This window comes from Ursus arctos, unplaced genomic scaffold, assembly GCF_023065955.2.
Source record: "Ursus arctos isolate Adak ecotype North America unplaced genomic scaffold, UrsArc2.0 scaffold_8, whole genome shotgun sequence".
Taxonomy (NCBI): Eukaryota; Metazoa; Chordata; class Mammalia; order Carnivora; family Ursidae; genus Ursus; species Ursus arctos.
The window spans coordinates 52,270,601-52,787,382 of NW_026623100.1; the positions used below are offsets into that span (position 1 = coordinate 52,270,601).

The 516,782-nt window shown below is 43.3% G+C and overlaps 4 protein-coding genes, 3 long non-coding RNA genes and 1 other non-coding gene across 27 annotated transcripts; 4 read left to right on the top strand and 4 right to left on the bottom strand.

Annotated features, from left to right (window-relative positions):
• Nucleotides 1-43,344: 43,344 nt before the first annotated feature.
• Nucleotides 43,345-84,080, top strand: KCNG3 (potassium voltage-gated channel modifier subfamily G member 3). Of its 2 annotated transcripts, none has more exons than XM_026479704.3 (2): nucleotides 43,345-44,009; nucleotides 83,359-84,080. In XM_026479704.3, exons 1-2 carry the CDS (start codon nucleotides 43,345-43,347, stop codon nucleotides 84,002-84,004), a joined length of 1,311 nt encoding a protein of 436 aa, XP_026335489.1. In that variant the 3' UTR covers nucleotides 84,005-84,080. The 2 variants fall into 2 exon arrangements, with proteins under 2 accessions (XP_026335489.1, XP_026335486.1); XM_026479701.3 differs by having other exon boundaries at nucleotides 43,345-43,976.
• A 56,258-nt stretch (nucleotides 84,081-140,338) lies between these two features.
• Nucleotides 140,339-158,942, top strand: LOC113241827 (cytochrome c oxidase subunit 7A-related protein, mitochondrial). 2 transcript variants are annotated; one of them, XM_044391402.3, is made up of 4 exons: nucleotides 140,350-140,492; nucleotides 154,162-154,203; nucleotides 157,027-157,158; nucleotides 158,096-158,942. In XM_044391402.3, the coding sequence occupies exons 1-4, from the start codon at nucleotides 140,421-140,423 to the stop codon at nucleotides 158,234-158,236; spliced, it is 387 nt and encodes a 128-aa protein (XP_044247337.1). In that variant the 5' UTR covers nucleotides 140,350-140,420; the 3' UTR covers nucleotides 158,237-158,942. The 2 variants fall into 2 exon arrangements, with proteins under 2 accessions (XP_026335478.1, XP_044247337.1); XM_026479693.4 differs by lacking the exon at nucleotides 154,162-154,203 and having other exon boundaries at nucleotides 140,339-140,492.
• A 2,590-nt stretch (nucleotides 158,943-161,532) lies between these two features.
• On the top strand, nucleotides 161,533-179,520 carry LOC125283194 (uncharacterized). The gene is made up of 3 exons (XR_007190871.2): nucleotides 161,533-165,971; nucleotides 168,785-168,975; nucleotides 170,692-179,520. It is a non-coding gene; the product is annotated as an uncharacterized LOC125283194 (long non-coding RNA).
• Nucleotides 174,094-387,001, bottom strand: EML4 (EMAP like 4). Of its 18 annotated transcripts, none has more exons than XM_057309381.1 (28): nucleotides 386,962-387,001; nucleotides 382,370-382,462; nucleotides 359,316-359,434; nucleotides 353,893-357,463; nucleotides 330,440-351,578; nucleotides 258,605-258,787; nucleotides 245,678-245,807; nucleotides 242,476-242,649; nucleotides 240,441-240,569; nucleotides 239,739-239,764; nucleotides 239,505-239,537; nucleotides 225,288-225,411; nucleotides 223,942-224,091; nucleotides 222,893-222,962; nucleotides 221,663-221,773; nucleotides 219,249-219,344; nucleotides 215,742-215,876; nucleotides 215,496-215,631; nucleotides 206,636-206,787; nucleotides 204,753-204,878; nucleotides 204,535-204,666; nucleotides 203,745-203,812; nucleotides 190,832-190,920; nucleotides 189,379-189,476; nucleotides 180,322-180,409; nucleotides 179,801-179,899; nucleotides 177,493-177,623; nucleotides 174,094-176,814 (listed from the first exon to the last, which is right to left on the bottom strand). In XM_057309381.1, exons 7-28 carry the CDS (start codon nucleotides 245,776-245,778, stop codon nucleotides 176,341-176,343), a joined length of 2,742 nt encoding a protein of 913 aa, XP_057165364.1. In that variant the 5' UTR covers nucleotides 245,779-245,807; nucleotides 258,605-258,787; nucleotides 330,440-351,578; nucleotides 353,893-357,463; nucleotides 359,316-359,434; nucleotides 382,370-382,462; nucleotides 386,962-387,001; the 3' UTR covers nucleotides 174,094-176,340. The 18 variants fall into 18 exon arrangements, with proteins under 18 accessions (XP_057165364.1, XP_048078832.1, XP_057165369.1 ...); XM_048222875.2 differs by lacking the exons at nucleotides 382,370-382,462; nucleotides 386,962-387,001 and having other exon boundaries at nucleotides 353,893-353,961; nucleotides 354,693-354,798; nucleotides 357,380-357,463; nucleotides 359,316-365,878; XM_057309386.1 differs by lacking the exons at nucleotides 382,370-382,462; nucleotides 386,962-387,001 and having other exon boundaries at nucleotides 330,440-330,731; nucleotides 332,994-333,057; nucleotides 351,012-351,578; nucleotides 359,316-365,878.
• LOC113247690 (U6 spliceosomal RNA) lies at nucleotides 275,313-275,419 on the bottom strand. Its single transcript, XR_003313349.1, has one exon. It is a non-coding gene; the product is annotated as a U6 spliceosomal RNA (small nuclear RNA).
• A 25,265-nt stretch (nucleotides 387,002-412,266) lies between the features above and the next one.
• Nucleotides 412,267-421,640, top strand: LOC113241781 (uncharacterized). The gene is made up of 3 exons (XR_006411751.3): nucleotides 412,267-412,378; nucleotides 416,361-417,273; nucleotides 419,694-421,640. It is a non-coding gene; the product is annotated as an uncharacterized LOC113241781 (long non-coding RNA).
• On the bottom strand, nucleotides 421,558-431,810 carry PKDCC (protein kinase domain containing, cytoplasmic). The gene is made up of 7 exons (XM_026479627.4): nucleotides 431,007-431,810; nucleotides 426,461-426,583; nucleotides 425,543-425,814; nucleotides 424,818-424,897; nucleotides 424,475-424,582; nucleotides 422,706-422,879; nucleotides 421,558-422,480 (listed from the first exon to the last, which is right to left on the bottom strand). The coding sequence occupies exons 1-7, from the start codon at nucleotides 431,643-431,645 to the stop codon at nucleotides 422,395-422,397; spliced, it is 1,482 nt and encodes a 493-aa protein (XP_026335412.2). The 5' UTR covers nucleotides 431,646-431,810; the 3' UTR covers nucleotides 421,558-422,394.
• Nucleotides 431,811-479,032: 47,222 nt separating this feature from the next.
• Nucleotides 479,033-491,971, bottom strand: LOC130543162 (uncharacterized). Its single transcript, XR_008958292.1, has 3 exons — nucleotides 491,415-491,971; nucleotides 484,290-484,515; nucleotides 479,033-484,180 (listed from the first exon to the last, which is right to left on the bottom strand). It is a non-coding gene; the product is annotated as an uncharacterized LOC130543162 (long non-coding RNA).
• Between the last annotated feature and the right edge of the window lie 24,811 nt (nucleotides 491,972-516,782).

The following is a 516,782-nucleotide window of genomic DNA, read 5'->3' on the forward strand; positions in this document are numbered from 1 at the left end:
GCTCCATGTTCAGTGGAGAGTCTGGGATTCTCTCTCTACCTCTCCCTACCTCCCCTCTCCTCCTCCCGCACCGCCCCCCCCACCCCCGCCCGTGCTCTCATGTGCCTGCTCTCTCTTTCTCTCAAATAAATCTTAAAAATTTTGTTTAAAAAAAAAAAAAAAGCCAATCCATTCCAAAATATTCCCAGACATTGTCATATAATCCACGTGAAGATGATCCCTCATTGTTGTGGGTTGTTAGGAGTTTCTGGTGATTTACAACTACATGTTGGTGATTCTGGGAGTGGGGTCTCTGCAGGGATGAGCAGTGTCCCTAGAAAAGAAGATTGTGTTTTGTTTGTACGGTGATGGCATTTGTGATGGTCCATTATCACAAATTATTAAAGTGACAAAAATTCTCTACATAGCTGATTCAAAGTAAAAAATAAAATTAAAATAAATCACCTTTGCCTGAATTACCTTGATGATCTCTCTGTGACCCAAGTTTCTTCGGGTATAAAATGGGAACATTAATCCCATTTCACAGGTGGGGTGAGGATCAGTTGTGATGATATACGGAAATGCTTTACAAACCATTCAGCATAGAGCATTATGCAAATAACAGGTGTCTGTTGCTTTTTATTAACTCCATAAAGTTTCGGATTCCCAAGGGTTTTATGCCATGTATACAATGTGAGCCTGTGTCAGCTCTTCTGACCTAGAGGAAAAAAGCAGAAGTGTTCTGTTATGCACACTGAATAGCTGTTGTTTATCATAATCCTTTTACTGGAGATTCCCACAGAAAACATATTGTGACATGTCTGACATCACTCTCTCCATTTCTGTGCTGACACATAAATAGGTTGAATAATTCACCTGGAGTCATCCAGCAAACTGGTAGCACTATTAGGATTATAATTCTGCCCTTTCCTCTTGCCTAGAATTCTCTAAACCAGGAAGACTTTCTCCAAGTGAAAAGGCCTCCTGAAAACCGTAAACTACAAAGGGAATGCATCACAAGCTTTCAAGGGTTCATCCATTATTTTTAAGTAAAATGAGCAATTTCTGCCCTTTGAAAATATTTCTGTATTTCTATTAGTTCTGTATTTCTGTCTCATTTCCCCAGCTTTGTGCACCTTACCAGGAGTTTGTGGTGACTGTACTCACCATAATAAATGGTCACGAGGTGCCAAGAAAACTCTCTCCATCCATAACCTCCTCCCTTAGGAGCAGCCTTATCCAGAAGCGCCCCATGAAAGCCCTCAGATACTTGGGGGGAGGAACAGGAAGTAATGATGGCTCTAGAACCCAGGGCCTTTCCTTCCTCCAGATTCTGTATATTCGACCTCTTCCACCTCTAGCTCCTGGACCAGTGACTTCTACATAGTACGTGCTCAGTATCTGCAGACATAAATACCAACGAAGGACGGGCTCAATACAGTTAGAGAACGAGCTACTGAGTTGAATGCAAGGTACTTTGTCTATGAAACTTATATACCTCTTAATATCAAAGAGGTACTGCCATGTGGGAGTTTAGCGAATGTTTGGAGATTAAAAGAAACCCTCAAACCAAACAAAGGGTGGAAAAGTCTTAACCTTCAAAGACAGCAAAGGCACCTCTGCCTCCACAGGTGGCATGGTTCAGATCGCAACCATGTGATCAACCAGCCCAAACTTCACTCCTAGTTTGACTGGTGTGCTTTAAGACCTTGAGCAAGACACTCAACCCCTCTGAGCCTCAAATTCTTCAAAGTATGATTAGGGATTAACACCTATAGCCAAGGTTTGTGCTAAAAATTTTAATATATAAAGTGTTTGGCATAATAGGTCCCTTCTCTCTCTTCCAGCCATCCTCACTACTAAGGAAGAGGTGTCTCTCAGACCTTGCCAGAAATCTCAGGGCAAATCCAGCCTCCTGTGGGTAAAATTTCCTGGCATGGCTGTTGTGATTAAAGAATTATGGTAAGGGATTACCTAAAGACCCAGGTCCTTCCTGTGTCAGCTTCTAGCACCCCACTACTTAGCTGAAGAGAAATGGATGTTCAAGAAAGCAGTAGATGAGACAGAGTTGGTTTTTGTCACAGCCTGAGGATGGAGTTTTCATACAGGCTCTATGGAGCTGGCCACAGAGTCTGGAAGCTTTGTGATAATTGAACACAGGAAAGGAACTTGGGGGTGGGGGGGGGGTGTAGAATGTAATTAATCTGAAAGTAGACCCCAAGCTTTGGATAAAGGACTGTATCTTATTGCTTGTGTTTTCCTTCTTTCTTTTTGTTTTTTTAAGATTTTAGTTATTTATTTGAGAGAGAGAGAGAGAGAGAGAGAGGACCCAAGCAGGGGGAGTGGCAGAGGGAGAGGGAGAAGCAAGCTCCCTGCTGAGCAAAAAGACCAGCCTGTCTCAGCTATTCTAAGGAGGTCCTGGGTTTTAAAGGTGCAGGAATGAATCCTAGGAGAAAGGTAAGCCTATAACAGCAAGAATCAAAGCAAGGGAGCCCCCGAGGGAAAGGAAACCAGAGTCACGGTTCTGTAGCTTCTCCAGTCAGGGATCTTCTCCTTCCATCCATTCCTGTGCTGAAAACATGAAACTCAGGGCCAATCCCAGAAGGTCTTGGTTTTGGAAGTGTGCATTTTAGGATTCCATGGTTCTCTCATGACCTCAAAGGGGAATTGGCTCAGCCATTGGGTGGCATCTCAGGAAGTTCCTGCTCTGGTGAAAACACTGCTTCCAGGTAGCAGAAAAGGGACCAGAAGTCACAACAGGGACAAGCATGAACCCTTGGAAGGTTGAACTGATTGATCTTAGGGCTTCCCTTTTTTAGCCTGCCTAGTGCTGTGAATTTGATGGCTGGACAGTACAGGGTGTGCAGTCAGGAAAAAGAATTCTAAGGGACAATTGGAATGTCTTAGGGGTATAACAGGGAGTGTTTATAGGAATGACTCAGGCTGCAGTAAAGAGGATTAGGCAAGGCAGAGAGTCTAGACAGGAGATCAGTTGGCAGGTTGATGAAAAGGGATGATGGCCTAACCTAGGGTAGAGGCAGTAGAATGTGAGAAAAGTAGAGGGGCTTGAGAAAAACTTAGGAGGTAGGGGCTATGGGATCTGGTGATTTTGGGGAGGCAGAGAGTGAAAACGTTAGCACCACATTACGAGTAACTGGCTGGGAAGAGGTATGTTGCAGTGAATTTAAAATACTGCAGAGCAGGGAGCGCCTGGCTGGCTCAGTAGGAAAAGCATGAGACTCTTGATCTGAGGGTCGTGAGTTCAAGCCTCACATTGGGTGTAGAGATAACAAAAAAAAATTAAAAATTAAAAATGAATGAATGAATAAATAAATAAATAAATAAATAAACTTTAAAATATAAATTAATTAATTAAAAAAAATACTGGGGCACCTGGCTGGCTCAGTTGGAGGAGCGTGCGATGCTTGATCTCGGGGTTGTGAGCTCAAGCCCCACAGTGGATATAGAGATTACTTTTAAAAAGAAAATAAAATCTTCAAAAAAATAAAAAATAACAAAATAAAATAAAATACTGGAAGGGAAGCAATTGGGGGAGAAAGGATAGATGGCAGGTTCAGTGTTAAACGGATTGTGTTCAGGGTGCTTTTGGAACCATCCAGATAGATGTTTCCTCTTCAGACAGAGGTGGATGAGTAGGCCCAGAGCTTAGGAGACAGATCCAGGCTGGAAATATCCTCTTCTGTGTCACCATCTGCACAGAGCCCAGCCTGTCTTGTCTAAGAAGTAAACCAAACCCTGGCCCCAGGGGAAGAAGCAGGTTCCCTGAGTCCTTCAGCTGGGGTAAAAACAGGTTTAGCAGGTCCGGGTTCAGGAGATCAGAGTCCAGGTCCAAATGTGCAAACAGGCAGGGCATGGGCAGAGAGCCACACAAGTCACTGACCAAGACAGACAGTAAAGACAAAGAGGAATGGACAGGGCTGACCATCTCACAAGGGTCAGTGAGCAAAACTCTCAGACAAAGATAGAGTTCTGCTCTCAGCTCTGGAAAAGCAGCCAGGGTTGGGAAGAAGGAAAGAGGAAAGCCAGAAAGAACAGGAAAAGGGAAGGGATACAGTCTGAAAAAGCAAACCTGACCATTTCCTACCTTACCTTCTTGCCTCTAAGATGGTATACTGGGGTGAATGGTGGTCTCCCAAAAGATATGACCACCTAGAACTTGTGAATGGGACCTTATTTATTTATTTAGGAGGAATTTTGAAGATTTTATTTATTTATTTGACAGAGAGAGAGATAGCCAGCGAGAGAGGGAACACAAGCAGGGGGAGTGGGAGAGGAAGAAGCAGGCTCCCAGCGGAGGAGCCTGATGTGGGGCTCGATCCCAGAATGCTGGGATCATGCCCTGAGCCGAAGGCAGACGCTTAACGACTGAGCCACCCAGGCGCCCCTGAATGGGATCTTATTTAGATAAAGGGTATCTTCAGATGAAATCAAGTTAAGGATCTAGGGATGACATCATCCTGGATTAGAATGGGCCCTAAATCCAATGACAAGTGTTCTCATGTGAGACAGAAGACACAGAGTGAAGAGGAAAAGTCCACGTGAAGATGGAGGCAGAGACTGGAGTTACTCGGCCATAAGCCAAGGAATGCCAAAGATTGCCAGCAACCACCAGATATTGGGGAAGAGGCATGGAATGGATTCTCCCTTAGAGCCCTTGGAAACAATCAACCCTGCTGACACCTTGATTTCTGGGTTCTGGCCTCCAGAACTGTGTGGAAATATGTTTCTGTTGTTCAAAGTCACCCAATTTGTGGTAATTTGTTATGGCAGTCCTGGGAAACTAATACAGATGGTTTTTCCACAACTCATTTTTAAGTAAATATAGATTCAGCGAGAAAACACGGAACACTGTATGCAGAGACTAAAGGACATAGAATAAGAGAAGAAAAGAGAGACACACAGAGAAAGAAGGGGATCCAGTACCACTTCATCTAAGTCCTGTCCAAACCCTTGAGACAAAGCTCTGCTGATCCCATCTTGGTCTGTCTCTCCTCCTAGCTGTCATGGTTGGCTTAGTACTAAGAGAAAAGAACCCCCGGATGTTATGACCCCCAGCTAAGAACCAGTGGAGGCGTCCCAACATTTTTTCTTCTCCCGCACACCTGAAGGATGTTATACATTCCCAGCAGCAGTGGTCAATTACCAACATGGTGGCACAGCAATTAACCCCTTAATTGGGTTCCTTTGTCGGAAATATCTCTGGCCCCTGAGATCCCAATCCATACTTCTATGGTGGGTAGTGTGGTGGAGGCTACCAAAAATATAAGGCTTGTCTATAAAAGCGCCCCTTTCATTCAACAAATATGTATTAAGTACTGTTGAAGGCATTGAGGATATACCAGTGACTAAGAGAGACAAAACACCTGTCCCCCTGGGGCTTGTATTCTAGGAGGGAAGACAGATAATGAACAAGTAAAGAAATCAATGGATATGCTAGTATAGAACGATAAATGTTCTAGGGGCGCCTGGGTGTCACAGCGGTTAGGCGTCTGCCTTCGGCTCAGGGCGTGATCCCAGCGTTATGGGATCGAGCCCCACATCAGGCTCCTCTGCTATGAGCCTGCTTCTTCCTCTCCCACTCCCCCTGCTTGTGTTCCCTCTCTCGCTGGCTGTCTCTATCTCTGTCAAATAAATAAATAAAATCTTAAAAAAAAAAAAAAAAAAGAATGATAAATGTTCTAGAGAAAGTAAATCAGGATAAGGGAAGAAAAAATGATAGTGGTAATCAGGGAAGACCTCTCAGATGTAGTAAGAACTGAAAAGAGACCTAGATTATGGAATGGAATGAACCACTGGGACATCTGAGGAGCAGCATTCCAAGTGAAGGGACTAGCAACATAAATTCCCCAAATCAAGACTCAGCTTGAGCTGATCATGACCTAAGAAGGACAGTGTGAGTAGATGAGAACAGGGAGGTGAGCGGGGTCCAGATCCCATAAGGCATGGTAGGCCATGGTAAAGAGGTGGGATTTTATTCTAAGCATAATGGGAAGCCCTTGGATGATTTTAAACACAGGAATGATGGAGATCTGATTTACGTTTTTTAAAAAGATTATTTGGGTCATGAAGAGCACAAAATTGAAAGGGGGTAGTTATGACCTCCATTTTAAAAGAGCATGATTGTGGGGGCACCTGGGTGGCTCATCCGGTTAAGTGGCAGACTCTTGATTTCAGCTCAGGTCATGATCTCAGAGTCCTGATCTCAGTGTCCTGAAATCGAGCCCTCTGTTGGGCTCCCCACTCAGCGGGGAGTCTGCCTGTCCCTCTTACTCCCCCCACTTGCTCTCTCACTCTCAAATAAATAAATAAATCTTTTTTTAAAAGATTTTATTTATTTATTTATTTGGCAGAGAGAGGCAGCAAGAGAGGGAACACAAGCAGGGGGAGTGGGAGAGGGAGAAGCAGGCTTCCTGCTGAGCAGGGAGCCCGATGCGGGGGGGGGGGGGGGGGGGGGGGGGGGGGCTTGATCCCAGGACACTGGGATCATGACCTGAGCCAAAGCCAGACGCTTAACGACTGAGCCACCCAGGCATCGCAAATAAATCTTTAAAAAAAAAAAATTTAAAAAGCATGATTGGGGGACGCCTGGGTGGCTCAGTTGGTTGAGTGTCTGTCTTCGGCTTGGGTCGTGGTCCTGGGGTCCTGGGATCGAGTCCCATGCTGGGCTCCTTGCTCGGCGGGGAGCCAGCTTCTCCCTCTGCCTGCTGCTCCCCCTGCTTGTGCTCTTTCTCTTTGGCAAATAAATAAAATCTTTAAAAAATAAATAAAAATAAAAAATAAAATAAAGCATGATTGTATTTTCTGGTGTCATCAAACCTCTTTTGCATATTAGGAATTCAAAACTCACCAATCGAAAAAAAAATTTTTAAGATTTATTGATTTATTTGAGAGAGAGTGCACATAAGCACAAGCAGGGGGGAGGGGCAGAGGGAGAGAGGAAGCAGACTCCCCCATGAGCAGGGAGCCAACACAGGGCTCGATCTCACAACCCTGAGACCAGTGACTCTGGGATGATGACCTGAGCTGAAACCACTAGTCAGACGCTTAACCCACTGAGCCACCCAGGTGCCCCACCAATCCAAAACTTACAGTAATGAAAACCCAAAACTCCTCCTGTGTTTCATTTGGTATAATAGTGAAAGAGACCACTTCTAATTCCATCTGTGGTTCTGAGACCTGTATATAATGGCCATGGGGAAAATGGCAACATATACTGGCCACTTGAAAAAATTTTGTACCAAATCCTCAAGCCCCCTGTTGGGGGTAGAGAGGACTTATAAAGAAAAATAAAAGATAGCAAAAGTTTTTGTATCAAATCATATAAGACAACACCTAATCCTGTAGGGTGTACTTCTCCTTTATTCACCTCTAGTACTGTAATAGCTTTTCACAGGCCATTCGCCTATTCTTTCAGGTGAATTGCATCGTCCTAATGGGGCACATGGTAAGACCAGTGAATTCCATGGGTATGAACCACTTACTGCATTTTTTCATCTTAGGAAAAAGTTTCTTAGTTGTAAGCAATGTTATGTGTAATAGTATGGCCTGAAATAAAGCCTTTTGAAAGTTAAAAACAACAACAACAACAACAGAAAGATCACCTGAGCTGCTGTGCAGAGGATAGACTGTGAGGATACAAACAGGGAGAATAGTTAGAAACTAACATAGTTTAAGGAGGAAGGAGGTACCAAACATTGGGGTTAGAACTGTAGTTGTCATGGCCAATGGAGATACTTGTTTTTAAGATTTATTTATTTACTGCAAAGAGAGAGAGAGAGAGCAGTGGAGATGGCCAGAGAGAGAAAGGGAAAGAGAGAATCGTAAGCAGACTCCTTATTTAGCGTGGAGCCCGATGTGGGGCTCAATCTCACAACCCTGAGATCATGACCTGAGCTGAAATCAAGAGTCAGGTGCTTAACCTACTGAGCCACCCAGGTGCCCCAAAGGAGATGCATTTTTTAAAAAGATTTTATTTATTTATTTGACAGAGGGAGAGACATCAAGAGAGGGAACACAAGCAGGGGAAGTGGGAGAGGGAGAAGCAGGCTGACCAAGCAGGGAGCCCGATGCGGGGCCTGATCCCAGGACTCTGGGATTATGACCTGAACCGAAGGCAGATGCTTAACGACTGAGCCGCCCAGGTGTCCCAAGGAGATACATTTTTAAGGCAGAGCCAACAGTTCTTGCTGAAGAATTGGATCTAGGAGATGAGAAGACGTTGGTACTTCTGAATGCTTGCAGATTATCTGTTTAGAGGTGTTAAACAGACAAGCGGATATGGGCTCTGCAACTCAGCACAGAGACCCAGGCTAAAAATGCAACTCTGTGTAGGCAGTCCATGTAGCTGGAGACTGGTCACATCAGCTGAGAGAGTGCAGATGGAGAGGCCGGCAGAAGCCGGAGCCCTGGGGCAAGCCAGCTTTGCCAGCAGGTTCTGTACCCAGGCTGCACCAGAAGAACTACTACAATACCACCCCCAAGATCCAGATTTAAGTAGTGTGGAGTGGATCCTGATTTTCAGTTTAAAAAAAAAAAATCTTCGGTTATTCTAATATATAGTCAAGATGGAGCACTTACTCATGTAGCAAACCAGGAGGAGGAGGGGCACCGAGGGGGCCCGAGGGAGCAGGGAGGTAGAAAGGAGAAAATCCAGAGGAATACGGGTCCCAGAAACCAAGTGAATAAGGGAGGGGTTCCACTGTGACGAACCACAGCTACAGATGACCACTGGATGTGACAAGGTGCCCGTCATCGGGGACCAACTCCCCGGCCATCTTTCCTTCGGTGGCTCCAGACTCTCCAGATACCAAGGCAACTCGAAATGACTTCGCAGAGTTCTGGCCCTAGATCTTCTATGGTGTGGATGACTCCAAGGGCGGACACGGGGGCTCACGAAGCCCTCAGACTGAGGCATGGAGACTGGAGTTTGCTCTTTTCATCAGCTCCTCTTATCTTTATCTGTAGGTTTATAGCAGCTGCCCTTTCTTAAAGAGACGAGGGAAGTTTATTTGCACTCTTGATTTCAAAAAGCACAGAATATGTTGAAGGGCTCAAAGCTATACTTTGAACTTCTGGATAAATAAATCGTTGTTTATGTTTCCTTTTATCTCTGCAGAGTTTTGGAGGAAAAAAAGCGTATTACAGAGCTGCCCCAAGGAGCTTCCTCTACAAAGCCGGGTCAGAACGTGTCATTAACGGCGACGAACACAGTGCTTCCCATCTCATTGCACAGATCAGAGCGCCGAGGGGCTAGCTCCAGAAAGAGGGCACCTGAGGGCAGTTTCATCTTTTTGAGGTTTTGGCAAAGGATACCCAGGACTTGTCCAGCCAAATCCCGTCGTTGGTTCCTTTCAGTGAGAGGAGACAAAGTGCGCATCCCTTGGAAGCCCTGACTTTGCCCCCCAGGCTTCTGGTATAATGGGTGAAATTTGGACTGTGTTCTTAGAATAGAAGGTGGATGGAGCCCATGTTATGAGCCAGAATTCTGGAGGTGGAGGGAGAACAGAAGGTTCCAGCATTTCAGGGAGTTGTCCGCCCTGGGACTTAGCTGCCTCCTTATATTGGGTGTCGTGATCCTCTGCTCAGCATTCACACGGAATCTAGGTCGGACCTGTTCGAAGTGGCCCGTAAGTCTCTCCACCAGGTCGGAGCAACCTCGAAGGTGGAGTCTGAACTCTGGGGCGTAGGCGTTCCTGCCTCTTCCTGCTCCTCCCACTCTCCCCACCAACACACACGCCCTTGCACCCCCACATGGTCCCTCAGACCTGGGCTGCCGTGGGGACAACACAATGACTCTGTCCAGGAGTGGCTTTGAGAAGTCCTCAGGCTCAAGACGGACTTCTCTGTTCCAGCCCGGCTTCTCCCAAAGCAGCTGCAGCAGAGGGCAGGCCCGAGACTTGAGGGATGGCATGACTCCCAGCCAGCGCCATGTTCCTGGGATCAGATGCATTATTTATGATGCTCGTGTCAGCATGGCTCCCAGGCACCAGGGGAAATGGAAAAGGCACTTGGGCCTGGGCTGATTAAACTAAATATTTAAACAGGAATCAGGAATTGAGGCAAAATTCATTTTTCTTCAGCAAGGCAGAGAGCACCACAAATGACTTCAAGGCTGAGGACTTCGTAAACACCATGCAGGTCATAAGGAAAGACGGGGGCCCCTGCTCCTCCACAGTGAGCTCCCTGTTCCTCTCTGGAGCCAGTCTCAAGGGTTCGTGGGGGACTTGGGAGTCGGGGTAGGGGAAGGGAGATGGAGAAGCAGGGGAACGGTTTGAGCCGCTGTGAGAATGAGATTAGGAGACATCAGGACAAAGTCAGGCTGGATTCATGCCTCTGGCTGCTTTTTCCTTTTCCAGACACCTCCTTTCCTGGTCCATCAAGATCTGTCATTTTTTTTTTAATCTTTTTTTTTTTTTTAAATTTTATTTATTTATTTGACAGAGAGAGAGGGAACAGGGGAGTGGCAGAATCAGGCTCCCTACTGAGCAAATGGCCCGATGCGGGGCTCGATCCCAGGACTCTAGGACCATGACCTGAGCCAAAGGCAGACACTTAACCAATTGAGCCACCCAGGCGCCCCCATCAAGATCTGTTCTATTGCATTTTCCAACATTACCGCACTTACCTTTTGATTAGCTAGAAGGAGGGTGGTGGGTGTCAGGCAACCATGAACCAATGCTCTTGTCTTGATTCTTTTTATCCCACCAGAGACAGGTCCAGGGTCAGGAAGCCAACCTCCACCCGCTTACACACTAACACAGAGGAGACCCTACACAGACAGCCTGCAGGGCAGCTGGGCCCTCCATTTACAACATACAGAAATCGGGGCGCCTCGATTTTGTTCAGTCTTGTTAAGTGTCTGCCTTTGGCTCAGGTCTTGATCCCAGGGTCCTGGGATGGAGCCCCGAGTCGGGCTCCCTGCTCAGCGGGGCGTCTGCTTCTCTCTCTCCCTTTCCCTCTGTGTGCGCTCTCTCTCTCTGGCTTTCACTCTCTCTCAAATAAATAAATAAAATCTTTCTTAAAGAAAAATTACAGAAATCTCCAGATCTGAGCAAAGATGAGATCTGAAAAGGAAATTTCCTGGTGGAAAGAAACACTTGTCATTTGGTCTGGCTCTTCCCGCTGTTGTTTCCTCCCTGTGGGGTCCCTGGCTTGTATTTCCATACCAGTCACCGTCCCTGGCCCCCAGGGATGTGATTTTCTCAGTCCCATCGTAAACACGCTCCCTTTTCCTCCCGTCCTCCCATTACAGCTGAGACAGGCTGACATTTTCAAATTTTACTTTTATAAGAACTTAGGAAAGAGAGGAAAATAATTGCAGAAAATACAAATGAGTAAGTTCAATTCAGTTCAACATTTATTGCGCTTAGCCAGTGTGCTATATTCTGGGTTACCTTGATGAATAAAATGGCATTCTGGTCCTCAAAGTGTTCACTACCCAATGGCAGAGGCAGTTATGAATATATAATGAAGTAAATCTAATGAGATAAGGGCCATATTAGCCCAGAATTGGTAGCAATTAAAATGGCCTGCTGTAGGGGCAGGGCTGGCCAGAGAAGGCTTTAAAAGAAGCTAATATTTGATTGGGACCTTCAATTAAAGTAAGGATTTTGCCTGGTAAAGAGTCAGGAAGGACATACCAGACAAAGGGAGCAACATATAGAAAGTACACAAGTCGGGGGGGGGGGGGGGCGGGGGGAGATGGCTCAGTTGGTTAAGCATCTGCCTTTGGCTCAGGTCATGATCCCAGGGTCCTGGGAATGAGCCCTCAGTTAGGCTCCCTGCTTGGGGGAGGGGGGGGCAGGGCAGGGAAGGGGGGAAGGGAGGAATCTGCTTCTCCCTCTCCTTCTACTATTGCCCTGCTTATGCTCTCTCCACCTCTCTCTCTCTCAAGTAAATAAATAAAATCTTAAAAAAAGAAAAAAAAAAAAAGAAAGTACACACATGACATATGGAAACCAACCGCAAAACTGGTTCAAGGCCAGGGTGCTAAGGAGTTTGACCTAATTGTATGGTGCTTATAAGCAATGGGGGAGCTAACATGATTATGTTTGTGTTTAAGTAAGAAGTATAGTAGTGGCTAAAATTTAATAAATTGGCATTTTGATTTATGTAACAGTCTCCTGTGAGTTAGGTTGGCATAAATACAGTAAGTTTCTAGACCGGCAGTACTGACAATAGTGTGTGGGCTAAAATACTGCCACCCTATGAAGTAGCCAGGCTCCCTATAAGACTTATTTTTAAATTCAATGGAGAGAAATAGTTAAGAAGACAAGGGGTGAATCCGAGCTTATTGCTTAAGTAACATTAAAACTTTTATATTGTTAGGGACTGAATGTGTCTTCACAGAATTTGTATGTTGAAATCCCAACACCCACAACAGGATGGTATTAGGAGGTGGGGCCTCTGGGAGGTAATTGGGTCATGAAGGTGAAGCCTTCACAAGAGGGATTAGTGCTCATATAAAAGAGACCCTAGGGGCGCCTGGGTGGCTCAGTGGGTTAAGCAACTGCCTTGAGCTCAGGTCATGCTCCCAGGGTTCTGGGATCAAGCCCTGCATCTGGCTCCCTGCTCAGTGGACAGTCTGCTGCTTCCCCTGCTTGTTCTCTCTCTCGCCCCCTCTCTCTCTGTCAAATAAATAAATAAAATCTTTTTAAAAATAAATAAATAAATAAATAAATAAAAGAGACCCTAGAGAGCACTCTAGCCGTTTCCCCCAAGTGAAGATACAATAGGAAGTCTTAGCCCGGAAGAGGGCCTTCACCACGACCTGCCAGTGCTGGCACCTTGATCTTGAACTTCCAGCCTCCACAATTGTGAGGAATAGATTTCAGTTGTTTATGAACTTCCAGTGTATGGCATTCTGTTACAGCAGCCCAAATGGTCTAACGTACTTGGGAAAGGTGAGAATGACCCAAATATGAGGAAACGCAGTGTTATTGCCTGAGAGCCCTTCAGAAAGCCCAGCGGTCTGTGGCACCTGGGTGGCCCAGTGGGTTTAGCTTCGACTCTTTTTTTTTTCCCCTTAAAGATTTTATTTATTATTTGAGGGGCGCCTGGGTGGCACAGCGGTTGGGCGTCTGCCTTTGGCTCAGGGCGTAATCCCGGCGTTGTGGGATCGAGCCCCACGTCGGGCTCCTCCGCTCTGAGCCTGCTTCTTCCTCTCCCACTCCCCCTGCTTGTGTTCCCTCTCTCGCTGGCTGTCTCTATCTCTGTCAAATAAATAAATAAAATCTTTAAGAAAAAAAAAGATTTTATTTATTATTTGAGATTTTATTTATTATTTGAGAGAGAGAAAGAGAACACAAGCAGGGGGAGCAGGAGCCGGAGAGGGAGAGGCAGGCTCCCCACTGAGCCAGGAGCCCAAGGTGGGGCTTGATCCTAGGACCCCAGGATCATGACCTAAGCCGAATGCAGACACTTAACCAACTGAGCCACTCAGGCACCCTAGCACTCAACTCTTGATTTTTGGCTCAGGTCATGATCTCAGGATCATGAGATCAAGTCCTGCATGGGGCTCCTGGCTCAGCAGGGGAGTCTGATCTCAAGGGGGGAGTTGAGCCCTGGGCCAACGCTCAGCAGGAGTCTGCTTGAGAGTCTCTCCCTCCGCCCATCCCTCTGCTTGTGCGCCTGCACGTGCGCGCTCTCTCTCTCTCTCTGTAAAAATAAATAAATAAATCTAGAAAGAATGAAAGAAAGAAAGAGAAAGAAATTCCAGCTGTCTAAGGCCTTAAGTGTCTTGGAGGATGAGGTCACCCAGCCCCAGAAAATTCTTTTCAGGGGGTGCCTGGGTGGCTCAGTTGGTTAAAGCTTCTGCCTTCAGGTCATGATCCCAGGACCCTGGGATCTAGCCCTGCCTTGGGCTCCCTGCTCAGTGGGGAGTCTGCAGCTTCTCCCTCTCCCTCTGCCCTTCCCCCCCCACCCCGCTTGTGCGCTCATTCTCTCTCTATCAAATAAATAAATAAATAAATAAATAAATAAATAAAATCTTTAAAAAAATAAAAAACTACAAAATATGAGTGGGGAAAAAAAACAAGCCGATTAAAACATATATGGCACAATTGCATTAAAAAAAAAAAACCCACCAACAACAAAATTAGGGGTGCCTGGGTGGCTCAGTCAGTTAGGTGTCCAAGGCTCGATCTCAGCTCAGGTCCTGACTGAGTTCAAGCCCCATGTTGGAGCCTGCTTAAAAAACAAACAAAAAGAACCTCAAATTAGATATCTGTAGTGTAAACAGATAGGCATATATAAGTGTATTTAAGACTGGCTGGGAAGACCTACACCCAACTGTACTTACGTCTGGCCCTGGGGGCAGGGAGCTGGAGATGTGTGAAAAATAACTCAGTTTTCTTCTGTGTGCTTCCATATTGCTCAAGGTTTTTTTTGCAATGGCAGTGTATCACATTTTTATCAAAAACATTTTTTTAATTAAGAGAAAAGAAAAAAAAAAAAACAAAACCAGACACAAAATGGTAGAGTAGGACTTCCGGAAGTCAAGTCTATCTGTTTAGAAATTGTCACTTCTCTTGAGTGTCAGGACTGCACCCTTTCGCTTGCACCCATCCGGGAGCCAACCAGGCTGCTCAGCAGAGAGGGGGGGGAGGACACTGAGCCAGAGGGGAAAGGCAGAAAACACCCCAACGTTCCAGGGCACCCCAGATTCCTGTGCCTTTCTGAAGTATAGCCTCATTCTACCCCTGGGTTCATGAGACAGTCCTCTCCTTAATAACACATTTCCTTTTTTTTTCCTCTTAAGTAACCGTATGAGCTTACGTAAAACAAACAAAAACAACAACAAAACAACCAAAACCAAACAAACCAAAAAAAAAAAAACCCAAAAAACAAACAAAAAATCAAACCAAACAAAACAAAATACTTAAGTAATATAGCTAAGAAGATAGCTAAGAAGATGTCAGATCACAAATGCTTGTGTACTCCAGGCTAAGATAAAACTTCTTTTTTAAAAGATCTTTTAAAATTCATTTGAGAGAGAGCATGAGCGGTGGGGCAGAGGCAGAGGGAGAGGGAGCCCGATGCAGGACTCTATCCCAGGACCCTGGGATCATGCCCTAAGCGGAAGGCAGACACTAGCTGAAGACAGATGCTTTACCATCTGAGCCACCCAGGCGCCCCTAAGACGAAACTTTTTCTGTGGAGACCACAGGGAGTCTCTGAAGAAAACCCTTTCTTGTTTTGTTTTGAAATTTTATTTATTTATGTGATCTGTACTCCCAGCATGGGACTCGAACTCAAACCCTGAGATCAAGAGTCGCATGCTCTTCTGACTCAGCAGCGAGGCACCCTGCCTCTGAAGGGTTTTAAGCAAGGAAGGATGTGACAAGCATCTTAGAAATACCCCTCAGGAACAGCAAGGAGGGCAAATCTGAGAAGGGCAAGACTGATGCAAGTGAGATAGGGAAGCCAAAGGGACTCCATTTTTGTTTTTATTTATTTTTAAGATTTTATTTATTTATTTATTTATTTATTTATTTGAGAGGGGCGGGGGGAGAAGGACAAACAGACTCCCTGGTGAGGGCAGAGCTCGAAGGGAAGGGGTTTGATCTCATGACCCTGAGATCATGACCTGACCGGAAATCAAGAGTTGGATGCTTAACCCACTGAGCCGTCCAGGTGCCCTGGGGCTCCATTTTTAGAAAGGCTCCGTCCCTACCATTTTTCTTCTAGGCCCCATTTACTCATGTTCTATATTTCACCTTGTATCTGAATAAACCAAAGAAGCCTATGTCCCCCCTCAAAGGGGGAGGCAAGAAAATTACTCACTCTCTGACTTTCATCCTAGGCCCCCCAACACCTGACAACATCTAAAAAGAACCCAATCTCAGACATGTTCCAGGACAATAGGCTCAAACAAATCTCAGTTGATGCTGGCATCAATACCCCTTACCTTTGGCAATTTATAGAATAACACCTGCTGTTCATTTGCTCTTGATTGGACGCTACCCTGAATTCCTGAAGGAACATATACAGTGGGCCCCTTTCCAGTATAAACCCCTAATCCCAACCATGAAGAGATTCACTCTTTCCTTTCTGAGTCTCCCAGGCTATACTGCTATACTCTATCACTCACGCTCTTCCAGAAACTGCTTTCACTGCCTCCTGGCTCAGGTTTGATTTCTATTCTGTGCTAAGCCAAGGACTCTCTTGGCTGGTCCTGCGGGACCCCTCTGCTCTTTGGACGTGGCCTGACTACATCCAGTTACAGAAAGCTTTTTTAATAGTCCAGTTATTACGGAAAGCTTTTTTTTTTAATTTTATTTTTAAATGATCTCCACACCCAATGTGGGGCTCAAACTCACCACCCTGAGATCAAGAGTCTCATGCTGTACTGACCGAGCCAGCCAGGCGCCCCACAGAAAACTTTTTAAATAGTCCAAGTGAGAGATGGTTTTAAGATAGCCTTCTTCATATTCTGCTCTAAACTTGCTGATTGACTTAGATTCACTCGCATTCTGAATTATTCATTAATTTACCCAAGAGAGAGAAGGAAGGAATAACCGAATCCCTACAATCCCTACAATGGCTACAGGATCCTACACCCCTGATTTATAGCTCTACCCTTCTTTCTCTGCTATGGTCTTTTTTCTTCTCTCCCAGCTCACTGGAGCTTAGCCACACCAATCTCCTGGTTATTCCCTGGCCATCCCAGACACTCACCAGCCTCAGGGCCTTTGTAACTCTGCTTAGACCCCAAACTCCCTCCCTCACCTGCTAACATCTTAGGTCAAATATTATCTTCTGGATTCAACCTTCCCTGCCCATACTATTTAAAATTTTAACTTCCGCCTAACTCCCCAGCACCCCATATTTCCTTCTCCTGTTCTGTTGTCATCTGAAATACCACATATTTCACTTACTTATTATCTGTTTCTTCCCTTAAAATGTAAGCTCTTTGAGGACAGGTATGTCCATCTGTCTGTTGAATCGACTGATGTTTCCTCAAGACCCAAAATAGCACCTGGCAGGCAGAAGATAATCTAGAAATACTCATTAATTTCATGAGTGAGCCAAACTTCTCATCCACTATTCCATCAAGGTAGCATGTGTATAAAAATAACCACGGGGGGCGCCTGGGTGGCTCATTCGGTTAAGCATCTGACTCTTGATCTCAGCTCAGGTCTTGATCTCAGCTCAGGTCTTGATCTCAGGATTGTGAGTTCAAGCCCCACATTGGGCTCTGTGCTGGGCATGGAGCCTACTTAGAAAAAAAATAATAAAAAAAATAAATAAAAATCTTTAAGAATAAATAAACAAATAAATAAAATCTGTGCCCGACTTTCCCTTCCTAATCTCATGTCCCACAGTTCCTCATGTACCCAACCCACCAGCAACTTTGACTCAGCCTTGACCTCCACACCCACATTCTCAGGACCTGGCCTTCCCTCTCTCCCACTGCACTGGACGAAGCTCTCAGTTTATACAAACCCGCCCGCCCCCACCCTGCACTAGCCCCTCATGACGCCACAGTTTTGGGGCCTATCCCTCCACTGCTCCAAAGGGCTCCAAACCTGACTGATCATCAGAACCACGGGACGATTTGTTTTCTTGTTGGGTTTCTTTTTTACTGGCCTCCCCGGCCCCACCCTAGAGCTACAAAATCGGAGTCTCTTTTTGGTTTGACCGGGAGAATAGACGATCAAAGTCTGGTGGCCAGGTTAGACTGCAGGCGGTTGCCACCCCTAGACTTGATTATATACATTTTACTTTAAAAAAACAATAACAAAAACCCACAGAGGTCCAGGGAAGTGCAGGGTCTTGCTTCAGGCTTCACAAAGCCAAATAGGAGGGAGGAAGACACTCCAATTCAGGGCCGGGGAACCGCCAGCATCCCACACAGACTTCTCACCCAGTGAGGGACCAGGCCACACCCTCCACTAATCTCCCAGCTGCCTTTGTTCGAGCCAAGCCACCTCATTAGCATGTAACAATGGAGACTTCCAAGGTGTCCTCCCGGTTTCCATTTACAATTTAAGTGCCTGCAATCACCAGGGGCCTCCATTGTCATTGCTATTAGCTGAACTTAATGGTTCTTTATTAAAACTATAAGGCCTTCCTTCTCTCCCTCCCCCCTCCCCCCAGGTTATCTACAGAACGAATTCCGGAATCCACCAATCACCTTCTCAGGAATGGCACAGGGAAGCTTCTTTTGAGTAGCACCATTATCATTGTGATTAGTGCCGTACTCAGCCCCTCCCTCCTTTCTTGGAATTTTTCTGGGGAGGCCCCCTCATGAGGCTCTGCTTGAAAGAATTTCTATAACCAGAATTTTTGGTTGGAAGTCCTCCCAACTGCCCTGACACAGTGAAGACGCGAGGTCTCAGGTCCCAAGGCCTGGTCTGGAATCTCAACTCCATCCCCCCCTCACTGATGTGGGGACATGAAACCCCTGGGCTGCGGTCTTCACATCTGTAAACTACCCGCTCTTGTATCCCAAACTTCGGAGGACCACGTGCAATCTATGGAAAGTGGTTTGTAAACTTTAAACCCTCTCAAAAGCCTGCCGGGCACCAGACAGAGCTTTACATGTTTTATTGAATGAGGTAAGCATTATGCTCTAAAATGCTACGCAGAAGAAATCCGATTCCTCCTTGACAGCCCTGCCTTCCTTTGCCTAGAGGGTCCCCCAGAGGATTTCTCCCCTGAATGGGTGACAAAGCCTTGCATTTTCTTAGGTTCTTTCTACCTTCCTGAGGGATCGCTTTGTCCTGCAAATCTCTTGAAGCCACTCCCCTAACATGCTCCACTGCCTCCCCCACGGCTTGAGCTGCGCTGGAACTCCCCCCAGTCCCTCGTCTCAGTCCCTCGTCTCCCTCCCTCGACTCTACAAGCTCCGCTACACCTCTGCGAGATGCTATACACCGTCAACGCTGCCCCTGTGTTCCTTCCACCTCCTAGCCTTTGTATCTGCTGGTCCTCGCCCCTTTGACTCCACCTGGCAATTCCTACTTGGGGCTAGAAGGGACTCTTGCCCAAGCATGTAGGCTGATGGATGCTGCTCTGGGCTCCCTTGGCGCTTGCGTGTAGCTCCATTATTGCACATTACATTTCTGTTCCTTGTTCTGGAATGTACATTCTGGCATCTAGGTCGGGGAAGGGTGAGAAATTGACATTAATATCGTGGAAGGAGATGAGGTTGTAAATGCCTGGTGCCTAATGGGAGATGAAGCTGGACAAGCAAAACCAGAAACTCAAGAGTCTTGAGTGCTAAGAATCTTTGGGTTTTACTCTGTAGGTGGTCAGGGAGTTTTTATGCAGAGAGCAATAGTGGGTTTATGTTTTTAAGGAGATAGTCTCATTCTAGCGCGGAAAATGAGCTGGAGGACAGAGAACAAGTAAGGAAGTTAGCGAGGAGGCCACTGCAATTGTCCAGACAAGACATAACAGTGCTTACCCAAAGGGGGCGGTTACGGGATTAGAGATAGGGGACAGAGGAGAGGATGCGGGGAAGCTGGGCAATGGTTAGAGGGAAATGCCATGCAGTGCTTGTTTGGTTATACGGTACACATGAATTTGTAGGGGAAGATAGTGTTGTTTTGGTCACAATGGCTTTGCAGCATTTATGGCACTGTCCAGCTTGGTTGGAAATAGATATCTAGAGCTGAGTGTAGCAGAGAGAGCTATGATCAAGATTTACGAGTCTTTTCTATAGAGTTGACAGTTAAAACCACAGAAGTAGAGAGGATCACTAAGGGGAATATTGTAGAATGAGGTAAGAATCTAGTCTTTTTTCATATGCATCTGTTCTTGTTACAACGTCACAAATCCATAAATCGAGTGACAAGTAATCCACTTGAGAATTCACTTGAGGATAACTCTCTTTGGGATTAAAAATCTTGATGGTCACATAACCGAGCTGTTTTCTGCGGCGATCATCACCTGGACCTGGGGTACTAGAGGCTTCTACTCTCCATGAGACCTAAACAAACCATTACGTTGATCAAAGGACGGGTTGTTCAAGGTTAGATATCAGTTGGTTGTCAACTACCAGCAATTGCCAAGTAGCCAGGCAAGAAATGGGCAGGGTGATCTTTGGTGCTCAGTATCACTCGCTTCACATTCGAAGATCTGTAACAGGAAGTTCTCAAGAAAATTCTAACTACAGAAGCCCATGACCTACATTTTCTGAGAATTCACCCACACTCCCAGCCCCTGCAGAGAGAGCTGGGAGTGGGGCCATGTTTGTCATTGACATGGGAAGAGGGGAAAGACCCCTGACTCAAGGGGGTCAATTACTCAAGAATGTGGGAGTATGACAGGTGCTTGTGAGTCTGTGTAGTTGAGCTGGGAACACACACATTTTGGAATCTTGGCCGGGGGAGGTCAGCTACCTCTTCTGTGAGCCCAGAGGAAGCTCATCTGCAGAGAAAGCAGAATAAAGCAGGGAGCATCACTGTAGCCCCAAAGAGAGAGACAGAGACAGAGAGAAAACACACCCCCAAAATGGAGAAAAGGGCTCTTGTGGCTCCTCATAGCCCTCTGTTTCCAGATTTCCCTCCCAAGTTCTGTTTTTTGGACCCATGGCTTCTGTCTTCCTTTTTGCCTAAGCCAATCTGAGCAGGTTGCTGGTATTTACAAGCACGGAGGGATCGACGGTAGCCATCGGGTAAGAGCCTGGACGGAAGTGGTTCGAATAGGTATTACTGAGAAGACGTGGAATGCCTAAATCCTATCAACAGGCTGAAGTATATCGTGAGGACTGACCCGGGTTTAGTGAACGCTGTAAGCTCCTCCGCTGTTACAATGACTGAAGAAAGGATACTGAAGGGTACAGGAGTTTAGTACAAAATGGGTGCTTTGCGGCGTTTATCGAATGGCTAAAACTAAAAGGCACACATCAAATGGGCGGGGGAGAGGTCACAATAAAGGGAAAATACTTGTTCTGCTTTCATCATTTTCACTTCTCATTTCGGCAAAAGTTTCTACGAAGGTAATGCCCACTATTGGCTGTAATGGGCATTAATCTGTCCATCCCCAGTTGACCCTTTCTCCTCCTTCCCCCACTCGACCCCTGTGACTGACAGGCCAGGCCATGCGATGCACATTGGACCATCCTCAATCTTTCTCTGGCACTTTGAAATTGCCAGCCAGAGAGAGGAAGGAAGTTGCAGCTCCTTTCTAGTGGTAGATATGAGCTCTGAGGCTGATTTGGTTGACAAATCCCCAGCTGAGCCGCAACAGCCAGTCTGCAGCAGGAAGGAAAAATGCAGATGACACAGAGACAGGGTGGCATTTGAGCGTCTGACTCCAGCTGTCCCCGAGGCCCGCTGCCCCTGCCCTTCCTGCAGTTTGGTTACATAAGCCAATAGAGCCACTGAGTGGGATCCGTGTGCTATGCTCAAATGTGAGGCACGAGGGACCACTGCACGCATCACCCGATTGCCAACGAGGCCGGATTGCCTTAGAGATAGATGGTCTTCGGCCTGTCTCTGGGCACAGACTTGATCTGCTGTTTGCCTTCTCCATTTTCGGTAGGCAAAGGGGGAGATCTTTGGAGGGTTGAGGCTCTCTGGCCTTTTATCTACATGCCCATGCTGGAAGCTGCAGGACCATTCTGTGGATCCTTTCAGGATGATGCAATTCATCCACGTGTCCCCAAGGGGCACAAATGTGGTGCTTACGCCAGTATTCATTTTCCTCTTCTTTTTTTTTTTTTTTTTAAGATTTTATTTATTTATTTGACAGAGAGAGAGACAGCCAGCGAGAGAGAGAGGGAACACAAGCAGGGGGAGTGGGAGAGGAAGAAGCAGGCTCACAGCGGAGGAGCCTGATGTGGGGCTCGATCCCAGAACACCGGGATCACGCCCTGAGCCGAAGGCAGACACTTAACCACTGTGCCACCCAGGCGCCCCCGATGCCACCCAGGCGCCCCCTCATTTTCCTCTTCTTAGTGACAGAGCCTTGATTTTATTCAAGACAGCAAGTCATCTTTCTCAAAGGCATTTCCTATTCTCTCGCTCTCTCTCTCTTTCCTCTCTTTTTGCAAAGGAAACAGAAAGCGAACCCACGACCCCAAGATCAAGACCTGAGCTGAGACCAAGAGGCAGTTGCTTTACCGACTGAGCCACCCAGGTGCCCCTCCCATTCTTTCTCGAAGTTGGTGTACCATGTGACAGTCCGACCGATGAAATGCAGGTAGAAGAAGTATTGTACGGTACTTTTGAGGAATCTCCCTAAAAAGAAAGAAAAGATCTTATCCACCCACCCCCCCTTCACTATTCCTCTGTCTGGAACTTGGAATTCTAAAAGCCTTCTTGAACACTGTGATAATAAACCAGCGATAACTCCATTGTCATTCAGGACCCAGATTCCTTCTATCTTGCTGTTCTATCTTCATTGCCTCATGGTCCAGGATAGCTGTTAGAAATCCATGCAACGCTTCTCATTAGATTTAGTTACCTATAACAAACTAAGTCCCCTCAAAAAATAGCAAAACACGACAAGTTTATGTCTCTCAAAAAATTTTTTTGCGTGGTGCCTGGCTGGCTCAGTCAGAAGAGCATGGGACTCTTGATATTGGGGTCATGCGTTCAATCCCCAGGTTGGGTGTAGAGATTACTTAAATAAATAAAGTTACAAAACTTTTTTTTCCTTAAGAAAGAAATAAGGTTCTGTCTTATTTATACTACTGCTATTGGGGTTTTTTGTGCAATTGAACCCAATCACCCATCAGGTAACCTAGAGTGGGCACTGGTGTATATTGGAGGAGTCAATGATGGGGCCAGTTCCAGCCCACGGTGCCTAAAGGACACTTTCTCATGGGAATCTGCTCCCCACCTTCAGAATCTTCCCAAACTCGTTAGGGCCTTCCACCAAGCAAAGGAGGTAGAGTGAGTTCATCTGAGCTACTTCTGAGAGGAGGGAGGCTGAGAAGGTATTACTCTTAACCCTTGCCTCTTCATTGAGGACAAGATTTCAGGCTCCGTATGGAAAGTTCCCTGCTTCTTTGTTTTCTCACCTGAGGGGGGCTCTCTAGGGCTTAGAGTCTAGACTACCACAATCCAATAATGTGAGCCACATGCGCAATTTAAAATTTTCTAGTAGCCACATTAAAAAGTACAAAGAGATCGGTAAAGTTAATTTTAATAATATAGTTTACTTAACCCAAAATATACAAAATATTATCACTTCCAACATAGTCAATGTAACCAATATAAACAGAATCATTATAAATTGCATTGGATCAAACATAATCAATATAAAAATTGTTAATAAAAGTCTTTACACTTGGGGCACCTGGCTGGCTCAGTCATTAGAGCATGTGACTACTGATCTTGGGCATATGAGTTTGAGCCCCACATTGGGCAAAGAGTTTACTTAAAAAAAAAAAAGGTATTGTAAAAAGATATTTTACGGTCTTTTTCTGTTCTAAGGTTTTGAAATGCAGTGTATATTTTATACTAACGGTGCATCTCAGTTGGGCTGGCTACCTTTAAGTGTTCCATGTGGCTAGTGGCTACCATATTGGACAGGAATTGCTGGTTGTAAGCTGCCTCTGGTTGTAATCCCATCATGAGGTTTTTGCCTCTCCGCCTGACTCTTTTGGACTGATGCATTTTTCTGGAGTGCTCTTGCATCTTTTAGATCTTCTTTACGTCCTGGTCCATACAGTCACGGTCCAGCCCCATCTCTATTCTGTGCCTAGCCTTGACAACCCCAGCTGACGGGAAGGGAAGTTCAGATGTGTGAAGTTCCTCTAGTGCTTCTCAGATACGTGGCTGATCCCTCACACTGGCAGTCTCACACCACTGCTACCCAAATGCTAAGAGTTAAGATCTTGCAAAGGAAACAGAAAGCGTTGGAGGCAGAATCGCCTGATGAGTGAGGTTATTCTTGATGTTAATCACGTGGGAAACTGGCAAGTCTTCAGATTGGAAGTAAAAACTGGGGCACAGGGTAAGATCAGGTGCAGAAGAGCTTTCTCTCTTGGCTCTCAGTTGCCCAAAGGGTATATGAGGTCATCATATGGCTCTTGGCACCTAAGGACAGGGAAAGACCTGGAGCAGGAGGAGTCGAGGCCGGGGCTGGTCCAGTCGTACCAATTCCTGTGAATAGAGCTATGATTTTCAAACAGCACTCTCTGAAGCTCCTAGTTTATGGAGATCACTAGGGGCTGCCTGCAACAGGATGTAAGTGGAGTAGAGGGGATGCCTAGTGGATAGAACTCCATGCTCCCCAAAACCCCCTCAACCTGAACAGGGCCTCTTTTATCCATTCATACATTAAGGTTTTGCCTAGTAATTCATTTTTCAGATAGCTCCACTACTTAAAAAGAAAAAAACCAAAAATAACTGAGATGATAAAAAATACTGATGCTCAGAGAGGGTAGGTAATTTTCCTAAGATCACACAGCTAGTCAGTGGTAAAGCCAGGATTCAAATGACCAGGTCTATCTCATAAAGCTAAGCTCCTTTTACAAGAGAAACAGGTAATTTCCTTGGCTCACTACAAAGATATGTGCTGCCTGAAAAGTCATGAGTCCGAGGAAAGATCTCGTGGAAGAATGAATCTTCAACATGTAGTGATGGGATCTGGGCAAAATGAACTCCCGTTGAGAATGTGCCCTAACAAGCAAAGAAGAGGAAGTCTTGGGATTCTACAGAAGAATTCTGACATTTTTTTTTATTAAGAACAGTATCTTTTTTTTTTTTTTTTAATGAAAAAGAAAAGGTGGGGGCTGGGTGGCTCTGTCGGTTAAGCATCTGACTCTTGACTTCAGCTCAGGTTATGATCTCAGGGTTGTGAGATTGAGCCCTGCCTTGGGCTCTGTGCTGGGTGTGGAGCCTGCTTAAGATTTTTCTTTCTCCCTCTGCCTCTGCTCCTCCCCTTTCTCCCCCTGCTGTCTCTCTCTCTAAAAAAAAAAAAAAGAAAAGAAAAATGGTTTGAAATATGTAAGAATACTGAAGTTTGAGTCAACATGGCTTCCCTGGGCTCTTTAAGCCTGTGTATCTTCGTCTCTTTGTAACACCATGGAGGTCAAGAGGACTTATGCCTTAAGGGGCTCATAGCTGCATCTGAGCATATTCTCAGGACCACATCCAGCTGTTCTTCTAAACTGAACATTCCACATACTTTTTCAGTAAAAAAGAGGAGGAAGGAAGAAAGGGAGGGGAAGAGAGAAGAAGGGAGGGAAAAAAGGGAATAACTAACAGGAGACAAAGCCACGCAGGCCTCCTCAGTGTTCTCCAACACACTTAGCATGTTGCTGCCTAAGGGCCTTTGCACTCTCTTTCCCTCTTCTCCAAAATCCTCACACCTAAGCCCTTTCCTTCACTGAGGCCTCTGCTGAATGCAGAGGGCTTCCTTGACCACCCTATCTAAAAGCCCTTCAACCCTGCTTTTTCCTTCATAGCATTCTCCAGCACCCAACCTATTATATTATACCTACTTTTTTTTAACTTTTAAAATTTATTTATTTATTTATTTGTCAGAGAGAGAGAGAGAGAGAGGGAGAGTGAGCGCACAAGCAGGGGGAATGGCAGGCAGAGGGAGAAGCAGGACCCCCGAGCAAGGAGCCGAGCAAGGAGCCTGATGTGGGACTTGATCCCAGGACCCTGGGATCATGACCTGAGCAGAAGTCAGATGCTTAACCAACTGAGCCACGTAGGCACCCCTATTATATATCTACTTTAAAAATATACATCATTAAACTGTATTTCACAGTTTTGAGGAGTACTGGTTGAGTAGAGAATGTTTATATTTACTTTTTTTTTTTTTTTTAAGCAGACTCCATGCCCAACGTGGGGCTCGAACTCACAACCCCGAGATCAAGAGTCACGTGCTGTACCGACTGAGCCAGCCAGGCGCCTCTATATTTACATTTTATGTGTCATTTCCATTTCCCCATTAGAATGTAAGCTCCCAAACCACACAGACTTCATTTTGTTCACTGCTGAACTCTCACATAGTAGAACAATGCCTATCCCATAGGAATTTCTCAATAAATGTTGAATGGAAGAATAACAAGATAAATTGTGGTCCAGACCTAGGGGTAGTTCGGAAACACAGGCCATCTTCCAAGGGGCCCAGAGATGAGGGTGAGTGCAGCTGCCCTCGGGGTGCCTGTCATTTGTCTGGGTTCACATGACAGAGCACAGTGAGTGTTGGCAGGGCCAATAGAAGTTCCAAGGAATGCATTAATCATCGTGGCAGGACCCTGGAGGCCTAGGGAAGTGTGGGACACAGGCAGAGCCATGATTTTTTTTTTTTTAAGTAAGGTCTGTGCTCAACGTGGGGCTTGAACTCTCGACCCGGAGATCAAAAGTCACATGCTCTACCAACTGAGACGGCCAGGAGCCCCAAGATTGATTGATTGATTGAAATCCAGGCACCTACAATCATTTATTTCATTGATGCAGTTGTAGCGAGGCCCTACAATTAGCATAACCAGGTGCCTGTTGGTTCACCTTCAACAAGAATTGTGTCTTAGGGAATAGTTGAAAAATACAAGGAGAGGGCAAACGACCAGCTTCAGAGGCAGGCAGCCATCCCTGAACCTGCCTTTCTCCGGTACCGTGTCTGGGTGACAGAGCTCCTGGATATCAGATTGCTGTTCGTGTTGGTTCTGGGCAATAATTTCTAGGTCTAGATGGGGTTATCTGGCTATGGGCTTCAGGGGCATTGGAGTTCCTGAGTATTCTGGCTCCCTGGGAGAGCAGTGACGTGGCAGTTCTCTCTCTGTGGCAAAAGAGAGGCTGAAATTGAAGTGCGTTAGTAATAGGACTAGATGAAGCCATGATGCTTCACCCTCAAGAGACCCTCAGGTGCTTCAGGCTTCGATAACTCAGTATTACGTCATACAGTATTGGTTCTCCCCAAGTTGGCCTTCAGGCCTCACCACAGGTGCTTTTTTTTTTTTTTAAATAATCAGGTTTTTTTCTTTCTTTCACCAATGCCCAAATACAGGTTGTTTTGTTTTGTTTTTTTTTAAGATTTTTTTATTTATTTGAGAGAAAGAGAGAGAGGGAGCAGAGGAGAGGGAGAAGGACAAGCAGACTCTGTGCTTAGCGTGGAACCTGACGAAGGGGCTGATCTCACGACCCTGAGATCAGGACCTGAACTGAAATCAAGAGTCGGAGGCTTAACCTATTGAGCTACCCAGGTGTCCCCCAAACACGAGTGTTTAGGGCCTAGTGCTTCCAGATTATGAGACAAGATAGCACCATCCGGAGACTAGGGACATCTATCTCCAGCATAAACCTGGATAAGGGTATGTGAAGACAGACTCAGGGATGAAGAGGGCTGTAAGTTTTCCAGGACAATGGCTGCAACCATTTCAGGTGAATAAAAGCTTTTTTCCAGGAGGCCAACCAAGGGGAATTTGTAGGGAAAGTGGAATCAGACTAGAGGAATGGCCCGCAAACCCCAGGACTGTTTCGTATCTTTGATGGCTTGAAGAGCTTCAGGCCTAGGACCGTGGCCATTTTTGCTAGAGTCAGCACGCCCTGGCTGAAGAGGTACTCTAGGAGGGCCAACTCAGGCCATGACACAGTGTCTCTGTTTCCGGAGAGGTGACTGTATTCGTTGTGGGGAGAGGGGTTTCTGAGTTACTGTTCCAAAGAGAATCCCAATATTCAGTGACTTAAAGAACAAAGAAGCGGAATTTCTCTTTTGCGTAACATCTGAGATGAGTGTCTAGGTCAGTAGGTAATGTTTCTTCTTGAGGTTCTTTAGGGGCTAAGTTCCTTCTTCTTATGGCTGCTCCATCTCCTATGTTCTTATCTCCCTGGCTAAAGCTGGCCCATCACCTTGTCCAGATTTCAGCGGTGGAGGTAGGAAGAGAACCCATTCAGTCCACATTTAGAAATTTGACGCCAAGTTCAAGGAATATAGATTGAACTATGAATCCTTTTAGGACAAAGACTGATTAAAAATTCATCTTTGTGGGGCGCCTGGGTGGCTCAGTCGGTACAGTATGCAACTCTTGTTCTCGGGGTTGTGAGTTCGAGCCCCATTTTGGGTGCAAGGATTACATAAAAATAAAATCTTAAAAAAAAATTCATCTTTGCATCTTAAATCCCCAGAACCTAGCCCAGTAACTACACATAAATGTTGCCAATAAATACATGTTGAAGTTTGTGTTAGTTAAGTTTTTTTTAGTTGCAAGAAAATATTGAGAGCTTAGCAGGAAGCTTCTCTGGGTGACTCCTAGAATTTACAAAGGAGCCAAGTATGAAGTCTCAGAAAGAACAGGAACTAAAACAGCTATAGGGAACTCAGCAGCTGGTTCATGGACATTTTCTGTAGGGTAATACTCTGGATTCAGCTCCCAAAATCCTCAGGCTTGGTTGTTATTGATTCATTGACCGCTCCAGATCGACAGGCAAGAGAATGTGGCTGTCCCAGGCTGGGCCAGCTGTCACCTCCTATCAGTTACTCCCAGCCAGGAACAGGGAGGAAAAACAGACAAGACCCCTGGGTGCCAGCCCAGTGTTTTGGACATTTCCAGAGAAGGGAAAATTGTCCCACGACTTATCATCCAAATGCCTGACCACACCCTTGTTCGGACTTTACAAGCTTTAGTTTGTTAGGCATTGGAGCCCAAAAGGGCAGATGCAGCAGCCAAGGAACAGGACAGGCTATTCAAAGTGGCTGAGCCTTGGAGGTGGTTTTGAAAATGTGTATAGCTTGGAACGCACACTAGGCAGCGGTAATCTTGGCAGGGTCCCAGCTTGTTACTTTCATGCTTTACCAACTTCCCAGGAGACTCCGGCAGGTACCTTGAGGATCTGATGAACCCCCACCATAAGTGTGGGTCTATGTGCTTCTGGAGAACTGGGATCTTCTGCCTTCCCCTGCCTGTGCTTGGACCCGAGGGATGAGTAGAAGGTCTGTCCAATCTCTGTGCCATCACTAAGACCACACCTTGGCTTCTCACCCTTCCCTGAACCAGAAGCATGGGGTCTCCTGCACTGCTAAGCAGTTTGCCTAGATGTCTTATTCCAGAGAGGCTAACCACCTGAAAGTGGGTGGAAAGAACAACACTATTCCAGAGCAAACCCCATACCAAGAGCCACGAGTCACCTGTTCCAACCTAGCTGGAGATGCCACTGTGCTCTGACTATACTCTTGACACGAACTGGAGACACAGACTCTTGACACAAACTGGAGACACAGATATCTTTTTTTTTTTTTTTAAAGATTTTATTTATCTATGTGACAGAGAGACAGCCAGCGAGAGAGGGAACACAGCAGGGGAGTGGGAGAGGAAGAAGCAGGCTCCTAGCGGAGGAGCCCGATATGGGACTCGATCCCGGAATGCTGGGATCACGCCCTGAGCCAAAGGCAGACGCTTAATGACTGCGCTACCCAGGCGCCCCCGAGACACAGATATCTTACATTCTGCAGTGAGTAACCCCTCACGATCCTCTTGCATGTTGAAGTGAGGAAGGGAGGATGGCTGTTAACTGTCTCTCTGTCTCCCCCGTCGGGTTTAAAATTAGGAAGACTGCTCAGTCAGCCTCTATCACACAGCTGGAAAGATTAGGAAATTATCTCTTTGCATGAGAACTTGGATAGCTTGACTCAGCTGCCTTAGAAGGAATCAGATACAATTATCTGGCAACTAGCCAGCCTAGATGAGCCAGTCTGACAAAGGGACTCCCAAACTGCCTTGAATTAATGAGAAGAGGAGGGTTCTGCCTACTGTTGAACTCCATTCATTCCTTTTGAACTCTCCTTCTTGGCCCTGCATAATGATACCTGGTTTCCAAGTGGAACATTGGGTTTACCCAGTTTGAGTTACCCGTGAAGGTGGTATAAGGGTTTAGAAGGTTTATTGGTTATCGATTGCTGTGTAACAAATTGCCCTAAAACTTAGCAAGATAAAACAGCATTTATTGTCTCGGTTTCTGTTGTCAAGAATCTGGGCACAGCTTTGCTGGGCATCTCTGGTTCAGGATCTCTCACAAGGCTTCAGTCAGTTTGCCGGCTGGGGCAGCAGTCATCCCGAGCTCAGGGGTAGGATCTGCCTCCAAGTTCACTCACGTGGCTGTGGGCAGGCCTTGGGTCCTCTGTATTTGTTGACCAGAGACATCATCTCCTTGCCATATGGGCCTCTCTGTAGAGCAGCTCATGACATGATAGCTAGCTTCCCTCAGAGTGAGCACACGAGAGCAAGAGAGAAGGCCCAAGATGGAAGCTGTAGTGTTTTTGTAACCTAATCCTGAGGATGGCATTGTATCACCTTTGCTGTGTTTTATTCATTACAAGTGAGTTACTAGGTCCAGTCCAGACTCAAGGGGAGGTGATTATCCAGGAAACCACTGGGGGACATCTTACAGGCTGCCTACCACAGGAACTCTCAGAGATACGATGCCAATAACGGGTTTGTCAGTTCTTGGAGATGCCAGGACAGAGGAGCGAGGTGTTTATTGAAGTCAAGGACTTGAGGCCAGAGCTAGGAAGCTGGGATGTTAGGGTAGAAAGGCCAGGCAGAAGTGCCAGGTTGGGGAAGATTTTGGGGGAAAAGACCAGAGAGGTAAAGTGCCATTCTCATCACCTCATATCAAAAGGTACTTACTATTAACATGGTATTATTGGTGATGTTGACCATTTTGTTCAAATTGTTCCAGTTTTTACCACTGGAAAACCACTGAGTTGACTTTTCTGTCACTTTGACATACTGCCATCATGGCGGTGGTTTTGTTTTGTTAGCACTTCCTTTCTGACACTACAAGATCCTCCAGGTTTTGTGTATATTTCTTGCCTGGTCCTAGACTCAGCCATTCCTCCAAGGAGCCTTGGTTCCTTTTCCTGGAGAATGGTATTAGAAACCAAGATCTGGGCACTGGGTGTGCTCAACTCAACTGTATTTTCAACTTTTATTATTTCCTCACCTAAGGTAAAGTGTGCTATACTTTTGCAAAGGCCTTCTTTGGTTTCCATTATGGCTTCCTAATTTCTTTGTGTACTTTGATATGCATTCTCTCTTCTGCTTTCTCTCTATATCTGAAGGTGCTTAAATGGTCTTTGTTTGGACTGATGTCCATGGGTTGTCACCACTAGATTCCTGTCACATTTACCGTTTCAAGTCTAGACTTAAGCTCCTGTAGCCATTTCCTTCCTTCTTAATGTAAGGGTATTGATTGCCATTTTGCAAAATAAAATTGTAACATTCGCCTTGAGTTTGGAAGCCTGTAAAAATTAGAATTCTGCAAAACCATTGTTGGAGAAGGAGAGAGGGAGTCAGCTAGACACCCAGGGAGCTTGGTTGAGTTGGGACCCTAAACCAGAAAAGGCTTGAGTTTCATGAACACGTGTCCATTTTTTGGGCTTAATAAAAAGCCTGGATCAAAGAAAGAGGGAGCAATAGTTATGGGTGTTCTTTTTTTCTTTTAAAAATAATTTATCTCTGTGGCTACTACCCTGAAACCCAAATATGGCCAAAAATCCCTTTCCCTGGGGCACCTGGGTGGCTCAGTCGTTAAGCGTCTGCCTTTGGCCCAGGGCATGATCCCAGGGTCTGGGGATCGAGCCCCGCATCGGACTCCCTGCTCTGCTGGAAGTGTGCTTCCTCCTCTCCCACTCCCCCTGCTTGTGTTCCTTCTCTCGCTGGCTGTCTCTCTCTCTGTCAAATAAATAAATAAAATCTTAAAAAAAAAATCCCTTTCCCTTCGGTTTAACAAACACAAACTGAGCTTTTTCAGAAAGAGCTTTCAAAATAAATACACATACGCATATACAAAGAAAATGTGAAAGTATAGATTTTTTACAAACAGCACAATTTCCTTGTCCTGAGATAACCATGATTTGCCCAACTTTCATTATTGCTGACCTGGGATTCTTCAAACCCTCACTTCTATCAATCAACCTGAGGGGGCAGAGGGAGTCCAGCATTGCTGGTCTGATGGGAGTCTGAGATCTTTCCCTGGCTTTCCTGAGAATGAGCTCCCATTTGCTTCTCTGACCAGCCTGGGATGCCTGGCTGTCCTGGCGCTTCTCTAGTCCTTTCAGATTCTCCCTGATTCCCAGCTTACTGATTCCAGCACTCATGGTCTGGGCTTCAAGTCAGCTAGGCCTAACTTTCTAAATGTCCCTCTTTGTGTCCTTCTTTCTTTTCTTTTCCTTTTTTTTGGGGGTGGGGAAGAGGTGGTCCCTCTTTATTTGCCCTGGAAGTTCTACTCTTTTCTCTGTCCAATGCAGCTATCCAAAGAATATTCCTTAAGGTCCTGATAAGTCTGGTTATACTCTCCCATGGAGCTAGGCCCTTGATGGCTTTAGATGTAGTGTTACAGTTGACTAGGTGGTCTCTGGAGGCCACTGCCTCCTGAACTTAGAGCCCATCGCTTTTCCAGTGTGTGGTCACTGCTCTTTCCCTTCTAGGCCTCCTAGTGGCCTTCAGGAAGTTTCTTTTCCTAGCCTCTGAAATGTTCAGTTCTAAGGGACGCCTATTAAACCAAGAAGATTGGCCTACTGAAGTTCAATGACTGCGAAATCCTTTCTCAGTCAAATTCTGTACAGGGACCAGATATTCCAAGTAGTTCTCATTTTGTCCTTAAAATCCCTCTGACCTGAACTGGTTTTTGCAATATAAATCACTACAGTTTAACATCTAAGAAACACCTTGAACATCTAACAAGTTACTTGCTAAGGCAGAGAGAAAATGCACTGCCCCCTGAGGGGATATCTGGAGAGGCCAGCCTCTCCTGTGTGCCTCGTTGATATTGAGCAGGTTAGAAGTGAGGGCAGAGTGAACATTCTTCCAGAGGATCCCATGGTGGCTAAATCAAGTGAAGTGGCAATGTTACTTGTATACCTTGCATTTTCACAGTTTGGGAGAATTGAGTGGTACCATTCATGGTTTCCATGAGGGTCCTAGAAGTAAGGGGATGTCTCAGCAATATTTAATCTATATGGTATATAAATATCACTCTGGACTTGGTTACTTGGGAGAAATCACAGTGAACTATAAATTGAAAGTCCTGACTAATGCTGATTCAGTGGAAGCTATCTTCGCATTTTCTCCCTTTCTGTAAGTATCCGTCGCTGTTGAGATAGACCACTGGTATAGTCATTGAGCGTTTGCTAATCCCTTGACACCGTCTAAGTTAAATACACTCTACATCTAGGGAAGAGAATGCCTTGGCATCGTCAAAGGAAACTTGGTAAGCCTATTTTCTTCTTTCTTCGGAGATTTACACTGACATTTACTCTAATTGTCCCTGCAGTTTCATCCATCACAATAGAAGCTAGTGGAAGGGTATAAAAAGCTTCTCAGTGTTCTTTTGCTACAAAGATTTTTATTTGTGATTACTTTCCTCTGGAAAGGGAAAAATCCTCCTCGGAAGACTGAAAGTACTAGCAAATGTTAAGCAGAGGGCAAGGTCCCTTGTAGGCATAGGAGGATCCTATCTGAAGATAGGATCTGATGTCACTTGGCCACGTGGCATTATAGCCAGCAATTCATTTAAGCATTTTTTGCTGAGCCATAGCCTCTGTTCTCTGACCCAGGCCTTGGACAGGCTTATACCCACCTAATTGCATCGGCTCTAAACCTCCTTTAAAAACTGTATCTTCCAGATCGCTTTCCACTAAACGCATACTTTTTTGCTAACCTGTGAGAACATGTGTCTCAGGGAAAACCAAGGCTGGGGTTTTGCCATTGAAGGGTATGGGATCACACAAACCAGAATTGGATGATTTTATCCCCAAGTAAGAACTGGAGAAAAACAGTCTGTACTTTAAATCCTGTACCTTAGAGAAAAATGCAATTGCTGTTGAAGAGTGTATCAATTATTAAGTGTGGAGCCAATGCTATTTTGGTTGCATCTACAATGAGAAGATCATTTCCAGGAATACCATACGCTTCGTTTCAGTCAACCCCAGCCCCAGTCTTTCCTCTGAGGCAGAAATAATAGCACTGGGCAGAAGGGGGAGGAGGGCTGGGATCGTGGGGCAGGAAAATAAGATTGTTACAGGGACGGAAGGGTAAGAACAGCAGGTGTTTTTCAAAGCAGACTCCTAAACTAGTTAATTTTGGTTCATTAATGTTGATAAAGGCAGCTCTCTTCTTCGCAGAATGGATAGAACACAGCGGGGAACTTTCATTCATTCTGAAAATGTCTTTGATTTTTCTTGTGTGTGGAATCCTTTCTTAGGCTGTTTGAATATGCCGTGTGATGTGGTAAGGGGCAAAGTGGGGGAATCCCTCTTTCTCTGCCTGGCTCTCCCGCTTCCTTCCTGTCTGGGCTCAAAGCCTGCTTTGCTGGGAAGCTTCTCCTGCTCATCTGTAACACCCGATCAGGCAGCAGGGTCTCTGAGATGTCAGTCTACCATCAGGGCAACAGCCTTTTACATGTCTTTCCATATTTTCTATAGTTCCCTGAGCCCAGACACACGGAACCTCCTGGGTCCACATCCAATCCTTTCTGGACAGTTTTATTTATTTTTTTGGTAACAATTTTGAAGTGTTTAATTCAATCGTGGTCAGTTTTTTTTTTAAAGATTATTTATTTATTTATTTATTATTTATTTATTTATTTGACGCACAGAGGGAGAGAGTACAAGCAGGGGAGCAGCAGGCAGAGGGAGAGGGAGAAGCAGGCTCCCCACTGACCAGGGCGCCCGATGTGGGGCTCGATCCCAGGACCCTGGGATCATGACCTGAGCTGAAGGCAGATGCTTAACTGACTGAGCCACCCAAGGGCCCCCCTGCCCTTTTTTTCTCCTTGAAGCATCTGGTCTGCTTCCACAATATCTCCTTCCTCCAAGGGACAGGTATGGGTGTATGATGGCGTCTGGATGCAAGTAGAGCCGACTCCAAGCATTTTTCTAACTAAAGCATCTGCTAGGGAAGGATTCCGGGGTTGGGGCCTGACCCAGGGTTGGGGCTTGCTTGAATGAATAGGGCTTCTGCAGTGCTTTTAAATGCTGGGAAGTTGGCTTACACTGTAGGTCCAGGGAAAACCAAACCGTGCCAAGATCTTCTCTGCCAGTATGCCAACCATTTAACAAAATTGAAGTGGTTTTTCAGAAAGAGCCTGGATTTTTCAAGTTGGTCATTTCTAACTCCACTATTACGTATACGCTGAAACTACCAGTTGAGTATTCTATTCGGAACACTATTTTAATCAAAAGTAATAGTCATTAATTCCCCCACTGAACAAAGAGTTACTGAGCTTCAGCAAGGAGCCTGGTACTGTTCTAGATGCTGGGGACATTGCTGTGAACCAGTCCCAGGGTCCCCGTCCTCAGAGGGAGTGAGCAGAGTCTGGTGGGGGAGACAGATGAGAAACAAGTAACAGGTGGATGAACAAGATGATTTTTCTTTCTTTCTTTCTTTTCTTTTTTTTTTTAAGTGATAAGGGAATAAAAAAGTAGGTTGATAGGCTAGCATGGGTGGTCAGGGAAGGCTTCTGCAAGTAGGTGACCTTTGAACTGAGACTTGAGAAACAACGAGTCAGCCACGTAATGCTCTGGGTCAGAGTGTTCCAGGCAGAGGAAGCAGCAGGTGCATGGCCCCAGCAGAGGCAGGACACAGCAAGAACTGGCTTGAGGGAAAAGAGAATTTGGTAGGAGGATATGTGCTGAGATTTTTTTCTTTTTTTTTAACTATTTTTTTTAAACTGCTAACAGAATCCTTGAACTCAGTTAAAAAAAAAACAGACAAAAGGTTTACAACCAATAACAAGTAGATCTCATATTTACTCTAACCTTCCCAGTTCCCTGAACAGGGAGGATCACCCATAAGTGTATTTTATGCATCATTTCAGAAGCCTTATCATCTATCTGTATTTATATCCGTGTATCTTAAGTACAAAGAAGGAATAACTTAACCCATAGTGCAAGACCTAGACTTTGTTTAGGAATTTGACTTAGTAACTTTTTTTTTTTTAAAGATTTTATTTATTTATTTGACAGAGAGAGAGAGAGAGCCAGCGAGAGAGGGAACACAAGCAGGGGGAGTGGGAGAGGAAGAAGCAGGCTCCCAGTGGAGGAGCCCGATGTGGGGCTCGATCCAGAAAGCCGGGATCATGTCCTGAGCCAAAGGCAGACGCCCAACGACTAAGCCACCCAGGCGCCCCTGACTTAGTAACTTTTTAAAAAAGGTTATTATTTTTAAGTAAGCTCTACACCCAACCTGGGGCTCGAACTCACAACCCAGAGACCAAGAGTTGCACGCTCCACCGACTGAGCCAGCCAGGCGCCCTGACTTCGAAATGGTTCTATATGAACCTGTATGAAAAACAGTATTAAGTTCATGGATATGCTCTATTATTTAAACAACCAATTCCCTAATTATGGGCATTTAGGTAATTTCTAGACTTTTGCTATTGAAAACAATGCAACAATCCTTAAATGTACGTCTTTACAAAATAGGTGAATTTATTTGTAGGATAAATTGCTGATGTTAAAACTGCGGGACCACTAGATGTGTGCATTTAAAATTTTAATAGACACCGTCATATGTGTGCTGAGGTTTTTTTATACTCTGGAGAAATGAGAGGGCCTCTTTATGATAGACATTGTGAAAAAGTGCATTCTGGTCCCGTCGGAAGGAATAATTGTTAACGTTCAAAAATAAGCTTCAGTGAAGCTCAAAGTTTAAAATTTTTATTTTTGTACTATGGACAATTTCAAATAAACACAAAGAGGGAGAAATTAATATCAGGGACTCCCATCACTCAGCTTCAACAATTACCAACTCACAGCTAATCTTGCTCTCTACATCCTCAATCCACTTGCCCCTGCCCTTGATTGTTTTGAAGCAAATATCAGACATTTTATCATCTCTTACTTAAATATTTCAGGGTATGAAAGTGACTTTTTCTTAAAGATTTTATTTATTTATTTGATGGAGAGAGAGAGCGAGACAGAGCGTGCACATAAGAAGGGGGAGCAGCAGGGGCGCCTAGGTGGCTCAGTCGTTAAGCATCTGCCTTCGGCTCAGGGTGTGATCCCAGTCATGGGATCGAGCCCCACATCAGGCTCCTCCACTGGGAGCCTGCTTCTTCCTCTCCTACTCCCCCTGCCTGTGTTCCCTCTCTCGCTGGCTGTCTCTCTGTCAAATAAATAAATAAAATCTTAAAAAAAAAAATTAAAAAAAAAAAAAAGAAGGGGGAGCAGCAGAGGGAGAGGGAGATGCAGTCTCTATGCTGAGTGGGGAGCCCAATGGGAGGCTCGATCCCAGGACCACAGGATCAGGACCTGAGCCCAAGGCAGATGCTTAACCAACTGAGCCACGCAGGTGCCCCCGAAAGTGACTTTTTGAATGACCCCCATTCAAGATCTGTCAGAATATTGTCTCTGGATTAACCTACCTTGTTCCTCCCTCCCCAGGGATGTTTGTTGCTTGGTAGAGAGGGGAGTCAGTGGTGAGACAGCATGGCAGGCAAGAGAGCTCGCATGACTTTGGGTTTTGGTCCTGGGTCTAGTGTTTCCTAGCAGCTGTGGGTCCTTGAGCAAGTCCAACCTCTGGAAGCCTCATTTCCTCATCTGGACAATGAGGGTTACAGTAAGATGTTTTTATGGGAAGCTGAGCGTGTGGGGCCGCACAGAAAGGTCTCTCAGTCACTGTGAGGAGCAAGGGACGCAGAGTGGTGGTGGGGAGAAGGGGCCATTACGTCACAATCCAACATTGCAGCAAGGGAGTGAGGGTTGGGTGGAGATAAAGGAGAAGGGCCATTCTGTAAATGGCACCTAAAAGGTTTTTGCTGTAAATGATGAAGGGCAGCAGAATATGCACCCCAAAATACGCCACTTTGGCGTAAGAATTATTTTGAGCTAAAAGCATTTACAAAAACCTCAGGTACAAGAAGAGTGCTCTGACCCACCTTCCTTTTCTTCCTAAAAGCAGGAGATGAAACCCTCACATGGAAGATATCCTCCCCATACCAGGAGGTTAAGTACCATTTTTACCATCTCTCAGAAGCTGAGGCTGAGAGAATTCTGTACAAGCGGACTTTGTCAGAAACAATCCCTATTTTCCTGTCGCCTCCCCATATATTTTAGTTACTTTTCTGCAACTGCCTTTCTTTATTCAACCTAGTATAAAAGCTTTTAGTTTCTGCCACTTCTTTCGGCCTTCATTTCTTCGGCCTCCTGAAGTCACATAAAACTTAAATTAAATAAATTTGTATGCCTTTCTCTGTTAATCTGTCATATCAACCTAATTCTCAGGCCCAGTAGAAAACCCTTAGAGGTTAGAGGTAAAATTTTGCCTCCCCTGTAATGATTACACAGTGACCGTCTCAAAGCAGGAAATTTAAGGACGATCGTGTTCTTTTTGCTTTCATAAGAGCATAAAGAGCCCTGGAACAGAGAACAAGGCAAGGATCTTGGTGTAGGATGGGGTGAATGTCCCTCTGCTGGCTTCTCACCTTTTTTCTTTTATAAGATTTTATTTATTTATTTGAGAGCAAGTGAGAGAGTTACTGAGAGAGAGCACAAGCAGGGGGAAGGGCTGAGGGAGAGGGAGAAGCAGGCTCCCCATCCCGATGTGGGACTTGATTCCAGGATGCTGGGATCATGACCTGAGCCGAAGGCAGACACTTAACCCACTGAGCCACCCAGGCACCCTGGCTTCTCACCTTTAAGAATGGGGTCCGTTTGGTGGGATGGTTCTGAGGGCAGGTTATTAAAAGTTGCAGCTTTACCTTCTACTTTGGTAATGATGCATAGCAGGTGAAGTCATTAGAGTCTTTCATTTATATAAAATTATATTTTATCTAATTATCATTTATTTATTATTTATTATATAAAATCAGAGACTTTGGAAGGTTACGTTTCCATTCAAAAAGCTGACTTTTTAAAGCATCCACTGGTTCTGCAGATGCTGAGAAATAAACTGGTGCAACCATAAACACTTGGAAATACGAATTAACAGCGGAGTGAGAACTTTTTATTTTTGTTATTATATATATTTTATATATATATATATATATATATTTTTTTTTTTTTTTTTTTTAAGGAGGCTCCACACCCAGCGTGGAACCCAATATGGGGCTTGAACTCAAGATCCTGAGATCAAGACCCGAGCTGAAATCAAGAGTCGGATGCCTAAATGACAGAACCACCCAGGCACCCCGAGTGAGGGCTTTTTAAAGCAGAGTCGATAAGTAAGCGATAAGTAAGCGGCAAAGATGGATAGTGCCCGTGAGATAATTTATAGAGCTTTGGGGCAGGGTGTTCAGAGTCCCCGCGCTCATCCAGTCGTACGATGATGCAAAGTGATGGAACAACGTGTGCTCCACCCAGATGGGCAGTGTGACGGTCACAGCTTTCCACTGAAGTTTTGATGTTTTAGGTAACTGTTTGTGGTCGGTCACACTTTTAGATGCACCGATTTGTATTTATTTAGAACCCAGGAATGAGAATGGGCATGGCTTGACTGGGCTAAGGGGAAGCACACACAGAGGGTGATTTTGCCAGTATCATGCACTGAGCTGTAGCCTCCCATCACCTCATTCAGCCCTCATATCACCCCGTGATATACTTCTCACTACCCCCATTCTATGGATGAGAACACTGAGGCTCAAAGAACTTGTTCCCGGTCACTTAGCGAATAAATTGTACAGCAATCTAGGGAGGGCCCTAATGACCAGTTTGGACTCCGTTACACAGGCAGTTTGTAATTCGACAGATCTACCGTCCTTTTAGGTTCTGAACTGGGGAATGTCTCGATGAAAACAAACAGAAGAAATGCCTGGTGGCACAGTACAGGATTCACAGAGGGAGGAAAGAACTGGAATGCCGAGAGATCAGACGGAAGGTTGTGCTAGCAAGGCTGGCCCTGGAGATGGAGGGACCAGAGTCTGGAACTAGAAAACTTGGTTCCAGACTTGGTCTCAACCATGATGCTGCTCAGGGGAACCGAACCACGTCTCTCAAGTTACAGCCACATCTCGGGAAACTTGTTACTCCTCCCTAAATAAAGGGTTGATAAATTGAGACTAGAAAAATCGCTCAGTTCCTTCAAACTCTAAAATTCTGCTTGGTGCCTTTAAATTTTAATGCATTCTAAAGATTTATATATGAAGGCCCCAAATGTCATCCAGAATCCAGAAAAGAATTTAGATGAAATGATTCTCAACATAATCTTCTCGAAGTATGTCATCCAGAACCCAGAAAAGAATTTAGATGAAATGATTCTCAACATAATCTTCTCAAAGTACAAAGGAATAGAATTTTTAATAATTCTAAGAACACAGTTTTTTCTAAACCGGACTATATTGAGACAAGCCAATCATTTCTGCATCTCACTGTTTTGTGTAAGAGCATGGTTTTTGGGGAAAAAAAGAACATGACTTGGGTATTGCTACTACAATAGTGGCTGATATTAAAATCAAACATATTACTCTTGAAGCAAATGCAGTTATTTACACCTATCTAAGAAATTTTTTTTACAGATTTTATTTATTTGAGAGCGAGCACAAGCAGGGGCAGCTGCAGACAAGAGAGAAGCAGTCTCCCCCCTGAGCAAGGAGCCTGGTGCAGGACTCAATCTCAGGACCCTGGAATCATGACCTGAGTGGAAAGCAGATGCTTACCTGACTGAGCCACCCAGAGCGTCCCTCTCTCTAAGAAATTTTATGAAAATATACCTAGGAGGCACAAATTATATTAATATCAAATTAATTTGTTTTCTAAGCTCAAATTTAATTTAAAATGTGATAATTTTTCAACTAGTTTAATCAACAGACTTTAAAGGGATTTTAGAGAACATAGGAAATAAATATAATAACGTTGGAGCAAATAATCAACGAAATAGTTGTTCTGTGTTCTGTTGCTGTGATGCTTCTAGAAAGTATTTTTAACAACTCCCTGAGGAACTGGCTCTTGCTGGTGTGAAGCCAGGCTCTTTTCTCCACTCACAACTACAAACTTTTCTCCATCCTCATGTCCTATAACAAATCCATTTTCAAGCCCTGCTGAGTCCTTGGTCTCAGTGTTTTTCAAAACTGACCCTTCCTCAAAAAAAAAAAAAAAAAAAAAAAAAAAAAAAAGAGAGAGAGAGAGAAAGAAATAAAGAACTGACCTTCATGTACAAAGATTTGGGGGTGGGGTTCCCATTCCTGAGTTGCAAAAATGGTCTTCTCCATAGAATATACGAAAGGGCAAAAGAATCTTTCTGATTAAAGCTTTCATCAAGCCATTTCTATTATTAAAACCTTCAGGCATCCCATTACTTATACTTCGAAATCTAAATTCTGCTGTGAGATCCGGGTCCTCCGAGCCAGGCAAATGCATTAGCTTTCTTTAGAGACTTTAATCCTTTACATCTGAGATTGTGCTATTTGGAATGCTTTTCTGCTCTTTCTCTCTGCCAGCTCATGACCATCACCTCCTTCCATTCTATCTTGAAACTCATTTCCTTCAGGATGTTTTCCTGGTTTGCAAATAAACAACTTTTGTTTTTGAGCTTTTAATCACATTAAGTGCTTTTAAGATAAATTATCCAAGTCAAGGGATAAACAACATATAGAGATTTCCATTCTTTAAGAAACCACCCAGAGTGATTTTACTTTGAGAGGAGGGACAAGCACTTCAATTTTTAGGTGTCTGCTTTTTAGCTGGGAATCCGCAACAGAATCAAAGCAAAATGACTCTTTATGGTGACCTCTAGTGGGCACGGGACAATCCTACAAAATTATATGAAAAGCGAAGGGCAAAGTAAAACCCTTCTCAGTAACCAGCTGGGTTGCTCTGAGGTCAGATGACCGCATCCCACCCCACCCCACCCTTATTTTTTCTTCCATCATTTGTTTTGCATTTAACATAGTTTGCCTTACAACTCACCTGTTTTGCCTCTGGCGGGCATGGCGCGGGTTGGGCTGCCGGTGTCGGATGTCGTGTGAATTGCTGGTAGCAGTTTAAAATAATCCCTGCCAACGGAACCCACTCCCTGGGCATCGACCGGAGCGCAGGGCAGTTTGCTCTGAGGAGCCTTAAAGGGCTTTTCGAGCTCCGAGAGCCGGTGCTGTAGCCGGCTCTGGGGTGCATAGGGGAAATTTAAGACATTATGAATAGGAGGACGCAGACGAAGGCTACGGAAAAATTCTGTTCTTGCCAGTGGCAGAGCAATTCTCCCCATTTCACCCCACTCTACAGGAAGCGTCACGGGGCGGGGGAGGGGGTGGCCAGGCGCGCTACACGTAGGCTCCCTTTTAGGACCCGCGCCCTAGAAAGCAGGGGCTGGGGTCGCTCCCCGCCTCGGGTGGACAGACGCGAGGGCGACACCGAGCCTGGGTGCTCGGGTGTGTGGCCGCCTTCGGAGCACGCGGTACGTGGGTCTCTGCGCCGCGAGAGGAAAAGCAAGTCGGCAAGAAAAGCAACTGCTGGGGTGCCTTCTCCGAGAAATCCCTTTGGGCGGTCTCAGAAACCGAACTGGGTTCTGGATAGTTTCTGGAAAAAGCTCTCCAAACGCCGTCTGTCCCCGCCTCCCAAATCCTGCACCCCAGTCCTCACCCCTCCTTGCTCTCCGGTCGCCTCCCTTTGGGGGGGGCTGTTAAAAGGGTCCTCGGGAGCTCCCCAAGTCATTCCTGATGGCCCGGGGCGGCACGCGGGAGCAGGCACCCTGGCCGCGGGGCTTTGCGCCCCCCCCCCCAGCCCCGGGGCTCCCCATGGCTCCCTTCCCCGCCCCGCGGACCCCTCCTGGCCGCGGCGGGCGGGAGCGGAGGGGGAGGACGGCGTCACGAGGCGGGGAGCCCGAGGTCCAGGGCGGGGCGCCGGGGAATCCCAGCCGAGCGAGCCCGGGAGGTGCGGGCGCGGGTGGGAAGAGGAGGGCGGCGTGCGGAGGGAGGTGAGCCGAGCGGAGTGGGGAGGCGAGGAGGGGGAACCGCGAGGAGGCCCCGCCCCCGCCTCGCGGAGCCGGCTCTCCGCCGCCTCCGAACCCGCTCACTTTGCCTCTCGCCTCTGGACGGCGGCGGGGCGGTTACCGAAGCCGCGGCCACAGGGAGCGCCGGGGACGGGGAGCCATCCCGCACCCGCGCCTCTTCCCGGCGCCCGCGCCCCTCAGGGTGTGTGTGTGGGGGTGCAGCGCCACCGTTTGAAAGGACACCCCGGCCTCGTAGGGGACATCCCCGGGCGCTGACAGCCTCGTTCCGGGCCAGTGGGCGCGCAGCGCTGGCGCCTGAGGGGACTCCCCGGCCACCTGCAGGTGCCGCCGCGCCGAGGGAGCGTCGCTAGCAGCAACGCCCGGCCGCCGAGGACGCTAGAGCCGAGGGGTGTGCGGGCCAGCGAAGCGCAGGAGCAGAGCCCACAGCGAGAGCCGGCCCGCCAGCCCGCGGGCCCCGACGGCGCGCTCCCCCGTCGGCCAACGGCAGGCAGGCCCCGCGCGGCGGCCGGGGGGCGGCGGCCTCGGGCCTCGGGGCCTCGGGGCGGCCAGCCATGACCTTCGGGCGCAGCGGGGCGGCCTCGGTGGTGCTGAACGTGGGCGGCGCCCGGTACTCGCTGTCCCGGGAGCTGCTGAAGGACTTCCCGCTGCGCCGCGTGAGCCGGCTGCACGGCTGCCGCTCGGAGCGCGACGTGCTCGAGGTGTGCGACGACTACGACCGCGAGCGCAACGAGTACTTCTTCGACCGGCACTCGGAGGCCTTCGGCTTCATCTTGCTCTACGTGCGCGGCCACGGCAAGCTGCGCTTCGCGCCGCGGATGTGCGAGCTCTCCTTCTACAACGAGATGATCTACTGGGGCCTGGAGGGCGCGCACCTGGAGTACTGCTGCCAGCGCCGCCTCGACGACCGCATGTCCGACACCTACACCTTCTACTCGGCCGACGAGCCGGGCGCGCTGGGCCGCGACGAGGTGCGACCTGGAGGGGCCGAGGCGGCCCCCTCCAGGCGCTGGCTCGAGCGCATGCGGCGGACCTTCGAGGAGCCTACGTCGTCGCTGGCCGCGCAGATCCTGGCCAGCGTGTCGGTCGTGTTCGTGATAGTGTCCATGGTGGTGCTGTGCGCCAGCACACTGCCTGACTGGCGCGCCGCGGCGGCCGACAACCGCAGCCTGGATGACCGGAGCAGGTACTCCGCCGGCCCTGGGAGGGAGCCCTCCGGGTAGGACGCACTGCTTCTCTGGCCGTCCCGTCCGTCCTGTCGCGTCTGTCCGTCCCGTCCGTCGGTCCCGTCTCCGTCCTGTTCGCCTCCGGGCTGCCAGCCAGGCCGGGTTGCGGGCCCAGCGAGGCCAGCCAGGGGACGGGTTGGCCCTCACTCCCCACTCCTATTTTCCTGGCACCAGGCGGCTGCGGTCCATACACTAGACTCTCCTCTGGAGGGCGAATCGCGAGGCATGGGGAGGGGCAGGTAGAGATAAACAAGCCTCCCATCTTTTAGTTTACTTTTGAGCATATAGCAACTAGTTAATTAGATGTCCCTAAACTTTGTTATTATTCAACAGTTTAACCTTGGGCTAAGAGCAGCTTGAATTATTTGCCAATTTTTGGTGGTGTTTGAAAAGATGAAGTCTTGTGGTGAAATATGGTCTATACACTGGCCACACATTGCATACGCTTAGCATAATATGTGCTTTAACGGAATTGTTATAATTGTTATATTATAAAGGAGATTAACTTAACGGTAGACTCTAAATAATGGATGTCTGTGCCCTTTTCTCTCTTCTTTTCCAATGGAGATAGCAAAGCACCTGTCCGTCGTTTGGTACCAAAGATACACACTGTGACTTTCAGAAGGATCTTCAGTATGGGGAGGGCAAAAATCACTACCTTGGAAAAGAAGAAATATTTAAACTGCCCCAAATCCAGAAACAGTATTGGAGTAGTTCATAGTTTTTCTTTTCAGTTTATTAGGATGAAAGGAAAATATTTTAATCTTTCCTTCAATAGAGATAACACTTCTGTTTTTAGCACTAGTGAGTTTATTTTGCATATTTGGTAGGAGGAATAAACAGTAAAGTTGGAATTTCAAGGGAGACAGTCTCTTTGGGCACAAACACAAAATTGTATGTTCTGGTTTACTTTTGATACTGTTTTTAATATTTTATTAACTTAAAAAATATTTATTTGAGGGAGAGAGAGCACAAATGTGGGGGGAGGGAGCAGAGGGAGAGGAACAAGCAGATTCCCGGCTGAGCAGGGAGCCCCATGCTGGGCTCCATCCCAGGACACTGAGATATGACCTGAGCTGAAGTCAGACACTTAACAGACTAAGCCACGCAGGCGCCCCTTTGATACTGTTTTAAGAGGCCTCCTCCATTCATTTTTATTTGTTTTATTTATTTATTTTTCCTCCATTCATTTTTAAAATTAGGTTGTGCCTGATAATCTTTTCCTGATAGACATGTGCATGATATTGTGTGTCTTGAGGTTGCAGTGGGTTACTTACATATAATATTCTTCCTTTGGAGAGTGAAGATTGTTTTTTAATCTAAGAAGTAAATAAAATTGTCTAGTACCACAGAGTCCATTGCTGATATATTGATATCTTGGCATGAAATCCAAGATACATGCTTTAAAAGGAAATTCATTAGGAAACTAATTTTGTTTAATGTATTATGTTCTGAGTTTTTGATTTACAGATAAGAATTACTTATTTAGTACTCCATCAGTACAATGAAATGAATTTATATATCTAAATACGTAAGTGCCCTTGATTCTTTTAGAGGACCATAGGAAAATGAGCCATAACTGGCCTTGAAATGATTCACTAGTAATTGTGGAATTCTAAGGTTAGTGAAAGTTCAAGCTACATTAGCAAAGGAAACGGGAGAATTGAGTTAGACTTCCCCGGACTGCAGAAGTGAAGGAAGAAGGCGAATGCTTGATTTGTGTATATGTATTTTATATATGTATGTAATTATCCAAGTCAGTACTGTTTCCTAGATACCCAGATATTTCAGGAAAAAGCATGTTTTTCTTGGCTTAAAGGTCCAGTTTTAAGCTTCACTCTCCGAGTGTAGGTATATGAAAATCAACCTCTGTAATCCCAAACAGAAAAGCTGAAGGATGAGTGAGCAGCTGAGGAGACTGGAAGTCACAGAGGGAGCCTCCTATAGGCCTCCTCCAACTGACAGGGCCTCTACACTGGCACTTTGACAATAGTCTCTCAAACCCTGCTTGCTTGTGGTTGCTGAAATTAGTCTTTTTAAAACATCATGCTGATCATCTGACCATATTTGGCATCTACCAGATAAAGCCAAAACTTTTTTCTTGGCCTTTAAGTCTCTTTATGGTTTCACACAATCTGCCTTTTTTTTTTTTTAATTAATTAATTAATTTGACAGAGAGAGAAAGCGAACACAAGCAGGGGGAGCAGCACAGGGAGAGGGGAGAAGCAGGCTCCCCACTGAGCAGGGAGCCTGATGTGGGGCTCAATCCCAGGACCCTGGGATCATGACCTGAGCCTAAGGCAGATGCTTAACTGACTGAGCCACCCAGGCACCCCCACAATCTGCCTTTCTTGACTCATCCCGTCATCATTTGCAAGCATCTTTTTTGAGTATCTGCTATGTTCAGGGCACTGTTGGTATTCCAAATATTGTAACTTTTTTTTTAAATAAAGAAAAGATGTCATGTTGGTGATATAGGAATCAGAGGCACAACTGATCAGCAGTTGAGTTGTTCTGGGACACAGTTTGGCCTTCGAAGTGGGGGAGGATGGAAACAAGTCATCTTTGGAGGGTTGCAGAGGTTGTGCACTGCCCAACAGTCGTAGTGGGCGTGTCATTTATATGAACTATAGTGTTCACAATCTTTACAAGTATGTGTGCCCCACCTGAACATAATAAGGAATATTTTCCAGGGACGCTTGGGATCCAGCACCGTTTCCCTGGGCTCCCTGCTCAGCAGAGAGTCTGTTTTTCCCTCTGCCCCTCCCCCCAGCTCATTTTCTCTGTTTCTCAAATAAATAAATCTTTAAAAATAATAAGGGGTATTTTCCAGGTAAAAGGAACAGCAGGGGCATTGGCATGAAATTTGCATATCAGGAAGTGTGAGTCCAGTGATGAAGTGAGAGGTGGATAGAGAGCAGATGTTAGAAGGCCTCGAATGAGAAAGAGAATAATTTTATTTTGTAGGCAGCAGTTAGCTGTTGGCATGTTTGAGGTGAGTGGGTTATGCATATAAAATAACAAATGTCATGAGTTGTGTACTGTGAATTGGGGATGGTGAAGATGGGAAACAGGAGGATGAGTTTGGAGATCTTTGCAGAGGGAGGGAATGGGGGTATGGATTGTACTGAGGTGGTAAGAATGGAGAAGAAATGACCACTCTGGGAAATGTTAGGAAAAACTCATAATTAATCCAGGGCATTGGAAGGATCCAGGCAGGCATCAGGGACTAATTATGTGGGCTTCTAGGAGCTAGGAGCACGCCCTATCACTTGCAGCCTCCGTTTGTCCAAACTGGCCTGCTCACTTATTCCTGAACCACCCGAATGTTCCTTACTGTGCAGTCCCTTGCCTGTTGAAATTGGATCATCCATCAAGCCCAACTCAGATTCTGATTCTTTTTTGAAGCATTTTCTGCCTACCTTGGTAGATGTGATGTTTTCTTCTGAATTTCTTGAGGGATTGCTTACTTGTACTATGTATTTGCCATCTATAATATCCTTCTTAGCATGATAGTTATTTTTTCATATAAACATGTCCTAGCTTCTAAACTAGATAAGACAAAAAGCCGTAGAAGGCAGCTAAATTCTCCTATACTATTTATTATGATGGCATCTTTTAGAAAAAAATCATTATTCTGGCACAATAAATGTCTACTATTTATATTACAATTTAGAATATAACCTTCCAGGAATATATCTTCTGTTGCATAAATTGAAGAGCTGTGTGGGGTAAGGCCATGGACTTCAGCTGGTGGAATCTTAGTTGAGGAGGATGGGATCTTGTGCTAGAAATGAGAAAAAAGGTCTATTAAATCAAAGAATGCTTATTTATTAAGTACGGATTGTGGAAAAGGAATAAAGACAAGCATAGCATTTCTTTCTATGAAACTTTGAAATTTTGGAATAGCAGACAATCCCAAGTTTGGAAGAAATCTTGAGAGGTCTTCCAAATCAATAATTTGGAAGCTTTTCATGCATGAATATGACCCTTTTAAATGGGTTAATAATCATATAAATAATGGTTTAAAGTCCAAAAGCTGCACAAGCAAGCCTTTCTCCATCTCCTGGGCATTTAGTTCTTTTCCCTAGATGTAACCAAAGTTGTTTGTATTTTGTTTGTCATGTTAGAGACAGTCTATGTATTTACAAGCATATCATATATATTCACAAAACAACAACAAAAACAGTGCAATAATACTGTCTGGAAACTTGCTTTTTAAACTAACCAACATGCCATGGAGATTGTTCTGTATGAGTCTATGAAGAGCTACCCAGTTCTTTTATGCAACTGCATAATATTCCACTGTAAGAATGTCCCATAACTTTTGGACATTTATGTTGTCTCGTCTATAGAAATGCTTTAGTGAATATCCTGTATGTGTACATTATTTTTGCTTTTGTCCATAGGATAAATTTCTGAAAGTTAAGACATAGGGTCAAAGGACATGTGCATTTGTAATTTGCATAGGTAATTCCAAATTGTTCTCCAAAAAGATGATGTCATTTTATACTCCTGCCAGCGATGTGTGGAAGGACATGGTTTTTCAAATGCCATAAAGTGTTGTGATACTTCTGATCTTTACCATACCATACTGGAGAAATAATCTAGTGGCTTTAATTTGTTTTAGCCTTATTATTTTTTTTAACATATACTGAAATTTAATATTTGATGTCAGAAAATACGTTAGGGACAACTTTCAGATCATCCCAACTTTTACAGTTGGACCTTCTGCCATAGACAGATTTTAGTTAACATTTTTTTTTTGGTCCTGGTGACTGTGCCCAGCAGTGTGGCTGCAGGGACACATGAGATGGGGTTCCTCCTCATGGAATCGGTTGGCTGGTGGTGCTAATAGGAAGGAGGACAGGCAGCAAAGAAAGCAAATAAGAATTTCAGAGCGTGAAGGGAAATCAAATAGGGTATACAGGTATAGAATGCAGCAGGAGTGTCCTTTGCATAGGATGTGAGGAGGCGGCATGAGCAGAGGAAGCCTGAGTGATGAGAACGACCCAGCCTTGGAAGAAGGAGGGAAGAGTGTTCTTGACAGAGGGAACAGCAACGGCACACGCTCTGAGATGACAGTGAGCTTGGCTTGTCACCAGAATGGAAGGAAGGCCTGTGTGGGCTAGCAGCTAGTCCAAGGGCAAGAGGGGCTTAGAGGAGATTCCAGGGGAGGCAGAGACCTATCAGGCTGGGCCTGTGTGCCAGGGGAAGGAGTTTGGATTTTCTTCCAAGTGCGGCAGGAAAGCCTTTGGAAGGTTTTAAAGCAGAGGAAAGCTACAATCTGATGTGGTTTCAAAACACCAGTGAGCACTGCGTGGAGAACGGACCAGGGGCAACAGCAGATGGAGCAAGACCTGGCAGGCGAGAGAATATGGGGCTTGATTAGGGGAGTAGCTGTGGAGATGGTGAGAAGTCATTGGCTTCAGGTAGACATGTGGGTCTTTATCACGTTCCTAATGATGACTCATCCACCAGTACTAGGAAAAGTGTGAGAACTTACTGAGTGAAGCAGTTAGAGCTATTGGCCGTGGGGTCCCTCCTGCTTAACTGGCTTGGCCCACATGTCATGAGCTGGGAATCCAGTTGTTTTCTACAGGATCTGCTTCTCGTTTTGGAGGGTATTGTGAGGAGAAGGATCTGGAAGAGGGATCTTTTGAGAGTCGATGGGAGAGAGATCATTTGCCGTTTTCCTTTCTGTACAACCCAGACCATCTCACCGAGAGGGCACAGAAGTCCTCTTTGGTAAATGCATCCACAAGCTTTCACTAATGAACAGTTCTGGTAATGTTAGAATGATGGTGTTCCTACTGTTCTGTCTGCCTAAGACTAACTACAGAGTTTTCAGGCAGTTTGCCTTCCAGGACCATTGAGTATCATTCTGACACTGCCAAGGAAATGAATGTTTTTTGGCATTTTAACATACAGGCATACTCCTCTTTCTTTCTTTTTTTAAAAAATTAATTAGTTAATTAATTTATAATCTCTACACCCAACATGGGGCTCAAACTCAAAACCCTAAGATCAAGAGTCGTGTGCTTTTCTGACTGAGCCAGCCAGGCCCCCTGACATACTCATCTTTTAAAATCGCTCAGCGTTGCTAGCCTGTGTCATAAAAAGATGCTTTATGCTAGTTAGAACTTTGAGAAAGATGGGTCAGATACAAAGTACTTATCCCCTTTACTTTTTGGTCCCTTTTGCCACTGAACTTCTCTCCCCCTCAGCCAGCCTCAGCTGTAGTGTTCTCTTTTGAGTTTTCTATCTCTTTGTTGTGCAAAGTCTTGCTATAATTTTAATTTGTCCTTTAAAAATTATTTCTAAAAGTTGCTTCATGTTGGAATTTTGATCTTTAATTTGTATTGCTTTGTGTTGTGGTAGTGAGAATCTGAGGAGATGTAAAGATGTCCAAGTTTTTTGTAGTGTTATTTTTAGCCCAGGTTTAAAAAATGAAATACGTAATCAAAATGAAACACCAGGTGATGGAAATTTAAAAATCAATTGTATTACGTCTATTGCCTATTAGGTCAATATTATATAAATTCAGTAGGTTTTTAAGGACTTTAAAAATAAAAAGCAATATTTGAAACTGAAGGTAAAAGTCTCAGTGCTTTTACTTTGCAGATAAGGTGGATATTTTCAGAAGCTGGTAATTAATAGATCTCTGATAGGATTGAACATAACCCTGAATCTCAGTTAAATTCTGTTCTTGCACAGTGGACTGTTTCTTTTATCTGTGTATAGGGTTTTTCTATCTCCTGCCAATTTTAGAATTCAGTGGAAACTTTCCTTTGTCAATACCCTTTTTTTAATCAAGGTGCTTTTTTTTCTCCCTTAGTAAGCAAGTAATTTCCAATGTTATTCTTTTTTTTTTTTTTAATGAAAACTTCGCTCACTGGAAAAAAGTATGGTTCTAAGTATTATGAAGTGAGGAGCAAACATGCCCTTTTCTCCTCAATCCCGTTACGCTGTTTCTGGGTATTCTTTCCAGAAATGCACATATAAATATACACGCACACATTTGTGTGTGTATAAATTATATAGACATATTATATAGATTTTTAAAAGATTTATTTATTTGAGAGAGAGGGTGTGCACGTGCGTGAGCAGGAGGAGGAGTGGAGGGAGAAGGGACGCAGACTCCCTGCTGAGCAGGGAGGCCATAGCAGGCCGCTCTCCATGTCAGCACCCTAAGATCATGACCCTTGTGGAAACCAAGAGTCTGAGGCTCCACTGACTGAGCCACCCAGGCTCCCCTTATATTATATAGATATTTTTAAAAATTTATAACTGGGATTATTCTTTTTTTTTTTTTTTTTTAGATTTTATTTATTTATTTGACAGAGAGAGAGACAGCCAGCGAGAGAGGGAACACAAGCAGGGGGAGTGGGAGAGGAAGAAGCAGGCTCATAGCGGAGGAGCCCGATGTGGGGCTCGATCCCATAACGCCAGGATCACGCCCTGAGCCGAAGGCAGACGCTTAACGACTGCGCCACCCAGGCGCCCCATAACTGGGATTATTCTATAATCTTGGTTAACAGTTTGCTTTTTTCTTACTATCTTGGAACTCTTTCCATATCAGTTGATGTAAATCTTCCTCATTCTTTTGAAAATCTGTGGAGTGTTCAGCTGGATGGATGGATGGGCCACAATTCAGTCTACAAGCATCTGTCCTCTCAAGAGCAGTGATGGCTGTCATGGTAATATTTATTTAATAGTTAACACATGCTAGCCGCTTGTTAAGTTTTTTTTTTTTTAAAGATTTCATTTATTTATTTGACAGAGATAGAGACAGCGAGAGAGGGAACACAAGCAGGGGGAGTGGGAGAGGAAGAAGCAGGCTCATAGTGGAGGAGCCTGATGTGGGGCTCGATCCCATAACGCCGGGATCACGCCCTGAGCCGAAGACAGACGCTTAACCGCTGTGCCACCTAGGCGCCCCCGCTTTTTAAGTTTTTACGTGTATTTTGTCATCTGAGTCTCCTGACAATCCTGTGAGGTGGCAGTGTTACTATCCCCGTGTTATGGCTGAGGTTTGGGTGGGGGAAGGGGCATGTCCGCTCACACAGTCTGATCCCCACGTCCCTGCTCCACACTGCTGTGGAATGTTTCGTTTGACTCCCGTTTTTCAAAAATGCAAACAGTGGTACAGAACAATCTTTTTCATTTATCTTTGCAAATTGGTGTAAGTATATATGTTTGATAAACTCTAAAGTGAAAAAAGCAGCTGGATCAAGAGGATTGTGTTTAAAAATTTTTTTTGACGGATTATTACCCAGTTCCCCCCTAAACTATGAAATTCAGCATTATTCTTTATTCATAATAGTGACTATTATAGTAATAAGTAGAATGCTAATATTAATAACATTTAATAGCAAACATTTGGAAATAACCACCTTTTAAAAAATGTAACTGCTTTATCGAGATATAACTCACATACTGTTGAACTCACCTTTAAAGGTACCGTTCAGTGAACTTGAGTATATTCACAGAGTGGTACGAGTATCATCACCCATACCACTTTAAGCATTATGTCTTGATGGTGTGTTTGAAGGAGTATAAAATGTGTTAAAGAGCTGGAGCCCATGAATGGCTGAGAAAGATGAATCAGATGAAGCAATAGGCGAGACTTTTCTTTTTCTTTCTTCTTCTTTTTTTTTTTAAGATTGTATTTGTTTATTTGACAGAGAGAGAGAGACAGCCAGCGAGAGAGGGAACACAAGCACAGGGAGTGGGAGAGGAAGAAGCAGGCTCCCAGCAGAGCAGGGAGCCCGATGCGGGGCTTGATCCCAGGACCCTGGGATCACACCGGGAGCCAAAGGCAGACGCTTAACGACTGAACCACCCAGGCGCCCCATAGGCAAGACATTTCTGTTTGAATTTCATTCATGAGCTGGTAGGTTTGGTTGGAGTATTTGGAAAAGTTATACATACTTAAGTTTTTTCGCCTGTGAGTAGCAAGGACTCCTCAGCTTTTACTGTAGTGGCAAAGGGAAGTGTGTAGTTGAGGCAATCATCTGATCTTCTCAGGCAAAAAAAAGAAAAAAGAAAGTCAAAAGGAAAAGGTTATGGTGGAAAGAACCCAGGACTCCCAAGTCAGGAGGCCTCCCTCGAGTTAATTCATTACGTTCCTCTGGGCCTGTACCCTCATCAGTGAAGTGGGGATTTCACACAGAAGGGTCAACGAGAGAATGAAGACTGAGCCCTCAGCAGGAGACCGAACTTCCATAGTTCTTTATCTTTCCCTGTACTGGGCCTCTTCTCACAGTCTCTCTTTCCTTGAGGTTGCTTGTGAACGCCTTGGCTCCCATTTAGTCTACAGTTTCTTTGAGAACAGAAGTTCTGTGTGTCACCACATGTAGTCAATGTCTTGCACATGGGCGGGCACTCAGCATGTATTTTTTTTCCAGCATGTATTTTAAATGAATTATACATGTGAAAGAACCATGCAAATACAATAGCATTTTATTTTATTTTTTAAGATTTTATTTTTTAAGTGATCTGTACACCCAACGTAGAGCTCCAGCTCACAGTCCCAAGATCAAGAGCCGCACGCTCCACTGACTGAGCCAGCCAGGTGCCCCACATTTTCATTTTGATTGGGAAGTATATATTTATAAGTTGCCTTCAACCTATGAGCAGGTTACATTTTAAGAAATCAATTGCAAAATGGTTTTATGGCTTTCCATTCATTGATTCGTTAAATTCGACAAACATTTATTGAGCAACTCCTACATACCTGGGACTGTTCTGGGTGCTGGGGATAAGGCAGTGAACAAAACAGAGTCCCTGTCCTCAAGAACCATCTACTCTAGTAAGTAAATATATAGCGAATAGTGATAAGTGCTATGAAGGAACAAAGCAGAATAAGGGGTTTGTAGAGTAAGTGTGAGCCATGGTCAGGAAAGGCCTGTCTGAGCAGGTGATGGATGTCTGAACAAGGCCTGGGAGGGATGCACTACGCAGCCATGAAGGTATCTGGCCAAGACAGTTCCAAACATAGAGCATATAAGCGCAGACCTTCGAGGTGGGTGTGCTCTTGGTCTGCTGGAGGAACAGCAAGGAAGCAGAGTAGTAGGGAATTGGGGGTGATGGTGACAGTGATAGTGGGAGAATGTAGTTCTTATAGAGCCTTACAGGTACAGCTAAAAGAATTTACTTATTTATTTATATTTATTTATTTATTTTTAGAGGAGGGGGGCGGTGGAGGGAGGGGCAGAGGGAGAGGGAGCGAGAATCTGAAGCAGGCAGCACGCCCAGCTTGAAGCCTGACATGGGGCTTGATCTCATGACCCTGAGATCATGACCTGAGTTGAAATCAAGAGTTGTATGCTTAACCAACTGAGCCACCCAGGTACCCCAGGCACCTTTGATTTAATTTAAAAATTTTAAAGCTCACTCTGGCCCCAGTGTGGAGGATAGACTCTAGGGGGCAAGGGTAGAGCCAGTGAGGCCTGTTAGGACCACCATTACACCTAATACTCCCAAGGGCTGCCTAGAGCCCTGCATCCAGGCCGCTAGCTGCTGCATTGACCCAGGTTATGGTGGCAGGGTTTTCTTTTTCATTTTCTGGGTAAAGAAATTATTGTAATTGACCAGGTTTGCCTCTGACATCATCGTATGACCAGGGTCTCAGTTGTCCCTCACATTCTGTTGCAGGACTGGTGGTCTGGAGCAATGGTGAGCAGACTGTGGCCTGCAGACAGCTCAGGCCCACTGCCTGTTTTGTACAGCCCCTGAGCTAAGAATGGTTTTTACACTTCCATCTTTTCTTTTTCTTTTTTCTTTTTTTTTTAAACAGCAGTAGCTAATTTTTTTTTTTTTAAGATTTTATTTACTTGACAGAGAGAGACACACACAGCAAGAGGGAACACAAGCAGGGGGGTGGGAGAGGGAGAAGCAGGCTTCCTGCTGAGCAGGGAGCCCGACGCGGGGCTCGATCCCAAGACCCCAGGATCACGACCTGAGCCGAAGGCAGACGCTTAACGACTGAGCCACCCAGGCACCCCACATCTTTTATTTTTCTTATTATTTTTAAAGATTTCATTTTTAAGTGATCTCTGCACCCAGTGTAGGGCTCGAACCCACAACCCGGAGATTAAGTGTTGCATGCTCTACCCACTGAGCCAGCCAGGCACCCCGCTTGTTTCACCTTTAAAATGGTGGAGAAAGAATCAAGAGAAGCATAGTGTTCTATGACTCGTGAAAATTATCTGACATGCGAATTTCAGTGTCCATAAATAGGGTTTTATTGGAGCCCAGCCACGCTCATTTGTTTACGTGTTGTCTGTGGCGGCTTTCCTGCTGCTTCGGTGGAGTTGAACCGTTGCAACAGAGACGATATGGCCTGCAAAGGCTGAAACAGTTATTCTCTGGCTCTTTACAGGAAAAGCTTGCCAGTCCTCGGTCTAGAATGGTCTCGTCATGGTTTGGGCCTGTCCAGCCGTGTGCCTTTAGGCACATTTCTTCTCCAAGCCTTGGTGCCTCCCACTTTGTAAAGTAAGGAGAGCCGATAGAGGGTTACTACTGATTGCTGTCTTCTAAACCAGCCTGATGCCTGATGCCAGATGCCAGATGCTGCCCTCAGGTCTCAGTGAGGCCCACCCTGACTCGCGGGTTGTTCTGTTTTCCCAAGATACTTCTCCTAACCAGAGCTCATTATTCCATCATAAGAGTTCTGGTACGGCAGGGACTTTTATTAGTATTTACGGTTGGTGTGGGAAATCAAGTATTTATAAGTTAGGGACTGTGTGTTAATTTCAGATTACAGATACAGATTTACCAATTTACTCTACACTGATGCATGTGAGAAGTGGCTGGGGACGGGATGGATGGCCAAAACTGGGACTCACAGGTGTAGGTCCAATTAAATCAGGGACTGCATTTTTGTAACATATTGAAAAGTTATGATTGTGTAGGAGATAGAATGGAAGGACATGTCAAAAAAGGAAGTGAGTCATATTTATTAATACAGGGTATAACTCAGTTGGCCTCGAGGCATAATCAAGACCGTCCTTGCTGTGCAATAGCTTCCTGTATAGTGAGAAGCAGCAGCAGAATCACTGATGGTGAGACAAGATGAGACGGTCCTGCCGTAGAAGGAACACTGGTGTGGGAGCACAACCAGAGGCTCCTGGGGTGTCGTGGAAGGGCTTCTGGTGCAGTGTCATCGAGGTCTAGGGAAGGCCCTTTGTTCCCGGAATGCCAGGTGCAAGAACACGGTGGAGGGGGCTGTGGCACCAAACCGTGTTAGTAGTTGTATTCCCCCCCACCAGGTACTCACAGCTGGAAAAAAAAACGTGTCACCAGGGATGCCCTTGACAATGCAGTCAAAATTATTGCTTTTATCACAGCTGATCCTTAAGTGTGTATTTTTAAGTATCTTATGGGATGGAATGGGAAGTTGCAGAAGGCACTTGTGCCGCATACTGAAATATGGGCTGTCTCGAGGGAGAGTACATGTACAGTTGGATGAGTTGCAGGCTGCACTAGCAGCTTTTTTCATGAAACAAAATTTTTGTTTGAAAGAACGACTGACAAACCGTGTCTATTTAGGCTTGAGTATATAGCGTAGCAGACATTTTCTCATAAATGAGCAAGGTGAGTCTGTCACTTCAAGGAAAACAACAGGACAGTATTTGTTGCCAGTGATAAAATTTAGAGCTGCTCTTTTTTTTTTTGAAGATTTTATTTATTTGAGAGAGAGAGACAGCTGGGGGAGGGGAGAGGGGCAGAGGGAGAGGGAGAAGCAGACACCCTGCTGAGCGTGGAGCCCAACTTGGGGCTCCATTCCAGAACCCTGAGATCATGACCTGAACCGAAGTTGGAGGCTTAACCAACTGAGCCTCCCAGGTGCCCTTAAAATTAGAGCTTTCAAGTAAAAATTAGGCACCGGGAAAACTCGAATCTGCCACGGTACACTTGGGGCTTTTAAAATATAGTTACTGTGACTTTTAAAATATAGAATGAAATGTGTTAACATTTGGAAGATCTGCATAATTCTGTAACCAGTACATCCTAAATGACCCAACACCTGTTGCTACAAAACCATGCAAAAGTCCATCCCGGGCGTCTGGGGGGCTAAGGGGTTTTGATGTTACTGAATACCAAAAGTTCAGTGACGAGATTTGTTTCCACATTGCAGTTAACCTTTAAAAAACTGCCACTTTTCTCGAGTTCTGGAGTAGTATGAAAGAAGTATATTCACAATTATCAGAAAAGGCTATTAAAATACTCTTTTCCAACAACGTATTTTTGTAAAGCTAAATTCTCTTTATATACTTTAGAACAACATAGCACAACATACTGAATGCAGAAACAGATATGAAAATTCAGCTGGCATATATATATATATATATATATATATATATATATATATTTTTTTTTTTTTTTTTAAAGATTTTATTTATTTATTTGACAGAGAGAGAGACAGCCAGTGAGAGAGGGAACACAGACACGGGGAGTGGGAGAGGAAGAAGCAGGCTCCCAGCGGAGGAGCCTGATGTGGGGCTCGATCCCAGGAGCTGAAGGCAGACGCTTAATGACTGAGCCACCCAGGCACCCCTGGCCTATATATTTTTTTCAGTTCTCTCTCTCCTTCTCTCTTTTTCCTTCCTTCTCTTCCGTCTTTTTCCTTTCTTTTTGTCTTAAAATTCAAAAGTGGAGAAGGTTGTCATAGGGAAATGCATTTACACATCATTTGAATTGAAAAAAATAAATCCATCTGTTCCTTAAGAATGTACATCTGATTTGAATGATTGGTTTGACAGTGAAGATTGACTTTGCAGATTCAATTACACGATGGGCATGTTCCAAAAGGTGAATGAGATAAGTTTGGAGTTCCTAGGTTTTGATGAAAATATACTTAAAGCACAGAAGATATAAACATTTAATTTAAAATGTTGTATTGACGGGGTGCCCGGCTGGCTCAGTCGGAAAAGCATGAGACTCTTGATCTCAGGTTCATGAGTTTGAGCCCCACATCAGGGGTAGAGATTACTAAAACAAATAAATAAGTAAACTTTAAAATAAAATAAAATGTTGTATTTACAAAGATGTATTGAAATATTTTAATATCCCAACCTTCTCTGTTATTACCAGATTTAAGACTGGCTTCTGCAAGTAGAGGAGTAATTGCTGTATTTGGCAGCTGCTGGATAAGTCTTGGTCTGAGTGCTTTTTTTAATGCAGTACCTCCCAGGAAGTAAGAAAGTGAGTGATTCTAATGGTGAGGCAATGAATCCTTTTGCAAGTTAAGTGGTTGTCAATTTTGCTTTCAGCAAATTTAAAGAACATAATTGATTCCATGGTAGATTATTAAAAATAATTTTTTCCAATTTTTAATTTTATAAATATCTAACCTATAGGAAAGTTGCAAGAATAATATAAAGAACAGCCTCTCTCTATCTGTAATTACCATTAATTTGAGAGTTGGTTGCAAACATCTTGACACTTCATCCTTAAATACTTAAGCATGTATCTTCTAAAAATGTTTTCCCATCTAACAATATGGTGACCACACTCAGGGTATTATTTAACATTGAAGTGTTTGGAGACTCTAGGCCAGTTTTTTATAGATGTTCCTTAATTTGAACTTGCCTGATGGTCTCATAATTTTTTTTAAGATTTTATTTATTTATTAGAGAGTGTGTGCGCTAGAACACATGTGTGCACTCTCTCGCACAAGTGGGGGTAGGGGCAGAGGGACAAGCAGACTCCCCACTGAGCGTGGGGCCCAACTCAGCTCTCCATCCCAGGACCCTGAGATCATGACCTGAACAGAAGTGAGACACTTAACTGAGCCACCCAGATGCCCCCGACAGTCTCATAATCACATTCAAGTCAAACCTTCTCTGTAGAAATACTACGTAGATGTAAAAAGAATTTTTTTTTTTTTTAAGATTTCATTTTTAAGTAATCTCTACAGCCAGCATGGGGCTTGAACTCACAACCCTGGAATCAAGAATCGTATGCTCTGCGGACTGAGCCAGCCAGGTGCCTCTGTAAAAAGAATTTTTGATGATAGATAATAGATCAAAATGTGATATTTTTTTGCATACACTTGGAAGGAGGTAAAAGAATCAAATAACATTCCTATAATCCAACTTCTTCCATTTTCCTCTACTTGTTTAAATAGGAATTCTCAGCCCTTTTATGTGTAAAAACAAAAATAGGAATAGAAATGATGCTGATCTATGTCATTCTACCATGACATGATTAGAAATACTCCTTTAGGGGCGCCTGGGTGGCACAGCGGTTAGGCGTCTGCCTTCGGCTCAGAGCGTGATCCCGGCGTTATGGGATCGAGCCCCACATCAGGCTCCTCCGCTATGAGCCTGCTTCTTCCTCTCCCACTCCCCCACTTGTGTTCCCTCTCTCGCTGGCTGTCTCTATCTCTGTTGAATCAATAAATAAAATCTTTAAAAAAAAAAAAAAGAAAGAAATACTCCTTTATTAATTTGGATTAAATTATCCACCTGCTACAAAGACATGAACTAAGTGAAAAGGAAAGAAACCTATCAATTTCATTAAAAGATACAGTTCAAATAAAATTTTACTTTTTGTTATTTTTTGTTCAATTTTGTAATGACAATGAAAAAAATTAACAGATTATAGGAAATTAAATTACAGATTCAATGGAAATTAAGAAAGTTAAGATATAAGCATTTTTTGTTATCTCAGAGAAGCATATCATGTTTAAATTTTTTTCAAGCATTAGAAATATGTTACATCAGAGCAAAATTATGTGAGAGAATGGAAGTACAAGTTTTATGAGAAAAAGTAACAATGTAAACTTTCTGTTAAAGGAGAGTTTGTTAGTGTTTTTTTTTTTTTTTTTAAGATTTTATTTATTTATTTGACAGAGATAGAGACAGCCAGTGAGAGAGGGAACACAAGCAGGGGGAGTGGGAGAGGAAGAAGCAGGCTCATAGCGGAGGAGCCTGATGTGGGACTCGATCCCATAACGCCGGGATCACGCCCTGAGCCGAAGGCAGACGTTTAACCGCTGTGCCACCCAGGCGCCCCTGTTAGTGTATTTTTTAAATGAGAGTTGGTGGGCTGTATCAAAACACTCCAGCATTCAGATTCATTCCATAGTTTTTTTAAGTGAAGTAACCATTTCATTTAAAAAATACCACTATTTGCAACATGCCAGAATTTGCATGCTTTGCAACTATTTTAACTTAAAAATTGTGTCAACATAAAAATGTCTCAGGGAGATAATATAGTTTTTCTAAATTCTTTCAGGAGTCACATGAGCAAAAGCAGGATGTTAGAGGCAGTTGAGAGCTGCCGGGATGGTTTTGGGGGACCACATTGCTAGAGGTCAGTGAGTCAAGGGAGCATCACGAAGTGTCAGGAAATGAGGGTGGTCACAGGTGGGGCGTCAGGTTGGGCAGCAGTTCCCTGAGCGACATGTTAAGTAGCCTTAGAGGAAGGGGGCAGGATGCCAGGGAGCATTTAAATCTTAAATAACGGTACTGAAACCCCTGCAAGACAACATGAAGCTTTTGGATTTTATATAATCCCTCTTCATAGAATACTTCATGACAGGGTTTTATCTCCCCTTTATTCATTTACTAATAATGTGCCTTAACTTGTAATCACCAAGGATATGGTTGTATGATACGATGTAATAGGTTTTGAAGAGAAACAGAAACACTTCCTTTTTTGTCGCTTTAAAGCAAAAACTCTTCGAACCAGTATGGGTATCTGCATTGTCACCTCGTGGGCCCCTTCGCATATGTTCAGGGTGGGAGGGGGTGAAGTAAATATTACAGAGCTTCCCAGCAACATGTGATCTGCTTGCTTTATTTTATTTTTAAAGATTTTTATTTTTAAGTAATCTCTACATCCAACATGAGACTCCAACATACAACCCCGAGATCAAGGGTTGCATGCTCTACCGACTGAGCCGGCCAGGCAGCCCATGGCCTTATTTAGACAAAAGATTCTGAGGTGACTGGTGTGTCAGGTTACAGGTTAGGCAATGGAGCAGTCAGGTCACGAGAATGTGAAAGCATCGGGAGTCAGCCGAATCCGATTCCAGAGCTTGTGAGCTTGGCCGAAACTCCATTGCATTCTGTGCCGTGGTAGCTCTGCTTCTGGGAATGCGGATGATGTGTAGAGACCTTTGACTCATATCTCAGGAACCAAATTAAGGACCACATTGAATGTAATTGGTAGTTAATTTTATATATGTCATTTAAATAAATGAAAGTAAACAAAAAAGCAGAATTTTTCAGTCTCTGTAAAGGTAAAAATTAAGTTTTACTAGCTAACAGTACAATATACAGGGGGCTTTTATTATTTTATTATTTTTTATTTATTCATTAGAGAGCGAGTGAGCAAGAGCATGAGCAGGGTGGAGGGGCAGAGGGAGAGGGAGAGGCAGGCTCCCCGCTGAGCAGGGAGCCCTATGCGGGCCTCAATCCCAGGATCATGACCTGAGCGGAAGGCAGACGCTTAACCGACTGAGCCACCCAGGCGCCCCTACAATGGGCTTTTAAACAAATTGTCCCTCTTTCTCAGTTAATCTGTGTAATTTATTTAAGTGTTGCTGCTTTAAAATGTTCTGAGGATTTTTTTTTTAAGAGACCATTGACAATAAAGCAAAATTTAAGTATTAAAAAATATAGAATTCCAGGGGCGCCTGGGTGGCTTCAGCAGCTGGGTGTCTGATTCTTGATTTTTGGCTCAGGTCATGATCTCAGGGTGGTGAGATTCAGCCCAGAGGCAGGCACCGTGCTCAGCAGGAGTCTGCTTGAAGACTCTCTCCCTCAGTCCGTCCCCACACACACACTTGAGCATGTGTGCGCTCTTTCTCTCTCTCTCTCTCTCTCTCTCAAATGAATAAATAAATCTTAAAAAAAAAAAAAGGTAGAATTCCTCATGCCAATCAAAATGTGTTTTCCTGGAACACAACTACCAAGAACTTAAGCGGAACAAATCAATCATCTCAAATAAAAGAAACACGTTTTATACAAAGGTAGGAGAGGAAATTGTACATAAAACTATTATCAAGTCTTTCAAGCATGTAAAAAAGTATAGAATGTAGTACACCAAATGCTTGTGTATCTACCACCCAACTTCAGAATAAAGCATAAAAAGTCGACGTCTACTGGGTGCCCCTTTGCTCTTGGAATCCCTTCCGCCTCCGCAGAAATAGCCACTTTCCCGCCTTTGATGTTACTGTTTCCACACATTTAGAAATACCATTTCCATGTTTGTATATACATGTATATAGCTACACATGAAATATGGTGTCGTTCTGCACACTTAAAACCATTTTTCTAGATGGTGTCATCAGTGGAATCTGCCGCTTGCCTTTGTCGCTCACCTTTATGGTTTTGGGGTTTGTGCCCATTGATATCTATAGCTGTAGCCCCTTCGTTTTAACTGTAACACAGCAAGCATTGATGTATTGTTCTTCTCTCAGCGGAAATTTAGCCTTTCCTGTAGTGCTGCAGTGACTAGTTCTGATTATGTCTCGGACACATAGAGGAGAATTGCTTTAACGTCTCTACCTAGGGCTGGAGTTGCTGCGTCGAAAGGTACGCGCATCCCCTAGATGTTGCTACCAGCTCTCCGGAGTAGTTGCCCGGGTTTATTCCTTTCCTGGTAGGGAATACAAGTCTTTTTGCTCAGTCCTCGCCATAGCCACATGATGTCAGACTTTAAAACTTGCCCTAATCGGATTGGTGTAAAATAATACCTCATGTTTAATTCTTTTTAAAATCAGTTTCATTGAGCTGTAATTTACATAAAATGAAGTGCATCCATTTTTAAGTATACAGTTTGATTGACATTTGACACATGTATGTGTCTGTGGGCTTCCCATCCCAGTCAGGATACAGAACATTTTTTTCACCCTAAAAAGTTCCCCTCTGCCTGGTTGCCTGAGGCAGCCACTGATTTCTGTCACTGAACTTAGAATTTAACATGACTAGAGATGTATAGGTTGTATCCTTTTGTGTCTGGCTTCTTTTCATCAGCATAATGGTGTTGTTGTTTTGAAGTTTATTTATTTGAGTAATCTCTGCAGCCAACGTGGGGTTTGAACTCACCACCCTGAGATCAAGAGTCGCATGCTCCGCCGACAGAGCCAGCCAGGCGTCCCATCAGCATAATGTTTTTAAACATTCATCCTTGTGTTATTTATATCGGTAGTTTGGTACTCAAGAATTTTTTTAGATGTAATTCACATAAAATTCACCATTTTTAAGTGTACGGTTTGCCGGTTTTTACTATAGTCACTATATTGTGCAACCATCAGCACGGTTCCAGAACATTTCATCACCCCAGAAAGAAACCCCCTACCTGTTAGCAGGCACTCCCCCTCCCCCCTTCCTCCTATCCCCTGACAACCACTGATCTGTTTTCTGTCTCTATGGATTTGCCTGTTCTGGACACATCCTATAAATGCAGTTATACAATAATGGAGCCTTTTGGGTCTGGCTTCTTTCACTTAGCAGAATGTTCTCAAGGTTCATCTGTGTTTGGCGTGAATCAGTACCTCGTTCCTCTCTAGGGCTGACTAGGAATCTCCTGTGTGGTTATGCCCCATTTTCTTTATCAGCCAATGAGCATTTGGACTGTGTGCACTTTTTTACTCTTACGAATAATGCTGCTGTGGACATTCCTATATGCAAGTTTTTGTGTGAACACGTGTTTTCTTTTCTTTGGGGTCGATACTTAGAAATGGAATTGCTGGTCATACGATAATTCTAGGTAATTTTTGAGGAAAGCTCATTCCCTCTTGTAGTATTCCATTGTATGAATATACCATGATCAGTTTTGTTGATCAGTTCCTCAGTTGATGGGCATTTGCACTGCTTCTCTTTTTTATTTTTTATTTTATTTTTAAAGATTTTACTTATTTATTTGATAGAGAGTGGCAGGCAGAGGGAGAGGGAGAAGCAGGCTGTCTGCGGAGCAGGGGGCCTGATGTAGGGTTCGATCCCAGGGATCCTGGGATCATGACCTGAGCCGAAGGCGGACGCTTATCTGACTGTACCACCCAGGCGCCCCTCATTTTTATTTTTAAAATTTTTTAAAGATTTTATTTTTAAGTAATCTCTACACCCAGTGTGGGGCTCGAACGCCCAACCCCAAGGTGAAGAGTCACATGCTCCACCAACTGAGCCAGCCAGCCGCCCCTGCTCCTTGTTTTTAGTAATGAATAAATCTGTTATGGACGTTCATGTACAAGAATTTGTATGGACATACTTTTTTTTTCCTCTTGGACAAATACCTAGGAGTGAGTTGTTGGACCATAGAGTAGATGTATATTTAACTTTTCAGATACTGACAAACTGTTTTCCAAGGTGGTTGTACTATTTTCTACTCCCACCAGCAGCGTATGAGCATTCCAGTTGCTTTGTGTCCTCACTAACACTAGGTCTTGTCAGTCTCTAATTTTGGCTATTCCAGTGGGAGTGTATGGTATGTCGTGGTGGTTAATTTGCATTTTCCTGGTTACTAGTGAAGCTGGGCATCTTTTCATATCATTTTTTGCCATATGCATTTCCTTTTTGTGAACTACGTGTTCCTATTCTTGCTCATTTTTCTACTTTTTTTTCCTTAATAATTAATTATATGCCCTGGGTACTGATTTCTGTCAATTATGTGCATTGCAAATATCTTCTTCCTGACTGTGGCTTGTCTTTTGACTTTGTTTATAGTGTGTTTTGGTGTACAGAAGTTGTACATTTTAACATAGACAAATTTACCAATATGATCCTTCATAATTTATGTGTTTTATTATTCCTAAGAAAACATCTGATATCTTCCAAGATCATAAGGATTCTTGTGTATTTTTAAATATTTTCTTAAAATTTTAAAGATATATTTAGAAAAAATTTACTTAACTTTTATTTTTCAAATTTGGTCTTCACCTGAAATTATTTATGATGTGAGGGATCTAATTTGCTTTTTCTTGTGGATAACAGTTCCCGCAGCACTGTAGAACAGTCCAGTATGTACCCCACTGATCTAGAGAGCATTGTCTGCCATGTATCCCATCTCTGTGAGTTCATGGACCTCTTCCCATTATTTTTTGTTGCCCTTTTTTTTTTTTTTTTTCTTTCTTGCTGAATCTTGCTAGGGGCAAGATATAATTAATCTCTTCATGGAACCAGCTTTTGATTTTGTTCTTCTCTTTTTTATATCTTTGTGTCCTTTATATTTTGTGTTTTTGATCTTTATTATTTTTCGATTCTTGTTTCTTTTCCCTTCTGCCCTCCAGTTGTTCTGTTTCTGAGTCATACAAAATTTGCTTTAATGAAAACTCATTTCAGGAAATCATTAACTCATAGTGTCATATGTATTAGTCCATCAGAAGTCTATCTAGGGCATTGGGGCTACTGCCACACTGTCTTCCAGAGTTGCTATACCATTCCCTACCACCACCCACGATGTATAAGAGTTTTAGTTGTTTTAAATCCTTGCCAATATTTGGTGTTACCGATTTTGTTAATTTTAGTTATTCTGTTGTGAATAGTAATATCTCATTGTGGTTTTCATTTTCATTTTCCTGATGATGAGAATATTGATCATCTTTTTATGTGCTTTTGGCCATTTATATATTTTATTATGTGAAGTGTTCAAATACTTGGCCTATTTTTTTTTTTTTTTAAAGTTTGTTTATTTGACAGAGCACAAGCAGGGAGAGCCGCAGAGGGAGAGGGAGAAGCAGGCTCTGCTGAGCTGGGAGCCTGATGCGGGGCTTGATCCCAAGACCCTGGGATCATGACCTAAGCTACAGGCAGAGACTCAACCAAATGAGCCACGCAGGTGCCCCCAGCCCCCCTTTTTTTTAATTGGTCTTTTTGTCCTTATTATCAAGTTATAGGAGTTCTTTACGCATCCTGGATACCAGTCCTTTGTCAGATAAATGTTTTGTATGTATTTTCCTCTAGTCTCTGGCTTTCCTAATCATTTCCTTAGTGATGTCTTTTGTTGTGCAGTAGCCTCCCCCTTCCCCCGGCCAAGTCTGCAGTTTTGCTTCCCATGGTTTCAGTTACCCAGAAGCAACCACGGTCCAAAAGTAGATGATCCTCCTCCTGACATCAGAAGGTGCTTGGATAGTAGCCTAACACTCTCAAGTGCCTACATCATGCATCTCATTTCATCTCGTCAAACAGGCCTTTTATCACCTCATATCGTCACAAGAAGAAGGGTGAGAGCGGTGCAGTAAAATATGTTGAGACAGAAAGGGGGTGAGAAACCCCAATCACATAACTGTTATTACAGTATATTGTTAAAATTGTTTTATTATTAGTTATTGTTGTTAATCTCTTACCGTGCCTGATTTGTAAATTAAACTTTCTCAGAGGTATGTATGTATAGGAAAAAACATAGTATACATAGGGTTAGGTACTGTCTGTGGTTTCAGGCATCCACTGGGGGTCTTGGAATATACCCCCATGGATAAGGAGGGACTAATGTACCAACATTTTTAATTTTGATGAAATCTAACTTGTCAGTATTTTTTTTATGATAACTACTTTGTGCGTCCTGCATACGAAAGTTTGCCCACTGCCAAATCACAAAGATGATTCCTGTGTTTTTCTTATAAAATCTTTATCATTTTAGCTTTTACACTCCATCTCATTAATTTTTGTGTGTAATATGCAGTAAGGATTGTAATACATTATCTTTGGTTTTTTATTTTTATTTATTTATTTAATTAAAAAATATTTTAGGGGCGCCTGGGTGGCACAGCGGTTAAGCGGCTGCCTTCGGCTCAGGGCGTGATCCCGGCGCTCTGGGATCGAGCTCCACATCAGGCTCCTCCACTATGAGCCTGCTTCTTCCTCTCCCACTCCCCCTGCTTGTGTTCCCTCTCTCGCTGGCTATCTCTATCTCTGTCGAATAAATAAATAAAATCTTTAAAAAAAAATATTTTAAGTAATCTCCACACCCAGCATGGGGCTCACACAACCCCAAAACCAAGAGTCTCATGCCAGCTGAGCCAGCCAGGCACCCCATCTTTGTTTTGCCTTTTTTTTTTTAAATCAACACAACAAATATATCCTTTTGTCCTAAATATTTCGTGAGCCTCATAAAGCAGCTGAACTCACTAATGATGAAATTTATTGTACCTTTTGTTTATTCAAACAACATTTACTGAATACCTCACAATTAGGCACCATAGTGATTTTTTTTAAAAGACAGACACAGCCCCCACTGCCCTTTTGCTGGAGAAACATAGATAAATGTACAATCACATCACAGTGTGATATGTGCTATGCTAGAGGTAAGCACTGGCTGTTTCAGGGACATGGGAGAAATGCAGTCATTCTGGGAACTGAACGCAAAGCTTTCCAAGGGTGGTGATACTGGAGCTCAGACTCAAAGGCCTGGTTGCTGTTAGCCAAGATGGTGGGGGGGTTAGATGTGCAAAGAAGAGGCATGAGAATGTTTCACATTGCTTGGAACAGATGGTGCAAGGCGGTGAGTGGCATGATCTGGAGCCTTGTATGGTGTGATCATGAATTCAGCTTTTATCTGATGATAGTTGGGAGTCAGTAACTCATTACTGGGAGTTGAACATTGCTGCTTTTAGTGCTGCAAATGTTTTGTATTCTTAACTATAGAATAAGATAGTTAGCTTGTTGTTCCAATAAGACCTAACTTGTGCATTTTTTTTTTAAGATTTTATTTATTTTTTTAAAGTAATCTCTACATCGAACGTGGGGCTCAAACTTACAACCTGGAGGTCTAGAGTCCCATGCTCTCCTGACTGGGCCAGCCAGATGCCCCTAACTTGTGCATATATTAAAATAGCCCTACAATTGGTTTGACGGACAGAAATCAACTTTTGTTTGTATGTGTATGTTGGAAGCTTTGTGTGACGAAGTATCATTGATGCCCTGATGTTTGCATGTGAGAACCTGGTACACGGTAACTAAGCAAAAATAACTCAGCTTGAGTTATGGACCTATTATTTACCTGTGGTCAGAAAAAAGTAAATAATGGTATTAACATGAAATACCTCTCTTTTGAAATATCATTCTTTTGAAATTCATTTTGAGTGGCTTTTTAGGTAAAAACTTTTTGACATCAAAATGATAAAATGCTATTAAATAAAGAATTGGTATCAGTTTTTATAAGATGTTCTTGTCTGAAGAAGAGGATGGCCTCCTGATATCACTTCTTGTTTCTTAATTCTTCTACTAATGAATTGCCAATTAAATAAAAAGGGAGTAGAACTCATCTGGGTCATTATATATGGAATGGGAACAGAACAGATTAATTCTTTTGGCGAGATTGATTTTCTTGTAGTATTTAGATGGACTTGTGTCTGTTTGGGGTTTTGGTTAAAGCACTGGGAGAAATCATTGTGGCTGCTAGATGAAGGGGGACCCACCTGGAGTGGAGAATCAGGTGGCCTGGGAGGGCAGGTGCTGATGGGTCCGGATTTCTGTTGCTCTCATCTCCTGGAAGTTTTTTAGTAATGAGACTCGGAGCCACGTATTTTGGGTCTCTTCACTCGTATGTGTATGTCCACTAAGAACATGGTAGTCTTCTAAAAACACGTTCCTTAGCAGCTGAGGAAGAGAAGCTACCCCTGACTTTGAGAGCCTCAGCTCATACCACAATGCATGATGGTTTCTTCACAGTCACCCCAGAGCCAAGGTTCTCAATTAGAAGGTAATGAACATGTGGCGCCTGGGTTGGTTGAGCATTGGACTCTTGGTTTCGGCTCAGGTCATGATCTCAGGGTCATGAGATCCCACCTTGGGGGAGCTTGCAGGGAGTCTGCTTGAGATTCTCTCTCTCACTCTCCCTCTACCCCTCCCGCTGCTAACACACTCTCTCTAAAATAGGTAAATAAAATGTTAAAAAAGAGAAAGTAAAGGGGCGCCTGGGTGGCACAGCGTTAAGCGTCTGCCTTCGGCTCAGGGCGTGATCCCGGCGTTCTGGGATCGAGTCCCACATCAGGCTCCTCCGCTATGGGCCTGCTTCTTCCTCTCCCACTCCCCCTGCTTGTGTTCCCTCTCTCGCTGGCTGTCTCTATCTCTGTCAAATAAATAAATAAAATCTTTAAAAAAAAAAAAAAGAGAAAGTAATGAACATGAGCACTGAAGCAAGATGTTGATGAAATTCTTTTTTTTTTTTTAAGATTATTTGAGAGAGAGAGAGAAAGCATGAGTGGGGGGTGGGGCAGAAGCAGAGGGAGAGGGAGAGGATCAAGCAGACTTCCACTAAGCACAGAGCCATCGTGGGCTGGATCCCAGGATCCTGAGATCATGACCTGAGCCGAAATCAAGAGTCGGATGCTTAACTGACAGCCACCCAAGTGCCCCAAGATGTTGATAAAATTCTTTACATAATTTCGTTTTAGAAAGATGATTTCTGTCTTTCCATCTGTTAAGAAAATGAAGAAGGTGGTTCAGAGTGGCTGTCTCTTGTAGTAAGATTTTTCTGGGTGGTTTCCCTTTCTTCACTTGCCTTTCGGTTTAGGGACAGCCTGGTTTCATCCATCTCTCCGGGAGGTCTGGGACAGTGATGAATGTCTGCCGAGTGCTGGGCGTCTGCTCATATTCTTGTACCTGGACTCTCTACCCGTCATAGCCAGCCAGTGGCAGGGTTCTGCTGAAGGCTTCTGGCATCTATCTCCCGTCATTTCATTTCGTTTCATTCCTGTCATCTCCCGCTAGTTTGGGCCTTCCATTTGTCTTGCCTGTGTCATAGCCTCCTGAGTGTTTGCACCCTCCAACCATCCCATCAACTCCTGCCCGATGCATATTCCCACAGTCCACTTGGCCTCTTCCCAGCTCGGGGGTCTGGCAGCATGCCCGGCACATAGGAACCTCTTAAGAAATGCTTATTAAATGAATGAATCCACCTGTTGCCAAATCTTTAATGGGTTCCCTTTGCCGCAACCTGACTTTCATGATCACAGGCTTCACTGTAAGGCTTCTGTGTACACACCCGGCCCAGTCACCCCCTCTTCCCACTGCACATCTCACCTTGCAGCCAAGTGAGGCCCCTGTTCTCTGAGCACCACGATGCTTTTCTGCTGTGCTTTTTCTGACTTGGCCCCTCTGCTCCTTTTCCTACTGTCACTGTTTAGTTCTGGCCTTTATTTTTGCTTTTGAATATTTTGTGATCCTCTAACCAGACCTCCTGTTTTCAGTCTCTCCTCTAGCAGAAATGCCCACGCTGTAGACTCAGCACCCTAGCTAGCCACCAACTTAGCATGGAGCTTGTTTCCTCAAATATAAAATAAAACAGGGATAATGCAATAGTAATGACCAACTTATGGGCTCTGAAGAATCGTAACAATATATACTTCGAAGTTATTTTTGAAAATCACATGGTTAATAATTAAATACATTCCAGTTGTGAAAAATTTAATTATTCATAGATGTTTATGGTAAGAAATGGATTCCTACCCTTATAGTCCTCTATCTGCCAATCTCCCTCATTCTCTTGGGATAACCACTGTTAATGATTTGATCACTTGGCTCCATTCCTGAGTACATATGTACCTATAAATAGGACATGGTATATTTAAAGCACCAACCTCCTAGTCATTTTAATAAACAGCACCCGTGATCATCGCCATCAAATAAACTTCCATCTTTGTCACCTGCTGCCTCCATTAGGCTTTTTTTTTTAAAAAGCTTCTCGGGGCACCCGGGTGGCTCAGATGGTTAAGTGTCTGCCCTTGGCTCAGGTCATGATCCCAGGATCCTGGGATCCTGTGTTGGGCTTCCTGCTCAGCAGGGAGCTTGCTTCTTGAACCTCTCCCTCTGTCCCTTACCCCACTCGTGCTTTCTCTGTCACTTGCTCTCTCAGATAAATAAATAAAATCTTTTTTAAAAAAGCTTCTTAAATGTAGCTGCTTTCACATGTCCAAATTTACCCAATACTTTCCTGCCTTTGCTTGTTCTGGTCTTGCCATGACAAATTAAATTGCCACTTTTTCAAAGAAGCCTTCCATAATCCCCTAGGTGAAGGAAAACTTATCTTCTCCTGACTTCATGTATGTTGATCACAGCATTCGTCCCTTTCTACACTTTCTATTTGTGTGTATATGGGTAGGATCATTGTTGGAGAGGGTATGTCTTACCTTGTCACTAAGTTTTAAATTTGGGGGAGGGGCTAGGTTATAGTCTGCCCTTCTCCTCCCCCTCCTCCTTCTTCCATTTACCAGTTTTTTAAAGGATGTAATGAAGGCTACAAATCAACAGTCAGACGAAGAAATACGTAGGGCAAGGTATGGAGAAAGGGTGTGGAGCTTCCATGCCCTCTCCAGGTGCACCATTCTCCCCAAATCTCCATGTGTTCACAAACCCAGAAGCTTGAAACTTGAAATTGTATCTTTTTTTTAAAGTAATCTCTGTGCCCAAAGTGGGATTTTAACTCGTGAGCCTGAGGTCAAGAGTCATGTGCTCAACTGACTACTGACTGAGCCCACCAGGTGTCCCCAAAATTGTATCTTTAAAAAAAACTCTATTTTGAGGTAATTTTATATTCTCAAGAGGTTGCAGAAATAGTGTAGAGAGTACCCTTCCGCCAGCTTCCTCCAGTGATAACATCGTACATAACTATAAGTGCTATCTATAATTCATTTTTCTAGACCTCAGTGGCTCTGTAGAGTCTGGTATACAGTAGGCACTCATTAGCCTTATTGCATGATGAATGAATTAATGTGCTCCATGGGCTTCGAACCACAGCCAAGTAATAGATTGTCATCCTGGTATACAGTAGGCACTCATTAGCCTTATTGCATGATGAATGAATTAATGTGCTCCATGGGCTTCGAACCACAGCCAAGTAATAGATTGTCATCCCATCCTTACTCCAGAACATTGGTATACAGTAGGCACTCATTAGCCTTATTGCATGATGAATGAATTAATGTGCTCCATGGGCTTCGAACCACAGCCAAGTAATAGATTGTCATCCCATCCTTACTCCAGAACATTGGCTTGCCCTGGCTAGTACTGACCTGTCTTAGGAGACTCAGACCAAAGCTGTGGACATTTCCTGACTCTCTTCATGAACATTTGGTTGACCCACCAGGCAGAGAGGACGAGAAAGGGTTCCGAGATACATGCTCACACCTGGGACTTATTTCAAAATGATAAGGGATGTGGGATGTGGGTGTGTATATGGAGGAATTAGCTATGAGCTGATGGTTGATAGGCCTGGGTACTTGGGGGTTCATAATACCATTCTGTCTTCTTCGTATGTTGAGTGCGTCTCAAATCTTCATCTCAAAAATTAAGCTCGCGCATACACACACGGCCACATTGCCAAAGTATTATAACCATTTCTTAGGTTTTATAATCCATCTCTATTAAGTCACACCAGCAGGACGGATTTCCTAGCAAGATACATACTACCTCAGATTCTACACCGCGCTCTTAATTCATGTATTTGGGTTGAAAATGTAACTGATTATTATGCCTAAAGGAGAAGGTAAGTGTTATTCGTAGTAATTGCCTGTGATTTTTCGGGGAAACACACTTTGATGTTTGATGGAGATTTACATATGAGGAGTAGAGTCCTAGCAGAGCAGGCGTTGTGGTCTTGGATGTACGGTCGGGAACGTGGTTGTTCCTTTGTAGAAAGTCACTGGTCCCTCTTTATGAGGAGAGAACGTGGATCTGGTGCCTGCGTTGCTAAAACAGGGCGGAGAGATGACAGAGAGAAACTGTGCTGTGCAGTGAGGTCCACCTGCTGCCCCGTTTTACTCAGGCGGGGAGAGAGCCGTGTGCTCCTGTCTGCGGCGTGGGGAGTAAAGGAGCAAGGGCAGCCCCGCGCATGTGGTCAGAGGGGAAGAGATCCAGCAGAATTACAGCAGCCTCTTAAAAACTCCCAAGTAGGGAGCCCAGTTCTGCATAGCCAGTCCTCAACTCCCAGTAGCCTTTCTATTTGTCACTCTCCTGCTCCTGCCAGTATTCTAAAGAAATGGCCATCCAAACACAGGCATGAGTAAACACAATAGTTTCAAGTGGGGAACATAAAATAACAGGTATAAGGGGCACCTGGGTGGCTCAATCCGTTAAGCGTCTGCCTTTGGCTCAGGTCATGATCCCAGGGTCCTGGGATCAAGCCCCACGTCAGGCTCCGTGCTCCGTGGGGAGTCTGCCTCTCCCTCACTCTCTCTCTGTGCTCTCTCTCTCTTTTTCTCTCAAATAAATAAGCAAATAAATAAAGTCTTAAAAAAGAAAATAACAAGTATACATTGAGTACAGCGATAAGAAAATACATAAATCCCGGCCAGGAATCAGTGTAGTCCATAACCAATGAGTATGTATTATTAATCTGCCATTTGTGAGCTGTGGGGCGTGAGCAAATGACTTGTCTTTACTTCAGTTTCCTCCATCTTAAGTGGTGAAAGTAACAGAACCTATTACATTTAGTTGTGAAAATTAAATGAATTAATACATGTAAATTTAGAGAAAGTTGCTTGGTACTTGAGTGGGTACATAATCTGTATTCTCATTATTGATCTAGGCTGGAAGATAAAAAGATGTGAATGATATAGATTTTTTTTTGAAGGTGATTAAAGTGCATGAGAAAAATCAAGATTTGTTTTTAAAATTCTGCTATTTTTCCCATTCAACTTACTGTTATGGAGAAAACTTCTAAGGACATAAAAGACACTAGGTAATGTGGTGCTGTTGATGTGCAGTGTGTTGGAAAGTTTTATTCCACCGTGTATCCTTAACACTGTATGTGCCTGTTAGAAATGTGATTGGAAATGCCTTGTACATTTAGGCCTGAACGCTGGGGGTAGGAAGGGTGTGACTTTTCCTTTTGTGGCATTCCTGGGGTCGTGCTGGTCGATTCAGGCTACTGACAACTCCATCATGGTGATTGCTCTTCTATTTGGGCATACTTTTTACTTTTTCTTAAATTTGTTATTAAATTGGGCAAATAATACACACACACGGTAAAGCATTTAACGGTACAAAAGGGAATGAAGTAAAAAGTGAGTTTCCATCCTGCATCAGGATGGGAGCCTGCATCAGGCTCCCTCCCTAGAGGTGTTGACTGTTTCTTGAATATTCTTCCAGAACACGTGTGTGCACACACACATTTACACAATCATAGCATAATTTATGTACTGTTCTGCATCTGTACGTCTTGAAGAATGTTGCACGTCAAAACACAGTAATGCACCTTATTCCTTTCCTTGCCCACATAGTATAAGGTAGAGTCTTAAAGTTGCTGATATCAATTTCATATGATTCAACCTAATAACTTTGGGAAATATATTTATAAAATCAATCTCTATAGATAGAGAAATCTCTATCTTTTTTAATCCTTGCGTATTACAAGCAGTGGATCTCATTGTACAGTTCTTGTGTGAATATGAGGGTAAGTGCGTGATATAAATTCTTGCAGTGGGTCTCATGTGCAGTATCAAGCTTGATACATCCTGCCGATTACTCTTTTGAATGGTTTTACCAATTTATGCTGCAGCCAGCAGTGTATAAGAGAATACAGGCAGAATTCTTGAAAGAAGAAAGAACGGAAGGCTGGAGCATTCATCCTTGCCTTCTGTTTCTACTCAGGAAGGCACTGAACTGATCTCCTTTTGAGTGGGAAGGGAGGACTGTGAGCCCAGAAATGGTGTGTAACAACAATTATAGCTGCAATCTGTTGAGCGCTTACTATTATTTTATATTATTTCATTTAATTCTTATGACGACCTGAGAGATAAGTTCTATTGTCACCGTTTAACCGATGAAAAAAATTCAGGAGGAGAGATTAAATAGCTTATCCAAAGTTCCGCAGTGAGTTACTAGCAGAAAGGGGTGGCCTGCCTCTCAAGATTCTCCTGTCTTCCTCCCTGTGCTCTGTAGTTTTATGTACAAAAGAAGGACATGGTATTTTTATTTTGGGTAAAACATTATCGCAGTCTATTATCTTTACACACACATGTGTGCACGCACACACACATATTTGTCTTTAAGAAACTTACATTTCCTCTTTCCCCCTCTTTCCCCACCAAAACAGTAAAGTTGATTTCTAAAATCCTGTTCCAATTTAAAGATAATTTGAAGCTATTATGTAAAAAATATACCTGTACTTCCATGTTTGTTGCAGCATTATTTACAATAGCCAAGAGTTGGAAGCCATGTAAGTGTCCATTGACGGATGAGTGAATAAGGAGAATGTGGCGTATATATAATGGAATATTATTCATCCATAAAAAGAAGGAAATCTTGCCATTTATGAGAATGTGAATGGACCTGGAGGGCATTTTGCTAAGTGAAATAGGTCAGACAAAGAAAGCTAAATACTGTATAATCTTACTTACATATGGAATCGAAAAAGAACCAAACTCATAGATAGAACAGTTTGATGGTCAGAGGAGGGGCTCAGGGATGGGAGATATGTGGATGAAGGTGTCAAAAGGTACAAACTTCCGGTTACAAGGTCACTGGTTCTGTGGGGTTGTAAGGTACAGCATGGTGATTATAGTCAAGGATACTATATTGTATATTTGAAAGTTGGTAATAAGTAGGTCTTAAAAGTTCTCATCACAAGAAAAAATATTTGTAACTATGTGAAGTGATGAATGTTAACTAAACTTATTGTGGCAGTCACAGTATATACCAAATCATTGTGTTGTATGTCTAAAACTAATACAATGTTCTGTATCAATCACATCACAACAAAACTGGAAGAAATAGAATAGAAAACAAATTTTAAAGACAATTTCATAGGAAATAGTTACTGGGATTTGAATTAATATAGTATTTTCTTATGTCATACTCTTTTTCACTTCATTTTATTGTTATTTAAAACAATTTTTTTTTGGAGAGGAAGGGGGTGGGAAAGGGCAAAAGGAGAGGGAGAGAGAATATTAAGCAGGCTCCAGGCCCAATGTGGATCCCCATGTGGGGCTCGATCTCATGCCCCTGAAATCGTGACCTGAGCCAAATCAAGAGTTGGACCCTTGGGGTGCCTGGGTGGCACAGCGGTTGAGCGTCTGCCTTCAGCTCAGGGCGTGATCCTGGCGTTATGGGATCGAGCCCCACATCAGGCTCTTCTGCTATGAGCCTGCTTCTTTCTCTCCCACTCCCCCTGCTTGTGTTCCCTCTCTCTCTCTGGCTATCTCTGTCGAATAAATAAATAAAATCTTTAAAAAAAAAAAAAAAAGAGTTGGACCCTTAACCGACTGAGTTACCCAGATGCCCCTATGTTATATTCTTATACATTGTGATATTGTACTTATTTTTAATATAGTTTTGTTATAATTACATATATACACATACATATATATGCATATATGTGTATAAAATTTGTAACTCGCATGTAATAACTATTTCAGATGGTTCTCTGTTCTGCTGTATGTTCGTATATTCGTTTAGCTTCATCAAATCAATTATCCAGTAAAAATATTCAGTCTTTGACCGCTTTTATATTTTTATTTTCTTCATTGTCCCTGTTGTATCAAATTTGAATCAGGTTCTGGTCGGTGCAAATCCCAGGAACAATCAAACTTAAATCCTTTTGAGGTAAGGCAGGATACGTCACTAAGTTAATTAATGATGGGGTCAGCACCATTTTTTTTTCCTTGTGCCTGCATGGCCCAGTGATCTGAGGCTCTAGATTAAGGCTCCAGTCTCTGGTGGATTTGAGTCCCACCACAGCCTTATTTTTTTTTTTATTCTGATTTTTAAAAAAACCCCATAAAATTTACCATGTTAACCATTTAAAATTGTTTTAAAGATTTATTTATTTATTATAGAGCGAGAGAGAGAGCTCATGAGTGGGAGAGAGAATCTCAAGCAGACCCCGCGCTAAGCGTGGAGCCCACCCAACCTAGGGCTGGATCCCTAGACCCAGAGATCACGACCCGAGCCAAAACCAGAGTCAGAGTTTCGGCCGACTGTGCCATGCAGGCGCCCCCCATTTTAACCATTTTTAAGTGTACACTTCAGTAACATTATAGGTATATTCGCATTGTTATGAATGGATCTCCAGACCATTTTCATCCTGCGAGTCTGAAACTCTAGGCCTGTTAAACAACAACTCCTCTTTCTCCTCCCCTACTAGATACTGGTAATCACCGTTCTACTTTATAGTTCTATGACTTTGACTACTTGAGATTATCTCGTAAAAGTGAAATTGTACAGTATTTGTCTTTTTGTGGCTGGATTATTTCACTTAGTGTAATGTCCTCAAGCTTCATCCATTTTGTAGCATATGACAGATTTCCTTCCTTTGTAAGGCTGAATAATACTCCGTCGTATGTATATACCACATTTGTTTATCCATTCATTGTTGATGGACATTTGCGTTGCTTCCATCTCTTGGTTATTGTGAATAGTGCTGCTATGAACACAGGTGTGCAAATATCACTTCTAGACCCTGCTTTCAATTCTTTGGATAGGTACCCTGAAGCAAGATTGCTGGATCATATAGTAGTTCTATTTTTAATTTTTTTGAGGAGACCCCATAATGATTTCCTTAGTGGCTGCACCATTTTGTAATCCGACCAATGGTGCCCAAAGGGTCCCCTTTCACCATGCCCCGCCAACACTTGTTATTTTTTGTTTTTTAATAGTAGTCTTCCTAATAGGTATGAGGATACCTCCTCATGGTTTTGATTTGCATTTCTCAGATGATTAGTGATGTTGAACGTCTTTTCATACGCTTGTTGGCCATGGTATATCATTTTTGAGAAATGTCTATCAAGCCCTTTGCTAATTTTTAAATTAGGTTATTTGATTTTTTTTGTTGAATTTTAGGAATTCTTCATATATCTTGGATGTTGACCCTTTATCAGATGTATGATTTGCACATAACTTCCCCCTTTCTGTAGATTGCCTTTTCTGATTAAAAAAAAAACATAAAATTTACCATTTTGACCATTTAAAACTTTTTTAGAAGATTTATTTATTTATTGTAGAGAGAGAGAGTGCATGAGTGGGAAGGGCAAAACAAGAGGGAGAGAGAAACACAAGCAGACTCTGTGCTTAGCGTGGAGCCCAATGCAGAGCTCGATCTCACAGCCCTGAGGTCAGGTCCGAGCTGAAACCAAGAATTGGTGGATCAACCAACTGGGACACCCAGGGGCCCCTGTAGGCTGCCTTTTCACTCTGCTCAGAGATTGTACCCTTCGATGCACAAAAGTGTTTCAGTTTGATGTAGTCCCATTTGTCTATTTTTGCTTTTGGTGTCTGTACTTTTGGTGTCATATCCAAGAAATCACTGCCAAGTCCAATGTCATAACGTTTTTTCCCTATGTTTTCTTTGAGGAATTTTATAGTTTGAAGTCTGTAATCCATTTTGAGTTAATTTTTGTATGTGGTGTAAGAAAAGGGTCTGGGGTGCCTGGGTGGCTCAGTTGGTTAAGTGTTTGCCTTTGGCTCAGGTCATGATCCTGGAGTCCCAGGATGGCGTCCTGCATCGGGCTCCCTGCTCAGCAGGGAGTCTGGTCTCCCTCTGACCCTCTCCCCTCTCATGCTCTCTCTCTCTCAGATAAATAAAACCTTAAAAAAAAAAAGAAAAGGGACCAACTGAATTCAACGCCCTTTTTGATGGTGTGCTTTGGTAATCCCTTGAAGGCTGAGGAGAACTGAAAAGCTTCCTGTGGCTGTGGAGTGGCCATCCTGGGCCCTTGAGTTCTATCAAAGCCATTTACACTGTACTGGACAGACATCTGTAGAGCACCTGCTAATTGTCTGATGTGTCTGGGAAGTGAGAGAAGGCTGTAACAAAAATAAGGCGGGGAACTGCCCCGCACTTTGTTCTTTAAAAAAAAAAAAAAAAAAAAAAAGATGGATTGGGGCACCTGGGTGGCTCAGTCCGTTAAGCATCCGACTCTTGGTTTTGGCTCAGGTCATGATCTCAGAGTTGTGAGATCGAGTCCTGCGCTGGACTCTGTGCTCTACCCCTCCCCCCGTGCGTGCGGGCTATCTCTCTTTTTCTCTAAAAATGAATAAATAAAATCTTTAAAAAATAGAAAAAAATGAAACAAATGTTAAACTCTAGTCAATGATATGCATTTTGAAGTTTTTAGAGGGAAGTGTACTTCCCTCTTTAAAAAAAAAGATTCCTGGGGCGCCTGGGTGACGCAGTCGTTAAGCGTCTGCCTCTGGCTCAGGGCATGATCCCGGCGTTCTGGGATCGAGCCCCACATCAGGCTCCTCCGCTATGAGCCTGCTTCTTCCTCTCCCACTCCCCCTGCTTGTGTTCCCTCTCTCGCTGGCTGTCTCCATCTCTGTCAAATAAATAAATAAAATCTTAAAAAAAAAAAAAAAGATTCCTAGATGGATAGAGAGGTGAATAGGTGATAAACAAGTATAAAATATAAATGTAAATGAATTTGCTCCCTGTTTGAAATTTTTCATAAAAAATGTTGATGAAGAAAGATGAGAAGATAGTACACAGAGGGAGACTTACCTTTACCTCACATAGCATAGGAACTGGCCTCTTATGTTTTGTCTAGCCTTTGTCAGGGTGGGAGGGTGAAGGGTAGAACTGGTTAGTACTAAAGGCATCTGCTACCCCTTTGGAGCCTCTGTAAACCTCTGAGTCATTCCCAGATGTGCCTTCTACCACAAGGGACCCGTCGAGTGACCGGTGGTAGCCAGCGATTGTTGTGGTTCCCCGGTACCTACAGAAAGGGGCATGTTTTATTCCTTACCTCAGGGTACAATAATATGTAACTGAAACAAAGTTTCATAAAACTATACTTTGCACTCTGATATTTTCTGTTCCAATTTCTGGAAAAAATGTCAGTTTTGATCCACTAATGGGTTAAGAACTGACAGTTTGAAAAATGCTGCTCTAACACATAAACCATGGAGACCGGAAGATTGACATATATCACTTAATATTCACGGCGAACATCGCCATAAAAATCCTCAGCATTTTCAGATATTCCGTAGAGCTTCAAAGCCCAAGAGACCCGGGTTTCATTACGTGTGCCACCGCAGCCTCTCAGTTGTGTGACCTTGGCAAAGATGTTTAACTTTCTAGCCTCAGTTCCATCATCTGGAAAATGGGGATATGAGGGGAAATACACACTTCATCGGGTTCTGGAAAAGGACTAAATGAAGTGGTGTCTGAAAAGTGCTTCACACAGTGCCCAACGGAAAGGCTTCAATAAGTGGTAGCTATTTTTATTAGCCATGAATTCATGAACTTCTGTGTTTGGGCCTCGAAAGAAATCAGAATGGGCTGCCAAGGAATATGGTGCCCCTCAGTATCTCCTTGAGCTCTCTTTTCCTGTTTGTTTTTGGTAGAAGTAACCTCGGGGAGCACCCGACTGTTGGCTGCAGCCCTGAGTAAAACAGTCCTTGGTTCTGTAGCAGTTGTCGGTGGTGGCTTTGGCGAGAGTGCCATTTGGAAACATGGGGCGTTTTGGCAGGCTCCGTCGTGTTTGTTGTTGGAGACTGCTTTGGCATAGTCCTAGGTGAAAGAGGGATGCCTGGGGTGTCTCACTGATTCATCCCTTTGGCATGGAATTCTGGATGAACCACATCTGACTTGGGGGGGTGGGCAGGAAGAGCCCGGAGGGCCTCGTTACCGAGGAGTTTACCTCTTTGAAATTCCCTTACCGAGGGATTACTCTGCACCATTTGGATTTCCTCTTTTTTAATCTGAACAACTTTGGCTGCTGATGGAAATAATTAGAACATGTTCTGGTATTTTTGGCACCATTAGACTTTTTGCTCTTCTTAATTTAGTAGAATCTTCGGGTTCTATTGCTGGGAGAGCCCTTACAAGATCCGTGCGAGCGCGCCGCCCGACAGGCCCCTCCGGAGCAGGGGCGGCAGCAGCCTTGGGCACGGCTGGGTGCGGTGCTCTCGCTCCGCCTGGCTGGGGAGAAGACGCGACACTCTAGCTGGAGAACTGGTGCATTGTAACCACAGCCAGTCTAAGAAAATGATGACCGTCACCACCGCGTGCTGCTGCAAACGCTGTTGAGTGTGCGTCGCACTGCTAACTGTATTTACCAGTTGATCACCTAGGACAGCATCCAATTTAGAGATCTCAGCGGCTTAATACAACAAAGATGTATTTGTTGCTCACGTATCCTGTCCGGTCTGAGTCAGGGTGGGGAATGTCTGTCTTTCTCCACACGGACACTCCGGGCTTGGGCTGATAGGGGCCCCAACCATCTTGTAGCCATTTAGGACCCATGCCTTCCAGGTTGCCATGGCAGGGAAAAGAATTAGCATTCACCCTTCTGTGCTTTTGCCCAGAAGTGATAGAGTCATTTTGCTCTGGCTCATTGGTCTGAACTGGTCGTATGACAGGGTCGTATGACCCTGCAGGCAACTGCAGGGGGGCTGGAAATATGGGGGAGCCTATGGAATATTTGATGAGCATTACCAAGGAGAAGGAGAAGTCGTATGTGGTATTCTATTTGTTAAAACTATATATTGAAAAAAAGAATGCAGCTTCCTATTCTCTAGGTCTACCAAGTTTCTTTACCAGCCTACTTTCCTAAGCCTCCAGATTCCAAGAGGCCATCATGGCAGCAGCTTTTACTGATGGCCTGGTGGGGACAGGGCAGCTGCTGCCAACCACGGGGTAATGGGATTCGTGAGCAGAGCAGCAGATAATACAGCAGAGAAGTAATGGGGGCAGCCGTGACTTCATCTGCTGACTTGGTGTGGTTACTTTGTGTGGTAGGCTGGAAAACACTCCCCCCTCTGCCCCAAACATAGCAGGTCCCAATCCCTGGAACCAGCGGGTGTCCTTATATGGCAGAAGGGGTTTTGCAGATGTGATTAAATTAAGGATCTTGAGATGGGGGGTTATCCTGGCTTAGCCCAGTGGGCCCTAAATGCTATCACATGTATCCTCATAAGAAGGAAGCAGAGGGATTTGACACTGTGACAGAAGAGGAGGAGGCAGAGTGGGGTGATACCGCGACAAGCCAAAGAATGCCCACAGCCACCGGAAGCTGGAAGAGGCGAGGAGTGGATTCTCCCCTCAAGCCTCTGAAGGGATTGTGGCCCGGGAACTGGGGAATGGGGCAAGAGTGAGAATTTTCTTTCCATACTCTCTTTTTTTCACCTTTTAAATTTAAACCATGTGAATGTACTACCTATTCAGTAAATAAATAAAATTAACCTTTACAGCCCTGCCAACCCTATAGTAGGGGAACATGGTTCAGTTTATTTATTCAAGGCTTTATTTATATCAAGGCTTCCCAAACCGTGTGCTGCGATTTAATTTCCTCAGCCTTGGGGAGTGCAGGCCAGGGCCAGGGTAGCCAGAGCCCCTGGGCTGGTGTCCTCGACTTCAAGAATACTACCCCTGCTGCCAGTGTGCTATGTAAATATTCTTATTTTCCACACGTGCAGTGATGTGGAAAGGTTGGTAAATACTGCTCTAGGTGAAGTGTGGCCTTATATTTTAAAATACATGTTGCATAAAAATAGCTATGGAAAACAAACAAACCAACCAGCTGGGTCCTTGGGGAAGAACCTAGTGATTATTTCACTCCAGTGCAGGAGTCCTCAGCCTTTTTTCCCCAGTGACCCTTGTGAGGAGGATGGTCATGACCTGGCGCTGGCCCGGGGAGGCTACTTGTGCTCCTGCCAGACCCCCAAAGCTGGCTCAGCCTCAGTGTTTCCCACACGAGCCCACAAGAAAAGAAAGCAAGGTAACATGTTAGGAAATGATCTTGACTTCACTTTTATTTACCAAGAAATAAATCACTGAAAACTTGGGTATGTCCACTGTCTGTCAGAACAGTCATTCTGACCCACCTTATAACTGACATCGCAGTTGAGAACCGCTGTCCTCACAGAGGAAGGAGCATTTCATATTGTGGCTAGCTGCATCGCAGGTTATTTTATTTTATTTTATTTTATTTTATTTTTTTAAAGATTTTATTTATTTATTTGGCAGAGAGAAAGACAGCCAGTGAGAGAGGGAACACAAGCAGGGGGAGTGGGAGACGAAGAAGCAGGCTCCCAGCGAAGGAGCCCGATGCAGGGCTCGATCCCAGAACTCTGGGATCACGCCCTGAGCCAAAGGCAGCCGCTTAACAACTGAGCCACCCAGGCGCCCCCTCAAAGGTCATTTTAAAACCCAAATAAGAGATCAGTTTTTAAAAGATTAGTGACGGGCCAAAAAAAAAAAAAAATAGTGGTATTACATGCAGTATATAAATAGAAACTTTATCAAGTTCAATTTTCATTTGAACTGTAATATCTGTTGTTCTGTTGTGTCCTGGTGGGTCTGATGATGTTGGTAATGGTGTCCGTTCTTTATGTTTTCTGGAAAAAGTAACTGAAGTGGTTTGTCGGTGTAGTACTATCTGAAGATATCTAAGAGCTATTAAAATGCTTAAAAATAAAATGATCAATTCTTCTTTTGTTCTCTTGACAGGATAATTGAAGCTATCTGCATAGGTTGGTTCACTGCAGAGTGCATCGTGAGGTTCATCGTCTCCAAAAACAAGTGTGAGTTTGTCAAGAGACCCCTGAACATCATTGATTTACTGGCAATCACACCGTATTACATCTCCGTGTTAATGACAGTGTTTACGGGCGAGAACTCTCAACTCCAGAGGGCTGGAGTCACCTTGAGGGTGCTTAGAATGATGAGGATTTTTTGGGTGATTAAGCTTGCCCGTCACTTCATTGGTCTCCAGACACTTGGTTTGACTCTCAAACGATGTTACCGAGAGATGGTTATGTTACTCGTCTTCATTTGTGTTGCCATGGCAATCTTTAGTGCACTTTCTCAGCTTCTTGAACATGGGTTGGACCTGGAAACATCCAACAAGGACTTCGCCAGCATCCCTGCTGCCTGCTGGTGGGTGATTATCTCTATGACTACAGTTGGCTATGGAGATATGTATCCTATCACCATGCCTGGAAGAATTCTTGGAGGAGTTTGTGTTGTCAGTGGGATTGTTCTCTTGGCACTACCTATCACTTTTATCTACCATAGCTTCGTGCAGTGTTATCATGAGCTCAAGTTTAGATCAGCTAGATATAGTAGAAGCCTCTCTGCTGAGTTCCTCAATTAACGCATTGCAAATCGATTCTTGCCTACACTTCGTTTGATAGAAAGAGTTGATGCTACTCCCATTCATCGTGCGTTTCTTGCTGGGTGAGCACTGCAGCGGTCCTGTCATCATGTTGGTAGGGGAAAAATTATCCTTCCCAGCTGAAGGGATGAAAGAATTTCCTTATAATGGAGTAACTAGGATTGACATTTCAAAGGAAAAGTAATAACTCCTAGAATAAATTTTAGGATCTTATTTTATTTAGGCTTGTCTCCTCCTTGCCTTGAACAATTACACTTTCTGTGTTTGTTTTAACGTATATTATTTGAACATTTAAAACTGAAAGGTACTATTTTCCAAATGTTTTTCCATCTTATGAATTCAGAAGAAGCTTGGAAGTTACAGTGTTTTTTGTTGGAGAGTAACATTTTCATTTCTAAATGTTTTATAATCTCTCATATCAATGTCAGAAGTATCCTGGAAACATATGTCACACGCAGGAACTGTTTAACAAATACTTTCAAAATTTGGCCAAATTTTAAACTGTATAATGGAGCTAGATCCAAGCAAGGATAGTATTTGAAAAACTTTTCCAGCATATTTCTCAATTCCCCAATTTATTTTTGTTTCTATTATTCACCTTATCATACAGCTTCATGGAAACTTGAGCATGTTTTCTTTTTTTCCATTTTGGATTTCTTTTATGTCTTTACTGAAATGACTCAACAGAGTATTTCAGAATGAGGAGAGCTTGTATTGTTAGCGTTTTATTGGAGTTCATTTTACTCGAATTCATTGCTGTTACTAGGTGATAATTGTCCTAACATTCAGATGTCCAAACAAGAATATTTCCAACGTAAAAATGATAATAGAAATAGTTTGATATTACAACCCATATTTATCTTTTCTGCTCTTAATTTTTTCCCGTGGGTTTAATAAGACTTACCAGATGAAAGGATGTTTATGTAGCCTTTTTATACCAAAGTCATACTTAGATGTTGTCATTGGATTATCATAAAAAGAGAAATTAAATATTTTCTTAGTCTTGGTTGCTATGTAGCTAAGCCAGTTTTAAGCCTGCTAAAAACAATGAATACGTAATTGTTTGATCTGAGCTTCACCATTTTGAATTGCAGCTACACCAAAACTTCTTATACCAATATTGAACAATATGCCACATTAATCTGGGTAGATTATTAGGACTAGATAATATAAAACTGATGACGATTTAGTGCTAAATTTTAGCAATATGAATTAAGATTTTGCTTTCCTCACCAATTGCCATAAAGAAGTCAGTATATAAACACAAAAAATTAAAGTCATAGATTCACAAATAGTTTAATGTTGTACACTGTAATTTAATGGGAGTGTGGAAGGCAGGTAGAGAAGGGATGGGACCTGGATATGTTTATCAAAGAACAGAAATGTTCATTAAAAGAATATGAGCCATCATCTAGTTCAGACCTTAATTAGTACAGGTAGACAATCAGGGCAAGAGAGGATATGACTGTGGAGGAATTAGGGCCAAAACCTGGATCCCTAGAAACCTACCTATCTAGCCCAGCGGCTTTTTTTTTTTTTTTTAAAGATATTTATTTATTTATTTTAGAGAGAGAAAGCACGAGGTGGGGAGGCCCTGAGGGAGAGAGAGAATCTTAAGCAGACTCTGTGCTGATCTTGGAGCCTCTCACGACCCTGAGATCAGGACCTGAGCTGAAACCGAGGGTCAGAAGCTTAACTGACTCAACCACCCAGGGGCCCCACCCAGCAGCGTATTCTCAATACACATCTGGGGTTTGAGAAAAGCCTCGAGAAGCCACACTTCTTTGGCGTTGCCATTGCTGGGCTAATAATAGCAAAACCGTTCCTTTTCCTTAATTTCTGAGTTTATGTGATATTTTGGCCATTAAAAGAATCTCACCCCATCTTTTTTACTACTGCACACTGGTATGCTACTTAATATACACTCAGAAGAAATTGTTATTTATTGTATATTTATTGTATTTTACTATATTTGAAATACATGGCATGGATTTATTTTTTTCTTACCTGTTTTGATTAAGGCTTTGTGATTCATGCAAATAATAGGCAGATGTTAGCAGCCCCATATTACTAATACAAATATGGTGGCCATCCATATTGCTGGCCCTGGGCAAGGCTTCATGGGAGTCGGTCTTACGTTCCCAAGGAAATTATAACCATCTCGAGGGCGGGGACCTGCTTTTCCTGCACACCCCTTCATACCCCACGGTGTCTGTGACAGATTTGGGCACAGGCTATTGTTGACTGATTCGGGGGGAGAAATCTCTGTGTGAAGAGGCAAGGAGAAGCACAGCCAGATGTGTACTTGTGAAGCCACACGTGTGAACACACACACACACAGGCTCCGAGGCTGCCCTTCAGTAACAAGAAATTCCTTGTTGGCAATGCCAGACTAAGGACTTCTAATGACTAATTCTAATGACAGCTCAGCTCCCCATTTACTAAGAATGATGATGAGAAATGATAGAGTAGTTCATTCATGAGTTAAAAAAATAGATTGTGGATGTTGTCATTTTCTAGGAACAGAGGCATTTTTCTTTCAACTTACCCTGAATGCTACTGCCTTAAAAAAAATCACTTGGTAGGACTTTTTTTTTTCTTTTGAGAGAGAAAGAGAATGTGAGGTGGGGAGAGGCAGAGGGAGAGAGAATCTTAAGCAGACTCCACACCCAGCGCAGAGCCTGACACAGGGCTCCATCTCACAACCCTGAGATCATGACCTGAGCCAAAATCAAAAATCGGACGCTCAACCGACTGAGTCACCCAGGTGCCCCGGGACTGCTTCTTTAGTTGTGCTTTTAGACATTTCTCATAATTCCGTCGTCATGGCACAAATACTTTCATTAGGATCTGCATGAGTACCAGTGAGTCGGATATTATCCTAAATTATTAGGATGCCTGCTGAGGAAAGAGGAAGTCCAAACGTTCTGATTTTACCACATGTGAGATTGTGACTTAATCTTCCATATAACTTGTCTTTTATCCTTTAAAATGGTGTTTCTTCAGATTAAAGATATAAATTACAGAATATATTTAAAAGTGAACTTACTCTTCACAATTCAAGGCCTTATTTATCTTTTTCTTTTATGGTACCATTGTTCTTGTGGGTTGCTTGTTGAGACTAGCCATTTGCACTTGCTTTGCACTTGGGTTTTGTAGCTACTTGTAACGACACATAAGTTCTTACTTTCTTAAAAATGTAGGAATATATTCTTTCACAGTGGCTGTCAGCAAATCACAGTAATACTCTGTTTTTAAATTTTTGTCCGGATGTCTTGCCTAGGTCTCTGGTGACCTGGGAGGCGGGGAAGATGGGGTTACGTTGGATATTTGTGTTAGAAGGATTTCCTTTGTTGGTTTTATATTTTCAAAAAGCAGCTGATTTTTCCTCTTTGCTAAAGAAATGAAAAATAAAAAACTGAAACCTCCTAGTTATGCTTCACCGTTAAGCTTCTGTAACTCCAAACTTAGCACATAGCTTCACAAAATATTTCTAGAGCTCTCTGATCCTATGTAAGTGTACATTCGCTTATGGTATGCAATATACCATCTGAACAAATATGGTGTAAATATGACAATAGGGCCTTAGTAAATTAGAACTAAAGGGCCCTGGAGACCTCTGGTCTCCTTGCCCCCTTCCTTTGCCCTTGATCTTGGCCATATGTCAGCAGCCAGCGGATGTGCTCCCTCCCGGTGGCTTGTGATTTACCTCTCATCCTGATTTGCCTAGGACTGTCTTCATTTTAGCACTGAAAGTCCCCGATCCAGGGAAATCCCTTCACCTCGGGTGCACTGGGACGGTTGGTCACTGTAGTTTCAGGTCAGGCCCCAGAAACCTGGTTTCCAGACTTTCAGTTCAGTAGTCTGTGACGTACTCGTGTTTTGTTTTATAACATCAGAAAGCATGAAGGATTTCTTCTTTAAATATTTTCTTTGGGGCTTCGGAGCCCTTTCTTATAGGTCAAATAAAGAGCAGATGTTCCTTTGAGATACCCTGGATGTCAGGAAGGATGGCTTGGGACCAGTGCATAGGGAACTCAGACTTCTGGTGAAGGTTTTAAATTGCAGAACTTCGTATACACCCATTCTCGTGTATACGAGTAAGTGCAGTTCATAGCCATCATGGCATTATTTAGAGGGCCAGATTTGGGAAGTGTCATAGCTGCATAGGGAGTAACATGGCTTGACGCTTTCGTGGAATGTTCTTTCTTCTTTTCTTTCTTTTTTTTTTTTTTAAAGTAAGCTCTAGGCCCAGTGTGGGGCTTGAACTCATGACCCTGAGGTCAAAGCGTCGTCTGCTCTGCCCACTGAACCAGCAGGGCACCCCTTTCATGGGATGTTCTGTGAACATTCCAGTTTAGTCAGGGAAGGTGGCCGACACTTCTCTCTTGATTCGGCATGCTTTTATGTGGTGTTTTGCTTCCTGCTCTTCCAGACCCATCTGCGCCCCAAGAACTGGGCCTGTCAGCTCTGCCTCATGCTGTGGAGCCTTCCAAAGACTTGTGAAAGAAATGTCGTCTACCAGTGTGATCACATTGTCCCATTCTGTGATTAACTTTTTGTTTTTTTCTTTCAGCAATTCCCCACGTAGGCCTAAACTTCCAGATTTTTCCAGGTTTTTTTTTTTTTTTTTTTGTTAAAGATTTTATTTATTTATTTGACAGAGAGAGAGAGACAGCCAGCGAGAGAGGGAACATAAGCAGGGGGAGTGGGAGAGGAAGAAGCAGGCTCATAGCAGAGGAGCCTGATGTGGGGCTCGATCCCATAACGTCGGGATCACGCCCTGAGCCGAAGGCAGATGCTTAACCGCTGTGCCACCCAGGCGCCCCAGATTTTTCCAGTTTTTATCAAACATCCCCAATAAGTACTTATACGTTAGGCCATAAGCTTAATCGCCAGTTGATTAGTGACTGGCACTTGATAACCTGCATTTATGCTGTAACTTAAAACAAATTTTAAGTAGCTTTGGTGAGAATCCTTTGATTGAATACTCAACTGAGTATAGTGAAAGCATAAATGACATTTAGTGGATGAAAGCCTGAGGGAGTAAATGTTTGGATCTCACCTACCAGAACTAAGTAATGCTGTGTCACTTATAGCCAAAGAAGTGATCTTGCTTTATTTATGCAACGTTGTATTAAAACTGAAATTAAAATTTCACATACTCTTGTATTAGGGTGTTTTGTTTTTAAAGAAAGGGCACATAAGTAATGACAGGTGTTTTTGCTGTATTAATAGACAATGATTTGTTCAACTTCCGTATTGCTTTTTAACTGTATGCTACAAGCTTGATCTTGCAGCTCTGTTGTGGAATCCCATGCTTTCCTTCTCTACAGTACAGAGGGCAGGAGAATTTCACGTTTTTAGGGGAGATCAGCATTCGAGTTATAAATCCTGAACTCTGATACAAGAGGTGCGTGTGGGGGGTGTGTGGCCATAGCTATACATGTATTTATTTTGTCTTACTGTTTTAGCCATAGCCAATCTTTTGTATGAAACACTTGAAGGCAAAAAGGCAAAATCAAGAAATGGATGTGAGGCTTAGCTTTCAAATTCAAGTGAAAGGCTGTTTTTGTTCATAGGACAGAATTGGGAAGTTTCGATTTTTTGCTTTGAGATAAACTGCCTAACTTCTTATCTGTATTTTTATTCAGTTTTTCTTATCATTTGGAAGGTTTTAAACTAAATAGTATCAGTCATAGTTGTAAATGAGAAAAATGGGTCATGGTCCCCTTCTTGATAAGATTCGTTTTATAATAATTTAAGGGAAATCACCTTTTATTAACTCTTCCATGCAACTCAGTTGAAAAAGATCAGGTAGAAGTTGAGGAAAACATGTATGTTTGTGTCTTCTTCTTCTTTTTTTGTTTAGGTCTTTTTCTTAAATACATTTTTTTTTAAATTTATGCACCTTTATGTGCTTCAGCACAAGACAGACGTAGGAACACGCGGCATGCAAGAAATAATTAGCTGCATCCCGCTTTTTGTAATAAATAGGTTTCCCAGCATTTGTATGGGAAGAAAGTTGGTAAACTTCATCGTATTTCATATATACAATAATGGATGTGTACAGGTATTCAACTGTGGGATCCTTTTAACCTGTGAGTCAACCTTCTTTTGTGTTATTATCCCCCAACATATCTCTTAAGAAGGGCACCCCTGCATAGGAATCAGAATCCGATCAAATGACTGAAAAGCTACCACGTGTGAAATCAGATTTGAGGAATTATAACATTTGACTTAATAATGAGGATTTTTATCAGCCAATGAAGTATGAGGTGGTCCTAGCAATGCATATTTTAAAAATTGAGATATAATTCACATAACGTAAAGCATATAATTTCAAAGTGTACAATTCTGTGATTTTAGTATACTCCCAGAACTATGCAACCATCACCACTCTCTAACTCCAGAACATTTTCATGGACCCCATACTCGATAGCAGTCACTCCCCATCCCCCCCACCTATCCCCTGGTAACCGCTCATCTCCTTTCTGTCTTTATATATAGTTTTGTTTGTTCTGAACATTTCACATAAATGGAAACCTGTGGCCTTTTGTGTCTGGCTTCTTTCCCTTAGCATAACGTTCTCAGGGTTCATCCATGTTGCAGCACGAATCAGTACTTCCGTTGTTTATCGTGAAGCAGGTTTCTTTTCTGTGGGACACCACATTTTGTTCCCCCATTTCTCTGTTATAAATATGTGGGTTGTTTACACTTTGGGGATGTTGCTGTGAACATTCATGTACAGGTTACTGTGAGCATATGTTTTTCCCTCCCTCCATATATACCTAGGAATGGAATTACTGGGTGGCAATGGTGACACTACGTATAACTTTTTGAGGAACAGCTACAGTTTTCCAGAGCAGCTGAACATTCCCACGATGTTCCCACATCCCACCCAGCGATGTGTATGAGGGTTTCAGTTTCCCCACATCCTCCTCAACGCTTCTTTTCTTTTCTTTTTTTTTTTAAATAATTGCCATCCTAATGGGTGTGAAGTATCTCATGTGACTTTTTTAAAAAGTAATCTCCACATGCAACATGGGGTTCAGACTGATGACCCCGAGATCAAGAGTCAGATGCTGTACTGACTGACTAGGCCAGCCAGGTGCCCCTCATTGTGATTTTGATTTGCGTTTCCCTAATGACTAATGATATTGAGAGTATTTTCATGTGCTTATTGATTATTTATGTATCCTTTGGGACAAATGTCTATTCAAATAATTTTCCCATTTAAACAATGGGTTATTTGTCTTTTTATTGTTGAATTATAAGACTTCTTTTTATATTCTGGATACCAGTTCCTTAACAGATACATGATTTGCAAATATTTTCTCTCAGTTCGAGGGTCGTCTTTTCACTTCCTTAATGGTATCATTTGTAGCACGCAAATTTTAATTTTTGATATAGTCCAGTTTATCTTTTGTCTCTTGTGCTTTTGGTGATGTATCTAAGAAATTCAAGGTCATGAAGATTTACTCCTGTGTTTCCTTCTGAAAATTTTATAGCACTAGGTCTTGCTTTCAGGTATTTGATCCATTTTGTGTTAATTTGTGTATACGGTATGAAGTAGGGGTCCAATTTCATTTTTTTTGGAGGCAGTATCCAGTATCCTCTACCATTTTTTTTTTTAAGATTTTATTTCTTTATTTGACAGAGAGAGACAGCGAGAAAGGGAATACAAGCAGGGGGAGTGAGAGAGGGAGAAGCAGGCTTCCCGCTGAGCAGGGAGCCTGATGCGGGGCTCGATCCCGGGACCCTGGGATCATGACCTGAGCCGAAGGCAGACGCTTAACCACCGAGCCACCCAGGCGTCCCTCCTCTGCCATTTGTTGAAGAGACTATTTTTTTCCACCATTGAGTGGTATTGGTATAATTGTCAAAAATCAGATCACCATAGATGTATGAGTTTATTTCTGGATGCTCAGTTCTCTTCCATTGATCTGTATGTCTGTTATGCCAGAACTACAGAGAAGACTTAATAGTCAGTTTGGAAATCAGGAAGTGTGAGTTCTTTTTACAAGATTGTTTTGGCTATGATGGGTCCCTTGCATTTCCATATGAATTTAGTATCAGCTTGTCCATTTCTGCAAAAAAGGCAATTGTAATTTTGATAGGGATTGTATTGAATTTTGATTGAGAATGTCAGTCAATTAGGGTGGTACTGCCATCTTATTGATTCTTAGACTTCCAATCCATAAACACAGTATGTCCTTCCATTTACCAAAGTCTTTAATTTTTTTCCAGTGTTCTATAGTTTCCAGTATAGAAGCCTTGCCTTTCTTTGGTTTAATTTATTCTTAAGTATTTATTATTATTATTATTTTTTTTTTTAAGATTTTATTTATTTATTCGACAGAGATAGAGACAGCCAGCGAGAGAGGGAACACAAGCAGGGGGAGTGGGAGAGGAAGAAGCAGGCTCATAGCAGAGGAGCCTGATGTGGGGCTCGATCCCAGAACGCCGGGATCACGCCCTGAGCCGAAGGCAGACGCTTAACCGCTGTGCCACCCAGGCGCCCCAAGTATTTATTATTTTTTATGCTATTGTTAATGCCAATTGCTGTCTTAATTTTATTTTCAGGTTATTCATTGCTAGTGTATAAAAACAGCTAATTTTTGTATATTGATCTTGTGTCCTGGAACCTTGCTGAACTTAATAGCTCTAATAGTTTTTTGAGCATTCTTTACAGTTTTCTATATATAAGGTCATATCATCTGCAAAGAGAGCAGTTTACTTCTTCCTTTTATCTCTTTGTCTTACTGAAATACCCCAGCTAGGACTTCTAGTACAGTGTCAAGTGGGTGTGGTGAGAGTGGACATCCTTGTCTTATTCCTGGTCTTAGGGAGAAAACTTTCAGTCTTTCACCATTGAGTGTAATGCTCGCAGTGGGTTTTTCGTAGATGCCCTTGAACGGGCTGAGATAGTTTCCTTGTATTTATAGTTTGTTCAGTGCTTTTATCTTGAAAGGTTTTTGGATTCTAGAAATGTGTTTTAATGAAGAGATGGGTTGGTTTTGTTGTGAGTCGAGTTGAGCTGTGTCAGGAAATAAATTTGTCGAAGCGAGTTTCTAAATCTGTACAGGGTAACTATTCAGGTTGAAGCCATAGAAGTGCTTGTTGATAGTTTTTATGGTTCGTCAATTGATGTACATTTAATGGTTTCTAAGACTATTAAACTGATTCTCTTCATTAACTCAAGTTAATTTGAGTGTGTGTTCACTTGCCTAAGATACAGAGATGCATAGATACAAGAAAGATAATGTGTTTCTGTTGGTTGGGTTTTTTTTTTTTTTTAAGGTTTATTTATTTATTTTGGAGAGAGAGAGAGAGAGCATGCATGCACACAAGCACAGGGGAGAGGGACGGAGGGAGAGGCTGAGAGAGAACCCTAAGCAGGGTCCATACCCAGTGTGGAGCTCAGTGCAGGAGCTCACGACCCTGAGACCATGGCCTGGGCCAAAATCAAGGGTCAGGTGCTTAACAGACTGAGCCACCCAGGCGCCCCTGTTGGTTGGGTTTTTTTAACGCCTCTTTATTACCTGACCTTGCACTTCTCATACTCAGCTAGCACAGGAATAGTGGCAGGAGGCCGGAGGGCGGATAGAGGCTGGCTCCATGTCCGTGAGCAGTCCGTGTCAGAGCTGTTGCATGCAGTTCTCTTTTTCTTCCTGGCTTGGGGATACCTGGTAGAAAACTTGAGAAGCAGGGAGCCTGTCTGTGCTTCCTGGAACTGGGCTTCCGAGCGTGTGTAAGTCTGCCTCTTTCCAGAATAGTACTTATGGGAAGGGCTACAATCACTGAATTACTGGGAGGGGAAGGAGTCATCTCCAAAACAAGACTTTACAGTTAATTAACCTGTGGCATTACTGTAGGAAAGGTTTTTTTGTGTTTTTTTGGTGGGGTTTTTTTGTGTTTTTTTTTGTTTTGGTTTTTTTTTTTAGTCTTTTGTGTGCATATAGTAGGAGTGTTTGCCTAACAAGTATCCATGCTGTGCTGGGCCCTGTGGGGTACACAGAAATGACTATCAGCCGGCCTCACCCTGGCAGATGCCCTTTGAAAAACCCATCCTGGTCTGTGCAAAAGATCCATCCTTTGGTTTAACCTGAGGGTCCTTTACATAAATACTAAGCCCCAACTTTTTTTTTTTTTCCTAAGATTTATTTATTTTACAAAGAGAGAGCACACATGAGAGAGGAAGCACGGGGAGGGGCCGGGGGAGAAGGAGAGAGAAACTTTAGCAGACTGTGCTCTGAGCAGGGAGCCTGACCTGGGGCTCGATCCCTCAACCCTGAGATCATCACCCAAGCTGAACCCAAGAGTCAGATGCTTATCTGACTGTGCCACCCAGGGGCCCTGCTAAGCCCAATTTTTTACTTGTAATCCCTCACCATGAATATAATCATTCTGAAATTCCTCTAGGAGATTATGTCAGTAAAATAATTGGAGAAAAGTTCAATATTATCTCTAAACAGCACTTCCCCAAATGGTTTGGAAGATCACTTGCAAGGTTGTGTTCTGCAGTCTGACTAACTTTTAATGGATAGAGAACCCCACTGGCATTTTTTTTTTATGAGTAATATTGCTAATGTAGTATTTGACTGCATACTTACAGTTCTCTAATTTTGTACATATGCCCCAAAGGCCTTTGGTTAATGGCTACGTTTTTAATAAATCTCATGAGTATGCTGGGTGCGTGTGAATAATCTTCAGTGCAAGTGTGGATATCAAACCCAGTGGAAGTCTGACCCAGGATTTTGGGCAAGCTACTTTTGTAATGTCACACATTTACTAAAAATATTTAGGAAAAAAAGTTGCAAAGAGAGGTATACTTTGCTACAAATGTATTCAGTACTATTCATAACAGCCATTCCTAGGAATAGCGGGATTCCCAATTACTAGTGAATGCTTTGAATAATGGCTACAGTGCCTCAAATTTATAGGGTAATGAAAATTATGGCAACTTTTTCATAACATATAATGTACTAATGTTTTAGAATTCTCTTATTTTTACGTAATACTTATATGAAGTATTCTGAAAGTAAATCTCTGACCCCAGTTGGTCATCGGAAAAAACAAAATTTGCAGCTAGCATTAACTCAAAAACCTATCCCTCTCCCCGTGTTTATAGGTCCTGAGTTACAGGGAACATGCGGAGTAGAGCGCCGGAGGTCATGGGTGTTTATTGTAGGACACAGAGCAGCCGCTGGCTGGGTTTGGCCGCTCGGACTGGTCCTGCCGCTCGGAGCCGGCCTCCCTCTCAGCAGGGCACCTCTCCCAGTGGCTTCTTTACCCGGTGCAGACTGGTTGAGTCGCTTTCTTTTTTTCCCTGTTCACATTCCCGAGTAGCATTAGCTTAGCCTCACTATCACCAGGGTTAGGGAGTGGTTTTCCAAGCCCGGCCTCCTGGCTTGGGGAGAGCCATCTTTTTGAGGTGGGGACATGGCTGTGGGCAGGGCAGTTTCCCTTAAAAGGAGATGCGGGAAGTGCGGGAATTGGTCTGCAGAGACACGGCCCAGAACCACACCAGGGCCACCACGCTGATGCTGTTGTGCCGGTTGGACGCCATGAGCAGGCAGTAGGAGCAAGTACTCCGTGATTGGCCTTGTCTGGTGGAGTCGAAGTAGAAAACTGATCTTACCCAGAGCTGAGATTGCTGTTGTGATTAGCCACAGTGCCAAGAGTGAATCGTTCTGTGGGCAGAAGCTGTGGCTGGTTTGTGGCTGTCTCTAGAAGTCCAAGTGTTTGAGGTCAGTGGCATGTTCAGTGAATTACTAAATAAGCAGATTTCTAGATCCCTTCAAATGAAGGAGCACTCAACATGTACACTCGAAGCTTCTTTCCTTTGCCCCCGACTATTAACCAGTGTCAGGACATTTTTGCAAAGGAGCAACTATCTGCGTTTGGTACCAGTAGATCTTCTGGTTACTCTGTGTATGTCTGTTATAATGGAAACTTCCCTTCCCTTTTGTTCATATGCCATCAAGACCGTGGCTACTAAAATGTTGAATTTTCCAAAATATGTTTAAAGTTTTTTTAATTTATTTCAGTAGTTTCTACATCCACTGTGGGGCTCGACCTCGTAACCCTCAGATCAAGAGTCACATGCTCTTCTGGCTGAGCCAGCCAGGCGCCCCCTCTCAATTTTGGATATTATTTGTTTTTTTTTGTTGTTGTTCTTGTTGTTGTTATTATCCATTCAGTTACATAATCTAATTCTTTTACTTTTTAAATTTTTATTATTTTTTTAAGTAGGCTCCACACCCAGCATGAAGCCCAACATGAGCCTTGAACCCACGACCCTGACATGAAGACCTGAGCTGAGATCAGGAGTCAGACACTCAACCAACTGAGCCACCCAGGCACCCCTACATAGTCTAATTTTTTGAACCTCTTTTTATTTCCCTTGCTTTGATTTAATTTAGAAATTTAATAAGCATTTCCTGTTGAACTTTCCCTTAGACCAGTATTTTTCTAAAGTACCTGATTAAATTGTTAGGTGAAAATAATTAGAATTTTTTTCTCTTAACATCACTGGGAGTTTGGCAAAGGAAACAAGTGCAGTAATTATCAAACTTAAAAAAAATTTACCCTGTCATTAGTTTACTTTTGTATTTAAGCACAATAAGTACTATCTGTTTTCATTTTAAGGAAAACATTTTTAATGTGAGTACTGTTAGTAATCAGATTTCTTCACTGAATGTCATTGCATCAAACTATTCAATAATTAAAAATATGTAGAGACTATAAATTTTTGAACAAGCAGAAATCTAGGGTACATTTTTTTTTCCACTTTATGTAGTATCTATCACTTTTCATTTTTAGGGCCCCAAACTGATGGCTTCCATGTTAATGTACTGAATGCTTACGACTTAGATTTGTATTATCTTTCATTTTATATAGCCATTGACTGGAAATATCCAAAGGTAAATCTGTTATGCCATTTCTAACTTGAAAGTAAAGAATAATATCTACTTTTGTAAAGGTCACAGAATGTAGATTTTTAAAATATATTATGCATACCAACTTGCAGATTATATTCTATTTAAATTACTTAAGTAAAGTCATATATATGTCTGTTTTGCACTAAATGGTACCTTATATACACTCAACCATTTTTATATCACAATAGTTCCGTTTTATGTTAAAAAATTATAGGAAAGGTTTTTATTTGATGTATTTTAAAATTTGCTTTTTGCCTAAGTTTAATTTTGCTCAATAAACTTGTCATCTCACTGTTGTACATGAGACCAAGTCCTCTCTTCTGTTCAGAATTGCTTAAATTTTGGTGCACATTTTTGCTATTTTCAGAAACCAAGTTGAAGTAGCCTTACATCAAAGGTAGCCTTATGTGGAGAGCCTTACTGCAGAGATTTTAGAGTATTTAATTTCTAGTATTTTTTCTAGAATTCAGAATCTTGGGAATTTCTGGACATACAAGAACTTTGAAAAGAGTTTTCTATTTAAGTATGGGTAAAATATGTTAAGTACATTGAGAATGTCTTTATACTTTCTGACATTTGTATTTACGTTAAGTAAGGTTATACCTCAGTTTTTTGTTGAAGTTTGCGCTGTCATATGATAAAGTTCACCAGTGGATTCATGGCTGTGTATGTGTGTGATAAAGACACTTGCCTTAAAATACAGCACTTCTGTTTTGCAAACAGCTGTGGTCACATTGTCTTTCCAGTCCCTCATCTTTCTGTTCACCTGGTTGGCTGCAGGCCTGATAAAGTCCGTGGAGGTAAGGAAGAAGAGGAACATCTTTTCATTGTTAGTCATCTAAACCTTGAGTAAAAAGCATTTTGACACGTAAAGATTTCATGGAAAAACTTCTGTGAGTATGGAGCGGCGTTCGCTGCTAAAGATAGCAAGCGATTGGACAGATTAAATATGTATTGGTTTTAACCATTCTTTTTATTGACCTTATTCTCAATGGGAATAGCGATTCATGTGTGTGTATGGCCAGTTCTATTACTTCCACTGTGTATTCATAACTACAGCTAGTTGTCATTAGTAATGGCCACTGCTTATCTCATGGAGAAATCAGATGTACTGTATCAAGCAAGACGGAAGGTAACTTGGATGGTGAAGATTGTATTACATACAGTTTGGGATTTCAGGTAATAATAATCTTACTGTTCGGTAGCTCTTTTGAGAATGATGGTTTAAACGGACATAGTTTCTATCTTCTAATAAAAAGATTGTTAAAATCAGCTCAATTTATGTGGCACAATTTTGTTTTCTACTTTAATATGGGATTAGTAAAATGTGTGATTATATGGGTCATAGCTTTTCTTACTCGGCTGTGCGATTTATGTGTTTATGTTAGATCTTCAATAGTACCTAAAATGTGCATCAAATATTTAATTAGTGGTTAAAGCTTTTTAGCATCTTTAGTCCTTAAGGAACTATTTTATAGTAAATTAACTTTGTTATGATATCGATGTGTTGTATGTACATCTGAAAACAATCTGTACAGCTTGAACATTTGAATAGTTAATAAATTTTGACTTTGCGAACCACCTAGAGCTGATACTAAATACATGTTACTGTCTGTTGAGTTGACATCATTAATTAGTGTAATTCGTTCTTGGTGGACTTATTTCCATTTGTTCTGAACCAAAACCTCACTTTGCAATAAACTAATGGTGGATAAAGCACAAAAGATGTCTCCTGGCGGTGACAGTGCCTCTGATGGTCACGTGGCTTTGAATCAATCTTTTCATCGTCCTCTGACCTGCTTTCACGTTCCCTTTTCCTCCCTTTTAACTGATCCTCTTCTCTGTGATAAAAACATGGCTAATCGACGTGAGGTAAGTTTCTGGGCTATGATGACGGGTGCCCAGAGGCACATAACACATGTTGAATTGAATCAAAAATTTTGGAAACTGTACCTTCTAAATGCTACGTGTGTTTACAGTACCTTCTCAGTGACACAAATGCCTGCCAGACCCTTTCAGTTTTCCTCGTGAAAAAGGCCGCACGACCCTTCCCACCTCCCCTTTATCCCTCATGTCTCTCTCCTGTGCATGATCCCTGCCCGCGCTCCCCACCCCCGACTTCCTGGAGAAAGTGAGTTTAGATTAGACACTCCTGTACTCCAGTGGCCCCTTGAGCTGATGGTGCTTCAGCCCCACTGCCAGAGCCCCTTGCTCTGGTGCTGCCAACAGCGCAGCAGGGTCCTCTCCAGGGTGAAAGCCAGCAACACCTCAGGCAGGCGTTTCCCGAGGGCAGAGGGCCTGCTTGTCCTGATTGTCTCAGCAGGCCCTGACCATGGGCTTAATGGTGAACAGCACCCCTCCAGGAGTCGCAGGGACTGCTGAAGACGGAGAAGTAGGTACCTTCCTGGAGAGCTATGGCGTCAGGGCCCAACGTGTCCCTCCAGGGTCCCTGCTGACTGAGGTGAGGAAAGGGTCTAGTCGGCCCAGGTGCTGAGGCGAGAGGTTTTCATTTATTGCCATTAAAGCTATTGTTTCAAGAGCCGGGCATAAACTAAACACAGTGGGGACCACGAGGAATTCGTGATAATTGCATTTAAGACAGGAATCCATTCGTCAGGTAACACTTATGTGCTGCTAATCAGAGTGATGGCTTCTAAGCCACAGGGTTTGCCTCTCAACTGAGTTTTCCTTTATGTTTTATTTTTGGAACTAATCAGGTTTTTGTTTTCTTTTAGGGAAAAACAATAGCAAATGTCAGACTGAACATGATATGGTTGGATTCTTTTTCACATATTTAAAAGAATTACGAGCCATCGTGCGTGGTTGAAATTTTTGATGTTTGGGTAAGATAATTAATGTTTTGGTAGGGAAAAAAAAAACCAGGGGAAGGATTTTTGGAAGCTTCTCCCCCAGCCCCCATCTCTCATTAATGTCTTGAGTTGACAAGGCGAGAGTGAGATGCCTCAGAAGTTCCACCGTCTCCATCGTCTGTAACTCTCAGGGAGGTTCTGTGACTGCACCTCTTCATTTGTGTTAGGCTGTGAATACAGCGAGGTTCTGACGAATGTTGGGCCAAAAATGGGTTTTGGCACTCAGCTAGTAGAGCGATGTAACCTTTTCAAGGCCAAGGAATTTTTGTGTGTGTGGGTGGTCCTTCTGTCTGCTGAAAATGTGAAAGTAAGTGTTTCTACTCTGTTCAGTTCTGAAGAGTTTGTGGAGCTTGAGGCGGGGGTCCTGAGGAGCCAGAGGCATCTGAGGAGAAAGGAGTTTGACTTTACTGAGGCAGTGAGTTCTTTTATTGGAGCTATGTAGGAGAGATTGGACACATCTTCAAAATGAACTGATTTTCAAAAATGTATAAAAGTAGTATAATACACATACTAGAAAATAGAGGGAACCAGAAGAGAAAAAAGAAGCACATACTTCCCTGTCAGTGTTACAAGTCCCTGCCATCACTTGGCTTTATGTATTCCTTTTTATTGCCCCATTTCTCTCTGTGGTGGACCCTGGACATACAAGTGGAAGACATGCTTCCTGTCCTTCATGAGCTCCCAGTGGGCAGAGAGACCAGTAATAAAACATGAGAGAGCCCTAGGGGTAAGATAAAGTTTATGATATGGCTGCTGTGGATTCCACAGGACCGTCACCTCATTCAGCTCAGGAATCAAGGAAGGATTCCTGGAGGAGTGATTCTTTTTTTTTTTTTTTTTTAAGACTTTATTTATTTATTTATTTGACAGAGAGAGAGAGAGGGAGGAGCAAGCACAAGCAGGTAGAGCTGCAGACAGGAAGAAGCAGGTTCCCTGCTGAGCAAGGAGCCCGATGTGGGGCATGATCCCAGGACCCTGGGATCATGACCTGAGAGCCAAAGGCAGATGCTTAATCAACTGAGCCACTCAGGAGCCCCATGGAGGAGTGATTCTTAAATTCGGTGCAGGGAGACAGGCCCCTAAGGCTTTGTAACAACTACAGGGTTCAGCATGCAGCGAAACAAGAGAACGTGACTTACTCTGGCAATTGTGCCTGGCTGGCATGTATGTGGAGAAGAGTGTGTGGGGGGTGCTCTTGTGTGAGGAAGAGGCCAGATTAGGAAGGGCCTTGTGCCAGCCAAGGAGGTGGGCTTTACCTTGCCGGGAGAAAGCCAGAAGCCAGGAGAATGGCATGGTAAGATTTGTCCTTAAGGAGGTTCACTCTTTCAGCCAAGTCAAGGGTGGAAAGAGCCTGGGGACAGTGGGACCAACTAGGAAATTCGTGGCCATTACGAGATAGGAGGAAGGGATGAGAGAGGATTCATCAGCAAAGCCAAGAGACAGGGAGAGAGTGAGTGGCTTTTGGTGGGAGTTAGTTCCATTTTAGACTTATTTAATCCGAAGGAGCCTGGGCCGCATCCAAATGGAAATATCCAGCAGGCTAGTGACTGCGCCTCAAGCCCTGGGGAGAGGTCTGAGCTAGAGTCATCCAAGCCGTCAGGAGTTGGGAATCCTTGGCACACAGATGGAAATAGAAGCTGGTCTGGAATAGGATCAGAAAGAAATTCCTCTGAAAGAGAGTGTTGAGGGAAGAGAGGAAGTAACCTGGGTTGGCCTCCAGGAGGCTAGCAAAGGGGGGGCAGAGGAGGAAGGGAGGGGAGGGCCCCTCCCCTGCACGGAGGTGGGAGTGTGGAATGCCTCCCAACAGACGGCAGAGCCTAAGACTGAAAAGTAATCGCTGGACTCCGCAACTAGGAGCTCTAGGCGGCTGGGCTGAAATTGAAACCTATAGCTCTTCCAACACGGAGTCCTTACCCTAGGCAGGCAGCGCCGCGGTGGAGTGGGGATCAGAGGCCACGGCCGACCACCAGCCTGGGTTCTTGCGCGTGGCGCTGGCCTGGGAGCCGGGGCTGGGATGCAGCCCGGAGCTCGGCTGGCGGCTAGTGGCCAGGTCCAGCGGGCCCAGAACTTGAACTCCAGGCTGGAAGTTCACGTGCCTCTCAGGCAGTGGCAGGTGGAAGGAGCCGAGTGGCGCCGCCGCGCTGCCCGCACGGTCCGGCAAACCTGGCTGTTTCCTTGAGGGTAACCGTTTCCAAGGATATTAAGAAGACCGTTGGAACTTTCTTCTAAGCACCTGAACTCCCCTTGGCCCTATCAGGAACGATGTGCCACAGTTGGAACAGCCGGAATCACAGTAGCATTTTCAGTTAAAAACCAGGGGCGGTTACGCAAGGTAGCATTGGCACTGCAAATGATGTAGCTGAAATTAAGTGTATTCTTAATCACATTTAGACGCAGGGAATGTGATACTGTAATAACCTTCAGCTCTGTCCAAAAAGGACTCTTACTACTAATAACCGTTAATCATCATGACCCATAAAATCTAATAGAAGAATAGGAGAATTAGAGGAGAAGAAAAAGTGATAGTATTATGTGCAAGAGTCTCATTTAGTCATATACAGCTTCCGGCAGGGTAGTTTTGGGGGGGGGATTTTTTTAAAAAATTCAATTTAATTAACATACACTGTATTATTAGTTTCAGGGGGAGAATTTAGTGATTCATCAGTTGCATGTAACACTCAGTGCTCATTACATCAAGTGCCCTCCCTCATGCCCATCACCCAATTACCCCATCCTCCCACCTGCCTCCCCTCCAGCAACCCTCAGTTTGTTCCCTATAGTTAAGAGTCTTTTATGGTTTGCCCCTTACTGTCTCATATTATTTTTCCTTCCCTTCCCCTATGTTCATCTGTTTTGTTTCTTAAATTCCACATATGACTGAAATCATATGGTATTTATCATTCTCTGACTGACTTATTTCACTTAGCATAATACTCTCTAGCTCCATCCACATCCTTGCAAATGGCAGCATTTCTTTCTTTTCGATGACTGAATAATATTCCTCTGTGTGTTTGTGTGTGTGTGTGTGTGTGTGTGTGTGTGTGTACCACATCTTTTTTTTTTTAGGATTTTATTTATTTGAGAGAGTGATTGAGAGCACACAAGTGGGGAGGGGGGCAGAGGGAGAGGGACACGCAGAAGCCCCACTGAGCATGGAGCCAAACGTGGGGCTCAATCCCAAGACCCCGAGATCATGATCTGAGCTGAAGTCAGATACTTAACTGAGTGAGCCACCCAGGCGCCCCCACATCTTCTTTATCCATTCATCGCATCTTCTTTATCCATTCCTCTGTTGATGGATATCTGGGCTCTTTTCGTATTTTGGTTATTGTGGATATTGTCCTGAAGGGTTATTTTAATTTTTAATAAATGTTCTTCATTTATGGAGGTTCTGTGGCTGGCCCACTAGTGGAGGCACCCTGAGCTTTCATTAATTAATTAATTAATTAATTTTAAAATATTTTATTTATTTATTTGAGAGAGAGAGAGCACGAGCAGGGGGAGGGGCAGAGGGAGAAGCAAACTCCCGGTTGAGCAAGGAGCCTGATGTGGGGCTTGATCCCAGGACCCTGGGATCATGATCTGAGCCAAAGGCAGATGCTTAACTGATTGAGACATCAGGTACCCCTATTTTATGTATTTTTTAAGATTTATTTATTTATTTTAGAGAGAGACAGAGAGTGTAAGCAGGGGGAGGAGCAGAGGGAGAAGGAGAGAGAGTCACAAGCAGACTCCATGCTGATCGAGGAGCTCAACCTCATGACCCCGAGATCACAACCTGAGCTAAAACCAAGATCGGACACTTAACTGACTGTCATCCAGGCACCCCTACCAATAATGAAAAAAAACACCTTTGCAGGAAGTACCTGGCTGGGTCAGTTGGTAGAACATGTGACTTTTGATCTCAGGGTTGTGAGTTCAAGTCCCACATTGGGTGTAGAGCTTACTTTAAAAAAAAAACAACCCACACATTTGCAGTGATTCATTGTCTCGTTTGTCCCCCTTCTGATCAAAAGGAAGCATTTATTTTTAAAACTCTTTATTAATTTTTAAAATTGTGTATAAATTATAACAAATGTAAATAATGTGAGACTATATAGAATGAAAAGTAAAAGTTTTCTCTGTTCTAAACTGAACCCAATAGGCACCCACTGATAGTGGTTTCTTGTGTAATATTTTAGATCTTTTTCTATAATAGCATGTATGTATTTGACTACTAATAGATTAAGAAAGTGCAGTTAACAGTGGCAGAAAGGTGGAAATAACTCATGTCCATTAATGGATGAATGGATAGACAAAATGGGAGGGGGGCGGTATACACACACACACACACACACACACACACACACACACGACTCATACTCAGCCTTACAAAAGAATTAATTTCTGATTCATGCTACAGCATGGATGAACCTTGAAAACATACTAAGTGAAATAAGCCAGACGCAAAAGGACAAATATTGTATGGTTCCACTTATGTGAGGTGCCTAGAATATACAAGTTCATGGAGACAGAAAGCAGAATAGAGGCTACCAGGAGCTTGGGGTGGCGGGACTGGAGAATAATTGTTTAATGGGCATGGAGTTTCTGTTTGGAATGATGAAAATTTCTGGAAATGCATGGTGTAATGTTTGTGCAACATTTTGAATGTAATTAATGCCACTGAATTATACACTTAAAATGGTTAAAATGGTAAAATTTTATGTATATTTTGCCATGATAAAAAAAGAAAAGCACAGCGGGTATGTAATTTTCACATTTACTCCAAACACTCAGAAATGATATGATATGTGATAAAAATATTTTTTAAATGTAGTTACACTTGACAGCTTGAAGTTTGTATCAGTCACCTTGGACTAAGTAATGCAGTGCCAACCAGCAACCCTCCAAATCTTAATTTCTTAGAACCACAAAGGTTTGTGTTCTGCTCACATTGCGTGTTTTTCACAGGTTGGCCGTGACTCTGTGCCACATCTTCTTCGTTCCAGGTTCCAGGATGAAGAAGCTGCCTTCATCGGTGATGTTGCTATTCTTGTGTCAGAGGAAAAAGAGAAGACGGTGGAAGCAGGCAGGCTCTTAAGACTTCTCCTGAGCGGGGTGGGGGGTTGCTGTGTGGCTCAGTCGGTTGAGTTGGTTGACGCTTGGTTTCTGCTCAGGTCCTGATCTCATGGGTGGTGGGATTGAGCCCCCCATGGGGCTCCACGCTCAGCGGGAGTCTGCTTGGGATTCTCTCCCTTTGCCCCTCCCCCTGCTTGTGCCCGCCACTCTCTCTCTCTGAAATAAAAAATAAAAAAGATTTCTACTGGGAAGTGGCACACTTCATTTTTATTCACATCTCACTGACAAAGCTAATGACTTGACCCATTTTTTTTTGTACTTGACCCTTTTTTTTAACACAAAAAGTAACTTCCAGATGATTTAAAAATCAGAGTGTGAAAACAAAACTTGAAAACTATTAAAGGGAAAGTATTTTTAAAAATACAAAAAAGGAGAAAAACAATAAGAAAAAATAAATTTAACATCAAAATGTAAAACTTTTATAATGAAAGTCACCATCCACAAATTAAAAGACAACAGTCTAAGTAAGAGAAAGGAAACATTTGTAATAGATGTATCTTAGTATATTAGACAAGACTGACTTGTGAAATAATCAAAGACAACCTTTTCAATTTTTGCTCCAACCTTCCTTTAAAAATTTCAATGGGGTGATCTATTTCTGCTCCCAGATTAAAAACTCTGGAAGCTCTGAGAGTTTTCCATTCATTCTTTTTTTTTTAAGCTTTTATTTATTTAATTGACAGAAAGGGAGACAGCCAGCAAGAGAGAGAACACAAGCAGGGGGAGTGGGAGAGGGAGAAGCAGGCTCCCAGCAGAGCAGGGAGCCCGATGCAGGGCTCGATTCCAGGACCCTGGGATCACGCCCTGAGCCGATGGCAGATGCTTAACAACTGAGCCACCCAGGCGCCCCTCCATTCATTCTTAGATAACAAAAAGTCTTGGAGTCATTTTAAGGCATAAACCTAGTCTCAATTTAGAAATATTACCCATTCAGAATCTCAATTAAAACTTTGAACTTGGGGCTCCTGGCTGGCTCAGTCAGTGGAGCGTGCAGCTCTTGATCTCGGGGTTGCTCCCCTCCTGCTGGGTGTGGAAATTGCTTAAAAACAGAATCTTAAAAAAAAAAAAAAATCCCAACTTCGAACTTGATTTAATGTAAAAAATTTTTCCTTCCTCCAACTTAGATCTGCTTTGGGTGGGCAGCCTGCAGTAAGAAAGAAGGGGGCGGTTGGTGTTTTTGCCTAGGTCATTGTCTTGGGCTCTCTCAACGCCTCCAGACCCGCCCCCGTGAGCCTGGGTTCTTATCTTTCCATGGCCCAGAGGTAGGAAGGAGGGAATGTTAAGTGGATAGCACCATCTGTCATAACCTGGCCTTTAACAATGGGCTTGAGAGTTTATTTTATTTTTTATTTTTATTTATTAATTTTTTATTATGTTCGGTTAGCCACTGTATAGTACATCATTAGTTTTTGATGTAGTGTTCAATGATTCATTAGTTGCGTATAACACCCAGTGCTCATCATAACACGTGCCCTCCTTAGCACCCATCACCCTATTGCCCCATTCCCCCACCCCCTTCTCCTCTGAAACCCTCAGTTTACTTCCCAGAGTCCAGAGTCTTTCATGGTTTGTCTCCCTCTCTGATTTCTCCCCCCTTCAGATTTCCCTCCCTTTCCCTGTGGTCCTCCGTGCTATTGCTTATGTTTCACATATGAGTGAAACCATAGGATAATTGTCTTTCTCTGCTTGATGTACTTCACTTAGTATAATTCCCCCCCAGTTCCATCCATGTCGATGCAAATGGTGGGTATTCATCCTTTCTGATGGCTGAGTAATATTCCATTGTATATATAAACCACATCTTCTTTATCCAGTCATCTGTTGAAGGGCATCTCGGGTCCTTCCACAGTTTGGCTATTGTGGACCTTGCTGCTATAAACATTGGGGTGCATGGGACCCTTCTTTTCACTACATCTGCATCTTTGGGGTAAATACCTAGTAGTGCAATTGCTGGGTGGTAGACAGAGTTTAAAGCATGTTTTTTTTCTCTCGGGGACACTTTCGTGGGCTCTTAGGAGATTCTCTTTAGGGTCCTCTTCCCTGCAGGTCCTTCCACCCTGACAGATGTGTTCTGTTTTGAGTGGTTGCTTGTATGTCCTTCCAGCCCCTAGGGGCTTCACCTCTAGCTTCTTGGTCCTGGGTCCCCTTTGCTCCTTTAAAGTAGCCCCATTGAACAGGACCACAGCCACCCATGCCCGCTCTCTCTACATTGCCTTCATTTTGTTCATGGAAACACTCATGCATCCTTTTCCCCTGAAGAACTCAGAGAATAGGGAGCCAAAGAGTGGCATCTCTTGGCTCTGCCATCCAAGCCAATCTGAGCAATTCATTCTCAGGCCTGCTCTCTGGATTTCCCAGACAGGAGTCAGATGCTGCTTCTCAGAGACCCCCAACTGTAGGAACACAGCCAGTGAGCTCCATGAGTGGTGTTATTATTTTTGTTCTTTAATAATTTTTTTCTTTAAAGATTTTATTTATTTATTTGAGAGAGAGAGAAAGAACGAGCAGGGGAGGGAGGGTGGGCAGAGGGACAAGCAGACTTCCCGCTGAGCGTGGAGCCAGATACGGGGCTCGATCCCAAGACCCTGAGATCATGACCTGTGTCAAAGGCAGATGCTTAACTGACTGAGCCACGCAGGTGGCCCTTTGTGAGTGGTGTTATAGTGAGAAGCCCATTCTCTCTAGGATTGAGGCAAAGGAGGAAGCAGCTCTGTACCTTCTGCTGAGATGGGACGGGGACTATTCCTTGTAGGGCAACAAGTCTCTGAAGAAATCTCATCAGAAATTTCTCTTCTCTCTCCACACTCTGACCCTTCTATTATTCTTGCCTTGGCTGAGGGTTCTAGTTTTCTGAAATTTCCTTTGTAAATTCTGCATATGGAGAGCAAGTCTCATGGCCACTTTGGTATTTGGTATGGAACATATCAGTAGTTCTGACTGAAGGTTAGAACTGAAGCAGGAAGAGCCCTATTTTAACATCCTGTGATACAGAGAACTAGAGTAGAGAACTTCTACAAATCAAAAAGAAAGAGACAACCTAGACTTTTTTAAATGGGCGAAGGATATGAACAGGCAATTCAAAAGGATGAACCTTACATACAGGGCAATGAGCACTGAAAAGACACTGAGGACGAGACATTTCCCATCCTGCTCCCAGAGGTCAGGGCAGCCCTTGTCTCTCCTCTTTGGGGTGGCAAGTATTGTTCATGGTGCCATATGTCAGAAATTCCTTTCCCATTTTTCTGGGGAGCTCTGGGATCCTACTGCAAGCAGGAGTCCTGTTGGCCCAGAGTCCCCAGAATGAGCTCCCTGTCCTGCCCCCCAGGACATATGGGAAGCTTCCCCCCGCCCCCGTCTCCCATCCTTTGTGTGCCCATCTGTAGCTTGTTGGCAGCTTGTGGATCCCCTCACCTGCAGAGAAGAAGGGATAAACCTATTTTTGCAAATTGTATCCTTCTGAGGCTATTTCAGAATTAATAATCAGGTCGCATGTGTCAAAAATACCCAGAGCTTTAAACTGTAATGGGGTTTCCTTTGGAAGCAGCTGCTACATTTCTTGGACTCTTCCTGTGTTTTTTGTCCCTAAAGGATTGGCTTCTGTTGGAGGATTTTTATTTATTTAATCAGGGGGGTTATAATCATTATCAAAGCCATTCTGAGTCTTTCATAATGTTGTGTGTCTCAAAAACTCATGGTAGGACTTAGGTTTGTCGTGGCTGTTGGAAACTGAACCCTGACTCCCAGGGCTTTTCCTGAGGGGCTGTCTTCTCACCTCTGAGCAAAATGAGGGCTGCCTGCCAGAATTTTGCAGGCAGCCGTGACGATGAGCACCGATTGCAGAGTCCAACTCCAAAGTGTTGTTACCTTGCCTTGAGTTTAAAGACAACATCTGCCTCTTGGAGCTGTCGTGAGAATTACAGGACCGGATGTGCGTGAGGGTGAGTATAGGGGCTTACAAACGTGAGATTTCCTAATACCGAGCACAGTCAGCTGCAGCATCTTAAAAGTAGATTCTGTCTTTTTAACTCTATTATTACATGAGTTCAGATTCATGAAAGAATTTTGAAAATACAAGCAAGTAGAAACAGGAAGATGCTGGGTCCCACCATTCGGAGCAACCACATAACTCTGATTCACGCGCCCTTGTAGTCATTATTCCGTGCAAAGGCCTGGGCTATTTTTTCCCACTGTTGGAAGCATGCAGAAAAATAAGATGTTGTGTGTTGCATATAAACCTACTAGCACAAAACCTTCTCACATTGTTTCCGTCTTTGTAAACCTAGGGTTTTTTTTTTTTTTTCTAATTAAAGTTTTTGGTTATAAAACCATGGTTCCAAAGCTGAAACTGTATCATAGCTGGGTGTGTATATGAAAGTGGCAACCCCTTTCCTCCCCCACCTGGTTCCCTGCTTCTAACCATTTTATTTGTTGGTGATTTGCTTTCCGGTGCTTGTATAATTAGCATTTTCCCTTCCTTCCCACGTGAAAAGTTAACACACTGTATGTCTGTACCTTGCTGTGTTTTCATTGAACAGTATATCCTGGAGACCATTCCGTGGCAGTGGAGTTTTTCCTCATTGCTTTTTATGGCATCGTGTGGCTGTATTTTAGTCCATTCAGCCAGTTTCCTAAACAATGGACATTTAGGTCCTTTTCAGTTTTGTACTATTACAAATAATACCACAATGAATGACCCTGTGTAAACGTTATTTTTTTAACAAGATTTTATTTATCTATTTGAGAGAGAGAGAGAGAGAGCATGAACAGGGAGGAGGGGTAGAGGGAGAGGGAGAAGCAGACTCCCCACTGAGCAGAGAGCCCGACGTGGGGCTCGATCCCAGGACTCTGGGATCATGATCTGAGCTGAAGGCAGACGCTTAACCCACTGAGCCACCCAGGCGCCCATAAATGTAATTTTTAATGGTTACAGAGTATGCCTAACTTCACCTGTCCACCACTTTTTAAAGCTTGCCTCAAACCCCATCTTCTGTCTTCCTGCTCTGAATTCTCTCTGCCTCATTCTGAGTTATACTTCGATGATCCCAACCTCAGTCTCCCCTACCCTGAGGCCTAGACATGGGCTCTCCAGGATTAGAATCTAAGCTTCCCCGGGGTCTCAAACTGGTTCTTCTGCAGCACTCATTACTCCCCTATGCGGGACCCAGATTGAAATGCCTGCGGGAACCCACCGATCTCCCACCCCTTGCCTAGTTTCTTTCTGGAGCAATTTGAAGAGTTTATACCACAGTTTATCATTCCTTGACTGTTTTTGCTTGTTTGCTTGGTTTTACTTTTTGTTATGAAAATTTCAAACAGGAAAAGAAAATGAATCAGACAGTGAAAACACAATACCTTCCTTCATCTAGATTAAAAAATTGCTAACATTTTGCCATATTTGATTCATCTGTGTATATTTTTCCAAGCTATTTTAATTTTTTTTTTAGGTCGGCTGCATGCCCAACATGGGGCTTGAACTCACAATCCTAAGATTGAGAGTCGCATGCTCTACCGACTGTCAGCCAGGCACCCCCTGAGCTATTTTAAAGAAAATTATAGACATCATGATGCCTCATATCTAAATACTTCCACATACAATACAAAAAGTAAGGACATTCTCCAAAAAAACATCATTACAACCTTTCAATAATAAACAGTAATTTTTAAAAAGTAGACTAAGTCTCTAGTTTCTAACACCCAGTATTTATTCAAATTTCCCTGGTTGTTCCAAAATTTTATTTATTTATTTATTTATTTATTTATTTATTTATTAAGATTTTATTTATTTATTTGACAGAGAGAGAGAGACAGCCAGTGAGAGAGTGAACACAAGCAAGGGGAGTGGGAGAGGAAGAAGCAGGCTCCCAGTGGAGGAGCCCGATGTGGGGCTCGATCCTAGGACTCTGGGATCACACCCTGAGCCGAAGGCAGACACTTAACAACTGAGCCACCTAGGCACTCCTATAATTTATTTTTTAAACCAGGATCCAATCAAATACCACAGACTGCATTTGGTTGGTATGTCTTTTTTTATTTAAAGCAGGTCCCCCGTCATTCCCCTGTTTCTTTGTCATCAAATTGAAGAGACTTGGCCGCTTGTCTTGTGACAATGTCCCAGATCCTGGTGACCTTGTTCCTTTTATGCTGTTTCTTTGTCTACTTTTTTTTTTTCAAGTTTTGTTCACTCTGTGTAGTTTCTTTTGGTTTTGATCTCTTTCCCACAAGAGGTTTTCCTCTAATGAATCCTGGGTTGATTGGAATCCCTGCCAATTGCTGATTGTTTACCTTACTGCGGGTCTTGTAATTATCAGCTGGATCCTATCCTTAGATGTCCCCTGATGTCAGTAAATCTCATTCCCTAAGAAGATGCATCCAATTTCCTGCCTGGAGGGTGTACACCTGAGAGCCAGTGGGAAGAAGGACTTGGGGTTTTCAACATTCGACACTTAAACATCCTTCAGTTTCCCTGTGTTCCAACTGAAAACCTGGGTCTTGTTTCTCAGACCAGAGGCCCTCTATTCTCTCCAGATAATAGACCCTGGTGTTCAGCTAGAGTAGGTAGAGGGGAGACCACCACCCAGGGAAGGGATCTGGGGGTCTAAATGATTTTTTAAAAAAATTTTAAAGTAATCTCTACACTTAACATAGGGCTGGAACTCATGATCCCAAGGTCAAGAGTCGCATGCTTTACCAACTGAGCCAGCCAGGCGCCCCTCCAACTGCTTCTTCTTCTTCTTCTTCTTTTTTTTAAGATTTTATTTTTTTACCTGAGAGAGAGACAGCACAGAGGGAGAGGAGAAGCAGACCCACTTGGCAGAGAGCCTGATGTGGGGCTCTATGCCAGGACCCCAGGATCACAACCTGAGCCGAAGGGAGATGCCCAACCGACTGAGCCACCCAGGTGCCCTCCAACTGCTTCTTACGCAGCTTTTCCACCAATCCTGTTTTTGGCTCTACTTTCACTGTTATTACCCACGGTACCTGTTGCTGCCAGTCCCCTGAGCTTTTGGGGTGTGCTGTAAAAGGGATTCCCATTTGTTTGTTTTTTTCTACCTGCTGGCTTAATTTCGGCTTTCTTGGAACTGCCTAAATCACTCCGCACTTCTCCATATGCTTTCTGGCTTCCAAAATATGGGTGCTGCCATCCCCTCTTCTGTCTCCTCTTCACCCTTGTGGGTTTGCATCCTTGCCAAATCCCTTCACTGATGCTTTAGAGGCGTGGAAGGAGGGAGCAGGTGTAATACCTGTGTCTGTCCACCAGCTTTATCCAGTGTTTGATTTAGAAAAATGCTTGATGGGTCTGATGAGCATTTTGGTTGTGGAAGACTTGCCCCCAGCCATAGCAGGGCCCCTGGGTATTCAGATAATAGGTGAAGGCAATGCGCAGAGGAAGCCGAATTGCCCGGGATTGCACTGAAGAGAGTTTTGAGAGAATTCTTCAACGACTGGAGCTCCAGCAGTAACCTTGTGTAAAGAAGTAACCTTGAGGAGGGCACAGAAAGACAGGAGTCTGGGTCTAATAATACCATGAAGCTCCCATAACAGTTCTGCACTATTAACCTCTGGACTTTTTTTTTTTTTTTCATTTTTACTGTACATAAGAAAATTATTTGTTTCCCCCCCATTTTATCATAATAATCACTTATCACATGGCAAATACTGCTCTAAGTGCTTGGCTTATATACTGCTTTGATTTTTAGACCACCAACCCTACAAAGTTGGTACTCTTACTGTCCCCGTTTGACACATGAGCAATGAAACACAAAGAGATGAACTAACCTGCCTGAGGCCACGTAGCCAGTAAAGACTAGAAAACGAGGCAGTTTGGGCTTGTTAGCTAAGCGTCCAAACCCAATCCTCACGAACACCCTGGACTCTGCCACACACCACGGTCATCCAGTATTGGTGAGTGTTCTGTCTTTTCCTGGTGAATGATTTATAAGATAGCAGGCCCACCCCTGCCCCCCACCCGACGTCACTTGTCCCCTGACACTGAAGTGAATGAAGGTGATTTCAGGGCTTCAGGGTGTGACCAAACGTGACGCAAGCAAAGGCTCACGGAGAAGCCGAGGCTGCAGGAAGGACCCAGGTGACCTGGCAGGCCTGGGAGGTGCGGGCATGGGCAAAGAACAAATGGCAGACCAGGCCCCTTTCCCCAAATGAATTAGAGGAAGGTGACGGCGAGAGACCTTGTGTTCATGCCTCCGAAGCATTTACAGCATTTAGCATCGCTTCCTCAGGACAGATTCCCAGGCACGCGCTCTGGCACATCTTGACTTCCTTTGAACAGAACTGATGAAAAGAACTCTTGAGCCAATTTCAGAGACTTTACTCGTTATGAATAAAGAGATCTCCCTAGATTCTGCTAGATCCCCGGTAGGTAAAATTAGCGGCCAAGTTTTAAGATACTAATAAGAGTGCTTGGCGCCATAAAACTGCCTTTATTGATTGAATTAATCAAAGACGAGAGCTATAAAGTGCTAAAAAGAGAGGAGAGTGTGTGCTAGACGTTAACTCTTGATTCATGAGGAGGCCTGGGGGTGCAGCCTCTCAGGAAGCTCCAGTGAGAAATTCGGGCTGTTCCTCTTATTGCCTAATCTCTCTGAAACTTGAAATACTTAGGGATATAAATTCCAGTCCTTGGTCCCCAAGCTGATTGTAAATAAGCCAACCTCAAGGACACCTTTGCAAGCTAGAAGGTGCTCGAGGCAGAGTTCGAGTTCATGTAATTGGCTGTGATTTGTGGGGGCTGTGAGTCAGTTTGCCCTGGGTCCTTAGGCAGCTCTCAGGGGCTTGCCTCCTGGTCACAGAAGAAAGGAGACTGGAGGAGGGTGGGCTTTTTGGGGGACCCCGTGAGCAAGGTATGGGATCAATAACACCATCTTAGACATGTACTTCTTTTTTTTTTTTAATTTTATTTATTTATTTGAAAGGAAGAGAGAGAGAGAGGGTGCACAGGAGGGAGAAGGAGAGAGGATCTGAAGCAGACTCTGAGCTGAGTGCGGAGCCTAACACAGGGCTCGATCCCACAACCCTGAGATCGTCACCTGAGCCGAAATCAAGAGTTGGACGCTTAACTAACTGAGCCTCCCAGGTGCCCTTAGGCATGTATTTCTGCTCTGATTTTCCTCTCTCTCTCTCTCTCTCTCTCTCTAAGATTTTATTTTAGGGGGGAGAGAGAGCGTGCACAGGGAGAGGGGCAGAAGGAGAGGGAGAGAGAGAATCCTCAAACAGACTCCCAGCTGAGTGTGGAGCCCGACGCATGGCTTGATCCCACAACCCTGAGATCATGACCTGAGCTGAAACCAAGTCAGACGCTTAACTAGCTGAGCCACCCAGGCACCCCTTCCCTCTTCTTAATAAAGACGCAAGATAATGAGGCACATGGGTCCTGCATTGGAAATGCAAATTTGCCTGCAGAGCGACATCCTGGCTGAGCCGCCTGAGAGGAAACCGTTGTAGCAGCTCTCACCAGAAGAGTCCTTCTAGAAGATTCCCCAGGAGAACCGCAAGCTCGGCCCACAGCACTTCCCCTCTGAATAGGGGTGGGCGGCGATGGCCTGGGGGACATCCTAAGCCAAAGCTAGACTGCCTGAAGAAACAAATTGGTGTCCCCACGAACACTTGCTGAAAAGTGTCCAAATTGGTCTCTCAGAAAATGCGAGAAAATGATAATTTAAGCAAATCAGTCATGGTTTCAGATACATTTGGAGGTTGGGAGAGAAGTCCTATGAATGCTGGTCTGAGAATTGTTCTAATAGCTTACTAAATATTTGTTAAGTTTTTGAATCACCTAAGAGCAACAGGCTTTCTGAGGAAAGAACAAAGACTTTCAAAGAGACGGTTTTGAGAAAGCCACAGAGCTGCTCCACGGGATCTAACCGGCCTTATTCAGGGGAGTTTGATAAACAACCCAGCAGCCTTTTCTTCTCAGCTTTCATTTTCTCCCTTCTGATCGTTCCCGTATTTCATGACTTCTAGTTCCTTCATTCACTTTTACCCCTGAGGATAGGGTCATGGAGCAATCAGGGATCCATTCAGGAACAGAATATTAAAGGTGCCATCCTTGTTCTGCATTAAAGAGAGAACATCACAGAGCCACGGAAAATGAAGCAAATCATTCACCCAAGACGGCTTGGAATAGATCATTCCCCCGGCTCTGCACCCATCGTTCGTAAATGAATCCCGTGCTTTTCTACAGGATTTTTAAAAGATTTTATTCCTAATCCATTTTTCTCCCTAGAGCTTTGGAAATATGGCTCTGTAATTTAATGATTACAGGAGATGAGCAAAAGAATGAACTAAATAAGATAGCATCAGCTTGCCTCATAATGAAGGGCCAAATTTTCCAAATATAGAGCAGAATCCAATTGTGGTGCTGTTGTTTATGATTCCTGCCTGACAGTGACACAAGAGACCCCGTGGGAACACAAGCAGGACCTTTCCCACATAAAGAGCCCTCTCCTTGGCTCGTTACAGAGTTTGGGAAGATAAACCATAACGATCGATTTCTCTAACCCACCCCTCACTGCCCTGGATAGCGGTCACTTTGCTGATGGAACAAGACATCCCCCAAAGCAACGAACAACAACCACTAGTTAGCATTAGAGACAGCAAGCCCCCAAAATACCAGAGGATTCTCTTGTGGCTGATAGAAAGTGAGAGTTAAAAAGTGTATGTATACCGCATCTTCCTTATCCACGCGTCTACCGATGGACACTTGGGCTGCTTCCATAATTTGGCTATTGTGGGTACTGCTGGGTGATGCCATACAAAACACCCTGTGGTATCCTGGATTAAAACCCGGAATAGGAAGGGACCTTACCAGAAAGGCTGATGAAATAGGAATGAAGTCTGCAGTTAAGTGAATAGTAACGTACCAATGTTAATGTCTTAGATCTGACGGGTGCACCATGACTTGGTAATACGTTAGTTAATCTCAGGAGAAACTGGGTGACGGGCATGTAGAACTCTGTTCTCTGTACTATCATTTCAACTTTTCTGTAGGTAGAAATTTATTCCAAAATAAAAAGTTTATGTTGGTGGTGCCTGGGTGGCTCAGTCCGTTAAGCGTCTGCCTTTGGCTCACATCATGATCCCACGGTCTTGGGATCGAGCCTCATGTGGGGCTCCCTATTTAGCCAGGAGTCTACTTTTCCCTCTCCCTCTCCCTCTGTCCCTCCAGCCCCCCAGCTCGTGCTCTCTCTCCCTCTCTTTCAAGCACTTTCTGTCTCTCAAATAAATACATAAAATCTTTTTTTAAAAAAGTTTGTGTTAAAAAAAAGTGAGGGGGCACCTGGGTGGCTCAATCAGTTAAGCGTCCGACTCTTGATATCGGCTTAGGGCATGATCTTGGGGTGATGAGATCAAGCCCCGTGGGGCTCAGTGCTCAGCATGGAGCCTGCTTTTGCCTTTCTTTCCCCTCTGCCCCTCCCCCTACTCACGTGTGCCTCTCTCTAAAATAAATAAATAAAATCTTACAAAAAAAAAAAGGCGAGGCCACATCTTCATTGGCTGGTGGGAGAGTCAATGAGGGCAGGTGTTCTGACACTGCTCATCAAAGGCTTTAGAAGCGCGCAGGCCCACGGGCCTACATCTTCACTCCCAGGAATCTCTCCTAACGGGCCCGGATGTTCATCCCAGCACTCTCTGCGGAAGCTGGCTGCAAGCTAAAAGGCTAAAAGTGGGACCACAGGAACAATGCAAAGGCCGAACATGCAAGGTACCGAAAACAATGTGGGAGAAGTAAATTTAATGATGTGGGAAGACTGTCACCATATGTTTATCGTTGAGTGAAAAAAGCCAGCCACAAACTATTCTGTATGGTATCCTGTCTCTCTCTCTTTTAATCTATGCCGGCTTAGGAGAACGGTAGGAGGTACACCGAGGTATGAAGAGTGGTTTTCTGTAGGCAGATGAGATGGCGGGTGCTGCGGACTACATCGTGTCCCCTTTGAATGCATTCGTTGAAGCTCCAAACTCCCCACGTGACTGATTGTGTTTGGAGATAGGGCCTTCGTGGAGGCGATTAGGGTTAAGTGAAGTGCTTAGGGTGGGGTCCTGATTCTGCCTGTAGAATCTGGCGTTCTAGGAAGAGCGATCTCTCGCTCCGGGCACAGGCACGTGCATCACGTGAGCACGGAGCTGGTAGCCCGCGGTCTGCAGGCGGAGAAGAGAGCTCTCACCGGAGCCCAACCTCACCCGCGCCCTGATCTCCAACTTCCAGCCTCCAGAACTGGGAGAAAGTAAATCCGTGTCGTTTCAGGCACCCAGTCTGTGGTATTTTGTTACGGCAGCCTGAGCTAAGACAGTGGGTATTCTGAGTTTTCTCGATTTTGCTCTCTTGCTTTTCTGTAGTGAATATGAATTGCTTTATTCTTTGGAGAGCAAAGAATGTGACAATTGTATTCTTAGAGTTTCACTTTACCTCTGACAGAGGGAAACACAACTCCCCAGGTCTCCTTCAGGAATAGTCTTGGCGATCATTTCCTCATGGAGTCAACCTGCAGTTAGGCTCTTTATGCTTCACTCCTGATCTTCGGTTTGTGAGTTCGAGCCTCATGCTGGGTATAGAGATCACTTAAAAATAAAACCTTAAAAAAACAAACTCACATCTGTGTATATGAACTTCGTTGACTATTGTAGAAGTCAGCAAGCAGGTAATAGACCTCATGGGTGAGGTTTGGGGAGGGTATGTGACTTGCCGAGGTCACGTGCCTAGCGGAGGTGAAGCCAGGACCCAGACCTGGGCCTTTGACTCCAAGCCCAGCGCCCATCTCTGTTCTCAGCTACTGCCGGCCTAGCTCTTTCTTTGCAGCAGTCCTAGGCGGTCTCATGCGTAGGATTCACAGAGCTGACTCAGTCCTCCGGAGTCCCACCCCAGGCAAATTCTGGTCCTCATAAATCTCATATTGGAGACAGAAAGATGTTCCTTTCTTTCACTTCCATGCCAGCCATGACCTATTTCTGGGTCTTGTGTTTTCTGGAAGCTTTGATGGAGGCTCAAACAGGCAGCCTTGACTGGCTGCAAAGGTGAAGCTGGACGCTGGGCTCCAGAAGCAAGGTGCCATTTTCTGGAAATGAGCTGGAAAAGTCAGAGCTGTTAGTGTTGGGATCTAGCTTCAGAGCTGTTTATGTATTTGTTCCATGTTGGCAAGGATGAGCTTGGATAAGCATCTTTAAATCCTCTTAGGGATTTTGAGTTTTTGTAGTAGCGAATGAGCAGTTGCAAACATAGGCACTATTTTCTAAATTCTTTTTTAAGATTTTATTTATTTTGAGAGAGAGGAGAGAGAGAGAGAAAGCGGGCGAAGGGGCAGAGCAAGACAATATCCAAGCAGACTCCCACTGAGCGCAGAGCCCGTACCTGAGGCTCGATTCCACAACCCAGGAGATCAGCACCTGAGTGGACACCGAGAGTCGGATGCTCAACTGACTGAGCCGCCCAGGCGCCCCTATTTTCTAGATTCTTAATGTTCATAGAAGTAAATAAAAACTTAGGGGGCTAAACAGAAGAGAACCAAGAAGAGTTTGAATTGGCATGGGGATTGGTACTGCTCTGACTATGGAAGTTAAAAAATCAGTTTACTTATGAAGTAGGAAAACTAAAAAAAACCCCAAAAAACAAAAAAAACAACCCCCCCAAAAAACAAACCAAAAAAAAAACCGCACCACTGTCCTCTAGGTGCAATGGACATATCAGTGCTTGAAATGTGCAAGGCATTGTGCTAAGTTGAACACAAAAAGAATTCCTACTCTCAAGATATGAGTAGTCTCCTGGGGGAGATAGATGTGTACACACATTGTTACCTAAGGCAGTCAGGTTTCAATCTGGATGGTGGTTGGAAATGCGAGGGGGATTATTTTAACTGTCATAATTGCTGGGGATTATCTCTGGCCTTTGGGCAGGTCCAGGGATGCTGAACATTCTGCAATCTTGGGAAGTGTTCCATACGACCCAAACTTGTCTGGTTCAAGATGCTGAGTGTCTCAAGGGAGGATCTGGCACAGGAAAAACCCTGGGGAAGAAGCCGAAGTTTCCAGGGAGAGCACACTGAGCTGATGCCTATAGGTGTGTGTGGGGGGTGTTCTGATAGGCAGAGACAGGCACAGGGATATTTTAGCGGAGGGGCCAAGGTGAGCCAATGCCGGAAGTGAGAACACACAGGCCAAAGTCTTAGAATGACACATAATTCAAGGTTTGGGGACTGGAGATAAGACTGGAAACACATAATAGGTCTTGAAGTGCCATGCTAAGAAGTTTGGATTCTATTTCCTGAGTGGTGCGTAGGCCCCGGAAGGAAGTTCGTACACAAGACAAAGAACAAGAGCAAAACTGCTTAGGAACGGTGATTCTGGGCATAGTGTGTGGGATGGGGCAGAGACAGCTGCTCCCCCACTTCTGGGGTCTGTGCTTTACTTCGCCTCTCTTAGCCTCAGATTTCTCATCTGTGAAATACCTAGTGCACAAATCGTTAGCAGGTTTAAATGAGACATTATGCAAAGCACCCAGCGTACATTGCTCAGCACGCGGCGGTAACAGTAGCCATTTCTGTTTGTGGCTTCGGGTTTATTGGTTCCTGCTGCTACCACTACCAGCTGCTGGCACAGAAAGCTGACCACAGATGTGAGATTGGCGTGTCTTGGCGCAAAGGTGTGTTTGCCACTGGTGAGAGGGATGGTTCTGGTCTTTCCCCCTTGAACTTCCTTCCCACTGGGGAAATAGAGGAGGCACAACTGCAGCCCATACCACATCCCTGTCCCCAGATGGACTGTCCCTAAATCACAAAGGCGCTCTTGGAGTCGTTCAGGACCTCAGATGTCAACTTGCCCCGCTAGCAGCCTGTCCCGCCGACACAGCCCCTCTCTGCTCCTCTGCACATTCCGGCTGACTTTGCTTGAAACCTTCCTGCGCTTTGCTGACCCTGGGGCTTTCTGCCTCATGTTGCCACATCGTTTTCTCTACCTACTGAAATCCTATGCCTCTTTCTCCATCCAGCTCGGTGGCCTCGGCCTCCAGGCAGCCTTCCCCTGTACCCGCCTTGGGAAGGGCTCCCTCTGCTGCCTGGGAGCACTTGGCCATGGCTGGCCTGGCTGGCCTTGTGTCGCCGTGGGTTGACTGGCACCTGCCATTTGTCTCTGGGGCCGTATGTTCCTCACGGGTGAGGCCTGGTCTGTGGTCAGCATCTCGGAGGCAGCACTTCTGTTCATTCTGACCTTCTCAGGGCCCACCTCCGTGCCTCACAGATCCTCGGCGATGCTAAATACTTCCTCACCAGGATGAAATTTTTCTCTCCCCTACTGTTCGGCCCTCAGTAACTGGCCAACAAATCTTTGTTGACTTGATTTGAGGACTGAATGAAGAAAGACTGGCCCCAGGGAGGCATTTGTTCCCCAATTATTTACAGGAAATCGCAGAGGCCTGAAGTTATAAACTATAAACTGGCAGTGCGGCTGATGGCCCAAGTGTCCCGGCCTTCCGGAGTGGCAGCGGTGGTCTTGCTGACAGCCACACTCAGAGGCTGGCAAGGCTGGCACCTGGCAGACCTGGGGGGAGCCAGGTGGGCAGGAGAGGGCAAAGAAGGCTTGGAGAAGCACCGGCTGCAGTATTTTTGGAAGGGAAGCCGGCATTTCAGCTTGAACTTTACAACACACTCTTCCAACATTTTCTCTCATAAAGCCAGTAATAGAAACATTAATGCTGCTGTTTTAATTCCACCTGAGCAGTTCTGAGGTTGGATGACCAGTAAGCTGATGGCTCGGAGGGCGCTCTAATAACTTGATTTTCACAAAATGAAAGAAAATGGCCCCGTTGTTGTTAAACCATAAGGTGGTTTTTCTTTTTTCTTTTCTTAAAAAAAATACTTATTTGTTTTAGAGTCAGAGAGCATGAGTGGGGGTGGGGGAGAGCAGCAGAGGGAGAGGGAGAGAAATGATCCTCAAGCAGACTCTGAGCTGCGCTCGGAACGCGACACAGGTCTCGATCCCAGGACCCCGAGACGGTGACCCGAGCCTAAGCCAAGAGTCGGCCACTTAACCGACTCAGCCACTCAGGCGCCTCATTAGGTGGTTTTTAGACAATTGCACAGTATGTTAAGAGTCAAACAAGAGCTGGAGATCCAACCCCAACTCCTAGTTAGAGCCAACCCGCATGGCTGTTCCGGTTTGCAGGTCTAAAAGCTATTGACCATATCTTCAAGAACATTTTGGCATGCCCTGTGCCAACTTCTCAGGCCTTTGCCCTTCTTCTCCGAGGCTGTCTCCAGAGCGTCCCTGAGGAGGATGGTTTAGGAGAGCCACTGACTGAGCCTTGGTGGAACCCCACCAGTGGTCCTCACCCAGGGTGTCAGGCCTGCAAACATTTTAGGTGGCGTTTCCATCCACAGCCCTTCAGTGGCTCTCCTGAGACCACCAGCATGGCTGGCCAGCACTCTGGGCTTATGAAACCAAGGTGAGTTACCCAAGGCTCAGCTGGCTTAGGCTCCCTTTATCTGACCAATGGGCTCGTTGCTGGCACCCGGGGCCGGGGTGGGGGTGGGGGGGGGAAGAAATGTGCTTAGGTCATCAGAAACTGGTGGAGGTCACTAAGAGGTAACTAGAGGCTAGAGAAGGGGGTTGAGGTCTGGGCGGGGACTTGGGGGTAGGACTTCCAGCCTTGAGTCTCTAAGGACAAACCTGTTGAAGTTGACCTTTAAACACCACCACCTGATTTCCTGCCCAACCTGGCTTCTTCCCTTGCAAGCTTGCCATGGACCTCAGCTGCATACCTCAAGGCTGTTGGAAAAAGTCATCTGCTCTTAAAAAAATAATCATAAAAATAAAAAATCCCTTTTTGAAGACTGCAGTGCCTCCCACCACCCAGGGCGAGTGTCATAGAACAAACACGGGTCTTTGGGCTCTGTTTCAAGCCATTAACTTAATGGCTCTGGCGCTTGGAAGCTCTGCTGAGGACAAGAGTTACCCTATTACATAAACATATTCATCTGGCTGAAAACATGTTATTGTTTTCTGAGTAATGGTCGTTTGAAGTAATGTGTGTGTGTGTGTGTGTGTGTGTGTGTGTGTGTGTTCCCTTCTGATCGTCATGAATATTATTTAGGCTCCTTTGGAAAAATTGGGAACAGTCCCACGAAGCTCAAAGGATGACAGCATTTCCTCTCCTCCTGATCAGATCGGGTATTAGAATCATTTTGCACAAGTTGAGGGCTGGTACCCGGCCATCACTGCTGAGAAGATAATTAGGAGATAATGTCAGTGGCAGAGAAAGTTGTCAGAGCAGAGTGGTCTCCTGCCGCTCTCTGAGTGCTCAGTGTGGATGTGGGGAGGGCAGGGGGAGCAGAATCCTTAGTGCGAATAAATGCGGAGGAAGAGCCCAACAATCCCTTCGCTGCTAAGGAGGTGATCGTCTGGCGGCAATATTCTGCCGACGGCGAATCCTACCAAATACCCATCTCGTCCCCCTGCTCCCCGAACTCCCGTACATAGACGTGGGCAGAGGCGGGCGTCACTGATGATTACAACGCACAGCTGAGATAAGGAGGCAGCTAATTGAATTTAATTCACTGAGGAGGCAACCAATTTTGTGCCGAAGCTTAACTTCTGGATGGTAAATATTTTGCACTTGGTGCTCATCTCCTGCAAACTGAATGCCAATTGTTTCTGCAAGACAGATTGTTCCGTCACACGCAGAATGGTGGGCAGTCAGGGAACAGCCCGCAGGGGACCCCGGGCCTGGCCTGCAGCCCGTGTGGGTGGGTTGGCCTGCTCTCCCTGTTGCCAGGGCCTGCTGCCTGAGGGACAGACGCACGCATGACAGGGGCCAGGGTCTGCGAGGCAGGCTCTGTGATGAGACTCGAGATCCAAATTTAGATTGGCCAAAGTAAACAAAAATGCAACTCTCCCTCTCCACTGTGTGCGACAGCTCGTAGATCGTTTGGAGTACGTGTGTGTGCGTGTGCGTGTGTGCACACGTGCAGTACTTACTTATGGAAAAACTCTTCTTTGAGGCTTTGGGGAGTATGAGATCCCATGCACTTCCAAACTTCGTCTGTCACCAGCAGTCGGCTGTTTTGCTTGTGTTTCTCTTGGGTGCGGATTCTTTGTTCCCTCTTCCCTTGTCTCTCTCTCTTTCCCTCCCACCCTTACCCGTTTTATTTCAGAGCTGACCTGGGATGCTATCACACATTTTCCTCCTGGGAAAAAGAATTCACAGTTAATCTCTGATTGAGTACTTAGCACAGTGCTTGGCCCATCATAGGTACTCAACAAGAATTCATGGGATGAATAAGTGGGGGGGAAGAAAAACCTTTCTATGTTTGTCTTTTTCTCAAGGAACTAGACGGAGAGGTGACACTAGTGTCTTTGGGTTGTGATGGGGATGGTTTGATCCATGAAAAGGTTATCCACCCACACCGGAGTGTGTCGAGGAACGTTATCATTCTTCATTTGTACCTAGGAGTGGCTGTCTAAACATTGTGGACCAACGGGTGGCCCCCACTGCCACAGAGCCTGGCAGTTCACTTGGGTCCTGTCACTTATGACAATGAGTTTGGTGGCACTTTTTCTTCGTGGCTCACACTCAAGAGCCAAGGAATGAATGCAGATATTCACATAGACCAGTCCCAGTGTGGGGTAGTCACTGTCTGAAAACAGTCAGATAAAACAAAATTAATTATAGCAAGAAAATAAAAAAAGGAGTTCATTCTACCAGAATGAACTTGACGAATTTATAATTACTGAGATTTATTTTCCTTTGAGAAGAAACAATTATCAGAGATCGACTTTGATGAACCAAGGCTGAAAACTGGTAACTGCATAGCGACTGTGGTAAAGCCGGGGGGTGGGAGAAAGAGAAGAATTGTTAACTCAAGTTAGAAATGCCAGTGGGATGTTTCCTGTAAATTTATCAGCCTTGGGGCTGAAAACCAGTTGTTCTCCAGGGTTCCAATGCGGACCTTGCGGGGTAGAGAATGTATATATATTTCCTACGATTATTTGTATTTTTTACAAAATGGAAATATTCCTCTTTTTTTTATAAAACTTTATAGAATTTTAAAATATTACAAAAGTAAATAAAATCAAAGGTGTATATCCATGTAATCTTACCTTGTAGTAATGACCACGTTGAGAGGACATTGGTCCTGCCATATCCCTGTGGGGCTCCCCTTAGGTCACCTGAAAACAGGTCTCATATGCACAGCCCAAGCAAGGGGCAGTGAATGTCCCCATAGATCTATCCGTGAGGGGTCATTCTCAGGTGCCTCAGGAGGTAGAGCCCCAGGGGGCCCCATAGCACCCATCAACGCACTCTTGGTTGGCTCTGTCCCTTCCGGTCTCATTACTCTTTCTGTTCTTCCTAAGGTCATCTCCCAAATAAAGTGCTTGCACTCAAATGCTTGCCTCACAGTGTGCTTGGGGAGCCCTACTGCATTCATAACCATCTCCTCGATTTACACTGTCTGCACCTAGGACCAGGGAAGGGCCATGGCTTGGAGGTATTCCTGCCTTTCTGCCTCATTCTTTTCTCTCCTACCCAAGCCTCTCTGGTCCTCATCTCTGTGTTCCTTTTGCTGCTCAGCTCTCTGGCCCAGAGCCCATCTCTCATCCCACAGAATCACATTCCCACCCAGCACACCTTTTTTTTTTTCTTTCTTTCTTTCTTTCTTTCTTTCTTTCTTTCTTTCTTTCTTTCTTTCTTTCTTTCTTAGATTTATTTATTTATTTGAGAGAGAGAGAGAGAGATAGCAAGAGAGAGAGTGTAGGAGCAGGGTGGAGAGGGAGAAGCAGACTCCCCACTGAGCAGGGAGCCAGATGCAGGTCTCAATCCCAGGACCCTGAGATCATGAGCTGAGCCGAAGGCAGATGCGTAACCGACTGAGCCAAGCAGGTGCTATTTATTTTAAATATTTATTTATTTATTTATTTATTTATTTATTTCGAGAGGGGGAGGGGAGGGGGAGAGGGAGAGTCCCACGCAGACTCCACACTGAACACAGAGCCCTACACAGGGCAGGATCCCAGGACCCCCAGACCACAACCCCAGCTGAAACCAAGAGTCAGATGCTCAACTGACTGCATCACCCAGGCGCCCCTCAAACACCTATAATTCTATCCCCTTATTCTCCCTTTTCATAAAACATGTAAAGTAAAATAGGAATAGAAAAGATCCTCTCGATAACCCAGAATTAAATCCTGTGAGTTATTGGTTAGGCACAAATTAAGTTAGACTTCTGTTTCTATGCGTATATTAAATGTAATATCTTTCCATATTCTTCTATATCTATTATCCATCTCTCTATCTATAGCAGTCTATTCATCTATCGCTGTCTATTTATCATCTATCAGCTTATATTCCTTTACTCTCAGCAGTTCTTGTGTCCGGAACCCAAGGAGTTTCTAACATGCTCTCCCCTTTGTATCTGCTGTTGAAGAACTCCATGGAGGGGCACCTGGGTGGCTCAGTTGGTTAAGCATCCGCCTTCAGCTCAGGTCATGATCCCGGGGTCCTGGGATCGAGCCCCATGTCGGGCTCCCTGCTCAGCGGGAAGCCTGCTTCTCCCTCTCCCATTCCCCCTGCTTGTGTTCCCTCTCTCGCTGCGTCTCTCTCTGTCAAATAAATAAATAAAATCTTTAAAGCAAAACAAAACAAAAAAGAAAACAAAACTCCACGGAGCACGAAAAGATGCTCAGCCTCACTGGTCATTAGGGGAATGCAAATGGCGGCCATGAGATACCACTTCACTCTGATTAGGACGACTATGAAAAACCAGACAATGACGAGTGTTGGTGAGGATGTAAAGAAATGCAACCCCTGTCCACTGCTGGGGGGAGTGTAGAACACAGCAGTCCCTGTGGAAAGTGGTATGATGGCTCCCCGAGAAAGGAAACAGGGTGACATGTGATCCAGCAATTCCACTTCTGGGTAAATACCCCAAAGAAATGAAATCAGGAACTTGGACAGATACTTGTACACCCCAGTTCACAGCGACATTATTCACAGTAGTCAAAAGATGGAAGCAACCTAAGTGTCCATTGACCAATGAATGGTACGTACATAGGATGGAAGATCAGCCTTGAAAAGGGAGGACCTTTGGACACGTGTGACAACATGGATGACCCCTTGAAGACATAACGCTAAGTGGATGAAGCCAGTTGCAAAGGATAAATATTGTATGATTCCTCTTAGAGGAGGTTCCTAGAGTAGTCAAATTCAGAAACGGAAAGGAGAATGGCGGTTGCCAAGAGCTGGGGTGGGGGTGGGGGAATGGGGAGTTAGTGTTTCATGACTGCAGAGTTTCAGTTGGGAAGGTGAAAAGGCCCCAGAGATGGGTGCTAGTGATGATTGCACAACAGAGTAAGTACTTACTGCCACAGCACTGTGCACTTACAAATGGTCAAAACAGTAGATTTCCTGTTGTGTGCATCTTACCACCCACACAGAATAGCTTTGTGAAGGAGTCAAGGGTGGTGTCTGTCCCACAAGGAAGCCTACTCTTCTAGTACTAAAGCCGACCAGTTCTGAGTGTTCGGTCTGTGCCAGGCACCAAGTCAACAGTCTGTATGCATTCTTGTATTTCCTTCTCTCAGTCACCCTGAGCTCAGCACTACTTTCATCTTCATGGTACAGAGCAGAAAACTGAGGCAGGAAGAGGTTTAGGCGACTTGCCCCAAGTCTCCAGCTGAGAAGGACCGGCAGGACTGGAAGTCACATGGTTGGCTTCAGCGCCCAGCAGCCTTCGGCCCTCACGCTGTACCCTCTTTCTCGTAAAAGACAAGCCCATTGGCCAGGCAGGCCACAGCTCTTGGGAAGGGGCTGAAGGCAGGTTCTGGAAAAGCGATCTCCAGCAGAGCCTTGCGTTCCCTGGACGTGGATCAGTGCCATGCATTTGGACCAGCTCTGCGTTTCCGGGCCCTTCGAAGGGAAATTTTCGGCAGCCGTGACAGAGGTTCCCCGTCCTCTGCAGAGCACGCTGTCCCACTGCAGCTGCCGTCTCTTCTCCCACGCGGGCCCCCCCTTCTCTCAGAATCCGCTGCCTTTTGACATGAAAAATGTACTATAACGAGTCTACTGGCTAATTAATTAAAAGGGAAAAAAATCCCAATCTTCAAATATGAAATGATTAATTACATAAGCACTAACGCCTCTGCACACTCAGAACGGCACGTCTTTAATGTAAAACTTTTCCAGCACATTATTTCCTGCCGACGTGGATGGTTTCTGCCCGTACAAGGCTGACTTCTCATACACCCCGGGCCATTTCACAGCCAATGGCCCCACATGGTGCTTCTCCCGCTCGTTAGGAGCCTGTATCAATTAAGCGGGCCTGGCTGAGCCGCCTGTCCAGGCCTGCTCCCCCTCCCCGGGCAGGCGAGTCTGTGCTCTCCGCACCCACCAGCCGCCTGGGACACCCCCACACCCCTCCCCACCGCTCAGGGGCCCCGGTGCTTGCCGCAAGACCAGGACAGAGCCCTGACATCAGAGAGCGTCGTCGTGGGAGGCTTGCCCTTCGTGGCTTTTGGAAAGCGTGTTGTCTGGCGTAGACACGTGACCTCCAAGCTGCTGGCCCCTTGCATCTTTTATTTTTTTTGTTTTTAACCAAACGAACCTCACCCCTCTCTTTTCCTCCCCTGCTTCCCAGCCGGTGCCCTGCTCCAGGAGCCTTTGTGTCGCCTTCTCATGCCCCCTCTGCCTGACCTTTGCCCCTTGCAGGAGGCGAGGGCAGGGCTGCTGGGGTCTTGCGTCTGGGTGGGCAGCAGGGACGCCTGTGTACTGCCCCTTCCCTGGTTCCTGCTGTCCGTGGGCAGAGGCCACTTTTCCTCAGGGGCCTGGCGGGGGGTGGGGGGCTCAGATCGGCTGACGTGAGCCGGTTGCTGAACAATCGGTAGCACGTGACACGTTTCTCAGAGGAATTAGCTGCCACTTCATAAGCAGGCATGTCGCCGAGCACTGAATGATCAGCTGGAGTGGTTGTCCCAATCGGGGTGGGAAACCTCACCTGTCATTAGCAAGAGAAGAACTTGTTTATGCTTCTGGCTGTAAAAATCATAGCCTGACAGGAGAAGCCTACAGAGGCAAAGCTCTATGTGCCTCAGAGATGGAGATATTCATGGAGGGCACATGCTGAGAATGACACTTCCATTTTCCAGAAGCATAAAATGGTATTTTGTTCCCCACAGAAATTGTGAAAAAGAGAAGCTATTATGGTTCAACATTTAGACAGGCATTAAAGCACTTTTGATACAAATTGAATTTTTTTTTTTTTTTTTTTTTTTACTCCCGTGGTCTGAATTCATTAGCAAATGAGTTGGATTTCCTACTTCCGGGATTTGGACAAACAGGAAGGCTGTTCTAGTGTCTCCTTTCTCTTTCCCACTTTGATCCCCCTAAATCTGTGCTGCCCAATACCGTAGCCATCAGCTGTAGGTGGCTATCCAAAGAAAAATTAAAATACTGTAAAATTAGAAATTAAATTCTTCAATGGTGCCAACCACATTTCAAGTGCTTGACAGCTACACGAGATTGGCACAGACATAGAACATTACCATCCTCGCAGAATGTTCTATTTTTTTTTAAGTTTATCTTTTTTTTTTTAGTGATTTCTACACCCAGTGTGGGGCTTGAACTTACAACCCCGAGATCAAGAGTCCCACACTCTATCGACTGACCCAGCCAGGTGCCCCCAGAATGTGCTATGGTACTGCTAATCTACCTTTATTATCAAAGTCAACCGTGTGTTTTGGGGTAGTATTGTATTTATTTACTTATTTTTAAAGATTTTATTTCTGTATTTGAGAGAGAGAAGAGGGGGTGGAGGGAGAGGGAGAGAGAATCTGAAGCAGACTCCCTGCCGAGCACAGAGCCTGATGTGGGGCTCCATCCCCCGACTCTGAGATCATGACCTGAGCCCAAACCAAGAGGCGGCCACTCAACTGACTAAGCCCCCCTGGCACCCCTGGGGTAGTATTTATTAAACAGTATTTTTGGATCCTATATGTAACTGAAATAACAAGTCACTGAAACACTTAATAGTTTTTCCCCCTAAATCTCTTCTTCCCCAGACCCCGCCACACACACAGACCCCACTGCCTCAATGCCCCAGCGACATGAAGTTGTTTCTTATGTGGTTCTTCTTAGAAATGAGAAGTTCTCCATGATTTTCTAAATCATAGGTCTGCAAGCCCAGGAGAGGGTATAAATGTTTGATGGCAGCAGACCAGCACCCTCAGCCAATGACCTCACTGTGTCAGACCCACTGCTGCTGCCCCCCTTCCAAGTGCCTCAGATTCTAACTGGCCTGACTCCACCCATTTCCGGGGGTGGCCGGGGGGAGGGGGCATCCTCTTCTGGGAGGGACAGTGTCCATGTGGCAAAAATGTGACCTGAGGGCATAAGGACAAAACTCCCTTGTGCGTACAAGGTGCTGCTCGATGGCTGTAGGCCTCCAGTGGCCGTCAACTCAGGTTACACGTGGCTTTCTCAAGGGAATTTAATGGAAGGTGATTTCTTCGCTACAATATTTGCAATCAGTGTAAAAGTAGGTTTGGTCTTTTTTGCTTTGTTTTTAATTCTGAAGCACAAAATCCTTACCGAGAGCAGTTATTCTCGCATCATTTAACTTAGAACCCTACCGTGCTGCTCGCCCTGAAGCTTGCAGGATAAACGGCACTTTTACAACCCACCGGAAATTAAGTGCTATTTGACTGGCAGCATTACAGCTCTCTTGGAAAAGTCTGTGGCCACCGCTCTCAGTTCTCGAATTTGATCAGCCCCCAGCCCTCCCAGAACTTGCAGGAAGTCAGGCCCCTGGCCTGGCGAGCATTCCTGTGGTTAAACCTCATTCTGGACACTGAATGCTGTTGGCTGGACAGGCTTTCCGATCCAAAGCCAGGTACCTCCGTGGAGCCTCATCAGGCCCTCCCAGGGAGGGAATAATTTGGAGGCCCACGGCACCCAAGGGGCCTTGGAGACCTTCTCCGGGACTGGCCCTGGGATTGCTGCTCCCCTTATCCATTTCTGCGCTGGGGAGGCTTCCCTGTACCTGTTTGTCTTCTGGGTAAAGTCTGAAAGGCCCTCCTGTGGTTGGAAGGCCCTCTGCAAACGCAGTCTCCTCAGCCTATTGAAAAGCAGTAATACTCCATTGTTTCTGAAAGAATCCTTGCAATTAGAGGAGGCAGAGGAGAAACTGTTACAGAGCTAAGTTATTAGATCCGTTCCATGGAACATTTTTTAAAAACCAAGCTCATTTTCCTGAGAGAAAATTTAACACAATCGCTCTCTCTCTTAAAGCACCTGATGTCACCACACTGCCTCTAGCAGCAAGCTGGCGACCGAAAACAAGGGGATGTTGCTGTGATGAGAACAGGGCTGGGGGTGGGTGCCAGGCAGGACAATGCCAAGAAGCCAAAAACAACAAGAGGGAAAAAAATGAAGTGAGATCCACCCAGATGGTAAACACAGCACCAGAGCTCAACAAACACACACACAGGCCCTGCTACGGTGGGGGTGGTGGTGGTGGGAGTGGGGGTAGCAGCCGGCAGGTCAGTCTAGAGATGAACAGAAACTGCTGGGGGTCCGAGAAGACTGGGCATTAACTGGGGTTGTTATCACCACGGTAAGTCTGGGAACCCCCATTTCTTGGATGTCTGCTCTGGCCAAGGTTGGGGGACGGGCGGGTCAGAGCAAAGGGTTCATAGGATCTGGCAAAAGCCATCCTGTCTGACCAGTTGCCACAATTATTAGCAATAGTAGTAGCGGCTACAGTTCCGTAGGGGCTGACTGTGTTCTAGGCACTCAGTCCTCACAAAGTAGATATTATGCCCATTTTGTAGATAAAGAAACTGAGGGACAGTGAAGTTAAGTGAAACATCCTATGTCAGGTGCATAAACCACTAATTAAACCACTGGATTCCCAAGGTTCTCATTGCATATGGTGGAACAAGGAAGGTCATTTTTGTGACTTGGGAGCAAAATGAGTCTTTTAAACTATTCACCACGTTCAAATTCAACTGTTACCTGTGTTATTCGTATTACTAAATCATTTATTTTGACTGAGTAAAAGGAATTGGTTCAGAGAGACACTTAATGTAATCTATTCTTCAAATTTGTGGAGATTTTTGTAACGCTCTCAATGTTTCTTTTTAGTGGGTGTGGGAGAGCTGGGGACAGGAAGGAAGGTGGGGTGTTAAAAGGCAAACATAGAAAAGATTCTTCATAAAAAAAGAAAACACGTCTAGAAATGATTGCTCCATAAACAAAACATGAGTGCACACAGCAATTTCATGTTCTCGTTCCACCCACTCGGTTGTTCTTAATGATTCAAGAACAGAACTGCCTGGGCAGATTTACAGGCTCTGCGTTCCTGACATCTGTGCCGAAACAAGGCTACGTGTGTGTGTGTGTGTGTGTGTGTGTGTGTGTGTGTGTGTGTGTTTTCACAGAGCGCATGCTTCTGTGGGGGGGGGGGCACAAATACCTTGATCTGAATTTTACCTTTACCATGATTTAAATGAAAATAGGTGCAGTTATCCTCCCATATGCAATTATGGGCTGTTAGGATAGGTGCCAGGAAAGAGGACAGGGTAGCAGCCTTGGAGCCTGGGGGTTGAATGAGATGTGAGGATCACACAATCACATGCTAAAAACCACGTCTTCTCTAGCTCTCCTCACTGTTAGAAAGCCAGGCCTCAACAGAAGTATCTGGCTGGAAATCTTCGGGTTGTTGGGACCGGCGCTTTAGCAAATTCTTTTCCTGGGTCAGAGTCAGTGGAGGGCGGGGTAGTGGCTGGGGGTTCCAGGCCCAGGGCATGTGGTGCTGGACTTGGGCTTCCTGAGTTTCTCAGGTGTGGTTTTGGGAATGTCATACTCTCTCCAGTCTCCCTCAATTTGCCTTCCATTAGACACGTTTCCTAGATGTATAACTTCCTCCAACCCCGTTCTTCCAGGGCCTTGCTTCCTAGACTCTTGTGGTGATAGTCAGAAGCCTGACCATTTCTTGGAAGAAGACTTCCAGGCCGACCTCCCCATGTCTCCACCCCAGTTCAGCCATCTAGAATCACCTGGCAAGCTGTGCCCAGGTACTAGTGAACACAGGCTCGTACCTTTGCTACCTGATAATGCAACAGTCCTGTGATTTAGACCCTTCACTTCACCTCTGAGAATCAAGAGTGGAGAAGTCACTTTCTCAAGGTAACTGAACTTGTCAGTAGGAATAGCCGGGATTCACACCCAGGCTGGTCTGATGTTCTAGCCAAGTACCTGTCATTCTCTTCTGGAAGGTGATCTGAAGTTAGACGTATGTCTGTGTTTCTGTGTGGCAGAAACTCTAGAAATGCCAAATCTCCACTGTTTAAGAGTCTGAGGTGAAAGGAGAGGCAAGTAACATTATGGATTTGGTATTTGAAAATGATGTGATTTTAAAAAAAAAGATTTTATTTATTTATTTGACAGAGAGAGACAGCCAGCAAGAGAGGGAACACAAGCAGGGGGAGTGGGAGAGGAAGAAGCAGGCTTATAGCGGAGGAGCCTGATGTGGGGCTCGATCCCAGAACGCCGGGATCACGCCCTGAGCTGAAGGCACACGCTTAATGACTGAGTCACCCAGACGCCCTGATGTGATTTTTTTAATCTTCACGCTGATGCTGTTTGGATGTTGTTTTAGTGGGATACTGGTCTCTTTGGCCTTTAAGCTTTCAAGATAGATTCCACATCTTGGGGGGCTGTTTTCATACTGGGTTCTACCTGACATCTCTGGTCTGTTGTCCCATGGTCTTAACTAATATTTACCACTCTTGGGGAAAGGAGAAAGGAAGAGGGAAAAGCAAAAGGGAGACAGGTATATGGTTTGAGGAAATGGAAAGATATTTAGGTTATAAGTTTTATTGTAACCGGCTAACTTTATACAAATGCAAAATCCAGTGGACTTAAAATTCTAATGCTTTATAACATGCTAAATTAATTTTGGGTTCATATCAGTGACTAGATCCAGTTTTACAGTTTTTGCTCAATATTATTTTCCATACAGACTTCCATATAGTTACATATTTTCTTCTAATTTTTTTCAGCACATGTAATCTTACTCAATTTTTAAAATTCTTTTTCTTTTCTGTTTTTCTTTTTCTTTTTTTTTTTTTTTTTTGAGAGAGAGTCAGGGGCAGGGGCAGGGGGAGAGGGAGAGACAGAATCTTTTTTTTTTTTTTAATGATTTTTTATTATATTATGTTAGTCACCATACAGTACATCCCCGGTTTCCGATGTAAGGCTCGATGATTCATTAGTTGCGTATAACACCCAGTGCACCACGCAATACATGCCCTCCTTACCACCCATCACCGGTCTATCCCATTCCCCCACCCCCCTCCCCTCTGAGGCCCTCAGTTTGTTTCTCATAGTCCATAGTCTCTCATGTTTCATTCCCCCTTCTGATTACCCCCCTTTCTTTATCCCTTTCTTCCCCTACTGATCATCCTAGTTCTTATGTTCCATAGATGAGAGAAATCATATGATAGTTCTCTTTCTCTGCTTGACTTATTTCACTTAGCATTATCTCCTCCAGTGCCGTCCATGTTGTAGCAAATGTTGAGAACTCATTCTTTCTGATAGCTGAGTAATATTCCATTGTATATATGGACCACAACTTCTTAATCCAGTCATCTGTTGAAGGGCATCTCGGCTCCTTCCACGATTTAGCTATTGTGGACATTGCTGCTATGAACATTGGGGTGCATATGGCCCTTGAGAGACAGAATCATAGGCAGGCTCCACGCCCAGTGTGGAACCTGATGTGGGGTTTGATCTCACAACCCTGAGGTCATGACCTGAGCCAAAATCAATAGTCAGATGCTTAACCAACCGAGCCACCGAGGCGCCTCTAATCTTACTTAATTCTTGCCATTACCCTGTTAAGTTGAAATTTTTATTTTGTGGCCGAGAGAGGTTAAGTAACTAGCCTAAGGTCACAAGTCTAGTGCAGAGCTGGGATCTGGACACATTAACTTTCAATGGCTGCGGAGCACCCCATGTTTTGATATTGGTTAGAGTCACAAAGATTTTTCTAAAGACAAAAAGTTCTCCTACCTGAAAAGAAAATGATCCATCAACATTTACCTTCCTGAGACCTAGGTTTTTCATCTCTTTTTTTACTTGGTCACCAGTTTCCATGGCCATCAGGGTGCTCATGTAAATAAATACCCAGGATGGTCACTCGTTTGTCACAGCAATGTGTAGAGATGATGTTTGTTCTTTTATTTGTTTGTTCATGATTCATTTATTCATTCATTCACTCATTTCTCCAACAGCCCTGTGAACAAGACCACTATAGTGTTAACCCAGATGGGCAGAATGATCCTCAAGGGATCCCTTCTGTGGCTTAATACTTGGAGACCGTCACTCGCTAGGCTCCTCACATCTACGCAAGGGACAATTAAAGAGTATTCTAAATTAGTTGGTAGTTTGGGGTAAAAGTGCGTGGAAAGATTTTAAAATTCTAAATTTTGGGGGCACCTGGGTAGCGCAGTCGTTAAGCGTCTGCCTTCGGCTCAGGGCGTGATCCCAGCATTCTGGGATCGAGCCCCACATCAGGCTCCTCCGCTATGAGCCTGCTTCTTCCTCTCCCACTCCCCCTGCTTGTGTTCCCTCTCTCGCTGGCTGTCTCTATGTCAAATAAATAAATAAAATCTTTAAAAAATAAAATAAAATAAAATTCTAAATTTTGGGGCGCCTGGGTGGCTCGGTTGGTTAAGCGTCTGCCTTTGGCTCAGGTCATGATCCTAGGATCCTGGAATCGAGCCCCGCTTCGGGTTCCCTGCTCATCGGGGAGTCTGCCTCTCCCTTTCCTTCTGTGTGCTCTCTCACACTCTCTCTCTCAAATAAATACGTAAATCTTAAAAAAAACAAATTCTAATTTTTTTTTTAAAGATTTTATTTATTTATTCGACAGAGATAGAGACAGCCAGCGAGAGAGGGAACACAAGCAGGGGGAGTGGGAGAGGAAGAAGCAGGCTCATAGAGGAAGAGCCTGATGTGGGGCTCGAACCCAGAATGCCGGGATCACACCCTGAGCCGAAGGCAGACGCTTAACCGCTGTGCCACCCAGGCGCCCCCTAAAATTCTAATTTTTATGCCTTTTGAGAGCTTCGTATTATTTGTCTGTGTGTATATGGACTTAGAGAAAGTTATGGGTGCTCATTGTAAAATATTGCAACACCGTAGGCATACATGATGCTGAGAGTGAGAATCTGCAGTAGTCAGGAACCGGCCTCTGACCCATGCTGGAGTAGGCGAATCCTTCCATCCTGTGGATAGGAACAACATCGAGTTATCTAGACTAAATGTGTGTAGATGATTTAATATAAAGTTGCAGGAATCTTGTTTTGGATTTCAACTTTTTCCTATGCATAATTAAGTGTATTTAAAATGCTTTAAAATAAATTATGAGTCACACCTCAGCCTTTCTTCACCAGTGAGATGAAATGGGATGTGTCAAAATTGAGTTAAATCCATAATCTCTGTTGGATGTGCTTTTGACTTGCACATAACGAAAAGCAGGCAGACAAAAGTGAGGCGGCTTCACACACCATATTGACATTCACCAACGAGAAGGTCAGAGCAGGGAGTTGATGTCAATACGTTCAGCCCGTACTGTAATAAAGCTGTCCTAGCAACTGCACGCTCAGCTGCCATTCCCCTCCTTTGGGTGAGAAATGTGCCATTCAGACCCTCGACTCCGTCTGTGAAAACACGCCTTAACCAAGCTTTAATTGTTTTTCAATAATATCGGTATAATCTAGATTTCAGGTTTCAAAGACAAATTTGCACACCAGATAGGGCTTTATTGGACTCAAAGCCTAAGAGATGACAGCTGAGATTTCTAGTCTGCCCCATGAAAATTACCAAATAATTGCATGACAGGTGTCATCGTTCTGAAAAATCATAACACGTGTGTGGCTCTCCATTTTGTATTCCAATATTTTACCAGGGGGTGCTTGTCTTGGGGATATCACTAGCAGTTTTAAATGTTGGGGAAATGTTTCTCCTCTGCCTTCCTTTTTGCCAAAGAGAGGAAAAATAAAAGCCACAATAAAGAACTCATGACACTATTATACTCCATTTTCCACCAGGCAAACTACCTTAAAATGGACAAAATCCACATGCACAAACATGCTTCCCCAGGGGAGACACATTTTTTTTTAATATATTTATTTATTGGACAGAGAGACATAGCAAGAGAGGCAACACCAGCAGGCGGAGTGGGAGAGGGAGAAGCAGGCTCCCTGCAGGAAGCCTGATGCAGGGCTCGATCCCAGGACCCTGGGATCATGACCTGAGCTGAAGGCAGACACTTAACGACTGAGCCACCCAGGTGCCCCGGGGAGACACATTCTCGAGTTTGCAGATCTGGCAGCAAAGAAACAGTAAAGTGGGGGGAAGCAGGGCTTCCTGGAGGCCTATATTCTGGGGATGCCCTCCCCATGGTAAATCAGCCCAGAATGAATGCTCATTTCTTATGTTTCTGCTCCCCACTGGCGACACCCGAGCCAGGTGGCATATGAGCCTCTCTGAAGACAGAGAAGGATGGAAGGAATCAGCAAGAGGAGCCCACAATGACCTCAACGACTACAGGGCCCACATGCTTTAACTCGGACAGACCCACCGGGCGTCAATTTTTAAAAAGCCAATTCTTGGAAAATTGGAGAATTAAAAAACATTAAGAACTATTTCACATGGAGGCAGTTCCTATTTATATTCTGTACAAACCAATTTAAAATTTATATTGGTCTTCCATCCACTCCCGAGTGCTCTCCCAAAGCCGCCTGCCAGAGGCCATTAGCGCACAGTCCTCACAAATGGAGACACGGGCCGTCAGTCTGATTCACCCAGAGCCAGACCAGCATTTGCACTCACTCCAAATCATCTGGCGATTGACAAGCTTCTCTGCACTGGGAACTGTGGTCACTTCCCCTCAGAAAAGGATAGCGAACAACCTGAAGGGATCATGATATAAAGAAAGATCATGCTTTGAGGTTGGGCGGGATATGCAAATAAGAATGAGAATAGCTGGCTGAATTCAGTGCTGTCAGAGCGCTGTGTTTTATTTGAGAAATGAGACAAAATCTTCCTATGATCAGCCACTCCATGTGACATCCCAACCCACACTCTGCTACTGACATTTTACCTCCCACTGAACAGCCCGGCTGTTGTAACATTTTCAGGATTCTTAATTTATGTCTTGCAGGATCTAAAATCAGATGGCAGGAACTTTAGGAAAATAACCAATGTTGACAGGCACCTTTATACTTCAAGAAGCTGGTACACCTCAGTGCTGCTGAAAGTTGGGGAATGTTCTCTACTTTCTTTTTCCAATATATGTCCAGAAGACAGTAGAATGGAAGCAAAGAGCTGTCCTAAATCATTTAATTTCTCTTTTCAACCTAAACTCTATGAAAGCCCTTTCCTTCCACCTAATATCTCTTAGAAAGCTTATAACCCTTTCTCGGTATGAGTGATTGCAGGACTTAAAAGATTAACTGATAAAAAAGGTTAATTAATTGATGAATTTCAATTAGAGTAATCAAGAAAAGACTTCTACATATCATCAAGGGCCATGGAAAAGTAAAATGACTAAAAGGTAAGATCAGCGAGTTAACATTTGTGTAAGCTTTATAACTTACCGAACTATTGATTCTCAAAACACTAGTGAGGGAAAATACGATGATGATGATGATTCTTACTTTATAGAAGAGGCGAGTGAAGCTCACAAAATGGAAATGATGAGGTGCACATCGCTCAGCCTTGAAGAAACTGCAACTCAAACCCAAATTGCATCTTCTTTCCATTATCCCGCAATGTTGCTTTGTAAAAGGAGTGACTTCGGGTGAGCTGATCATATGAATGTGCCTGAAACCTTTGCTCTTCAGAGTACTGGCAGTGCTGAACACTTGGGGCTCTTGCGCTTACATCTGACAAGGTCAGGATGCTGGTGTAGACCCTAGATCTGGAACACTCAGCCTCCATCCTCTTCAGAATGGATTTGTTTCTTTCTCTATAATGCAGTGCTTAAGAGTACAGATTTTGAGCCAGATGACTAGTGCTACTAACAACTGACCTGCGCAAGTGACTTTTCTAGGCCTTTTCCAGGATGAAGGATGAAGATAATAATAGCACTTGCCCCATAGGATTGTTGTAACAATTAAATGAGTTTATTTGTGGGAAATGCTATGTAAAGGTTAGTTATTATCATCTATCGGTTTCCCACATGCTTTCATAAATGCATCAGAATATGCTTGTGAAAACCTGTAGTTCAATGATAAAGCTAAGAAAAGCTGTGCTCCATCCCTGGAGCTAGGAAACTGGTACACTCCTTTCATACAGTACCTTGCACATAACGGAGGCTTAAAAAAATCTTTATTATTATTGTTATTTTGAGTATAGTTGACACAGTATTACATTAGTTTCAGGTGCACAACATAGTTATTGGAGAAGTTAATATATTATGTTTACTGCAAGTGTAGCTACTGTCTGTTCCAAAAGATCACGATTATGATATCATTGCTATAGTCCTTATGCTCTGCTTTTTATTCCTGTGACTTACTTATTCAGTCTGTAACTGGAAGCCTGTATCACCCACTCCCCTTCACCTATTTAGCTCACCCCCTCCACCCCTCTCCTCTCTGGCAACCATCAGTTTGTTCTCTGTCTTTGTAGGTCTGATTCTCCTTTTTGTTTGCTTATTCATTTTACTTATTTTTTATTTTTAAAATATTGTATTCATTTATTTGAGAGAGAGAGCACGAGCAGGGGGAGTGGCAGGCAGAGGGAGAAGCAGACTCCCTGCTGAGCAGGGAGCCCGATGCGGGACTCCATCCCAGGACCCTGAGATCATGATCTGAGCTGAAGGCAGACACAACTGACTGAGCCACCCAGGCGCCCTCAAATTTTTTTTAGATGCCGCTTATGAAGAAATCATATGGTCTTTGTCTTTCTCAGTCTGACTTATTTCACTTAGCTTAATACCTTCTAGGTCCATCCATGAGGTCACAGATAGCAAGATCTCATTCTTTTTTATGGTTCTGTAATATTCCATTATATCTATTTATCCACACACACACACACACCCCACATCTTCCTTATTAATTTGTCTATTGATGGACACTTAGGTTGCTTCCATATCTTGCCTATTGTAAATAATGCTGCAATAAACAGGGGTGCACATTTATCTTTTATTTATCTTATCTATTTATGAATTAGTGTTTTCGTTTTCTTTGGGTAAATACTACTGGAATTATTGGATCATTTGGTATTTCTATTTTTTAAAAGATTTTGTTTATTTGAGAGCGAGAGAGCATGAGTGTGGGGGAGGGGCAGACGAGGATTCCCTGCTGAGGAGGGAGCCTGATGACTGGATGGATTCCAGGACCCTGGGACCATGACCTCAGCTGAAAGCAGACGCTTAACTGACTGAGTCACCCAGGAGCCCTGTATTTCTAATTAAAAAAAATCTTTAAATTGAACTAAAGTGAATACTACTGGAACTTAAAGTGGTAGTCCTGGCTCTTTCAGGCTCAAGGTACAAATTTTTCAGGTGTTTCTAATCTACCACCTTTCCACTCCCTCATTTATCTCAAAGGGCAGAGGCCTGGAAAAGAAGGAGTAACCAACCAATTCCCATAAAACTCAAGTAAGAGTAAAAACCAGTTCTGAGAAACTGCAAAATTTAGATCCTGGTGTCTTAAGTTTAGGTCGCAATATACTTCTTTCGCACAAAACCCAAGAGGTGTTCTTTATATTATTGGGGTGAAACCACTAACAACCCCCTGCACTACAAAACTCTCGGCAGAAGATTCCACATTTTCTTATTTGCTCCCCGATTCCCAGATTGCTAGACAAGCCTGGCCAATGTGTCCATACTCCGACTGAGTGAGAGCAGGGAGCTTCACCAGATGACCTAGGGAGGGGAGGAAAGAAATGAGACTGTGCAAGTTTTGGAAGCCTTCTACCCAAGGCCCAACTAGTGGCCCCTCAACTCTAGCTCTCCCCGCCCCTCCCGCCCCAGGCCCCGCCCCAGGCCCCGCCCCAGGCCCGCCCCACTCGACCCTGGAGAGTCCCTCAGCCTCCGGCCTGCTTCGCAGGGCGCTTGCGCATTTCTTAAGGCGTCTCGGCATTGCCCGAATCAAAATGTGCGCGTGTGGGTTGGGGGCGGGGGGAACTTCGTGCTTTCAACAGACCCCGCTACGGCCGCTTTCTGCGCTCTGCTAGAGCTGTTTTTTTTTGCCTTCTTGGTCCTGACACTTCGGTTTCTTTTTCCCTGATATGGCTGAAGAGGGCATGTTATAAATTAGGCGATCTCCGGGCAGCCCGTCTCCTGGCGCTGGGTCCTTGAGCTGAGACTTAAGGCGACGGCCGGGAAGGCAGGGTCCTTCTCTGGAGCAGTCGCGCAGGCAGCGGCTGCGGGAAGCCGGACACCGGGCGTCATGTATTACAAGTTTAGTGGCTTCACGCAGAAGTTGACTGGAACATGGGCTTCCGACGCCTATATCCCGCAGGTACCGGTAGCGCCGGGCCGTCTCGGACAGAAGTGGCCGCCCGAGCCTCTGCGCCTGGCAGTCGTGAGGCCGGAGCCCGGCGTAATTTCTGCCGGCGGTTTGGTTTGGCTCGCCCCGCACCTCTCGGCCCCTCTCTGCATCTGCTTGCAGCGGCCGTAGAGGCTGCTCATTCTGTAGCTGCTTCCCCGGCAGGGCTGGTCCGCCGCGGAAGTTGGGCCTGGCATTCAACTGGGGTCAAGGTGACCTCCGAGGTCGTTGCTTCTCGGTCGGGGGTGTCTTGTGGGGTCGGCGTGGCCCAGGATGCTACCCGGCAAGAGTCTGAAGTTCGGCTTTGTCTTTTGTAAGGAGGTTCCGCTTTTGGTCCCCTCAGTGCTCCGTTGGTAACCCGTGCGTAGCCCGAAAGCCGCATCAAAGCACGAGGTTGGAGAGCTGGGATGACAGCACAGAGGGAAGCCGTAGGGACTGGAGAGCCTGTATGATCAGAATTGGGGGACTTAAAGGGTTCTTTCAAATGTCCAGGTGAATCTGGGCAGTTACGTGCAACAGCCTTATGCTTCTCAGCTGTAAAATGGGTTGACTGCCGCTATTTGAGTCTAAAAAGTATTCTGAGTGCGCTCATTTTGCTAGTTGGAGTTCATTTTCAGTTGTAGACTTTTAAGAGCTAATATCCTTGTTTTGACGCTTTATTATGATCTTTATCAGGTTGCTTGATTTATTGTGAGCTTAGTTTCATCTAAGGCAACTTTAGTACAGATTGAATGAAGTGTGTCACGTCATTAGCCGTCTTTGGCAGGTGGTTGGTACTGGATAAGTGGTAGCTGTTCTCCAGAAGTTGAGTGTGAGATACCATCATGTTCCTAGTTGGAAAACTGGACTTGAATAGTAAGGATCCCAGGTGGGATGTCAAGGATGCTCTTTTGTTACCTCCTTCTTTTTCTGGGGGACACTGCAACTTGCCCAAGTAGGGACGATGTTTTAAGAGATTTCAGGGTCGCCTGAGTGGCTCAGTGGGATACGTGTCTGACTTCAGCTCAGGTCATGGTCTCGGGGTACTGGGATTGAGCCCCGAGGCGGGCTCCCTGCTCAGCGGAGAGTCTTATTCTCCCTCTTCCTCTGCCTGCCCACCCCTCCCCTCTCGTGCGCTTGCTCTGTCTCTCTCAGGTAAATAAAATCTTTAAAAACAGAGTGATTTCAGTCTAAGATTAGATTGCTGTTAATATCAACTAAGATAAAGGCATCTGGGTAGTTCAGTGGGTTGAGCGTCTGGCTTCGGCTCAGGTCATGATCCCAGGGTGCTGGGATCGAGCCCTGGAGCCCTGCGTGGTCGAGCTCTCTGCTCAGTAGGGAGCTGCTTCTCCCTCCCCCTCTGCCTGCTGCGCCCCCTGCTTGTTCTCTCTCTCTGCCAAATAAAGTATTTTTTAAAAAATTAAGATAGGGCAAAAGGGGCAAGTTTTGGGGGTTCGGGAGGAAGGGTCCAGGTTTATAAATGTTGAACTTGTGATGATGTCATGTAGTAGCTGGACTTAGGACTATGGAGTTTAATAGGTCTAGGTGTCTTCAGCCTGTAGTTGGTGGTAGAATCTGTGGTGGGGAAATCATATAGGGAAGAAAGGTGGGAATATGATTAGACTACAGAATCATGAAGGGGAGGGTAGAGGAGGAACATTTATCAAAAGAACAAACCAGGATTAGAAGGGAAACCAGTGTGGTGTCACTGAAGCCAAGTTGGTAATGAGGTCTAAAGAAGGAGTTGTCAACAGTGATTTATTTCTTCTGCAGGTTACAGGGGAATAGCCATTTCTATCATATTTGCTTCTATAGAAGAAGTGTATTTTTCAGTGCACTGATCTTAAACGTTGCAGTTTAATGAGTTTCGACAAATGCGTACACTGTAACCCATACCCCTATTAACATATAGGACAGTCCATCACCCCTAGAAGTTCCCTTCCCTATCCACCTTCCTATTGTGACCATTATAAATAAATAGTCTTGCTGTTTTTGAATTTCACATAAATGGAACCACACAGTACTCTTCCCCCCCATCAGTATTTTTGAGGTTCATTCATGTTACATGTATTAGTAGTTCCTTTTATTGCTGTGTAGGATTTCATTGTGTGAATATATCACAATTGATTTGTTTGTGGTTGTAGATGTTCTTTTATTTTTAGTTTTGGACCCGTCAGAGAGAGAGAGAGAGAGAGGAAAGAGAGAAAAAGAGAGCACGAGCGAGAGCGCGCGCACGCACAAGCAGGAGGAATGGCAGGCAAATGGAGAAGCAGGCTCCCCGCTGAGCAAGGAGCTGGATGTGGGACTTGATCCCAGGACTCAGGGATCATGACCTGAGCGGAAGGCAGATATTCAGCTGACTGAGCCATCCGAGCTGTAGATGTTCTTTTAATAGAATTTTAGCATAATCTAGGTTTTGTTACTTAGCGAGGAAGTAAAATTTTAGGCTAAGACTAGCATATTGAAATTAAATTGCCTCCAGAGCAGAGATTACTCTGAGATGCATGTGGTACAGGTAGGGCCTTCAGATTTCTAGTTCCTCTTAAATTGTATTTCTCTTGAGAATGTAAGTTCTTAGTTACTTAAGGATTTCTTTTTTTTTTTTTTTTTAAGATTTTATTTATTTATTTGACAGAGAGAGACAGCCAGCGAGAGAGGGAACACAAGCAGGGGGAGTGGGAGAGGAAGAAGCAGGCTCCCAGCAGAGAAGCCGGATGTGGGGCTCGATCCCAGAACGCCGGGATAACGCCCTGAGCTGAAGGCAGATGCTTAACGATGGCGCCACCCAGGCGCCCCTACTTAAGGATTTCTTACTCTGTGTTGAAAGAAGTGATTTTTGTCTAGGCTTTATATGCAGATTTCGGGATGCTTGTGACAGGCATCCCCCAAACCAGGTGTTCTGGCTTTGGTAATTAGTAGTACTTCGGTTTTTATTTATTTGAAAATGTCAGCACACTGTAAAATGTACATGTTTGTAACTTTCAATATTATGTAAAGTGAATAACCTAACATGTATTGAATAACCTGATATGGAAAAACTAGTTTTCTAACAGTGGTGCAGGTAGATATTTATAAATCAACTGATGGCAAGTAATTGTATGTTCCGGTGGTTGCTTGAAAAGCATTTTCCTTATCTTTTTGTGTCCTGTGTCAAAATAAATTGAGGCTGATAAACACATGTAAAGACGCTGAACATCATTAGTCATTAGGGAAATGCAAATCAAAACTACAGCGAGATACCACTTCACACCTGCTAAAATCAAAAGACAGACAACAGGTGTTAGTGAGAATGTGGAGACACTGGAACCCTACTATATTGCTGGTGGGAATGTAAAATGGTGCAGCCACTTTAGAAATAGTCTGGCAGTTTCTTAAAAAGGGAAACATTTTTACCTTATGACTCAACAATTGTAGTTAAGAGGGCAGAATGACATTCTAGATAAAGGGAACTGTGAGAGTGAAGGAGGGGAGGTGGTTGCAGGGGAATCATTGAGAGTAAGTTTAGCCGTGGTAGATGCAGATAGATGAAGGGTCTAGGGTGGTAGGACTTAATTTTGTGAGAAACAGGAATTTACAAAGAATCTTGATGCAGAAAGTTGTGGTAGAGTCTTGTCCAGAGGTTGAAACAAGGGCGTACTTCTTACCTTTAATAAAGGAGGGTTTATGATGGAGGAGCAAGTATCATGACAGAGCTATGCTTGAAAAGATAATATGACTTGGGAGAGATCAGTACTGGGGATGCCTGTTAAACCCATAAAATAGTTCAGGGTCTTCCGAGTGGGAAAGGAGAAAGAGAGGTCTGGGGGATAAGGATTTAGTGACTGATGAGGGAGATGGGGGGTGAGAAAGGAGGACTCCAGGATGACTGGTAATGAGAGGATGGTAGTGCTTTCCTTAGAAACTGAATAGGTTTCTGAGCAACTGGGTGAATTTTGGACCTGCAGAGTGTGATGTGTCCAGGAAACATGGAGGGGTGATATCTTGCTGGCAGTTAGAAGGGAAGAACTTGAGTTGCTGCAGATTGAAACTTGTTTCTAGTCCTAAATCAGAGTGAATTCACATCAGTGCATTGAAAAATTCTATCATTTAAAAGTTAAAAAAATTTGTCTAATTCTCTTATTTCTCTACCCTCCTCCTTCTCAAACCTAAAAGGTAGAAGAAAAGGGAAACTTGGGCCAGTCAACTTCGAGGGGAAAAAAATCAAGTTGACTTTGCTCTTTAAAAATTTGGAGCAACTAGGGGCACCTGGCTGGCTCATTTGGTGGAGCATATGACTCTCTGATCTCGGGGTTCTGATTTGGAGCCCTGCATTGGGTGTAGAGATTACTTAAAAATAAAATCTTAAAAAATTTTTTTGGAGCAACTAAATTATACTAGGAAGAACTCAACAGCTAAATGTGGTTGCTGTTGAATGGCTCTTAATTGCAGAGGTAGTGATTGTGTAAATAGCTAAGAGATTTGATATTAAAAAGCAAAACCTGTGATTTCCACTTGGTCTGCAGTCCACTATTTTAAGAACAGCATTCACTAGTTTTCTCATTTGTGGGAGGTGTGGGAGGCTGTGCCATCAACTGCTGATTTGATTTACATGACTTTGGTTCTGAAATATTTAAGTCTACATTGTGGTGAAGCTATAGCTTATTTATACATTCAACAGATATTTACTGAATGTGCTGTTCGCTTTTTCAAGTCTTGGGAAGTGGGAGCAGTGAACAAAACATGCCAAAACCCTGCCTTCGTGAGGCTTCCATTGCAGTAGGGGTAGACACAGTAAACAAAGTAAAATTCAGTATGTTAGGTGCTGATAAGTGCTGTGGAGGAAAAAAACCAGGAACAGGTGATAGGTTGTTGGCAGGGTAAGGGGGAGGACATGCAGTTTAAAAGGGTGGTAAGGAAATGTCTTGCTGAGAAGATGACACATGGGCAAAGACCTGAAGGAGGTGAGGTGGATACCCAGAGAAGAGCATGCTAGGTAGAGGGAACAGTGCCTGGTGCGTGGGAGGTTTAAGGGGCTCGTCTATGGGACTGGGGTAGAGAAAGGGGATGATGTAAGTGGTAGGGTGGTGGGGTTTGAGGGGTGTATCTCGTGGCCCTGGAAGTCATTGTAAAAACTTTGGGTTTTGCTCAGCAAGATAGGAGGCTTTTGGAGAGGTTTGAGCTGAGTAGTGACCTCTGCAATCACTGCTTGCTGCGTTAAGAGTAGACCGTGGGGTGGCAAGTGTGGAAATGGAAGGAGGGTGATCAGTTGGGAGGCTGTTATCAAAATCCAGAGGTTTGGACCCCTGGTGGAGATGGGTAAGAAGTGGTCAGATGATGAGTGTATTTTGAAGGTAGAGCCAAAAGGATTTGCAGTGCGTGAGCAGTATTAAAAATGGTTCCCGGCACCTGGGTGGCTCAGTCCGTTAAGCATCTGATTCTTCATTTTGGCTTAGGTCATGATCCCAGGGTCCCAGGATCAAGCCCTGCATCAGGCTTCCCCCTTAGCGGGAGTCGTCTTCCTCTGACCGCCCCCCCCCACTCTGCTTTTGTATCTTTCTCTCTCTCACTCTCTCTCACTCTCTCTCACTCTTATTCTTTAAAATAAATAAAATCTTTGAAAAAAATCATCTGTAACATGGGATGATAATACCTCATTTACAGGGTTAATGTGAAAAGTAAATTTATTTACGAAGATTATGTAGGATCCTGAAAAAAAATGCTTATTATAAATGAAAACAGAATGTAGAACTTTTTTTTTTTTAAGATTTTATCCATTTATTTGACAGAGCGTAAGCAGGGGGAGTGGCAGAGGAAGAAGCAGGCTCCCCGATGAGCAGGGAGCCTGATGGGAGGCTCAATCCCAGGACCCTGGAATCATGATCTGAGCCCAAGGCAGACACTTAACCGACTGAGCCACCCAGGTCCCCTAGAATGTAAAATTTTATACTGTGACTTTATAGATGTTAAAGTACACCTATGAGAAAAGATTGAAGGAGAATATACAACTCTTAATAGTTAATGGGATAAGATACTGGGATTATTGGTAACTTTAAAATTCCATATTCCGAACTTTTACAGTATTATAAATGGAAATACGGAATTATTTAAAACCATGGAGATGATTGATATTCCTTTTTTCAGATGATACTGTTCAAAAACTTTGCTGTAGTTTTGAATCACTTGATGGGTGAATAAACACTGAGCGATTAGATATAATCCTTTCTAAAAATGCTTTTACATTAGTCCTGTCAAAACAAGAATTTAACTTCAAACCATTTTCAGAGCTGCTTGGTAGAAAGAGTTTTTTAAATTTTTGCATTCAAGGGGAAATGATCCTTATAGGAGAAAATCCAAACTCACAGAATAAAGGAGTGTGTTAAATTCTTCAAAGAGATACTTTCTTACCTTCTTATCTCAGTAGTTAGGGCCTGTCTTCCCATCTCTAACTCCTTCTGAGTCTGAGTGTATTATATACTAAATTTAGTATATAAATAATAATATAATAAACTAGCAGCTTACTCATGAAACTCTTTAAATCAATTGTTGCCTTTAAGCAATAGTTGAGAGGGGCAGTGGGGGCAGGTAGTGGAATACTTAAAATCCCAAGGCCTGGACTTTAGAGGGGCTTGAGTTTCAACACTAGAGTCCATTCTTTTTGCTACATGATCTTGGGCAAGTTGCCTTCTCTGATCTAGTTTTCTTTATAAAATGGGAAAAGTAACATCTTGGTAGGGTTGCTGGCAGGATTAAATGAGATGATGTGTGTGAAATGCTTGACCGGTTGTTGGGCATATAAGAAAGGCTGAGTACGTAATTAGTGAATGTTATTCCATAACATTAATATCCATAATGGCAGGGATTGTATCTGTCTTATTCATCGTGTATTTTCAGTATAGAGTAAGTGCTCAGTCATATATGCTGAATGAGTGAATGCAGTGCAGGAAAAAAGTCCACGGTTCATTCCCATTTGTGGGACTGTGTCAAAGAAACGGAAACCAGGTTTACTTTTGGGGGTGGTTATTTGACGTATAGTTGATTTACAATATTAGTTTCAGGTGTACAACGTAGTGATTGTACAGTTATATACATTACAAAATGCTCACCACAGTAAGTGTACTTATCATCTGTCACCTTACAGCATTATTGACTGTATTCTGTATGGTGTATTTTTTATCCTCCTGACTTATTTTATAACTGGGAGTTTGTACCTTTTAATTTCCTCCACCTCTTCTCCTTCTCCTCATCCCCCCACCCCCTTGCCCCCTGGCAGCCATCAGTTCTCTGTATTTATGGGTCTATTTCTATTTTTTGTTTTACTTTTTAGATTCCACACATAAGTGAAATAATATTTGTTTTTTTCTGACTTATTTCACTTAGCATAATACCAGGTTGTTGCCAGTGGCAATATCTTATTTTCATGGCTGAGTATTATTCTGCTGTATATATACACCACGTCTTCTTTATTCATTCATCTCTTGATGGATACTTACATTGCTTCCATATTTTGGCTATCGTAAATAATGCTGCAATAAACATAGGGGTGCACATATCTTTTTGAATTAATATTTTTATTTTCTTTGGGAAAATACCCAGAAGCAGAATTACTGGTTTGTATGGCATTTGTATTTTTAATTTTTTTGAGGAACCTCCATACTGTTTTCCATAATGGCTGCACCAATTTATATTCCTATGAACAATGCATGAGGGCTGCCTTTTCTCTATATCCTCTACATACCTTGTTATTTCTTGACTCTTTGATACTAGCCATTCTCATTGTGGTTTTGATTTGCATATCCCTGATACTTAGTGGTGCTGAACATCTTTTCATGTGTCTTTTGGCCATCTGTAAGTCATCTTTGGAAAATGTGTGTTCAGGTCCTCTGTACATTTTTTTTTTTTTTTTGGTATTGAGTTGTATAAGTTCTTTATATATTTTGTGTATTAACCCCTTATTGGATAGATCATTTTCACATAATCTTCTCCCAGTCAGTAGGTTGCCTTTTTGTTTTGTTGGTTTCCGTCACTGTGCAAATGATTTTTAGTTTGCTGTAGTCCCAGTTGCTTATTTTTGCATTTGTTTCCCTTACCTGAAGAGACAGATTCAGAAAAATATTGCTAATACTGATGTCTAAGAGATTACTGTGTATGTTTTCTTTTTAGGAGTTTATAATATCAGGTCTTACATTTGGGTTTTAATCCATTTTGAATTTATTTTTTGTGGGTTTTTTGTTTCCTTTGGTTTTTGTTTTGTTTTCAAATGATCCTTATTGAAGTATTTTTCTTGTAGCTCTTAACTAGCTGGGCATTCCACTGCACCACTTTTGAAGTCATCTATGATGTCATGAGGGTGGTGGCCATCAACATTGCAGTCCACAGACTGGGCAGTCCCCATGATCTCTTCAAAGGTTCCAGAGGGTTCTGTGGGTAAAGATTGGTGCCACATCTGTCGTGCAGTGTTGACAATCTCACGAAAAGTGTATTTCCACTGTGCTTAATGTTTTTCTGCTTCTGTCTCTTGGCTGTTCATTGAGGGCTTTTATTATCAGGGCAGGGGCAGAGGTACCATTTCATTCTGGGCCTAAGTATATGATACAACTTTGATCTCGTTAAGGTCGAACTTAGGTGGCATGGTGGAGGTGGCTCGTGTTGGATGAACCCTGATTCAGGATGACCTAAGACAGTTGCACCTTTGTCTCCTCCTAGTCTAAAGCCAAATGCTCCTTTTTTTTTTTTTTTTTTTCTTGATTTAAAAAAAAAAAATCTCTATGCCCAGGGCGCCTGGGCGGCACAGTCCTTAAGCGTCTGCCTTTGGCTCAGGGTGTGATCCCAGCGTTCTGGGATCGAGCCCCACATCAGGCTCCTCCTCTAGGAGTCTGCTTCTTCCTCTCCCACTCCCCCTGCTTGTGTTCCCTCTCTCGCTGGCTGTCTCTGTCTGTCAAAATAAATAAATAAAAATCTTAAAAAAAAAAAACAAAACTCTATACCCAACATGGGGCCTTGAACTCACAACTCTTGAGAACAAGTCACATGCTTTGCTGACTGAGCCAGCCAGGAGAGAGAGAGAGAGAGAGAGGGAGATAGATAGATAGATAGTGTGGTGGGAGGGGGGGAGGGAGAGAGAATCTGGAGCAGACTCCACACTGAGCGCAGAGCCTGAGGTGGGGCTGGATCCCACAACTGCAAGTTCCTGACCTGAGCTAAAACCAAGAGTTTGATGCTCAAGTGACTGAGCCACCCAGCACCCCCAATTTCATTCTTTTGCATGTAGCTGTCCAGTTTTACCAGCACTATTTATTGAAGAGGCTGTCTTTTCCCCATTGTGTATTTTTGTTTCCTTTGTTGTAGATTAATTGACCATATAAAGAATGGTTTTATTTCTGGGCTCTCTATTCTGTTCCATTGATCTCTATTTTTGTGCTAGTACCATACTGTTTTGATTATTACAGCTTTTGGTATATCTTGAAATCTGAGATTGTGATACCTTCAGCTTTGTTCTTCTTTTTCAAGATTGCTTTAGCCATTTGGAATCTTTTGTGGTTCCATAGAAATTTTAGGATTATTTTTTCTTCTGTGAAAAATGGTATTGGTATTTTGATAGGGGTTGCATCGAATCTATAGGCTGCTCTGGGTAGTATGGGCATTTTAACAATATTCTTCCAATTAATGAGCGTGGTATATCTTTCCATTTATTTGTGTCTTCACTTTCTTTCATCATTGTCTTAATAGTTTTCAGAGTACAGGTCTTTCATCTCCTTCATTAAATTTATTCTGTAGGTATTTCATTTTTTGATGTATGTGGGATTGTTTTCTTAATATCTCTTTCTGCTACTTTAGTATTAACATATTGAAATGCAACACGTTTCTGTATATTTTGTATCCTGCAGCTTTACTGAATTCATGTATTCTAATAGTTTTTTGGTGGAATTTTTAGTGATTTATTTATTTATCTATCTATTTATTTATTTATAAAGATTTTTATTTGACAGACACAGCAAGAGAGGGAACACAAGCAGGAGGAGTGGGAGAGGGAGAAGCAGGCTCCCCACTGAGCAGGGAGCCTGACACAGGGCTCAATCCCAGGACCCTGGGATCATGACTTGAGCTGAAGGCAGACGCTTAATGACTGAGCCACCCAGGCGCCCCTTTTAGTATTTTTTTTTTTATATGTAATAACATGTCAGCTCTAAATAGTGAAAGTTTTGCTGCTTTCTTACCACTTAGGATGCCTTTTATTTTTTTTTCTTGTCTGATTGCTGTGGCTAGGACTTCCAGGACTGTGTTGAATAAAAGTGGGGAGAAGAGAAATCCTTGTTTTGTTCCTGATCTTAGAGAAAAAGCTTTTACTTTTCACCATTATGATGTTAGCTGGTGGATTTATCATATATGGTCTTTATTATATTGAGGTATGTTTCCTCTAAAAACCCACTTTGTTGAGAGTTTTTATCATAAATGGATGTTGAATTTTGTCAGATGTTTTTTTGTGCATCTGTTAAGGTGATCATGTGATTTTTATTCTTCATTTTGTTAATGTTGTGTATCATGTTGATTGATTTTTGTGCATATTGAACATTTCTGCATCCTGGAATAAGTCCCTCTTGATCGTGGTGAATGATCTTTTTAATGTATTGTTGAATTCAGTTTGCTAAATTTTGTTGGGTATTTTTTTGCATCTGTGTTCATCAGAGATACTGTCCTGTAATTTTCTTTTTTGTATTGTATTTGGTTTTGGTATCAGGGTAGTATTGGCCTCATAGAATGAATTTGGAAGAATTTCTTCCTCTTCTATTTTTTGGAATCGCTTGAGCATGACAGGTATTAACTCTTCTTTAAATGTTTATAGATTTTATCTGTAAAGTCATGTAGTTCCTGGACTTTTGTTTGTTGGAAGTTTTTTGTTCACAGATTCACTTTCTCTGCTAGTAATTGGTCTGCTCAGAGTTGCTATTTCTTTCTGATTCAGTCTTCGAAGATTGTATATTTCTAGAAATTTATCCATTTCTTCTGTGTTGTCCAGCTTGTTGGCATATAATTTTCATAGTAGTCTCTTATAATCCTTTGTATTTCTGTGGTGTTAGTTGTAACTTCTCTTTCATTTGTGATTTTGTTTGAGCTCTTTTTTCCTTAAGTCTGCTAAAAGTTTATCAGTTTTATCTTTTTGAAGAACCACTTCTTAGTTTCATTGTTTTTAAGTCTCCATTTAATTTATTTCTGTTATAATCTTTGTTATTTCCTTCTTTCTGCTAACTTTGCTCTTCATTCTTTTTCTAGTTCCTTTAAGTGTAAAGTTAAATTTGTTTGAGATTGTTCGTGTTTCTTGAGGTAGGCCTGTATTACTATAAACTTTCTCTTAGAATTGCTTTTGTTGCAAGGCCAAGATTTTGAATCATTGTTTCCATTTTCATTTCTCCCTGTATCTTTACAGTTTCCTCTTTGATTTCTTCCTTGATCCATGGATTGTTTAGGAGCATGTTGTTTAGCCTCCATGTGTTCGTGTTTTTTTCCAGTTTTTTTCCTATAATTGATTTCTAGGTTCATACTGCTGTGAATGAAGAAGATGCTCCATCTTCTTAAATTTGAGACTTGTTTTGTGGCCTAACATGTAATCTGTCCTGGAGAATGTTCCAGGTGCACTCGAAAACTATGTATATTCTGCCGCTTATGGGTGGAATGTTCTGTAGGTATCTGCTAGGTCTGTCTGGTCTAATGTTATTTAAAGCCACTGTTACCTTATTGATTTTTTTGTCTGGATGCTCTATCCGTTGATATAATTGGGGTGTTAAAGCCCCCTACTATTATTGTATTACTGTCTGTTTCTCCCTTTCTCTGTTAGTATTTGCTTTGTATATTTAGGTGCTCCTGTGTTGGGTGCATAGATATTTACAGTTGTTGTATCCTCTTGTCGGATTAATCCCTTTATATAATGCCCTTCTTTGTCTCTTTACAGTTTTTGTTTTAAAGATTACTTTGTCTAATATATTTTACCATCCCAGCTTTCTTTTTGCTTCCATTTGTGTGGGGTATTTTTTTTTTTTTTTTACATCCCTTCACTTTCAGTTTGTACTTGTCTTTATGTCTGAAGAGAGCCTCTTGTAGGCAGCATATAGATGGCCCTTGTTTTTTATTCATTGAATCACCCTTGTCTTTTGATTGGAGTATTTAGACCATTTACTTTTTTTTTCTTTTTTAAGTAGGCTCCACCTTCAGCCTGGAGCCCAGCGTGGGGCTCAAACTCATAACACTGAGATCAAGACCTGAGCTGAGATCAAGAATTGGACTTTTAACTGACTGAGCCACTGAGGTGCCCCATTGTTTTAGACCATTTACACTTAAAGTAATAATTTACAGGTGCCATTTTGTTAATTGTTTTCTGGTGGTTTTTGTTTTTCTTTTTTCTCCTGGCTCTTCCCTTGTAATTGGTGACTTTAGTGTTTTGCTTGGATTCCTTTCTTTTTATTTTTTTGTGGATTTTTTTCTTAGTTTTTGGTTTCTGGTTGGCTTTAGGTTCATATATAGCATCTTAAGTATATAGCAGTCTGTAGTAAGCTGATGGTTGCTTAAATTCGAACACATTCTAAAATCACTACATATTAACCTCCCCCATGCATGTATATGATGTCATATTCTACATCTTTATTTTGTGAATCTCAACAAATTTTATAGATGTAATTGATTTTATTCATCTTTTAACTTTCATCCTAGTTTTATAAGTGATTAATTTACTACCTTTATTATATGTTTGCTTTTACCAGTGAAGTTTTTTTGTTTTGTATTTTTTTCTAGTTTTGGCCTTTTTTTTTCTGCTTAAAGTCCCTTTAATATTTCTTCTAAGTCTGTTTAAGTGGTGATGAACTCCTTTAACTTTTATTTGTCTGGAGAAACTCCTATTTGTCCTTAAGTTCTGAATGATAATCTTGTGAGGTAGAGCATTCTTGGTTGTATGGTTTTTCCTTTCAGTGCTTTGAATATATTGTGCCACTGTCTTCAGGCCTGCACAGTTTCTGCTGAAAAATCTATAGCCTCATGGGGTTTTCCTTGTACACAACTAGTTCCTTATTTCTTGCTGCTTTTAAGATTCTGTCTTTAATCTTTGACATTTAGTTTGTTGTGTGTCTTGGTATGGACCTTCTTGGGTTCATCTTGTTTGGGGCTCTCTCTGCTTCCTGGACCTAGATGTCTGCTTTTCCCAGGTTAGGGAAATTTTCAGCTGTTATTTCTTCAAATAAGTTTTCTGCCCTTTTCTCTTTTTCTTCGGGGACCCCTATAATGTGAGTATTAGTGTGCTTGACATTGCCGCAGAGGGTCCCTTAGCCTGTCTTCATTTTTTTCTTATTCTTCTTTGTCTTTGCTGTTCAGTTTGGGTGCTATTTTCCTGTCTTCCAGATTGCTAATCTGTTCATCTGCATCTTCTAATCTGCTTTTGATTCGCTCTAGTGTGTTTTTCATTTCAATTATTGTATTCTTCAACTCTGGTCCTTTTTTATGTCTTTTATCTCTTTGTTGAGTTCTTTTACACTCTTCTTTCAACTTCAGTGAGCGTCTTTATGACCATCACTTTGAACTCTTTATCAGGTCATTGCTTATCTCCATTTTATTTAGTTCTTTTTCTGACGTTTTGTTCTTTTCTTTGGAGCATATTTCTTTTTCTCAGTTTGTTTGACTTTCTGTGTTTGTTTCTATGAATTAGGTGAAACGGCTACCTTCCCCAGTCTTGAAGGAGTGGCCTCAGGTAGGAATGTCCCTTCTGTAGACTGTATGTATCTGGTGGCTTTGGCTGGCTAGAGCTGTAGTGGGCGCAGGCTCAGGGTGCATTCTTTGGGTCTGCCCTGTGGGATGGTGGGAACTGGAGCAAGTTCAGGCCAGGTGGTTCGGGAGTGGTTGGGTCCAGCGCTGCCCTGGTGGGATGGCAAGAGCTGGGTCAGGCTCAGGCTGGGTTGTCCTCAGGCCCTCCACCCTGGGACTCTGTAGTGGGATGGCTAGAGCTGGGGCAGGATGGGCTGGGGTGCTCTGCGTAGGAAGTGCCCTGGCTGGATGGCTGCTGCTGAAGCAGGTGTGGGCCAAGGGTGTCCCAGGGTGTTTTGTGCCTGGGCCACCTTGCTGAGCTACTGAGGGCTGTAGTTGGTGCAGGCTGGGGTGTCCTGGTTTGTGCTGTGCTGGGGCAGCCTTGGTGGGATGGTTGGAACTGAGGCAGGTGCATGTGGTGGAGGATGCCTTTGGTGGACAGCTGGAGCTGGTGTGGGCTGGGGGCTGGGGCTGGAGGCTGCAGGCTGGCTAACATGCCCGCTCCCGTCTGCACTATCAAGGCAGAGGGGGAACGTGAACAATGGTGCTTGCTAGCACCTTCTAACCATAGAGAGTTCCAGTGGTTCTCCCACCATGTAGCAGTTGCTCTAGCATTAGTATATGGGGTTTCCTTCACTTAGTCTATTTGCCTTTTATTTTATTTTTTTAAGATTTTATTTACTTGAGGGAAAGAGAGTGAGAGAGAGAGAGCACGGGGTGGGGGGCGGGGAAGAAGGGTCAGAGGGAGAAGCAGACTCCCCACTGAGCAGGGAGCCCGGTGAGGGACTTGATCCTGGGACTCCAGGATTATGACCTGAGCCGAAGGCAGGCGCTTAACCCACTGGGCTATCCAGGCGCCCTCTGTTTGCCTTTTAAACCACTGTGTTTTTGCCATGCCCCAGATTGGGTGAATCTGTGTGTGTGCACCTGTCAGTGCTATCCCACCCTGTTGCAGTCCTTAGCATCAGGTGGGATTCCTGTTGTTACCCGATCTCTGTCTCCTGCCATTCTCTGTGTGATCCCTCTATCCTTCGCTGCGCAGAAGCTGTTCAGTCAGCCTGCGGTTCTTCAGGAGGAACTGCTCTCTGGGTGTAGGTGTAGATTTGGTGTGTTCCTGGGAGGAAATGAGTTCAGGATCTTTTTGTGCTGCCATCTTGGACCGAAACCAAGTTTGCTTTAATGCTTTTTTGTTGCCCTGTTGATCTTAATGCTTGCCTGGTGGGAGTATCATTGAAGCTTTCAATATATGATCTTTAGAATAAGTCTTGTCAGTTATATGTAAATTTTATTTCTTTGAAGAGATTAAGGACCAGGGGTCTGACAATGCTGTTAATTTGAGCAAAGGATTTTCTCTTTCATCTGTAAAATGAAAGAGGCTGAGCTTGAACTCTACTTCCTAACTTTAAATTTTTACTTTTTGTAGTTAGAATTTAATATAAAAGGATGTGATTTTATTGATTTGTAACTCTTAGCTCCTATCTTAATCTGCGGGTTATTTTGGAAGAACCATCTCTATACCTGCCACTGTAGCTTTACTCCATCAGATAGAAAACCGGAGTTCCCCTTAGGTTCTTCTTTTTTGTTTTAATAGCTTTATTGAGATACAATTCACATACCATACATTCACTCTTTTAAAGTGATAACTTGTGGTTTTTAGTGCGTTAATAGATACTCTGCAAACATTACCACATTAATTTTAGAGTGTTTTCATCACCTCCAGAAGAAATGTGTACCCTGCAGTTATCACCCCCCTGTTGCTCACCTCCCAGCCCTAGGCAGCTGCTAATCTACTTTCTGTCTGTGTTGAATTTCTCATTTTGGACTTGCATATGAATGGGGTCATATGAGTTGTGGTCTTTTTGACTAGCTTCTTTTACTCGGCGTGTTTTTAAGGGCTATCCTTGTTGTAGCCTGTGACAGTACTTCATTTTTCTCCCCCTTTAGGTTCCTTTTAAGCCTGAGTGTTCTTCTGTCCACGTGGCCCAGGGAGCTGCTAATCGCAAATTTGTGTTCACCCCCGATGTCATTCAGTTTGTATTTATTGACTATGTGCTGTGTGCTGCTTTAGGCACGTAGTGTCTCATGCAGTCTTTTCAGTGGTAGATCCCAGTACTTTTATATACATGTCACAGATGAGAACGCTGAATTTCCTTTATTTTTACTATATCTGTTTAACTTACAGGTTTATTAATGCTGGAAGGTTCAATTACTCTAATCGTTTTGTTTTGTTTTCTGGTCCTGAAAGACAAGTCTGTTACCATTACAGGCTCTTCCAGATTGAGATGTTCCTTTACTGTGTGTCTGGGCAGTTTCTGATGTCTACTCTGGAGTTAGAGATAACATGTTAGTATGTCAGCTCACCCAGAGGAGAAAAGGGACAGCCAGGTCTCTTTGGAAATCTAACCAAAAATTCATATAGGTTATAAATGTTTTACTTATTTGGTAGGAAGAGAGACGTAATAGTTATTTCTGGAAGCCCAGATTGGATTTTTGCGGTGGTTTGCTTCCTCTCCTCCCCCAACCCCATCTTAATGGCAGGGAATTCTTCTCGATGGGGTTTGCTGTGGGAAAGTAGACTAAGGTATTTTGTTGAAACTTTAAGGACTTTAAATCTTAAAATTAAAGGCCTTGTCACGCAGACTTGGAGAGCCTTTCCTTCCTTCTTGTGTGGTTGAATTACTGCCTCCACGATTCCAGACAGCCTGCTTGTTGAAAGGTTGTTCATAAGCCCAGGCATGCTTTCAACTTGACATTTTCCTTTTTCCTACAGGGATTAAGGCCTGTGGTTTCCACAGAAGCACCGCCTATCATATTTGCCACACCAACCAAACTGAGTTCTGATTTTGCTGTATATGATTATGCTGGGAAAAACAAAGTTCCAGAGCTCCAGAAGTTTTTCCAGGTGAGAGAAGACACTAGAACAGACACTAGAGAATAAGTTGTTACTTTGGCAATGAGTTTTCTTCTAGTTGTTTTCTGCTTGCTTGATATTAAAATTCACTGAGCTGTTAGAAGTAGAGGAGGCTCTCTTGGGTTTGCTGATCAACGGAGAGAAGCTAGAATTGGATTTTAAAATATTACTAACGGTAATCTACATACAGATAATTGAGAGGTCAGTGACCCAGCTGCATCTCAGGTGCTGTGGGGGTGGCAGTGTCTGTCACTGCTGTTGCTAGATGATAGCTTCCCCATCCTCAAAAATATGTGCAGATTCAGGACTGGCCTGGGGACTTTTGGTCAGTTTAATCCCTTTTTATCCGGTAAGTAAGACTTGATTGGGCATTTGGGGTCTTGAGTTACTTTGGGGGAGGGAGTTTGGAGACTGTGCAAAATAATGGTTTCAGCATTTTATGGAGTTTCTTTTCTAAACACGGGTTTAACAGCTTAACGGAAAAAAGCTGAATACAAAATGGACTAGAGCCTGTTAACTGAGCTGGTGCGCTCAGACATCATTGACTAATGATCGGAAGTCAAAGTAAATGTGGGCATTGCTTGCGCCTGCGGTCATTTAGCTGTGGGTTACCTTTGCCTTTCAAAGAAATCCACCCGTGCTGCTTTCCTGATTAAGCAATACATGATAAATTTCTTAGAAATGTGAAATTTGTTGCATGCGTGTTCCTGAGGCTCCATTTTGGAGAAGGCTTTGGCCCTACAGGCTGTGGCTGCATTTGTAAGAAAACGTATACCGCTCTTTCTGTCAGCATTCTAACGGATTAGGGCTTTTTCCACTACAGTGTGTTGATGGATTAGTTTTAAACTAGAGACATTTGTTCTTGATTAGCCTAAACTGTAAAATCTTTTTATTATTAACCATGTCCTTGATAATTCTTGCTTTCCAGAAATCCGATGGTGTGCCCATCCACCTGAAACGAGGCCTGCCTGACCAAATGCTCTACCGGACCACCATGGCGCTGACGCTTGGGGGGACCATCTACTGCTTGATCGCTCTCTACATGGCTTCGCAGCCCAGAAACAAATGAGCTAGGCTGCAGAGGACTGGTTTGCTTTTTGGCATAAACCCTTTGAATTTTCATTTTTTCACTGCTCTGTAAACATTTTTTTTACTTGAGTGGTTTACTTAACATTTTCCCAGACAAATAGGAAGATATTAAGGCAATATTTTGGTTTGTTTATGAAATGCACATGGTCAGAGCTCATTGGACAGTTAAAACTATTGTTTAAAGAAATGCTGCTGCTCTTTGGGCTCCTGATTTCCCTGGAGGTTCTGGAGGAAGGTTGTGCATATGCTCATTGACAGCGGTCTGTGCTGGGGTCCTTAGGGACTCACAGTGGTGTTTTTGAGCATGGGGTGCAGAGGCCTTTCTGGATTTGGATGTGATTTAGGAAGGAAGAGAGAAACCAAGGCCAGGAGCATGAAATGGGGGTTTTTCCTTCTTGCAGTAAAATGTTAAGAAAAATTATTTGCAGCCTGCCTCTGTTCATTGTACAGTTTGTTTTCAAGGGTTATTTGCCTCATCTCAGATCTTTAGTGAAATTTTATGTGCGATTGTTATGTATTTATTCCACCTCGGGAACAGAAAACACCTGTTTAGTGTTGCACTTCAGACCAGTGTGTTTTATTAATGCAGCTGTGACACAAAGTCTCCTTTACCTTTTCAAAATGTTATGGCTTTAAATTATGATTTATTTTGATTGTGGAATAAATACATGAATGAAAAATCTCAATTTTGAAGTCCTTTTGAATGACCTTTCCGAATACTTTCAGAATACCAGAGGCATCTTAAACCTGAGTCTCATTTCTTTCTTTTTAATTAGGCACCAGATAATCTTTACAAAATGGTTCCTCAAAGTCAAGTAATAGGCTAATGGCATGTTGATGATTACCATATGGTTCCTTCTAAGAAACAAGCTTGCCCCTTAGTGAAATGTGCCTGTAACACACAGTTCATTTAGACATTAATTTCCTGTGCTGTCACAATCAGTAGACTTCACGTACGCTATATTAATGCTGAGAAAAGGTAGGATTTTATTATATATAAAGCGGTAGTCTCTATCTTGCTGTAGCAAGGAACAGTGACCTTTTACTGAGGATAAAATTAACACCCAGTAGCATCCTCACAGGCTGGCAGGCCCTTGTCTGTACAGATCTAAACTTTAGTCTTCTCTGGTATTTGCTCCAAGTTTTTATTTTGAAAAACTTCAGACTACAGAAAGATTATAAGGACCGTACAGTATACACCTGCATATCTTTCACTTAGCAATATATTGCCACCTTTGCGTTTTTTTGCTCTCTCACAAATGCAGGCACACATAATGTATGTAAATACACATTTGTTCTTTGCTGAATCAATTAAGATTAAGTTATGGAATTATGATAATTCAGCCATAAATACTTAGGCAGTATCTTAAGAATAAGGACTTTTTCCTTCGTAACCATACTATAGTTCTCACACTCAATTTAACATTGATATTCTATATTTAAATTTCCCCAGGCATCCCAATGATGTGTCCTTTATAGTTTTTAAAATAACAGCTTTATTGGAATATAATTCACATACCATATTCACCTATTTTATTATTTTTTTAAAGATTTATTTATTTGAGAGAGAGAGAGAGAGTGCATGCATGAGTGAGGAGGGCCAGAGGGAGAGGGACAGAGAGCCTCTCAAGCAGACCCCGTGCTGAGTGTGGAGCCCTATAAGGGCTCGATCTCACCACCCTGAGATCATGACCCGAGCTGAAATCAAAAGTTGGACATTTCAGCTGACTGAGCCACTCAGGTGCCCCTACAATTCACCTATTTAAAGTGTGTAATTCAGTGGTTTTTACTGTATACAGAGTTGTGCAACCATCACCACAATCAATTTTTTTTAAAAGATTTTATTTATTTATTTGACAGAGATAGAGACAGCCAGCGAGAGAGGGAACACAAGCAGGGGGAGTGGGAGAGGAAGAAGCAGGCTCATAGCGGAGGAGCCTGATGTGGGGCTCGATCCCATAACGCCGGGACCACGCCCTGAGCCGAAGGCAGATGCCTAACCGCTGTGCCACCCAGGCGCCCCACCACAATCAATTTTAAAACATTTCGTTACCCTAAGAGGAGGTCCTGTGCCTGTTGAGTCATTCCCCTTCCCCACCCCACCTCTAGCCTTAGGCAACCACTGATCTCTGTAGATTTGTCTTTTCTGGACATTTCATGTAAATATAATCATTGATATGTGATCTTCTGTGACTGGCTTCTCTCTGTAATGAATTCGAGGTTTAGCCGTGTGGTAGCCTGTGTCAATACTTCATTACTTTTTATGGCTGAATAATATTTCATTGTATAGACCACATTTTGTTTATCCGTTCATCAGTTGATGGACATGTGGGTCATTTCCACATCTTGACTATGAATATGCTATTAATGCTTTAGTGGGCTTTGGTGTACAGGTTTTTGAATGGGCCTGTGTTTTCATTTCTCTTGAGGACATACCTAGGAATGAATTTCTGGGTCATAGAGTAACTTCGAGTTTAATTTCTTGAGGAGTTTGCCAGGCTTTCCAAATCAGCTTTACCATTCTACATTCCTGCCAGCAGTGCTAGTTGACTTTTGTTTTTGTTGTAGGTCCAGGAGCCACCCAAGGATCACACATCATATTTACTTGCCATGTCCTGTTAGCCTTTTTTTTATCCAGAATAGTCCCCAGTGTCCTTCATTGAAGAGTTTGAAGACTTTAGGGCAGTGTTTTGCAGAACATCCTTCAACTTGGATTTATGTTACCTGTCTCCTTATGATTGGATTGAGGTTAAACATTTTTGTCAGGAATTCTTCATATGATGTGGTATTCTCATTATATCAAGTGTTACTTGATACCAGTTTGTCCCATTATTGGCAATTTGAAGTTAGGGTAACTTTATTCAGCTGTTGTCTGCCAGATTTCTCCTTTACAAGATACCCTTGCCCCTTTGTAATTAATAAGTAATCTGTGGGGTGATATTTGGGAATATCCTGTCCTTAGCAGTTTTACACCCAGTGTAGGAGTCATTGGTGATTCTTGACTGAAGTGTTTATTACTAAGGTGGTTGTAAAAAAGCGATTCTCTTTTTCTGTCATTCCTTCTACGTTGTTGACGTTTCCCTGTGAAGATGAGCTCTCCTCTCCCCTGTCAGAAGTTTTAGTGTGATTTCCTCATTCAGTGTAATCACTGTCTCTGTCATTATTCATTCCAGTGCTTCAGTGCACCCCAAATTTGGCTTCTGTGCCCTATTGACATGCCCCGTCAGTTTGAGTATTTCTTTTTCTTTTTTTTTTTTAAAGATTTTATTTATTTATTTATTTGACAGAGATAGAGACAGCCAGCAAGAGAGGGAACACAAGCAGGGGGAGTGGGAGAGGAAGAAGCAGGCTCATAGCGGAGGACCCTGATGTGGGGCTCGATCCCAGAACGCCAGGATCACGCCCTGAGCCGAAGGCAGACGCTTAACCGCTGTGCCACCCAGGCGCCCCTGAGTATTTCTTTACTCTCTTTGCTTACCTTGTTTTTCTCTACCTTCATTTCTTCTGTTTACTTTCAGATGTGTTTTGTTTATATACATGGATACATTTTCCTTCTCTGCCTGTTTTATTTCTGCCTAAATGGTACTGTACATTCCTACTAGTCAGTTGTAGTTTAGAGATTGTTCTCTGCCTCATTTTTCTGAATCGTATTCCATCTTATGAATACACCAGAGTTTATTTAACTAGTCTCCTTTTGATGGGTATTTAGTCTTAAATGTTTTGCTTTTATAAGCACTGCTTTAATATATGATCTTTCCCTCACATCTTACATATTGTCGAATGTATTTGTAGGATAATTTCAGAAGTGAGGCCTGTAACCCAAAGGAGTGTGTGTTTCCAATTTTGACAGCTAGTCCCCAGTAATAGAGGCGGTGCCAACGTACATTCTAGCTCAGCTGTGACGAGGGTACCTGTTTCTCCTCCCTTTGCCAGCAAAATGCTCCATCAGACTTTTTTTTTTATCTTTGCCAATCAGGTAAGTGATAACAGTTCTCTGGGTTCACTTATCTTTCTAGGGGTATCTGGGTGGCTCAGTCGGTGAAGCGTCTGCCTTCAGCTCAGGTCTCCCTGCTCGGGCTCCCTGCTCAGTGGGGAGCCTGCTTCTCCCTCTCCTTCTGCCCCTCCCCCTGCTCTTACTCTTTCTCTCGTTCTCTCGCTCTCAAATAAATAAAATCTTTTTTTAAAAGATTGTCTTTCTACTGTAATTAGTGATATATTGAATATCTTTAATTTAATTTTATTTATTTATTTTTTAAAGATTTTATTTATTTGTTTGACAGAGAGACAGCCAGTGAGAGAGGGAGCACAAGCAGGGGGAGTGGGAGAGGAAGAAGCAGGCTCCCAGCGGAGGAGCCTGATGTGGGGCTCGATCCCAGAATGCCGGGGTCATGCCCTGAGCTGAAGGCAGACGCTTAAAGACTGAGCCACCCAGGCGGCCCTGAATATCTTTTATTTAAAATTTAATTTTTAAAATCCTTTCATTTTAAGATTTTTATTTTCCTTTTTTGTAAACTGTGTATTCATGTCCTTCACCGCTTATGTCTCGTTGCTCTTTGAGAATGCTGTCAGTGTCATTGGTCCATGTGGCTGGCTTCATCGGGAGTGGTCTCTGCTGACTCCTGTGTGAGCCAGATCTCTGATCGCAAGTCCCAGAGATGTATTAGAACCAGCCGGTGCAGAAAGAGGATTTTCCAGGACCCAAGCAGAGCTGGGCCTCCTAGGTCTTACTTATGGGACCAAGGTGGTTGACATTTCTGTCACCCTTTGGCTGTGCAGCTGTGTCATTCTCTGTTTCTCATTGTACATGGTAGGAAATGGTTGTCCAGTCACTGGAAACCAGCCTCAAATTTCAGGAGAAATCTTTGGCTCCTTTTGGGTCAGGTGTCCCTCATTGGGCAGTCAGCTGTTCGGTGCCAGGCCTTGGGGGCAGATGTGGAGAAGGAGCACAGGTTGTTGTGTGTGTCTGGTGTTGAGGTTTCCATTCCCCAAGTCGTCTTTTAGACTGTTCTTATGGTTGCAGGCCATGCAAACCTCTTATTTTCTGACCCCTTGACCTTCAGTAGCTAGAGGTTACACCAGGGGCGTGGTTCATTGTTTAGAAATTGTGATACTACCTGCTGTCAGCAATTAATACATGTATTTGACACCTTGCACATATTCTGGGTTGCATCACTTTTTTTTTTTTTTTTTTTTTTTAAAGATTTTATTTATTTATGTGACAGAGAGACAGCCAGCGAGAGAGGGAACACAGCAGGGGGAGTGGGAGAGGAAGAAGCAGGCTCCCAGCGGAGGAGCCCGATGTGGGACTCGATCCCGGAACGCCAGGATCACGCCCTGAGCCGAAGGCAGCCGCCTAACGACTGCGCCACCCAGGCATCCCTGCATCACTTTTTTTTTTTTTTAAGATTGACAATCATGGGGAGCAGCAGAGGGAGAGGGAGAAGCAGGCTCCCTGCTGGTCAGGGAGCCCCATGTGGAGGTCGGTCCCAGGACCCTGGGATCATGACCTGAGCCGAAGACAGTTGCTTAACTGAGCCGCCCAGGCGTCCCTGGGTTGCATCACTCTTCAGCATCCAAAACTGCCCATGTTGGGTGTGGTTGGGAAGTGGGGTCCTTTCCTCAGTGTTCTTCTTGTCAGGGTCACTGGCCGTCCTCCTTGGTTGTCTGGGGCTCCTCTGACCCACAGTTATCACGGAATTCCACTAATCCTCTGCTTCTACCTGCTGTTTGTGCCAGCGCACGTGCTCTTCGGTGCCACGGACCCAAAGATGAATCAGATCCTTTGTTTTTGTAAGCAAGCACTGTGATCGTATTTAAGGAAACACCTTAACATTTTTTAGGTCCTTTTCAGGGTCTCTCTCAGTGTCTTAGAGTTGATAAACCGTTACGACCAAGAAACTCTTTTGTTAGGAATTCTGCTGTTATCCCTCACCTGTCCCAGTCTGGGGGCTCCATGTGACTAGTGGGGTTTGGTGCTCTCGGACAGGCTGCCCCTGGGTGGGTGCGGGTGGGGGGACCCTGGCTGTGGCTTCTGTTCTGGGAAACTTCTTGCTCTTTGGCCATAGTAGGTCACGCATGCTGTTGTGAAGGCGTCAACTGACCCTTGCTCTTGTTACATGAAGTGAGCAACTGGGATGGCTGAGCCACCTCCCAAGGTGGGGACAGGAGTGGGATGGGTCATTTCCCTTTTCTGCCATTGGCTGCTGTCATTTACAGAAGCTTGAATCGGGAACCTGACCTTTGTGTGGTTCCCGGATGCATGGGGCGCCGTGCTGCGTCAGGACGTGTTGGGTGGGCGGATGCTGCTTTTGTTCAGGGTCTGGAGTCGGTTAGAATGAATTTCCAAGGGAATTGTTGCAAATACTAATGGAAACAGGGCAAGCAGAGTGGCTGGGAATGGCATTCCTTTAGATAATGTTTTTTTCTTTTTTTTCCCCTCAAGTTCTGACAATGCCCTCCTGGGACATCGTGCCTTCCCTTGTCCATGACCTTGTCCATGACCTTGCGCTTTGTCATGGTTACGTCAGTGTACCTCAAGGCCAAAGCACTGGCCCTTTACGCTGCCCAACATGCGCAAGCTAGGTCGGCCAAGTATAAATGTCACGTTCTGGTGGAAGTCGGCTGATGCTGCCCCAGGCTGTAGCAGGCGGTGGGGTCGCCTCCCTGTCAGCAGTGGAAAAGGGCCTGGGCATGGCCATCAAGTATAGCTGACAGAATCAGGGAGCTGGGTTTTCGAAGGCAGACAAGGGGAGGTTGAGGCTGGGACCCGCTGAAATGCAGGCAGCTCAGTGATAGGAGTGTTTCCTAAGGCACCTCTGCACAGGAGGGCCACACCAGGACTCCTAAATGTCTCAGCATGTCTCTGGAGTGGGGAGATGTGCGAGGAGGGCAGGAGGCAGAAGTAGAGCACGGGGCGGCGGCCGGGGGAAGGGGGCGGTGGGCTGGACAGGGGTCTGCTGTTCCCAGCATTTGTGGGAAAAGCCAAGAAAGGAGGTGGCTTGGTTGCTCAGCTCAGCCCGAGCCCCTCTCCTTAGGCCCTGGCACAGGTTATGGAATTGCCTTGCCATCGGAGAGGGTGGGGGAAAGATGGAGGAAGTTCCAGAATCAGTTAATACCTGTCAGGCTCCAAGCCCATCTCCTACTCCCCCATAGCTCTCCCCTGCTTTGGCCACAAAACCTCCGTGTTAGCAGATTAATTTGAAAATTGAGTTGCAGCTGGATGAGTTGATGTCAACTTCAAAGTTCACTGGTGTTTAATTAAAGCCATCCAGAGACTAAACCCGCTCCCAGGAAATTATTCTGACCGAATAATTAAAGAGAATAAAGGTTAGATTTGTGTTTCTGGCTGAGTCTGTGTTGCGTTCGGCATCTCCAAAACACGAATCCTATTAACCTTTCGTGAACCAACATTAAATTGCTTTCAATTAGTTGTCATTCTAACTAGAGTCACACAGAAGAGCCTTTGTTTATACTTGGTGTCTGTTCCCTTTTCTCCTCTGGAATTATGTCCTCCTGAAGAAACAGTCATTTGGAAAACCGGTTTGTAACTTTGTGTCTGCCCAACCCTCCTTCAGTCAGGACCTACTGAGTGAACGTCAGGGAAACGAAGCTTGAGTCTGGTGCCTTAGACCACTCGGCCATCCTGACACCCCTGAGTGAACGTCAGGAAGGATCGTGCGGGGGGAGGCAGGCCACGGCTGCAGCCGAGGGCTGGGGTAAGTCTTCACTGCCGGGGCTGGGTTGAGGTGTGTAACATGCAGAAATGTGTCCTGGGACGGTGGGAGCCAAAGTTAAGGAATGGTGAGGTGGCCCGTCCAGCCTGGGCCGGCTTGGGCAGGCCTCGGGGAGGTCTTGGAAAGTCAGGTGAGATACGGTCTTCCCAGGAGGCCTTGTGGGTTGGGAGGGGAGGGTGCTGCCATTAAAACCAGAAGGGGCGGCCTGACTCCGCTCGTGAGGACAGCTGTGCCTTAGGCTTTGTACCCAACAGCCGCGCAGGCCTGGGGTTTCTTGGTGCTGCCAGCCAACCCCACCACTGCTGAGAAGGCTCTGAAAGTCTTGTTTCTTGTTTTCTTTCCTGATTCCCTCGCTCCCTGGGCTGTCTCTAGCTCCTCACGAGTTTTATGTTTGTTTGTTTGTTTTTTTTTATTAAAGATTTTATTTTTTGAGAGAGCACAAGCAGGGGGAGTGGCAGGCAGAGGGAGAAGCAGGCTCCCCACCGAGCAGGGAGCCTGACTCAGGGCTTGATCCCAGGACCCTGGGATTGTGGCCTGAGCTGAAGGCAGATGCTTAACTGACTGAGCCTCCCAGGTGTCCCTGACTTGTATGTTCTTCACCTTATGGCCTATCAGGTGTCCTGTTGTCCTTTCCCACAAGGCTTTTCTGTGAGCAGATCTGGGGTTATCTGAGGACAGGCACGCTATCTCCCTGTCAGACTGGGGACTTGCCCCACTGTCACCATGAGGAACCCTCAGCACAGACTGTTCTTTGTCTGACTGCTCTGTGCCAGGTGCTATGTTGGGCAGGAGAGACCGGAGAGAGGTGACATTGTCTCTGGCCTCCAGAGCTCCCAGAATGATGAGCCCAACCAAAGTGCAACACAACTGTCTAGAGGCAGAGCCAGGGCCCAGGAGGGTGAGGGGAGGGAGCAATGTTTAAAATCATAGTGCACGCCTGGATGCTTTCCAGGAGAACACGGTGGGGAGGTGCATTTGGCCTGAGGGAAGAGCATCCTGGATGTGCGTGAGGAGGTGGGAGAGGAATGGCAGGACTCATGACTAAAGAGGGAGGCTCAGGCCAGGTCATGAACAACATACGTGTGTGTGTGTGTGTGTGTGTGTGTGTGTGTGTGATTCCAGTGATGACTCAGCTTGGCTTCTGGGTGAGTGAAGGTATAAGACTGGGGATAAACAGAGCAGGCCATGTTTTGTTGGGGAAAAATGGATTGTCCATGAGGCTTCTAGGTAAAGAATTCTGGTAGGCAGTTGGGTCTGGAGGCATAAATTAGAGAGTGAGCAGGATTCAGGGGCAGTGGAAAGCATGGTGTCTGCTCCACTGCCGGGGAGTCTACGTGAGTGAGGAGACAATGGGGGAAACACCCCTATTTCCAGAGTGGGTGTGGAGGGAAGGAGCCCGTGATGGCTCATAGGGGCATAAGAGCAGGGGGAACACAGTGTTCCATGGAAGAAGCCAGACACAACAGAACATTCCATGTGTGTAAAAGTTGAAACCAGGCAAAACTAATCCATGGTGACAGGGGTCAGAGTAGAGGTTAGCCTTGTCAGGGAGTACTGACAGGAGGAGGGGTCACAAGGCCAACTCAGGTGTTGGGACTGTTCTAGGTCTTCATCTGGGTGGGTCATACGTACGTGTGCGTGGATACAGATGCGCTAAGGTTTGCGCAGTGTATCGTAAGTTACGCCTAAACAGCAATTTTTTTTTTTTTTTTTTTTAAGAGTGAGAGCGTGTGTGCGTGTGCTCGCACGTGAGGGGGGAGGTGGGCAGGGGCAGAGGGAGAGGGAGAATCGTAAGCAGACTCCACGCGCAGCATGGAGCCCAACTCGGGGCTCGATTTCACAAACCTGAGATCGTGACCTGAGCTGAAAACAGGAGCTTAACCTGCCGCCCCACCCAGGCGTCCCACCCAACCAAGCTTTAAAAAATAGGAAAGAAGATGGATGTGGAGGGGAGGAAAGATCACTTTTTTCCATTCTTCTGACTTGGCTGAGACCCCTGAATAAAAGAAAGCCTCTTAGGGGAGAGCAAATGACTTTCAGGGAAGATGAAGGGGCCCTTAGAAAAACGGATGGGGGTATGACAGTTTGTGACAAAGTGTGTCAGGAAGTGGCATCCATTTCTAGTCTCCTCTCCTGTGATGGTCGTCAGTCTGCCCTGGCTGAAGACACTCCCGGGGGGGGTGGTCTGTGTTCCCGGTGGAGCGGCCGTCTGTGGGCAGGTACGGGGGCTCCGAGAAAGGCTCTCTGTGCACCCAGCTTCCCTCCGACCCCTCGTACCAGAGTGGCACGTGTTTGGGTGGCGTGCTCTGCTGCACGTCAGAAGGAAGAGGGAAGGAAGGAGGGAGGGAGGGAGGAGGGAAGCCAGAAGCCTGGAGCCGGTGGTGTCAGCAGAGGACGATGTTCAGGGAGGAGTGATGGCCCGTGTCGCTCACACCACAGGCTGGCTCTGTGGTGTGGCACGGGGATGGCCGTGTCCTCGGAGGCTGCCCTGGCAGTCCTCCTGTGTTCACCAGTGTGTGTCCCTCACACCGTGGAATGAGGGGCAGAGAACAGACCCTGACATTGACTCAACAGGGAGGAGTGAAGAGCCGCGGCTCAGAGCCGTACCTGAGAAAGGTCTGTGCTTTGTCCGTAGCTGTCCCCGGGGAAACCGGCCACGTCTGCGCTTTCCTGACTGCCCTCCCCGACAAATCCCTGTGTTTAAATTTGATAATGCTTAATTTAAAAAGGTGATTAATTACTGTGATTTAATTTAAAAGAACTTTCTTCTGTTTTCATGTGTGGGTTTCCCATAGAAACCACTTCAGCGGCGGTGGCCCTCCGTTATGAGCAGAGCCATCTGCAGGCTTCCCTCGCTTTCCTGGCAATCTGTCGTGCTGCTCGTCGCCTCCAGTGCAAACACGGATGATTGTGGTGATGGCTCCAGCCAGTCCTCTGGAGAGTCCGGCCGCCGGCGCTGTTACAGCTGGTCCCCCAGCAGGTGCAGGTAGGGGCAGAGCCGGAGCTCGCCAGGGAGCGCCTCCCCTGGGACTCAGGCGCTCCGGGTGGGCAAGGCCCTACCCTCTCCGTGCAGCCCGAGAGCCGGGAGGCGGGCGGGAAGGGGGCGGCACGGGGAGACCTACACTCAACCTGAGCCCACCATAAAAATGGCTTTCTTGTCACAGCTTCGTTTTTTTTTGTTTTTTTTGTTTTTTTTCTTCAAATTCCTTCCTTGCCTCCAAGGAAGGGCTGACCCAGTGTGCCATGGGGATGGGATTGGATCTTCCCGATGCTCCAGGGTCCCATGAGGCCTGTGTCTTAACACATTCTTCCAGGAGAGAGGGGGGCTCCTGGCTCAACTCAGAATGAATTCATCTTCTAAATGGAAATGTCAAAGCCTGGCAAACATTCCTGCTAATGATTCTGGCGATGAGGTATTGGTGGGCAGCAAATCGTGGGCCTCGTGAAAATGGATCTTGCCGCCGAAGCCGGGGCCTGTCACTCTCAAGGGAGAAAGTCTGATAACCTAATCTCCGTTCTGCCTCGGGCCGGCTAAGCAGCGGAATTCTTTCTCTTGTCATTAGTTCTGAGTAGGGAAGGTGATTCAGTCCAAGCCCCCGAGGGTTTCAGGAGAGGGTTTCCAAGAAAGGGAGTTTCCACATAAGTCAGAAGGAAGCCAGCCAGGAACAAGGAGGAGGCAGGGGGTGCAGGATGACCCAGCAAAGGGGGAGGACCCCCGAGGGCCATCTGGCCCGCGGCGTGTGTCCTCGGAGGGGCGCTCCAGCAGGTGAAGCCTCAGCGTCGTCCCAGAATCTAAGCCTGGGGTCCCCCCCAGGAATGCTCCCGCACCCCGCCCCGTGGGAGCAGGGGCGGCCCCGCGTGGAGAGCGGTTGGACGAGCGGCAAGGTTTTACGTGACCTGTAGGCGGAGCAGCTCAAGGGCACAGGGCAGGAGTTTCCCGGAGAGATTGTTGCATTAAGGCCCGTTTTCCTCCACATTCCCTTCAGAAGCATCGAGGGAAGGTCAGGTTCCTACATCCTTATTTTTAAACTTTGTATTTTGAAATAGGTAGACTCACAGCAGGTTTCAGGCATAGGACAGAGTCCGGTGAGCCCTGCCCTCAGTGTCGCCGGGGGGTGAGGTGGGAGAGAACTTGTACCCGCCGCGACAGGAACAGGTGTGCCGCGCGACCCGCACTGTAGACCCGGTGCGCTCTGCGCGGGTGTCGGTGCTCGCGTGTGTGATCACCGGCCCCACCCACGTGCCTGCGGACTGTGTGTCCCCCCACCTCCCTTCTGCCCTGTCCCCTGGCAGTCGCTAATCCGTCCTCTATAGTTGGGTCATTTCAAGAACGTTATATAAATGGAAATATAGTTGTAAGCTTTCAAGACTGGCTTTTTTCTCTGTGTATAATGAGTGCCCTTATGCTCCATCTGAATTTTCACGTGTCAGTAGTTCTTTTTTAGTGTTCTGTTACAGGGTTTCCACATCATTTATTAAACATAAAAATTTAACCTTTTGGATGTTGTTATAGAATTAAGCAATGGATGGGTGGTTTCCGTAGATGACCAATCCAAGATTCCTTAGTGAGGATATTTACTTTTCACATTTCAAATCATAGACTACTTACAGCATGTAGTTCATTCTCTAATTTTGGGGGGAACCTGTCTTTGCCATATATCAGTTCTAGACCATACAAGGCCTGTCTTTACAACCTTCCTAGGTCACGTGCACCGTTGAGGGCAGGGCTGTGTCTGTCTCGTCGTGGGATTCCCCGCTGAGCCCAGCACAGCTCCCCGCCCGTCGCAGCCCGGGAGCACACCCCTGCTGTGTGGACGACTCCCTTGGCCCCAGTCCCATACGTGCACCCTGGGAGTCAGGCGACCGCGTGGAGGGTGCTGGCCCCGCAGTACGTAGTTGCAGCAGAGACTGACGTCTATACAAGGAAGGGGACCTGGCTTCTCCGGACTCCCGGCTTACAGTTCTGTTCATGGAACTAGTGTTCTGCAGCTGACACGGTAAGAGAATGCCAGCTTCCGGTCTCCCCGCTCCGACCAGGTTTCCAAGTCAGCCCCACCGAGTGGGGACTGAAGGGGCGTCGCTGGGCAGGGGCAGGCTCCAGGCCCTTTCCCAGGATGCGCTCTGGCTCGGTGGCTACGTGAACGTCAAGAACGACACAGGATGACCAGGTATGAAGGCTTTGCTTTTTGCTGAACAGGTGGTTTTTCCTACCTGAGGCCATTTCTTCTACCCCTGCCCCGTTTTCGGTTCCTTTAGTGAGATCTGGTGAAAGTAAACTGCCAGGAGTTGAAACCTGCCTCTGGAGCCGATTCTGTGTAATCCCACTGAGCTGTGTAGCCATCAGCACCGCAATTATGCGCATTCATCTCGGTCGATGGGTGGCTCCCGAGGAAAATCTATTTTCAGGACATGTTTACATGGCCGAGGGAGAGGAGGTGCAAGATCAAAGCCCTCTGGCTGAGCACGGGGCTGGCAGGGCCTCCAGGCTTGCTTGTGGTGAGAAGTGTGGGATGGGGAATGAGGACAAAGTGGAGAGTGCTCTTGGCTAATGACAGAAAGAAGTTCTTCAGCGTAATGGAAATTGCTCAAAGGTTGGAAAACGAGGGAGCAGCGTCTCCACACAAACGGGTTTAAACTGAACATTAGGGACTGAGGACACATGTGCCTGGCTGTGGCTGAAGAAGCCGGGAAGAGCAGGCAGTTGCTGGCAGCAGGTGCCACAGGATGGTGTAAGGGCCTGGAAGCTTCTCGGCCCTCTGCTCTGGTTGCGGGGGTGGCAGGAGAGGGGACTTGTGCATGAGGACGGTCCCTTCAGCTTTGTGCCTCTGTTCAGAGCCCAGCGCGGCCTTTTTCAGGTCGAGTCGCTTTGTAGCTTTTCCTTACGCGGCTCTTCAGCACTTCAGCTCGTTTAACCTAGTTCATTCCTTGTAGTAGGCAGGACTGACCCCTCCGCGGTACTCTAGCAGTGGGGCACGGGGCAGCCGCAGGGACTCGAGGGGCAGGAGGACCTGGCCTCCAGTCTCGGCTCAGCCTCTTCCTAGTGGTGTGACCCGACTTCTCTGTTCCTCAAGTTGCCTTGTGCGTAAAATGGAGAGAGTCAAATTTAGGATTGCTGGAAGAACCGAACGAGTTAGCATACAGGAAGCTGGGTGACGTGAAGGACTAGCTCTTACTGTTGAACGGCAGCTGGGTGTGCGGGGGTGCCGTTTTAGCCGTGGAGCACTTGTGTTTTGTTTTCGCCCATCTCGTGTCTTTGTCCACATACAGTGTTACCAGTTTCTCTGCCAGATTTCTGGATTGGCTAAAGCAGAAAACAAAACCCAACAGAAATGTATTCAGTTCAGGAAGCCATGGTCTCTGGAGAATGTCACCCATGGACACAGAAATGAAACAGGCTGACATTTTCAGAGGAGTCAGTGACACTTTTTTTTTTCCGTTTGGGATTATTTCTCTTTATTCCTTTGCCTTCTTTATATTAGAGCATTGTTATTGTAGGGACTTATTAATGACCGTAGAGTAGAAATTCAGGTTTTCTTTGGAAAAGGTGAGCCGATTAGCAGAACATTTAACACGATCTGAGACCCTGTGAGGAGAGCAAGAACTGCCTCTTTACAAAGGGTTACATCTATTTTTTGGTAAAAAGGCCTGGAGACCTTTCCGTGGTCCTTGAGGACTGCAGTCCTGGGGTCCAGGCAGAGGCTCCTCCGGCAGCACCTGCTTCCGTGCTGGGGACAGAGGTGCAGTGTCACTGTGGGTGGCGTCTCGCCCCACCCCTCCTGGAATAGAGATGGAGGTGGACACAGGCCCTCTTGTTTCCCTAGCTCCTTTCCAGATTCTCCGTGAATATTTACCCTCATTTTTTCCTCCTTCCTCCCCATTTCTAAAGCAGGTCTTTCTCAGGGCACCTGGGTGGCTTAGTCAGTTACGCGTCCAGTTCTTGATTTCGGCTCAAGCATGATCTTTGGGTGCTGAGATCGGGCCCCATGTCGGGCTCTGCGCTGGGCAGGAAGCCTGCTTGAGATTCTGTCCCTTTCTCCCCTGTGGCACTCCTCCAGTCTTTCTCCTAGTATGGGTGGCAGAAGCATAAGCTTTGAAGTTACAAAACATGACATCCTGGCATGACCGTTATCTAAGTAAAGGAACATGAGCCACTGGTTAACCCCCCCCCATCCCATTGCCTACAGGGTAGCGCTCCCCCAGCACCACACAAAGGCCGGGGCTGTTGGAGGCGTGCTTGGCCACACAGGTGCTCCTCCGTTGGCTGCTCTTCTTGGCCCAGGTCCTCCCTAACTGCTCTTGAAGCCTGTCATCTTTGTCCTAAAAACATGTTCTTAAACTCACTCCCTTCATTTCAGTTCCAGCTTTAAGCTGGAAACCTAGTTCCTTCTAGAAGTTATACCAAACATATCGGTGTGTTTAAAATCGATTTCATCATTTCCCCTTTCTGGATCTTTTTTATTGAGAGGAAAAATCACTTTGTCCATTGGGTTTGTTCTGACGCCTGTCAAGCCATTTTGTCTCTGAATTGGTAGAAGAGAAATTCCTGCCCCAGGGTAGCCTCTCAGGGGTTAGTGTAGGAGGGGCTGGGAACATATGTTCATAGTCACCAAGGATGAATAAGGTAACGATGAAAAAACCCCATCATTTCCATGCTTTTAAAACTAAGCAATGTATGGAATGCTCCCAAACTGATTTTTCAGAAAGAAAAATTCGTAGCAGCCCATTTATGGTTGTCGCGCAGAGGCTGTGTCCCTATGCACCGCGGGAGAGACGGAGGAAGCCGGGCGTGCGGGGCCCTGCTGAGGGACAGGACCTCACAAAGGCAGACAGCGCGGAGGCAGCGACAGGAGTCGGTCAGGCAGGTAACCAGGATCGCCAGGATTATCCAATGTTAAACATTAGAGAAAAAGTGTAGACATGACATTAAAATGAAGCTATTCCCCTAGTAAGTGGAAGCACACATCAGAAGTCATTTCCTCGAACATTATGAGGTGGAGCTCATTCCGACCAGAACGGGGGGCTCCCCAGCGGCAGCCAGCTGATTGATAACTGGACAGTCGTGGAAACGAGCAGTATAAATGAAGTAAGAGTCAAAAACACCTGGAACATTTTGATCATTTTATTTTATAATCTTCAAAATTTTCTGCCATGAGACAGGAATGCATGATAGAAATGGCTCAACATCTTCACATGAAACACTTGGATTCATTTTCATTCACAAGTTTTTCTAAAAACATCTACAATTTCATAATCCCACCCACTTGCAACCATTATCACAGATTTAATTGACCATTAAACAGTAGTTGCCAGCGCTAGAGCCGGAACGCTTTCTGCGCGTTAGTAGTGTCTTTTGAAACTACCACCCAAGTATCACGATTATAAATCTCATTGTACACAGCAACCCCAAAGGTGACTGGTGTCCCCGCATAAACTCCCTGCTTATCATGGAGAGCTGTAGCGCCCAGGTACTTAGAGAAATGCTTTTTCTTCTGGAACTACTTGTTCATCTCAGTATTTTTCTCGCAGGGAATAGCACATGCTGCCCTGATGATTTAATTACACTGCTAACAGGCAAGTACATATGCCTGATAATTATGTATAGAACATACTGAAAAAAGATGATGGATTGCTTGGAAGCTATAGCTCTTCTTTTGAAGAGAACTACTTTGAGGTTTTTTTTGAACTGTAAACAAAAGGAAAGAGATATACATGGACATATACCTATACACATAGAGATATACACTGAGTATTTTCAATGTGGCGTATATCTTCCTATATAGATACACACGAACAGAGTGTCTACACTCACCCCTTCACACATACCCACACCCTTACATACAGCATGTGAATATAAATGTGAGTGTCCTTGGGAGTTCACTGGAGTTTGTACATTAATTACCAAATGATGATGAGATACCTGATTTGTATTACTCCTGAGAAGATACTAGAAGGGAATGACAGTTCTGATGCACTTTGGAATGGCACAATCACGTAAACACTTGCATACTTAAGACTTCTGAACTCATTCAAAGTTTCTAAACATGATCTAACAAAAAAAAATTCAGCAAGTTAAAAAATAAATCACAACAAAGTTTTTTTTATAATCAATGTATAAACAAACAAACATATAGGAAATGCGTATTTGTCAGTAATTATAGTAGGAAACGTACTTAAGAAAAACAGTCATCTGACAAAAAACTATCCAATGCATAATACATGCATTGCCCCAAATAGCAGAGGACAGCCACATCAGAACTGCAAGGCTTACAGCAACTCTACCAGAGAAAAATTACCATATATAGCAAGTCTGTTAAGTATGCAATTTATAAAAAAATTACTGTGACTGTTATTCATACTTATAAAAAAGAATTTGTAATTTTCAGAGTCTTATCCCTCAATATAATCTGTATAAAAATTAAACCAATGAATTTCAAGCACCAATTCAAACTTACTGTATATTTCTCCTGTTATCAAAGGAACAAATTATGAAGAAGGCTAAGCTAAAATTAGCCAAGTAATTCTTACAGTTTAGTTTTATAGGCATGCGGTTTTTCTTCTTCCATTCACCTGAATGCCAAACAATGTTTCGGCCAATAAAGGAATCCTTGGAGGAATCCATTATTTCTGAGTATTAATGGTTTAATATACATTAAAAGCTCTTTAACAAACCACTGCTTTCTTAGTTCTAAAACAGATTTGCACACAAGAAACGAAGGGACTGTTCCTCAGACGACCTAGAAAAGGCAGCACCAGACAGCGGACTAGCACATCTGGACATCTAGCGGTCGTGGAAGGGACCGGTGCTGGGACTCAAGGCAACGCCACTGCACGTGGCAATACTGAAGTTTTTAACTAAAAAATTTCCACTAGACATTTGAGGTGGGAGGATAGCTCAGTAAGACAGCATTGGGGGGTGGTGGTGGTGTTTTCTTCTGATTTTTCTGCGTCAGGGGAAAAAAAAAAAAAAGCACAGTCTCAGCCAGTAGATGAGTAACAGTGTTTGTGATGCCTCGGGTTGTTCCTGAAGAAAACTTGTTCAGATTCTAAATCCATTCAACTGCTGTTTTTTGTTTCCAGTATTTACATCATACCACTTACATACACGGTAATTTCTGAGAATGTTTCAGTCTTTCCTGCTATTGAAAGTTTGGTTAATTTTCAACACACACCAAACCGAACCTTCAGGTCGGCCGCACTTGAGAGACTGCAGGTAAGACTACTGAAAACATCGTGTGGAAACCCAGCTCTCCACCCAGAGTGATCTCCATCACTCCCCGGCCTGTTACCTGAACTCTGTCACAAGATCCCATGCAGCTGAAGGAGGAGAGAGAGTCTCACTGAAGTCCTGGTGTTAAGACAGGGGTGAGGGGTCTTGCTGGTCCTCACTAAGAGGGGCTTCACTCTGCTCCTTGCTTATCTCATTGGATGGCTCCTCATACATAGGCTCACCGAGGTCTTCACTGCCCCCTTCACTCTGCTCCTCGATGTGGTCCTCACTGGGCTCCATACTCTGTTCCAGGCTGTTCTCCAGAAGTGTGGGAGAATTGCTTATTCTGCTTTCTTCTTCAGCTGTCTCATTTAAGGGCTGGGAAGGAGGTGGTGTGGGAGTATCAGACTGCATGACACTTTCGATAGAAGAGATGGGGGCTTTGGTTAGAGTACCATCAGCTACACTCTCATTTGGAGGCAAAGATAACTTTTCTACAAGTTTCCACTGAATGATGCTCATGTCTTTTCCACCGGTTGAAATCAGGTGACTGTCATTGTGAGTAAAACTGACATTGGTGACATGGCTGCTGTGGGCACTGTACTTGTGACTGGGAGCCTGGAAGAAACAAATCAGACAGAAAATTAAACTCATTCTCTACCTGCCTGCTTACAGCAATGGAAGCGACTAGGTAAGGGAGATAATTCAAATCACAGCCGGAGTCAGCAAATCTGAGGAACGGAGCTAGCAGTAATTTCCTTTTAATACCTATTTCTATGGGAGAAACAAAACAGAGTAATTGGACATACACCCATACAGTCAGACCATGTATTTAAAAAAATAACGTAATAAATAGTCTCTTCTGGATGTCAGTTTTGTATACTTGTCAGAGCTTAGTAACTATTCTGCTGAGACGGCCAGGGGAGAGTGTACTAGGCAGGCAGGACTGGAGGTGATTTAGGAAATGACTCCAGGAGCTTTGTAATATTGATTGTATGTATAACAAAATATCTTCGTAGGTTCAGGAGACATTTAAATATCTGCTAAAAAAAAATTACTGATAAACCGACATGAATAAAACATTGCTGTCTCCTGTAACAGTCTTCTTCTTGACCTTAATGGTGAAGGAGTAAACGAGCAGTGCTGGCCTGGATGCTTATGGGTGGCGCTGGGCCCCCCGCCGGGCCCCACAGCTTCCCAGGCAGTGAGGAGTAACTCTACACATCTCATCATCCACACACAAATACCCCCAGACAAAAGGCCCTACAACACTAGTTTTTATTAAATTAATTTTACCTTTGCTTTGGAGCAGGGATACTGAAACAGATGAACTTTGCAAAAGTCATCAGCAACAGCGATCACCTTCCTGTTGTGGGATCGCACCAGTGCATTGATATCGGTCCCGTCGGATCCTTCTGGCCAGACGCCTTTGATATGGAAACAAAGGTGTAGAAAAATTAGTCTAAAATATAACTGTGATGCCACATGGGTTTTAGAATCTTATTTATTTTCATTTGTGTTCAAACTTCGCTGCCGACATTTCCCTTACAAATTTCTTAGTGGCTCAACACTTCAAAGGATGAAGTTTTACCCCAAATCTAATAAAATTCAGTGAAAATAGCCTCAAGATGGAAAATTTAAAGATACAAAAGTACTCACTAGTAACCAGCAGGTGGCGCTAACAAATAGTTTTGGCTTAATTCACCTCAGCAAATAAGCTCTTCCTTTTTAAAGTTTCTAGTTGGGAGGGGAAATTCTGTTATTTGTAGAGCAAGCTGCAGAAAAACAAAGCTACAGCTCTCGTTCTTCAAAGTAGACTCTGGGGAAGCTATGTAAAACGTACACACTCTTTGCTGTTCTCTTCAGGCAGGCACATCCAAGATTCTCTCTTACCTTAATGGAAATGCATAGGCCATCCACTAGTCTACCATGCTATCCCACAGAATTTTCATCGAACTATTATTTATGTCGAGGGATATAACAAATTTAATTATTCTGAATCATTATGAGGCACTGTGATCATGTTCAACGTAATTAGCACAAAACCCGATTAAGACCAGATGGAAATTACGGAATACAGAAGGGCTGAGATGCTAGCCTCCTGTGGTTCAGTGCTATTCCAGAGAACAAAGAAGTTTTTGGTAAATTCGCTAAAACAAGTCAAAACACTTTTTAACTGACCTCTCTTAAGTAAATATTACCGGCAGTTATTAGCTATTGTTTCAGTTTCAACCAGAATAATGAAATTGTATACGGGCGAGTCAGAGTTATTTTCTTTTTAATTTCTTCATAGCCCAGTACTCTCCTCCATCTCTATAGCAGTTGTGTTTAGCACAGGGACCTATAATGGATTATTTTTCTAATGTACACAGCATAGAGAACTGTTCTGATCTACGATCAGACTGGAGGAGAGAGCCCCACTGTCAGAAGGCAGAGATGTTGTTAAATGGAAAGTATTAATATTCTGGACACTGCTTTAAGTATTGATGTCCCCCCTCACATCCAAACTACTGAGTAGAACATCTCTTTTTAGTTCTTTGCAGACAAGGCTTTATTATCTTAACTTTTCCATTTGTCTTGTAACTTTTTCAGAAGGATATCCCCAGACTGGGAAAGGCTTAGAAAACTGCCACAGGAAAGACTGAGAAATATCTAAAACCTCAGATTAGGAATGATTCCCGAATTTTAAATAATGTCTACTGAAAATGCCTTTCTATTTCAACAAATGGTGCTGGGACACCTGGACATTCACATGTGAGAGCGTAAGAACTGCTGACAAGGATGTGGGAAACGGAACCCCCATACGTCACTGGTGGGAATATAAATGGTGCAGCCACTTTGGAAAACAGGCTGGCAGTTCTTCGAAAGGTGAAACACAGGGTTACCACTGGACTCTGGAATTCCACTCCTAGGTATATTTCAAGGGAAATGAAAACCTGTCTATACAAAAACTTGCACACGCTTGTGCCCAGCAGCATTATTTATACCTGTGGAAAAGCAGAAACCACCCCAGTGCCGGTCAGCTGATAGCGCTGGCACATGGTACGGCGTGGATGAGTCTTGAAAACCTTTTTACATGAAAGTCCAGAATAAGCAGGTTATTAGAGAAAGAAAGTAGATTAGTGGCTGGTGGGTGCAGAGGGAGGGAGGGGTGGGGAGTGACTGCTAATTGGGTAGGTGATTTATTAGGGTGATGAAAATGTTCTCAAATTAGTGATGATGGCCACACTACAGTTCTGAAACCACTGTGTTGTACTTTTTAAGTAGGTGAATTATGTAGTATGCTCAATAAAGCTATTTTTGAAATGCCTTTACAAATTAAAATACTTGTTTTCACTTGAAGGAAAAAAATGGGAAGGCAGTCTGCTATTATGTATATTTCTTTCAAGTGTCGTTCGTACTTACTGAGGACCAAAAATCTGCTGGATTCTGCAGAGAACTTCACATTGGTTCGATCCTAATACACTTAATTTCTCTGAATCTGGCATTAATAGTGATAGCACTGAAGAACACATGCAGACTCTCTTTCATTTAGAAATTTAAACAAGTAATTATTGTAAGAACCCCACAAACCATCTTTTCCCATCAGGTGTCATGTTCTTACCAAAGACTTGAAAGCCTAGTACGCAGGTATATGTTGTCCAATCGGTGTCCTTACAATCTGATCGATTCCTGATTAGTTTGCAGCCACTTGGAATGTCCCCTTTAAATTTAGAAACAGGAAGTATAATCATAGTGCCTGTGTACAAATGTATTTTAAAGTGTATCTTGATTCAGACTAGCCATGTTTACTTGTATTTATAATCCATACACTGAAAAATGTTAAGACACATTTAAAAAGGAAAACCAAGTGTTCCTTTTAACATTAACTACAAAGCCATATTAGAGCAGCAATCTCCCTGAGTAATTTCTTAGGACGACATGTCCACATACATTAAGTTAATTCGTTACTTTCTTGGGGAAGTGAACCACATTTGCAATTCTCATTCCTTAGCTCAGAGTAACACATGTTTTGTCAAGTCAGAGAGGCAGCCTGCGCTCTCTGCACAACTCAGATTCTGCACAGCCTGTTCACCCGCGCCCCTGACCCACGCGTCTCAGCGGCATGTGATCGTTCATACTTACAGTACAATATCTCATAGTCTCCTGAGTTAGACATTATATACTTGTTGTCTGGGGACCAGTCAAGGTGTGTGATATAGCTGGAATGTCCCTAGGGAACAAGAGATCAACTATTAGAAAGCACTTAGCGTTTTGAATAATAAATAGTAGCCAATAGGTTTTCTGAATGGCCATTCATCTGGAATTCCTAATGTATACAGAGGAGTATCACAGCCTCTAGAACGGACCAGGGCTCACAGGTCTTTAGTTTTTTTTCACCCTATCTTGCCGGGAACCAAAGATGCAGGTATGCAAAGATGCCAAGTTATACATGAAGAGTTCTAGAAGAACTCTGGAACGGGGTGGGGGGAGGGGCGCCTTGGTGGCTCAGTAGGTTAAGCATCTGACTCTTGATTTTGGCTCAGGTCATGATCTCAGAGTCACGGGACTGAGCCCTCCATCGGGCTCTGTGCTCAGCTCCCTCTACCTCTGTTCTTCCCCCTGCTCTCGTGTTCTCTCTCTGAAATAAATAAAATCTTAAAAAAGCAAAAACAAAACAATTCTGGAACGAAAGAGAGCTCACCACAGTGGAAACATTAAGCACCTGGAACTTGGGAGTATCCTGCTGGTCTGTCCACCTAGACAGCAGCAACAAGCACCTACCACCTGTGTCAGACTTCCACGGAAGAGGAGTCTCATAGACTTGTGCCTTTAGGACACCTCACAGATCACCTACCCTCGGGCCTTTTTTCAAGTCACTGGTGTCTCCTTTAGAGGGACTTCGTTTTCGAGAATGAAGTAAGGGTTTGGGGCTGGTCACAGAGAGTAGTTTTCCTGGGCTGCTGCTTAGCATCCAGGGTCTACCCCAGAGGCTGGGAAATACGGCACAGATACATGTGCACGTGGAGGTCTCCTAGAAAAACTCTTCTCTCCAAAGAATATTTCTGGGGAAAAGTCCCCCAACATGTACTCCGTCAGAGCAGCTGAATCCAGTATGACCACTTAAACAGGAGACATGATCTTTTTCTGCTCTAGTTTTTACTAACACTGTGGGAATTAAGACAAAAAACTAAATGCTGTATTTTGTTGCCTTTCTATGTAAGCATCTGATAATTTCTAAGATAAATCACACGTGGGGCGCCTGGGTGGCTCAGTCGTTAAGCGTCTGCCTTCGGCTCAGGGCGTGATCCCAGGGTCCTGGGATTGAGCCCCGCATCGGGCATCGGGCTCCTCTGCCGGGAGCCTGCTTCTGCCTCTCCCACTCCCCCTGCTTGTGTTCCCTCTCTCGCTGCCCCTCTCTCTGTCAAATAAATAAAATAAAATAAAAAAAATATCGCACAGGTCTTAATGTGCACAATGAGACTCAAAGGCACTTTTATCTCCTACAGTCTGTGGTAAGGCATACTTAATTTCTATTTACTTTCCGATATACTAGCTTACTGCACACATTTTTTTAATTAAAAAATTCAAAGTACCTTAGGTGCAGTTTTTAATGATCCACACAAAGTATTCTAATTATTCCATTACCCTTCTGAAGTCTAACGACACCTCTCTGGAGCTATAATCTCCCCCACAGTGCTGTATGGCAAATATATTTATACATTTAAATACATTTAAATGCTGTGAATTTGAGAACTGTGAAGCTCCTGAAATCACCAGAGATTAGGAGGTACACTGGAAAACAGGTTGGGAATCACTTGCTAGGCACAATGGACACCTACCAACTTCACAAGAAATCGAGTTTCAAAGCCAGAAAGACACATATGGGTTACTGGATATTTTCTGAATCTGGCAGGAGGATAAGGTTCACACAAATCCTTTTCATGGTACACATGAGTCTGATGATGCCTGGCTCTGGCGTTAGAAGCCATGCCTCTCAGATAAGAAAACTGCTGGCTACATGCATGAGGATTTTACCAGATTAATCAGGCAAAGTGCAGTCCTCCAAGAAGCATTCACACTAATGGAGAAATATTTAAAAATATCATCTGGGACTCTGAAAAGGCTTTAATAACATTATTTAGAAGAGCATTAAAAGCACTGTGTGTATACGTAATACTCCTGTAGTTCCATCTGTATTGGACACAGAACATATTTAGAAGGTAAATCAGTTATCAAGTATTCTCAAAAAGGACTCCTGAGTAGCAAAAGTACCCAATATAGGAAAGACCTTGGGGAAGTTACCAATTCATACCGGAAAAACGAAGTATTTTTTCCCTGGTATGGATTCCAATAAATAAGCAAACGAAAGATTAACTATTTGGGGTCTATCATGTTACCTTCCCAGACACCACCCTGGAGTGTCCTTGCCCTGCCCAACTCACAGGCTATGGAGCCTCAAACTCCACCCCAAGGGCACAGAGACAATTGGGAGCAAAATCTAGTATACTTCCTTGAAAAGAAACAGTAAAGTACTCTAAGTTGGCACTTTCATTACTGTTTTTATTAAATAATCTTAGTAATAATCACAAGTGATGGAGCCCAAAAATTTTACTCTGAAAAAAGTATTTTAGCTAAATCTTTGTCAACTGGAGGATCATCTACATCGGGTTCGCAACCCTGATTATATATTAAAATTACATGAGGAGTTTTTTTAAACAAGTGCCAAGGCCTGGAGTTAGGGATCTAACCTTTTCCCGAAGTAGGTATTCGGGTGTGACCCCCCATCTAGAGCAGTGCTGGAAAACGCAGGTAGAGAACAGTCCACTCGTACTCTACTGATTTGAAATACTTGTTATTATCTAGTAGATTTCCATATAAACAGATCTGTTTCTGGACTCCTCTGTCCAGTCAGTCTGTCTGCCTATCTCTAGCCAACTGTGATAGTTTTGTGGGATGTGGAAAATTTCAGATGAACTTTAGAACCATTTTATCAACGTTGAAAATTTAAGACTGCATCAAATTTAGAGAGGAATTTGTAGAGAACAGATATTTTTATCAAGTCTTTAGATTTAGAAACACATTATGTCTCTTATTTTTTCAGTTTTTTTTCCCCCAGCCATGATTCCTGTGATTTGCTAGGTTTAGTCTCAAAACATCTAGTTTCTGTTGCTATTGAGAACAGGATTCCCTCCCCCATCACATTTCTTTTTTTAATTAATTATTTGAGAGCGAGAGCAAGCGCAGAAGCAGGGGGAGGGCGAGGCAGAGGGAGAAGCAGGTTCCCCACTGAGCAGGGAGCCAGACTCGGGGCTTCCCCTCGATTCCAGGACCCTAAGATCATGACCAAGGGGAAGGCAGATGCTTAACCCACTGAGGCATCCAGGCCCACCCCTCACCCCCCAGCCAATCACGTTTCTGATGTGCTCTTGCTGGTTCAAGGGAAAGCTATTCTTAAAAAAAAAAAACATATATATATATGTTTTTTTATTTAAGTAATCTCTACACGCCATGTGGGGCCTTGAACTCAACAACCCAGAGGTCAAGAGTTGCATGCTCTTCCAACTGAGCCAGCCAGGTGCCCCGAGGGAAAGCTATTCTTCAGAGTACTGCATAGCTGCCTTTATTTATTTTATTTTATTTTATTTTATTTTATTTTATTTTATTTTATTTTATTTTATCTATTCTATTCTATTCTATTCTATTCTATTCTATTTTATTTAACAGAGACAGCCAGCGAGAGAGGGAACACAAGCAGGGAGAGTGGGAGAGGAAGAAGCAGGCTCCCAGCGGAGGAGCCTGATGTGGGACTCGATCCCAGAACGCTGGGATCACGCCCTGAGCCGAAGGCAGACGCTTAACGACTGTGCAACCCAGGCGCCCCCCATAGCTGCCTATTCAATCCACATTCCGCCCCCTTCTGTTAAATGCCCGGCTGAAACACCGGTTTCCCAATCTCTTCTGCAGCTAGAGGTGGCAGAAATCACTGAGTGGGGCTTCCAGGGAAACTTCAAGAGAACAGACTGAGAAGGAGCAGTACCTTTCCCCTTGGTCCGATCCTTTCCTCCTGGAACTAGGATCTGATGACCAGAGAATGACAATATAAAGAAAGAAACATTTTGAGTCCCTGCTTAAATGCGAACACATCCCTCATTTTTTATAAGTCACCAGGTACTGCATATATCCTGTTATAGTAACCCTGAATCCTATGCCTTACTGAAATACTGGATTAGTTTTATGGATTAGTTTCTTGGAGAATTTCTAAGCAGACAGTTTAAGACTTTTTTATTCTCTTTTTGATGTATATTTTCAATTACCAAAATCCTGGCAAAAACAACTTTTACCAGCACTTCTTTCCGATCCTAACAGACTCTGTAACAGTACCTGACTCCCTCCAACTTCAATATACTTCATTTCCTGTGCCACCATCTCAGAGCAGCAGTGTTAAAAGGAACACAGGAATTTGAGTCAAACAGAAAGCCAGTATGCTGGGACTCAGGTGTAGAATAAAATCATCTTAATCCTACTGCAAGTAGAGTAGAAACGTTAGGTCAATCAGAACACTTAAACTCTTTCAAGGAAAATACACAATTATCCATAATTAGAAAACTCTTCAACTTTCGCAGATTTGTAATAAATGCTGAAAAACACTCCTAAGTACAGCCCAGGGCTCATCTAGTTCCTGAGAACAATGCTGCTGCTGCTGCTGGCACCCGACACCGAGCAGAGAACGTTCTACGCACAGGGCGTACGCGGTCAACTCTCCATCTCCCAGCAGCCTGTGTGAGGACGCCCACTTAGCAGATGAGCAAGTCCAGGAGGCAGAGAGAGCTTACATAACTTTTCTGAGGTCACATAATAAAGAACCGGTGGAGCCAGAGTTTAAGCCCAGGTCAGAGCACAGCACTGAAATCATGCTGATCTTTTTACTCATTTCTCTAACACTGAAGATGAGCAGAAAGTTATTTCAAAGCAGCGTTTTAAGAAAAGGAATTTACAAGTAACTAAGGACTTTTTCAGTACATTTTCAAAATAGCACAGGAAAAGCTGAGGTAAAGAAACACTGCATGGAAAGCGAGACTACAAAACTTCACAATCCTCAACTCATGTTACTCAAGGATATTTCAGATAACCAACTGGTAGTCTTCAAATTCGTTTTAGCTATAAAATCTTACATATTAAATCTTACAAGAGAAACCCAATATGCAAAGCAAAGAAAACCGTACCCATACCAGCCCAGCCCAGCCCCAACCTCAGGGATTTGCAGGAGACAAGTTAAAAAGAGCTCCTGAATCCAAAGCCTTTTCAAGGAACTTTCCTATAGCAGCAGTTACAGTATCAAACTGCTTGGAAGTGCCTGCGTGGCTCAGTCAGTCAGGCGTGGACTCTGGGTCATGATCTCTGTCATGGGATCAACCCCACTCTACGCTCAGCATGGAGTCCACGTGAGATTCTCCCCCCCTCTGCCCGCGCCCCCCTCCCCGCCCCACTGACTGCACGCATGTGCACGCAGGCTCGCGCTCTCAAAAATAAGAAATCAAACTGCTTACAACATAGTCAATACATGATACAACCATGACCCCCTGAATCCTACAGTTTAATCAAACCACTTTTTCTAATGGGTACTAAACACTAAGAAGATGGATGTTTTCGTGCGAAGTAGAAGAAAAAAGGTTATTCTGAATTAGATGGTCTAATTGAGAGGCAGAAAATGCCACAGATCCGGTAAAGGAGGCTTGGGGCGTGTGCTGGAGGGAATGCGGAGAGCCCACGGGCAGCCGGAAGACAGTGTGCTCCCAGCGGCAAACGTGGGAAGTGAGAGGGCAGAGACAGGTCACAGACGAGAAAGTGAAAGGCTGTCACAGACAAACATCATAGAGGGATGACTCCATTCTCTCTTCCTCTCCATCCCTCGGCCTGCCCAGAGAGGTCAGGCTCATGAGGAACAGATTACTTCTTGGAAGATCACTGGGGTTCCTTCAAAGAGAAGTCTGGGACCAGCCGTGTGTAGTAAACACACTTGGGGTGTTTGAGGCTGCTCCCTAACAGCAAGTCAATTCAATGAATGGAAGAGCCAGTTCTGTGTGTTTATGGAAAGTGCAGTGAAGTTCCCCAGGAACCTCTAAGAGTTAAACTTTACAATCAACATAGAATAAGTCAAAGCAGAAAACGGCCAAGAAACAAGAGTCATCATAGGTGCAAGCCCAGCAAGGACAGAGTACAACCTGACTGCATGTATGAATCTGTCCCAGGAAAGTGTTATTTAGGTGGGTGGTCAGCAATGAGTCCAGAGGCAAATGTGGATAGTTCCCACCTAATGTCTAGGGTAGAGGGACCAGTTCCAGTGGCAGCTACGGACCTGCTTGGGGATGCAGGTGCCAAGCTTGCTCACCTCCTGATTATGCTCTGGTTTCGCATGCATATTTCTGCCGGAAGGGAAGTACTGGCTGGAAGATGGGCATGTCCTGTCCCCTTGGCATTTATATACCTTACTTTAAATGAATAAGCTAGCATTCTGATTCTAAGCTGGTTTCCTGAGGCTTGCTTATAGAGAGAAAACCTTAATGGCCAGAAGAAAGTAGGCTTCAGTCCCTTACCAGTTACAGGTTTTAGAAACTGGTATTTTATAAAACAGCTTTGGAGAACTTGCATGATGTAAGTCCATGTCTCTAAAATGGAACTTGTTTTGTTTCTTAGCTTATGACTGAGCAAGGCCTTGGCCTGTAACAACCTTGTCAAGCATGCCACTGATGAGGCATGCGAGCTGCCCTCTACCAGGAAGTGCTCGTTTGTGTTCTTGGGTACCAGTCATCTTCTCAACTGACGTTTGCACATAAAACGATGCCACGAAGAGGGACAGGCTCCAACTGCTTGGTTAATTTAATAAAGGGACATTCTCTAAAGTTCTAAATATGCTTCTGCAGCTATGGTGGTTACTTAAATATTGACTAGTACTAGGAAAATATTGGAAATAAAATAGAAAACAGCATTTGTATTTGCAACTCTGAGAATAGTTCCTAATCTTTACAACAATCCTATATAGTAGGAACTGTTATAATGTCCAATTTTAAGATAATAAAATTAAAACTCAAAGAAGTTAATTAACTTGCCTAAAGTCTCAATCTAGTAAGCAGCAAAACCAGCATTAGCGCCGTTCTGTCTGTCCTCTACCCTAGCAGACAACAGATAAAAGCAGTTAACATGAAACTGTAAGACCAGCTGGTGGAAGCAGACAGCAAGGAGAAGTGACAGCTGGAAGCGAAGCACAGAACATTAGATAATTAGAAAAGCAGAGTAGCTGAGCCTTTCATTATAGTCTCAAACAGTACTATCAACTTTAACAGTTCCTAAGGATATCTCAAAATAATACTTCCAAATGCTTTAAAGATAAAAGCTGCCTAACTGGAGAAGGCCAAGTCTCAGGCAATTGATAAGCTTGCCATTTCGCAACACTTCCAAGGTCATTCTCATTATCCGGTGTCACACACTGCTGTTTCCTTTTTGGACCAGGTGTACTGTAAGAGCACAGGACAGTGAGATACATACTGAAAAATCGGAGGCATTAACGTTACACTGGAAAGCCTGCTCTACTAAGAGAAGAGGGCTCAGGCCCTGGATTTGCCACCACAAGGTGTGACCAAGGACAAGTCCTTTATCTTGTCGGAAAGTCAGTCTCCAATCAGTAAAATAAGAGCTGAGCCAAGTGTGTGCTACAGGGCTACCTGTAAAATTTTATAGGATTCCACAAGATTAAATTGTAATTGACATACTGTGTTTATTAAGGCATGAACTTTTTTAAAAGGCTGAGGTAAAAAATTAAGAAAAACTTGGTGCCTGGTAGGTAAACTTTAGTAACCTGAAAATTCCTTTCAGTGGAACATTTCATTTGCTCGTGTGGTTACAGCAATGAGGCATTACTGTACTATTCCATATCACAAATATTATGGTAATAAATTGATTAAAAGAGATTTCAATAAATTAATGGGTAATGATTCATAATTGTTATCAAGGCAAAAAATTTATTTTGGATAAATTCTAAAAGTTTGATGTTGCTTGTAGATCAGTTTATAGGCTGGTTTTAGCCTATGGTACAAAATACATGTGTGCACGCACACGAAGTAAGTCAACAAGTCTCTTCTTTGAATAGTACATGGCCTGGGTTTTGCTTATGGATATGCTTCTAAAAACTAATTCTTTTATTTATCCCCCCTAAAACTATTTTGTGATCTGTGCTGCCACTACCCACCAATTCATCAAGTAATTTTCTAATCCTTTCCTGATGTACACACCAAGTTACCTCATTTTCTATAAAAATAATTGTTAACACAAACATTGAATACCTATTATTTGCCAAGCACCGAAGTATTTTATACACATTAATTTATTTTAATCCAGTGAAGTAGAAACTGCTGTTATCTTCACTTTATAGATGAGACAACTGAAACAGAGACTTAAAGGTCACACTAGCTTGTAAGTGGTGAAATAAGAATTCAAATCCAGGCAGTCTGATCCCAAGTCGGTGCTCTGAACCACTATGCTACATTGCCTGCCTTTCTTGTCCTGCCCTAAGCTCAGATGTATACTTTTTGAGGACAAGGAATAAATCTTACATATATTCCTGGTGTCCAGAACATTTCTCAAGTTAGCAGAATGCCTGCCATAAGGTAGGTACTCAGAAAGGCTACAGAAGTGAATCAAGTCTACCTTACAATGATAACAAAGTCAATCAGAACAACAAATTAAAGGAAATATGCTTCTGTTAACTCTCTTAATGCAGACTGATCTCCATATAAATTATTTTACTTTTAGCGGTAAAAGAGGTGATACAGGAAATTGCAGAGTGTTGGGGGTGGACAGGAATGTGGGACACTGGGATTAAAAGTGAGATACCCTTTCATTTCTGACTCACTCCATTTTCAAAAAGTGTTATTCTAAGGGTTTCCTATGGAAACAGATTTTATTTAAGAAACTGCCTTAAATCTAGTCAGAAACATATTAAACTCCCATCAAAAGAAGAAACATTTCTAAAGTACACAGGGAACTGCAATAGTCTGCTGTTAAGTAATCTGTTTTCAAAGAGATTAAAGTTTAAAGGAGTTAAGGATAGAAAACAATGGATACATCAATGTAAAAATTTAACTTATCACAAATAAAAATTCCCAACAATTTTACAGCTTAACTTATTTTACTTCAACTACTTACAGTGCACTTTCCATGTCTGCTATATTTTCTTCCATTTTCTGAGACTACATAGAGGTAAATAAAGTTGTCATGAGATCCTACGGCCAGGAGGGTGCCATCTAGAATGAGACAGGAAAAAGTGTTAACTAGAGAAATAATCTGACAGATCTGCTGCTATTTTATTGGACCTGTACTAAATGAATGCTATTTTACAAATGTTGTTAAATCTCACTAATTTAACTGTTATTTGGTATTTGATGAATGAATCCTTCCATCACTAAGCACACCTGAAAAACATGGCCATCTAGTGCAGTCATTTCTTGGAGAAACTCACAGGTCTTGGACTCGAGGCTCATCCCCTTCTAGTTAGCTACAAACTGGTTCCAGGGAAGTTAACCTGCTCTTATGGGTCTAAGTACACAGTACTCCTAAGCTGAGTGTTCAATTGCTCATTTCAGCTGAGCACATACAACCTCTCCAACTCGGGAAGGGACTATGTTCTCTTCTTTTATGGTCTCTCTCCTATTGTTCTTACCAGGTAACAGATGGTTGATAAAGTCCAACTGATCTTTGGATTTTAATTGCTATGTTTGTAGTAATTTGCTAGTACAGCACTAAAAAAAGCCAAGCCAAACAGAAAACCTTTTCTGCTTTAAGATAACTTGCCAGGCTTATAGCCTGAGCAAATACTCTTCCTTCCATGTTCGACTCAGAGAATAGTATTCTGTGCTTCCTTTTAAACAACTTAGAAGCAATCAAAAAGATACTTGGATTCCACACTGATTCAACAACTACTGCAACATATGTTCAAATATAAGCAAATGTCACTCATACCAACTCCAGGGAAGAATGATATGAATCAAAACCATATTAAAAATGGGAAAAGGGAATGGGAATATTATGGAAACATAATTAACATTTTGAATAAAGTATAAAGAATTATTCAAAGAAGGCTAAATGAATTTATCAAATTTTTATGAGTTGCTGAGTATTTTATCTAATTAACAAAACCATCCATTACTATGTAGCCAGTAATGCAACTAGATTTTAAAAAACTTGAACAGCCTATAATAGTGTGTATTTTGAATATTACTATATTTTATATTTTCTTACATATAAAAAAAGATTGCTAAATAGATGTAACATTCAGCCTAAAACCTATTCAAAATTCTAAGTGTGTGTAATTCTCCCCAAAATGGGATTTGATTGTACTGTATTCTGCTTTCAATTGCAAATGCAGTTGTAACAGTTCATTCTAAATTTCTTTGATGATTTAGAATGTTGTTTAACTTTAGAAGATCTTCTGCAGTTTCCTGCAACAGAATTTAATCTGATGCTGGGGGAAACATACTCAATAGTTAACAAGTTTAGAGAGTAAAGAAAAAAGTAGTCAGCTTTAGTGGAAGTAAAAATATAAAAATATGCAATGACAGAGAAATGCTGCGAATGCCAGGATGGGGGTAAATACACCTACCTACTGAGTAGCGCATCACAGAGAGCTGTTCATTCCCATCTGTGTGGATAGAAACTAGATCTCTGGTTTCTGCATCCAGAACAAACCACCTGTTAAGAAGTAAAAATCTAAATTTTCTTCATATAGTAGCACTTAAAGAAAAAAAGATTGCTTACTTTTTCTCTTTTAAAAAATTTCAACAAATTTTAACAATGCCCTTAAATATGACACGTTTCCATCATCCACTGAATAATAAATTCGTTTTACAAAATGCTGCTAAATACAATATAAATATATGGGCCAGGCATGTTCTCATTTCTGTTTAGGTATTCACTCAATGCCAACTGGGTCTCTTTGCTAGGTAACATCTAAACAGAACGTTAAGATGACAGGATCAGTGTTCTTGAAGATTAAACTAGAGATGGGGGAAAAGAAACAAGCTAATTGAAACAAAGGACAATTAAGGGACAATCTCAGTGATGGTGACCATATACAATAGAAGGGAAATGAACAAAAGACGACACGGAAAAACCTTTAGGAAAGACGTAGGACAGTTTGAGCTGAACACTGAGGGAAAGAGGTACAGATGGTTCAGTGGCAGGAGGAATGACAGCTGCACAGCTACAGAGGTGGGAAGGAGCACAGACAGTATGAAGGTGGGCGGCGAAGGTGGAGGGCCGTTCATTTAGTGCGATTTCAAAGGAACCAGCAGGGGGCGCTCTGACTCTCCAATACCTCCGCACGTGCACAAAGCTCTGAATTCTTTCAAAGATAGTTTCTTGTTCACATTTACAGGAAAAGTCAAAATGTAAAAGCCTTTTGAGAGGCAAAATAATGGTTAAATTCAACTATATAATAAATAACTTATCAAATCTTTTTATAAGAGCACTTGAAAGGACACCTGGGTGGCACAGCTGGTTAAGCCTTGGACTCCTGGTTTCGGTTCAGGTCCTAATCTCAGGGTTGTGAGATGGAACCCCGCACTGGGTTCCCTGCTCAGTGTGGAGTTTGCTTAAGACTCTCTCTCCCTCTCCCCTTGCCCCCCACCGCCACCACGCTCACTCGTTCTAAAATAAATAAATGTTAAAAAAAAAAAAAGGGGGCACTCGAAGGGAAGGATGTGCTTCAGAAAAGCATGGCAAAATACGAGGTATAAAGCAAAGACTGGCAACTGAGGACAGACAACTAGATACTGGATAAGTGAGAGGAAGGCAGGTTATAAACAGCATACACAGCTGCTTGGAGGAGTTGAGCTGGGCATGGCCTGGCTCAGATCAGTCACTAAATAAACATTTGGAGAATGAATAAACAAATATGAAATAAGTCTTGAACATGACAAAAGCCAAGTTTTAGGAAGAATTATTTAATAGTGTAGTGTGTAGGAAGAAATGTTCTGTGTGGAGAGAACGAGACAAGACTAGCAACTTTTGTTTTTAAGATGGGAAAAAATCCACCACTCAAATAAGCCAATATAGAAATCATAATGACAGTTCCTTGTAATTTTGAAGCTTTAAAACTAATACCAGGAAAGAGACTATTTCCCCTTCAGATTAAAAGAAATACTATTTAGAAGAGAGAAAATGGCATGAAAGAATTAAAAAGAAAAGTTTAGTGATGTTGCTTAACATGCCTTAGTGCGTGCAAGGTAGAAGACGAAAGACTAAAGGGGCCAACTCTTACTACCTATCAGTGAAATCCCTCTCGAGTTAAAAACTTTCATGAGGGAATTTTAGTAACTTGTGAGCTATGGGTTGAAACTTCTAGGTAGCTAGCCTAATTCATAAATTCTCTGTTGGTAAGAGAAATGGCTTCTACCTGTGAATACCTGAGTTAAGGCCAATAGTAGGGAACTGGCACTCTGAAGCTCCACGCCGCGTGCTTAGTGGTCATTTCCACTTCAAAAGGTGTGTTACTTCACCGCAACTGGACAGTACCCATAGATTATAGGTTTCTTCTGAGCATGTAATTTATTAATTGATTTTTATGGCTACAATTGTGAAACTCCTCTGAGCCAAGAAATGCCAAAGCTGCTGCCAAGTGAACTGCCTTTTCTTTTCTTTTTTTTTTCTAAAGATTTTATTTATTTATTTGACAGAGATAGAGACAGCCAGCGAGAGAGCAAACACAAGCAGGGGGAGTAGGAGAGGAAGAAGCAGGCTCACAGTGGAGGAGCCTGACGTGGGGCTCGATCCCATAACGCCGGGATCACGCCCTGAGCCGAAGGCAGACGCTTAACCGCTGTGCCACCCAGGCGCCCCTGAACTGCCTTTTCAGAATAAGGGTACAAAATATTCCAACCCAGACTGCTCAGACAGACCTAAAGAACAATGACCAGCGTCACTCTGTAGGTATCAGATTTCAAGTTTTTAATGAGTTTATGGAAACTCTATTATCTTAGGCATTTGAAAAATTACCATTTTTTATCTGGAGAGCCCCAACTACTGTTCCCTCTAACCCCAGACTACTGTTTCCAAGTCAATTTAATCTTCTTAGGAAAATTACAAATAATTTTCTCTTTTTGGAAATTCCCTTAAAAAGTAGTAAACAAAACAAAACCCACAACAAACCCCAGAATGTCTGCTGGTGTAACATGAAGAAACCTAAAACTCTGAATTGTTGACTGATTAGAGATGGCAGCTATCCAAAAAAAACAAAAACAAAAACAAAAACACAAACCAACCCCTCCAAAAAACAAACCTGCCTACTTTTTCTATTTCTTTAATTACATATCAGAGGTTAATTATCCAACTTTAATCAAGTAATTTTTAGTTAATAATTCAATAACTTTGTTATAAAAAGTATCTAACTTCCATACAGACCCCAGCAATAATTTTAAAGTTCCCACCCTTTCCATTCCATGAATTATGTTCTACCTTCAGAAAAGACTTTTGGGCTCAGGACCTCTGTCTCTAACAAATGTATGGAGAAGACAACAAATCCTCTAGCAAAGGGAATTTTCAAGAAATAAATATTTAAGTTTCACGGGGTTGAACCGTATTCTTATTTCAGTCCAGAGTATATACATTAGAACCAAGCTTCTGCTTTAAGATAATCTGGAATCATCAGGCTTTATATGGCCTAAAGGACCCAATGCATCCTTCTAAATGTAATCGCTCAGTATCACAGAGGGGAACTCTTTGGTGATATATTTAAATTACTCTGACTTGTGGGTCAAATACCAAAGCGTAGTACCATCATTTATCTTGACTTTCTAAAAAGACACTATATTGATTTCTTTAGTGGCAAGGAAAGAATCAAAATTTTAGAGATGGAAAGTATCACATTCTGAAGTCCCTAAATGAATATATATATATGTTTATGAGTTAAAAAATATTCATCATAATATAAAGTGTGTCCTCTGGATGGCAGGTTTGTAACCCCCCAACCTGCCCTGCGCCATCCCCCTTCTTCTTTATGACCTTCTACTTCTAAGAATAGGAATAGTTTATATCAGAAAAACGTAAAGTCAAAACCAGGGGAAGAGAAGCCTAATTCAACTCTCTTATTTTACAAATGAAAACACCGAAATGCTCTGATTTCAAAAACATCTAACCAGTCATCAACCAACTAGTTAGTTGAGAGAGCTTCTGGCCCTTCTGCTTTTCACTAATATCACACAAGGGAAGGGTATGATTCCATAGAAAGTGCTCTTTCTAGGTCTTTGAGATACATGAGCATTTAGGGATCAAGAGAAAAATGGAGTTAGCCAAGGAGACAGAAGAGTTCATAAAGTGGCAAACAGTTCAAAGTAATATGAATTATACAAGTTATAAGGATTATGAAGTCTCACAGCAGCGAGTAATCAGAGAAGAGATGGGTGGTCTAGGATTTCATCACATCAGATGTGGCAAGAAATAAACAGGTAGAGAGCAACAGACAAGAAACTACAAAAAGGGTTGGCATGTATATAAAGGATAACAACTTGACCACTCTAGCTGGAGTGGTGAGGGAAAGATTTTTAATGAGCTTTAAAGGCCAGGCTAACAAGTTTGGATTCCACTGTTTAGGTATCAAGAAGAATTTAGGAATGTGCTAATCCAGTTAGCTCATAGTTTCCCACATTTGCTCAATCCATTCCTCCTGCTTAATATGAGCTCCTCACTCTTCACTGCTTCTTCAAGATCCAGGAACTTCAAGGCAGGACCAATCCCTCCTCTGTGAAGCATTCTCTGACCACTCAGACTCACTGTAATCTCTCGGTTGATATTTAAGCATTAGTGCCTGTTTATTCAGGTAATATTACACTACTAATAGGATATGTTATCTATTTATGTAGTATCTAATTAGGTTATAATCTACTTGTGGTTGGGACCAAGTCTCATATTTCTTTGTGCTACCCACTGCATCTAGTTAGTTCAGTGCTTTACAAGTTGCTGGAACTCAATAAGCATCTGAAGAGTGACTCAGAACTGGACTTACAACAAGGCAGAACTCAGGGAGATTCATGCTGATGGAGCTCAAAGACGCTGTGCACAACAGGAGTACCCGTGGGCCAAGTTAACACCAAATTACAGAGGGAAAAAGCTATTCTTTTCCAATTAGAAGGTTTCTCTTTTAATTATGTCAAAGAAAAGTCTCGGCTAATGCTAATATGTCTTTGATTATTGCCCCTTTTGAACAGCAGGAGCATTTCTTATACTCAGAACTTTACAGTTAACAGTACTTCAGCTACACCACTGGCTTGCTGAAGTGACAGTCACCACCAAAATTGAGGAGTTGAGCCAGATCACTTAAATCTCTCCAGGTTTAGGATTTTGTGATTCCATGTCAAAAACTAAAATCTCTACCTACCCACTCACCAGGCTCACTTTCCCAGCCTGCTTCCTTGTCAAAGCTATCACTATCACCATAGACCAGAAACTTTGGGATCTTCTTTGAAGTCACCTCTCTCAGGCTGTCCAGTCCCCTTTCCATCCATATTTGCTATATATAATATGTTCTATATACTGACTCAATTTTATGGATTTCTTTCTTTGAAACAATTTCCAACTTTAAATCCTTGATTTTTATTCTCCTTATCATCACTTCGGGTTTATTGATTTCTCTAATTTCGGAGGTCTCACCTCCATTTACCAGCCTATAAAACGATTATGGCAAAAACTCTGTTGGTTGGGAAACAGAACTGGGTCCAAGCAAGACCAGAGTAAAGTTCTATGTAAGGTACATGGAGAATTCTGTCTGACTTGATATAGACCTGATATCCCGATGGGATGGTAAATACATCTGTGGTTCCTTCGAGGTCTGGGGCTGGTATACAGATTAAGTGCCTTTAGAGAAACTAGTTTCAAAAAATAGGAAGGGGAAGGATGATCAACTGGGATCTTGGAAAAATCAAGCGGAATGTATTTTTAACAATTCAGAGATTACAAACTTTCAAATTCATAACAGTTCAGGTTTACACATATTGTTAGCTTTATGAAAAACTTTAAATTCCATCAAGAAGCCCAAATTTTTACAAATGAGACAATGTAGTAAATATATAATGGAGTATTAATCTGCTATAAAAAAGAACAAGATCTTGCTATTTGCAACAACATGGATGGACCTAGAGGATGTAATGCTACGTGAAATAAGTCAATCAGAGAAAGACAAATACCATGAGTTCATGCATGTGGAGTTTAAGAAACAAAGAAAAAAAAAGACAAATAAATAGACTTTTAAATACAGAGAACTGGTGGTTTCCAGAGGGCTGGGGTGAAATAGAGAAAGAGGATCAACTATACACTTATCTCGATGAGCACTGAGTAACGTACAGAATTACTGAATCATGTTGTACACCGAAAACTGATATAACACTGTATAGTTAATTGTACTTCAATAAAAAAAAAGAATGTTATATTTGAAGATAGCATGTGCGTGTGATGCCTAACTTATTAATTAAATGGTTTACAGTTATTGGTTTGATAGATCTAAGATTTTGGTAACTAATGATTAACAATTACTAGTATGTACTAACTTTTATCCATTTATATGCTTATTACCCTGATACCAAAACCAGGCAAAGGCATCACAAGAAAACTACAGAATAATAATACCCTTTATGAATACAGATGCAAAAATCTTCAACAAAATATGAACAAATTGAATCCAGCAACATATAAAACATATATACCACGACCAAGTAGGATTTACCTCAAGAACACAAGGTTAGCATCTTAAAAATAATACACTACTCTGTATTAATTAAGGACAAAAACATGTTATATCTCAATAGATCAAAAAAGGTATTTGACAAAACCCTTTCATGATTAAAGATTCTCAACAAACTTAAAGGAAAATTCTTCTACCTGACAAGCGGCATCTATGAAAAACCTACAACCAACATTATACTTAGTGGTGAAAGGCTTTCCTTCTAAGAGAGAGAACAAGATAAGGATGACCACTCTTGCCACTTCTATTAAGTATTGTACCGGAGGTTCTTCTACTTAGGACAATTAGACAAGAAAAAAAAAAAAAAAAGGATTCAGATCGGAAAGAAAACGATTTGTAGATTACATGGTCTTGCCTATAGAAAATCCTAAGGAGTCCACTAAAAACCTACTGGAAGAAATGAGTTTAGCAAATATGCAGGATATGAGATCAATAGATGAGAAGTAGTTGTACTTACATACACCAATAATAAATTTTCTGAAAATTAAAGTGTTTTCTCAATTTCATTTAAAATTGTATCAGGAGAATGAAATACTTAGGTACAAATTTAACAGATGTGTAAATCTGTACCCTACAAACTAAAAATACCTTGAAAAAGAAAAGCAAAGCTGGAGGTATCACAATTCTCAACTTCAAGTTATATTACAGAGCTGTAGTGATCAAAACGGAATGGTACAAAACAGACACCTAGATTAATGGAATAGAATAGAAAACTGAGAAATAAACCTACAACACTATAGTTAATCCTTGACAAAGCAGGAAAGTCTATCTAACGGGGAAAAGTCTCTTCAACAAATGATGTTGAGAAAACTGGGCAGCCGCAAGCAAAAGAATGAAACTGGGCTACTCTCTTACACCAAACACAAAAATTAATTCAAAATGGATTAAAGACCTAAATGTGAGACCTGAAATCATAAAAATCCTAGAGGAGAACACAGGCAGTAACCTCTTTGACATCAGCCATAGCAATTTCTTTCTAGATATGTCTCCCGAGGGAAAAAAAGCAAAAATAAACTAGTGGGACTTCATCAACATAAAAAGCTTCTGCACAGCAAAGGAAGCAATCAACAAAAAGACAGCCTCCTAAATGGAGAAGATACATGCCAATGACATATCTGATAAAGGGTTAGTATCCAAAATCTATAGAGAAATTATAAAACTCAACACCCAAAAAATGAATAATCCAGTTAAAAAATGGGCAGAAATTTTTCCAAAGACGACATTACATATGGTCAACTGATGCATGAAAAGATGCTCAACGTCACTGATTACTGGGGAAATACAAATCAAAACTACAATGAATTATCACCTTATACCTGTCAGAATGGCTAAAATCAACAACGTAAGAACAGGTGTTGGTAAGGATATGGAGAAAGGGAAATTCTTTACACTGCTGGTGTGAGTGCAAACTGGTGCAGCTACTCTGGAGAACAGTATGGAGATTCCTCGAAAATTTAATAACAGAACTACGCTATGATCCAGCAATTGCACTACTAGATATTTACCCAAAGAATACAAAAATACTAATTCAAAGGGATACATGCACTCCAATGTTTACAGCTGCATTATCTACAATAACCAAATTATTGAAACAGCCCAAGTCCACTGAGAATGGATAAAGATGTAGTATATATACACAATGGAATATTACTTAGTCATAAAAAAGAATGAAGTCTCATCATTTTGCAATGAAACGGGTGGAGCTAGGGAGTATTATGCTAAGTGAAATATGTCTTCGGAGAAAGATAAATACCATATGATTTCACTCATATGTGGAATTTAAAAAGCAAAACAGCAGGGCACCTGGGTGGCTCAGTTGGTTAAGTGTCTGCCTTCAGCTCAGGTCATGATCCTGGAGTCCTAGGATCAAGTCCCATGTTGAGCTCCTGCTCAGCGGGAAGTCTGCTTTTCCATCTGACCCTCCCCCATCTCGTGCTCTCTCTCTCTCAAATAAATACAAAAAATCACTAAAAAAGAAATAAATAAAAAACAAAACATGGGCACCTGTGTGGCTCAGTCAGTTAAGCGTCCAATTCTTGATCTCTGCTCAGGTTATGATCTTGGGGTCTTGGGATCATTCCCACGAGGGGCTCTGTGCTCAGTGGAGAGTCAGCCTGGGATTCTCCCTCTCTCTCTGCCCCTCCCCTGGTTTGTGCATGTGCGTATGCTCTCTCTCAAATAAATCAATCTTTTAAAAAAAGGCAAAACAAATGAGCAAAGGGAAAAAAGAGAGAGGGGGCAAACCAAGAAACTATAGAGAACAAACTGATGGTTACAAGAGGAGAGGTGAGTGGGGGGGATGAATTAAGGAGCGCACTTGTGATGAGCACTGGATCTTGTAGGGAAGTGTTGAATCACTGAGTTGTACACCTGACTAGTATTACACTATATGTTAACTAACTGGAATTTAAATAAAAACTAAAAAAAATAGAAACTAAAAACATTTTTGGAAGAAACTGAAGATCTAAATAAATGGAAAAATATCTCCTGTTCATAAATTGAATTAATACTGTTAAGATATTGACACCTAAAAAAATCTAAAAAATAAAAAAAAAATTGACATACTAAAAAAATCCCTATCAAAATGCCAGCTGGCTTCTTTGTAGAAACTGACAAAACTGATTTTAAAATTCATGTGGAAATTCGAAGGATCCTGGATAGCCAAAACCTCAAAAAAAAAAAAAAAAAAAAAAAAACGAGTTGGAGGATGGAGTACTCACATTTCCCAATTTCAGAATTTGCCACAACGCTACAATAATCACGGTTGTGATACTGCCACAAGGGTGGACATACAGATCAATGGAACAGTGTTCAGAGTCCAGAGAGAAACCAATGCATTTATGGTCAACTGATTTTCAACAAGGGTATAAATACCATTCAGTGGGGGGAAATGGTGGTGTAACAACTGGATATCCACATGCAAAAGAATGAAGCTGGATATCTACCTTACACCATATACAAAAATTAACTCAAGATGAATGAAGAGACCCAAAGGTAAGAGCCAAAACTATAAAATTCTCAGGGGAAAACACAGGAATAAATCCAGGAGAGACGGGAGGAAGAATAGACAAACTGGACTATGCAAAAACTTTAGAATTTTTTGTCACAAATGTTACTATTAAGAAAGTGAAAAGACAACCCTCAGAACAAAAGATAGGTGCGGGGCGCCTGGGTGGCACAGTGGCTAAGTGTCTGCCTTCGGCTCAGGGCGTGTTCCCGGCATTATGGGATCGAGCCCCACATCAGGCTCCTCCACTATGAGCCTGCTTCTTCCTCTCCCACTCCCCTTGCTTGTGTTCCCTCTCTCGCTGGCTGTCTCTATCTCTGTCAAATAAATAAATAAAATCTTAAAAAAAAAAAGAAGATAGGTGCAAATCATGTCTGATAAGGTACTATATACAGAATATATGAAGAATCCTTACAACTCAACAAAAAACCAAACCAATTCAAAGATGGGCACAGGATTTGAATAGACATTTCCTAAAAAGGCTATCCAAGTGGCAAATAAGTGCATTAAAAAGGTAACAGCATTGGCCATCAGAGAAATGCAAGTCAAAACCACAACAAAAAAAGCATTTCATATCCACTAGGATGGCATGTTGGTGGGCATGTTGGGAAATTGGATCCTTTATACTTTGTTGGTGGAACTGCAAATGATGTAGCTATTGTGGAAAACAATTTGATTATCACAAGATCCAGGAAGTCTACTCCTTGGTATATGCTCAGGAGAGCTGAAAACATGTCCACACAAAAACTTGAATATAAATATTAGGTGAAAGAAGCTAGTCACAAAAGACCACATATTGTAGGAGTCTATTTATATGAAATCTCCAGAATAGGCAAACCTATAGAAACAGACCAGTTGCCTAGGGTTGGGGGAAGTGGATGAGGATAATGAAGAGTGACTGCATGGGTACAGGGTTTCTTTTTGTGTTAATGAAAATGTTCTGAAATTAGCTTGTGATAAAGCTTGTTAACTTACTAAAAACTATTGAATTGTATACTTTAAATGGATAACTTTTATGGTATATATCTCAATACAGCTATTAAAAAGAATCATTATGTGAGAATTAGTATGCTAAGGAAGAACTATGTCCACTTAGGGCTATATGTCTTTTTCTCTTAGAGATTATAATAGTAATATATTATTTTAAATGACAATTTTATTTATCACTGTGATAATTTACCCACACTTGTGCTTACTTCTTGATTCCAACAAGTAAATTTCTAGATTTGGACATGAAAAGATCTTTAAACATTTTGCTGGTCACCTTTTCCGGATCATGCCCAATTTGGACATGTGTTGCACTATACTAAAAAAAAAATTCCTTGCCCTAAGTGTGACTTTTTTTTAGGCTGAGGGGTCAGTGATAATAATCTGAATGGCTACACTGAGTAATTTTCAGTTTCAGACATTACAGCCAGGTATGCACAGACCCATGTAAAAAAAAAAAATAAATGAGAAAGTTCTCCAAGAATCAGCAGAATCTAACCAGATACGAAACCAAAGACAGGAATAATGTATAGAATGAACACGGATAACTACATCTCCCCTAGGTTCTAAATAACGTCCACCTTTTATTTAGTTATCACATCACTGTCATTTATAAGGTGTTTCCTATTCACAACTCCAAGAGGAAACAACTGGCTTTAGTTTAAGTCATGTAAATTAAGTGAGTGACTTCTCATTTTAAGCTTGTTCATGATGACTTTGCAGCTACATAAATCTTAGAAAGTAACTTCAGTAAATTTAAATCAGGTCAGTTTCTCCTTAAAAATCAAGGCTCTGTATATATTGTGCACATGTACGTACACAAACACAGACCCAGCTCCATTCATCGAATGAAGCAGCATGTCTTAATGATTCAAATCCCTCTAGCCTTGCACTCTATTCAGTGTTTAATTCCTTTGTATATATAGTGTATGTTTCTAAAGTATGTCAGCCAGTGTAAGGTAAACTTTCCTTACAATATTTCTAAGTTATGCTACCAACACCATCAGCACATGTCAAAGAGTATTAATGGAGTAGTGGAAAGTGTTCAGCTTTGGAACCATATAGAATCTGAGTTGAAATCCCAGCTCAATCACAAGTGATAAGCTCCATGGGTCTTGGTTTTCTGTGCAATGGAGATATCAATGAATATTTTATTGCACTCCTGTGAAAGTTTAAAAAATATATATAAAAATAATTTAGTACAAGGTTTTGACTTCAGCATTTGTGATATTTGTTCATCTGCCCAAAAAACAGATCTGAAGTGAACTCGTTTGTGGTTTTCTGGAAACAAGTTTAGTACTATAGTTCAGATTGTTTCTAATGTGCTTAACACTTATTTGTAAAATAGAAAATAATTTCCTTCAAATCCTACAAAGTGACCTGCCATACTCCCGTCTAAGTTGAAGTAATAATCTAATACCAACATGCATTTTGGAGAAATCTGAGATAGTAAGGCTGTCTATATTTGCAAGTTTTCACCAATTACTCTCCCTCCCTAGCAGCCTAATTCTAAAATTCACTTCTTTCAGAATCAAATAGCATCTTTATTATACATCCATGTTTCAGACTTTATCACTAGAGACCTGTTTTTCCATGATTCTTTTTTTTTTTTAAGTAGGCTCCACATCCAGTGTGGAGTCCAACACAGGGCTTAAACTCACAACCGTGAGATCAAGACCTGTGCTGAGATCAAAAGTATGATCGTGCATAACTGACTGATCCCCCAGGCACCCCTCCATGATTCTAGATTTCGTAGTGCTGTATAGGAGACTTTCTAGAGGTGTTAATTTGTATCCAAGAACCAAAGGGAAAAACTTGCTATAAAAAAAACTCCAAACAACTAAATTTAGAATTAAATGAACTGATCTGAAATATCTGTCATATAAACAAAACTGTTTATATAAGTGTGTTCACAATAGTTTCACCTCATTAGAAATCAGCATTCTACATTTTCTACAGGTTTAACTTTTGGAAATTTACTTTGTATTTTTCTTCAGCCTCTTTAATAAAGAAATTAAGTTATTTATGGATGAAGGTTACTTACTAGCAGAAGCAATAAAAAGGACTCAATTAAAAATATACAGCTAATAAATATGAGAAAGTTCTTACTTAATAAACTTTGAAAGGTACTATATAAGGTCTGTAAAGACAAGTAATTAGTAACAATTTCAGGAAATATACCTTTATAATCTGTGTAACATTAAAGAAAAAAGACAGGATTACAAAAGCTATAGAACAAGTAATTTATAAAAGCTCAACTGGGTTATTTCAGTTTCAGTTCCCTTCCCTAAAAGAAAACGAGGAAATTTTCTGACACCAGAGAAAATTCTACCAAGGAGGGTCAAGTCGGCTGAATTATCACCTTTTGAATGAAGTCTATCCTGACCACTCCTATCTTTTGCAACTGCACCCCGGCCCTCCCAACCCCTCTTGCTCAATGTCCCACCCCCACCCCCATGGCTTTTAACATTTTCTAACTTAGTTATAATGTTTATTTTTTATGCTGTCTCTACCTACACACTAAAATGTGGGCTCCACAATGGCAGGGATTTTCGTTTTACACTCTGATGTAGCCTGAATGCCCACAGTAGTGTCTAACAAATGGCAGGTGCTCAAGACATAATTACTGAATCACTGAATGAGGATACATAACAGATAAGAGCAATAAGCATATTCGTGTGCCACTTATAAAGATTAAATCTCTAGATCAGATTGAGAACATTCCTGAATAATGATTAAACATCCCACCACTTCAGATTACTCAGCTCACATTTCCCTTCAAGACCCTACCTGCCTGAGTGCGTTCCTATGGCCACCACTGTGCCACTTGGATGAAAATCTGCACAGTGTCCTGGTTCCTAGAAGAGAGACAGACAGCTGTTGGGGAGTACATGAGAAAGTCTCCCTAGATCTATGGGAATAGTGGCAAAAACATTTGAAAATAACTGGTTTCATATAAACATGGAATTCCGATCAACTTCATTGTAGCCAATGAAAAATACCACACTGATATGAGAGGAAAAAGAATTTCAGAGCAGGAAGGGTTATGTTGGCAAAGTGGCGAGGGAAAAGGACAGCCAGCTTGTGGCTAGGCAGTGGAACAATAAGGATAATAACAAACATGTATACAGTTCTTTAGTCTGCAAAGAACGTGTATACACCTTTGGGCTAGAAAAGGTGGCTGTCTGGCTGGGGGAGGGAGAAAATACAGTAAGAGATCAACTCCAAAAGAAGACAGTAGAGTCTGTTAGTGAGCAGTGCTTACTGAATTCAACTGCACCACCACCAGAGGCCCAAACGTTTCTATAACAATTAATGCTCCATAAATAGGTCAAATCTTTTTTTTTTTCCCCTACTGAAACTGACAGAAAAATTGAGCTTTTGCCCTAATTTGCTTCTTTAGAGTGGGTTCATGTTACACTTTGTGACTAAACATTCTCCCCTTACCTCATCCCCTTTACTAAACTATATAAATACACTTGGTTTTAACCAACACTGAGTCCTTTTTCCTTTGCTGCTCCCAACTACCAGTTTAGGGAGTTTCTGTGGGGAGATCATGATCACATTTTGCTTTACTCACATCTACGAGCCTGGTCCACTCTAGCCTGTGTTCCACTGAGTTCCACATGCACACCTGTCTGTCCTGAGCACATGTCAAGAGCAAATCTTTGAAGGGATGTGTGGCAAGACCCCAAAGCTCATCTGTATGACCCTGAAAATGAAATATACCCATTGTTATAAGAAACAGAGGGTATCATCAAAAAATATGCAGTTAATGGTTAAAATCATACATCTTACCTGTACTTCTATTTGGAAGCCATCATTAAATGTTCCCCGTAAAATGAAATTTCGTGATGTGCCTACTAAAAATTGATCTGCCTTTCCTTCCGCTACAGCTCTGATTGTTCCATAATGATCAGGAACCTAAAATATAAATTTATAAAGTCACCATACACATAACAACATGTATTAATTACTGCCTGAAGACTGCATTTACAGCTGTAAGCAATTATGGGGTAATAAATGACAGAATTCCAAATCTGAAAGTCACATAGTAATATTATACTAATAAGTTTTTTTTTTTTTTTAAAGATTTTATTTATTTATTCGACAGAGATAGAGACAGCCAGCGAGAGAGGGAACACAAGCAGGGGGAGTGGGAGAGGAAGAAGCAGGCTCATAGCGGAGGAGCCTGATGTGGGGCTCGATCCCGTAACGCCGGGATCACGCCCTGAGCCAAAGGCAGACACTTAACCGCTGTGCCACCCAGGCGCCCCACTAATAAGTTTTCTTGTTCAGACAATTACATTTTATTACACAGAAGTTATAATGCATTATTATCAACATTCTTTGCTTTAGTTAATTTTAAATTTATATTTCATATGATTTCAAGAGTTGGGTTAGGTGTAGGAGAAACAGTTCTATTAGACCACATAAAAAATGTGGTCTGGTTTTGTTATTTATCAGTTATGTTATTTGGGGTACATCATTTAGCCTAAGACAAATTTATCTGTATTATGGGGAAATAATATATACCGAATATGTAGGAATAACACATGTGAAATTTCTTTGTTAACTAAAAAGCAATATATTGTGAAGTGTTATAACTGTCCTTCTTCATAGGATTCCTAGGGAGATCGATCTCATTTAATGCACTACTTGGTATACTCTTGGTAAAAGGTGTATTAATAAGAGAGTAAGCCCAAGCAATGACTGAAATAATGCAATTCTTCTTTATGAAGGAGGACCCAAAGTGCTCCTAAAAGCACAAATAATTGAATTCCAAAGCTAATCCAAATTGATGTTAGAAGTGGCAAAGGGAGGAATAAACCAGATGGTGGAGTTTTTTATTACAAAGGAAATGAGTTATCTGTGAAAAAAAGAAATATTAAAGGAAGTGGTATTTCCATTATGAACCTAAGGCTGTGATAAAGTGACTCTTTGGACTTCTTGTCTATCTTCTTGGAAATAAAACCCAAGAGCAGTACTATTGGGATCCTCTTTTTTAAGAAAAGATTTTGTCTGGAAAACATACTATGTGTTGAAAACAGCATAAATTCAAAATTTAAGTCACACACACACACACACACACACACACACACACACAAAGAAGCAATACCAAACTCCGCGAACTTTGCCCTCGCTTTGAGAATCACTGACTTGTGGAATACTATTCTTAACCATTTAACTTTCGGAGACCTCAATTCAATTAGCAAACTTTCCCTGAGCACAGAGTACTTGTCAGGTGTTGTGGATACACTGGAGCATGACAAGAAGCAGACACGTACATAGATAATTAGCGATTATCATTAAGCCCATTGTTTAAAAGATTATTTTCAAGTTTTAAAATCAAACTGGTTTTTTATACCTTAGAGTTGGATACTGTATATGATGAATGTTTAATTTTAAGTCTGCATGGTTATATTTTCCAATCACTAAAAAATAATCTCAGAAATAAAAACTACTTAGTCTGCCCCATATATATATATATATATATTTTTTTTTTTTTTTTACTCTTTCCAATTACTTTAATGAATAGTCCTTTTTTCTTTCTTTTTCCTTTTTTTGAGAGAATGAAATGATAAAAATGTGCACCAATTTCCCAGCAAAGTGTGTTAACTTATTGTGGGATGAAAGAAAAGCATTCAGGAGACTTAATATTTTAAAATTTTCATCCTTACCTCTATTTCTCTTTCAGGATTCAGATCATGATCCCACAGAATTATTTTTCTGTCTTTCCCTCCTCCAGTTAATAACATCCCATTTCTCATCTGACAAAGTGTGAACACGCTGCCATCATGAGCTTTGATTTGTTTGCTGATCTGATAAACACCTAATAAGATGAGAGAAAAAATAAAAACACTAGTGATATTTTCCAACGTTTTAGTGTCTTTTTGGAAGAAAATTTTAACTACAGAGTGAAGAATCAAAAGTTCCTCCTTTTGCATTTATGTCAATATTTAGTTACTCTGAAAACATTTCAAAATAATTCTTACAAAACGATAAGCTGAAGTAGTGATAATTCCACAGACAACAGAGGATACATCAGCTTCAGAACTTACTATCTCTTATAATCATCCTACATGGTAGGTAGGGTAGGTATTACTTTTCTGATTTTAGAGCTGAGGACACAGAAGTATAGAAGTGGCTTAACCGATACCACATAGCTAGTGACAAAGCTGTGATGAGAACTCAAGTCTTCACTCAATGTTCCTTTAAGCTTCCCAAGAAGTCTTCACTTCCTGCTGAGGTAACAGGCATAATATTTAACATTTAATAACCACTGTTGGCATGCCTGGGTGGGTCAGTCGGTTAAGCGTCTGCCTTCAGCTCAGGTGATGATCCCAGGGTCCTGGGACTGAGCCCTGCATCAGGCTCCCTGCTCAGCGGGGAGCCTGCTTCTCCCTCTGCTTGCTGCTCCCCCTGCTTGTGCTCTCTCTCTGGCAAATAAAAAAATATTAAAAAAAAAACAAACACTGTTGACGTGGAGGCCCTCTGCTCTGCCAAGGACTGCCTCCTTTACTTGCTAAGAAATGGAGGACTGGGAAGGTACTGGGGTGGAAGTGGGCACTAGTAGCCTGGAGCAGTGGCTTTTGACCAACTAGAGATGTTAAAAATGGTCTGGTTGTACCAATGTGATGGCTGAATATAGCCCAGCTTTCTTACATGCCCATAGCACTTTACAAGTACCCAGGAAGGGACAAGGCAGGTCCATAAAAAAATACTTTGAGTAAAGTCCACGTGGAGATTAAAAAACAAATAATTTATACGTGTATATATAAACACATACACACAACCCTGACCACTGAACAACACAGGGGTTAGGTGTACCAAAACTTATCCCAAAACTTAACTACTAATAGCCTACTGTTGAGAGGAAGCCTTACTGATAACATCAATAATCAATTAACACATCTTTTGTATGTTGTATGTATTACATACTGTATTCTTCCAATAAAGCTAGAGAAAATATTATTGAGAAAATTGTAAGAAGGGCACCTGGGCGGCTCAGCTGCTTAAGCTTCTGCCTTTGGCTCAGATCATGTGTCAGGGTCCTGGAGTTGAGCCCCGCCATCAGGCTCCCTGCTTAGTGGGGAGTCCACCTCTCCTTCTCTCTCTGCTTCTTCCCCCTGCCCTTGTGCTATCTTTCTCTCTCTCTCAAATAAATAAAATCTTAAAAAAAAATACATTTACAGTACTGTAAAAAATCTATGTATAAGTGGACCCATGCAATTCAAACCCCCCTTGTTCAAGGGTCAGCTATGTAGGTAATATGTGTGTATATTTTATATATAATCAGATCCTCTTAATTAATTAATTACATAGGCTCCACACCCAACACAGGGCTTAGACTCGTGACCCTGCGATCAAGAGTCTCATGCTCCACCAAGAGAGCCAGCCAGGCACCCATCAGACCCTCTATAACCACTTCATTTCCTGAGAACTCCTTTTTTGGTATTCATGATACCTTAACTCAATGAACCTCTTTATCTGGCTAGTGAGGCTAGGAGAGCAAGAGTAAAAGCTCTTTGGAAGATACCTTGTAGAATTAGTTACGAGGCTAAAAATGGGAAGTAGCACCTTGTTTAATATGGCCAAAATAAGTCAATAAGTAGATCTTAAATCACTTGGAATAATGAAAAAAAATTACAGGTTTAAAAATTATTCACTGAGAGAAATTAGTGAAGGTGGTTAAAAGGTACAGACTTCTAGTTATAAGATAAATAAGTTCTTGGAATTCAACGCACACCATGGTGACTACAGCTAACAATACTGTATTATATATTTGAAAATTAACCTGTGAAGAGAGTAGATCTCACAAGTTCTCATTAAAAGAGTAAAATCTATAACTATTTGAGGTGATGGATATAAACAAAACTTACTGTGGTAGTCGTTCTGCAATATAAACATACATCAAATCAAATTATTACATTATATACCTTAAGCATATACAAAATTACATGCCAATTATATCTCAACAAAACTGAAAAAACTTGTTCATTTTCTAAATTGTTCATCAATGGAAGAATGGATAAACAAAATATGGTATGTTCATAATATATGATATTATTCAGCCATAAAAAGGAATGAGGTACTGATACATGCCACAACATGGATGAACCTTGAAAACTCTAGGGTTCCAATAAAAGAAGCCAGTCACAGAGGAGCATATATTATATGATTCAATTTACATGAAATGTCCAAAACAGGCAAATCCACAGAGACCAAAAGTAGACAAATGGTTGCTAGAGGCTGAAGGGAGGAAGAAATGGGAAATGCCTGATAATGGGCCCAGTGTTTGTTTTTGGGGTGATAAAATGTTTGGAAATTACATGGTGGTGATGAGTGTATAACTCTGTGAATGTACTAAAAATCAATTTTGTACATTTTAAAAGGGTGAATTTTATGGTCTGTGAACTGCATCTCAATAGAGCTGTCACTGAGATTGTTCACTTTTACTTATCTATTTGAGCTACCATTGTATTTAAAAAATTAACTAAAATTTGTAGGGCTTTGGTATCCTTGAAAAAAGAATGCTACAGCTGACTCTAAAAATTACTCAGTATGAGGGAGCTAGTGGTACAGATATTTAAGAGATGGGTACATTTGGCAGAGAGAAAGGAAAGGGCTTGCCTGATTTGGATTAGAGCTTGCTCGAATCCGCAGAGCTGGGAGCAGAACTCCAACAAACTTGCTATTCACATCAACTGCCTCAGCTTACAACATTTATCAACTAAAAATACTTTAAACATTGAACACCAACACAACTGTGTCCAGTAAGACAGCCAACCAATTATCGATCATGGCCCTGACGTGACCAAGAGAGAAACGACGTCTGATAGATGTGATTTTTTTTTTTTTAAGTAGGCTCCACGCTCAGTGTAGGGCTTGAACTCATGACCCTGAGATCAAGACCTAAGCTGAGATCAATAGTTGGACGCTTAACTGACTGAGCCACCAGGCACCCTGAGGTGTGAACTTTTATTGTTGGGGGGGGGGAGCCAAAGGGCTTACTTTCTAATGCATAGTCAAATTAACAAGAGAGTCTGAAAGTACCATGGTACCATGCAAGAAATTACAAACAGCAGAGATGTGGAATTTCATGGATCTCCATCAGAATGTAGAAAAATGCAATAGTTTTTCTGTTTTAAATTCAGTCTTCCATACTTCCAGACAGGACAACCTTATTAAACACTTAAAATCTTCCTAGAATGATGGAATGTTAGAAAACAGAAAATAAACCTGAGGAACAAATCCTTCATCAAAAATAAAAATATCTAAGTAATATCAGCTCCATGAGATTTCCACTCTCAAGCCTCCTACCCCATGAGAGTTATTTCCTGAGGACCTAATACTGAGATAAAATTTGTGTTTCAAATTTAAACACATTATCAAAGTTCCCTTTAGATAGTATTTACCAATAAAACAGATTATCAAAGATTTCTTTCTTATGGGCCTGTATTTCTGACATTCCAATTTAAGCCAAGTAATGTTTGAAATACCTACCAAGAAAAATAATTATCCTTGAATTTAAAAACCTATTGTACCTCCAGCTGTAATCATGGCCAAGTCTATCCAAGCTTAATTGCAAATACCCTCTTTCTTCTTCTAACAGAAACAAAGTTTCCTTAAAAAGCAGTTTACCTTGACTGCCAAGTAAGGACAGTTTGGAGGGCTTTCTGTGCCTATTTAACTATGGAATCAAATGTCAGGGAGACTTTGAAATTTATGTTATATTATTAGCAACCGGGCAAATGTGCTCATGCTGATTATTTGGAGAGCACGTAAAATGGTGTTTCTTAGTTCCTTAGAGGAATTTGGCAAAGATTTAAGAATAATGGAAATTTAATGATCTTGTAATATTCTCAACTTCACCTCCCCCCACTTAAAACTTACGAATTATTTCATAAAAGAAAAATCTGAACTTTTTCATATAGGTAGGAAATAAGTACCTTGTACTCACATGATAAACAGAAAATACTAAAACAACCTAAGTGTTGATTGGCAGATGAACTGATAAAGAAAATGTGGTATACACACACATACACAATGGAATAAAAAAAGAAGGAAATCCTGCCATTTGTAACAACACAGATGAACCTTGAGGGTATTATGCTAAGTGAAATAAGTCAGACACAGAAAGACAAATACTATATGATCTCACAAGTAAAAATCTAAAAAAAAATGAACAGAAACAGAACAGACTGGTGGTTGTCAGAGATGGTGGTGGAGGAAATAGGTCACAATGGTCAAAAGGCAGAAACATCCAGTTATAAGTAAGTTCTGGGGATGTAATAATACACAGCATGGTGACTATAATTAACAATACTATATTGTATACTGAAAGATCCTGACAGTAAATCTTAAGAATTTGTAGTAATCATTTGGCATATATACAATATATCAAATCATATGTATATGTTGTACACTTTATGAATCAGTTATGAAATTAAACTTCCATCTAAAAATATTCCTTTATTAGACATGTTATCACAGTATTTTTGGTTGAAAAGGCTGCCAGCCATGGATGCAGAAATACATATCAGGGAATATGCAAAACGGATCAGTCTATTGAAATTTTGGGCAAGAATTTAAAAATGGGAACTTTGAATGTTCTGATCTAAGCTTATACATTTATTTCACTGCACTCATCAAACCCTTCCTCTAGCCATACTTACAGAACCGAAACCCTTAAATGTAAAGGAAGAAACAAAATTCTTAACAAGTTTGCCCATAACAGGATCAGTCATGTGGCAGAGTATAATACAGTCCATTTCATGTGCCCAGCAGTTTACAAAGATTAGATTTCCTACTTCCTATATGTTCACATGCAGATTTTCTTGGCACAAAGGCTAAGCCACAAGTTTTTTAGACAAGAACCAAAATAAAAACCTCTCCCTGCCTCCCACCTCAGCACACAGTCTGCTTAGTGTTGGAGGATAACATGTCAACAATTTAAGTCACTGTTTTGGTAGACAATGCTCTTCCTCACATTTCTAATACTGAGCAAATGAGCCCAGGAAAAAGAAAACAGATGAGTGGGAAAGGTAGTTGATAGCATCATTGTTCTTTCTTTTTTCTTAAGATTCCTCAATCCACTGCCATCCTTATTATGAAATTTGAACCTAAACCGGACAAAAGAAGCTAAAGAACGCACAGCCACTGACTGAGATCAGGATCACCCGTAATACAATTTAAGGATTAACTTCTATCCAATTCACCCACCAAACTTAGAAATTCAGCTGAACGGATATGGAAAACACTATTGTAGTATATGTCCCAAAAATACAGTATAAAACTCTGCACAAGCGTAAGAAATTTACAAGGCTACAAATTCCACATTTTCATGAAAACAGTGCTTTCATCAACTTTTATTCCTACACTAACACCCAAAGGTAAGACTAAAGTCATTTCCTTAACAAAATGTTTAACAAATAATTTGCAAACAGCTAGTACCAAACACCAGACATTGTGTTAGTCCTGGGAAAGTCTATTAGAGAAGACAGACATGTAAATTAGGGCTTTTCTTCTGAGAAACAAGAATTCCCTTATTCATAAGTTATTTGTCATGATTTCCAGTCTGATGCAGAGACTCTGGGGAGACAAAGGGAAGTTGTTTCAGTGTGCTTAAGGTGAGGATGGATGAATAAGAGAAACCAGGGTGCACCGCTCTGCCATTTCCTAGGGGAAATGTCTCAGGAACCCCCGGTTGGTTCCCTGTCAACCTCCACCTCTTTTCTTGTCGATTCTCAAGAGTCTGATTGGTTCAGCTAGTTTTCTTTCTGCTGCTACAACCTGTTGCTGTTAATAAAGGATCTCTCTCTGTTCCCAGCTCACTGATTTTAGAACAAGGTCTATAATTTTTCTCTCATAACCTTCTACTTTGAAGGAAGCACGGTACTCTGGATATTTTTTCAGCTTTATTTTTCTTAAACAATAAGGAAAAATGGGGTTGAAAAAAAGGCTATTTTCAGTGCCATTCCTCGAATTTTTTCATCTACCATAGGAAAGGCCAAAGTGGACTCGTGCGTTCGGGTGCAAATGGGACTTTATAAAAATAAAGATATATCTGTACTAGGGCACCTAGATGGTTCAGTCGGTTAAGCATCTGCCGTTGGCTCAGGTCATGATCCCAGGGTCCTGGGATGGAGTCCCACATAGGCCTTCCGGCTCAGCAGGGAGCCTGCTTCTCCCTCTCCCCCTCCTTCTGCCGCTCCCCCTGCTTGTGCTCTCTCATGCGTACTCTTTCTCTCAAATAAATAAATTCTTTTAAAAAAATAAAAGAATATATCTGTATTTCTGAGGACAATCAATTTGAGGTAAAGCTAAAGAAATGCCAATGACCACCATGGGGGCTGGCAAGAGGGGCCGTAGTAAGAAAAAGAAGAAGGGGACCAAACTATGAGTTTATTCTTTTTCCCTCCTCTCTCCCATTTTGTAACATGGACATGTATACTGCCCTCACAGAAACCACCAGACCCAGCCCAAGGGGGACGGAACCCTCTAGTCTGTTGCTATTTTGGGAAAAGGAGAGGAGAAAGGTAGGAAATGTGCCACAAATGTAGTAATTAGGATTATCATTCTTTATTACTATACTATAAATAACTACTAATTATCAGCTGTTAAGATCCTTGGAAACAGGCTTTTGAGACTCGATAAGGATAGTTTTAATCATTAATTGTTTAGAAAATAATATCTCTAAATTTATAGGGGTTTGGTTTTATTATTTATTATAAGATGACCAATATCCATAGATAAGACAAAGGTTTCAGCAGGACCCCAATTCCAACAAGTAGAATTCTAAAGTAACAGGGTCTGATTATGTGATGCTTTACTACATTACTATTCTTTTTCAATCCATTAAAAATAAAAACTTCAGGGGCGCCTGGATGGCACAGCGGTTAGGCGTCTGCCTTTGGCTCAGGGCGTGATCCTGGCGTTGTGGGATCGAGCCCCACATCGGGCTCCTCCGCTGTGAGCCTGCTTCTTCCTCTCCCACTCCCCCTGCTTGTGTTCCCTCTCTCGCTGGCTGTCTCTATCTCTGTCGAATAAATAAATAAAATCTTTAAAAATAAAATAAAATAAAATAAAATAAAATAAAATAAAATAAAAATAAAAACTTCAATACAAGTCTTTAACAGAGCTGCCTTTACTGAGATCAAGGTCATCCTGCAAGACCTTCCCCCACCCGCCATTTACCCACATAAGATATCTCCACTCCTAAGGTTCCAGTCTCAGAATAAGATGGAGGGTCTTGCTCTTTTTCAAGGATAATTCCTCATCATATGCCCAATCCAGGTATTCTCATCTCTCTCTTTTTAGTCCCTCTGCTTTACCAGCAATTCCCATTTTACTTTCGGGTTTTAGGCAACCTTAAAAAGACTGACTGACTCTAGTAGCTCTCTACTTACCATTCCATTTTCTTCTTGGATTCTCAAAATTCTCCATTTTGAGACTGGCTGCTCTATATTGTTTTGGGGCCTTAATGTTCTATTGATATTGCAAACTACTAATGGTTGGTTCTTGGTTTTTATTCTTGACGTTCTATAGCACTGATAATCCTAGAAACTCTCTCCTCCCTTCTTCAGGGGCACTAAATAAAGAGTTCTATCTTGTTAACTTTTTTTCTTTTTAAATTTCACTTCTGTAATACTTGCAGGTATTACTTTTTTGGTTATCTAACTGGGGGATAAAGGACCCTTGGCCTCATAAGTCTTCTTCTATGGTGAGCTCAACAACCAGTTTTAAGGATTCTTGTGTATAACTCAAAAAATCTGTATCTTAATCCCTACTTAAATTATCAATTACTTAGTACATATTAAACTGATAGTAGGAATTACAAAACACTACTATTTTTTAAAATCAAATTTCCTGGAGTGCCTGGGCGGCTTAGTCGCTTAAGCGGCTGACTTTGGCTCAGGTCATGATCCCAGGGTCCTGGGATCGAGCCCTGCACTGGGCTCCTGCCTCAGTGGGGAGCCTGCTTCTCCCTCTCCTGTTTGCCCTGCTTCTGCTGTCAAATAAATAAAATCTTTAAAAAATAAAACAAAATTCCCTTCAAATTGGCTAGCTCTTGTCTGTTAACTTTTACATGACAAACTGATTCACATTATCCTGGATGCCTCACATTCACAGCCATCCTTCTGCCTTTGCTTGCACTGTTTCCCTAAACTGATCAAGGTTCCATATCTTTTGTACTTTTGTAGTCTTGTACATTTGTTATGGTGTAGCTTCAATACCATTTCTTCTGTGAAGGCTTCATAAAACACTAACGATCAGGATGATTTCTCTCTTAATCTTTATACTGCTTAAATTAACATTTATCTGTATCATCTCTAACTACTTTGTATTAACCTCCTAAAAGGAAAGGTTGAATATAGTCAAATGTAGGTTATATAGGCTCAGTGAATAACCATAAAGAATTTAATTTTAAAAAACAGATCATGAAAAAGCTTAAAAACCAAAGGCAATTTGAGGAGTAAGAGCCAGCCTGCAACGGCAAGATGTGACTTTAATGTGATAATACTGTAAATACTGTACCTTTAGGCCCTTTCCCGGGGGTGGGTTCTACAGTAGTTTTGCTCCATATAAGTATGACTCCACCTGAGTCGCCGGTAAGAACATCTCCATTCCCCAAGAATGCTAAACACTGCACAAATTTTGGTTTTTCATATTTCTACAATGAAACAATGAGAATTTTCAGTTTTCCCTTTGGCATGATGTTCATTTACTCAACGATTAAAAAAATCAAGTTTTAAAATGAAGTTATAACATTCCGATCCTTACCCCAAAAATTCCCTGTTTTCTTGTTAGTGAACTGCCACTCCAGGTCCAGAAAAAGATATGAGATTTACCACATGTTATTATGGTATTTGCATCTGTTGGATGGAACTCCACAGCCAAAACAACTTCATTTGTTGTCTGTGGACAGAGAAATAAAGCTTTAGATGAATGTATATCCTTATCGCCATCAAGTACCAATTATAGCTACTGACAATCGAGACTGGGAAACATTTTGAGAAAATGCCTTTTCTTCAAAGATCAATTTTCCTGAAAAATTTTAATAGATTTTTAGAATAATGATTTAAATTTGATGTCCTCTTACTACTGTATCATCTTTTATGCTATTTACATATAATAAGTCTGCACTAGGAAGACAACTTAATTAGTTTTAGATTCTTTTAATTTCTTACACATTCAGGTAAAAGTACACTAAAACTAGCAAACGCAAGAGCCATGTACATTCTATCGCAAAGACAGACTTTTTTTTTTTTTCCATCAAAATGACAGTCTTATCTTTCTTGGTATTATTACTATTGACCAAAATATTACTGATTTAGAGATTCATCATCAGGCTGAAGACTTAAAAAGTAGATACAGAACGGTCACTACTGATACCTATAGAAATGAAAAAACAAAAAACTAAGAAGTTTTATGTTCTTTCCTCAAAAAAACCTAGAAAGGACAGGAGTTAAGTTTAAAAGAACTGGAGTGAGACAGTGGAAGAAAACAGGCATGAGAGTCATAAGGAATTACAAATACAGTTTTTTCACTAAAATTACTGAATTGAGGATATTTTTAAAAAAGCATATTTCTATATTTTCAGTAAATCACAACTGAATTATCATATATTTTATGGCAAAAGCAAACTTAATTCAAACAACAGTGAGGTAAAATATACATGCTTGTACAGCTGTTTATCGTTAGCTATTGTTTATTCAGTTTATATTATATATATAGGAAAGTACTCAAATCCTAAGTACATACATAGCTTGATAAATTTTCACAAACTGAACACACTTCTGTACCGTATCTAGAACAAGGAGAAGAACATTTCTAACATTCCAGAAACAACTTAGATATCTTTTCTAGACAATATCTCCTATGTCTGCTCAAGTAACCATGATCCTAATTTGTAGCAGCAGAGTACTTTATTTAAATGGAATCATACAGAATGTACTCCTTTGTCTGACCCCATTTTATCTACATTACATTTGTGAGATTCACTTCATATTGGTGCACATGTTGTAATTTGTTCATTCTCATTGCTGTATTGTATTTCTTTGTATGTAAAGACCACATTACTGATTTACTCATTCTCCTACTGATAGCATTTGGGTAACTTCCCTTTTTTTGGCTACGATTAATTTTGGTTAGTTGTCTTTTGGCCAACACATGGATATACTTCTGTTGGGTTTATACCTAAGAGTGGAACAGGACGGTAGAGAATATGCACATATGTATGTTCAACTTTAGAAGGTAATGCCAAACAGTTTTCCAAAAATGGCTGTGCTGATTTCTGTGTTCAATACACAGCAGTGTATGAGAATTCCAGTTACCTCACACACTCATCAACCTTGTTGTTTTTGTCTACTCTTATTCCTTCATATTTCCACACATACTCAGCTTGTCAACTTCCATGAAAATCATGCTGGGATTCTGACCATGTTGAAAATACAAAATAATATGCAGAGAAGTAACAGCTTCATAATATTTTCTTCTATCCATGTTATTGTATATTCTTCCATTTTATTTAGGTCTTCTTTAATTTCTGTCAATAACGTTTTGAAGTTGCCTTACTGAATTTTAAACTTTAACTAGGTATATACCAACTACCCACATTTCTGTGACTTCAGCAAAAACAGAGCTCACCTACAGCAGAAGAGAATAAGGTCAACACACAGCAAAAGGAGGAGAGAGAAGAGAATCAGTGATCCAGTCCCTGAATAAAGTCATTCCTGAGATAAAATTCCCCTCCGACTTTTTCTAGATGTGTTCTTTTTCTCCCTAACCATGAATCAATAAATTCTCTTTAAGTTATCTTTAAGTTGTTTTGTAGTCATTTGCACTGGAAAGAGCTCTAATACAGACATCTGGGATATAGAGCTTAAGTGTGACAAGCAAGGGGAAAAGAGTTTCTAGCTTTCCCAAGTATGTGGAACGTGGTGGGAGGCGAAACTGGTTGAGGGCTAAGGAAGATGATTAGTGCAGAATGGGACATGTTGATTTTGACTTGCGGGAGACGACATTCAAATAAAGATCCCTAGCAGGCAACAAGAAATACAGGTTTAAGTGTGTGAGAGAGAGATGGGGTACAGTTAATTGATATGGGACACAACAGACAATAACTAAGGCCATAAGAGCATATGTGATACCAGTGGAGGACATGGGATATAACTCTGAAGAATACTAACATTTAAGGTCCTGGAAAGGAGATCAAAGAGTGGCCAGTAGGAGGAAAACCACAAGACCTCATCTGGTAGCCTTTACTACAAAGGATCAAAATTCACCCATTTCACTTCAGTATAACGTCCCCATGTTTCAATGTTAAATTACTCTGAATGATGGCTGAAAGACAATCTATATCCTCATTTATGTTTTTCAAGATTTGAGGTTTCCTGACATGTCATATTCTTTTCAAGTACAATCACTCTACTCTATTTCTTTCAAAAGATTAACTTACACTATTTAAAAGAATGTTTTTGACGAACGAGCTGAAAGCTTGAAGCTTATACCAAACAAAACTGCTGAGAGAGAGAGAGTGTACAACTAAAGAGGAATGTGATGTTATTTAAGAGTACAGCAAATATGTCACAGGCTTTTTATAGTTATCCTGTCATTCTGAATCCCTCTGAAAGCCTGTCAGAGGGAGGCCATTTCCACCCATATGAACATAGTTATATTCTTTTCTTACAAGTTATAGCCTGATCCACACAAAGGGATCAACCCTATTCTACACCAATTATAAATGCTGTAGCATTTTACGTAATAATCCCATACATGTAATTAAGACCAAAAAACTTACCGTTACATATGCTTTTTGGTTATGTCAGTTATATTCCTAGGATGAATTTTTCCTTTAGATTTTTAAAACTTTAAAGATTGAATGAAGTAACAAATTTTGTTAAGAAGAAACCAGGTAGAGTATTCAGAGTTAATTTTGAGAGGAGATAACCATCTACTTTGGCATTTCAGTAGCACAATGTGTCTGAAATACCAATGGAATTTGGTTGAGGTGCTTAACTATTTTATCTTAAGAATACTTTAAGAATTGACCTCAGGATCTGTAGATACTATCACAGAAACTATAGACTATAAATAGTTGTTTAAAAAAATACATTATTTTAAGAATGGTATCCTTAATATCACTAGGATGATGGCAAATCAATAAATCTAACGAATATGGCCAATTGTTATGCTCTTGCAACTTAAGGATATGCAATATACTTTCCAGGATCTGCAAAACAAATGATGTATTCTAAAAATTAATAATTAAAAATTCTTTTGATTTACCTTTATTTCTGCTCCTTTTGATTTTTTCTGCCAATCCCACACAGTAAGCATATGCTCATTGGAGTCATCGATAACACATAAATGAACACCTGAATCCTAAAGAAAAGCCAATTAAAGGCATTTAAAAATTTTCAGTTAAGGCTGACTTTCTAAGAAGAAATACCATATTATTAAAACTGCCAACATTAAGGTAATCCCAAATTCTTTAAACTCACAGCTCCTTGAAAGAAAATGATTATACTATTTCCTGACTGTATTTTCTTCAGAAATATAATGAAGATTCTTTAAAAAATATTTTCTATTTTTAATTTTTCCCTAGGTTAATTTCTACTTGCCATCTAGTTACTTCTGTTATTCAGAGACAGCAGTTTAGTTTTCCACAATATACCTGACTTACATTAACATGAATAAATGAGATAAATAAAATAAATTCTTTTCTATTTTCCTTAAAAAAATTTTTTTTAAAGATTTGAGAGCGAGAGAGAGAGACAGTAAACATGGGCGGGGAGGGCCAAGGGAGGTAGAGACAGAGAATATCAAGCAGATTGACCACTCAGGTGTGGAACCCAACACAGGGCTTGATCTCATGATCCTGAGATCATGACTTGAACTGAATCAAGAGTCGAACACTTAACCGACTGAGCCACCCAGGCGCCCCTTTTCTTTTTTTCTGAAATCATTTTCATTCACATAATTTGTCTCCCAGTTTAAGAAAAAAAATGTGGATATTAATATTTATTTTTCCAGTGGCATTTGCAGCATATGCCTAATGACATATATGGGAGAAAGAAATATTGTGGTAAAAAGTAAGAGGTACTAAGGAAGGGGAGAGCTTACTCTCTTCTTTTTATATTTCTTTTAGCCTATATTAGAACAATTACCTAAACTAGGAAAATTTAGAGTATGAGGCAATCCAAGATAGTCTTAACACTGTAACAATGGTATCAAAAAGATGAAAACAGTTTCTGCTACAGAAATTTAGGGGTAAGAAAGGTAGTGAAAGTTCTTCTGTCCAGTTATCACCTTTTGTAAATGCCTTTCTCACAATTCTTGTTTCAATGAACCTCTGGACATTCTGTACCTTCAAAACTAGCACAATTCCTATGTCCACCCAAATTTATCTTTCTGTTCTAAAAATGTGCCTTCTGCCTCCATGTCCCACAAAACTCCTATAATCCATAATAAACCTGCTGAAAGCTAGGAACTGAAGAGGTAATATAAATACATGTATATATTCTAAAGTATGAGTTAGGCCCAATAAAATCTGGAGGGGTATTTGTATTTGAAATTTAAAATCATGGATCCTAAAATGTAGATCTCCCATACACTCTACAATAATTGTATATAATTCAAGAATAAATAGAATGTTTCAATAGGTAATATCCTTGTTTTATTTTCCCCTCAGAATAAAGCCTCAAGGTTTAGATAAGATTGCTAGATACTGAATTTTAAACTCATGTTTGTCATCAATTCAGAACCAAGATAATTCATGATTTTAGTGAGTACAAAGGTCTGAATTTTTTTTTTTTTTAAGATTTTATTTCCTTGAGAGTGAGTGAGTGAGTGAGTGAGTGAGAGAGTGAGAGAGCATGAGAGAGGGGAAGGTCAGAGGGAGAAGCAGACTCCCCGCTGAGCAGGAAGCCCAATGCAGGACTCAGTCCTGGGACTCCAGGATCATGATCTGACCTGAAGGCAGACACTTAACCAATTGAGCCACCCAGGCACCCCACAAAGGTCTGATAATTTCATTTGTTCCAACATGACATCAAGAAAAGCCAGTATTTGTATAGAAATGGCCAACTTTCATGTCTGTGAATTTTCTAAATAAAATAGATTTCCATGATTCAAGCTGAAGCAAAAGCACGTCCTACTGCTTATTTCTAATTATACCACACTATGTATTTTTCCTCTAAACATTTCCTGCTACTACAGGAATCCTATTTCAGAAAAGAACAAAAGTATAATTAGGTATAACAACCTATATCCCATTTAAAGCAAAGTACTTTAGTACCTAGGTTAAAATGCTGGCCATTGCTAAGCAATAGCTAAAAATTCGGAGTTAGCACTTTCTTTTTTTTTTTTTTTTTTTTAATTTTATTTATTTATTCGACAGAGATAGAGACAGCCAGCGAGAGAGGGAACACAAGCAGGGGGAGTGGGAGAGGAAGAAGCAGGCTCATAGTGGAGGAGCCCGATGTGGGGCTCGATCCCAGAACGCCGGGATCACGCCCTGAGCCGAAGGCAGACGCCCAACCGCTGTGCCACCCAGGCGCCCCGTGGAGTTAGCACTTTCTATGAATACACACACACACACACACACACACACACACACAGACACGCGTGAACAGAAAACTGAGCTTATCTTTTCTGCTTCTTTGTGCAGCTTGCTTACTTCTTTCAAAATTGTCACTTACTGCTTTTGAAAAATCCAGGCATCCTACTCCACGCTCAAAGGTCCCAAGTCCAATAATTTGTAGTGTGGATAAACTAACTGAATCCCACACTCTGACATGGGGTTGCAGAGGCTGCAAAAAACAAGGGGAAAAACACAAGATAGCAAGACTAACTGGTATTCAGGTGGGTGCAAATAAATACTGCTACCACGCAGAACTGTCTGCCATCTTTAAAAAGCAGTGGGGATGGATAAACATCTAATATAAAATAGCTACTATATTAGACATGACCCCAAAGAATGTTGAGTAGGTATTTTCCTCTCATACTATGAAAACGAGAAAATAACAACAGTGATAATAATAGTAGCAGCAAATGATTTAGTATTTACTATGTCATATCCTATTCTAAGGTACATATATTAATTCATTTAATCCTCATAATCCCAAGAACTATGTACTATAATAATCACCATTTAACAGATGAGAAAACGGATATAGAGATTTGAATAACTTGCCCAAAGTTATACAGTTATTAAAATACAGAGTTAGAATTCTAACCCAGGCAAATTTGCTCTGGGTACTCTTTTAACATTACCTTAATTCCTGGGAAAATAATACATTTTTTTCTAATCAGAGTCCAATAAATTGCTAAACAGTTCTTAAACAGAATTTGAAACTGGAAGAGGCCTTCGAAGTCACCCAATATAACCATTCCAACTCCTTTTCTTTAAATAAACTCAAGCCAGAGAATGTAATGGGTACATTCAGACACATGTTAATCAGTCATCAATACCCACTGTTGATCCTTATAAGTAAGGGATTTATTACGTAAACCAACTTAATAATATTGAATAGGAACTGAAATTTTTAAAGTGTTATCAGTTCTAGTCATATATAAAATCAAGAGGTCCATCAATGTAGTGAAACTGTAGTATCTTCTGGTAAACACTGATGAGTTATGCTACGTTAAAAAAAAAAAAAAAAGTAACAAGCTTACGAGTCCTCCCAATTTTACAAGTAAGTAGTTTCCTTAGGGAGAACCCTTAATTTTAGAGAAAAATATTTAAGTAGTATGATTCTCTCTTATTTTTGGAATGTTCTTACATTCTACTATTTTTTCCCTGCTTATACTAGAAATCCCTTAGTTGCCATTTAAAAGAATCAAATACACAAGCCATGGTTAAAATTACAATCGATTCCATTCTAATGGCAATGTCACTGATACAGCATGCAGAACACTATGCCACTCACCCTTCCATCTTTATCCACTCCAGCTATCTGTCCAGTAGCGATCCTAATTTTGTCAGGATGTATAGCAAGGCTAAAAAGCAGTATTAACAACAATTTTAAATATGGGAAACATGTGAAACAGCCAAAATATGCCTTAGTAACAACATCTGTCAAGCATTTTTCAGTTTTTAATCATTAAAAAATTCTCATCGTGACTTAGCTGTTTTATCTTCTTTAGCAAATCAAATAAACATCAACCACCTAAGTTTTGGCCATAGTTTTCTTTCTTGGCTAAACTAAAACAGACAAATTAATGCAGCACTAAATTCACAATTGTGACAGGATAAGTTAAACTGTCTTCATCTGTTCAAGTTCCTTTCTAGTCCTGCACACGCATGAGCATAGTCAGATGGTTTTATCATAGTGAAGATGTGGTACTGCACTATGCAAATGTAATCTATTACAGCGTCAGCATTTTCCCTGTTTGCTATATAATCCTTATGCGTATTATTGACTGAACAGCTCTTCTATCATTTCTACTTTTCTACAAAGGAACACAGTGAACATAGTACCTCCGAACTTTGAATTAGTTCTTAATGCTGAACTCTTACAAGTCAAACTTGGGGCAAGAAACTCTTTTAAGTACAAACTGAAAATAGTGCAGCATTTATGCCACATTTCTCATGATAAACATATGAGTGACTAGCAGAATTTTTAAAAATTTAAAAATTTTTTTTTTTAAAAAATCTTCCTGTCTACATCTAGACTCTTTCTACATCTTGTAACCAAGGGGTAAGCTCATCAAGAATGTAATTTTTTTGTTCTTAGTATGTATCGCTTATTACTTTCCAGAAGAGTACCAATTTAAATTGTCATAAGAAATAAAAATGCTTCAAAAGTTCCACTACAACTGCCCCATATTAAAATGCCACCTTTAAATATATTCTACAGAATACCCATAATATCCTTAACATCTGAGCTCTCCACAAGAAACCATTTCTGAAAAAACCCAAATTAAAAAGAAACACAAAAATGACCAAGAAAAAAAACAAGTGTTCAATAATACCAACCATTTCACACAGTCTGTGTGACCCAGGTAGTGTCGCTGAGTTCTCTCCTCATAATTAAATAGTACTACTACTGATGCTATGAAATACACTATTTCTCCGGTAGGAAGAAGGTAAACATTAGCGCGACAGTCCTTTCCTCGATAACCATATCTTAAACACAAAAGTCAAGGTTTTTAATAAACACAATTTTTAAGGTGTAAACTAACAAGTTTTTCATGGATATCTAAGGGAATGAGGAAGGTATAAAAAAAAAATAGGAGTGCATCAGAACCAGGAAACTCAAGTCCTGCCACTATTCAGGGTGCAATCCTGAGTTTTTAATGTGCATAAAATCTTAGTTTCCTCATTCCCCAAATACATATTGAGTTCCTAACATGTGGCAGGCACAGGCTGAACATACAGTTCTGAGCAAAGAAACCAGAGGCCTATGTCCCTGAAGCTTATGCTCTGGCAAAGATGACAAAAACAAACACCAAATATATCATTAGAAACTGTGGAAAGTACAGTATCCTAGGAGAAAGCACAGAAGGAACACCTAATTTAAATGGAGAGAAAGTGAAGAGCGGGATCAAAAGAAGGGCTCAGAAAATGACATATATGCTTCATCTAAATAATGAGTAAGACAGCCAGGCACAGTTTGGTAGGCAGAGTGTTTATTAAAAAGTTGTACAGAATTACAGGATTGGTGAGTTTTCCCAAGCTAATTTCTGAAGAAATGAGGGAATGAATGAAAGGGTAGGGGAAAGAGTGTATAGAACGGAGGCAGAAAGCTGAGTTCAAACTACTAGCTCCATTCTGCTTTGTGGAGTTTCTCAAAGGTTCTAAAAGGAAAATTTCTAAGTGAAATTAGGAGAGCTCTTTCATATAGTAATTTTTTACAAAGTTTGGCTGAGAAGTTAATCCTGGAATTAGAATCAGTCTTGTTAATTTGAGCTCTTAATAAAATAATTTACATTATTTCACAGGTTACAAAATGCTTAACTGATGTTTCCTTATTTAACTCTTATAACAGCTCACTAAAGTAGGAGTTATTAACCTCTTTTTATAAGGGAAGTAAGGTTCATTGGGGGTGGCAGAGCCAAGACTCAAACACTAGTCTTCCCATTCTAGTCCAATGCCTTCTCTACTACACTGCAAGTAGCTGCCACGATGTTCATACAATACCTCTTGCCCTATCCAAAGATATCTGGGTGGTTTTAAATTGCTAATAGCAAAATATATATAATACGTGAAGGATGAGAGGTAATATCTCTTTACTTTCTCAAGTAATTTTGATATAGGTAAATGAATTTTTCTTAAACTAAAGACAAAGCAAACAAATTTGCTGTCACAGTAGAGAAGGATACACCCACTCCAGTTTCAGCTTCTCAGGAGGCAGTTCTGTTCTGATATCATCATAGTTTTCAACATCAGAAGGAATGAACATTGTAATTGGCCGACCTCGCATAAACATTTTAACATATTCTCCTTCTGTTGAAACACAAGAAAAAAGTTAAGTCAATTTTCTGAATAATCACAGAAAAGTAGATTATTAAGGTGATACAGTAAGAACAAGACAAAAAAATAGCTAGTTCAGAGTTCTATTCTTATTATACATAATTATTTTTATATAAAGACCTTGTCTAAAACATTGTAAGAAAAAACTGTTGATCATTTCCTTAAACGAGAATAACTATTTTCACAATTAAACCAAACGAGAAGGTCAGGAAAGCTGAAGTAGAAAAATGGAAAAAAAATTATGATGAAAGTTTTTCTGACAGTTGAAAATAAGAAAGATTATCAGGGCAGACAACAACCATGTCTACCATACCCCTTAATCAACCTACTGATTTTTTTTTTTTAAGATTTTATTTATTTTTTGAGAGAGAGAGAGAAAGGAGCACATGAGCGAGCACAGGGGAGGGACAGAAGGAGAAGCAGGCTCCCCGATGAGCAGGGAGCCCAATGCAGGACTCGATCCCGGAACCCAGGATCGTGACCTGAGCTGAAGGCAGACGCTTACCGACTGAGCCACCCAGGTGTCCCAACCTACTGATGTTTAATGACACATACAAAAAACATGGCCCAAGACTATACTATGAAGAGAAGAGTCATTCAGCATCATAAGTCAGGATGCAGAGAGAGAACAAGAGCTCTGCCACATACAGTGAGTATAGCTGGAAGGGAAAGAAGACCAAATTCCCTCACTTCACGACTGTGCCAACAATCAAGGTTGGGTCTAAAGAATTTAATTCAACTACAATACATTAAAATTTTTAAGACAGTGCTAGGAAATAGTTTTCTAATTGGCAGTGTGGGTTCTAAGACATCTTTTATTTACATAAAGCAACAGTTGTTTATAAGATCTGCAACAATCTAAAACTAAAGATGTTAAGGACAAGTCTAGAATCAAATCGATATTTATTGTGTATCTTTTACATAAGGAAATAAAACTTCACTAACCAGATGAGATTGTTTCTTGAAAACAAAAACCAAAAAACAACACCCATCCTCAGCCCCAGCACCCCAATAACCTACATACAGATAAGTTTAGTAGATGGTGACAGTGATGGTAAAATGGCCACAAGAAAACCTAAACAGGAAGGAGAAAGTAAGGGACTGAGTACAAAAGCATAGCATGTGTCTAGCACTTACCAACTTGTCTGGCATATGATAAAATGGCAGAAACCAACTGAAAATGTGGTCATCAACCAGAGGCTAATACAACTCCAGGACCTCTAATAATGACCTAATCTACTAAGGAGAAGAATACATAATAATTCAATAATTTATATAATAAGAACCATGGAAGAAGGAAAGATAAATTCTCTGATGAATGTCTGCAAGTATTTGTGCTTGTTATGGGTGAGAAGTTCAAGTTATTTTTATTATTATTACTCACTTGTGCTTGGCCTCATAGTTAGATCTAAGAACAGGCTAAGGCCTCCCACGCCACAGTTTTCACATCACATGATACAGGTCTTTATTACTTCTGAATCTAAGAGTGGGCTCTCCTTCCTGATGATTTTTAGCATTGATGGACTTGAGGAGAACTAAATGATTACCAGCTGCAACTATTTCTTTATGAAATCATCTTTATCAGCATCTCTTTGTCCTTTTCTATACAGTTTACTTTCTTATATGTATCAATTTGCTATGTAAGTTTCTTTTTTCCTCAAGTTTCTTCTTTAGAAGAATATAAATTCTTGGGGTCCCTGGCTGGCTTCGTCAGAACATGTGACTCTTGATCTTGGGGTTGTAAATTCGAGCCCCACACTGGGTGTAGAGATTACTTAAAAATAAAAAAATCTTAAAAAATATATATATATGTGTGTGTGTGTGTAAATTCTTAGAGGCAGATATCCTGTCCTTTGGAATTACCCCCAGGATCTTTGATCAGAGGCGTATATCATAAATGCTTTCTGGATGAAAAAAAAAAAACTATTAGCAGATGTTTCTACCACTTAGAAGAGATTAAATGTCAAACCAAGGGAATGGATTTAGGGATAGTAGTATCAAAGAAAACAAAAGTTCTCCTTTGCTAATAGAGATAGCTCAGAATACCATATTTCTTCCTCTGTCAATTGTCCTTTATCAATTATTCCTTTATCCTTAGGAGCACAAGCAACTAAGTAAAAGGAAAGAAACTATCTAGTGCTTGTCAACTTTTCTAATATAAAAATGGCAATGCCTGTCGGGATGAAAATGTTTTCTCTGCCTGGAAACTGGCAGTATATATGTTGAGGGCCAAATACATAATCTAGGAACCATGAACAATTCCTGAGACTGAGGGAGCCAATACATTATAGTGGAAAGGACATGAGCTTTGGGAAGAGTGATCAAGATCTGCATTCCAGCTTTACTGCTGACTAGCTGTGTGACTCTGGCCTCATTTTCCTAATACACAAAATGATACTAGTACTTACCAACTGCAATTATGAGTTACTAAATAAGACATCACACTGTAAGGGATAATATGAGGTCCTCAACAAATATTTATTCCCTTCCCTTTGAGAAGGATTTGTACCATTCTGAACCCTGTCTAGGAACTGCTTAGAATACATGATTTAACACACTATAGTATCTCTTCATAAGCTTTGACTGCCCACAAAACAATATGTATAGGCAAACAAGCTAGAATTCTGATTCTATCATGTACACTTTTTTAAAAGATTTTATTTGAGAGAGAGCAGAGCGAGAAAGAGAGCACACAAGTGGGGGGGAGGGGCAGAGGGAAAGGGAGAAGCAGGTCCCCCACTGAGCACGGGACCCTACATGACCTGAGCCCAAGACAGATGCTTCACTGAGTGAGCCATCCAGGTGCCCCTATCATGTACACTTTAGAACAGGGGTCACAAATTCACATATCTACTGGCCCACACAGGAAATGCAAAATGAGAACAGTGAAGAGAATACAGGATGATTGACTGGGACTCTGGGACCACTGGCACACTCCATGCTCATGAAACCTGTGGGCCTAGTGTTGCTAGATATTCCCATTTTTTTTCCAAGAGAAATGGGAAATCTATAGTTTATTGTTTATCTCCCAATTCTTAAATATTTAATCCTTGTGAAAAAAGGGGGAAATACGATGTGAAAACACACCTTTGGCCCACTTTTTTTTTTTTTTAAAGAATAGTCTTTACCTTAGGAATCAGGTAAAATATAGTCAAATTAGAGTCTCTTTTCTCCTCAACCATTGTTGAGTATAGATTCTCACCACAAACTTGTTCTTGAGACTGTCAGACTTCTTGACCTTACAGTCAAAGGACATAACAGTCCATTTGTCTGTTTTACTCCAATGCTACTTTCTGGCTGCTCTCACCATAAAACTACAGGACCATGAAAGTCAAGAAGCGATGGGCCACGCGACCAGTCAAAGAAGATTATGAGATCAGTTATATTTTCTAGTGGTCCAGAAAAAAATCTGAGGAAAAGAAATTACTAAACTATCTCATGATAATTAGTAAACACAGTATAGAGCTTCTTAGTATTCAATAATGAAACTGCCTTTTAGTGAAATGTAATTTATCTCAATGTTTTATTTCTTACTTGGCACTGTGAAAATTCCTTGGACTGAGTAGGAGGTTACACAGTATAGTGGAGAGAATACAAGATTTGTGATCAAGACAGACCTTGGTTTGAATTCCAGCTTTACCACTTACAAGTTTATGCCAAATAAACAAAAATTTTTAAGGAAGGCGGGAGGGGCAGAGAGAGGAGGAGAATCTCAAGCAGCCCTCCATGCCCAGCGTGATCTCAACCCTGAGATCATGATCTGAGCCAAAATCAAGAGTCAGACACTTAATCGACTGAGCCACCCGAGTGTGCCTAAATATTCTTACTTGAATCTGATCAATGACAGTTTAATTATAAAAGAAGAAATTCTGTGGGATACTGTTGATAAAAATACTATAATCAATACCAAAATACCATTAGTTTGTTTCTCTAGACACATATAATGTTGGAACTCTCAGAAATTTAAGAGCTCACCTAGTCCAACCCCTTACTTTTAGAGAAGGGGAAACTAAGGCTCAGAGACATCAAATAAGTTTTTAGACTGTATTCCAAAATTTTGTTTATGATTTAGAACTTGTGAAACATTTTTATTCTAAAACTATGTTTTAGACCTGCAGCATCCAAAACAATAGCCACTGGTTCTGAACACTTAGAATGTGGCTAGTCTGAATTGAGATATGCTGTAATTGTACAATACAGATTTTTGAGTCTTAGTATGAAAAAAAGCAAAATACGTCAATGTCTTTTTTGTATTCATCACACACTGAAATGATATTCACGATAGACTGGGCTAAATATATTAAACTTGCTCTTACCTGTGTGTTTTTTTTACTTTTTAAAATGTGACTACTAGAACATTTTAAATGACCTGTGTTATACATTATATTTTTACTGGATAGTACTATTCAGACAGTAGTAAGGTCCTCAGAAGTCCAATTACTTGACAATACAGCTTACTTATAATCCAAATAGAAGCTTGAGCTTTGGACCCCAAGAGTAGGAAATCACAGAGCACAAAAGAGGAAGAAGATGTTTCTGTTCTATTATCTTCGGGAAAAGTGAAAGCTAGGCAGAAATTTTTAAATTTTTTTTTTTAATTTGAGAAAGAGAAGAGAGAGGAGAGCGAGCATGTGCACAAGCAGGAGGGACAGAGGGAGAAGAAGAGAGAATCTCAAGCAGACTCTACCCCGAGCACGGAGCCTGAGGCAGGGCTTGATCCCAAGACCTGAGCCACCCAGGCGCCCATAGGCAGAAATGTGAAACACTTGATATTAATACTTCCCTTCCCTTGTCCTTCTCACGGCCATCACTTCCCCTTTGCTCTACTCTTGTTAATTCACTCTTCTACTTTAGCATCTCCCCTAGGCTGCCCTACACTGCAAAGTGCTCCAAATGCAAAATGACCTTCATATTCCTTAATCCAAACTTTTTGGGATAGTTATCTAAGGTGTTCTGAGAAAAGCACTATTGCTGAAATGATTCAGATAGATATAAATAACTAGTTATAAAGTTACTTATTTAAGTAAACTCTACCCCCAACATGGGGCTTGAACTCAGGACCCCAAGATCAAGAGTTGCACGCTCTACTAACTGAAATAGCCAGGTGCCCCAAAGTTACTTATATATTTAAAACATACTTATCAAAATTCATTAATCCTTCACAGACTAATAGTGAAAGGTAAAGTGGGGAAGGAAGGTAATATTGGGCATACCCTGCTCAAAGATCAGTTCCTCCAGTGCTTTTTTCCCCAAAGCTTGCTCCCTTTCTGGATTTAGAGATTAAAGAAACAAACAAAAAGTCTTCAGGGTTTTGGACTATGACTATACTAATTTGTATAATGGCTACTGCCTATAGAAAACCTTCTGAACTTCTAGAATGCTTACAGTTTAACACATCTTTCTTCTCCCAGTGGAGAAGCCTGATGTGGGGCTCGATCCCAGGACTCTGGGATCACGCCCTGAGCCAAAGGCAGATGCTTAACGACTGAGCCACCCAGGCGCCCCTAAATTTCACCTCTTTTCAAAGGTCTAGCTATAAAAACAGATAAAATGTAGATCCCCAAATAAAAAAAGGGGTGTGAATTTAGAAGGCTATAATCTAACCCTCCTGTTTTGAGGATTTAAAAAATTCTTAGTTGGAGGTGCTTGCCAAATACTACACAGTTTTACTTGCTAGGACAAGAACCCAGGTCTGAAAAATATGACCTAGTAGTAAAATGCTACCTTAATTTTCTTTGTTCTATAGGCAGACTTCTACTGGCTGGTAAATTTACTGAATTCTTAATTACATAGGGGCAGGGGGGATGGGGTGAGGGTACACAACAAAGATATGAAAGAAGTGAACCTAGCCCCTTAGGAGCTTATAACAGAGACACAACCCAGTCTTACTTAACTGCTAATCAACCCTTATACTAATGACAGTAATAAGCACACCTGTAGTTACTTTCTTCAATCTAAACCTCCTTTAATCAGATTTCTCCTTGTTATTTTGTTTGTAACTCCGTCATAAAATCACTTCAAGATAATCAGATATGGGCGTTTGCTTAAGCATTCTGGATTATTTTTATTACCTAAAAAAGGCTTTCTTTGGGAAAAGATGGGAAAGTCTAGTCCAACAATGAAACAGATAAAACTTCCAAAAGACTTACTGCTATATTGCTGAAAACTTTTCTGAACTAAGCAAAATATGGTTGTATTTTTTTTAATATGGTTATATTTTAAAAACTCCCTCAAATCACTCACTTGTATCACCAAGAAAAGCTATTTTAAGCACTGAATTAAATTTTTAAAACTTTTATCTGAATACACCAAGTTGGATTTTTTAAAAATAAATTCAAAAGAGAAGCTTCAGATAGCAATATATTTATCTCTCTAGCTCTTTTTTTAAAAAAAGATCTATTTATTTTAGAGAGAGAGCATGAGCACAAGTGGGGGGGAGGGGCAGAGGGAGAGACTCTTCAAGCAGACTCCCCACTGGGCGTGGAGGCCACGGTAGGGGCCCAAAGTGGGGGCTAGACCTCACGACCCATGAGATCATGACCTAAGCCGAAACCAAGAGCCTGATGCTCAACCTGAGCCACCCAGGTGCCCTGCCTCTAGCTCTTTTTATTTTAGTTTTTAAAAGATTTTATTTGAGAGAGAGAGAGCATGCAAGCACGTGAGGGGAGGAGCAGAGGGAGAGGGACAAGCAGACTATGCTGAGCCAAGAGCCAGATGCAGGGCTTGATGTCATGACCCTGAGATCATGACCTGACCTGAAATCAAGACGGATGCTTAACCGACTAAGCCACCAGGCACCCCTCTTTTTCAATTAACTATAATAGGAAGAGAGCCAGGAGGTCCCAAGAGAGCAATAAAAGCCTGTAAATGAAATTCTAATTAAACAGAATTAAAGAGAGCCTTCAACTTTACCTTTAATGTTTGTTTATTTAAGATTTATTTATTTGAGAGCAAGAACAGGCACAAGTGGGAGGGGCAGAGGGAGAAGGACAGAGAATCCCAAGCAGACTCTGTGGAGCGTGGAGCCAATGTAGGGCTCGATCTCACGACCCTGAGAATACAACCTGAGCCCAAACTAAGAGTCAAAACTAAGGGTCAGATGCTTAACCGACTGCACCACCCAGGCGCCTCTATGTTTCATTTTTTTTAAAAATCTGAGTCAAAGCAAAATGTAAAGATTTAATAAATCTGGATCCCCAGTACACAGGTGCTTGCTATATTATTTGTATATATTTTTAGAAAAATTAAAATATTTCACAATCTTTAAAAAGTTTAAAAAGCTTTATTAAAAAAGTAAATAATCAACAGAATATTTTTGGTAAAACTGTTCCTTGGAGAACCAACTGCACAGTTCAGGAACATGCCATGTGATTTGCTATGGTTCTTTCTGCAATTTTAGTATTATCACTGATCAACGGTACCTCTTTTCTGCTAAGCCTAATCACAAATTTCAGAATGCTTTTCCAAGTGCTTCAGGAAAATAGTAACAAATGACAGAGTAAGAAACACCTATGGAGTCTAACTGCCATTTCTGGACAGAGTGGATTTCTAACTATGCTATCTCAGTTAACTGACATGCTTGAGACATGGAGAGATTTCTGGTTAACTATACTTTCTAGTTTAGATTTTTAAAAAAGCTTATGCCTACGGGTTGTGAAAATACAGTACAGATGAAGTCTTTAACCAGAATAAAATATGCACAAGATAAGTATGTTCTGTTATGAAAAGTCATATTCTCCATGTCCAAAAGGGATAGGCTGGGGGACTTCTTTTTCGGCTGAAGATAAGGAAAAGAGGATGTCAAGAACACATATTCTTAAAAGTTGGGATTGTTTATATTACAAAAATAACTGGACAGCCTTTAAACATATTTTAATCTAGAAGACTGTTAACAACAACATCAAGAAATAAGAGCCTCTGCTTCACAGGATTTAAAAAAAAAAATCTCCAACAGAGAAAAGGTTCCCCTGTCTGGTTTCCTTTTAAAAGACAGAGAATACATGGACAAAGTCCAGATCCCTAGGGATACAAGTAATGTTTATGTTGCCTATTTAAAATGATCCAATATCTAAATTTCAGGAGTGAGTATATTTTTTGGAAGTACAATACTTGGTTTCCTGCCTTTTCTGCCTGCTCACACTGGAACAGACTTAAAGCTAGCATTCTTCTTCCTAAATTCTGGAACTGCAAAGTTTTGGATACCATCTTAGTAACAACAGGAATAAATTCTATCTGTAGCTCAATTAAGGGCTTTTGGCTTTTTTAGTTTGTTTCAAACTGCATACCCTCTTAGCAGGTATATATTCCCTCTCAGTAGGTAACACAATATACAGACAGTGTCAGCAGAACACTGCTATCCTTTACATTCTTACAGATAAATTTTAGCTATTCTTTCAGATACGATGCTCAGTTTACGGAGGCGTGATCAGGTTTTAGGACAAAACATGCCTGGAACTAACAAGTCAGAAAGCACATGGCATGAACAAAGGCACCTATATTCAAATTCTTTAAAAGGTAAATTAAAAGCAAGTTAGTCGAGGTATGGGGAGCTGTTCTCCATTTTCTATTTGCTGCAAGAAAGAGCTTGAAAAAGTTATTAAGAGCGACTCTTAGTGACGTCTAGTCTAAGCCTACTATATGTGAGGAAACTGAGGTCCCAGGTCTTAAGAGTTGATAGGGAAAACTTTATTACTGGATGAATAATGTTTCATTTTTTTTTTTTTTTTTAAGATTTTATTTATTTACTTGAAGGAGGGAGAGCACAAGAGCCAGAGAGCACAGGCAGGGGGAGCAGCAGAGTCCTCACTGAGCAGGGAGCCCAATGCGGGACTCCATCTCAGGACCTTGGGATCATGACCTGAGGCGAAGACAGCCGCTTAACCAACTGAGCCACCCAGGTACCCCTTATTTTTTTCTTCATAATTCCCTTTGGCAAATTCCTAACTCATGCTCATAATTCCAGTCATTTAGGATTCTGATTCTTTAAACTTTGTATGGTGCAGGTCATTTCACCCCTAACTAGGTCTCATACTTCTTATTCTTGCACTCTTACTGCTATTAACACTTTACTTCCCTTTCCTAAGTGAGGTGCCTAATGAAGCTTCTGTTACTTAGAATGAATCTGTATTTAATAAATGTAATGATTAACAAATACAAAATTGTATGTACACTATAATCAATGACCTCTTTGCTGTCCCTTAACACAGCAAGAAAGCGCCTCAGGGCTTGTGTACTTTCAGTTATCTCTGCTCATGAAATTCTTTTCTCCAGATATCCATATATTTCACTCATGTCCTTCAGGTGGTTCAATGTCACTTTATCAGAAATGTCTTCCCTAACCACTCTATGTAAAATAGCAACTCTCTACTCTCCTCCTTCTCTCTTAATATGTATTACCCCCTGACACATTAAGTATTATTTTTTTCTTATTATGTAGAATATAAGTTCCATAGAGTGCAGAGACCATAACTGCTATATCCCCAAGTGCCTAAGGGCAGGGCCTGACAAAATAAGCACTCAATAAATATTTGTTAAAAGAGTGAATGTTCAAAATGTGTATCTGATAAAGAAAAACAAACATATCAGAACTATAATGGCTGTTAAAATGACAAGATTACTCAGGTTTTTTTTTCCTTTCTCCAATTTTGTAAACCAGTTTAGTATTTTCAGATTATCTGAACAACTGTTTTGGCTACACCAAATTACTGAAGTGTTTTACATAGTATATATTTCAAAATGACTTTTAAAGCATTTTTCATTTACAGTCATTTTTAGACAGCTAGTATGAGACAGTTACTTCTCAATTCTCTTAAGATATTATAATAACTGCTCTCTCTTCTAAGCACACCTATGGTTCCTGCATCGATTTGGTAGTTAAGCACAAATGCACCTAAGCTTAGAGCAGTGAGGCAGCACTATGAAAGGAAGTAAGGGTGAGATTTGAAGACTGATGATTTTTCCTCAATTGAGCATATTTCTCTCCAGTAGGGGGTCTGAGTCATTTAGGCTCTCAACATGACCAGACTAATTAACTATGTACTAATTCTAAACAGCACAAGTTTAAGATGCTACAAGAGAAAAAGGATTTATGATTATTTAAGCTTGAAAAAAACCCAGTAATGTGCAATAATCTGAAGACATTCAGGTTCTTCTCTAGAAAGGAGGACATATGACACTTATTTTCCATATTAAAAAAATATAATATACTCGGATTACCATAGGATGAATTTATAGGCTGTACTAATTTTGTTACAAAATTTGTCAGATTGTTACCTATTTTCCCCAATAGATAATTTTATAAAAGGCACTTATAGTCCCCTAAGTTAGCTCAAAAAACTTTATCAGTAACTTATCAAATGAATAGTACTATATTAGAACCTAACTGCTACATCTAACAATGAATAACCCTATAAGAAAACTTATTCACAGTTTAACCTGATGTGCTAAGTCTTTCTCTTGCAGTGGGAGAAGAATCCAATAGAACTAGGGAGAAAAGTGATGAAGAAAGGTTCATGTTTCAGGGATTTGAGTGTAGGTAAAGACAACTTGGTAAGAGTCTCTTTTTGGTGATATAACCTGTCCTTCCTCCCACACCTAGCCTCAGACTGTCCCGTGTACATCCCATTCCACTCCACCTCCTATTGCATTTAACTAGTTCTCTTCCTTCTGCCTATTGATCAGAATATTCAACTTTATAACTCTTCTTGTACTTTACTGTGGCTGAAGGATACAGGCCTTCAGGTCAAGCTTTTTCTGCTACCACTCACCTAAATGTACCAAATGTAAATAGTCTTCTTCCCAAATCAAAGCAGATGGCTTGGAGCAAGTCATACTTGTCATTGTCAAAAAAGAGCTAAAGAAATTAATAAATCATATTTTTAAAAGATCGTCCAAAAATGATAGATATTTTGGATTAATACCTAAAGTATAAGAAAATGTGTTGTAAAATATGCCATGCAAAATGCATACAAACTTTAAAAATATATCTAAACTTCTATCAAATGAAGATTATCTATTTAACAGTTATCTTTTCATCTTACTCCACACATTTGAGTGCAAGATTTTACAGTCAGAGTCACATATATTAACAACTAAAATTTATTTTATACTATGTGCCAGGTACTACATTTTATTATCTTTAATTTTTATATTAACTCTTTGAGGGTTTATGATTGTCTCAATAATGAAAAAATAAAGACTTAAGGTAAAATAACCTGCTCAAGGTCATACAGCTAAGTAGAGAGTAAAACTGGTCTCTGAACTCTAATATACATGTTTAAACATTGATACTATGTTGCTTGCTACGCATCTCTATAAGTAGATTAAGTCTTACAGAAACTGAAAACCAAAACTCTTATTTTTTTCCACACATCTCCTTCACCTCAAATGTTCCTCATTTTACTGAGTTGCTCAAGCTATTCTTCATAGATAGGTCTTGCTGTTCCTTACCTCCCATGCCCTATTTTATCTCTTAAACCATCTAGAATCCATCTACTTTCTATAGGCTCTGTCTCAACTACAATTAGGCCTCAACTACCTCACAAGCTGAAACACAAGAGTTTTTTATGAAGGTACGCTCTAGTGATAGTCTATATCCAGACAGAATATAGCAGATAAAAGTGGAAAAATAATAGACTCAAATTCCAAAAATAAGGCTTAATGCAAGCAACACTTGACATTATTAAATTCCAACATCTGGGACAACCGTTTTGAATTAAAATTCTTTTAAGAGAATTTATTTTTCTATATCCTTTCCTAGCTTTTCATTTGATCCTTCTTCCTAGATACTGCTTAGTAATCATTCTGTAGCAAAATCCTTCCCTCTTAAATACATTTATTTGTCTGCTTACCTGAATGGCTTTGAAAACTGTCACCAATGCAAACCACTCACTTACTATATACTAATCTTATGTTCCTTTTTTCTTCCACAGAACATACCACAACATGAGAAAGTGGCAGGCAGCTCTGTAAGAATCTTACAAATTTGAGCTCTTTAGCAAAATATGTAATAATAACAGAACCGTTGTATAGAGTTTTACAATGTTTTCTATTTTTAAAGTGCTTTCTTCGGGATGCCTGGGTGGTTTAGTCACTTAAGCATCTGCCTTCAGCTCAAGTCATGATCCTGGGATCGAGTCCCGCATTGGTTTCCTTGCTCATCAGGGAGTCGGCTCCTCTCCCCCTGCCTGCTGCTCCCCTTGCTTGTTCGTTCTCTTTCTCTTTCTCTCTCTCTAATAAAATAAAATCTTTAAAATAAAATAAAGTGCTTTCTTCTTCTTCTTTTTTTTTTTTAAAGATTATATTTATTGGGGCACTTGGGTGGCTCAGTTGGTTAAGCATCTGCCTTTGGCTGGGTCATGATCACTGGGTCCTGGGATGGAGCTCCACGTCAGGCTCTCTGCTCAAGGGGGAGACTGCTGCCTGCTTCTCCCTCTTCCTCTGCCCCTCCTCCTGCTTGCAGGATACTTTTATTTATTTATTTTTTTAAAGATTTTATTTATTTGACAGAGAGAGAGAGAGAGACAGCCAGCGAGAGAGGGAACACAAGTAGGGGGAGTAGGAGAGGAAGAAGCAGGCTCTCAGCAGAGCAGGGAGCCCGATGCGGGGCTCAATTCCAGGACCCTGGTATTACGCCCTGAGCCCAAGGCAGATGCTTAATGACTGAGCCACCCAGGCGCCCTAGGATACTTTTTTTTTTTTTTTAACAGAGATTTTATTTATTTATTTGAGAGAGAGTGAGCACGAGTGAGTGGGGGAAGGGCAGAAGGAGAGGGAGAAGCAGTCTCCCCACGGAGCACAGAGCCCAAAGTGGGGCTCAATCCCAGGACCTGGGGATCATGACCTGAGCTGAAGGCAGATGCTTAACTAACTGAGCCACCCAGGCGCCCTAAAGTGCTTTCATATACATTATTTCATTTGTCAGCAGTCATGTGAAGTAAGCTTTATAGGCAGTATTCTTGGATTAGAAAACTAACTCAGAGACACTGTCATTTTGCCTAGGTCACAAGGCTATTTATTATACAGAAGAGCCAGGACCAAATTCTAGACAGAGACTCTCCATTCACAGCTCTTTCCGCTATTTATCACTACCTCTATTTTTAAAAAATGTTTTGATATATAATAAGAATTGTCTATAAATAAATTTTCATTTTTCCCTTTCAACCATTACTTAAGCTATATACTTAATTATAAAAGAGGGAGAAGGTATGACCTAACTATATAGAAGAATGACAGCAAAAATCAACTTCATTTAGAATTTCTATGTAAAAACAAATGATCCAAAGAAGATTACAAATATTCTTATTAGAATAAAAAATAGTAAAAATCCACAGCAATCAAGGTAATCTCTAACAAAAATTTAAACCACATCCTATCTAGTTAATAACCCAGAAAAAAAAGATAACTATGACACATAGAAATGAGCTGTAAAAAGCATGCACAGAAAGGACATGCTTTCATTTAGAACAGCATGCTACAGTTAAATTTGCAGGCAATATAAGGAGAATATAAACCTGATGTAATAGAACTTACCTACTTTGCAATTAAATTCAATACACATTTATAGAAAGTCTGTTCGTTTTTGGTCAGAACAAGCCAACAACAGCAAGTAGCCAGAAATTATAATTAATATAAAAGAAAAATTCAAGAGGAAATGGGTTTGCTAGACTCATTATATATTCAGTCTTAGCTTCAAGAAATGAGTGATTATTTGCAATGAGGTTGGCAAGACAGGAAATTGAGTTAAAATTTATCAATCTTTTAAATGGCTTTTCTTAGAACAACTTTTATTGTTTTTTTAAAAAAAGGGGAAATTCTCTTCAGGGGAAATTCTCTTTAGTATTTTATACCTTTTTGTAATGACAAATTTATCTCTACTGCTGCCCATGAATCTTCAGAGCTCACAGAAACAAAATAGATTTTTAGAAAAATAGTTGGATTCATTAAGCCAAATTATCCTATTTCTTATATTAAGAGGAAAGTCATATAGTATAAATAATGAAAAGCCAAATAAGAGATCCAGGAAGAAATTAACTTAGAAGGCGACCAACTGTGTAGCTTATTCTTACCTTGGTTGTTTTTTTCACGGGTTGACATTTTTGCTGGTTGAGACAAAAATGACATATCTTACAATAAAAACTGGGCATTTTCTTAAATAACTATAATAAATGCACTTCTCTTTGATTATTATGAGCTAGTAAAGTACAGTGAATGAAAATAAGTCAATATTCCTAACAATTAGCAAAAATTTAACTGGTGTAGAAAAAGATAAATATCTTTTTAAAAAAGGATTTTTAATTTACCTTGGTTAATGATGACATCTTTATGCCTACAAAAAAAAATTCAAAGACGTTTGTGTTATAATTTTATTTGGCTTACCCTTAGAATCACCTAAATAAATTATAAAAGCTTCAATGTCTAGGCCACACCCAAGATAAATCTTTAGAAGTGAAATTCAGACATCAGTGTTTTTTAAAGTTTGTCACTAGTCTCAACTATGAATATATACATTTTTTAAAAAAGATTTTATTTGAGAAAGAGAGCACGAGTGGGGAGGACGGGCAGAGGGAGGGGGAGAAGCAGGATCCCAGCTGAGTAGGGAGCCTGACACAGGGCTCGATCTCAGGGTTCTGGGATATGACCTGAGCTGAAGGCAGACGCTTAACTAACTGAGCCACCCAGCAGCCCCTAATATATACTGTTTTATGAAACAATGAATATTCCATAAGATCATCTAAACAGTGAAAGCACAGAAAGAACTTACAAAAAAACATTCAAATCTTAGAGGATTCGTGAGATTTACTATTTGAATGGAGAACATTAACAGGAAGATAGGTTTCTTTTTTTTTTTGGTACACTTAAAAGAAAAAATACACTTAGAAGAAAAAGGATAAATATAGATTTTTAAAAAAGGTGATCCAAAGAAGGCATATAATTGTACATGGAAGCATGACAGTCACAGAATTATTAATTTTCAGATATAACTGAGAAAGTGTGATACTTACTTGTCTGTATTTTTTATAACTTTTGATATTAATTTTGATGTTGAAACTGCTCTCAATAATTTATTACGACTCTCATCTGAATTTTCCCATGAATTATGAGACTTTTCAGCTGTCGGTGGTCGTTTTATGCTGGAAGAAACATATAAATTTCTTAGAGAAAAATTCTGTGAGTAGTGATGATATGTAATTGACAGCTTAAATAGAACATAAAAGCAGCAAAACATTTCCTTAAAGCTAATCCAGAAAAGAGAAGGAAGGATTAGTTGAAAGGTTCTGCCTGGATGAGTGAAGGAGCTGAACAAGGCAATGAACAAGTCTTTTTATAATTTTCACTATTATTCAGAAGATTCACTAGAACAAATATTACTTGATTAAAAAATAAATCTGTACTTTTTGTTAATAGAAAAAACACATATGCTTAAACCCCTGAGTAAAATATTCCTCATAATTTGTGAAACAGTGTGTTTGTGAAAAAACCTGTACTTTTTCATAATTACAAAGCTGCTGTTTTCATCTTTTATATCCTGTGTAACTAGATTATATATGGTACAAATGACACTTTCTAAGTAAAACGTGGGATTAAAGGTAAAACTCCTGTGACGTCCTTTAAAGACAATTTTTACCCGTGATCGGAAATAAACATGACTTAACACAAGAATGTTGTATTATCAACAATGATTCCATATATTTATAAATGAAATATTTGATTTATAAATGATTTTTCAGCTGCATTGCTAACTATCCTACCACTCATCCAGTCTCCAACACTTCTTGCAATAGTATATCCAAAGAGCAATTTAGAATGGCAAGCACATTTCCAGAAGACCTTAAGAAGCTGAAAAAAAAGATCTGGGACAAAGAAGATACCAAGTCAAATCAGAACCTTAAAGAGATTGATTATAAAAAAGCCACCTTTAACCACACACAGTCCAAGTTACATAACATTAATAAACTATATCCAAGAAAAACTCCACATGAGACCAGGCAAAAAAAATTACAAACCATTTAGATAGCATAAAAATCTGTGTGAGACACACAGACAAAGCACTTTTTTTTTTTTTTAAAGTAAAACATGCATCATTCAAATGAAGAGTGGTTTGTTTTCCCAAATTTCTTTTAGGGATTTGAGGCAGAATATTACATTGATTAAATAAAAATATATTATGATTAAATCTTTGAGGAATGGTTGTCATTTTAAATTTTACTAAAATCCTAGCTAGTTCTGGGAATGGTTTAATACTTTCCTGAGATTTCCAAGCAGAAGTATGATGAATAAAGTATATCTATACCTAATCATAAAGCTTGAATCAGCATTTCTAAGCAGGCAAATTTCATTAAGTTGGTCTAAATATTTGATTATAAGGCAGGTGTAGCACTGAACTCCCAGCATGCAGGTTTAAGATCCCCAATTTAGGCTCACAAACAATGTTAGAATGTTTTTCCCTTCTCCCCCTCTCATAACTTTAAAATATTAATTATTACAGACACAGAGAGAAGCCCTCAAGCAAGCCTTTAGCATAGAAAAGACCAGGTGAAATGGATTTATTTCTCTACTCAAGCAAGAACTTATCCTCCCAAAACCCAAAACTGAAACTGAGATGCAGTCACAATGAAGAACCATTTGCGGAGAAGGGCCCTTGCAAGTTCAAGGTTGTAATGATGCCAAAATATGATGAGGATAATTACATATGGCAATTTTCTGTCCATGGTTATAAATTTATGCATAGTTAATATAAATTTTTGTAATTTTATTATAAAAATATTGTTTGGTATTAGAGTAGGTAGTTACAGCCTTCCTTTCACCAAATTGATTGTAACTGAGGTTTTCTTTTTTCCAGTTTTAACTGAGAAATTTTAACCTTAAATCTTCATTCTCCAAAGTGCTAAAATATAGATTTTAGCAACAAAGAAGTGGTGGGCGGGGGAAGCCACCAGGCTTTTCTCTTGGAATCCATGGATGCCAACTTTTCTCAAGTTCAGAATTTAGGTATCATTACAACCATTCCCTAGCTCTGTACTTGGGGACAGTTAAAACCTTTTGGTGGGAGTAGAATTCTTGCTTTCTTGAGTTTGTCTGTGTATTTGGAGAGGTTGTGAAGAGGGCTGGGGAGAAGGTGATGCTCGAATTTGTGGACTTTGATCATTAGAATGAGATTCCTCTTTTTTTTCTCTCTGTCCTTGTGGTTTTTCTTTCTTTTTTTCTGTACCACTGTAAAATAAAGTATAACATGGAACAACACATATTTAAACAAATAAAAGATATTTCAAACGATGGAAAAAGTGATTATAGAATTCAAAATCCTAAATCATACAAGTAATACAATTTACACTGTTTTCATTTAATGATGAAAATATCTCTTTGAAAATTCTGGAAGCTATTAAAATCTTCAGTAAAGAATTTATAAGAATTCTAAGGCAATATATCCTATGAAGATTGTTTTGGGACCAAAATGGCCCGATGCATTTTGCCATCTTGGCAGATTTTGGGGAACAACAGCAGCTCTCTTTATTGACTTCAACTTACCCAAATCAGAACATCAGTGACACTTTCCATTACCTTTGTAAAACATACTGAATGATGTCAAGGCACACAAACCCCTATGTTTAGTAGATTATTCTGATTCCCATTTCTTCTGTGTTTTTCTCCTCCTGCCAGTTGAGTTTTAAATTTATCAGGAATTGTAGGTGTCCCCCCCATCAATCCAGAACGTGTTTATGTCAATTGCACTGATCATTTCAATTATGTAAATTAATTAAATACAAAGAAAACTGACAAAATACACACAGAAAAAAAAGAACTGTAATTTCCATGAAAACTAAGCTGAATGCTCTGGAAGACTCCATAAAATAGAGTCAGTAAAAAAAAAATTGCCGTTAAATTTTATGTAGGTGAGACAATTACACAAAGTTGAGGGGAAAAAAATTATAAGAGGAAGGGATGGGTTCTAAAATCTTGTTTTGCAAGAGTTTTAAATTTCTTAGTCTTAAAGTTGAAAGTAACAATTATAAAAAATAATTTCTGGGGTTAGAAAGAGGGTGGGAAGCTTGGCCTTTCATAAAAAAAATTGACACATCTTTGCGAATATATTTAGAGTTAAAATATTTAAGATATTCACGTATAAATTCTTGTGATTCTGCACTTTTGACTCTTATTTAATGAAGCACCTGCCATTCCCAATCATTGGATAAGAGTCCTTACATTTTTGACAATATTACAAACCAGATGAAATCAAGACCTGAATTCCATGGTTGAAAAGGCAGAAAGCTATCAACTGTCTACAGTTCTTAATCAAAGGACATCTTATAATTTGACTAAAGGTGCATAGTCTACAAGGAAGTATGTTTAAGAACATTTTAAACAAATATACATAGCAAACACAATTTATCACATAGTAAGTGTTAAAAATGTTAAAATATAATTTTTTAATTAATTAAAGAATGCACGTGCACGTGTGTGGGAGGGTGGAGGGGCAGAGGGAGAGAAGCTCAACCAGACTCCCTGCTGAGCTTGGAGCCCAACAAGGGGCTCGATCCCTTGTCCCATGAGATCATGACCTGAGCCAAAACCAAGAGCTGGACGTTTAACCTACTGAGCCACCCAGGCGCCCCTAAAATATAATTTTTAAAATGACATTTAATCTGATTCAGTTCCGATATCTTCTGATTTCAGACCAGCCCCCAACTATTTATTGTTCACTTTTTAAAAGTATGTGCTGAGAAATATAGTACTAAAGTACGTGCTGAGAAATACAGTTCTACCTCAAAAATAGACTAACTCTGAAATTTAAAACTGACTTAGAAATTCTTTCTTGTTGATCTTCAAACTATCCTGAATGCACAGGCCACCAGTCTTATGTGGGCCCGGTACAACCTAAAAGAGATTTTCCTCCTAGGGATTTAAAAGCAAAGTCCAGAGCCTCTGCACCATAAAGTAAAAAGCTGGTCTTAAGATTACTGAGTTACTATTGTGCATAAGACTGATCACTGTACAGGACTACAGTTACATAAGAAAAAATGGGCTGAACCCAAACTATTACTAAATACAAGGAAGTTTATTAAAAATATTAAAAATTTCCACAATGCATTTGTTTTTTTATAATTTGTCCTTTTCTCCTAAAAGGGAAGCATAGGCAATACATTTTGGCATGCTTTGGAGGGGCCTTTAAAAGGCCTAAAGATCAGGGTGCCTGGCCGGTTCAGTCGTGGAGCATGCAACTCTTGGTCTCAGGGTTTTAAGTTTGAGCCCACATTGGGGGTAGAGATCACTTAAAAATAAAAGATCTTAAAAATAATAATAAAATAATAAATAAAACAAAAGGCCTAAAGATCTTGTCAGTTCTTCACCATTCCTGTAGCCAAATGTTTGGTTAACATCTATAAATCCACATTAATGAATAATTCAGTCACTCGCATTAATTTATTAAGACAACCATTTTCTATCAAATACATTTTAAAAATTATTCCATTACTTGAGGTTTTTCCTCAGTTATTCTTTGAAGAAAACAGTTGTAAGATTATGTAGTTGATTTCTTATGGTCTCTCCAAATTCTATATGGGATAACTTGCTAGGAATTACACAAAGTGGAAAAATTCTGTAAAGCAATTTTACCGAAACAACAGATTAATTTATTAATGAAAAGAACATATAGAATGTAAATCTGTAGTTTACTGAAACATTTTTTCTGCAGTATGTCTACTGCCTGCCTACCATCCCCTAACACACACACACACACACACACACACACACACACACACACACACAAAACAGTATTATAATATTTTGAATTATGCCTTAATTTTAAGGCATGGTTAAAGAATAAAAGTTACAATAGTGTTCAGCCTCCACTAATATATATACTGAAGAGTCTTTTTCTCCTTTAAAAATTGATGTATCAAATGCACTGCTTGCTATAGAAAATTTGCTTATATAATTAAATATAGTGATGCTTATCTCATCAACAAATGCTGGTTAAAAAGAAACAAAACAAAACCAGGAAATGAAAATACTTTCTTCAGTAAGAACGCAAAAGCTTCCTCACACAACTGGATAGATAACATGAATGCAAACGAAGTGAGAGTAGGGGCTGGGTGTCTACATTCACAGTTAAGAATTCAAAGGACATGCTCACTTTAATTCCATACATCTCTATTTCATTTTTTTTTTTTCGAAAGTAGAATGATGATCTCTTTCAGACAATTTTGCAATGTTAGCTTTTCTTTCCCTTACAAATGGATACCTTTTAGCAGCAGATGAAAGAGTTTCTTTTCTTGCAATTGCGACAGAGCTGGTGTGGCTTGGCTTTCTGTTTGCACCACTCCCGTTGGTTATACAGGACATAGAAATAGCTTCTCGAAGGCCTGGCTGGCCTAAAAGTGGTTAAGAAAAGATTTTTACATCAAACTTCAAAATACTCCTCAAAAATTGGGAGTTTAAAAAATTAAGTCCATTAGTGTTTAGAACTAAGTAAGCAAACTGCTCCCTCTGATATGCAGCATACAATATTAGTGTCTCTAAACTTAATCTCATCAAAACAGACCTATAAAAAGGCCATGCCAAATTAGTACACCGTAGCTAGACAGTCTCTAGCAAAATGGTTTGCCCTATACACATAGCAGCTTTAAAACACATGATGCAAAGTAAATCACAGATTTCCACATCACCGATTTTCAGAAATCACACAGGTTCTACTGAAATCAAATTATTTAGAAATCCTAGAACCAAAAATGTTAAATCTGAGTTATTCAATATAAATAAAGCATAAATGTATAAAGCAACCTCTGCTTTCTTAATTTACATAGTAGAAGGACTGGAAATATGTGATAGGTATGCTGGTGTGGTTAGGAAGATTCAAAGTTACAAGATAAAACGGGCAAGTTCATTTAAAAATTTGAGAATAGAGAACAGTTTTGAACTTTTGGACTCAATTTTCTCACATACATACAAAATCTAACTTGGCCAATCTCATCTTTGTTTGCTTGCTTCTCTTCATAAAAACACGGGGCAAAAAACTTTTGTGTATAGAGCCTAAAATATTTGGCACCCTAGACTGTTCCATATTTGATGGTATAACACTGCATTTTTGACAAGAACAAGCTGCTGGGGGCCGCTCGTATCATAATCATCTATAATGTTTCCTTAATACAGGGATTCCTAGACCTAACCTCAGACCAAATAATTCAGAAGAAAGGAAGATGGAAACCTATCGTATTTGCTTTTTGAAATTTCCCAGGAAAAATTTCACTTATAAGAATGTACAGTAACTTCTAAATTATGCTAATATCATCAGTCATCAGATCTGCTACTCTGTCAAACAGGTGACTCCTTGTTGTACTGACAGCTTTTTTTTTTTATTGTGGTAAAATACTTGTAACAAAATTTACCATTTTAAGCATTTAAAAAGGTACAGAGTTCAGCGGCATTTAGTATAGTCACAATGTTGTGCAACTACATTCGATTCCAGAACATTCTGATCACGCCAGACACCTTCTACTCACTGAACAGTCACTCCCCATTCCCTCCTTCTTCCCCCCAGCCCATGTCAACCATTAATTTGCAGTATCTCTATATATCTGCCTATCCTGAATACTTCATGTACATGGAATCATACAAATGTGCTCTTTTGTGTCTGGCTTATTTTACTTGGCACAATGTTTTCAAGGTTCATCCGTGTGGCAGCATGTATGAATACTTTATTACTTTCTATGGCTGAGTAATATTCCATTGTATGAATATACCACATCTTGTTTATCCATTTATCTGTTGAGGGACATCTGGATTGTTTCAGTCTTTAGGCTAATATGAATTGCGCTGCCATAAACATTGGCATGCAAGTTTTCATTCGAACCTCTGTTTTCAACTCTTTTGGGTATAGAACTAAGGAGTAGAACCACTGGGTCACATGGATATTTTATGTATAACCTAATGAGGAACCACTAACACAGCAGCTGTACCATTTACAATCCCACCAGCAATGTATAAAGGATTCTTATTTCACCACATCCTTTCAAACACTTGCTATTTTCATTTTATAAAAAAAGATATTTATTTTGCAAGGGGGCAGAGAGAAAGGGAGAGGGAGAGAATCTCAAGCACACACCCCACTGAGTGTATAGCCTGCCATGGGGCTCGATCTCACCACCCTGAGAACATGACCTGAGTCAAAAATCAAGAGTCAGACGCTTAACTGACTGAGCTACCCAGGTGGCCTGCATTTTTTTTTTAATTATAGCTAAAATTAATATAAAGTGCTCAGTTAATATTAACTGTGGTTTTGATTTGCATTTCCCTAATGAGAATCTCACTGAGTTTGTTGGCCATTTGTATATCTTCTTTAAGGAATTATCCACTCAAGTCCTTTGCCCATTTTTCAGTAAGACAATATGATGTAAATTGTTCATAACGCTCTCTTACAATCCTTTTATTTCTGAAAGGTCCCCACTTTCATTTCTGATTTTAGCAATTTAAATCTTCCTCCTTTTTCATTCTACCTAAAAGCTCGTCACGTTTGCTGATCTTTTAAAAAAATCAACATTTGGTTACATTGGTTCTCTTGTTTTTTCTGTTCTCTATCACTAATCTTTATATTTTCTTTCCCTCTGCTAACATTGCATTGGGTTTAGTATTATTCTTTTTCTACTTCTTTAAAGTTAGGTTACTGATTTGAGATCTGTTTTAGCACAGGCATTTACAGCCACAGATTATCCTCTGAGCACTGCTTTCACTATATCAACAGTTTGGTTTTGAAATATAATTTTTTTTATTTTTTGTTACATACCAAAAAAACCCTGTTAACCACCACATAAAAACAAACATATAGTCTGCAATCCACTTTCTATGCTCTTTCCATGTCCCAAACCTCATCTCAAAAAGGAGATCAATCACACCCATTATGTATGGTACCAGAGCTGCATACCTATTACATTATAGCTACTATATCAAAACCAAAAACCAAAAAAATGCAAGTGTTGAAAAGGATGTGAAGAAATTGGAATCCTTGTGTATTTCTGGAAGGAATGCACCTCAACCTTCTGCATTCTGGCTATCATCTAACCACTTCACAGACATTTTTCTTGCCAAGATGGTGATCTTGGTTCTTTGTCACTAAATCCAATGGATACTTTCCAGTCCTTATCTTGCTCAACGTTCCTTCAGCATCAAATACTGCTGATCATTCAGGCAAGGACGGTAGTCAGGCAAGGACAATGTCCTTAGTTTCTAGGACCCTGCCTTTGCCTGAATTTCTTCTTAGCTCTCTCATATTTTTTCTCACTCTCATTTGCTGGATCTTCTTTTCCTGCTTAGATCTCCCCCCACCACCAAAATTTATTTATTTGAAAAAGAGAGCGAGAGTGCTCAAACAGGGGAAGGGACAGAGGAAGAGGGAGAGAGAGAGAATATCCAAGCTGACTCCCTGATGAAACAAAGTGTTTACAAAAGAGTAAAAGGCAGTTACTGGCATCAAGGAGTTCAAAATCTTGCAAGAGAATCACACAGGCAATGAAAATATGTGGTAAGTACAGTAACAGTGATATGAACAGAATATCATGAAAATACATAGACACATAATTCTGTAAAGATGATTAGGAACACAGAGCTCAAGAAAGATTTCCTAGAAGAAATGCTGAACAAACTGTTAAGCCAGGTAAAACGTAGGTGATAAGATACTTGGATCTTATTCTAGTACGTGTAAAGAAACAGAAAGAATTAATAGCAAAGTGGGGTGTGTATGTGTGCATGGAAGGGAGGAGGTAGACAAAAAGCTCTTTGTATGGTGAGAAGTAGAACAAGAGGGAACAGAGTTCAGATGGCAGAAGTAAGCAGCAGTCAGATCATGGAGACTTTATCTATAGAAGATAGAGACCAGTAAAAGGGTTTAAGCTGAAAAAAGGATTTAGTCCAATTTACATTTTACAGAAAACCCTCTAGTGGCTATGTTTGGAGCAGAATTCAGGGCAGTGGTCCAAGCATAAGATGATGGGGACCTGAAATAAGAGCCTGATAGTATGAATGCAGAGGAGGAGTCAGTTTTAAGAAATGTTTAAGACTTAAAGAATAAGGAGTTCAGTTTGGGGACATTTTACATTTACAAATGCTGAAGGATATACACACAAGCAGGACAATCTAGTAAGTAGATAGACAATTCTGAAGTGCTAAAGTCCAGATCTGGGAACAATTTGGGAACTGGCACTAATAAGTGGCTGTGAAAATCATGAAAGTAGGTGAGTGCTGATGTTACCTCCTGCAAGGAACTTTCAACTCCAGTTTAAGTATTTATCCTAGGTGCTCCCAAAATATCCTAAATTTACCTTTTTAATACCAATTACCTATAATTTTGTAATACTGACCTGTCTTCTCAGTTTACCTGAGGTCCTTCGGGGGGGGCAAGGCAGTGTTTTATATTTCTTTAATCCCCAGCACCTAAAACAGTGCCTTGTACAGTGAAAAGATGAAGGAAATAGACATTGTCAATACAGTAAGTGGTGGGGAGTAATATTAATTATCAAACGCTTCTATGTGCTAGGCCTTGTCCTAGGTACTTTACAAGTGGTATATCCTTTAATTTTAAGCATAATCCTAAAAGGGATTTACTATTATCATCCCAATTTACTGCTGAAGAAACTGGAGAGATTATTAACGTGCTCAGGGTTCTATTACAGTAGGCAGTGAAATGCAAATTTGAGTCCAGGCAGAAGGAACAGTAACTAAGTAGAAAGAATTCTGCCTAATATAGAGAGACATTTTAAGCTGCGCCAGGATAACAGATAGGAATTTACCAGGGGGAGTATGGGGAAAGGAAATTTTATGTAGATAATAGTACTAAATCATCAAGGTCCCCAGATACTAATAAAAATAGCAAGAAAAGGCCAAAAGAAGATTTTCATGGTGTCTTTCAATCCTACAGTTTAACTTGAGATAGCTCTTGGTTCTGGGAATCCTTAGTATTTGAATGAAAGAGTAAATGATCTCCCAAGGTAGAGGCAATGCACTAAGTAAAGCAGAGGCAAAAAACAAAAAGGAACTGTGGGTGAATGCTTGTTTTTCAGTTGAGAAGTCTAAAGTGTATTCTTTGAAAATCAGGAACTGGAAGAATGGAACATAAAAATGATTACTACAGTTACACAAATCCATGACTGGAATGCACCATTAGATAGACAGACAGACAGACACAGACACAGACAGACAGACAGACAGACACAGACACGCATACATATATATAGATAAATATCTATATCCCTCTCTTCCAGGGCTTGGGCATTATAAAGTCTGAGCTGTAATCTCAAAAATTAGCCTACAAGACTGGAAGCAACAGTAATCTCTAGTAACCAAAGGTAGAAAAGTAGTTCTAATTCTGAGCAGCAACCCAGCTGAAATAAATAGGCTAAAAGTCTGTAAACCAGGAAGATATTAATTTCGTTTTAATAACAGTAGGAACCATCATAATACCAGTTAAAAGCCAACAAAATTTTTATACTTTATGATAACATGAGAATGCTAATCATACGGTTTATATTCCTGATGACAGACCCAAGCATATGATCTTTCTGATAACTTAGCCTGACAATTCCTTAACACTAATGAACTTCACTATACTCTAGACTCACACAGTAAAGTTATCAGTAGAAACTGCTACATATTCAAAATCTCAAAATCTAGGGGCACTTGCATGGCTCAGTGGGTTAAGCATCTAACTCTTGGTTTTGGCTCAGGTCAGACTGAGCCCCACGTAGGGCTCCGTGCTCAGCATGGAGTCCACTTGGGATTCTTTCCCACTCCCTCTCCCTCCACCTTTGCCCCCCGCCACCTCAAATAAATAAATAAAGTCTTCAAAATCTCAAAATCTAAAATCCTGGCTACCCTCATACGTAATATCCTCTTGTTCCTGCATCTATCCCAATCCCTCCCTCTAAAGCATTTTTTTTTTAATCACAATTTCCTGCTTCTAAAACTTTCTTCTTCTTCTTTTAAAGATTTTATTTATTTCAGAGAGAGAGAGAGAAAGCACAGCAGAGGAGGGGGAGAAGCAGAGGGAGAAGCAGACTCCCCACTGAGCAGAGAGCGAGATGTGGGGCTTGATCCCAGGACCCTGGGATCATGACCTGAGCTGAAGGCAGACGCTTAACCATCTGAGCCACCCAGGCGCCCCTAAAACTTTCTTCTTCCCACATTCAATTTAACAAGTACTTGTTGAGTCATCCCAAGAGTAGCTAGGTTAGTAAGAAACTGTCCCACCTTCAAATAGTTTACAATCTAGCAGAACATCAAATATACATACCAAAACAGACACACGCAGAACTTTTTAAATAATTCCAAGAAGAGACAAAAAATGGAAATATTCTCAGGAAATATCAGGAAATAGTTTGAGCCTTAAATGATGGGAAAATTTTTGATCAGGAGAAGGGTAAAGGTGGTACATGGAGAACTCTAGGTGATATTCAAAATCTTTTATTTATCTCATATTCTCTATCATATGCCCCACAGCTCCAACTGCAGACCTCTTCCACCCTCTTCATATAGTCAAGCTCCTTGCCTTCTGTCTCACAGGAACATGAACTTTAGTCCTTTTAACTCCTAATGGCCCCTAATTTTTTAAAAATATATTTTGAGCTGGGAGCACCTGGGTGGCTTAGTCGGTCAAGCATCTGACTCTTGATTTCAGCTCAGGTCCTGAGCTCAGGGTCATGAGTTTGAGCCCAGGATGGAGCCTACAGGAAAGAAAAGAAAGAAAAGAAAAGAAAGGAAGAAATGAAGAAAGAAAGAAAAGGAATAAAGAAAAGAAAGAAAGGAAAGGAAGGAAGAAAAGAAAGAAAAGGAAGAAAGAAAGAAAAGAAAGGAAGGAAGGAAAGAAAGAAAGGAAAGAAAGAAAAGAAAGAAAGGACAAAAGAAAGAATGAAAGAAAGAAAAAATGAAAGAACAAAGGAAAGAACAAATGAATGAATGAAAGATAAGTATATTTTGAGTTGAAATGAAAAAAGAAGGATCTGACCTTCATATAGAAATGGAACTCTGGAAACTGTGATGGCTGCCTGGTCTGAGGCAGTATCCACTCATACTTCTATATACAAACAGCATCTCAGAAGTCTGATCTGTTGTCAAATAATAAAACACTCTCCCAAAGATTTGACACAGAAGAGGAAGGCAACATGATAACCACAGAAGCAAGATGCTATGCTGCTGGCTTCAAAGATGGAGGAAAGGGCCATGAGCCAGAGAGGGCAATGGATGCAGTGGCAGCCTCTGGAAGCTGGAAGAGACTAAGAACAGATCCTCTCCTGGATCCTCCAGAAAAAAACAGCCCTGCTGAAACCTTGACTTTGGCCCAGTGAAAATGAGTTGGGACTTCTGACCTCCAGAATTGTAAGAGAACACATTTATGTTGTTTTAAGTGACTAAATTTATGGCAATTTGTTACAGCAGCAATAAGAAACTAATACAACCATAAACCCTCTTGTAATGCTAGTATTAATGGTCACTTTTCTAAAAGTCTAATTGCTTTTAGTTACCTTAAAAAATAAAAAAGTAAAAAAAAAAAAAAAAAAAAAACAAACCAACAACAACAACACCACTCTCCCATCTCCTCCTACAATTACCAGTCATTTTAGCTCGAGGGCCCACCAGGAAAATTCACACCTTCCAACCTGATTAGTGTAATTTACTTATCAACAGCATTTACAGCAAATCTATGACAATCTCTGTCTTCTCCCAAATGTTATTTGGAGTAAGAGGCAATGATACAGACCTGTGCCTATATGCTATCCCAGATTCTACATAATTAGAATTGTTTTCTTTCAGAAAACTGACACCCTCTACATTTCAATTTTGCTTCTGGGTTCTCTCATTTCTCAAGTGGCATTTGCAATGCTTGATACTTTTGGTTTACCAGCAGTTTCCTGGTTTAAAATGACTAATTCCCAACTTCAGATAAATCTGAATCCTTTGCTTGTATACCATTGTATACTAACAGCTTGTCTTCACATAATGCCACTGGGCTGTATTCTCAAATTACATTCATTTGGTCACCCCAAGAGGTCTTAATGGGTTTCCCAGGCACCAGCTGTGACATAATTTGTCTTCCTGGCAGTTAATACTGCCAAAGTGTTCCCTGGGCCTTCCCGTTTGTTCCAAAGTACAGGTAATGTTTTTTTCTTTTGGCAGGAACTCAATTGTAACTGCTGCATATATTATGAACATATGCTGCCAAAAGGAAAAAATTCTCCAACAGAAAAGAAGGTATATGAGAAACTTAAATGACTCGCTACCTTAAAAACTGTTAGGAAAACTTTCTACCTCAGTTAAGCGTCTAAGCATAATATACTCAAGAAAAAAATGGGGCTTAGCTTTTAATACTGCTGGCACACGGGAGAGGATAAACTAAAAGAAGAGAACTAAAAATACCGAAATGACTAGTTAGGTGTATTTCTGATTTTGGCATTTACTGAATGGCAATAATACTATGAAGTGACGCAGTAGAATGTCATTAAGCCATCAGCATATACACCATTAACATCTAGTTTTAGTCAAACCTAAAGCCAAATCATGCCCTCCATATTACCACCACCTACAAAACTAATTGACTTTATCAATAAGGAAGCTGACCTATACTTTTAACCACAGCTTCGTAAAAAGATTTCACACTTATTTATCCACGGGGCTTTAGCCTTACTTCTAAAGAAAAATCCCCCTGAAAATGTAGCTATCTCAAGAAGATGATAGTGACTGTTGTCCTGTCAGTAATTTACATGAAAGTGAATACAATAAATTCTAATTTCACAGAGGACTAGACTCTTGATCAGGTCATGATCTCAGGGGTGTGGGATCAAGCCCCATGTCAGGCTCTGTGCTCAGCATGGAGTCTGAGCTTTTCCCTCTCCCTGCTCTCTCTCTCTCTCTAAAATAAAAACCAAAAAAAACCAAACAAACCCAAAAACAAACTTACAGTTGATCAATCAGGTTATATACAAATGTCAATAGTGAAGAATCACCTAATATCTTTTCCAATTATTTCTACTGTGTACTATACACAAACTCCAAGATAAAGCCGTTTAGAATTTCCAATAATAAATTATAAAACTTTAAATATGTATTTCTCTCAATGTCTGAATATCAATCTTAGAAAACAAAGCTGGTCAGGCAAGTTTCTTCACTAAAGGGAACTAGAGTGATTAATTTTTTTTTAAAGATAGATTTATTTATTTATTTGTTTGACAGAGAGAGCGAGAGAGCACAAGAAGGGGAACAGCACAGGGAGAGGGAGAAGCCCCGCGTTGAGTAGGGAGCCTAACGCGGGGCTCGATCCCAGGACCCTGGGATCATGATTTGAGCCGAAGGCAGATGCTTAACCATCTGAGCCACCCAGGCGCCCCTAGAGTAATTAATTCTTACCAATGAATTATGCTCATCTCTAAAATAATATTTCCCCAAATTATTATATAATCAACTCCCCCATTAATCTATTTTGTGGGCAGCATTTCAAAGTCTGTACCTAAAGTAAAGAAGTAATTTAAAGAATAATCACTAATGGACCCCATTTCAGAATGTAACCATGTTAGCACATTTCAAGAATAGCAGTCATAGTAAACTTATGAAGTAGAATCAATGGAAAGGAACTCAGTATCTAATTAATAAAGTTATTAATAAGAATTAAGAGTTGGGGGGCGTCTGGGTGGCACAGCGGTTAAGCGTCTGCCTTCGGCTCAGGGCGTGATCCCGGCATTATGGGATCGAGCCCCACATCAGGCTCCTCTGCTATGAGCCTGCTTCTTCCTCTCCCACTCCCCTTGCTTGTGTTCCCTCTCTCGCTGGCTGTCTCTATCTCTGTCAAATAAATAAATAAAATCTTAAAAAAAAAAAAAGTGTTAAAAAAAAAAAAAAGAATTAAGAGTTGGGGGCGCCTGGGTGGCACAGTCGTTAAGCGTCTGCCTTTGGCTCAGGACGTGATCCTGGAGTTCTGGGATCGAGCCCCACATCAGGCTCCTCTGCTGTGAGCCTGCTTCTTCCTCTCCCACTCCCCCTGCTTGTGTTCCCTCTCTTGCGGGCTGTCTCTCTCTGTCAAATAAATAAATAAAATCTTTAAAAAAAAAAAAAAAAAAGAATTAGGGGCGCCTGGGTGGCACAGCAGTTAAGTGCCTGCCTTCGGCTCAGGGCATGATCCCGGCGCTGTGGGATCGAGCCCCACATCAGGCTCCTCTGCTATGAGCCTGCTTCTTCCTCTCCCACTCCCCCTGCTTGTGTTCCCTCTCTCGCTGGCTGTCTCTATCTCTGTCGAATAAATAAATAAAATCTTTAAAAAAAAAAAAAAGAATTAAGAGTTGGTAGACTGTGGCAGAAAAAAGTTCCAATGTAACAGCTACAGGTGGCTCTGTAACTCCAGAGCTGGGTAAGTCTCCACTAAAAAGCCTTAAATAAAACTGACCTAAATTCACTTCAGAGGCAAAGAACTATGACTAAGGACAACTAAAAAAAGACTAGAAAGAGTGACTTACAAAAAGTATGTTCCTGGAAAACAGGAACTACAGATATTTAATTGTATTTGTATTTTATGACACTGAAACAGGTAAGTGCTAAGTAACTGGTGTATCATACAAATTACTGTCACCTACCAAATTTTTTAAAACCAGGCTTTTAATTTCTCTATAAATGTTTTTTTTTACTGAAATACCTTGGTAAATAAAAAAATCAGAAAAAATTGTTTTTTTCTCAACATAAAATTACAACGTGCTGTTGTTTAAGCATAGTAAAAAATTCTTAATTTTTTAAAACTAATATGAGCTATTTAAAATAATCTTTCAAAAATATTGCAGCTAATAACCAAACACTGCATCATTTTCTCTTTCAGAATTAAAATAGTTACATAGAGTCAGAAGCTGAGGGTACCTAACATCAGTTACAGATGTTAAGTATGTTCTTTCTCTACACCCAGTTTACCTTCCTTGTAAAGCTCACATACATTAACTGATCTGGCTCCTCATTCTACTCCAACAACTCCAGAATCCTTTCTTAAAATCAATTTATAACCAAATAAAGTTTTGCCTGGCTTGGTCCTGGCAGCCCTCAAAGTTGGTTCTCAAAAAAACTTAAAGATTGCAATATAACATTATTAGCCAAAGTGGTTTCTAGTAAGTCTTTTGCCAAACTTATCCCTTGTCACTGACATTATTTATATTACTAACCACTAATGGAGAAGATCAATCCAGCCACCTCTCTAACTCTCCTCTATTAACTACCTAGGCCTAGTGTCTTTGAGGGTGGGAGGTCTAAGAATGGGAATCATGTTGTATATGTATACCACATCCTCTTTATCCACTCATTCACTGAAAGTATACCACAGGGAATATAGTTACTAATAATGGATGGTGACAGATAGTGACAACACTTATCATTGTGAGCACTGAGTATAAACAGAATTGTTGAATCATGATATTGTACACCTGAAACTAATAACATTTATGTCAACTATATACTTCAATAATAAAAATTAAAAATAAGTTAAAGAAACAAAGAAAGAAAGAAAAAGAATGGGAACCACAAAGCCAGGCAGAATGAACCACCTCAACGCTTTCAAGGTGACTCAGCAACTTTTTCATATGTCTATGGTCTTCCATTCTCTCATCATTCCAACTCACCTTTTCACCACCCAGGTACAGTTTTACCTTCTAAAAGAGCATCACTGTCTCCTGAGGAAAAGTGGTAAGGAATGAAAAGTTCCACCCCTAACAACCGTGAATATTTAGTAGCCCCGTTCAGTTTTATCTCCTTCCAGTCTATCTCAGAAGTAGTAGTCTTCTAAGGCCAACAGTTTCTTACCTGCTGCTCTACAATCCTTGCTCAAACTCTCAGGAAACTTGCCTCATCAATTACTACCCCTCACTGACACTCCCACTAATAGCATCTTCCTCTCTTCTGCCTTTTTGTCAACATATATTTGGGCTTGAGTCTACAACATCTTAAAAAATAAAAATTAAAGCTGACCTTCAATTTAGCATCTTTCTCTAGCTACTACCGTCTTCCCCTCCCAAGCAAATTTTTTGAAAGTGTGGCTACAGGTGCTACTCCCAGTTCCACAATTCTCAAAATACTGTAATTTGATTTGCAATCCTATCACTCCACTACAAATGCTTGTGGAGGTTTTTAGTAATCTCGTAATTGCCAAATCCAATGGTCACCTCTCAGTCTTTGTTTTATTCAACTTCTTTGTAGTATCTGGCAACATGAATCACTCTTTCTTTGCTGAAATACTAGAGCTTCCAACACAATTGGGAGCCTTGTTCTCATTTTACATTCTCTATCTATGGCTTCAACTCTTATCCATAAGCTGAATATTCCCAAATTCTTACTGCTAGCCAAGACTAGTGTGAACACTAGACCTGCAATTCAGCTATCTATATGCGTCTATCTCCATACCATATATACTGCAAACTCAGCATTCAGTAACAGAATTCATAAATAGCCTCACTTTTCCCACTGTCAAAATGGGGGATAATTATGCTGATGTCCACCTACTCTATGAAAAAAATCAGGAGGATATATGAAATAATTGAATCAATTGCTTGATTAACATGAAAGAATTTAAAATTCTTTCTAGGTGGTTGGAGGAAGGGAAAGGCCATAGGATATCTGCTCCAAACTCAGAATAACAGCATCCTAATGACTTTCTCTCAACCTGTGAAAACCCTCAATATCTAGAAGTTAAAATTAACAGTGTACTGGGGTTGGTAATGAGTCTCAGAGCTTAAATTCTTCAGGATTCTGCTCACTAATGACCACAGAAGGCTTGGAATAAGGCTATTTAAATGATGATGATTTTTATAACTTCTGACTGACCAAAAAAGTACATATGAGTGTCTACCTCCTATGTTCAAGATACAAAAAGAAGATTCAGTTCCTGCCCTCAGGAACTATAAATTCACACAAATACTATGAAAGCCTGTAAGTACAATCAGTGGTATTACCAAAAAAATTCCCATTTAAAATAATAAATAGTAAACTTTCAAAAATTCTTGGTAATAAAAAAAAGGAAATGAAAAACTATAGTCAGAGTTAATCCAAAAGAGAAATACAGTTTACACTCCCAATTTCAATGTCACTGATAAAATACACAAGTTTTATATATTACTGCAAAGAAAGTGTTGCAAAAAGCAAGACTCTTCCTACTTTAATAAACAATTACCTTTACTTGGAACTGATTTTTTCACTGAGGCTACATGATCTTCAGAGATTGCAAGACGCCTCAAAACATCAGCCAAAGCTGCCTTTAGCACAGTGATTTCATCTTCTTGCTGCTGAACTCGTAACTCAAGAGCTGAGAGGCGATCTTGAACGTCAGATGTACTTGCAGCAGAAATACTATCATCTATAAAATGAAGAAAATAGAGATTTCTTCAAGTGAACTGTTTAAGAATTTCACAACAAATAAGATTTCGGTAAGTCTTTTAAAAGATGATAAAAATTGAGGGGAAAAGCCCACCATTTTTATACAGATTAACTTCTGTAAATATTTTCATAGCTATTCAAATGAATTAAAAATAATAAAAGTTAATATACCTGACACACAATTAAAATTATGAAGATTTTCCCCATGATCCAATTTTCCCTATTATTATACTATCACCCTAACTGGTTTTTTCATTGAAACATTCTCTAAATATATCACTTTGGAGACTTCTGGAAACTTGCAAGACAGTAAACCATCTAGATCATCTTTTTTTTTTTTTTTTTTTTAAGATTTATTTATTTGAGAGAGAGAGCGCGCGTGCACATGTGCCAGCAAGGGGGGCGGGGCTGGGCAAAAGGAGAGAATCTTCAAGCAGACTCCCTGCTGAGCGTGGAGCCAGACTCAGGGCTGGATCTCATGACCTGAGTCAGATGCTCAACGGACTGAGCCACCCAGGCACCCTACCAAAACATGCTTTTTAATCACCGCATCATTATCCTACTTCTCTATAAAAATAAAAAAGGAGTACCAATCACTTCAGTTTTGTTTTATGTATCAGATCAGGAACCACTCACCTTCAGCCTCAATGATCAGAAAGCACTATTTCAGTCTTTACTGATAATACTCCCAAAATGCCACAAAATACTGCTATATATTCTTGCTGTTCTATCGTACCCACTGATGTCCCAACCTCTTGAAAAAAAAAAAAAAAGTGTGCTTTCTGTAGAGAACATAGCTAATATTTATTTGCCTTAGGTATATAGCAACAATAAAAAGACTAAATAAAGTTTAGCTACAACAAAGCAATCACAAACCACTTCCAAAGCTATGTAACTTCAGAACATACTGTTTGTTGGGTCAGTCAGAACCCCAAAGTATAGAAACTTCAATTGTTGTTGGCTAATTCACTATAAGCAGGAAAATTCAGAGGGGAATTCAAATTCTTACAGAAGAATGGTTTGGACCAGAGTGATAAACTGGATCAGTCATTCACATAATAAGGTATAGTGTGCCATTTTTGTCATAGAGATAATATCTTCTTAAAAAGACAATTTAACTCAGAGTTGAAAGAGGAAAAAAAAACCTTCAGCATTTAAAAAGCAAAGCTATCATCATTTACTATGGAGCAGTAAACAATATTCACACTTAAGATCATACATGCCTACAGACCTCTTAGGCATACATATGTACTCTCTTCTGCCTTTAGAGGTGTTTCATGGAATCTTTGAGAAGTACTGGTATGGAAGGAAAATTATCTTCAATTTAGACTTTAACAACAATTAGTTGTATAATCTTAGGCAAATTATTTTACTTCTTTGAATCTCAATTTCTTCACCTTTAAACAGGTTATGAGGAAGGTGCTTCGGACATGTCTGACATCCAATAAACGTTAAGATACAACAGAAGAGTACAAAAGTTATAATTTGAGGGCTTTGGGTGCATTTTTTACATAAAAGGCAGTTCTGTCAAACTCTCAGATGCTTAAGAAAAGGAGTAATAAGAATAACTCCATTTCTAACTAATATTTGAGGTCTTTCTCATTTCCACAGTAGTCCAGCTAAACTCTAGCTGAGCCATACTCTTTGTAAGTGTGTTGTATTGTCTCAGTATTATTATTATTTTTTAATTTATTTATTTGGGGGGAGGAGTGTGTGGAGGGGTGTAGCGGGGGGGGGGGGGCAAAGGGAGAGGGAGAATCCCAAGCTGACTCCATGCTGAGTGTGGAACTTCACGCGGGGCTCAATCTCATGACCTTGAGGTCATGACCTGAAACAAAACCAAGAGTCAGACGCTTAACCAACTGAGCCATCCAGGCATCCCTATGTCACTATTATTTCTGTCTGCCCAGAATGCTTTCCTATTTTCCTTCTTCTGGTGGGAAGAACAGCAGCTCTCCTCTTTTGTGGAACTCCACCATTTTCTTAAGTCCCATTAGAGCCATCAATCAATGATGCCTCGTTATCCCCTCTACTTATGCTACACAGGTTGAACCACAGGAAATGGCCTTTTTACTTGGTAAAAAATATGATTAACTATTAGCAATTTCATATGGCTTAATCTGATACTACCTACAGGAGTGGTTGTGAGATATGGGGGAAGACCAAATGGAATCCTCCAAGTTTCCCAGAGAGGAAATGGTAGCCCATCCTTCTTTGCTAACTATAAGGACAAAGACCCAGAGCCATTAGTGACAGAGAGTTCTGACTGCCCTGAGATCCAGTTTTAGTCTCTGAAGTCCTGGACCTTCAATTCTCAGAGATGCTCTAATATTCCACCTAGCTAATTATGTAACCTGATAAATTCCCTTTTTGCAAGCCATTTCCTGTAACCTACAGAAGTCAGTAAATTATTTGGACATGCTATTCTATACTATTTTCAATTTCTGAAGGATGAGTTATATATTTAAATTACAGTCAGAGGGGAGTCTGGGTGGCTTAGCTAGTTGGGCGTCTGCCTTTAGCCGGGGTCATGATCTCGGGGTTCTGGGATCAAGCCTTGCACTGGGATCCTTGCTCAGCGGGGAGTCTGCTTCTCCCTCTCCCTTTGCCCCTCCGCCTTGCTTGTGCTCTCTCTTGCTCTCAAATAAATAAAATCTTAAAAAATATAAATTATAATCACAGGTAAAATATTTATGTGATTTTTACCAACACATGATCTTCTTAATTATTTTGGGAAGGTAACAGAGCCTGATGCAAAGATTATCAGACTATAATGTCAAGATTATAGTCCTGGGGTGCCTGGGTGGCTCAGTCGTTAAGCATCTGCCTTCGGCTCAGGTCATGATCCCGGGGTCCTGGGATGGATTCGCGCATCAGACTCCCAGCTCAGCAGGGAGCCTACTTCTCCCTCTCCCACTTCCCCTGCTTGTATTCCCTCTTTTGCTGTCTCTTTCTGTCAAATAAAATCTTAAAAAAAAAAAAAAAAAAAAAAAGATTACAGTCCTGAGTTTTACTACTGGCATGGTAACTGGCTTTTACAGTCACTTAACTTTTCTAAACTTATTTTTTACTTTTTAAATTTTTAAAAAAGATTTATTTATTTCAGAGAGAGAGAGAGTGAGCACAAGCAGGGGAAAGGTGGAGGGGGCAGAAGAAGAGAGGAAGCAGACTCCCTGCTGAGCATGGAGCCTGATGCAGGGCTCGATCTCCTGATCCAGAGATCACGACCTGTGATGAAACCAAGAGCCAGAGGCTTAGCCAAGTGAGCCACCCAGGTGCTCCAATGACTGAGGTCTTTATTACGTGAAACTTGGATAGTTACATGAAAGGTGGTTTAGCTTGTAAAAATCCTGTATGACCTGCTAGATCCTGTGATAAGACACAAGGACAATTTTTCAAAGGGCATAACAAACACAAGGTTAACTATTAACGATGTCCTGCATTTATATTATACCTTTCATATTTATTACCATATCCCCCTCCTCATACTATCTATATTTTATATTTGAGGAAACAGCTCGAGAAGTTAAATAGCTCGCCCAAGGTCACCAAACCATAGTGTTGATACCTGAGACTCAAACACAGGACTCTTGACTCACAATTTACTCTATTTCACGCTGCATTCTTTAATAATCACAGGAGGACCAAATAAATACATTTTTTTCCACAAAGCTACTAAAGGGGTTTAAACTACTAAGTGACATAATCAGGTTTTTGTTTTGAAAAAGTCATTTTCGTTTCTGTGTGAAGAATGGGCTGGAATAGAGTAAGAGTAAATGTAAGACCAGGAAGCAGGCTATTATAGTAAATGTGAAAGGTGATGGTGGCCTAGGATAGGGTTAAGGTGTCTGTGTGTCTCAATTTGTCCAAGACAAGTATGTCCGCTTTATTAGTACCAACACTATCACAATGCTGCTTCTTGCACTCTCAACTCTCCCCCTTTGGATGATCTATTACGGGGCCAGCAGCGGTGAAGACACAAAGGAACACAGCAGTTGATCCCCACAGTTCCTTATAGCTCCAAAATTCTATAACCCCTTCCTGTCTAAAATCTTGGCTCTTCACCTTTTCAGGGGCAAGAAATCTCTTTGGGAATCCAACAAAAGCTACAGAAGAATAGTGCATGAACTCTGGTGTTACATGGCTTGAGTAAATCTGTTTGCTACTTCCCAGCTCTATGACTGGTTTCCTCACGTGTAATTTCTTCACGCGAATTAGTACTTATCTTAGGCTTGAGGTTGTTAGATAAAATAACGCACGGTACTGCCATACAGTGAGGGTTCGATACGTTTCTATCTTGTACAGTGATGTTTTTTACACTGTTTACTACTGCCACAAAATTGGAAATGACCTAAAGTCCATGGATATGGTTAGTAAGCTATGATACATTCACATAGCAGAAAATTAAAAACAATGAGATAGGTATATAAACTAAAAATTTGAAAGATCTACAAGAGAACTTAAATTGAATGACGAAATGGCAAAACAATACATACTGAAAAATTTATTAAAATACATACATGCACCAACATACTTCTTTAAAAAGAAAGCTTTCTATTTAAATACGTATATACACATAGAAAGAAGTCTAGAAGGATATACATCAAACTAGTGATTGCCTTATTTCTGAGAGAGATTTTTTTTTTTTTTTAGAGAAAAAGGGGTGGGGGAGAGACGGTAGAGAAAGGGGAGAACAGAGGGAGAGGAAGAGAATCTTAAGCAGGCTTCATGCCCAGCACAGTTTACACTCCTTTTCCTAATCCAAGTATATTAGCTCCTTTTCCCTTATACCACAGTATTCTCTCATGTCTTTGCTCCTTCTCAAAATAGTTTCTGGCCTTGAAAGCTTAAATATGAACTACAAATGAATAAAGGTTGTTATTCATTCAAGGGTTGTTAAACTCACTGTGGGGCCAGGGGTTGAGGGAGGTGAATGGAGAGAGAGGGAGAGGAGGTCCATCAGTCTACTGTATTTATTGGCATAAGTCTCTTTTATTAGAGGTGTAAGCAAAGTTATATGTAACTGGTAAACTTCAATACTATAGTTTAAAACTACAATGACAGCTGTTCATAATGCTTCTACTATAATGAATCAGCTAATTTGGCTTGAGTTAAGAAATATCTGACCTTTGCAGAGATAAGTATATTTTATTCTAAATACCCAAAAGTTGGCATTCCAGCATCACATCAGAATAAGACATGCCTATATATTCTAGCACCTTTTCAGTGCCAATGATTTTGTGTAAATCTTTCTAAAATACTTTCTTGCTTTTCTAACAAGGGCATACAATTATAATTTAGCCACTTCTAGATGACTCGGTCTTCATTGAAAATATTAATTACTTTGTGCTGCAAGCACTGTGATAGAATGATGCCCTAGAGACTACTATATTTCTAATTAAATAATTCAAAGTATTACATTTTCAAATTTCTAATCTTTCCTGCTACCTTTTCTGCTCCCCTCTTTGCAGTTAGGATTAACTATGCCTGTCTGTAGCAATACTCCTTCCCAATCTAATTTCTTACATTATGGAATCTTGGATAACCAAGCTTTTTGAACTGTTTATAAAATGAGAAAATAATCTCTGAAATTAGGACTTCTATTATTTAAAAAATTTTACTAGATATGTATACTACATATCTATATGTACATACATTACATATATGATTTATACAATCTAAACAGAGGAATAAACAAGGCAGTCTCAGGCCTAATATTTGTGTCATTGGAGGCCCAGAAGAAGAGTGAGAAAAGAATTCTAGCTGAAAAAAATATGTGAAGAAATGCTAAACTTCCCAAATTAAAATTTAAAATTCATTAAAATTAAGTACATTTTGAAGTCTCTATCTCCACCACACACAAAAATCAAATCCAAGTAGATTAAAGAATTCAGGGCAAAATTATAAAACCTACAGAAAGTAAGAGAGAGTATCTTCATACCCTGGAAGTAGAGGGGAGGATCCTAAATGAGACACAGAAAGGATTACCCATAAAAGATTGGTACTTATCTATATTAGAATTCAGACTGTATGTTTACTAAAAGACACAATAAAGAGAAAAAGCAATTTAAAAACTGGGAGAAGATAGTTTTAACATCTATAACTGGTTAAAGATTAGTATTCTGAATAAAGAATTCCTACAAATTGGTAAGACATATAATCCTACAGAAAAACCTTGACATAAATTCCTCCGGTAAAGACCTTGACTAAGCATCTCAAAGGAAAAGGAACAAATGGCCAATGAACATATGAAATGAGGCTCAATCACCACGAAAATTAAAACCATATTAAATACTTTTCTATACTCACCAAACTGGCAAAACTTTGAAAGCGTGACAATATCAAGTGTTCCCAAGAACTCTCATACATAATGGGTAGGAGGTACACTGTTTCAATGACTTTGGGGGAAAAAATCCAACTATGGAATCATCTGGTAAAACTAAAGATGCACTCACCTTATGACCCAGCAATTCCACTCCTCTCTCTATACCATACCCTACAGCAGGGCTAGCAAATGTTTTCTGTTAAAGAGCTAGATAGTAAACATTTTAGGCTTTGCAGACCACACAGCCTCTGCAGCAACTACTCCGATCTGCCTTTGTAATACAAAAACACCTATAGATAAATATGTAAATGACTGGGTATGGCTATGTTCCAATGAAACTTTATTTACAAAACAGGTTGTCTGCTGGCATTCCCAATCTCTACTCTTGCACACATACACCAAGAGACTTGTTTAAGAATGTTTACAACATAGTTCAAAATAGAAACAAACTGGGAAAAACCTAAATGTTCAACAACTGTAAAATGGGTAAATAAACTGTGATACAAACATTCAACAGAACATTAGAGTGGTAAATTATGGCTACATACAACATTATGTATGAATCTGAGGAATATACTGGTAAGTATAAAAAGCAAGTCAGATGAACTTAATCAAGTTCAAAAAACATAAAAGTAAATAATATATTACTTAGAATAAAACTATAAAGTAAGAATAATATACACAAAGTTTATGACAATAGTTACTTCTGGTGATATAGGGCAAGGGATAGTACAGGGAGGAATCCACAGGTAATACAACATCTGTGTCATAAAACAATTAAAACACATATTGTGTTACACTCTGGAGGAGGTGGGGGGAGTCAAGTGGTTTTTCTCTTCCGAAAAGAACTTTGGGGATGAGTAAATCATAGTTGATTTCCTCACTTTATTTTTTGGAGAACAACGAAACCAATCTTCGCAAATTAAATTCTAAAACAGATGAAAAGTAGAGATATACTTCCAAACTGAGGTTTTATGTCCTAAAAACAACTAAACCAGATGGTTTTTATGACAGTTTTGAGAGCTAATGGTACTTAGCTGTTACCCATAAATCTCTGGGGGGAAAATAGCCCATTTCAGAAAAGTGTATTATTCAATACACAATACCATCCAAAGAACAAAACTCTGATCTCCCTTGCTAAAGCACTTATGTTAAGACATTGGCAGGCCTTGTTGGGTAGAAAGATAATGCAGAGTAGATGAGAGGAGCTAGTAAGAATAAAGAAACATGAGAAAACAGTAACAATACCATGCACTGTTTACAACTTAAAAACATTTGGCACTAGCTTAAAGGACTATCAATAGGCAACTTTGTTTAAATAAATGGTTGCACTATGGTATACTATATAGCTCTTAAAAAGGATGATGTATAGGGGCGCCTGGCTGGTTCAGATGGTTAAGTGTCTGCCTTCGGCTCAGGTCATGATCTCATCAGGATCCTGGGATCGAGCCCCTGCATGGGGGGGGGGGGGTGGTCCCTGCTCAGCGGGGAGCCTGCTTCTCCCTCTCCCTCTACTATTCCCCCTGCTTGTGCTCTGTAGCTCTGTCAAATAAATAAATAAAATCTTAAAAAAAAAAAAAAAAGGATGATGTATATTTGTAACCACAAACAAGTTTAATAAGAGTGACAACACAGTATGAAGAGAAAAAAATCTGCAAAGCAAACAATTATAGTACATTCTGTGTAGAACTGTATATCCATAGGTATACATGTACATACAGAAATAGAGACTACAGGTATACCTCTGAAAAGCAGGATTTATGAGGATTTTTCTACCTTATACTCTTTTAGATGAATTTTCTGCAGATACACACAAAATTCCGTGTAAATAAAATTTAAATTATTTTCTCAGTTAAAAAAAACAAATCTAATTTAAGCTGTGATGTAAACCTATTTAGTAAATTTTAAATGCGCATTTGGTTAATTTGTAGATTTTTATGCATAGTGAATGAAAATATTTCTGTAACAGTATAAAAATAAATATAGTGATATTCAAAAAGAATATTCTCAGGCTAATAAAAGACACAAAAATCAATACATTTGAAAGAAGACCTGGTGTTTAAACAATATTTCTTCAAAACACAAAACACAATTACAAATGACTTGCCACATTAGTAAATTCATATCAGAAGGGATTTAACAATTTAAATGATTTTTTGTTTTGTTCTAAATTGGATTTGGTTGTCTTCAAATATTACTGAATAAAGACAGTAATATTTAAGGACTATAATCAAGAAGTCATGCATTATGGATTCTACAACAGCTAAAATTTATTTGTGGAAATAAATTTTAAAAAAATTCAGAAAAACACAGCAATTAGGAAGATATATTTATGCATGAAACAAGTTTTCCTCTTTATCATAATCTACTTCCAAAAATCACAGTTTTCTCTCCAACAACTTTTAATTAAATAAGGCATTTCAACTGTTAAAAGCTTGACTGTTTTATTTTGTTAGTAAATGACAATATTACTTCCAGTTAACAATATGATTATATGAAAATAAGATTTCTGCCTTCAATGAAATAACACAATGTTGTTGACTTATTTTCCATTTTTAAAATTGCGTTTTTTTCAATGTAAAAAATTTCATTTTTTCATTGTAATAAAATTACTAAAAATTCACCTAGCATAAATTAAAAGAGAAACTGTGTTAACTAAAAAAATGAAAAACATTTTTGCTGCAGTACCTTGAGCGTGGTGGCTGGTCCCAATGAAGGACTTTACTTCACTATATCACCAGGATTCGTTCACAATTAAAATGGCTTCCCCCGCCCAAACTCTTACTTAATTTAACACAGAAGAATTAAAAACAGATAATTCTGCTTCTGATGAAATTTTTTGGTTAGACTTCATAGAAGCAAACGTCAAGCTTAATTACATAATTTATGATTTGCTATTATTTTAGAGAGGCATTTTTGTATTATTTTCCATTAAAAGCTGCTGTTTTAATTTTTTCCCCTCAAGAAAAATATAATGGCCATCTTTTTCAGGGGGCAGGGAAAGAACAAGTTGAGCAAAACCCACTCTGCCCTCAAAATAGGATTATATTTTTATACAGTGGGTTCAGTCTTTAATACTTCATGAAGGTACGCAAGCAAATATTTATGCCACTATTGACACATGTATTTAAAGAGAGGAGGGGTAAAAAAAGAGAACTGATCTAGATTCATTCCTAAGTCCTCAGACTTCTTTTGTCATGAGTAAAGTCTATGAGACAGGTCTGAATTCCCAGGAAAGCAAAGATACATTACCAGTGCAGAAGTTCCTAAGTGTGGAGGAAACATACACTGAAGCGAGACCAGGCAAGCTGTCTTCCATTTTTGCCCGCTATGTTAAAAGCATATAAACCAGTTCTGTCTACGTTTCCTGCTGCCTTCCCAGATAGTTCCAGAGCAAATCCCAGCTCTCTAAATCTCACGACATACTTTACATTCTGAGGAAATCCTCCCGGTCCAGATGGCCTACCACAAAGCACTTCTATGTTGGCGCAAGTAAAAACTTAAGATAGCTCTTCTCCTGCCCCTTTGCTCTCTGAAGTGAAGTAAAGAAAAGTTTTCTGCTTCTTTATAAAGAGAGACAAAGACACTGAAGGAGAGACAGCAAACAGAGCATGCAGCCAAAAGGGGGTAAAGATACAGACAAAAAACTTGGGCTGCTTTGGGGAGTGGTTAAACTCCAGGCACAGGCAGAAACACATGAATTAATACACTACATGTATATTCACTACAATAATTTCGTTGTCCTCAGATAACTATTTTTCTTATCTTCTTTTAATTGAAGATACAACTGCTTCAAATACAAAACTCAGTTTTTGCCTTCTGAAACTGCAACACAAAACTTACTAAAGAGTTTCTATAAATAACAGAGTTAAAGCCCCCAAAGTGAGTATTTTCTCTACCAGGAAATAAACAATGTGTGTGCAAAGTGGCAAGTCACATTTCCTTTTTCCTTTTTGTTTTGAATAAAATCCACTTGAACTGTAAAGAAATTAAAATTATCACTTTTCAATGAGTTTTGAAACTTTAGTGTTAAAACATGGCTGATTCATTACAACCATTTTACTTAAGATGAATTAACAATGAGAACATTTTTCTTAATTCACTAATTTTCCAAATTACTGCAGAACAGTACAATTGCACTAATAAGTAACCTATAGTAAACAATCAACTGGATGGATATTTCAATTTTAAACTGCTCATGCTTACAGTAATGTAAATGTACAAGGGAATTCAAATTATAAATATCTTTACTCTGTCTTACAAGACCATGTAAAACCAAGGGAAAGTTAATGAATGCAATATGTATTTATTCTTTTGATAATTACTTATACAGCTAATCAAAGAACAAATTCATGAAGGTAAGTGTCCAAACTAAGCTATTGGAGGTTTACCTCTTCAATTTGTTGGTTTTAAGCTATATTTATGAGAAAAGGAAATTTAAATCAACCCAAAGTAAAACAGAAACAACATGACTGGTATAAACACAGACAAAAAAATACTGTGAAATGGATGAAGCCTAAACCAAACTGAACATCAAGAGCTGTGCTACAAAGACTGAGTCAAGGATAAATAGAAAAGCTTTATAAGAAATGGAAAAATCAAGCAAAATAATCCATATTTGACATTTTCAAAAGCCTTTATGGAACAAAGTGGGAACCATCAAAGGAGTGTTTCCTCAAGTGAGACTTGGGAAAGTACTTCTTTTTCAATTAATACAGATTCATCAAAGTATAGGAGCAGCCTGAAAGATTAATAGGGGTTAAATGACCCAGGGAGTGTGCAATGTGTTTGAAACAAAGGACATTTAGGAGAGATCACATCGGTAAAATAAAAGCAGACAGAATGGGAAATAAAATGACACAAAAGAAAGGTGGTACGCTTGGCACAATCCAGAAAGGAGTTCAAATTCTTGCTACTGACAGCTGAGAGGCTCTGTGGCAGAATGTATGTTATTACATGTTTCTTCAATCTCCAGACAAATATAAGACTTCAGTTTTATAATTGAGGTATCAACTACTCTTCTTTACAATCCATGTAGCACGATTAAATGATAGTTCACAGCCTCCTAAGATTAGAAAAGTTGTAAGAAGTTCTGTAACCAAGTGCTTTCTAACTAATACAAAACAAAAAGGCTCCTCTTATACATCACAGGATATGGGGCTTCTTTTCACCACCCCCCACTTGCACATTACTACTAATTTGTAGATTATATACCTTGGACATTCCTTTCTTCTCAAATCAAAATCTGATTTGAGGCCAGAAAAAATGTGGCTCCTAATCTCCGCTTAGTTTCTATGCTCAAGAATCACCTTCTCTCTTTACTATTACAGTCAAGTATCTTTTCCAACACCCCATTCATTCATTCAAGTATTTGAGTACCACTATATACAAAAAATTTTCAAGATACTGAGGCAAGTAAAAATTTTACAACCAGAAACTTTCCCACTAGAAATTAGAAATGAAAGGATAGATTTAAGAGATGCTACTCAAGACACCGAATTGATGGAATATGGTCACTGATTAGATGAGAGGATTAAAAATAGGATGATCCTGGGGTGCCTGGGTGGTTCAGTCGGTTGAGTGTCTAACTCTTGATTTAGGCTCAGGTCATGATTGCAGGGTTCTGGGATCAAGCCCCCTGTTGGGCTCCACGCTCAGCACAGAGTCTGCTTGGGATTCTCTCTCGCCCCTCACCCTGCTCACTCTCTCAAATAAATAAATAAAAATCTTTTTAAAAATAAAATAAAAATAGGATGATCCCTATGTTTCTAATAGGACAACCAAGTAAATGTTTAAGGTAACACTGAGATACGGATTAAAGAAAAAGAAACAAGGGGAATGAGCAAGTAGAATGATGAGTAGGTTTTGGAGGTTTGACTTTAGACTATGAGTTTGAGGTCACTGTAACAAAAGTATAACTAGGTCCTGGTCTTAAGACAGAGGCCTAAAGGGGTGCCTGGGTGGCTCAGTCCATAAGCAACTAACTCCTGATTTTGGCTTAGGTCATGATCTCAAGAGTCCTGGGATCAAGCACTGCATGGGCTCCACACTCAGCAGGGAGTCTGAAGATTCTCTCTCCCTTCCTATGCCCCTCCCTCTGCTCATGCTTTCACTCTCTTTCTCTCTAAAATAAATAAATAAATCCTTAAAAAAAAAAAAAAAAACAAACAAAACAAGAGGCCTAAACTATGAGGTATACATTTGGGAACTGTATTAGAATATAATTGTTAGCTGGAGTTATAAGGATTGAGATTTGGAGTGATAAGAAAATAGGGCCACGGTATTTTAAGCGTAGCCAGAAAAAAAGGAACCTGCAGAGAATACAGGATAAAAACTGTCAGGAAGGTAGTCATACATGAACAGACATTTCTCCAAAGACATACAAATGGCCAACAGACACATGAAAAAATGCTCAACATCACTCGGAATCAGAGAAATACAAACCAAAACCACGAGATATCACCTCACACCAGTCAGAATGGCTAAAATTAACAAGTCAGGAAACAAGAGACCTTGGTCAGGATGCGGAGACAGGGGAACTCTCTTATTACACTGTTGGTGGGAATGCAAGCTGGTGCAGCCACTCTGGAAAACAGTACGGAGGTTCCTCAAAAAGTTGAAAATAGAGCTACCCCATGACCCAGCAATCGCACAACTGGGTATTTAACCCAAAGATACATATGTAGTGATCTGAAGGGGCACCTGCATCCCAATGTTTATAGCAGCAGTGTCCACAATAGCCAAACTATGGAAAAAACCCAGAAGTCCACCGACAGATGAATGGATAAAGGCAGCCATATACATCTACAACGGAATACTACTCAGCCATCAAAAAAAATATGAAATCCTGCCACTGGCAAAGACGTGGATGGACCTAGAGGGTATTATGCTAAGCGAAATGAGTCAATCAGAGAAAGACAATTATCATATCATCTCACTCATATGTGGAATTTAAGAAACAAAGCAGAGGATTATAGGGGAAGAGAGGAAAAAATAAAACAAGACAAAATCAGAGAGGGAGACAAACCATAAGAGACTCTCAATCACAGGAAACAAACTGAGGATTGCTGGAGGCTAGGGTAGTGGAGGGATCGGGTAACTGGGTGACAGGCATTAAGGAGGGCACGTGATATAATGAGCACTGGGTATAAGACTGATGAATCACTGACCTCTACCTCAGAAAGCAATAATACATTATATGTTAACTAACTGAATGTAAATTTTTAAAAAATGAAAAAAAAAAAGGTAGTCACAGATTCAGGAAGGGACATAATGTCAAAGACTGCAAAGACATCAAAAGACAAGGGCTGAAAATAGTCCACTGGATTTGGTAATTATTAGGGAGATTTTAAGCAGAGAAGTTTCAGTGGAGTGATGGAGACAGAAGGAATACTGTGATGCACTGAACTGTGACTAGGAGGTAAATCTTTTAAGGAATTTGGTAGATGAAAGGGAGGAACAAATCGATGAGGGATGGGGACTGTGTTGTGCAAGGTTGATGAGGGGGTTTTTGTTCAAGGTATTAGAGCAGTATATTTTCAGGATTTAGAGAAGGAATCAACAACAGAGTGATCTGTAGTAATATGAAAGGGCATACAGCAAAACTCCAGTGTTAGAGAAGATGTGAAGGGCTAAAATAGAAAACACAGCCTGGTGCACTCAGCTGGCTCAGTCAGAAGAGCACAAGGCTCTTGATCTCAGGGTTGTGAGTTTGAGCCCTACATGGGGTGTAGAGATTACTTAAATAAAATTTTACTATTTTTTTTTAAAGTGGAGCCCAATGTGGGGTGCAGTGGCCCCCCAGCTGAGAGCTTATGCTAAAGATATAATAGGAAAACATGTTTGTGAGCCCCTCTGGATTTAGCATGGACGTCAGAGCACGAGCAGTTGGGAACGGCGGCTTGCTCAGGGCAGAACATCGCCCCATCCCAAACCTGATTGCTCCTGACGATAGCCGGCGGTCCGTAGAAACCTGTTTAAGAATAGGCTTCACTTGCTTAACGTTACATCATTTACTCTCATCACCTTCACCATGATGTACTACTATTCACTGAAGACTTCCTGAAGAATCATTAACTGTGAAGGACTGTGCTCATTCAACCAGAATATGCTACAGACCACGAGACTCCCTTTGATTACCCTTGATTGTCTTTGTTTGTTTATCACCAATAAATACGTGAGGCTGTAGCTGCTCAGGGCGACTGCACTCTTTGCGGTGGTCCCCTGCTCCCTTGTTTCTTTCATAGCTAACCTGTCTGTGCCTCATCCTTCTTCCAATCGCCGCGACTCCGCGACAGTGGGATCCGAACTCATGACCCTGAGATCAAGACCTGTGCTGAGATCAAGAGTCAGACGCTTAACCCACTGACCCAGCCGTGTGCCCCACTTAAATAAATAAAACTTAAAAAAAAGAAAAAGAAAATACGGCCCAAAGAATGAGCCTTAAAAAGGGACACTGTTTAAGAAAGAAGGGAAGAAGATGAAAGCAGGCATGTTTGTTCTATACCTACAACAGTTTTAATCTATAAAGTAGAAAAGGTCACTTGCTGAAAAGAGCTGGTTAAAGAGCTAGAGCTGAGTATGGAAAGTTTATACCATCTGACACATCATAGTACAGGATATTGTTAATTATCTTTTGATAAAGTTACATTCTAAATTCCTAACTAGACTGCAAAGTCCTCTATGGGAGAAGCTCTTTCTTTTTTATTTTCCTCTAAACCTGTAAAGTACCACAAGCAGTGCTAACCCTCCAAATACTGGCTGATTTATTGTCGACACAATGTAGAATCAGCAGCAAAGACAGGATAAAACAAGGGGTGAGAGAGAAAACTCTTTTACCTTAATGACATGCAGAGTATTGGGGTTGCTTTATAAGACAGAAACCCCACAATGAGAAGGTTCGTGGGGCTGGGATGAGGATCTGGAAGAAACAATTTTGGTCAATGACTAAAAATGATAGAAATGACAGAAAAGACAGGTTATCTCTCACCACCCTAAATATTTCTTCCTTTTTTGGCTGCTTCTTTCTCTGAAAATCCCTTTTTCCTCTTTTGTAGCTGGACTTTCAGATTCTCTGTCTGTCTCTGTCTCTCTCTCCCTGACTTTGTTCCCTTTCTTCCCCTCTCTGCCACGATATGCCCCAAATGAAGAATATTTTTGTTATTGCTGTCACAGGTTTAGAGATTTAGCTCAATCAAGAGGTTGGGTACTTTTGCCCTACAAGGCCTCAACCCAGGACTCCAGACAATCTTATTTCACTAGAATTTTCCTTTTATGAATAAATAAGCTAAAATGCCTATATCTCTCATAAAACAAAACAAAACCTACTCGATTCCCCTCCCTGATTCCTCAGATTAACTCAATGCTTTATGTATTTAGTCCTAAACTCTCTCATTCACATTTTCTTTCTCCCTCTTCCCCTTCCCCCAAACCCCTCCTGATAAATCATCAGTCCTTGGTAGAAAATACAGTATCTGGGGCGCCTGGGTGGCGCAGTCGTTAAGCGTCTGCCTTCGGCTCAGGGCGTGATCCCGGCGTTCTGGGATCGAGCCCCCACATCAGGCTCCTCCACTAGGAGCCTGCTTCTTCCTCTCCCACTCCCCCTGCTTGTGTTCCCTCTCTCACTGGCTGTCTCTAATAAATAAATAAATAAATGAATGAATAAATCTTTAAAAAAAAAAAAAAAGAAAATACAGTACCTGTCTTGCTTTAAGAAAAATATTCTCCATCTAAGTCTTCATTAACAATATTGTTCTTGGAATATAAAGCTCATGAATCTTAAAAAATATATATATATATATATGTGTGTGTGTGTGTGTGTGTGTGTGTGTGTATAGATATAGATATAGATATAGATATAGATATAGATATAGATATAGTACTGGATTTAGACTATCCAGATTCAAAAACTGGCTTCACCATTTACTAACTGTACGACTCTGGTCAAATTTCTTAATTTCTCCACGCCTCAGTTTCTTCACCTTTAAAATGAGGCTAAGAGCACCTAACATAGAAAATCATATAGAATTTAATTAGATAAATCAATAAAAAGCATTTAAAAATAACAGCAGAATAGTAAAAGTCATATAAATTTTAGCTATTACTAAAATCATTACTAATATTCTAAAATAAAGGCCTGGTAAACCCAAACCTAGACTGCCTAAAGTCTTTCTTTCTTTCTTTCCTTATGCAATGCTTCATGAATTTGCATGTTATCCCTGTGCAGGGGTCACGCTAATCTTCTCTGTACTGTTCCAATTTTAGTGTATGTGCTGTCAAGGAGAGCACTACATTGCCTAAATTCTTAATGATCAGTAAGATTTGCAGGGTCAGGTACCTATGAGGTAAAGATTTACTGAAACAGTCTCTGAAAAGCCAACAGAAAGAGATGCTACATTATTTCACTAATTACTAATTCACCCAGTTCCATTTCATCATCAGAAAGTTAAAAAGACTAGGGGTGCCTGGGTGGCACAGCGGTTAAGCTCTGCCTTCGGCTCAGGGCGTGATCCCGGAGTTCTGGGATCGAGCCCCACGTCAGGCTCTTCCGCTGGGAGCCTGCTTCTTCCTCTCCCACTCCCCCTGCTTGTGTTCCCTCTCTCGCTGGCTGTCTCTCTCTGTCAAATAAATAAATAAAATCTTTAAAAAAAAAAAAAGAAAGTTAAAAAGACTAAGCTGGAATTAGCAGGAAATATTCAAAACAACACAAAAATATATATTATTTATTTGATAATCACTTTTAACATTTAGTGAACTTCTAATTATTGTTATTTGTTGATAGCATTTGAATAAGATGGTCTCCAAACCTAAAAAGCACAGATGAGTGGGGGAGAGAGAAATGTAAACAAATACAATAATACAACACTTGCCCTGATAGATTTTTAAAGAAAGTAGTGGGACCCAAAAAGGAAGTTGGTCAATTTTTAATGGGAGGGGAAAAAAATGAAAGTTTGGTCTGTGGAACAAGCTATGTTAAAAAAATACTGAGAAGAATTTTTCTAAAGCAATGCAATTGGAGAGCTATGCAAACCTATAAATCATTAAGCAAAAATATAACTTCTAAATAATAAAATTATAGATATAACCCAAACAATAGGATTAAGTACTACATATTAAAATGTTAAATAAGCTCTAAGTATATGATACTTTAGTCTATTTTTAAAAGTAGGTAGCATCACTGCTTTAAAAATAACAAATTTTTAGATTGCTGCAAAATATTTATTCATTCTACATTTTACTGAGTGACTACTTTGTCAGGCACTGTGTTAAATTCCAAAGACACAAATTCAAATTTAGTTCTTCCCACCTGAAAAAGGAAAAAAATTTAAAGGCACAACTTGGAAAAAGATACTGCAACACATACAGAAATATATAAATATTGGGGCGCCTGGGTGGTGCAGTCGTTAAGCGTCTGCCTTCGGCTCAGGGCGTGATCCCGGCGTTCTGGGATCGAGCCCCACATCAGGCTCCTCCACTAGGAGCCTGCTTCTTCCTCTCCCACTCCCCCTGCTTGTGTTCCCTCTCTCGCTGGCTGTCTCTATCTCTGTCAAATAAATAAAATCTTAAAAAAAAAAAAGAAATATATAAATATCAATAAGATGTTAACCTGATAGAAAAATGTGAAGATGATGAATAGGCAAACTTCTGTTTGTAGGGAATGAGGGAGGATGGGTCAACCTTACTAGCAATTAAAAATAAAAATTAAGGGGCGCCTGGGTGGCTCAGTTGGTTAAATGTCCGACTCCTGATCTGACTCGGGTCATTATCTCTCTCGGGATTGTGAAACAGAGTCCTGCATAGGCTCCACTGGAGTTCTCTCTCTCTCCCTCTGCCCTTGCCCACCCCACCCCACCCCCACCCCGTTCATGTGCACATGCTCTCTCAAAATAAATAAATCTTTTAAAAAAATACAATTTAAAATCACAAGATACGATTTCATATCCATTAAATAAACAAAAACTGTAAATTCTGGTAATATCAAATGTTGGCATCAGAACTTTTATATATTTTGAAGTTAAGTGCACATTAATAAACTACCTGAAAGAATAATCCAGCAAGATTTATTAAATATTAAGGTATCTCTTCTCAAAGGATAGGAATCAGTTTCACTGACAGTAATTTTTATTCATAAGGTGGAGACAGTCTTCTCCATAATCAATGGTGTATTAATTTTATGACCATTTCTCCATGGCTACAGAAAGAGAATAAGGAGGAGAAAATAAGGAAGATAACTTTAAATTTTTATTTAGTGCCAAATCAGAGAATCCAGCATTTCATGTTAGTTTTTTATTCAAAACCTTTGCTTATCTATAGTGAAGGTTCTCAAGCTGTTAGATATGACACAGATCTACAATAAAGAATAGAAACATACTTCAGAGAGAAAATAAGGGATTAGTCAGAGTTCTAGGCGAGGACAGATACATTTACATTTTCAGAAAACCTCTATTTCCACAATAAGGAATATTTTTTAACAAAATCAGCAGTAAGTTGTATTCAAAGGATTTGATATTGCTGAATAAGGTACTGGGAGAGAGAAAAAAATTTTTTCCAAGCTTCTGCCATATGCCCAATACTATATCAGGTATATGGTAGGATATAAAAGTGATGTAAGTTAAGACATGGTCCTCTCAAAGAGCTTTTGAAGATGCAAAAATCAAAAAAAAAAAAAAAAGATAAGAAAAAAAAGGAAAAAGAAAAAAGGAAAACCAAAAGCACTAACATATAAAAAGGATAATAAATCACAAACAAGTTGAATTTATTGAAATCAAAGAAATTTATCACATTAACAGAAAATAAATCATTCAACAGAGAAAAGGCATTTCATGAAATTTAATATCCATCAAAACAAAAACATTAAATAGAAGGGAACATTCTTAATCTGATTTAAAAATGCATTGTGGCAAATCATATTTTCTGTATTTCTCACTCTTGCTAGCTAGACACATAAATAAACCTAGATGCATTCTTCTCACAATGACTGACAGATACTCCTTTCACCCAAAAGCAGGGCCTGTGTTCCCTTCTCTTGTATCTGGGTGGGGGCTTGTGACTACTCCAACCAGAGTATGGCAAAAGAAATGCTCATGACTTCTGGGATAAGGCTGTAAAAAGGATACAGCTTCTACCTGGCTTTCCATGCCTCTGGGAATGCTTACTTTAGGAGAAACCAGCCACCATGCTGTGAAGAAACTCACACTAGCCTATACGGTAGACCACCTGGAAGGATTCAGGTGGAGAGGAAAGGAGGCTCCCTGCAAAGAGCCAGCATCAACAATCAGACATATGAGTAAATGAGCCTTCAGATGGTTCCTTCCCTCTGCCTTTGCATCTTTCATTCAAGGCTTCAAACAACACAGAGCAGAGACAAGCCTTCCATGGTGTGCCCTATCTAAATTCCTAATCCACAGAAACCATGATCATAATAAATGGTTGCTTTATGCCATTAAGCTTTTAATTGATTATGCAGCCATAGTAAGTGCAACAGGCATATACCAAAAATTTTAAAATTACACCATCATATTCAGTGTTGATATACTGAAAGCTTTCCTTTTCAGAGAGGGAACAAAATAAACAAAGATGTCTACTTTCACAACTTCTATTTTATACTGCAATCCTGCTCAGTTCAGTAAGACAAGAGAAATAAAGATTAAAAAGAAAACTATCATTCACAGACAATATGACTATGTATATAAAAATTCCAAAAATACATAGACAGCTGATTAGAACAGTGAGCTTAAGCAAGGTTGATGGATATAGGTCAACACACAAAATCAACTATATTACTATACCCTAGGGACAAACAGAAAAAAAAATGGCTTTAAAAGATCATTTACAAGAGCACTAAAACAAAACAAACCCAGTAATAAAAATGATAAAACAATGTTCAAGATCTCTGTACATAAAACTAGTAAAAGTTGCTGGGAGAAATTAAAGACATAAATAATTAGATAAATATACTATGTTCACAGATTGAAGACTCAATGAAATATACCACTTTTACTCTAACTGATCTGGAAATTTAATGCAATATGGAAAAAATTCCAACACTTTGTGTGTTCATGTGCATGGAATCTGGTACATTTATTCTAGTTTATACAGAAAAGAAAAAAATCAAGAATAGGTGAAACCCTCTTGAACAAGAGGAAAACAGTAGGCTCACTTGCCCTACTAGATATCAAGACTTATTACGAAACTATAGTAATTAAGACAAAGGTAGACAAATAGACCCATGGAAATGAAAGAGAATCCAAAAACTAAACACACTCATATACAGACCAAAGGCAGTACTTCAGAGATCCAGGGAAGCAAGACTCATGCCAGTAAATAATGCTGGGTCAAGTGGATCTCCATATAGGGTAGAAAATGAAACTTGACCCTTGCTTCACAGTATATACATAAATCAATTCCAGGTGGACTATAGATGTAAATGTGAAAGACAAAATAATAAAGCTTTTAGAAGATACCTGAACAAAATACAGAAATCACTACTGATAAAGGAAAAGATTAATAGTGGGACCAACCTTAGAACTGAGAATGTGTACTCATAAAAAGATACAGTTAAGAGTGAAAAGACAAGCCAGAGTAGGAGAAAGTTGCTGGAACATAACTGACAAAAGGCTCATATCCTGAATATACAAAGAATACTTATAAATCAATTAGAGAAAGACAGTCCGATACAAAAATGAGTAAAATACTTGAATAGGAACTTTACAAAAGAGGATATTCAACTGGCCAATAAATACATGAAAAGGTGCTCAACCTTATAATAATAAAGAAAATGTAATTTGAAGCCACAATAAAATACAACTACATACTTACTGGATAGCTTAAATTAAAAAGACTAACAATATCTAATGTTGGCAAAGATGTGGAACAATGTGAACTCTTAGAATTGCTGGTGGAACTATATACTATACAGCCACTATGAAAAACTATTTGGCATTATCTATTAAAGTGGTATAAACACATTCTCTACAACTCAGCAATTCCAGTCTTATGATTACACTCAACAGAAATATGTAAACACATGTACCCAAGATATGTACAGGAATCAGAGCAGCTTTAACAGACACTGGAAACAAACCAAGTCCATCAATATTAGAACAGACAAATAAATTGTGGCATACAATCATTCAGCAATGATACTCAATCAACTACGCTACATACAACATGGGTGAATCTCAAACAATACTGAGCAAAAGAAACCAGACACAAAAGAATATATGCTTTATGATTCCACTTACATAAAGTACAAAAACAGGTACAACTATACAATATTGTCAAAAATCAAGATAGTTTTTTTGGAGATATGAGGAGGGCAATAATTGGGAGAAGCATAGGAAAAGGGGTCTTCTGGGGTGTTGGGTATATTCTCTCTCTTGACCTGGATTATGATTACATGTGTTATATGGCAATAAAATGCCTTTTAAAAAAAGATATTTTTATTTATTTAAGATTGTATTTAGTTTATTTTTGAGAGAGAAAGAACAAGCAGGGTGGGGGGAAGGGAGGAACAAGTAGACTGTGCTGAATGCAAAGCATGATGGGGTGTTCGATCTCATGACCCTAAGACCGCTACTCAAGCAGAAACCGAGTCAGATGCTCAACTGACTGCATTACCCAGGTGCCCCAAAAATGTTTTTAAATGTAGAGCTCACACCTCAAAAAATATATATATTCTTTATACATATACTATTGTGCTAATATGTTATGAACATTACAAAACACGTAAAAAAATAGAAATTTGGGGGGCGCCTGGGGGGCACAGTCGTTAAGCGTCTGCCTTCAGCTCAGGGCGTGATCCCAGCGTTCTGAGATCGAGCCCCACATCAGGCTCTTCCACTGGGAGCCTGCTTCTTCCTCTCCCACTCCCCCTGCTTGTGTTCCCTCTCTCACTGGCTGTCTCTGTCAAATAAATAAATAAAATCTTTAAAAAAAAAAATAGAAATTTGGAAAGTACGGATAAAAATAAATATCTTAGATAACTTCCTAATAACAGCAACTGCTTCATACTTTCATTAGAGTTCGTTGTTTGTCTGTGTGCTGGAAAATAACATACTTATTTCTTCCAAGTGAACCAAGTATTTTAATCTCGTGGTTATAACTTTTTATTACTTTCACACATTCCCATATATTGCCTTATTTTCCCAGTGGGATCTAATCACCAAGATGCTTATAATATTTGAATTTTAGGCAGGCCTAGAGTGATGAATATTATTAAGACTTGACAAACTATTTTTGGTTTTGGTAACTAAAGATTATTAATGTTTTCAAGCTATATACATATACATATATATATGTATATATATATATATATATATATATATATATATATATATATATATATATATAGAAAGATTCAAACATATTTCAAACAAGTCTTGTCAATAATTTTGACTTTGGGGAGATGATTTCTTAACAGACCTGATTAGATCACTAATTTTAAACCTATAATGTTTGAGCTTGAACCAAAAATAAAAGGATTTGCTGTGCCATTTGCTTCCTGTTCTCCTGTGTTTATCGACATTAACTTAAATCTCTGGTTTCTTCAAAGAAATATTTTTTAAGTCACTTATCTATTTTGTGAGAATCAGAGAATAAGTAAGCACACTTAACAGGGTACAGGTAAATGGCAATATAATGTTAACACACGGAGAGTGTGGAACTCTCATTAGGTGATACATGACTACCTGACAGACTGAGGGAACGCGTTAATCGTCCTATTCAAGATTGGTTAAGACATAGTTTATTTTGGATTTAAAAAGTAAATATAAAAATTCTAATATATTTTTCCTGCACCACCAATAAATCATCTTACACAACTCACTCTGATGACCCCTTGGAGGACTGCAGGCAAACGGCCAGATCAAATTTGCAATTTAAGTAGCTCATCGCCTGGTGGCTAAATGGAGGGATGGACTTAAGGCAAAGGAAACGCTTGAGACAGATGAGGCCAGAAACTAAGAAATAGGTAAGAGGTTGTTAGACCTGTGCAGATCAGAGGTACTGGTAGCCTAAATAAGGCAGTGGCAACATAAGCAAAGGGGCAAAGGGGTAAAATACATTTCTGCCAGTGGTGAAGCTAAGGGATGGCTTTATCCTCCCCATTCCTTATCTCAATCAGCCTCTCTATCCAAGATACCCAAAGAGCAACTTTTTTCAACTGACAAACTATATATGATATGGACAACTGATATTTTTTCAGTTATATGTGTGATGTATGCATATATAAATAAGATCATTTTTAGACAACTTTGCTGCTTTGAATGATCTATATCACATGAGTGAAAATACAGTGATTATTCAAAAACAGCTTCAAGGGGGGCACCTGGGTGGCTCAGTCAGTGAAGCATCTGCCTTCAGCTTGGGTCATGATCCCAGGGTCCTGGGATCAAGCCCCACATCGGGATCCCCGCTCGGTGGGGAGCCTGCTTCTCCCTCTCCCTCTGCCTGACGCTCCCCTTGCTTGTGTTCTCTCTCTCTCTCTGTTAAATAAATAAATAAAATCTTTAAAAACAAAAAAAAATCAGCTTCAAAACATAGCTTCACAACATCCCTCACCCACCCCAAACCACAAACTGCCACCCCTAAGCCCTTCTTATATAGAAATTTTGAAGCAGCTACCCCTGGCCACAAAGAAGTTTCAAATGCTCCTGCACCAAAACAAAACAAATCCCCAAACACATAAACACACAATAGATTTTTTAAAAACTTTACGTTAAATGCAATCTGTCATTTTTTAATTTGTGACAAGCTACAAGAAAAATCAAATATAAAAACTAAAGCAAGCTAAAGGTTTACAGAACTTGGAAATTTTTAAAGGAGGCCTTTTCAAAAGGTTTTCATCTATTTCCTTATGAAAAGGGGCGCTTCAACTGATGGGTTTTCTGCTATAATTAATCAATTCAAGATCTACAACTAAACTTATTCTTGGCTTCAGAATTCACCTTTCTAAGTTCACTGTGAGTTCCGCACTGCCAAGAGCCATCACTGTTTAAATGAGGTCACTGATAAACTAGGCAAATGTGTCTCAAATTTTTAGGAAAACATATAACAAACATTACTCAACTGCATTATACTTATATTAAAAGTTTTCACTGACTTTGAAAAGAACAAAGGAGAAATCATTAACATTCTATAGGTTGAAACCCAAAACTCAAATATTCTTACTGTCAAATAAAGCATCCTCAAAATTTAAAGAAGCACCCATGTATTTCTAGTATGGAATTTTATTGTGCTATTTAGATAGGAACCAAATATGACAGGCTGACATCAAAGTAAATATGATGGGACAAATATAATTCTCCTTTCCTCCAGCCTTCTAGTCTCTTCAGACCAATTGAGGAGGATCCACATAAATGAGAGATACAAGTAGTAATTCTCAAGTGTAGAATACATGGGATGTCCTAAAGCCCACTCTGCAGAGGATGATATAATATGGATCACTTCACATCTGACTAAGACCCATAAAATAATCCCACGATCAAACTAACATTCTAGGAATCTTCCAAAAATGGGACGAACACAGCCCAGATCAAATTCCCCATGTCTTTCCCAAATTAAATCTACATATTCAAAAGTCAAATCAAATCGAGACCATTTTTCTCATTTCATTTTGCCATAATATTTGTTGATAGATCTGATACTTGGGTATATGTTCATAACAATGTAGCAATCAAGCAATGTAGTTCAAGTTACCTAACTGCCAATTAAGACAATGAATATATGCACACACAAACACGACCAAACGTCCAGAAGCATATTTTAAGAGAGCATCTTTTCCATGGGCAGAAAGCTCTGTTTCGGTCTGTATTATGTAAATAACTTAATTCAAGCACAGTGAAAGCCTAAAAGACAAATGTTAGTTTTCAAGTATCTAAAGTTACTACATGAAAAACAGTAACCATCTGTTTCCACAGAGGGCCAAACAAGATGAAATATACTCAATATATTAAATGAAGAATGTAGGTTAGATAAGTTTATACATATACACATGTATATATACATACATATAGTTAACTATATATAGTAAGTAGTAAACTATAAGTAGTAGTAAGCAGTAAACTGTGTGTGTGTGTGTGTGTGTGTGTGTGTGTGTGTGTGTCTGTGTGTATAGTAAAGGTTAATTCTAGGAAGAATGAATCTTGACAATCAATAACTGCTTTCTCTAAAAAAATCTATTAATAAAACAAGACACTCAGCTGCCTTGATGGGTTCAGTATAATCTCATATCACTGTAGGGGGACTCAAAAACTATCTTCTATAAGACTATATCCCTACAATTACAGAATTCAATTTGTTTGACTAGCCTTCTGTAATTAGCTAATTATGCTCAAGCTAGGAGAAAAATTTTAAACTACCATTTATGTAAGTATGCATTATATTAGCAAGTGGTAATGCACTGCCTACTGCTTCTTAGAGTTCACAGCAGTTCCACAATAAACAGGAATAAAATTCAGAGTAAATACACATATCTAGTCCTTGTATTTGACACCAAAGGTTTATAATACGCTTAAACTTGCAGGTAAACTTTAAATAGGAAATTTACTCAACCCAAGTCAGAGAATACCTGTCAGAACACTGGTGGTAAAAATGAAAATTTACTTGACAAAAATGTTTCATCAGAGTTGAAAAATAGCTTTTCCCCCCCTGTTTTGGATGCAGAACTAATGTCAATTTTTACTTCTTTCAACTTCTCTTCAGTTTCATGATTTTCAACTCTTAAGGTTGTGTTAGAGAGATGGGATAAACTTTACATATAACCAATTTTAGACAATAAGTAATAACATGTCATTAGGTTCAACAGCTTTCCTCAGCTGGAAAGCAACTTAATTGTCCAATAGTGGCATGGCTAAAAAGAGTGGTCCAAAAACCAACCAACCAACCAACCAACCACCCGCCACCACCAACAGTGGTCCTGTCAATCAGTGAAATATCAAATACTCATTAATTATCAGGCTATTATATAATAATCTAAATACTTCACATATTTTTAAAAATTTTTATAAACTATGTACACTAGCAATTATTATAAAAATACGTGAAATGGAAAAGAACAGGAAACATTAATAGTTGTACTTTATGCTGGGATTGTGGATGATTGTTTTTATAATTAAAAAAAAAAAAGATTTCTCTTTTTCCTCTAAAGATCTTAGACTAAAGCCAAAGTATGGTTGGATATGGGACAAATAAAGCAGGCTGAAAGTTCCCAACAGGTAAGTTTTCAGAGAGAGAAAATACACTAATAGAGATTCTTCATATCTTCTGACTATCCTCCAAGGTGAAAGGATCAGAAGGAAAAGTAATTTAAATCTGTATGTGATTATCTGCAACTTAACTTTTTTAAAAAGATTTTATTTATTTGAGAGAGAGAGAGAGAGAGCGCGCACGTGCGCGGGCATGAGCAGGCAGGAGGGGCAAAGGAAGAGGGAAAAGCAGACTTCCCGCTGAGCAGGGAGCCAGAGGCAGGGTTTGATCCCAGGACTCTGGGATCATGACCTGAGCCAAAGGCAGACGCTTAACCGACTGAGCCACCCAGAAGCCCCTGAACTCATCAGAAAATAAAACATACTGATGATAAATAAACATGGGAAAACCTAACTATAGCAAAATGTTACAGAATCTACTGTGAATTCTTTCATCTTTTCTGTATATTAAATGTTTTTCATGATAAAACAGAAAAACTATCCAAGGTGGATAAACTTCTAGAGGAAAATATAAATTGCAGAGTATTCTGGAAGTTTTATAGGGAAATAAAAATACTGCAGTAACTGAGTTTTATGAAAATTCGGCTTGAGTTATATGATTTGAATACCATTCTGTCAAGAAAAATTAAGTTATATACATACTGTGTGAAGTTATAGATTTTTAGATCCTATAGTATGGCTAGTCTCCAAAGCCCCCCCCCCCCCCCCCGGCCATTCCCACTCCACCCCCTGCACTATTCATGCCCTTGAGTAGCTTTCTCCTTTGAATCTGGTCTGGCTCCATGACTTGCTTTTAAACAACAAAGGTTGCATAACTTTCGAAACTAGATATTAATAACTCTTGCAGATTCTAAGACTCTGGCTTCTTTCTTTAAAAGTACTCAGCTGCCATTTTAGAAGTTTAACTACTCTAAACCACCATGCTGGTGAGGCAACATATATGTGCTCAGTTTGACAGTCCCAGCTAAGCCCAGCCTGTCAGCCATCCAGACATGTACCAGACACGTAAATGAAACTGTCTGACCTTCTAGTCGAATATCACCAAGTGACATTATGGAGAAGAACTGCCTGATTAAAGCTCTGCCCAAATTCCTGACCCATAGTAAAGGCGAGATATAACAACATGACTCTTATTTTAAGCCACTAAGTTTTGGGTATTTTTAAAAAACCAGAATAAATGAGGAACCTTAAACAGTAACTCTTTAGTCCAAATCCTTCATTTTTATAAACTGATCCATTCTCAATGAACTGAAAAATAAAAAAGAACTCCAGGGGCACCTGGGTGCCTCAGTCAGTTAAGCATCCGACTCTTGGTTTCAGTTCAGGTCATGATCTCGGGGTCTTGAGATTGAGCCGGGCGTCAGGCTCCGTGCTGCTGAGCCTGGAGCCTGCTTGAGATATATTCTCTCTCTCTCTCTCTCTCTCTCTCTCTCTCAAAAAAGAACTCTAAACTCTAGGCTTAGCAGGTAAGAATAAAAAGATAAAGGAAAAGGCTACATAGGAACATCTCTGCCTCACTATTCAAATATACAAACCCCAGCATATATTAAAAACTCAAGCAACAAATAGCAGACCATTTCTTAAACCGTTTTTTTGGTTTTTTTTTTTTCACACTTTGGGTGACATATATAGAAGAGTAAATGTGTTAGATATAATTTTTGCTATTTAGTTCATACTGAATCTATTGTCTGACATTCTGTTAATGATCTGTGACTCCCACCTAAGTAGCTGTCTTAATAAAGAGGTAATAGAGAATGAACTGAATCTAAAAAGAGAAAATGCTATAAGCCTCTACAGTTTGGTTTTCATTGACTCACTGGGAAAAATTTTAGGGATCACAAACTTGTGTGTGTTACCTACCACTTAACACGATACTTGATATAGGCAAAAAAACAAAGTTCTGTCACTACACACAAAACAGGTGCTTGATAAATGTTGATGTAATCCTACACACTCAGCTTATAAGTTATAATTGTGTGAGAGAACCTTAAGTTTGTATATCTGAACAACAGTCATCAATACCCTTAATTTTATACTAGTTTCAAGAAAAGGCAAAAGTACCTTCTAACTAGTTGTAAAATATGAATTAAAAGTTCAATTCTTACAACTGTCATAAAACTAAAAATTCAGAAGGTATTAAATTATTGCCCTTACCAATCTTGCCTTTTAAAATGCTTCTAGAATTTTTGCATGCTATTAAAATGATCAAACTATTCCTTTCTTCCAGTAAAGTAAAGGCAGCAAGGCAAGATTCAAGAAAACAGGGAGGGGCGCCTGGGTGGCACAGCAGTTAAGCGTCTGCCTTTGGCTCAGGGCGTGATCCCCGCGTTCTGGGATCGAGCCCCACATCAGGCTCCTCCGCCATGAGCCTGCTTCTTCCTCTCCCACCTCCCCTGCTTGTGTTCCCTCTCTTGCTGGCTGTCTCTCTGTCACATAAATAAATAAAATCTTAAAAAAAAAAAAAAAAAGAAAACAGGGAGATATTAGGTTAAATTAACTAAATTGAACTACCCATTTGTAACTTGAAGCCTCAAACAGTATATAAAAGTATAAATTAGAAAGATTCAATCCCTAGAGTTTAAAAAACTACCACATGTTCTTCACTTTAATGTAGTTCGATTTATCTTCTTTTTTTCCTTTATGGTAAGTCCAACAGGAGACCAGATAAATCGACTGTGTATTTATACAATGGAACTCCACATAGCAATGGAAATGAGCAAACTACAACCCTAAAAATCTTGCAAATAAAATGCTGAGCAAAAGAAGCCAGACACAAGAGCTATACTGAATGATGTCAAAAACAGCCAATATTCATCTACAGTGTTAGAAGTTAAGCTAGTGGTTATCCTTAGACAGGGGAGGAGGAGGAGTAACTAAGAGTCACTAGGAGCTTCTGGAATTCTGGTATATGTTTTGTGATTTGTGTTCTGTGTTGTGATGATCTGTGTACCTCTTCTTCATGTATGCTGTACTTCAATTAAAAGTTTACATTAAAATCTGCAACAACATTGATGGAACTTAGCATATTATGCTAAGCAAAGTAAGTCAGAGAAGACAAATACCATATGATTTCACTCATGTGGAATTGAAGAAACAAAACAGACGAACATAGGGGAAGGGAAGGAAAAATAAGAACAGAGAGGGAGGCAAACCATAAGAGACTCTTAACTATACGGAGCAAACTGAGGGTTGCTGGAGGGGAGATGGGTGGGAGGATGGGGTACCTGGGTGATGGGCATTAAGGAGGGCACTTGATGTAATGAGCACTGGGTGTTATATAAGACTGATGAATCACTAAATTCTACCCCTGCAGCAAATAATACAGTTTATGTTAAGCAACTTGAATTAAAAAGAAAAAAGTTTACATTAAAATGGGGGGGAGAGGAATAAGATTTTAACATTTTTCACCTGAAGAAGTGGTATTCCACTTCAGTCGTGGTATTTTCCACTAATATGCTCATTTGTGCAGAATCATGACACAAAATGACATAATTTATAGGTGGCTTGAAGATCACATAAGCCCAATGAGAAAGAAAGTGACTTCTAAGGTTACATAACACAAGGTAGAGCCAGGACTAGAAAGAAGCCCTCTAAACTCCTATTCTAGTGCTTTACTACTACACAATACTATCAACTCCTCTTTCCCTAGTAGTTACTTTAAAGATACCTGCAGATATACTCTCCTATTCCCAAGCTCAGAGCAATATAGTGGTATGATGTTGCCCTAGGAAAAAAACACTGTTAAATTGTTATGAAGACACAGAAATATATGAAAGGCATAATAATCTGCCTTGTATACAAATACAGTAAATCTGTCAACTTCATATCAATATATCTGTTAACTATACAGAAAAAAGTTCTAATAGGAAGAAAATTAAGATAAAATTTTAGCAGTGACTTGTTGGGGGAAGAGAACCTTTCCAATAATGCCCCCCCAATAGTCTCAAACATTTATAAAATATCTTGATATCTTATAATAAAACATATGTAGCTAAAAATATTTACTGCAGAGTCTACTTTTTAATATGGTTCCCTTCCTTCTCTTTAAAATGCTAAAGTAGCTACATAAAAATTTTAAATGGTCATTAAAAGGTAAATTTGGAAATCTAATATTTAATTCATTAAAGGTGACTTTTAACATACACTACTTCAAATTTCAAACACGATATATTACTCTGTAAACAAAATATGCAAAAATTAGAAAATTTTCATTAAGAAATTAAAACCAACAACAAGAACATTATAATCTTAACAGACGATCAAAAAAGTCCCAAAGTAGTCAAGTACCACGATGACTAAAGAAAGCCATTATGTACGTTATTCTATGTCTGGGAAGAAAATATTACTGTTTGCTGCCAGTCTAAGTTTGTATTACCCACCAAGCGAAAGGGTAAATCTTATCCTAGTCAGAATACTGGCAACACATTACTGCAGTAATAGGAACAAAGTTACACAACTTAAATTTCATTGTCTCAATGAAATATCCCTAAATAGCATTTTTATTTGCAGGTTTTTAAAAAAGATTTTTTATATTTGAGAGAGAGAGAAAGCACGAGTGGGGGGGGGGGGGGGAGAAGCAGGCTCCGTGCTGAGCAGGGAGCCGGATGCGATGCAGTGTGCAATCCTAGGACCCTGGGATCATGACCTAAGAGACAAAGGCAGATGCTTAACCGACTGAGTCACCGAGGCACCCCTTATTTGCAGATTTAAGATATCCAAGACCTTTCATAATTAGAACACCTTCATGCATGTCATATATAAAGAAGGGACTTTAAACTATGTTACAAAAGTCAAAAGGAATTTATCCATTGGTTCTGATACTTTCAAACTACTCCAGTTTATATCAACCTAAGACTCCACCCAAGCCAACTTCCTCACTGTTCTGCAGTTGATGCTGACTCAGTTCACTCTGTGGTCTCGAATGACTTCAACCCACATTCAGGACCCCATTATAGGTCTCACCTCCAAGAAGCTCTTCCTTTTATTCAACACTGAACCTTTTCCTTCCTTAAATCTCATAAGCCTTACCTCATCATGCAGTACTTAATATCCAGTGGTATATTACTAACACTTTTCAACTGTTGTTACAGACTGCTGACCAAATACGACTTTAAGCCTCTTCATGATAGACAGTATTTCATACTTTTCAACCTCCCACCTACTACAGTAGGTACACCAAGCACATTACAGACATCCCAATAAATGTTGAAGTAAATACTAAAAAACAGTTATACTGTAGTTGTGAAAAAAACAGCATGCTCTAATGTGAAGTGTATGAGAGACAAGAGTTTACATGGCCTTCTTTTAATTACTTTAAGGAGAAAGTCTCAGTTTTTAATACTTAACACTGTCCCAGTATTTAAACATAACTGATTTTTAAGATAAACCTAAGAATTTTCCTTAACACAACTTTCTATTAAGTGATATAAAATTTTATTTTAAAATAAACTTGTTTAGTGGCACCTGGGTGGCTCAGTCATTAAGCGTCTGCCTTCAGCCCAGGGTGTGATCCCAGGGTTCTGGGATCGAGCCCCGCATCGGGCTCCCTGCTCCGCTGGGAGCCTGCTTCTTCCTCTCCCACTTCCCCTGCTTGTGTTCCCTCTCTCACTGGCTGTCTCTCTCTGTCAAATAAATGTCAAATAAAATCTTTAAAAAATAAAAAAAAAATAAAGTAGAAAAAATGAAATAATAAATATATAATTTAGAAAAAGGAGTAAGACTAAACTTTGGTGCCTAGGAAAAGACACTTAGGGGATAAAACCATAAGGAAAAAAAAGTGATTACAGTAGTTTCCCTCTTATCCGCAGTTTTGCTTTCTGCAGTTTCAGTTACTGCAGTCAACCACGGTCTGAAATATTAAACGGAAAATTCCATAAATAAACATAAGTTTTAAATTATGTGCCACTCTCAGTAGCCTGATGAAATCTCAGGCTTCCCCACTTGGACCAGCCACGGATGAGAATCATTCCTTCGACCAGCATATCCACGTTGTATATATGCTACCCCCTTAGTAGTCACATATTGTAGGTATGTACATACAAGAAAAAAACAGTACATATACAGGGTCTGGTACTCTTCATGGCTTCAGGCACTAACTTGGAGTCTTGGAATCTATCCCCTGAAGAGGAAGAAGGACTACTGTACTACAAAGTCAGGATTGGAGGGAAGACTGTGATTGGGATGGGCATTATGTAGGAGCTTCTCGAGTGGCTAACAAAGTTCTACTTCTTGTTCTGGATTGCAATTACAAGGGACACCCACTTCATAATAATTTACTAAGCCATACATTTGTGTGGTTTTTTGGTTATCTGTTTTAGTTTTATAATAAAAAGGGGGAAGAAAGAGAGAAAGGAAAAAGGCTTCCAAAATAAATATATTGTAAAAAGAACATTTAATAATCTAAACACAAAATCTTAAATAGAAATCTTAGTTCTTTTATTACAGAAACCAGTACCTAAAAAAATCCTGGTTCTAAATGATGTGAGACAAAACTACTTAAGTTTCAAAACAAGTATGAAAATGAATGTTTACCTCAAAATCTGAATCTCCACTCTGTCATCTACTAATCTTATATTCTCAAATCATTAACTTTCTATTCAGAAGATAAAATAAGACCTCCCTCCCAAGGTGAGTGGGAAGAATAACGGAATAAATACAAACATGGATCACAAACCAAAGTGGTGGACAAATTTATTTTTATCTGTCCACTGAAGAGATGAACCAGAAAATCTGAATTGCCATCACAAAGCAGCCTCTCTCATACTGATATCTGACTTCAGAAGTTGTCAATACTCATTTCCAAAGGACTCTCCATTACAAATCTATATTGCAACATTTAAGTCAGGGAAAAGCTTCCTGCAAACAAGATAATATATGATTGTCTAAAACACAGAATAATTAGAAGACTAATGTGTCATCAGGAAAGCAAAGGTGAATTTACATTTTATTTTATATTATGCCAAATTGAGAGAACCCATTTATTTTTCAACTTCAAACAACCAGAACTGAGTCAGTAACTAGAAAATGACCAAAAAAGAACCTGTAATAGTCAAAACTTAAACCATAAAGTACTAAGTACAAAAATCACTTAATTTCAGGAAGGCTACTCCAGCCCTTGATTAGAACTGTGTACAAACCAAAGTAACCTGTTTTTCCAATTCACAGAAAATGAAAAGCAATAAATCAAAAAGTGATTCAGGTGAAGCTACAGTAAAAAAGAACTCACCAATAAGAAAGTGACTATTTTTTAAAAGACACAAAAAGTCAAAGAGCATCGGGTCCAAGATCATTCAGTGGAGAAGCAAACAACCCGAAGACATTTCAATCACCCTTGAGATATTGTATTTTAAAAATTACTTATGTGAAAATTAGTTATACTTGATATTATTATATTACCACATTATTTGGAGGTTGTATGTGTATACATGTATTTAGTTACATACACTTATAGAAGTTTTGGTTATGTTTGAATATTACTTACATAAAACTTTTATAAAACATGTATATTATACATGATATTATCAGATGGAGGTAGTGTTATATATCCAACTCAAAAATAGTTATATCTTTTTTGAATGTGATCAATAATCCTGCTGACATGTTTACATTATTTTTACATAACTATACTGAAAAATAGCAATAAGTGTATTCCTAACTTGTACTGAACATTTATTCAGTGCTACATGCAATCTTATTTAATCTTCACAAATTTAGAAATATTATATAAAACCATAGGAAACTACCAATATGCAACTGTTTTTGACCTACAAATTATCTGCATATTGCAGATGCAGAAATTAACCAAAGAAAGGTTAAGCCAAAGATTACAATACCAATAAATGGTAGGTTCAGAATTTGAACCCAAGCCTGTCTTTTTTTTTTTTTTAAATTCCTGGAAGTATTGCTTATAGTTTTTTTCCCCCAAGTCCTCTTAGTGATTCTGTCATTTAGTACCATGTAATAAACTCCTTTCTGCTCAAACTAGCTAGAAAAGATCCTTGGTTTCTGCAACTAAATATGATACATAATGGTTCTATTTTTCCCCAAACATAATTCATTAACTAATCCATCCTCTTCCCATTAATTTGAAATGTAACCTTCATCATATGCCAAATACTTTATATATATGAGTCTGTTCTTTTTAAAAATATTTTCCCTGTTTATTCAACTGCCAACACCACACTTTTCTGATTACTATAACTTTATAGTAATCATTAGTATGTGTTTGGATAAATGCCCAGGCCTGTCTTGATCACTGTTCTATTCAAACTCACCAGTGACTATTATATGTAGAGAAAGAACAAAAAAGCATACATGACACAATGTTAACAACTATGAATCTGAGTGAAGAATATTCAGTTCTTTTTTATATATTTGAAACTGTTGCAAAATAAAAGTTAAAGGGAAAAATAAAGGAGAAATAATGCATTTTAGAAAAAAACTACCATATGGTGATATACACAAACACAGAATTTATGAAGTTTTTATTTTTCTCCCAAGTTCTAAGATATATCAAAAACAAGTACAAGATGTGGTCTCTATTCTGAAGGAATTTTCCATTTAGCTGAGGTGACAAAAGCAAATGTATTTTTTTTTTAATAAAAAATGTCATAAAGCAGGGTAAGAATAGCTATCAAAAGAGTGACAGGCAATAAAGTGATAGGAATTTAAAGGGAAAAAAGATCACGATGGACAAGCCTGGTCTCACTGAAAGGAAAGACATTAGATTCAGGTCTTGAAGTCTAAGTAAAACCTGGCTAGACAGAAAAGAGAAAGAAGAACATTCCAAAGTAGAATATTTGTAGATAAATGAATAATAGAAATTGATTACACAATCTGTTACCAGAGAATGAAAATCAGAGCCAGAAAGGAAGGCTAGAGCCAAATTATGGAGAGTTTTGAATTCTACCCTAAAGAAAATCAGATTTCACACTACAGGCAATAGCCAACCATTAAACGATTCTGACATATTATTAATACAAATAATTTCTACATTTCTATCTAGAATCTGACTGATACACTCAACTTGACAATTCCTAAAAAGAATCTTTCCTCTTGTGCTAACAGATCTTTTGCTTCCTCCATTTGAATGCCTGCTGATTCAGGGCATACCACACAGAATTTAATACCAAACATTTATTAAATGCTTATTTGGGGTTAGACAAGCCGGGGAAGCTGACTCGGCACCAACCATATAGTGTCTATAAAGGACTGTTTAATTCAACACCACTGACACCTATAATTGGTATTGGTCAAACAGAAATTAATTTAGTTTTAGTGTATCTCTTTTCCTTACAAAGTATTAAAATGTAAGTATTTGCCGATAAGCTTCACTGTGTGTAGGGATAGATTTTATTTTATTAGTGTTGATCTGTCAACACTAGAAGTTTTCATTAAGCATTTTAATTCTATCACTGATCACATCTGGAAGTATTTTTTGTTGCACATAAGCCAAACGTACACTAAGTTCATTCTACAAGGTCAAGTTTATAAATGACAAATTGTAATCTAAGATGCCAATTTTGTAAATTCTGCATGAATCATCTTTTTTGAGAACCCTTCATTATATTTCCAACACCCTTAGAAGAATCAAATTACCTCAGCACCCAATACACAAAAAGAAAAGGCCTAGAATCAAAGTGGGGTTTTTTTTGATGATTACAGAATGAAATAGCAACTTAATAGGAATGACTAAGAGTTGAATATTTATGATTTCTAAAAGCATATAGTGTGGTAATGGGAAGAATTATAAAATTAAAGGCTCTCGTAATCTTGGCATTTCATGAATATCTGCTCAAAAGAATATTTACCTAGATTCATTGCTAACTTGTAACTGTGCCTAACAATACTAGTTTACTGTATAGAACCATTAGAAGACTTCTCCATTTCTGTTATCCTTGCTGGGGAAAAGAACAATTATAGCAAGCCATTCAGCAGGGGTCAGTGAACTACTGCCCAGAAGCTGAATCCAATCCCACCACCTGTTTTTGTAGGGCCAGTAAACTAAGAATTATTTTTTACATTTTTAAATAGCTGAAAAACAAATTCAAACAACAGTACTTAAGGACCCACAAAAATTATATAAAACCGAGTCCATAAATAAAGTTTTATCAGAACACAGCCCCACCCATTCTTCTAGGTACTGTGTAGCTGCTTTATAAAAACGGCAGAGTTGAATAATTCTGCCAGAGACCATGTGGCCCACAAAGCCTAAAATATTTACTATCTGGCCACTTACAGAAAAGGTTTGCCAATACCTGCCACACAGCACAGTAGATAAGAGATTAAGCCTTAGGCACTGAAATCCGACCAATCTAGATTCAAAACCTGTTTATGCCACTAGTTACATAGCTTGTCTGGTGATCAAAATTCAGATTTCTGAATTTTTTAAAGACAGACAATAATAGTATCTACCTCATAAGGCTGTTGCAAGGATAAACACATGTAAAGTGCTTAGAACTATACCTAATATATAGTAAGCATTAAATATTAGGTGACGTTATTATATATATATATATATTTTAAGATTTTATTTATTTATTTGACAGAGACAGCTAGAGAGGGAACACAAGCAGGGGCAAAGGGAGAGGGAGAAGCAGGCTCCCCGCTGAGCAGAGAGCCTGACGTGGGGCTTGATCCCAGGACTCTGGGATCATGACCTGAGCCAAAGGCAGAAGCTTAAGGACTGAGCCACCCCGGTGCCCTGATGTTATTATATTTTTATTGTTATTCTCATTATCATAGAGAATTGTAAGGGACTCTCTCCTTATCAAACTGCTGGGGTCCAGGCCTCCTTCTTACCATACACACAGCACAAAAGTATAGCACCTACTATTCCTGTTCTGATTTTTCCCTCTTTAGCTCCAGGAAGTAAAAGTCACACAAAAACATGTAGAAAAGGCCTTTATAAAATACAGGGTAGCTATAAACTCTAGAAACAAATACAGATTAAAATGATTTACAATATTAATCTGTGATTCCAGACTTTATGGCCACCCTGTACAACTGTTTCTATAGGAAATGATACCATTCATTATACTACAAATAAAATCTACATAATGTTCAAATGAACTATGTTATATACACTTTAATTACAGCTATGTTAAGACATTTAGTTTGCTTAATAATGACAAACCAAATTTATTCAAGTTCAGAAAAACTACTGTATATAATACAGATTCAAAATGTTTTCATTTCAGATCCTATGGTAAACAAAAAGGACTATCAAAGAGAATTATGTCTACTGGACTATGAAGGAAAAAATAAACTTCCCTTTAAATGATATTTATGGAAAGTGTTACATCATACCTGTAACTTATATTTTAAGTTCTTAAAGGTTTAATAGTCATAAATTCAACTTCATAAACCAAATGGACATACACTGAGCCTAGCTACATGACCTTGAGCAAGTTATTCAACCTAAGCTTCAGTTTCCTCATCTAGAAAATGGGGACAATACCAACTCTTTCATAAAGCTTATTGTGAGAATTAAATGAGTCAATACATATAAAGACTTGGAACAGAACCTGATACAGACTTGGGCTCAATAAATGTTAGTTACTATAATTACATTTTCATTTAATTAAATCACTACACTTTTTTAAGTTGGCTCCACACCCAGCATGGAGCCCAGCATAGGGCTTGAACTCATGACCCCAAGACCAAGACCTGAGATCAAAAGTCAGATGCCTAACCAAATGAGCCACCCAGGCACCTCAAATCTCTGTTTTGATGAAAATGCCTTCAGTTACAATTCCTAGCTAGCATGTAGCCAAGAAAAACAACCTGAAAATTAGCACAGATCACAAAATCTTCAGAAATTCAACTCTAATGATGGAAATTAGAATAGAGGTATCCTTCACTTAAAAGGAAATTTACATGAACTTCAAATTTTAAACCAAGTCATAATTCTAAAGACTGTGGTCTTCCAAACTCGAGAACTATACCACTGCCATGTTGCTATTACAGTCAACAATTAGAGGATGCAATTCAATTCATTCATCTGGGCCATCCCTAGGAGAACACAGCAGGCAATCCATGGAGAATAGGGGAGGTGGTAAAGACCTGGACTACAGGATGCAGTGGCAGTTTATGGGTGGCCATCACTTCCTGCCTGCTTCTCCCAAACTCTCCTGCAAAGCACTGGAAATTTCAGTCCTTTGCTTTATGTGTTATTTTCTCCAACAAGGATTCAACAAGAGGCATGCCAATATTATTATACGAGTGTCTGCAAAAACACTAAAAATGCCCAAAAAAGATTTAAAACAACCCTTTAGGTATGGATTTAGAAATGTTATAATATTTAGAGCCAAACTGCTGAACTTGAGGATTACTGTCTCTACAAAGAAAATCTGAGTCTGAATTACAGCCACAATTTCTGAAACTATCTTTTCATCTGAGAAAATTCGAACAAAAGAGATAGTTTTTGATCCTAATGACCAGCAAATAAGAACAAGAATACGTATTTGAGGGGCGCCTGGGGGCTCAGTAGGTTAAGCATCTGCCTTCAGCTCCGGTCATGATCTCAGGGTCCTGTGATGGAGCCCCATGGTGGGCTCCCTGCTCAGCAGGGAATTTTCTTCCTCCCTCTTCCTCTGCCCCCCCCCCAAGCTTGTGCTCGCTCGCTCGCTCTCACATAAATGTTTGAAAAAAATACATAATTGAATGAAGAAATTAAATTTGCTTTGACAGCCACAAATTAACATTTATCCATATAAGCATTTACATTGAAATCACAAAAGATTATTTCTAGCTAAGTATATAGCAAAGGCCATAAGTAATTACCTTTGAAATATTTCCTTACTAATCTCTACATAGTACTGATATTTCTATTCTAAACATTAGCAACCTTATTTACCCAGCCATTGGTCATCCCATTAAGAAACGATACCCTATCAAAATTGTTTTTTTAGGCTGACACAAATGATGTTCCATGTGATTGTTACCATTACCTTGTAGACAATGGTTCCCTTCCATGATTCCACAAATGGACAACTTTTGTTTCCCTAACACATTCACCATGTGACTAGTAAATGACAGACCTCAGATTTCCATAAGCTTGGTTCCTTCTCTTTCCCACCCATCCTCTGTCCTGAAACGTTGGTTACCCTCCTTTCCAATGCTTTTCACTATGTCCTTTGTAATGCTGCTTCTTTTATAAACAAACTTCCTTAGAGCCCTTACCGGACTTCACGTATGTTTCTCTGTAACTCTCATACAACAGACTAGAAGATACCAGCATTTGATTTTCTTCCTTTAGGGCACACATATAATTACTCCAAAAGTCTCCTGGTACAACCTTTCTCTTTTACTTGTAATTAGGCTCTACCTACCCTTCATTATTATCATCAACCAACTTCCCACTCATTCCCCGACTTACAGAGAATTTTAATGCCTGTTTTACTATCTTCCTTGCCGTTTTGGTCATCATCAATCTGAGTGACTTTCAGATCCATGTGAACATCCCATAGCTGCTCTCCTCCTTAAAGAGAAGATATTCAACTACAATGGTCTTTATCTCCAATACTCAATTGAATAATCCACCTGGGTGACCCTTCTAGATCTTATCACCCAGAACAGTTACATATCTGAAATAAAATTCATTACTTTGGCCTATAACCACCAGTTCTTATCCTTCAGCTCTTTCACTTTTTTTTCCCATCACACTTTACTCTTTAGCCTCATGGAAACTTCGGTGTTATCCTCCTCCATTTTCTCCCTACTTATAAGTCCTGTCTTGGCTTCAGTCCTTTCCCTATCCAGCCTAGGAGTCCAAAATAGATCTCCTTCAACCACTCTCACTACATTACCTCCAACTTTTGGTCCCTGGCTCTTTTCACACCATTTCTCCCTCTCTCTAAAGTTCTGTCCTCCCAATACCAGCATACTGCTGAGAGAGTAGGCATGGAGGGGATACACACCACAGAGGCCACCACAAAATCCACAGTCTTCAAATTCATCTGAGTCTCTCCATTTTCCAAGTAAACTCCCACTCCCATTAGCCTTAGCAGCCATTTTAAATCTTCAGAATTCTCTTCCAGTTTTCAACTCCATCACTTCTCATACTTTCAGAATGTGTCCTTACCTCTTTCGAAAAGGAAATAGACCTCAGGTAGAACACCCCTCTCAAAACTAGCATCCTTGCCTCTTTTCTCCAAACTCCATGAAACAGTTGTTTCTTTGGATACTCGTACCTTCTCAGTGCTCTGTAGTTTTTATGTCCATTATACATGTCCTACCCGTCTCACTTCTCACCTATCTAGGTCTCACCTATCTAGTCTCACCTGGTGACTTGCTCTCAGCATATATACATTCACATTACTATCAACTCAAAGAATTTATGCTCGATTTTAAGTCAGTCCCCTTTACCTCCCCGAAGAAAGCTCTGGTAGGAATGAGCTCCAGTTGCTGTTCTGACATTTCCATTTTCCCTTCACCACCTATGCCGTAGCTAACTGATCTTCATAGTTCCACTAAAGTCACTAATAACCTAATTTATTTATTTATTTATTTTTTAAAGATTTTATTTATTTATTCGACAGAGATAGAGACAGCCAGTGAGAGAGGGAACACAAGCAGGGGGAGTGGGAGAGGAAGAAGCAGGCTCCTAGAGGAGGAGCCTGATGTGGGGCTTGATCCCAGAACGCTGGGATCACACCCTGAGCTGAAGGCAGACACTTAGCCGCTGTGCCACCCAGGCGCCCCACTAATAACCTAATTTAATCCTCACACTAACCCTATGAACTAGATGTAAGTTCTTTCCTCATTTTACAAATGAGGCACAGAACATTAAATAACCTGTCCAAAGAAAGAAACTATTAATTGTGGGAGCCAGGATTTACACTCAAGCACTGTGACTCTCTCTAGAGCCCAGAGTCTTAACCACTATCCTATTAGAAGAACATATATTCAAATTACAAGCACATATATTATTCCTTTAATTCCATCTTACAAATCCTGGCTAGAGGAGGAGGGTGGGGATAGGAACATCTTGAATTATTTTCAGAACTATAATTTCTGTCAAGAGCTAATGATACACTTAATTAGGCTTAACTGACGTTTATTCACTATTCTATGTTCACTGGTTTCTTCTGAAGTGTTAGTAAATGATTACTTTCAAATCTTTGCTTTTTAAGATGAAATATTCACTAAAATATATTTCCCAGATATTTTTTTAATAAAGATTTTATTTATTGAGAGAGAGAGAACAAGCAGGGGGAGAGGCAGAAGGGAGAGGGAGAAGCAGACTCCCCGCTGAGCAGGGAGCCAGACTCGGGCTTGATCCCAGAACCTGGAGATCATGACCTGAGCCGAAGGCAGACGCTTAACCTTTTGAAGCCATCCAGGTGCCCCCAAAAGTCTATTTCCTAGATATTTAAAATAACTAATTTATTCAAAAGATCTACAATTTATGTTGCGTTTACACTACTCACCTTCCTTTTTTTTCTAAAGTCTACTGTTTTATTTTCATTTTTCATTTTATTTCTTTTTAAAAATTTTCAGAGTGGGGGGGGGGGCAAGGGAGAAGGAAAGAGACCTCAAAAGGCTCCATGCCCAGCACAGAGCCCGACGCAGGGTTCAATCTCACGACCCTGAGATCATGACCTGAGCCAAAATCAAGAGTTGGATGCTTAAATGACTGAGCCACCCAGGGGCCCCGACTTTTCATTTTTAAAAAAACATTATTTGGTTAAGTAGAGTTCTTAAATATATCTTTGCAAACAGGACTGTTATCACCTGCTGGCAAAAGATGACTTATGATTTTATTGCCTATGTTTACCTATTTTGGGTTTTCTTCACCACAGGTAATTCTTCTATTAGTAAGCTAAAAAGACATAATTCTTTTTTGAAAAAACAAGATTTTATTTATTTAATTGAGAGACAGCATGAGTGGGGGGGGGGAGCAGAAGGAGAGGGAGAAGCAGACTACCCACTGAACAGGGAGCCCAACGCAGGGCTCGATCCCAGAACCCTGAGATCATGACCTGAGCTAAAGGCAGATGCTTAACCGACTGAGTCACCCAGACACCCTATAATTTACCTTCTTTAGCCAACATTTACTTAGATTCTTCTAGCATGGCTGCTTTTCATTTTTGTACAGCTCTTGTATATATTTATTCTACAGCCTACAAAAACACTGTATATAAATAAGTGTATATAAAGTATATATAAATTTATTTTTTCAAAGTAGGAAGGCACCCTTATGCTAATCTCTATAAAGAATGGGACTTCCCTTCTCTTTCCCACAGGGACAGTTACAGAAAACTTTCCCAGTTTCTCTCTACTCCACAAACTTACGTTCCCTCTTGAGGAGGACGGGAGTAGGAGTTCTAATTTGATGGGTCAGAGTCCAAAGCTCTCCTTGTACCAAATTTTGTTTTTAAAAATCTGAGAGAGAGCACAAGCATGGGGGTGGGGGTTGTACAGAGAGGACCCCGAGATCATGACCTGAGCCAAAATCAAGAGTCGGTCACTCAGCTGACTAGCCACCTAGGCATCTTCCTTTTACCAAATTTTTAACAAGGAATACCTAGTTATTGCATAGAAAATCTCCCTTTCTCACTCTTGCTCTTCCCTCAGGCTCTCGAATAGGCTGATAACTAGGTGTGTAAAGCAGGCCTGTGATCTTCCAGCTACCTAACAGGAAACTGTAAGCAGAATAAGCACAGCAGATTGAATTCTTCCATAGGCAAGTCCCATATTCTAGGATTTGTTAGACCAGCCAACTCCCAACTACTCCATAGATCTATGCTGTATCCTCAAATTCCAGTATTATCAGAAAGCCTGAATTTTAGAAAGGGAGAGGGGCATGTGCCTTAATGCTGTGTCCTTTACTTATCTGTTAGAATCTGGAGAGAGAAGGGCTAAAGGATTGGCAGCCCTAATCTAAATGTTTACTCTAAGCTAGTATCAACATCATCATAACAATACTATACTGAATTAAGCACATATTAAGTGCTAAATACTCTTTTACATATCCTTTTAATCCTGATCTTGCAAGGTAAATATTTTTATCTAAATTTATTAATGAAACTAAGGCTCAGAAAAGTTAATTAACTTGCCCAAGCTTCCAAAGCTAGTAAATTTTATAAGCAAGGTTCAGTATTAAATCTCTGATTCCAAAATTCTCAATTACTATACTCAACTTAATGAAAATAAAATATTCCATCTAAATGTAGACAAATTATGGCATGAAACATCACCAATATTTAAACAATCTTCAAAGATACGTTTGTCTGCCATGAAAAAGGAGTAACTGCTCCTATAAAGTCTGGTTAATGAAATACTAAGTTCTACAGAGAATTCAGTTACTGAAAAATAATTAACTTTAATAACACTTGGTGCAATAAAGATTGGAGGAAAAAAATCTCCAATGACCTAATGCTCCATTTCCGTCCAGGCTTCCTGTAGTAAATGTATAATGCTGCAATAAAACTCTTTGAAAAATGAATCATCTTGAACCAAACACAATCAACAAGATAATGATTAACCAAAGGCTGGCACAAATCCTACCAGAGTAATATAACGCAAGTTTAGCCTCTTGAAAGATAACTAATGTTCAATGTTAGTATCTCAGAAATGTAAGACAATTACTAGGTCTATGCAATATAACTATATATTGACACAAGCATATGTAGAACTACAGTTAAAACTTTCCTGTCTTAAATTTTTATAATTCTCATCATTTACCCACAAAGCATAACAAATGGGCTTTATAGTGTCATATCTACATTGCCCACTTTCCACAAAACTCTGGAAAATTATTTCCTAATGTTTACTACAATTTATGTATTTCTGTTTATTTTAGTTAAGTCATAAAAACTGAGCATGACACGTTAGGCAATATATTACTACAAACACTGTATCCTTTTAAAAATGTAATAATGTACTGTCTTTCACAAAATTAAATTGACGAATTATCACACAGGGCATATACTATAATGTTTTAGCTAGTAGCACAATGGAGTTATCCTATACCTTCTTACTTCAGAATACAAATCTATCAAATAGCTAACGCAGGTTAGAAAAACCTGGCTAAATTAGGACGGCCAAAAAAACAAGGCTAAGTTAGCTGGATCCTGAAGGACTGAACCTGAAGGTCTGACCTCAGAAGCAGTTTCAATAACCAACAAGCTAGCTAACCATGTAGCTACTTGGAGAACTAATTATTTTATAATGTAATATTCAAAACTTAATTGGGAAGTAAAGCAAAGTCTTAAACAGTGCTGATTGTTATTGTTTGTAAGGAAAAATAGGAACTGTAATCCTTATCTCATACCACATACAGAAATTAATCTGAAACAACATAAACTTGAAAGTAAAAGCACTAGCCATAGGAAACAAAAGATAAATTAGACTACATCAAAATTTAAGAACTCTTACTAATCAAAAGACACCCTTAAGAAAATAACCGGGCGAGCTGCAATCTGGAGGAAAATATTAAGGGCATATGTAGCTGACAAAGGACTTATATTCACAGCACATAAGTTCAACAAATAAAAATATAAATAATCCGATAGAAAAAATGTGAGGTGAAAAATAACTGAAAAAATATACACATATATTTTGTCTAATCTCATTTAAAAGGACTTGATTTTCTTCAAAGACTGCAGAACATTCCAGTTTTAAATAAACCATTCACATTAGAAAAGTTTATAACCATCTTTATGTGTTATTCTAAAAATAAGGTTATTATAAATATGAATTAAAATGAGCACATAAATTGCCTTGAAAATGGTAACAGGGAAATTCTACAAAAACCTGACAATAAAAATCAACAAAGAATGCATATATTGGCTCTTAACAGATAAATAACAAAAGTGAAAAAAATGAAAACAAAGTATATCAACAATGACCCTTTAAGAATCTCAGAGATGAAAGAACTTAAGAGAAATTAAATCATTTTAGTCCTTATGATAGCATTAGATTGAGTTTGGCTCTAAGAAATAAAGTTGCAACAGCAATTTCTTTCCTAAGTAATCTTTTCACTCTCAGTCTAAACAATTACACAACAGACATAACTCTAAATACTTCTCCTCTTTTTATTCTTCATCCCCAAACCTTTTATTAGTTTTTCCTTTAGTAAACTGTGTGCACATTATGTAGTATTTACCATGAAGCATGCTGCGATGCAGCTGAAGACTAGTATTTAGCTAATGGATCCAACCTTCCAAACATGCCAATTCATGCCAATTCTCCCAGCCTCCCAGCCATACTCCTCACCATCTCAGAGCCTGCAAAGCAGTTTTACCACCATTGTGTTTCATCTATCACTTCTCTAGATTAGCAAAATCCCGAGTGCTTTTTACACATGTACCAAGAATCTCAGGGTCTTCAGATAAGGACTGGAGAAAACTGAAAACAATGATAGTGGAATCAACTATTCTGAAAACTGTGAGTCAACAGAAACTGCTTTCTAGGCTTTTGAATTCTAGTAGAAGCGAATTATTCCAGCAAAATAAACTCATATTTTAATATATGAGGTTTCCAAATGATCCACTCTTATTTCTCATCCCACCCTTCACGTTGTTATAAAAAAGACAGGCAAGATCAAGATCTTTGCCATAAAAGCATATTAGTATTAGACGGACTGGAAGTGGTCAGGAGTCAATGGAAAGAGCACAGATTTAGAACAGAGTAAACTCCACTGAGGCATAAGATGTAGACTCTTGGGAAACAGACGCTCAATAGGGGCTTTTAAAATTCAACATGAGATGGTGATAAACAAGTGGCAACGAAAACTAGAGTGAAGGAAAAGAGAAGTGAATGTGATACAAATAGGTAAATGAGAAGATCATTAACATTAAATCCATAAATTAAACAATGATTGTAAATAGATTCCATTTCGCATTGCTTGTCCAACTCATAACTCCCCCAAGTGGCCATGTGCATTCTACCCTTTCCCTTCATTTGAGAAACTACTCAATTCCCCTCATATTATTCTAAACAGTGGTTCCAACTGAGAACTGTTACCTTCCTACATGATGGCCTTGCCCTTCCTACACACAATGAGTAGTTGTGGGATTAAAAACTGGATGTAAGAAAGACCAAAGTCCTTTCTTTGGATTCAAACTAGTGCTAAGGGAAGGAAACTCTGAGAATGTGGTTCCAGAACTATGGGGATGACCCCTGCTTATGAAACAGGCTTATTTCAAAGAACGAAGCCTATATGTATAGAGAAACGGAAGAGAAAATTCCAATGATAACATGTATCTGCCCTCAATTATGACCACAGTTATCGTAAGAAATACAATGTATTGTAAGAAATACATATAAAGCCACCTTGTAAACTCTTGGATTACCAGGATTTATTCAGATTACTCAACAAATATAATCATTTTAGTTTTAAGTTTAAATAAAACTTAAAAATTTTTTAAAGATTTATTTATTTGACAGAGAGAAAGAGGGAGAGAGAGCACAAGCAGGGGGTGCAGCAGGCAGAGGGAGAGAGAGAAGCAGGCTCTCTGCCCAGCAGAGAGCCCAATGTGGGCCTCGAACCCAGGACCCTGGGATCATGACCTGAGCTGAAGGCAGGCGCTTAACCGACTGCGCCACCCAAGCACCCCTAAATAAAACTTAAATTGTGCACATCTATACATATATTAAGTAGAAAAAGTAGTTGATGAAATTCAACGCAACATATGACTACAATCACAAAACAAATGCATAAGTTCTAGGGTTAGCAAATGATGGCTGGACAGCCAAATCTGGTCTGTTTTTTGTATGACCTGTGAGCTAAGAATGGTTTTTTACATTTTTCAATGTTTGGGGGGGAAAACACCAAGAACAGAATATTTTGTAGTATGTGCAAATTAAATGAAATCCAAGTTTCAGTGCAGTGTCCATAAAGTTTTACTGGAATAGGAACACACCCATTTGTTATACTGTCCACGGCTGCTTTCATGCTACAACACAGTTAAGTAGTTCCTGTTACACAAAGTTTGGCAACTCTAACACAACATGGTAAACACACACACCAAAACACTTAAAATGCTTTTGTTAGGAATGTAGGATCTTTTTTTTTTTTTTTTAAGATTTTATTTATTTACTTGACACAGAGACAGCCAGTGAGAGAGGGAACACAAGCAGGGGGAGTGGGAGAGGAAGAAGCAGGCTCCCAGTGGAGGAGCCTGATGTGAGGCTTGATCCCAGGACTCTGGGATCACGCCCTGAGCAAAGGCAGATGCTTAACGACTGAGCCACCAAGGCGCCCCAGGAAGGTAGGATCTTAAAGTAATTTCATCTTGCTTCTACCTTTCCAGTCTGAAATGTGATATTACTTTCTATGAAAACAAAACTTTAAATTAAAAAAAAAAAAAACTTGAAAAAAGGTTGTAATAGCTTCTATCTGATTTCCCTTCCCCTGTTGTATAGCCCTTCCAATTCATCTAAGTTTTCCCCACACCAAGGAAACACCACCACCAAATAGATCAGGCTAACAAACTAGGAGCTAGTTACCCGTGATTCATCCTTCTCTTCAATCTTTACCACCCATCCATCAGTATACCCATAGGCTCTTCAAAATATATTCCAAATGCTACCACTTCTTTCACCACTACTACCCAAACACCAGTTGTCAACATCTTTCACCAGTGCTCCTTCAAAAACCTCCTACCTAAGATCTGAGGTTGTAGGCATCTGGAAGGAAGGGACTTAAGGTAATAAGGTTTGACAACAGAAGAAAATATAGATAATTCACACAGACTCATTAAGTTTTGCTATTCTTGTTTTTATTTTGGCAAGAATATCTCAATTCTCGAAACAGTTCGTTCTTTCTCTCCCCCCACCCTATTTATTTACTTACTTATTTAGTATTATGTTCCCTATGCTGAACCTTTCATTCCTGTGACTTACTCATTTCCTAACAGGAAGAGCTCTTTTAAAAGCAATCTTTCAGCTTTCATTTAACAAATCCTGCTGCTTCTTTCCTGTGTTTCTAAATTTAAAATGAAACTATGGGGGCGCCTGGGTGGTTCAGTCGTTAAGCGTCTGCCTTCGGCTCAGGGCATGATCCTGGAGTCCTGGGATCGAGCCCTGTATCGGGTTCCCGGCTCGCTGGGAGCCTGCTTCTTCCTCTCCCACTCCCCCTGCTTGTGTTCCCTCTCTCGCTGGCTCTCTCTGTCAAATAAATAAATAAAATCTTAAAAAATAAATAAAATAAATAAAATAAAATAAAATGAAACTATGAATATCAGGGCACCTGGATGGTTCAGTCACTTAAGCGTCTGCCTTCAGTTCAGCTCATGATCACAGGGTTCCTTGTTCAAGCCCCATGTCAGGCTCCCTGCTCAGCAAGGAGTCTGCTTCTCCCTCTTCCTCTGCCTCTCCCCCCGGCTCATGTTGTGCACTCTCTTTCTGTCAAATAAACGAAATCTTACAAAAAAAATAAACTATGAATATCGATTCCATTTATAAGACATACTGCTGAAAAAAATGAAGCTCAATTTTTCCTTAAAGATTTTATTTATTTATTTATTTGACACACAGAGAGAAAGCACAAGCAGGGGGAGAGGCAGAGGGATAGGAAGAGGGCTCAATCCCGGGACCCAGAGCAGGGCTCAATCACAGGACCCTGGGATCATGACCTGAGCTGAAGGCAGATGCTTAACCAACTGGGCCACCCAGGTGCCCCCAAAGCCCAATTTTGATTTTTTTAATGTGTCTTGTGATTTTTGGTGACCAAGAAAATGGACTAACTGTTCTCTTACAGCTCTATAATTAATGATTGAATTTGTCATAATGCATTCTCTAATATTCAACATAAGAGAACAGGAGCAAACGAAAGTACTGTGGTATACTGGATTTTTGAAGGCATAACACTTGCTTCACCACACTAATTATATAATCTCAAACTAACCCTCTTAAATCTTATAGCTTCCTCATTTATAAAATAAAAATATTAATGCCTACTCTAACTCCTAAGATTGTTAGTGAATCAAGAGACCATAGTCTTGAAAGTAATTTTAAAAAGTAAACTCCAAAATATAAAATATAAACATCTAAAATATAAATATAAAATATTAACAATAATTGTAACATATCATTTTCTGTCTACAAAGTTTTAAAGTTAAATTTATTTCCTCTACGTTATTTTTCAAATGTAAAAGAATTTTACTGAAATCTTTGCTATACAGTTATAGTGATTAAGATAGTGTGGTATTTCCTTAATGATAAACATTGCAATCTATGGAACAGAATACAGAGTCCAGAAATAGAGTGACACAGGTAGTCTATTGATTTTCAGCAAAACTGCGCCAAGGCACATCAATGAACAAAGGCAAATCTTTTCAATAAATGGTGCTGGAACAAAGAGGTATCAATGTGCAAATCTTACCTCATACTATCCACAAAAATTAATTCTCAAGGGATAACAGACTTAAAAATAAGAGCTAAAACAATAAACTTCAAGAAGAAAATAATAGGAGAGAAACTGTAACATAAGAAATATTTATTTATTTGATTTCTGCCTCCAGGTCCCGGCACAGAACTCCTAAAACCCTTGGAATTTTCTGAGTGATAGAGATGAGAGGAGCACTTTTCAACAATACCAACAGTGTAACTTTGCAGAATGGGGGCTGGTTACCAGAAGAATTAACCAGGTAATTAGAGATTTGGAACTTTCAGCCCTTCCCTCTAAACCTCTGGGGAGGGGAGAAGGCCTGGAGACTGAGCTCAGTCACCGCTGGTCAATGATTTAATCAATTGTGCCTATGTAATGAACCTAAACGATGTTCAAATGTTCTGTGTAAGAACTCTAAATGATGGGGTTCAGACAGCTTCCAAGTTGATGAGTACATCAAATTGCTGGGAGGGTGACACTCCCAGAGAGGGCAATGAAGCTCCGCACCTCTTCCACATACCTTGTCTGATGCATCTCTTCCATTTGAATACTTCTGAGGTGTATCTTTATAATAAACCAATAATGGTCTAAGTAAAGTGTTTTCCTGAGTTCTGTGAGTCATTCTAGCAAATTGCCCCAAGGAGGGGGCCATGGAAATCATCCATTTACAACTGATCTGTCAGAAGTACTTGAGGCCCAAACTTGCAATTGGCATCTGAAATGGGAGGCAATCTTGTGGACAAAACCCTTAACCTGTAGGATCTGCACTAACTCCAGGCAGTTAATGTCAGAATTGCCTTGTATGGAAAACCCATACATCTGGTGTCAGAAGTGTCATGGGTAGAGGAACAGTTTTCTTTTAGAATCTTTGTGACCTTGGATTAAACAAAACTTTCTTAAATAGGACCAAAAAAAAAAAAAAAAAAAGCACATATTACAAAAAGAAAAAAAATGATAAATTGAACTTCATCAAAATAAATCGGTAAGTTGGATTTCACCAAATAAAAACCTTTCACTCTTCAAAAGACACTGCTAAGTAAATGAAAAGTTTAGCCACAGTCTGGGCAAAAATACCTGCAAAGACAACCCAATCAACCAGATGATGGGGAAGGTTGGACACCAAGCTATGTTAGTTTATCTCACAGAAATTGGAAATGATAAAAAGTTTTTGAGCTGGGGAATGACAAAATGTTGATATATTCAAAGAATAATCTTGTGGCCGTATGGAGGTTAAATCAGAGGAGGAAAAGATCAAAAGCTCGAACATTCATTTCTAGACATTAAAACAATTGCCTAAAGTGGGTCAGAACACTTAAAACCACATTAGTGGTTTTACTTCTGAAACAATGTCTTTGTTGCCATGACAGAGTCATACTTTGTGAGTTTCACCCAAAAAACATCTAATATCATTTTAGAGGTGCTACTATTGAGCAACTGTTCAGAGCATAGCAAAGAGCCCAAACTGCTCTAAGTACCAAAGTAGGTGTTAAAGTCCGGAAAGAAAGAGGGCCACAAGGTGAAAGAGGTGACCTCATGCTGATCACACAACCCACTGTTTGCCTCCACCATCACTGCCACCCACAAACAGCTGTTTGGAGATCTCCGCTGTATCCTGGGAATTCTCCTCAGTAACTGAACAGGAGTCCTGAATCTAGGCTGATAAACAGATAAATGTATGGTAATTAACCTGGTAAAAAAAATAAGATTGTATATAAATGCAATCAAATTCTTCCACAAGAAAAAATATTAAAACTGAAAGGAATACATGTCCAAACACTAAAAAAATATTATAATAAACAATAAAACCTTAAATATGAATGATGAAACAAAAACACAAGTTAAGAATCTGAATGAACATCTAAGAATGAAACAATACTAAGAAAGTATATAGATTCCAAAATCCTATCATAAGATCAGATGCAGTGACTAAGATGTATGATAACAAAGTAGCCCTAGCACAGTTGTCAATGTTTTACCAATCTGTTTTGCATCTCCAAGATTATTTTTCTCTAAGCTTATCTGACACAACCAAACCCCACACAGGTCATAATCACCATCTATTCTATGAAAAAAGGACAGTGTGTTTATAACTGACAACGCAGACATCAATGTTTATACAGGAGTCATACACGTCCTACTGTAAATAATTTAATGAAATCTATTTATCATCTATCTCCCCTCACTATAATATAAGCTTCAATAGAGCACTGATTTTTGTTTCTTCTGTTCACTGATATAGTCCCCATATGAAAACAATTCCTGGCATGTAGGAGTTGTGAATAAATATTTGCTAATTTATTAGATTTTCATTTTGGGAGCTATAATTAATTTCAGTCACCAAAAAGCTGTCACGATATTACTTAATCATCATCCCCAAGTAAAGGTTGTAATAACAGGTTCAGTTTTATTCAATCTACTGAAGAGTTACGCTTGAGGGCATTTTTTTTTAGGATATTTTTTAAAGCTGAAATTAAGATATTTGGGTCCCTTAGAAAGTCATTAATTTATGTAATGTGTCTGACATTGTTCCTGAAATCACAGCTGAATAAATAAATGTTAGTGCCTTTAACTTGCTACCCCCTTTCAAAAAAGTTATTCATATGAACCAAATTTCTTAAAATGTCTTCCAGAAAGTATATAGCATCAATGACTATTTCCTAAAGCAAGTATACAGAAGGTCATAGACTTAACAATCACAGAACTCACACTCCAACAAAGACACAGAAAAAGCAAATATCTTAGAAAACTACCGCTTACATGGGTGACAGAGTACAGAAGTCATAGAATTCAACTGCCTTAAATTAGGATGACACCAGGACAGAAGAGTTGATAACAGCGGTATAGGTTGAAAATTGCAACCAAAGTGATCTCTACTGGTAGCCTGTCATTTTCTCAGGTATACTGGGTGGGGGTGGGGGGAATTAAATATCATTCCTTTAGGTGGTTTCCAAGAGCTGGGAGGGCATTGTGTCCTGACATCTATTTCTCTGCTTACACCCGGAACAAGGACATGCATCTGGAAACACAAAACAAAAAAACAAAAGCCCACAAAGGCGGGATGGTGGAGGCTTAATATAGCCCTCCAAGTTTCCAAAGCTTCCTATACTTATCACAATTCTTACTACTTTGTATTTTAAAAGCCTACATTATAAGCTCCATAAGGGCTCTGTTTATAGCTGGAAGAGTGCTGAGCACATACCAAGCATTCAATAAATATTTCCTGAATAAATATGGTCTGAATCCCCCACAGAATTAAAAGCTTCACAAGAGCAGGGATTTCAAGTGTCTCTCATTCACCAATTTTCCAATGCACTTAGCCGAAGTGTGATCCAAAGAAGCTAACCAAAATCTGTTTACTTAATGAATGTGTTTATAACCAGGAAACAAAAAAAATAAGTGGTCTATGAGACACTAACCCATACCCTTAGCCATTATAGTATGCACTAATGAACCGAAATAAGGAGTTTCACAATGTGCGAGTTTCAGTATGCATATAATCATTAAATCTCATTCACAAACAAAAATTTCAAGAAGTCAAATACTAATTACTTTCCTAATCATCTCGCTTTCCTCTAAACTTTGTTTCCTAATAATTTATCTCAAATAATCCACAATACTAGATCATAAAATTTCAGGAACTGTTCATGCCAAAAACACATCCACACTAATTATAATTGGAGAGACTAAAGAAAACGAATGCCAAGAGGTACTCAAAGCAGTCAAAGAAAATCAAAGGCTATGCCTCAACTAAACTGAAAACAGGATATCCTTCAAAGTTAAAAAAAAAAACAAAAACAAAAAAAACCCTCCTACTCACTCATCAACAGGATTCAGTTATGACACTTTTCTGGAACAAATGGCTCAAAGAAAACTGCAAACGAATTTTGTCATTTGCTCTGACGTGTAACTTAAACACCAGCATTCTACTATCACTTAAAGATTAGCATAAGGTAGTCATCTCAAGACCAGTGTGCAAGAGCAAGAGATGGTTTAAGGAAAAATGTTAAGATGTCAACACTGAATAGTTTTGTTTTAAAACAGGAAGTCATCTCAACTTTAGGAAGTCATCAATTTTGGAAAGGCAGAAAAAGCACATTCTCTAAAAAAAATTTAAAAAGGAAAAAAATGCATTCTTATGGAATATGACAAATATAACACACCATAATTTGACTCCATAATATATTAACATTTCACTGGTACAGAGATTTATCCTAACAAACATAAAAACACAAAAAACAAAAGAAAGATAATCTTAACAAAAGAAAATATTGGGAGTATAAACAGTCTATAATTTAAAACATATATATCATCAAGTTTGTGAACTAAAAAGCTCACACATCTTATTAAGGTCCTCATTCAGAAGTATTATTTTCCTCTGAGGAACATCTGGTATCCTGTTACTCACATATCACCAACACTAGCGATATTATTAGGCATGATTCTGTCCCCCTAGATGCTACACCATACAATTTAAATAGGCATAGGCCTTGATCTCTGGATTCCTCTTTTTTTGAGATTCAAATCAATCCTTACATGTAAGTCAAACCAGCTTTGTTATACGGTTTCCCAGACCACAATAGATTTAAAACTGGAAATCAAAAGAAAGGTTAGACTAGAAACAGTAACCAATCCAGTTAACAATGAGCACCTCTAGAGCTTAGAGTACCATTTCAAGCCCAAAGGAATGAATTTTAGAGAAATAGCTGACTGCAGAAATTGCAACAGGAAGTGTTAAAAAAAAATTTTTTTTAAAGTCCATCAGAAAACAAGGAAGCCAGCAAAGACCACTAGAATCAGCACTCAGGAGTCAGTCTGAAGATGGTTCCACAGATCAATGATGGGAAAATCTGAGCATAAAAAAAGTAATGGCAACACACTGAGATACATAAAATATACAAATATCTGTAACTTTCAATTTAAAGAATATACAAAAGACAAAGAAACATGTTTTAAAACACCAAATGATAACAATTAGCACTTGTATTAAATTCTACAGAACAAAAGGTCTGGTTTCTTCAACAAACTGCAAAGAGAAAAGGAAAGGCAAGGGAAATACATATACTAAAAGACTTATGAGACAGAGCAACTAAATGCAATGTTTGGATCTTGATTAAATCGTGATTTAAACAAACCACTATAAAATGATACTTATGAGACAATCAAGATATTTGACTGGATATTTGATATTAAGAAATTATGGACAGAGGTGCCTGGGTTGCTCAGATGGTTAAAACATCTGCCTTTGGCTCAGGTCATGATCTCCAGGTCCTGGGATTAAGACCCACTTCGGGCTCCCAGCTCAGCGGGGAGTCTCCTTCTCCCTCTCTCTCGCCTCTCCCGCTGCTTGTGCTCTCTCTCTCAAATAAATAAATCTTTAAAAAAAAATTTTAATTGAATTTTAAAAAAAGGAAAGAAATTACAGACAAATTTAAGGTCTGATAATGAAAGAAGAGTCCTTATCTTTTAAGAGATATAAACTCAAATGTTATGGGTGAGATTTCATAAATGATACAATAAAGAGAGAGGAAAGGGTAAACCACACTGACACTAAGTGACGAGCAACAAACAGCAAGGATGACAGTAATAATTACGTAGTCATTCAGTGTATGGAGCAAACAGCCCTACACCAAAAGCTCTTGAAGGCACTACTGTGTTACAGCAAAGAACCACGTCCAACACTCATAACCACCATCAGTCATCAAGAATAAGTTAAATTATGTTCTATATACACAGCTTAAGGAGACCAGATGTCCAAATAATGGAATACAATGCATTAAAGTTTATATTTATACTTGCTGAGAAGGAAAGATGATCATAATTTTGTTAAGTGGAAAAAAACATGGCTGGTTTTGCTGCTTAAATATATTTTATTTTACCCAACTGCCCTAACACACACAGCACCTAACAGTACCTTACTCCAAGATAATTGCTGATTGTTTAAACACAGAAAAAGAACAGTAATGAATATAATCCTTAACGACTTCTCACTGACAAAATGTATTCAAACTGATTTACATTAATGATCTAGTCCCTGGTTTAACATCATTTTTAAGTGTAAGATAAAATGTTATGCAGTTATAAATTACGAAAGAACCATAAAAAATGTCAGCTAACTTAAAATGACTTAATTCAAACTCTCATCTGAACCCTACTTAAAAAGTAAATAAAGTACATATGCATGTATAATGGGCTGAATTGCATGTCCAAATCATTTCTGTGTCAAAAAGCAAGAAAGTCCTCACAGAATGATGGGAAGATATCAAAAGAATGCAGAAGCTAGCATGAATGGACATCCACTAGCCAAAATGGGGCCAATGTGAGGATCGAAATAAATAGTAATGGATTATAGCCCATTGAAAAAAAAAAACAGGATATTTGAGTTCATACAGATATAAATAAACCAATAAACTGAAAGTCCAATGAGGAACAAAATATTTACAAAGTTTCAAAGCAACTCCTAGAAAATACTTATTAATAACTAAAAAAAAAAAAAATTTAAGTACTTCTACAGTGGAGAAGCCAGATGGACATCACCTCAATCAAATTTCAAAGTGGACCAGTAGTCCCACCAGTAATGGGACAAATCAAAGTTATGCACCACAGGACAGGATGCAAAGAGACTAAACACACTTCACCACTGTGGCATTTGTGCCAAGGATACATGAACTGAATCAGGAGGAAACATCAAATTAAGGGACATTCTACAAAACAACTGGCCTGTAATCTTGTGTCAAGGTCATAAAACACAAGGAAAGACTAGGGGAACTAGTCCAGATTGAAGGAGACTAAAGAGATATGACAACTAAATGCAACACTTGATTCTGAGCTCGATCTTTTTGCTATTAAAGACATTATTGAGACAATTAGCAAAATCTCAATGGGTCTGATGATTAGATAGTAATATTGCAATATTAATTTCCTAATTTTCTTCGTTGTAGTATGGTTATGTAGGAGAATGACTTTGTTTATAGGATGTACACACTACAACATTAGCAAATGACAGGGCATCAGTTCAACAACTTAATTCTCAAATCAAATAGTATGAGCACAAAGACAGACACCCCCACCACCTCTTGGGCTAGATAAAGGCTGCAAATATATGCGTATAGAGGTCAGGCAATAAAGTAAATACCTGAAACAAGGTAGGTATAAAGTAAGGACTGAGACTGCTTATCTGACACACCACTTAGTGAGTATATAGATCATCTGGAATGCAAGCCCAAAGGGACAAGATCATTCCAGAGATCCAGATTTTTATGCAAAATTTCCCAATTTTTAAAACACTCAAAAGGGCCAAACAAAACATGTCTGTCGGCTAAATTTGAACCACAGCTGCCTCAGGCTCAGAGGCATGTTTCTCAAACTGAGGCCTAGGGATAAAAGGAAACCACATGATATACATGGAACATATTCTAACAGCCACAGTTTTATCCCATGAGTTTGCCTGAAATTGTCAGAGAGAGGAGCCATTTCTGTACTTTTAAAATGCTATATTATGGAGTTTAATGCAAAGTTCATGATCTTTTTTTTTTTAAAGATTTTATTTATTTATGTGACAGAGAGACAGCCAGCGAGAGAGGGAACACAGCAGGGGAGTGGGAGAGTAAGAAGCCAGCTCCCAGCGGAGGAGCCTGATGTGGGACTCGATCCCGGAACACCGGGATCAGCCCTGAGCGGAAGGCAGACGCTTAACGACTGCGCTACCCAAGTGCCCCAAAGTTCATGATCTTTTAAAAATAATTTCAAACTTACAGAAAAGCTGTAACAGTACAAAAAATACCCATACAGCTTTTACCAAATTCGCCTATTGTTAACATTTTTACTCACTTGCTTTACTTGCCCACGAGCATCCCCCTCCTTGCATATACATACACATGGCTAGGTATACATACATATATACAAATGTATGTATGTACACATACATATTACATCATTTTTTCTGACCATTTGAGAATAACTTACATGTATCATGGGCCTTTATTCCTAGAAACTTCAGTGTGTATTTCCTAAGAAAAATACTCCCTCACTTAACCTAAGGATAGTTATCACCTTCAGTAAATTTAACACTGATTCAGCACTTTTATCTAATCTACCATCCATATTCCAATTTTGCCAAATGACCCAATGCTACCCTTTATAGCATTTTCCTTTCTAATATAAGATCCAGTCTAGGATCACATATTGCAAGTAGTTGTCATGTCTCTTTCTGTGTCTTTATAACATTAACGTTTAAAAAAAAAAAAAAAAAAAGACACTCTTCCCACCATTTTAAAAAATAGGATGTTCCCCAGTTTGGAGTTCAATGTTCCCTCATGATTAGATTTAGGTGATCCATTCCTGGCTGGAGTACTACATAAATGATGTGGTCTACTCAGGGCATTACATTCAGAGGCACACAATGTCCACTAGTGCTATTTATTTTGATCACATACTCAAGGTGTTGTCTGTCTGATTTCATCACTGTATAGAGTTTTTTTTTTTTTTTTTTTTTACCTCTTTGCAATTAAAGAGCAATATATGGGGAGATATTTAAGACTACGCAACCAACCTGCTCCTCATCAAAATATCCCCATAGATTCAGTATCTATCAATGATTCCTGTCTGGACCATTCCTTATTATAATGGTTGCAAAATAATCACATGAATTTTTAAGTTAAATAGACTCCAACTTTTGGCTATACTCCCAGATCCCTCAGGTGTAAGCACTCAGCCTCCTCTACTTTAGGAGCACCACAGTACAATGGTTTGAGTACAAGACCAGAATAATCAGGCAGAGCTTCCAAAAAAAACAAAAGTACTGAGCCATGCCTTAAAGACTGGATAGATTTCAAACAGCTAATGAGGTGAAGAACCAGTCAAAACACAGACAGCTTCATCAGAAAGCTGCTAAAAAAAAAAAAAAACAAAAACCAAAAACAAAACAAACAAAAAAACCCACAACATGGTGAATCCTTTTGCAAAGTAAAAAATATACCCTAGCCTATCAGTTTTATGAAATCATATTTCTACTGAGTTTGTATGAATTACAATGATTCTAGAACTACTGATATATTTTTACTATTAACTATATTATATTCATTACATTCAGATCCTAAAACTTTTTGAAAACAGAGCATACAATTTATTATAACTACTTCTGATTGTTCATCCACTTTTTCATGTGGATGCCAATCTTCCCACCTAATCTCTCAAGGACTGGGATCAGCTACTAAAAGTGTGTATTTCACCTGACTGTAACCCACAGTAAGAAACAGATTTTACACTGCAACCTAAGGCAAACATATACAACTGAAATTAAAAGTTTTTTTTTTTTAAAGATTTTATTTATTTATTTGACAGAGATAGAGACAGCCAGCGAGAGAGGGAACACAAGCAGGGGGAGTGGGAGAGGAAGAAGCAGGCTCAGAGCGGAGGAGCCTGATGTGGGGCTCGATCCCATAACGCCGGGATCACGCCCTGAGCCGAAGGCAGACACCTAACTGCTGTGCCACCCAGGCGCCCCTGAAATTAAAAGTTTCTTAAAGCAGTATCATGTGAAGCACTGATATTTTATAATCTTTTTTTCTCCTTTTTTTTTTATGTTGGTCTTGACCACAAATAAATTAATTTCTAAATTCATAATAATAAGTCATGCATAAGACCTACATTTGAAAAACATTACCCTAGAACCCAGCATGGAATTTTTTACCAGATTTCCAACAAAGTCCGGGACAAAGTTTCCACTCATTTCAGGTAAAATGAGAAAAATAAGTACATAATGAGTCATTTTTTAAAGAACTCTACTCTCAGATTGTGTACAATAATTATTTGATCTTCAAAAGCTCTTTCTTTTATGAAACAATGGTGAAAGTGAAGGTTGTAAGATGTCCATTATATACTGTTCCCCTATTTTTTCCCCCCAAATTTTACTGGACCATAAAATCTCCAATGTTGTGCCGTGAGATTTCAAAGACATATGAGAGTGTCAGCCTTCAATGGGTTTATAATTTGGCTGGAGAAATAAGACTAACAATATTTTTAAGACTTGTCATAATTATTTCTACCTTACAAGAAGAGCGATTCTGTGATAAGTGCCCTAAGAAGTCTCTTAGGTTAAACGTTCAATAGTTTGAGCTGGGAATGAACGAGAACAAATAAGAAAAGGTTTTTAGAAAGGAACAATATCTGAGTTGGGCCTTAAAGGGTACTGAGAATAGTCACAGGGATGAGAAAGCACCAACAAAATCTGGGGAACAAGAAACAGGGCATTTTGGCCAGAATTTGTCAAGACTGTAGAAGGAGATAATGGAGGACCTTGAAAACAAGGCTAAGGTGTTTGAATTTAGTCATCAAGGCAACGAAGCTGAAAGAGGGAATGGCATAATCAAAGCACTGCTTTAGGAATATCAACCTGAAGGCCACACATCCCCCCACCCCGTATAAAATAAATTAGACAGGTGGAAATTCCTTAAGCTATGCAATAATCCAAACATGAAATAATAATTATTTGAACTACAGTGGCAGAAAAGGAAATTAAGGGATGAGAAAAGGTGACAAGAACTGAAAAGTCCCAGAAGAGATGTTAATGTGGCAGGCAAAAATGGAAAGGAATCAAACATGGTTCTGATGTTTCAAGGCTGGATGATACATACAGTGGAAAATAAGGAAAAGCAGCTGATTTGGAGGAAGAGTTCAGACTCAGGTATGTTAGATGTATGGGTGGACCATGAAGAGTAGTAGTAGGGTAAGGAAAAGAACACTGAACTCCATCAGAAAATCTGAGTTCAAATGAAGAAAAAAAAAATGGCTGGCATCCCCCAAAAAAATAGAATGCAAAATTTTATCTATATTATGATTTTAACTACGTAAAAAATTAGGCACAGAAAAAAGCTAAAAAATATATCAACATGTTAACATGCATAAAGCTGAACTACAGAAAAGATAATTTATTTTTCTTTCTTCTTTTGTATTGTTTTCACTGGATACAAATCCAACAAATCAGGCCTTCCACCAAAAAAAGAAGGAGAAAGAAAACTCTGGTTTCAAAAAGTCTTTTTAAAAAAATCAGACTCTCCGAACCTCAGGTTCTTCATCTATAAAAGAATAATTTCTTCTTTCCCAAGATTAGTGACAGATTAAATGAGATAAAGCATACAGCAATATGCTAAGTTAAGGCATTATTAACATCTGAGGGAGCTAAAACTACAGGACAAGAGATCGTACAGAGATACAGAAACATACTATACATTTGGGAATCTTCCATACTGAGGTAATAGTTGAAGAAGTAGATTATAGACTTATTAAAAGTCTTAGAATCTATTTCAAAATCAAAATGTTCTCCCCAAATTTTTTATGAATTTTACATGTTATAGAAATGGACTCATATACATAAAACTAAGACAGTACTTTTCCCACATGTTACTCAAACTTAAAACATAAGTTTGCTAAGTAAATTATTTCATTGTTTTAAAAAGCCAGGCTCTATAGAGGTAAATTTAGCAATCTCCAAAAGCTCCCTCTCAGAAGTTACATGCTTTAGACATAGCACAGCGTTCTAAATGGTGTTTCTCTCCTCTAGTCCCATTTCTGGTACTTCACTTATGCTTAAACATCTCTGGATATCTATTTAAAACCAGACAGTAAACTCCTAAAGGACAAGAAGCATGTCTTATATTTGTCCTTCCCATAAGAACAACCAAGCACAGTAGTGGTCACAAAATAGGTATTAATCCATATACATGCTGAAAAAATACTCTAACTCATGTCATAGATATTGTAGTAACTACATAAGAGTTACTACCCATGTCTTGTTATATAACTTAAGCCTATCTTAAGCCCTTCAATAGATAATAAATTAAAAGAAAAAAATTCCCCAAATAATATTTCATGAGAAACATTTTTATGTGAATAAAGAATGCTTAAGACTAGATTAATACTTAAAAAAAATACTGCACTGTTTAAGAAAGATTATGAGATGAGAAATCAGAGTTCTAATACTGGGATATTAAAAAGACTTTTCTTGGGATGCCTGGTGGCTCAGTCTGTTAGGTGTCCAACTCTTGGTTTTACCTCAAGTCTGGATCTCTTGGGTTGTGGGATTGAGCCCCGTGTCCCAGGCCAGCCTGGCACTCAGCGGGGAGTGAACTTGAAAAATTCTCTCCCTCTGCCCCTACGCCCACCCTCTAAAATAAATCTTTAAAAAGATTTTCTTAAAATATTTCATAAATGTAAGCACACTGCTTTCATTTTGTTTGTTCATATGCCTTGCACCAAAATGTTATGTTTCTTATATATACTAACCCTACAATTTCATTTGTTGTGATTTTTATTTAAAAGAACTTTGCAGTTTTGTTTTTTAACTAACCTCTGGAGCAGAAAGTTAAAACTGATAAGGTTAACTGTAGGCTTTCTTTAAAGTATGAGCACTGACTAACCTCTAGGCTAATTAATTCCAAGATGAATGTTTCAAAATTAAAAACTACTATGAAAAAGAGATGCTAAAAAGACTAAGGATGAACTGTGTGTGTGTGTGTGTGTGTGTGTGTGTGTGTGTGTGTGTGTGTAGTGATCTGAAGGCAGGATATCAAGATGGATTGTTTAGGGTACTCCCCCCCACAAATTTTTTTTTAATTGTTTCCAAAGCACTGCCTTTTTAAATTACCATAATCTGTGAACTAAAAGATACTATGCCTAAGGGAAATTCCACAATACAAGCACCTGCCAGCCAAACTGCCTAAAATTCATCAGCGGCAGGGATTAAAAGCATCCTTTAGCTGTTTTTATGTAAAACAAAAGTAATACGACAGGTATATAATTTCAACGTGGCACACAGAACATGACCAATCGCCTAACGTTGCTCTCAACGATCTCAAAAGCCAATACACAAAACTTTAATTTAGACATCTTACAAAACGCATAGTGTTTTCCTTATCTAAACGCTAAGCAATCAAGGGTACAGTTTGAATTTTAAGCTTTCCACTCTACAAAATGATCCAGCATAAGATTCCCTTAAATAATCAGCTTCTCTAGAATCATTCTGTTTATAAAGCACTTAACTTTTCCGCTTATATAAATGAAGTTTTCTCACATATTTTTTCAAGAACCCATCTGGTATACAAAAGGAGATACACATGTATACTTCCTTGAGAATAAATAAATGCTTTCAATACTTGTGACCCCCGATGAACTACACATGTTCTGAATTCTTGTTTAGTTAAAAAAAAAAAGTTTTTAAACACCTTCTAGAATACAAGTGTTGCCTTTACATTTACAGCTCTCTTATGATAAAATAAAGATCAATGTAACTCTAAGCACTAGACTAATGAACTGCAGGCAACAGAAATAAGCAATCTAGCAAGAGCTAAGTAAAGCTCTGTTTAAAGACTACTAGTAAAATATACCAGCATTACCCCTCCCCCACCCCCAACCCTTGGAGGTTTCAATTAAGATGGGGCCCAGTTTTACTCTTACAAGGGGGACAGAAAGAGAAAGCACAGAGCTCCTGCTGAAAACGATCTTCATCAGGAGCAGCTCCAGAAATATTGCCAGGAAACATTTCTTTCCCTCTCTGCTGACACAGGTTCCTCTCTTTAGACACAGGCATCTCCCCTGAAGCTGATCAACACCTTAACTAAAGAAAAGTCTTACCCACTCAAGGATGGCATCAAATGAATAAAAACAAAAACAAAACAAAAAAAACCCTAAAGTTAGGGTCAGCTATAACACTATGAAAACTGGAGCCCCCATAGCAATTCATCTTCATCTTTCAATCTCATCAGCTGCCTCATGAATTGAATAAGAAGGGATAAATTTATTTAACAAGGTGTTATCTACTGTTTCAAAATAAACTTAAGTTCCCCCAACTGGTGAGAAAGATTCCCTCAAAACACTTAAAGAAAATGAAGCCTTCCAGAAGTCCTTGGAATCAACAGGAAAGAAGTATAAGCTGATTTCCACTCTGAGTAGTGCTCCCACTATTCCTAAATGCTGAGGAGCCGACAGTGCAATATCTCAGTCCCACATCTCCCAAAATACACTCAATTTTTGCCCTAGTGTACAATCACCTCTTTGTGAACATACAGGACAAGTCTTTCAGTACACTATGATTAGCGAATAAATGCAGGCATGAGGAAAAAAGGAAGGAAGGAATAGAAAGAAAGAGAAAAAGAAAAGAAAGGAAAGCAGTGAAAAATTGATGCTTCTTTAAAAGGAGCCAAGAATGAAACAACCTCACTATGTAAGGAATTATAAGACATCAAAGGTTAGATAATGGACAACAGGTGCCCTTGGGAGGAAAGAGTAACACTCAGTTGTCTCCTATTTTAGGATTTCCACTCTCAAAGCACTCTAATGTGTGTTTTTCTTTTCTTCCCATGGAGGCTCAGGGCCAAAATTATAGTTTTTACTATTTAATACCTATAATGGGTCCGTTGCTCTTCGACTAACATTTTGACTTTAGATTTTAAAAATTCAACTAATCCCAATATGGCTGAATAAAGTGTGGCCTATGGCCAGATCATGCACTGATCCATGAACATGAATCAACCAGGGATTTATTACCAAGAAAGGCGTCTGAATACAAATTACCTCCACATAAAATACCGAAAATACAAATCCAGCAACAGGTATCACATAACTACAGAATCAGCCAAAGCAGAAACTGTTTCTCTCACCATCATAACAGTTGAGCTCAATCTTTACAGTAACCAGATTCCAATGGCCTCAAAGAATAGTAATTCCAGACGCAGATTATAGGGCGCTGAGCACCAGCCTCTAGTTCTGGTTCCCTTAGCCAGTTACAAAATATACTACCTTTATTCTGCTGAAAGGGAACACTGAAAGGATACTGCAGCCTACTTAATAACCTCTTCCATTCCACAAAGACAACATATTCCAAAAATGGAGAATCCTTTCTTTCCCTGACAGAGGCCCCCTTTCCTATGGATTCACTGGGCAGAATTACTTCTACTTCTCCCCAGCACGCTCGCAGAGCCAGAGGATACTTCTGCTTTCACTCTTCTTTTAAAGAGGGTCCCCCAACACAGATGCACCTCTTCCTTTCCTGTATTAAGCAAATGATGCTTCAGTGGCTTCTAGTTCTCTCCACCACTGCAAAATGTTCAGAGAAGTGGAAGGAAAGAAGGGAAGTTGTCAGACACAGAAATATACTTAAAAGAAGTCTCCAAATTTAAAGTGAAGACTGGGGGGTGCCCCCTTCCTTAAGAGGGAATGGGGGTCCCTACCTTAAAAAGGGACCCTCTGAGTGGGTAAGAGGTGCGTCCACTCTGAAAGAGAGCTCAGTATGTGGAAAGGGGGAGGAATGTTGTGCCCTGGAGGGGTCAAGGTTTCAGAAAGGGGTGCCCCAACCCTGAAGACAGGTCTGTAGGGGGAACCCTGAGTGTATAGAAAGGGATGTACCACCTACTGGGGGGGGGGCTCTCTGAGAGCGGGGGTTTCCACTTTGCGGGAAGGAGGGCCCTGCACTGAAGGGGACGCTGGGAGGAAGGGAGGGTCTTGCCAAGGAGGACTGGGCATGGGGGGAGGGGTTCTGAGTCCAACGGAGCCAGTAGAGGGGCGGTAGCCTCGAGGGGAACATGTGCAGTGGAACTACTACCATCCCCAGGGGGAGGGTGGAGAGCAGGGCCTGGGCTGTGTGTGGAGAGAACAAGGCTCCCATTCCGCGGAGATGACGGAGGACTTCCCAGCCGTACTCACCGAGGCTGCCGGCGAAACCGTCCATCTTGCGGGGAAAGCGCCGGGCTCCGGGCTCAGCGGGGCGGGCACTTCATTCAGCGGACCGACAGAGTGGCCGACGCTGAGCCTGACCCGCTCGCTCTCTAGGTCGCCCGGCTCAGCTCCTAGCCCCCGCCTCCGTCGTCCGACCGTCCGTCCGCCCCCGGGCACTCAGCCGCAGCCGTCTGGGCCACTTCCCCGTCAGGTTGAGAGCCGTGCCACTCTGCGGCTGCCCGGCCTCCCTCCCAGGCAGCAGCCGCGAACGCCGCGCCGCGCCCCGCCCCCGCGCCCGCGCGCAGCGATAGCTCCTCCCCCGCGCACGCCGTCACGCTTCCGACTCCGCCTCCCACGTGACAACATGGAGGCGGGGGCTTGCCGACCCTTTCTTCTCACCTTGCTTAGGCCTCGGAATCCGGCCGCCTCGCGCCGTACTGGTGGCTGCGCTTGCGCAGTGGTTTTGCCGAAGGCCTTGGACTTGGGTCTTGAAGCTGCTTCCGAATGGGTCATAATAAGAGTTGGCCTCTGGCCTGAGATTCTTAGGAACGTCGAGGGATTCTCTCTCATAGCCCCTAGGGAGCCTGCGGAGTCCCATTGGAGCCCAAGTCCAGAACCCCCCCGGACCGAAGATGGTCACCCCGTGTGTCCTACAAAGACACCGAGGAGGCAACCAAGTGAGAGGACTCCCTTCTTCCCAGGTTCTCCCTCTACCCTAGTAGAGGATACATGGGGGTGAGTCTTCCTAACTCAAGGCCACCATTGCCACAGTCTCATAACTCAAAACAGACTGGAACCAAGGAATGTTAGTGCTGGACAAGACCCAAGAGTTCATCTTGCCTCCTCTTCAGGGAGAACACTGAGCCTTAGAAAGGACCTGACCTGCCCAAGGTCATGGAGCCTGGTAGAAGCAGAGCTAGAACTCAGGCTTCCTTACTCCCCCTGGTGTTCTTTCCACCGGAGACGTAAAGCAATCCCTTACAGGGAATATAATAGTTTGCCTATTAGTGAACTATAACAAAGGATTTTAATGAAGTAAGTCTGAGTTCTCAGTCCGACTCCATGTGACTAAGTAGGTGAGCGTCAAGTCACTAAACTATTTGGGACTCAACTTTATTAATTTGCAAATGGAAGGACTGGACTTGTAACCAAAGCATACACATATAAACACAATCTTTATCGTTCTCCTCCCTCCCCCACTCACCCCTATTCTCCATCCTTCTAAAGACCTTCCAGTGGTTTCCAAAGTTCCTCTTGGGACTTGGTTGTGTGGATCAGAGTAATAAAGAGGAGAAATTCATGAACTAAACTGATGTATACAATAATTAAGGGCTGAGTTAAGCAAGAATTAGAGTCATCCTAGACAAGCTGCAGGAGAAAGGAACAGACTTTAGAAGGGAGATGAGAAATATGAGGTTAGCAACTATCATAATGAGAGGGACTTAGATAGTTAAAAGGGTTGTTAAACATTTTGTTGCTGTCTTGCAGCAACTTCTCCCCCCAGTGCCTCTTTAAAAATCTTCCCTAAAAATCTAAATTACTTTTCATGTCTTTTTTGGATATCAGACCTGTGTGTCTTCTGAATACCATACCATGTGGAGACAAACCATAAGGCAGCCAAGATAAATTGAGGTTACAGACTAAATGGTGTCCAGAGTTTCCTCCTGTTTCAAAATTAAATTATTTACCCAAAGTTTCCTCTACCGTGGGCATTTTTATATCTGTAAGTTTCTATTAAGTCTAACCACTTAATGTTTGAGAGGGCCTTAATTCTGACAGCTGCTCTTCTGTGTCTGCATGCAACACTCTCTGCCTTAGGATAATTTAAAGAATAAGAACTTCTATTGATATACTACAATACATATATATATATATATATTTTTTTAATTCAGAGAAGGATCCACATTTTGTGGGGCCTGAAGTTTTTCTATTTGTGGAGCCCTTCTAAAAAAATAAGCAAAAATTAGGTTAAATGGAGTATTTATTTAGACCCAGAAAAGAAATCACAACAGATTACACATTTTAAGAAGGCTGCGAATACTGTTACAAAATCAAGAAATACAACATTCAATTAACTGCCCAACATAACTCCAATACTTTTTTTACTAAATTTCTTGGTTGCATACTCTTTGATTATTTCTTCATATGACAATGATTCTTTTTTTCTTAATAAATATCTTTTACTGGGATCCTCCTATATGACACGTTTTATATCCAGGTGTTTTATGCCTAACCCCATTCCAATGTTACATCAAGCCTATGAGGTTAGTGTTTGAGTATGACAGTGGTTTTAATTTTTTTATTCTTTTAAGGATATTTTATTTATTTATTTGAGAGAGAGAGAGAGAGCACAAGCAGGGGGGCGAGGAAGAAGCAGGCTCCCCACTGAGCAGGGAGCCTGATGCAGGACTTGATCCCAGGATGACCTGAGCCGTAGGCAGACACTCAACTGCCTGAGCCACCCAGGTGCCCCGTGACAGTGGTTTTTATTTTGTTTTGTTTTGCTTTTTAAGATTTTATTTACTTGTCAGAGAGAGATAGAGAGGCAGGCAGAGGGAGAAGCAGGCTCCCCAATGAGCAAGGAGCCCAATGCGGGACTTGATCCCAGGACCCTGGGATCATGACCTGAGCCAAAGGCAGATGCTTAACCAACTGAGCCACCCAGGCGTCCCGACAGTGGTTTTTAAATAACTTTTAATAGAGAGGATAAAAAGATAACAGTTTTTCCTCTAGCACAGTTGACTGAATTTGTCTTTATTATTGGGATATAGTTGGAATGCATAAAAAAATCACTTTGCACATATAGTACAGCTGTGTGTAGGCTGCTGCAGGAATTCAGATTAATTCTATTTCACGTGATACCCATTTAAAAAAAGAAAATAAATAAAACGTATCGTGAATTTTAAATTATGCATACTGAATTATTGAGTATATTCCTAATAGGAGAGAACTTCTATTTTGTTTGACATCAATGACTATATATATATATATATATATATATATATATATACACACACACACACACACACACACACACACATATAACAATTAAAAGAATTTTCCCTAGTCTAGCTTCTGGCTTTTTATGTTTCAAACCTTATTTCTTCCGTAAGACCCACACAATTTCAGTGCTAGCCATATCTTCATAGTGTATTATAACCCCTAGCCCTACCACCTGCATGATAGGATGCTGGGTGAATCAGTGCAGTGGCCCATAGGAATACTCCTGGAATCTATTGCTAAACAAAGACAACCAGCAATAATTTAATTAAATGTAAGTGATTGTAACCCATGTAAGTATCTCATTAAGCCTGAAATTAAATGTATCCCCAACTCAACTTTCCATTAGCTAGATACCTAAAATATCTGAAGCCACTCCAACACCACCTCACATAATGGGAAATGTGACAAAGGAGAGATTATAGTGGAAAGACACACTTTCTTAGACCCTTGGAAGAGAACCTTAGAGTTTAAGTTTCACTAACTTCATGATTAATCTGCATCTGTTTCAGTTTTTTTTTTTTTTTTAAAGAGAGAGAGAGCGCTCGAGCAGAGGGGAGAAGGAGAGGGAGAGAGAGAATATTAAGCAGGCTCCATGCCCAGCTTGGAGCCTGACACAGGGCTCAATCCCATAATGACAAGATCACGACCTGACCCAAAATCAAGATTTGGATGCTTAACTGACTGAGCCACCTAGGTGCCCCTCACTTACTTTTATTTTTAAAAAGTAACCCATGCTCATCCTAACTAGTGAGGACAATCAAAAATTTATATATATATACATATATATATATACATATATATATATGTATATATATGACAAAGATAGGAAAAATGACATAAATGCTTGTGCAGAAAAAGGACAACTAGGAGGAGAAATATAGCAATTATTCCTCCACAGCAATTCCGGAATCCTGGAATAAGCGTTATGAAGGGCAAGGAAAGTTCTTCACTTAAATCTTAACCTTCTTTCCAAGGAATTTCCTTGTCCCTTGTACTCCATGGCTCCTGGCTTTGCTATTCTATGACAGGGTGTTGAGGAATATACTTTCCTTATAGCCCATTCAGCTCACTCCTTACTGTACAAATATGAGATCCAAAGGTTATTTCCAACTCAAATAATCAAAGGATTTCTTTGAGAACATGATTCCCTCAAAAACTTGGTAGGTTTCCGATCCATTTGCTTCCAGTCAGCAACATGGGCCAATAACCATACCCATACTTCTTTCCTACACGTAATACTCAAGCAGGATTTATGTCTTTGCTTTCCTTCCCCAATTCCTCTCTCTCTCTTAATTTAATGGGGGGCTAATTCAAGCCATTAGATTTGGGTGAGAAGACCATACCCTTAGTCAGATCATTGTAGTCTGGATCTAAATGGATCTTTGTTACTCAAACAGTTCCCAAATTTCAGTTAGCTTAATGTAATAAAATGTTTTCACTTCTATCAGTATCCAATGCAGATCATCAGGGGACTCTGCTCCATGAAGTCATTCAAGGATCCAAGCTTCCATCTTGAACTCCACTCTTTTCAGCTAGTGAATAGGAGTAGTAGTGGAAGAACACAGAGGATCGATTAGGAAGCTTTTGTGTTTCAGGCATGTAAGTGTGTCTGTCACTTTTATCCATAGTCAGTGGGCCACACCTTAGTTACATACATGACTGCACTTAACTGCAAGGGAGGCTAGGATGTACAGCCTAACTTTGTAACCAGAAGGAAGAGAGAAACATTTTGGTGACAGCTAACCAAATAGGTCCTGCCATACTTCCCTTCATAGCTCTTAACAGTTATAACTTTTTATTTACTTGAATGATTATTCAATAAGTGTCTCACCCATTATATTGTATACTACAGGGAGAGCTTTACGTATAGGAGAGGTAGTACATCCCAGTGGTTAAGACTGCAGGCTCTGAGATCATACTGCTTAGATTCAAATCCCAGTGCTACCACTTAGTAGCTATGTAACACTGTCCCTGTGCCTCAGCTTTTTCCTCTGTAAAATGAAGATGATACCATTTCTACTTCGTAGAGTTACTGAGAGGATGCAATGAAATAATACATGTAAACCCCTTAGAACAGGGTCCATTATGTTCTAAGTACTTGATAAGTATTAGCTGCTGTTATTATTTTAAGTGGGCTTGTGTGGTGCCTGTTTTTGCTTAAACCATTGTATATTCAGTGCTTATTACAGAGAAGCTGGTCAATAAACATTTATTAATATAGGACAAACATAGAAGAACTCTAAAAACTTGTCAAAATGAATACATTATTCAACAACCAATGTCTAACTATTTTAAAGCAACCAGTATTAATTTTTCGGTTTTATATTTATCAAATTAGATCTGACAAATTGTTTAATAATGCCATAATAAAATGGAAGACTGAACATAAATCCCTCAAAATGAAAACATAACCATGCATTATCACCAAACACACATACAAATCCAAATATACGATACAATTACCAATTACTAGGTGGTTATTTAGATACTTCAAAGGATTTATCTTTAGATTATTTTCAATTCAGAACTCCCCCTGCCCCTCACTTTGAGCTCCTTAAGTGCAATTTAATTCAGGTAAATATACAATATACACCATTTTCCAATTTCATTCATTTTCCTTTGCAAAGGGCTAAGTATAGCTATAGCAAATAATACAAGTTTAAAACATTCTCTTTATATGGAGCATCTTGACTCTGTGCATAGTTATCTTCCCCTCTATGTCAAAATGGTTTATGGTGGGAGGAGTTTCAGAATGTTGTTGGGTTTTTTTTTTTAAGATTTTATTTACTTATTTGTCAGAGAGAGAGACAGAGCACAAGCAGGGGGAGCAGCAGGCAGAGGGAGAAGCAGGCTCCCCACTGAGCAAGGAGCCCAATGTAGGACTCGATCCCAGAACCCTGGGATCATAAGCTGGGGCAGATCATGACCTGAGCTGAAGGCAGAGGCTTAACTGATTGAGCCATCCAGGCATCCCAGTTTCAGAATACTTTTAAAGACACACAACACCTATTGTCAAAGCCTTGACCTGAGTTTTGAAGGAAAATAAAAAATTCTTACACTGGTTTGTTTTGCTCTCATCGGCTAGATGACCTTGAAGGGTAACTGTAAACTCTTTCTGGCTTCTCGACTTTTTCTCTCTCAGTGTCAGTCAAGAATACGTTGCTTGCGGTCTCCCGTGTCGTTGGTGTGGATCCAACAGCTCTTCAAGGAGTCACATTGCATGGGGGTTGAGTTGACGGTTCTTGTGATCTGTAAACCCCCAAGACCAAACTTGAGGGTTTACTTAGGGTTTTCTTTGTGTCCTCTGGATTTTTCGTTTCACTTTGTTTTCGTACCATATCTCCATATGCTGCCAAATCAATTTCAAAAGTTTAAAACTTTTTCTGATGTCAAGTGGAGAAAAGGAACAGGAAATAAAACAAAAGATTTTTACAAAGTAATAAAAGTTAAAACTGAGCTGTTTCAATGGTGCTGTTTTTACCTGTCTGTTCTTGTCCAAAAGTGGCACATTCCCAAGAAAAGGAAGGTTCCATTTGGTTCCTTAAATTGCCAAAAGCCCCAGCCCAGACTTTACCCCCTACCCCCAAATTCTTGCAACATTTCCCAGTTGGTTGATTCTTTTAGTGGTTAGATAGGATCAGTTACTTAAATGATGTCATGTCAGTGTTGTATTTATGGTTTTGCAATAAAACAACCTTCAGGAAAAAAAAAAGTGTCAGTCAAGAATAATGAAGTGTTTTTTGTTTTGCTCTGTTTTTAGTTTTTCTTAGGTATGTTGGGCTTTCCACTCCTTTTATTTTGCTGTATTAAGGTTATTTTAAAGACTAAACACTATAGTCACCTAATTGTGTAGATTGTCCACATGAGCTTATGTGTGATAGAGAACAAAACTTAAATGTTTTTTTGGGGGGGGGAAAGTTTCTGTATTTTAATTATATGTTTAACATAAGCAGTGTAGGAAAGAGCTCCAAAATCCCTAAGAGGCTAAATGGCAGGTTTGTTTTAGCTTCTAACCGTAAAGAATGCCTAGGGCTGACTAAAATGACTGCAAGGAAAAAAACAAAGAGTGTGGGAGGATATACCTCCAAGTGTTAAAAAGTAATTGCCTCTAGGAAATAAAATTGAGTGGGGGAAGGCAAGGGTAGAGAGAGATACAGGGGATTTCACTTTTATGTTATTTTAATATCATAAATGTGTTTTAGTTTTTAAAAACCATTAAAGATGCAAAAATTTTAAAAAAATATGTTGCACACACTCACCCACAAATTGTATCTGTAGAGACTGGTTTAAAATATCATGCTTATTAAATAATTGTTTTACCAAGCTTGGCGTGATTGTTATCGTTTACCTAAGACTTTCCAGACTTACTGACCTCAGAAAAGAATCAAGCAATTAACAGTCCTGTAAATTCTTGGCAAGAGCTTATGTGAATGAAATCTATCCTGTGGGGATCACCAAACATGCCTCACTTAGGGGGAGTTGCTATGTGGATGCATGAGTGAGTGAATGAATATGGACGTAAGTTAATGTTGATAGCTCTGATGGTGCCGTTCATGACAAATAGAGAAAAAAAAGAGACCCAGCGTGGGCTGAGGAGTTAAGTTTTCCCAATGCCAACCTAGGATTTATGTCATGAAGTGGGGCTTGAGATTCTAGAACAAGCTTCAGAATTTCTTTCTATGTGCTAGAGCTTCGCCACATTTACCGGATGCTGGGGAAACCTTAGAAATGATAACTAATAATTTTCATCTGTCCACCATAACTGTACACTTTTCCCCCACGAGGAATTCATAGCAGCTTCTCACAAAATTGAAATTCTGCAGGGAAATACTTTAAAATAGCCATGTTATAGTGGAAAGCAGCCAATCAGGGAAATTCAACTCTCAAAATTAATAACACAGGAAGTTCTCTACTTGCAAATAAAATATTTCCAAAAGGTCATTTGTAAGTCAGCTGTTTGAAATCAGGAACAATGCTGTAAATGATGGTTAGATTGCCAGCCCCCAAAACATGTAGAATGCTGACCCAACCTGCCTGTGTTAAAACCACATTGATGACAACCTTATTAAAGGTTTTGAATCAGACAGGTCTGTAACTGAATATTGTCCATTATAAGCATCTGTGAGTTGATGTTGCAACCTAAATGCAAATTATAGCAACACCATTCTGACTTTCAAAAAGCTGACTTACAAATGCCCTCGGAGATATATTTTATTACCCCCATTTTTCAGACCAAAAAAATGAGCCTCAGAAGTATACAATTAGAATGTGGGAAAATCAGGGTTTGAACTCATGTCAGTTTGCATCTGAGGGTCAAGTTCTTTTTACTGCACCAGTTTGCCTCTTAGTCTCATTGAGATTCTCATTGTGGAGATCCTTGAATGCCAAGCTGAGACATCTATCAACAATGTAGTTTTAGCAGCAGCGATATGATCAAAGTGTTGTCACAGGAAAATGAACCTGTGGGTGGATAAACTGGAGGAGGCATTGAAAGTGGGGAATACAATTAGGAGGCTGTTTCAAGGGAGGGGTCGCTGTGGAAAGGTCCAAGAAGAAAAGAATGTGAAGGGAAACAACGCATGAATGAACAATAAACAAAACCCTTACAGACCTGGATGACTGCCTCAGAAGCTGAGGGAGAGGAAGGTGTAAAGGAGAGTTTTGAGGTGCAGTTCCTAGTGACAGAGAAAATAATTGGATTAAATGCAAATGGAAACTTTGAGAAATGAGGTGAATATAGAAAATAAAATACGGTGATTAACTGCCATATTTCATTGGCTTGCGTCAGAATTCCTTCCCTTCTGTGGAAGCTGAAGGGAATTAGAGGTCATTTTTACCATGACTTAGACCAACTGGAAGCCCCAGCTCAGCTTTTTAAACTGGGGGGAATAACACACAAACTAGCAGTTAGGTACCACACTGGAAGTTAGGTTGAAAAACTGAAGTCCAGCACTGATCGTGAGGGAAGGGGGGGCAGATGAGGGGACAGCCAGCTCCAGGACAGCGTCCTCAATAGATGCCTCCTGTGGGGTGAATTTGGCTGTGCTCTCCGTGCCCTAGACTGCCTGGGTTCCTGCCCGTTTTCCATGCTTGGTCCTCTGGCTTCCCTGTCTACCCAGTGAGCCACCTGATACCCTCCCAGTGAATTCATTTTCTGTGTGACTTAGCCAGAGTGGGTTTCTGTTGTTTGCAGTTGAGAACCCTGACTGGTACAAACACTTTTAAACAGATAGTGCTAGCATCATGCTCAGATGCCCAGATGGAAGCCTCCAGCACACAGTTTGAAATGTGGGACTAGAGTCCAGTAGAGGGCTAGGTCTGGGAATATAGATTTAGGATATTTCTAAACAGAGCCAAAGATGTAAACCATGAGAAATCTTCAAGGGAAAAGATTTGAGAGCGAGAGAGAGAGAGAAAAGCAGATTGTAGGACTTGAGGGACCACCAATATTTACTCAGGAGGCAAAAGAATGAGTCAGGGAAGAAGTAGTAACAGTTGTAGGAAGCAAATTAAAACTAGTGTCATATTGGGGCGCCTGGGTGGCTCAGTCCGTTAAGCGTCTGCCTTCAGCTCAGGTCGTGATCCTGGGGTCCTGGAATCGAGTCCCACATCAGGCTCCCTGCTCAGTGGGGAGTCTGCTTCTCCCTCTGTCTCTCTGTCTCTCATGAATAAAATTTAAGGGGCGCCTGGGTGGCACAGTCATTAAGCGTCTGCCTTTGGCTCAGGGCATGATCCCAGAGCTCTGGGATCGAGCCCCATGTCAGGCTCCTCCTCTGAGAGCCTGCTTCTTCCTCTCCCACTCCCCCTGCTTGTGTTCCCTCTCTCCCTAGCTGTCTCTCTCTCTCTGTCAAATAAATAAATAAAATCTTTAAAAAAAATTAAATTAAATTTTTAAAAAATCTTTAAAAATAAAAATAAAAAACAAAAACAAACAAACAAAAAAAACAACCTAGTGCCGTATCACAGAACCCGAGACTTTAAAAAATGTTGGAAATCAGATGATATTAAATACTAGAGTCCAAGGAAGAAGAAAACTGAGAAAGGGGCACTAGATACAGTGATTAGAAAGTCACTGGTCTTTAGAGAGCTCTTTTATCATGATGGTGGGAAAGGATATCAGGTTGTAAGGGGGTGAAGACTGAAAGGGTGGTGTGAACGTAGAAGGAGAAAATACAGGTTATCTTTTAAAAAGTTTGGCAAGATTTTGTTTGTCGTGTTCACTGCTGTTATTTCCAGCTCCTAGAAAAGTACATATGGAAAGTGCTCAATAAATATTTGTTGAGTGAACAAAGAAGAGCAGAAGCAGAAGATTAAGTTGAGCTGAAAAATGGTAAAGGGGCACATTTCTAGAAGTGGGGGTACCTTACCAAGTCTTCTCTCCTCCTTCCTCCTCCAGCTGGAGAACCTGATTTCCTAGACTCTCCACTAGTTACCTACTAGATGCTTCCTCCCCACCCCACACTACTGTCCCCCTTACTTCACTATTCACTTTGTACTGTAAGCTAAATATAATGACCATTCCTTAGATAACAATTTCTCATCCATCTGAATTTCTTATTGTCCTCAGAAGATAATATTTCTTAGACTAATTTATGTCCTACTCAGAGTAAGTCCAATATTATTCATCCATACTTGTTTCATACCACAGTAGAACCTCAACAAGCCATTGCAGATGACCTGATAAAACTAAGTCTGATTAACTATAAACTTAATTTTAGGTGTACCATCAGATGATATCGCAATTGCATATTTTTAGATATTCACTACTCTATGATCCTTTAAAACACCAAAATTTAAATCTAGTTACCAGATGACCAAATATAGTATCAAAACATCGTAAAGAAATCTTACAAAGCCTACAGATAAAATGACCTCTGATTTAAATAACAATGAACATAAAATGTAAGATTTATTTTATTTAAAAATTTTCTCTCTCCAGATGTCAGAAGTCTATGAGTAAAGAACAGGTACTTAAAAAACAGGGGCACCTGGGTGGCTCAGTCAGTTGAGCATCCAACTCTTGATTTCTGCTCAGGTCATGATCTCAGGGTTGTGGGATCACTCTTCCCACTCCCATCGGGCTCTGTGCTAGGCGTGGAGCCTGCTTAAGATTCTCTCTCTCGGGGCGCCTGGGTGGCACAGCGGTTAAGCGTCTACCTTCGGCTCAGGGCGTGATCCCGGCGTGATGGGATCGAGCCCCACATCAGGCTCCTCCACTATGAGCCTGCTTCTTCATCTCCCACTCCCCCTGCTTGTGTTCCCTCTCTCGCTGGCTGTCTCTATCTCTGTCAAATAAATAAATAAAATCTTTAAAAAAAAAAAAAGATTCTCTCTCTCCTCTCCTCCCTTTGCCCCTCTCCCTGCTCTCTCTCTCTCTCTCATTCTCAATAAATAAGCAAGTAAATAAATAACTAAATAAAAATAAAAGTTTAAAAAATAAATTATAGGGGTGCTTGGCTGGCTCAGTCAGTGGAGCATGCAAATCTTGATCTTAGGGTTATAAGTTCAAGCCCCATGCTGGGTGTAGAGATTACTTACAAAAAATAAAATCTTAAAAAAAAGTAAAAATAAAAAATTGTAACTAGAAATGTAAGAAGTCTAAGTGGTTCTTAAATACAATGAAACATTTGGACTATAATAATAAGATTAAAAGCCTGGAGGTTTCCCACCGCCGGTTTATGGTTCTTTATAGGTGTAATTAAAGCACAAAAAGGCTTTCCAATGTACTTATGAAGCAGTTTCCTTTTTGCTTGCAGACTTTAGGGAGGTAGTCTTTGAGTGCCTATTATTGGTCCATCAGAGGAGTAAGTTGTATGGGTGTTAACTGTATTAATTTGCCTTTAGGCAGTCAGAAATTATTTCTGGAGAAAGACCGGAAGAAATAGGATATGAATTATTTGCTTTTGATCATGTCATTCCCTTTAGTTTCTTTTCTTGATAATTTTCTGTGCATGTGCACGCAAACAGAACGCATGCATGTGCATGTACGCTGGCCTCTGTGTAGGTGGTCAGGAAGCTTTTTGGATCTTTCCTCACCTTCCTCCTAGTCTAAAGCTTGGCTTTGCCCACACTGAGTGCTTGATCAAGGTATGAATGGTCTGTAATGGCAGAGCATTTCCAGTTGCATAGGCCAATGATGGTCATCATCAATGTCCTCCCAGGACAGGGCGGGCTCTTCATTCTTGGGTACCTGGGGCCTTGCACTTAACTGGATGGTCATTTCCAGATAAGGCCTCCCTAGCCATGTCCCCTCAATGTAAACTGTGAAGACTGAAGTTTTGGGAGGATCTATGAATCTGGTAGTCTATGAATGAAAATGATACGAGATTACCTCAGACCTAAAACTTTCATTTCAAAATGGCAGCATTTTTGCACCAGCCTGTGTGGCAAGATGTGACCCAGGTACACACAGTCCATGGCATAAGATGGACCACTCTCACACCAAAGCAAGAAGCCATTCCTGTGGAAGTACTCCCAGGGAGCTGGGGAAACCATCTTGTCGTCAGTGCCAAACAATTGCCAGTCTTAGTCATCCAGGATTTTGCACAAAACCAGGCTCACCAAGTTGTCCCAACTGCAGGTCAAGCAACATAGGCAACTAAGGGCAGGAGCAGGCATTTCACAGAGGAAGAAATACAAATCACCAATAATTCTGTATAAGCACAAGAATATTTGATATGTACAAATTAAAATAAAGAGATACCATTTGCCAGAAATCACACTGGGAAAGTTTTTTTTAATACTATTTAGTGTAGATGAAGAAGCAGGTAAACAGGTAGTATTATACACCGCTAACAGATGTGTACGATGGTTAACATTTCTGGAAAGCATGTTAGTAGTATTTATCAAAAGCCTTAAAATAAGATTTACCTTTAACTCAGCAACCTCACTTCTAGGAATGAGCCCAAAGGAGATAATCAGAGCTATTGAGATATCTACCAAGAAGTGTCCTCACAATTTTATTTTTTAACGGTGCCAAATTAAAAACAACTTGCAACAAGAAAAGAGAAGATTACAAAATAATACTGTATGACCTCAGGATTATAAAGAGATGATTGTATGTATATAGATCTATGGATAAAAGAGTGAAAAGGGGCGCCTGGGTGGCTCAGTCGTTAAGCCTCTGCCTTTGGCTCAGGATGTGATCCCGGATTCCTGGGATCGAGCCCCACATCAGGCTCCTCTGCTGGGAGCCTGCTTCTTCCTCTCCCACTCCCCTGCTGTGTTCCCTCTCTCGCTGGCTGTCTCTCTGTCAAATAAATAAATAAAATCTTAAAAAAAAAAAGAGTGAAAAAAACCTACAAGAATGTTAACAGTGGTAATCTCTGAATTCTGGGATTATGGGTGATTTTTATTGTATTCTTTGTACTTTTTTCTATCTCTATAATGCACATGGATTTCTTTGGTAGTCAGCAACAGTGTTGTTAAAAACAAAAGGAAATGTACAGCATTCCAAGCACTAGCCCGGGGTTCTTTTATGATTTCATTACAATTCAGAAGCTACAACTAACCTTCTTGCTTAGTTTTCATGTCTGCTCAGTAGAGGAGTTGCGGTGTCAAGTGTTTAAAGTGCAGAACAGAGTTCTAGTGTACTTCCAGAGAACTACTTCCCATGAACTCACGAAGTCAGAGAAATCGAATAGTTTGCATAGATGTCTTCTTTGACCCACACTTCCCTATTTGGGAGCAGGCTAACAGCGTAGATGTTCCCTCGTAGACTCTGCCCTACACGGTCCTGCCCATCTGAGGTGCAGGGACTCTGAGCTGCTCATGGTTATCCTTGAATTGAGCGGTGTACTTAAGGGAGAGCCAGGAGAGTTGGTGGGAGCACATTGTTTGTGATGTTTCTCTCAAAGATGTGACATCAAATCCTCCCTGAAACCCTTCATGTTCTCACGGACCACATTAGATAAATCAATCTGGTCCTGTAAGTGATCTCTTTGCCCCAGTCACATTTTCCCACCAATGTTCCCCATAATGATATTTAAAGTCTCGGTCACTGTAATAAGTATATTACGTAAGACCTTGTAGGCATTTACCTAGAGCCAGAATACCTACAGGGGTAAACTTGAGAGAATTGGAGACAAGGTTTTCCCTCAATCACGTCACCAGAAGATGGATTATTTCACATTGCCTTCAAAGTAGAAAGCGGAGAATGAAGAATAAGCTCCCTTTAAGGAATCTAGTGAGTTCTCTCTGTAGGGAATATGGATGTTTCCTCACAGCCAACCCTGTAGAGAGAGACTATTGTAACGGTAAAGAAAGGCAATTCTTTTGACATGGAAATTGAGACATATTTTCTTGGTGAAATCCCTTGGTAACAAGCAAATGCCTTCTTGTGTCCGTGTCTGTCATGTTCAGCATCTTTAAATGAGCACAGTCAATCCCCTGAATGTGCAAGTTACCCCAGGAAGATGTAGTGAAATGGACACTCATACAATTCTGGGGGGAAGGAGCATGGTGGTTTTGGAATCCTTCTGGGTATGATCTTTCTAGTGGACAATTTGTCAATCTCTATAGAAAGCCTAAAACCACTCATACTATTTGCCACAGAAATACAGCTCTGAGAACTTTTTGTGAAAAAAAAATATATTTTTTAAATAGGCTCAACTCCCAGCATGGAGCCCAGTAAGGGACTTGAACTCATGAGATCAATACCTGAGCTGAGATCAACAGTCAGACACTTAACCGACTGAGCCACCCAGGAGCCCCCAAATTAATTTTTTTAATATGCAAAAAGAATACATAAGAATGTTCACTGCAGTATTATTTACAAAAGTGAAAAACGAAAAAAAAAGTCCAGTAATTGGAACTAGTTAAATAAAGCACAGCATAATCAAACCATAGGATACTAAGAGGCCATTATTCATTATATACTTATTATGTACTTGAATAATATTTAAGGATACTAAGAAAGCCTCATGATATAAAGTGAAAAATTATGTACTATAAACCCAATGTGGATATATATTGTGTACACACATGCAAACACACAACACACATATGTTTTATGTACATACACACAGAGAGAGAGAGTGAAAGAGAGATATTCTCCAGGTTTTCCAGCCTTATTAGATTGCCTTCTCTTCACATATCATGGTTCTACTCTCCATCTCGTATGACTGCAGGAAGTCCAGTCCTCTCTCCGGGTATTTCTGAGACTCTCCAGCAAGTGTTTACATATCCCACAATCTATGCTGGTCACCTGCTCTAGGACTCTTCCCCAATCACCCCTGGACATCTCATAATGGCTTTTCCAGCTGGCCGTCACTCTCTAATCTACCTTACCATGAAATGTTAAAACCTTCTTTCTATTACCCAAGGCACAGCTAACGTAAGGCTGCAATTTCAACAAACTTTGTGAAGTCTGGAGGATTACATAAAGGAATTACAGTGCAGAGAAAGAAAACTTAAAAGTGGAGATCGAATATCACTGCTTCTAAAGTTCCCTTGTAGAAGCCTGTCCAGGGGCTCCCTCTGAGCAGCCCCTCCCCTCAGCTCTCAGCCCACACAGTGGCGCTGGAGCTTCCCCACCCTCGTGGGTGGGGCTCTCCTCTGGTACTCTTGCCCCAACTTCTTTTTTTTAAATTTAATTTTTATTTTTTAAAAAAGATTTTATTTATCTATTTATTTGAGAGAGAGAGAGAGCCCGGAGGAGGAGCAGAGGGAGAGGGACAAGCAGACTCCACACTGAGTGCAGAGCCTGATGTGGGGCTCGATCCCACAACCCCAAGATCATGACATGAGCTGAAATCAAAAGTCAGTCACTTAACTGACTGACCAGCCAGGCACCCCTCCAACTTCTTATTTCTGACCATCAACAGAGGAAATGAAACATTGCAACCATTTGGACAGAGATACACCTGTCCCCAATAAAAAATGGCTTTTTGTGTATGGCGGGGTTTTTTTTTTTAGAGATTTTATTATTTGAGAGAGAGCACACAACGGGGTGGGGAGGGGCAGAGGGACAGGCAGACTCCCTGCTGAGTGGGGAGCCCAATGTGCGGCTCCATCCCAGGACTCTGAGATCATGAGCTGAGATGAAGTCAGACGCTTAACCGACTGAGCCCCATGCCCCATGGCTTTTTGTGTTATTAAACAGAAGCCTCAGCATCTCCATCTAAAACATCTGTATTTGGATTACTCCACTGGTTGAGGGTGTCCCCAAGAAGGGTCCCCAAGTTGCCACTTCTTTCGGATCCTCAAGAGCATAAAAATAGTTGTTACTCAAAGATGAAGTCCACCTTCCATCCTTAGAACATTCAAGAAAAAATTTTAGAAATTTGGAATGCAGTTTCAGGTGCATAATAACCACAAACAATAAACAAGTTCTCACTATGTAACAGGTACTACACTATTCACTAAGCATATATGAACTCATTAATCTTCCTGAGACTCCCCTATGGTGAGGGCTATCATTGATATCCCCATGTGGATGGGGAAATGAAGACAGAGGGCTGTTAACTAATTTGCCCAAAGTCACAAAGCCAGAAAGTGGTGAAGCGAGGCTATAGCTAGGTAGTCTCATTCTAGAGATTTAGCCACCCTTAGCTACTGTATTTTATTGCCTCACAGGATGGGAGGAAGGGAAAAAATTGAAAGTAAAGGAGGAAAGAAAATGGTGACTTGATTTTTTTTTTTCAAATTGCCCAAAAGGAACTTTACTTTTAGAATTAGGAACTAGAATATATCTATATCATCTATATCTATATCTGTATCTGTATCTGTGTCCATGTCTGTCTCTCTGAATGTGTTGGGGAGAGAAACAAAAAGCCACTCTAGGCATCGCGTCTTCGTCTCCATGGTTCACACCGACCCCTCCTACTCAACCATGACAGTAGACATCTTTTCTCTAAGAAATGCTGCTCACTTCCATGAGTAGGCCCGCAGGGGCTATATTTATACTCTGTGACCTCATGCTTTGGCTTCAGTTGACTGAACTAGGAGACTACCTGACTCACATAAGGCCAGTACAATTTTCTTAAAGATTTCAAATTGGAATTGAGAGCCAGCCAGTCAATCTGGGATAGTCTCTTATACAGAAGACATATAGGGTCAGACGAAGTTAATCCCCAAATTTCAGTAGCTTTAGTTTATTTTTCCATAATATCACAGTTCAGTGTAGGAAGATGGAGATGGGGAAATGCTATGCTCTACAAATTTTGTCAAGTACACAGGCTCCTTCCATCTAGTGGCTCAACTATTCTCTAAGGCTGTAGTCAAAGGAAGAAGGAGAGGATCGAGGAGTGTGGAGTAGGTTTTTTAGTTGGTCAGGCCTGGAAATCACATGCATCCCTTCTGTCCACATTCTAAAGGTTGTAACTTATCAGTTGACCTCAGCTAACTGCAAAGAATACTGGGAAATGTAGTCCAGTCGTATGCCCAGAAAGAAGAGAAAATAGGTAGATGATCATCTAGTCAGTCTCTATCACGACATACAAGTTTTGAACTACAGAGTTCATTGTCTGTCAGCTATATGCATGAAAAAGCTAAAAAAACTGATTCGTAGGGAGATAAGAATGAAGCAAACGTTCATATGGAGGCAAAGATGACCTTGGGGGGGGGGGGAGAATTGTATGGTTTCTGGCTTTCTACTTTGTGACACTCCTTTTTTTGTTCTGCTTTGTTCTGTTTTTGTACATACATAATTTTTGTAATAACAGTTTTATTGAGATATAATTCACATCCCATAAAATTAAGCCTTTTAAACTATACAATTGAGTGGTTTTTAGTATATTCAGAGTAGTGCAACCATCATCACTATCTAATTCCAGAGCATTTTTATCTACCGCAAAAGAAACTCCAGGGGCACCTGGCTGGCTCAGTTGGTGAAGCAGTCGACTTTTGATCTCAGGGTCATGGGTTCGAGCCCCATGTTGGGCATAGAGATTACTTAAAAATAAAATCTTTAAAAGAGAAAGAAGAAAGAAAGAGAAAGAAAGAAAGAAAGAAAGAAAGAAAGAAAGAAAGAAAGAAAGAAAAAAGAAAGAAAGAAAGAAAATGAAACTCCAGGCCCATTAGCAGTCCCTCCATTTCCCACTCTGCCCAGCCCCTTAGCAACCATTACACTACTTTCTGTGTCTATGGATTTGCCTATCCTAGCCATTTAACATAAAGGGAATCATACAGTATGTGGCCTTTTGTGTCTAGCTTCCTTCACTTATTCAAGGTTCATCCATGTGGTAGTATGTATCAAACTTCATTTCTTTTTATGACTAAAATTCCATTGTATGGCTATATCTGTTTATCCATTCATCAGTTGGTGGGCATTCGAGTTGTTTTCACTATTTACCTATTATCAATAATGCTGCTGTGAACATTGGTGTACAAATTTTTGTGTGCACATACCTCTTCATAGACGTGGAATTGCTGGGTCATCTGGCAACAGCCCTGTGGATTAACATTTTGAGGAACTGACACTAGTTTTTTAAAATGTTGGCTGGCCCTTTAGTATCCTTCACATAATTACATGAATTATTTTTTTCTTTCTCTTCTTTAATCAACCTGAGTCAGTTTCAAGAGCATTATTTGTAACCTCAAGACCCTTAACAAAGTCACCTACTCCTGTTGCTTCTGGTTTAGACCTTCCTGATTCCTCGGTCCCCTTTTTTTTGGCTCTACTTTTGCCTGTCTTTTTGATAGTGCTTGAGTTTGGCTTTTTTTGGCTACAAGTATCAGGCACTCATTCCAGTTAGCTCAAGTATGTTAAGAAAAATACATGATAAGATAATGGGAGTTTTCAGAAACGCAGGATCAGGAACCATAATGGGCTGGCTTCAGAGAAACCAGTGCTAAAAGCTAGTTCTCAATGTGAGGTGGCAGTCCAGACCTCTCCCATAGAAATTTGTAAGTGTCCACAGCATTTCATCATTAGAAATAGAGTTCAGGGTGCCTGGGTGGCTCAGTCGTTTAGCATCTGCCTTCGGCCCAGTGCGTGATCCCAGGATCCTGGGATCGAGCCCTGCATCGGGCTCCCAGCTCCACTGGGAACCTGCTTCTTCCTTTCCCACTCTCCCTGCTTGTGTTCCCTCTCTCGCTGGCTGTCTCTCTCTCGCTGTCAAATAAATAAATAAAATCTTAAAAAAAAAAAAGAAAGAAATATAGTTCAGCCATACTCCTTTCTGTCCTGCTACTAACTGGTAATGCCTCTCTTTGTTTTCATGCCACCTCTCTGAGAAAGGGACTCTGATTTGCCCAGCATCTCTTTTCATACCTGGCTACAGGTCAAGGGAATCTAGCCAATCTATGGATTGACTGGCCTTGAATCAGGTGTCCCCCTCTTGTCCAATCAGCTGTGAGAACAGAGAGCTGGATCACATGGTACAAAACAGGACTGTTGGAGCTAACTTTTTCTTTAGCAGGGACTAGGGGTTAGAACAGTTTCCACTAGATGATACCGGTATAAGAGGGCATGGTGATTGATCTCTTTGCATGTGGTTTGATATTTTTAATGAAAATGGATCACTTCTTTTTCAATAAACTTCTGTCTTTGGTCTTAGCAATTCTGCCAGGATATAGTTTCTTGTGTCCAATCTCTAGCTTTATTCATTGTAATTAAGGGTAAGATGGGCCCGTGGTCCCATCCCAAAGCTGAAGTACCTCCCTGTGAAAGGAACTGAAGTAGACAGAGGTGATAGAGACATTCTGACCCCTTGAATGGTGTGAAGAGTAAAGGAGTCCCTGAGAAGACCCTGTTTCCTGTTCCCATTAGAGCTCCCCCCATTCTTTATCTTCCATCCTATTTCCTAAAACAGTATGGGCTACAGCCACAGCCACGGCTCAAAGAGTAGAGCAAGCTGTCTGCAATTGTCAGGTCTACTTTCAACATGTCACAGCTGGAACAGAACAGGAAGCTCCTTGAGCCAAACTTAAGCCTTGGGATGGGTAGAAAACTGGCCTTAAGTACCTTCTTTCTATAAGGACAGAACCCAGAGATAGAAGTTTATTTATAAAAGGAAAATGCAGGTTTTAGTATGTTAGAATGAGCAATAACTTTTGAAATGAAAACTTAAACTGTTATTAAAATAAGTACTTTCCAGAATATTAAATTTGAAGTGTACATATACATATTTTTTTCCTTAACAAAGCCAAAAATTAAAAAAAAAACACCTTTCAGTTTTAGAGAATCTTCCATCTGGAAAGATATACTGATTCCTAAAGAGGGTAGGCCCATAGTCTGCCCTAATTTTATTTCTTGTTCCTCGTCTGTTGTTGTTGTTTTTTTTTTAAATATGCTTCCTGTAGTTAATATCAAGTATGGATTTTCCAGATTGTCTGGACATACTCCAAAAGAAATATCTCACCCATATCTTTAAGGGAAAAGGCATTTAGTATCCACATGCCTAAAAGCTAAAGTAGCTTGAGGGTAGGGATGGGGGCAGTGATGGAAGACAGAGGAGGCAGGGTTTCATTTTTTACTAGCAAACTTTTGACCAGACTTTCTGGACCTCAGCATTTTAGGAATTTGAGTTGGCCAAGTCGGTTGTGAAAGGTCATATGCAGCAGGAATTGGAAAAAGAAAAGATTATTTGCATGAGTTTTGCACTACCTAACTGGATATGCGCTGTTCCATAACTGGGCACAACACAAACATATTTGTTTATTTTAAGGCTGTCTGCTGACCTGCATTGTGAGTTTGCTCGGCGGGCCAGCGTGGCACAGAGACACAGAGTCGAGAGCCCAGATCTGGGGCCTCTGAAGGAGAGTCCTGGTATCATCACTTGAAGGGTTTTCTCAACGCTGGCTGGCTATCGTCAGAACAGTCCTTAGGGAGGCTGGCTCTTGGTAGTTTAAGGAGTCTTGTTGATGTAGCAATCAGGTTGCCCTTTTAGAGTACTTGTATGTTCCTAAGTATATTCCAAAGAGGCTGAATTCCCATTCACAATATGGATGAAAATGTGACAAGGTGAGGCTCAAGGTCTTCCTGAAGTGATGCTGCAGATTTTAGAACAGAGAAGAGAGGTGCAGAGTACGGACAGAGAGGTCAAGAGGATGAACTTGGGAGCCAGACTGCATGGGTTGGAATCCTAGCACTTCTTCTCCTAGCCCTGCTGTCTTGGGTAAGTTACTTAACCTCTCTACGCCTTGATTTCCCAATCTGTAATATAGGGATTAAGTAGCCCCTACATCAGAAGCATCATAATGAGTATTAAATGAGTTAACATTTTAAAGGTGATTAGGGCATTGTGTAACAGGTAGTAAGCACTATCCATGTTTGTTAAGTAGAAGAAGTAAAATACACTGATGGCTGGTGAAGCTAGTGTTGATTGGCTCCAGGACTCTGTATTTTCAGATGAGAAAAGGCTGCGTGCTAGAAAAACCCACATAAGAACACATCTAAATACACCGCATTGTGGTTGTAGTATGAAACATCATACCAACCAATTTTAAAACAAGGTATATCTATATATACTGCTGTAGAATAATCCTTAAGATATATTGTCAAGGGACAGAGAAGTCCTCATACAACATATGTAGGAAGAATTATGAGATCCAGCACTTATTGAGGATTTTCTATGCATCAGGCATTTTTTTAAAAAGCTTTGTATATATAGGCACGCCTGGGTGGTGCAGTCGGTTAAGTGTTCGACTCCTGGTTTTGGCCTAGGTCGTGATCTCAGGGTTGTGAGTAGAGCCCCACATTGGGCTCTGTGCTCAGCACGGTGTCTGCTTCAGACTTTTCTCCCTCTCCCTCTGCCCCTCCTTCCTGTGCACATACTCTCTCTCTAAAATAGATAATAAATAAATCTTAAAAAAAAAAAGCTTTGTATATATTAATTCATCTTATCTCCATACAAGGAAGGTACTGGCTTTTTCCCCATTGTGGACATTATGAGATAACTGAGTCTCAGCAAGGTTATGTAATTTGTCTAAGGTCACCCAGCTGGCAAGTAGATGAGCTGGGATTTGAATTCAGATGGTCTTGTTCCAGTGTCCATTTACTAATCACTATGGTAAAGTACTCTTCCAATAGCATAGGCACACAACTAAAACTATATACATATAAACACATATGAAAAGCAAAATAAAACAAAGTCTGGAAGAATAGACACTAACCATTAACCCCTAAAGAGAGAAGTAGGATTGGCTGGGGTCAGATGGAGGCAGATGCTTAAGGAGAAGGGGGACTTAAAACTTTTTATTACATATATTTGTATTTTATTTGAATTATATTGTGTAATACAAATGTGAATTCATATACTGTCTCTGGAAGTAAAAAATAATTGTTACCTAACAAACAATTATGCACCCCAATGTTTTTAGCAGCAATGTCCACAATAGCCAAACTATGGAAAGAGCCCAAATGTCCATCGACAGATGAATGGATAAAGAAGATGTGGTGTGTATATATACCGAATGGAATATTAGGTAGCCATCAAAAATGAAATCTTGCCATTTGCAATGATGTGGATGGAACTAGAAGATATTATGGTAAGCGAAATAAGTCAATCAGAGAAAGACAATTGTGATATGATCTCACTCACAAGTGTAATTTAAGAAACAAAACAGAGGATCATAGGGGAAGAGAGGAAAAAATAAAACAAGATGAAATCAGAGAAGGAGACAAACCATAGAGACTCTTAAGATCATAGGAAACAAACTGGGGGTTGCTGGAGGGGAGTGGAGTGATGGGATGGGGTAACTGGGTGATAGACATTAAGGAGGGCATGTGATGTAATGAGCACTGGGTATTATATAAGACTGATGAATCACTGACCTCGACCTCAGGAACCAATAATACATTATATGTTAATTAAATTTAAATTAAAAAATTAATTTAAAAAATCAAACAATTACGAAGGCCTTACTCTATACCAGGCAGTGTTCTTAGTGCTTGACAAATATTGAATGACTTAATTCTCTTAAAAATCTCCATTTTGCAGATGAGGAAAGCTAGGAGCTTATCACACAGTTGGTAAGAGGCCAAGCTGGGATTTGAATCCACAGAGTCTGGCTGCAGATTCTGTACTCTCAGTCACTCTACCATATATGTATAAATGTGTGAGTTGAGCCCTGAACCAATGGTCCTCACACATCTTCAAGTGCTTGACCAGGCTACCACCCACTCTATGTCATGGGGAACACCTTTAGTCAGGCGGTCAGTGGTATAAGCTCTGTAATCACACAAACAGGGACTTGGATTCCAACTCCACTAGTTACTAGGTTTGTGACCCTGGGCAAATTATTTTACAGTTTTGATCTCAGGATCTTCAACTGCAAAATGGAGTGAATAATCGTCACTGTCATATGGTTGTTATGAGGATCAAAAAATATTAGCACATGCAAAGTACTTAGCCCAGAATCTGGCACACAACAGGAAATAACTCCATGTTAATTATTGCCATTATGATTACTAGTTTCTTATCTTGGTACTCCTTTCCAGGGAGGCTTTTTCTCCCATCTTTACTTGGGACACAAAGGCACATACCGTTGACCCAACACTTGTACTATAAGGAATTTACCCATTGATGTGCTTGCAAAAAGTACACCCAGGTATATGCATAAAGATGTTTGCTGAGGTGTTGTCTGTCCAAGCCATCAACCGGAACCACCTAAACATTCATCATTAGGAAACGGATCAAATACATTTTGAGATATCTAAATAAGGAACAATACTTGGGGACCCTAGGTAGGCCCAGTAAATGGCAGCCTTCCTCCCTGCTCTAGTTCTGAATGAATTGAAAAATAAACCAAAGGACTGTCAGATGAAGGCCTAACTAACCCCGATAAAAGACAAAGTTGGATGTGGTACCATACGCGAGCTGACATTAAATGAGAGAGACATTTCTACCAATGAAACGTAGACTCGCGCGGCCGCTCACCCAGTCCTGTCTGCTTCTACCGCAGCAGAAGGCACACTCCCCACAGGCGACTCGGGGTGAAGCAGAAAGGGCAGAGCTGAACCCAGCATGTCTAGGTTGTTCTCCCAAGCTTGTTAGTCAGATAAGTCACTCTGTCCTCAGGGAGTAGAAGTAAAGGGGCAGAAAGGGGGCAGGAATTACATTAATTGAGTGCCTTTCATAGGAAGGCACATTCTCTTTTAACAAAGACTCTGCAGACATTAAAAGAAGGGAGTATATCTGCAGATCACATGTGGAAAGATTTCTAAGGTAGCATTTTGGGTGAAAAAAGCAAAATCCAGAATAAGTATAGTAAGACCGCTTTCATGTAAAATTTCTTAAGGACATAGATAAATATGTAGTACCGAGAATAAACAAAAAAATAGCAATAGTGGTTATAGTTCGGGGGAGAGACTCAGGCAGAATGGGAAGCTTTTATTCTTCCTTTTACACCTTTTTAAAATTGTTTTTATTTTCTTCCCACATATTCACAACTTTTATGATTATTATTTTTAATGCTGTTGGGGTTGTCTGGACTGTGGGATTCATGACTGTTATTGCTTTCATCTGTATCCTGCCCTGCAAAAATAAGTTATAATGCATGTTATTTTAAAAAATAAAAACAAGGCGGCATAAAAAAAAAAGTGCCTTCTAGCTTCAGGAGTCCTAATGAGCTATAATCAGAGAGACGCCAGACTAGTCAAAATTGGAAGAAAGAGCTGTAATCACAGGGAAAAAAAAACCTCTCTCCACCACTTGAAGTGTCCCAGAAAAAGCAGCAGTAATGACAACAGGCCGACTTCAGGAAAAGCAGAGACACGAGGCGCTGGGGCAGGGCCTGCAGGGGCCGGCATGGGCAAGACCGTGGAATGATGTCAGAGGACAAAAACCGCCGTGAGGACCCAGGGACCCCAAGGAAGAGAGAGACAAAAGCTGCCACACAGGGTCTGGGGATCCCAAGAAAGAGACCGAAGGGGCTGAAGTGTAAAAGAAACCAGAAGGCGCTTAAGAGGAAATTCTGCAGTGATTCTGACTCACGGTCTGACGGTCCTCAGGACTTGAGTGGCCTTGGAGAAACCTGGTCGGGGTTGTATGACCAAGGCACCGTGCTGGAGAAACACGATGGACAGTCGCGTTTCTCCCTGCAGCCTCAGGTAATCAGAATGAGGTCAGTGTGACAGACCCACAGCCAGACAATGTAGGGGCCTCAGTCAAGGAGCTCATCTCTCCTCCGGCCTGCCAGAGCTCTGGCGGAGAGGAGCATCGTTACAGGAGAGCGTGCATGTGGCCTCATGACTTGTCACAGTCCGCTGTCGCTAGACCAGGCCCCGTGAGAGAATTCCAAAGACCTGATTTTCATGGGGATGAAACACAGTAATTCATGCTGCAATCCTGCCCAAATCCCTGAACAGAGACGTGAAGACCCAGATTCCTTGAGGCAGCTTTGAATTACCACTGCCCCACGTCCCAACTGGAGTTTGAAGTGAGCGTCGCTGCCCACGTGAAGCCATGTCTCACTGTTCTCTGGCAGTGAAGTGCTCAAGAAGAAAGAGGTTTCTTCAACTTCCTTTGGCGCTCACAAAACGAAAGCAACCGTTACATAATAAAGCCTGTAAAAGGCTCCATGGGTTAAGAAGTCCCCGATGTTTTTCCTGCCTTCGGTCATTTTCTTTGTTTAAAAGTATTCAGAAACAGTGAAAGTTCATGAAGAAAAAACATCTCCAGCAGGAAAATGAGTGAGAGAGTTAGTCAGCAGCAAGGCTCACTCACAGAGCCATGAGGCTGTAACTTAATCTTGACAACATAGTCTTTCCTGGAAGAGATTCGAGTAGCGATTTATCATTTTATAATTTGTGGTTTAAATTTGAGCCATAAACCAAGCAGATGTATTGGTTTGAGGCACTTCTGACTCCTTTTAAAGCCCCAGGAGGCAGGAAGATAGCTTCAAACTTGAGGCCCCAGGCTCTTGGGGTTTCACCAAGAGAGCACAAAGGACAAGGTTTCTGTATTCACTCTCTTTCCTTAGGAAATGTATGGAATGCACGCCTTTGTTTGCTTTAGACGTGGAGGGGGGGAAAAAGCAGACTTTGATAGCTTTGGAGCCATGAGCTGGCCCCCTCATATCTCTGGAGGGGTGGGTTTTCATATGTTCCAGGGTCCCCTGGGAAATGAGAAGCTGGAAGCCGAGAGGGGGAAATGGGTGGAGAAAGGGGAAGCAAGGGGGAAGGGAGGAGTGCTGGAGATAACTGTGCTGACTTCACAGTTTTCCACTGGGGCCTGCCCTGCCTACCTCTGTTGACATCAAAGCTCTTTGCGCCTGCTCAGTCTGCCCTGCCGGCCGCCACTGGGAAAGAAGGAATTGGCTATGAGCCCTAGAACAAAATTGAGAACAAAATTTCTGCAATTAACTTTGCCTTAAAAAGGGGGGGGGGGTTCAGCTCTGGGTGGCAGCTCTGGGGCCGCCTCTCACTGGGGTTCCAAGCATCCACCAGGGACAAAGGGCAGCTTTTAGAGACATGTCTCCAGAAACTCGAGCAGCTTCCCAAGGTGCCTCACAGGTTCCACAGCAGTGTTGGCTGTCTGTGGGCCCATGGGTGTGGCTTTCACAATCATGTTGGGGCGCCTGGATTTGGGAAGACTTGCCTCCTGTCCTCGGAGCAAGGTAGCACATCAGATTTTTGCTGGCAGCTGAGCTCCCACGTCCGTTGCCATTCTCTCTCCTCCCTGCTCCCCATGCTAGGATTTCCTTGTTTTCCTTCCCCCCTCTCTTTTCCCTGCAGTCCTCTCACCTGTTCCCCGGAAGGAAGCAGAGGAAATAAGATGACCATCCTGTCTGCTGTCACTGATGACTTCCCATTCTAAGCCCAGGACGGAAAGCACTGCAGCACCCTCACTGGGCAGACACAGTCACCACGGATTCCGCGCGTTAAAACCAAGTTCTAGAGCACAGCTTTAAGGATGTATACATGTGTATGATATTTCACGAATCTCTCCTCCACCAGCCCCAGACCGTATTGGGAGTGTTGGCTTTAACCCTCTTCTACTGTTCAATGTGAATTTAAAGATGAACCTGGGCTCGAAGTGGGGGCCTTGGAAGTCCAGCTCCAACAGCAAACCTGAGCATTAAGAGCAGTTCAGAAGGTTCTATAACTGGTTACAGATCAAAGGATGCCAGTGCTCTTCCTCTTCTAACTTTATCACTGCTGGCCCAGGGTCCTGGCTCGAGAAAGTTCTTAGAGGAGTCTTGGCCTAGGCCTTTCTGGAACACGGCCATACTGCAGGCTGTCTGTGCCTGCTGTGTCCAGCTTTGTACTTGGACGGAAGGGCATATTGAAGAAGAACACATGATTCTTGTCCTTAAGGAAAATAATAGAAAGGTCACATTTTAGATAGGAAATGGGTGAATGAGATGGTCCAAACCGTCTGTTTCAAAACCAGGGATTTTGAAATTGGGAAATGAAAGCTTAGACCAAGTTAGTTAAGAGACTTACCTAAGGTAAGGTTTCATTGGTTAATGCCACAAACAAGAATTAGAATCAGAGTCAGGGTTTGCAGCAAATGCACCCTGTAGATCCAAACCCAAATGTCAGGGTCACTTAAAACCAGCTTACTACAACAGATGGACTGAGGTTCTTACACAGTTAAGGTAGCTGACAGGGAAACCTGCCTTTGGTTTTCGAGATTCAACGTTAACTCTACCCACCTTCCACTCGGTTCTGGGGTTTCAACCAAGTACTGTCAACACATTTGAAATTGATTCAAAATGCTTTTCGGAGAACCATCTCAGTTCAGCTTTGCAGGCACTCTTGGGGCCCCTTCCAAAGAAGAAACAGACCGGCATTCTCTCTGGGCTAGACCCAAGTCAGGCTCTGCCTGCCTGGGAATGTGTTGTCTCTGTCTTTGACAGTCTGATGGCTAAAGCTCCAGGCTCCCGCTCTTCAGTCAACACAACCAAATATCTGCAGTGTTGGCTCAATCTTCAGCTCCCACAGAGTTGAGACAATTCTTTTTTTAAAGAGGCATTAGGATATATTAAGCTTCTCTTCCCCGAATTCTCTTCCTGAGACTTCCATCATCACCCCTTTGCTACTATTTACTAAGTATCTAATATGACCTAGGTACTAGAGAAAACAAGACAGACTTGGTCCATATCCTCATGGGATTTTTAAGTGCCACAGGTAATCACTGTAAAACCAAATTCGGTTGCAAAATAAAATATGATGGACAGCCCACAGCCTTCTGTCTCCTTAATCCTGTATCCACCCCACCTGACAAAATGAGAGATCTAATATTCACGTTCTTCAGAGTCCTCTTGGCTCACTTCCCAGCTGCGGTCAAATTCTCTGCATGCTTATTCCTCCTTTTCTGGATTACTTGTGGAATTGCCAGGAGGGCAGAGACACGAAGAATGCAGGCAGTGAGAAAAAAAAAAAAAGCATCTGCAAACGATCGACTGAAACCAGTTGTAGTTGGACAGAGTCAGGGTTCTCAGTTGCAAGCAACAGAAACCAACTCTGCCTGATCTAAGCAGAAAAGGAATTTGTTGAATGGCTATCGAGTAACTCACGGAATCACAGAGAAGGCTGGAGAAACAGGCTCAGAAAACACAGGGCCCAGGAACTGAGGATCACACCCCAGGTCCCAGGCCCAATGACAGCACAGAAAGGGAGAGATGTGGACACCACAGCAGCTGCTGACTAGTGCTTCCCCTCCAGCTCGCACTGCTACCACCTTCCTTCCTGGACACGGGACGTCACCATGGACACTGCTGCCCTGGGAGCCTGGATATTTTCATTGCCCCAGAAAGGATTCCCCCCTGTCCCTGTTCATTGGTACCAGTAACAACTTCAACAACAACTTCTTTCTTTCTTTCTTTCTTTCTTTCTTTCTTTCTTTCTTTCTTTCTTTCTTTCTTTTTCTTTCTTTCTTTTTCTTCTTCTTCTTCTTCTTCTTCTTCTTCTTCTTCTTCCTCTTCTTCTTCTTCCTCCTCCTCCTCCTCCTTCTTCTTTTTAAGATTTTATTTATTTATTTGAGAGAGAGCAAGTGTGCATGAGCAATGGAGGGAGGGGGGAAGCAGACTCCCTGGTGAGCAGGGAGCCCACCACAGGGCCGGATATTAGGACCCTGGGATCATGACCTGAGCCGAAGGCAGATGCTTAACCAACTGAGCCACCCAGATGCCCTGGTGCCAGGTAACTTCTGATTCCATCTGAAGCAGGTGCACCTGATTGGACAAGTTCCGCTGTGTGTCCATGTCCAAAGGAGACTACAGAAGAAAGAATCTGACCTTTTGGTCTCTTTCTTAGGGTACTAAAATTCATGAGGTGATAAGTGTCCTAAGCTTGGGAGAGGAGTTCAGATGCTGGGTAGCCAAAAATGACCCAAACTAATCCCCCTTCCTCTAATTCCAACTGAAGATCAACATTGCTGGCCTATCAGAGAGCTGGAAATGAGTCCAGTATACACATTCTAGCACTAAGGGCAGTATCCATTGACCTGAGAAGCAAGCCCTTTAGGAAGCAAAGCCAGCACAACCAGCTGACCTCCTCTCAAGGAAGGAAGGAAAGACTTCTCCCTGGCTGTCCCCCTTCCTCCCCAGCCTCCAGTGGGCAGAGGGGAGAGAGCTGTGGGGAGGCTTCCTGATAGCTCAAGCAGCCCCTTCACCTGTACCTGAATTAGCTCTGCCCGCTCTGGCCATCCTTTTTGGGCCAACAGGAAGGAAATCGAAGCTGCCACCATCTAAAAACAAAAGACCAAGGCCTAGGTCAGAGAGTTTTACCTTTGGCTTTGACCTCTCATCCCAGACCTGCTACTTAGTCTTTCGATAATCTACGGATCTTGACATACGGTGATTTATCTTGGTTTTTTCACTGTTAGCCACCAAGCACAGGGACTGGTGCATCTGAGATGGGGCCGTGGGTAGGGAGGGGGGACATGTGTGCTAATCAGCAAGCCCTCAAAGTCCCAGGCCACAGTTTCCTCTCCCTGATGTTGTGCAGCCCCAGGGAAGGGGGGGCGGTTAATCTATGGTTTATTTTTTGTTTGCTTTAGTCTCCCACCTATTTAGGGAGTTGGTTAAAAAAAAAGAAAGAAAAGGAAAGAAAAAAGAAGACCCAAATAAAACCAAAAAAGGAAACTCTTTTTTGAGTCATCTATTTGTTCTCTGCCTTTAAAGAGTGGCAAACTCATCCCCAAATGCAGCACTCATTAAAGGATGGTACATGTGGTCAGGCAGGGTCTCAAGCCATTCCCAGGATCCTACCCTGGGGTGGGCCCTTGGTGACACACTGTTTTCCTTTATCCTCTTCCTGTGGATGTGGCTGGGAAGTACCTTCTAGGCAGGGTGGATAATTCCAACAGTCTGATTCTAGTTCTCAGGGAGCAAGGTCGCGCGGGAAGTGGAATGTAGCTCTTCCCAGCCATCTTTCCTCTACCCCTTACCACAAGCCTCGTTCCTACAGCATCCCCACCTTTTCCTTAAGGCTGTCAGAAGCTGCTGGGGAAGCCACACGTAAAGGCTTCATGAAAGCTCTGGGCAGTTGAAAACTTCTCAGTGCCCCTTTCTTAATCAGATCCCTGGAAACGAATACATTTAGACTCTATTAGCTTAGCTCCTTATAAAAATGCCTTCACTGAGCCAAGGTTCATTAGTATAGTCCCAAATGTCTTACAAAGGAAACATAAGAGATAGGAAAAAAAAAAAACCCGCATTTTTTGTATCTTCTGAAAACTCAAGTGAAGATGTTATCCATTATGTTTCTCAGAGTCCTGCCTTTTAAAGATCTGATAAATTTCACTTAGCTTTTAGCATGAGGAAAGCCATTACGTTTCCTCATGAGCTGATATTGCTTCCTTTTTTTCAGACAATAAGAGTGATGTAACCAATTTTGTTTCCCTTTTTGCTTTGACTGTCAGGGAGCCCAGACTTAAATTTAATATCCACTTACAAAATTATCTTATCTCGGGTTCCTGCTCTTCCTTTTCCTCTGTGTGGTTTCTCATCTCCCTTTTTATCTTTCCTTTAATTGCCTCACCTTTTTGTACATTTAATTTCAGCTACATCAGAGTTTAAAAAGAGGCAAAGTATAACAAACAGCAAAGCCAACCAACAAATCAGTAACACGATCAAAGTCACCCAGAACTTGATCTCAATTTTCTGGTGTCCCCAGGCTAGTTAAAGAGACTAACTCATAGGCTAGAACACATACAACTATTACAATAATATGTTCAAGTACTAAATTAGAAGAATAAAGGTTGTAAGGGTTGAGGAGACAGATCAGTGAAGACTGGAGCAGCCAAGGAAGGCTTCTTGAAGGAGGCAGTACTTATTGTAAGCTTTGAAGGCTTGGATCACTTCGTTGGACCTGCTGTATGGTTGGGTTGAACTAAAGGAGGCTTTGGGACAAGTGCCTGGGACTTTGTCTGGTTGGCTCCTTCCTGGGGGGAGGGGGGGCACTCCCTGAACTTCTCTGAGTGGCCAGTGGACTGCTTTCTAGGGAGAAACTATGTGAAGGTGATAGGATCAGTTCTCAGCAAAATGGTGAAACGGGTGGCACTGGTCGGGTGCCAGTGGCGTTTTAGAAGGGACAGTCCTCCACTGGAACTATTCCGCCTACTGCAGTTATGTTCGGCACCTGATTCACACCCACTACACGCCAGTAGCAATCCCCAGTCACTGGGACAGCCCCATGTCTGCATACTTTCCCTACGCCTCCTAGAGGGCAGTAACCACCCAGGCGAGACCTACCACTCCCTCAAATGCCCAAGCTTCTCCTCTTTGGCCTGCCATCCTCAACAAGGATTTCCAGATTTGCGAGCAAAATGGAGAACTCCCAGTTAAATTTGATTTTCAGATAAACAACAAATAATTTTTTAGTGTAAGTATGTCCCCCATATTGCATTATCTGTCACTTAAACTGAACTTCAAATTTAACTCAAGGTCCTTATTTTATCTGGTAGCCCTCCTCACAACCTGTCCCCAGCACATACAAACCTGCCTGCCGGAAATTCTAACTGGGTTGATCACTGCTCTGCGTGAACTGTCCCCTACTTCTTCCCTGTGAGACCCATCTATTCTGCATTTCAGTTCCTCATGTTCATTTTCTGTTCGAAGTCTCAGTGTGATGGTAGATACGTTTAATCAGATGAACAGATTCTTAATACAGAGACTAGTTTCCCAACTAGATAGCATCTTTAAAAAAAATTACACGAACATTTGTATTAAATGAAAAGAAGCTATGGGGCAAAGATATATTTGGAATCAGTTATGGTATACACATAATTCAAAATTACATTCAATATTTTTTATAACCAGATGCCATCTTACCTTAATGTGGTTAAAGTACACACCAGAGTCCAGAAGGCCCTCAAACTGAATGGTGGTGGGGAGGACAGACAGGGAGATAAGAACCACTCTTAGGGCTTAAGGTAGATGCCACGAGACCCTAAAATTTCAATGATTCCCAAGTTTGCCTGCACCATGGAGACCTTTCAACATGACTGATGCCTGGTCCTACCCTCAGAGACTCTGGGTGAATTATTCTGGGGTGGAGCTTGGGCATAGGGATTTTTTAAGCCCCCTCCCACTCCCTAGGGTGGTTATAATATGTAGCCAAGGTTGAGAATCACTCATCTACTTTCTGAGAAGAGAGAAAAAGGAGAAAGCAAGGTAGGGCACGAGAGGGACAGAGAGAGAATGAGACCCTGGTTTCAGGTGCACAGGTTGGCATTGGTCATTAAGGGGATTTGGAAGAGTCCAGAGGCAAACACATTCCACTCAAGCTGGGGGAAAAAAACGTTCAAGAAAGTAATATACTCCGAATGTGTTCCATTTTGAGCAAAACAGATGTTAAAAAAGAACTTTTGAAGAACCCAGAGGGTGTTCCATTTTGTGCCAGACACTGTCCTTAGAGATGCCCCAGTTTACAAAAAAGAAAAAAAAAAATCCCCTAGAGAGAGTCCCACTTTCCTTTACTGCCCAGTGACTTAACCGATGCCAGCATCAGGTTGCGAGCCCAGGCTGCTCACACGTGTGGCCTTGCTGGTGTTGGCCAAGGAGCAAGCTTCTGATGTCACCATGGGCACCTCCAACAGAGAGGCTCCCCTCTGGGCTCTGGTGGGCTGCGAGCCCAGGGTGTCCCTGTGCTCCCATACACACCGGCCTCGCCTCTGACAAGTAGGTCAGCATCGACACGGCTCCAGCCTCCACCCAGAAGTGTTTGCCGCTAGCAGGAAGCTGCTTCTGCAGAATTAAAAACCATCAGAGTTGATCAAAGGAAGTGCAGGGTAGGCTGGCGGGCGGGCCAGATCCTAATCTCTGCTCGCTGGCCTCACACATCACTGCACATGAGTCACCCCGCTGAGCTCAGCGGACATGCTGTTTGGATTAGGCTTTTACAGGCGAGGTTTGCCAAGCTCGCCTTTGCCTTTGCCGGCTCGGCTCGCTGCACAGAACAGCAGAGAGGTGACGAAGGAAGGTGGGGATGTGGGTTAGATGTGGTTGCTCAGGTGCCAGGGAGGAGCCAGTTGGCTCCCCAGGTACACATGATTGTGGCACCAGGGAGCGGCTGTGAATCCCCAGCCCACCTTCTCGGCTCCGCCTGCTGAACCCCATCATGAGCACAGAGCCCACACCGGGCCCACACATCCTTCCTCTCTTGCCAACTCTCCAATTAAGATGTACTATTACAGGACACACATTTTGCCTTCACTCAATCATTTGCCTCTCAACGAGCAGGAATTCCTTTGCTCAAAAGCAGGCAACACTTCACCACTCAGGCATCTTGCTCAAAAGCAGTGGAGTCCAGCAAAAAAGGGAGGGAAGTCAGAATATAAAAATTCCTAAATTAAGAGCCAACCCATAAAAGCAGGGCTTCCCCTAGTGCCTGGCTGGTGTGACATCACTGTGAATTACTCAATGAAAATGGTGTCAGAGTAGCAGCTCAATTATATGTGGAAAAGTTCCCCAAGAAACAGGACTCTGCAGAAAATAAGTAGGGGTAGAAAAATCCCGCCCTGCACTTAGGACTTCAAAAGCTGCCTCCAGAAGGGCCGATTTCCCTGGGCAGAGAGCAGGGTGGGATTCTCTTCTGAGCAGCACCTGGCAAGGTGCTCAGGAGTTGCAGTAGATAGAACCCAGTGGTTTGCTTTGCTTCCTTCTGTGGAAGACCAAAATCCTTTGTTTCAGACTCTGCCAAGTTTTGCTTCTGTGCATGGTAACTTGGGAAGAGGCAGGCCCCGTTATTTTGGAAGCCAAGGATTTTTGGCTTGTGGTCTCTGCCGGGATTCTCTTTAGAGTATTTTAGACTCTCATTTATTAAAGGCATCTAAATGGAGGTGACAGTCCTTGACACTTTCAAAATAAACGTTGCCACCAGTCCCGACACCACTGTTGACTTGAAACCACAAGTTTTCCAACTGCCCATGCATTGCTCAATTGGCTGTAATTTAAAAAACATTTCTTGATCCTGGCTTCAGGTTTCTTCTTATCTATCTTTAAGTCTCAGGGTGATCGTATTTGCTCATGAAACCTGTCTTTCCTTTCCTCCTTTATCATCTTCACTTGACAGTTTTCCACTGTACTGGGAAGGTACCACCCTGGATAGCCTCCCCGTTTAATTAAAGTGTGGCACAGCAGTAATGTATAGTGGTCAGGGTCTGGCCAGCAGGAAAGCCTGCGTGGGAGCCCTGGCTCTGCCACCAACTAGCAGTGTGGCCTTGGAGCAATTTTCTTAACCCTTCCTGACCTCCATTTTCTCATTTGTAAAATAGGGACAGGTGAGGTGACTCATTGGTGAGGACTGATGAGCTAATGCCACTTAGTAAAGTCCCTGGCACCAAGTAAACACATAGTCAATGTATTATTGTTTATATTGCAATAATTACTCTGCAACCAGCATTATAGAGCTAATGATGGTAAACTTAATGGGAATCGATAGCTTACAATCTTTCCTTCTGCAATTCTCAATGCCCAGAGCGCTAACATTTGCTTTAATCAAAAGTATTTGCCTGACGGTGCCTGTGCATTATTTGTTTTAAAAAAAGACCATAAGAGAGGGGGGAAGGATCATTTTAAGTGATTAAAATGTACTTACCCTTGGGGGTTCCTTCTAGAACTGGAAGAAGAAGTCTTCTCACTCTTCAGGGTTTGCTATGGATGCGGGCCACGGGGTGCAGATTCACTTCCTAGTGGAGTCTGTTAGTAGAGGATGCCCTGGGTAGGAATTTCACATGGTTCAATGTATCAAAAAAGCACACCTATCAAGCTTGTACTGGTTCTCTGGGTAGCAGGGGATGATGGTAACAATTGAAGGTCTTTGCTTTTAGAAAGTCACAGTGACAGGTAGTGTTTCTGGTGCACAGGAAGGCACAGTCTACAGGTGGAGGCTGAGAACGGGGGATTGGGGCTGCTCTGCATAACAAAAGTAAAGCCATGTCTTTATTTAGTTGGGTAGAATGTGTTACCTTTAGGAAGGCAGCCTCCTTAACATGGATTTAGACTGAGACTGATGGTTTGTCTTTGGGGTGTGTGTGTGTGTGTGTGTGGTCTAAGAGTTACTCGCAGGAGATCTGAAGACCACAGAAAGAATGAGGAGGGGTATCTTTGTGTTGGCAGAGGGACCCAGAAGAGAATAAGAACTGGGCAAATGAAGGTTACCATGGATTATTCTGGGAATCATCTAACTACCTGGCATGATCCTTAATGGAGTAACTCAGACTTTGAGAAATATAGTGTTGTGGGTTATTTGTATCTTACAGATGATCATATCTGGGGTAGAGGGTAAGGGTTGGGTGGACCTTGCTGGGTCGGAATATCATGAAAGGAAGGGTTGCCTTAAAATGTAAGCCCTGTGATAGCTTCTATTATTTTCTGTTGCGTTCACTGTTCTATTCCCAGCACCTAGAACAGCGTCTGGGACATAGTAGGTACTCAGTAAATGTTCGCTGAGTGAATTTCCTGGCTTACAGAGGAGATGAAGAAAAAGAGGGTGGGCTTTGGACTGGTGAGCAGTGCTAGGAAATGGGGGATGATGAAGGGATCTTGTGAAGGTTTTTTCCTTCTTCCACTGGGCTCTGGGAACAATCATATTCACCTTTTTTTGCTTTGTACTTATCCCCAAACTTACAATGAAGTGGTTTATACATGTGTGTGTAAGACAACAAAGGCAAGTGTCCTTTGCAAGTGGCCCTGCATTGTCCCTTGAATTGTTTTCTGTTGCTGGTGTAACAAATTACCACAAACTTAGTGGCTTAAAAACACCATAGATTTATCATCTTACCCATCTGGAGGTCAGAAGACCTAAAACCAAGGTGTTGGCAGGGCTGTGTTCCTTTGGGAGACTCAAGGCTAGAATCTGTTTTCTTACCCCTTTCGGCTCCTAAAGACTGCCTGCATTCCTTGGCCCCTTCCTCAGATCCCTCTTGCTTCTGCTTCCCTCACTATCTCTCCTTCTCTGACTCTTACTCTCCTGCCTCCCTCTTTCCCTTATAAGGACCCTTGTGATTACACCGTGTTCCCCAGGATAATCTCCCCATCTCAAGGTCCTTAACTTAATCACATCTGCAAAGTCCTTTGCCATGTAAGGTAACACATTCACAGGATCCAGGATATGGGCATTCTTGGGGAGCCATTATTCTGTCTACCACACCCCTGAGGCCATGGTCAGTGTCACACTGAAGAAGAGTGGCAGCCTCAGAGCATAGGCGAGGACCCACACTAGAGCTAGTAGAGACCTTGGCTGAATGTGGAATTTAGGAGCAGGTAAAAGCAGAGGAACAGGCTGAAGCCTGGACCAGTTTTGGAGCTGGGAGACCAACTCCCTTTCTGCAAATACACTGGAAGAATGTGATTCTTGGTAACAAAGGCAGAAAAAGAAAAAGTCAGGGTTACAGGGGCTGTCCTGACAGCACTCAGGTTACAGCTCTTTTCCAGTTTGGGGGTTAAGAATTTGAGACAGTTTTGGGGCACCTGGGTGGCACAGCGGTTAAGCGTCTGCCTTCAGCTCAGGGCGTGATCCTGGCGTTGTGGGATCGAGCCCCACATCAGGCTCCTCCGCTATGAGCCTGCTTCTTCCTCTCCCACTCCCCCTGCTTGTGTTCCCTCTCTCGCTGGCTGTCTCTGTCGAATAAATAAATAATCTTTAAAAAAAAAAAAAGAATTTGAGACAGTTTTTAAGGTGTAGTGCCTGGTTTATAGCAGGTGTGCAATTCAATAAGAGCCATCTGTTATTAATACCAGATGGAGAGGGGTCAGGGGGCTTCCAGAGCCCCAGGTGCCTGGGGAGGCAGGTCTACATCTCTGACCTGGAGGAAACAGGAAGAAGACCTATCAGAAGGGAATAAGGTATGAGGCAGGTGTGCAGAGGTAGAGTTTCAAATGCTCTTTATCTTAACTTCTTCCCACACAAGCTAGGAGGAAGCATCTGGCCAGTTCTTTAATGAAACTTGGAACTCACTACTATAGTCAAGTTGGGAATATTTTTGTGGTTTTTCTGTGGGGGAAGAAAGTAATAAATCTCTCTGTTGTTGAAGGAATACCTTTCAGTGGTGTAGTTCTGAGAGGGATATATTATTCTTAAAGCATACGTGCTTGAAAGTTTCTTAGAGTCAGGCCATCGGGAAGCTTCACATGGAGCCCGAAGAGCAAGAACGAAGTATGAGTTGGCGGTCACAAGCTCTACAGAAGATAGTCACAGAGAATACAGATTTAAGAAACAGCCATTCCTGTTAGAACATCTAGGTTTTCAGGTTGAGTATTACCTCTGTAGAGCTCATCTGTATCTCCCCATGGATTTCCTATGGAGCCCCTCTTCCGCACGGGAGTGTCCATAATCAGTGCCTGTTCTGATAAGTTGGGTGTGGTAGCAGAAGAGGATGAGATCGGGGGCGCCTGCCTGGCTCGGTCCGAGGGGCATGCAACTCTTGATCTCAGGGTTGTGAGTTTGAGCCCTGTGTTGGGTGTAGAGATTACACTAAAAATAAATATACTTAAAAAAAAAAAGAAGAAAAAGAGGACAAGATCTTGTTTTTGAGGAGACTGCTCATTCGGCATAAATGTGTTGAGCCCTTGCTTTATACCTGCCACTGTGCTAAGTTGAGGGGATATAGTCGTGACCAAAAGAGACAAAAAATACATATGTGTCAGGTTGTGATAAGGAAAAACAAGGCAGAATGAAGGGGTTGCTAGTGGTAGCGGATGTGTGTTATTTTAAGTAGGTGGTAGGGAAGGCCTCTCTGATAATGGGGACTTGCGCAGAGACCTCAAAGAAGTGAAGGTGGCAAAGGGGCAAGTCATATAGGCATCGGAAGGGTGGTCCAGATGGAGGGAACATGTATCAAACAATGTGAGAATAGCTCAGTTTCTCGTGGGCATTACGTACAGTGTTGGCTCAGGTAACAAAATTCGTCCCACTCCCTCTGCATAGCCCTCACCCACAACAGCAGCTCCCAGCAGCTCCTTTGTGTCACTTGTCCCAATCTTCAGCCACAGTTGCATCCTGTCCAAACGGGGACAATCAGAGTCCAAGACAGATGCTGCGGTGGCAAACTGCACAAAGTGATGTGAGCTGGAGCAGGGCATTAACAAGGGGAAATCAGCAGTACCCTGCCTGCCTATGCCAGCTGACCTGGAGTCTCAAGTAGAGGAGGCTTCAATTAGAAGGCCTGGCGGCAGGCAGAAGCCCAAAGCCAGTGTGGGGTCTTCTTCATGACTGAGAGAGGGTTTATCAGTCTGTCCTTGAGTCAAAGACTCCTCCCAAGGCTATGCATAGGCAGTCTCCCTCTTTACTGAGGTAAGCCAACCCAACGTAGCTACTCTGCCTGAATCTCCTGAGTACAGATATATAGATTAGGTGCAAAGGAACAGCACATAGTAAACAGAAATACTTGTACTGAGGGGTGCCTGCGTGGCTCAGTCGTTAAGCGTCTGCCTTAGGTTCAGGGTGTGATCCTGGCGTTCTGGGAACAAGCCCCACATCGGGCTCCTCCACTGGGAGCCTACTTCTTCCTCTCCCACTCCCCCTGTTTGTGTTCCCTCTCTCACTGGCTGTCTCTCTCTCTCTGTCAAATAAATAAATAAAAATCTAAAAAAAAAAAAAAAGAAAAAGAAATACTTATGCTGAGACTGCTTTTGCATGAAGCAACATTCCCCCTGTGCTCTCCATGCCTACGTGCCTGATAAGTAAAGTGGATTTGTCAAAACTCTTCAGCTTTTTTAAGGTGTTACCTTCTCAAGAAGCCTGCGTGTTTCTATGTTGACAATGTAAATTCAAGTAGGTGTTAGGTAGTTAAAAAAAAAAAAAAAAAGCCAGTTTTCAGATGAGGAAGCAATGCCCTTCTAATATCCTGAATATCCAGGGGGGATGGAGCAAGTCAGGCTCCGACAAGCCTCTTGTTCCAAGCTTTGCCATCTCCTGGACTGCAGCCTCTCCACAGCTTACCCCGAGTTGGCTGAGCAGTTTTCTTCATGAGTAAAATGCAAATAGTAATGTTCTCCAAGCCAGGGCATTTCTTTCTCCTGGGGAGCTTGTGAATTTCCAACGCGGTTCTCTGCTGAGCTGAGATTTCATGAAATAAACTGTAAAGAATCCTACTGTAATATCTTGCACCAAATACTAAATGCTTAACCAATATCAATAGTTCCTAAATAAACTATTTTTTATTTAATGGCTAATAAAGGTTATGTCAAAAGCAAAGTCCTTGCTGGTTAGAGATGCATGCTGCAGTATTAATGACACTGTGTCTGGGACTTGCTTTTAAAAATTCCTGTTTAAAAAAAAAAAAGAAAAATGTGCATACTTGTGGGGATATAGGAATGGAGTCGGGTGACAGATGAAGCAAGACTGGCACATACGGAGATTGTTCAAGCTGGGTGGTGGGGACGTGGGGGTTTATTATTCCATTCTCTCTCACTTTGTGTGTGTTTGAAAATTTTCATGATTAAAAAGTTAAAAGAGGGGGCGCTTGGGTGCTCAGTTGGGCATCTACCTTTGGCTCAGGTCATGATCCCGGAGTCTTGGGATTGAGCCCCACTTCAGGCTCCCTGCTCAGTGGGGAGTCTGCTTCTCCCTCTCCCTCTGCCCCTCCCCCCTCCCGCTCATGCACAGGCACCCTCTCTCTCTCAAATAAAATCTTTGAAAAAAAGTTAAAAGAGAAAGAAAAAAAAAAGATGTCAGCGTCTGACCCACTGTTTTCCCTCTTGACTCTGTTGTATGTAATATCAGCAGGGGTCCTAATGTGGAGAATTTGATTATGGGAGTTTTCACAGTATGACTTCAACAAAGCGAAAAATTTGACGGATTATTTCTGGAGAGTGAAGCAGTCAGGGTTTCCAAGAAAAGTGATGTTGAAATGCATCACGAAGATTCTCTGCTCAGTGACGTAGCCTGCAGGGGTTCCCGTCAAACATTCTGGGAAATAGTTGAAGGGGACGGTGTGGCCCATGCAGCTCAACGCTTACTTGTGCAATGTAGGAAAGATCTACACACTCCCTCAAGTTTCAGCTAGTCCCTCAGTGGGACTTACTTGTACACAATACCAGGGCTATGGCTGGGACTGTGTGGTAGTGGCAGGTCAGTCCTGCATCCTGGCTCTCTGGACGTGGCATTCTCAGAACCTCGGTGTCTTCCAGGGGTTATGATGTTGAGGGAGGTGTGCGGTGTAACAGGCAGTTTGCAGCCACTCTCCAGCATTCCCACAGACGCTCCCACTAAGCCCAGAAAGGAGGTCTGGAATGCAACACAGGAAGTTGTCTCCTCTCATCCCGTCACTGGGCCTGTAGGGTGGGGTGGAAATCGGCCTTTGGGCAACCACACCCAGCTCCCTACCCACTCTAGCCAGAGACTTTACATTCTCAACAGCTGCTGTCTGTGTTTGGCTTTCAACTTGGCTGCCTTGACCCAGCTCCCAGAGACCAGTTTGCAGGGGACAACTGTGACACTGGCGTTCCAATCATATCTGACCTGCATCCCCTCCCTGCCACTCTCCTGCCACACACATTGTCTGCCTTCATTTCATTTCTAGGGTTTATCACAGGAGGTGTATCTTTGATTTGTCCCACGGTTTTGTTGTGGAGTTTCTTAAGACTTGTTGCAAAGGTCATCACTTAAAATGTGGGAGGAATTGATACATTTTTTTTTTTTTTTAGTAGCCCTCAGTGGAGTAAAGAATAAGCTAATGGAGATACATTCATCTTCTATTACTTGCACCACTCTGTGGGATAAGACTGAAATAAGTGGTGCTTTAGGAAGTACCTTGGCCCTTCCGTGTCATAATTAATTTTACAAATCAAGATAAGGCATGGGCTACGAACCTGGTGGTACTGCCTTTTTAAGGGCTCATCACCCCTTAAAATCATTCGAACCTTTCCCCATAGCAATAGCAGTTCTAGAAACTTCTACAAAGGAAATAATTCAAAAGAAGAAGAGAGGAAATCTTCCTATGTACTTAGAGGTTTACGGAGTAATCACATCTAATGGTGAAAACTGGAAACAACTTGGTGCACAGCAGCAGGAGAATGGTTAAACAAATTGTGGTATATTAATGCAAAACCATGCAGCCAGAAAAAATGAAAATTAGGAAGCCTATACAAGGACGATGAAAAGTGTTTAAGTGATGTTAAACAAGAAAGTAGAACACAGGAATTATACGAACCTTACATCGTAAGTTTCTCTATCTGAATGAAGACTGGAAAAAAAATTGGGAGAAGAGAAAGTGGTGGAAAAATGAATTATGTTTTTCTTTTTAAATACCTTTAGTGTTGTAGACTTGTTTGGGGAACGAATAATCCTTTAAAAAAAACACCCAAGCTCTCTCACTTGTTGTGGTCGTCTTCTGCTTTAGGCAATAACTGAGAAAACATTCAGAACATAGAAGAAGTCATATAGAAGAAGTACCAAGCCTTGAACTCAGACTGTGACTTATTGATAATGAGAGAAGTCAGGTAAGGGGATCTGAAGATAACAGATATAGAACATAGGTCCAAGAAGGCAGTTTGGGAAAAAGGATTTGCATAGTTGAATTTTTATGAGAAGGAACAAACTCACATTGATTCATTAATTTATACTGAAGCTGACATACCTATAAACAAGAGAGAGAAAGCACACCAAAGAGTGTTAGTCTTTGTCTATCTCATTAGTCTTTCTCTTTATCTCTCTGGAATGCATGTTGTCTCTAAAACATTAACGGTTTTTTTCTTTTTAATTGATCCTTTCCCTGGGGGGAGCTGAGCAACTCACCTGGAGGAGTGATTCAAATCACTCCTGATTTTAAATATTAATCCTTGGGCAACATAATTAATCATAGTGTACCAGCACTTGGAAGCACTCAAACGAACAGCCTTTACACACAGGAGACACATCCACCCCAACCTGCTCTTCCATCATAATCTTGCCCCAAACTTGTATGGGTGGCTTGGGGCAAAACCTGGTCCCTGGCTGCCAATGTCATGTATTTAAAGTGAAGCAGGCTGACAGTCTGCAGCCTGAGAAGGTTTTTGGAGAAGAGCCTATATGTCAGAGTTAATTACAGCCTGGTTTAAACCTTAGGTTGTGGATAGACCGTGAAAAAGGCAGATTGATGACTACTTTGTGGTTAGATGACCCCAGATACTCAGATATTTCAAGAGAGAAAAAGAAAACCCTTAGAATCATCTCCAGAGTACAGACACTGTGGTAGGTCCAGTGCAAATTACAAGCTTTGGGTTAGACATGGCTCCTGCCCACAACTCAGAAGAGTGTATTAGAGGGACAGAATAGAAATACAGATAGAAGTCAAGTTGATAAATATACCTCACAGAACAAAATACAAGTAGCTCAAAGTGATCAGCTTTGAGTTAGGAAACCTGGGTTTAAATCCCAGCTAGGCTCTCTGATCAACTGTGTCATCTTGGACAAGTATCCAAGACTTAATTTCATTTTTTCTTTTTCTTTTTCTTTCTTTCTTTTTTTTTTTTTTTAGAGAGAGAGAGCACACACATGCACGAGCAAGTGTGAGCAGGGTGGTGGGGCAGAAGGAGAGGAGACAGAGAATACCAAGCAGGCTCCAGGCTCAGTAAGGAACCTGATGTGGACTTCCATCCCACGACTGACAGATTACAACCTGAGCCAAAATCAAGAGTCGGACGCTTAACTGACTCAGCTACTCAGGCGCCCTGGCTTAATTTCATTTTCAAAATGGGAATGAACAATGCCTACCTCAAAGATATTAAATAAGACAATGCATTTGAGAATCTGTTGAATACATAATGTGGACTGCATAAAGCAGTGGTTCTCAAAGTTGGTGGCACATTGGAATCATTCAGAGGCTTAAAAAAAATACTGATGCCTGAATCACACTCCTAGAGATTCTGAATTAACTGGTATCATATGTGGACTTTGCAGTGAAATATTTATAAGTGTAGAGGAGAAAGCAACAAATCCACAATTATAATGAAAGGTTTTAATACCCTTGTCTCAATAGTTGATAGAACAAGTAGACAGAAAACCAGTAAGGATATGAGAGACTTGAACAATACTATCAACCAATTTGACTTACTTGACATTTTAAGAACATTCCACTTAACAACATTAGAATACACATTCTTTTCAAGTGCACACAGAAAATTTTCCAGGATACCGTATTCTAGGCTTTAAGATAAGCCTTAAGAAATTTAAAAATATTCAAATGAGAAAAAGTGTGTTCTTTGACCACACTGGAATTTATCTAGACAGTAATAACAGATAGATATCTGGGAAATATCCAAATATTTGGGAACAAATTTACACAATTCTAAGTAATCCATGGGTCAAAGAAGAAATCAAAAGGGAAATTAGGAGATATTTGGAACTAAATGGAAACATGTCAAAATTTGTAAGATCCAACCAAGACATATATTTACAGGGAAATTTAACACACTAAACACTTACATTAGAAAAGAAGGAAGGTCTCAAACTAATGATTTAGATTCCATCTTAAGCAACTAGAAAAAGAACAAATTAAACCTAAACTAAGCAGAAAAACGTAAATAATAGGTATGAATAAGTCAGAGAAACAGAAAACAAAAACAATAGCATAAAATCAATGAAACTGAAAGCGGTTTCTTTGGGAAGATCAATCAAGTTGATAGAGCTGTGGCCAGATTCATCAGGAAAAGCAGAACGGATATAAATAACTAGTATCAGGAATGAGGTGATATCATTACAGATTCTACAGATATTAAAAGTATTACAAGAAAATATTAAGAACAACTTCATGCCAATAAATTTTATCAGCTTAGAGAAGATGGAAAAATTCTTTGGTAAATGCAAATTATTACAGCTTATTCATGAAGAAATAGATAACCTGGATAGTTCTATATCTATCAAATAAATAGAATTAGTGGTTAAAAATCTCTCCACAAAGAAAACTTCAGTCCCAGATGGTGAATACTATCAAATATTTAAGGAAGAAATAACACTGATTCTATATACAAACACTTCAAGTAAATTGAAGAGGAGGGACTATATCCCAACTCATTCTATGAGACCAGCATTACTCTGACACCAAAACCAGAAAATAACATTACAAGACAACTAGAAAACAAAATCCCTCATTAGTACAAATGCGAAAATTCTAAAGCAAATTTTAGCAAATAGAATCTAAAAACATATAAAAAGAGAGAACAGATTATAATCAAGGGGGGGGGTTTACCCCAGGAATGCAAGGATGGTTTGATATTTTAAAATCAATTTAATTCACATTAACATATGAATATCTTACAGTTGCATATAATTAAAAGAAAAACCATATGAATATCTCAATAGAACCAGAATAAGGACTTGACAAAATCTAAGATCCATTTCTGATTTTTAAAAAAGCAACTCTCAGCAAAGTAGGGAACTTCTCAATTTGAGAAAGAGCATCTATGGAAAACATAAAGCTAACGTCATTTTTAATGGGAAGACTGCTTTTCCTCTAAAACCAGGAACAAAGCGGGCTTGTCCACTGTCATTATTTCTATTTAACATTGTACTGCTTCTAGCTAGTGTAATAAGACAAGAAAAAAAAAAAAAGGAATCCAGATTGGACAAAAAGAAGTAAACTGTCTTTATTATCAGATGACTATGTAGATATCAGATATCTGATATACATAACTATGTAATATCATATATCTATGTAGAAAATTCTATGGAATGTACAAAAAAGCTACTACTAAATACTAAATATCAACTGTATTTCTAAACAGTTTCAAGAAACAGTGGGAAATTGAAATTATATAAATATTAGCATTTATAAAAGCACAAAAATATCAAATACTTAGAAACAAACCTCACAAAAGAAGCATAAAACCTGCACACTGAACAAACATTGCTAGGAAGAATAAAAGAAGATCTAAATATATGGATTGGAAGAATCAATATTGCTAAGATGCCAGTTCTCCCCAAATAGATCTATGGATTCAATGCAATCTCAATCAAAATCCTACTAGGCTTTTTAAATCCAGAAATTGACAAACGCATTCTAAAATTATTTTTTTTTGGAAAAAGAATAAAGGTGGATTTCAAGGCTAATAATAAAGCTACAGAAATCAAGATAATGTAGTATTAGTATGAAGATATATCAATGGGACAGAACAGAGAATTTACAATAGATCCATAAATATATGGCTTACTGACTTTCAAAAAAGGTGCAAAGGCAATTCAGTAGAGAAAGATCTCTTTTCAATAAATGGTTTTGCAGCTATTGGATATTCATATGCAAAAAAGTAAACATCATTCCAAACCTTGCATCACATATAAAAATTAATTCAAAGTGGATCATAGGTCTAACATTAAATCTAAATTATAAAACTTCTGGAAATATAGCACAAAATCTTTGTGACCTTAGGGTTAGGTAAAGATTTCTCAGATATATCATGAAAAGCAGAATCCATAAAAGAAAATTAACAAATTGGACTTCATTAAAATTAAGAAATTCTCTTTGAAAGGCATTGCTAAGGGAACAAAAGGATTGGGAGAAAATATTTGTCAGTTATATATCTGACAAAGGACTTATATACAAAATATATAAAGAACTCTTAAAACTCAACAATTAAGTAAACAAAAAAAATGTATTATAAAAAATGAGAAGGGGCATGGCTGGCTCAGTCAGTAGAGCACGTGACTCTTAATCTCAGGGTCGTGAGTTCAAGCCCCACACTGGGTGCGAAGCCTCATTAAAAAAAATGAGGAAAAGATTTGAAAGACTCCACCAAAGAAGAAATACGGATGAAAAATATACACATGAAAAAATTGTCAACATCAGTGGTCATTAGGGAAGTGTAAACTAATACCATAATGGAGATACAATTACATATCTATCAGAATGGCGAAAATAAAAAATACTGACCATATCAACTGTGGGAGAGGATGTGGAACACCTGGAATTCTTACACATTTCTAGTGGACAAGTAAAATGGTACAACCACTCTGAGAGAGTTTGGCAGCTTATTTTAAAGTTAAATGTATGCTTGCCACACCAACTTCTAGGCATTTACCTAGAGAAGTAAAAACTTAAATATTCATACTTGTACATTAAAGTTTATAGCAGTGTCATTCATAATTGTTTAAAACGGAGGGGCGCCTGGGTGGCACAGTGGTTAAGCATCTGCCTTCGGCTCAGGGCGTGATCCCGGCGTTCTGGGATCGAGCCCCACATCAGGCTCCTCCGCTATGAGCCTGCTTCTTCCTCTCCCACTCCCCCTGCTTGTGTCCCCTCTCTCGCTGGCTGTCTCTATCTCTGTCAAATAAATAAATAAAATCTTTTAAAAAACAAAAAAAAATTGGAAACAACCCAAATGTCCATGAGTGGTGAATGGTTAGACAGAATGTAGTACGTCCATACGATAGAATATTACTCAGCAATAAAAAAGTCTAACTATTAAAGCATGCAACAACATGGATGAATCTCACAATAATTATGTTCCTGAAGGAAGGCAGACAAAAAAAAAAAAAAAAGATAAAAGCAGGGTTCCATTTATGTAAAATTTTAGAAAATGCAAACTCATTTACAGTGGCAGAAAAGTAAGTTGTTGCAGGATGGGGGGAGGGATTACCAAGCAGCACAAGCAATTTTAGGGGAGATTAGCTTGATTGTGGTGACAGGTAAATAACATATATCAAAATTTACCCAATTACACATTTTAAGTATGTGCAGCTTATTGTATGTTATTTATACCTCAAGAAAGCTGTTTAAGAAAATGTAATCCAGGTGACTAATGTACAGCTAAGTTTGAGGACCACTAGAACACATATATAACTACCCTAAGTTCAGCCTTTGGCTTAGAAATTGGGCTACCAAGAACCCACAGGGTTTTTGGTTTTCCAGATTCCAGCCAGTTACAAATCTGAAGCCTACAGGATAGTTACAGAATAAGCATACAAATCACCAGATAGATTCATTTTCATAGTTCCAGAGCCTTTATTTTAAGCTGCAAGGAAGTACTAGATAAAAATTACTAATCTGAAATGAAATACAGCAAGAGACTCGAGCCTGTAAACTTCCAGGGCTATAAATCACCCATAGTGCAGAGACAATTTTGGAACTGGTAGTTTGATGAAATTGCTCCTCCCATCCCTCACAGACCCAGCTTCTGAACTACCCTTACTTTATTAGAGGTTGTTACTTGAACCCATTCCATTTTTGCGTCCCTTTCCTTTGACTTCATCTGCAGGGCTTCCAAGAATAGGCACTTGAATGTATTGAAAAAGTTGCTTTGTTATGCTATGCAAGACTTCCCTAAATGAGTATATTTCCTCTTTCCTCTCAATAACTCAAATAGGACAACTATAAAGGACATGAAATTGGCTGATGAGACCAGCCTGCCCATTGTGTCGTTTGTTCAGAGGCAGGGGAATGGCCTACAGTAGCCTAGTTTAATCTTGCGCATGCATATGAATCCCCTGGAGGTCCTGTCAAAATGCAGGTTTTGAGTCAGTAAGACAGGGGTGGACTCAAGATTCTGCATTTCTAATCGGCTTCTCCCTGGCAATGCCAATGCTGCTAGTCGGGTTGCAAGACAAATGACCTTTCAAAGTCCTTCCATCCCTGGTACACTGTGAGGCAATAATGATCCTAATAGGGAAGGGGTCACTCAAGTCAAAGGGAGGAACAAAGTATTAGCACTGCATTTGATGACACGCTCCCAGTTATGAAACCCCTGCATTACATAAATGTTTATACATCTGGTAAGAGCGAGGATGCATTTGTTGTGACTATCTCAGAAGGTTTTCAAAATGCTGTTGATTGAATTTTCTTATCTTTTTCTGAAAAGGATTTGCAATAGGTAGAATGGTTTTTGTACGTTATAGTTAACCAACTGAAGCCACTTTATCATCGATGCATCCAACCACCTCTTTGTGTGCTCCTCTCCCGCTCCATTTTTTTTTACAAGGGATATATAATATTGAGGTATGAAACTTGAATGTGTATTATACTACATAGCTGATGTTTTCAGTTCTTATGACAAATGGGCTGGTTTCTCTCTTAGATAGTGAGAGGATTACATTGCATATCCTGAATTTTCCTCTTTTTGAGGCAAAGACAGTTCTGGTAACAGCAGCAGTTGCTTCTAATGATTTAGAGTTATAGTAAAATCTGTTGGAACGAATTGCAGGACAGTGTTGAGGCCCCATCATGAATCTTCCTAAGGAAGCTGGCTGCAGCCCTTGGGTGGGTCTTTCTCGCCCACTACTTACTTTCTTCCCCCTCTGCTTTGTACATCAAACCGCATGATTTTTTTCCAAAGCAAATTCTTGATTTTTGGAAAGGAATAGAGTGGTTTAGTTGTGCCTAAAACTGACACATTTAAACAAACACATTTCAAATATATGCAAATTTGCAATTTAAACCAAGTGTCCTTGATGTGCTTAAAACCAGGCCAGTCTATATTTTCATCAAAATTCTTATTATGGGTAATTTTCCTTCTCAGTTTACCTTGCTACTTAAATAAGTTCATCGTAATTTTGAATGAAAATAGTGGAGAAAAATACATCTGTGAAAGTGAAGGGTAAATCCATACTCATGGCTCTGTATTCCTTGCCCAAGATTCCTTATTTGCTGATTACAAGAGCAATTTTCTGTCTTTCAAGTCCATTTCTGCAGAAGAATTTGAATCACCACTGGAATGAATGTGGTAACGGGAGTAGCTCTGTCAACAAGACGGGACACGAGGGAGGGGAGCAGAGGAGCGGGTCTGTCTGGACGATGGTTTTGGATGGGGTTCGGGATTTTTGTTGTTGCCAGCAAACTCAAAGTTCAAAGAGAGTAGGAAAGCATATTGATTAGCTCTGTTCTGGTCAAAGACTAGATTTATATCTGAGTTTAACTAATGTTTTACACATGGTCTCCTTTGTGTTTCAAAGATGTTGTACCCGGGTTATTTAAAGACAAGGGCCAGCTGAAAGCAATTCCTCTTCTTGTTTTCTCTCCTCCAAATCATGATCATTTAATAGGCAGTTAAATATTAAATCTCTAGGAACAAAAGGAAGTGTGACTGGCCTAAACGACCTGTGATCTCTGAAGTCCCCATTGGTGCCACAAGATCTCTGTGGCTTATTATTCTCCCCCAACGCCCCGTCCCAGAGGCCATGGACATGGGGATATCTGGAGAACCAAGCGGACCCACCTGCCTGTGCCAATTCATCTTTTCTTTCCCAGTTTGTCAAAGATATTTGGATTTCCTGATACAAATTTCAGCCCTGATCAGTTAGTTTTCATTAAAAAATTATGTTGCTCACATCATTGAGGGTATTATGCTAAGCACTTTACACACATTAAGTATTTAATTCTCATGATACCCATTCTACAGGTGAGAAACCTGAGGCTCAGGCAGGTTATACAACTTGCTCAAGTCCTCAAGGCCAGGATCTAAAATACAGACAATTTAACCCCAGAACATGTGCTCTTAACCACTGTGGTCTCCGGCTACCATCATCCGTAGATTCCTTCAGGACTTGGGAACTGAAATAGTTTGGGAAAGGGGCAGGGACATGCACTCTTTAATGAAGCTGCTTTAAAGCTTCATAGTCATCCATCCATTCAATGATAGCCTGTTCCTGCTCAACTCTTCCAGAAGCATACTTTCAATTAAAGGTCACAGTATCACCCCACAGCGGACACCTTTCCCTGGTAAGTGGCCTCCACACTAATTCTCTCCACACTGGGTAAGTCTCCTGCATCCATGTTTCTATTTTAAAACCAGTCTTCCTGGTCGGAGTGGTGAGTCCCAAACTGGGTCAACAAGATTCTTTCTATTGGAAATCTGAAACCGGGAAGGAGGGATGGAGAGTTAGTTTCCTGTGTGTCTGGAACTATTATATGCAAAGTTAGTGAAACATGCCAACTCAGGTAGGAAAGCCATTTTCTTCCACAAATGAGAGAAAGGAGAGAGGAAGGGAGTAGAGAGAGGAGGGGAGAAAGGGGAGGAGAGGAGAGAGACAGAATATAAAGAACATGAAGCAAACACATAGAGAAGCTGAGATCAGATAGGGAATTTTTCACCAGCTTTCCAGTATGTGGATCTGGTTCTTAGTGAAGCATTTCTATTTCCCTAAGAATACTCCCCTTTTACTTAAGCAGGCCTCAGTTGCTTTCCGTCCCTTGTAATCAAAATCCTGATGAATACTCATTCAAACTCCTATAAGACCCAGGGACTCTGACACTTCTGCCTCTCCCCAGAATCCAACAAAAGACTTTGCATACAATCAATGTTTTGTTCTCCATTCTTCGCCCCAGGGTACTTCAGCCCTCCCTGCTTATGTTGAATCTTGATTCAACCATCTAATCGTGTTGTCTGAATCCAGACCCTTCTCTCCTGTTCACCTTACATTCTACCATGAGATCTATCTTTCAAGACTTTGTTTTCCCTCCATGTCTTTCTTTCCAGCTCAAAAATCTTCACTGGCTCACTAGCCTCTAATTTTGCTTCATGGAACACCAGAGATGTTCCATGACAAAAACAGGTCTATGGTCAAAGACTCTTGGGAAATCCGAGTCCCCTCTCTTGACCCTGCCACATACATAAGCATATTAAAGGCTTTGAGTTCTGCTTATAAATCATCTCCACCACTAACAACAACAACAACAACAACAACAAAACAAAAACGGAAACAAAAAGAAAACCCAGCTTGAATTTGTCTGATTGAATGTTTCCTTTCTTGGTATAACACTGGCAGTGCAAGGGGAAATACCTCCAGAAGCTTTTTGGCTGTCTGCTCATGTGCCCCGGATGTGAGTTATCCGATTTGACTGGCCATTTCTCCCTCAGCTGCAGCCAGACGCACCAGCTTGCTTCCTGCGCTCTCTCTCCCCTGTGCCTCTGGCGCAGCGTCCCCTCCCCTCGGTGTGGAAGGCTCCTTGTCCACCCCACCTCTGAGCTTCATCTCCACTATGGAGCTTTCTCCAATCACCCAAGTCCACATAGTGTCTATACTTTCCTCACCTCCTAAAGCGCTTGTGATCTGAACCAGAGTTAGCATTTAGTCATACACAGTCTTGGGTTTCTACCTCACTCTTTCATAATTATATGTTTATCAACTCAAGGAGACTGCAAGTTTCTGAGGGGCAGAAATCACATCTTTTCTTCTATGATATCCAGTTCGGGCCTAGCACAAAGACACTGAATGATTTGGGCTAACTCCCTGGCAGAATGACAAATGTTTTCTCTCCATCTGCTCAAGAATGGTCTAGCCTTGGCAGGTAGAGGTAGGGATGCTCAAAGCCTCATGCCAGGCTTTCTCTGAAGAACACAAGGACAACTGAACGCTTGTGAAGAGTTACTCCTGCCATGACAAGGGTCTCTTGGGTGTGGGATTTTAAAGGGATTCTTATCTGCTTGTAAGGGATGGTTGTCAGCATGCCTGAAAACAGGGGTTGTGCAAGATAACCTTGCCACAATTAAAATTCCATGCTCAGAAACAGCCTAAATGCTCGTCCACATCAAACTGGTTAAATCTATATAGCATATTCATAACACAAAATCATAAATAGCTTTAACAAATCATATTATTGAAAAATATTTAATGACTTGGGAAGATATTTAGGATATACTGATATGGGAGAAAAATTTCCAAAAAAAACATTACCCTGTTTTTATAATTTGATTAAAAAGAATACTTATGCATTCAGGGGCACCTGAGTGGCTCAGTTGTTAAGCGTCTGCCTTCAGCTCAGGTCCTGATTCCAGGGTTCTGGGATCAAGCCCCACATCAGGCTCCCTGCTCAGGGGGGAGCCTGCTTCTCCCCTGCCTGCTGCACCCCCTGCTTGTGTGTTCTTTCCCCCTCTCTCTGTGTCAAATAAATAAATAAAATCTTTTTTAAAAAAGCTATAATTTAAAAAAATAAAGAATACTTATGTACTGAAACAGCATTGGCAAGGTGAACTAACATGTTATCACTGGTTATATCTGGGTGGTGGGATCACAAGTATTGTGTTTTGTTTGTTTGTTTGTTTTTTAAAGATTTTATTTATTTATTTGACAGAGAGAGACAGCGAGCGAGAGAGGGAACACAGCAGGGAAGTGGGAGAGGAAGAAGCAGGCTCCCAGCAGAAGAGCCCGATGCAAGGCTCGAACCCAGAACGCCTGGATCACGCCCTGAGCCAAAGGCAGAGGCTTAACGCCTGCACCACCCAGGCGCCCCTGTGTTTTTTTTTTTTAACCCTTTCTTGTATTTTTCCGGTTTTCTACATTGAACGTATATGACTTCTGTAATCAGGAAAAAAAAAAATCATCCAAAATACAACTCCATGTTTTCTCTCTTTCCCAGCACTTGCCTTCATACTGAATGTTTCAAGTCAGGTCCAGAAGTCCAGAGAATCCTATTTTAACTTTGTGCCTTAATGCCTTGTTGGCTGTGGCCCACTCTCTTTTTTGTTAGGCATTGGGCTAATATAGGAATGTCTCAGAATCCATGGATAATCTAGACATTGTTCGGGGTCAGCATGTAAGTATAGAGAGATCAAATTACCTCTGCCTCTTTCCTTCCCCAGACATGTTCTGATTCCTTTTATTCCTTTCTCCCCATCTCATTCTCCTTTCCCCTGGAAATAAAATGCTGATGGATGTGGATGTTAAAACCACCTTCTGGGGGCTAAAAAGAGACCTGGAGGAGAGGCATAGGATCATGCAATATCTCCACAAGAGTATAGTTTTACCTACTACTGCCTCAGATTCCAGTCCAGCTGCTCTGCTCCTGTGCTGATCAGAATAACAACCAGGAAGAGCTAAGACTTGGAAGCAGCCTGAGTAAGCCAGAAACCCTTATGTTGGAAATAGAGAAAAGAAATGATCCAGGCAGGCAGGAAAAGAGCAAAAGCATCAAGAGCCGTGTGTGTGTGTGTGTGTGTGTGTGTGTGTGTGTGTGAAAGAGAGAGAGAGATGGTTGTGTAGGGGGTTGTAGGGGGTTGGGGAGGGGTGTGGGCTGAGTTTTGGGAGAGTGAAGAGGAAAAAAATGAGGCAGCTGTGAATGGAAAAAAGAGAGGTTAGTTTGTCTACTGAGAATATACTTAACCCCTTTGACTTACTCTCATGAGATTGAGTAAATATTTTAACTGACTTAAATTACATTTCTCTCCAGGAGTGCTGTTTCTTCTACTGTGTTTTTGTGCTTACTCTGAGCAACACAGGGTTCTCTATTGTACTTGGGTTACACAAACTGAATGCCTTCCTCAAGAATGGAAGATTCTATGGAGAAAAGGACCCGGGCTTACCCTATTTCAATGCCTAGTGGTCACTCTCTTAGCACCAGGTGGCCTCCATCAATGCACATATTTCCACATGATGAAAGGTGCCGCTGAGCATGCCCCTGTTTTGGAAAAGGAATCACACTATGGTTTGAGTATCTTCTGTGCATTGGGATCTTGTTATCATGTCTGGTCAAAAGACATCTTCTAGAGCTTCTGCGCACAGTCTTTTGGAAACTAAGGGATGCTTGGGGGTTGTTTAGGTATGTTTTGAGGTCAAGTCTCAAGACTGTAAAGGCTTCTGAAATTCTATTTCTCTTTAGGACAGGGAAAGCCTCCTGCTCCAGACCCTACTCTGGCCTCAAGCTTCTGGGGCAGCAACATAGCTGATACTCCAGTGTCTGTAACCAAAAGGTCTAGAGGACCTTAGAAGCCTCATTTAACTTGGTTTATCCTGAGTGCACAGGCTTCTTGCATAACACTGGCATCTTTGGAGAAAGGATATGTTGGCAGTCAGCCTCGAGGCTGCAATCCCTGAGGGAAATGAAGGAATGGCCTCCAGAAGGCCTGTGTTAACAGTGGACATGGTGGGGGCCAGACATGCAGAACTATGAACCCATCTGCATCCAATGATTGCAGAATTCTGGTGAAATGGGCCTGGAGAATGCCCGAAACATCTGACATTGCAATACCCTTTACTGAGAAGGTTCTTAGGGGAACGGGAGAAGAGAGAGGAGTTTCTCTTCCCAAGACCTCACTCGGAGGATCCCCTCTTTTTGCCTTTACTCCTCTGGTGCCTCTCTGTCAAACTGTGTGAATGGGAGGGCATAAGGCTGGGAGAGCAGGTAAAAAGCAACTACCCACGAATGGCAATTGGGTAAGTCAGTGTCACGGACCCAGGCCTGTATTTACTCTATATGTGCTGAGTAAATAAAGTCACTTTATTACCTACCATGTGAGAGATCTGATCTCTCTCTCTCTCTATCTGTAATTATAAGCATGCAGCTTGGTTGTTCATTTCAACTTGACCTGACTTTGCCCATTCATCATGTGTTGCTAGTCAGGTCCAGTTGCTCTTGCTAATTCCATTCTCTTCTTTGCTCTTGGGATAGCCATTTTTGATGGGCAAGGAAATAAGTTCCCCTCTGTTTAAATTATTTTCATTCATTCATTTAAAAAATCATTTATTTATTTATTTATTTATTTATTTATTTATTTATTTATTTATATGTAGTGTCTCCCTACCATATGCGAGGCACTATTCCGAGCATTTGGGATATATTTGTGAACAAAATAGACAAAGATTCCTGTGTGTGTGTTGGGGGGGGGATGGATAATAAACATAACAGATGTAAATTCACAGTATGTTAGAAGGTAATAAGTGCCATGGGGACAAAAAACTCCCAAGACTGTGCAGGTTAAGGGTGATCTGGAGTGTTCGGTTATAGGAGAAAGGGCAAATTTCAGTATTAAACAGGGTGGATAGGGTGGAACTCATTGCAAAGGTAAGATATAAAGATTGAAAGAGTGAGAGAGTTCATCAGGTAGATTTCTGGGGCAAGAGCGTCAGGCTGAGGGTAGAGGCAGAGCTGGGACCCCATGTGGAAACATGCCTCATGTGTCAAGGCACAGGAACAGCAAGGAGGCTGGACTCCCAGAATAAGCAAAGGCAAGGGTATCAGGAGAGAGACAGAGAGGCAAGGGGTGGACTGGACAGATGATGCACGACCCTTCTGGCCATTGTAGAGACTTTGATTTTTACACTGGGAGAAATAGGGAGCTACTGAAGAATTATCCTAAAAGAAATGGAGGGGGTGACTACTGAAGGGTTTTGATTAGAGAAGTGCTATGATCTAAGGGATATTTTAAAGGGGTAAGGCTGGCTTCTGTGTTGAAGGAGCGAGTAGAAGCAGGTAGACTCGACAGGAGGCTACAGGAGTAATCCAGGAGACAGATGATGGTGACCTGGACTCATTTGGCAGCAATGAAGGTGATGAGATGTGGTTGGATTCGGATGCACTTCGAAGACAGAATTAATTCCTGTCAGATCTGATGTTTCTATAATAGGAAGACTGGAGTCTAGAGTGACTCAGTTTTGGGTCTGAGCACCTGGAAGAATGGAGTTGCCATCAATTGTGATGGGAAAGACTGCAGGCAGATCAAGTTTGGGGAAACAACTCATGAATTCTGTTTGGACATCCCGAGTTTGGAGAGATGGAACAGTTAGAAATATGGGTCTAGAGTTCAGAGAATAGGTCTGGGCCAGAGAAATAAATGCGGGTCATGGGTGTACTGATGGTATTTAAAAACCACATACCTGTATGAGATCAAAAGAGGTGGATGAGGAAGAGTAGAGGACTGAGGTCTGAGGCCTGGATACGTCAACATTTAGTGGTTCTATTTTTATACTGGGCAAAAGAGGCAGAACCAGAAAAAGAGACCAAGATGGTAGGAGCAGTGAGGGAGGAGGAAAACCAAGAGAGTGTGGTGTCCTTGAAGCCCAGTGAAGAAAGTGTATCAAGGAGGAGAATGTGGTCAACTCTATCAGTAATGCTATTAATCAGTAAGACGAGAACTGAGAATTGACCACTGGATTTAGTTAACATGTAAGTCATGGTAACTTGGACAAGAACAATTTCTGTGGTGGGGATATAAGCCTGATTTGGGTTGGTTTAAGAGAGAACTAGAGGAGATGAATTGGACATAGCAAGAGTAGAGGATTCTTTGAGGAGTTTGCTCTAAAGGGGAGCAAACAAATGAGACAGAGGCTGCCAAGGGAAATATGGCCATTAAAAGACCTTGTTGTTTTTTAAGATTTGGGAGAAACAATGGCATGCTTGTGTACTCATGGAAATGGTCCAGTAGAGAGTGACAGTTTGGTGTAGGAGAGAAAAGGAAAAGTTGCTGAAGTAATGTCCTTGACTAGGTGAGGCATGATGGCAGGATCTGCACAGTTCTCTTCTGGTTGCTCGTATTTTTCCATTGGAGAAAGAATCCAATTAGCAGCTGAGAGTGAGGTTGGGGTGGAAATGTTCAGGGTTTGAGAAAAGAAGATATGGAACTGTCACCTAGGAGCCGAAGTGAATGAACAGGTCAGGGAAATACAGATATGTCCACTGGGCGGCATTAAGTACCCACTGAAGTTCCACTAGCGTGGATTTAAAGCGAGATCGAGCTGCGTGGCTGTGTGTTCCTCTCTAGCCACATTCAGTTGCAGATGTGGGTAGTCAGAGTTGGGTTGCACTAGCTCTATCGTCATGCCAGGTGAGTGTGACCAAGAAAAGAGGCAAAGAATTGAAAGTGTGTAGAAGAGGGACGCCTGGGTGGCACAGCGGTTAAGCGTCTGCCTTCGGCTCAGGGCATGATCCCGGCGTTATGGGATCGAGCCCCACATCAGGCTCTTCCACTATGAGCCTGCTTCTTCCTCTCCCACTCCTCCTGCTTGTGTTCCCTCTCTTGCTGGCTGTCTCTATCTCTGTCGAATAAATAAATAAAATCTTTAAAAAAAAAAAAAGAAAAGAAAGTGTGTAGAAGAAAGAGGTGGGGGGCACCTGGGTGGCACAGTCGTTAAGCGTCTGCCTTCGGCTCAGGGCTGATCCCGGCGTTCTGGGATGGAGCCCCACATCAGGCTCCTCTGCTAGGAGCCTGCTTCTTCCTCTCACACTCCCCCTGCTGTGTTCCCTCTCTCACTGGCTGTCTCTCTGTCAAATAAATAAATAAAATCTTTAAAAAAAAAAGAAAAGAAAGAGGTGGGGGCGGGGGTATAATTATAATGACTGATCAGAAATTTACACGAGGTCAGGAGGGAAGTAAGAACATCACAGGCATGGAGCACAGCAAAGGCTGGGGGGCTCAACAGATTGTGGAGGTTCTACTGGGGTCAAAGGACGGTTGGCATCAGGCAAGGAAGTGAGCTGGAAAGGCAGAAGGTTGCGATCAGTGAGTGGGCTGTGTGAAACTGAGATTAGGGAGGGGCTGTGGTTGTGGGTAATCCAAACAATCATAATCATAACTGTGGAGGGAGAATTATTGGAGGATGGGAGTTAAGGGACTGACCCACCTGGGTGTTGGAAGGGTCATCTGCGTGTGTATGGCAATCACCAATAGTTAAGATAGTGTGATGGAAATACGATCCCTGGGGGTCAGGAGAAGACAGTAGTGTTTGGGTTTTTTTTGTTTGTTTTTTAAGATTTTATTTATTTATTTGAGAGAGAGAGAGAGAGAGCAGAGCAGGAGGGAGGGGCAGAGAGAAGCAAGCTTCCCACCAAGCAGGGAGCTCAACAAGGGGCTCGATCCTGGGACCCTGGATGACTGAAGGCAGACGCTTAACCAACTGAGCAACCCAGGTGCCCCAAGACAGTAGTGTTTGTATAATCTGATGACATGAAATTCAGTGTGAGGTTTGAGGGTTATACAGAGAAGGGAAGGAGTACTAAAAGTGACAATGAGGACGACGAGGGGCACCTATCTCACCTCCAGGCCCAGGATCCAGGCTGTGAGAGAAAAATCACGCTGTGCTTGGGAAGCCTGCCAGGCAGCAGGGAACTCAGGGGACAGCCAAGTGTCCTGTAGGGAAAGAAGTAATGAGAATGATCAGACAACAGGTTGAGGACAAGGGACATTTTGCTAATCATGGATTATGAACTCTAGAGGTCATGGAGAAAGAGTTTCCAGAGTTAGGGAGGGTAGAAGAAGGCCACAGAATAGGGGAAAGACAGGGCCTCATGGGGATCAGACGCCTGGAGACAAGGTGACTTGGGAGCCAGGGAGATTGTAGAATTGACACAAACAGGGACAAAGACACAATGAGGTTAGTCCCATTGGATGCAAAGTGGACGATGGTGGCAAGACTGAGTGCGGGGTTCTGGAGGGATTTCAGGGGCTCCTGATGATGGAGGAAAGTTAGGGAAGCTCTCTGAATACAGTATGCCCCTGACCCAACCTGGCAACTACCCCCAACTTCTGTAATTTTTCACCTTCTTCAAAGGCTGCACCCAACAGTTACAACAATTCTGCCATATTGTCCACTGGTTTTGAAAAAAGTCGGATAGATTTTCCTGTCTGATTTCCAAACTTCCTGTTTCTCCAAAAGCCCTAAAAGTACTTCATCACATCCACCCCTCTCCCCATCCTAGAGTACACAGCCAGGGCTCCGCTGACACTTGTCACATGGGCTGCTGCCCCCAAACAGGTCTGAGTTCAAATAGTCATGGAACTGCCAACCTCCCAGATGGGCTTTTGGGGAAGGGCAGCGCAGCCTCGAGGTCTGTCAGTCCACCTAAAGCATGTCGTCCTTTCCCACATCTCCATATGAAGCCTCTTGTTCTCTCTGCCTGCACAATAAACTGCTTTGGCAGGAAGAGCTTCCAAATTCAGGGAAGATGGTTTTCCCTTATGTGGTCCACGTTTCAGAGAACACATCTGCTCACCATCTTGCTGAATGAGAGCGTGCTTCAGGCCCTGGCTGCCCAGGCCCCAGTTAATCACTTGGTCCTCATCTTCATTCAAGCTCCTCTTCTGGGCTTAGCTCTACTCTGGTCAAAAGCCAGACCATTCCTTTGGGCTCACTCACAGCCTGAGTTGGAGGCCCTCTAATCATCTCCAGGGTTTGCTTCTGGCCATTACCCAAGGCACTTCCAGAAGGAGGATTGGGGAAGGCAGCCCAGGATGCTAATAAAAACTTGGGTGTTCGCTGAGTTAGGAGAAAGGATGAGCTCCTGGGAAACAGGTGATGTTTTTGTTACACAACCACGACAGCTGTTTGAACACCTATTTCTCATCTTGTGGTCTTCTAGGACCCTAGAAGTCTCTGCTCTGGTATGGCCCGACGCCTTGTCTGGGGGAGCCCCACTTTCTCTCCTACCCTCATCTTAATTTACCACAATTAATCTTCCTAATATTTTAAGTATGGTAAAATGTCCATACTGGTATGAGACTAGTCAGGTTCAATAGTTACCTCTTTAGTGAATCTTTGCATTTTAGTGAGAGAGATGAGGCCCAGCAAATTCCAAAGCCAATGGACCAGGCAGTAGGGTGGAAGACAGGATGGGACAGCCGGGACTGTGGTGAGAGGCAGGGTACCTGTCAGTGCAGCCAGATCTTCAGACTGGAGGGAAAAGCTAAAAAAAATCTAGATATTTCTGTGCACTCTTCCAATTTTAAATGTTCGGTAATTAACTCAAAAAAAAAAAAATGCCAGGAAAGCTAGACAAAATATAACTTGGGACCATGGCCCAAAGTGAGATACCAGTGACCTATACAAATATAAGCACACATGTGGTTCTTTTATGGTTGATTTTTAGTAAAAAGGCCACTTGGGCCTCCATGTGGTCCTGAAGTCACTTAGGAAGGGCTGGCCCAGGGCTGACCTGACCAGGGTGACTTGCATCCAGTCCATTTACAATCCTGCTCGACAGACAGTTTCTTCCTCTATATACTGGGGACTTGGGAGTTGGTTGCCTGGGCCTCTTAGGAGAGCCATTGAGTTCAATGAGGCTGCAATCACTCAGGTCTGCTAGGGACGGGTGAGTGTTGCAGGAACATCTTCCTCACTGTGGAAGGCAGTTAAAGACTGCGGTGGAGCTGTTTCCATTTCCGGTCAGAGAGACCATCAGAGTTGGTTATCCCACAGCAGAAGTTCAAGTCATGACCCCTGGAGTCAGATCCTTGGATTCAAACCTGTCTTGTGCTAGCCAGGTATCCGCTTCCTCCGCTGTAAAATGGAGAGTTGATAGCACCTTGTACATAGGACTCGTTGAGAGAGAGCTGGCAAAGCGCTTCCTTAGCACAGTGACTGCACTGTGCTCCCACACTGGAAGAGGAAGGTGACCACATTTTTAGAAGGATCACCTACTATGTGTTAACACAGGGAGTTATCTAGTTAAAAGTTTCTTTTTACAGCCACATTTAAAAACTGGTAGTTCAGGTCTGTTTCACTCATCATCTTCAAACCTGCTACTCTCTCTCCAAGCCATCGGGTCTCTGAATTTCCTGGGGACATTCTTTTGTGTCTGAGTCCCTTAGCCCTAGGTGGTAGAACTTCATTAACTTTTCCCCCAGTGGGGTCTCCTGCTGCCCAAGACTCTGCCTCATTGAGCTGCACCCCACGGAGGCCCAGGCCCAGCAGGCCGGTTTAGAACATCCCACTACACTCTTGGGAACCAGCCTGCTGGGAAAGCAATTCTCTTTTCTAGTGGGACTTTACCCCCTCGTTTGCACAGACTCTCAGCCTCGCCTTTCCCCTCTTTTAGATCTGCTCTGCCTCCAGCCTGCTTCTTCCCTTCACAAACAAAAAGTGCTACCGAAAATTTAGAATCAAACTGTAAACCGTAAAATCTGCTTGAGGTTGTTGCCTTGCAGACAAAGAAGCATCTCACCCATCTCGGAAGAGGAGTCAGCCTTCCTTGAAGACTGGCCTCAGCATGGGGGTTCTATGGGAGAAGCCTTCTAAAAATGCCAAGGAAGAGAGGAAGTGCCTACAGTTAGGAGTCAGGGAGAGGTATCCTGAGTAGAGGGAAAACGCTCAGGTTGGGGAGTCAGGGGGTGTTAGAGAGAGAAAGGGGAAACAGGCCTCTGATACAGATGAGGTCCACCCCTCCCACCCCCGGAGACCAGCCTGCAGTGCCACGGTGGCCTGGAAGTGCCAGGCTCAGAGCAAGATGGGTGGGAAGGGGGATGCCTGAGAGCTGAGTCTCCAGGCTGGACTAGGATATTTATAGCACCTGTGTTTCTGGACCTGTCTCTACCTGGATTTATGCGGTCTATGGCTGTAGCATGTGTGGGGAGTAAGGGGGCACATCTTGCTGCAAGGGCTGATTCTTGGCCTTGGGGCTCTGGCTGGAATGAAAGTTATAAAATCAAAACAAGGGGCCATCTGGGGGAACACCGAAGCAGAATGGCTCTTTCCCGCTGTGTCTGCAGAGCAGTCGGTGGTCAGGCTTGGTTAAACCCGGGGCTTTCCAACACCACCTAGTGTTATATTTATGGCAGCTGTGGGCGTGGGTTAGGCAGGTGTGGGCGGTGGGGGAAGCGCACCCCACCCTCCCCAGTTGCCTGGGGCTGTGGCTCTCTGCTTTCTGGCTGTTCCTCCAAAGGGTTAAAGCCTGAAAGAATGTTCTCTCTCTCTGGGGATCTGCACTTTGAAAGAGGAGCCCAGAGAGCACGTGGTGGCCCAGCCTCTGTTCCAGAACAGCAAAACTGGAGTCCAAGTTTGCAAACCCATCATTCGGGTCCTCATCTACATCTTTCCCTAATCAGTATGTGTCTGGCTGTTCTCAGACCACATTAAAAAAAAAAAAAAAAAGTAAATAGCTGCCTTTTAGGTTTTTCAAAAACCCAGAGGACAAATAATCCATAGGAAGGCTCTGTCTTTGGACCTTCTGCATTCTGTGCATATATGAGGGCGCAGTCGAGCAGGCTGGGCTGGGAGGCAGCCGCCTACTGTGCCTGTGTGTAAAGCTGGCTCTGAAGGCTCCAGCGGCAAATTAGACTGGAGAAGAGGCCATGGGCAGGGTGGGTAGGAAGACCTAGGAAAGCTAAGGGCAGTAGCAATACCCAGAGAAACAAAAACCTCGTTGATATTTGTCCAGCACGTCATTTTCCTCATTCAACCTCAGGGCGACACGAATAAGGATGCACTATTGTTAGGGTCACCATTTCACAGATGGAAAGACTGAGGCTTAGAAAGGCGAAGGGACTTGCCTGAAGGTGACGCAGCAAGTGCCAACTTCAGTTTCAAACTCGGATTCAGGGGGAGTCCCAAGGGTCGGCGGCGGCCGGGGAGGGGGCGCAGCGGGGACACAGAAGGCGGGAGGACGGCCGCGCGGGGCGGGGAGAAGGAGCCGGCGGCGGCGGCCGCGCGGGGAGGAGCCGAGCCCGGGGGCGCCGCACAGGCCCGGGCTGCTGGAAAGGCCGGTTTGGTGGCCCGGACGAGGGGCGGCTGGCCAGGAATCCCGAGCGGGGCAGCGAGGCCCGGGCAGCTGCCTGACGCGGCTGGTGACTGGCCCGCGCCGCCCGGCCCCCACCTCCGGGCTGCGCTGCGGTCGGGCAGCGAGCACGCCACATACCGCGCGGCGCAGAGGAAATGGCTGGAATTCCTCCCGCGGCGCCTCGCTCCGGCCTGGGGCAGGCGGGGCGGGGCGGGGAGAACACCCGAGGGAGCGTGCGCAGGCGCTGCACAGCGCGGGGGGGGGGGGGGGGGGGCGGCCCACCTCCCTTCCCAGGCACCGGCTCGGGGGGAGGGGGCTCCCCTGGGAGCGCTCCCGGGGCTCAAGGAGGGGCATGGGCCCGGCCCCCGCAGAGAGGCCCCAGAACGGCCCAGCCTCCTGCCCCGTCAACCTGTCTCTGGCTCAGGTTGTGCAGGGGGAGGGGGGCATGTGGGGAGAGGTACTGCACCCCTGCTGAGCAGGCATCGGGCCCCCAGCCTCTGGGGTGGCTGGCTACGCACAACACACACACAGGCGTGGGCCCCTGTGCAGGGTCGTGCTGAAGCTCTGCGCAATGAGGCCTCTGCAAGTCCAAGCCTACACTTTGGGAAGGCCCTGGCCTGATACCTCCAAATGTTCTAGGCCCTGGCCTTCTGTGGCTTCGCTGCGCAGGCCTTTCTTTACTGCAGGCCTTGGGAGCGAGGCCGGAGTTGGCTTGTAGGGGGAGGCTGACCCCGCAGGAGCAGGCAGGCCACTGGGTGGTAGAGTATGCGGAGCTGGGGGCGGGGCCGGGGTTAGTAGAGACAGCCTGAGCAGTGAATTGGCCCCGGTCATGAGGCTGTCTCTGACTGTTCCGGAGTGTGGAGTCATTCTTGGGGTCAGCCTAGCCTGGGAAAGCTCCCGCGCTTCCCCTGGACAGGACCAAAATGTAACGGGGGGGGGGGGGCGGCGGGGGGCAGGATTTGGATTTTGGATGGAGGACCTTAGGTTGGGGTCCAGGTAACCTCTGCTAGGAGGGTAGCCCCTGGGGGCTTGAGCAGGGCCTCGTTGACTCAGGATCTGTCCAGTCAAGAATGGCATTTGCCCCCTTTCTGGAAACTCACCAACCAGGACTTGTGCACTTACACTCACCAGAAAGATCCACACTTCCTTCCTCTGGCTGGTGAGTCCCACTTGGGCTTTCAGCTCAAATATCTTTGTGAATTCTTCCTTGACCCTCCACTATATTCTCCTCCCTCAATCTGTTTCCATTGCCTACCTTATTTCACCTTTCACACGGGTTTGTGACCAATTTGTTAATAAATGTGTCTTCCCGGTTAGACAATAGCTCCACAATCGAATCTTATTATCTTTGTGGACTCACTGTCCACAGGTGCTTGCCGTACAGGAAAGACACTTTAAATGTTTGTTGAGTGAGTGAATGAATGAATGAGTGAGAGAAAGGGGAAGGAGTTGGGTGCACAGGTACAGACAGAAGCAGAGATCAAAGAAAAAGCAGGAGAGATAAGGATCCTGCTAGAAAGCTCTGATCTTTGCTCCCTGCGTATATAGAGAAAACCTACTGTCTAGGCCCCATTCTGTCCTCTCTCACTTGCAACCCCCAGGTGGGCCCAGTCCAGAGAGGCTGACACCATTACTAACCCCAAACCACTCTGACCTTTACAAGGTGATCCAAACCTTTATCCTCATGACTATTCTCTTTTTTAAAAAGATTTTATTTGTTTGAGAGAGAGAGAGAATAAGAGAGAGAGAGCACAAACAGGGGGAGGGGCAGAGCAGAGGGAGAGGTTAGAAGCAGACTCCCGGGAGAGCAGGGAGCCCAGTGAGGCCTGATCCCACCCAGATGCACTCTTGCTCTTTCTTATCCTGGCTTTAGCCTCTGGGTTTGCCTTTGTTGAGTTGTGAGTGTTTCTGTCTCCTACCCTTCCCCATCTCCTCATCCAAAATTTCCCATGCTGGCCCTCTTCATCCCTCTGCTCCGGGCTCAGCGGGGTCCAGTTCCACACGGAGTGGTGCTGTCCACCTTTTCAGAGGTCCAGAGCACAGAAAGTGATACCCTGGCCCAGGCTGGGAGCAGCGGGGGAGACTTGACTTGCCCCTAGAATGGGATGGCTTCAAGCTTGGAAGCAGGGCAGTGACAGAGTTTCCCAAACTGACCCACATCACTTCCGAGTCCAAGCTACCAGCTTACATTTCTACCCTCTCTGGGGGCTTCTGAGAAGCCAGACAAAGGCGTGGGGAGGGACTCTCCTGTGAGTCCTGGGAGGAAATAGGAGCCAGAGGCTGGCCTGTCCTAATGCGCTCGCCCCTCCTCAGGAGGGCGGTGACGGCGAAACTGGGGAGGGGGAGGGGATGAGGTGTCATTTCCAGGGCTGCCCCTGCACACTCACCCTTGAGGAGCAGGCTGGGGAAGCCTTGGCAGACCCTTCATACAGACACAGGCAGACAGAAACACAGACAGCTCACAGTGACAGTATTGATTCTGGGAATTTTGGAAGTCAAAACCCCTACATTTTTCACAAAAAAAGGAACAGATTTTGGCATCTTTGCTCCAGAAACAGGAACTGACCAAGATAGTGACCTCTGATAATCACTTCCTCATCGGAGTGCTTAGGAGGGGGTAGGTTCCCCAAGCCCTTCTATTTTCTCCCCAGGGTTCTGTGGGCAGGAGCCCTAGGGTTTTATGGAACAGTAGAGAAAGGAAAGGAAGGGAAAGGGAGATAGGAATGGCAGAGGAAAGAAGGGGAGATATTTTTAAAGCGGCATGTCCTTGAGGGTTGAGGAGGTCAGGAGCCCCATGGACATGGGATCGGGGCTAGAAGGCACATAATAGGTTCTCAGTGTTATTTTCATCTCCTTATGGAAAGAGCACCCGTATTGTGTGTCCCTTAGAGCTCATGGTTCCTTGGACCCGTATCTCATAGCACTAAAGTACAGCAAACACCCTTGCCTATGTCTCCTCCTCAGCATTGACTGAGGACCTACTACATGTCAAGCAAGCTGTTAGGTACCAAGTGAATCAAAAACAGCTTTTCCATTGCAGAACTTCGACCTGAATCGAAGAAACTGGCATTCATATAAGAGAGCATTAAGAGAATGAAGCTGACAGTAACTATTGCCAAGAGAAGAGGGAGAGGCCGGGAGTGAAAAAGCCTTAGGAAGAAGCTGGCTTTTGAATGGACCTTGAAAGGCAAGTGGGCATTTGCCGTGTAGAGATGGGGACAGAGGACCTTCCAGGGCGGGGATGGTCGTGCATCAGCAAAGGTGCTGAGAGGTCAAGTGCAAGCTCATCCAAGGTACTGAGAGCATAGGACAAAAGTGGGTACAAAGGAATAAGAGAAGAAATGGCTGGAGTAGGAGGGGGGCTCCACTTTGTAGAGGGTCCTGAATATCAGACTCAGGTCTGTGAGATTTCTCAGGGGGCCATGAGGAGCACTTGACTGGCAATGGCATGACAGATCGTGCTGCTGCCTGCTCAGAAAGAAGCAAGGCGGTGGGAAGGAGGGGGAGACAAGGGCAAGCAGCCAGTCCCATGCATGGATAGTCAGCCAGACCATTGAAGTGTTTTATATTCCCAGCCCCTCATATGTACAACCGACCTGAAATTGGTTCCATTGAGTGGATCTTTGTTGATCAAAGGTTTTTGCTATAGAAGTCTGAGCCTCAGTTCTCCTATGAGAGCAAAATGAGTATGGAAGGTGGTTTCTGTATTCCTGTGTGAAAAGGCCAGAGCAGTAATCACTGTGGGCAATCAGAGGCCTTCCTCCTCCAGGACAGGCCAGTGAGGGGTGCCTGTGCTGGCACAGGGAGGATGAGTAGGACAGGGCACAGGTTTGGTCCCTGAAAAGGGGAAGTCATTGGGGTGGCCCAAGTTTGGGGGAGAGGTAGTCTCCTGGGGAGCTGGGGTGGAGAGGGGTCTGGGAGGAGGCTTTAGGGGCCAGAGGGGCACTGGGCAGAGGTCTCTGGGTCAAAAGGTCTCTGAATAGACCTAGCTGGCTCTGTGGCTGTCTCCTTAACAGAGCACTTCTCACGTGGGATGGGAAGGGACTTTCTCAGCAAGAGGCAGAGAGAATTGTATTGGTTGTTGTGTTTTCTAAGTGAGCTCTACGCTCAATGTGGGACTTAAACTCAGGACCCTGAGATCAGGAATTGCATGCTCCATGGACTGAGACAGCCAGGTGCCCCTCGTTGTTGTGTTTTTAGAAATAAACTTTATTTATCTTCCTATACTGTGAATGCCTAGAGAGCATAGGTGGGATTTCTCACAGGTCCTAGTACTCACTGGGCACTCAATAAAAGCAGAAGGAAAGAATCCGGGTCAGACGCCACATTATGAGGGGAAGTCTTGGGGGTGACAGCAATAGCTGAGTTTACTGTTTTATCACAAATCTCCCTCTGTGACTTCTATGAGTGTGGCTGACATCCCCACCACTTTCTCTGCAGTTCTCTGTTTTCCCTGCCTCCCCCCCCGCACCCCCTCCATCTCCCCTGTCTCCCAGGGAGCATGTTAGCATTTCATTAATTCATTCCATAAATATTTATTATATCAATTTGCCAGGTTCCCTACTAGACATGGGAACACAATGGTGAATAATGCTAATGAGGGAAACAGATAAAGGCCCCAGGTGGCCCTGGGATCCCTCCATGCATGGCCTGATGGGGTCTGAGATGCTACTTGGCTGGAAGCAGCAGAATGGTCCTTGCTAGTTATGATTTTGTGGCGCCATCTGCTGGCCATATGTAGACATGTGGACAGGGATAGATGTAAATGTTCGCCCAAAGAAATGGACTATTAAAACATAGAGGGCAACACTGCTGAGTACATACCTAAAGCATATACGTGTTCACAAACAAATATATATGGAAACAGAGACATGTAATCATAGGGGGAAATTCAGGATCTGGCACAGTACTTTACCCTTGGTAGGACTCCAGTCTATACAGTTGACCCTTGAACACCACAGGGTGGGGGTGGGAGATGGTTAGGGGCTCCTACCACATAGTTGAAAATCTGCGTATTACTTTTGACTCCCCCAAAATCTTAACTTACTAACAGCCTACTGTTGACTGGAAGTTTTACCATTAACATAAATGGTCAATGAACACATTTTTGGTTATATCATATATATATATAGATATATATATACATATATATGTATGTGTGTAGTATTCTTACAATAAAGTAAGCTAGAGAAAAGAAAAATGTTATTAAGAAAATCAAAGAAGATAAAATACACTTACTGTACTGTACTGTATTTATGGAAAAAAATAGACCCGTAAGTGGACCCACACAGTTCAAACCTGTCGTTCAAGGTCACTTGAACCAAGGTAATTGCTAGTCTACAAAATAAAATCAGAATTCTTCAGATTAGCTTTCTTTCAGCCTTATTCACTGTCCTTTCTAGCCAATTGGTTAAGAGTGCTCTGTTGCAGGGAGACATTATCTTTATAACACTGGACAGTACGCAAACCTGCCCTTTGCTCCTTTTCAAGGCTGTTCATTATACCAACATGATTGAAAAGATAGTCAGGAACAAAGAAGTTAGTGCCTTGGCCTGTAAGATGTGCAGAAATGGGAGATACACATGGAGAATCCTTTGATCACCAAGGCTTTCTGCCTGGCACCATTTACAGACCCAGCACAGGGACAGGGGCACCCCACACAGAGCCTGTAGGGCTCATTGAATTGAAATGCCAGAGATTAGAGGTCTGGGAGGCTGAGGCAGCTGGAATTTGTGGGACAGAGTACTAGCAAGGAGGAAGCTATGCAGAGAAGGAACTCTAGCAATTCACATAGGGTTCTCTTGAGTTTTGGCTAAACACTAAGCTGTGCATGTGTGGGTTAAGACTCTCCTAAGCCAGGCAAGGGCCAACTGTTGGAAAAACAACTACCAGGAAGCTGTAAATTGAACAAGGTCCAGAGCTCACAACAGGTTGAAAGATGTTCGAGTTCCAACCAGCCCAATTGGAGCATGGACACACTATCTGAGGCATTCAGTAGATATCTTAGTAGTTGGGTAACACCAGCCCTAGAGTAAAGGTACCCTAGATTAGGATTTTTCATTCTGTACCACTGATATTTTGGGGGAAGGATAATTCTTGTTTTGGGGGCTTTCCTGTGTATTGTACGATATTGAGCAGCATCTCTGGCCTCTAACCTTAGAAGCCGGTAGCACTTTCCTGCTGTGACAACCCAAAAGTTTCTAGACATTGCCAATATCCTGGGGATAGGCGTGGGGGAAAATTGCACCTAAGTTAGAACCACTGCTCCAGACCCACCCTATCAAAGCACACAAACAAGCATTGAAAGCTTTTAGATTATCTTTAAGTAAGTCAACTATCTGCCCCCCAAGTCTCAATAATCTTCAAAGAAAGAACAAAATTCAGCCACTCAATGATGCAACATTCACATTGTCCAGCAGCATCCAATAAAAACTTACTAGGACGCTAAGAGGAGGGAAAACATGACCCATACCCAAGAGAAAATCAATGATAGGAACTAGATCTATAAATGGCAAAGATTGTTGAATTAGCATACAAGGACTTTAAAAGAACTATTATAAATATGTTCAGGGATTTAAAGGAAAACATGAAGATGATGAAAAGAGAAATACAAAATCTAAAAATGAACCAAAGTATTAAATTTTCTAGAACTGAAAAATACAATACTCTGGGAAAAATTCACTAAATGGACTCAACAGCACAAAAATTAGAAATTGCAGAAGAAAATATCTGTGAATGTGCAAACATAACAACTCTCCCATCTGCAGCCCCCAGAGACTCAGTGCCCTGTGGGGTAATATCAGCAGTCTAGTACATGCATAATTAGAATTCCAGAGTGAATGTGGCAGAAACATATTGGAAAAAAATGTCTGAAAAATGTCCAAATTTGATAGAAGCTAAAAACTCAAATATCCAAGAATCTCAACAAACCCCAAGCTATATAAACACAAAGAAAACCACACCAGGATGCATCGTATCATGGGTACAATCTAATCACAAAGAGGAAAATCATAAAAGCAGCAAGAAGAAAACGACATATTACATAAAGAAACCGAAGATAGGAACTAACACTGACTTCTCATCAGAAGGAATGAAAGCCAGAAGAGGGAAGAATGATATTTTTCAAGTTCTATAAGAAGAAAGATGTCAACCTAGAATTCCTTATCCAGCAAAAATATCCTCCAAAATGAAAAGGTCATTCAAAATCCTTCAAATGAAATGAAAATAAAGACATTTTCAAAAATAAAACAAAACAAAAAACAAAACAAAACCCAGGGGTGCCTGGGTGGCTCAGTCGGTTAAGCATCTGCTTTTGGCTCAGGTCATGATATCGGGGTTCTGGGATCGAGCCCCATATTGGGTCCCCTGCTCATGGAGAGTCTGCTTCTCCCTCTCTCTCTGCTCCTCCCCTGCTTATGCTCTTTTTCTCTTAAAAAAATTTTAAAACAAAACAAAACAAAACAAAAAAAACCCTAAAGTTGAGAGAACTCAACACTGGCATAATGTGCTATGTGAAATGTTAAAAGAAACCCTTCAAATGGAAAGAAAATGATAGCAGATGGAAACTTTAACAGAGAGGGATGAATTATCAAAGCTGACAAAAGAAGAAATAAAAACATGAATGGCTCTGTATCTATGAAAGAAACTGCATTTATAATTTAAAACCTTCCCACAAAGAATATCCCAACTCCAGGCTTTTCTGGTGAACAGGTTAAGAAAAAGATAATACCAATGTGTCACAAACTTTTTCAGAAGATAGGAGAGAAAACACTTCTCAACTTATTTTGTGAGGTTAAAGGAGGGGTTGGCCAATATTTTAGACTGTTGTAGCCTGCGGCTGCTGTTCATCCTCCTTGTCCTCCTTGCTCTCTTCCTTCTTCCCCTCCTCCTCCCTCTTCTCTTGCTTCTCCATAATCCTTTACAATTGTAAAAGCCATTCTTAGCTTGCAGTCCAGAGCAAAATTGCCTAAGGCTCGGATTTGTCCTGCGGGCTCTAGTCTGCCACCTATTGGGCAAAAGCATTAGTAAGGTACGCAGGTTTTACTAAGGACTTCGGTGAGGCGGTAGAGAAAAGGGATATTATCTCACGCCAAGCAGCAACAACCTGGTGAATACTCCCATCAGACAATGTTCAAATATTTGGGTTTTTTCCAAGTATCTTTTTGTTATTAATTTCTAGCTCAACTCCAGTGTGGCCAGAGAACGTGCTTTGTATAATTTCAAGTTTTTACAATTGTTGAGGTTTGTTTTATGTCCCCCCGAATGGTCTATCTTAGTAAATGCTTGGTGCGCACTTGAAAGGAATGCGAATTTTGCTGTGTAGGGTGGAGTGTTCTATAAATCCAGTTAGGTCAAGTTCATTGATAGTGATGTTTAGATTGTTTAGATCCTTACTGATTTTCTTTCTACTTGTTTTATAACTTAATTATAGCCTCCGACTGTAATCATGGATTAATCTATTTCTCCTTTCAGTTCTATTGGTTTTTGCCTCACGTATTTGGAAGCTCTGTTGTTAGGTGCTTACAAATTTATATTATGCCTTCTTGGTGAATTGACCCCTTTATCACTAAATAACATCCTTCTTTATCTTTGGTAATATTTATTGTATTGAAGTCTACTTTGCCTCATGCTAATCTAGCCACCATAGTTTTTTTGATGAGTGTTTACACTGTATATTTTTTACCGTCCTTTTACTTTTAACCTATGTATATCTTTATATATATATATTTTTAAGATTTTATTTATTTATTTGTCAGAGAAAGGGAGAGAGCACGTGGCAGGTAGAGGGAGCAGCAAACTCCCTCCTGAGCAGGGTGCCCTATGTGGGGCTCCATCCCAGGACCTTGCTATCATGACCCGAGCCAAAGGCATATGCTTAACCAACTGAGCCACTCAGGTGCCCTGTATATCTTTATATATAAAATGGGTTTCTTGTAGACAGCATACAGTTAGATCTTGACATTTTATCCCACATGACAATCTCTGTCTTTCCATCTGATTTTTTAGACCATTCATACGGATCAAAATTTAACATTTCACCAGTTGTTTTCTATTTGTTTTGTTCTTTCCTTGTTCAGTTTTTTGAACTGAATGCTTTCCTCCTGACTTCTAGGCTACTGTCATCCATTTCACTTTTATGTTCTAATACTTTTCTACTATTCTGGCTTCAGCAGTCACTTATCTGCTATAGTAATTAGAAATTAAAAAAAAAACTTTTATATTTTTATATTTTTTCTGGAGATCTTAATTTTTTTGTATAGCTTTAATTTCTGTTTGTTATCATATTCCTTTTCCCTGGAGAACTTGCTTTAACATTTCTTGATATTTTATTGTCTTAGGTAGTGTTTGGAATTTTTTAAAATTTCTATTTCATTTTGGAAAAATATTCCACTGTGTATGAAATTCTGGGATGACTTTTTTTTTTTTTAATCTTTCAGCATTTTAAATATGTCAGTCCTTTCTCTTCTGGCCTTCATGGTCTCTGATGAGAGACCTGCTGCGATCCTTATCTTTGTTCCTCTGTCTGTATAGCTGCTCCTCCTTGCAGTTTCTGCCTCCCCTCCACTGCCATGAGCAATCACACTCTGGCCCCATATATGCACACCCCACCAGTTAGACAAAAGCCTGTCTCTTAGAGTGTAGTTGAACCCCCACCCTTTGTCACTTGAGCAGCTGTTGTTTGCCCTTAGTGGTCTGACTCCTGCCACCCCTGCCCATATCTGCATTCAAGCAGCTTCTAGAATATTCTTTCTGGCCATATCTAGTGTTCTTCCTGAGAGGAGTTCTGAGAAATGCTGTCTTCTCCATTCTGTTACACATGCATAGCATGTAGACCCAGTGATGAGATCTGAAGGTTCATTGCCTGTTAAACCCTAGCCAGGATGGTTTGATGGAGCTCTTGCCCTTTTTGTCCTTAAAGCATTTTCCTACCAAAGATTCTAGCTTTGTCACCTTAGAACAAGCACAGGGCATTCACTTTTATGTTTTAGTTGTTTTGATTAGAGCAAGGGCTCGGAGTGTGTGTGTGGTTCAACCCGGCAGAGTTATTTTATTTATTATTCCATTTTGCTCTTACTCTGCTTTATCTTATTTTATTTATTTTTATTAATAACTTAATTTGAAAGATCCTTTCCACTTATCTAACCTACCTATTTACAGTAAGTACCCCCTGGGAGACTGACTCTATATCCCTGTGGTAAGAATTGCAGGACACATGGACGGAATATTGTGGGCCTCCTGAGAGAATGGTGAGGAAAAGTTTGGAATCAATTGTCAGGATCAGATTGAAAGAAGAAGGTAGGGGACAAGGCTGTGGGCAGTCTCTAGTTCTCTCTTGGTATTGACTGCTCCTGGGGGTGGGGTGCAGATGTACCCTGAGGCTGGGAAAGATTTAGTGCGGTGTACAAATTCAGAGCTGCTTCACAGGGGAGCTGTAAGGTGGCATTAGTGGGTCATATTATACATCCTTAACTTTGCCCTGGGGGAACATTTTTAAAGTTATTGAACAGAATGGTCTGTAGCGAAATGGAAAGAACCAGGCCACCCTTTGGAAAATCAATGCAAAGAGCTGAACATAGTGGGGGAGAATTTTCCCCGCTTTGGTGAGACCAGCATTGGAACAGTGCTATCTCGGGCCCCCCGGGCTCCAGCAGAGAGTGGTGGGGAGCAGTGGTGTGGGAGCGGAAGGAGGTCTTTCATTACTTGTGAGCTGTCCACTGGGGAGCAGCATTCTGACAGAGGACACATGGGTGCTCCCATGTCCTTAGGGGAGCACTCCTGGCCCTAACAGCTTGAGCATTGCCATATAGCATGAGTTAGGGGCCAGAGTGGGGAGCGGCAGAGGGACACACACCTGGCTTCGCTTAGTGAATGCACTGTGTGCGCTCAGTTGGCAGGCTTATATGGGATGGGTGTGTGGGGGCACTGCCATTTTCCTTCACCCAATTGCAGTAAGGAAAATAAAACATGTTCCATGGAAACATAAAAAGACAAGCACAAAACACATACAAGTATGATTATTAACTCAATTTATAGGGTGGCTGTGTTTCTGTGAACCAGTCCTTTCAATGTTCAATTCTCTCCTAATATTTCATATGCATATCGCCTTGTGAGGTAGCAAAGAGGAAGTCATTACCCCAGTTTATTGCTGAGGATGAGGAACTCCACGGTAAAAGCTATATAAGTAAAAGATGCTCCATTAGAATCTAAGCTCCCTTAGGGGCGCTGCCTAGTTTGTTGCTGATTCTCTGGAGTCTGTAGTAGGACTTTAGCGCAAGTATGTGTGTAACAAATATTTGTTGAATGAATGAAACTATAGTCATTCACACTGTAAAGCAACTCATCCTTTATGTTGCAGGTAAAGTTCCGTTTTCTCTGTCTTATACTTGGTTTGAATGTTGGACTTTAAAAAGAAAGTCTGGGTACAGGACGCCTGGTTGGCTCAGTCAGTTAAGTGCCTGCCTTTGGCTCAGGTCACGATCCCAGGGTCCTGGGATCAAGCCCCACATCCTGCTCCCTGCTCAGGATGGAGTCTGCTTCTCCGTCTGCCCCTCCCCCCACTTGTGCTGTCTCTCTCTCTCTCTTTCCTTCTGACAAATAAATAAACAAAATCTTAAAAAAAAAAAAAAGTCTGGGCACCATTGTAATGTGGGCCAAGGGAAGTTTGGTTGTAAGGGAAGGATAGAGGAGAGGAAAGGGAGGAAGAGGGTAAGTGCAGAAGAATGCATTCATCCTTCAAGAAGTCATAGAAACAAGTTATGTATTCCCAGAAGCCCTACCAGCACCCACTGTCCAGAGTGGGTCAATCCAGTTTCACAAAAAAATGGCAGCATCTTTGCTCTACATGATGGTAACTGAGTCCTGATTAAAATCCCCCCCACCCCCATCCTATTTCTGTACCTGTTTTGGTCAAAGTCCCAAGTGAAACCTCAGATGATGAGAAATTTTCGTATGGAAGCTGTAGCATGAAGGGATGTTTACATGAGCCCCCTTTCCCTGGACTAGTTGCTTCGCAAGATGAAGGGCTGAGCCCAGCGGGAAGCAGGCAGGACTGGGTGACCACAATGTGAAAAGCCCTCAGATTTGATGGAGGGTCAATGTGCTGATGAAGGGGCAGTCCAGCACAGGGCCTGTATGAGCTCCATTTCCTAGCCTTTTCTTGCTCCATTCCGCAGGCAGAGTGGAAAGCTGGGGCTGATTTCTGTGTGGTTGGGGGCTGGGCCACAAACTGAGGGGTGGCTGCTGGCAGCGGGCCCCTTAGACAGTGGAGGCTGAACGGGGCGGGTGCCGACCTCCTCTCAGTGTAGTTCTCCCTTTTGGCCACCAGATGGCAACACCTCCCTTCAAACAGAACCAAAGTCACCTGATTTCTTGACACAAAATTGTTACTTACTCTGAGAACATCCAGTTGCCCTGAAGAATTTGGGGAAGGGCTTGGCTACCCTGACTATCACAGAGTTGTTTGTCCAATCACATTTGCTGAGAACTTACAATGTGTGCAGCCCTGGGGTATGTGTTGGGGTGGGGTGGAGGGTGGGGGGACAGAAGCGAAGAGCCCCCGAGGCTACTCCTTCCGTGGTTCTCAGAGCTTAGTAAGGGAGACAGGAATTAAGCAAATAACTAAAAAACAATGAACTCTTTTCAATTGTAGTGTTATAAATGATAAATAGAGAGTGTTATTGAGACCACATTAAGAGGAAGAATTTGATCTCATTAGGGCTGGAAAAAGGCTGCTTTGTTAATGACCCAGCATGCGTCCAAACCACCCCCTCACATACCCTGTTATACCCACCAGCGCACACTCCATCATAGTCTCAGTTTATAGTTTATGGACCCCCCACAACACCCCATCGTAAAATCCCATCACGGACTCCACAGCAATTAGAGATGCTATTTACCCCCAACACCTCCCTCACATAACCCTTAACACATCCCTGATGACTCTTTCCCAATCTCTACCATAACCCTTGTAAATCCCACCACTTGCCCCTTTGGACTACTTCATCACGGACCCTCAAAGACCCCGGTCTTACTCATCTTTGCATCTCAAAGCCTCCCACAGTACCAGAGAGATAATATGTTCTTGAAAATATTTGGCAAACGCAAGACCAGATGGTTCGATACCCTGCCTCACGTACTCTATCACAGCCCTGTCATGGCTCTTATCACAGAGCCGGGGTCTCAGGCCTCTGCTGCCTTCTTCCTTTAGGCTGGGAAGGAAGCTGCTCATCTCTGCATGCTCCCCTGCCCCCATCAGGCCCCTTCAGGCTGGACCGGCTCCCTCCCTGCACAAGCTTGGGTACTGCGTGGGTACAGGCCAGGTCCTGCAGTCTGACTCGGTCTCTGTCACCCACACCCATGACCGGTCACCCTTTCACCTCCTCCTCAGAGCGCACCAGGCCCTGATTGTGGGTCGGCCGACTACACTCCTAGTCTGAGGCTTCACCTTCTCTCCTCCTCTGAAGGGCCAGAGAGCAAAGAAGGGAGCACCCCGGGGCTGAAAGGGGCTTCAGGGAACCATCCAGTTCAACGCCCTTTCTTCCCCCCCCTTCCCTGCCCCCTCCTGTTTATCTAGTCTTTCTATGGGGAATGTAAACACATGGTTGCCTTACTTAGCAAGTGAGAGCTGGAAGAAAACGTAAAGACCAAGTGTAACTCTGTCATGGAACAAGTGAGGAGACCAAGGTCCAGAAAGCAGAAGTCATGAGCCCACACCTCACAGTGGTCTGGGCAGAGCCAGATCTCCCATGCTCCATGCTGTGTCTGAGAGGCCACCCCTTCAGCAGCCTGGCTGTGCACATTAGCCAAGAAACGCTACTTCCATTAGGAAGGCACGTCCAATGCAAACCGCTCTAGAGATTGCATTTCAAAGATTGATAGACATGGCTTTTGCATTATCTGCTGTTTCAGATTAGCTATGCCGTGGCTTCATTCTTTAGTGCTGATATTGGGGGTGGGAGGGATGGGGAGTGGGGGGTGGGGAGCCAATTTTGAGTCCCTCTTGCAGGCCTCAGGCTCCAGCCTGCAAGACTAGGCCCGAGAAGGATGGGGTGATCCATCCTATATTTTCAGTCCGTCAGGAGATTTCATTGTTTAAACAAACATTTCAGCGAAGCCATCCAGCTGGGCAGTGATTTATGGCTCTGGCTGCAGTTTTTCCCCAACAAAGATAAACAATCGTACAACTCTTGGGACTGGAGCTGGGACTCCTGGTTCTAATAACTTGGAGCCGGCCGGACCACGCCAGCCATCGCCTGGTCTGGGGTTTGGTTAGGATCTGTTCACACTGGTCCTGCGGCTAAGCCACAAACCTTGGGGGACCATGTTGTGTTTGGAAGCTAGAGCCATTGCCTACAGGGCAGGGGAGAGTGGCAGGCAGGAGAGAAATAGTTCAGGGTTGGGGCTTCAGGCCCACCCCCCTCTTCTAGGAGGGCAGCAGCGCTCTGCATTCTGCGCAGTGGTTATTGGGTGGTTTTGGTCAATAGCATCTGTTCTTCCTTCTTTTGGTAAAATTAAGTCAGTTTCCTTCTGTGGAGCGATTTCAGGACGTACACCATGCCCATGTGCTCATAGATTCCACTCAGTTCTTGGCTCTGAGAGTGGAGATGTGTTCAGGCCCTACCTACCAGGGCAATGCATTGCTGTGGTCCTAGTGATCGGCTCTATGTGGACGCCTAACCCATTAAAGGAAAGAGGAAGGCAATGAGACCTCTGCTGGAGCTGCGAGGAGGGAGGCAGACACCCCTCCTCTTCGGACTTGAATTTGAGAGGACGTGCAGGTACCATAGACCACTAGAGCTGTGGCCACCATCTTGCCTCCAGAGGGGACTGCCTCTCCAAGAATGGAGCCAATACGCAGGATGTGGGGCTGAGGATGGAGAGAGAGAAGAGAGAGACCTGCTTTTCCACCCAGCAAGTCCCGTTTTTGTTTAAAGGTATTCTTTCACTTGCACCTGAAAGAAGATTAACCAATACCTACCATCTGACACAGCAGGGGAGACCCAATGGGGGAAGGCAGCTCCAGCAGCCTCCAGCCCAGCTGCTTGAGTGTGACTCCTTGGTTATCCCTCCCTCACCGCCCCCTGCTCCCCATCCACCTGATTACTTGTGTCTACAATTTATTTCAACAAAAGGTTAAGGAAATGAGCAGATGCGGAGATGAATGAAATGCAGCTCATGTTTCCTCTAGAGTTCTTGGTTTACTTTGACAGATTGAGATGCACGTCTCAGGAAAAGAACAAAGAAGGTACCTTCGGCTGTGCAAGGGAAGAAAAGCTCACGAGATTATTGCGGACCAGTGAAGACTTTATGGGGAAGGGATGTTTGGGATGAGTTTTGAAAGATGAAGAGAATTTTGGTAGGCAGAGGCTTTATAAAGATGAAACAGCGTGATGAAAATCAGGGAGGAGGGAAAGACTATTAGGAGTTGGACTGGAGGGTAGGAGACATTTAGGGGAATCAGCAGCTGGCAAAGTAAGTTGGTGTCATCTAGGAAGATGCTTCTAGCGAAAAGCTTGTTCTTAGCTCATGAGGAAATGGGGAGTTGTGGAACACATTTGAGTAGGGCTATGCCTTGATTGGACTTACTCTTGACTATAGATGGGAAAGGGAGAGACTGAATGTGAAAAAGCCACTGAGGAGGTATTAGGAATAACCTTGGCTCGCCCACGGAATGGGAGAAGATATTTGCAAATGACACTACAGATAAAGGACTGGTATCCAAGATCTACAAAGAACTTCTCAAACTCAATACACGAGAAACAAATAAGCAAATCAAAAAATGGGCAGAAGAAATGAACAGACACTTTTCCAATGAAGACATACAAATGGCTAACAGACACATGAAAAAATGTTCAAAATCATTAGCCATCAAGGAAATTCAAATCAAAACCACACTGAGATACCACCTTACGCCAGTTAGAATGGCAAAAATAGACAAGGCAAGAAACAACAATTGTTGGAGAGGATGTGGAGAAAGGGGATCCCTCCTACATTGTTGGTGGGAATGCAAGTTGGTACAGCCACTCTGGAAAACAGTGTGGAGGTCCCTTAAAAAGTTAAAAATTGAGCTACCCTATGATCCAGCCATTGCACTACTGGGTGTTTACCCCAAAGATACAGACGTAGTGAAGAGAAGGGCCATATGCACCCCAATGTTCATAGCAGCAATGTCCACAATAGCTAAATCGTGGAAGGAGCCGAGATGCCCTTCAACAGATGACTGGATTAAGAAGTTGTGGTCCATATATACAATGGAATATTACTCAGCTATCAGAAAGAACGAGTTCTCAACATTTGCTACAACATGGACGGCACTGGAGGAGATAATGCTAAGTGAAATAAGTCAAGCAGAGAAATACAACTATCATATGATTTCTCTCATCTATGGAACATAAGAACTAGAATGATCAGTAGGGGAAGAAAGGGATAAAGAAAGGGGGGGTAATCAGAAGGGGGAATGAAACATGAGAGACTATGGACTATGAGAAACAAACTGAGGGCTACAGAGGGGAGGGGGGTGGGGGAATGGGATAGGCCGGTGATGGGTAGTAAGGAGGGCACATATTGCATGGTGCACTGGGTGTTATACACAACTAATGAATCATCAAGCCTTACATCGGAAACCAGGGATGTACTGTATGGCGACTAACATAATATAATAAAAAATCATTATAAAAAAAAAAAAAAAAGGAATAACCTTGGCTCATTCATAGGATAGGGAGAAAGTCAGCGGAGGAAAGGCAGGGAGTAAAAACAGGAAGTTGTTCTAGTTGCAATTCATTCTTAAGAAGTGTGAGATTCCTGGAGCACAGCTTGAAGTTCAAAAGTCATAAAAGGAAAGGTTGATATATATGTAACTACATAAAACTTCAAAATTTCAAAAATGCTGTAAATAAAGTCAAAGGCAAGGAAAAACTGGGAAAAATATTTGCCACACATATGACAGAGGGTTAATCTCCTAAATATATATAAAGACCTTTTGTATTTCAGAAATTGAAAAAATAACAAACAATGGAAAAATGCACAAAGGACATTAATAGACATTTCACAGGAAAAAGATACAATGGTCATTAAACATGAGAATAATGATAATTAACATTTATGTAGTTTTATATTCACGTATGGATTTAATTTTCACAATAACTATATGAAGAATTATTATTATCATGAATCCCATTTTTTGATGAGGAACCAAAAACATAGGTTTAGTAAATTACCAAAGCCACCCAATTAATAAATGATTGGGTTGGGATTTGAACCCAAGCAGTCAAGGACCAGAGTTTGTCTTCTGAATCTCATGCTATACTTCTTGCTCAATATCACCTATTCTAAAAGAAATTCAAAATAAAAGTATAACAAAACATCATTCTTTATATATCTCAGATTGGCAAAGATAAGAAACTTTGGTGGATGATTGGGAAAACTGGGAGGAAGCTAACACTCATGTATCGTTGGTAGAAGTATGAACTGGAACACTAATGTTGGAGGCAATTTGGCAATATCTATCAAAATTTTAAATACACATTTGCTTTGACCTAGAAATTTCATTTCTAGCATTTTTCTAAGAGAGATACAAAGGGAAACATGCAGAGATGTCTATTGTACTATGTTCATAATAGCAAAAGATTGGAAACAAGCTAAATATCCATCAATAGGGAACTTAGTGTGTGGATTATGGTACGTAAGGCTGGTAAGAATAATAAGGCCTATCTATTTGTATACTATGGAACAATTTCTGAGATATATTCAATGAAAAAGTCAAGGAGAACAGAGTGTAGAGTATGGCCATGGCATATGCTTCTCCATTTACGCTCACCAGGGAACAGTGTCGGCCTCTGGGGAAGGGAGATGGGTGTCTAGGTCAGGGATGAGAGGGAGCAAGTTTTTTCACTATGTATATTTTGGTATTGTTGAAAAACATTTCTAACATGTTCAAGGATCATGTTTGCAAAGATAAAAATTTACAATAAAGTACAGTACTACATGGAACAAAACCACAAGGGAAGATGTGATTTTCGTTTCAGTCAATGTCCAGCTTGTCACCCCCTTGGTTCCACTGGGAAGGAGAGGTGGGCTGTGCTGTGGGGTTGCACACAGAACTGAAGGACTTGAGAGATTGGTGATCTTTACCAGGGAAGAGATATCTTGCCAGGTGGGCATTAAGATAGGAAACATGCAAACTCTTTTTTAAAATGTTCCATATATTGAATTTAACTCCCTTCTTCTTTAAAACACACACACACACACACACAAAGAATTAAAGTCCCTTTTGAAAAATTCCAGTTTGTTTCAGATGAACTGAGGAGAAAAGGATTTTGCCCATGTCTAGGCAGAGTGGTGCAGCCACAGTGGGAGTCAGAGAAACTCAGAGGCCAGGGGTTGGCAAGCACCCGTAAGCCACTCTTCTCTCACCTCTGGAGTGGTTCTTCACAAGCCATACTTTGTGTGCCCTTCACAAGGATGCTCTGTTTTCAGGGGGCTGGTTTGATATTCTGTAGGTGGCTTAGGAAGGGTCTGAGCTAGATTGAAGTAATTGGATGGGGTAAGAGACACGGAGGAGACTTTAGGGTGGGATGTGGGGACTTCAGGGATTTGAGAGAAAGGGAGAGGAGAAAGAGAACCTAAAAGAAGGCTGAGTAGCTGAAGCCCAGAAAGCAAAATGGTACAAAAACAAGGCTAGGAGGGTGCGTTTTATTTTTCATTTTAAAATTTTCTTTATTATTATTATTTAGAGAGGAAGAGAGGCAGGGGTAGGGGCGGAGGGAAAGAGCAAATCTTAAACAAGCTCGATCTCACAACCCTGCGATCATGACCTGAACCAAAACCCATAGTCGGACCCTTAACGAACTGAGCCACCCAGGTGCCCCTAGGAGGGTGTGTTTTAGAAACAACACTGGGAGCTGGACCCCAGGTAAGGAAGGAGAAGGTCCCCACAGCCCCTTCCTTGGGTTCGGCTCCCGTGGGTCTCTTTCTTAGGCCCGGCTAACAACTGCTTCATAAACTCTGTTCTGGACCCATGTGGACTTTCTGGTGCACTTGCTCAGTACTTTCTTTAGAATAAAGTTGTAGAAATTGACCATCTGGGTCAAAGTTTATGTGGATGTGGAATTTTGATTCACATCACCAAATCGCCCTCCAGTAAGATTTTGCAGGCTCCCCCAGCTGTGTGAGTTTCCCTCTGCCCCTCCACCTTTTGCCAATCATTTCAGAGAGATTTTGAGGCAGAAGGAGGAGAATTTGAGGGAGTTCATATCAGACATTCTTCTTTTTTTCTAAGTTAAGAGATGAGATCCCGGACCGAGCTCAGAATGAGGGGCTCAGGGGTAAGACTGGGGCTCAAGGAAGGTGGGGGAGGTGAGAAGGATCAAAGTGAGAAGACACAGAGCAACTGCTGTGGGAAAAGTTTAGCCGAGAATGGGAACAGGTGAGACCTGATGGTGGTTTACCCGGTTGTGTTTTTCTTATTTGCTTGCTCTTTAGGACGACCTCCTTTGCTCTGGAGGTGCTTTAACGAGCATTTTTGTTTGTAATTTTGAAAAGAGAATTGGGTTGACAATTCAATTTAACAACAAAAGCATTAATTTAGTGCCTATTATGTGCCAATGACAAGGCACGCAGCAATGAGTAGGGCTTGGGCCCCAAGCGGCTCCCGTCTGATAGCAGGTACGGACTGTTAGTCCGGAATCACAGTGCTGCGTGATACTGGGCTGAAGAGAGAAGGGAATATTGCAGATATAACACCGAAGAAAGAGTAACTGCTCTTTGAGGTGGAGCCATGCTCTGAGGGAAGGCTTGGCAGGGAGGCCAGGTCGGAGTCCAAGTTTTTTTTTCCCCCCTAAAGATTTTATTTATTTATTTGAGAGAGAGAGAGAAAGAGAACGAGCAGGAGGGGGAGAGGGAGAGAATCCCAAGCGGACTCCACGCTGAGCATGGAGCCCAATGCGGGTCTCGATCCCACGACCCTGAGATCATGAACGGAGCCGAAACCAAGAGTTGGATGTTCAACCAACTGCGCCACACGGGCACCCCAGAGTCCAAGTTTAAAGGGGTGGGTGGAAGTTCTATCCCTAAGGTGTGAAAAACCTTATTTAGATGCCTGCCACCTGGCATGCACTCGATTTGCTCAGTCTGTGTTGTAAGCCTGGTAGGTTGGTTTAACCCACTTCCAGCTCGTGAGTGGGGAGGGAGGTTTTGAGCTGCTTCTTAGTAGGTGTTGGGGGGCGGGGTGATAGTAGCAGAGGCTGAGGGTCCGACTTACCTTTCGTGAAGATTCAAGTGTCCTGGGACATGGTGGGACTGGAGGGAGAAACGTGGACATGGAGAGAACACAGTATGAACGCCGGTGCCGGCTGCTGTGGAAAGAAGAGCCAATGGGGGGCCCATCAGGAACAACAGCCGTGGGGTTCCTGGGTGCCAGCAGTGTCCCTCACAGGGGCCCTTTGCTGGCGTGGTCTTCATGTGGTCTGCATGGGCTCTTCAGGCCAGGGGCCCAGCAGCCTCTCCCTTCTCATCACCTTCCCCCCCTCACCTCTCCTCACTGTCTCCGAGGAATCTTCACTGTTTATTTTTGGGGAGTGTAGAGGAAGGGTGGAGAGAAGCCCTGCTCTCACTCAAGATGTTTCTCCTAAATATTTTAATCTTGCCCAGACATCAAAGCTTGTATTTTCCCTTTTCTCCCTATCGCATCCTTCCCTTGAGGCAGAAGCTGCTTGCCGAAGAGTCGAAGAAGAGTCGGGTAGGGGGTGGGGCGTGGGGGCAGCAGGGAGAGCTCCGGAGAGGAAAAGCCTCGGTCATTATCCCCAGAATGTTTCCTGCTGTGTTGTAGTAGTTGGTCTTGAGGCCAGCACCCACCTGGGAGCCCCGGAACTTACCTGCAAGCAATGTAGTAAATGAAAATCCCTTGGGGACCGATCTTGCACCCGAGATCTCCAAAGTGGCAATTTATATTCGCAAAATGAAAATACGCATCAGGCTGTGCAGACTAAACATGGCCTGGATCTCACTGGAAGCTTTCGTGTTTCTCGAGCAGTTGGTGGGAGACTCAGGCTTAGGACCCCACCGTGGTTACACATCCCAGTCTCAGTGCCTGGGATCTCTGGTCCCTTAGATTTGCCGGCACTGTCCTCCCACTTCAGGGAAGGATGAATTTTGGGGGAGTTGGTGTCCTAAGAAGGGGGACCACGTGATCAGGAGCTTCATAGGGAGGGAGTGGCATGTTAGCCTGGGGTCCCAGACCTGTTTTGTCCAGTTGATACGGAGGGAATCTCATCCCCAGTCAAACGGCAACGTCTGTCAGCCTCGGGCCACATGCTGGCTTGGTATCTTCCTCGGCTGCTGCCCATGAAGGGGTTACAGGGGCGAGGACTGTACGACCCACAACTGAGAGAGGAACTAACAGGAACTCCCGGGAGGCAGAGGGTGTGGAGAGAGAGAATAAGGGTTGCGAGAAGCTGCTGAACAGAGAGGACGGCTGAGGAAAATCACAAAGTCTGATAATCTTCCATCTTCACGACTTTTCATCTGAAGCATGAAATGCAATCAGATGGTTGTAGATCCTGGAGAAACAAATGAACAAACACAAGAGCAGAAAATGGAATCTGGGGGCAGGTGCAACGTCTGTATTATTATTACAGTGAAGACAGATATTGGAACTGGCTGTGAGATGGGTTTTGGAAATCCTGTTATGTTGCTATGGGTAAACAGGCCCTGGGGAAAAATTGCTTTTCATTTCCTGAGATAGGAAGGGTAGGAACGGGGTGGGAGGAAGTGGTCATGAATCTCTGGAGACAGCAGAATCCTAGCCCTCCTCGGCCAGGGAGACATCAGGTTGAAACCAGATGGCAAATACGTCACGACACAGGACATCCGCCGGTGGAAGGGCACATCCTGGGCTGGGGGGTTCCCATGCCTGGTGTCAACACACCGGTGGTCATGAATGGCGGGCAGCCTTTCTTGAGCTCCTACTGTGTGCTCAGTCCGTGCTCCTGTGGCACACGACCCGGGCCGTGCACATCGTATTCCAAATGAACCCCCTTCCTTGGAGCGTGTCCCAGTTATTTATCATTGCGTGACAAACTACCACAAAACTTAGCTTTAAAAGCCACAATTTATGATAATTTTTCATATTTTTGTGAAGTGACTGGGCTCGGTTGGGTGGTTCTCACTCGGGGTTTCTCATCTGGTTTCGGTTGGACGTCTCTGAGGCTGCAGTTCTATGCAGGTTCAGTGGGACTAGGCGATCCAGGTAGTTCGCTCGTGTGCCTGGCACTTGACACTGGCTGTCCACCTGGGACTCAGCCAGGGGCCGTTGACTGACACGTGGCTTCTCCATGTGACTTGGGTTTCTCACAGCATGTTGGCTGGGTTCTGAAGAGGGAGGGAGTGTCCTAAAAGTGAGTGTTTAAGAGGCCCTGGCACAATTTATAAGGTTTCTTATGACTTGGTCATGAAGATCCAAGAATGTCATTTCCAATGTGTTCTATTGGGCAAGTCCAGGTTCAAGGGAAGGGAATTAGACTCCACCTCTTAATGTGGGAGTGACATGCAGGCACAGGGAAGTAAGAAATTGATGGTGGGGTCTTTGGAGACAAGCTACCGCTCACACCACATAGGACCACTTAGAAGAGCCCTGTGCTTGGTTCCATGTTCTGTTGTCATCATCTTGTAATTTTTAATAATGGTTAACAAGGAGCTCCTCCTTGCCTTTTGCAACAGGCCTTGCAAATTAGGTAGCTCGTCCAGCGTAGGACCCATTGTGAATTATTTGTGCAATGTGGGGAGTGGTGGGCGTGTGCTGGGCTCTGTGCTCTGCAGATGGGACTCCTGCCTGTGAGAACGTGCAGACTAGGTGAGGATACAAGACTTATGGGAAACACTGGAGCTAGTAAGTGACAATGTCTAAGCAGAAGTTAGGCTGTGATTGCTAAAGGAGGGCCAAGATGAGCTCGGGGAGGAGCCTCTTATTTTGCTTGTTGTCTTGGGCTCATATTCAGACTCTCAACCCATGTTGGGTAAAGCCTTCCTTCTCTTCCAGGAGTTTTAGAAATGTCCTCTTACTCTCCCCACCCCGCCTCCTCCCTTACCCTTAGTTCTAGGACCCTTGTGCTGAAGGCCTTGTGGGGGAGGGGCTTTCCATCTGAGGACTGGCTCCTGGGCGGGGGGTGGGGGAGGTAAGAGGGAAAGGGAGACGCAGAGGTACATGAACCTAATGCCCAGCTCAAGCTGAAGATCTAGAGTGAGTCACTGGAAGATGCCTGAAGGAAGTTGAGCCAAAGGTGGTCAGGGTTTAGCGGAGGAGACGGAGGGAAGGGAAGAGGGGGCTCTTTGGTCTCCTCTAGGGAGCATAGTGAGTTCTCTGGTGCCTTGGACATGCCTCCCTCTTAGTCCTCAGCCAGATGCCTCACTCTTCAGCAAGGTGCAGGGCATGCCTTTTTTTTCCAGGGTAGGAATGGCTCTAAGGATCCCGTAGTGCCTGGACCCAGCCCAGCCCCTAATTAGGGCACAGAGCCGGACGGCACCATCTCCTTACAAACACTGCGCAGCTTCCTTCAGGGGTATCTTCCTGCCGTGATGAACTTGCTAGATAACTTTCTGCGCGTACACGTAACAGGGCGTCAGAGGCCGATGACCATTTCTAAGTTTGTGGGGCTGGGAGGTCTAAAGAGGGTGCTGCTCCTTGGGAAGCTGGTTCTAATATTTCCCTAAAATAGAGACACTTGCAGCTGGCCCATCCAAGGCCTGCTCGGTTCCTGTTCTTAGCTGGTGCTGGTCAGTTGCCTATTTGCCCTCGACATTGGCGGGCTGCTCTGCAGGATCTCCAGTTCCCAGTCTCTTTGCCTTCGGGCTTCCAGGGAAGTTCACTCAATGGGCCGGGGGTATCCTGGCAGGAGATGAGAAGAAGGGAGGAGGGGGAAAGGTGGGGCATTTCTTTCTCTTTGCTTTCTTTGGTGACTTTGGCAGAATCTAGATCTTTTCATGGCTCCAGCTCATATCAGATGACCCCTCTCTCTCTGTGGCTGCACTTCCCACTGGACAGACTTTCTCACTTTCCTTTCTCCCTCTGGCCCTTGGGCGAAAGTGGCTTCCTGCCTTGCTCCTGTCTGGATTGTCTCATCATTCCTGCACGGCTTCTTAGCTCTTCATCACTTGGTATCGATTACGTTTCCTCTGACTGCTTTCGCTGATCATCTGCCTGTAAGTATCCAGAATCCCTGGAGGTGAGGAAGGGTCCTGTGACCCTGGCTCCGGATAGAGTCTACAAAGCGTAGCTCCAGGTGGATTCAAATGTTATGCACACCACTAACCACATTCTAAGCCTGAGAGCAAACTGAGAAGGCAGTTGGCCTGCTCCTGCCAAGTCCAGGTCACTAGCACTCCTTGGACCACCTTGCTAAAGAGGAAGAGGCCCAGCCATGGCAGGGAAATGGATAGTATGGCTGATGTGCAGAGAGGCTGGGCGGGGGGCAGTGAGGTGTGCTCTGGGGACTGCTTTCTGCCCTTATGAGGTCCTCTGATGTGGTGTCCACTTTCATGGCTTGTTCCTTTACTCTTTGGAAGCTAGTGACTAAGAGTATGTGTGTGGGTTGAGAAACAGTATAAAAGTGCAGCTTAGGGACTAACACAGATGCACAGCGTGAGGCCGACTGGCCTGCATGGATGAATATGGATTAGGTTTCCATATTTGCAGGGACGGGGGTCCAGCAGAGATGAACCTTGAGCATGGCTCCCAAGGTCACTTCGTCTCCAAGACAAAGTCTTCAGGGTCACTGGGAAGACATGGGTCCAGAACAGAGTTTATGAAGCAGTTGTTAGCTGGGCCTAAGAAAGAGACCCATGGGAGCCGAACCCAAGGCAGGGGCTGTGGGGACCTTCTCCTTCCTTCCTTACCTGGGGTCCAGCTCCCCCCGGCTGTGTTTACCACTGCAGCTCCCTGCACTGGGTACATGGCAGAAGCCTGTGGCCAGTCACTTGCCAGGTGACAGTCAGGGGAGCTATTGGTCCCTGATGGGCTGGGCTTTTCATTTAAAAAAGCCTGACCCTATCTATTTTGGTTCTTCCTTATTAGCAAATAGGATCTGGGGGAGAAAAACAACATGCAAAGGGGCAAGAATCAGGAAAACCAGTGCAGTAGCTGGACAGAGAAAGAGAGAGGGAGAAGTTACCCCATGATGACCTTCAGCTTCTCTCACCTGCATCCTCATCATGGGGAGAGCACAATCTCAGGCCCGCCCTAACTGCTGTGCTGAGTAGCCTGGCCTGGGCCCAGGGGTCACGGGTCAGGATGGACCATGGTAGGACCTTCTCCACGCAGGCCTTCTTCCCTTCTGAAGGCTGGAGGCTGACCTCTGGCAATGTCCCGTCTCCCTTCTTTTTCTGGGCCGACAGCCTCGTCTTGATAATGTGTCTGAGGCCCTGCTTTATTCTCTCTGGCCTCCTCCCACTAGATCCAGCCTCTGCTGGGTGCTGGGATCTGCTGAGGGACCTTCCTGATGCTGCATGCCTGCTTAGATTGCAGAATACCCCTCCGGACTTGCCCATTGCTGCGGCCCATCTGCTGGTAAGGACACCCTGTGACCAAATGCTGGAGGATCTGCCGCTCGCCTCCCCCACTGTCGACTGTTGCCGAGCTGCCACCTGCTGTCTGTTTCCACACCCTTGCACACTGCATTCTGCCTGTCACTCTGGACGGCTGCCCAGCAGCTGCAGCTGAGGCTGTCCTGCCAGCACCTTCCCCAGCCCGATGGGTGGTCCCGTCCGGTCCCGGCCCTCCCAGCCTGCCTCAGCTGCTGCGTGTACTAAGCCACATCTGGCCGCATACACTCTGCAGTAGCCTGCATGGGCCCGGACGCCTTACCCCCAGGGAGATGGGCATCCTCCCTCAGGACCTCTTGGAGAGGGTCAGCTGTGGCACCCAGAAGTACAAGACAATACTGATGATGACAGCTCATGTTTACTGAGGACTTATGAAGTGACAGGCACAGTGATTTACCAACTTTATGTATCCCTCTCAACTACCCTGTGAAATAAGTATTAATAATGTCCCCTTGTCACAGATGAAGAAACCAATGAGGCACGATATGAAGGAATCCATGTTAAGGTCTCCCGGGGCATAATTTATGAAGATGGGATTAGGCACTTCTGCTTTTTGGTCCTGCTTTCTAGGCACCAGGAAGAAAAAAATAAGAGAAGACATTTTTAGCCTTTAGGTTATTAAGGCCCAAGAAAGCAGAAGGGAGGAGGATGGACAGATGGATAGACCATCCCTCCTTGTCCAGATGAAGGTGGCAGAAGGTGACACAGGATCAGGAACTTTCCTGCAAAGGGTATGGATTGTAAGTAATTGTCTGCCATGTCTTTGGAAGACTTTGGCCCCCTGTGGGAAGAACCTGCATTTGCACTGGCTTCTGCCACCAGCTTCGGCTCCCCTTAGAAACACAAGATCCCCTCTGTCCTACTGGACCCCACAAGCTTTGATGGGATCCAGCAACAGGGTTGTAGCTGCAAAATGGATCAGGCTTTGTGGGGTGTTGCGGTTAGTCTTGGGGTCCTGCCATCGTCTCAACTGCCCAAAGTGTGATTTTCAGATAGTCCAAATCATTCAAAAGGAAATTCTGCCTTTTGGTTTTGACAAAGAGGGAGCTGTTTCGGGAATCCCACTCTAAGGGTGCCTCGAGGGCTGGTGGAGCCCAGGCACGATCCGAGTTACACAGGTGCACCCCACATGGTGGGCCATGTGTGCGGCTGCCTGGGCTCTGGAACCTGCGGGGTCCTCCATGCTTGGAATAGTCTGGATCTGCTGACTTGGCAAAAACGGGGGTGGGGGTTGGTCCACATCTGGAGGGAAGAGGGAAGGAGCCCCCGGTGGCTGGGCCATGGAGGGGCTTGCCAGCTTTGCCCACAGCCCTGAGCTCCCCCTTCTTTCCCCTCAACCACAAGAACAGTGTAAGTCTCCTCACGTTGAAAGTAAACATCTGGCAGCATCTGCCATGCTCAAAATAAACCAAGACCTAATAGGAGGCGTTCGTAACTGTAATAGGTCCAGAATAGGGAAGGAAGGGGTGGTTCACTATGTAAAAGCCAAAGCCGGCTACTTGCGGAGCCTCAATTCATTTGTTTCTTGATGGGTGGTTAGTTAGTTGATCAACGCACAAGCTCCTAGAAGGTCCAGCTGGCGCAGTTTGCCGTGGCTCCTGGGGCAGCTCTTCAGGACATCCATTGACCTTGTGGGGCCAGATGGTCCATGGTATTGTAGGCACTGGGAAAAATGGTCAGTCCTGAAGTGTCAGCTGCCCCTTGCTGCACGTTTGGGGTCAACTATCCAAGGAACTGGGAAGAGTGGGCAAATAATGTGGCAAACCAGTGTGGTCACTGTAGGAAAAGGGCCGTTTTCCAGAAGTGGAGCTTGCTTGGGCCCCTTCATGGGAGACCAAGAGCTGATGCCGATGTGGAAGCAGGTAGGAGTCAGTCGTGGTGCCAGAGGAGCTACCAGAGATGGGGATGGGGGAGATAAAGGGAGTGGAGATAGAGCGGAAGAGGGGGCTACGTCTTGGGGTCAACCCTATGAAGCTGGTAACAGGTGTTGGAAGACACACGGATATACTCCTTAAGTCTGATCGACAAGCTGGAAATAGCCCGGGCCCGGCTGGCAGCATCTGACAGCTCTGAAGGGGCTCAGGGATGAAACTGGCCATATTTGAATGGTGTCAAATCCACTCCTCCCAGCACACGAAGTGTAAGTGACAGATGGGAAAACAAATTAATATTACAAATGTCACCAGCTTTCACCGTCTGGCAAGAGAAAGGCTTCCAACGAGGGACAGATTCACAAGGCTTCCTAGGTCTGAGGACTGCTATCCTTCATCACCCTCATCAAACAGCCAGAAGTGGTGTAGGGCTCACTGGGCAAGAAAAAATTGGAAATTAAAACAAATGAAGAAGAGTGGTCGGGAGAACACGGCGAGGGTTGGGGTGCCTGAGTGCTCGGAGATCAGGCAGTTGGCTGTAACTTCAGAAATGGCTTTTATGCTAGAGGTCACAAACTGGCTGCCAGCTGGCTGAGTCCAGCTTGTAGACATGTACTAGTTGGCCCATAAATGTCTTCATTGTTAAATTTGAATTAGAGGCCAAAACACGGAAATCAGGAGAATCACTCACACACACGCACACCCCAAACCAAAAAAACCAAAAAAAGAAAAAAAACCCCTCATATTCCCTTGAAATACCTATGCCCTCAGGCCTAAGCTCTCCAGATGACATTAGGCAGCACAACTCCCTTCCCTCCCTGCTGGCTTCTACAGTCATTTGTGATTTCAACTCTAGTATTAAGCCATCAAGGACGTTTTATGGATCAGCGAGTTAGTGGGCCTGACTTTCCAAAAGTCCAATTTAAATGCAGGTTATATAACAAAATGGGAGAGAGATCTTTGGTCCTACATTAGGTGAAAAGATTGAGCTATTCCTTTAGTCCCTTGAAACAATTATCTAATTAAAATCATTTTTTTATTAAGCAAACATCACAGCATGCAAGAAAAATTGGAAATTAAAAAAAAATGCTGATTGCTTTGTCATCCTTGCAAAATTTTTTGTCGTGTGCGTTCCTTCCAGTCTTTGTTTCACACGCGTTTGTACATAGTTGCATACGGGGGTGCGGGGGGAGGGGGGATGTGCCTCCTGCTTTTTTCATTGAAAACGGTAATTTACATATTTTATCCCATCGCTTTCTAATCCGCATTGTTCGTTATTCTAAATAATGTTTCAAGGAACATCCACATGCATTTGGATCTTTTTGTATTTTGAAGTATTTGTTCAGAATATAGTTGCAGAAGTAGCATGAATGGGTTATACATATAGCAACTTGCATATTAAAGAGTTAACCTGGAAATTCCTAACCCACAAGTACCCTGTATAAGTCTCTTCATCTCAGCAAATCGCTGGAGAGGCTGTAGGGAAAAAAAACCTCATTTCAGCATCTATGATAGGATTGTGGGTAATTAAAAAAAAAATTTCAGCACGTGAAGTCCATTCCGGGAACAGCGCTATCTTGAGACCCAAGTCAAATAGTACTAAATGTGCTAAGCGGAGGTCTGTGTTTAAAGAAGAAACTCATTTGCTCTTAATAACTGCAAAATGCTGCATAGCTCGACGATGGAGTCAGAAAGCTCCACAGAGCATCAAAGCCTGGTTCAAAAAGATACAGGAGGCCAAGATACAAGACAAACTGTCTTTCCCCATTAAAGCATCTTTGTGCCTTAAGTACAATAGTCATTTCTTAGAACAATGGCTGCCTTTAAAATTTTTTATTGTTGGGAGAAAAAAAATTGCTAAACAGGACCAGAGCATTTAAAGGTATTCTATATCCTATAAACAACCTAAAGAGGGGTGTACACAAGGTGATATGTCATAAAATGAAATGCGATACAGATAACCTTACCACTATCTTCTGTATGAGTTCAGATGCCTACGAGTGCCTCAAATCTCCGAGTCACGGGAAGCAAGCACACTGTATTTTATTTTCATTTTGCCTACACGTCTTTCCCCAGATAAGTAAGAAGATCGACCTCATGGAAGGACAGGACGAAAGGAGAGCCTTTTCTGATGACTGACCTCTGTGCTCAAGAACCTAAGGGTGCCAGAGGGGCTTCTGGGAAATGGCCCACAAGTTTTGTTTCCACGCCAAGCCAGTCCGCAGCACCTCTCAGAGCAGGATTATGGGGCACTTGAGCAAACCCCGCCTCCTGTGGAAAGGCAGCCTGTCTTTGGTGAGGGGAAATCGTGCCTCCCTAATCTACTAGAGCTCTTTGAAGGGCCAAATAAGTGTACGGATAAGGGCAAAAGAGTAGACACACTCTATTTACACTTTTAAGAAGCTTCTGACAGACTCCACACCAAAGCCTGTTGAGTCACCATGGGAATGGGGGGAATGTCTGGTGGCCATAGCGAACTGGCTTAGAGATAAGAAATATGGAGTAAGAATAGATAAGCCTTTCTCTGGATGGAAAACTGTTAACGGTAGGACTTCTGGTTCGGGAATTGATGCTCCTGAGGGTCCTGGTTAACCAGGTTAACTGGCCCTTAGCGATTTGAGATGGGACCGTCAGGTGTTCTGCCTTCCCAACGCACCTGTGCAAATCAGCTTCCTTGCCCTATCGTCACAGCTCATCTATTACCTCGTAGAGGTTGTGACAGACCTAGTGACGTTTTTGTGACATCTCTAGTGACATTGTGAGGGCCTGAAAGGCAGGGGCATGTCTGATAATTCGGTATTCATTGCAATGATTAGCACTTAAATATTTTGTGGCTTGAGCCCTCGAGAGAGGAGGGAGCTGTACGTTGAAATTGCCTGGATCGCCAATGACGCGGAGCTCTTCCCTGTGGAGAAATGACGACCGAAAGCCGGAAGCTGCAGGGAGACGCTGGCGACTTGTGAGCGGTCTGATGGCAGCATGGGCAAGGGTAGGTGGAGGAAAGCATTAGGAGAAAAATAATTCAAATTGCACTTTGTTTTTATTATACATTGCACAGAGAATACATATAGATGTATATTGATATATACATCAGTTTAGAGAAGAGTATAAATTGTACTTTTGAGGGTGACAGATTTGAAGCTCTCAGTGACAGCGCAAGAAAGAGCTTTGGGTCTCTATAATCCAGTGCTGGTTAACCTATTTTTCATTACTGCCCCCTCCCGTGGCAAGTACTCTTGTGGATACTTTTATGCTAATTGTACCACCCCCATGAAATTTTAATCGCATCCATATACTGTGTATCTTTTCATATGCTATGGACCTTTGGAGGGCCACCAGCCACTGGGATATCTAAGATTTTTTTCACGTCCCAAGAGCCAGGATTTGTCACAGCCCTCATGAGAATTCCTGTTGTACAGGACTCCCTGACAATTACAGACCTCACGTCAAGGTCCCTCTGGCTTCAGGTGGGTTTGACCAGTGGAGAGCTCCACAGGAGATGGGGATGGGGCGGAGGGGCAGAGAGGAGAGTAACACGAACGTACCTATTCATCTGGCTGCCTCCTTGTGAGGTCCCCTGCCTGGCTGTGTCCTTTGGTCACTTGACTCCTTCCAGGTTCTCTGGGTTCTGGTAACAGAGTATACTTCCTTCCCTTGGGAGGGGTTGGTAATAGTTCTACTGCTACTGGCCCCAAGTTACAGCTCTATCCCTTGGGGTTCCCCTGTACCTACACATTTATAAATCTGTCTTATGTTCAGTGTGCTCTCCTATTCCTATTGGGACCCTGAATGATAGACGGGGGAGGTCTTATCACTATACCCCAGGAGAACACCCTGGAGCCGGTAGGAGGCCAGCAGAGGGTAGGTGAGTGATGGAGGGTGAAGGACCATATAGGAAGGGGTAGGAGGACAAGGGATTACAGTCCTCAAAAAGGAGGCTGAGATGGGCCTTGTTCTGATTTATGGAGTGGGGTGAGAGAATGAACTCCCTGGACATGGGCATTGGGGATCCTCTAGAAGTTGAGAGGTAATTTTAAGAAATTTTAAGAAATCATTCCCATAGCTGGGGCTTAGTAGCACTTTCTCCACCTGATGGTGTAGTGTTGGCCTGGATTCACAAGAAAGTTACCAGGGGACATAAAAGTCCTGCAGGATAGACATCGAAGGCGTGTGTCCTTAAAAAAGGTCGAGCTCTGTGGGGACATCCTCACCCTTACGGGGTGAGCTAGAGAGGCAGATCTGGACTCCTTAAATTGCCTTTTGGGCTTTCTATCAAAGGCAGGTGTGGGTCTAGGAATCCTTCCCAAGGGAAGTGCAGGTCTGAGACATCCCTGATCTGGGTTCCGGGGGACTCTGTGCTCCCACGTGTGACAGTGGGGACAGGGGAAGGAACACAGGATCTCAGAGGCTAACATCCTGGCTCTTCACCTTCTAGACCATTCCCCGTTTCAGAGCTGCCATGGGGATTAAATGAGAAAGTGCACATAAAGGCAGCCTGGCCCTCTTCCTAGCTGACTGAGTAGTCTCGTGTTCCGGGTCTACCAAGTCTTTTGCTGGCTCTGCCCCTGGGAGCAGGGGGCAACCAAGCTTTACATGCTTTGGGCTCCAGAAGCCAGAGAGTGAAAGCAAGAAGCTGTTGTCATGGATGGCGGGCGGGTGGGCACATTATCCTGAGGCCTCCTAATCCCATTTTCTGCTTTCATGTTAATCCTCTTCCTCCTGTCTGCCACACACTCAACTCCCAGGGCACTGACCCGGAGAGCTCCCTGTCGGGGGTGCTGGAGGTGGGGCCTGGTCTTCCAGACCAGGTCACAGGTGAACTTGGAGGCTCAGCTCACTCATAGCAATGACAGATGAATCAGTATTTCCTAAACTGTATGCTGACACTGGCCAAGACTTTTACTTACATAATTTCATTCGGTCCCTGTAACACTCCTGTGAAGCAGATATTATTTATCTGAAATTTGCAGATGAGGAGATGGAGGCTTGGGGAGTCGTCACAGCCCAGATGACACAGAGAGCAAAACGCAGGACTGGCCAAAATTCCACCAAAGCCTCTTGGGGGGACCAGTGGCAATGTGACCCCTCCCATGCTGCTTCCTACTTCCCCAGCCCTGGAAAGGACCCACCTCTGGCTTCCCTCCTCTGGGACTGTCACCTGAAGCTTCAGTGGGGTGAACGTCTTTCTCCCATCCACGAGGCCCCGGGTATCACTGGCTGCGCAGCGGAGCGGAAAGAACATAGACTTTAGGGAAAGGGGGTGTGGTTCTGGCTTCCGCAGGAAGGGGACGAGATGTACCCAGGAACTGAACGTTTTCCAGGGAGACAGGTGGCTACATGGTAAACAGCCATCTGGGGGGAGGGATGATTTTGCCTCTGGCTTTTTGCTCACTGTCCCCTTCCTTTCAGGGCACTCTGTCACCTCTCCATTCCCAGTTGTGAATGCCCTTCTCGCTACTCTGCAAGACTGAGACTGGCCACTTTTGCCCCCAGACATCGAGGTGCTGAGGCAAGGCTCACTCGCTGAAGAAGAAGCAATCGACCATCCCCTCAACTGCCTGTTCCTGAGTCTTTCTAAAAAAGTTTAATGTGCTCTGGAGCTCCCTTTTAATTAATTAATTAATATTTTATTTATTTATTTGACAGAGAGAGAAAGAGAGCACAAGCAGGGGGAGCGGCAAGCAGAGGGAGAGGGAGAAGCAGGCTCAGGGAGCCTGATGCAGGGCTCGATCCCAGGACACTAGGATCATGACCTGAGCTGCAGGCAGATGCTTAACCGACTGAGCCACCCAGGCGCCCCGGACCTCCGTTTTAGTTTGTCACCCACTCCAAGTAAGCAAGCGCTCCCTAAGTCTCACTTAGATTGCTCTTGCTGCAATTCTCCCCTCTGGGACAGGCTTGGAAGTTAGGGTGGGATTTGAATGCTTACTAAATCCCTTAGCAGCTGTCATCTAGGCTTCAGTTTTCAGGTCCATAAAATTGGAATGATAATTGTACCTTGCTGAGGCCAGAGTCTGCCCCTCTCCTTAGGCCACTTCTAGAAACGTCAAGATCCTAGAAGGCAGTTCTGGGTTCATCTTCAGCCTGCTCTTTCCTCGCTGAGACACACACTTCCTGGGCCCTATGGGCCTGTCTGCTGACTGGAATCAGGGTCTTTGTTTCCCTCTGGGCTGAACAGACCCTGCAGACTTCCCTGCCCCAGTCCCATGACACCTCCTCGGTCTCAGGGTAGTGATGGGGGTCTTCCTGTCCTCGAACCCCATGTGCTGGTCGGCAGCTGGAGAATAACAGAGGGCAGTGGAAATCTAACACCGGACAGCATGGGGTGGGCTACCTGTGTTGTAGCACGTGAGGAAAGGCGTGTGGAGGTGAAGAAAGCAGAGGTGCTCCGTGGAAGGCTGGAGCCCGAGGAGGGTGAGCACGGCTGGAATCTGACTTCATTGAGTCATGGTGTGGGCTGCTGTGGTGGTTCTCACCCTCCCCATAATCACCAAGTCCAGGTAGCTAAAGGCGAGAGGTGGCACGTGTGGGCCAGGCGTGGTGGTGGTGAGATGCGACCCTGAGGGTCTGAGCAGCATCCATGATTAGGATTCCAGAACTAAGATTGCCTCCTCAGTCCCTTAGAACCACAGGGATATCTTGGACATGAGAACTTAACAACCACCACAAGATGGATCTTGAACCCTTAGGTCCTCATTGTCCCTCTGGGCTTCCACATTCTTGGGTCTTCTCTTGCTGGACCCTCCCTCCTAAGGCCCAGGTAGAGGGGGCTGGTCTTTCTATGGGCCTTCCTTTCTCTCCACTTTCCATATATTTCATGCTCAGAGAAAGGCTCAGGAAAACAAATTGCCCATTAGCTTGTGGTGGGCAGTGGTGGTGATGACCAGCCCCACCCCATACAGGACACAGCTGACCTGACTACAGCTCTCCCCTCCCCCCCAATGTGGCTGACATCCCACTGTTGGGACACCAGTTGTTTGGGGCGAAGCTCTGTATATAAGAAGCTGGTGTTGTGTTAAAGGGTGAACGTCCCTAGGGGAAGAAGTCCCTCCTATCTTTCTCCGGACACGGATGTGGAGGGTCATGGAGGCAGGTGGGTGCTGTGGGAGGAGGGCCTGAAAACACATTTTGCCAACTTCAGTGTTTGCCACGGACATTTCACTCCTCCAAAGGTCATCCCCCATGACCTCCTGCCCTCACTTCCCCAACCAAACACCAAAGACGTTAACTGAGGACAAGTCAGCCCAAGACACTCGTGGCTTGGGAAGAGTCCTTGCGGTGAAACGTCATTTATTAATTGATTGACTTTTTTTTTTTTTACAAAAATAAACATTTTAATGAACAAGAAGTACAAAAGCTTCTGGATATACAAACTCCAGGAGGGGGAAGAGGCTGGTTTTGGCTGCTTTGCGGCTTTCACTGAAAGCAAATGAGGCAGAAAGGCCCCGGCCCCACCCCCACCCCAGGTCCTGGCTCAAACTGCAACCTGCTCCTTGACCCCATGTCTTGGCTCATACCTTGTGTGCTCCTGTCCCTGCCTCTGCGCTGGCCTGTGGGGGCCCCCAGTTGGGTGGCCGGAGGCGGCCTCCCCAGGTACAGAATCCCCCAAATCCCAGAGCATCCCCGTCAAGTCTTCTGTCCAGAGCTCAGTTGAGAGAACACTACTCCGTGACCGATTGTCCCCACGCAGCCTCCACCAGACCGTGACACGCAGCAGTAGCAGCGGCAGGGGCTGGGGCGACATTCTCACACTACGAACACAGTGATGGGGCTGCCCACAGAATTGTCCCAGCAAGGGGCAGAGCCCCCAGTGGGGATACCAGCCTGAGCCTCGCTGGCCGCCCAGAGGGCTGGGGAGGCCGTCAGCCCTTCCCACCCCCCGTGATTCCTGGCCCCGGGGCCAGCAGTCCCATACCTAGACCGGTAAACTCACATTTTAACATTTGGCATTATTGCACGTTGTCCTGGTCACCTCACTGTCTGGGATGTCAGCCTCGTCTGCAGGGCTTTGCAGGTGACATGCAGTGTTGCTAGTGCAAGTCACGCCCTCCCTCCACAGGCGAGCCCAGCGGGCAGGGCTGGTCCACTGTCAGCTGAGCCCTCAGAGAGGTCAGCCCGAGGCCCTCACATATGTCGTCTTGTTGGGATCAGGGACCACGTGGTTCCATCCTGTCTTGAAAAATACCAGCTGCCGACCTGGAGGCAGAGGTGAGAGGTAACAGGACGGTTTCTCTCCCTGGAGGCCGGGCCCCTCTCCCCGATGGGACTGCCTAGAGGACACGTAGACTTGTCTCTCATCATCTCGGCCTTCTCGTCTTCTCACCAAAGCTAGCTTCTGACGGGGGACGACTACCTGTCAGTCTCTTCCAGGGAATGCCAGTCACCTCCCTCAGGACGTCCTTTCCCTTCCCATAGGCTCACCTGTCCAGGTGGTCTGGTTGGTGACCACAAAGGCCTGGCACTGGGCATGGCTCTCGCAGACGTCCACGGCCTCTGCCAGGTTGAACACCGAGAGGAGGCAGCTCCCGTGGTGGTACGAGGGCCAGCAGCGATAGTCTTCCTGGGGGATGGTGCTGTCTGGGAGGCGCTGGTACTCTGTGGGTTTGGGGATGGAGCTCGAATGACAATTCTGTGTTTCTAGGCCTGGGGGCCAGGGCCGCTTCCTGGAAAGGGCTAAGACTCCTTTCCTAACTGAAAGCTGAAAGCGAGCCCAGCCACCCTTCAATGGAAATGGAGGGAGCTACCACTGTGGAACTGGGCTGACCACCCAGGAAAGGCAAAGCTCAGATTCGGTTTTGGGGAGACCCACAGCTCCCAAATATAAGGGTGAACAGTGGGTTCGGGGAGCACCTGACGGCGGGCGCATCGTAGGCTAAACACACACGCAGAGCCTGAGGCGGGACATTTGCGACACTGGAAGCCGGGCTTCTCAAACTTCAGCGTGCCTGTGAATCTCCAGGGACTCTTGCTAAGATGCAGATCCCAACTTAGGGGGTCCAGCGTGGGGCGTGGGGGTGGGGGTGGGCATTTCTAACCAGCTCCTGGTGCTGCTGGCCTGAGGACCACACTTTGAGCAGCGAGAGTTTAGAGCACCCCTGGGTCCCCCTTCCTTCTGGCCTTGGGGAGAGAGAAGAGGCAAGCTCCTCAGGGAGGGGGCAGCTGGGGATTTCTGAAGTTAAGAGGGACACAAATGAATGTGAAACACAAAAATGACCATTTGGGGAATCCACAGCTTGGGTGTTTGGGGGAGGAGGCTGGAGGAAAAATCTCCCCATTACACAGAAAGGGCCCCCAGAGGCGCGGCTGGTTGTCAGTCAGGAAGCTGCTCGGCTGCTGTTCACCTGAGTCCTCCCTGCTGCCCGGGGAGCGCCAGCTCCGGCCTGATAATGCAGAAGCCCTGGGCCTCCGGCCACCCCGCCCTCCTGCCTCCTTCTTCTACCAGGGACTAGACCAAAGTCCAGGACTGGCTGTGATTTACGGCCCCATAAACGGCGTCCTCAGGGACAGAGCCAGCCATTGTTCACCTCGTTAAACTTTATTTACAGGGCTAACGAGGGCTCCCCCACCCCTAAGACTGGCCAGAGCTCCTTGAATACAGAGGCTGCCCACTCCTGGCCCCCCTGCCAACCATGATAAACCCCAGGGCCTCCACAGAGGGAGACAGCAGTGGTTGGAATTCTCCCCCTGCCCTTGGGCGTCTTGACTGGTCTGGGTGTGGAGCCGTGGCCACCTCTAGCTTCCCTCCTAGCCCCAGAAGGGCAGAGGAAGGAAAGAGAAGCCAACACAGATACTGTGTTCCGGCTGTGCTAACAGGAACCAATTAACTGCCCGCACACACTTCGCCTGGCATTGAGTCCCCATAAGCATTTTGTGAGGCAGGAAATATTAAACCCAATTCACAGGAGAGAAAAGGGAGGCTCGGGGTGGAGGGAAGCTGCTCAAAGTCTTACAGTCAATACACAGTGGGGTCTGGAGCCATCCAGAGAAGGGGTGTCGGTGCCCCCCAGCCCACCCCAGCCCTGAGGTCAAGGCAGAATTATAGTCCTTCTGGCTCAGCCAGAGAGAAGACCTCCAAAGAAAGGCTAAACATCAGTGGTCTCTTCCAGTGTGTCTTAGGAAGATGAGCCACGGAGCCCAGGCTCCCACCTGCCCCCCGCCCCAGCCCCTGGAGCCCCGCAGGAGCCACTCACCGGCTCTGCTGTCTGCCGTGCTGTTCTGCAGATACTGCCCGCTCCGGAACAGGTGCAGCACTCTCTCCAGCTGCGCCAGGGTCTCATCCACTCCCCAGCTGAGCTCTCCTGTGGAGCGCGGTGTGGCTGTGAGACCGAGCCCAGGCTCCTACTCCTGCCCGAGGTCGGCAGCCTGCTGCCTTTCCCTCTCTCCCTCTGGAACCTGGGCCCAGATGACCAGTGGACTGGGAAGGGGGTTTGCCACAGAATGGCACTTTGGGAAATGATGCTGTCCGGGGTCATTCTCGTCCCCATGCCTGCTGGGGGAGGGTGCTGGGGAGCAGACAGGGCCTGGAGAGCTCACCCGTGGCGTTGACAATGCTGTCCAGCAGAGGCCGTAGTGGGGGTGGGGCGCTGTGGGGCAGGAGGTATGTGAAGAAGAACCTGGGGCAGAGAGAAACCAGGGGCTCAGTGGTCCGGCCATGGGGACACCTCCTTCCTCTGCCCCAACTTGGGACAGAACCCTAATCTGGCCAGGGAGCCTGAGCCCTCAGGCCTACCACCTAGGCATAACCCCAGAGTGTACTCAGGGTAGGGATCAGGGCACATGCTATGGCCGCACCTTAACTTTACACCACACGGCAATCTGAGGTCTGTTTCCCCATCCACCCCCAGGACTTCCCCACCACCCAGTGGCACCGTATCCCCTGAGCTGATCACTGTCAGAACAGCCCCATAGCTGGGGCCCAGTGAGGAGCTTCCAGAGGTGAAGGGCCAGGGGAGGAAGGGGTAGTGCCAGTCCCACCAGCCCTAGGCTCTGAATCTGACACTATTTTAAGAAGCCTCCAGCTGCCACCCTCCACCCCAGATTCTCCTTGGAGCTGACTATTTTTAGCCTCATCGTCAGGAGCCTGAATGTTCCCTTCTTGCGTGGGTGGAAGACTTTCCCCACCCCTGCTATTCCATTGGTCAAGGCAGAGTCTCCCCACCCCGGCCGGCCTCCTGGACCCCATGTTGGCTCCCCCCTCGCCATGCCCTCCCGGGCCCACTCCCCCTCCCTGGCCTTCCTGAGTGGGGGGTGGAGGCCACCTGTAGGCATTGTAGAGGTTGCGCTTCTCATTCATGCCCTCACACCAGCCCTGGGCCGAGCAGGGCAAGGTGAAGTTCCTGGCTGGAAACTCCAGGATGCAGTCTGCGCTGCTGGCACACGGCGTCTCCTCCACGCGAGCGTCGTCCAGATCTGTCACCTTCAGCTCCCCATCCACCAGCACAAACTGTCGGGGGCGGAAGTCCAGCAGAGTGACCGAGCCCAGTGGGGAGTGGGCCAGGTGGTGAAGGAGCCGGCCCAGGCTCAGGCAGATCTGAGGGGTGGACACAAGGCTGCTCACAGGCTTCTCTCCTGGGAGGGGGCCTGGGGGGCTCCAGGGCTCACCCCTTTGGGGCGGGGGAGGGGGCTGGCTTTTCTCTTAAAGGCCCCAGTGCTTATTAAGGGCTGAGGGCCAGCGGCCTGACAGAGCAAGCCAGGGATTTTCTATGAACCCTGGGCTGGCCTGACCCTGAAAGTAACAGGAGTCGGTGGGAAATAGGCAACACGGAAGGAAGTCTGGGGACACCAGGTCTCCTCCCTGAAGCTGCACCTCGAGTGTGGTTTTAGTCCAGTGCACGGAGATAGAGGGAGGGCCAAGATGACCTGAAGGTCTCTTCTAGTCCTTGGACACTGGCCCTCTTGCAGCCAGGCTTTGAGTGTGTGTGTGTGTGTGTGTGTGTGTGTGTGTGTGTGTGTGTAAGACAAGCAGGAGCACTTTTAAAACGTCAGGATTCTCTATGGCTTGCTTCCTTTTTTAACCCTTTGGCTGACAGCCGAGTCAGCTTTGCTCCATCTTTCCTTCCTTTTTCTGACTGAGGAGAAGTCCAAGCTGCTCTGGAGGGTTGGCCTTCTAAGGGAAACCGATCCCAGCAAGGAGCCCAGCCCTCCTCCCTGCTCACTGGGCCCTCCTCCCCGCTCACCCGGAATCGGTCCTCCCAGGAAGTCTGCAGCAGCTGGATCATCTCCACAGGGGCACCCAGCTCTGTGATGGTGGTCAGGGTGTCCGGGATGTCCTCGCTGTCCTGGTAGCAGTAGCCATAGAGCTGGCGGAGGCCCAGGGCAGGTCATTAGGTCACAGGGTCGGGGTGGGGGCAGGGAAAGGCTGGGCTGTCAGAGGCCCCCCGCCCTCTGCACTACCCACCTCCCACCCCCATCCCTCGGCTGTTGCTTCGGCTCAGGCCAGAAGAGAACAGCAGCACTGCCCGGGGAAGCCTGCCCTCTGTCCCTGCAGCCAGGGCTCCTGCTGAGGACATCAGCCTCTTACCTCCTGCCACTCAGGTAAATGGGCAGGTCTGGACACCACGTGCCATGTACCAGGCACAGTGCTAAATTTTCTACATGCATAACTGGACTCTTACAAAAACCTTATACAGACATAGGAGGTACTATTATTAATCTCCAATTTACAGGTGAGGAAACTAACTCAGAGAAGTTAAGTTACTTGCATAATGTCACAAGCTACTAAATGCAGGAGCTAGCATCCAAATTTAGGTCACTTGGACTCCACAGCCTGGTTCTTTCTAAGAGTACCATTTGCTAATCAACAAGCCAGCAAGTGCGTATTATACCTCCTCCCCTGCTCCAGTCCTCTATTCCTTCTTTTTTTCTTTTTTATTAAGATTTTGTTTATTTGTCAGAAAGAGAGCGAGAGCGCGCAAAGCAGTGGGAGCCACAGGCAGAGGGAGAAGCAGGCTCCCCCCTGAGCAGGAAGCCCGATGTGGGACTTGATCACAGGACCCTGGGATCGTGACCTGAGCTGAAGGCAGATGCTTAACTGACTAAGCCACCCACACGCCCCAGTCTTCTATTCCTTATCATTTCTACTTTCTGGCAACTTCATTTTTTCTCAGCTCTGGTCTTGTGGGCGGAAAAACAAGCTCCCTCAGGACTGGTAACAAGCACTTGTAAGAACAAAGCATCTAAGGGGCACAGCCTTGGGTGCTCTTTACACATGGGGGTGGTGGGGGTGGTCACACCCACCAGTGGGGGTAGTAGTGAGGGATGGTTTCTGGGTTTTGGGGGCATGCTCGCAAGGGCCTGCCCACTCCATAGGACCTGAGGGTGGACTCGGTACAGCCCAGCTAGTCGGGGACTTCTGGGAAGCACAGCCTGACTTTGTCATTAACACCTAAACCAGCATCCAGAGAGAGAGCCCTGCTTCCTCCAGCCTCTCCCACCACACTGCCCATCAGCCAGGATCAGAGGCTGCTCAAACCAGCCAGCACACTGTGGGGTAGGAACACAAAGGCCGAGTTGTCCAGGCCACAGTAGGGAGAGGGGAGAGCTGCACAATGTGGGGGCAGGGGTGGGGGGGGTTGCGGCACAGAGGGGAGCCAAGCCCACAGGCTAGATGTCCCTGCATACTGTCACCCTTCTTACCATTATTCACATCCCTCCCAGATCCACTCCAGGCCCTCACATGCCCTTTTCCGTCCCAGGAGTGCCCTTTCAGCCCCCCCTTCCTAGAGCCAGCTGACCCAGTCCTGCTGGCATGAGAGAAGGCACGGCTCAGGGCCGCCATTAGATTACTAGGGCTGCGAACTGGGGGATCAGGGGACAGTCCCAGGCACCCTCTTCTTCCCTCTTTCTCTGCTCCCCCCACTCGCATCAGCCCAGGGAGGCCCCAGGCCCCAGTGGGGTGGGGGGAAGGTAAGGGGAGCAGCCCTGGGGCCTGGTTCTCATTTTCTTGCCCAGAGTCTGGGCCTTTGTGGGAAACTTCTGAAGGTTATTAAACACCCGGAGGTCGTTAAATGCGCTGTTAACGAGGTATTAATCAACACCCCTCAGGAAAAAATAAAAAGACACCATTAACCCCCCCAGGAAGCGTGAGGCTGAGCATTTCAGTCGCATCTTTTGTTCGTTTGGGAGAAGAAATATACTCTAGCAGGGCCAGAATCTGGGCCCAAGTAGGCCTGGGGCCCCAGCTGAAGCCTGAGATCCTGGAAATGTGGAGGTGGGGGGGAGGGAAGACCCTTTTGCCCTTTGACCCTGGGCTATAGAGGCATCTATCACGTGAGGTGTGTGTGTGGGGGGGGTGACGGAAGGAGGATAGAGAGATCTCGCCCATGCAGTCCCCAGAGATCAGAGAAAGTGCTGGGAGGTGCACGGTGGGACATACTACCTGGGCCTTTCCTATTAGAACCCACAGAGCCAACTTTGGGACTGCCAGAGATGGGGACGGGGCCTCGGGGGGCCTGGGGGAGCCAGAACTCTAAGAAACATTCTTTGGCTCCTCCCCGGTTCAGCAGTCAAATGGTTTTGAAATTTTAAATGAGTAAGAGGTATTAGAACATTATTTCTAGTTCCCCGCACACCCTCACTGCAGCCTCTGAGCAAGCCCCACAGCGGGCTTCCGTGGCAGCAGAGCTGGCCCTGCAGAAGAGGCCAGAGGGACCCTGGCTGGCCGTCAGGAGATACATGGGGGAAATCACCCCCCAAACAGTTCCTAAACTCACACTCAGGGGCCCTTTCTTCTTGCTAATGGTAGCTTTTTACCTTTCCCCAGATGGAAAGGACTGGGACCCTCCCCACCTTATAACACTTGTGCCCTAGGGCAACTGCCCACCCCGTCTCTGACCCTGTAAGAGTCACACAGCAGACCTCAGACAGACTCAGTCTTGGTCTAGTAAGGGAATGGGTGAAAACTATTCAGCTGTAATATATATGTATTACCTGTGTAATATAAATGTATTTTGGGGGCGCTTTCAGAATCGGGCAGGGGCCTGACATTAAAGTGGAGGACCATTCTGTGAGATGCGTGGGGGCAGTTAACTAGATGCTGGTCAGGCAGCTTGGGTGGGGTGAGGGAAGGGGGGAGAAATTCCTTAAGAGACAGGAGAGCACATCAAAACCTCAAACCTATCCTAAGGTGGGGGGGGGGGGCTCTTGAGTCAATTAACTAACACTAAATGTCCTGCTTCTCCACTGCCTCAGAATCTGGCAGACACCCCAGGGTTGCAAAAAGTTCCCAAGAACCCCTGGGAAGCTAAGAGAACAAGATCCTCCCAGTTAGAAGGGCCACGTAACCAGTCGCTCACTCCCGAAGCTCCAGGCACAGTGTCAGCTGTGCAGCCAGGCATAGCCACCCACAACTGTTGGCTCTGCCTGACCTCCGGCCACCAGCTCAGGGCTTAGGACCTGGTCACAAGTGTCTGACCAGGGTTGGGGGAGCCTAGAGAGACCTGGAGCAGCAGGAATATAAATTGCTCTCTGGCCTCTCTCTCTTGTTCTGCAATGCCCACCCAAGCCTGGGGTCTATCTCAATCCTTACAAAAGGAGGGAGGAACTCCTAGATTTCTGGTCCGTTCTGCCGGGTGTAGAAAGGTTAATTTGAGTGGGCTAGGTGGTGGAAGGTATGGGCAAGGTTCCTTTGCTGCGGAGTCTGCACACACCCTCTGTTCAGTGGGCCAACACCAGTCAGGGATTCCCCTCTCAGTCTGCTCAGACATGTGCAAAGGGAAGAGTTTGTCTAATCCTAGGGCCGACTCAAGGACAGAGAGCTGGGGGAGAGGAGGAAGTGGGTGTGTTAGGGCAGTGCTGGGGCTGTGAGAGGCCCACTCTCTTAGTCTAGCCTGGAGGGGACAAGGTGGGGTCTCATCTCTCCCCTCTGCCCCCCAGTGAACAGGAGAGACAGAATGCCATTTAGTAGGAACCTGGGCACCTGGCCTTTTCAGTATTCCAGCCACTGACCACATCAGCTCTGATAATGTGACACTGAGACCCTCAGGCCCGTAGCCTGTCCCCTGAGCACTGAGCTAAGAGCCTAAGGTTTCCTCAATGATCCAAGGGCTGTCTTTAAAGCCTGGAGAATGGCAGGGTCACTTCTGGGAAGGGCTGTGCATTTTCTGGCCTACTACCCAATTCCCTCCAGTCCTTCCAGTGGATTCTGGGTGGGGTAGGGGGTGGGGATATTCTCTGGGAATCAAGCCTGATACGGGGTCTCTTTCTAGCCCTTCCCAACCCCGTTGCTGTCCCATCCCATCTTCAAAGCCATAGAAGATACTGGAAGTTGAGAGAAGTGGGGTTCAGATTCCATCAAGAAAGGGGGCCCTACCACTGCAGTTGGATTCCTGACTCAGGGATGACCTCTGTGTCTTGGCTTAGGGTCATTTCCCTCGTGCTCAGCACTGGAGCTCCAGCCAGAAGCAGGGTCCTAAGTCCTAACAGATTCGCACCCCTACCTCGAGTTTTGGGACCCTCCGTCCTGGCCTCTGTCTTCAGAGGATATGGGGTGGAAGCTGAGAGATCCAGGAGTCCCTCCGTAAAGAGACGCTCATTCAGGAGTGAGGGGCAGGGTAGTGTAGTGGGAAGGGGCCACGGTCGGGGTTCTGCCCCTAGGTTAACCTGGGCACAGTCACTGGGACTCCGTTTCTTTATCTATATGACCGAGGGTTCTCTCCCAGTTAGAGTGACCGGGCCTGGGCACGTCCAGCCAGCACCCACACCCCCTCACCCCCACCGTCGTACCTGCAGCACGTTGGGGTGCCGCAGCCGCTCCAGCAGCACCATCTCCTTGAGCAGCTTGTGGGCCGCCAGCCGGTAGCAGCCCCTCCGCGCCCCGAACTCGCGCACGCAGCTGCCCAGATCGTGGCCGCTGAAGTCCACCGCCTTGAGCGCCACCGCGGCGCCGCCGGGCAGGCGGACCCGGTACACGGCCTTGGTGTAGCCTGAGCCCACGTACTGTGCGCCGGACACGTTGCGGAGCGCGGCGCAGCCCAGGCGCGGGCCCGAGCCGGGGGAGCCCGGGCCGGGAGCCGGGGGCCAGCTCGGGGCGCCGTCGGGCAGGGGCCGGGCCCGCGGGGGCCGGGGACGCTGCAGGCCCGGCCCGCCCGGAGCCAGGTCCATCAGGCGCCGCCGCTCCGGTCGGCCGGCCCCGGGCCCGGGGCCCCCGCGGGAATAGCGCTGCACCTCCTCGTAGCGCGCTCGGATCTGCCGGGCTAGTTCCCCGCGGCCCCCGCGACGGCCCGGGCCCGGGGCTGGCGAGGGCCCGGGGGACTGGCCTGGCCGCGGAGGCTCCGACCCCGGTGCGAAGAGCACGTTGAGGACGGAGCCCAGCAGGAAGGAGGCGCAGAAACCCGCGGCTACCGCCGCCCGCCGGCGCCGCATCGCTCCCCTCCCCCCAGCCGGCCGGCCCCGCGCGGCTCCCCGGCCCCGGCCCCGGGAGGCTCAGGCTCCGAGGCGGCTCCGCTCTGCGCCCCTCCGGTCCCCTGCCCAGTCCGAGCGCATGGCCCCAGCGGCCCCGACCCCGGCCCCTCACGGGCCGCACATCGGCCTGACACTTGCCTCCCTCCCGCCCTGCCCCCGCCGCTTATAAGGCCCGGAGCCGCCCCCGCCCCCGCCCCCTCCGCCTCCGCCTCCCAGCTCCCGGCCCGAGCCAGTCCTCAGCGCCGCCCCCTCCGGCCGCCCAGCCCGGCCTTCCCCGCTGACTGACAGCGGGACCTCCTCCCGCGGCCGTCCGGGCCTGGGAAGCGGCGCGGAGGCGGCTCTGGCCCTGCCCAGCCAGCGGGCCCCCGAGCTCCGCCGCGAGAAGGGGAGGGGGCGGCGGCGACCCCGCGACGCGCGGGAGCTCCGGGCCCGGCGCGAGGGCGGATAGCGGGGCCGGTGCTGCCGGATAACGGGACTAGGAGGCGGATAACGGAGCCGGCCGGGCGGGGTGGGGGAGAAGATAAAGGGGGTGAAGCCGGCGGGTAACGGGCTCCGGAGGGGAAGAGCAGCTGACTCCGGGGTGCTGGGGGTCCGTGTGATCTCAGAGCTCCCTCCCGGGACCCAGGGCCTCCCTCCGGTCGGGCTGGGGATAGAGGTTCCTCGCCCAGTCCCGGATCCCGGCGCGAAGGGGTGGGGGTGGTGTGGGGAGGTGGACGTAGGGAGGCCGGCACCTGCGAGTCTGCGTGGGTGGGGAACTCTGGGATCAGAGGAATAATCGAAGATGCCCTATTCAACCTCAACCACCAAGTCTTTCTGGTTTCTCATTTTCCTTGGCCCTGAAGCCCCAGATCGGAACTCTTCTCCCCCGGGTCCCCGCAGTCAGCAGCGGATCGCGAACCATATGCATACTAGTAGTTTGTGCAAAGAGTGCATGTGTACCCACGGACGTGCGTGGTCCAGGCTGTCTGTGGAGTGTGTGCATTGGTGTGTTTGAAGGGGCCACTGTGTCAGCCGAAGGGAGTGTGCACCCTGTGTGTAAGTTGGTGCTGACTCCGCCAGAACTTCTGGTCCCTCCTCCTCCCTCCCTGATTGCATCATTAGTGCTAATTGAGGGGCTTTCACACGCCAGTGCATTAGCTGTTTGCAGTGAGCTCCCCCCTCCTGGGAGAGATAAGCCGCTGCCCCTCCCCATCCCAGCCCTCCACTTCCCCACAGCCCTGGAACTGTCCACCCAGAACCTCTCACCTTCCTGGGCACCTTCCTGCCTCCCTCTGGTTCTGGATTGGTTAATCTCTTTCCTCCCCGCAGTGTCAGAGATTGGCAGGAGAGGAGTCAGGGAGGTGTCAGAAGGACACCTCTCTGAGGGGGTGTCAGGGAGGGAAGATTTTCCTCCAGGGAGCTGAAAAGTTCTGGCATTCCTACAGAATGCAGAGTCACCGTGATGAGAGAGGGGACAGGAATCTCTGCCTGATTCTTTTGGACATGGAAGGGCAGAGGAGAGGACTGGGACTTTGATCTCCAGCCTGCTATTCCACTGCGGTAGGGGCACCCATCCCTGACTCTTGGGGTCCCCTAAGACTGGAGCGTTGGGGCCCAGTCTAACTGAGCAAGCATGGGAAAGGCAGAATAAGAAAAGCCACGGTTCTCCTGAGAACCTTGGGTTTGGTGGGTTTGGTCTGGTCCTGTTCAGCCGCGCTGCCCTGGGCTGGGTGAGGGGGGAATGCTCTGAGCAGATGCCCTCCCCAGCCCTCACACCAGATGTCTTTGTTCTAATTAACTGTGCTGGGAAAACCAACCTGGGTTTGTAAACAGAGCTACTGGCTAAAGTCAACAGGGAGCAGCAGCAAACAGCAAACATTCTCCTCACACAGCCTCAATCCAACCCAGCCCCTGGGGAAGGAGGGAGGCTTGCAGATCCTGAGGCCCCCCGGCCCACTGCTGAGTCAGGGAAAGCCTATCTGCCTCGGTGACCCCAAGATGGCTGTTCTCTTCCCAGTTCCAGGGGCTCCTCTACTGGGGAGGACTGGGGATTCTGGGAGGGACAGAGTTGCCACTCAAGATAGGCTCTGCCCCTTTTCCAGCAATCTCCTCATACCTCACCAGCCAAACCTCTGCATCCAGGAGGAAGCCATGGAGTGGGGTATGGGGGATGCGGGGGTGGATATTCCTTAAAGAACTTTCTCTGGGGCCTGCTCTGCTCTACGGTCTTGAGAAGCCCCCTGAGATAGGATTCGGCATTGTGAGTCTCTAACTTAGAGTTGGTGGGTACAGCACGACCATGTTAAGTTTGTTACACATCAAGGAGGTATTATAATAACATGTTCTGAAATTAGATAATTATTCCTGTGATATCTTTGCCAAGCTTCAGTGTTTCTATTATGGTTTGATAGTTCAGTGCACACAGGGCCTGAGAAACAGGCACAAATGCACATACAATGCGCACGTATAAGCCCACGGAGCGGTAGCTTCACACACAGGAACAAAGGCATTTCAGCTCTCTCCTCACACCCACTCTGTCTCCCCCGCCAGCTCTCAGACACACAGACATATACAATCTTTGATGGAAATAGGTTTTTGGCCTCTGAAAAAAAGGGGTTGCACTTTTGGACAGATTAGAGTTTCTGAATTGGCAGTTCTTGAGTTCTTAACCAAATTCTGCTTGTTTGCTTTTTTTTTTTTCTCCTTTTTTGCCACCCAGGGAGAAGAATCATCATTTCAAAGAATTGAAAAAGACACAAAACATCGCTTCCACTTCCAGCTCGGGTCTGTAGTCTGCCCACCCGCCCTGTCCTGGAGACTGGCAGGGCCAGCCGCCTCCTCAGGCCAGTGTCCAGCTCTGAGCCCTGAATGCCACCTTCACAAGAGAGCCTTCCTCCAGCTGTCACTCAGGGCCACAGCCGCCCTCAGACCAGAGTGTCTGCTAGCGTGAAGGCTCAGTGCTGCAGACACACCACGTTTTCCTGCTTCTCCCTCTGCCTGTCACACCCCTACCCAACCCAAAGGCTAACTTGGATAGCAATCCTTGGGAAGGAGGCACATGGTTCAGACTCCAAAATGTTAGATTTCTCTGGAAATGTCTTGTAGATACCTCCTGTCTGCCTGTTTTGTCAGGTGGTCCTGGGCTGCCAGGACTGTGATACCAACCTCTCAGCAGCCCTCTCGATTGTCTCCCTTTAACCTCCAGCCCAGGTCTTAAACACCTCTTTCGGAGTATTATTCTCCTGCTTGAAAAGCTGGAGGATAAACTGAACTGGGCTGTTGGGCCTCCGTGAGCTGCCCCAGCCCTCCCCCCAGCCCCGTTGGCCCCTTTTCATTTCCCTGCGCGGAGCCAGACTTCCCCAGCCTGGTGCCTTCTCTGTGTCCTGACTTGTAGCCATCATCCGTGTTTTCCCAGTTGCCCTCCCAGTGCCTCCTTCCTGAAATGCTCTCCTGTAACCTCTCCGGGTAGTCTTTGCGAGCTGGTTCTTCTAGATTTCCTGGAAAGGAGTGAGTTACACACAATGCTTTTCCAACAGGGGTCCTTGGGTCTCGGGGATCTTGAAGGTATATTCTTAGACTTCTGTGGATTTATTTCTTTTAAAAGAAAATGTACAAAATACATTGCTCTGGTCTTGGAAACTTGGACGTAGAGTCGAGAGCTTGGGACTTGGAGTCAGAGAAACTGGGGTTCAAAGCTCATTAGCTGAGTTACCTTGGGCAAGGTAGGTAACCTGTGTCGAGTTTTCTCATGAAGAAAATGGGAGAAAACAGTGGTACCTACCATGTGAAGTTGTTGAGTGATGATATGCAAAGACATGTAGAGTACCGGGCACAGGGCACGCCCTCAGGACGTGTGGTCTATCTCTAGTACTCACAGTAATATCAAACAAACATCTGTGTCCACTGTAACTCTGCCCAGAGGCAGAAGTGACTTTACTTCCATCCTGGTTTCCACTGGTGAAATCTCTCAGCCTCCCAGGCTTTCATGGTGCCTGGAATTTTCACTTTTTTCCAAATCAGCAAACCACTGGTCAGTTGATCAGAAGAGGCCTCCCTGCCTCCCCCAACCCACAGTGAGTTGTGGAAGGAAGACCGTTAATCAGGGCCTGACTGATGCCAAAGTGACTGAGAGCAAGACCCTGGGGCAAGAAGCTGGGGGAGGGGATGGATTCAGGAGAGGAGGGGGGAGAGAAAGGGGTGGAGCCAGGCAGGCTGCTCTCCCACCCCCACTTCCCTCAGGTAGGAAGTGAAGCTGACTTTCCAAAATATAAAAAACAGATGATGAAGGTCAGGTTTCCTACACACTGGAGAGCGGGAGCCCCAAGGCAGAGTCCCCAAGAAATGATCTGAGACAGAGATGGGGGCAGAGGGAGAAAGAGAAGAGACAAGATAGACAATGATGCAGAGACAGGGAGGCAGAGACAAAAGCCCTGAATCCTGAGAAGGATAGTCAGACAAAGAGACGGAAAGCTGTGACTCAGGAGAGATCTTTCTACTCATTTCTGGAAAAGAGCTTAGTTCCTTTGTGTGGGTCCCAAGATGCGAACGAGAGCCATTATGATTGCATGACCCTATCAGAGGGTGAGCCCTCCAGGACCTTAGCAACCGAAAGGCTTTGTAGCCTCTCAGAGCTCTCACTGCCCAGGCTGGTCTCGCTGGGTCTGGGCCTCTGGGTCGGGGGTCCCAAGTGTCTCTCTAGGCTCCCTCCCTGAGCAGGGCTCTTTCTTTCTCCATCCTCCCTTCTGCTCAGCCTCACCTATCAGCCCAGAGACATGCTCTATGACAGCTTCTCTTTCTCTCCCTTTCCTGGTTGGTTGAGACATGTGTCCTCCTCTTACACTGCTTCCTTTGATTGGAGGAGCTGGGGGTTGGGGGACGACAGAGAAGGCTGAGAGGTACCTGTTTAGAGCCATTACCTGGGGGAAGTAGCAAGGGGGCTGCCTCGGTGTTGGACCCAGCCCAGAACTGAGATTCTGCGAGAGCCGAACTCCAGGGCCTCTGTTCCTGGGGCAGATGGAGAGGCTAGTAGGCGAATGGAAAGTCGACCATTGGATCACTACTGGATGAGGGACGGACTCTGGCGGCAGGGGGTGGTGAAGGGAGACCCTTGCCTTTGTCCAGAGGGATGGGAATGGAACATGGGGGCTGGGTGATTGGATCTAACACATTACGTCTGCTCTGACCAAGCCAAATGCATCCTGAGGGTGCATGGGGCAACTTCCCTTCTAGGCCCTTGTCAAATAGAACCAGTTCTTTTCAAGCAACCTCAGGGCTGTGGTTTGGAAATTGGAGAGAAAAGAGGAAGACAGGCTGTTGAGTTTGTGCATCTGGTTCTGGACCTCTAGAGGGCTGACAGTCCTCTTCCTCTTCCCTGGCTGCCTGGAGCCTGGCTTGGACCAGGTCCTGGGAGGAAGACAGCTCCTAATAGTTCAGGGGAGCTTGGCCCTGTTTGTGCCCTCAGGAGCTTCTGGTGTAATTGGGAAGATTCCCTCCAAACCATCAGGGACTCATACCAAGGGAGGGTCTGGGGTGGGCTGGCAGGAAAGAACTGGCCCTTACCTGGAGCCCCGCAGAAAACTACCTTGAACTGAAAGCCTGCTGTGCTCCAGGAACTATCTAGCCCCTTGACCCACAGTACGAGGTCAGTATCGTCACACCTGTTTTATACAGGAGGGAATTGGGGCTCATGAGGTTAAGGGATCTGTCGAATGTCACAAACATCTTTAAGGGGCAGAGCAGCCCAGCATGAAATGAGCAAGCAGTGACTCAGGCCCTGATTTAGGTTTTCTCTCTGCTCTTTGTTGGTTTGAGAAAAGAAAATTCCAGTCAGCATGGAGATGGAGAGAGGCAAATAAATGCCACCAGTGGGAACCAAAGTTGGAAGTGTATTAAGGTTATCTTTGTCTCCGGGCAACAGAGTTCTGTCGTAAAGTTTTATTATTTTATTGTTCATATTAATACTAATGATAGAGCACACTTATTAAATGGCTTTCATCATGGTTTGATCTACTTAATGCCTCTAGGAAATAGACACTATTATTATCTCCAATTTTCAAGATGAGAAGATTGACATACCGAGAGGTTAGGTAACCGGTGGCAGAGCTGGATTTTGGACCTGGATGCCTATGCGTGCAGAACTCGTGCTCTTCTAGGTTGGGTCCTGCTGCCTGTGGTTTAGTTCATGGGCTGGGCCTGGCTGGGCCGATTTTAGCTGTAAAAATCCCAAGGTCAGTCTTTCCAAGCCTGACATTGCTATCTGATGGGGAAGATGGCTGTCTGATGATATTTGAGCCTTTAAAGGGCAGAAGTAGGCTCTGCTGGGGCAGGGGGCAGTGAGGAGAGAAGGAGGGAGCCGCAGAAAGAGGTACATTGAACAGCCCTCCCTGCTCACCCATAGGGAAACCCACAGACTCAGGAGTAGAGACTAGACCCCTACGATGTGTTTTTCAGAGACGCCAGCAGACCCTGTGAATCATTCTGTCCTTCCCCTTCCCTGCAGGGGAGAGGGAGCAGATCACGAGTGAAGTTTTACAAAGGGTTAAAGAAACTTTGGGAGTCTGTGTGGAATTAAAATAATTATTTGAGAAATCTCAAAAAGCACAAAAAAGGAAGTAAAAATTACACAAAATCCCTCCATTAAAGGAGATTATATATCATAAGATGCGAAAGCCACCTTGCCTGCCCCTCCAGTCCCATTGCAGAGGTAGCCACTGTGGAGGATGGAGGGAGTAAAAACTCCTTAAGACGCCCATGCATTCATCATCTCCCCCACTCCCGTGAACTTCCCCTGGTGACTGTCTCATTTCTGTACCAGCCGCTCCAAGATGCCTCACAGTCCCTCCGCTGCTTCCAAACTCAAATTCAAGTCCTGGGCTTTAAAAAAAAAAAAATGTCTCTTGGATTTGCTCCTTTATTTCCTCACTGCCATCCTCCCCAGTCCAGGCTCTTCTCCTCACATCTGGTCTGTTGATTGGGTCCCCTCGACATCCCCCTCCCACCTCGAAGCATGTATGGGCACCAGATTCATCTGCCAAGAACACTGCTTCCAACACATCATTTTCCTGTTCTAAAATCTTTGATGACTCCCCGTCATTTGGAGGATAATTCAGCTTGGCATTTAAAGTCAGTTGCGACCGACTTTTTCTATTCTTGTATCCACAAATACTTCCTGACTCCATGCTCCAGCCTGGCTGGTTCCTTCACCAATCTTGGAGAACATTCTGCTGCTTCTGCCTGACAACACCCTTTCCCCACCTATCCAAAGCTTGCCCATTCTTCAAGGCCCATCTCAAGGCTTTCTTTGTTTCAGCAAGCCCTTCCCTGATTGTTTTAGTTCACATTTATTGCTCCTTCCCCAGATGTCTGAACACTAGAAAGCTATACTTCGTGGCTCAGAGTACCCTGGTTGGAGGAGACCTTGGGTATGACCATAGAAGAGTAGTTCCCAGCCTAGAGCCGACAGATCTCCAGTCCGTAAGTGTGCTGGGGAGTGGGGAGCTATTGTCAATAGTTCAGAAAGCCTATAGGAAATCATATATATTTCATAAGTTTGTGCAAAGGAAACATTGAATTTCTTTGTCTGCGACCAGAATTCTATCAGCCTTGTCTTTCTTGTCCTGCTGAATGACATTGGTTGTTCATTAAGAAAAATGGGAGAAAATTATGTTAACGTGTCTTGGGAGGTAGACTCTAAGAACTCTGGAGTTTGTAGAGGCAGCAGGATGAGTAAAAGGGACCCTTGATGGTGAAAAAGTTGAAGTCGTCGATGCTGCCCAGGCTCCTGAGCAGAGGAGGACCTCTCCCTGAGATTCAAATAGCCACCCGCTGCCCCACTCTCAGGATGGACGAGCTCACTTCTCACAGGTGGCCCAGACACTATTTGATTATAGTAAATCCAAACCCGCTCCTCAGGACAGCCCTTCAAGTCTTTGAAGACAACTTAAAACCTCCATTGGCTTCTGGCTTCCCGTAGGCCAAAGACAAACTTTCTTCTGTGCGGAGGCCCCCATACTAGAGCCTCATCCACTCCCACCCCCCCTTCACTGTGCCTTGCCTCCCCATCTCTGCTCAGGACCCACTTACCCTCTCCTGCTTCTCATTTGCACCTTGCTCTCCTTTCACTTGCTGTTTCCTCTGCTTGGAACACTCCTGTCTGCCCTCTTTACCTAGTGACTGCACTCATCCTTAGAGCTCAGCTCCTAAGACACCACCCCAAGGAAGCCTTTCCTGATCACCCCCAGTATGGGTGCTTGCAATCCTTTGTTCCTATCCATTGCAACACTCATTGTGGTTGTAATTTCTCTCACCGTGTCATTTGGTTGACATCTGTCGACTCTGAGCTATATAGTCCATGAAAGCGGGGCCTTGTTTGATTTCTGCTCCTAGGATATCCCCGTCACCTAGCACGGTGCCAGGGCCCACAGGCAATTCATTAAATATTGACTAATAGTGTTATTTTCTATTTTGTGAATCTGTTAGAAACAGGAAATGTGTGCAAAAGCACCGCTTAAGCTATAAACTGGGGCCTATAATAATTTTAGGAGTGATTGCTATCACTGTTTCTTCAGTTAATTTTGATCTCCTAGATGAGTGCAGATGTATACCCCCGTGCCTTCCTTCCCCTGGGCACTCCCTGGCTCGGTAACGAATGACCTAGTGTGTAGACTCAGCTCTCCCCCCCCTTTCTGTTTTAATTGGTTGTTGACTAAAAAAAAATCCAACTAAATGAAGTTCCCTCTAAATGTTCAGTCTTACCCTTCCTCTCATTCGTTTCTCCTTCGATCCTACGTTTATTGATCATCTATTCTGTGCCAGACACCAAGCAAATAACCAGGGACACAAAGATGAATGACGGACTCTGCCCTGAGATGATTTCTTGACATATTCTTACATTAGAGGGTCTTCTGGGTCTCTCCCCAGATCATGCTCCTTTGATTACTTAGTCATTTGGTAATGCTCTTCTCAAAACGGGGCCCCAGGATCTTTGCACTTGCTGTTCCCTCTGCCGAGAAAGCTCTTCTCTCAGACCCTCCTGTGGTTAGCTCCTCCTCCATGTATTCAGGTCTTGCTTCGAGTATCTTATCACAGGCCTCCTCTGACCACTCTCTACCAAATTACTCTGTGTTGTTCTCAGAGCACTTATTGTCGGAAATTATCTTGATAGGTCTGCTATATTTTCTGTTGTCCGTGTGTCCCCTCATTAGAATGTATGCACCAGGAGAGCAGGAGCTCTGTTTTGTTTACCGCTGTATCCTCAGAGCTCAAAGCAGCGGCAGCATATAGCAGGTACTCAGGAAATAATCGTGGAAGGACTAAATGTGGTGTTCCACCGATCTTCCACGGACTCAAGCTGAGCCCATTCTCTCCTCTGGTCTAGACGGCAGACAGCTACCGATGGGCTTTTTCTCTGATCTTCTTCAGGATTTTCAGCCTTGTGCCTAGGCTGAATAACAGGTGTTTCCTCCTCGGTAGAAAAAAAAAAATGCTCTCTTTTTGTCTTACCCAAACCCAGCCTCTTTTTTTTTTTTTTTAAGATTTTATTTATTTATTTGACAGAGAGAGAGACAGCCAGTGAGAGAGGGAACACAAGCAGGGGGAGTGGGAGAGGAAGAAACAGGCTTCCTGCGGAGGAGCCTGATGTGGGGCTCGATCCCAGGACTCCGGGATCACACCCTGAGCCGAAGGCAGACGCTCAACGACTGAGCCACCCAGGCGCCCCCAAACCCAGCCTCTTGATCATGAGCCTGGCTTGCTGCTTTCTACAACTGTGACCAGAACTGCTCCCCAGAATTTACCTGCCTTGTGTCTCATTCCCTCAGGGCTCCATTTGTGACTTTTAAGGTGACAATCAGTTAATCCAATAACAGAATCCCGCTAATGTGCTAACGGGAGAGGTCAGGAAAAAAAGGCTCCCAACTCCCTCCCTTCTGACTCAGGTAACATCTGTGCATTTAACAGGGCCCTTCTGGAGACAATTAAATAAATGCTTTATTGAAACAATAAAATTAATAGGGGTCTCATGGAACTCAATGAAAGGTTTTTAAAAATTAACTTCATTGTATTTTAAGCTTCAAATTAAGCTTGGCTAGGCAAGGGGTGGGGCAGGACCAAATTACATTAAAGTAGGTCCCTGCCCACAAGACCACCCTTGGGGGGGGGGGAGGGGGTTGAGATCCTAAGTCTGAGCTTTCCCTGGGGAACGGCCACTGCTGCCATTCTGGGGTCCTGGCTCCGATGGGCTCCCACAGTAGGAGGAGAGGTTTTTCTAGATCGTAGGTTGCTGGGAGTCTGTGACCTTATAGACTGATTAACTCCATGAGATTTGGGTGCCATAGGTCAGGTATCCCATCAAAGGAAATGTCATGATGACATTTGTCATGTTGATTGAATGAAACAATGCACATTGGGGAATACTCTTTCTGCCAGGAAGAGGGTGGGACATTTGTCTGGTTCTTCATTTCTCTGGATCCCGGTCCATCCACCCTACCATATTGCCTCACAACCCCTGCCCGGCCTTGAAACCTGTGGTCACCTGTTTCTCCCTAGGAACCATTTTCAGCTTCAAGAAAAGCCTAAGAAGTCAGAGTTTGTCAAATCAGAACCTGAGGCCAAAGTTTTTGGAAAATCTGTGGGTGGTTCTGCTGGTGGGGGCTGGGGAGCAGGTGTGATGTGGGACCAGGGGACATCCTCATGAAAGATTTGCCCGGTCTGGTGGGTGATGGGACCCTGGATGGGGAAATTCTTATGAAAGATATGGTTCTTTGTCCAGACAGATAGAGCTGGCATAAGACTGTCTTCAGAACTCCTCATTATTCCTATCAAGGTAGCACATTGATTCAAACCATCTGTGGGCTTGTGAGGTCTGATTAGACTTGGCGTTTCCAACCCTGGGCTCCCGACTTACGCCCTATGTGAGTGTGAGGAGCAGGCTGGAGGTGCTGTTGAAGTCCGGGATGGACCCTTCTCTGAGCCCCAGACTCCTTGCCCCCAGTGACTCAGGGCACACGCAGCTCCAGGCCCCACCCATCTCCTAGGCTGCCAACAGGCACTGGGAGGGGTTCTGAGCCAAAAGCCAGAAGGCTTCTGCTTCCAGCTCTGACCTTAACTAGTTGTGTGACTTAGAGCAAGTTGTTTAGTCTTTCTGTGCCTCAGTTTTTTCATCTGAAAAATGGGGATAATGATACCGACTGTGGTTATTTTGAGGATCAAATGAGGTGCAAATGTGAACTGCTTTGAAGTGCATGAAAAAAGATTGCATAAAAGTTGTTTTCGTTAATGGTGTTCCCATTGTCAGGGAACAGGGCTCTCTTGCCCTGGAATTGCTACCAGGTTCAGGACATCTCCTGGCTCTGGAAGGGAGTGTGAAGCTTTCGGGGGTTTTGTTTATTAACTCCTCTGGCCCCACACTTCCCATAGAGGGCTTCTACCCTTTCCCCCCTCCACAACCCTCCTAGTCTCCCAGACTGGAGATCTTAGAGGTGTCTTTGACTCGTCCCACTCCTTTATCCTCTTATATCTATTCTGTCAACACATCTTTTCCTTTCTTTGAAATCTATCCCAGACTCACCTTTTCTTTCCTGATCCCACTGCCATCACCTCCGTCTAAGCCATCATTACTGGGCTTCCTCAGGAGCTCCCCAGCTGGCTTCCCTCCTTTGCTCCCCTTCCCTCCATGCCTTCTTGAAGGGGGGCTGCCAGATTAATCTCCCCAAGGGCCACATTTTATCAGCCCACTCCCCTGCTCAAGAAAGTTCAATGGCTCCCTAATTATCTCATCAAGGCCCTGCTCCCTTATGTGCTTTCAAAGTCTTCCACTCCTCTGTTACGTCTGCTCTATGCACTTAATTTCCCATAGCCTCCCTGCACGCGCCCTTCTCTACCAACAGACCCATTTCCATACTGTCCTCCAAAGAAACTGTCCCACTTCCTGCTTCTGTGCTTTTTCCTGGTCCTATTTACCCTGCTTGGAGTGGGGTACCCTTCTCCTATAGCTTCTCCTTCTCGCTGTCAATTCTCTCCAGTCCGTAGCATCCAGCTCAAGTCCCTAGCCACCCCCCACCGCCCCAGAAGTTTCTTAGGAGGTTGTCTCATGGGACTATCTCTCTGTTCCATGTATCCTAAATTCTTTGTGCTTATATTTCGCAGTACTGATTCTCTTTTATTTCTTATCCCCCTGCCTGCCTCCTTTACCTAGATTATAAACTCTTTGAGGGCTGAGACCCTGTCTTGCCCGTTTCCCATAACATCTAATCAAAGGCTGAGGCCCTGTAAAGTCTTGGTTGATTGTGTGGACAAAGAGGTCTGCCTTGGCGCATGGAGACTGAGTGTGGAGATTGTCTATTCTAAATAGAGATTTTTGTGTCCCCTCTACTCCTCCCCCACCCCACCCCTGCTCTTCAGAATCCACCCCCCCCCCCCACCAACGTCTTCATCCATCAGTAATAAAGCAGGAACAATAGGGGGTTTCTTTCTAATTAAAGGGAGCAGTTAGTGTTTCCACTTCAAAGCCCTGGGAGAGAAGACTTTTGTTCTTCAGGCCTGGGAGCTCTGGGAGCCCGGGTTGGGTGGGGAAGTGGAGCTCCAGGCCCAGCCAAGCATTAAGCTCGTGAACCTGAGATCCCCCCGTTTGCAGGCAGAGAAGCTCAAATTTAAAACAACAACGTAATTTAGTAACTTCGGCTCTGATAAAACAGTTGGGGGAATTTCTTCTCTCCTAGCGTCTGAAGCCAATGTTATTACAGGTGTGTGTGCTCGTCTCTCCCACACCCTACCAGCCCCTGTCGCCCCACCACACACACAGCGCACACATGTGCCACACCGCACACTCCCACATATGTGGGACTCACAAAGCGTACCCGACGCTCGCTTAGGGGGGCACATCTCCTCACCCGCGTTCCCAGGGCATTCCACCCTGCGTTATCCCACACGCCCAGTTCCTCTCACACATTTCTCCCTCCGCCTCTAAGTGCGGAGCAACAGGGCACTCTGGCTCGAGAACTGTCCATTATCTATTTGGCTGCAGGTCAGCTTGGCAGAGAGGTGTTCCCTTCCTCGGACACACACCTCCCCCCAACATACACCGGCCACAGACTGATCCTCTATGCTAGGACCAGACTGAGTCCTGCCCTGATAATAAAGCGGCCCGTACCTCTGACCACGGACTGAGACCCCAGAGTGGCCACAGAGTGTGTCCTAATAGTAGACCCAAGAAAGAGCACGGAATGGGTCTTTGGTCTAACACATCGTCTCGCAAATTGGATCCATTGATAAGGGAATAGGGAAGAGAGAGCTTCTGGCTCAGTTGCACTGCTGAAACTGCAGAGCCCACATTGTCCATCCATTCATCCTATATTGGTCACCTGTTCTTTGCAGTATAGTGGTGAGCAAGGCCAAATATGGGCCCTGTCCTCAAACATCTCTGTTAGATTAATAGCATGGGTTTTGGCATTTTATGATCCTATGTTCAAGGTCCCCCTCCTTGATTTGCTAGCCGGGTCACTTTGGAGAAGTTACTTAACTTTTCTAAATCTTGACTTCCTCATAGGTAAATTGGGCATAATGATGATAATGACCTCTAGGGATGTTAAAAGGATTAAAGCAGGTCATGTATCAAGTGCTAACTCAGTGCCTGGCACATAGAACATACACATTATATAATGACAGTTCATTTAGTTGTTACTTATTCTGGGAGGGAATATAGGCATAGATACCAAAAATTACAAAACAGCATAAGATCTGTCCTGGTTATAGGTACCAGGGGAAGGAGGAGCTCAGAGGAGATCTCGTCTGCCGGGGATGTCAGGGAAGGCTTTTGAGGGGGTGAGGTTTAGGAGTAGGGGCAGAGGCAGCCCTTGGATAGAGGCTAGAGGGAGTAGGAGTTTGCTTGGATGACCATTTCTGTTTAGTCCAAGGGGAGGAAATAACATGCACGTTGCCCTGGGGTGAAGAATGGCATCCCCCTGAGACTACGCTGGTGTATTTGGACCATGGCAGAGAGGTACTATTCCCATGACTCACTTAATCAACACATGCCACTGAACTGATGAAGGTGAGAACACTCTAAGCATCTGGGAGGGGTCTCAAAGGGCACTGGATGATGATGGCGATGGTAATAGCGACACAACGCTGTAGTTTTGGTAAAGCAGTAACGTGATTTAGAAATGGATGGCCGAGGCCTTCTGGCTGCACATCTTCCCTCTGCTCTGACGTGGCCTTCTCATCTTTTCTCTCCTGATCCCACACCCCCACCCACCTCCTCCACGTTTTTTTGTCTCTGTGGAGCTCAGAGAGACACCCTGGTCCTGGCCTCTGGCTTCCCTCATCCCCCTAAGGCCCCTTCATCTGAGGTCTGGTCTGGCTGGACCGAGGGGGGCTGTTTCCGCACACGTGATGCCGCCAGCGTGGGGCATGGTTGCCCTGCAGCGGCCTTGCTTGCTCCCCTGATTATTTCTCCTTAATTGAGCGTAAAGAATGTGAGGAATGTGGAGTAGACCGCATGAGGAGGGCTGCTGCAGCCCCCTCCGGGATCTGGGATTCTGAGCTTTGGATGGGAGAAATGCAGATGGTCGCTGAGCCTCACGGAGTGTGTCATTCCTAGGGCTCCCCCCACCCCGCTCCCTACAGTGGTCAGTTCACTTCTCCAACCTTTGATGGGTTTCTTCTCTGCTCTGGGGTTTTCTTCCTTCTCACTGCACAAAGAATTTCATTTCTTGGTAAAGCTGGCCATGATCTCCTCTCTTCCCAGGAGTCCACCTTGACTTAAACCCACCTGACATTGATAATCCTTATCCATCTCTAATTCCAGGTAGAACTCTGGAAGCTCGTCACTCTCTTCTGATTGAAGAGGGAAAAGCAATGACTGCGGCTATTCTTTGGCCTTGGTTGGCTGCTGGGAATCCTGTGTCCAGGCTGTGGGAAGATGTGAGTGCAGGCGTGAAGGCCAGCTGCTTGCCCGTCAGGAAGGCCGCCAGGTGAGTCACAGCTGGAGCGCTTCCTCCGTGGGCTCAGGGCCCAACCCCCTGTCTTGTCCTGTGGAGTGTGACATGGAGGAGAAAGCAGGTTGAAGACTCAGCCCTGGCTTGTTTCCTGGTCTGGTCCTGCTGTCTATGTGCTGTGTGACCTCAGGGGAATTTCTTTATCCTCTCTGAGGCTGTTATGTCATGTTTTATTTATTTATTTATATTTACTTTTTTAAGATTTTATTTATTTATTTGACAGAGAGAGAGAGAGCACACAAGCAAGGGGAGCGGCAGGCAGAGGGAGAGGGAGAACAGGCTCTCCATCGAGCAGGGAGCCTGATGCGGGGCTCCATCCCAGGACCCCGGAATCATGACCTGAGCCGAAGGCAGACGCTTCATGGACTGAGCCCCCCGGGCATCCGTGTTAGGTCATGCTTTGAAAAGATGGTGGCATTTCCACACCTGTCGGGTTGCAAAGATGAAATTCAATGTGCTAAAAAGCACGTGAAGCACAGAGTAGGCACTCAGGAGGTATTAGTTTGACTCTTTGGAGGAGACTGAAGGAGGGGGTGAATGTTACTAAAAGAAGTTTTGTTTCCTGTGGGAAAGGCAGTAGGCCATCCCTAGAGACCATCCAAGGGACAGGGTGACCCTGACAAACTGGGTCCTAGGATTTCCACGGAGAGAAGTGCACCGGTTAGGGGACTTGGCAATCCTGGTGCTGCGGCTCAGGCTCCTTAGGAGAGGACAGGGACGGCTGTCTTCCTCCATCACCCCTCCCCCGCTCCCTGGAGGCCTGACCAAAGACAATGTTGATTCTGCAATGGGAGGAGTTCAGGGTGTATTTAAAGACAAACTTCCTGTCCAGGAGAGAATTCTGTGTTGCGATAGCTTATCTTCCCAGAATAGTCGAGTGTGGGCTGATCTTATTTTCACAAATAGGGCTGGGATTGGGGCTGGCTGGGGTGCAGGCTACACTCACCCAGAGGCAGAGGCTGGTCAAGGTGGTCCTCCGTGGCCTCTTCTCTCCTAGACTCTGCTGGCTGCCTTCAGCCTCCCACCTCCTCTGCTCACTGGTAGGCGCTGCCTGGCGTGCTCTGAGAGGGCAAAGCTGAGAATGCACCGATTATATTCTGCAACTTCTGGAAAGTTCCTGCTGTTAGCGATTTGCAAACCTCCTGAGATGAAAATTCAGAGCAAAGTGGAAAGTAAATGGGCCTCATGAGCGATGGTGTAGGGAGCTTTATCATTGGGGGTGTTTATGTGCGGGGGCCCCTGGGGAGGGCCATGGGCCCCTTCATCTTTATGGCATCCGGAATGCTGGGTATTAGCGGGGCTTAGGACAGAGGCTGACCTGCGGGGCTGACACTGGCATTTCCCTCCATTTTCTGGAGGCAGAGGCACGTGACCACCCTCCCTTCTGTGGCAAGGGGTGCCCAAGGAGACCTGCAGGGCCACTAGTGGAGAAGAGTCCCAGGGAAGCTGATTCTGTGGCTGGAGGCCCCGGTGGGGGGGGGGGGGGGGACAAAGGGCAGCTGGAGTTGCAGAGAGTGTAATGAATCTTGGGTGGACGAAGGCACAGTATTCATTTGTAAGTATCTAGTTTCCCCAGGACCAGGCTGAGCCTTTTCACGAAATCAGACGCTAGACCTCTCTCCTCCTCAGAGCTGCACCCCTGCTGGAGCCTAGAATGTACAGAACCGTGCACTGTCTCCTCCTCCCACCCCTGCCCCCATCCCCATCTGGGGCTACATTCCTGTTCACAGTCACAGCAGCCCTGGCAGCCCCCATGGCTGAGCCACATCTGGGGCTCTGATGGCCACATCTGCATCCGCCCCTCTCAGAGCTGGTTATTTCGATTCTGACTTTTATCTGCATCTGTGGAATCTGGAGGGGATCTGTGGATGGTGGGTTCCCAGCCCCAGATGCTGTCAGTTTCTAGGGAAAGATGGGGAGGACCCCATGTCACTAGGCCCAGAGGAGCTGCTCTCATGGGCTTCCAGTGAGGGCATTGGCTCCCACCTCTCTGCAGTCATGGATTCCTGGCTCTTGGGTTCCAGGCAGAGAAAGCAGGGAGCAATCCATTCAGAACCTCACACCTCCCTCCCCAGGCCCTCTCCACGCCCCCCTTGTCCTACTCTATCTATGCCTCTTGCCCCTCCTTCACAGGCTAATATGTTTATTACTGCTACTGATTCCAGGCTATGGCTCCCAAATGACCAATGGGATGGCAGCAGAAGAGAAAGAACACTCATATTGCATGTGAGAGGGAGGCAAATGTGGGGTGGGGGAGGAGGGAGACAAAGATAGAACTGGGTACAGGTGGCCTGTGGCTATCACAGGGGTCCCTGGACTGGTTCAGAAAGGCTCCAGGTAATGTCAACATGCAACACTAGGGGCAAGGCTTGTGTGGCCAACATGTTCTGTATTTATAGGCCAGGAGGATCCATGAGAGGACTTCTGGCTTTTAAAGCCAGAGCACCTTGGGCTGTAGGCTGGGTCTCTCAGCCAGTCTCCAATCCGGCTTCTTTTGTCCAGAGTTTCCTGGCTGGGTTGTCTTTTCAAGATGGTAGGAGAGTGGTGGTGGTGTGTGGGGAGGGTGTGGCATACTGAACATTTCTTGACGTAGTCCTTCATGGTTGGGCAGACACCCTGACCATAGAAACCTTGACACAAAGCCTGACTCAGGAAGGGTTAGAGGACTCCAGAGAGCTGGTAATTTTCCTCTGGACTGGCCCAGACCTGCTGGTGTCCTGGGAACTTAGCAGTTCACTGTCCCCTGAGTGAGGTCCTCCAGGATGAAGGAAGTAGACCCCCTGTTGGCCTTCCTCACTGGCATAGAGAAAACTAGGGTCTGGGGCAGAGAAAAGAGACTGGAGAGATCTTGAATGGGACTGTATGTGAGAGTATGAGCAAGCCCATCTGTAAGTGTGTGCGTGTGTTGGGGGGGGGGAATAAACCACTTTGTTTAGAAGACTGTCCTCCCCGTCCTGATTGAGGGCTCCCCTCACTGTGTTCTGCAGGGCTCTGGGACCTTGTACTTGGAATGGCATTTTACCTGGCACACTCCCCAGGATGTCTCAGAGTATCAGCTGAGCCCAAGTTGGAGTTGGCTGATCAGGAAGTGCACCCCCAAAGTGTCAGGCTGGGGGCCGTGGTGGAGTCCTCAGTGATTCTGCTGGGAGTCCATCAGGTGTGGGGCTGTTCTTCTGGGTTGGAAGCCTCCCAATCCTGCTATGATTCTCTGCAATGGCTTTCCAGGCTCTGCGGCCTGGGAGCCCACCCTCATTCCATATCAGAGCAGAGACCCTTGTTTGAATCTCTTCTGATAGAGTGTGTTTTGGCTTCTACAGCAACCATGAGGGTCTCCATGCGGACAGAGGACATCCCTGTGGAGGCTCCACAGTCACCCCGTGAAATCTTGCTGATGGGAGCAGTGATTCCACCAGTCACGTTCAGGACTGGTGGCACTTTACTAGGGAACCAGACTGATCTTTCTGAGCCTCAGTGTTCTTATCTGTAAAATGGTAATCATAGTAATGGCTAACTCATAGGGTTGGTATTAATTGAACACAGCAATACAGAGAAAAAGCCTATTACAGTGTCCAGCACCTCGTCAATGCTTAATGTGTGTTAACTCTTACTGTTAGTTAATCCCCACCCCAGCACGACGCTTCTGTGTGGGTCAGGCTTACGATTTACACAGGTCGGGGTGAGAATGTGGAGCTGGGGCTGGAGTAAGTTTTGGGATAAGGATATAGGGTGGGATTACATTGAGCGATTTTGAATAGGGTTTTGGTTGAGGCTGGTTTGGGGTCCCTGTGAGGGATAGGCGTTAGGATTGAGCTTGGGGTTAGGACAACGTTTGGGATGCAAGTCCCTGAAAAAATTGGATTAGGGATGGAGTGGCCTTTAAGGAAGCCTTTTTATCAAGAGTAGAATGACTACCTCCCAGCATGTTCTCAGGAGACACAGTGGGGCTCTGCAGGTCCGGCTTCCTGAGGGGATGCCCTGGCCTGCGGAGACCCAGAACTTTTCACAGGCTGACCTACACCCCTCAGGCTCTCTTGAGTGGAGAGAGCAGTACACAAGGTCAGGGCCTTTCTGGGGAGCCTGGGGAGATCAAGGCTGGAGAGAATGTAGGGAACGCACTATGGCCTTCTGGGTTAGTTCCATCGCTTCAACGCAATTAAGTAAGCTCTGGCCCCCCCACTCCTCCCTGCTTCCCACGTGCTCACCTACTGGCCTCTGATTCCAGGGTTCTTTGGCCTCCCTTGCACATCTCCCACCCCAACCCCCACCTTCCTCCAGCCTCTACCTCTGGGGGGAGGCAGGACACAAAGGCTGGATCTTTCCACCAGCCCCATCCTCCTCCCTTGCCTTTCTCCCTCCCGGGGCTGGCAGAGGCCAAAGAAAACAGAGTGCTGCCCCAGCTCACTCTCACTCTCTCCCTCACTTCCTGCTCCGGGAAGATGGTTTACTCCCTCCCCCGCCCTGGCTCGGGACCTGGCCTTGGTGTCAAGTTTCGCCAGAGCTTCCAGAATCAGAGGCCCTGCCTGGGCTCAAGCCGGACCCCTCACCTCTCTCCATGTCACCTCTTTCGCATCTTTTCTCCCTCAACCCAGGGCCCTGTGTCCCAATCTCCCTGTAGTAAAATTTTGTTCTATAGGTGGTGGAAGAATCCAGTGGAAGGAAGGTTTTTTTTGGGAGTAGGGGGCATATAGGATGAGAGTGGGGTGGAGTGGAGTCAGATGGCTGCTGTGCCGAATGGAACTCTGGGGATGGGTGAGGGAGTCCTGTGGACACAGGCACTGAACCCACTTCACTTCAGGCCTGCTGACCCAGTAGAAACAGCTCCTCTTGCTGTAAGGATGATGTCCCTGGACCTGCGCAATAGCGTGGCCCTGGCCAGTGGGCCAGTGGGCAGCCTTGATGACCTTCCCCAGGGTGGCCTCAGAGGGCCAAGCAACCCCAGATCCATTTGTGGCCAGCTCAAGAGACACATCTCCCTCAGAACTTTCTGATTTCTAGATCCCTGCTCAATCAGATCTCAAGTCCAGCCACCTTCCCCAAATTCCCTCAGGGATTCTCAGCCTCATTTCTTCTGCTCTGGGTAGAGCTTTGTCACAGAGCCCCCCCCCCCCACCCCAGCTTCTGAGAGGCCAGTGGGGGTTCTGAAGCCCTGGCCCTCTGCCTACCCCACAGACCTGCCCTGTCTCTCCAACAGCACACCTGTCTTTGGGGCCCAAACTGTCCTTCCTCCTTTCTTCTTCACTTGCCCTTCCCGGCTTCCCAACCCAGAACTTGGGTTCCCTTCAAGTTACTGTTCAGTTGATTCAGACAGAAGTTAAACGTATGGGCCCTGGTGTCACACTCCCTGGGTCTGAATACTTGTTCCATCGCTCACCAGCTGGGAAAGCTTGGGCAAGACACTGGACACCTTATGTGTGAAGCAGGGATAATGACTCTGTCTACGGCGCAGGGCATAATGTTGTGAGGATTAAGCCAGGTAATGCAGGAATGCATGTAAAGGACTTAGTGTAGTGCCTGGTACAGAGCACACATCTGACAGGTGACAGCTCTTATTATTATCGTGTCTTGTGATCGCTCATCTGCACCTGAAGGCAATTCCAGAGAGACTGCTGAGGGATGGTGGGAGACTGAGGACATTACTCTCCACAGGACTGCTTGGTAGGCATCCTGGTCTGCCCGTCTACCACTAGGTAATACCTATCCTGGCATGTAGCATGAAGTTAGGTCTTTTTTCCTTCCATCTCCCTCCCTCTCTCTTTTCCACACTTACCACTTTCCAAGAATCTACTCTGGGGAGCCTGGGTGGCTCAGTCGGTTGAGCGTCTGACTCTTGATTTTGGCTCAGGTCATGATCTCACAGTTGCAGGATTGAGCCCTGCTTGGGCTCTGCACTGAGCGTGGAACCTGCTTAAGATTCTCTCTCTCCCTCTGCTCCCCCTCCCCCCAACTTATGTGCCCACTTGCTCTCTAAAAAAAAAAAAAAAAAGAATCTACTCGGCCCCATTCTGTGCTAGGCGCTGAAAATACTATAGCAAATAAAGAACAACAGGCTGTAGTCTGATCTTGGGGAAGGAGGAGGCAAGCATGTAAACCAGACGAAGCTGTTCGGTGTCTTGTGTGTGGTGATAGAAGGACGTCCGGATATAGCAGAACGTAGAAGGGCTGAGTTAGTAAAGCTTCAGAACTGAGGGGTCTGGAGCAGGTTTTCAGGCAGAGGGATATTTGAGGTGAGAAATACCACATTTTATTGGAATATCTTCCCCAGTTTGGAGTTGAGGATTAGGAGCCCGAACACAGAATCTGTGGAGAATATCTTTCCTCTGAAGGATGCTAGAAGAACAGACGTTGCTTGCTCCTTCTGGAGTTCATCTAGGAAAGCCCTTCCCCCAGTAGTTTATCTGCACGTCTCCTTCAAGTTACTCAGTTGCCCCCTTCCCAGGGAGGCCTTCCCTGACTAGCCTGTTCTGAATGACAACCTGCCCCCTCACCACAGCTCTTCGCCCCGCCCCACCCTTCAGTTTGCTCTATTTTTCCTCCATGGTCTTTATTGCTATCTGTATTTCATATATTTTGTTTGTTTGTTTGGTTTGGTTCGTCTCCTCCTACCAAAAGGTAAGCCCCATGAAGACAGGATTTTTGTCCGTTATTCACTACTGTATCCCTAGTGCTTGAACAACCTGGCACACAGTAGGGGCTCAAGAAATGTTTGTCAGATGGGTACTCATCGTTTGATTCATGCTGGAGACATATTTGGTCATGTCTAAAATGGGCCAGGTATGGTGCTGGTGAGCTGTAGCCAACGGTCCCCAAATGTTAATTCATAGACGGGCTAGCTGCATCGGAATCACTTTAGGTACTTGTCACATATACAGATCCTGGAATTACATGCAAAACCTCATGAATAAGAATCTCCACAGGTGGATGCTGCATTTTTAGCAAGGATGCTTGGTGGGTTGATGTGCACCAGGGTTGGAAATCACACCTAGACAATCTGGAAGACAGAACATGCTTCCTTTATCCATAATAGAGTCAGGAAGGAACCCAGAGAGACCAGTCATGAGGCTATGGTTATATAGCCCAGCTCAGAAACAACGGTGGCTTTGACTCAGGTGGAGGCATTTGAGGTGGAGAGAAGTAGATGGATTTGGGGGATGTTCAGGAGCTGAAAACTTGAGATGAGTTGCATATGGTGGGCAGGGAGGGGAGGCATCAAGAATGGGTTCTAGGTTCCAGGCCTGTCCAGATGCGTACATAGACGGAGGTGCTGTTGTTCAGATGAGGGACCCTGGAAGAAGACCCAGTTTGGGAGGTAAGATCATGAGTTTAGTCTTAAGTATATTGAATGTAAGGTGTTGTTGGCAATCTGAGGGGAAATGTCAAGTCGGTAGTTATATACCCAGGCCAGGAGGTTTCCAGAGCCAGTCATCTGAAAACATCACGTTCAGAATGGCGGTTGTTGAGTTTGAACTAAGCAAGAAGTCAAAAGAGTGAACATGGGCCACCTCAGCGTGTTTATCTGTCGTGTTAAAAAATACACAAATATATATAGTTTCCATTGTGAGAGGCAAATAAAGTAATGGAACCTAAAATAAAATTACATGTGCCCTAAACTAATTATGCTAAAAAAAAAAGCAGGAATTATACAACTGTAGCATGCATGGGTAGTTGTTATTGAAAGATTTAAATCTTGCTGACACCCCTATGAAATGATGGGTTGTGATTCATAGGGAAGGTAATGTGATTTCTGCACATGGGCTCTGACCTTGGGTGCCCCAGCCGGAGTTTGGAGAGTGGTTCTAATTGAATCAACCCTGGGCTGGGTGGGGGTGGGGTAGAGATACAATGCCTGCCAGGACTGTGGGAAGTAACAATCTTACTGCACTTGAAACAGAAGGAGAAAATGCGCCAACAGACAAGAGGTCGTTCACATGGAAAGAGAGGCTGGGAAAGCAGGACGTTCTCCGGCCTGGCTCAGGGGAGATCAATACAGAATAAGAAGGGCATGAGCAGCCTGGTGACCAGAGAGTGCTCATTATTTTGGGGGCGAGGGATATCTCACTGACATCTCCCAAGTGAAGGGGAATTATTGCCTCAACCGCCCTTTGTTCTGGTTCTGGGCCCTCCAAGCAGCCCTTCTGGGGAATGATCCGACTTAACAGCGAACCCTTTTTCAGCACTTGGAGAACAGTAACAGAACATTCTTGTAAGCCCTTGTGTGCATTATCTCATTTAATGTTCCCACCAACTAGTGATACAGGTTACTATTATTATCTGGGTATTACAGATGATAGGACGGGGCCACAGAGGGGTAATTCATTTACCCAACGTCACATAGGTAGTGAGAGCCAGGCTCTGCACCCAGGCTGCCGGGCTCAATCTCTCTTCCTTGCACTTGCATACCAGGTGGTGAGTTTGGATGGGAGTTTAAGTCTCCTGGTCCCTGGTGAGGGTGCAAGGCATCAGTCCCAAATAAATTTTATTTTTAAAGATTTTATCGATTTCTTTGAGAGAGAAACAGTGCACACAGGCATGGGGGAGGGGCAGAGGGAGACAGAGAAGCGGGGTCCCCGCTGAGCAGGGGGGGCTCGATTCCCAGCACCTGGAGATCACAACCTGAGCTGAAGGCAGATGCTTCACCGACTGAGCCACCCAGGCGCCCCCAAGTTAATTTTATAAATTGCTACTCTTGTTGCCATAGCTGCCTCTGTGAATTTTGCTAATCTGGATCTGCTGCTGAGAGATCAGCAGATCATCTGCTTTCTGTTCTGAAGGGCATGGGCCAGAACTGGAACATGGTCTCTTAACCTAACTGCTGCTTCTGGCGGCAGGTCCGGGGTCTTGCACGCGGATGGCTCTTGAGACTCTTACTGTGGGACTATATGAAGTGAAGGCATCCCTGAGGGACTCTAAGGGGACTTCCTAGCTGTCCCCTGCTAATGGCCCCCAAATAAAAAACACGGCGCTGTTTTTGACAATTTTTAGCAAATTTTCAATATTTAGAAATTTTTTCCCTATCAGTTGCAAACTCAGACTGCCTAAATGAACATTTGTTAACAAAACTCCATACTTATACTATAAACATAGTTATGGAAGGAAAAAAGTCGACTCCCAGATGTAAATGGAACCAAAAATGCACACAGAATATTGAACAAGACCAAGGCTTTCAGTGTAATCACTTTTGGGGGGAAAAATTTCCCAAAGGATTTTTCCCCCCTCAGAAGTTTTCAAATGGAAGGAAAGTAGACATTTTACAAACTCTAAGTTTTGAGTGGTTGCAAATGTCTGTAATTTGGAGTCATTTTTTGGAGGCTATATTTCTATATTGCCCACTGGAATGATAACAAACTTGTGGAAAGAAAAGGTTTCCAGTTTGATGGCTTCAGAATGTCCTGTGAGCACTGGGATGATGCCTGAAGGCAGGGTTACACGAATCAAACTCCCAGCCAACAGGGCTATTCACTATTTTGATGCTATTACTATTTGTTCAATCTTCAATTTTGAAATAATTATAGATTCACAGGAAGTTGCAGAAAAATGTACCAGGGCTTATGTACTTTTTACCCAGTTTCCCTCAACGGTCACATCTTGGATATTATCATTATCATTTTTTAAAAATTTTATTTATTTACTTGAGAGAGCGAGAGCAAGAGAGCAGGAGCGGGGTGAGAGATCATGACCAGGGTGAAGGGCGGAGGGAGAAGCAGACGCCCCGCCCGGGAGAGAGCCAAATGCCCGGCTTGATGCCCGGGACTCCAGGATCATGGCCTGAGCCGAAGGCGGACGCTTAACCCACTGAGCCACCCAGGCGCCCCTTGGATATTAGTTTTAATTAAACAAAGAAAATTAAAGAGTGGCTTAGGCTTTTCCAGTGGCAAGCTTTCAGAGGACTGCGTTTACACTTGAAAGACCGCGTTGATTTAAACAATGAGGGGAAAAGGTATTTTTACCGAATAAACTAATTTGAAGAAGTCGAAAATGTATTTGAAAATGTTCTTTCTTTCTTCCCCCCCCCTTTTTTTTTTTTTGAAATGTTGAATTTGGTCCACAGTTCTGGTAACTGAACATTCAACCTCCTCCTCCTTATAGCCCTGTGTCATCTGAGCCTATGGGTTCAGTCTCATTTTCAACTACTCCTCCTTGTTTTCAGCATTCTCAATGCAGCTCTTTAGCAATTAAACATGTTAGCCCCCCTAGTGGAAAGTTAGTAAAGAATAGAATAGAATAGAATAGAATAGAATAGAATAGAATAGAATAGAATAGAATAGAATAAAAGGTCTGGGGTAGCCATTACAATTTCAGCGATTTTTTAGGGCCAAATGGAGTTCTCAGGCATTTTCAGTACTATAATTTCTTTCATTTATGGCAACTGAGAACTTTATGGAAATATTCATGGCAAGGGAAATGACTAATTTACTGCACTTATGTATGTCACTCTCTCCCCCTCGTCTCATGACTGCAACAGAAGAGAGGAAAATTGTTTTAGTTATTTAAGTCACATTTGTGTCTCCCAATTTTGGGGGAAAAAATGACAAGCATTTGCCAACTGAAAGGGTCTGCCCAGCCCTTCTTCTGTGTGAGGGACCTTTCATGCAAAGCTTTTCCGTTACCATGCTCTTTTGTCCACGTCTCTCGAAAAGTCATTTACTAACATGAACCTCAACATTTTCTTCGAATTGTAATTGGTTCTAAGAGAAGATTCAATGGGATGTCTGTAGAGTTCACTCATGTATTTGTTCCAAGTGACTTCTCATTTTTTAAACATTTTCTGATTTTATTTATTTGACAGAGAGAGAGAGAGAGGACAAAGAGGAGGAGCAACAGAGGGAGAGGGAGAAGCAAGCTCCCCGCTGAACAGGGAGGATCGCAACACCCTGGGATCACCACCTGAGATAAAGGCAGATGCTTAACCCACTGAGCCACCCAGGCTCAGGAACTTTTTAATGATTATTTCTCTAGGACTCCTATTGGAGGTGAAAATATCACACAAACTGATTGGTGGCGAGGCTTTAACTTCAGAGAAATGTTCACTACCTTTGTTTAAAAAAATTCATCAGTAATGGAACATAACCTTACTTTAATTATAGAGTTTTTTGGAGAGCCTGATCTGTAGCTATTCAAAATCAGAAGACATTCAAAACCTATAAGTGATTGAAAACTACTCAAATGCCCAGAAGAGGCAATTGTGGCATATTCATACCAAAGAATGCTATACAGCAGTGTGGATGAATGAACTGCAATCACGTGCATGGAAAAAAGATAGATGACTCACAAACATACCATTGAGCAAAAGGCCAGACAGCACAAAGGCTGTTTGAGTTCATTTATATGAAGTTTTAAAATAGGTAAAACTGACCAGTGGTGTTGGAAGTTAGCCTTTGGGGCATAGGGTGGGTGTTCCTTCTTTCAGAGGAACAGTGGAGGACTTTTTGGAATGCTGGGAATGTTCTGTTTCTTGACCTCATTTACCTGGGTATGTTTGATTTGTGAAAATTCACCAAACTATGTACTTCACAAGTTTTGCACTTTCACTGTGCAAGTTACACTTCCATAAAGCATTAGAAAAAAAGGCAGTATACGCAATGGGATTATGGGAGAGACTGGGTCGCTGGCAGACATCCCAGCATCCTTCACTGCAGACATGATGGCGGCCTCCACTCAATTCTGTCTCAGACAGGGTGGCGGATGGTGGGGAGGTGGGGCAGGCTCCATGGAGACAGCATGGATGATCTCTAATTATACTTTTCCTTTTAGAAAAAGGATTTTTTTTTTTCCAAAAGAGGGACTTTAAATGATAGTTCATGGAAGAATGTCCTTTATGTCATCTGCTGTTGGAATACTTTTCTCACTGACAGATCCCACACACACTCCCCCAGCTCAGCACCCTGCTGCCCGACAGGGAGGGGTGGTGGCGCCCACAAGGCTCAGAGCACCATGGAACTGGCTCCAGAACCTAGCTCTGCTTCCCACCTGCTCTGCCCCCTTGGGCACCGTCTGCTCTCTAAGCCTTAACATCCACCTCACAAGTTGACACGGAGAGGCTGTGTCTATTACAACGCCTGATGTGGGGCAGGCATTTGAGATATTGCTCCTTATTTACGTTGTCTCTAATTTTTATTCTGCACAATAGGTATTATTTTTAAATGAGGAAACCAAGCTTGTGTGTAGCAAGATCCCACCTACTGACTGGCAGAGTAAGATTTGAACCCTGACCATCAGCCCTGAGCCCAAGCACCTAACCTTGCTGACATGCTGCCTTGAGCTCTGTGCCTGCAGCCGGCCATGCTGCGGTGGTTCCAGGACCCCTGGAGATGAGCTCCTGGACCTCTGAGATTTCACTTTCCTGGATCTCCTGGCTGCAGCTTCTGGAAGTCCTTTTTTCTCTTCTCGTTCACCTTCTTCCCTAAACAACAACCTCTTTCCTCCCCTCCCGCTGTCCACAGAGTCCCAGAGGCCAGAGCGCCACAGAACAATCTAATTGTGCCCTTCCCTGGGCCAGCCCTGATTTGCCTTTCAGGCTTGCAGTGTCTAGCTTGGGGGGCTCCTGCCCACACCAGGCTTCCTACACCTGGAATTAGCCCAGGGAACCCCAAAAGTGGGTCCAGGCCATAGGAATACCAGTGCTGCTGGGCAGGACCAGCTATACAATTTGCAGAGCCTAGTGCAAAAGAAAAATTCAGAGCTCCTTTAAAAAAAAAATCAGAACATTAAAAATTTCAGGACAATAACAACAGGGCATTAAACTAAGCATGGGACCTTGGGCCTGCCTTCTTGAATCCTACCCTGTGATTCTGCTAAATGAAGTACTGAGATATGGGGCCCTAGACATGGGTCCAGACCCCAGGATCCAAGCTTGTCGGATTCCCTGGTCTCCTCAGACGAGACAAGATTGTCAGTGAAGTCAGTGGCCTGTGGGTGCTCAGGATCTGAGCGGAAAGAAGGCAGTGACTCGGAGACTTGTAGCCCCCATGATCCAAGACTCTGGAGTCACACCAACCTCAGGCATTAGGCCTTTGAGTGGGGCCTCAGGCTCTGGGATGGTGGCCTGGCTAATGGGTCAATGTGCGGTAGGGGGTAGGGGGTAGGGGGATGGGGGTGGTAGCATAAAGTACTTGCAGAGTAGCTTAGAAGGCCAAAGGAAAGGGGGTGAAGGGATATCTGGGATCTGGAACTTGGAGCGAAGTGGGATATAGGGCCTCTAGGGTTAAAATGCCTCAGGCCAGGACTTCAGGAAGCTGGGGCTGGAGCCCTAGGACTCTCATCCTGGGACTCTCATCCTGGAGTGGCCAGAGGCTTCCAGGGTGCTCAAGGGCATGCCTTAGTCTCCGAGGAAGGAGTTTAGGGTCATGCCAGGCCAGGAGCACCCCACTGCTCTGGGGTACGAGTGGGGCTGCCCACTGGTTGCTGCCTCTGGGCACATACCCCAATGTCTCTGTCTGCCACGCAGCCTAGGCTGGTATAAACCTCTATGCTCCCCAAGCTCTCTACTCCTTGGCCAAGAGTTCAGGCCCAAGCAGGCAGCCCCACTGCCCTGTTCTTCCTCCTCCTCTTACCTCCTCAACTTGCCCTCCCCCTCTCCTCTCTTGACCCCTGCCAGCCTTCATCTGTTTCCGCCCCTACCCAGCCCCCAGCCTGCCCTATCTCACAAGATTCTAACCAAACCTAAGATTGCCCCAAACCCAATCACCTCCACGCCCTGCTTAGCATTTCTGCCATCCCTCCCTGTCTGCTCACTCCCTGAGGGCTCTGGTGAGGGTCTGTATACCCTTTTGGGATCTCCAGAGGACATGCCTGTGGCCTCTGACTAGAGAGATTGTTGCCAGCCATTCCATTCTGGTGACAGCAGATGCCCCGGGCCACAGTGTGGGCTCTTCCCCTTGCCCTCAGGCTCCGAGGTGCCCCTGAAAGGCCCTCCTGTTTGCCCTCCTCTGTTCCGGCTGAGGGCCACGGGCTCCTGGGTACAGTGAGTCAGGCCTCGTCTCTGCTGTTGTTTATGTAATCCTTCCCTGCAGTAACAAGGTGTTTACTGTTGCACAAACACATTTTGGTTTAACGGCTGATAGTAAAACTGTCTGATAAAGTTTGATTTAGCGAAAGAAAGCAAAATAAATCTGGGGGCACAGAGAGGCATTGGGAGGAGAGACTCCTAGGGCTTTACAGAAGGGGCAAGAGAGTGAGGGCTGGGGCAATCGGCTACACTGCCCTGGCCATTCCTTCTGCCTGTCTCCCAAGAGGACCTCCAACAGCTCCTCTGTAGGAAGCGGAATTCCTGAGAAAGTGGAAAGCTGGTCCTGGCATTTGCCTGCCGCAGCACACGCTCTGGCTTCCTCTGTTGTCTGCTCTCATGAATCCCCTCCATCCTCCCACACCAGTATAATTTGTCCTCCCTCAGGGAGCCTCCCCTGATTGCCCCAGCTCAGATCGAGCTGGCAGTGTGACCTAAGAGAAGGTTACTTGAACTAGGAGACCCGAGGACAAGATCTAGCTCTGGGATTTCCTAGCAATTTGGCCCCAGGCAAGTCACAAGGATAATCACTATCCTGACTTCACCATAGATTAATTCCACCTGTTTTTGTACCTTTTACAAACGTACACGAATAAATATAACGTATTCCTTTGTATCTGGCTACTTCCCAGCTGAACGTCATGTTTGCAAAATATACTATATTGTTATATAAAGTAGTAGGTGTTCATTTTTTAAAGATTTTATTTATTTTGAGAGAGAGAGCACGCGCGCACGTGCATGTGCTGGCAAGCGAGGGGGGAGGGGCAAAGGCAGAGGGAGAGAGAGAATCTCAAGCAGACTCCATGCTGAGCGCCAAGCCGATGGCTGTGGGGATGCGGGGCTCTATCTCACAACCCTGAGATCATGACCTGAGCCGAAGTCAAGAGTCAGATGCTTAACCAACTGTGCCACCTAGGTGCCCCAGTTTTTTCATTTTTGTCGCTGGATATTATTTCATTATGGGAATATACCACAGTTACTTATCCATTCAATTGTTGATGGGTCTTTGGGTCTTTTTTTTTTTTTTTAAGATCTTATTTATTTTCTTGACAGAGAGAGAGGGAGCACAAGCAGGGGAAGAAGCAGGCTCCCTGCTGAGCAGGGAACCCAAAGTGGGGCTCCATCCCAGGACCCTGGGATCATGACCTGAGCTGAAGGCAGACGCTTAACCGACTGAGCCACCCAGGCGCCTCAGGTCTTTGGGTCTTAATTGTGTCTTTTGAAGAACAGAAATTCTTTCTTTTAATAGAATCCAATTTAAGTTTCCAGGACATATGCTTTGACTGATTGAATTCAGCTTCTACCTTCCTGGCTGACTCCATTCTCCCCTTCTGAGTCATCCTGTTTTCTATGTTCTGTCTTGTGTTTCGGGGGAAATAAAAAAGATGATTTTCAAGGAAAACCCCATAGTTGAGGCCTGTAATGTTCACCTGGAAGCCTTTTCCATTTGGAAATGTTGCCTGAGCACCTGCGATTCCTTTGCCTGGAGACCTTGCAACCCTTCCCCCTTTCCAGGAATCCAGGTCAGTTTTGTGGACTAATCTTCCCTCTTCCATTTAAATCCGATTAGCTCACTCAAGAGAACCTAAAAGGCCAACAAGCAAATGAAGAGTTGCTCGAACTCATTAATAATCAGAGAAATGCAAATTAAAGAAAGAATGAGATATCCACCTTATAGCTATTGGAGTGGCCGAAATTGGAAGGTTGGATGATACCAAGGCTGGGAGGGGGATGAGGTACAAGAGCGTGCACGCTCTGCTGGTAGGAGTGTATCAGGACAGCAAGCAGGCACTACTGAATGAAGGCATTTGTGCCCTCGGTGTCAGCGGTCCACTCGCACGGGCCCAGGAGGGGCGTGGCGGGGTATGCAGGACAGCACCGCCATGGTGGGGTGGGTGGTAAGATGTGGTAGCTACATACCACGGACTATTACATCACAGCTATAAGCAATGGATTAGATGCACACTCATGTACACGCATGGATCTTTGAAGTGGTGCTGAGTGGAAAAGTAAAAAGCAGAGGGAGATATACAACACAATACCATTGGCGTCAAGTTCAAAAGTCTTACGCACGAAAGAAAACGAAGCACTTCGCAAAGGCGCAGATCAAAAGGTACATATACACCGAACACATTAACGTGGCTGCCGATAGGGGGATGGGATTTTAAAAAGTTCTGAAACCTCGACCTTCTTCGACTTGCTGCATCTTCCAGCTCCATCTTTAAAAGTCCCCTTCTCTGTAATCTCTTCTGGTTCCCTTCCCAAAGATCTCAGGGCTCACTTGTTAGTCTCCCTTCAGATCGGCCTCCTTCAGGCCAAGTCTGACCAACAGAAGTTAACATTTACAAATAACCACATGCACCCTGCGTGAGTACTCTCCATACTGCAGCGGCCAGCACAGAGCCCCATTGGACTGGGGAGAGTGGAGAACCAGGGGACTTGAGAGGGGACCCTGTCCTATTATTCATGATAGGAGCTGCTCAGTCAATGTCTTTTTAATGAACCAAAAAAGTTCTGGCTCTGCTGCTGTGTCAGCTGTGTCAACCAGGGCAAAAGCCTTAACCTCTCTGAGCTTTGATTTCCATCCCTGTCAAAATGGAGATAATTTTTATTCCTTTTTCGTGGGGTTATTGTAAAGATTAGATGAGATCATTGCTCTGGAAAGCACTTGGTTAACTGTAAATAGTTACCCAATGCAATGGAGAAAGTATAGAGAAACGAATGTACGAGGCTCAAATCCCGGCACTTCCACGTATTTACTATGGGACCTTGAATAATGCAGCATCCTCTAGTCTCAGGTTTTATTTATTTATTATTATTATTTTTTACTTGTCTCAGGTTTTAAATTCTGTAAAATGAAAAACAATAACGTCAACCTTATGGAGTTGTGATGAAAGTTAATGACAATACGTATTTGGGATATAAGCATAGGTGTTTAGTGAATGTCCCCATTTACTCATAGGTGTTTAGAAAAATGGGAGAACTATGTCCCCATTTACTCATTTATTCAGTAGAATTCTTACTGAATGCTTATAATGGACCAGGCAGGGTTCTAGACCCTGGGAATGAAGCAGTGAACAAAAGAGACAAAAATTCAAAAATCCCTGTCCTTTGGTCTAGGGAGGTGGGGTCAAACAAGAAATAAAATTAATAAGATATGTAGTGTGCCAAATGATGATAAAGACTATGGCATATATTCTTATATTCTATGGGAAAAATTAATCAGGAAAGGGGGTGGGGGGGCGTGTGGTGGAAGGGATTTCCTTTTTAAGCAGATTAGTCGAGAAAAGCCTAGCTGAGAAGGTGATGTTTGAACAAAGACTTGGAGGAGGAGGGAGAGCGCCCTGGGGAAGTGCAGAGGCCCTGAGGTTGGGTGCATATCTGGTGTGTTCTAGGCACAGCAAGGAGGCCCCAGGGCAGGGGTGGGAGGTCCTGGGATGCCCTCAGAGAGCTAAAGGCAGCTGTGGGGCTGATGGTAGAAGCCCCATGTAAAGCCTGCTGTGAATTATACCTGGTCACGCAGGAATATCTCAGGGAGAAGAAAAGATGGAGGGAGCTGTGATTTGTAGGAGCGGAGGAGGAGCCGAGATAAATGTATCAGTTATCCATGGCTGCCTAACAAATGACCCCAAAACTTAGCTGTTTAAAACAAGAGGCATTTATTACCTCCGAGTTTGTGTGGGCCAAGGATCCAGGCACAGCTGAGGGTCTCTCGGGTGGCTACAGCCAAGGTGACTGGGGCTAAAATTTTCTCAAGCCATGGCATGGTAGGGGGTCTGCCTCTAACCGCACTCTCGTGGCTGCTGGCAAGGTTCACTTCCTCTCTGGCTGCTGGCAAGAGGTGTCTCTCAGGGGTTTGCCATGTGTTGCCTCCTAGCTCAGCTCACAACAGGACAGCTGGCTTCCGTCAGGGCGAGAGAGTATGCCCGAGAAGGAAGCCACAGTCTTTTAATAGCATGATCTTGGAAGTGACAGCTCATTCCCTCTGCTTCATTCTGCTGGTGAGAAGCAAGTCACTAAATCCAGTCCTTGGTCGCTTTAAGAGGAGAAGATTGCGCCTGAATACCAGGGCAGGGAATCAACTGGGCTATAAGAAGTGAGATTACCCACCATGGGGGAGCTCTGATGTTCAGGTGCCCTGGAATTGCCAACGACTACAGATGGATGAGAAATTCTTTGTCCAGATGCAGCAGGGACATTTGAGACTGACTTTGTCAGTACCATCCCGTTATACTTTCTGCAAGGATTAGGAATAATTGAATAACTAGGAATATCTATCTATCTATCTATCTATCTATCTATCTATCTATCTATGATGCTAACTGGGCTAATTAGGTCCTCTGGCTCCTCATTCCAGAGCCAGGTTTCAACTTGCAGGGAAAAGGCACTGTGAGTGTGTGCACATGCTTGCACACGGCTGTGCTCACTCTCTGTGGTGTCTGCCTCTTGGGTCCTACCCTTCCCTGCGCCTGGAGACCCCTGGGTTCACCTCTCCTCTGCTCCCCCCTCTGCACTTTGACGGGAGGTCACGTGTGAGGAAACAAGCCCCACGTGGTTTTAATCATTTTGCTATAAAAGCTGAGCTGCTCTCCGCTTTGATCCAGGCTGAGCTGCTGGAGGAAGGGCTGGGGGCCGGGCTGGCCTGTCCGTGGAGTGCTCCGCACACGGCTCCCACATCAGACGGCAGCCGTAAAATGGAGCACAGCTCATTAATTCTCCCTCTTAACCAGGGCACCTGACAAGAAGTGACTTTGAAAACCCGGAGGACGGATGGGCGGGCGGGTGGGCGGCTCTCGAGCTACGTGAGGAACATCTGTTTCCAGGTCCCTGGCTGTTAAATTGACATCTTTTTATTTGAAACGTTTCTTTTATTTCCCAACTTCCTGCAATTGGCACGGTCTCGGTGCCAGGCAGTAGACTGTCGTGGCTTTGTGGGCCGTATGAGCTGAGTGGCTTCACTGTCCTGCACCGCAGGCGTCTAAGTGCCAAAGCGGGCAGCCTGGCACTCTGTCAATTATGAAACCTATGTTTGTGCAGAGAACATCAAACCCCATAAAAAACCAAAATGGCCTTGAAATTGAAAACCCTGTGAATGTCTGTGAGCCTCCATATGAGAAATATTAGCATTTCAGAGCTAGAAAATTCACTGGGAGCCTGGCATTTTCCATCAGGAGTCTTCTCTCTTTGGGACCCAGCAATCAAGTATACTTAAGAGTGATCCAGCTCCTGCCTGCAGCCTTCATCCTGGATGCTGAGACAACTCTTGGTGACTAAAGACCCAGGTTCGACCTTTAATCTCAGCCTGGCAAAGGTCACTAGCAAAGCCTGGGTTGACGCTCTGTGTGACGGCTCAAGGCTTTTAGGATGGGATTGGAAATGGTGGGTGGATGATTCTGTATGTTCCTACTTTGTCCTAGGGGCCTTTGGATCATCTTATATTCCTGGCGGTCTGATCCCCATGCTTTATCCTTCGTCCCTCAGGATCCACCATGGGCCAGGTGGATCACTGTCAGCAGGACAGACAACATTTGAGACACAATGGCATTGCTGAGTCCCAAGGGAATCATCCAGGAATAACAGCATCTGGATATCCTTTGGCATGCACAAATGTGTGTGAGGACGTGGTGGCCAGAAGACGTAAGTCTGAATGTGGGTGCCTCTGTGTGAAAACATCGGCACCATGATGTCTGTGTGTTTCTGCAGCAAGGGCCTGGGAAGGGGTAGATGAACGATAACATATCTCTGTCAGAACGTGTTTCTGTGTGTTAAGGGACGTGAGGAGCTGCTGGGTGGAGTGGCGGTGTGCATTTGTGAGTTGTGCGTGAGTATGAGAGTTTCTTCATTTTCGTGTTTCTTGAAAGCAGTGGAGACAATCCTACCTGGTTCTGCTTTACCAGTGACTCTAACACTCAGTTTTAAACTAGTGCTCTTTGTTTTCAAGACCTTGGGTATCCCCAACCTTCTCCTTTGGAGGGCTCCATTAGGGCTCTAGGCTCTCTAGTGAGATTGCCTGGGGTTGAATCCTGGCTCCATCTCTTTCTAGCAACATGACCTTGGGCAACCTCTTTTTTTTTTTTTTTAAGATTTTATTTATTTTTAAATAATCTCTCCATCCAACGCGGAACTCTCACTCACAACCCTGAGATCAAGAGTTGCATGCTCTACCGACTGAGCCAGCCAGGTACCCCTATTTTGAACTATGTCTATATACCTCAGTTTCCTTATCTATAAAAGGGGAGTAAAATAGTACCGAATTGAAGAATCCATGACATAATTCCTGTAAAGCAATTTGAAATCAGCTCCATTGGTTAAATGTCACCAGGTCACCCCTTGTCACTACCATCACTTTTACCTCTTAGATTCTATACTGTCCTTATGCCTTGATAGTCTATTCTCCGCCATCTCCCATCATCACGTGATCACCCCCATCAACTCAGTTACCCCAGCCCCTTCGCCACTGCTGTTGCATGCCACTTTTCCCATCCAGGCCACCAAACTAGAGCGTTTCCAGAAGGGGCAAAACTGGAAGGCTGTGACCCAGCCAAAATGGGTCACTTGGGTGGCAGAACCAGAGAATAGGTGCTCTGTGATTTCTCAACTACTTGGGTGGAGAATAAGAGCAGGTGAGTGAAAGTAGGAGGGGAGCTCCCCAAACTGGTCCCTACAATATGCCTCCTCCCCTCTCTTCTTCCCCCTTTAGGGTGGCTTGTGGTGAGGAAGGAGGACCCACAGCAAGGCCTGCTGACTACCAGCTTGGGAGTATCCAAGAAACACAGTCAATGTCCTGGTCACTTGGGCTTTTCTATTCCAATTTGAATATATTAAAATGCAACCTTCCAGCTGTGCAAATCCCCAGGCCATTGAAATAAAAGGTTTTTAAGTTTAACCATTAAAGATTTAACTAGCCAATAAATCTAAGTATGTGGGGGGTTGTTACTAAACATTTATTACGTTGCTCTTGCTTTAAACTTAAGAGCAAATGCCAAGTGTGGACTTCCATGAAAAAGACAGTCCCTTATGATCAAAACTGATAGCAGCCTCCGACTGAAAAAGCAACAGACCACTGTCTCCGGAAGGGTCTACTCACTTTCCTCTCAAATCCCTTTAGGAGTTAAAATGGCTATATCAACTTTACAAACCAATTTGCTTGCTGCAAAAAAGGCCTATAAGAGCCTCTTGTTGCCACGGTCAGAACATGACTGACTAAATTAATCCGAAAGTCTACTTTTGGTTTGAGCATCTTGGCGCCAACTTTTCCAGAACCAGATTTTATAGAGGCACAAAGGGGATATAGCTTTAGTGAAGAAAATCACAAGATCTTTCTCTTTTAGTATCTTCTGGGTGAGAAGGGTAATCAGTGTCTTGGATCATAGTGCTTAGTTTTGCCATTTTTACCTTTAAGACAAGGAAGAGATCTTCCCGGTAGTGAAATAAGGCTTTTAATTTACACAAATGTAAACATATAGAATTTAACAATCATATTCGCCCTGGACTTAAAAAAATGAACAGAAGCCAGATAAATCTTGGCCATTAAAAAAACTCAAAAATCAAAGAAAGATCTGACACACACGTTGGGTTATACCAGCCAACGAGGGGACAGAGCCACATTCCAGATGTCCTATTTTTCTGCCCACTGACAGTTCTCCAACCCACCCCAGCAATAAAAAAGTCCTGAAATGGATTTTTTAATCTGGCTTAGACTCCCCCCCCCCCCCCCCCCGCAAAGGCCTGCTGGGTGGGTCCTCTGGGTTTTATTTCTCACAGAAAAAACCAGTGAGCCTTGTTTGTGGGAAATACACAGTGAATTCTGGACTTTGCTCATGAAACTTCCCTCTGGAGCAGTTTTCACATCTAAATAGGAGGTGAGTAAAGTTGATAAGCAGTTATATATTTTTTTAAAGTGATTTTACTTTAAGCTTGAAGAGTCTGAGTTCGAGATTTTGAGCTCTTTGAGAGTGTAGACTCTCGTCCCTAGATTATAAGCCGGTGAGTAGAACAACAGTGGTGGAGGCATGTGCTTCCCCCATCCAGTTCAAATCATAGGAGGCACTTACATCTGCCTTTTAACTGGCAACCCATTCACATCCCCTTGACTTCAGCTGAGGCTGACATGGGGCGGTCTCTTTCTGCTCGGGTGATCTCCGTCTTCATTCCATTGCAACTGTCTGGAAGGAGGCATGAGTCCCAGGGACCCTGCGTGCAGAAGCATTTCCCCTGGAGGACCTTAGCAGCACCCTTTGATGTGCAGGATACCGTTTAAAGTCTACCCAATGGATTGGGAGGTGGAAGCCCTGGAGAAATTCTTTGCAAACCCAACCGAATAGAAGTGAAGTACTGGCTGATTTGCTGGGCATCTTCTTGAGTCTGGGGGGCAAATCCAGAAACTCCAAAGACATGTTTCTGCCTCAGAAAATGGAAGAACTGGCACCATCCCTCAGGAGGCGGGTGAGCTGTCCGCCATTCAAGGCTTTTAAATAGCAAGGATCATCAGCCCATGTGGAAAATGCAAGAGTGTCTCACACCAGCCTCTCCCCGGGACACTTCCAGATCAACTTTGCTGTTCCTTCCGCCTGCTCTGATTTTGAAATTCCAACCTGTTGAACTGAGAAGAGAGAGAAAAAGCAAAAGAGAAACTTCTCAACTGTTGCTAGAAGCTTTGGCTTTCTGAATGACAAGCCACTTAGGAAGGACGATTTTGTAGCTGGATCCCTGGTGCCCGTGCAACGGTACATCGTAGGCTTGTTCTGGGGCATAATTTTGGTGCTCCTGGAAAGGAGGCACCTTTACTTCTTCCCAGAAGGATTATAGTGGCTGAGAAGACGTTCATTTCATTTGTTCACTGGTCCCCTCATGTATTAGCTCATCCATTCATTCTATAAATGTTGCTGGACGCCTTCTGTGTGTTTCTCTGCCAGGCAGTTGGTTCAGAGGTGCAGGCAGAACGGAACCCAATGCCTGAGTAAGCAGCCAGCGTCCCTGGGGTAGGAAAAGTGACCCTTGACTCTAACTCTAGTGGTTATGGAGTGGGACCCTCCTCTGTGCGTGTCAAAGACAGGAGAGTCTTGCCCGCATCAGAGGCTGGATCAGTCTTGACATGTGGCTTTTGTTGTCTCCGTAGAGTTACTTCAGATCTCTGCTCTGACCATAATCCCCAACTCCGTGGTCTCCTCCACATTGAATTTCTGTTTCTAGAGAAGGCAGACACTGTGGGCTTCACTTCCTGGCTAGCTTCCTCACCCTCTGCTCCCACCAGTGCCCTCCCACTCACCACCCCAGCGTGGGTGTCCAAACTGACCGCTCCTATGTCCCTCTTGATCCCTCTGCTCCCACCTTCTCCAGAGCCTCTCTGTACCACGAAATTCCTGTCTCTTGCATCTGTCCGTCTGGACTCTCCTCTCTGTGAGGACTTCTGAGGCTCATCCCCGAGTGGGGGGCCCTCCCCTCCCAAGCTCTTCATGGGCTGCCGCCGTGGACCCGAGAGAAGGGATAGACTCCAGCTGCACTGGCTGGGGTCATTCTCCCTCCTGCCAAGACGTTGCCCCAAACATGTTTCCTGGCTTCTTCTTTTTCCTTTTCCTTTCTGAAAATAGCCATTTAAAAAGGTTGAAGTGGGCTTCATGAGGTTTAGGGGGTTTATTAGTTTTAAAAACCACGGTCCCTGTTTGGAGGGAGGGGAAACAGCCGCCTTCTTTTCACATTACGTCAATCCACAGGCGTCTGTAATTTACATTTTTTTAACTCAAATGTTCAGAAATAATGGAAAGGCTGCTTGAAAAAAGCAGATGAAATAAAAACTGGGGGAAATGTGTATTATACAAAAACCAGACCTGTGAGCCTGAGGCGAGACACCCCGATGACCTGGGGAGCTGATTAATGAGGCAGACCAAAGGAAGCCCAGGTGAGTGTAGACGCCATGATTTCTTCACAGTCACTGACGCCCTTGTGCTGGCATTTCATTTCCCACGCACGACTTCACGGATGGTTTTCATTCGGAAATTTTAGAACCACTGATGTTTCTACCCTAGGAGAAAAGAATCCTGGGTTGTGGAAATTGGGCAGGTGGGGGAGTGTGGAGGAAAGGAGTTGGGGGCGTGGAAAATGGAACCCTCTGGGGCCTAGCCCCCGTTTCTCCTGGCTCTCAAAGGCAATCCTTTCTGACCCAGCCTCATCCTGTTAGGTCCCATCTTTACTCCCCTCTCGCCTCCTCATTCTAGGAGAAACGGGAGATGAGAATCAGGTAGTAAGACCGCAGAAAGAGGTATTAAAGTTTTATTTTGTGACAATCTTCAGTATAATCACTTCATTAACATAAAGAAACCCAGCTCCTAGTTACAAATCAAATATCTGTTTACAAAATACTTTATTTTGTATACGATACTGCATATCGTTTTTTCCCCTAGGTATTCTGTCTTGGAATGATATTTCATGAACATTCCTTTGACCAGTATTTTAAGGGCATATCCTATGCCAAGGGTGGTTTGGGGATTTGGCGACACAAACAAACACAGTCTCTGGTGCCTACTCTGGTGGGGCGGGGGTTGGACAAAACCATCAGTGTGGGGTGATGAGGTCTCTGATAGCGGAAGTAGCAGGTGTTACAGCACATCCTGTGGGAGTGGAAGGGTGGGGATGAGGGGCTAGAGAGCTTCCTGGGAGATGGTATTTGGAAGAAGGACTTAGCCAGGTGAAGAGGCTCCAGGGGGGACGCCCGGCAGAGAGGGGACTGTGCGTCTGCACCCAGAAACAGAGGCTATTGTACATGCAAATTCCAGCGAGCGGCTGGGACAGCAAATGGCAGGAGAGGGACCTGGGAGGGGAGCAGAGACCCAAGCATGCAGGCTCTTTCCAAGGAGTTTCAACTTCACTCTGTGGGGAATGGGGGGTCTTTGAAGGGTTTGAGCAGGAGAGTTTATGTCTCTTTGAATCACGTCCACTCAGTGATGGAAGTGGCCTTAGAAATCCTTTAGAACATGAAGCTGAGACCCAGAGAGGGAAATACCATTGTTCCTCCTAACTACCATTGTCACCAGCTGGTGTTTATTGAGAGCTGGTAGACACCAGCTCTGCCTCTACTTCCTCTCGCTCACAGCAAACCTCCGGGAAGACTATTTGGAATATCCCCGTTTTACAGATGAGGAAACTGAGACCCAGAAAGATGAAGTTATTTGCTTAAGGTCACTTGGCTGGCAAGTACTGAAGCCAGTATTTGAACACGGTCTGTCTGGCTTCACAATCTTCATTGTCCACTCCCCTCTCCCAAGGCCCCATCATTCACAGCAGGGCTGGAATTTAAACTCAGGCCTCCCGATATCAGTCTGCACTCATGAGCCGGCCGCGTGTGGCATATAGCAGGCTCGCCTGCTTTCTTAAGAGGTGGATGGCCGGCCTCATGTCATCTTCTCTGCTTTTCTTGGCCAGGTCTCTGCTGACTCTGTGTAGTCCTTTGTCATTACAACGCCTCTGAATTTGCCACTTTTTAAAAAAAGATTTATTTATTTATGTGAGAGAGAGAGGGAGAGAGCACGTGAGTGGGGGAAGGTGCAGAGGGAGAGAATTTCCAAGCAGACTCCCGCTGAGCGCAGAGCCCAACTCCAGGCTCTCACGACCCATGAGATCAGGACCTCAGCCGAAACCAAGAGTTGGAAGCTCAACCTACTGAGCCACCTAGGCGCCCCTGAATTTGCCACTTTTCTATCCTGTTCTTCATGTATCTTTCAGGAAGATGATTACATGGGTACAGCCAGTGTTAGTATTCTGAGGAGCACAGGAACTGAAGTCAAGAAAGCTGGGTGGGGAGAAGTTCTGAGCAGCGGGTTAAACAACTTTGTGGATTCCCAATCTGTTGGCCTAAGGACACTGGCTGTGGCGGCTGGGGTGGTTCCAGCCCCAGTGGGTGAGTGGGCCTGTCCCTCTTGAGGTCAGCAGGCCTCAGGACGAGGACCTCCCGGGGCTGGCCATGGTAGGGCCAGCTGGCCCCGGGGACTGGCACCTTCAGTTCTAGGGGGCTCGTGCCTGCCGGGCCTGGTGAGGTCCCAGCCACTTGTCATTGCTTCCCAGCTAATGACCTCCTGGCCTGGCCACATCTCAGCTAATTTCTGCAATTAGGGAAGCTTGTTTTCAGAGGCTGAAACAGGAACTTTTCTGAATTAGCTTTTATGGTTCAGAGCCTTTAATTTGAGATTTAAAAAACATCATAGCTCGCCAAAACCAAATAAACTGCAGCTAATGAAATTCGCAGAAGTTCTCAGAGAATGCTTCTTACTGGTGCTCCTGCATGATTTATTGACAGCCGGTTGTAAAAACAATCTTATTAAAGGTCATAATGTTGGGTAAAAAAAAAAAAAAGCCCTTTAATTTATAGCATAATTAGGCTTCCTCCAATAGCTAGGCGGCCAGGGCTGTCACTCAGGCTCTGAGGAAGCACTTGGTGTTTTTCATTATATCACAGCAAAGGAGATCCATGCTCCTAGAGGGCCCACTGACTTTCTCTTTATGGCCCTTTTATTGCTGCTAAAATAGTCAAAACAGGGGGTTGATTAGAGCCCACTGATGCCTACTGATTATGGGAACACCTCTTGCAGGGGAGGGAGAGGAGGCGGGAGGGGGTCCGGGACTTCAGGACATGCCTCGGACAGAAAGGGACGGACTTGTGAAGGGAGTGTGACCAGGCTTCCTGGCTCTGCCCCAGACACTTGTGGATTGAAGGCTGACCCCAGGCAGGTGGGGCTGGGCTGATAAAAGGCCAGTGGAAGGTGCTAATGCCTGGAGGAAGAGACAATCCCAGGACAGGATGTGTATGGGAGTAAGAACCTTAAAAATGCTAATGGGTCCCAAGGTGGAGCACAGGATTGCAGCGGTGGCGCAGGAAGCAGCACCCAGGAGCAGAGGTCTGGCCTGGTGCTGGCCCTGCAGAAGGAAGAAGGGAGAGTCAGTATTTGTGGGTGGGGAGGAGGGCAGGTCCTGCTTTGCCCCATCCATGAGCCCCTGCATGGGCTTTAGGAGCCTGCTTTCCAGGGCTGTGCTTGGACAGTGGGGAACCCGGAAGGGGTGGGCGAATCACACAATGTAGCACAGCAGCAGGGATGTGTGATGATGGCCAAATCTGACCAGAGATGCCCTCCTCGCCGCCCCCCTGCCCCCCAAGTCCTCTCTTCCTCTCCGAATCCGAGGCTCCTGTGCCGAGCGCAAGCTCGGAGCTGCAGCTCTGACCACAGAGAGCCAGCGGCCCCAGCCATATCTCATGCCACCTTCTCCCCAGTTCGAAGCCCTGATGCCCCACCGCCAGGCCAAGGGTACTACATGCCCTGGACCTGCCTTAGTTCTGCAGGCCGTGTGTGTGTGTGTGTGTGTGTGTGCGTGTAGAACAGACTGTCCTACCACCAGTGTATGGTGTGGAAAGGATCAGGGGAAAGGGAAGGGAGACGGTGCTCTTAGGCTGGTGTGCAGTCTGGTCCTGGGTGTGGTCTGGAGCTGACTGAGCAGGAGAAAGGGTGAGGTGACTGTGTGGGGCTTGGTCTGCCCCTTCTGGGGTACCTTTGCTGTCTGCCCTGCCAAATGCTGGAGCAAATGCTCCAGAGCCCACCTTGTCTCATGTCACCCTGTCCTGTCCAGGCTCTCTTCTTTTCTGAGTGTATCAACCACTCAGGTGAATCCAATGTCCTGTGTGAAACTGGTGAGTACATCTCAGTCTCCTGGCATTGGTTCACTTTTTGGAGGCTGAGGAACCCAGTTCCTGGCTCCTTGAAGCTGGGGGTCACCAAATCCCCAAACCATCCTTGGCATAGGCGATGTCATCTGTGGGCACACACTTGAACTGCCAAAGTCCCCTCTGCTCTTCTCACAAGGGCACATGTGGGACGAGCAGGGAAGGCTCACAGGGTGCCGTCTGTCTGTGTCTACCCCAGGAGGGGCAGAGGCGAGGCTGAGCTGGGAGAACCTTGCCGTAGGAACTGGCATTTTTCTGAGGCGCTCCCTTAGATTTTTTTTTCCCACTTGTGACTCCAGCCTGACAGAGGACACCTTGCTCCGTGGACCAAAGTCTTTAGTCACAGCATTCAAAGCTCATGCGGTGAACCTTGTCGAGCACCTACCATGTACCAGGTACTGTGTGGGAAGATGGGCTTACAGGAGTCAACTTCGGAAGTTTCCAGGCTGAGGCAGAGGTGGGGGGAGAGACATTATAGAATTAATCACATTTTATGTGGTAAATGCCCCCTGCTGACTTTTCTGCAGGGGACAAGGGAGTATGAAAGAAGGAGCAAGTAGCCGCCTCGTGTGTGTGTGTGTGTGTGTGTGTGTGTGTGTGTGTGTATCAGTGACGGTGCGTGTGAGAGAGTGTGTGAACGTGTAGTCTTTGAGTGTGTAAGTGTAAGTTGGTGTGACGTGAGTGTGTAAGTACATCCGCGTGAGTGATTGTGGGTGTCTGTGAATGTGTTTGTGTGTGTGCTGCGGTGTGGGAGTGTGTGAGTGCATATCATGCGTGTGTGTCAGTGATACATTGAGGAAGCCGATGGCCCCGTTGCAAAAGGTAGAAGCGCCCAGACAAAGGGGCCAGCACAGCGCCACCACATGGGAGACACCAGCACACAGTTTCTGAGCGGCCGGCCACCTCCTTCCAGGTGGGAAACAGCATCTGCTCCGTTAGCCTCAGCCGAGCCTTGCTTTCTTGTCGGGAGGTTTTGTCCTCTGGGACAAAGACAGGGAGCAGGACATGTTTTCTTCTAGATGTCAGTCACTAAACCTAGAGGGTAAGAGGACAAATTCTTGAAATAATGAAGCGCCAGTAACATCCTGCCCTCTTAAATGACCATAACTCAAGTTAACGGGTTGTAGTTCATTTTAATTTGTTTCTAGAAACTTTTCATATTTGTTAAATATTCTCCAATTTTTTTTTAAATCAAAAGACACGTTATTGAAAGAGGAATCTGGCTTTTCCACGCACACTTGTGCTGTTAGGGTGTCTGAGCCGCTTGGGGTGCTGGCATTGGGATCCTGGAATTTCTTCAGACTGCTCCCCGCACACCCGATTGGCCTGCCCCAACCTGCAGCTTCTTGTCCTGGCCATCCCGCCCTTGGGCTTTGTGTCGCAGCTTCGGTTGTTTGTCTGGTTTCCCTGATTGACAGCTCACTTTGGAGTCGCATTTCCAGACTGACCTCTGCCTTCTCCGACAGAGCACAGCTCTGGGACTTACCTCGGGCCTCATGCTCTGAAACCCCACTTTCCCTGCCTCACATTCAGCCCTGGAGTCTCCGGGCCCGAGGCCGGGCACCCCTAACCAGGCTTCCAAGGGTGGGGAGGAGGCTGGACGTTAAGTCAGAATGAAACATGCTGGTGTTTCTTTAAAAATCTAGCTTCTCCTTTGGACTCTAGAATTTATCTTCTCTCTCTCTAGAAGCTGGCAATTATTCAACATTTATAAATTGAAGATAATCCCATTTCCTGATGACTCCTGGCAGCCCAGGGTTTGGGGTAGAAGAACTTTCATCCCAGTCTGCTGTTTGCAGAGGAAAGAACTAAAATGCCTCTACTTCTCAGCTATGGACTTCCAAAGTCTGGTTCTTTCCAAATAGATTTCTGCATATTAAATCCTTTAATAATGGCAATACTCTCCTATAGATTTTAAACCCAAAAGACAATTGTTCAAGGCACATTTCAAGTTAAAAATTGTAGACAGCTGTCGGTCAAGGCCACTAGATTGTGGGGCAGTGGTGATTTTCTCCCCTGAGACCATTCTTCTCAGTCTTTCCTGACTTGGGATGAGGTTGGAATTGGAGTGCAAGTTAGAACTGAGGGCAGTGCAGGATTGATTAGAGGTAGGGCTAATGTTTGAGTGGTTTTAGTTATTTTATTTAGTGCCAGCATGGGGTTAGATGAGTGTTGGGCTGGAATTCAGTTGTGGTGTTAGCAAAGAGGGTAAGGGTTGGGTAGGGTTTGGGTTAGCATGTGGCTTGCTGTTGGTATTGGGATTAGTGGTAGGTCAGCCACTTTGCTGAGCTCTTGGAAGCTCATTGGTGGGGCCGTCTGCCTGAGGATTGTGCCACACTTGAATTTGTATGCTTGTTGGGACCAAACCTTTGGTCCTGCTATGAAATTTTGGGCTGAATAAGATAAGGCCTTTTTTTTTTTTTTTTGCTCCCCCTCTAGGAGTGTTTGGCTTTGAAATGTCACATATGAGCTCCATGGGAAGCCTGGTAAGACCCAACGTTGGGGTTTTTCTCTTCTGGCTCCTGTCTGTCCTCTTGCTTCCAGGCAGTTGAGATAGGACCTTAGAACTCAGGCTCCGTACCTGAGGCACAGAGTCAGTCGCTGGGTTCCGTGGGCACCTGCAGCCAGAATCATATCCTACTTGATCTTGTATCTGGCGTCCATCTGATCAGTTTTCTCCCATTTGAATCACGTTGAAGAAATATGTGGAAATGGCAATGAATTGATTCCATTTCTCTGTCCCTACAGGGTGAGAGGCAGGCAGCATTCCAGTGGCTTTCTGGGCTATTTCTGTGAAAGGACACCAGGCAAACACAGATAAAGAACCCACATGCCCCCATGCACACTGCCTAACCATCGGCAGACATCATCATGGGTCTGAAAGTGGTCCCCCTTTTTTTTTTTTTTGGCTCTTGCCAAGGCCACCATATCCCATATTGTAGCCGTGCTGATACGACCCTAAACACTAACTCAACATGCCTCTGTAGCTTTGCTCAGGCTCATCTGCCTGGAATGCCCCTTCCCTGCCCTTCTCTCCATGTACCTAAGGAGTCCCCTCATCTTCCAAGGTGCAACCCCTGTGACACTATGTTGCACTATGTATGCGTTTATTTACGGGTACAGGAACGGTGTCTTATTCGTGCCATCTCCCCAGGACCTTGCACAGGGACTAGAAGAGAGTGGACGCAAAAATCAATGTTTGTTGAAAGAGTGAGGAGCAGGAAAGACCAGGCCTTCAGGCTGATGAGTTATACTGATTTTATTAAGACTTGGGCCATTTTATAGAGCACCCTCAACTCCTCTCTAGCTGAATTCCATCCATCTTCATCCTTTTGTGAAGCTATAAGCATCATTTCCCTGACCCTCTCCCCATTGTGTTGGTTTAGAGATGCTGCAAATTCTTTGGCATTCTTCCCATTGAGAAATGGGCTGGCTCTAGTGACTTGTTTGTCCAATAGCATGCGTTGGGAGTCAGTGTCTGGAATTTTCAAGGTAGGTCATAAATTACCTTAAGCTCCCATTTTGGTCTCTTGGAACGCTCTCTCTAAGCCACCATGTAGGAAGTCCAGTCACTCTTAGAACGACATGCTGGTGAAGCCACTAGATCAATAGTCCCAGCTGAGTCCAGCCTCCCAGGCATCAAGGCATCAGAAATGTGGGCAAAACCATCTTGCACCTTCCAAACCAGACCATCTGCTTGCTGGCTGATGCCATTGAATGACCTCCATGAATACCATGGGAGAGATGTTTCACCTAGCCGATCCTTTTCCAAATTACCAACCCATAAAATTGGGGGATTAAATAAAATGGTTGCTGTTTTAAATTACTAAATATTCAGATGGTTTGTTATACAGTGGTAGGTAATCAGAATGCCATTCTTTTCTTTTCTTTTCTTTTCTTTTCTTTTCTTTTCATTTTCTTTCCCTTTCTTTCTTTTACAGAAGCATGATACAAGTTTTTTTTTGATACGGTCACAAGGAACACAATCATGAGCAGAACATATTCAGTCCTGCCTGCAGGCGCTCACAGTCTAATGGAAGGGGTGGCATTACACAATAGTACAAATAAATATATACTTTAAAAGATGATGAATTGTCAACAGTGCTATCAAAGCAAAGTGCTATGAGAAACAATGAGGACTCAAGGCAGGTTTCTCTAAGGAAGTAATATTTGAGCTGAGACGTAAGGGATTTAGTTGGGCTATAGGGATAGGGGAGGGGATAGGAGAGCATTCTGGCTGGAGCAGGAGCTAGTTGAAAGTCCTAAAGGCCAGAGATTGCTCAGAGCCTTGGGGCCCATGTGGCTGATCCTAGCGCACTACTCACCATCCTGCACCGAAAGAACTTCTTGTCCGTGTCCCCTGCTACACGGGAGTTCCTTGAGGCCCTGTTTCAAAGTTTAAACGATTCCTCATTCTACAAAGAAATCCACATTCTTAAGTAACATTAACCAGTTCCTTCAGGATCCGTCCCCTAACTCTGAGGCCTTGTTGCCAGACGTTTCCCTTCATTCTTGGTGGTCCTGCTATCCAGAACCTCATGCAGCTTCCTGAACAGACCAGTGCTCACCTGTGCTTGAGCCTCTGTATGTGTCTTCCTTCCGGTGGGTCATTCCGCAGCCCCCCCCTCCCCCGCCCCAGGTTTGCTTAGCTAACTGCTACCTTGTTCTCAAGACTCCTTAGCCATCATCTCCCTGTGGCAATCCCATTCTGGCTTGGGGCCCATTCTCTGGGCTCCTGTAACCGCGCTACCCCGCCCCCACCGGCAAGGCCTCCCTCTCCATGGTGGCGGAGCCACAGTGCGTTGTAACTGTGCACTTGTCTACTTTGATTCTGGCCCCTGAGCTTTTGCAAGGAAAAGTGTCTTTCATCCCCTTGGTTTCTTCATTTAGAAGCTTTAGATAAAAGTTTGTTAATTGAAAGGCCAATGATTCCGGCTTGATATTGCTTGGAAATTTTGTAAGCATGCCAGCAATATTCTCATGCACATCACTAATAAAAACTTTGAAGAGGGCACCTGGCTGACTCAGTCAGTGGAGCATGTGACTCTCTCTCTCTCTTTTTTTAAAGACTTATTTATTTATTTGAGATAGAGAGCACACGAGAGAGCGCACGAATGTGGGGGAAAGAGGGAGGGGGAAGAATCTCAAGCAGACTCCCCTCTGAGCACGGAGCCCAACACAGGGGTGGATCTCATGGCCTCAAGACCATGACCTGAACCGAAATCAAGAGTTGGACGCTCAACTGACTCAGCACCCAGGCTTCTCCATGGAGCATGTGACTCTTGACCTCGGGGTTGTGAGTTTAAGCCCCACATTGGGAGTAGGGGTTACTTCAATCAATCAATCAATCAATCATTCAAGCAATCTTTAAAAAAAATAAAAAAATAAAAAGTTTGTACAGAAGGACACAGGCGTGAACCCTGCAATGTGTTCATATCGTCAAACAATCCATATCATTTCTTCCTGCCTATGATAAGCAATTTCACGAAGAGCTTGAAGAACTGTAGACAAACCATCTCCACTTCATTCTCCTAATCTAGCAAGGGTGGAAGGTCTATGAAGAAGAGTGAAATCGACCTGGCAGGACAGAGCAGACTTAATGAACCCACTCCCAGAGATCCTGGCCTTCCTTTCCAAGAACTCCAAATCTCTTTAAAAGACATCCCATCTCCAGTCCGTCTCCCGTGATTTTTCCACTACACTCAAGCCCTGTTCCTCCTTTCCCAAGGAGTGTCTGGGGATTTCCAAATCCAAAGGGATTCTTTTTGGTTTGAGTGTTATGCTCAGGAACTGTCAGTCCCTTCTCAGGAAGGGACACAAAGAGCTCATAATTCACACCCTGCCACTGTAGCCAAGCTCTGGGCATCTCTTGATACCTTCTGATGGAGACAGAAGCATTTTGGAAAAAATAATGTAAAGGGTGGGGGTGGGGCAGTGAGAACTTTAGGAAGGAACAAACCTCAAGCGAGTCCTTTCCCCATGTCCTCATTTCACCACCTGTGAAAGGATGGGACTGGAAGAGTCCAAGGGCTAAACACTTTTTTTTCCCCAAGGAAATCTTTTGTCAGTAGTTTTTAACCATTTTAGGGGTCACAAGCTGCTCTTGGAACCTGATGATATTGTGGATCTTGCCCTGGAAATTTACACACACACACACACACACACACGAGTGTGCTCAAAATCCGTGCCAGAGTCTTGCCTGAGATGGATAGTCTACATTACCAGGATTGACCTTTTCTATTTTAAAAACTCCTGTTATATCCGCTCAGCTATAGAAATCCACCAACTCTCCCAGCCTTCGTGACGCTTGGAAGTTACGGGACGATTTCATCCACAGGCACTTGTGAGTCTCTGGATGATACAGGTGAGCTGACAGGCATGTTAAGAGAAGACTCAGACTTTCAGAACCTCTTCACATAACTTCAGCTTCTAAACCAACTTAAAACTATTTCTGCTTTCTTATTTGAAAATCTTGCCTAGAATATAAAAGTAACTTTGGATTTGACATACTCCTGTTTCTTCCATGGCCATCGACATCACTCCTCTGCCCTAAGAATATCCTCAAGAGTGGGTCCACACACCTTCCTTCCTGTTCTTGGTGTAATTAAAGGGGACCTTCGTGCTCTTCTAGGGATTGTTTTTCTTCCTTGTCTCCACACTTTCCATGCTCTTGCCTTCCTAGAACTCTCCAACTATGTCAACTCCTTCCAGAAACTGAGTCTGCTGAAAAACATTCTGGTTGGCGGTGCATTTTTAGATCCCAGGGAAAGATGTGGTTCTTCTTGCTGACCCAGAGGCGATTACCAGGAAGCTCAGATGCTTGAGCTCAGAGCCCCCTATTTGTACAACTCCTTCCAAGGACCCAGGGGTGGGAACCCTACTCGTGTCTCCACAGGGTGACATGTTTTGGTAAAGTGACAATTGTCAAGTATTTTAACCAGGATTGCTAAGATGTCTACTTCCTTCTACTCTGATTTCCTTGCCTTCACATTTCTGCTTGTGTTGAGCAGCCTTGGAGGGGGTAAGAGGGCTTGTTGACCCAGCTAAGGGGAAGCTGCATTCAGGATGTGTTTAGTCTGGGTTTAGTGAGATGTATTTAAGAGGCTTCCAGTCACTCATGTGTAGTTAAAGTATTGCCAGCCCTCTGCGGTGCGGAGGGCTTCCAGAGGCTTCTCTGCAGTTCACTGAGCTAACTTACAGGCACCCTGAGGTGCATGGCTGGAGGCTGTGAGCGTGTCTTATGGCAACCCCACAAGAAGTGTTTGCGTGGTAGCGGAGCAACGACGTTTGCAATATGTGGAACCTGTATTAGTTTTCGAGGGCCGCTGTGACAAATGACCACAAGCTGGATGGTTTAGAACAAAAGAAATGTGTTCTCTCATGGCTCTGGGGGCCAGACGTCTAGCACTCCCTCCAAAGCCTCTAGGGAAGAATTTTTCTTTGCCTTCTTTGTCTTTTTCAGCTCCTGGTGTTCCCTGGCATGTGTCTGCATCACTCTGCTCTCTGCCTCTGTCTTCACATGGCCTTCCCCTCGGCGTCCGTCCGTGTCTTCTCCTCTTCTGTCGCTTACGAGGACGCTCATCATTGGATTTAGGGTGCACCAGGATAATCCAGGATGATCTCAAGATATTTAATCTAATCAACCTGCAAAGACCTTTTCTTCAAATAAGGTCAAATTCACAGGTTCAGAGGGTTAGCACGCAGAGGTATCTTTTGGGGCCTTACCAGGGAACTTGCTACAGAACCATAAGCTAGGCTAGGAAGGTTTTTTTTTTTCACTCATCAGAAAGGTAAAGCTGTGAGAATTTGGTTCTCATCATCAATGCCAAGTCACGGGGAAAATTCTCTCCTGCCAGGAATATGCTCAATTGTAAATGTACCGTACATTTTTCTTTTCTTTTTTTTTTATGAGAAATATGATTTAATCAGAATTCCTGTGTTTATAGAGCACACATTTGCAGCAAGGCTACAAATAGCTAGAATGCTTGTCTGTAAAGTCATATGTTTGTGATTCTTATCACTGAATCATATAAACAATATTTAAATTTCTTGTTTAATACTGACATCAGTGGGCTAATACAACACTCATGATAAACCTCTGTAGTAAGAACATCAGCAAACTGGCGCATTCACATTATCAATTCAAAGGACACTCAAGATGAGTCACTATACAAGAAGACTTGACACGCCCTGAAATAGCGCATATATGGAAGGGTCTTGATAGTGGTTTTCCCAAATATGACAACAATCCTAAAGATTTATGTGACGTTACCAGTATCAACTTGTGAAGCTGAAACATCTTTCCTAAACCATCAATAATAAAAAAACAAATTTTGATTAGCTATGCTGGAGGAACGACTGAATTACTTTTCTGTACTCTCTATAGAAGATAATACCACAAAGCCTTTGATGTAAGAGGAATTAACAAAAACGTACACACAAAAGAAGCACTCTTTTCCTAAAAGTATTGTAGGGATGTATCCAGCGGTTAATTAATAAACATATGGTATTTTTCCGGGTTTTGTGATTGTGGTATTTATCAGCATAAACATTTTTTAAAATTTTCTTGTGAATGACTTTCTTATTCTAACACTTACGTAAGCATACATTTTTGTGTCTAATTTTGTATTCATGAATTTAACTTCTTTTTCTTCAAGAGTCCCTGATTCTCAAGTTATACCAATCTAAGCCCATGTCATGAAACCTGGCTCACCCCGACTTCAAGCCCTTCACTTTGAGTGTCTTGCTTCATCCTCCAGGCTTTGTCTTTTTTGTGTCCCCCATCTTGTCTTCTCCCCTGGCCCATATACGTGTTCAGGTTGCTCCCAACCAAGGACATTTCTGTCTGCACTTCTGTGTCTTTCCTCTTGCTGCCAACAAGCTACTTGATGCCTCTGCTCTCGTGTCCCCACGCTGCCGCCGCCATCTTCTAAAAACAGCTAGCTCCCATTCTTTCCATTTTCCACCCTTGCCTCCACACTCTGCTTTCTCCTTCTGTTTTTCTTTTTCTTTTTAAAGTAAGCTGTATACCCGTTGTGGGGCTTGAACTCGTGACTCTGAGATCGAGAGCCACATACTCTACCGACTGAGCCAGCCAGGCACCCCAGCTTCCTTCTTCTTGCCTTTGCCCTGGCGCCATTCTACCTGTTTCTTCTTGAATTCACAGAGCACTGGCTTTAAGAGAAATTTCAGATTCTAAGTCCAATGTTTCCCACACTAGGCTGATCATCAGAAATACCTGGTAGCTTTCAAGAACACTGCAATCAGGCAGGAGGGGTTCCCTCTTACTCAGCCTTTTTATTCTATTCAGGTCTTTGACTGATTAGATGAGGCTCACCCACGTTAGGGAGGGCAATCTGCTTTACTCAGCCTACTGACTCAAAAGTTAATCTTATCCAGAAACACCCTCACAGACACACCCAGAAAAATATTCCACCAAATGTCTGGGCACCCCGTGGCCTGATCAAGTTGACACCTAAGCTTCGCCACCACATACACCCTCATTTCTGTGGGGTATGCATTTTTGTGGGGTATACATACTTACAGGGTCAAAATATGGTTTGGCTTTAGGAGCTATTGGCAGTTTTCCAGGGTGATCGTACCAACTCCCACTCTCACTAGCCAGCAGCTAGAGTTCTTCCTGCTTTGCGTTCCTGCAGCACTTGGGATGGTCAGTCTTTTTCATTTTAGCCTTTGTGGCAGGTGTGCTGTGGCCTCAGTGATGTGCTGGAGCCAGCCTGCATGGCTCGAGAGAGTCAACTGTATCCATCTCTTCCTAATTATGCAATCAGTGATGTCACCTGGGCAGCTTACAATCGGCCTGGTGGGAATATTTACACCAAAGAAATGCTTTAATCCCTGGAAAGTTGGTTGTTAAATATTTACCAGTGTCTCACGGATGATGATATCTCATTGTGGTTTTAATTTACCTTTTCCTGATGAGTTATGAGTAAACATCTTTTCGTGTGTCTCTTGGTCATTCATTTATCTTCATTCGTGAAGTGTCTATGTCTTTTACCCTAAAAAAATGAGGCTGTTGATTTCTAATTTTTCTTGTTGATTTGTAGGACTTCTTTACATATTGTGGTCTGTCTGCTCTGTAGAATACATATATTGCAAATGTCTTCTCCCAGTCTGTTGCCTGGCCGTATCATTCTGTTTTAATGAAAGGACATTTAAAGCAAATGTATCCATCTTCTCTTTCATGGGTAGTGTTTTTTATGTTTAAGAAATCATCATTTATCCCAATCACTTTAAAAAATACAGTTTTGGGGTTCACCGAATCAGAATTGTTGAGTGTGGGAACAGGGATGTGTATATTTTAAAGCTCCCTTAAGTGCAGGTGGCTTTTAAACACATTAAAAGTTTGTCAACCTTATTTGTATTGAGTGAAATGCAAGTTATAACCACGATGAAATGTTATTTCTTCCATCTATCACATTAATGTAAATCTAAAAGTTGTATAACATACTGTGTTGACTTAAGATGTGAGGCACTCTCGTACCTTGTCAGGATCTGTGTAAATAACGACAGCTTTTATAAAGAGCAATTTAGCAATATCTATTAAAATAAAATAATATGCATGCCCTTGGATCTGCCTCTAGGAATACACCCCATTTGTACTCAGAAATGTGCACAAAGAGATATGTTACATGGATATTTGCTGCAGTGTTATTCGTAATAGGAAAAGATGGGAAATTACCTAAATATCCATCAAGAACCACACAATGGAATACTAATGAGTCAGTAAAAAGGAGATAGTTCCATATGTACAAATGTGGAGTGACTTGTAAGTTATATGGTTAAATGTGAAAAGGACTTTGTAGAGTACTGTGTTTAATTTCTTACCGAATGTACGAAAATGGGTAGTTTATAAGCATATGTATATATTTGTGTGTGTGTGTGTATGTGTGCGTGTCTATACCTATACGTGCTAGTGTATTCTCATATATTTACTGAAGGAAACAAGAAATTCAGCTACAAAAATTAAAATTAAAACCCCCTTTCAATATTAAAAAAAAAAAAAATTCAGCCACAATGGCAACCCCTGGGGGTGTTGAATCCAATATATTCCTTTTCTGTGCTATTGGCCTTTATATACCACTGGCATGTATTACTTTTCTTTTTTTAGAGCTCCCCAGGTGATTTGGGTGGGCATTGTATCTCTCACGTGAGGAGACTGAGCCCAGAGCATTTTGGCCCAAGCAGGGATTGCTCAGAGCTCCTTCCTGAGAGTCAGTCATGCCCTCCCCTTCCCCCTCTTCCCACTTGGCTTGGCCTCTGGTTCACAGAACCAGTTCGTCCTGCACAATTTCTGCCTTCTGCCCAGGACCCTACAGCAAGCCACGAGCCAGACGCCCCCTCTGAGGGTCTGGGTAGGAGGGAGAAGCAGCCCCACGTGCTGGCCACCAGTCCCTCCTGCTCTCCCCGAGGGTGATCTATGGCTTGTCAGAGGTGTGGGTTCTCGCCACTTGCTGAATAGAAAGCTTCTTTGTTCTTGGGAGTGAAAATAACCCTAAGATAAATGTTGGGGCTGGAAGAGCCGGGGGAATGTTAGGCTCCAGATGCCCCGAGGCTCCTCCCGGGAAGGTCTGAGGTTAGGGGAGATATTCCTGAGGGATATCATGGCCAGAGTCTTCTGGGGATCATGAGCAGTGAACCCTGAAAGATGGCCATGGGTTCTTAACTTCAACCCAGTTCCGTACCTGCCTGAAAACTATTTTCGTGATGGGTAACCTTCTGTCAACCCACGGAAACTTCCTATCCCGTGTCACTTGTTGGTTATGACATGACCGACCTCCCCATAACTCCTTTATTTCTCCCCACCCAAAGTCTACCTCCTGTGGCCATACAAAAACACCTCTTTATCTTCACGAACCCGTTGTTTTCCCACCCCCACTCCCCCTTTGGATTTGCCCCTTGGCAGAACTGGGTGCTCTCTGGAGCCTGCATTTCATTTCCCTGGCTGTTTTCAAAAAAAGGAGGGCTCCAGCTCTGCACCTGGCCGCTGCAAACCCCATAAAGCTCAAGGTATGACTCCTCCATGAACCATAACCTCCTCCCATCCCTAATCTGGCCTAGGCAGGACTGAGGTGGAGGACGCTGGAGCTGCCAGGAGAGGAGAAAGGGAAGGAGAGGATTGTTTCGGGCTGTTAGTGGTGTCAAAATAAAGCCACAAGACAAGGTTGGAGGCTGTTTATTTTTCAGTCTCATTCCTAAGGTTCTAGAGAAAGTATTTTTAACCCAGGAGCTTTGAGAGGTGGCGTAAGACCTTCCAAGAATCCCAGAGGGACAGAAGCCCATGAGAGACAAGGGTGTGAATGGCATTAGAGTCCTCCAGGGAAGTCAAGGGCTGTGGTCCCCCTACCTAACCCCAGTGCTGGCTCAGAAAAGTGGAATTCGGGGGCCTCAGAAGGTGGAGCCACAGAAAGGACTTTAGAGAACAGCCTCCAGCCTCGGTCCTCCCTTTCGCTAAGCATGTTTTGTCTGAGGGTAAGGAAGGGAAGGGGTCACGAAGGAGCCAGAGGAGGAAATGGAGAAGGCCAATAGGACGCCGTGAGTCTTACTCTTTTTCTGGGTGAGGAAATAGAGGCAGAGCGAAGCCCAGGATGATGTCGCCATGTCACGTCCCCATGACAGCATTGAAGCGGCCCTTCTCCTGGTGGCTGTGCTTCTGTTTGTTCTTGCTGGCCCCTTGCTGGGGTCTGATGGCGTGGGGGGGGTTTGAGGAACAGGCTTTGGAACTGTCTGGACCTCAGGCGCGAACTGCATGAGATGACAAGAGGCACTCTCCCTGTAGTGGGGGCTGGCACCTCAGCTCTAGCTCCCAGTGTCCTGCGAAGTCTCCTCTACGAGGGACTCCTAAAGGCAGAGAGTGCCTATTGGAACCTCTGAATCTCCGTCCACCCCTCCCCCCACCCTTTCCAACACTTTATCAGCTTTGCCTCTCTTTGGCTCTACTTATCTGAGCGAGACGAGGTTTAGGGTGAATCAAGGTTTCGGGTTTCTTTTTGGGAAAGAATGGACGAGAAAAAGGGCTAGGGACGGAGTGCCCACGGATTGAATCCTGTAGGTCCAGGCCTGGGGTAGGAACCTATGCAATCTTATTTAAGGCTCCCAACAGCTCTTTGGAGTAGATATTATTTCTCCCCTTCCATCGAGTCTTCTGAGGTTGAGGGACTTGCCCAAGGTCGCACAGCTTGTGGCAGGGGATGAGGCTAGCTGTATCCGGCTATGGATGGAGGACGCATTGCCCTCACGACAATGCTGCCCTGCTCTGGTGTGTGCTGGATGCTTCCTGGCTCAGTGCACGAAGGCCAGGACTCAATGCGAGCTTCAGAGGTCGCCTCTGGGAAGGGGGGCAGGGGAGCACCCAGTTCTGGGGATGAAGCCTTAAGAAGTCCATCAAAGCACTCCCAGAGGCATCAGCCAAATTCCCCAGAGACTCTTGAGGGGCGGACTGCCCCAACCCTGACCTCTGCAGGCTCCTCCCACCTGCTCCTGACCCAGGCAGGGATTTCTGAGGGCTGCTGCTGATTCATGATGCCCCCCGGCCCTGGGCAAAGAGCTGGCTTATGCTCAGTTGTTTAATAATCTGTAAAGAAATCAATGCATTCCCACCTCTTCTTCTGGATTCAACCAGCATGGGTTATAATCACGTCTGCGCTATTTGCCCATGCTGGGCAGAGGCGTGGAGGTAGGCTGGGAGCTTCAAGTTAAACTTTTCTAGACTAATAAACTGTTTCTCCCATTACAACTTGACTACCGTTGCCTTTCCTGGCCAATCCCCCCCCCCACCCCTCAGGACTCCTTTCACCCCCCACTTTCCTCTCTCTTTCATCGAGGCTGACATCATACTCACATTCTCCAAAAATTACCCACAGTCTTCTTAGTTCCTGCTGTCATCTGGAATCACACATCCCAGACTGCCCCCTGTCATTCCTCCCATTGTCACCCCTGAGCATCAGGACTCCCCAGTTCTGGTCCCTCGCTGGCCTGGGTCCCCCGGCTCAGCTGGGCCTGGCAGTGAAGCAGCAGGGTGGGGTCTGACCCACTGCAGAGCTTTTCCCCTCAGATCCAGTGGGATAAACAGACTACTGGAAGAATCTGGGCTGGGGGGGGGTGCAGCCTGGCTCTTGTTATGTGGAAATGGGCTAGGCCTTTCTGAAGCCCCACTAGATGGGGTTGGAAGGCACACTGTTCAGTGGGAAAAGCCCACAGTTTGAAGTCAGAAGGTGGGTTCAAGTTCTGGTTCTGCTACTCAAGGGTTCTGTGCTCTTGCATGGGCCATGTGGCCTTCTCATTTCAGTGTTCTCCTCTGTAACCTGGGGCTCTGTGAATTTTCCAAAAAAGGCCATGGCAGTATTTCCATTGCCACACGCTCTTCCAAAACCTGACCATGTCCATAAAAGAGTCCCTATCCCTTCCTCTTGAATCTAGACAGATCTCTGTGACTGCCTCAACAAATGGGATATGTCAGAAATGACACTGTGTGACTTCCTAGGCTAGGTCATAAAAGGCCTATGGCTTCTACTTGCTGGCACATGTGCTCTCTCTCTCTTTGTCTCTCTCACACTGGAACTTGGCCACCATGCTGTGAGGAAGCTCAGGCCACACAGAAGGGGCATATGTCTGCTCTGGCTAGAGTCCCAGCTAAGGTCTCCACTGACAGCTAGCATCAAAGGCCAGATTCTCCGAGCCCTGCCCATCTTGCAAATTTGTGAACAAAAGTAATGCTATTGCTTTAAGTCTCTCGCTCAGTTTTGGGGTGGTTTGTTATACAGTGCTAGATGTCTGCATATAGGACCGTAATAGTAAAGTTTGGCTTACAACCGTTGTGAGGGTTAGATGAAGAGATGCATTTGGCAGTGGCTTACGGAGCCCTATATAAACAGAGCACATTGGCCGCCTCACTGCTGTCTAAGCACTTCCGTGTGTGAAGGAGATGTCAGTGTGTATGTCTGTAATGTGGCAACAGGCAGGTTAGAGGTCTCCACATAGCCCTTCCTATAATCCTGACAATCTCCTCCCCTCTCCAATCTAGCTCAGGCAGGACCGAATTAGTTGCTGTAAGGACTGAATTAGGTTGGCATTATTATTTTCACCAATTTGCAAATGCGGAAACAGACACACGGCTAGTTCAAGTTCAGGAGGAACTGGAGTTGGAATCAGGGTCTCGGTTACTGCCAAGTTGTTACTTCTCTTTCCCTAGGAGCTAGAGATGGGCAGTCCCCTAAAGAAAATGGGGACACTAGGATATCTCAGCAGATCCTTTCCTGGGAAAAATCCTTCTGCTGGCTTTAATATTTAAAAATTAAAAAAAAATTATTTTTAAGTAATCTCTGCACCCAACATGGAGCTTGGACTCACAACTCCCAAGATCAAGAGTCACATGCTCTACGGACTGAGCCAGCCAGGTGCCCCACTGTTGACTTTACTTAATTTTATTTGCATTTCAACAAGCATGGATTGAATACCTATAAAGGGATGGTGTGTTAGGTAGCACCTGGATGCATAAGACATGGCCCCCTTATTGAGGAGCTTGCAGTCTCTGGGGGGAAACAGATACTTCCTAGTTATGTAACTTTGGGCAGGCTACTGACCATCTCCAAGCCTCAGTTATGCCATCTGTGAAATGGGGATGATTAGAGAACCCATCTCATAGGCTTATTTTGAAAATTATACAGTATATATTTCTACTTAAAGCATCATGTACGTAGAAAGTGCTCAACAAATAGTTGAGAAAAGTTTACAATATAATGAGATATATGCCAAAATACAGGGGGACATAAAGCCTTACGGGAGGAGAGAGGAGTAAGGAATTAGTTCATCCTGGGGTGGGGGTGGAAGGTGGTAGCAGAGAGGAGGTGACTTTTGGTCTGGGATGTCAAAGGCAAGTAGAAGTAGCAGATGGTCTATGGAAGGAGAGTATTTAGTGTGTCAAGGAAACAGAGCAGCCCCAGGTGGCTGGAGCACAGGGTCCTGAGGGTAGAGGAGTGAAGGCAGGCTGGGAAGGGGCTCTGTGTATCCCGTTGTAGGGTAGTGTTGGCCAAGCAGGCCCACAGACTCAGGCAAGAGTCTCCCCACGCAGGCTTAGGGATGAGGCTTTAACAGGCAAATGCCCAGCAGGAGGACCCCAGGCTCCAAGGTGCAGAAGCTTGTATGAGCGTTGTAGTGTTGAAGGAGAAAAAGTTAGGGGAGCACCCGAAAGCCTCGGGTACCTAACCCCGACGGAGAGGGCTCAGAAGAGGAGGCTGGTGTTTCAAAGGGACATTTCTAACCACTCTCAAAAAATCTGCTCTGGGTGGGCCCCACTGAATCTAGGCTAAGCCAGATCAATAGAATTTGCTCTTGCCCGCAAACCACCAAGCCGTCTTGCCCAGAAACGTCCGGAAAAGTCATCCCAGATCAATGAACAGCCGCTTGGGGAAATTTGCCCCAGGTGGCCCAAGGCCTGAGGGGCAACAAAGGCCTTCTTAGCTGGTGCATCCGGCCCCAGGGAGAAGTCTCCGTGGGAGCCTTGGGCAGGCTCTGGGCTCTGTATGCGGAGAACAGCTGCTTTGGTTTAAATATTAATAATGCAAAATGAAATGTGTGGGGTGCCCAGTGCACCAGAGCCCAGCCAGTGTGCATTGCCTCTAATGTCCTCTGCACTTGGGTTTGGAAAAATGCGGTCAGTGAATTTAATATACTTTTTGGCAAAGGGAAGACGACAGTTAACTTCTCTCCGGAGCCTCACTAAAGTGGGTTTTCTCTCTGGAAAGCGGAGGAGGGAGAGTGGTTTCTCCCAGTATGCCAGCAGGCCTGCTGCCCGAATTCTGTCAGAGCCCCTCTGCTCTGCCCACCTTGACACTCACAGGGGGCTCTGGGGGCCAGAGAGCATCCTGCTGAGGGGAATGGAAACACAGCCAGGCTCTTCAAGATCCAGCGGGGGGCCTGGGTGGGGCCTAATCCCTAGCTTCTGCTCGCTAGGTCTCCTCCCTCCAGGATGTTCTCTCCCCATTTTGTGCCCCCTTCTGGAATCACCCACCCTGATGTTCGTCAGAGGAGCTCACCGTGGGAATGTCGGTGCCAGGGGGCTCTTACAGGGCCCCTGAGCTTGACAACCGATCCAAGGTGTCCAAGAGCCGGAGGGGGGCCCCCGAAGAGCCTCTCTTCTCTCAATTCCACTGCGTTGTTGAATCCAGGCGGGGTTCTGACCGAGCCGTTATGAAGAAGCTTTCTCCCTCCACTGCTTCCCCGCAGCAGCTCTTGCCAGCGGCTCTGTGGGCCTGTTCCCCCTTCACCAACATCCCAGGCCCCGGCTCCTTGCTTGCCAAGTGCCACGGCTCTCAACTGGCTTCTTGAGAAGTTAATAAATGCTTGGTGACATCACAGCCCCAGAGCCAGGGAGCAAGAGAACGTCAGAGGCTAACGTTTCTGAGGAGAAGTCTGAGGCTCTGGGTTTGCCCAACAAAGGCGCCCTGTGCAAGTGTGGTCACATAACGGCCACCGCCACCACAGAACTGGAACAAAGCTGGCCAGGCTTCCCCCAAAGTCGATCTCTGGTTTTACACAACCCAATAGTGTTCCCAGCTAGAGGCCTGAGCCTACCATCCGGCAGGGAGAGCCAGGCAGTCCTCGCCCGTGGCCTGCTATTGGCCTGCTCTGGGGGGCCTCCCAGGCTGCCCCGGGAAATGGGTTGCCCCCGGGGTGGGGGTGGGGGTGGGGGGCCCTCAGCAGGGGGCGGGGAGGAGGCAGGAGTGAAGTAGCCTTGCCTTGGAGAGGGTGGGAGCTGCAAGTCACCCGGGCTCTGGGGCTCCAGCTGTGCCCCAGGCTCCAGCTCCCCCCCCACCAACACACACCAATCCACCCTCGTTGGCCTCCGGCCCTTGGGGAAGCTGAGAGAAAGTCTCGCCTGTTCTAGATGCCGCAGGCAGGATCGGCCACAGTGATCTCCTTCATGTGTCACTGCTGGCTGTAAGCGCTGTGTTTGGTTTGGCAAAACGGCTATTTAAATAGCAGTGAAATGTGTCACTGGAAAAAAATTAGCTCATGTTTCCTTTGCCATTTCTTCATGATTTCCATTAAAAGTGTAACCACGGGTAATAAATTAACAAGATCTGTAAAAGCGACCATAGGAAACCATGGATCCAGAATTCCTATAAACTTCTAACCCATGATGCTAAAACGCGAGGCTACTTGGGGGAAGGGGGATTGGATCACCCGTGTACTCCAGCTTTCTTTGTGTCTGATTCTTACTCCCTGCCCCAAAATGAGAAAGGAAGCCCTCCACTTCTTACAGGGGTTGCTGTAGTTATCAGGGGTGAGAGTCTTCGTTTGGAAAACCCAGAGCCTTGGGGCATTGCTTGGCTCTTCCTGGTTCGTGTAAAAAAAAAAAAGAAGAAGCAAGAAAAACAAAACTGAAAAGTTACTTCTCTATCAAAGTACGATCTCCTCCCCTCAAAGTGTGCCTGGCCTGGTTCTAGCCACAGTCCAGTTGTTGAATGTTCAACTCCTGGTGGGAACCGGACCCTTTCCCTTGGGTCCAGAATAGCTTGAGGTCCAGTTGTAGCTCAGTTCCAACAGATAGGACCTTCTCAGAGGTCAAAGGAAAATATTTGCTTTGGGTGCGAAATGCAATAATCAATGGATGCACGGGGGAAGCTGGGAGCGGGAACCTTCTGATGGCTGTAGCCTCCAACACATATGCTCGTACATTCATTCATACACTCTCACACATTCCTACACGCTCACACGTTCACATGCAGCAATGTTTTTTTGTGCTGGGCTGGGGGCTGAAGGGTCCCTGTAGGGTCCTGAAAGTGTCTCTGGAGATAGTGGGGTAAAAATGCTGCTTCCAAGGCAGATGGCCTTGGGGAATGCGTTTGGTCAGACACACCAGGGCTCTGGGGGTGTCAAGAAAGGGCACGGGCGATGCTTCACTAGAGGGCTGGGAGAGTGGGGGTCAGGACCAAGGCAGTGTGTTTAGTGGTACATCCAGAGGCTGGGGGCGTGGGGGGCAGGATCGGTGGTATGCTCAGTGTCACACACAGAGCTGGAGGACTTGGGGGAGAGGGCTGAAGGGGTGTGTTTAGTGTTACACACAGGGATGGAAGGAGTGGGGGAAAGGACAGGAGGGTGGGTCTGGGTTACACCCAGGACTGGAGGAGAGGGCAGAGGACTGGGGGAGTGGTTTTAGTCATACACAGGGCTGGGGAATAGAGGAGAAGACTGGAGGAGTGTGTGGGTGTCACACACAGGACGGGGGGAGTGTGTCAGGGTGACGCACGGGGCTAGGTGGGCTAGGGGGATGTGTTCAGTGTCACACACAAGGTTAGGGGAATGGAGGACAGTACTGGGGGGAGTGTGTCAGTGTGACACAAGGCGTCAGGGTACAGAGGATGGAAGGAGTAAAGGGAAGACAAGTAGTAACCAGTGAATCTCCTTTTGCCTCTGGTCCTCTGAACCCCTGCCCTTCCTCGGTGCTCCTTTCACAAGTATCTCAACCCCCTTTATTAGTCAAATGTGACTGGCCCTTGGTCTCCTGTTAGATAGAAGATGAGGTGATAAAGGGGAGTTCCGTGCCATTTCTAAGCCCCAGGACAACCTCTGTCCCTGGAGCGCCCCCTCCCCTGCACTTCACCCCTGGGGGTAAGAAGAAGACCACCCTTGTCTCTTCAGGACAGTCCCTTTTCCTGGAAGGCAGTGATGTGGAATGTGGAGGCTCAGAAAACCTTTTGTCACAATGAAATTAAAGAGGGATTTGGCATGGACTCTTTTCTCCCCTGATGTGCATTAGGACCTCTCTCCCTCTAGCTCTCCTCCTGCCCCCTGGTTCCCAAACCTTTCATTTGTCCACACAGATGCTATCATCCATTGCCAGCACCCATTTTCTAGGGGTGTCTGGCTTTCTTTGCTCATTCCTCTCTGTGAGGCCCTTGATAAGGGCAGTGGTGAGCAGCCCCCCAGCCCGGCGCTGGGCCCTGGACCCCGGACCCCAGAGACCCCTTCCCTTGTAGCTCAAGGCCGAGGGCTCTGCCAAGGCACCTGCTGTAATGGAGAAACATCTGCTTGTTTTATTTACATTTCATCCAGATGTTTGGGTGCCATGCAGACGCAGCCTGTGGGCCGTCTGAACGCTGTGGCTGGAAACTGAGCTTCCCCCTTTTGGAGCCGGGAGGCGGAGGGCCGGGGCTGGACAGCAGACACTGCCTGGGGATGATGGGAGGGAGGCAGCAAGGCAAGACCTGGAGCTGGAGGCGGATCACAGCCGTGGCAACAAGGGGAACAAGATTCCTCGTAAACATCGGCTCTGTTTTCAAAGCCACCAGTGAAGGCAAGCACTCGCCAAATCGTGATTAAAAAAAAAAACCCTGCCCTTTAGAGCGCTTCACACCACTTCCCAGAAGCCCGGTGAGAGCCTACTGTGCGCGCCGCGGGCCCTGCCAGCTCCGGGTGCGCGTCCATGGCCCCGGCTGGGAAGCTTGGGGAAGCAGGGGTCCCAAAGGCTCCAGCAGAGAAGGCCAATTAACAATGCCGGGCAGGGAGCATAAATCACCGCGCTCCCCCTTTTCCTGGGCTCGGGCTGGAAAGGATCAGAACTGCGCAAATACTTGGGATGTTTCTCTTTATTAGTGATAAAATATTGGACGTCAGCGTGTGGCGGTTCCCGCACCGCCTCCGACAGTCGGAGCAGTAATTGTGATGAATAGGGGTCCCGGGGCAGGGCTGCAGGCGTTTAAGCAGGGCTCTGTGGACTGGAAATATTAGGATTGATTAAAGGTCAAATACTTTATAAATTTATCAGCGCTGGATACATTCTTCTGAGGTGGGGGCTACCCTTCCAGCCTGTTGGAAAAAGAACTCACATGCTCTTCACCCCCACCCCATGTCCCGCCACATTTAACCCACAAAACTGACGAAACAGCAGACATTTTCCTGTAATTCGTGCCCTTTTGCTTCTCCTGCCAGGAGATGAGTTCAGCACAGACATCTGTGGGCAGGAGTCTGCCCATTTCTCACTGGAGACAGAAAAGAGAAACTTTCCTGGGACTGAGGATTGACTCCTCGGGGTGGAAGCGGCTCTGGGTTTCCAGGACTGGAAGCCTCCAGGGACTCGCCAGAAGGACAGGCTGTGACCCACCCAAAGAGCCCTCAGGGCAAAAGGAGGGTCTCTTCGCTGATTTGGTCCTTTTGCCCAGGGTCAGATCTCCTGGTAGTAGGGAAAGAGATCTTTTAACTCCTTGCCTGCCGGGAAGCTCCAGGTGACGCTCTCTGTTGAATCACGGCAAGGGCCCTCACCCGCCTCCTTAAAAAGTTAATTTATTGAACAAATACGTATTAAGGCAGGAGCCACTCTAGTGCTGGGGATAAAGCAGGAAACAAAATAGATGAAAAGTCTTGCACCTAGGGAGCTCATATTCTAAGAGAGAGTGAGACAATTTTTTTTAAAACCCACTATAAATTATATAACGTATTACATGATAATAAGGGCTAAGAAAAAAATAAAGTAGGGGAGGAAAGGGAGTAGGAGGAGCAGAGGGAAGAGACTGACATTTTGGAAACAGTCAGGCAGGGCCTCTGAGCCCTGGAAGAAGTGAGCGCAGTTATTGGAGAGAAGGGTGTTTCTCTGTAAATGTGTTTTAATTGTGCTGGTACGTGAGCAGTTTAGTATTGGCTGTCATCTATCGTTTCCTTTTTGGAATTGGGTGAGGTATAAAGAAAAACATGTACAGAAAATGAATGAGGTAATACAGATCTGTTCAGAGAAGAGATTTCTAAGACTCCTAGGTTACTGACTTGCATCTCTGTTACCTGGAGGGTTTGGTGAAACAGATTACTGGGCCTTACCCTCAGAGCGTCTAAGTCGGTTGGGGTCTGAGAATTTGTGATTCTAGCAAGTTCCTAGGTCCTCCTAATCCAGGGACTGCACTTGGACAACCACTGCCCTAAACCCACAGAGCATGCTCTCCTTGATCAGGTGGGGCTTCCTGGAAGAGGTCAACTCAAAGAAAAGTTTGAAAAGAAGAACAAATAGCAATTTTTCAACTTTACTCTTTAGAAACAAGGGCAGTGAAAAGGAAATCAGCCAGTGGGTCCAGAGGGAAGGCCAAACTACAGATAGGTAGGGGAAAGGTTCTGTTGGCTGAAGTTGAAACTGGCACTTGCCTTCCTTCCCCCAGTATCCTGGGCTGGGACAGAGAAGGAGAGAACAAGCAGAGAGAGGGAGAGCATACATACAGGGCAGGTGTGTGGGCCAGAACTGACAACTCAAAGGCAGGGAGAGGAAAGTTAGAGAAGTGTTCCTCCCTGCCTCCTCCCAGACTATGCTAAACCTTATGAAGCGCTCACTGGAGGGACTGGGCGCGGACACACATGTCTCTAAAGATAGCTTTTCCCAAAATGTACACCATGCAACACTCCTTTTGAGAGGTGTTCATAGGTATCACCAAAAGAGGATTCTTTGGTCAAATATGTTTAGAGCACACTGGGTTAAACAAACTTCTTCACTGCAGGACTTCTCAGGGCCTTTAATATGCAAATGTACATTGTTACTCTCCCCAGAGGAAGATTTAGTATTTTGTTTCTTAAACTTTTTTGACCACAGAATCTCCTTTACTTTTTCAAGGAGAATCTTACAAGACCAGTGTACAGTGGGATATGCTTCAGAAAACACTGGCCCTTAGGACTGAATGGTCTCCTAAACCACATTGATGGGTGAAATGAGAAAACCCTCACACAACTGGGAACCCAGAGGCTATCTCCAGCACTCCTTTGTTCTCTTAAAGACCTGTAGATTGGGTTAGAAGGGTCTCCAGATGTGCCCAAGGCTCAATGCCCATCCTGAGGTCCCTAGGGTTCTTTGAGGAGAGAGCCTGGACTCCTGAACCTTGTGTGTTTGATTTAAGCAGGACTGGAAGACACACTCCTGCCACACAAAGTGTGTAGCAGAAGCATGTGTTGTGCTGGCTGGACGGACAGAATCAGTCACGGTGTGGGTATTGCCCTGAATCCCAGTGCATGGCTTATGCCTATAGGCAGGGGCTGCGGAACTGAGAAGGGGAGGGGCCTATGGCCCCAGCTGTGTCTGGAGAACAGCAGCCCTGATATTTACGACTGTGATGGTCCTTCTCTAGTGGACCTGCTTTGGAACATAAATAAACTTAATAGGCTTCAAATAATTGTGACAACTGAGTTTAAGCCCAGACTGTGGTCCAGGGTAATGGACGTCTCTCTCTCTCTCTCTCTCTCTCTCTCCCCCCCCCTCAACTGGGCCTGATTCTACAGACCCAATGCTCAGTCCTCAGCATAGCAACACCATAGATTGGGTGGATTTTGGGGCATTGATGGGGAGGGCAGTGACCTTGAGAGTGAACCAGAGGAAGGAGGTCCATTCCTATGGACTGTCCCAGGCTGAGATGTATTGCTGACCGCACCCAGCCCCCAGCCCCCAGCCTGACAGGGCAGATTCCAGATCCTGCTCCTTACGTGGGGGCGGGGAGGGCAAGCCATCCCTTGCCCCCTTCTCAGCCTTTCTCACAAGCCGTGGCTGAGACATAGAGGTATAAATCTGTTTCAAAGAACTGGCGTACTTTGAACACTTTCTTTGTGTAAGACATCATACCATCTTGTAGGAAAGAAAAACACCTGCCTCTAACACAGAGCAAACTGAGATAAAGGGCCACAGTAGAGAGTTATAAAGAAAACAAGGAGATAACAGATGAGGCGAATTCCTGCTGAGCGGGACGGGACTTTCCAGGAGAGAGACCTAAACAAAGGCACCGAGGTGGGGGAGTACAGGAATGTTCAGAGAGGGTGCACAAGGGCAAGGGGGCCAGCAGGAGAACATGCTAGAGCCAGAACCTGGAGAACCTTTCTTTTCATACTGAGAGATTTCACTTTATCAAACAGGCACTAGAAAGTCAGGTTTTGTTTTAATGTTTTAAAGTAATAGATGCATAAACTCCTCAAACAGTACAAAAGTATATTCAGCGAAAAGTCTCCCTCCCACCCCTGATTGCCACCCAATTTCCTTTCCAGAAGCAACCGGGAATATCAGTATCTTGTGCATTCTTTCAGAAATAGTCCATGTCTTTGCAAACAATTATGTGAATATATCTTCCCAATCCTTTTTAAGCGCAGATATTCACATGTTGTATACACTTACTTGTACCTTGCTCATTATACGTAACCATAGATCTTGAAGATTTTTCGGTGAAGCACACTGTGTCCATAGTCTATTTAGTGTAAAGACCCTTCTGATGGACATTTGGTGTTTGCACTTCTTTTGCTACTTCTAACAATGACGCAGAGAATATCCTCGTGTGCAAATCACTTTGCGCATGTATTGTGACTTCGTAGACGTGGAATTGCTTGCTCAAAGGGCATTTGCATTTTTCACATTGATAGACTCCATGCGGGGGAATTTAACGCAGGGGATGCTGGGACCAGATCTGTTTTAGGAAGATCCTCTTGGAGGCACGGGGATGATGGGAAGGAGGGAAGAGACAAGCGTGGAGGGTGTTATGATCACACCAGGTGAAATATGATGAGGGCCAGAACAGAGCGCTGGTTGAGGAGAGGGAGGAAAGGGCAAGTGTGGAAGAGACTAGTAACTGATTAGATGTGTCCATGTGGGAGAGGAGAAATCAGAGACAATCGGAGACCCAGAGCCCCAAGTGGGGAGGGATTAACCAAGAGATAGAAGAAGTAGCTTTGATCAGATTCTTGAAAACCAGGAATGTGTCTGCATAGATAGGAAAGCAGAAAGCTAAGAAATCACCACCTCAGGCTTGGTAGGGCTTGAAGAAGGATAAGAAGAAAGTTAGAGGGTCTGAATGTCCCCCTGGGGAAGGCTGATCAGACTCAGTGCAGTTTCAGACAAGAAAGGGGCGAAGAGCACTGATTTTGGAGTCTTCGAGTTTAGAGCAGCTTATGAACTGTGTTAGTCAGTTTAGGGTTTCTGGTGGGACCAACAGTTGCCAAATTTCAGTGGTTTAACCCAATAGATTATTTCTGGCTCACATCAGCGTCCCCTGCAGGAACACTGATGTGGAAGGGGCCCTGCTCAAATAGTTACTGAGGATCCTAGGTTATTCCATATCCAGATTCTACCCTCCTCGAGATGGCCAGCATCCTCCCCATCCAGTCCCCGAGCAGGAGAAGAGACAACTGTGTACAGGCAGGTTTTGCGGGCCAGAACTGGAAAGGACTTAGGCTACTTTCACCTACTTTCTGTTGGTTGGAGTTGAGTCGTAGGGTTGCCGCTAACTGCAAGGGAGCCTGGAAATGGCACCCAGCTGTGTGCCCAGGAGAAAAAGGGAAGTGCTTGGGCAACAACTAGCCAACCTCTGCCCCCCAAACTGTGTGTCCTGGACAAATCATTGAAGATCTCAGAGGCTCAGTTTTTACATCCGCGAAATGGGAACAATCACCTCCTAGGTGGGGTCACTGTGAGGATGATGAGATCATGTACGCCATCCACTTAGCCGGACTCATGGGGATGAATAAATAATCACTACTGCAAATTCATAGTGTGTGCTTTTTGGCTGTGACCCTATGAGAGCTTTCCCTGGTCTTTCTCTGCCCACTCCAGGTCTGCACAGACAGAGGAAACCTCAGTCTGTTTTCCTGCCTGACCTGGATCCTGCCGGCCCCAAAGTCGATTTATTTTCTTGAAATAAATCGTTTGGTTTGGCTGACTCCATGGACCGAATTCATGAGATTATTTCCAAATCTCACCATGCCTGGCCCATGTAGACCTGGCCACAACCTCTGCCAGACAGCTGTGCTCCGAGCACACGCCGGCTGAAGAATGATTCTTGTCCATTCTTTCATGTTATTCCCACACTTCAGAAGTCTGGAGGGAAGCTGAATGTTTGCTGTTCTGGGATCATTTGAAGCCGGGCATGCAAAGAGTTCCGAGTCACTTTCAAGTCTGCCCGTAGGAAATCTTTCTTGGCAACCAGACAACTAGAATTAGTTATTAAAGGCATGTCAAATGAATAAAGACACCTCTGTGAGGAAAACCGCAAGAGCGGTTACTTCTTCTAATATGAATAGGAGGCTAATATCAAATCACCTTTAATTTTCCACTCTTTCTTTGCTGTTTCGATGGTGGGTCAAATCTAATAACACAGATACAACGGAAAACCATTTCTGTTTTCATCTATCGCAATACATGTGCCCACTGCAGATGTGTGTCTTAAAAACCAGGGTCTGGAATTTGAACAAGTGCCTGCATACTGACAAGGCTGTTTCCTCCAGGAACGTTCTCTTGGATGTCATGCCTGTGTTGCCCTCACAGGCTGTAAGAAGCTGACCATGAAACAGAATGAAGCATGGTCTGATCTATAAAGCACGCATCCCGTAGAGCCCGGCCCATAGCAGTCACTGAAAGGCAAGGATGGTCATGAAGACCCAGCCCTTGGGACCTGGGGAGAATGGTGGTGTGAAGGCATCTTGAACACATGGGCCTGCTTTCCAGATGCCAGTCACTGAAAGCCCGGTGAACTTTCATTCCCATGTGGATTTAGGGTCACTGGATAGATTTGCAGATGGGGGAGCCGATGACCAACAGGAAGTGCAGTATCGTGGTTAAGAGGCTCCAAAGTTGGACACGCTGTCTGGGTTCAAACCCCAGGGCTGCTATGTTTTGTTGTTATAACAGGAAATTTGCGCAATTTCTGTGCACCTCGATTTCCTCATCTATAGAATGGGGATAATAATACATGTCTCACATGGCTGCCGTGAGTATTAAATGAACGAAATCTTACAAAGCTCTTAGAACAAATGTTTGCCAAAGAGCAAGTTCTCCATGACTGTCAACTATCATCGCTAGCATTATCAATAATATCAACATTACCCAGGGGAGAAAGGGGTCGATGGGTGATTTTATGCATAGGTGGGTCATGTGAGCCTGAACAACACGGACTCTATAGGGAAGGGTGGGTTGGTTGAAAGGAACCAGGCTGACACTATAGGGTGCTGCCACTTTGGAAGCTCTTCTGCTGCATAGGCATGACTTGAGCCCTCGTGGTCAAATGGTGAAGCTGTCCCCAGACAGACGTTCTCTTGGGCAGACGAGTCCATCCTCTGGATACAAAGGTTTTCATCCAGGATCAAAAATGCGGAAACCATTTAAAACTGACCAAGCTCACTCCAACTTCCTAGAAATTAATCCCCTCAGGTGGGTCCTGTGGGACAAGCCCCTTTGGAAGCTGTCTTATATCATGCATCTTGTGTGCCTAAGGGGTTTGGGTGGCTTTTTCTTTAACTCTTCAGGGCTGAGGAGTCATTCTGCAGCATTTGCCCCTGGATCTAGGTGCAGGCCACCACTGTGACCTTCCTGACCCTAGTCCTGGCCTTTTCATTGACACTAATGGTGGAGCTTCAGCCAGTCTTGAATCTATGCCACGTGGCTGCTCTAGGGTGACAAAGGATTCTCTCCTTGACCAAATGCTACTCAGGTTTTAGCAAGAATCCTGCTAAGTCAGTTTGGTCAGAATCCCCTACTCTTGGGGCGCCTGGGTGGCACAGCGGTTGGGCGTCTGCCTTCGGCTCAGGGCGTGGTCCCGGCGTTATGGGATCGAGCCCCATATCGGGCTCCTCCGCTGTGAGCCTGCTTCTTCCTCTCCCACTCCCCCTGCTTGTGTTCCCTCTCTCGCTGGCTGTCTCTGTCTCTGTTGAATGGATAAATAAAATCTTTAAAAAAAAAAAAAAGAATCCCCTACTCTTGATATCCGATCACTCTCGATACCTGACCTGGTCCTTCAGCATCCCCCCCCCCCCCGAAATGTCTGATCACCCAGGCCTGCCTTCAGCAAGAATCCTGTGTGATTGGTTTAGCCAGAATCCCCCCGACCCCTGATGCTTCCTTTTAGTCATTTTCCATCCACTGATCCCCTACTGTGCTCTGTGGCTGTATTTCCTTGTTGTATTCAGAGCTGAGTGCAATCTCACTACAGAATCCCATTGTAGTAGCCCTCTCTGAATGAAGTCTGCTTTACTGTCTTCAACTAGTGTCATGAATAACTTGTCTTTAGTAGAGGCTTCAGAGTTTATTCTGGAGAGCTGAGATTGGCTGTAGATCACGGTGCTCCACTCCATAGGTATGAATCGTGGGATGGACAAGAAATCTAGCACTAACTCCCTGGGGTAGTTCATCGTATGAGATCAGGGGAAGTGGCCGGGGAATTCAAGAAAACTCAGTCCTTTTTGTCCTTGTTATTTCCATGACTGATATTTTTAGGTGCAATCACTAATTAACTGATCAATCAACAACACCGTGGCCTAAATTATAGGCATAATTTCCTTAACTGGGACTTCAGGATTAAAAGAGAAATTAGAAAAAAGTGACTCCATTGCTTTGCTTTGTTTTTCCTTGTTTACACTCCCTCTTTGTTTCCAAAAAATGTTTCAAGTAGTGACTCTGTCTCTGTAGAACCCAAAATGAAAATTAAAATGGAAAACTTCAGGGGCGCCTGGGTGGCGCAGTTGGTGAAGCGTTTGACCCTTGGCTTTCGGCTCAGGTCGTGATCTCAGGATCATGAAATCCCCATGTGGGGCACTGTGCTCAGCCCGGAGTCTGCTTGAGATTCTCCCTCTGCCCTTCCCTCCGCTCGTGTTTTCTCTCTCTCCCTCTCTCTCAAATAGATGAATAAATCTTTTTTAAAAAAATGAAAAACTTCACTCAGATGCTGGGATATGGCCACCTCTTTGAATGTTTGCCTTTGTGATCCAGGCAAGCAGTCAGTTGACTGGAGTTTTCTTTTTCAACTAATGGTGGTGCTCTAGAAACACAGCCTACGGGCGTCAATGAGAATGGAGCGTGAATGGCCCCAGGGGCGCACGCGTGTTTGTGCGTGGGGCATGCGTGAGCACCTGCTGATGAAGCAGATTCTGCACCAGCAGCAGTGGCCGAGCGCCTGCTCCTTCCCCAGGTCCTTTACTGCATTGACTCCTCGTCACAGACCGCAGAGGAAGATATTATTACTGTGATGACATGTGGGGACACTGAGGTTGGGAAGGCAAGAGTTCTCCCAGTACCAGGTAGGAGAAAGACTTGTGCAGGCTGGGGGGATGGGGAGGAAAGAGAGGCTGGGAGTCCAGAGAGGGTGGGAGTAGTACCGAGAGAAGATGCCCCAGGGACAGGGTCTAAACCTCCTGGAAAACTACAGAAGGAGGTCTAACTCTGTCCCCAGTACCCCGAACCTGAAGCACCTTAAAGCCAAGAAGCCTTCCTCGTTTTGCCTGCTAGAGGCCTGCCCATCTTGATGTCAGAATCTGGGTCCTCGGCTTCTGGAACGGGGCTCCCACGGTGTTGGGAGAGAGGTCCTGAGCAAGCCTGTCATCAGTCCCTGTCCTGAGCTGGGGCACCTGTGGGAAAGTGTCAGGGACACAGGGGTGAGCAGGGCAGATGGGTCCGTTCTGCCCGGGGCTGACTGCTCCCAGCAGCTTGGCTGTAGCTGCCAGGCAGCCCTCTGCCACATTTCCTGGGCATCCTCCTGGAAGCTTCCTCCTGCCCGCCACTTGCCTGGAATGGGAACCTCTGCAGAACCTTCCTGCCCCAGCACTCCTGAGCAAAGAGCCAAACCAGGGTAAGCCTGTGCGTATAGGGCCTCAATTTCAGATCAGATTCACAAATTTAATTTCCTATTCCTTAATTTAATTCTGCATTTTAGTTTTGTTTTTATTATTTACATGGGTTGCCTTTAATGATTCCAAATTGCTGCTGCCCCTCCAGCAGTATTTTGTCTTAGGTTAACTTCTTGAAAACTGATCAGCGTTGGAGTTTATTCCGCGCTGGGTTTAGTTATTTTCTGAAACGAAGCACAATTAAATTAGAATAATGAACATGCTCTTTAGAGGATTAATTCATAATAAGCAGGCCATGTGCTACAGCTCACAGAAGAAAGGGCACGAGGACCGAAAGCTGTTTTTTCTGCCTAAATATGAAAAGTACATTCTGCAGCAGAACAAATCAGCTAATGACATCCAGAGCGCCGGCCAGCCCCAGAGCGGCACGGAGCTGGCATCTTGAGTTAGCACGATCCCCGCCAACCCTGCTGCCTACCTTCCCTCCCTGAGAAGGCTGGCAGCCGGGGATTTCGCTGGCCCCTGGCTCTGCAGGCATAGTCTACGGAGGCCACTCTGCGCCCCCTCGGTTCTACCCCGGGAAGCCCCAGACGCCGTAGCCTGGGGCTGCTCAAGCTTCACCCTCAGAGCTGCCGAGAGTCCATTCTGTCCTTCATTCCTTCACCCAAGGAAGGTTTCACTGAGCTCCTGCTGGGACCCAGGCATCCATGGGGACACCCTTGGATTGCAGGTAGGAGTATGGATGGGGAACTGAGGAGGGTCAAGGCGAACGGGGCCTGAAAAGAGAGTGAGTGGGACCAGAACGTCCAGGACCTTGGCATCTGCTCTGAGTGAATGGGAAGTCATGGCAGGGATTCGAGCAGAAGTAGCACCTCTGGTTGGACTTACGTAGAAGGATCTCTGACTGCTGGGCTGACAGAAGACTTTCTGGCCTGAGGTGCAGTGGGCTGGATAGAAGCTGGGAGACTTGTCAGGAGGCTAACAGCTTAGGCCTCTAACACTCTAGCCCCGGTTCCTCCATACCATATTCTGCAGCCCCCCCCCCCCCCAAAGAGCTGAGCCCAGGCTTCACAGCCAGGTATGGAGGCTTCGAGTCTGCCAAAACCTCCTGCTTCCCGGAAGAGTGGTTTTCCGGCAGCTGTGAGGCATTTGAGGGGCATAATACTTCGCTGGGCCCGGGAGACCCCTCTGCAGGCTGCCCCCCCGACCCATGGATCAGAAGGTCAGAACCTGCCATAAAGGGGGACTTTCAGGCAGGGGACAGCTGCCTTTGGTGTCCAGGTTCCTCTGAGAGGGAGCCACCCTCTCTGCCAGGTGACTGACCAAGGGACATCGGAAGGGCTCTATTGTGCAGCTGCCATGGGGACAGGGGACAGATCAAAGCGGGAGAGGACCAACATCTGCGGGAACCAAAGCGAGGGAGAAGTACAAACACGCTGAATGAATAAGTAAGCAGATGAATGATTGATGGGGGGGACGAATGCTGAATGAATAAATGAATGATGGATGAACAAACAAGTGTACGGCCAGCTCCACCTCTCGGCTCTTTTGGTGTCTTCTCTCCTGGGAACCACGGAGTAAAGATCCTCCCATGGCCCTCAACTCTAGGCTTTGCCCACTGGAGTTGAGACCCCACTGCCTCTGACCCCGCAGGCGGGAGACGGCTCTGGCTGTGTGGCTGCTGGGGTGGGTGGTCTGTTGGTTCTGAGGGAGGAGAACTCTGAGGGCCTCAGAGGAGGGGAAGGTGTTGGGGGAGGAGGTATTTTAACGTGCAGGTTTTATTATTCAGGTGTGATGAGGCCAAGCGAGGAGACGCTTGCCATGAAAAAGATAGTGTGCTATATGCAGAGATTCCAAAGAAGGGGGCATGCCATGGTGGGGCAGGGCGGGGAGCACACAGGGAAGCGCCAGGGTTGGTCAGGAGGCAGAGGGAGTGAGGGGAGATGTGGTCCAGAGCCTTTATTGTGATTTCCACAGGAAGGAACAGGCAGGCAGGGTAAGCAGACTTAGGACTGGCTACTTTGAATAATTTTGGCAGGTCTGGGGCACAGGGACCCTCCCTCATCCCTGGCCCTGGGAGGTGAGGGCAGGAGGATGTTGGTGTGGAGTTTAAGAGCTCAATAAAGGCGATGGCTGAGGTTATGGACTTGGATTGGTTGGTTTGTGTATGAGGGGTATGCTGGAAGGTGAGTTTTTTATTATCGCTAGGAGCTGGCTCACCCTGGGAGGGGAGGTCCATCCAGTGTCCGCAAGGCCACGTTAAAGCATCAAAAATACAGCAAATAAAAACACATGCTTATCACAGTGGGGAGGAGATTTGTTTTTTCTTTCCTAGTCCCATACCAGACTACATTCTTCAGATGCTGGACCTTGAATTAGTCTCATTCTAGGACCTATTATGGTAGAGAAGTCCATTTCAGCTGAGTATGTGATTGTATTATCCCAACAGGCAGAAAGATCTCACTGACTGAAATTTCCAGAAACTTCTCTCCATGAGGCAGGCCAGTGATAACTTCGGCTCAGGCCCGGAAAACCCTTCCACTGCCCTGGCACCACCCAGACCCGTGATGTGCCCCCACTTCCAGAAGCGTGTGCCTCCCAGGGTGGCCAGATCCTGTCGCCCTCCAGGGCAGAAGTGCCTTATTCAAGGAAGCCGTGTCTGGAGACCCTGGGTCTCATGGGCGAACTCCATTTTTGGAGGAGGGTCTTGCCCAAGGATTTCCATGGAATCCAGGCTATGAGTTTGGGGTCAAAAAGCCACTCAAAAGTGTACACGTGTATGCCCCGCTTTACTTTCTGAACTTTAATAGTCATAATAAAAATGACTCCCATTTATTGAAAGCTTACTAAGGGTTAGATGTCTGGCTGAAAGCTTTGCATTCTTTTTGTCATTTAGTTCTCTCATCAACCTCAGGATGCAGGTATTTTTACCCTCATTGTAGAGATGACACTGAGGCACAGAGAGAGGCTAAGTACCTTGCTGGTAAGTGAGGGAGCCAGAATTGCACCCAGATGGATCACAGCCCCTGGGAATTGAAAATTGAAGACCTTTCCAACAACCCCGCTGGTCTTTCACTCCTCTGGCCTCGTCCTTAACCCTTTGAGGGCTGTAGAGCCCTCAAAGCATGTGAGGAGAGGAAAAACTCTTCCTAGAAAACGGACATTTTGCATGTTGCGCAAGTATATTTCCCAGGCAATGTCCGGGGTCCACCGGCCCTCCTGAAGCTCTGGAACCCTGCTTTTGGCATTCGACTGTTTTTCTTTCTCATAACCCTGGGGCACAGGGCAACCCTCAGGGCCCCAAAGTCACCCCAGTGGGGAATGGAAGCAGACAGGACAGGTTAATCAATGAAAGCTCACTACAAACTCCTTCCATAATTGCATTCCTGCCTCCTCACCCTAACAGCCAGCACTTAGGGTAATTGCATTCCAATAAGGCTCCTGGGCCTCTGGGGCCTGCCCTGGAACCTGTTGACAAGCCATCTGCTTCCAGAGGGGTTCTGGAGACCAAGACACCCTTTTAACATTCTTCTCTGTTGTCTTTGCTATAAGAGAGACAAAGGACTCTGTAACAGATCTTGTCCCAAATCCCACTTTCTTAACCCACCCCCATCAGCCCTGGAGCCAAGGAGGCTTCCTCAGTCCTGGGCTGTCTTGCTGAAGTCAAAACAGCAGCACCTGTTCTTCCACGTGGATGACCTTTGGAAACACCTGGCTTCCATAGTACGGTGGCCAACATGGGGCTGGCTGGACAGACCCCGCTCAGGACTAAAGGATTGAAGGGCTGGGGTCCTCCCTCAGGAGCCGGCTGTTGTGCTGCCCCAACTCCCCCACCTCCAGCCTCAGTCTTTTATTCATAAGATTTCTTGGAACCTCCCTAAAGGGCTCCTGCTCTTTGTACAGAAAACCCGCGATACAAGGAAGTAGGGAATCCCCCAAGAAACAGGGATGTTTCATGAAACCAGAGAGTCCTATTTCCGGAAATATAACTTCCTCAAAAGAAGGTCCATCCGTTCTCCGGGCACAAGGCCGTCTATGCAATTAACAGAAAAAGTGCAGGGTTCAGGGTGATGTGAGTTTCACTGTTTCCCAGATAGAGATGGCTCCTCAGCTCACCCCCACCAAAGGAATGAGATATAAAATGGGAAGGTCTGGTGTTTGTTATATGACTAACAGATGCCCCTTCCCCCACCACAGCCTCTGATGCTCCTTTCCTGCAAAGAAAACTCTCCTCTGGGGTCCTTCTTCCTCTTGAGTTCGAGCCCCAAGAAGCCCCCCGACGAGCTTAGCTCCCTTGTGTTATGTCCTTGGGGCTGTGAGCTGATTCCCTCATCTCTGCTGAGGCCTTCCTGCTCTTGCTCAGAGGAAACAGATTGTTTCAGGAAGGAAACATTCTTGCTTCAGGAGGGAGGGGAGGCATGAGTATTCTTGGGTGGTTAATCCCCCCTCCAACATGATAATCCCTGCGGCTGATCTGTGGTTTAGCAGAAGAGCATCGACTTTTCAGTATGGCAGCCAGCGTTTGAATCCTGGCTCAGCCGGTCCCTTCACATCAGGCATTTGTCTTCCCCGGTGGTGGTGGTGGAGAATAAGATTTACTTTGTAGGTTGAAATTGATGAGATAACATATGCCATGGGTTTGATACATGATTTCCTTTCCTTCTTTCCCCACACTGAGACGCAAACTTGTAAAGCATTCTGCAGATGCTAGAGGGTACAATGGGGTTGTTCTCTATCGGTGCTTCAGTGCTCTTGGGCCAACCCTTTTCCCTACCCTTACCTTCCTCCTGCCCCATTCCATTCTCCCTTTATCCTAATCCCTCTCCCGACCTATAGCCTAAACTCCAAGCTATTGCGTTAGGCTTTCCCCCAAAGGATTTGGTTCTTGCTGACCGACTTGGCATCCCCCCTGTGGTTCACAGCGGAGGCCCTTGCAGCCTCACAGATGGGGACACCCGTGGTGTTTTGTTCATTCCTGCCTCTTCTGGGCTTAACACCAGGGCCCCTACATCCAAGTCTAATATAGGGCTGCTACGCCTGTGCTCTGGGTGCTGACATTGCAGACTTTTCACTGCAGAGATCGGATCCTAAATGGGCACCAGCCTCCTGGGGGTGAGTAGGGGCCGGTGGAGCTGTGTGGTGCACACACCCTCCTATTCAAGGCCGTGCCCACTCCCATCACGTCACTGTGACCGCCGTCCTGGCCAGGATCCCCACCATCATGCTCACCCTGGCCACCGGCACCCAGCACCCCAGTCAGGACAATCTGAGCCTCAGGGAACTAACACCTTAAGACACAGGGACTGGATCCTCAAAGGGGAGCCCACACTAAGACCCACTGTTTTGGGGTATGTTTTGCCTCCTTACAGGTTAAGTGTTTTAAATGGAATCTTGATGTTCCCAAGTCATTGGGAGGGTGGGGGAGGCGGGTAGGGAAGGGGTCAGAACAGGCCAGGGGGAGATTAGGGATTTAATTAAACTGCCTGTTTGGGTAAGGACTTTTAGGTGCAAAGCTGCTTTGCATGATAATGGCAGTTTATCTGAATTCCATTCTACTGAAGGAAGCTCTTTTACACTTAATTACTGTGGCCAGTAAACCTGGCTTCTCCTTAATGCCCCTCTCCAGGGTAAGCGGGACAGCTTCCTCTCAGCGTCAGCCCTGCTGGCCACTGCCAGGAACAGATCTCTTGTCATCTGTCCCAGTATGAGGCCTGTCCATGCAACAGGCAATAGCGAGGCAGGTGGAGGGACTTTGGGATAACTCAGTAAAGTTAGGTCTGGTTTGGGGGTGACCCGCCAAGGTCCCATAAAGCTCCACAGCCAGCCAGGGCAGCAGAGAATGGGTCTGGGATCAGGCGTCTGGGCCTGGGCTTTCTGCTCCTGGAACCCCCAAACACCAAACAGGACTGACGTTCATCTGGTAGGCTCCTGCTGCTGAAAGACAACCCTGGACTGGCAGAGGCACGGTGACTCAGTGTGCTGAGTCTGATGGCTGGTGGGTGGGGTCTGGACCAGAGGGAGCCTCCCTGGCTGACTTGTCAGGATGGGCTGAAGGTGGAGGGGCTACGTATTTGGTCACTTTCCAGGTAGAAAGATGGCATTGGGCGACCCACCAGGACAAAGGGAGAGGAAGATGGAAAGGCTTGGGGGTGAGAGGGGGAGCTAGAGAGCCCTAATACAGAGAGCAGGAAGCCACAAGGAGACGGGCCTCAGCATTTAGAGACTCCAGACACTAGGGCAGGCTAGGGAGGGGTTAAAGGCTTTGGGAACTCCTGTTTCCAATCACTTGTCAGCCAGCTTCGCTCTCATCCTTATCAGCAGGGATAGGGCCGCGCAGGGAGAGGCTCCGAGAGCTTTCCAAGCTCTTCCCAGACCCCAAGCTCTCAGCATTCTTATTACCTTCTAAGGGCTCCCTCGTTCAGTCCAGGGGGAGTGCAGTGGGTGGGGGCTGGGAACCCAAACACATTTAATGGAATAGAGTGTGAGTTACTAAATACAGCCCTGGGGTGGTGGGGACTGTAGAGTCTCAGCAGTAAACCTTCCGAGTCAAACTGCCCCTTCCCCCCACCAACAGAAAGCCAGATGAGTGCAGGCTGTCTTTGCTCCTATTTAATTCACCATTTGGCTAAAACCCTTCCCTTTTACAGTTACCACTCAGAAATCTGCATTGCGTATTTGTGCAACTCTTGGGATTCAAGTAAAGGACCTTTCATCTGGAGTAAAAGTCACTGTGGTGGATTTGACCTAGGCTAGCCGTTGGAGAGGCATACAGTTTTCACTTCTGCCATCTTACCTATTTACTAACTGACCCCGTTTCAGCCATTCAAAAATTTCAGAAACTAACTTTCTAGAAAGCAAGGAGAGGAGAGGGCTGAGGGCAGAACTGTTGATCACACCAATACAGGTTGTCCTGTAGAACTTGACATCCACCGGTAGTCAGTAACCTTTGAGTGTGGTTATTAAACCAGCTACTATTTCCCCTATGGTTCTTCTCTAATTTATAATCCACCAATGCATCCCGAAGCCTACCGTGAGAAAAGGTACGTGCCTTTCTGAAATCCAACATACTTGGTCCTCTGAATCTCCCTGACTTGCCATTCTCGTAACCCTGCTAATGAAGGAAGTCAGGTTTATGTGATATTTTGCAGTAGACAGGAGATATGTTATGAATGCAAATGTAAACATCGTAAGTACGATTTTGTAAGGAGCAAGAGTTGCTTGCCAGGAAGAACTGGTATGTGTTTCAGACGTGCTAGGGAGCTGAATCTGTACAAGAGAACTGACCCAGAGAAGAAATGGGGATCCAAAGGGAATTTGAGTTAATCAAAAGCAGTGACTGGGGCAGCAGTTTGTGGGAAAGGCAGCAGTTCTGGTGATTTTGGGAGTCCTGGGCTGCAAGAGTAGATCTTGGGCTAGAACCAAGATTTTCCCCTGGAAGACTAGCCATTAAGACCTTGATTCTCTTGGGTCTAGAAACAGCAGGCAGGTTGAGCCTCCCGCCTCTACCGATGCCCTTCCCTCTGGAATTCCTCCTCCTGCTGCCACCTGGCGAACATCCGCTCACCCTTCATTTCCACCGCAAGTTTTACATCTTCTAACTAGTCTTGGCTGCCACCACTTTCCCTCTAATTCCAGACTTTCCAGGTAGAATTCACTACCTCTCTCACTGTGACCTCTGTATAGATGTTTGCATTTGCATACAAACCATTTCATTGTGCACAGTTAAGAACACAGACTTTGAAATCTGATGGAGTTAGGTTTCAGCTCTGTCTTTGCTTCTTGTTTTAACCTCTGTAAGTCCTAGTCTCCTCGTCTGTGAAGTTGGGACAAGAATAAGTATTCAATAGGACTGGCATCCTCATGGCCTCAGTAGATCACGAACACAAAGCACTGGGCTGGCTGTCTATTGCTGCGTAACAAATTATGCCAAATTGAGTGGCTTAAACCAACAATAGATGTTGTTTCACACAGTTTCTGTGAGTCACAAATTGGAGAATGGCTTAGCTGAGTGGTTCTGGCTTGTGGTTTTTCATGAGGTTTCGGTAATCTGAAGGTTTGTCTGAAACTGGAGGCTCTGCTTCCAAGACGGTGGACTCACACAGCTGGTGGCAGGTTTCAGTTCCTCACTGGTTATTGGTGGGAGGCCTCGGTTTTTCTCCATGTGGACCTCTCCAGAGGGCTTCTGGAGTGTCTTCACTACATGGTGGCTGGATTTCCTAAAGGTGACTGAGCCAAGAGAGAGCAAGGTAGAAGCTGCCATGTCATTTATGGCCTAGCCTCAGAGGTCACACACCATTTCCCCCACAAATTCTATTAGTTCCACATGTCAGCCTGAAGCAATGTGGAAGGGGACTATATGAGCACAGGAGCACAGGGAGGTGAGTATCATTGGGGACCATCTTGGAGGCTGACTATTAGCCTTATGTTTATCAAAACCATATCATATCATGAGGTGGAAACAACCTAAGTGTCCACTGACAGATGAATGGATAAAGAAAATGTGGTATATATGATAGAATATTATTCAGCCTTAAAAAAAAAAAAAAGGAAAATCCTGCCATCTGCAACAACATGGATCAACCTGGAGGACACTATGCTAAGTGGAATAAGCCAGACACAGAAAGACAAATATCACATGATCTGACTTATATGTAGAATCTAAAAAAAGGGGGGAAAAAGTCAGAGTAGAATGGTAGTTACCAGAGGCTGGAGGAGGGGGATGGGGGAAAAGAGGAGATATTGATCAAAGGGTACATATTTTCAATCACAAGATGAGTAAGTTCTGGAAACCTAATGTACGACATGGTGACTGTAGTTAATAAAATGCATTATATACTTGAAATTTGCTAAGAGAGTAAATCTCAAGTGTTGTCACTACATACAGAAAGTGGTAACTAGGGGCCCCTGGGTGGCTCATTTGGTTAAGCGTCTGACTCTTGCTTTCAGCTCAGGGCATGATCTCAGGGTCATGAGATGGAACCCTGAGTTTGACTCCGGGCTCAGCATGGAGTCTGCTTGTCTCTGCCCCTCCCCCTGCTCATGAGGTGATGGGTATATTAACTAGTTTGTGATAATCACTTCATAATGTATACATATGTCAAAACCTCACACTGTACACCTTAAATATATTCAATTTTTGTCAAAAATAAATAACGATTTTTTAAAAAGATTTTTAAAAAAAATCGTTATTTATTTGACAGACAGCGAGCACAAGCAGGGGGAGTAGCAGGCAGAGGGAGAAGCACGCTCCTTGCTGAGCTGGACCCAATCCCAGGACCCCGGGATCATGACCTAAGCCGAAGGCGGACACTTAATGACTGAGCCATTCGGGCGCTCCAAAGTTAAATAACAATACTTTTTAAACAGATATCAGAAGGTTTCAATAAATAGTAGTTGCTACTATTATTAACTCACACGCTGTCTTCTCTACTAGAAAGTTAGCTCCTTGAAGATAGGGACCGTGTCTTGGCTATTTGTATCCCAAGTGCCTAGTGTAGTGGAGCATATCGGTAGGCACATGCTGAGTATTGATGGAGAATACCCGCATAAAGGCTTGGAGAAGTTTAGTCGAGTGGCAAGTTCAGAGTGCTTGGAGAGAGTTCACACCCAGATGTTAAGTAAAATTCTGTAACTCAGCCATGTATCTGCAATTAGCAACCTGTGTAGAATGAATAACTGATGGTTCCATGGTTCACTGCTTGAGTACCAAAGACCGTTTGGTGCTTAAAAGGCAGGCAGGATGGGTGACGTTCTTAAGACTCCCTTTGGAAAAAAGGAGTTTGTTGTGGAGCAGTGGTCCCAACCTAATGACTTAAGGAGTGAACCTGCTTTGTCTAATTCCCCAGCCTGAGGCAGACATGGGAAGCTCTTGATATTTTTGTCATACTCAGATTCCTATCTGATGACTCCTCTGTCCTTCTACCAGGCAGAATAATCTCCCTTTCTGGGAGACTCTGATGCGCATTTCTTAGAGTTAATTAAAAGGTGCACAGAGAGTTTCATGTCAGAGACCCGCCTGGCTACCCCCGCCCTCTGAGCAGGAGAGGGTCTGAGTCTGCAAGGTGATCGATACTCTGGGCAATATTGAGTTTCCAGACATCTAGCTCCAATTGTAAGCCTTACCCCCACTGCCTGGGCTTGAAAGTTCACTGATTGTCTTTTTCCCACAGACAGAGCCCTCTGTCCCTGCCAGCGCTATGCTTATTTGCCCCTTTTCCCAGCAAGAAGCCACTCCCACGGGGCTGACCTTCAGGAGCTTGGAGACAATGACCTCTGAATGAGCAGGTGTCTTCTCAGAGATTTCCCATGTAGATCACATTCCAACTTGCAGAGGTCCCGTTTCTCCCCAGTTCCTTGAACTCTCAAACAAGTGTCTTTACTTGGCCCTTTCTTATGGTTAGGGAGAGTGTGGCAAGAGGAGGGAAAATCATTTTCTATTGGAGTGGAAAGAACTTGGTTGCGTTGATCAATATTTTGCCCCTGGGTAATGTAAGAAAGATCAAGACATAAAATTTGTAGATGGGATGCACCATGGGAGACGGATGACATATGAATTGCATCTAAACCAAACCAGGTCACCATATAGGGCTTTGAAAGAAAATTGAAAATACTTATTGATTGAAATAAAAATACCATACTTGAGTCTGATATTATATATCAAGAACCACTGTAATCCAAGGCCACTGGACTCTGGAATGACCCCCATCTTGAGTGAGCTGCTTTTATAGTATTTATTTCACTTTCCATTAGGATTTAACCAGAAAGAACATTTTCGGTAGACACAGTGTTGAGAAATATGTCCAGCTGGAGACTTGTGTGTCTGAGGAATTCTTTGAGTATAGGATCAAGGCAATGTGACTCTATTGGTTTTCAAATTCTCCTTCTGCATAGCTGTGGAAAGAATTGTGTCATTCCGGGTAGAAAACCCAGCCAAAGTATTCCCTTGGAGATAAAAACACAAAATAAGAGTTTTAAGAAACATTTTGGGGGGAGTCAAAAGAATGTTAATGAGACAGTTGATGAAGTTATACAAAGAAGTTGAAAATAAAATAAATACTTATGACCAGTTGACATGTTTAAAAAAAAATAAAGAAAATATTGAGCTTTCAGAAGGGAAGCAGGGAACAGGACAGAAAGAACTCAATAAGGGGACAATGTGGAAACCAAATTGAGGAAGCAGGACTTTTAAACTATGATTATTAGAAAAATAACAATGACAGTTATTGATTCTTTTGAAGAACAAATTATGGTTCTAGGCAAAGGGACACAAAACAGTCAGTTTTAGGAAGACTCTACCATGTTGGACAGGCTGTGAGTTTTATGGATAATATCTCTTGTTTCCTGTGTGATTAAGAATACCCTTCTTTGGATCATTACATTTGGTTGACAATCATTTATTGAGCACATACTATATGCACATTGTTTGGCACAGCAATAAATATATTTTTAAAATCCTTATAATACCTCTATGATTGAGTGTAATTTTTAAAAACGTTTATTTATTTGACAGAGAGAGAGACACAGCGAGAGGGACACAAGCAAGGGGAGTGGGAGAGGGAGAAGCAGGCCTCCCATGGAGCAGGGAGCCCCACGTGGGGCTCAGTCCCAGGACCCCAGGATCATGACCTCAGCCGAAGTTCTGATGTTTAACCATCTGAGCCACCCAGATGCCCCTATGATTGAGTACAATTATTACCCTTGTTTTACAGAGGAGGAAACTGAGGTCCAAGGAAATCATGGACTTGCTGGGTGTTGACGTTAGGAAGCAGTGGGACAAGGATTTAAACCTAAAAGGTCCTGTAAACGACTACACAGAACTGCCCCTTGAGAAGTATCTGAATAACCAAAATGCAAGACAGAAAGTGAAAAGCACCCCATGGTGATCCAAACCAGCTACAGGGAAGTTCTAACCTCTGGCAAGGGCAGGGAATGGTGGGAAGGGCTCCCTGGAGGGGTAGCATTTGAATTGGGTCTTAAAATGTGGGCCAGATTTCCACAAGTGGGCATAAAAGAAAGCATCTTTGAGATGAAAGAGATAGCATGAACCAGCTCTCCGAACTGGGAAAGTGAAAGGTATGTTGGGAGGATTTTATAGTTCTAGTTTGTTAGGGAAGTGGTTTTCCAAGGTGACAGCAGTTGAGCTGGAGTGGGTGGAAGTAGTTAGGGGGCAGGGGTTCTTGTACTGTCACGGGCACACGGGCAGCCTGCGGGTCTGGTTAAATGCAGCCCCTGCTGTAGCAGCCTGTGGTGCTGGCCCCCAGGGTTGCCAAGGCGGCTGGTCTTGGACCACACTGAGCCTCTGGGCCCTCGAGAGCCCTGCTTTCCTGGCTCAGGGGGGTGGAATTTATTTGGTAAAGCCATGATGGCACAGACGGATTCTAAGCAGGGAAAGAAGGCTTTAGAAAGATGTTTGGTGGTACTACAGAACACTCTGGGCCTTGGTTCCTTTAGCCCCTAACTTGTAACCCTCAAAACGCACAACAGCGATTCAGTTAGGGTTTAGGCAGGAAAACAGAAACCACCCTAGCTAGTTTAATGGAGGGAATTTCACCGTGGCTTCTGATTGTAGAAGAAATGATTTGCCGAGGCTGCATGGACCCTGTTCCCTGCCCTCCTCTAGGACTGGCCCGAAGGAAAATCTGTCCTATTCTCTATGGGTTCAAAAAGGTGATGAGGTATTGGTTGGGTCTTGGGCCAGCCTGTGGGCCCATCCAGGTAGAGGGCAAGGAATGGTGGGCCTCATCCCCAGCATGCCCTGGATCACTTTTCCACAATTGGCAGATCTGCTCAGGGAATGAGAAATGCTCCTAATATCAGCCTGAAAAAAACATTATCAGGAAATTAAA

What these genes read in the sequence shown, in the direction of transcription:
- EML4 (XM_026479678.4), bottom strand. Translation starts at nt 324,392, where the DNA reads ATGGACGGTTTCGCCGGCAGCCTCG. An exon ending in AAAATCAGTTCCAAGTAAAG is followed by an intron (nt 245,808 to 258,604) that starts GTAATTGTTTAT and finishes AACCACTTTTAG; the next exon opens with GCCAGCCAGGCCTTCGAGAA. An exon ending in TGTGATGCGCTACTCAGTAG is followed by an intron (nt 189,477 to 190,831) that starts GTAGGTGTATTT and finishes GTCTCATTCTAG; the next exon opens with ATGGCACCCTCCTGGCCGTA.
- PKDCC (XM_026479627.4), bottom strand. Translation starts at nt 431,645, where the DNA reads ATGCGGCGCCGGCGGGCGGCGGTAGCCGCGGGTTTCTGCGCCTCCTTC. An exon ending in CAGCATTGTCAACGCCACGG is followed by an intron (nt 424,583 to 424,817) that starts GTGAGCTCTCCA and finishes CGCGCTCCACAG; the next exon opens with GAGAGCTCAGCTGGGGAGTG. An exon ending in CACGGCAGACAGCAGAGCCG is followed by an intron (nt 422,880 to 424,474) that starts GTGAGTGGCTCC and finishes CCAAACCCACAG; the next exon opens with AGTACCAGCGCCTCCCAGAC.
- LOC113241827 (XM_044391402.3), top strand. Translation starts at nt 140,421, where the DNA reads ATGTATTACAAGTTTAGTGGCTTCACGCAGAAGTTGACTGGAACATGG. An exon ending in CCGACGCCTATATCCCGCAG is followed by an intron (nt 140,493 to 154,161) that starts GTACCGGTAGCG and finishes TCTATGAATTAG; the next exon opens with GTGAAACGGCTACCTTCCCC. An exon ending in TCTTGAAGGAGTGGCCTCAG is followed by an intron (nt 154,204 to 157,026) that starts GTAGGAATGTCC and finishes TTTTTCCTACAG; the next exon opens with GGATTAAGGCCTGTGGTTTC.
- KCNG3 (XM_026479704.3), top strand. Translation starts at nt 43,345, where the DNA reads ATGACCTTCGGGCGCAGCGGGGCGGCCTCGGTGGTGCTGAACGTGGGC. An exon ending in CCTGGGAGGGAGCCCTCCGG is followed by an intron (nt 44,010 to 83,358) that starts GTAGGACGCACT and finishes TTCTCTTGACAG; the next exon opens with GATAATTGAAGCTATCTGCA.